This window comes from Helicoverpa zea, chromosome 21, assembly GCF_022581195.2.
Source record: "Helicoverpa zea isolate HzStark_Cry1AcR chromosome 21, ilHelZeax1.1, whole genome shotgun sequence".
In the NCBI taxonomy this organism is placed as follows: domain Eukaryota; kingdom Metazoa; phylum Arthropoda; class Insecta; order Lepidoptera; family Noctuidae; genus Helicoverpa; species Helicoverpa zea.
Window position 1 is genome coordinate 5,749,779 of NC_061472.1, and position 566,430 is coordinate 6,316,208.

Genomic DNA, 566,430 nt, shown 5'->3' on the forward strand with positions numbered 1-566,430 from the left:
ACTCGGAAAAAAACCCTCTATCAACCCGTCTGGCCAGCGTGATAGCAGTAGGCTAAATACCTCTATGAGCAGCACAAAAAAGCCACGGCCCCTAGTTCCCGGCAGTCCCGCTATTCCCGGTCATGGTGGCGACCGTGGTTACGGCGGGGCAGGGGGTGCGAAGAATCTCCGGGTTACGGGAGGCCACCAAACAAAACTGACTCTGGCGACGTACAACGGCCGCACGCTACCGCTTGACTCGCATCTGGCGCAACTCGAGGTGGAACTTGGGAAGATTAGGTGGCACATATTAGGGTTATGTGAAGTTCGAAGAGAGGGGGAGGACACCATAACCCTCGAATCAGGTCACCTAATGTACTTCCGAGAGGGAGACCAACAATCCCAAGGTGGCGTTGGGTTTCTGGTTAATAAGTCCCTAGCTGATAACGTTGTGGAGGTGTCTAGTGTGTCGAACAGGGTAGCGTACCTTATCTTAAAGCTCACCGACAGGTATAGCCTCAAGATAGTGCAAGTGTACGCACCGACCTCGACACATTCAGACGATGAAGTGGAGGATATGTTTGATGACATATCAAGGGCCCTCCACTTCACTACAAAGACCCATTACACCGTTGTCATGGGGGACTTTAACGCTAAAGTGGGAGTACAGATTTGCGGCGAATCGGCAGTAGGATCCCATGGATTTGGAAGCAGGAATCATAGGGGGCAAATGCTCGTCAACTTCCTCGAACGTGAGGGGCTCTTTTTGATGAACTCTTTTTTCAAAAAGCAGCCCCAAAGGAAGTGGACGTGGCAAAGCCCCGACACTATGACTAAAAATGAGATTGACTTCATCATGACGAACAAGAAGCACATATTCAGAGACGTCTCCGTGATCAATAGGTTTAATACCGGTAGCGATCACCGACTTGTCCGAGGCTCTCTGAATATCAACTTCAAGGCTGAACGTTTCCGTCTGATGAAGGCCAGGCTCCGACCAACACTGCTCCAAACCATGACAGGATCTGAAACGTTCCAGTCAAATTTGGAGAACCGATTTGCCGCCGTGGAAACCACAACAGACGTTAACCAGAACCACGAAAATGTGGTTCGGATCCTCAGGGAGGAAGGTTCGAGATTCTGTAACATGCAGCGTAAGGGCAAGAAATCAAAACTTTCGGAAGAGACATTAGGGCTTATGAAGAGACGACGTGAAAACCCACCTGTCACTTCGTCAGCTAAGCGGGCTCTAAACCAAGAGATCAACAAGCACGTACGACGTGACCTCCGGTGCTCCAATACTCTTGACATTGAAAGAGCAATTGAGCTGAATCGGGGGTCAAAGGTGTTCGTACAATCTCTTGGAAGAAGCCACTTGACGAAGCTGACCACAACAAGTGGAGAAGTCGTTTCTTCGGTGCCCGCAGTCCTTTCGGAAGTGGAAAATTTCTATGGCCGGTTATACGCATCGCATGCATCTCGACCTGATCCCGGAAATGAGGATTCTAGAGCCACATTAACGCGCCATTTCACCGAAGACCTGCCAGAAGTCAGCAGTGGCGAAATCGAGATCGCTCTGAGACAGCTCAAAAATGGAAAAGCCCCTGGCGAGGATGGCATTACAACAGAGCTATTAAAAGCAGGAGGAAAGCCCGTACTGGGGGAGCTCCAGAAGCTTTTTAATGCCGTCCTGTTTGAAGGGAGAACTCCAGAGGCGTGGAGTAGGAGTGTTGTCGTCCTGTTCTTCAAAAAGGGAGACAAAACCCAGTTGAAGAACTATCGACCCATTTCCCTCCTAAGCCACGTCTATAAGCTGTTCTCAAGAGTGATCACGAACCGACTTGCGCGAAGACTCGACGAATTCCAACCACCGGAGCAGGCTGGGTTTCGGAGCGGATACGGCACCATAGACCACATCCACACAGTGCGGCAGATTATACAGAAGACCGAAGAGTATAATCAGCCCCTGTGTCTAGCATTTGTGGACTATGAGAAGGCCTTTGACTCGGTTGAAATCTGGTCTGTTCTGGAGTCCCTGCAGCGTTGTCAAGTAGATTGGCGATACATCCAAGTGATGAGATGTCTCTACGAAGCCGCTACAATGTCCGTCCAAGTACAAAATCAGCAAACAAGGCCCATACCGTTGCATCGAGGAGTGAGACAAGGGGATGTTATTTCCCCGAAACTGTTCACTAATGCAATGGAGGATATGTTCAAGACGCTGAACTGGAAAGGACGTGGCATCAACATCAATGGCGAACACATCTCTCACTTGCGATTTGCTGACGATATCGTCATCATGGCAGAAACGCTGCAGGACCTACAACAAATGCTGAACGACCTGGCTGAATCTTCTCTACGCATCGGCCTACGGATGAACTTGGACAAAACCAAGGTCATGTTCAATGAACATGTTCTACCGGAACCGATTGCGATACACGGTGCCGTTCTCGAAGTTGTTCGGAAATATGTATACCTCGGGCAGACATTGCAGTTAGGTAGAAACAACTTTGAGGACGAGGTGAATAGGAGAATTCAGTTGGGTTGGGCTGCATTTGGGAAGCTACGTCGAGTCCTAACATCGTCGATCCCACAGTGCCTAAAGACGAAAGTCTTCAATCAGTGCGTCCTACCTGTCATGACTTACGGAGCCGAAACGTGGACACTGACGGTACGGCTGGTCCACAAGTTTAAAGTCGCTCAGCGGGCTATGGAAAGGGCTATGCTTGGCATTTCTCTGAGGGATCGCATCAGAAATGAGGTAATCCGTCAGAGAACCAAGGTCATCGACATAGCCCACCGAATCAGCAAGCTGAAGTGGCAGTGGGCTGGCCATATTAGCCGAAGAACCGATAACCGTTGGGGTAAACGAGTTCTAGAATGGAGACCACGCCTCGGCAAGCGTAGTGTAGGACGTCCTCAGGCACGGTGGAGTGATGACTTGCGCAAGACGGCTGGCAGGAGCTGGATGCGAGTAGCCGAAAATCGATCTCAGTGGCGTGCACTTGGAGAGGCCTATGCCCAGCAGTGGACTGCGATAGGCTGATGATGAACCCACGGCCGGTGTGTCGCTTTTTTGCTCGAACTTGGCGGACACACTGCCGTGTGTCTAGATTAGAAATAACACGGAATTGAGACGTAATTTTTCAGTCACTTCTTACCACTTTGTAGGAACACCAATTATGAATTTTCAAATGTTTAACCAACTCCTATCTCAAAGTCCCACTCACATATCCTCCCCCGTACAAAGACAACCATACAAAGAAAAATTTACATAATACATAGAAAGAAAATCTCTAAAAAGATCGCCACCTCTGCAAGATTACATCTGTTCTCCTCCGTAGCGAATACTACTAACTTTAAATTCGCTAACTTTGGACACCGGAGACGTCTAGACAATGCAGTCAGCAAATAGCTGATAGTAGTGTTATCTTCGTGTTATAGGGTAAAGATTATTGTGTGGGGTATGCAGTTTTAGTGTGTTAGTTTAGTGTAAGTATTATATATGATATTAGTTTATGAGTTGAGTAGAAGACATTAAGACTGTTTTTCCAACAAGTTAAAGGAGTATTTACAAAGGTACTAGCCCTTAGATATGTATGCCACTATGAAAGACGTATCACCACTATAACATTATAAGTCTTAGAGTAATTCTGTCTTTCTTTCCGTCTTTCATGCCTAAACTACTGAATCGATTTAAACATTTGATACACAGATAGCCAGTAGGCAGGCAATAGCCTGAAAAAGTACGTTGACTTCTTTTTATGGTACGGATGTGTGGTACCCTCGCTTCGCGGGGAAAAGCTACTCTATAATACTCATTTTACAATTTAGGTATGTTCCTTAATTCCTAATTGTGTTAACGTGTTATAAAATTAATCGCATTAAGAGCTCACCGTATTAGCAATCAATCAATCAACGACAATAAATAAAAAGCCGCCTCTCAAGTACTTTTATTCAAAAACCACATTTTGAACTTTATTGTTTAGCCCCAAAAGTTTAGTATTACAAAGTAAGTTGTTGAGTTGAAACAATTTTTCATTGATGCGGGTTCAGCCGTTTCGGCCAATGAGCCGTGAAAGCTACCACTCTCGGATCTGTCGAAGACTTTAAACTGAATTTGGCGGGATGCCAGGCAGACTATTCTGTGATAAAAGGAACGATATTGACACAGTTAAGATATATTCTCTTGTAAACTGTTGTGAACGTAACAATATCACTCACACACGCATGTGCTTAGACGACAGACCCGTGTCACCGGCGCGCGTTGTTCCACGCGCTCCTCAAAGAGATGTCAGCAACCCCAGCGGGGCCCAGTAGGGCTAAGGCCTGCCGGGTCTGCGGGTTGTTCGAAAGAGATTCCGCGGCCCTAGTACATAAAAGGCCCGCGACGGAACACAACGGTTTTTAGTCAGTAAGTGTCTGACACTCCCTCACCGTCACCGCTGCTAACCCACAGCGGGAGGGGTCATTTGATAAATTTTGACGTCGTTAAAAAAAAGTACCTATGGACTTTATATCGATTAAATTATTGTCAATCTTAATACTAACACTTGATATCTCCTTAAGTATATAAATCAACTTCCGTCCTTTATAATGTAGGTACATTAAGGTTAACAAACGTTAACAAAACAGTTTGACAGTAATAAAACATTACCTAAATTAAGGAGAAAACAATCCTTGGCCCTAAAACGGAGCGTCAATACGCATTCTTGTCAAACAGCATTAAAATTTAAACGGGCCTCATTCGAGGTCAGTTATTCCCGAATAAGGACGCGAGCGAACTTAGGGTGTTCAAGTTTAAAACACGGCTAAATAGTTGGTTAGTGGCCAGTTGGGGTTGCTTAGGGTAAAATATAAGGGTATAAAGATAGACGAAGTTGTGTTTGCTATCGGACGTATTTAGATGCCACGAGATTCCTCGTAAAAGAGGTTATTAGGCTACAATTAATCCTCAATTGATTCATATTAGGAGTTTTGATGAGATGGAGTTTTATTTTTTAATCACCACGCTTGGTCAATGCGGGTTGGCGATTTCAGAGTTTATAGTGCAGGTTGCCTCGAGATGTTCTCCTTCACCTTTGAATGAGCTATTGGTGTCCAACATATACATAGAGAGTACATATTAACTTAGATAAGTTGCATTGGAATCAATTAAGAGTGTGTCTCTTACACGAGAAGTTGGCTCTTTACCTACTAGGCCACCACAACTTAAATAAAATAAAACTTACGACTTTAATAAAATTTGAATAATACAAGTAATTTCATAGTAAATTTAAAAAACCTCACCGGCAATTGCATTTTTGAGCCGTTTGGGGTTGAAACCTTGGGACCACGGGGCCCAAGTGCCCACAGACTCTTTCGAGAAATCAGTAAGCGATTAGTGGAGTCCACTCGTGACCAAAGGGCTGGCCTATACTTCGGTCGCGTGGCAATGCAGCCAGCCTTTTGGGCACGATCCCAGCTGACAGCGATGCGGATGAATATTTTGATACTTAGTTTTAATATTTCCCTATCATAAGATCAATGATGAATAATTAATATTAACTTGAGTAATTTAAAAAAGGAAAATTATTAGCTAGAATAAACATTAATAACTTATGCAGAATTAAGACCCATTTTTCATTAAATTAGCGCAGTTTTAATATGTTTAACTTATAATTGCGCTTTTATTTAATAGCATACATTTTAAGAATTTAAAGTCAAATGCAAGCATTCCCATTTCTTGATTATGGCTCCGTGATTAACGTTAGAAGCTTTTATTACGGAAAAATGGCGGCCATTGCGTGATAAATTATTTTAATATAACATGGTGTATGCAAAAACCATAATCAGGCCGCATTTGTACGCAAAAGAACATGAGTTTAGCGTTAAGCTGACTTCTAAAATGTAGGACAGAGGATTAAACGTTAAATTGCATTGTAATCGGTCCAGTAATTACAAAGATTAAACATTTTTCAATGCACATATTTTTTTTTTTCTATCAATGCATTACAACAAAATAAAATAAAACATAAATAATGTACATCGTTTGCGCGAATATGCTTTAACTCAAAGACTTTTTCCTTGAATCCTTTATTTACTTTTATTTGCTATTCCACAAAGGTCGAGGAAACTCGAGACTTCTTTTTCAACTGTCATTTATTTCTCTTTCCTCGCTTAAATTATCAAGATATCACTTTACAAGTGTAATGTATTTTAAAATGTAAATGAGTAGTTACGGAAACACCTTAATCCTAGTTTCTTACCTTTTAAGGTGACAGAAACTTAGTACTGTCTGATAATTTTAAATAAATCTGTGGCAAAAAAGTAAAAGCTGTTGGAAACTTAAAAATAAATTATAGTTTCTACGTTATTTAGAGTGGACGTAGCTTTGAAGTATGTAGGTACAAGAAATATACCTAGTAATATATTTCACGGATGGCGATTCACGAAGTTCTCAAGCAGTTGACGAAATTTCAATAGCGGCTTAAATATTGAAAGTTGACCAAATAACTCTTTAGAAGACAAGACATGTATAGGATAGGTAGGTACTTAACCGGAGCATGTCATAGTCACATAAAAATGTGGACTGACTGTCACGATCTATAATGGACTCACACTTACAAAGTCATATGGGTACCCTGAGGCCTCTTGCACATACACGGTTTGTCGCCGCGAAAATCCACGGTTAATTCGCCGTGTGTAGCCACGGATATATAGATCACTATGGAAGATTATAGACGTGCATGAGTGTGCAGTGCCGTGGCGCGAAAAACCGCGTGTGTAAAAGAGGTCTTACGTTTGTATCAAAAGATGTTAATTAAAACGTGGAACAAAAGCGCCACGAACTCGTTTCAATGCAACACTTTTCACACGTCAACCTTTTTATCAATTGGTTTAACTAATTAATTATTTTGAAAGGCGAAGTGTGAACGCCACACTGCGAGAATAAAGAAAGACCGTATTTTCGTTATTTTCAATGTAAGCGACTGGGCAGTGTTTTATTGTAACAATTTTTTTTAAGCCCAGTAGTGTTTGTGAATTTGGTCTCATACAAGGTACATAACAAATCCCTTACCGAATATTGTTAGTGATTGTTAAGTAGGAATATTGATTGTTTTATCTATATCTAGAGAAAAAATAAAATCACATAAGTTTCTATTTCATTTCGTTTATTCCAATATCGACCTTGAATACTTAATGTCTATGTAACAAAGTTCAAGCTAGCCTATAATATAATATGACAATCTTCAGTCGCTCTCTTCGCCTTAAAACACATCCAACTTTACTTTGATAATAATTAGGTACACATACTCTTTACTTACATAAACTTATATGGTCGATTTATCATACACTTACTCATAAAAACGATTTTTATCGCATTTATAAGTGTTTATGGCGCGTCAAGCCAAAAACGCGGTAGAAGAAAGATGGATTTGAGTTCAAAAATATCCTTGTCTATGGATATAATTCAAAAACAGACCCATCTTGCACTAGTCACTCGCGCAAAAATGAATTATAAAATAATAATACTAAGAAAACTTTAATTGAGAATTTTCAATAGCAAAGCTACGTAAAATCAAATAAAAAAACTTTTTTTTTCAACCAAAACATAAACAAATACAAGTACATTTAAGATCACAATTCATTAACGCAAGTGACTAAGAAATAATATAATATAAAAAGTTTACTGTAGAGCTGTACCTAGTAAGGTACAATTAAGTTCAAAATTATTTATTAAAATATAAAATGTTCATACAGAACTGAAGGCACTTAATCGCTTAAAGTTGTCGTTTAAATTAAACTCGTATTCAAGTGAATAAATAAAAAAAAAAACTTTTAAAAGCGTTCTTATTCTTAGTTTTTTTATTTATGGCAGTGTTTTTATTTGTAGGTAGCCATTTTTGAAACATGTCACGTTAGAAAAATGTCCACCAACAATGCCTAAGTACGAGTAATTGATCAATAACATTACATTTTTATTAACGTATGTATATTGGAATGTAATCAAAGTCACTTTTTACACTGTTACTTAACTATTTAAGAATCTTGAGGAGTAAGATCCTAAGACAATAGTCCTCAAGCGGTATATAGGAAAAATCATCAAAAAAGTTGCTTTTACATTGTCAATTTCAGCTTTTTACCAGTATGGAAAAAAGTTAAAGAAAATATTTATGTTGTATTAGCAACTAATTGGTTATTTTACTTTTAGCTTTTTAAAAATAAAATAAGTATATTTAACTGTAAAAGAAGTACATTTATGTCATTATCAAGGTTTTAGAGCATGTCAGTAAAAAGTTGAAACTCAAAATAAGGGAAGAAATTAACATTTATTTTTCTATATACGTAGCATTAAAATTATATACGACATTAAATACGTAAACAGCTCATAGGATCGGTATCAAAATTATAAAAAAATAAAATAAACCTAAATCGCGTAGTACTGGACAGTACTATATTAATTCTGTGCCTACTTATAAACTAATTACAAAACAACATGTCAATAACAAAAGAAAATAAAGCGAACGACTACTTAATAACTATGGACACAAAAATATAAGAATTCGTCTATATAGAATATTAATCCTTTTACAAAAAACTTTGTTCGGTTTACAAACGAAAATCTACACAAAATCCATTGACCAATCGTATTTTAAAAGTAAAAAAAAAAATATTTGAAATATTTTCGAAATAAATGTTCGTACATGAAATACTCAAGTTTGAATTTTTGTGCTAACGCTTCTACTGCTAACAATTTTTGGACTAGTTTTAACAAAAATGTTTTGCAGCTTTCATAGTAACAGATTTTTATTGGTCCGAAATAAATAATGGATATTTATTTGTAGATATAGTTATTATTTTTATTTGCTAAGGATATTACACATAGTATGGATTATTACATATAGATAGTTAGGCATATGTCACATTGAGAACATTTCCAAACAACGGATCCGATTACAGGATTTTTTTTATAATATTATAATTCGTTGATATGCATAATGATAAGACACCTTGTATATTCGCCTAATATTAACCATACAAAAGTTAATTTACTGAATATTAAGTTCACACAATGTTTATCCATCGCTGTACATATTTACAATTTATAATCTACTATATTCCAATTAAGACGAGCTTACAATTAGTTGAAACTATTTATTTAACATTAGATGTCCGTTACAAAATAATGAAATACAAAAGTTTTTAGTATTTGCACCGTCCGGAGCATGTCACAAAAATATTAAATAATTATGAAATATTGTTTGTTGTGTAGGCCTGTTTCAATGAATCGTCACAAAATTATTTTTAACATAAATCGGTATGGCTTAATATAATAAAATAAGACAAAATGGCACTTCCGTTCCATCTTCAATATTATAAGGTAGGAACCAATCCTTCAAACCTAGCCTCGGCCAATATTTAGAAAACCCTTTTATAATATAGTACACAGTTTGAGTACAAAATGTTAGTTTTTATAATTCTAATTAGGTAAAACGCGCGAAAACGCCAATTTATGTGTTCAAAAAATCACTGAATATTTTTAGGAAAGTTATCCAATGATTCATTGAATAATGGAAGTATTGAATAATAAAAACTTCTGCCAAACGAATTTAAAGAGGCGAGGCGACTTTGAGGAGAAATCGTCCCATACCAATAACTAACTAATAGCTAAGGCCGACCTATTTTATTACAAAACTAAATGAATAATACGTATAAAAGTCTTAAATACAAGTTTCATACACATCACTCAATTCTCTGTCCTAAACATTTTACATATAAAATTACATAGTCGAAATAATTTAGGCGTATCTACAACGATGCCTAATGTTACATCAGTCATTTTCCTTAAAAACATTTTTAAATGTGATTTATTTGAATAATTATAATTGAATACAATATCTTAATAAAAATAAAAAAACTCAATTTACTACAAACTTTTCACCTTTACAGGCTATCACGTTGTATTAAATTTAATCAGTTAATAATTGAACCCACTTTTTTGAAATACTAATTATAAGTTGGGTGTACCCAAGTGAATTTACGAATTATTTGACACTTTAATTAAAATTATTTATAACTAAAAATGCAATCAAATATGTAGCTTAGGGATTTTTGAAAAGAGAGAAACAAATAAATATGCTTTTATAAAAGTGTTATGCCGACTAGCAACATACTTAATTTTTGTCACGTAAGTACATGCGAGTGCAAAAGTGCTACAACTTCATTCAATACAGTATGAGAGACAATCTGTGTACAGACGCCATATTTCTCACACAATATGGAAAACAATCGCGAGCAACTTATTAATAAAATTGCTGGTATTTCTACCTGAATTCATATGTTTAAATATGAATTATTTGTTCAGCTTTCCAAATTCTACAAGAAATTATCACGTCTATATAAAGATTAATACAAAAAACAGAAACAGTATCGATACAAGTGTATTTATCACTATCTGTCAAAAATTGTACAAAAAATCTTCTTCACAAACAAAACACAAAAATTTCATACAATCCCAAAGCGAACCTCTAAAAATTAAAGTCACATTATCACAGGGTTCTAATTCAAATTCAAGTCAATTTCAACCAAAGGGGGGTTTTCATCCGGTGGGGTGTGAATGTCACTGGCAACTTATTACCGTGTACTGTCTGACCGTTTTTGGTGCAGTTGACAGGTGCTGTCAAAAGTGACAGCTGTCAACTGGACATAAGACGCGGTGGCACTGTTACTGTGAAGCGGTAAGGCATCTGGGGCGTGGTGACGTGGTGTGACGTCACCAAGCGCGTGGCATTTCGCCTGGACAGTGAGGAGGCTACACGAGCCAGGCGTGGCGCTAGCACCAGGACTCTTCGTGGGGTCGGTCTTCGTCCTCATCGCCGTACATGTCCGCGAGTTTGCGGAAACGAGGACCGAACGTTTGTAGGTAGTTGAATTTGAGGTCGCCGTCGTCCGTACCTATGGAGTGAATGGTTCGTTAATATTTGATTGTAAAAATAATGATGAGATGATGATGAAAAAAAAAAAACAAAGATCTCTTCAGAACAATACAGATTAAGATACCTTTATCTTCGCACTGACACTAAAAATAATATTTTTTATGGATTCATTTAAGCGAACACACAAATAATTTTCAATATATGAAAAATATTCAGCTTTATATAAATCCACAATAACAAAAAGTTAAAAATCGTTTAAAAACATTACTGAAGTGAAAACTGTTTTTATTTATCATAAAGGTAAAACAAACGTCTAGACAGGATAACATAAAATGTAGACAAACCATTTTTATGTCGCAAATATAATTTACAAAATCTGTGAATAGACTGTTTCGATAATAAAATATTCTTAAGTTTCTGCTTTGAAGTGGACTTAAAATTTAAAACAGTATTTAAATCGTCTTGGATGAGGCTTTATTTCACCAAAAAAAAAATCACAGTAGCTATACTAAATATGTTTTTATGCCTTTTGATGTCTATAAAATATCACAGTTCGTCAAAATTAATATAGAAAATTATAATATTTCCTATATTTCTCTGATTTTCTCTTTACTCTCTGGGGTAGGCCCCGGAAGAGATGGCGTGACGAACTAGACGCCTATCGTCCGGATTGGTGGACACGGTCGAAAGATCGGGAAGGGTGGAAGCGAGATGGGGAGGCCTTTGCCCTTTGGATTTTAACAATAAATGTTTTTGTTTCCTATCTTCCTAATATATACCTTCCTATATACCTATTTTGATCTGTTTTAAATAATATTTAGCACATGATTTTATTTTATATCAGTCATCAATATTGTTTAAGAAGAAACTATGGTAATACTTATAGAAAGAACTTATACTTACAGCTCGCTAAAGAAGAGAGAGAACCGCTCGTATTCCCGTCTCCTTCATACGCGTAATGTCGGACGTCGTCGTAAGGCGTGATGTCGGGGTCTCGGTCTAGCACCGACTTCTTGTCGTCTAAGAACCCTGAGATATCTGGCGCTGCGCCTACCATGCCTGGGAGAAAAGGAAGATATTTTAGAAAAAAATCAATAATAAAAATGTTGAACGGAGTTGTATTGTTGAGTGTACCAAAAAAATACCGATTTATTGATGGTTCCTATTTTTGCATATCGTAAAAATAGACGAAAACTTCTCCTGTGGCCTATAACTTGTCATATATGGCCTCTAAGCCATTTTATTTACTTATTCATGTGATCTATGTCTTTAATGAAAAATCTTTTTATTTTTTGTTATAGGCATGACCACAAAGAAAATAAATTAGGGTGACCTGAGAAGGTTACTAAACTATGTCAAAACGAACAAATTAATATTTTAAATCACAATTTCCAAAAATATCGTTAAAACAACTTCCATAGTGAAAAAGCTAAAGATAAAAAATGCTCCCCTCAACACGATATCAGAGATAGCTCGATATTTTATCGGCGACGCCATTTTCAATAACGATCACCGTTGACCTGGCAAAAGCAGGTTAAAAAATGAGCCCTAGCTCATTACATTTATTTTTTGCTTAGCACTGCTTTTGACAGAAATTGATATCGGAGCGCAAAGGATTTGTTCGTTATGATTATGCTTGTATGTACAGAATAAGTGATGTATTTTTTGGAGTAGGTATTTTTTTGTTATTTTTTTTTTTGTGAAATGTGTTGTAAACTTTAGTTTTAACAAAATAATTGCAACATGAGACACAAAAAAATCATTTTTCTTTTTTTTTTTTTGTTAAAAAAGGCTTACATAGTACATAAATCCATGTTTTTCTTTCTATTGTTTAGTTTTCAATAAATTGCAACAGAGTGCACCTAGTCCTAATACCCACCCTACCAAAGAAAGTACTCAATTATTAACCGACCCGAAAAGTCAAGTCTCAAGCAGTCTGTTTTTTTTTTATTTTCACACAATAAATACCCAAAAATCATATGCACATTGACATTCAAATAAAGTGGCATTTTAGCACTCGGGCTTATGCCAAAACAAAACCCCCCTCGTCTTCGTAAGCTACGACGTTCTCTCGAATGTCCTAATCTAACACCCTTCTAAAGAAAGCCAAAATTTATAGCAATTAAAATAAACTTATGTGGCATTTCAGCACTTGGGCGTACAATGTACATCCCAAAAAAAACTGTATCGATTCCTCACCTCTACTCTGCATGAAGGCATCAGTATCGGGCAGAGGTCCGTCATACATTTGCCTTAGCACGTGCAGGTCGTAGCCCGCGTCCCCCTCGCCGCCCCCCTCGTCTTCGTAAGCGATGATGTTCTCTCGAATGTCGTCTAACTCCTTCTCGGCCCACGCGTCTGCTCTTCGGCGGTGGACTACCACTGCTAGGAGGAGGACTGCGGAAGAAATTCGGGGATTAGATATTTGATAAGAGAAGTTTTTAAATAAAATTGATTAAACCTAATTAGTGACTCAGTGACCACTTTGTTGGGCCCTGTTATCTGTAAGTTGGTCACTAATGTGTGCTTATGCAAAAGTTACCTTACCTTGGATATGTGGTCGGTTAAGCAAGCTGGTTAAGTTAGTATACACATATAAAGAAGATTTTACTTAGCATTCTTGTCACGGAATATTTATTTAAGTCAAGATTTCGCCTCAACTCTTTTTCATAAAGGCAGTTTTTGTTCAAAAGTTATTTTGTTTTTGTGCAGTGATGGCTCGCCTAGGTTGTACATAATACTCACTAGCTAATATAACGATGCAGACGAGTATAGCGACGAGGAAGTTGGTGTCGATGCCGAAGGTGACTGCCGTGTACATGCTGCGCTGGCAGCTCGGGTCCGCGTTGTGGTGCAGTGATGGCTCGCCTAGGTTGTACATCTGTTACGAAAGAAAAATAAATAATATAAAGGTAAAGTTTATTAAAAGTTTTCCGTATGGCCATCTCTTAAGTGACACTGTCATGGTCCCATGATGAATATAATAATTATCAGAGTGAAATTGTTTAGTTCTTACTCAATTTTTTTCGGTTATTAATAGGTGCCAAGTACGAAGTTTGGTTACAATACAAAATTCGGGGAGTTGAACATTAACATCTATTCAATAAATTTTTTATTATTATTTTTTTCATTTCGACACATTTTCACATTTTTTCCGTTCGTTTTTGCAAAAGATATTTAAACGGCTTTCTTTTCAATTTTAAGACATGCTCACCTAACTTTATCACATTATAAATTATAGCATATTTAAGCTAATAATACTTACAAAATCGTTATACGTGAAGTTGCTGATGCATCCCATAAAGTTCTGATTGGTAGGCACGTGCTTCCAGCCGAATGTTCTAGCGAGATATTGCAGGTCTATGCTCGCACCTCCCAGTTGCAGTGGCCCGTTAACTGTGAACAATATTGTTTTAGTTAACAATTGGTCGTGTATGGATGATTATTATTATATTTTTAGTGTGTATCACCAGCCATTTTTTTGCGTAAAACCTCTCTCAAGAATAACCCATCGCCCTCATCTTGGGCCGTTAATTCAATATGGAATTCTTATTGAAAAAAAAACCTATTCATAACCCACTGAAGATGAAGGCGTTTTTAACGTAATGTTGTCATAAAAAAAATTAGAAAAAGGATTAAAAGGCGTAATTAACGACTCATTCAGTAATAAAACTTTCTGAGTTAACAGTGCTACGAATTTAAACGACTTAAGTATTTAAAACTATTGAGAAGTTTTAAACAACTTACGTACAACCGAAATTAATTAATGAAAACAATAAATTTCTTCAAACTTTTCTGAATTTAGGAGCAAGTGATGATGAGAAACAATTAGGTTTAGTTCGTAGAAATATAACTTTTAACTAAAGAGTTAAAACTCAACTTTTATTTGTAATTAATAGTTGAAATATTTTAATGTCCAGTAAATTAGAAATGTAATTTAATGATTACTGCAAATGATGTATTATTATGGTCTAGATAGTTTAGGATCAAACTTAAGTACTAGGTAATTGGTTAACAATTTATATGCCTGCAGAACTAAATATATTAGAATATTTCACAATCTTAGGTAATTACCTACTAACTTTAAACTTGGTAGACAGATCCGATTTCAAGTGAAATCTATTTGCTCAAAGATTCGGGTGTAATCAATATCTGTACCCCGTACTAAATTAAGTTATTGTAGTTAAGTATATCATAGAGCACCTATACAATATTAAAGGGATATTCGCGTAGTATTAGAGAAGATTAAGGCGTGTTTATTGACATCTTTACGATGTCGTTTTCAAATTAGAAAAACCTACACTAGTATGATAGCATGAAGTCGTGGTGGCCTAGTGGGCAAAGAACCAACCTCTCGAGTATGAGGGCGCGGGTTCGATTCCAGGTCAGGCAAGTACCAATGCAACTTTTCTAAGTTTGTATGTACTTTCTAAGTATATCTTAGACACCAATGACTGTGTTTCGGATGGCACGTTAAACTGTAGGTCCCGGCTGTCATTGAACATCCTTGGCAGTCGTTACGGGTAGTCAGAAGCCAGTAAGTCTGACACCAGTCTAACCTAGGGGTATTGGGTTGCCCGGGTAACTGGGTTGAGGAGGTCAGATAGGCAGTCGCTTCTTGTAAAGCACTGGTACTCAGCTGAATCCGGTTAGACTGGAAGCCGACCCCAACATAGTTTGGGAAAAAGGCTCGGAGGATGATGAGTATGATAGCATGAAACATTAGGATTATATGAAAACATTGTTATCGAAAAAAATCCTCATATTTATTGTTACTATTATTCTAAGCATATATTTCTTTTTATATAACTTATAGAAGAGGTTTTTTTTTGTGCTTAACTTTGTCCCTGTTCCCGATGTTGCACCTATTTCGTTGTTTTTCTTTTTTATATATTATAAAATTACAAAAGAATAGAACTCACCATTCAAAATCTCCCTAGGTCCAGTAGGGGCAGCTAAGCTCATACACGTAGAAAGCTTACACCTATCCACGAACATTTCAATAGAACTTCTCATGAGAACAATTTCTATGAGATGCGGCTTCCCGTCAGCTACATGGACGACACTATTGTTCAGTCTAGTGGTTCCTGAACCGTAGTTCACTAAGAGGACTGGAAAACCTTCTACCAGTTCTAGTGACATGAAATCTGTGGACAAAATGGCGGAATTAGTAACAGTTAACAAAAGTTAGGACAAAGTGTGCCAAAGTGGTATATTTTTATGTATTTTTAATATAGCCTGTGTGTATTATTGTAATATGTAAATAAAGAACACGGATCTGTTCTAATATTAATAGAATATAATATAGGGTAAGCCTATAAAGAACTATGTATACCATTATATTGTTATTTAGAATATAGGTGTTCGCCAGTTATATTTAAGGCAGAATATAATATAGGGCAAGCCTATTTCTACCTCTATGTATAACATTATATTATTATTTGAAATTTATGTGCGGTTTGTTTTTGTCAAGTTAATTTGCTCATAGAACAGGCACATAGTTGATACAAATTAGAAATACATCAAAAACCATATCGAATAATCATACTGTTACTTCAAAACTAATTGTTATTTCAAACACACCACACTTCACACAAACTTATCAAAGACAAATTAATTAACTTAACACAAATATCAAAACCAAAACATAGGGTAACCAACTAACAATGTTTTCCACGGACTAATCCTCGTAATATTAATTTTATACAAACTAGGTGTACCAACATAACAAAAATAATTACGTAACAGTTGGAAAGGTATTAAAGGCTCCACCTATCACGCGATGGTTACTTCCATAAATCATAATGTTCCGTAGGTACACGCCTGTCAGTCATTATGGCATCATTAAAAAATCATTACAGTCTAAGCATTCAAGTGGGATGGCAGCTAGTTATGTAGTCTATGGATAGTTTATTATTTATAATAGAAGGTATAAATAACGCCGATGTGTGACATAAAATATCACTTTTTCTTTTAATAGCTCTTGGTAAGTGGTTCAGAAAAACGGTCGTTAAGGAAATGAATATGTTGCTATGTGATAAATATAGGCTCCCACAACAGTAATTATACATGTATACAAACATACCGTTAACTCAGCTCAGTTTAAGTAAACAGTTATTTATATCAAAAGGGGAAAAAGCATATTTGGAAATATTTTTACAAACCTTTAACAAAAATAAAAGGTAAAATGTTTTAAGAAAAGTCCCGATTATAAGCAAAACATCTTGGTCATCCTAACAATAAAGGTACAGCATAAAGAAGCGCACAACGACCAAGACCATTTCCAAGAATGCAAATGCGTCACTCTGATTGGCTGTTTTGCCGCCATCAGAGCACGGCGACTGTTGATTGGCTACAAAAATAAAGGTAACTTGTTCTGAATGAGGTTCTTTTGTAAGGAAATCATTATTCAAGTCGTTACGCCAATCTACTGTGACATGTTCATTGTTGCTGTATTGTTGTTTTCAAGTGTATTTCATACTAACGATAGGTTTATGAACTTTTGTGTGCCTATTCGTTTGTTACGATAGTGGAAGTTTACAGTTTTCTGAAATATGTAGGTTTAGTTAATCAAAAAATATTGATATCTGCTAACTGTTGTAATATGTAAAACCTAAAAATATTTATTACAGGTCTAATTCAAGATTAGGCCTATTTACCTGTAGGTACATTATAATAAAAACATTATGAGTATGAAGTAATTTTTAAAGGCAGCCAACGAACCATGAAAGAAAAGAGTACTTGAATTTCGAGCTCTTATTTCTATTATTCAAATAAATATAAAGAAAATGTTGCTTTCCTCAGGGGTATTTTTATTCTGGCTACCCGAATATATGTACTTTATTTGATCTTATATTGTACTAGCTTCTGCCAGCGGTTTCACCCGCATCCCGTGGAAACCTCTGCACGAACCCGGGTAAAAAGTAGCCTTCCTCGATAAACGGGCTATCTAACACTGAAAGAATTTTTCAAATCGGACCAGTAGTTCCTGAGATTAGCGCGTTCAAAGAAGCAAACTCATCAGCTTTATAATATTAGTATAAATGGAATGATCCTACACAACTAATACTTTCTAAGATGTTCTCGAACATTCTCGTGGAATTCAACAGTTTAACAGGGTAATAGTAACATTATGGTCATCGGCTTTACATTACCATAATGCATTGGTAATGTGTTCTACAACCATTCTCAGACTAGCGGTATTAAAGCTGTTTCATTTTAAGCTTTTGAACAACATACAGATATTTAAAGCCTGTTATATTTTTAAATGAATAAATTAAAGTTTATTTTTAAATTAATAAATGCAAAGATATGTAGATTGAAAGTTTTTACCTTAAAAAGATAGTAATTAATATCAAGAAACTTCTAATCTAATTATATACCTACTAATGCAATAAAGAGGAAACCTTTTTAGGTAATTTGTACCCTAAAGGCTCTGAAACTACTGAGCCGATTTGCAAAGTTCTTTCACTAGACATAGCCTATATTTGTCTAGGTTATTTCAAAAATCATTTTTGACTTTCCATAAAAAGTCATAACAGAAAGAAGAAAGTAATTTAGCATTACCATCAACTATTTTAATGTTTTTTTTTTCTTAGTAAAATGTACTTTGGGCAAGTGAGTTGACACAAATTAAGTGGGTCCTTTAGCACTGGCCCGATGTGGACACAACACTTTGCTAGATTGCCAATTTGGCACTCGTTCGGAAATATTTGCTTTCACCGTGAAAATACATTGAAAAATCGCTTTTTAAGCGAACAAATCCAGCTTAGCTTTGAAGTTGGTTTTCATTTGGTTTCCATTTTGTGTACTGTTTATTGAAGAATTACGCTGGAATTTTCCTTTGACGCTTAATCTAAACTTATCTGCATTATTTGTAATTTTTTCTTTTATTGTTTTGCTGTTTTTTTTTAAAACATGACACGATATTACCTCTAGATATCAGTCATTTATTTTCGACAATAAAGACCCGGTTTAGAGATAAATTATCATAAGTAATTTTTCATGAAGGATAAACTATAGGTACATTTAATTTTTATATCTAATCCATGAAATGAGCACAAATATCATTCAAACATCCAAAGAATTATGCAAATCATCAAAATAAGAAGAGAGAAGAAAATATTCAAATCAATTATATTATTGTATCAGAAGCCGTACTGCCAACGTTGACGTTTTCGGCCATTTAATTGGAAAGCACGACGTGACGTTGTACGAACGTAATTGGATTCTGATTTTAGGAGCATATTTCATTTTTATTATGATTCCGATTCTTCTCGGCTAGCCCGCGGCTTCGCTTCGCAATTTGTGATGGGTCAAAATCGAGTTTTGTTGGGTATCCTTATTATTCAATCCAAAAAAATGTTTTCGACTGACGGTTGAGAAGTATTTTCAAATAAAATTGAATAATTTTTTTATTCAATTTTGAGTTCTGCTGTTTAAACCTTCTGGGACTTATAACAAATGATGAGTACGACAGGGATTTAAGACTGTTTCTCTTATTCAAAAAATACTCTCATAAAAAGATAAAAACCTCAGCTAATCTAGAACCCAACATTTCAAAATACCCGTTAAACCCGCCATTTTAAATAAATGTCATACACTGGTTTCCTAAGTGCTATTACAGTAATAGGGGCCCATATCGCTATGTTTTTCCTTGGAGAACGTTTACCCACTTCGGGCAAAGTGTAATGTATGATACGAAGCTCTTAATAGCTAATACATTACCGCTGTTGACTTTAAACAGTACGTAAATTATGTTTTATGGCGTTTTGTCACGAGTCAAGTTGGAGAATAAATTTTGTATAAGAAAAGGATAGTGGTGTGAAAGATAACAAGGCGGTTGTCTTTACAGTATATTCTACTACTTTTAAGTAGGTATTTTTAAAACTGAATCAGGAAATAGTGTTATCTCTAGGAAGCAAAAATTCGTACATAGTTAATGATAACTGTGATTTTTTTTTTTTAAATCATGTTCTATTTGTGTATCAAAAATCTTGCTCGATTACTATATCATTGGATTGAAAAATATTAGTTAATTTTGGGTTTGATATTTGGTACATTCACCTAGTCTTCAGAAAAAAGTACCTTAAAAATATTAAATACGATTTTGTAGGGAGACATTAAAAACTAACAAACCAACATACCTTGAACATCCAACAGCGGATTATGTTTCAAAGGGCCCAAATAAAACACGAGGCTGTTACTAGAATGTGAAGTGACAGTCAACGTCACCCTTCCCTCTTGGCAGGCCGGTGGTGCAGAGTACATAGCCCAGCCGTCGCCATGGAAACCGATGGATGTTTGCTCACAGTGGGGCCCTGATAGACCTTCCGGGCACTCGCATTTGTCCGCGAATGGTGTACCTGGAGAAATTAATAATTAAGAAATGGTTCTATATACCAGTGCCACTATATACTATACTAATGTTATCTAGGCCTAAAGTAAGCAGAGCATAATAATTTATTTTTAAAGTTGATGAATTCAGAACGCTATATTTGCATTTTATGTTAAAAATACATTTTTGACATGTACCAAGTTAAAGCAAATACATATTTAAGTCACCTCTAAACTGCTTTAAACTAAGACCCTTTAGCAGTTCCAAAAAATCAGTATTTTGACAAAAACTGGCTTCAAAGCCATTTAGACAGGTATCCTATCAAAAAATTCACAAGTTTACAAAATACGAACCTCCATTCAAACAAACAAGCGGTTCCTGTACTTCACAAGTACACTCCGATTCGACCCTGGCTGATACACCCACAAAGCTGGTAGTATTCGTATACACGGAGAGAGGGACATTATTCTTCATCAGAACGTTGCGGCACGAGTCTTCACATTGCTCCTTCTCTATGAGGCACTCGTCTATCTTCACCATGTAGATCTTGGATTGTAGGTCTTCTTCGAGCTGTGGAGAATATTGCGATTAGAAGGTATTATGATGATATTACAGGGAGCTCGTTTATTTTTATAGTTATATTAAAATTTTTGTATTTTGTCTATCTATGACATAGAATGATATTTGTATATCTTTGACCGTAGTTACCGGTGAAGAAGGGGGGAAATCTGAAAATCAGTCTTGGGCAAGGGTAACTGGGTTGAGGAGTTCAGATAGGCAGTCGCTCCTTGTAAAACATTGGTCATTAGCTGCATCACGTAAGACTGGACAGCTGAGCCTACATAGCCCAACTAAGTATGTATATAAAGCTTAGCAGTGGCGAAGGGTGGTTTAATGAAATAGGGAAGCCGCAGCAAAAAAAAAAAACTGGGGGGGGGGAGTACTCAGGGATGGGGGGGAGAGGTAATGGAGGTAATTTCTCAGTCCACCTTTTAGCACTGACTGAGAGACTGATAGTTTGAACATGTTTTCTCGAGGAATTCGGCAGATTATTAGTATCTATAAAACTTTATTATCTTTAGTTAGGTATATTAACTAGGTACTAGAATCTGAGAAAACTTGGCACTAGAAACAATACATTTTAAGTATTTAATTTACAACGGCCTGTTAGCCATTAATATTTATCGTAGGTATTTATCCGTCAGGACGTTAGTAATTTTAATATAGACGTAATATTGGTAGGTAATTCACCCGAGCGGCGTGCCCGAGTTTTAGAGATGGGTAACTCAGGAGTGATAGATAAAAAAGATATGTATCTTTCCGTTCTTATCACTCACTCTTTGTATCAGTTCAAATCCGAATGTATCAGTGTATCTTTAACAACTCATTCAATCCGTCGTCCGTTTGTATCTGTGTTTCACTCGCACACACAGCGTTGAGCGGCTGGCGTCACGGTTTCTCATCGGAAAGTCCAGACATCTCTTTCGCACTTCCCTACTTAGAATATTCTGTCTCACTTTCTCGATACCGAGAATAAGTGTTTGACCATTATTTTTATTTATTTATTCGATTTACACGGCTTTAACAGCCAATTACATAAATCGTAAACTTAAATTCAAATAGAAAAATAGAAACTTAAAAATAAAAAAAAAATAAACTTAAAAATATTATAAACTGATATACGAATCTATCTATCCTAAACGAATCTATCACTCTTAGTTCGTACTGATTTAGTGATACATTGGATTGAATTGAACGAAGCGAGTCACTCTGAGCAACAGTACAATGTCACTCGCGGATTCGAAAGGATATAGAGATACAAAAGAGTGATACATATCCCAGTGATCAAAAGATACATATCAATCTTTTCTTTTCAATGATACGTTTTTCCCATGTCTACCGAGTTTTATAACACGTTTTTATTCTCAAAACTTAACCTTGAAAAATAAGTTCCTTCCTAAAGTAAACAATCTGTCGGATCGGAAAATAGTCTAATGCGATAAATGCTATAGGTACATTAAAAAGAAACCTGATGCCAACTGTCTACGTATCAAAATACATCATTTCAACGTAGATATCTCTATTTTCACTAGGTACACACACTGTAGTACTGTACTTGTACTGAGTACCAGGTCACACAGTGCGATCGCGGGAATTAGGTAGGGAGTAATGATACTGCCAACTATTTAATCAAAATTATCAAAACTATATACTTGGTGAATTCATAAAAAATAAATTCCCAACTAGGGTCATTAAATCGCGGAGAATCTTAACACCGCGATTCAGGATTTGCATAAAAATGCACAACGCCATCTATGTTGACATAATGTGACTAAAACACACACACGAACTATGTTATTTCCAAATGATACACACACTAATAAATTCAATTAAGTAATACAAAGAACAAATTGTTAATGGTATTATCTAAAACAAAATAAGAACAATGAGAGTGAATTTGTCTGATTTGTTTGTTTACATATTTGAGAAAGCGCTGTCACTCGCGCGTAGACAGATATAGCTACTCTACTCTTGACGCGTTCTTTCTCGTTCACTCGCGAGTTTTGATTGGTGGAAGCCGCTCCGTGAGCCGGCTTACCGCTCGCCCTTATTTTGCGAACATCGCGCGGCGCGGCGTGGATGACGTCACGCAAGCGTAGTTTTGTATGGAGGAGGAAGCCGCGGCTTATTTAGTAGGAGCAAAATGTTTCAAGTAATTTATAGACATTTTTTTTTACGGTGGTAGGCGTTTTGTGATACCTACATATTTAAATTGTGTGGTTTAAATGATTATATTAAATAACTTGACCGTAAATTCGAAGCTTAATTTATTGAGAGATAGCACTTCCGTTTTCCTCCTATTTCCCTTCTCTTTCTACCCTATATGTCTGTCTCTTTCGCTCTTCCCCTCTTTTGACTAGCTTCACCACCTGGCAGGGCGCATCGCGCTCGGCGCGAGAGCCTCTTGCTCATTGGCGTTCTGTTATCCTCCGGATAAGGTTCGCTCGCGAACAGAGTCACATTTCCCTATTTTATTTATTAATTTTTAGAAATTCATATTCGAATTTCGTTCGAGTAGCAGTTAAACAGTGAACATCATCCACGTGAGTGTTTATCTTTATTATTTTTTAACAGTTTTACTGTTCGTTTGTAATCTACCCTTTATTTTTTGATAATTCACACTGGACTTATTTTTAATTTTAATGATTACCAGTGTTGTTTTACCCGCTTAGCGTTGCTAAATTGAACCTTTTTGCTTACGTCCTTTTCATTTCATTGGTATTAGGATGGATAATAAGGCCGTACACTCCGAAATCACCGGTGACGCGTCAGCGGAACCGAGAACATCTCGTCATAGATCAAGTAGCAGCTCATCGAGTGTTTCTAGTACCTCTTCGTCCACGAGTAGTTCGAATAGTTCGACAAACCGTAAAAGAAAACGTTCTAGGCGCCATAGACATAAAAAGTCAAAACGTTCCCGACGGTCGAATCATGATCATTTTTACGATAAATTATCCAGAGAAGTAGGTGAACTTCGTAACCTTCTAACCCAGAATAATAATAATATCAATATCACTTCTCCAGTTAATTTTTGTAACGAATCTTGTATTGACCTGAATGAGAGCCGTGAATTATTTTTAGATAATAGAGATATTGTAGGTAGTCCAAGTAAAACCACGCAAGATGCGTTGTTTTGAATTCGATATTCAAACTAAGCTAAAGGAACCGTCTGTAGCTAAAGCTCCTTCTGAGTTCTTGGAGACTCTTAACAGTATCCAACATTTTGGTAATAGCAATTGGTGTGAAGTTCGTTATGCTGATACACAGAAAATTTATAGTCATACCCCAGGTTTCGTAGAATTAGAAATTAATGACGAAATAAAAGCTTTTGAGACATCGAGACAGTTAGCTCAAATAGATAGGGCGTTCGCTGCGCAAACCTTTTGTTTATTAAAATTTAAAGAGGCTCTGCAGGGAACCATAAAAAATTTCTTAGCATGGGCAAAAGATGAACAACATTTGAGCTTTGATAAATTACAAGAAAAGATTGTTGAAGTGTTTTCAAGTGGTGAAGTACATAAAGTCTCATCTGATTTATTACAATTATTATGTGGTCATAGAGCCGAAATTATCCAACTGAGACGTGACAATATCACCAAATGCATTCGAGACCCGCTTATAAAATCAGCTATACGGAAAATTCCACCATCTTGCCAGAACCTCTTCGATGCCGATTCTTTTACGGCTGCACTTGAAAAGGCTGGTGGAGTTAAGAAAGCATTTTTTAACCCCGTTAATGTTCAAAAGAACACCAACCTTGCGCAAGCAGGTCTTAGCCGAGCTACGCCAAGCAACCGCCCACCGCAAGGTGCGCACTGCTGTAATGGATATTCACGAGTTGACATAGACCAGCCAAAGTGCACAGCTCCTCCGAGAGGCAGCTACCCACAATATCCTCAGGGATTTCACGGTCATGGAAAGGCTAATTATAACGGGACATCCAATGTCCGAGGTCCCTTTCGTGCACGGAATGGGCCCCAACCTCGAGCAGCCAATGGCCAATCAAGAAGCAATACAAACCGCAATGGTGCAGCTGGAACCTCAAAAAATGAAAGGTTTGATAAAAAACGTAGATATTGACATGAGGCAGATGGACACCGAGTTCAAAGCCGGACAGTTATCTCTTTTTGTCCAACATTGGGAGAACTTGAGAGCTCCAAATTACGTGATCAAAATAATAAAAGGGTATCGAATACCTTTCCAACGCAAGCCCCCACTAATATTACCAAAGGTAAAACGCAGTGCCATGATGATTCCTGTTTCGAACGCTATGTCAGATCTCATAAAACAAATGAAAAGGCAGGGCGTCCTCGAAGTTGTGGATTTATCTCCGAGCTTCCTCTCAACAATGTTTTTAGTACCGAAAAGCGACGGGTCCGCCCGTCCAATTTTCAACTTGAAAGCATTAAACAAGTTTGTCCTCACAGATCGGTTCAAACTTATAAACCTCTTTCGGATACCGGAGTTCTTACAGCCTCGGGATTGGCTTTGCAAAATAGATCTTTCCCAGGCCTATTTTCACTTAATGATTGCAAAATCTCACAGAAGGTTTCTCCGACTTGTTTACAACGGAGAATTACTGCAAATGACTTGCCTACCATTCGGACTCAGTACAGCTCCAAAGGTTTTTGCATCCCTGACCAATTGGATTGCCCAATCCTTACGAGAACAAGGCATTCGCGTCGTTGTTTATTTAGACGATTTCTTAATTGCCCACCAGAACATGGACACTCTCAAAACACATGTACAGTTGACATTAGAAAGATTGCAGTACCTCGGTTGGCAGATAAATTTCCCAAAATCCCAACTCACCCCTCAAAGGAAATTGGTTTATCTGGGGATTCATTGGGATCCCTGGAGCAATCTGAAACGACTTCCACCAGAAAAGTGTCAAAGCTTAGAGACAAAAGTGTCAAAATCTCTAAGAGACAACAGGATAAGTTTAAGGAATCTTCAGAGTCTCGTAGGACTGTTAAATTTTGCCAGCTTCGCAGTCCCGAATGGCAGGCTCAACTATCGGAGTTTGTTAGAATTCCTGAATTCAATTCCGAAATCGTCCAAAAATCTACATGTCGTACCGATAGAGGCGCAAGCAGATCTGGAGTGGTGGCTACAGAATTGCCGGACTCCATCCCCAATCCACATATCTCCACCGAGCCACTTTCTGACAACAGATGCGTCCGACCTAGCTTGGGGAGCACAGTTAGACAGTTTATCCCTATCAGGTCCATGGAACGAAGGGGAGGTTTTGTTGCATTGCAACCAAAAAGAAATGTTGGCTATCCTGAGAGTCCTACAAGACCATCATCAGCTCCTACAACGCTCTACAGTTCTAGTACAATCCGACAACAAGACGGTAGTTGCGTATCTGCGCAACGAGGGGGGGACGATATCGAAACCTCTAATGAATATTACAAAAGACGTATTCAAAGTGCTGAAACAATACGCAATAGTCTTGAAGGTTTTTTCATCTACCGGGCAGATACAACATCGTTGCCGATCGCCTGTCTCGGCGACGCAGCGTCGTAGAGTGGCATTTAGTACCTCCTTGCACACAAAAGATTTTTCGGAAATTCGGCATCCCTGTCGTAGATTTATTTGCGTCAGCAACAGCACATGTAGTTGCCAATTATGTGTCGTTAGACTTGAACGACCAGCAAGCAATGCATCACGACGCGTTTTCGATGGACTGGAATTTTCACCTGGCGTGGATATTCCCACCACCTTGCCTTATTCCGAGAGTCTTGACGCATCTCAACCAAGCGACCGGCGTTTATCTCCTGGTCGTCCCACGATGGGATCGAGTATTCTGGAGAGGGGATCTGAAAGCACGAGCAATAGAAGCCCCGTTCACCATTCGGAATCTCAGTCAATCCCTAATAGATACATCCACGGGCCTCCCACCTCCCAAAATCCAAGACATAACCCTGGAAGTATGGAAATGTGGGGGTGGAATCAAAACCTGACAAATTGGAACCCCAATCAAATCAGTTTGTTAAGATCGTCTTGGCGGGATTCAACTCTTAAGACTTATAAAGTTGCATGGTCAAGATGGCTTAAATGGACTGAGGAACATGAGGTTAGTTCCACTAATCCAGAAGGTTCGGAAGTGGCAAGGTTTTTGGCAGATTTATACTTAGTCCAAAAATTTTCATACAGGACTATTCTCTTATATAAGTCTGTAGTCACTACTTTATGTAATGCTAATTCAAATGTTAATTTAAGTTCACACACCATAATCAAACACGTTCTTAAATCAATTGCCCTCAAACAACCTATAACAAACAAACCACCTATTTGGAATATTGATAATCTTTTGTCGTTTTTAAAAAATTGTAGTGTTGACTCGGACAATATTTTTGCTACATCCAGGCATACGGCAGCATTACTACTTCTGTCTTCTGGTAGGCGAATACACGATTTGACCCTGCTCAGGGTGGACCCAGAACATTGTATTATGTCTAGTGATAACATAATTTTCTGGCCAGCCTTTGGATCTAAAACCGATTCAGCTACGTATAGACAGTCAGGTTGGAAATTGATAAGAAACTCGACTGACAGGAATCTCGACCCTGTGTACTGGATACAAAGAAATATTGATATCCTTAAAGATAGGCGAAAATTAGCTAAATGTAATAATTTGTTTATAAATATTAGAGGCAAAGCAAAACCTGCTTCACGAGCTGTAATAGCAGGTTGGATCAGAACACTTTTACTAGAAGCTAATATAATAGCAACTCCTGGTAGTTTCCGATCCGCGGTTGCATCTAAAAGCTGGTCTGAGAATCTTCCTATAGATACCATTTTGGCTAGGGGTAACTGGAGAACTCAGAATACTTTTACAAAATTCTATCAACGTCAAGTTATGCCAGCAACATCTAACCAATCAAGTAATATTACTAACCTATTTAATCCTGTTGATTAATTGTATTGTGATTAATTTATATCAACACTTATCAGAAGTTAATGTTATTTTTATTTCTTAAATGTGAATAAAGTAATTTTCCTATTATACATACTTTTATTTAAGGAGTTAAAAGTACTTATTAAAGTATCTTACCGTCAATACTTTTAGGTATATTCATATGTAACCTTTCCATTCTGTATACTTACATGCTGATTCGTATTATTATCATAGTAATTATTTTTTAAACTCCCTCACATTGGCGTTCTTCACCACCAGGCGATAACAAACACGTCTCAATAAATTAAGCTTCGAATTTACGGTCAAGTTATTTAATAGAAGCGTTTTTCCCTGAAATAAAACGCATATTAAATTACTTACCTAAATTCGAAGCTTAATATAATTCCTGCCTGTTGAATTTCAACGCAATGAGCAAGAGGCTCTCGCGCCGAGCGCGATGCGCCCTGCCAGGTGGTGAAGCTAGTCAAAAGAGGGGAAGAGCGAAAGAGACAGACATATAGGGTAGAAAGAGAAGGGAAATAGGAGGAAAACGGAAGTGCTATCTCTCAATAAATTAAGCTTCGAATTTAGGTAAGTAATTTAATATGCGTTTTATTTCAGGGAAAAACGCTTCTATTAATTATACCTATACCTATATTATAACTTATACCTATGCTTCTTTCTTGAAATTCGAAAGGGAAGCCGATGGGAATCGGCTTATAAGGACGCCTCGCCACTGAAGCTTAGGTAGATGTTTATCTGCATGATGGGATATAATTTGGGAGGTAGACGTAGTTTTACTATTGTTTTAGTGTAATGGACAGTGAATGGGTTAATTCAATCTTGAACTGTGAACTATAGTTTGACAATAACAATTATACTAATTGCTCAGATTATGGTTTCCGTGTTAATTGATAAAAAAATCGTAATTTCTGAGACTAGCCGTTAAATTTCAATTTTTAAATATTTTCGACTTTCGTATGGTGTTTGCAAAATTGAAATCACCTATACAGGGTGTTTGGCGCATGGACCGACAAAAATTTTTGGGGGATTCGTGAGGCCATGTACTAGTTTTCACTCATAGACCCAATGTCCTATATGTCACTGTATTCGAGATACGATTTTTTTTGTTTGTTTTTAAAAATTACCGGAACTATCACCTTTAAAACGCTATAACTTTTCAGTCTGTTGTCGAATTTACACCAAATCACTTTCATTGCGTTCTCTGATGTATTATTATTCCAAATAAAACATAAATTCATAGCACTAGATGGAAAAAAAATACTTGTTGAGCTTCCAAACTCTTAAAAATGAAAAAACGTATGAAAAATGTCAAATTCAAAATTAATTATAAAAAAAAGTAAAAGCTTTTATGAACTTCGTTTAATAAAAAAAAATTGCCTACTTAATACCCTTTCCAACGATATGCCACATGGGTGTGAAATCATTAATAATGTCGTCAAAATCAGAGCAGGAACGAACACGCACTCTAACGTCTCTAACAACGAACCCGTTTGATAGAACAATGGTAAGCAGGTAATTGGCAGGTAAACTGCCTGTCTCTTTCTTACGCATGAAAAATATCTCTTGTCTTTGTCTATCATTGGGTTGGAGTTTGTTATGTGATCCTTGTTTAGTCGAGATTTGACTATCTCTGCTATCGGAAGTGTCCGTGTATTTCACGTTTTCCTATTTCGTTGTTTTTTGTTAAAGTTTGTTTTTGTTAAGTTTTGTTTGTTGAACTTTTCTGTTAAACTGTTGGTGTATTCACCGTGCTTGTTACAATGCCTAACTTCAGCAACGAAGAGTATGCTGACATGTTGTTGGCATATGGCAGCGCTAATTGTAACGCTCGTGAAGCGCGTAGAATTTACCAGCAGCGTTATCCTAACCGGCGTATACCACACCACGAGACGTTTGCTACAACCTATCGACGTCTGAGGGAGACTGGAAACATAAATTTCCAAGAGCCTCGCGTTAATGTGAGGCAACATAATGTTGTAATTGATGAAAGCATTTTGCAAGCTTTTGATGAGGATCCAACGACAAGTATTCGAGTTGTAGCTGAAAGACTTCACTTGTCGGTTTGGAAAGTTTGGTCAGTTCTTCGGGAAAATGGAAAGCATGCGTATCACTACACTTCTGTTCAAGGTACGTTAAGTACTTTATTTATTTTATCAGGCGAAATCGTAAAACTAAATTTTGAACCAGTTATCTTCGACCTTATTGTGCTGAAATTTTGCACCCAAAAAACTTGTATTTTAAAATGGTTTTAACCATACACTTATTTTAAACGTTTACAAATATCCTTGTAGCTTTACTGGTTCGTTTTTCAAATAAATACCTAGTAACTTTTATTTTTTCTAATTTTATCTTTTAAATTTATGTTAGTTTTTGCCATTCAAAAAGTGAATTTTTACCAGTCTTTAATGGATTGTTCTAGGTCTCATAGATGATGATCACAGGAGACGGCTCGATTTTTGCCGATTTATGATGCATACGGACGTAGATGATACAAATTTTTTAAAAAGAATTTTGTGGACTGATGAATCCAATTTTAATCACGAGGGAATTGTGAATCTCCACAACCTTCACCATTGGGCGCAAAAAAGACAAAATCCCCGCAAGAAAAGACAAAGTTCCTTTCAAACTAAGTTTAGTGTAAACGTTTGGGCGGGGGTTATTGGAAGACACCTGATCGGTCCACATTTCTTACCAGAGCGCCTGACCGGAGAAAATTATTTGAATTTTTTACTCGAAGATTTACCTGAATTGGTATTACCAGTATTAGATGGAGAACCAATTATTTTCCAAAATGATGGCTGTCCAGCACATTACCAGCGAGACGTGCGAGAACATTTGGACAACTGTTTTCCAAATTCATGGATCGGAAGAGGCGGCCCAATTCCTTGGCCTGCACGTTCACCAGACCTGACGCCCTTGGATTTTTATGTCTGGGGCCGTGCAAAAGAAATTGTGTATGCGACTGAAGTACCCACAAGAGAAATTTTAATCGAAAGAATAAATTGCGCCTTTGAAATTATGAAAGCAGAAATGCGACTGAGGACGACGACTGTAGAAATTAGAAAAAGATGCCGTGCATGCATTCGCAACAGAGGCAGTCATTTTGAACATAATTTATAACTTAAATTTAATTAAAACATTTTAAAACATTTTTGTGTTTTCATTACCCTGGCACTGGTTAATGTGTACCTTTAGGTTTGTGACGACATTATTAATGATTTCACACCCATGTGGCATATCGTTGGAAAGGGTATTAAGTAGGCATTTTTTTTTTATTAAATGAAGTTCATAAAAGCTTTTACTTTTTTTTATAATTAATTTTGAATTTGACATTTTTCATACGTTTTTTCATTTTTAAGACTTTGGAAGCTCAACAAGTATTTTTTTTCCATCTAGTGCTATGAATTTATGTTTTATTTGGAATAATAATACATCAGAGAACGCAATGAAAGTGATTTGGTGTAAATTCGACAACAGACTGAAAAGTTATAGCGTTTTAAAGGTGATAGTTCCGGTAATTTTTAAAAACAAACAAAAAAAATCGTATCTCGAATACAGTGACATATAGGACATTGGGTCTATGAGTGAAAACTAGTACATGGCCTCACGAATCCCCCAAAAAATTGTGTCGGTCCATGCGCCAAACACCCTGTATAGTAAGTGAAATGAGTGTAAAATCTACTTCATTGATCTAATTAATTTAAAACTTAGTTTTATAGTCAGCTTATGCTTACAAATGTGACAATAGTTTAAGTCCCAGTAAAATATCTAACCCTTCTAGGGTGGGCTTCCAATCTAACTATATAAGGCTGAATTATATCAATTATTTACTAGCGTCTGACCTCCAAAGCCTCAACTGGTTTGAACATAACTGTATGAAATATTGAATTTAATTTGTTCGGGTAACTGGTAGGAGGTCAGATAGGCAGTTTTTCCATGTAAAACTCTGGTGCTCGTCCTGTTAAGACTTAGAAGCAGACCTTAACACAGTTTGGGAAAAGATTAGGAAGATGAAAGATGATAAACGGAATTTAATTTCATCACTACCTTGTTAATTCCTATTCAATAAATAAAGTAAGTATACTATCTAACACCCAATATACCAAATAAGGCCAAATCACCATTTTCTAAGGGCGTACTAACCTCTACGGATACCATTTCCCTGTAATGCCATCCCTAACCTCATTCATTACGGCATTCTATCCGACCCCTACACAACTGGACATTTGCGGGTTAAAACTTTCGACCTTGAACTTGAGGTCAAGGTCAACTAAAGAGACTAAACTTCCAAACTTTGATTTCAGTAACTTTGCATTAAGTTGTAAAAGGAAAGTTTTTATACATTTTAACGAAATACGTCTGATCGAATTTATTAAAGGTTGACTGGAATTTAGTAGTCTCCATTACAGATTCAAAACAAGAATCAAGCTTAGACCTAGTATTTACTAAGTTCTGTTTTACATTTTAAAATCAAGTAAATATTATGATGAAGAAATACATACCTTCTCCTGTATAGTAATGACCATGCTATCCAATTTCTCAGGCGGATAATAAGGCGATCCGTGTGCTGCAAACCGGACGTCCAGAAACACATCTTTCACAGTGTTCTTAGTGAAAACGGTGAAAACATCCACGTTGTCCATAGACGTGTTATACAGTTCGGACAAACGGCGGTGTAACTTGTCCTTCTTACTCGTGCCCTGAAAAGAGAGGGAATTAGTCATGACGTCAATACATGGAGTAAGTAAAGATGAGCGGAGATGCCATAATGCAGGTAGGTCAGACGCCTTCGCTAGATCAAACTTGTACGGTGGGCATGACCAAGACTATCAGATACGAGTGAACTAACGAGGTGTTCGGGTTCTTTGAGACTCTGTCAACGATTTTTGGTATTAGAAAAAAATTAAGGTTCCAAAAAAGGGCGAAAATAGTAAGTAACGTTCCTCGTCCCCTGCTCACTCGCATTTTGGCGTGCTACTTTCTTTCATTATGGCACCTCCGCTAGTAATTTTGTCCTCCATGCGTCAATACGATGAATTGCGATGAAGGACGGTGCGGTAGACATTAGGAAAATTCACTTGAATTATTCCTAATCTACTTCTTGAGCGTATCTTTGGTCGTTTTGTCTGCTCAAATTGTTTGGTCTACAAAAAACGTAGCTACTTAATTTCTTCGACAAGGAAACGAATTTTTACTGTTTCTAGGGGGAATAAATAAATTGGTATCGATATGTATTGAAAGATTGCATCCGATATTTCAGCCTGCATGTATATTTTGCACGTCAGGTTGTCCGTTGCGTTGCGAGATCATTGACAAACATCACAAGAGAAGCATTGCTTTTGAGCATTTCTCCTAAAATTGTTAAATGTCTTACATTTCATCATCTCATGAATAAACAACTGTATGGTTTTATCAACAAAATAGATACTAATATTATGAAGAGGAAATTATTTAATTATTTCTATCTGCTTATCCGATTTGGAAAATTCTTTCAGAGTAAGTCTCTATTATAGACAAAATAATTCAAGCTACAGATTATAATTATAATGACTTTTTGACATGCTTTTGATCGTCACAATAGTGGCACCTGAAGATTATTACAGCTATAGTTCGGCCATTCAGAGAATGCGTTCCTGACACGTCGCGATTGAACTGACGACGTAACTTTGCAATGGCGTTGCAGTTACGATAAAAATATTTTTGCTGGTTGTTTACCGTTTTAACAATTGAGGAGCATTAAAACAACATTATTATATCAATAATCAATGAATGTAGTTACGTCGTCAGTTCAATCGCGACGTGTCAGGAACGCATTCTCTGAATGGCCGAACTATAATTCCCAGAAATCGTTTTCATTATTGTTTACTTTCAGAATAATTACAGGTATCAAATAACTTGACGTTTGTCAAAATTCGGAAATTACAAAGTTCTATTTTCAAAATCAGACATAAATATGTTATCATTCGCCAACTTAACAAGACGAATGAATGTGAAGATTAACGAGCTCGTTACGTCAGTACCAAAAAGCCGTAAGTGGCCAGTCCGTAAACAAACTATAGTCTGTTTTTTAATCTCGTAGACTAAATTGACACTTGCAAAATGTCAAACTTTCTAATAATTTTGCTAGCTCTGTGGTGCAGTGTTGTACTTACGATACCGGTTCGTTGAATCGTAACTTTTTACAATAAGTCATCCTGAAATAATGGGCTTATCCTTGATGATTACGCATGGCTTTGCGTGGTCAGATATCCCTGGCAGTTTGTAGCACGTCGTACAGCCATGTGTACGTACGTGAATTTTAAATATAAAACTTTGAATGAATATTAAATTCGTCTATTATAGATAAAAAGTTACGATTCAACGAACCGGTATCGTAAGTACAACACTGCACCACAGAGCTAGCAAAATTATTAGAAAGTTTGACATTTTGCAAGTGTCAATTTAGTCTACGAGATTAAAAAACAGACTATATGTAGATGACAATGACAGTTCTAAACTGCGACCACGGCCAATTGCTCGTAAACCAACTGAGTCGTTAACTGGCCTAAATGAATCCCCGGATGAAACTTTACGTAAGTAAGGATGATTCGGAGCAAGGTCACAACTAAGATCATGGAAGTAACCTTATGAACTAAATTAATTAAATAGTAAGTTTGGAAGTAAATTATGGATTAATTGTGGATAAATCTAGGTACTTCCTCTTTTTAATTGGGCACAAATAAGAAGAGCCTATAAGTAGACTAATTAATCAATAATTTTGTTTGTATCTTAATCTGTTGCTACGCAGAGCCCTAATAAGTAACATGACTTACCTAACATGGACAGAATGTTCATACAATAACATGTTATTTGTAAATACTGAGATATTTATGGCAGATCAGGTAGCCCGTATTTCCGTGCAGAAAATAAGTTTTAAATACATAATAAGATAAACCTCCTATTTTATCTACAGAATCTTCCTAAACTAAAATTTATTTAGCTTATATTTTATTATATTCTCGCCTTAGTGTCAGCAATCTCCTAGCTTTTACGGTTCACGTACTAACTAGACGACAAGCATCTTTAGTAAGTAAACGACGAACGACGTCAACTCACTTTAGCACACAGTTTCAATGAACGTCTTTATATTCTCGAACATTCCACAAAGTGATTCACTGACATTTTGAGGTAAGCCAAAAATATGCAGATTAATATTAATAGGGTATTTTATTTGGGTACACAATGTGGACTTTGATGGTAGTTATTTTTGGATGTGAAAAGATTTGCTTAGTAATGTAGATATGTACTAAAATAGTGATAATAGGATATATTTTAAGCTGTGTTCTGCTAAATATAGCTTCTTTATTTATCAATCGATTAGCAGAACTTAGGTCACTGATTCAAACTAGTTTCCGCCAGCGGCTTCACCCGCATTCTGTGGAATGACTCCACACACCCGTATAAAAGTACTATGGCCACTCTAGCAATAAAATAATTATACAAATCGTTTGAGTGTTCTAAAAATCTACAAACTCTTTCAGCTTAATAATATTAGTATAGATTTTTAGATATATTGTGAAGCACCAACGAGAAAATTACAATTCGACTTCATTAATTTTGTACCGAATGAAAAATTCAGAAAAAAAGTATAATCTGTTCTTTGAATTCTGCTTTATGTATGAAATGTTCGGTTTTGAATTGAACTAGGTTAAAAATCTAAAAAAAGTGCACCTACTCTTTCAAATCCGCTTTATGTATACAATTTTTGTTTTTTTTGAATTGAAGTTTTTTTGTCCTCTGTTTATTGTTAAAGCTTTTATTTATCTGGCTACCAATGTTCGTATGACTTTCCAATATTTTTTTTTTGGTTTTTCATGAATATTCTATTGGTATCTATAATTGTAGAGTACTGCAATCGGAGCTTTTTTTAACTCCGAACAAAAAAATAAAAAATATTTTTGGTCTAACTATAGACACTTATAGTTCGGCCATTCAGAGAATGCGTTCCTGACACGTCGCGATTGAACTGACGACGTAACTTTGCAATGGCGTTGCAGTTACGATAAAAATATTTTTGCTGGTTGTTTACCGTTTTAACAATTGAGGAGCATTAAAACAACATTATTATATCAATAATCAATGAATGTTATAATTTTGTGCCAAACTGAGTGTCAAATAACTTGGTAAACAATATTTTTCTAAATCTATACTGCGCTATTACAAGGTTATGTCAGCGGTTTATATTTTGTAGTGCTGTGCTAAAAATAACAGGCAAGTATCGTAATCTGTTCTTATACAGTTATAATATAAAATAATACGTTTTGATTTTCTTTTTAAGAATTGGAAAATAATGGACTATAAGACTTAATTATAACGTTTATGAAATATAAAAATAAAACTATGACCAAACCGCATTTTTATACTTAGATTAAAAATGGTAATCCCAAATGGCGTTATGGGCCGCCATTTTGTGACGCTAAAACAGTCGTCCGTTGTCGTTTCGTGCGCATAGACCACGTTTTTCAAGTGTTTTCGATCTGTTTTTATTTGATTACCCGGCTTTTGTTAGACCGAGATATCAGGATTGATTCTGTTATTGATAATAATATAATTATACATGTAGGCGAAGATGATGATGAAGACACCACCTCCTCAAGCAAATCGGAGTCTGATTAATATTCTGTTCGCACATTCAATTCAATGTACTTGTAACAAAGAATAAATAAAACAATTTTATTATATGAATATTACCTTTTTTTGGTTTCCACTTAAATAACTAAAATATAAAACAAATGATTCCGCCAATTTAAAACGAAAATAATCTTAAAATAATGCGGCGGTTCATTTTGAAGGAACGGTAACGAACTCAGTGTTATGTTGTGCCCATCACTAGTCGTGACTAACTGATAGGTGTCAGGAACGCATTCTCTGAACGGCCGAAGTATAATTCTACGAAGAGAACTCAAGTCGCAAACTTTTCTTTGAAACGATTTCTATTTTGGGTGTAAGTCGTCATTTGTTTTGCAAACACTTATTTATAACCCGGACGAAAAAGGTGGGTTTCTATAATTTTGACCTTTATGTTTGTCTGTTTTTGGCACATTGGCTCTTGGACGCTGTTTTTTAGATGACATTTGCGTTTTTTTTTTAAAGAAGGTACGTAATTTTATTCATTATGGTATGGTGGAAAGAACAATTTGTTTACTTAGAACTTCAAACTTTTTTTTAGATTTACTATAATTTGAAATATTCATAATTACATTTTTGTATCTATATAGCTCTAGTTTATCTATATACTTACATCAGGTTCAGGAACAATAAACTCCTCAGCAGTGATGTTAACAAATCGTATGGAGCCAGACTTATCCACGGCTTCCTCAGGAATCTCCTTTATAGTCACGTTCACGGTGGCTTCCACCCAATGGAAAGGAACTAAGGGTTCATTCTCTTCAGTTACCTAGAATTTTTGAAAAATATTAATTTTAATAATTTAACATGAATGTGGAAGTTGTGGTGTATGGATTAATGTTTATTACTCTTTTGCTTAAAAAATACAAATAAATACATCGAAGTATATGAAATACGTTTTTGAAACGGATCATGTTCTTGTTTCAAAAATATTATTAAAACAGTTAAGCCGTTATATGTTGCTAAATTAAAATCGTTCGTTCCACTTTTTTAAATCAGAATTATTTAATCAAACTAGGCTGAAACTAGAACTTTTCAAACTTCAAAAAAAAGACAGCCCAAAAAAGGCCCTTCCTTGTTTTTGCTGGGTAGAAGCAGCCTATGATGTATTTCTCTTCTATTGTTTTTATATAGTTACAGCTAGTCTTCCATAGTGAAAATAAATAAGTGTTATTCATACTCACGTTAAACCTTAACAAATAAGTTCCATTAGGCGTTCCCTCCTTCATGGTGATCATGCCAGTATTGCTATGGATGTCGAAGTACGGACTCCTTTGCTCATACGACGGTAGCCACATGAACCTCTTGTCTGCTAGGTCCCAGTCATCCGGGTCGTCCACGTAGACACGACCGATTTCTGTGTCTGGGGCTTCACCCTGGGTTAGAATAAGTTTTTGTTAGTTAAGGATAAAAAATAAATAGGGTTTATATTGTAAAATTATTTAATTAATATGTTGAGAGCCGTTTGTAGCTCAAGATTTAAGGCATAATGTTGTTTTTATTCTGGTGCACTATAATGGCACAAAATATACAAAAAAATATAAAAATTTGTCAGACACTGAAAAATAAAAAAATACACATTCAACCGAAAATAAACAAGGCCAAAAACAATATTCTATATTACATCAGAAACACATCTAACAAATAACCTTGGACGGCCACAATTGAAAGACTGAAAAATAGAAATTAAAAAAAAAAACGAATGCCAAAGTAATTCTAGATGCCAGTGTTTATAATTATACACTATCTAAGTACTTTCCCTAACCTTGACCTGCTATACGAATGTAAAAGTAGCCTAGCCATAGACAACACTAAGTGTTGAGGCAAAATATAAAAAGGTTTAATTTTATTAATATCGGATAAAAATTTGAATAACAAAATTACAACCATAGATTGATTATCGAAACAGGTAAAAGCTGCAATTTCACGCATATTTTGTTTAAGAATAATCCATAACCTTTCCTAATTCCGAGATACGTATTACCATAAAACAAAATTGTTTTCATGTGGACCAAATTTCTCATGGACAACAAATCATGCGTCCAAACCCTATTAAACCCGAAACATTTTACTTTTAATAACAACGGTCGGCTATAACTAATTAAAGCAATTTTATTCGGCTATAGTACGGAGCGTTAATTTTCCAATTCATTTAACAATTATCCGGGATACGGAAATGTGAAGCCCTTCAAAATGGCAAATCAAATGAATTTATAAATATTGCGAGACTTAGCTTGTAGAGAGGCGATTGTTTATGACTTCAATTTATTATCTAATTGTGGTAACACTGTTAAAAGCTTATTATTATTTTTTATTTCTATCTACTTTAAAGCCATTATATAGAAGCTATATTTTTATCCACTTGTATATTATATTACTACACTCTATCATCAGCACAGTGCTTTAACGTCACACTTTGTGGATAAATGTTTCAAAATTGTTTTTGCCTTTACCATAGTGTTTTAACGTCTTACACGTTATAAATAACTGTTCAAAAACTCTATTTCCTCAGTAATTAACAACTTCCAGAATAAACCAATCACGTTATAAATAAAACTAAACTGCCACTAACTAATCATTATCCGACGCTCAGTTTTATCTAAACTTGTACCTAATTAACGATGAATAACTTGATTCTGGAAGTTTCTAAAACTGTTCGCGACAAATCAATTATGTTGGTGATAGCTTTTCTCAAAGTTAGTGTGTAGGAGTTTTGGACCAGCCCTGGTTTAAGGGACCGACGTAAGCCTGTCGTTAAAACGAACAGGGATTGAAGCCGCGTTTGCATCGCTTTTGGATAGTTTACTTGACTTACACAGCAGAATTTGGACTTTTTAATTAAGAGCTTATGCTCTAGACTCTAGAATACATGTATTGTGAGCTATAGATACGATAGCTAGAACCCTACGTTATGTCGATTGTGTGCTTTATCGTTGTTATTTAATTATTTAAAGAAATACATTATTTTTATTATTTACACCTAATATTTTCAAAACAAATCATGTATATTAATTATTCAATTGAAAATCATAAAGAATGGTAGACAAACGTGAAACTTAAACTACCTATTCTGTGCAATATGACAAATATCGTACACTTAAATTGATTTTCAAGTAACTCGCCTCCAGTAGGTAACACACATGCTAAACGCAGCTTCATCGTATTTGTGGCAAGTCGCCTTCATTAAGCGCTGAGATAAAACGAATCTCGCTTGCTTTACACAGATTGCGTAGTGCATGCATGGGATTCCTTTATTTTTTAACTCAAATACCATTAAAAAGTTAATAGAGAAACTCTTTGTTTGAAGTTTCTTTATTTCTCGCAGCGAATTAACTGGCAACATTTTGCTGCATAGTTTTGTTTACACTTGAATTAAAACGCTTTACGGTAATTATTTTGCTGAACAGTTTTCTGAATATGAAAATTTTATTTCTGGTTGAATATTATGAAAGACATTTTGTTGCTTTGTTAAATATACCCGGAATTCATTCAATGATGCTAGAATATTTATTATTCAATTTTCTGCATTATTCTTTTGAGAGATAACGCAAATATAAGGTCAAATAGCCAGCTGCATACTTAACGATCTATTAATATTCTCTCAATATTGTAGAGGGCATAATCTTGACACAGTTTCCCAACCCTTAAAGTTAAAACGTCAGCTTTCCACATGCCACATCCAGCACAACGCGCCATAACGAAGAAATCAGGGTAGGGCAGTAAAAAGTGCCTTCCCACATAATCCCTGTTTATACTACCTAACCGTACTAAACTGAGTTTCATTAAAGCGCAAAATTAACATTTTAATAGCCATATATTATATAAAACATGTACATAATCGTTAATGTTTATACGATCGAATCTGTACGCTTGATTGTTCGCAAAAACCGCTGAAATAAAGGTCAACAAAGGTGGAAGGGTTTAATGAATATTGACTATGTGGCCCTTAAACAGCGGATGCTTTATTTTGAGATGGGTATATTAAATACGTATTATTCCAAACATAGGTTACATGAAAAGGTTTTCAAATTAAATCATTCGGATATATAAATATTTTTAAGATACTTGAATGTTGTGTCGGTATTTTGACGACTTTTTCATTTCTTTGTGAAACTGATTTTAAAACCAAATGGTATAAAGCGAAATTTTGCTGAAAATGTACGATCTATGAGTAATTAAAGCTTAAGAGAGTGCAGTCTTTAAAATTCGAAATGTACTGTAAATATAATGTACAAAGATATTGCAAAATTCAATAACATGATCAGAACTCAAGGCGTAGTATAAAGCTTTTGAATGGTGTTAAAAATCTACATTTTATGATTTTGCCACTAAGATAGATTCACTAGAAGAAAAATAACTGACACCAAGCTTATAATCAGGCCAACTATACTTCGGCCGTTCAGAGAATGCGTTCCTGACACCTATCAGTTAGTCACGACTAGTGATGGGCACAACATAACACTGAGTTCGTTACCGTTCCTTCAAAATGAACCGCCGCATTATTTTAAGATTATTTTCGTTTTAAATTGGCGGAATCATTTGTTTTATATTTTAGTTATTTAAGTGGAAACCAAAAAAAGGTAATATTCATATAATAAAATTGTTTTATTTATTCTTTGTTACAAGTACATTGAATTGAATGTGCGAACAGAATATTAATCAGACTCCGATTTGCTTGAGGAGGTGGTGTCTTCATCATCATCTTCGCCTACATGTATAATTATATTATTATCAATAACAGAATCAATCCTGATATCTCGGTCTAACAAAAGCCGGGTAATCAAATAAAAACAGATCGAAAACACTTGAAAAACGTGGTCTATGCGCACGAAACGACAACGGACGACTGTTTTAGCGTCACAAAATGGCGGCCCATAACGCCATTTGGGGTTACCATTTTTAATCTAAGTATAAAAATGCGGTTTGGTCATAGTTTTATTTTTATATTTCATAAACGTTATAATTAAGTCTTATAGTCCATTATTTTCCAATTCTTAAAAAGAAAATCAAAACGTATTATTTTATATTATAACTGTATAAGAACAGATTACGATACTTGCCTGTTATTTTTAGCACAGCACTACAAAATATAAACCGCTGACATAACCTTGTAATAGCGCAGTATAGATTTAGAAAAATATTGTTTACCAAGTTATTTGACACTCAGTTTGGCACAAAATTATAACATTCATTGATTATTGATATAATAATGTTGTTTTAATGCTCCTCAATTGTTAAAACGGTAAACAACCAGCAAAAATATTTTTATCGTAACTGCAACGCCATTGCAAAGTTACGTCGTCAGTTCAATCGCGACGTGTCAGGAACGCATTCTCTGAATGGCCGAACTATAGACCTTTGAATTTGTGTTTTACTTTTTTATTTATATTATAAAGCTTTGTGATAAGACTGGACAATAATAGGCTAATATTATTTATATTCTGTACACGGTGAATACAAACAGCGCAATAAAAAGAATACTTTAAGAATTCTTGGACGCATAAACTAGGTGCTCCAGAATTTTGGACAAAAGAAAAATGTTCTAAGTACGTGATTATTTTCTTTCACAATAAAGCTTCTGTAATGTTCTAGAGGTAATAAAATGGTCCCACTTTAAATTAAGTGTGACATTTGAAACTAGTTCAATTAGAAAGCGGCGGCACAATGAATTTTAATAATTTCGGGTAATAAATAAAGGACAGTTTATAAATAGTTTAGCCGTCATGAATAAGTAGGTAATTGGAATTATTAATCCAATGAAAACCTGAACTTACAAAACATAACCCTTCTCGGTATTCGGGTTAAAGCTTTTCAAGAAATTTCAACAGTTACGTTTCATACATTAGTTACTTAGATGGTTATATCATTGTATCCTATTATATCGATTCCACTCAAGCATCTACATTCTATTTGATTCCACACTCTATAGACTATAGAGCAAATCCTGGCGTCAGAATGTTCGCTTTATATCAATTAACGGAATTATTCGACAGGCAATTGAAATCATATTGTTATTATGCGTCACTTAACTGCTGGATCGTAATTGGATTTGCCAATAATCACCGTGGAACAGTCAGTTTGGCACATAGTTAATTAATTATAAATCATAATTGACAAAATATGCGCCGTTATTCGAGTTGATTTGGATGTTCCGTGATAATGGGATCGAATAAAATCAATGGTTATTCGATTGGTTTTAAATAATCGTATAGATAGTTTTATCGGTTGTGGGTTCAGTTGTCATCGGATAAAACTTTTTCTGCATTTTTATTTTTCATTTAATAAGTACCTAACTATCGATGTTTCATATTCGAAAACTATTCAACTGACATTTTTTCTTCTCATCATCTGCCTAGCCTTTTCCTAGCTATGTTGAATTCGACAGCTGACCAATGTTTTACATGAAGCGACTCCCTATCTGAACTCCTCAAGACATTTTTTCAACTAATTCATCATTCGGCACATAGACACAGGAACTTTTAAAAAAGAAAACCAATAAAAACAAAACACGACAGTTCTGATCAACAAACTCAAGAAACCAAGTAGGTAAGTACCATCCAATACAATTCGATAGTATAGTAAAAACAAGCAAAGGAAAACACATAAATAACAAATGTATGCCAATTTATACTCACATAATACCGCCAACTGTATAAAATCTCATTGAAGTAGGTTTCCGGCTGATTGCATTAGGAAAAACAATTTTGTTAATAAATATTGTTATTGACTTAAAGCATAGAAGCATGTAGTAAGAAAATAAAACAATGATTACTATGTTGTTAAAGTGTTAGTAACGAAACTGAATTACACTACAAATATTGCTATAAATGAAAAACCAAAATACCCGTTAAAACCCGAGGCGAAAAATTGAATGAAAATGGCCGCAGCAATAAAAAAAAGGTAATGATGCCAGTCAGCATTCTATTTTCAAAAATAAAGATCAAGCGACTTATTACAGGCTTGATATTCTCGATTGAAAAAATAACACAAGAATTTCAAACAATTGAGAATATCAATTAACTGTACTGGATGGTCAAAACTTAATAAAATGTGTACGAAAGTTCACGCTAAATTAAACATAACTAGGAAACTAAAAGGTGAACAATATTAAAGGTCCACTTGGACGCTCAAAGGAAATATGTGATGGTCCCTGAAGGGATCAGAAATCTTTTTTGGCCTTTGTAGGGCTCAATTTATTCGGAATGTAATTGGCCTTTAAATATGTAGGTAAATATCAAAAGCCCATAACATTTTTCCGGCTTATTTACTACTTTTGGTATAAGTCTGATGACATTTACTGGTATTAAGGCTCAAGAAGAAATAACAAACAAAAACTAAATAACCTAAACTCGTAAAAAAATCTATTGATGGATGAAAAAAACAAAAGCAAATCCTTATTTACAATTCAATAAATTAAAAAAAAAAATATTTCGAAATAAAGAACACAGAGAAAGAATGGAATTCGAATTTCAAACTTAAAAACACGAATCGAATAGATTTAAAAAAGGGCGGTAAAGTTGTACATACCTTGTAATTGTAAACAAATATGTCGCTATGGCCAGGAGCCATGGGGTTGTCATTCTTGTCTCCGATCACAACATGGAGGATGGAAACGCCTGTCAGTCGAGGAGTGCCGGAGTCGGTGATGGCAATAGGAATCTTGTACTCTTTCTTCTGTTCACGGTCAAAAGACACGAGGGTCGAAAGGATGTTGTTATCTGTGGAAGAAGTTTTTTTTTAGTTTTCATCTTTAAAAGAGGTCTATTATCTCGTTGCTTTTTAAGCACATTTAGTTTCTGGTTTTCGTTTTTGGAATCATTATTAAGTAGGTCATGTCAGAATCCAGATAAATTAATTACTTATCAAAGGCCTTCTACCAGCCAAATAACGATAATACTCAATCAATTGAAAATGATTTGTAGTCCACAAAGTACGGTAACATGGTAATTAACAGGAGCGAGTGATCAATAGCCTGTAAATCAACACACAATGTCTACTAAAATGATATCTTGAAAACCAATTAAAGTTTGAATTTTGTACCAACTTTTAATTGACTCGAGGAAACTTTAAAAGTTGTTTCATTTTGATGTCAAAACTTCGGCGGCAGGTGACATTGGTAACTTATGTGGAACGGCTAGCACGAGGAAACATGTCATTAAAGTTTGCTTTCCACGTTTATTTTTAAATGTTTTTATATTGGAAAACTAATGATGTTTCCTGTTTTGAGCGGTGTAAGTGGGCTATTATTTTTCTTTGAGACATTTGAGTAAGTAATTTAAAAGTTTAAAGTAAATAAATGTTATATGGGATCTTTTACATAATGTATGAAATCACGAAATGAATACCTGAAATGTGAAAATGTATCTAAAATATTTTCTAGATTTTTTACAATGGGCCTGGGGCATATAATGATTGGACTTTGCCAGAAGCGCCTTTATATTGATATCAATAACGTAAATTCAGCCTCTTTGCCTTTTAAAAATAAATATATTACGTAGGAACTGGCCGATACAAACAAAAAGATCGCAGATTTAAAAATTTAAAACAAAATCTGACAAAATTCAAACAGAGAACGTATACAAAATTATAAACACGGCAACCTAAATGGAGAGGACCAAAATTGAATTGGCACTTCGCAAACAAAGTTAGACTTAGGCTTGGCACGCCATTTATTGCATGTTAACTACACTAATTGATCGAAACTCGATTTTGGGCGACTCTCTGAAAATTTCTGGCGCTCACGAATGGGACCTACTGAATTGAAATGGAATTGCTTCAAAGACGAATCGGGGAAGTTTCCAGAACCTAGCTTCGAGTTTAGTGGAATTTGTGTCAATTGCTCTATTGTGGGGGACTTCAGCGAAACATATTTTTGGGAATGATTTTACGTTTACATTCTGTGGTACCCAAAATTGTTCGAGAATATTTGTGCCGATTTAGTTCTAGGAATGAACCTATTGAAGTGTGCTTGGTACTAACGAATGATGTTCACATTTTAAAACATTCAAAAAAAGAAGGTTTTTTTTTTTCACGGGGTTCGTCCAAAAACGACTCATGTAGTAGTGTGACAAAAATAGCACCTATTCGGCACATTACGTCATAAAATTGCAAAACAAACTTACTTTGAATTTGGAATTTGGAGCGTATATCGAAGGATGCGGATTCGTTCAGGGCGTACGAGAAGGGAGGTCCATTCTCCGAGGAGTCGTAATCTTTCGCGGTTAATACGACCACTTGACCAGCGGGCTCGTTCTCATACCATATCACGGGCTGAGTCTGTAAAAAATATATAGGTATATTAGGAAAAGAAAAAAAGAAAAAAATGAAAAGAATTGTTGATAGCCGCTTGGATCTCAGAGTCTTCTATGTACTACGGCAATTAATTTAGTTACTTATCAATAGTCATTTTGTTCAAGTCTCCGTTGAATGCAACTGAGAAAAGTCCTGATCATAGATTACCATGTTCGTTAAATGAACATAATTTTCTTCATAAAGAATCAATAACTAAAAGAAAAAAATAATTGAAATTCTAATGAAATTATATTCGAACATCGAACGTCTGTCACGATTTTCGTCAAAAGTAACTTTGTGAAAGCGTCCTTCCTTAATTAAGTCGCAAGAATTTTCTTCAACATTCCCTATTAAAATATCAAATAAAATTAGCAAAACTCTCCATATTACAGCGGTCTTATCACACGCCTATTCGCTATGTATTTATGCATAATAAGCCAAAAAATACTTCCGATATCCCAATGAACCCAGCGAATATTAAACAGGAGAATAAATTTTCTTACATTATTCCTTACGGCTTAAGATACTGTATTATAAAACCTCGTGTAATACGAGAATACCGAAAAAGGTACTTCAAAATACAAGGTAACTTCACGTACTAAGCTTTAGTGGGGAAATATAATAGTAGTATTATGAATATCGGTCTCCCATTTTGTGTATTCGGACTTCTTGGTAATGCCGTCATATTTTCCCGCTAAATCCATGTTCGGTAATGTAAGGAGGTAACATTCGTTTCGCTGTGAGTTGCCATGTAGCTCATAATCTCTACAAAAAAGCTTTCAGTAATGGAAATCTACCTTTCATATTTAGGCCATGTGAGTAGGATTTATTTTGGTATATAATTGTATTATTTCAAGAGTAAAATGAAAAAGCGGAAGTAATGAAAAGCTAATGGCATGAATTGTAATCAATACCAGAGAGCTCGATTCGATTGCAAGATCCAAGTACATGTTGTGACAAAAATATCTGAAGTCACAAATAAACAGCCTGTAGAAAATGAAACGCACAGATTTTATACGGTTTTATCTAAATGAAACCTTTTTCGAGGAAACCTTCAACATGTCGCCATCTCATGACCATCTTTCTAGTGGTCCAAAGCTCTCGAGAGGACCATTCAGCTCTCCGAAATGGAAATTAAACCAACCCTTGCCGAAACATAGGACCAAAGGATCCCTTTCCAAAATAAGAAATTGAATACCCATAGGCACGAAGTAGATTTGCATAAAAAATTGACAACTGGCCTGCATAGAGGTAAATGTGGGAAAAGGAACGTTATTTCGGTCGCAGGGTTCCAAAATCAAAATGATTTTGTGTGCCGTAGAGGCCGCAAATCAATGGTATAATTTTGTGGAGGTGTTTTTAAAAGGGGTTCGGTGGATAGGTAATTTATGAAACATATTCAATAGTTTTGACATGAATTGATTTTATTATTTTAGTAAGTTTAATACAGCAACTTTGAATGAAACTAAATCGCTATTTTGAGGGTAAAACTTTTAGATGAAAATTAGGTATATTAAGCGTAATATATTATTAGAAACATCATCGTTAGTGAGATTCAATTCACTTATATTAATTTTATTGAGCTCCTCTTATCCAATGAAAATTCATTGGAAAAGTTTGAATCTTCTTAGCAAATTGTCTTTTGTTAAATGTTATTAATAGTTGCCTACAGAGAGATAAAATATCAGCACTTGTCGCTGAGACTAAATTGTCTTTACCTAACATTTATAATTCTAAACGAATCCATCATTAAACCTTAAATCGATACATAACCGAAATACATAAGACATGAAAATTTTAACGGTCTATCAGGGTTCATGAGATTTCTGACAGACAGACAGCGAAGTCTTAGTAACAGGGTCTCAAAACCTTGAAAAAAAGATTCAATAGACAATTTGCTGAGTAAGGAAACTTATGTCCACATACATGCTTCATATTCAAACCCCCGTCAAAAGGATTTCGGGTGACAGACAAACAAACACACAAGGTGGAATAATGCTCGCAATTTACATAATATAATGTAACGGCCCGTTTACGGAGGTACGTTCTGATTTATTGCCAATATGGAAAAGGTTCTTGTATGAAAACGAAAAATAAAAACGCGAGTCCTTAGCTGCTTTAAGAGATAATTGAAAATTTTAGGGTACTTGGGTACGGATGTGCTTTTGTTTTGGCCTTTATTATTGTCTTTTGCTTGGCGTGTTACCAAAATTCTCTTTATAACGGTTCGCTGCGACAGTTTTGAAATAGAGACCTCAGTGTTGCCGCAATGAAATTTTGTTACCATTAGAATAAAGGCAAAAAATATGGCTTAGTTACGGCGTTAATTTATCGTCTCAACATAGAATCATTCAAGAGAAAAGCCCCCAAAATTGAGTTGATTAATCTTCTACACTCTATTGTATAAAGCACAAAGATAGACAAAAATCACCCGACTCGAACATCCTCCGAGCCATAGATTATGCTTAGTAAGGTGACATTATCGCCAAATGAATAAACGCTGACGTGAACGAGCGCAGATTCTTTGAGTAAACGATTCTGCGGCGGTAGATAACATTCGCACTTAATCCGGCATTCGTGGCCGATCAGCCGGCCCGGATGGCCGAATTCGAAATAAGCCGCTGCTACCGGCTACGGCTAGAATATGGATATTTTAGGCGATACGAACTATAGACTATAGAACGGCTGATTCAAACTGGGTTGGGGTTAAAATTGTTCAACGGTCGGGCATGTTTTGAAATTCAAGTTTGGAATAAGGATTCATCCGTATTGATTATTTGGAGAATTGGAGCGTAAAATTGTTTTATGCTAAAATACTGGTGCTTAATATTTAGTAGAGCTCAGCCTGAGAAATATGAATTCTGTTTAATTTGCTTCTACTCCACAGTATTAATTAATTCAAAAATACAAATTCGAAACCTCTTTAGAACTGAACTGTACTGAAGAATTAAAAAATATGGCCCACATCAAACTAACAATTGTAACTTCTATAAAAGCCACTACACTTACATCATAAATGTATAAACAATAGCGAGGTACAAGCGCTGCAAGCTTGATATACGAATGATTGTTTCCCAAGCCCCGGGCAACGTGATATTAATCATATACTAAGCCTAAACAAACAGGACTCGGTCCTACACAAACACATTTCTAAAGGAATCTAGCTCGAACGAAGAAGATTTATGCGGAGATAAATCTTACGATAGTAATTGTTGAATGCTAAGAAAATACTACGAAAATACCCTTCAGTTTTGGAAAACTGAAAACGGGTTTCATTGTTCAGAACTATTTTAGGAAAATGCTTTGGAATATTATTTCTATCTTTTCATTATTTTTTCTCAGCTTTAAGTCAACTCAATTCTGTTTCCATCAAGTGGGAACAAATTCAGACCATCCTCCGAGCCTTTTTCCCAATCATGTTGGGGTCGGCTTCCAGTCTAACCGGATTCAGCTTTACAAGAAGCGACTGCCTATCTGACCTCCTCAACCCAGTTACCCGGGCAACCCGATACCCCTTGGTTAGACTGGTGTCAGACTTACTGGCTTCTGACTACCCGTAACGACTGCCAAGGATGTTCAATGACAGCCGGGACCTACAGTTTAACGTGCCATCCGAAACACAGTCAGTGGTGTCTAAGATATACTTAGAAAGTACATACAAACTTAGAAAAGTTGCATTGGTACTTGCCTGACCTGGGATCGAACCCGCGCCCTCATATTTGAGAGGTTGGTCCTTTACCCACTAGGCCACCACGACTTTTTTTTTTGGAACAAATTCAGACCGTCACAGAAAAAATATGTATAAGAACTGGGTAGTATATTATAGTACCTAGTCTATTTCATTTAATTGAAACAAGATTATCTAAAGTTTTAATTGAAAATGAATGTATAATAGACCACATAAGAATGGTAAGACATCAGCCATAAATCCAAGATCGAATTGGACATCTTAAGTACAAATAAACAAAGTAAACGGATACTAAATAAAAATGCAATATATTGAGTAATATATTTTCTAGCTACTGTTTTACAGTTACTGTGCAATAAAGATGTTAAACACGTATTGAACTCAATTACTAGGAGTATTAATGCAACAGACATGTTGAACATTGAAGTTTTGTTGTTGCTTTCGATTAATTGAAATTTACTAAAAATATATCTATGAAATTAAAAAAAATGTACATGTTTTATTTAATTTTTTCTTTAATATTGTTTCAGTGTTGTTGGTCCTAAGCTGTTGATTATTGGTTGACAAAAAGACTTCCGACCAGCATTAAATTGTATGTGTGTAGTTCGAACTCTGATTACTACATACTCAGGTACCAATAGCTCCCACTAATGTTGAACACTGATGGCTCACTACAAATTTATCGGTAGCCATATCTTTTGGAATATATGTACTTTAGTAGGAATATACGTAGGTGGCTACAACGGTGAGTTACTCACTCCATTTCATTTTAAATGAGCTTTAAAATGTTTCATTTGGTACGTTTATTTAAAGACCCAATATTGAAGGTATTCATTAATTGAAAATTCGGTAGTTTTGTGATATTTTCAGCTCATTCTGATGGTGACATTTTGTGTCTTTTAAACGGTATGATTCCTTACTTATGATTGACAGTTAATTTGTTGATTGACACCATAATAACTTAAGCCGATTGCAAATTATGTATATCGGGTGTGTCGTTCATGATGACATTAAACGAAATGCGTTATATATATATATATATACTGGTTAATATATGTCCATTAACACAAAGAAAAAAGAAAAATACGTAAAAATAAAAAAATGAATTTTTCAAACAAAGTAAATAGAAAAAAATGTGCGAAAATTAGAACACCATTTAAAAGTCAGTCATTACAAACAACTGTAATTCTCCCTTGAAAACTGACAGCTGTCAACTGATCAAAACATTCGATACTCCAAACTTTATCTTTGCTTTACACATGATGTTGTAAATTATAAAAACGAAAAATGACTCCTGTGGCTAAACCAAACCACTGAATGGATTAGGTTATTTTTTTTACAATTCGCCATAGAATATCATAAAGTATATGCGATAGAATTTAATGTGATTGTGAACGACACACCCGATATAAAATTAAACACCAAATTATTGCTGTAGTCATCATGCTCAGCTCACCATCATGTGATACATCTGGTACTGATAGGTTCACACACAAATTTTCTGCTTCAGTAGTTCCTAAGATTTGTAAGTTCAAGGAAACAAAAAAAAAACATTAATTTTTTTTTTGGCTTTGAGGAAGTTCCAGCAGCCACAATCAATATTAGTTCAACAAAATTAGAGCTTTAAACTATTTTCAATGTATTTAAGTATAAACTTAGCTGTTGCCGGTAAAATACCTATTTGTTTCAATATACTTAACATTGAAATCGTTTTAACTGTTTCTCCTTAATATTCTCACGTAGTTTCACATCTTAAGAGTTCGTTTAAAACTTTATAACCGTTGAACAAACACCCGTAAATTATGGAGAACTAAATGCTTGTGCTAAATGTGAGGTTTAGTATATTGCCTGCTTGGTGAACTGAACTATAATAAAACTTTGATTTAAAAAAATTAAAGAATGCTGTTCCCCACGGTTCCACCTAAATCCCTAGGTAACTACATCCCGCAGCCGGACAAAATCTAGCCTATGTCAGCCTCAAGTTCTTCATAATCTGTGTAAGTTTCACGTAATTCAATAGTTTTAGCATGATTTTAAAATAATTGCAATGAAGAGAAATAGTAACAGTTTTAACTAATTAATAACTGCCCTTCGCCTAAGTTTTAAAAAAGTACCTATCTACAACGTACATTCTAATTTTCCTCACAAAATTATATAACATATTTTTTCTTCCATCGTATTACAGATCAAATCACCTTACATAACCAATTTGGAAAATAAATTAAACATCAACCTTTTTGGGCATCAAATTCCAGTATTGCCAACCTTATATTGGTTTATTTAACTTATAAATATAAAGAAGGATGTTCATAAGTATTGGTATGTATTGTTTTACCGTCCAATTTGATAGATGTTGGGCCCTTCTACTTGTCTATGCATAGTTGACCGCGTCATCAATCACTCGATCACGGTAGGCGTAATGAAAAATGTTGGTAAAGCATTATGGTTTATTTACAGGCCAGTTAGACCTAGCTTATTTCGGAAGCACCTATTTTTAGTCTCTTCGCTAAGTGTACTAAAATGTAAGAATAATATATTCTACTGGATACCTACATTTATTATTTTTGTCATTTTCCCAGAAGGAAAATTTTGTTAAAGGTCATATCTCCCAATACAAAGATGACATTGTTGTACTTAGCTTATCTTATTTTTTGGGAATAATAAGTTTGCTATCATATTAACTTGTAAAAGGGATATAATCTACGGTATTCCTCAAACATTTATTGCTTCTTATTCTCCTCTTATCCTTGAGACCCAAGCAGCTTCAACACAATAACAATTCTAAACTAAAACAACCTGAAAAATACTTACATTCGTCAAAAAAGGTGCATTATCGTTGATATCGGTGAGCTCCAAAATCACTTCGGTCGTTGACCTCAGGCTGTCCGAACCCAATCTTCCACCATGGTCGGCAGCCATGATCAGGATCTGCCATTTAGTGAACCCTAGAGGCTGGTCCCTGTCCAATGGCTTAGTGAGACGGAGACAGCCATCATTGTCGATTTGCAAGAATTCTTTTTGTTCGTGCTTGACCAGTGAGTAGACGATGTTTTGAGGAGCATTCCTGTCTTTGATGTCAGGGTCGTAAGCTTCCACCTGGAGGATAAGGAGTAGGGTCATTTCTTGTTCAATATATAAAGTACATTTAGAATAATCGATGGAAATGTTTATCATAAAAACTTTCATCAAGTTTAAAATCTAAGTCGATCAAGACTTAAATTGGTCTGCTTTGATACAAAATTTTCATTTTTTTATTCTTAATTTCCTTTTTCACAATGGTTACCAGTTCTTTGCATTATTCTGTGATTAAAAATATAGTTCATCTTTACCTTAACAATGCATCCTTCATACAACTTCTCTTCCTCAATAGTCTTGGTATAATTGGCCAGAAACACGGGTGGGTTGTCGTTCAAATTCTCAATATTGATGATAACTTTGGCGTAGTCTTCATAGATGCCATCAAAAGCCCTCACGTCTAGGCTGTAGCTGGTGATGTTCTCGTAATCCAACTCGTTGTTGACCCTGATCTCACCGGTGAAGTTCCTGATGACGAAGGCATCGTATGTGTTGCCAGCGACGATGCTGTATGTGACCACGGAAGCTGTTGAAACGAATAGTAATGGTTAGGAACTTGTAAAAAATTAAAGAGTTTCATAATCTATTATTTAATAGATATTTTTGTCCTACCTTCAGTCGATTGTAGAAAACTCTTTGATGACAAAATAGACTTATAAATTTTTTATTTAGACACTCGAAACACAAGAAATGATTTAATTTCCTAGTATGTACTTCAAACTGTAACGTACTTACAGCATTTTAATTGCCTTACCTGTATCAATATCCAAAGCGTTCACAACAGTAACCAGCTCATTAATATTGGCATTCTCAGCAATAGACTCGGCCACATATGTATCTTGAGTAAAATGAGGCGGATTATCGTTCTTATCAGCAATCTCAATCAAAAACACTTGCTGACCAGCATTATGTTTGCCAGGAATCAACGCTGATTCAGAATTGTCAGTCGCTATAATCTTAATGTTATAAAAACTCCTTTCCTCTCTGTCAAACATTTTTAGTGTTGTAATGTTGCCAGTTATGCTGTCAATGGCGAAAGGGTCAGACGGGTCTCCCAGTTCGTAAGTAATTTGGTTGTTAGCTGATGTTCCATCGGCGTCAAATGCCCTGACCTGCATGACAGGTGTTCCAGGGTTCTCGTTTTCAAGCACACTTCCAGTACGAATCTCACTGAATATAGGAATATTATCGTTCACATCTTCTACTTCTATCTGAATTATAGTTTCAGCAGCTAATTTGTAATTGTTCTGTGGAAAAAATATATCTTTAGTTGTACTCGTAATAATTGGATTTAAAGTTGAAGGTTTGTTCACAGTTAAATTGGCTTTAGTTTTATAATCAAGGGATTTGATTTTAGATTTAACTTATCGGTGTTATCGGATTTTATTTGCTCAGGCTTTTTTCGTAATTGAAGTTTAAGATATAAATCAGTTATTTAAACAAAATTGGAGTTTAAATTATTTACATAGCCTTAGGCTGGTTTTGTATTTACAAATAATTAGAAAACATTACATTAACTCGAAAATCGATCTCAGTGGCGTGCACTTGGAGAGGCCTATGTCCAGCAGTGGACTGCGATAGGCTGATGATGATGATGATGATGATTACATTAACAACTCACATCTTATCATGCCGGATTATTAAAAATATTGCCTTGAGTAAATTAAAAACTATCTCAATCATAATTAAACCAACGTGGAGCTTATTTACTTAGATTTATTATATAGTATACTTCAAATGCTTTTTACCTGAATTCTAACAGTGAGCGTGTAATCAGTGATCTTCTCAAAATCCAGATGATTTCCAAGCTTGATGTAAGCCGAGTTTGCTTCTGGTTCTAACACGAACGTATGCCATTTGTTCGTCTGTTCTGTCTGACCTTGCACCAGCTCAAACTGGAGTTTCTGTTCTTCTGGTATGTTTGACCTGTTTTAGAATAATGTTATGAGAGCCTTAGAAAAATATGTCAATGGGTTGGTTGGTTTATATCTTTCGTTCAATATCTCTTTAAATTACTACCACTTTAAAATCAACCCCATTATGATCTCGCAGCTGCTGGCTGGCGTTACTAATTGAACTTAAAACTACAGACTACGAGACTAAACTTAATGTTACACCAATTAACGTAAAATGAAGCCAAAGATATTACATTGTAAGCCGCCACTCAAACGACTTTTGGACTGCAACTTTATGACAACTAGAACATTAAAAACTTATTGAGAAGTTTAACTAACCACAAAACTGACATTAGCAGGAATGATTAAACTAATGGAGATAACATCTGATCGAAAACTAAGTTTTAGAGTTTCAGTCTAGATTGAAGCTTTAGGCCGGCCAAGATTTGCTATCTTTAGGCCTATCGTTGGAACTTTGTAGAACTTTAATCGCCTAATATCTTGATAGGGTCTTACACGAGGATCTTTCGTAGAAGTCTAATTATACTTTGATTACTATTTCTGTATTGTTTACATTGTTTTATGTAATAACGCTCTATACGACACGTGTCAGAATTCATATATCTTTAGTATCTGGACTGTATGGTATGTAAAGCCATGTATTCACTGAGAAACAATTGTTTATAAACACTGTTTCAGAAACAAAATATACGTGTTTCTGAAACAAATAATTTTGTTTCAGAAACATATAATTTTGTTTCTGTGGACGATGTGGACGGCAGAATTTCCGAAACATTGTTGCTGTAAACATCTACGTGATGTTTCAGAAACTGTGTATCTGAAACATTGTTTCCCAGTGAATACGTGGCTTAATATGGAGAAAGATAATCCTCCGTTCTACATTATTCTGACTTTAGCTTACTATTAAATGCCTTTTCTCTGGACGAACTTCTTGAACATAATATCCAAGTTTGACCACTTGCTTCCAGGCCAAATGATGATTCAAAATTACTTTCTACCAATAAAAAATATACCAAAAGTGATACTTACACAGCCCTCACAGTAGCAATGGGCGTATTGAAATCCGAATAATTTTCTTTTAATCTAATCGGCTGATCAGGTACTTCGATGAAGGATGGACTTTTCTTGTTCGACTCCACAACTTGGATGTCTAAAGTTATAGAACTTTGTAGGGGCGGGTTTCCCATATCTTTTACTATCGCACTCAGCTTAAACTTATATCCCGGCGCTTTCTGTTTCAAAGAAAACAAATTAATTAGCTCCACGTGTTGGAGAAGTTTATAAAAGAAAAAGTAAACGTATTTATGTAACGACTTGTATTACCGATAAGGTTTGTTATGTTGAAGTTGCTTCATCTACATTTTACTTGGATGATGATTTTAGATTAATTCAGATTTAAAAAGTATATTTTCAATTACAGGTCAACTTCCATAAAAATATACTATCGCTTAATAAAAGTCTATTAAGGTCACACGAATCTGTAGATACTGTGTTATTCAGTTACTTGCAATTATCAATTGACATTAATGTCATAGCTCCACTAAAAAGTCGAAGTAAATAAAAAAATAATACTTACATCAATAGTCTTATTTAAAAATATGACTCCGTTATCTGGATCTATATAAAAATACGCTTGGTCCGGTGAGTTGGAGTCCAGACTATAATGGACAATGGAATTATTGCCATCGTCTATGTCCGTTGCTGATATCCTCATCACCTCTCTCCCGCTCGCCAAGTCTTGAGGGACCGACTCCGAATACGACTGTATACATAAAAACCAAGTTAGATAACTGATTAATTTACCATCAACTCTGAAAACTAAAAACTTCGTCAGGTACAATAAAACGTTTCTCTTTTTCATCAACTTGGTCAAATGTTGTACCATCCTTCATTTTGAAACCTTAACAAATCAAGAAGTATTGAATCACACAGTATAGATAGCACCGAAAATAGATACCTATTTAGACATGTTCTACGCGAAGCATGCCCAAAGCTTAGAGAAAGTTTTTTCCAAAATAATTATAATCGTGCAGTGTGATAAAATGCGCCTAGGGGGAAAGAGCAGCCTAGCTAAAGAAAACACACCAACTACAAATGTGCAAAGAAAGTGTATTGAAACACACAAAACACATAAAATATTATTACCAATAACGCCTTGAGCGGCGGCTTATGGTCCTAAATCAGACATGCAGCAACATGCAAGTAGAGAAATAGAATACTTTTCAAAAAAACTTTCTTAATTTCAATTGGTACCACGGCTCTGATAACTACAAACTTAACTTTATAATGAACAGCAATGGTAACAATCGAATCAAATATACATATGATACAAGTAATAATTGCAATTTAATGTCATTTTATTTGTGCGGAACTCTCTCTGTTTTGTGAAATTCTCTCATTAGGACAAACCTTCCAGACATCTCCACGGAAGACCTTTGAAAAACAGGCAAGCGTTAATATAGTCTGCGCCACGTTTTGAGGCTAATGAACGAACAGTTAATTAGTCACAATTAGGAGGAAATTATCAGCTGCAAGTTGAAGCTAACGGTACACGCCAAAGTATGGAGAAAGACTTCATTAAGAATCCATTAAAGTAAGCTTGTAAGCAATTTTACAAAAACAAGTTGTATGAGATAACACAGAACGACACATTTTTTAACAACATCGTTAAAACATACTGCGATCCTTAAAGTTTAAGTTTATCATGACAGAAGACATTAGTTAACAATTTTGCTGCATATCTTACATCTTTAGCAAGAGCTTTTGAATATTCTGGGTCAAAATGATCAAGTATACTCACAACTTTGTCGAATACTGGAGGGTTGTCATTGACGTCTTCTATAATAATTTTGATCGTACATGCATCGTCGAGCTGTGGTTGGCCGTTGTCGCTAGCTCGTACTGTTATATAGGCTTCTTTCTCTCTGGACGGTTCATCGTGGTCAAACATCTGTGACATATCAGCAGTATTAGTGTTTATCATTTATTTGTGTTGAACTTTCTGATCACCTACCTCAGCTCCTTTAAGAGTGCCTTTGAATTAAGTAGTCAAAGTAAATAAAATATTGTTAACGATTACCAAAGAAGATCAAGAAATGGTTCGATATTGTCCGAAAGTTAATTTATGACTAATAGTAATTCAATGTAGATTTCCTCAATTTAAATAATTAGTCACACATAATTAATTCAATTTATGTAAATATCTATGTAAATAAATAAGAAGTTCTTCTATTTAGAAATCAGTTAAATTCAATGCTGCATCGTCAACGGTAGGCGGATTTGAGAAAACTCTGACACTAGCGCTTACTAGGTGATTAAACCTGCAGCTTACTCGATAAGAAGAAGAACATCTACGGAGTTATTGAAACAATTTTCGTATTTTGTTGTAAGGTTGAACTAATTTTTAACAATAATATAAGGATTTTGTATACTTACATCACCTGTAGTAATTATCCCTGTCATAGGGTCGACGTGAAATCTCTCCTTCTCGCCAGGAGTGGAGACGAACTTGTATGTTACCGTGCCTCCCATGTCCGGGGGGTCTTTGTCATCAGCATGGACCTAAAATTAGGCATTGTGTTAACACTGTACTATATTTGATTAAGTAATGAAAGTTTCAAATGTTTGTGGTCGTCTCAAATAAAGTTCTTTGAAAATTTCTTTCGACTTGGGATGCCGCAAGGGAACATACTTCTCTTAAGGGTCTTATCAATAGGTTTTATACCTACGTTGTCGACTTTAGTATGTATGTAAATATTTTGATACGAAATTCGGGCATATGGAATCTATGGTAAAAACAGTTTTTACACCACAATATATAAATATAACACTGCACTTAAACAATTTCGTATAAGCACATAAAATGGAATAAAAATATTCCACTCCTTGCTCCGAAATGGTTGAGAGAAACAGTTAAACAAAATATATTCGCCAAGATATAAGAAGCCAATATTTTCATACGACACCGTGCTCGTTTGACGCATAAAATATTAAGTGATTGATCAAACGAAATCGGAAGTCGATTTCACAAATGGATAAACAGTATTTTTTCCTCAATCCATAATATAATGTCGAGTCACTACGAGGAATCTTATTTATTTTTTTATATATTTTCTCCCATACTTTCATATTTTTTTATACGAGTACGTTTCAATCATCTCTCGTTTAGATATGCTTTCTATGGGTATCCTTTAAATAGGTACTATTTATTTCTTTTGCATTTTGCTTGCCTCGTTGACAAACAGAATTTTCCCAGTTTATTTATACCAAATCTTCAGCTAATGACCTTTATAAAATTAGAAGCAGTTGGATTTTTATAGAGGAAAAGTCATGCGGTTTTTATTTAAAGTGCAGATTTAGTCTCTCAGCGATTAATGATAAAATACATATAGCTCACTCTCTATATAACCAAGATAGGCCGTACATGTCCGGCCAAAAATATCGACCCAGCGCTAACCGCTTTAAATTTAAATGATACTAGCCTTTTTCCTGCGGTTTCACCCGCGTCCCGTGGGAACTACTGCCCGTACTTGGATAAAATATAGCTTATGGCACTCGGGAACATTGTAGCTATTTATCGGAGAAAAATATTTGGAAATCCGACTAGCGGTTCCAAATATTGCCCCCTACTACATATAAACTTACAAATTTTACCTTTTTAACACGCTTATATAGCTTCACTTGTAACTAACTATGTATGTAAGACAATCTTGGAATCTTAATTTTACCCACTTCTCGGTCTTCGATTAGGATGAAATTTTGCGCACGCTCTGAGTTCTGATGACAATACATGACTAGCGTGTTTTTAGTTTTTTAAACTGATATTTTTTATAATATAAGTATAGATAAACAGGTATAGACAAACTTACTTGGAATACATAGGTCCCTGGAGGCTGCTCTTCCTTGACGGTGGGCTTGTAGTTCAGGCACTCCGTGAACAGCGGTTTGTGGTTATCCTTAACCAAGGGTTTATTGCCATTCGCTGCTACGAACTGAAACCGCGGTAGGCCATGCCTCTACGTCAATATTGATCTACATACACATTATCTAAGAATTTACGTATCACCCACTTCTTAGTAGTTTAGTGTTTTGAATTCCAAAAGCAAAAAAAAAGGAATAAATATCAATTTGAATTTCAAAATCAAACTTATGGTCAAATTTTTATAATCGTTATTTTATCATTGGTTTTCAGAAATCAAAACGCTTTTGTGAATTAAGAAATGGGCGAATCAATTGAAATTACAGAAAAAAATGACATCAGTAATAATTTTCAATGCATGCTGTCTAGTTGAAACGAAAATATTATTAAAAAACTATTAACGGAAACATATACTATTCTGTGAATAATAATATTAAGTCAATTAGTGTTTAGTCAACATGCAATGACGTTAAACTTATTTTAAATAAAGAATTGTATAAACAAAATAAATAAATTAACAAATACCATAGATATTTTTGTCATAAATATGCGTTGCAAGACATTTTTTTACTTGAACATAATTGGTATAAAAGTCTCGCAGTGTAAAGGCCGAAATAATTAAATAAGATAAAGTAAATAAAATATAATTGTGTGTGTATAAATAAACAATTATTATGTTATAGTATACCTGTATATATTCCGGGAAGCGCTTATATTGGATTAAAATTGGTATAATTATTAAATGAGAAGTGAACATCACTTACATTAATCCATGAGTGCTAATAGCTTATAGTTTTACATTTGCACATATTAATAGACTTACATTAAAATATGAATACTCATGCAAAACATCTAGTATTTAATATATTCAATATTGAAATAAAGAAGCGTAAAAATAACACGAAATCTATGGGGATAAAGCTTTTTGGGGCAGGTTGATGATTGTGGTAAATGAATGTCTGATGGGATGGTACATAAAGCTATATACTCACGGAGGAGGCGTGTATCGGCTGGTACACACTGGTGTCTAGGTGTCTCGAGTGCCTTAATCTCGTTACATGGTGTGACGTGTGTTCTCGGGCTGTGGAATAAAAAGGTACAATTAGATTTTATATTCTTTGACTCGAATTTTCTGGCTTTTACTGTAATTTATTTTAGTAATGTATAAGACAGCAGGGACTGTCATCAATAAAGTTTTCTTTCCCATCATCACACATATTTTTACAAAATGTTCGATTAGAAAATTGAAATATTTTTTTTATATATTTCATGCAATGTAACCGTACACAAATGCACAACACAATATTCCAAGTAAACCCTAAATCTAGATAATAATTCCATTCGAATCGAAGTAGGAGAATTATTATCCGATTCTACACGAAATTGAAGATACAATATTGCAGCAGGTGCTACATATAGATTAATCTTATTCAGACCACTGGGTCTGATGTCCGTACGTCTGTTCTGAACGTCTGCATCTGAATCAGACGTGGTCTGACTAGGATGCGGTCGTTGATAGAATTGCTCATTGGGACGAAGCCCTTTCGTGTGCAGAACTTTGATTGAATGCATAAACGGCGTATGTCAATTGATTTCTGTGACGTGGAAAATTGGTGATTGAATTATAGTCTTTAACTGATTTAATATGTGATACAGATTTATATAATAAATGGTAATGCATTGACATATAGGTACAACCATCACTTATATACCTTTAACGATAGGTACACTTTAAAAAAACTTAAGATGTCGATGACCTTTTTTAAAAATCAAAATGCACCCTCACAAACGAAACGTACCTCTCAAAAGCATATTTAAATATTTAACAACCTTTCTAGAAAACCAGACGTTCCCAACTAAATTCAAGACGCGAGCATATAAATAATGCAACCAATTATTATGTTAAAATCTAAGAACACTTCCAAGCTACGTAGGTACATTAAGTTATCAAGTTAATCTCAGGCACAATATCACTTAGATAAGCAGCCATGTTTACATAACGTTTACATACATATATGAGTGTAACCTTAGATTTAATAAGTAATCTAGAATGCTGTACTGAATATATTTGGCTTCTGTTCAAAATGTTTCGCTTCTCTGCTTATTTAGGCGGTTGGAATTACGTACCAGATATTCTGTGTAAATCTGATAGTACGTACCTATTTATTTTTGCATTGTTTTGCAGCTTCTAGCCGCTTTATCAGGCTTGAAATGGGTAAAAAGTAGGTATTCCCTATGTCTCTTTGTAAGCGATAGGGTATGTGTAATTGTCACCAAAATATGTAGTTCTAGCTATGAGTACAAAACAATTATGAACATCGGACTTCCACACAAATAAATAGGCAACATTACTAAAATATCACATTAAAAAAGTTACGTTGACACACCATAAAAGCAACAAGGCCCAATTTCCACGCCAATCTAGTTTATTTAAAACCAGAAAGTATTTACTTAAACGGAAAAGCGTAAAATAAGTACTGGCGTGTCTAGCATAAATAAAAATTCATGATAGCTGACACTTGGCGGGCATTTTTGGCTATTTATTGTTAAACCAATGCAATCCGAACCGAAGTGTCAGTTTGTCGACCAAAATAAACGCTAGTGCATGGAAGATGAGTTTTTAAATGGAGTCGGAAGTCGGACTACATATTATTTTACAATTTAATTTAAATAGCAAAAGTGAATATGTAAAAGGTTGCAGTTATTTTGAGGATATTGCGATAGGTTAAATAAATAAAAGAAATTGTCTAAACACGGCCACTTCGTTTGTTAGGTGATCTTCACACTGCCCCGCATCACGCTGCATCTTGCGTGTCGACGCACCTACGCGCGTTCCTGCGGGAGTGCAGATCTGCATCATCGTGCGGGTTTTTCACGCACTCACGCGCGTAGGTGCGTTTTGTAAATTCACGCACAGCGAGTTCCATTTTCAAATATACACGTCACGCCCATTCAAAATCACGCGCGGCATTGCGGGATTCAGTGTGCCATACCTTGCGTCTCGCCCCGCACCTACGCGCGGGTGTGCGTGTTTCTCCGCATGTATGTGCGTGATCTGCATGAACGCGCGTGGATGCATTTTCAGTGTGTTGGACTATGCGTGTTTTCCATACAAACGGAGATATTTCCATACAACGGAAAAAAACGCATCCACGCACTACGCTGCATCATGCGGGGCAGTGTGATAATCGCCTTAAATGTAAATTATGAGAAGCCAGTAACATGAACTTGTTTGTTGATTAAAAAAGGATAATTGTCTTCATATCATACCCAAACACGCGGAAGCGAACAAAAAACATCCCAATTAAGCCATAATCAAAAATAGGTAAATAAAAAACGAAAAAAAGTTAACCCTTTCAACGCGACCACGCAAACGTAAGCACATATTAAAAACTAATTGCCGCAACGGGTTGCGTCCTAAAAACCCACTCTATATGGCAGCCATTGACATCGTTTAGTAAGCGTGCCCCATACTTGAATATTCAAATTGACCGGGTACAATAGACCCCCTTAGATGACCTCCCTCTAGCCAAAGGAAGTCCAACAAAAGGATCTCTGAGAAAAAAGGCTGAGTTCCGGTGTCAGTCGCACGCGATACACCTACTCCGTCCCCTTTGAATGCGCACCACTACACTGTACCTCAGGTTTTCACAAGTTTTATTTTTCCGTTGAACATAATTTTGTTTATTGTATTCTTTCTAAGTTTATGTTTAAGAGCGAACGTATATTGTACTCGTAAATGTGGTAGAGGAAGCTTCTATTACCTATCGTTTCCTGTACCTTGTTTCAGATAAATTGTTCAAAGTACTATAAACTGTTATGTCGGTTATATCGATTTGAGTTCAAAGATAAAATTAATTAACTTACTATAATGGAACGTAAAATGTTTCAGCGCCGTAATGAGAGCACGTTCCCCCAATGTTGTTTCAAGTTATTTTACTTCAATCGTTTGAACATAACTGAGAATCATCTCCCACGAAGTTATTTATCATTAAAACCCAGAACACATTATTCACATACCAAAAATGTTCAGACTGAACTATCCGGGGAACCAGCCTAATAAGGTTCGTGTTACAAATACATTAATTATCGCCGGCTGTTGTACAATGGCCTTACGAATTGTTCCTATGGGAGGTCGCTTGTCCTATTCCGTCCTATATGGTCGCTATGGCCCCACATCGCATTTTCACGGTTAACTGTTTACGACGAGTTTCGAGATGAATATTTAATAGCTAAGCAAGTGATTGTGGATGGAGGATATGTAGGTGATAATATTACAGTAACAGGGTGCTTGTTTTCAGTGTAGATTATGTATAAGGGTTGTTCTATATTCCCTGAAGAGGCCCGGATTGCTGATTACAGAATTAGGTCCCGAACGGGGCGATGTTGTCGCTATTTATCGGGCCACTCGAACCACATTGATAAAGGACAATATGATAGCGGTTTTGGCTATACATTAAACTTTTAATCTGTGTGAGTAACGAAGTTCGAGTGGACAAAAGAGGGGAATACTATTATTACACGTGTTAGCCGAAAAACGTACACTGCTGGGTAAATGCCTCCTCCAATGGACACACAATACATAACAATGTACCAGATCATGAATTGACTACACTCTTTCAATACAAAAAGGCTATTACGCTAAGGCACATTAGGGCGGTAATCTGAACCTCCAGAAAATTCCTCCTCTGCAAATAATTCTCAATTATTCGTGGTTCAATCAAATGATATCAAAGATACTAGAGCAACACATCAAAGCATTATTCCTTTGAGTCGGTCCTTGCGTGTTCCCTCCCATTTATACGATAATACCTCCCCGGCTTATCTCAAGGTACCTTATAGATCCCCTCTTAGTATAAACTGGGTTACCCGTGAAATGTTAAGAAAATAAAACTTGTTTATTTCCGTTTTGAACTTAATGTATGTTTGTTTTTTGTTGATATCTTTGTGTCAGTTGATAGTTCGAATATTTTAAGGTAAATTGTGTTATAAATCCGTCTGTTTGTTACCTCTATATATAGGTCTAGGCGAGCACGTGTAGGTAAATATAAGGAAAGTAGTTTTCATTTCAAAAGAACTTGTAGTCGCCTAAAAGCTTCAAGTTTAAACCCTTCATATAAGAGTTAAACAATCATAACTCACTAATTCAGTAAACTTTTCAATAGATTTCCTCCGCAAATAGAATTCTATATTTCGCGAAGTAAATTAGCGAGAGTCCAAACTTTCTTTAAATAAATCTAGGAGCCTAATTGACGCTCCACATCACGTCTGAAAAAAGGAAAAAAAAGTGGAAGAGTCTCTTAATTTACTTCGTCAAAGCCTCCATCAATCAAGCTTCGGACTGGCTTTAAATTGATCCGACGTTTCCATCACTACTTTTTGTTCTGTATAAAACACTAGTGATGGGAAAGTGTGGTAGACTAATGTGTTTAGTCGTAGTGTATTATATCGATGCTTGACCGCCTATGTAATATAAGTTTATTATTTATTTTTTTTAAGTTTATACTTGTAACACTCTCTTCCTTCACTGTACCTCCTCTGGAAGCAATTTTAGCTGCTTCTTGAGGGAACTGCTTACCGCATAAAAGTAGTATGATGGATAAGCCATATTCCTGACAAGTTTTTTAAAAGTCCGTACAACCCTTTACGCGTGCGTGAAGGAGTAACAAACATACACACTCAATTTCACCTTTTTTGTTACTTATATTAAAAACTTACGTAAATCAACAAAAACTAATAAATATTTCTCACACGTATAAAAACAGATGGCCTTAAAGTAAAAAAGGTAACAAACATTTGGGCATTCACTCATATCCCACTCGACAACATCGATTAGTCAATTTTATTACTCGAAAAGACATAAAACTCATGAAGCGTAGACGTAGACAATAATTTACTATGAGAAGAACAACAAGAAACATTTGTCGTTTTAACTTATGAGCTGAGAGGTTATTAGTCGATTTTAGCCTAGAAACTAAACGTAGTTATTGTAGTGTTACTAGTGTAATAATCGTATCGTCTTAAAGGTCATGAATTTCGCAGCACAATAGTTTCTTCTGGTTGAATAACTTCGTACTTTGTCATTTGGAATATTGATTTATTTCAGTAATAATAATATTTTTAACATAAAAGGGACATATTTAAGTTCATAGAGAACAAAAAAAACTTCAAAATAATAAGAAGAACAACAAAAAAAATTGCCGATGTCATTTAGTCGATTACCATAATCGACAAATCATTCCCATCTCTAATTAGAGCTGGTATTAATTGCGTCTGGTTATTTTCTCGACTTTCGACTGTTTTGACGGCCTCACAAAGGCCTCTTTTTGTCCATAAGAAATAGGCCAACAATGGTCTGTTGTGTGAGCACAAATTAATGGCCATGTAATTACGGGCCGGTTAAAGGGAAGTCAGAATCTGACAGGGAAATTAAAGGGTGAACTAGTAAAAAACTCGTGTGATTTTAATGGTTGGGGACTCTAGTTTTAGCTTAGTTAATAGCATTTTTTCATATTAAACTGGCAGTACCCTAAGGTACCAACCACATCTGAAGGAACTATAGTTCGGCCATTCAGAGAATGCGTTCCTGACACGTCGCGATTGAACTGACGACGTAACTTTGCAATGGCGTTGCAGTTACGATAAAAATATTTTTGCTGGTTGTTTACCGTTTTAACAATTGAGGAGCATTAAAACAACATTATTATATCAATAATCAATGAATGTAGTTACGTCGTCAGTTCAATCGCGACGTGTCAGGAACGCATTCTCTGAATGGCCGAACTATACTACCCACATGGGGGTAAAAAATAGATGTGTCCTTTCTCAGGCTATCTGTGTAGAAGATTTGGTACAGACAGGCAGGCATAATACTTTCATATTAATATTTAACGCAACATAGAATTCCGTGCACCGTCACAAACACAGCATCATAATACATTAAACCTTGCAGCACTCCAGGTGTCCCCTAGGATCTCAGTTCTCAGCTCTTCTACAACTTAAACTTCCATAATGCTCTTTATAACGCAGTCTTTAAAAGTTTTTCCTACTCTCTCATTACTTTTTACTATTTTTCTTTGCATTTAAAACAGTCTGTTTATATCTTTTCGCGATAACTTCAAAAGAAAAGGAAGTATTCGTTTAAAAGAGATTAAAAGTATTTGACTTTGATCAAGAATTCTGAATTTAAGCGTTTCATCTGTTTATTCCGGGTTCCTTCAGTTATTTAAATATTTTCCGTGCCTTGCCATCAAGGACATTTTTCTGGGAAGGCTATTTACGTATCAATTAATGCAATTCATTACATTCTTGGTAAAATATTTGTTTAATTGCTCTTTTGAATATTTTAATCCATTTCTGTTTAATGCAATATTTATTTTATGAATTAAAAATACATACATACATATATCCTTTCAACTACCTAGTCACGTGCAAGACTGAAAAAAAAACAAAAGACTGATCTAGCTACGCGCAAAAAAATCCAAGAAACTCAAACGCTCACTAATCGCCTACAAACCTGGTCTTTAAATGTTGGATTTATTTTATTTTCTCTAATAGTTTTACAAAATGATCTTATTATAGGGAAACTAAGTATCAAAATATTCAAGTCTTTAAATTGGAATATTAATTCTAATTCTACAGTTCTGATATTCTGACATCGGAAGTTCTGACGTAGAATTCGACGTCAAACGCCAGATGTGTAACAAAGGTGCAAGATTGAATCGCCTTTTCTTGCAGGTAACCGGACGAAGCGCTCACAAAGGGTGGAGTTTCATATTGTGATCCGAGTATTGGGTGATTGAAGTAGATATAATCCTTGGAGAATCTTGTATTTTGGTGATTATTGAGGTTTTATATAACTTGTGTAGATAGGTGAGGGAGGAATATAATCTTAGGGATATGGGCGAGGGGTTGAAGATTATCTTTTGATTCTTAATCATAGCAAAAATTGCAAAGATTTTTTTTTACTTTTTACAAGCTATTTATTATAGAAAGACATTTACATAGAAAATTTATCAAAACCTCTTCTCATCTCCTCTCATTTATTTTATTTATTTATTTATTTATTTAACAGTTTATGTACACACACAGAATACAGAGAATCTCATCTTATAAGATCTGTCCTTAAGAAGCTATAAAAAGCATTAGAACTTAAATAAAAGATTAAAAAAGGTTTGTTAGTGTTGGCAAACAATGTATTGTAATATATTTCAACACAAAAAACAACAAAGCCCTACTCTATTAATTAGTATTTATGCAAAACTTGCGTGACTTACACACATTTCCGGATTTTTATCGTCTATCTGTTTTATTTTATTATATTAATGTGTTGTAATTTTGTGGATTGAATCAATTTATTATGACGGACAACTACATTTGTGTTTACGCACAAAAAAAGTTATATCAAACATGGATCGTTAACACTTCATAAAAATCTATTTTAAGAACGCATAAAATCTAAAACAATTAACATGCTTTTCAAGTGAAAAATAAAGGGTTATCTGCATACAATTTGATGAATCATACAGATACAACTTTCATAATTACCGGCAATTTTTCAAATGTAGTTACATATTAATGTACGAAGAAGTTCGCGGTACCAAGCTTGGCTGCACCCAGGGTTTCCCACGTCACCCACGCTCCACTACTCCGAAGGGTCACGGCCATACTAACACCGCTTTCCAGTGAAAGTTGGTTAATCCAACCAAAAAGTTTTATATCCCACTTTAGTTGTATATTCAAGCTTCATTTGTAGGGTTAAGTAATATTTGTTGAACAAAATTGTGTTTCGCAGCACAAATTAAAATGTGATTCGTGTTTTTAATTAAAAACTTAAGCAGGTTATATTGTATCCTTGTTTTCAGATTTAATTATGTTGTTGTTTTACAAATAACTTATGATATTTTCATAATTTTAAATACACTTCGAGCAGCGAAGGTTTTTAACTTTTCAAGTTTCACATGTGTTTACTTCCCTATCAAGTTTTTTCTGCATACCCAATTACCTATTACAACAAGTTAAAGTCGTGGTGGCCTAGTGGGTAACCTCTTGAGTATGAGGGTGTGGGTTCGATTCCAGGTCAGGCAAGTACCAATGCAACTTTTCTTAGTTTGTACGTACAACAGTAACAACATGTTAAACATTTTTTTCTTTCAATAAATAACCGAAAACCTAAATGTAATGTGTGCAGATCTAAAAAACAAATAACTATTTTATTTTCCTTAATTACACTAAGGGAAATAGACAGGACCAAATAACCATCTATCCGGCATACAAACATTCACAACGTTAACTAAAAAGGGTTATATTAAACTTAATGACTGGATAACTGATCGCCCTTCAGTTAATATTAAACTGCGTCGTAAATAACCGAGCTCGTTAGTTCTGATATGACGAAGATTTAACTGTTCGTTTGGTATTTTTTTTTATTGCTTGAAAGGGATTTACTAAGTGTTGTTAATGATTTTCTATGAGTTCATATCATATAATATTTTTATTGTAACTGTTGATCTTTTGAAATATTTAATTACTAATTTCAGCCAGGTTGTTTTGGTGGGAACCTGCCTAAAATTACATTTTTTTTGTCGCAAATTGGACCAGTGGTTCTTGAGATTAACTAGTGCGTTTATGCAAGCAAATCAAAAAATAATTCTTATAATTGTAAGATTTCAACTCTTCATATTATTGTCCTCTTTTTCATATACTGACAATTTATGTTTACTCAAATGGCTACCCTATTTTATTTATATATTTTGTTACATTATATACACATTATTATATAAATTGGGTTTAACATAAACAAAGCAAAAGTTTTGGCGGAAAATGAAAGTAAACAGGATTATGAGAAAGATACACCTTAACTTTATTGTTATACTAGCTAAGCCCTCGGGTCCGTCCTCGTTTAAACTTTGTACTTTTCAAGGTTTTCCCTTTTAAGTTGCTATGTTTTTAATCAAAATAGCCGTGATGAAAATCTGTCCAATGAAATGCTTGTGTATTTTTTGCATACTGTACAGTATTAGTACTATACTTTTAACGCTAGCTTCCGCCAGCGGTTTCACCCGCGGTCTCAATGGAACTATTTCCCATGCCTAAATAAAGTAGACTATAGCGTTCCTCGAAAGATGGCCTTCTAAAGCCGACAGATTCAGGATGTCTTTGCGCATTCAAGCAAACAAACTAACTCCTTCGGCATATAATTAGTAAGTGTATATAAATGTACATAAAAAAGTACAAAAAAATCAACTTAATTATATCAATCCTGACAAAACCTGACTAACTTCAACTCCCTGAACACCAGCTCATTAGAAGATTGTACCATAACCTTTGGCATCAATAACGTACCTCTCTAGCTTGCAGTCCACAATAATTGGCGCATGTAACGAAGATAAATGGCACTCCAGTTAATGATAATGGAAACAAAGCGGGCCCCGAAACGCGGGAATTTCAATTCGCAGTTTTAATTAAATGCCCGTAGACTTAGTAAATGCTGGTGAATGTTGGCCGAAGATATTTACGCAATGTACAAATTTTGTGGAAATAACGCGTTGTTATTTGAACTGGGAATGTATCATATTATATCTATGAAACGTTAAGAGCTGCTGAGAGTAAGGTGATCTTCACACTGCCCAGCATCACGCTGCATCTTGCGTGTCGACGCACCTACGCGCGTTCCTGCGGGAGTGCAGATCTGCATCATCGTGCGGGTTTTTCACGCACTCACGCGCGTAGGTGCGTTTTGTAAATTCACGCACAGCGAGTTCCATTTTCAAATATACACGTCACGCCCATTCAAAATCACGCGCGGCATTGCGGGATTCAGTGTGCCATACCTTGCGTCTCGCCCCGCACCTACGCGCGGGGGTGCGTGTTTCTCCGCATGTATGTGCGTGATCCGCATGAACGCGCGTGGATGCATTTTCAGTGTGTTGGACTATGCGTGTTTTCCATACAAACGGAGATATTTCCATACAACGGAAAAAAACGCATCCACGCACTACGCTGCATCATGCGGGGCAGTGTGATAATCGCCTAATTTAAACTCCGGTACCTGTATACAGTCTGAACTCGGAACGAAGGTTTGCAGCCAGTACAGAAAAATAAATCGGAAATTTTAGTTATTTTATTTGTAAGGCATGATAAAGATACAGAATACTAGAATCCTATTTGATCTATCCTGGCCGTGTATTAGTGAAAAAGCGATTAAATTTACGACCACTATCCTGGTTTCGATGTCTATCTTAAATAGCCTGACCACCAATACAATAAACGAAAAAAGCATGTCCTTGCGAGGAATTGAATAAATACCAAATTGCATTAAAAATATTATAGCAAGTAGAATGTCCATATAGATTAATTGTATTTATACTCTACTTAGATCTATTATTTATCTAATTAATCCTTTATAATGAACCTATATCACAATTTAACTAGCTCAACTAACACGAATCAATTCAAGTCAATCAACTGATCAAACTAAATCCTTCAGCATCAAAATAAAATTATTTCAAATTATACTTGACTCTGCAGAATAAAGTTAAGAGCTCAATTTAGTGCGCCTATTTCTGCGGAGACGGCCGTGTGAACTCCGCTTATAAATAACTGAGTCAGCGAACGACCTAAATAATGAAGCATAAAATGAGCATCGTCTATGCTCATACAGGCTCATACACGAGCATCACGCCTTCGACAGAACGCGTACATACTATAACCACTCGGGAAATGCGAGCAAGCATCCACGGGAAAGTCCTATTGTTTGCAACGTCTATGTCACATACCTGGTTTTACACTGTACGAGCATGAAAGACCCGTATTATGAATCTTTCAAGTTCTGTAGGCCCTTGTTTTTATGTACGGATATAAAATTTCACGTAAAATTCGTGTCACGTTCATGTCCCGTACTGAGTCAATCATTGTTTTATTAGATACGTGTTTCTGAGGGCTGAACATTGTGTGCCAACTTTTTATAAGACCCCTCTCATAACGATATGGTCGTGTTTACTGAGTGTCATATCGTTCTTTTTAACTGTACAGTTAGGAGTTTATTGTGGCTCTGAGTAAATAGGATAAAGGGTGGCAACCCTTGCCGTGACTTTATCAGATTTTATAAACAGACCATGAATTTTTAAGATGCGTTTTTATTCTTTTAACACATGTGATAAACCTGAGATACGGTGTTTTTGGAATGTGACAATACTGTTTTGGTTTGCTGACCTAAATATACCTTTTATATGGAACAATATACTTATTATTGGAGCTTCTAAGTGGCCAGCCTAAGTGCAATGCAAATGCACTCGTAAATGTGGACAATGGACAATAACGAAGTTCTGCCAACTTGGATAATTCAACAGACAAGGAAACTTTTTTGTATCAAATGGTATTCATTTACAACCTGGCCTGATGCCAGGAAGTGCATTTCTATTACACTTTTCTATTCTTCGCTACTACTTTGTATCCACATCAAGGCTTTAGTTTACAAATATTGAATCTAGATACGGTGAGCAACAAAACTACTTCAAACTCTATAGTCCCTTTTTGTCAAATATAATATCTTGTCCAAAGTGATGCCTAATTATGACAAAAAAGTCCAACTCAAAAATAGCTAGCTAAACACTTAACCCTTCAAATGCGACGGACACTTACTACGGCACAAGCCACAGCCGTTTTAAAAAACTCCCGCCAAGCTAAGAAAACAAATGCCAGTGAAAAAAATAAATATACAGACTCAGTATCATGTTTGGATAGAGGGTTCGGTGATGACAAAATGGTGCTGAGCGCTAAATGGGACGCATTTAACTGTTTATGTACTGTTTAACCGTACATGGGTTATATTAACTGTGATATTTTTGACAGATGATGTACCTAGAAGGAAACTGAGTGATAAGGATTTATGAGTAAAATGTCACTAGAAATTGTTTAAACATCTTTAGTTTGACTTTCATAACTTTTCGAGTATAGAAGTTGTGACAAATATTTATCTTTTATCAGCTTCTAACTACTAATTGAATCATCTCATAAATAAGCTAAACAAGAAAACTAAATAAGAAACAGATAATATTATTCGTCCAATTACAATAAAAGCAAGTTCCAAGTTGGCATACTTACAAATCTACGACATAACTTTAGCGAGCTTATTCCAGACTTGAATGTACTAAATATTATTATAATAAGTATTTGTACAGACAGACAATCTCTGGGATTTCGCAAATGAGTAAGGAAATATGTAGACCCGACAGGTATTGTAATATGTGACAGGTATCCTACCTAACCATTTTTGGAGCCGTGACATATAACATTATACTAAAATAAATACAAAATTTATGTAAAGCCAAGTACTAGTGTGAAAAGATATGCATAACGATTAATACCATTCTTTTAGTTTTTTTTTTTAGTCAAATATCTTATATAATTCTTACTAAAATTAATATCGGTAAGGAATATATATACCACTAACTTATTAGGTACCTAATATATTTAGTAGCCCACAAAAAAAACAATACACTTTTATTTACCAGTGCCTTAAAATATATAGACATGCTTTATGTTAATCCAGCCTATACACTAATACTACTTCATAATAAAAACAAAAAAAGGTTCTATACAAAAGCGAATGAATTGAACAGGTGAGGTTTATAAGACGGCTGTAAATAATATCATGAAATAAGATTGGATGCCAGATGTTTTAGTAAAGCCAAGAAGAGTGCAGTTGAGTACTGGCATCTGGTCGTGGCATCTTAGCTAAGGAACGTTTAGATACGAACATTTAAGAAGTTTAAAAATGCTTGTTATAATAATAATACCAACAGATATTCTCTTGTGATATTTTTTGACATAATTTGACGTTATGACGATTTTTGGTGAATGGTGTGTTATAAGTATTATATTCATCAACACTAATTATTAAAACATTCAAAGTTTATCCTTTCATTTTATCGCCTCAAAATGTTGAATGCTGGCAAGTTTAAAGTTTTATATAGGTAAAAGATCAAGAACCATTAATTAAATTCAATTATCTTCCACATACTTAACTCAATTGTTTCTTCTACAATTGCCTTCAAATACACTTAGATTAAATTGCTAACTTTATTTACAAAGTTTAGTAAGTTCTACAACATTGCTAAGTCTGCACGTTAAGCCACCTGTCTCGAGTGTCGACATGTCGCGCGCATTGCAAAATCTCCGCCATTTTTTATTTTTGTTTCAACGAGACAACATATTTATGGAATAAGGATAATATTAGCTGTATTACTGACTTTGATGGAACTTCGATTTATTTTTCGTTTCAAAGCAAAATGAGCTTTACTCTCAAAGAGAAATAGTAGTCTGCGTTAGAAATTCTAGGAAATTTTATTTCAATAGATGAATGCTAGTCTTCATTTACATATAACAAGAATACCTAACTGATCCCCGCGGTTCCATTCGCGTCCCCCTGGTTTTGGTGTCAAAGCAAGACTGTTTCTAAAAATTATTTTTTTAGTTTTTTATCCTCACACAAAATATCAGTTTACCTGAAGTCTCTAAAATGTCACGTATACAATGAATTGGCGATCACTATCCGCATTTTGCGGTTCTGCTTGCTTTGATATATGGAAACCCGACCTTTATCTTCCTTATAAACGGACTCTCCATAAATATTACGAAGAAAGTAAAATAAACTGTACACAGTTTATCATGTTTTATACTGTAATTAACATTTAAAACTTTCCTATTACTAAAAGGATCTTAATAAACTTTACAGAAGACCTCACACTCATCCAAAGTTTCCATAAGTAGACCGTAACTCCGTGAGTCTCAAAGACTGGGATTACATCGTCCCGTTGTACCGTATACATTGCGTCTTATGCACGATCCGATTTTGGGAGACAATGTGTTATAGCTTACTTGGACGTTTACTTATTGTCTAGAGTCGTTCGTATGGTTCGAATAGATTAGACGTTGATACTCTTGTCTTGGGAACAATGGTTTCTATTCTGTTCTAGACATATTATGCCTAGTGTACGATAGCTTATCGGGCTCCGTTCAGGTTCGTGTAAGAGAATCGGGTTACGCCTTGAGACGCCTTCGGAAAGGTGAGCATTTACCTTGCTGTAACCTAAATTGTCATGTAGTGCTTCCGTCACGGGTATTAAGAGCTATTGACTGTTTGTGTAACAGATATAGTCCAACAATTTCAGGCTTTACCTAAAAATAATTCTTAGCTTATTATATTTAGACTAATATAGGTAGCGAGGTGAAGAAAAAGAACGGATCCTTTGGCGAATTTAATGAAGAGCAATTTTAGCTCATTCTCCATTTTATGATCAAGAACATAAACATGGAGTAATATGAAATTAAAGATCAAAGACAGCAGTCCTAATTAGAGAACACCTCACGTTTACACTTTCCTTCAATATTTTCCACCAACATCTTCAAAGTGAAGTACGAGCATATGCAGTACATACATTCTTTTTCACTTGAGTTTATAAACCGATGTAAGAAAAACTTTTTTAAATAAAACCGATTTCTATAATTAATCTACAACCTCCTGATACTATGCCGAAAACTGTTTCAAAATCGCTTTAGCCAAACATGAGATAATCGCACACAAACATGCTTACCTAAGTGCATACAAGTTAAACTGAGAACCTCCTTTTTTGAAGTCGGTTAAAAACTCGTTCTGAAATAAGCACAATTTTCTCACAATCTCCGTTCATTAGTCTTACATTACTAGCGCTATAACATAGCACAATTCAGTTTGATTATTCGGAATTAATTGGTACCCTCTGTTCTAGCGTTTAGATAATCCGTTTCAGTTACCTGAAAATCGTCTTAATTGTTCCCAGAAGTTGGATGGTACAAAAAGAGATAGATTATAGGAATCGAGTTCGAGAGACGCTTATTCGATTAATTGCAATCCTGAATGGTGTAGTTATAGAACTATTTTCCGTATCAATTGCAATTCCTTTTTGCGTTTTTTTGAGTTCGAATTTATCGCTTTTGCGTTCTGCAATTAACGACTTATAACCTTTTCTTGGTATTGAATAGAGGTTTTGAATTTGTTTTCACTATATTTCTAGAGAAAATAAGAGAAATTTAAATCAATCTTCCATTGCCAACACAACAACATAGAGAGATTTTATTCTGAAATCCAGTCCTTGAAATATGTCTAGATACCTATACAAGTATTCAACTATAATATACCAAATTGAGAACTCAGACGTTTCTTGATCATTTATTTAAGCTTCTATACTAAAATGTATCTCTTCGCTAACTAGTTCCAAGAACCAAAAATCACTAGGATCATTTCTGAAATAAATCTTACGTAGAATAAGTAAGGGCTGTCAGTCACTTAACGCTAAAGCTAAGCTATAATTAGAATCGTCTACGCCTTTATGTCACTGGGAGCCTTGCTCGGCAAGTCGCGTCGGCAACTTTAATACAGGGTTATGCTGTATGCTGAATATACAGGGTGAAAATAGATTTAAAAAAAAAACGGTTTTAATTTTGATTTCAAACGGTCAGTCCGCCATCTTGGGGAGGCCGCCATATTGAATTTGTAATGACGGTTCTTAACTACTCAAGTATTGTCATCAGAACTCAGAGTGTGTGCAAAATTTAATCCTAATTGAATTGATCGCTTTTGCGTTCTGGAATTAAAGACTTATAAACTTTTCTTGGTATTAACTACCTCTAGAGGTTTTCAATTTGGTTCCACTATATTTCTAAAGAAAATAAAAGCTCTTCCCTATAAAATTTTAATCAATCCTCCATTGCCAACACAGCAATATAGAGAGATTTTATTCTGAAATCCAGTCCTTGAAATATGTCTAAAGATACCCTTATAAGTATTCAACTATAATATACCAAATTGAGAACTCAGACGTTTCTTGATCATTTATTTAAGCTTCTACACTAAAATGTATCTCTTCGCTAACTAGTTCCAAGAACCAAAAATCACTAGGATCATTTCTGAAATAAATCTTACGTAGAATAAGTAAGGGCTGTCAGTCACTTAACGCTAAAGCTAAGCTATAATTAGAATCGTCTACGCCTTTATGTCACTGGGAGCCTTGCTCGGCAAGTCGCGTCGGCAACTTTAATACAGGGTTATGCTGTATGCTGAATATACAGGGTGAAAATAGATTTAAAAAAAAAAAACGGTTTTAATTTTGATTTCAAACGGTCAGTCCGCCATCTTGGGGAGGCCGCCATATTGAATTTGTAATGACGTTTCTTAGCTAGTCATGTATTGTCATCAGAACTCAGAGTGTGTGCAAAATTTAATCCTAATTGAAGATCGGAAAGTCGGTCAAATTAAGATTAAAAGATTTTCAAAAAACGCCCTTCCTTATTTTCGACCATTAAGCAGTCAAAACTATGCTCTTGATTGTAACATTGTTAATTGTTTTATATACAGTTGAAATAGTTTTGATTATAAGACGCAAGAGCGATATAGTGACACAATGGTTACAGATTCATTCAGTAGCAATGATTATGAATAATATTGTTACAACATACAATACAAGATGTGCGGTGTTTATTTATTGAACTAGGGTCATATCATATGCGTTTATAATGCCCGTTAACAAACACCTACATACTCACGTCTGTTATGCTTATAGATTACAATGAAATTGGTATGAAATATATATAATGTTTATTTCTTGAAAATTCATTTTTACAAAAGTACTCATAAACCCACGAAGGAGAAAAGACTAGCGGAGATGCCCTAACGCAGGTAGGTCACGCGCCTTCAGGTAGGTCAAATACGTCACGACTACGTCACGGCAGGCGTGGCTGGACACCGCCCATATATCGTCCTTTACATCAAACTGACATCTTGTCATGGTTGTATTTTTACCACAATTTCAACAGATTTTATTTGTTACTCGATTAAAACGATGAAATGCGCTATCATTAATTGTAGAAATTGCTCAGGATCCAAACTCAAACATACCATAGGATAACATTTCACGTGTAAGTAATATTTTAGCTTTAAAACATATTTTTTGCTAGAGACATCTGTCGTCGAATAGCTGCATTTCTAGAACCTCTAAGTGAATTTGTATTATTTTCGTATCAATCTTGTATCAATGTATATTATTGGTACCAATTTTTGCCTTAAAAAGCAGCTTCATTTTTCCTTGCATCCTACAAGTTTTTTTATAGATTATTTACAAACCAAAACATATGATATATTATCATGAAAATTTAATATTATAAAAACACCATCTTTCGGTAAGTAGTCGACTTACGTATATTTGAAGTAAAATTGTGTTCATCAAGACAGAGAGACCCGTTACAAAATTAAGTGCTACCAGACATCGAAAATGCAATCACCCATTCTTAAAAAAGGTCTTATTTAAAAAAGCTGCAATTATCTTAAAATTAATCATAACTCTTACTATGTAGATTTATTTATATTCATCACTAGCCGTTTTCCCGCGGTTTCACCCGCGTACCGTGGGAGCTACTGCCCGCACCGGGATAAAATATAGCCTATGTTACTTGCAGATAATATAGCTTTCTAATGGTGAAAGAATATTTAAAATCGGTCCAGTAGTTTTTGAGTTTATCCATTACAACCAAACAAACAAACAAAGTTTTCCTCTTTATAATATTAATAGATCAGCAATGTTTTACATAGGTATATCTCTCTTGCCGTACATACTTTTTGAATGTACCTTTACTCAGAGCAACATCGGACACACATAATGTCAGCCACTTAGTGGATGCGCCGTTATGATATAGTTGTGAAAACTCTAATTTGATAAACACTGTCCCTATAATTTTAATTCCCATTTTTCTTGGTGAATTTCGTAATGTGGCAACATCGAAAATAACAACAGTCATCGCAGCACGGTTTTAGACATGTTCTAGAACAAATAGAACGAATTTTCGTGCTTGTGATGCCATAGTGGCTAGTAGACGAACTAACACAATGCCATAAGTTGATACTTAAATTACACCATGGGGGTATTTTAGACCCGTTGTGAATAAAAATGATTTTTCATCGAGTCTCCGTTTAATGGTTCCTAGATACCTATTTCATTTCTGGAGGAGTAAATAAATTGTTGTGGGGCAAGTTCTCTGCACAAAATAATACTTATATACGAGGGGAGGTCAATAAGTTCGCGGAATGAGAACGAAGGAGGTTGAAATTAAACACCAAATTATTTTTCCTTTTCAATATATTCTCCTTTAACCCTAATACATTTTTCGAATCTCTCAAATAGCTTGTTTATACCATCGAAAAAAAATGATTTGTCTTTGGCGTCAAAATAGGCCGAAATTGCCGACTTGACTTCTTCATCGTCGTCAAATTTCTTTCCACGAAGCTTTTTCTTCATTTTTGGAAATAAATAATAGTCACTGGGGGCAAGTCTAGACTGTATGGTGGGTGGTTTAATTGTTCAAGGCCGCATCGGTGAATGGCAGCCGTCGCAACATGGCACGTGTGGACGGGTGCATTGTCGTGCAAAAGGAGCACACCTTTTGACAGTTTTCCTCTTCTTTTTTCCTTAATGGCTTCTTTCAATCTTTCCAGTAAAGAAGCGTAGTACTGTCCCGTTATAGTCCCAATACAAGTTTTTCTACTTTTTTGACGATTTCCAGTGTGGTGGCCCCAATTGGCCGTCCGTCCGTCTTCAATGGACTCCCTTCCTTGTTTGAAAAGACCATGCCACTTGTAAACCATGGTTTTACCAGGGGCAGAGTCCGCGTAAACCGCTAACAGCTCTTGAAAAATCGTCTGAGCGGATTTTCCTTGCTTGGTAAGGAACTTAATAGCTCTAAAAAGCTGGCAGTACAAAGTGGGCAAAAATTAAAAAAAAAAGCTCAAAATTTGTTGCTAATTAGTTGCCAAATAATCGATTTTTTTGCTTTTGCCGATTTCGAGAAATCGTCAACAATGCTAGCTTCACCATAAGCTGGCATGGATTATAAGATAAAAGTAAAGGTAAAATAAACAAAATCACTACAAATTTGTTGCTAATTTGTTGCTGTATAACCAAAATAAATTTGAGGTGCAAAAATATTTTTTTTTTCAAATAGAAAATTTTTATTTGCTTTGCGCGCTTGAATGTCAATTTTTTCATGAAAAAAATATGAAATAAATTTGTTGCTCGTCACAGAACTGTTCCTTGTCACTTAGAGAACCAGCAACTAAATAGACACCCGACGATCGGGTGTCTTGAACTTCGGTGACTAACAAACCGGCCATGCTAGCTTGAATGTCGATTTTTCCGGTGAAAAACGTTGAAATGAATTTGTTGCTCGTCACAGAGGTGATTAATGTCTCTCAGAGAACCAGCAACTAAATAGACACCCGACGATCGGGTGTCTTGAACTTCGGTGACTAACAAACCGGCCATGCTGGCTTGAATGTCGATTTTTCCGGTGAAAAACGTTGAAATGAATTTGTTGCTCGTCACAGAGGTGATTAATGTCTCTCAGAGAACCAGCAACTAAATAGACACCCGACGATCGGGTGTCTTGAACTTCGGTGACTAACAAACCGGCCATGCTGGCTTGAATGTCGATTATTCCGGTGAAAAACGTGGAAATGAATTTGTTGCTCTTCGCAGAACTGTTAGGCATCGATCGGAGAACCAGCAACTAAATAGACACCCGTTGATCGGGTGTCTTGAACTTCGGTGACTAACAAACCGGCCATGCTGGCTTGAATGTCGATTTTTCCGGTGAAAAACGTTGAAATGAATTTGTTGCTCGTCACAGAGGTGATTAATGTCACTTAGAGAACCAGCAACTAAATGAATAGGAGAGCTCAAAATAACACACAAGTCAAATTGTTGAGCTCTCATAAATTGACGAGCTCAAAAACATCGCAACAAACGGCAACATTCGAACGCTTAATGTATCTAGCGGGAAGTTACAGGAATGGCCTTTAAGGGTCATCCGATTTCGATAATTTTTTTTTTTGCTTATTAGCGCTCAAGGATGGCTTAGAAAAATAGAATTTAAAAAAAAGCGAAAAAAATATAAAATTGAAAAATAAAAAAATATTAATACTGAATACTAGTCGCCAATGTTACCAGTTGATTACGTGGCTATAAGAGTATACTAAAATTAATCAATATATAGAAAATAGATCTCAGTGGCGTGCACTTGGAGAGGCCTATGTCCAGCAGTGGACTGCGATAGGCTGATGATGATGATGATGATGATGATGATGATGAATCAATATATAGTTTCTGGAAAGTACATTGAGTACTTTAGCTTAGTTCATTTTTAATGCCAAAGAAGAAATCGTGACTCAGATGATATTTTTTTGTTTGTAAAAATAATTACAGTTCGTTCAGTAATGATTTATATTGTTTTCTATTATATATTAGACCAAGTTGGTTTAAATTTTCAGGAAATCTAAGTTTGATGAAATTTCTTTAGAATGACAAAGATTGGTACTCATCGGTCAAGCTGTTCGAAAGTTATAAGCGATTCACATACTTATTCTTACACATATATACAGCTAGGGTGTCACCCTCGTGGAAGTAGTCAAGGAAGCTTCCTAGAACCTCAAAACGTTAAGATCTGGAACGTTGCTGGTTCTCTGAGAGACATTAATCACCTCTGTGACGAGCAACAAATTCCTTTCCACGTTTTTCACCGGAAAAATCGACATTCAAGCCAGCATGGCCGGTTTGTTAGTCACCGAAGTTCAAGACACCCGATCATCGGGTGTCTATTTAGTTGCTGGTTCTCTGAGAGACATTAATCACCTCTGTGACGAGCAACAAATTCATTTCTACGTTTTTCACCGGAAAAATCGACATTCAAGCCAGCATGGCCGGTTTGTTAGTCACCGAAGTTCAAGACACCCGATCGTCGGGTGTCTATTTAGTTGCTGGTTCTCTGAGAGACATTAATCACCTCTGTGACGAGCAACAAATTCATTTCAACGTTTTTCACCGGAAAAATCGACATTCATGCCAGCATGGCCGGTTTGTTAGTCACCGAAGTTCAAGACACCCGATCGTCGGGTGTCTATTTAGTTGCTGGTTCTCTGAGAGACATTAATCATCTCTGTGACGAGCAACAAATTCATTTCAACGTTTTTCACCGGAAAAATCGACATTCAAGCCAGCATGGCCGGTTTGTTAGTCACCGAAGTTCAAGACACCCGATCGTCGGGTGTCTATTTAGTTGCTGGTTCTCTGAGAGACATTAATCACCTCTGTGACGAGCAACAAATTCATTTCAACGTTTTTCACCGGAAAAATCGACATTCAAGCCAGCATGGCCGGTTTGTTAGTCACCGAAGTTCAAGACACCCGATCGTCGGGTGTCTATTTAGTTGCTGGTTCTCTAAGTGACAAGGAACAGTTCTGTGACGAGCAACAAATTTATTTCATATTTTTTTCATGAAACAATTGACATTCAAGCGCGCAAAGCAAATAAAAATTTTCTATTTGAAAAAAAAAATATTTTTGCACCTCAAATTTATTTTGGTTATACAGCAACAAATTAGCAACAAATTTGTAGTGATTTTGTTTATTTTACCTTTACTTTTATCTTATAATCCATGCCAACTTATGGTGAAGCTAGAATAGGCATGATGACAGTAATCAAAAATCATTAAAATAATATATTTATTAAATTAAACTTGAAGCTTGGAATATAAAACGCGCATTGTTTTCTTTATTAATAATGTGATTAATATGTATTTTTATAAAATAAAATTACGAAATAAGGCAATCCGCCATGATATCTTGAACACCAATCAGAGCCCGTGACGTCATTTCTCAAAACAACTCGCGCGAAAGCGCGCGAACGTCACATTTCGTTATTGTGAACTTCCACTGCGATCTTTGTTTTTAATTAATTAATTGTGTATAACACGAGTTATGGAGCCCGGATTTATCAAGGCAAACAGCGCTAATTTGCCTAGAATTGATATCATAATGCTGGGAAAGTTTTTGGCATCAAATAAAGATTTTTGTTCAGCTGAATTTAGAAATGTTAAAACTTCCATGTAAGTATACTAGTTTAATTAAAAAAAACTTCCATGTAAGTGTATTAGTTTAATTAAAAAAAACTTCTATGTTAGAATCTAGAGAACTATGTAATAACTTACATCAAAGTGATCTTCACAAAAATAAAGTTGTACACTGGGCAATATTGCTTTTGAATCTCGCCTTGCAAGTTTAAGCCACTTGTTTCGTATGTTTTTATTGTGAGGAACGTACACAAATAACTTATCAGGAGTTGTTTTGGATGTGTCCTTACACTGGGGGACCCCACAACACCTATGCACTTTCGAATTCATATTTAATAACACAAAAAACTTAATTATTGCACGAGCGTTGTTTACTTGCGTCTTGTAATTTCAGTCGTGACGTCACAAGTGACGACATGACACTGACAAGCGTTTTCGCGCCGGATTCAAAGTGGACAGAGAAAAATGCAATTATTTGATAAAAAAACTTCGCATTTTCTTAAAATTAATAATTTTTCATATAAAATAGACGTATACCTACATCATACAAAGGAATTTAAAAATTTGTCATCATGCCTATTGTTGACGATTTCTCGAAATCGGCAAAAGCAAAAAAATCGATTATTTGGCAACTAATTAGCAACAAATTAGCAACAAATTTTGAGCTTTTTTTTTTTATTTTTGCCCACTTTGTACTGCCAGCTTTTTAGAGCTGAACTTAATAACGGCACACGGTGTTCAATTTTCTCCATACTGGCTGACTTCTTCCCGATTTAGTTGTTTGCAGGTCGATAACTCAAAAGTTAATGACCCGATTAGGTTCAAACTTGGTATATATACTCTTAATGAGGTGCTTAACTAGTGCCTACCTGGACGGGCAAATTTATCCCCGCCAACCCCTCCATTCCGCGAACTTATTGACCTCCCCTCGTAACAATTAATTTTCTAACTTTTTTATCTCTCTCTTTTTCTTCGTTCATTTCAAATGAATGCTTCTTTAAACTTTCTAATTGAATTACTATTTTAAAAGAATTATTAATTTTGAGTATTTACTTTACTTTTGAGTATGTCACTAGTGGTCGATGTTAGTTTAGGGTTAGATTTTAATCATCCTATTCCACGCTAGATGGATTTACAAAAAATGGGTGGCTTCCCATAAAAGGCGTATAAGGGTGGAGCACGGGTGGAGACAGTAACGTTCCTCGTCCCCCGCTCACCCGAATTTTGGCGCGCTGCTTTGTTAGGAGATTTTTCGTTAGGGCATCTCCGCTAGTCTTTTCTCCTCCGTGCATAAACCCTACTTCCTTAATTCCACAACATCCATATACATACTTATATTTTCTTTCAAGTCATTTATTCAAAATCCTTTTCAAACACCACATTCAGGTAACAACTCAAACAGCCTACACTGTGACGTCACTAAAGAATTCCCTGCTTTAAAATGTACCTATATACTTTTATATCCATTAGTTGACCTGCCTGGTCCATTACCCTTTATTACCGACAGCATTCCATTCAGATGCATCATCTTTGACTCACGCATACCTGTAACAAAGAACACCTATATTAAAACTTGAGATAAAATGCGCTTAACCATATGACAATATGGACGTATGGTAAAGATGTATGTTAGAGCTAAGCAGACTGCAAACTTCTAGTCGGCCGATAGTTTGTTTGGGCTCATAAATCAGTATGAATATAAATGGTAGTATGCTGATTTCCGAAAGACCAGGTATTTAAACCGGTATCAGACCGTCTGAAAACTTTGAGTGCAATCAAGATTTTCTTGAAACAAAAATTGGCAGCTTTCGGGTCAACTTTCGGCCGACTGTTTAGTCTGCAGTGTGTGGGTAGTCGTTGACTGCTTATTTGATCGCGATAATGTCTCGTGAGCTAATTAGTTTGTCGTAGGACAAGTATGTAGTCGTAATTAATGGGGTTATTGATCTTGTAGTACACAGAGTTATGAATATTGTTTCTATTTGACATGTAATTGTAATAAACGTAACATAATGTTATAGATAATTAGATCTCAAAAGAACGTATATGTCGCAGGGATATGATAAAAACGGGGATATGATCAATTCCCTAAGGGATTTGATCAAATCACGGAGGATGTTAAAATAGCAACACGATTTTATCTTTTCTCCAAACAAATCTAGTGAATTGAACAAATCCCTAAATTGGTTCAGTGAAATGACAAAAAAAATGTCAGTTCTTGTTTGGGTCGCGCTTGCAAACACTAGGCAAGCCGTAGGTGTCATAGATGTGCCTGTAAGAAAAATAATGTTTTATGTTATTCACGATGCCACAAATCAGCTGCATGTTTTAATAAGTGATTATTACAAATAGGCATATCATACGCAACTAAAATATTTTTTAAAGAAATTTTTGTAGATTCTTTCAAAAATTAAAATATTGTTCTGAGTAATCGTGATTTTTATATCAATATTTCCTTGTATTGCATACACCTGATTATCATAATTATGTAGGTATATCTTACCAAATAAACCTTTAAAATATCAAAGCAAAATTATTTTTGTCATTTCACTGAACCAATCTAGTGATTTGTTCAATTCACTAGATTTGTTTAGGGAAAAGATAAAATCGTGTTGTTATTTTAACATCCTCCGTGATTTGATCAAGTCCCTTAGGGAATTGATCATATCCCCGTTTTTATCATATCCCTGCGACATATATATCTCATCTTCAAGAACGACGAAGAAACTTATTTTTACGAGAGACGAGCTAGTGTTTTGTTTTTGGTGATTTTGTAATGAAATAAGCAATATAAGTAAACGAGTTAATTCTGAAATGTGTTGAAACTAGATAAATAAAACAAAACAGGCCTATAATGTAGATTTCTTATAATAATTAAAACAAAAGGGACCTCACTCAATAACAAAATAGTCCGTCCAATTTTGACAGCTAAGCGACGCAGTTGTCAGTCACAAAATGAATTTGGCTCTTTTGCATAATTCCAATTAATAATGGCGATTATTACAAAGAAACTTTGAAGGCTTGATGCCTTCCCGGAATCAATATTGTTCTTATAAAGTCGGCCGCTTCAAAATCGAAGGCCAATTTCAATTTGAAGTTCCCTTTGAATAAGGCCTTTGTAGACCGGACATCATCATCAGCCTTTTTATCGTCCCACTGTTGGACACAGGCCTCCTCTCACACAGAGAAGGATTGAGCGTTTATCACCACGCTTGCTTAAGGAGGTGGATTGGTAGTTTAAGAGTTTTAGGACCAGGTTTTCTTAAGGTGTTTTTATTCAACTTTATTCCGTCAATGGTGTCCATAATACACCCAGAAAGTACATGTCACTTAGAAAAGGTACAATGTTCCTTAACCTGGAATCGAGCCCAAACACTCGTACTTGTGAAGTTGGTGCTTTAACTACTAAGCCACTACGACTTGAAACCGGACCGGACATACCTAATATGTACGCTTTATGAACCGATCTTCCGACCGAGAAAATATTATAAAAACACTTCTTTGAATAACTGAACCTCGTTGTCAATTGAACGTAAAATAATTAAGTTAAATTGGAAGCCTTCGACTCGTGAAATACAGAGGCCGGAAATTATTTAATTGGTGTTTGTTTTACGGCTTTTAAAGATACTTATTTATTCATGTCACAATTATGTGAAGGAATAAGACGTGAATATAGACTGACAATACAGACAGTCTTCTTTACTGAGGTATCATTATAACGCCCTGTCCTGCTAAAATATTCAGTGAAACTACAGCCTAAATCTAGTACGAGTCGTCGGTTCTCTGTCTACAATGAAATCGGATTTTACAAGTAAATAAATAGCATATATTTTAACACACAAAAGTAATGGTGCCACAGCGGTAGGAGCTATATCATACCAGTTGCCAATCCCGTCCAAAAAAAAGCGAGCCCAGGCCAGGTGCTGATTCCATTATTGTTCAAACCTGACCGAAAACGACAGGTGTTTTGGACCGACACATGTACTCATCCGATCTTTTGGATTCGGCCTATAGAGCAGATGGTCGGATGCAAACCGCTTTATACCTTTTTTGTTTGCTTTTGCGTTATTTTTGGGGAGCTGTGTTTACGCTCCAATCCAATTCGGAGTTATATGCGAATTCTATTTTGTGGCCGTACGTACCTTTTCGAATGGAATATGCGGAATATTGCAGTAGAAAAAATAGAAAATTGATGATATATTTCTTGGAATGTATCAAAATATGAATTACGATATTTGGCTTTAATAATAAGTAACATGTTACAACCAATCAAACATCAAATAAAACAAAATCCTAATATAAGCCATTTCCCTGAAATTGTTCGACGAATTTTTTCATCTTCCCACTGTTATTGAACGACAACAATCTACTTATACTGAATCGGAACGCGATCTTAAAAACTGCTCTATGTGACTTGGCAGATAATTTTATTGAATTTCAAATCGAACTGGATTGCAGCTTGAAGCATACCGTCACGTATTATTGCCATGGTCCTTAAGCCTGGGGGATAGAGTTCATTTTAGGTGGTATTAGTGCATGAGTCAGCATAATAAACATCTGGCCTGCTTTTTACGGTTATGCATCAGGATTTGAGCGCAAAAAGGTCACGCTTAGTAAAATCAGACGCGACTCCGGCGTTAAGCTGTGAAATTATTTTGTGAGCTCAAAGGTTATCAGTGTAAAGGGTGATTTTCTTTGTCGTGTTCAAGATTACAAGTTCAATTTAAAACTAATTCTAGTTTAAGCGTGAACTAAATGGAGCGTAATTTATTTTTTAACACAACTGTCACGATAAGGTTTTACTATTACTTTTCATAGGTCAAAACTAAAGCTTTACATTTAGTTACGAAATAAAGGTTTAAGATTATTACTAGAGCAATGTGACCTTTACAGATGAAGAAATTCAAAAGAGTACTGTTCTATAAATATCATAGTACTCCACAATGTATTTAGGACAAAGGGCAACAGCAGTATTCAAACTGGTACACTCACCGGCCAAAAAAACGGAACCAGGGACGATAAAACTTAAACAAATTCCTTACAACTAGCAATCGACTTTAAAACCGCTCACGGCACATACAGACGTACAGACTCACCCAAATACCGATAATCTGATTCCCATTTCATTTCAACATTAAATAGAGCGTCTGAATCACCCTTTACAAACGGCCAGTATCAATTAAGAGTCGATGGTGTAAATGTGAAATGTAAATAAGTGTGTTGGAAGTGGGTTACTTCGTTTGGCCGACAGTGTATGAGTTCCGTTATGGGAAGTGGTATTTTTGCCAGTCTGACCACGTGTATTTTTTGCGGGCCAGTTTTTTTGCTGTTAAGTGTAATTGAGTGGCGTTTTATTTCTATTGAAAGGGCTTTTTTGAGTGATGATAGGTATGCTTGATGGGTGGATTTTTGCACGGTTTTAAATAGTACAAATATGCTGTAATTCTCAATTTGATCCCACGATAGGAATACCTGTACTACAGGTAATTTTAAGAAGTTTTTTTTTTTTTTAATACAGTATTTTCTTGGCAGGTATACTAAAAGCGTATAGATTTTAAATGCAGTTTATAAAGGTGATGTAAACTAAAACTAAACATATAAGTAAATTAAAATCTACTACAGACACCAAACACTGAAACTGAATTACTTCATTCCGACTTATTTAAAAAGAAACCCTCAACTAACCCGAAAGTTCTATTAATAACTACCCTTAAGCCGCCAAACTAATGTGCTTATGTAAGGCTAGTCCCACAATAACGCGGGTCGGGTTAATGTCACGACACACCCTTGGCCATTGTCCCTTCTGAATAATGCCGTCCAGTGTGCTTCTGACCTTACATATATACGAGCTAAAAGGTGAACCCCACATTGAGAGGTTCACAATACTGTTATTTGAGGTTTGCCGATTTTTGACACACAAAAGGGCTCGATTTGAAAATCGTTTTTGATTAAATGCGAACCGAGGTGAAATGTCAAGTGTACTTTTCAATTTATCGACGATACATCGGTGGAAAAGATTTTTGGTACGTTAAGTTGGTTGCGAAGCCTTCGGTTATTCAAATGTATGTAGGCAAAACATCTTTTTTAAAAGGATGATCAGTACATTTCAGTAAATGTACTTCAAAAATTCTCAATAAATCCATAACATTATATTTACAGAAAAATCAACTTTTAGTATTTTGTCTCTTGTTAAAAAAAAAAACTGAAAAAAAAGACTTTATAGTACCCACAAAGCAGGCTTCTAAAAACTAAACCAAACACGTTGCAATCTTAACTTATACATAGTGTTACCAACTTTGCAACCATCTTGTCGGTATGTGGGTCAAACACTAGTTGTAAATCGGTCTGAACCACTTTATTGGTGGAAGTTCAGACAAAAACTCTGGTTCATGACCTAGACCGGTGGAAGTTAATTGTTTAGCTTGAAAACTTAATGCGGTTTTGTGGTTGTAAGTAAGAAAGTTGATTAATATAGTGTGCTGGTGGTAATGGTAGAAGGTGAAGTATGTTTGTGGTAATGCTACATAGAGGAGAAACAGGAGTATAATGCTATAGGAGCCTAGTGCTAAGCGTCCCCCGACTTGGATTCGGGTCGTAAGGCAACTTTAAGACCAAAGTCGACAACATACATCGAAAATTGACCGTAAAAAAATCTATGTGAACAGTTGTTTTAGCAAAACTGAAGTTTATTTTGTCGGCATACTTAGTCCGAAAATAGATAGATGTCGCCATATTGATAACAAAAAGCAAAACTGAACTTTTCTCTGAATCAGCTGTTACGTTGACTGTTTAAATCTCAATCACTCAATTAAAGAAAAAAATATACAAAGTCATTTCCACTGACACAACTCCTAAAATATAAACAAATTAACTACGAGTATTATGACTAACATCCAATCGTTTGTGGATATTAGTTTGTTAAATATTTACTTTATGATTTGTGTCACATGACTGACGGCCTGGCAGTAAGCCAATCTGTATTTAACTAAAGTCAGCTCATAACTTAAACAAATATTTTAGTCAATACTAGCTTCCACCCGCAGTTTCACCCACGTCAAGAGGAAACTACTTCCTGTACCCGGATGGGGATAAAAAGATGATAGAAATGGAAGTATTCTCATTGTCTTTGTTTGACTTGGCGACTCGGCCACTACTGAGCGCTCCCGAGCTTACGCATACAAAGATACTGTGTATGTATGTGCATTTATAAACTCAAGTAGGTACTTATGGCTCACCCGTTGTCGTCAATTAAGATATCTTAGACCCAATTGTACCATTTAGCCACCAACCAAACTTTAACTAGCCGTATACTTGCCGCCCATTTATCAAATCGGCGATTTTGTCAACAGAAAATGTTTCGACTATAGTTAAATGGTGGAATTCACCGTAAGTATATAAAATATTTCGAAGATACAAATAGGTGTTATCAAAAACATTTACTTACTCCACTTCTTATTGGACATAAAAATGCACAATTTCACGTACCGAAGTCAAATATTGAATAAGTTGTGGTATCGTCTCACCCTAGAAGCAAACTGGGGTCAGGGAACTGAGATAAGGATTCAATAACCTTACCCTATCGTTTATGCAAATATGTGGGCAATCGGAACTTTACCGCCTGTCCCCGTATTGATAAAACTGTCTACTTTCTATCAGTTTTTGATAAGAGGTACTATTAAGTTATGGTTGCCACACTTTAGCTAAAAGTTTTCGTGATTGTTGAAAATGTGGTAAATATTGCAAACTTTCGGCTTATGGACGTCAAACTTTCAATATGTTATAGAATATTCGTAGACGTATTTCTAGTAATAAAAAAAATGGTAATGGCATAATTAAATGGTACCATCTTCAAGTCACCAAATTCAATTGAAAAGTAAACTTTTATCCAATCTGGCTCTATGCCCAAAGAAAACATACACCACAATTACACTTGCGGCCACAAATAAGTAGGCACACACAACAAATATTCCAATGAAACTTCATCCCAGCTTCAATAAACACGACACACATTACAGATTATACCATGAGAAACTAGTGTTCCAATACAAAGACTATATTGTACTAACATACGAGTAAGCAATTAAGATATATTAGAACCAGATCACGTAGTACAAGGATATACTCGTTATAGTGATAAATATCATTGCTGCTACACACGTCTTAAAACTTTAGATAATATTCGACTTGACTTAATATGTGTTGTTCTGTTATCAATGTTGTACACAAAATTGACATTTTCAATAAGTACAATATGCAATCGAGACTAAATCGAAATGATATTTGTAAGTCCAGTTTTTTTTTTTTTAATTAAAAAAGTACTCCCACTTCGTATAACCAACAATATTCTGAGTCACACAATTGAAACATTTCACAGGTTTTTATAATATTTGCATTTGACATATTCCTCTCTACAAATATTTACCAAGTGACCTCTTTTGTCGGGCATGCTGTGTTTATCCTCAAACCACGAACAAGTTTAACTTAATTTGAAAATCAAAACATTTAAATGTTACTTTTAAAGTGCTCGCCAGTGTACACTAATTCCCAATTTCGTGTTATTAAAACGGATGATTCAACTAAAGTACACTTGGAGCAAGTTTAAATAATTTTGAGAAACAATAAAATTAAATAACTCGCGTAACACGATTTTCTGAAATAAGCCTTTTATTTGTAACTGTAATTGGGATGAAATTTGAAATTATTCATAAACTAAGTAGTACTTACTTTGTACTTAAGACTATTCTGAATAATACTAGGTTATACTAACACAAAGTTTAGTTTCAATTTTTTTTAGATTTATCATAGCTTTTAATGGACTAATTTTGGTAAGTAGTAAGGTACATAGTTCTAACCTATCGAATCATATTCCATGTATCTTGCTATTTAGAATCCCCATGCAACTGGCCATCACTTTCAAATTACTAGAAAAATTGATAAAGGGTAAAATTTAAATTTCATACATAAACCTAGTAATTAATAATAATGTCAGTAGACCCAAAAAACCCAAGCTTATGTAATTAAATACACATTTCTCAGGTACAAAATAAAATATAGGCTCAAAAATATAATCTCGCAAGATAACACGGATAATGCCCGCATGTTAAAGTTCAACATGGCCGACGAACTGTAATATCGAGTACATTCGATCGAGCCGGCATCATTCCCATGACTGATCCGATTAACCCATACTCCACATTCATATTAAACCATGAATACATCTGAATCTCCGTGCTGTATTATAATTTCTCAAAATCATACGTTATTAATAAAAAAACTCGTGGTGGCCTAACCAACCTCTCAGGTATGAATAGGTATATGGGCGTGCACTTGGAGAGGCCTATGTCCAGCAGTGGACTGCGATAGGCTGATGATGATGACGATGGGTTCGATTCCAGGTCAGGCAAGTACCAATGTCCCTTTTCTAAGTCTATATGTACTTTCTAGGTACCTATATCAGTAAGTCTGAAAACCAGTCTTATCAGGGGGTATTGGGTTGCCTGGGTAACTGTGTTGAGGAGGTCAGATAGGCAGTCGCTTCATCCTGTAATCCTGTTAGACTGGTAGCCGACACCAATATAGTTAGGAAAAGTCTTGGGAGATGTCAAGCATAAGTTATTTTCCTGGAACATCTAGAAATATGTACCTACTATTCGTTTTCAAAGAAAACATACATACTACGTATTCTTTGAAAGTTAGACTTGACAGTTCCAGGAAGACAGACTTGTTGGGCAAAAGTGTAACTAGGCTTGAGAGGTTACGACTTCGTGTCTTGTATTCTTATCGTATTTATTACTACCTCTATATGTTTCACGCAGTAAACTACGTATTGTACCCGGATTAAAACATAACCTTTGTGTCCTAGGGATAGTAGTTTCAGGATCGGTTTAGTGGTTTCAGAACCTTTACAAACAAACCAACAAAATTTTATTCCACATAAGTATAGAATACGAATCTAGATTAAATTATTCTAGGTAGTTACAAACCGTCACTGACAAAGGACTTAAATCTAATCCTATAGATTTTACGTCAGGAGGTTTTCAAAACCCCTCAAATATTGATGTTGTCCTGTAAAAGTCACTCGAACTTCTGAATGACGAACAAAAACTTTGATTTACGATTGGCTCGCTTGATTTATGCTCTTTGCGTTCTCTGAATTGAATATATAATGTTCAGGCAGCCAGGCATTGCCGCCTTGTAATCCGAAGTTATCTATTAGGGGCTGAAATATGCTGTTTTCCATGAAATTTTAAGCGGGTCCCGAGACTTTACCTTTAACTTGGCCGCACTTGGATTACGAGCCGTCGTTAAAAATGTTTTTAGATTACGCAGAATGTTCTCGGGACTGTATTTAGTTATTATTTTTTGTTTTTATTATTCTGTTTGTATTTCGGAAGTTTTTTTGCGATCTCTTTTGTTGATAATTGATAAGCTTACACATGTATTTGTGTTTTAGAAATTTCGCAATAAAATATTATAAAAGCTTTGCAGATACTAAGTCTATTAACTACTTGCACTGATGCTTGAATGGTAACATGCCAGTTCAAGTGAAAATTGAAGAAGAAAACAAGATTAAAACTACTTTAACTTTAATTTCTTCAGTTCTAACAACAAACTAGAAAACAGCTTGAAAACCAAACAACTAATTATAGGATTGCAAGAGGCTAACAAAACAAATACATTCAATCTATCACAATCTTCAAGTTTCTTGAGAAACTTCAGCAAAAACAAAACGAAAAACCTAGTGGAAGAGCTAAGTAGACCAAGACAAGGCAAATTGAAGCGGTTTAGGAGATTAAACTCAACTCCGCTACGATAACGGGTTAAAAACGGACGACGAGGGGTTAAGACCGAAGCATTATAAGATCAGGAATGTAATTAAAATTTTTCATAAGATATAATATTGACTTGTTTATTCTAAAGCCGAGAATTTTGAAAGAATGAAGACGTCCCCAAACTTTTTTCCTAAGACGACAATATTTTAATCAATGGCTCAAAAATTTCCTTCTAATTTTACTTGAGTTAATTAAGTTACTGGGACGGTGTTTTTGTTTATCATTGTTTCGCGAAGTACCAAATATTGTTTGTTTGTTTACCGAAAGTTTGTTCCTAACATAAAACTGGCTAAACAAAGTTGTACGTATATAGTTTAATATTTCACTCAAACATGACAGAGAGAGCGTATTTTTTATTAGAAAATGTATCATGCGAATACTATTACGGAAGGTTTAAATTGCGGAGTCAAACTAAAACAAAAACTTCGTGAATCCCAGCAGAGAAATATTAAAGGGTTTCGTTTCAACACACCAGCTATGGAACCCGAAAAAACCAGATGAAATTCCACAAGATTGAATGATTTATTCCTGACGGTGCCTTATAAAGGAACGTATTTTTATTTGTCGTAAAGGAATTTATGTTTGCTTCGATACTAGGCCTTCCCTGCCCATAGCGGACTCAATCTTGATACCCAATAAACCCAATCTTTATATTGTGAGAACGTTACCTTTGCAATGGAGGTGTTTTCAATTTTGTCGTGAAAAATAAGTGGAGCCCGTATGGCAGGGAATTTAATAAAGGCAGGGTAATATCACGTTGGGAAGATCTCAGCGAAATTGAAAATTAAGAACCACTTTGAACTTACCACGTTCTACGATTTTTTTAGGCGTGTCGTGTTACTTTTTATTTCACCTCTAACTTTTTTTGCAAATTGACTATAATATTCCAGTTTAGTATAGTTTTTTAATCAGGAGAAAATGTCAAAAGTTTTCAGCCTGCAACTTTGGTTCTAGTTTGAAAGTCAGACATCAATGTTAGAACAATAGGCTGATTTGTGTTAATGATGTTCAAATTTGACGAGTTTTCTTTGTTATTTTGTTAAACAATACTTAGGTAGCGATTATTACGAAACTAAAGTCATTCCATTACTATGTAATAAAATCAAATAAAAAATGGGCATACTTTTATGCTCTTCAGAGAAAACTGAGGCAACTTTCATTTCTATTTTATTAAACTCAACTTTCATTTATATTTTATTAAACAGATGGCAAAAGAAAACTTTCAGTCTACCTATCAATATTTTCATGATCTTCAAAAATTTTATCAATAAAATCACTAAACTCATAAGGGTCTTTATACTGAACTAAAGTTAATTTAACTATAACAGTCTATTGAACCTCATATACTCATAAACAAAGGCCACGAAATATATTAACTCCTAGGTCCTCTAGCGAAGTAATAAATCTTCAAAAGGCTTTATTAAAACTACACTGACTTTATGTTGTTATGAAATAATATGGTGCCACTTAATTTCAAAAACTTTGATGAACACTTTTATTAACTTAGTACAGCAACTAAATAAAAATGAACTTACTTATTAATATTTATAGGTGCAAGAGTCAGTTTGGATTATCAGTTTACTGGCAACACCTTAAAAGTTTAACTCTTACCTAGTTACCATTTCTTAGGAATGACGGATTGCAAACATTTCCGTTAACATACTTACATAAAAATTACATTTCAGTTTTGAGAACCTCCCCTTTTGGGAAGATATCATAAAGCTACTTATACTGCGAGACCACTACACTGATATTAATGTTTTAATATAGAGAGACTGGTTTGATCTAGATTCTATGAGATATTTTTTTAATAAAAACTAAATTATTACATGGCTCTTAATTTTTCTAGGACCTAATTCAATTTAAGGAGGAATGAAGTCATATTATAATTTATGACAAGCCTCCATCAAATGTGGAAGTAATCTTATTAGTTATTTAAAAATATGAAACTTTTTATTTAATTTCTATACCTACATCTTATTATAATCATAACTTTTCCCATATGAATCTATCCAATTAATGGTTATAAAAATGCCTCCATTTTTCTTCCAAAAAATATAATTGACAAGTTTGACCTCCAAGCTACGTGAGACCCCACAATACCAAGCACAGACTGACAAATAAAAAATATACCACATAACAGTTACGGTTTCTTATATCAAACCAACACTAACAGTATAACGAGAACCGGAACCCCGTGAGATACAAACACCATATAAATAAAAACGACTCATTTTATCTGTACACCATCCAATGAACGCTAAAGTCAATATCATCATCCGCCGAGCCTTTTTCCCGACTATTTTGGGGTCGGCTTCCAATCTAACCGTGTGCAAGTAAGTACCAGTGTGTTATGCGACTGCCGATCTGACCTCCTCAACCCAGTTACCCGAGCAACCCAATATCCCTTGGTAAGACTGGTTGTCAGACTACCCGTAACGATTGCCAAAGATGTTCAATGACAGCCGAGACCTACAGTTTATCGTGCTACCCGTAAACAAAGCTAAGTCAATACTGGTTGGAAGTATTATGTTAAAGCAGCAATGGAAAGCGATGTGGCAAAATTGTCCAGTTTGCCAAATACAGGGGGTTATAATAAGAGTTTCTTGGAAGTGACAATAACACAACGTTGTTTTATGTCGGAGGTACAATCACGTTGAAAGTTGATAAGGGGATAATGTTAAGGTGTGAAGAGATTTTGATTGGTACAGGTGTGCGCGAGAGTGATGTGTTTAGTTCTTTTCTGTAACTGTTTTTTGAAATGGTCATTTGTCTTTGACACCGACTTCTCACTGTATTTTTAGTTGAATGAGTAGTATGTTTGAAGTGTACAGAATTTTATGAAGCATTTATTTTATTTAGAGAACAATCATGACTACAGCACACAAAGCAATTAATAAAATGGCAGAAACATACAACAGTGTCATTTTATTTACTAGCTCTACAGTTAGGTCAAGCGTGTTTTATACGAAAAACGTTCAATGTTTGATAGTCATCATAAAATAAATACGTACGTATATTAACTTATTGTGTCCCATCACATTCAGCAATAGTAGTATTTTATATTTATTTTTCACCCGTGGGAATTACTTCGCACACTCAGGTAAAAAATTGCCTTCCTCAATTATTTTCAAATCTGATTGCTTATTTCTGAGTGAGTTAGTCTAGTCTGTTTTACATATAGCATAGTATAAACGATATAAAACATCTTCCATGACTAACACTGACCTTCAATAATACCAATCAATATTAGTTCTTAACTGTTTTCATCACCATTCACTAATATCAAGTGACACTAATATAAATACAGCTTAAAGTGCTAAATGGAATAAGCATAACTCTTCCAGCGATCTATCAAGCGCTTCACATCCAAACATGTCAAAACATATCCCAAACTAAATTTGTTTATACGCTTCACTTATAGCAAATACATACTTTATTTGTTCACCAACATACTGCAAGATTGATGACATGCACAAGACATTAGAAGTTATTTTCGACTGTATTGTCAAAAGTATAAGGTTGATATTGCAATGCTTAGTTAGTGTTAAGTGTCATCAAGTTGCAGTCGCCACAAATGATGCACTTAACAGTATTGCTAGTCAAATTTGTTGTTTTACCGCAACATACAAGTACGTTAATTGATTCTGTGGGTATAATGGATTGCCTGCTAATGCGAAAAAAATATTGTTACATAGTTAGCCAGCAGTGTATAACCGTTAATGGATGACTTTTGCACATCCACGAGGTTTTTTTGCCGGTAATGCCCCCGTTTTTATGAGCTCAAATGTAATATCGCAAAATTTATGTTAGTATTTAATTGAGTTTTATTTCGAGTTGCGATGTCTCTTTTTTAGCTTCAAAAATATGACTGCAGCAATTTTTGTTTGGAGGACTTTAAAGTTGAAATAACATAACTTTTGTTTTAGCTGTACTAGTTTGTAAATTAATAATATTTGTGCATGTAATCCTATTATTACAAATAATGTGGTATCATTTTAACTTTTCGCATTTGTTAGTTTTCTTGCCCAACAGTACCAATCTTAGTAAACAGTTTATATTAATTTATCCGTAACATCGTTAGTGTGTTAGTATGTCGCACCAATCTCTCAAGCTACCTCTAAAGTGCTTCAGGAGAAGTCCACCACAAGCTGTTTCAGGAAATTGTGAAACAAAACGTGACCCATTCACAGATGAGTGAATCCGAGATCGAAAGCAAATATATCGAACATGAAAACTCACCACAAAATGTACAACACTATTCAAGATAAATTAAACAACAGTTTCAGAAATGTTACAAGTCAAAAATAATTACATCAAAAATGTAGTTCTTCGCAACGAAACCATATCAAACCGAACCATGACAATTTTAATTAATCAGAGCACCTATAAGCCGATTGGTCTTCATACAAAATAATCATTCATCATTATTTATATAATTTACCAAATGCATTTTGTTTTATTCCGTAACTGCGCACGCGAGCTATAAATATTCATTTTCGAAATGACTGGGGTGACGGCGACCCTCGATTTTTATAATGATGACGTGTTACCTTATGTAAATTTGACGAGAATAGGTAACAAGCCTACAACACCTATGAGGGAAAGTGTGTAATTACACTTCATGCGAACACCGCTCAGTGTGGGGCATTTTCACTATGCTTAATCATACTTTCAAACGTGTATCAACGACTTTTTAATAATAGTACACCGCTAAAGCTCTTAATCAAGAACTTATTTTATAGTACTTGTAATACTACCTCTGTGTCCTTTGCGTTTTTCGAATTCAGGTCTTTACCGACGACCTCTATACGGATTAGTATTATTTCGCAGTCCGAACACGGATTATACAGTACTTTGCCATTAAAGCAGAACTTTTATAACAAGAGACTTGGGCTAAAAAGGGAACAGCATACGTTGGTATCGCAGTACGCCATCCATTTAGCGAATTGTGGCATAAAGCTGCAGACACACGACATACATTCATCAATCACTCCGGGACACTTTTATACGCTCGACACACTCAGCTGTGACAATGCGAGAAGGTTTTTTTAAGAGCCCGAGGTTTTTTCTACTTATTTTTTGTTTGTAAAAGACCCTAAGTGTAAACCTGTGTTAGTGGCGTGGGCTTGCGCTATTCCTGCATATTATTTTGGCAGAATATTTCATTTTAATTAGCGGCTTTATATTTGACATTCTGAAAGGTCACTGTTCTGCTTATGACACTGCAGTCAAGTTACGGACTTATTCATTAACATTTCTAAACTTGCACTTAAAAACTGCGATAAAACTTTCCTTGCAAGTCGGTTTAAGTTAAACTACTATGTATCTTAAAGATCTTGGACCATATAATTTGCAATACAATCTACACAAGTACATACTCGAAACATAACCTATTACCACGTATAGACTAGGTGCGTCACATAGTCCAGTATACCACTTAGAGGCAAGTAAAGCGTATGATTGCGGCCCTCAGCAGGTAAATCCATTACGTCCCAGCAAAGTGGTCGACAATCACCCTTATTATGGATCACTATGCGTTGGTATGGACGCCATATCATTTTATAATACGACCTAAAAGCTTATGCGAATATACGAAATATATTTTATATGGCAGTCAATGTACGAAAGCCATTTTTTGCGTAGAGTAAGATGTCTAGATGACTAAGGTTCCAACAGTGAAAGAATTTCGGACTCGAATGGATGACGTAATTTCCGGATTCCCAGACCGTTACGAGTCCCAAGCATATTTTAATCCCAACTCTAATTAATGGCTTTATTAGGATACAACCGTTGTATGTTTTACGGAGCTTAATTTTTCACGAGCAACATCATAAATTTTAAAATATTAAAAAGATTATGCGAACAAATCCTTGCACCTAAAATCGGGACCCCTATCATTGAATTTATCAAAACCCTTATTACAAATGAGATTCGGGACCGGTCGCTACATAATCCTTGTTCTATCCCTAGCCCTTTTAACGTAAGGGAAGTAAAATTAAGCCAGTAAAGGGCTTCATATAGAGATCAAAATTCTAATCCTTCAATTCTAATGAAAAATATTTGCCGCTGACAGTTCTTAACGAACTTTGTGGATTAATTAATCTATAATAATATAGATATTAAATAAAGCTGAAGAGTTGGTTTGCTTGAATGCGTCAATCTCAGGACCAACTAGACCAATTTGATAAACTATTTCATTATTAGCAAGCCTATATATCGTGCGGTTTCAGTTCCCATGGGGCGAGGGTGAAACTGGTGGAGGAAGCTAGTTAATAAATATAAGAACATATCGCATTGACCCCACATTATTTAATTTATTTAGTTCTAGTATAAAACTAGTCATAAATAACGCACAGATTTTCACAATTACACCGAAGCACTTTCGAAAACCGGAAAAAACATAAAAGCAAGTTATGTTTTTATTTAACTGCATTTTTACTATACAGCGTGTTCTTTAAACAAACAAATAATCGCTTCCTGCTCGCGAGGCGAAAATAAAACAGTATTTAAGCAAACATTACAGACACGGACATTGAGCGGTAAATCTTTCTTTATCGCCCAACTATCTTCGCGCGTTTTCACACAACTTAGGGTTCAGTAAAATAAGTTGCGGTCAGATAATCCGTTTGCGAAAACAATCGTTCACAAGATATGTTAGTTTACCTTCTTCGAGCATCATAAGTTTTTAATTTATTATAAGTCTTTTCGGGTCACATGGTCCTACACTCGGTAATAATAAGCTTCATCAATTTAATGGAGTTTGGAAACGGTCAATACATACTTTTATATTTATATCAATGGAATATGAAATAAGCCCTATGAACCGATTATATACAATTTTCAACCGCAACAGAAAAAAAAGGTTTTATGTAACAAAAAGTGTTGTACAAAAATAAGCCAAAGTTCTGCGAATGGCTTAAATATAAATGGTAGCCAGTGGTTCGATAGTTCAAAACAATGAAAATAGCCAATGAGCTGAAATTTCAGTGTTACGGCATTTACAGTTGGAGCTGGCTGATGTTATTTCAAACTTACATTCAGAGCCGAAAAAGTTTTAACTCGAATACGCCTATGGCGTATAGTGGTGTAAATGTATTTAACAACAATCGATAAATCACATTTTATAACACCGATATAAATACGTAGGTACTAATTCTGTTTCATGACCTCTTTACCCGACTGCCAAGAAGGGATACCGGTAATATTTTTAAATCATTAATATGCTTATAAATAAGTAACGGGCGTTTGTTTCTCAAATCTTTAAAAAACCAACAATATCCCCTGAGTTAACAAGTCATACTCGCCAGCATCCCATCTCAGACTAAGAAAAAATCCTATGAATATTCTGTCACAATATCCTGAACACTGTCTCTCTCAGTAACACACCTCTGCTCTACAATTTTAAACCAATACTAGTTAGCCCGGTCAAAATAGACATTTGAAATAACAAAAATTCTCACAGAGCTGATTTTTGGTGGATGTCTGACGTGGAATCGAACCCACTCATACTTGAGAGGTTGGTTCATTACCCACTAGGCCACCACGAGTTTTTGTATGAATCTGATAAATCTAAAACAATCACAATAATAGTTATCCCAATAGTTAATATCAATAACGACATCATATTAGAACTTGACGGCAATTATTCCCTTAAACTATCCTAAAATTGTCATGACAGTTAGTGGAGTAGGCCTACAGGAGAAACTACGGTAAAAAAACGCGCCGAGTACACTACCTCACAGGTGGCGTGGAAATGTGTGCATGTCATGTATGGAATATACTTTGAATCGCGATATCTCATCATAGATTTAGGAGAAAACTGTTAATGCCATTTTTGTATAAAATTTAAAGATCTACAATTTTGGTCTGATGTCTTTTTTTGATAAAACTTACCGTTTTCGAAAAAAAAAACAAAAAACCTAAAATTTTGACATTTGACCTCGAATAACTTTTGACTCACACATGGGATCGATGGGGACTTTTAGTATTTTATTTATAATGATCAAATCTAGCTCTCCACCAAAAATCAGCTCTGTGGGAATTTTTGTTATTTGACCACTACTTTTATGTCTATTTTGACCGGGCTATAGTCACTTTCCCGCGGTTTCATCCGCGTCCCGTGGAAACTACTGCCCGTTACGGGATAATATAGCTTATATTACTCGGGAAGAGTGTAGCTTTCCAACAGTGTAAGAATTTCTCAAATCGGTTCATTAGTTTAGGAGTCTTAAGGATACAAGAAAAATAAAACTTTATTCCACATATTAGTACAGATTAAACTTCTCTATAAGGAACCCAACGAAATAAAAAGAAACCTACATAAAAATTGAGCCATTTTATTTGGATGTCGTACAAAAAGTACTTAATCTGCATAACGGGAGTCTGAAATGCCGGTCCGGGATACCTCGGGATGTGAACGATCGGCATAACAAATATTATGGTAATACACCCAGAATGTTATGGGATTTAAATAAGAGCATTAGCTCTCAAGATATTGGTAGTGAAGGTGATTGTAATGTTAAAGAATGCGTGTATTGGAACGGAGCACGTGGTTATGTGAATTATGTTAAGTTAATATTGATATTTGATCGAAATAAACCCATTGTTTACCAACTACCCAATGAGTTCCATCATGATTACAAACTTTTTTATAAAGAAAAAAGTTATATAACAGAAATATAACTGAAATGGTCAAGGGCAACAATAATTTGATCGCATGATAACTTCATCGCATAATCAAAAAACAATTGACACATAATAAACCATTTTATTTGTCCTCCAAATAGCACAATCGAGTTAAATTAAAAACAATACTGTATTCCCATTGGTGCGGTACAATAACTCTATAGGCCGCTAATACTTCGCTCGCCAATGGGCCGAATGTCATTAAGAGCTGGGCAGGCCATTTATATAAGTAATATAAGTAGCGAGATGTTTTAGCAGCCACTTAGCTTAAGCACCCGCATTCAATTGATTGCTTTATTCGAGACAGATCTGTCACGGCATGGTAGAAATCTGTCACCGATTGGTAGAAATCTGTCACCGTTTGGTAGAAATCTGTACGGATTTATGGAGTGCAGCGCAATGGTACAATTTTGTCACATTTCACGGTAGCTTAGTTGGTGGGAGAAGACACATTTCATGGGGTTTGTCACATAAAGATTGGAGGTCATATTTGTGAGCGTTTTATGAGCGAGCTTGGCTGCAGTTTCTGGTCTAGCTAGTATTTAATTCTACGGCTGTATGGATTAGTCTGACAACTTTGTAAACACATAATTCATATACAGAAAAGATTATTCTCGTAATTTTATGTAAGTCAAAATACTCGTTAATCCGGAGCAAGACATAGAATTTATTTCTATGTATGTTTAGTAAAGACTCACTGGGGACTCGAGTCCTTTTGGGAAGTTGAAGAATGAAAAAAAAAAACATAAATTTGTATTTCAGCGCTCCGGTATGCAATGGGTTAATCCTCCTTAGGAAAGTTAGAAACTAACACAGATTCTTACGTCCCCACTCAGAGACATTTATGGCCTTACTACAAAAACTTTAACGTCTGTTTTACACTTGTCTAAAAAAATTGTGGCTGCAAAATGAACCATATGTCAACGTCATAATTTGTCATTTTTTAGACAAGGCTTAAACTGACGTTTAAAAGTTTTTGTGGTAAGACCGTTAATGATTACTTAAGTCAGTGACGGAATGTCATACAAATCCTTCACTAAGGAATAGCTTAAGTAACCATTAAATGTCTCTGAGTGGGGACGTTTGTGTTCAAAACTATTACGAAATAATATTTTCAGTTAAATCCAACACTCGTACTCGTAAAAAGCAGTATGTCACCAAACTTGGTATATTTATCGGTGACAGAGGGAGCAAACGATAACATGTTTAAAGGGCACGTGCGCCTGATTCATTGACTACAATCTATGGGAAACGTATTAAACTACCATAAGGAGAACTCAATTAAGTGCAATTTGAGAACCTATGGTAATGAGGTCGGATGAAAGGAGGTCGAAATATGAGTTTAACTGGTAATTTTACTGTTGTTGTTTTTATGAAATGTGTGGGTCCTGAAACCGCCAGAAAAACAGCCAGGGTGGTATTCAAAAATAGACCGATAGGGTCCGAATTATGATAGTTTCCGCGATCAGTCTTAGCTGTTGGTTTGACAATATAATACAAAATAATATTGTCTGAACTGCCATACTTCATGGAGGTATATGAGGCAAATATTTAAGTCTCTCTAGGTAGTTAAAGTTGGAAGCAATTTTGAATTTAAAAAATGTGGTCAACCGATAGCCAATTTACTTATAAGTAAAAACACTTTGAGGCAATTGAAAATACCCATACCATATCTATGAGGTTTCTACACAGTTCAATACCACAATTAGAATAGATTTATAATGCTTAAAAAACTTGGAGTTTCCTTTACCCACCCATTCTTTAGCTGAACAATTGTTCCACAAACTACCTACGAATGGTTGATTTAGGTAAAAAACTTGGATACCCGACGTTCGCGAGTAGGTATACTTACTTACTCAAGGACTTTGCTCGTTTTATGACGACGACGTTTTCGACAGTTAAGAGAAGGGTGGAGACCGATTTATTTTTATGCCTTTCTTATACATTATAGGCTAAACATGCGCAGTCTAAAAAGGCCTTTCTGTTTAGAATATTTTTGCCTATACTTGTGCACCTTCCTCTATGTAATTATGAAAAAATAACTTGAACTCGCTTTCTGAGGGAACCACATCCCGCACTCCGGCGAAAAGTAGCCTACATGTTATTCTCAAGTATAAGCATAAGCTATATACTGCCAAGTTTCATTTAAATCTTTCACGCCATTTGCGCGAAAAGAAGTCACAAACACATACATGCACACATGCACATGATGTGATAATGCCTTTTCTCAATTCCTTTAACAATAGTTCTACAATAGTCGTACAATTTATAACGCAGTTACCCCTTCATTCGCCATAGTAAACTCCAGTCGGCCATTGCAACTTCCGCGGAATGATAAAGAGTCGTTGCGTGCTGTATTTTGCTAGAAGTCCGAACATACGGCCATATATCCTGCGGAGAACGTTAACACGAGCCTATAATACTATTTGCTAGAAATGTTCTGAAAGGAATACGATATGATACTTTAGAAATTGAAAGTTGTAGCAAGATAATACTTTTTTCGCGATCCTAAATCGAAAAACGTTCTAGAATATACAACATAAATATGATCAAGCATAATATGCATATGATAATTCAAATGAAACCATTCATCATCATCATCATCATCAGCCTATCGCAGTCCACTGCTGGACATAGGCCTCTCCAAGTGCACGCCACTAAGATCGATTTTCAGCTTCTCGCATCCATGATACCATTAATCCTGCAATATGCAAAGAGCAGATATTAAAATAAAGCCAATTCAAACAAGGTTTCCGGGACTCCCATAACAAAATTTCCTGATCAGCATATATAATTCATTAGGAACGAAAACGGCCTCAGTATAATCTCCATTCATAAGCACACGATAGTAAATGAAGAGATAATAATATAACTAATTGATATATTATCTTGGACCCCAAAAAGGCCAAGTGGTGACCCTCGAGCTTGACCACTGGAAATAACTGAAAAAGTAGGTTAAGTGTTAAAAAGGTTCTTTACATATTCATGCTAAAAATGCTAAGGGTACAAAATTACATGATTTGGCCTCCTATGGCGTTTGATGACGAGTATAAGAGGGTCGTACCATACTTGCATAATATGTAACGTTTCATTTACATGTCCTTGAGAAGTTGGCAATTATTAAAAATGATTGAGAATTAATTTGACGAAAACACTTCTCGATAGCTTTAAAGGCTGTAAGACATGTCTTCTTTAGGCCCTAAGACCCTGTCCGCCCATGGAAGAACTAACTTGACAGCAACCATTAAAAGATCTCAAGTAGGATCTCCATTTTTACACCCACGCCAGAAATTCAGAATTTATAAGTCCAGGTTTCCTCGAGATGTTTTCCTTTACCTTTTTATCAGCCATTAGTGTCCAAGAAATACTTAGAAAGTACATACAAACATAAAAAAGTTGCATTGGTACTTGGCTGACCCGGAATCGAACCCACACCCTCATACTCGAGAGGTTGGTTCCGGGTTTAAACATTGATCCCCATTAATTCCACACGAGTTCTGTTTTTGCCAACCCTAAATTCACGCGATGATGGTCAGATAGACCGGGCGAACATTAAATCTGTTGCCGGTTTCACAAACCGTCACGTTTCTATGTGGATTTTGATTTCATAACCCTGTATGTTAATGTGCAAACAGTACGGGTGGATTTCGGCTCGGATGTAGTTTGATGAATAGTAAAAATGGTAATCGAACTGTGTTTGACTTGATTGGCAATTTAGCAATGTTTTGGTTGTTACTGTTGTATTCATATGAAGGTATTATTATCGGTACCTAACTAACCTAAATAGGTGATATCCTGTAATAGTTGCACTATAAAAGGTTGTGACGTTGTAGGATATAGCCTCTGTTATTTGTTAATAATGGACACGGGTGAATCAGCCAACATAAAATATTTATTTTTCAAAATATGTAGTGTTTCTTTTTCATCACACGTGCACCCTATGACTATAATAATAATAATGCTTTATCCCCCTATTTGCCATATTTCACGCTGCTCACCACATTTGTTTGAAGGTGCAAGGTGCATTTGCAATGAGATTACAATGATTATTGAGTACTGTTTATTTTATCGCATATTTATTTAAAGGGCTATATGTGTCGAGGGAATCGATCGTTATTCATAAATATTGTTTCACGGCTCCCCTTTAAGTAATATTGCAATATTATTCTTAGTACTCGTGCATGTATCATAAATGCATTTTCATATCCTTGGTTATATTAGGATTTAGAAGAGTGGCCATTTTAGTGGTTGAATGTTTTGAAAGATTCGTGTCACTTAGCTAATACATTTCCATTGTACACAGCAAATAGGTACATATGCCTAGGAAACTTACCCACCGCAACTTTGAGCAGTGGCAAAATATGCAGTTTTTTTTATATGTAATGAGGGACCAAGCCGTGAATGCAGTGGGACTCCCGGTTTTTTATCTTTACAGCCAGCATCTAAGCCGAAAGTTTTTACGTTCCGTCATTGTTACCTCCTATGACGTCATAAAATGTCGGCCACACAACCGCCGCACGTAATTTTGAACTGATGACATTCGCAATTTAAAATGTCTCTCACCCTAACAGCGACAGTTTAATGAGCATTTTAATTGCGGCCCTACCCGTGTCCATTACGACTATATCAAGCGAACATCGACCTTAATACCTTGTCATAATGGCTAATATTACGCCATTTTAACTGTGTAGACGAACTAAAAATCCTGTTAGCCGCGTCTAAAACTTTGTTGAGTTTACTTCGGGCGTAGATGTGGGTAGTTGTGTTATCTCGCTCTCGACTTTTCCCATTAGTCGACATAATTGAACTGCGGTATTAGACAAAATTGTTTTCTTATTACAACAATAATAACAAACCAAGATGAAGGATATTTTGAAGATAAATTATTTTCTCGTCGACAGTCGCGTGTCACAAGACAATTTCACTCAACGCAGGCCACCCTAAGCACTAACTTGACAGTTTTAATTAATTATTAATTACCACATTGCAGGGGTGAGAAGTATTCAGGATTTGTTCCATTGTCTGTTTTGTTATTACAGGACGTAAGTAATAACAAAAGGACAGTGTATATTAATATCCCTACCCCAACTTTAAGGAAGGTGAGTGCGTGTTCGTGCGTACATAGTTTGTAATGACGTTATATGTCACGTTTGACACGTTGCGTGGGCAGCCTCGGGCCGTGGGCCAGATTAATGACGTCACATATAAACCTCAGGACCCCGAAATTCCGCTTTGTTTTTATTGCTTAATATTTTATTTTCGTGTTTTATTTTGCCCGTGAAAACATACATAACGCTGGAAAAACATTCTCAGTAAAAAGCCTATTTGTAAATTCACACCATTCTATTAAAGAGAGTATCGACAGTTTAGCAATAGACTGAAGAATGCAAGCCGCTGATTGGTCGATACCAGTCACGAAACGAAGTTCTAATTTCAATTTTTAGTAGTTGAATGCAGTCATGCTATTGGGTAATATTTGACGATAGTGTACGACTTAGATGTTCCAGTTTTGAAATTGAATTTAGAATGTGAATAAAGTTTGTTTCAATCGTTATTGGCACGAGGTTACAGTCTCAATTTATTTTTCATACACTGATTAAAGTAAAAATAAATTTATTAAATTACACTCTTAAATAAAATCTATTCGTTCTTTTTACTACAGATAAAAGCATTACCTTAACCTTGAAATATTTTTACATTTTTAACTTCATAACAAAAGACATAATATTTCAATTTTCTCAAAAATCCACGATTTTAAAAGTCGAAAAATACCCCAATAATCGGGCAATTCCTGGAGAGAATTTTTCTTTTTCATTTCCAACCTAGCCGTTGCCAGTCACTATGAAGTGGTGTTCGAAATACAAAATTTGAGAACGCATTCGATAGAGCAATCTCGGCCGGTACTACGTGGCTTCCGAACGAAAGTTCCCTTTAGAAGTTACGTGTGAACGTGATAGAAATCCTATATGGGATTAGTAATATTTTTATGACGAAATTGATTCAGAATTTAAAAACGTACGAGTGCGTCATATGTTTATATGGTGTGAAGAGGTTGAATTTTAAGTTTTTAATCTTTACTGGCTAAGTTTTAGCCAGCGGTTTCGCGTCCTAGTCTATAGCATTCCATACTGGAGGTAATTACACATTTTTTTATCGGCTCATTGTGTTGTGTTAAACATACTCTTCGGCATGGATTTTCGCTGTTTGATTTCGAAAATTCAAGCCTAAAAATCTTCTAAACTAGTTTTTGGCCAACGTGAGGACCTTTTTTCGGATACTTGAAAACCGCGTTAAGGGTTAGCCTGTTTACAGAGGCAAAGTTACCAGTGTATTATCAATATGACATGGACACCTATTAATTACGTAATCAACTTAACGTCTGATAAATATGTTAATTTAATCAATTATGTTAATCAAAGGCAATATTGCTTTGTTCTGTTGATGGGTAATTGCTAATTTGCTTGCAATGGTATTAATTACTGTACTCGAAACCTAGTGCCAAGTCAGATGAAACAAAGTAGCATATTTGAAAAATAAGCGACATTCTCTTTTCAACCGGCTTCAAAAAAGGGGGGTCTCAGTTTGGTCAGTATGTAAGTATGCTTGTGTGCGATTATCTCACGTTTGGCTGAACCAAAAAACCGTCTTCCTTGTTTGATACAATATCTAATATAGATCTGTTATTCAAATCTCACGACTACTTTCTGGGATTAGCTTGTTCAAGCAAAGTCTTCAGCTTTATAATACATATATAATAATATAATAAATATAATATATATATAATATTAGGAAATCTATGTACCTATTGACTTGACAACGTCTCGTTATATTTACGTAATATTTTGATGTTGTTGTGTTAGTAATTGCCACAGTAATTTCGGAAAATCTACAGGAAAAGTCCGTAATTGGATGGTCTTTTGTACCTACATAATCTGGATAAAATTTACACGGGTGAGAATCCGGGGCGATTCCCTTCTTACTATCGGAAATATCTTATAAAATTCTTATTAGGCTTCAATTGAGATAGCTTTCTTGACGTAGGGGGATGAAAAATACCCCTCGCTGTGTACCCCTGCTTTTACATAAATAACTACGAAATGGCAACTATTTGATTAGGCTGTATGAGGGTTACAACCCCTGCGTTTCTGATTAAATGCATTTCCCTTAACAGAATTTATTTTTCGATCGACGCGAAAATATTTTATTAAGAATTTCATTAGAGAAGTAATTTTTCATGACGTCATATTTTATTAGTTTTAAAGCTCATTTACGGGAGGATTTTATGAGATGGGGTGGTTATTAAAATTCGTACGGTTATTTATAGAGAAATTATAAATAGATTTTATGTTCATTGGGTTATATGGAGGCTTTCATTATTTAGCTTCGGTTACGGAGTTTTTATTATAATTGAAGCAGGTAATTTTTAATAAAAACATTACGTTCTTTTCTGGTGATTAAATTACGCTTTTTGGTGCTAACTTTAGGCAGGAAATTCTCTTTTTAATTACATATTTCTGTAGATTCTCTATTTATAACATAGAGTACATGTACTATAGCATACAATACATATACATGTATTAATTTACCTAATATAAATTATAGAAAAAAAGGACAAATTGTGCCATAAAGCTTATCTCTCGAACCAGCCAATAAGATTCAATGAAACCCCCTCAGAGTTCATAGGCGATTGAGTTAACGATTATTACAATCTTAACACCCGTTTACACCTCCCTTAAGGAAAACACGTTAGTTAAGGAATCACTTGTATCTTAAGCCCTGTTTATTATGCTTATTAGCATGAGAAGGCTTTCAGTAATCTTGTCTGTGTATTGATTGGATCACTGTAGAACAATTTTGTAAACATTTTGGTACTTCCTAACCGGGTTCACCAATATAGTGACTACAGGAATCTAGTCAAATATACATAGAACCTTATTCATAGAATACCTCTTTAGCCGAATACTGCTAAAGCGGCAAGATATACCAGAAACCATGGAACCGCTAAGGGGACGTCTCCAAGACGGCTAAATATGTAGACCCTTTGTCCTCTCAATATCAAATCAGGTAAGACCCCATATTCCTGCATCTAAATTCACGTGAAAGTCACAATTCTGGTTAAGGCTTTCAAAGCTTATAGCTTAGTCTGTCTATAGGTATATCAACCGCAGAAAGCCATGGACTAAGCAGGTAGGTTACAGAAGGTTAATACGTGTTACCTATTACTAAATATGTAGCTTGACGTAGAATATCGGCAAAAAATTACAAAAAAGAACTTAAAAATTATCAATCTTAATGAAGGGAAGGTAGGCGTAAAAAAGTTCGGAGACATGCACTATGATAAACTTTAAGTTGGTTCCAAATCTCGCTTTAATTCCATACAAAACGCCGAAGTCCCCTCTCAAGTTCACCAATAATCTCTCCCCCAAACACTATAAGCAGTGGAGCTTCTGTCTTCCTAATAACTCTGTGGTCATTCTCGAACATATTGTAAGCACCCTCTCCCGATCGGACACAGCAATTAAGGCATGTTTGGCAAAACATGGCCCTTCTATATTCCATGGGCCAGAACATTGAGCTAACGGTGCGAATCAGGAGCATGACGTCATTATACAGCATATGTACCGCTTCCCCATATAATTTGATCGCAGAATAATTTAGAAGGGAGTGGACAATATTGCTGGGTATGATTTATGATGACTGTGTATTAGGAATCGACATTTTATTATTGGGGAGAAATATTAAATATTTATTTCAAGTTAGTCTGTAGTTCCTCACGTCAAAATTCAGTGGTAGAAAATGCAAAATTACTCTTCAGTTCATATTATTCTTTATCCTGCATAATCTACAGAAAGTATAAGGGGAATGTGTGATTCTAGTCTCAATATGTCGGAAAAACCGTAATAACACAGTTCATATTGAAGTCGGTTCTGTTCATGAATTGATAAAGAATGTCTTAATCAGTTAGGTTTTGTTAGACGATGTTTTAAATAAAGATTAGGGTTGTTTTAGAAATCAACAAATAGAGATCATAAGACCTATATTAAATAAGGTAAGTTAAGAAACGAATTTAATTTACTAAACGTTTATAAATAAGGATTCCTTCAATGTTAAACAGTTATAAATATGGAACCCTAACTAAACTTTAATAGAAGAACAAATAAACAATAACAACAAATTCAACCATAATCATACAATTAAAGTTCCTCTCGCCCGAAGACTAGAGCCTCTACAAACATTGGTGGCCAACACCAATATTTGTCATATTGTGGGATTGTAGACCGCAGCCCACAACACTGATTGCGGAAGGTAGGGTGATCGCCTACGTGGTAAGGATTACGTATTAAGAAAGTATTATATGACCCTTTGTTAAACAAAGATTTAAATAGCCATGTTTTAGTATAGAAATTGGAACAAAGCTGTGATCAAACGCTAACCTAACCCGATAACCTATTGTTTAATTTCTTTGTTATGATACATTTGTGGTACATAATGAATTACGTTTAAAAACCTGAGGTGTATTTACTTCCACTTCATATTTTATATCAGTGGAATCGTCCCAGTTTATGTAATTAGGCTGCAGGTTGTCCAACCACAAGATTTGAAAATTGGAGGAGATAAATTTTAAACATCCCAAGAGGACACTAGGAAGGAATTCTCAAAATTGCCATGGGATCCGGAAAAAACCGGAATTCACGCGAACTAAGTCTGTGTAGGGAAGAGAGTACTGAATAATTATGCAGTTTGCAAACTCAAGCCTTCTTGAGTAGAAACTGTGAATTTGCAGTGTCACGGAAAAAGTGAAAAAAAGTCCATAGCGTTGCTAAACGCACTTGGAGAGGCCTATGTCCAGCAGTGGACTACGATAGGCTGATGATGATGATGATGTTGCTAAACGCTGAGAACAGTATCGTACATTTACTAGAATAAATATAGTTTCGTATGCAATAAACACTCAAATGATCACACCATAAACACGAATAATCCAATTACTATTCCAATTCGTAACATAATTAAGTTCAATCAAATCCAAAATCAGTCACACCTCAATAATCAAGAAAAAAGGACACAATGAACTCACAAATAGCTATTAACATAAATGCCCAAATCTAATACATTGTCGTATAAAAAAAAACATGGGCAAATGTGTCCTATCTCCCCTAATTTGGGGCGCGAATATGCCCTAGGGTGTTACAATGGGCCAATATCAAATTGGCAACATTCATTCGTAATTGCATTTTATTACAAATATTGTGCCCTCAGGCTCAGTCCTTGGTTCCTGCTGGCAAGCTGACCAGGGAAATTGCCCAATATTTTAGTTTTCGAAGGGAGAGCACAATGTGTTTTTGGAATTATGGCCTGTCAAACGTCTAGGGTATGGATTATTGTGTTCCCGTCCATTTGGGCGAAAAGATTCGTTTTGTTGATTGTTAATCTTTTGTGTAGTACTTCTATGTGCCTTAAGTGGCTTTTATAGTTGTTCATAACTGTGAATAACATCCGGTAGGCCATTCATATTCCTAGTTATAACAGATTGTCGGTCTTAAAAGATGGCCAGATGAGGTTTCTGATGAATGACCATAATTACCGTCTTGCATGAATTGATGTATATTTTCTTAACTCTAGGGTTAAACACCTAGGGCGCACATATCTAACATACATGTAGGTATCTCGAATATACTCATAAAGGGGTACTAAAGATGTGTACATTTACCAGATGACGAAAATTCTTGAAATACTCCTCAAGACCTTCACACGAACATACCTGAAATAAACAGAATAAGTATCAATATTGTACATTTATACATATTATAGAAACAAGTGTTGGAATGTTTTTTTAATGTATCCGCCGCAAGGTCAATGAACTCGATGGCAAACGAAAAACAGATCTGGACCAATGATCGGAGGCAGAGTTTAAATATGTAGATTTATTCTTTGCCTCATAATTCATTCACATGTATATTTAAGCCTAAGTGTCAATGATATGTTGCTGAAGTGTGCTATCCATACAAACTAGTATTATTGCTTCTTAAACACACTGATCCTATTGAAAATTGCGGAATTTCAGTGAAAGAATTGCACAAAGTACAGATTATAACTATTGAATTATTTTTACCATAGATATAAAGGAAAATTTTAGCATATAGGTACATGGTTCTCCAAATTAACCGAGATAAAAAGAATGTCCAAAATAGCACCCTCTATATCATTTTGATTAGAGAAATTAACGCCACAACTGAGTTACAAACAAAATAAAGATCCATTTTCCAATACATTGGTTCCCAATTGTTTCAATAACGCTTAATCTAGCCCAATTTGGCAGCAACCAGCCTTCACCGAATATCGAACTCCAATTTTTACAATAACAGGAAATATCAACTAGTTTTAATGTCATAATATTTCCTCGAAGATATATTTTCGAGGCTTGTTCTATTACATTAGCCCGAAGCTACATATTAAGGTGAACTTCCTTAAGATACAAATAGAAAATCAGATTTGAGCGTCGTGTACACGATACAGACGGAATATGTATGACTAATAAGCGAGGTACAAACTCCTTGGAGTTAGATACATAAACTGTGTGTAATTGGCTTAAATATTGTAATACCAATTCGTGTTCCGTACAAGATGGGGAAGTTACATAGGTGTATGTGAAGTGGTGACTTACGAGTTGTGCTGTATCGGAGGATTTGTACGGAGTAATGTATATTAACAGGTATTAGATTTGCGAAAGTGGACTTGTCAGTTTGCCTGTTCATTTGTACAGGTTTATCGCTGAATACATCTGAAGATAATGTTTCGTACGGAGATTGATAAAAATCAGGCAAAGATTTTTAGTTCGGGTGTATGAATTTATATTTGGTTTGCAAGAGAAACTACGAGAACAGTATTTAAATAAAGCTTATAAAAATAGGAACACAAATGGAATGGATTTCGATTTGGAAGTCATTTGAAATCTAAGATTTATGGAGAACTTGGAACAACACAGACGATAAAGTAATTTCAAGACGCCCTTGAAGTGTAAAACCGATTAAAAGTAGGGTTAACGCCAACTTTGTGTTTTTGATAACTTTAAGTTTCCTAATAACCACGTCGACCAATCTATCGGCCTACAAAGTTTTTCAAGTACTTAGGAAAAGCTCTTTTAAACGAACAAACTTAACTATCCAAAAAAAATATTATTCATACCAGAATAAAGAAAAAATATTTCGCGAATTTATATACGAAAATGTATTTATTAGCTTGTAAATTTTCTTTTCAACAAGTCTAAAAGATATCGCTACGGAGGCGTTGAAGCAAAGTTTGCAAGTTTTTACAAAGTTATCCGATACAACGCTTACGAAAAAATATATTGAAAAAGTGATTATTCGAGTTTGATATGAGAATAAAGATATCCACGTGTAAAAGTTTAAGTGATATACAGCTATATACATAATAATATGTAAATACATGTAGATTTTTCTTTAGACAGTTACCCGTCAACGAAAAAATCGCGACTATACTTTATATTTAGGTAAAATAAGGAAGAAACAGAGCGAAGACTGAAATTATATTCAAAGAAAACAATTGAATGTGTCAAAACACCATGGACCACGGAAAAAATATAATCAGCCACACAATGCCATCGACCTACATGCCAAAAAGTGTTAAGATAATTTTGAAAAATAAAACTTGGAGTACTGCCAGCAACTTCTAGAGCATAAAAGAAACAGTACCTACTTATTTTTTAACCTGCAACTTGACTGCCAAAAAACGTATACATCTCGGCCAGGCCTTTTATTGCCTCACTAATTCACCAAGTTTGTTTCTTACACATTAATTTTCGGAAACGCTAAGTGCTATTCGGAAAGTTCTCCGAACTGTTTGAAAGATTCTTTTCCATTAACCTAGAATTCGAAATGATTAATCAATTGGTATTTCCTTAATTTAGAGTAGCCTTAGAGTTTACCTCTTCTGTGGGAGCTGGGGGATTGTTTGAAAGAGTTACCGCGGCCATGGTATACAAAGGACTCCAAAAGGCACAAGGCACAAGCCACTGGATTTTATACATAAGGCTGAACTTGGTATACTTTAAAATTGACAAATCTCCTTTTACACTAAAATTTTAAGAGGACCAATTTCACAAGGTTTTTCAACGGCCATTTCTCTCTCAGGACTCCAATTAACGAAGCACTGCAAGTAAATTAAACAGTTTAGCGGTATATGCTGAATGTTTGCAAATGTATAGCGATGTATCGGCTGAAGCGACGAAAAGGCGTAAATAAACATTTACATATGTCGATCGACAAGTCAAACGTTTGAGTTGAGTTTATTAGGAAGGCACGTGTTGCTAGGTTTAATATCCAAATATACGTAAACTGGAGTAAGAGGAATTTTGTTATATTACAACCCTAATCACCTACTACTACAACCATATTATAAATCAGTCCTCCGAAGTGCCTGTCTGTCAAAACTGCTGCATCAATTTTCATGCTCTTTTCAATAAAATAGTGATCTTTAAGGGGTTGCTTTTAAAGCACATTTCACACAATCATCAATCCAAAAGCCACGTTTAAACGAAAACTTGTATCGTAAGCACTTTAATTCCAAAATCACCTCATGACCAAGCATTTTCGTGTCTCCAAAGCAATCCTGCAAATTTTCGATTTGAACCAACAAAACAGCGTTCTCAAGAGCTTCCTAGAAACCTAGAGGGTCATTAACAAACACAGCTTTCAAAAGTTTGCATTATAGCAAAAGCTTGTGGATCGTCGAAACAAAATTCTATTTTCTATTTGTGCTCCCGATGTTTCGATAGCTCCGTTTTGTTTTTGTTCTGCACTGATTGGCAACAATCCGTTGTGTAACGGTAACTTCAAGACAATAAAACGTCTCCTGTACCACAACTTGATATCTCTCGGGTATATTGTTCAGTTCTCGAAATTGAGTCAGGTATGAAATATTATACGTCTATGGAGCTGTTTGATGTACGGTATGTTAACGTTTATGTTTGGATATGCATAATAAGCTGTTAAGCACATAGTTATATAATCTAAGGAACTTCGTTATCTTTGAGTGTGAGCTTTGAAGTTAGTACGAACTTCTTTTAAGAGATATTGACTTTGACGTTCAGTAAGTAGAGAGAATTTTCATTTTTGCTGACAACCAACCAATATTCCTTTGAACAACCACAATACGGTCCAACAACAATATGATCACACTTATCGAACCCATTTAAATTCAGAACCTAAAAGAAAAACTAACACATGATTACACAACAGCTATTCGTTCAGAATTCATTGAAAGAAAAGTAGTAAAACCTACCTGGGAAAACCTTTTTAAATATAGAGTTTCGAATCTAGTAGTCTCAAAAGACAAGGCTCCCGACCTTTATTGCATTGCAATTTTGAAAATGGAACTGCTTGGGATCTCTGGGGACTGGCGGGGTCTGCTCGACCACTCCCTACTGATTGTTAGAGACCAGGTTATGACACTGTTAACCCGATTTCCGAAGGCTACTGTCCACTATCCTTAAGGATATAACCGAATTAGAGAGCACGATTTCAAAAGCAACAAAAATATACAAGTAAAAACACATTAAGGATTTGTCATAAGCTTAAGTAACTATCACAGGTGTCACTTAGTGGTTATAAAAGCCCAAAGACACATGTGACACAAATAAAGGCTGCTACCTGACAACAAACCAACACATGACAATTCTAATATTCTGGTTGACAAGTAAATCTGAAAGTTAGACCACCTAAGGAGTCGGCACGTATTATATTTCCAAGGCTGTTCTGTTTTTATAAAAACCTACATGTTGACGGATTTGATCCATTTCTTTGCGTAAATTACTAAACCGTTCAAAATGCTAATGTGTACACAAATTATTCCGTTCCTATCAGTATAGTTGAAAACGACTGTCATCTTTTTTGTTTATTTAAGATTTTGGGTTACCTAAGTACACAGACAATTTTACGAAAACAAATTGCAAGATTTAGGTACACCTACATATTTATGAAAGCTTTGTAGATATTAGCCATTAAAATTATAAAGACATCCCACAACATTGTCGACAGTCCATTTACCTTCAGCTCTTAAATTCCTGCTTAAGCATTCCTCTCGAAACGAGATGAAAATGAGGAAGAATAACATAATATATTCCCATTTGATGTACATTGTTGACAGGCACTTAAAAGATTAAGCGCTGAGTAAAATCGTCAAACATTTTTGAACGGTTTTTGCGAAATTTCTTTGGATAAAGATTATTTTTTATTCATGCTCCTCAGCTTCACTGGATTTGTCGTTCTTGGGATAATCCTTTTAATGTTCTGAACTTCCGTAAACAATTCGAACTTGTTAACTGACTTATTTAATCACTACAGGGCAATGAATCTGGTATAAGAGGGTTATTGGTTTTTAAGACAACAGGTTTGTTTAGTACGCTTGTACTTTTAAATAGCAGAAGATCCACTCTTTAAAGAAAACTAGAACATAAAAATGTTCATACTTAAGTGAAAACTCTTTTTATACACAGTTGAAAATTCACGTATGATATTGTAAAGAAAATCGCATTTAGCACAAACTCCATTGAGCCATTCCTCACAGCTGTATTAAAGACTGCAATTTTCACTTGACATGCTGCGGTCGCATTTTCACTACATGATTTTTACCACCCACAGTCACGAATGCTTTAGTGTAAGAACTATAAACCAGTTTATGAAGACCCCTCGACTCTTCTACGTCCTCATTTAAAACCACTAACATACGAGGTCAAGGAATAAGGTCGCTCTAGTCATGTCACGACATACCGATAAATATGTCATATTGGATCCCCATCAAATCTCTCGATATGATCAGTTTGAACTTTTAAAATGTTAGCCATATTTTATCTAGCCAACGCGAACTTGGATTTGATTCATGATCAGAATTTTACGGACTAAAATCTAGATTTTTCTTTGAAGATAGTTCAAATCGGAGAATTATTAGATGTCAGCACAAAAAGCGAAGTTGTGAAGTTCCTTTTCCTATTTCAAGTGAACTAGAAATGTGTCACATACAATGTCGCTAATTGGCTGAGCGTGTAGTTACTTGTGTAGATACTTTTTACAGTAACTATTTACTTACTCATACAGTTATATTGTACAGTGTCAATTTTCTGAAAGGACGAACAGACACGTGTAACCTTAATCTTGGTGTAGGGACCTACGGCACAAACAATATTACCGACCTCCCATTACTTAAATATACTTATAAGTTGTCAAGCAATTATAGGTCAAGCTTTATAGGTTATTATGGGTCTCTTAGTTACTTTTCTATCAAAGGACCTTATTATAAAACCTGACTCTCACAAAGATGACATCCTACATTGCAGTATTCGATTATTCCATTCCGTTTCCCTAGCGCGAGATTACGTAAGCAGTTTTAATGAGCACAATATTTTCTTTGAAACACTCAAAAGAATGCTAAGTGACTGTTTATATTCACGGCAATTTTCTCCGTACAGTCTACGTTGTTTCATTACTGCTATAAGACACCAATTTGCCCGTTCTAAACAGACACTAGACACTCGAACAACTTTTGTTTTGTATGGAGTTTATTCAGAATCGTTGAAAGTTGGCCGGTTTCGGGGCGTCGACGTCCAGTCGGGACACTAGAGTTTTATTTGTCACTTCACTTACGTTTCCATCGTAAACAAAAGTAGTAAAGTGTAACTTTGTGTTCCTGTTGTTGGGTTTGACGACTGTCTGACATTTTTGAAGAAAAAGTGTCAGTTGGTTACAAGCAGAGCCAAGTTAGAACTGTAAAAATAGTTTTAGTTTTTGAATTAGCTTGCTTCATTAATGTCATCATGATTGTTTATAAGTAATGAAAGGATGACTGGATAAGTTCATTTCTATATAAGGCACCTCGTTTAGTAACTTAAATAAGACCAAAAATCATTTAAATGTATCCAGACTATGGGCCGTTAATGAGATATTCATGATCGAAGAACCTTATGGTATTTATTCTATTCAACAAAAATACATGCGACTTCTTGATAAAAGGCCTCTATTTAACGTGAACAATGCTAATTTCTATATTCATTTCTTCTAAAATAAATTCATATTCAACATGCGTTTAATATGAGAATAAACTTCACACCCGCCTGTATAATTTAAGCTAATTTCAGAGGCCACTTGTAAAAGAGAACTGTGTAAGTACATTTTTAGTGTTATGACGTCATAAAACGTTAGGACGTAGATAAGTCGGTATGAAGTAATTAACATAACTCAGTACACTACTTCTAATGAGTATTTCATATGCTGCGTACATCCTAGTCACGAATGAGAAACTTTTATTCCAACTGTACCTTTAAACACCACAGTTTTTATAAAGCGCACGTATCTAAGGCGGTAGGTAAAGATTAGAAAAATATTTATTTCCCAAAATGAAAAATATAAGCCTGACAACGGCTAATTCTTAAAGAAAGATGAATTCATTAATCACGCGCAACATAATCCGCATAAAATCTAAGATTAATGAGTATAACTAATGTACGTGGGAACATTGAAAAAGTCGAGAAAGCATAATTACGTGGCGACAGGTAAAAAAGCTAACGATAAGGACAGTTGATGACTTAAGTACGTGTGTTCGGAAGAAATTGAGGGTTGGCACGCATTATGAGACTTTAATAGCCTCCATACCAGTAGATAAGGCTCATTTAAAAAGAAACACAATTATCTTCCAAGCGAAAGTATCCATGCAAGCGATCATGACAAAAAACAGATAATAAGCAAGATGACAAAAGTTAATAAAAGAAAGGTACTTATCATGACAAAAAATGCTTTCGAGCCTCACAAAAGAACTGAGACTAATTCAAATAACAAACAAGGAACAACAGAAGCCATTACAGCAAACTTCGAAAGGTTTAAAGTAAGGCTAGTACAACAAAAGTTACATAAAAAACAGATTGTATGTTTTGGAAAACGTCACAGCTATCGAACCTCACTTGAATGCTAAAGGGTCGAGCTCAAGGGCTGTCATTATCAAGACCTTCCAGTAAAAATCTCTTAGCGACGAGTTTTTCTCAACAATTTATCTGCCACCCGGTAGGAAAGCGAAATCCCTTTCTGAACCTTACAAATCCACGCTCTCCCGCCGGCTTTGTCAAAACACGAACATCTTAGCCAAAACAAATGAAACGATGTATTTTTGTACGAATGTAAGAGACAGCACAAATGTACATTTGTAGGATTTCCTGAGACATGACAGCAGGAAAGCATTCATTGATATTTTAATTTGAAAATGCCATTCAAAGCCGAACAAACGAAGAAATATCGCTCGGGCATATTGACGTATTTTTGAGCAAAAGCAGCTCGCTTGGATGTCGATGATATTCGTGAGGGCCAATCGTCCACATTGGAGCGGTAAAGGAAAAAATAATAACAGCAATTCACTCCGCTTTTTCTGGACAGATGAGCAAATTTTGTCTGATGAATAGACGTACTTGTAACATAAAAGGCTCTTCAATAACGTTGGTGCTCATCAAGTAAATGTAAGTATGGGACACTGGTGGCGTTACTTAAGAAATTAATATTTGGGCGAGTGACACGCGCTCGCCGCTGCCAGACAGCCGTCAATCCTGCCTCGACCGACAGCCACACACCAATGAAATATTGTTTTTACACACTTTCCCACTGAAATATGTAACAGTTTCCCCGACTCGTGTATTTTGATTGACCATTTATTTGCATTCGGTACTGAATACCAATTGCGTAGTAAAATTTCAACGTGGAAACTGCAGCGGAATGTTAAAAAGTTCTTTACGGATGCAGATATGAATAAATAATGTTTATAGTTAACAATTACAAGAGTAATTTCTTTGTACACTCTCGACAAGTCAGTCATTAGGTCGGCGGCGTACATTTAATTTGAATATTCTTGCAATACTTATGTTAATGTTTGCATAATTTGCGAAAGTGCAAAACATTTGTATTTTGAAATACGTCAGTTAGGAACAAGGAATAGGTCTTATGATGATTAATGACCTTAACAGCACTTGCCAAAAGAAAACAACATCGAAATGCCAGCCAGAAATAGGTAAAAATGTAGTTCTAACCTCAATATCATAATAACTTAAGCTACTATTACATTCCAACAACAGGCTAACAATATTAGTCCACAAATTATAGACTAGCGGTTGGCCAAACATCCTCCTTTTTCAACAACCCACTATGACGGCTAAGATGATTTATAAGGGACTACGAAAATTGATTGGACGCTGCCGTAAACCGAAATATGTCTGAGAAAACAAAGGACGGTCTGTCTACTTCACTATATATCTACAATAGATGACGTCATTCCTACTCATTATTATTTGAACCAGTTTATCAAGAACCTAGTTTCGGTGTTTGCAGTCGAAATTGTTTGATAATAATGTTATTTTGTACGCTAATGACATGTAGAGGTGAACTTTGATGTCTTTGAGCTAATTATATTATTAGTCCTGTGATGTGGTAAGAGGAGTGCTCTTACTGAGGACTCCAACTAAGTATCTTAAATCAGGTCATATGTCTGACACCTCCATTATAACTTCGGTTGACACACTTTTCTAAAATATGTTAGTAATATATTGGTAATTCATCATTTTATTTTACGGGCTAAAATATCTATAATATAAAAATGAATCGCAAAATGTGTTGGTAAGCGCATAACTCAACAACGCCTGGACCAATTTGGCTAATTCTTTTTTTGTTGTGTTTGTTATTGTCAGGAGAAGGTTCTTATGAAAAAAAAAATAGGGTAAAGTAGAGAAGTCAGTTGACGGGAACGAAGCCGCGGGCAAAAGCTAGTAGACAATATTATTAGCTCACAGCTAAACAAAACCCAATCCCTATCAAAACTTCTCCAGCTTTCGAAATACGTGTTCCATAAAAATAAGAACCGTTTACGCATACGAAGAGGTGAGCTTAAATAAATAACACTAGTTTACAAAATCAAACTTTTTGCCTGTTGCCGTGGATTTAATGGCTGGTAACATTCACTTATGTTTAGTTTTTATTAATTACACCCGCAAAAATTTTTTTGTAGCTCGACTTTACTTGTTATTGACTTTCTCTTTTCTGAACCTTTTTCAGTCGCTAAAGTACGTATTTTATTGTAATTATACAAATATGTGAAGTTTTTACAACACGAGTAGTTCAAGGAGGCGTTGTTTGAACAATCCAAACCATGTTTGTTACTTATGTGGAGAATATGTGTTTGAGAAGAGTAGAAATGTCATCAGAGACGCTTAAAAATACTTATTTTTTATATTTTGGAATGTTGTTAGATAAAAATGAAAAATCTTGGGCTCCTGATTGTGTTTGTAAATCGTGCGTTGAATAATTAAGATTATGGAAAAGTGGTAAAAGAAGTACTTTTAAACTTAAAACACCAACTATTTGGAAAGAATCGAAAAATCATCTCGAAGACTCTTACTTTTGTAGCGTGAACATAAACAGCTTAAACACCAAAAATCGAGCTAAATGGCAAAACCGAAGTAGTACATGTGTTCAGCGTCCAGTGCAGCATTCACCTGAACTTTCAGAGAATAAAAATTATATTGAATTTTGAAAAAATATAATGAAAATTATGTTGATCTTGTCGAAGAACTGCTTTTACAATTAAGAGATATGGGATGCAATTTCAGCATAAACTCACTTCGTCTTCAGTCATCTGGACAGATTTCCGGAAAATTTAGGAGATATGAGCGAAGAGCAGGGAGAACGTATGCATCAAGATTAACGTGTCATGGAAGAACGTTATCAGGGTTTCTGGGACGTAAATATTATGTCTGACTATTGCTGGTCTCTGATACGCCATTTCCCAAAGTCTACACATAAGAGAAGAGCTTTAAAGCCAAGTTTTTTGGAACTTAACAATTAATATAATTTTTAAACAAATATTCTTTAAGGTAAATACACGTTTTTTCTCTTTAAACCGCACTTAGCTGAATCTCAAAAACTAGAGCTGATAAAAAAAAACTACTAATAGTTTTAAATATGGTTAAATATGAGTAGTCAACAACAGCTTAAAAAATCCCGGCAACAAATGTACTGTAAACTAGTGTAATAGTTTAAAAAAAACTAAAAAACACGCTTTTTATAGAAAACCGAACTAAAAAATAGAAAATAAATTTAAATTAAGAAAATAGTGTTCAAAATTTCAATGAATATAAATTAATAATAGTGTGAATACAAAAAATATATTTAAAAAAAGCGTGGGGTGCTTTTTAAGGTATTATCGAAATGAAAATCACTCTACCCATATCTGTCAATAAAATATTTATAACTATTGACACCATGCACCCCACGCTTTTTTTTAAATATATTTTTTGTATTCACACTATTATTAATTTATATTCATTGAAATTTTGAACACTATTTTCTTAATTTAAATTTATTTTCTATTTTTTAGTTCGGTTTTCTATAAAAAGCGTGTTTTTTAGTTTTTTTTAAACTATTATTTATTTTCTACTTTTTAGTTTTTTTGTTTAAAGCTTTTCAGTGATACGAATAGTTATCACTATCCATACAAGTGGGAAGTTCTCATCAATACAAAGAATATAAGTCCAAACGAGGTATTTTACATATTCAGTTGTCGAGTTCCCTCGACTTTCTCTGGTCTCCATCATCAGGTCAGCTCCCAACCTTCACTGTTGCAAAGGTCTTGTCAATACAAATAATTTAAGCCCAAACACGAGGTAGTTTACATATTCAGTTGTCGAGTTCCCTCGACTTTCTCTGGTCTCCATCATCAGGTCAGCTCCAAACCTTCACTGTTGCATAGGTCTTGTCAATACAAATAATTTAAGCCCAAACACGAGGTAGTTCACATATTCAGTTGTCGAGTTCCCTGGACCCTCTCTGGTCTCCATCATCAGGTCAGCTCCAAATCTTCACAGTTGAATAGTGCTTTTAGGCGTACACCTGAGTGTCAAGTTTTTACCCTATGTATGCCTACAACTTTCGAAGGTTGCCCTCGATTTCTCAGGTTTCCATCATCAGATCCTGACCTGATGACTATGGGACCAACTGGCAGCTATTTCGAGTCGAACAAAAAAAGAATCACGTAAATCGGTCTATAAACCTCGGAGTAATCGATGTGTATGTGTAACCTCCTCCTTTTTGGGAAGTCGGTTAAAAATGGAATAATTTTATCAAATTAGTGTATTGTCATCGGTCCTCAATAAATTTACAAAGTTTGAACGAAATCTGGCCGTTTAAAGTGGGTCAAAATCGCGCCCAAAGAAGTCGGTTACAAACCTACAAACATACAGGTGAAGCTAATAAAAAGCGTGTAAAAACGTGTTATCTCAACAAAAAAATATTAAACAAAGCATTGGTAACCCAGGTTTGGTTTTGCTATTAGGAGCGAAAAAGGCAAACGCGGCTTTCCACGCCTGGTCAGAGCCTAAAATAAAATACTCGACCGAAACGTGAATGTCGGTATCGAGATGAAACCAAATATATCGAGCGAATACGTCGACGGCACTCGAATAAGTCTATCCATATATTTCTTTAACAATTTCGGAATATATCCGAAACAATTCGACCATGAGACATATGACGTTCTCCGACTATATTTTCTGTATTCAGATATTTGCCGTGTATTATTATTATTAACTTGGGCTTATTTTCTTGTGTATGTTCGCATTTTTTCTGACGAGTTGGGTAAAGTATAATGTATTACACATTGCTACAGGGAATTGAGTAATAATTACGTAATGGGGAATAATTTTTTATATTTATTTGCATTCGGTTCAATAACTCTCTGATTCAATAAACCATTTGACTGATAACACTATGAGCTAAGCACTAAGTACGATATATGTACTTAATCATATATCATGATCAAGATTGCGGATCTCCATTAACTAATGATGTTTAAAGATCTTGGGAAAGTAAGGTCTATTCGCATTACACGCGATCGTAAATAATTTTCACACAATAATTAATCAATTATGTTCATCTACCCACGTTATGTGCAATATTTAGTATCTAAACAAAAATATTTATACGGCTCGTAGAACGACGTGAAGCGGGAACAATAAATGATATCACCTTCATCTTAACTGACGTTAAACGACATAGAGCATGAATATTATGGAGTATTAAGTGCACTAACAACTAGTGTAAAAACATTCCAACTGAATAGAATGCTAACTTCGCAATTATGTTAAGACTAAGTTCCATTGATATAGACAATTGTAAAAGAATGTGATTGTAAAAGGAAAGAAATATGTAAACAAGACCAGACGCTATAAGTGGTTTTCAATTATCAATTCTTTTTAACAATAAGTAATAGAATCTGCTCAATCAGAAGGCTGGATCAAATCCTTAATTTACAAATACCTTTCTTTCCTACAACCTTAGCCGATATACTCGCAACACATTCACGCAATGGCATTATTCCAACGTACTTAAAAGCGTGAAAGCTCCATTGCTGCTCTACTCTTTGCCGGTGATATACGTCTGTGACAGTCAGTAATTGATCAACGATATCTGCGCGCACGCTGATCATAGATATGACGGTCACTGAACTGAACTGAATATGCAGTGTATTCGATCTAAACAATTTGTTTTACTATTTGCTTTGGACATATTCTAAGAATAAACTTATACAAATGGTCCTTTGAATAAACTTGGATCATCGGCTTTGAGTGCTTCTAGTGCTAGTCTTCTTTATAGGGTTTTTGTCAAGTTTGTTTATGGTATCAACGAGGCTAATGAAACCAGATGAAACATTTATTCTTTTATATATAAAACAGACCCGTTTATTCATTTCTTTCTTCTTTTATGAAAAGAAAAATACGGGAAAAGAAATAAACCACCCAAAAAATAACAAAGTTTTTTGTAAAGCGCGGGACAATTAAAATGAAACTGTATTAGAAAATGAAACTATGGCCACTAGCAATTTTTTGTAAACCAATTTCAAAATACCGGACGCGGCTCCGGACGCTTTTTATTTTCTTTTTATCCATTTTGCTTCGTTAAGATGCTCTAAAACTGAGCGAAGCGACAAAAAGAAGGTCCGTGCCTTTTTCGTCGTACGCGACCATTTAGTTTTTCTAGCGGGTAGAACTCGTTTTAACAAGATTCTTCATTTAATTTAAAACCTTAAACTTATTACGACAAAGTTCAAATTACTTCGTCATAGTCATCGTCATAATCATATTTTTATTTTGTTCACTAAATAACTGTATACAAAGGACAGTCACAATTTTAATCTCGTTTAAGATTAAGTCGTGAACTCTAGTTATGCAGTTTTTCTATACTTAATTATTTAAAAAATCAGTGATCTTGAGGGTTTGTATAGAAAAATGTATATTATCTTAATTGTAAAATTGTTGGAAATAAAAGGGCCTTATTATATAAATCTCAAAGTGATACATTTTTCTTTTGATTGCAATTTTTATTACTCTTTTCTTACAAAACTCAAGTTCAACGAAGCACACATTTTTACTAGATTTCTGATTAAAATTGAGGAAATTGTGGCATTGCTGATAAGGAGGAAACAAGCAATTTCCTACGTCTGAGAGACGTATTGTATAGAAGATTTATAGTACTGTTCTGACATAATTTATTAGCTCATCATGTGTTTATATTATGTCAGGAGTTTGCTTCTAATTTATTACAATTCATACTGTCAGATACGAAGAAACTTATTGATGAACATTTTTTTGACAACTAGACAATTAACTTATTTATTTAGCCAATTCTTTCTTTTCCTTTTTTTTTTCTTTCTAAAATTACTCAAAACATTGGTAAAACGAGCTATTTACAACTGCATCTCTTAGTCAAAACATACCCACTATTTATCACTCAACACTCCATCTTCAACTTGAAACTAAAATATAATAAGTTGAGACAAATTCCCAGCTCTTACAAGTGATAACTTACTAACTCTGTGGCTACCCGATGAGCTATCAAATTGCAACGTTCCAACTTGACGCAGCTTGCAGCCTAACTTAGGCGGCAATATAACTTACTACCTAAGTGCTTGAAATATAAACCTAGAAACCATTGAAACAGCTACTAATTTCATAGTTGGCATTTCTTTGAAAACTCAAAGAACGCTTTAAAACGAAGTCTTGGCCTGGCTTTAAGTGTTTGACTAACTGCCAAAGGCGACGGTATTTTAGACGGGGTAAAAGAAGTTTAAACCAGATTCTTATTTGACTAACCGTTGACAGTAAAAAGATAAGTGTTATTAGTTCAGCTGGGTATAATGTTATCATCTTACTTAAATTTTATTACAAATGAGAACTAAGTTTTAGTAGGCATCTAAATAAAACACTTTATAAAGTCAAAAAGCATCATTTAGTCTAAATATAACGTCCAATTTGTAAATAAAATCCAGCAACACTCAATAACCCAGTGTTTTGAAGTGTAACAAATTGACTGGATCAAAAAGAAATTTATCACAACGATGCTTCAAATAAGAGCATCGACCGTTCCCTAAACAAATTGACGTCCATATTAATTCAATTTGTGTTACCATCGCCCTGCTCTAGCATAAATGATATACTGGCTTAACTTTTCTAAATCATTGCCCGACTGCATTTTCTGTTCCTTATAAAGTTAAATATTCAAATATGAGTGAGAAGGACGACTATAGGGTTGGCATCGCGGGTTGATAAGGGACGGCAATTAAAGGGGAGCGTTGAATGACCTCGTTGCACCGCTCGGGTTTCTTCGGCCATGTTCGGAGCGACTCGGGCGTGTAAGGACCTTATCTTAGGATCTCAGTGCGCAGACGCAACCCTTGTATTTTTTTGTTGCTGTGCAGGTATGTAGCTCAATATTGGTGCGTGTTCGCCGTTATAACTGGTGTTTCTCTCAATTAAGTTAGTGACGTGATGTTATCTTGCGAAAACTGCTTGAGTTAACTGCTTTTTGAAATGGCTCCGTCCTGATTCTGTTAAGTGGTTAGATGGTTCCATGTCGTTACAAGATCTACTGAGTATGACTGTAAAAGTATCAGTTAATGATAACTGCTACTAATTGCGTCTGTATTTGTTTAACGAGGTACGTCTAAGTTGTGTTACCCTAAATGATAACAGAACAAGATAGTTTACCGTTCAAACACCTAGTTAACATACACTTCTTTCTACAATAACATTATATGCAGCAAGTAATAATTTTGATATTTAATTGCATAGCAACTTAAGAAAAAAATATGTCATTTAGATAGATTCTGTAATCTACTGTCGCATTTAACTAATAGTGAACACGGTAATAAAAGATCTATTTTTGCCACTTCTCCGGATACGATTAACCGCCGTCGGTAGCTGTTTCATCCCATTAAACCATTCGCGGCGACTTCAAACATCTGTCCAGTACTCTCGATAATAGTTCAATGACTACCACTAACTGGAGGTTAAATTAAGAATATCGGAGGGTTATGCAGTTTAAATTAGCTTAAACGTTAAGTGATCGTTAAGTACAAAAATAGTGTTGTTGGCAGTTTATTAAAATTCTTTCAGTATGTCCGTGGGGTTGGGTTAATCATGGCTCATTGCCAAGTTAAGTTATAGACTTTTAAATTCAGATATTGACATATTAGTGGCATTGACATAACTATTAGTAGAAGATTTTGAAATGAGGAGTAGCTTCGTGAACTTTAGAGCTTTTGATAGGTAACTAATTCTTGTCGTTGAACGAACGAGTTTATGTAACAATCCTCGAATTTTCAAAATCTGACTGGTCTAATCCGGTTGAACCTCACCTGAAACTAGACTGCCTTCATTAAGCCTACATAAGGTATCCCAAAGTTACCCAGAAAGGGGATCTAATTAAAAATGTTGGCGAGCTCTGAAATGAACAAAGTGATGTCAGAAATGATGTCAGGTCGTTCGCGTCATTGACCTCGTTACTAATGATGAATGGACCTGTTAGAGAAGCCCATTAGAGATGTTTCACTGTTTCAAATTTCTTATAACGAAGGATTGGAGATGAGGCAGTTTAGAGAATTTTGGAAGGCTCACTATTAGTCAAACTTTTTGTAAATTATATAAAAGCATGCTTTGCGTTTAAGGTCGTATTTAAAAGGTGCAATAGCAATAATAAATAGGATGAAAAGTAGCCTCTGGATTTCTTCAAATCGTGTCCAATAGATCTTGAGATGAACTAACAAATGAACAAACAAATTCACCTTTGCAATATTAGCATGTATTCAATTCATTTACTAGCAAATTCGGAAAAGCAAAACTAATAAAACAGAATGATTTACAACTCTCACTACACACCAAATGAAAGCTGCAAGAAAATTCAATATTCGTCCAAAATTCAAAGTTTTTTCACTATCTCCTTTATTTGTTAGGTTGAAATCAACACGTAGGTAACATCACTCATACAGGCCAGCCACAAGGTTACAGAGATAATGAAAAAGAAAGCCTAGCTAGTTTTTCTTAGAAGATTTATGTTCGCAATAGCCCAACAATCACTGCGGCTGCGACTCGAGGTGTGAAGGTCGGGGTTCGAAGGTAAACTCGTTAGAACTAGACTTTTGATTTATATGGCCGCTTAAATATTTTTTCTTTGCGTCTTGAAATTGTGCGTCATAGGTGTATTTATAGTTAAGTGTAGCAGTATTATTTGTGATTGTTTTTTTTTTTTAAGCTCACTCACATTAGATACACACAGACTACTTAAATATTAGACGAGGCCCATCTTTATCAAACTTATAAAGTTGAAAGTAAGTGAATTTCTGTGTCAAAGTATATGTTTGTTACATCTTTGGGCGCAAACGGCTTAACGGTTTCCGATGAAACTTGGCAGTAATATAGCCAATGCGTCAGCATGCCATATAGACTTTTTATCCAGGTAGTTCGGAAAGAAGTTTCCTTAGGAAGCGTGTGAAACCACCGGCCGAAGCTAGTAGAAAATAAAGTTATCTATCCATTCATTATCCGTCGTGAATCCAGATCCAACTTCAGAATTATATTATTTTTTAATCCTTAAATCTTCTCTACAACAAACTAAAAAATAACACCGAACTTGTTTATCTAGTTTCGGTTTGTTCAATTACTGCACTAGCTCGGTACAGCCACAAACATTTCATACTACCCGCTTTGTTACCGCGAATGCGATGGTGTGCAAATGGGGCGTTTCTAGCCGTTATGCACACGTAACACGCGACGCATAATGTGTGGTTATACCGTTTCTTCTGTGAATAAGAAGAGTTATTTGTGTTATTAGTTTGGGTGGTGTTGTGTGAGAGGCGATGACAGGCCTGGAAAAAAGTCCACACTTTGCGAAGTAACGTGTTCTGTATTTTAATACTCCGAAATTTTCTCGTTAATGCTTTTTGGCATGGATAATGGAGGGAGAAGAGCCCATAGCAAGGACAGGAGATAGAATGGCTTTTATTTTTATTTTTTCGGATGCGTCAAACATCGCAAAGTATAAAACTAGAAGAAAATAAATTCATTTCAAGGGCAAAACCATTGAAATCATTGAAGATTATCCTACAAAAACTCAAGATAACGAGCTTAAAAAGCCATTGAACCAGTGCCAATGACGAATCATTTTCCGTCTTTTTACTTTACAGTAAGAGTAAGCGCATACTGCAAACTTTTAGTCGGCCAATAGTTTGTTTGTGCTCATAAATCAGTATGAAAACGAATGGTTAGTACGCAGATTGCAAAGATCAGATATTTAGGCGGTATCAGGCTGAAAACTTTGATTGGAATCAAGAAACAGAGATAAATATGTAGTGTACATTGCTCTTCCTCACATATCCTTTCGCAGGTTAGTTTCTTACTTCGTAGAAATAAGCAGTACCTTTGTACTCAATTGTATTAAGTATGCCATTTCTAATTGTTATTTACAGTGTGTACATAAATTATAAAATAAACAAGATTTTCTTTTAAAAATCTTTTGCCAACTGTCGGCCAACTGTTTAGTCTTCAGTGTGTGGCTACTCCAAGTCTTTTATAAACGTGTAAGTACAATAGAAAGTTTCTTTTCAGTGAAGCGTAGGACGTTTTTATCATTAACTGGAGTTCCGTAGTCACTTTGTGTTGGTAAGTGCTGACGTCATGTCCGGTCTTGAGACAGGTCAGTGACATTACCTTTTTAGTTTTTATAATTATTGTCTTTGTAGGTGGTTGTGTCATATTGTTTGTAAATTAATTGATGAGCGTCTTACGTGATATTATATTGCTGACGTGTGTCTTTATCTATTGGCTTCTGTAAGCTTATAAGGGAGTAAATTGTTTAAATGTATTAGCGAGATTATCAAATTCAATCAACTGTCTATATTTATCATCTAACAATAGTGCTTACTGAAGTAGTCAGAGAGAGCTTTCACACAAGCGGATTTCACGCGATCCTCGCAGTTTTCAACGCCATTTTCCGAATCGAGCGTTATGTCATGCGAAAGAACTGCTTGTGAAAGCACTATAGTATAAAATTATATACAAACTTACTATTTAAAACATTAAATAATAATAATCTTTAAATTGAATCTAAACTGGTAACAACACTCATCATAACCATACCTGGTAATCACAAAAGACTTTCATATCGGCTGATGACGCACGTATCTCAAAATACGGAATTCAGTCCTAACAATGGGATCATACATAAAGGCTGATTATAACTCCTCCGAAACTCATAAACTTAACACCGAAGATAATAAATTTAAATTTAATAAACGCAAATGAAAGTTCATCTCGTAACTTGGGAATCGAAATCGTAAATCTTCTAACTCAGCGTTCAAATATAACCAGTAAAGCGGTTAACACTGATACTTTAACTGTAATTAGTTTTAATACGTTAGTTCGCAGTTAATTTGTTGGGTTTTATTGAGGTAGTGCTGATGTGTTAAAGAGGTTCGTTAACGTTAAGAAAACACTATGTATTGGAGTTTTCCAATCATGCAGGGACTTGTAATGAATATAGGAAGCCACAATTGGAAATGATAAAAACATTTTCCAAATAATCACGACATTAAGTACAAAAATAATACATGATATTTATTTCTAAATATGGTTCTAAAAGTAATCTTCTAAACGAGATACTAATAAGGCATTTCTGTCGAAATCCAATGAATTTCGCAGCTCATAAACAAATTATCTCAATATTACTTCCACTAAAATAATAGAACGGTCGTTAGTACAATTAACACTCGCAATTAATTTAGTAGTTAACGAAATCAACGAACAAATAACAATATATTTTCGTAAGCGAAGCTTTTCGTATTACTAAAGCTATCGCGATTTATTACACAAATTCGTCAACGAGTCTCGTGTTATTTCGCAATAAACATTGACGTATTATAGCCGAAATGAAAAATATATTAATCAAATTAAATAAGGACACAGATCTTTATAAGCTGTAGATATGAAATACTAATAAATAAGACGTCTTTTCAAATTAAATTATTCACTACGTGCTTGAAAAGTATTTCTTGTCATACAATTTCGATATAACAATAACCTAATATCTAAATAATGTAGACACCTCCCCAATATGTCTCCCTGTTCGACCTGAATATATGTCTAGATATTGTTAACACATTTTCTGTGGTACGTACAGAAAAATAAAGGCAGGCACACATAATCAGCAGTCACGAACAACGTCCAAAGCGGACGTCACCGACACGATGTTTTCGTCGCACGAATATCATAAATCACGATTATCTTTGTCTCATCTTGTGAATACTTAAATTCAGCCTGTTTTTATTAAGTTACCATACTTTTTTTTCTTCTAAAATTGCCCAAAAATAAGCATTTTTTTCGTCCATTACCTACAATCAAAACGAGAGTTATGTAAATAATTGCTAATATTTATGAAACAGGGAAAGGTATCATAATAATAACAATTTATTACGAATCGAAAAATGTGGCGTCAGCAAAGTATAAAAATACTCAGTTTGCCGCTTACTTAGTAGTTTAAACACATCTTCGAAATGTTCCCTCCAATTTCCAGAAAAGACAATGTCGTCGATGTAACCCCGAAACTTACGGATCCAAATCTCACAAAGACATGACGCGTTCAAGTTCAAATCAGACCTCTTAAGTGCGGCAAAACTTCGGCCAACTCCTGGCTATTTGCCTAACTCTGATATTTGTCTCCTAAAATCACGGAGAAACGCGAGACTAGAAACTAATTCCGAAGTACAGTTGTTGTCTCAAACCCGCGTCCTAGAAATTCCTAGGTTTTGAGGCGAAATGTTACGTGAAGATCTAAGGATTGTGGGAAGGAAAAGCAACGTTGCTTGATGCTTTACATGTACAAGATTAGCTTGCATACCGAGTTTTCTTTACTAGTCTTTATGTGTCAGCTACATTAACGTAGCTGTAAGTTCTGCGAAAGAAATACGTTCTGAAGATGCAGTCTTTTACGTAGATGAAATCTTTTGAGTAGATGGGAAATCTTTTACGGAAATCTCTAAATAAGGTGGTACACGTCGCCTTTACTACATTTACTCTAGCCAAAAATGTACCCTAACAATCTATCTTCAATATGACATTATTTAGAACAGAGCAATTAGCAGAAGTACGCATGAGCTAACCCTCATATCAAACCCATCATTTATCCGGACAGGCGGAGTTTTCTGATTAACAGTGTGAATCCAACCTAATGAGATTGTTCATTCTGCCATAGTTATCCTGGGGAGAGCACCGACAGACCGGCGACACAAACTATTAGCAACGAGCATTTCTTTCAAACAACACTGCTTATAAGATTGGAGTAATACAATTAGTTTTTGTACTGTTATTTTTATGCTGGATAAAGTACGCAAGACTAACCGCCTCGTTCTCTTGTTTATTCTTGACATCAACTAACAACAGATAAATTACATGGCATACAATTAGGTAGGAAGACAAATGAATTGTTATCACAGAGTCATAGAGAAGACTTGAGGCGGCCATATTGAATTACTGTGACGTCTTTATGACACGAAGCTTATAAGATACAAATTGGCACAAGCTCGTAAAAATACAATCCTGTTGAATAAAAATGGACGACATATATATTTCATACCGAAAAACTAAAATGTAACAGTGTACGGACTTCTGAAAATATTTTTTTGGCAATATAAACGACACGAAAAGTAATTTTCATGTCCAGTTTTTAAAATGTCCATGATAAACCTCCTTTCAAAGATCAGTCAGTTCCGTCTTGAAACCAGAAACGGAATGCCTATTAGAAAGCGCACGATCTCATATGCAAGGCGCATTACTATTATAAATTGTAAAGGAAAACAAGTTATTGTAGACCTAAATCTAGGTAACTGGCGCTAGCTTGGTTCTACAATGTTCTTGATGTATTTGGTATGCGCGGGTTTAGATATCTTTTGTGCACACTTTTGAACTATTATTTAATTTTGTATATTCTTTTAAAGGATTGCTTTGTTTAATTAAGTTTGAAACTACTGAACCAATTTCAAAAATTATTTCAATGTTACGAGAAGCTACACTATCCTTAGGTGACATCGATTATATTACCTTTATCCGGGGTAGATTCTCATATTAACAGGTATGTATATGATCTTCCTGTTAATATTATAGTAACAAAATATGAATGTACTAGTAGCGCCATAAGTAATAACTTTATGTATTAACCTCTGTTGACAATAAATATTTAGTCTATGGAAAACGCAACCGTGTCTATTATTTACAGTTCCCTCGGGGCGCAAGTAAATCCGCGGCAAACAGCTAGTCTGTCATAAAGATGGCATCATTTGTGACAGTAATTTAATTTACCTTACCTATAACGATATAAAAAAAAAATTCACAGCATCCCGGTACCGAGACGGTAAAATTTCTGCTGATTCCGAGTACTTAGTAAGATGGAAGGAATTTTTATTTGACATAAAAATTGTGTTCCAATTTAAATAACGAGGGATACCCTCGCGCCGTGTCTGGAGTCGAGATTTAAGACTTCAAATATTCTGTATGAGGTCAAGATTTTCAGATTTCTGGGCTGCATCATTATGAGGTAGGATTAATATAAATATATGTGTGGTTTCGGATAGTATGGAAAATCAGTTAGTGTCTTCAATTGCGAAAAAAATTGACGGCAGCCTTTGCATTGACTTATTCATGAAAAAAAATATTGGCATAAAACTTTATCGCACATATGTAAAGAACAGTACCCTTGAATATTGTTTTTTTTTACTGCCAATCAAAATCTCCTTTAAAATCGCAGCTACTAGGAATTCCTTAAAAAAAAAAACAAATAAAGTAACAACAGATGCATCTTAACACTCACAGCTACAATAGGAATGCGATTCCCGGGGGAGGAATCCCGGCTCCCCACAATCCCGGGTTACACGTATAAAGTTACGGGCATGTAAGTTTTCCGCGCTCAACTTGGTTTGTTTAAAACTATTGCGGATTGTTCAAAGTTATATCGCATTTTGACGTCTATTACGTTAGTTTATTATTTGAGGCATTAATTGAAATACGATTTGGAAATAAGAAATGCAACTGGATCATTCGAATCGCAATTTTAAAAAGCAATTTATGCGTTCTTCGTTCACACAAAAAATAACCACAACGAAACACAGCTTCCATATTCGAATTTCAAAATGAGAACGCATCATAAGTGAGCGCCATTTGTAAAATATGAGTCCATAGACACAACAAACGAAGATAAGTAATGATTTAACGTCACACAGATTAATTGCGAACGCCTCGTATCTCAATCACGGGAATACACTTCGTGATTTCACATTCCCAAGTTGCTTTGGTTTTTACGTAAATACATATAAGTTGCAAAACCAACAAATACAATATTATAATATATAATGACGTATAATTTTGGCAGTATGAAAGTTATTACATTGATTTTACTCCTTTTTCGTAAAGAGGTTGATTTATCAAACAAAAGGACTTCGGTTTTTACAGAAGCAATGAAACAAAATCGGCCATTTTAAATCTTTAGTAGATCAATGAGGTCTGGCGGTCGATCAAGATTAGGAAATTGAATTTCATTCATTCTATTCGGAATTTGATTAAATGTTCCTACAATGTCTTCGTTAGATACTGTCTGCGATATCTGTGTTAAAAATATTTGAACATTTGATCCGAAGAATAAAAAACGTACAATTATGGCCAATTCTTATTTCAATTTAGGTGACAAAAGCGCAAAACATCTTTAAAATCCGTGAAAAGAGAAATTAAACGTTCGAATTTTAAAAGAAGAACCGATTCCAAATTCAAAACTACATGACGTGACAATCACTCACTTTACAAAGCTTATCTATATACACGGCTCATTGCAGAACCATCTTTATTGGCCCACAGAGTAAAAAAACATGGCGTATTTATTTAAAGCCGAGAACCACAGACAATAAATATTTTGCTTTTGAATTCCGCTCAATAAAACGCTCGGCTCGATGATACTCGTATTTGTTTGTTCATACGGTGGATTTCAATTTGTTATATTTGATTTTCGTTATGATGTATAGATAACTTTTGGTGGTACGCCATATGTTAGGTTTTAACAGGACGCCGATTTTATTGGCTTTATTGGTTGGTTAACGAGAAGGTATTATAAAATTTAACTATGTCATGTCGTGTTAGTCAGCGGTCCGGATGAACCACAGAACCGATTTAAATGTTTGGTATACAGATGGTCTGGAACCTAAGAAAGGACATAGACTTTTTAGCCAGCCGCGACTCGTAGTTTTCTTTGAACACAGCTGAAACCGTGGGGAACAGCTACTTATTATACTCATCCTCCGAGCCTTTTTCCCAATCATGTTGGGGTCGGCTTCCAGTCTAACCGGATTCAGCTGAGTACCAGTGCTTTACAAGAAGCGACTGTCTATCTGACCTCCTCAACCCAGTTACCCGGGCAACCCGATACCCCTTGGTTAGACTGGTGTCAGACTTACTGGCTTCTGACTACCCGTAAGGACTGCCAAGGATGTTCAATGACAGCCGGGACCTACAGTTTAACGTGCCATCCGAAACACAGTCAGTGGTGTCTACGATATACTTAGAAAGTACATACAAACTTAGAAAAGTTGCATTGGTACTTGCCTGACCTGGGATCGAACCCGCGCCCTCATACTTGAGAGGTTGGTCCTTTACCCACTACTATACTATTATCTACTATACTATTACTTATTATACTATTAACTCCAAATACATTACCGTACAATATTTCAAGTGACGTGAAGTATTTCCCGTATTTCCTTGTAATTACCTGTAAACAAAAGTTATTACACATTAATGAACGTTATCAACAGGCTGGGCACAATTAAATCAGCGTACTGTGGTCAGTTCACTGTTAACAGTAAATGGAAACCACAAATAAATAATTACAAATACATGCATATGTTGATAATGTTTTGCATTTATGTTGTGTATTTTGGAAATGGTTATTTTACCCCTCTTGTGTTTTAAATGCAATAAATGGATCCATAACCAAAAATGTCGACTTAAAAGCCTAGTACTCGATTGGTAGTTTGTATATGAATTTGACTCTTATTAATTGTACTGGATTTACTGGCGTTTATATTAATTTTGTTACCTACATGCACTTCGAAGTAATTACTTCATAAATAACTCCTAAGTCTTTCAATATTCTTATCTAAAGGATTTAAAAGAAAATGTTATTCTACCAGCTGCACATCTAACAAACGTTAAGTACCTACTATTTGAATATGGAATAATGCTAATAGATATTTAAATATGGAACGAATTACCAGCCAGTCATGTTATCCCATAGATATAATATTACTAAACAAGATTGCGCACGCTCAAAATATATATTTACGAAAATGAACTCTATTCTAACGCAATAAGGTACTAAATTGGTTGCATAATACACAGAGGCAAATCCGAGCCGAGAGGGATAGTTCGAACGGAGGCTGTTTGTCTCTTTCTAACACCTTGCCAGCATAAAAAAATGTTGTGATCAAAAGTTTTGTCTTCCCAAAAACAATTGAATCACTTATATTTTTATCTTATTTTAACACTTGTAAGTCAACAAATTAATAACAATCGCATTAATTTATTCGTATTTATTATTAAAACATAAACAACATAAATTTTTATTTTGCTTTTTTTTATTTTCTAGCGGTAACCCTGAACATTCTTGGCGCGTAATCAGCATTTAAAATTTTGTTTATATTTTTTTGTATTAAATCAATTTAAACTATTAAAATGGTGAAAAAGTGTTGCGTTTCTACTTGCAAAAGTGAATCCTATGGTGGTTGCAATATATCGTTCCACAGGTTAGCTAATAATAACATTTTCGTAAACCAAACAACTAGGGTGCCCATGAATTCTTGTAACGAGTCAAAATATGGGTGATAGATTTTAAAACTGTTGTACTATTGTTATAGCTTCCCAAAAAATGAAGAAAGGCGACATAAATGGATCAGCAGTCTATATATGAAGTAGAAATACAAAAAAAACAGTCTTCACTTCGAATCTTCCTGCTTTTATACTGCTAATTTCCGCTAATTATTAAAAGCCTTTATTAGTATCTTAAGGTCACAAACTGCGTAAGTTAAAACTTCAATACTAATCTGTGTTTAATAATCTTAGCAAATTCGGATTTGTCTCACATAGCTTAATCTCATAGTCACCCTATTAGAAAGGGACAGACAGCCTCCGTACTAACTGTTTCACTCGGCTCGTTTTTTGGGTTTATATGCGCAGTCCTGTTTACTAATATTATGTCTATGTGTTATCCTTCATAAAAGTCAAATGAGGTCGTAATTATTAATTGAAATTAGTGTCTAAAGTTGCGCCGATTAACTATCTGAAATCATCATCGCTGGAGCCTTTTCCCAAACATGTTGGGGTCGGTTTTCAGTCTAACCGCATGCAGCTGAGTACTAGTGCTTTACAAGCAGCGACTGTCTATCTGAACTCCTCAACCCCGTTACCCGGGCAACCCGATACCCCTAGGTAATACTGGTTATCAAACTACTCGTAACGACTGCCGAAGATGTTCAATGACAGCCGGGACCTACAGTTTAACGTGCCCTCCGAAACAGTCATTGGTGTCGAAAGTATTTGAAAGAAGCCATTTAAATATGTCTTGAAGAGTTTGAAGGACTATTAAGAGGGAAGAATAAACTCAATTTTAATTGAACGATGCCGATTCATTGGAGAAGGGAGGGTGGACGATAAAATTAAACGTCAATCTTACTTTATTGAGACCGGATTACACTGATTTTTACATAACCTTAAATTGGGAGAGTTTTTTTATTGTTAATTGTTTGCTCATGAAGATTGTCATTTTACGGACTTGACTTTGAAAGATGATGAATATTTTTGTCATGTTTGCATAATATGTATTTAAATAGAGGAATATTGTAAATAACACGACTACATATACATTGACTTTTAACTTTTCTATAGAGCTCAACAATTTATGTAATATAAAATTCTATGCATATGAAGAAAGCTATTTTAAGTTTAAATGACCTAAAATAACCTCAACTCTTACAAGCAAGAAATGAACAAGTAAATCTCGAGTTTCAGCACTAAATTTTCCAAAACCTAGTTGTTCAACATTCCTCCATTAAAAGGTTAGAGTGAAACATAGTAAATTCTTGGTAGCAATGCCATAAAGAATCTTCATATGACTTGGCTCGCTATTTGCCCCGGATGCAAGAGAATTTAAACAACTTGTATACGGAAAACACGCTGTACATAATAGGGCTGTTCTGTTACCAAGAATGTTGGTCTTTATGAGCACAATTGTTACAAAACTTGGTAAGAAAACTGCTTTGTGGCAATCACAAAAAAAAAAAAAAACAAAAATATTTGACTAAGTCAACGTAAATACAATAGTGACTACATTACTGATATTTTCTTTACCTGTATTCTTTCTAAATACTTAACTTTAGGCTGGCAGCCCTAACAGGACCGTTATTCAGAAAAATGACTAATAAACGTTACGTAGTCCTGGCAACACCCCTTATGATCAACACAGGGCCATAACATGCTGAAGTTTGGTGCCTATAACTTATATAATGTTATGGGCCACAAAACTGATGTTTAAATGCTTCTGTAGCCTAAAACTTTTATGTTTTTTCGATACCTATACTGCGGGTATATGTTTACTTATGTATTACGTAGGGGTTAAAAACTCCGCGAACACGAGGTAAATATTTTATGGTAATATGATATCCTGCGTTGAGTATTCTCTTGACCCTTATGGGGCTTCTGTTGAAAGGGTCGAAAAAAGACGTAATATTACAAGCCACGCCAAGTTTTAATTGAAGATTTGTATGGTTTTTTGTAGCAGAATTATGTAATTGTGGTTCCACAATTTGTTAGTTATTTTCAGCTGCATCGAAGACGAGGACGATAATGATAATAATCGACCTACAATGTATAGAATTGGAACGAAACAAGTAAGACATTAACGGAAACCCCCAATAATTCCGTCTAATCTGCGAATTAGAACCGCGACCTCATTCTTAGCAAGCAACGCACAGCTGAGGTAATCAGCCAAACATTTGTATCCACTTCAAATAAGGTTTTAACCGTAAAAAAAAAAACTTTTTATCCTTGTAGCAGTAATATCTCACCGTCACCACGTGTATTCTAAAAAATATCGAATGAGCTCGATAAATCTACGCACACTTAACATTTCAGACTCACTTTTTTTCCGTCTCAAGGCATAACGACTTGTCAGCCTCTTCAAGGGCCGACGTACGAGGTGCTTCGAACAAAATTAAATTACAATGATTTACTTTACCGACGCCTGTTCGGAATTTAAATCTTGGTATACTTGGTATACCCAACCGCAGTTTTGACTCACTGCAATTTACCTTCTTCCGACGGCTTCGCGTTATTACGAAAACAGCTCAGTATAACCTAGATGAATAATTTTGGATAGCTCGAGACCTGGATTTAAGAAATAAATCCTAGACTAGCGTAGTTCTTACGAATAACTGATGCGGAACCCGGTTTACTGGGGTGGTTTTGGAATGTTCTAAAATATGAATGAGTTGTTCGTTTTGCATTGGAACTGTGTACTTGTAGGAGAGGAATACGTTTTGTGAATTAAATTGTTTTAAAAATTAAGTTTTCATCAAATAACTTTGCCGCTTTAAAGTAAGCTATTATTAACATTTTAGCTGTTACACAGTCACTTGTAGACAAGCTCAGAGTGTTGAACTTATTTGGTGAGATATCTACCCGTTTCTTGAGACCCTTAAGTATTACCTATTAACAAGGTAGAAAATCTGTAAATTATCCGATATCCTATTAGTTATAGTTATTCGTTTATCTTCCCGAGCTTACGATAACAATCTACAACGGCTAATAAAATATTCATAGAAAACCAACCAAACTTGACCTTCGAGTTCAGACTTAGAAAAGCGGATTTACGTTAAACTAGTACACGAAAGTTTTTGAATAAATAACGAGCAAACGGAGATACTTTAACGATTTTACAATATTTTTCTAAGACCCGCGGACTTTAAAAAGTTTTTTTTTCTGACGCTTACGCTTGTTAAACATGTCTAAAACACGCTTGTAAAAACCAGAAGCAGGTTTGTTAAACGAGGAAATAACAAGAAATAGTTTTAACATGAAAATCAACAAAGATTAATCAAAAGCGCGGCAAAATCGTATCCCGTCAAACTATAACATGTCTTGTCACAATGACGTTCGAAAAAAGAATCCCCCAAGCATACACGGCGGTGTCTATGGTCGCTCGTTTCTGCTGCCTCTATGTTACCACTGGCAGCTCACACATGTTTAATAGAGAAATATGAAAATCGTGATATTTTTGACGCTTATTTTACTGAAAAGTACAACTAGGCAATGTTTCTTTTAACTGTCAAAATGAAGAGCATTAAAGTGATTTTCCATGTACAAGAAAACTCTTACGGAAAGAAGTTGGCTAGTAGTCACTGCAAATCAAAATGTATGAAGAAAACACTGCAAGAAAGGTAGCATCAAACACAGACTTCTGACTGGCAGTTTAATTTACCAAGATCTATAACTTATCGGTTTACAAACAATAGAAACCAATACAGAACCACATAAATTAATGTGGCTTATTCTCGTAAAAGTATATCCATACTGGATACGCCTAATGACCTCTCGCTAATCTAGAAAGAGCGTCTAGGTATCGTGGCAGTACTAAATTAGGACAGAGTTTAAATCCTGTATAAATTAGGATTATCAGGTAGGCAACTTATTACTAGTTTGGTATAATACTTGACTTTTATTTGAAAGTATTCTTTTAAAGGACTTTTGTTTATAAACATAGTTCAGTGGCCATTAATTTCAATTCCTTTCTTTTGAATTTTAACGTCAATGCTTTCTGATAGGTGCTCTATACGTATAGTTTAATATTATAAGCAAAACGTCAGTCGAAATATTAATTATTTTTAACGAAATGTCGAATTTGCAAAATTACATATGTGCTGAATATTATATTTTAAATTTCATTTGTTTCTCCGAATGTCAGGTTCGCCGTATATATCCTATTCGCAAAACGACACGTTTGCTAAATGTCAAGAATTTACGATATCATTAAAACAATGAAATATAGGTACCTACATTTTGTAATGAACATGCAGAAATAAAAATTCTTTTGTGTTTTACTCAAATTCTAAGTAAAACGATTCAGTGGTTTCACACAAAAAGTGAGTTTTTACTTTCGCATTCGTATAGGCAAAACATTACATGTTACGCCTAGGCGATTAACACGTGGGACCGCAAATAAGCTATAATTTTATGCATCATGAGTTTGCTTCACCGCCCATCGCAGCGGTGCGCGGCGCCGAGCGTTAACCACTTTCAAAAGCCGTAGAGTAGCCCTAGTAGTTTTCCTTGCATAAATACAATGTCTCATCATCCTCCTCCGAGCCTTTTTTCCCAAACTATGTTGGGGTCGGCTTCCAGTCTAACCGGATTCAGCTGAGTACCAGTGCTTTACAAGAAGCGACTGCCTATCTGACCTCCTCAACCCAGTTACCCGGGCAACCCGATACCCCTTGGTTAGACTGGTGTCAGACTTACTGGCTTCTGACTACCCGTAACGACTGCCAACGATGTTCAATGACAGCCGGGACCTACAGTTTAACGTGCCATCCGAAACACAGTCATTGGTGTCTAAGATATACTTAGAAAGTACATACGAACTTAGAAAAGTTGCATTGGTACTTGCCTGACCTGGAATCGAACCCGCGCCCTCATACTCGAGAGGTTGGTTCTTTGCCCACTAGGCCACCACAATGTCTATTTCAGCCTAATTTGGACTTCAAGAAGTGCTCCAAAATTGAGTTGCAATGTCATTCACAAAGTAAAGGCAAATAAAAGCTTGTAAAATGACTCTCACACACAAAGTACATAAAATAAGTAAAGAATACACAACCTCTTTTATTACAAAGAAATCATTCAATAAATTGAACCATTGAAACTTGACTACATAAAATGCGACTGTGTACCATCGTAACTAGGAAGTAAGATATTTAATACGAGTACCAATGAAATGTGTGAATCAAGTTGCATTGTACAAAGAAATCAGACTGTATATGTATAATGTTGCAAATATTTACAAACGCTTTGAATTTTTGCTTTGTTAGTCAATATACCTATCTATCTATCAGTTCCTTATTACTAATTTTATATAGTAAACCGAGTATACGTATGTGCTATCCTCCCGAAAATTAGATAAACAGCCAAATGTTACAAAACGTTAAAGGATCGCACAATTTTTTTCTATGTACTTGTACTATTGTCCAACTTAAATGGTTCACCCACTAGCCAAGTGTCCCGTCGCGACACTACAGATAAACGCATTCGGTGCCTTCCAGCTTCGGCAGTGTGTTGTCCTAGTTTTGTTTTCTATATACATAACTTGAAGTACATACAAACTATACTAAAACCTATTTTTTAGCGATGGCAAAAACCATCAATGATGTGAGTTAGCAGTGGTGAGGGAGTGTCAGACTGTTACTGTCAAAAAATTCATCATGTTCCTTCGTAGGCCTTTTATGTACCAGGGCCACGGTCTTTCAAACGATCCCGCAGCCCTGGACGATACTAAAATCTGCGGCCCACTCTACGCTATGGGACGCCGTGCAATGTGTTAGTCGCGTTATTGTTTCTGGGAATCATAAAAACACACAGGACCCGAATAAGGCACTCGTTCGTGCCTCGGCAGCCATTGCAAATAGAAATCCCGTTGCACAATACGTTCGAATTTCAAAAATGACAGGAAAAGTGGAATACTGCTATTGGAGACCTGTCATTTATGAACAATGTAAAGTAATTTTATTTTAATTAAAGAATGGGTATTAAAATAATATTTATTTCATTTTCTTTCTGAAAAATTATATTAAAATAAAGTAATAATTATTTTGTGAACTAAAATAAAAGAGTACTATTGTGTATGAAGACGCATTCATTGCTTTTGTTCGTATTGAAATTATGAGAACGAATAAATGAAACTTTAAAAAAGTTGTGAATAAAGTCATGATCGATTTAACAATTTTTTTTGCATAAAATATTTTTTTTACTCTTTTTCAGTGATACGTAAAGCATTTTCACTATCACAAATTAACTAATTAAATAAACCTTCATATTTAAACTATTTTTATATTAACTGAATAAACAAAAAGCAATAAAATAATTACAGACATGTGCGGAATTAAATGAAAAATGCACTAGGTACGTTTAAAATGCAGAGCAAACAGAAAAGGTAGGAGGAGTAAATAAATGAATTAAAATTCCGCTAATAACTGAAACGATTTGTTCATACGTCAAGTTTTCATGGAAAACTTGAAATGGCATTTTATGTTTATGATCGTTTGTTCGCCTGTTTTGCATATAAATTGTTTTCGACGCTATGAATTCTGATACGGATATAATTTTCGCTTCACGTTAGTACTTTTGTCACACCTACTCAACATACGGGGTTTGTTTGAATATCTATTGTCATTGAGTTTTGAGTTTAGGCATCATTAATTGAGGACCCGATTTTCCAATCGCTGGATAACTCTTATCTGAAGAATATTTTGGGATTTTGGCAGCTTTCGTATAGAAACTATGTCAAACCGCCATATTTATTCTTCAGAAGTTAACATGATTGTATTCATATTCATATTCATTTATTTGCTTGTTGTCATCTATCTATACTAATATTATAAAGCTGAAGAGTTTGTTTGTTTGAACGCGCTAATCTCAGGAACTACTGGTCCGATTTGAAAATTTATTTCAGTGTTAGATAGCCCATTTATCGAGAAAGGCTATAGGCTACTTTTTATCCCGGTACGGGAAGTAGTTCCCACGGGATGCGGGTGAAACCGCTGGCAGAAGCTAGTTTCTATTATGGTATTTAAATGTTTTACACACCTTTAACGTAGTGTGCCAAAAATACTTGCACCTCACTCGTGAGTTGTGAGCCAATGTGATAAAAACTTTTAGAGCTAGAGCACTGTACTAATCACTTCCAATTACCTATCAAGCAGAGCTACTTCTCTTTTCCTAATATGTGTTTGGGAACAGAAATTACTTCAACTCAGTTCCTGTATTTTCTAACACCAATGTTCTTGTATTACTGTCTTGAATTTTTACTAAAAATTAATTTACAACAGCGAAAATTGCTCCAAACTTGAAACTTGTTATCCCAAATGTATTTCGTCCCAAGGGCTCGGTACACACTACACGAAAACTTAATACCATTTATACGAGCCCCACTACAAGCAAAGCTTCCAATAGTTTAACGCCAGCTGTATGATAATACGACCTTGTGTGAAAAGGTCCTCTGACGTCACTCCGTGCGTGTCCCTTCGCAAACTTTCAATAAATATCGCGTTCCTATGCATACGCCATCACCCCCATAGATTTGTAAACAGACCCTCACTCATTCGGGTTTCATTTACTTAGGTTGCTATTTGAATATTTACAACTAAACGGCAAATGTCCGTAAAATCGCCGCCTCCGTAATTAATGTAAAACATTTCACAAATTGGATTATGTAAACTATGTGGACGGTTTTAATATTCCGTGTGGAGGGATGCGTTATTTGGGGGTTTAAGTCTATGGATTTACGTAAAAAGCTAGGATTTTTAACTTGTTAGTTTTTGCCTGTATTCTTGTTAAGTTTTATTTGCCTTTGTTCCCAAGGTTTTAGTGACGTCATCGCATCGTAGGTCAGTTGGAGTGTAGAATTTTAATTAAACCTCCATTCTGCATCACGAGGAATACATTAATGACCACACACGATGCTTTATAACGTTTCTCTTGCGGAATACAATTTGGACAAATACAGTGAATAATATATGCTAAGTATTCTCAAATTAATGGAGGTGGTATTTGTGACACACTGTACCAAATTACCCCTCACACAGTGGATTTATCTATCGGCCGATAGTTGACGAAATGGTACATTATTTTGAAGGTCAACGTTATTCAATGAAACGTTTTAGTTGGTCTTATGCCTGTTTTAATGCGCACATACATTCATCTCCATGCTGATTTATGAGCCTGATCAAACTATCGCCTGACTAAAAGTTTGCACTCCGTTGTCGCCCGTTTAAAATTCTTTCTTTTTCTACAGTGAATGACGAGAATTCGGAGCAAGTTTATAGTGTCAACAGTTAGACTAGAATAGCAGTCAACGAGGTACGTAGTGAGTGTCCGGTACAAGCGATGCCGATCAAGTGCCCGCCGTATAGCGACATTCCTTAATAGCGGGTCAGCCTGATGTACGACAAACAATTTGTAGGCACACCTCGGTAGGGTTACCATGACGAAATTTGAAGAATTCGTGTCTGTGTTACCTGATCTATGTCCAGCAGTGGACTGCTATAGGCTGATGATGATGATGATGATGATGATGATGTTACCTGATCTCAGTATGGGCTATTTAAAATATCCGCCATTTTTTTTGCGAAAAAATGTTTTTGAAACAACTGTTTTGTGTCCTGTGTTTTGTTTGCAGCAATTCATTTTTACGTCAAAATATATTGAGGTGTGCTATTATTATTATGCAATATTTGAAATTGTATGCAACTATACGTACTTGTCAATAATCAGGAAACTTGAAAATCTAGAGTACAAGTCCCTTACTGAAACCGGAATATCCTGACGTATCTGAAAGTATGCTAACCCTACACTTATACGACCATTTAAATGTCCCAAATCCATTACAAAGCCATATTCACGTATTTATTGCCGTTTATTCGGCCACACATGCAAGTAAAGTACAATGAATTACAAGATATGTACTATCGACCATTATAAATGACCTACAATTCGGTATGCAACAATAATAAGTGTAAATTACCTTTGTAACAATGAACAATGTAAAAGTATGCCAAATATTTTTACACTTCCCGCCACAAAGCGTAGTAAACATTTATTGCATTCGAAATGGCCTATAAGCGAGCAGATTTCTCAGAAACCTGTTGGTATACTTTTGGTGTCGACTTCGCTCGCTATAAAGGGTTGGTCCGACTTAGTTATTTTCATTTGTTTTATTATATTTTCAGATGTGTAGGTATACAATCAGTGCCAGTGAACAAAGGTGACCTTAAGATTGTGTTTATCGGAAACGTATCACAATGTTATCAATTGATATCAAGTGTTAGATGCATCGCCATTATGTCATCTTTACAAATACAATACAGGAACGTTTATATGTTTGTCACGTATTCAAAATGAGAATTATTTTTTAAGTGTTTCTAACAACAAACAGTTTTGAAGACACAGAAAAAAATTGTTTATATGAACGCACAGAAGATAGTTAACGCGTTGTTATGCGTATTTAGTTGTATTGCGTACAATTATAAAACAAAATATGTACATTCATCGAATAACACCCGCATTATTCGATTCAACAATAAACGTTTCACACTAAAACCAATTTAATATTAAAACAAAGCTAACAACAACACAAAAACAACAATATCATAAGCGTATAGAAATGTTAATTATTATAATGCGGGCGACGGATGTGCAATCATGATAATTATAAGAAATAATAATACGATTTGAAAACAATAAGTATTCCCACAGCGAGTGCAATTCTCAGTGGAACACTTTTATGAAGTCGGTTAAAGAGAACTGGCCTACATTGTGTATTGGTTCAGACTTTTTATTGTCACTACGTTATATCTACAACACTACAATGTTTTTCTTGCAGACTGCGGGATTGTTCGAAACAGTTACCAAGGCCCTGGTACATGAAGGGCTCCAGAAGGAACATGGTGGGGTTTCGTCACTCCCTAAGGGCACCTACGCATTATGCGGTTAGCCGGACTGCGGTCAGCCGTGCGGCTGACCGCAATAAAAAATTTGTACGAGAATGTAGTTTTCATTCGCACTACGACGCGGCTGCCGCCCGACCGCTCCGGTCGTTCTGAGCGCTGCGGCCCGACCGGCGGCCAGCCGGACGGTCGCCATACACACTACGCGGATATGCTAGTTTGCGGTTGCCCGCCATTGACGGTAAACGTGTTCACCAACATTCGCGCATTTAACTAATACTTTATTAATATGGATTTCGTTACCGAAAAAATTATAATCGAGATACAAAATAGGCCAGCAATCTGGAATACTAAATCCGCAGAATATTCCGATAAAAACCAACCGCAAACCACTACGGTTTCTAAACGCACTTTCCGGTTGGAGTTGCGGCTATCCGCCACCCGGCTAACCGCAAGCGCAACCGTTTCCTACGGTTAGCCGGACGGCTGACCGCAGTCCGGCTAACCGCATAATGCGTAGGTGCCCTTACGCTGCACCCACAGCAGGAGAAGTCATATGATGATTTCCTGATAAATAAAAAAGTACGTTTTTGTGAATAAGATCTGTCTTATAGCTACAGACGAATAGAGTCTCCTTTTTGCAATAGAACTGTAACGGCTATCACACACGTACGGCCAAGTTATGAGGTTAGTAACAGCCGAGTCCACAGTCAGTCGGCTAGATTTATGTCTCCAAGCGAATTAGCGAGTTTCTTTAAACTTCCGCTTAATTTTAGAATAAGTCTCATGGACAAAATTTAATAGAAATATTTAATTTCAAATTGTTTAAGACTAAGAATTGTCAATAATGCTAAGTTTGTTATAAATATGGAATTAATGTGTATGGAACTTATTTTTTTATTTATTTAAAATACTTTTTGCACATTGTACAGCGGCGGATTTAACGAACTTAACTATGTACTTCTTTTTTTCACAATTAATCTGATACGCAGAGTAAAGTCAGAAAAATAATTTGGAATACCAGCAAAACAACATATCAATTTAAATATGATTGCAAAAAGTAAACACACCCAGCATTTATTTTTAATTTGAGAGTATTGCATTTTTTATATTTAAATACTCTATATTTTCAAAAGTTATTCAGCCATAGGGTTTTTTTCGAATATTGAAAAATGTACGACTTTATAATTAACACCGAAACTGTTCGTAAATAAAAACAGATTACTCGTACACATATGTACCTTTGTATTTTTTATTACTTTTCATTCTCTACAATTAATTCATGACTTAAAATTTAACACGACCGAAAAATCACATTCGACTGTTAAAATGCGAACCTTGTTTCTAATTTAACAAACATTAACGATATAATATAAATTAGAGGTAAAAGCTATATACTTTCTAAACATGAGAATGATTAAAAAGGTTATATTTACCACAAACCGGCGATCGGCAGCTACTATAAAACGCTAGTCAAAATTTAAATTTTGCTCATCGGAAATAGAGGCCTTTGTGAAAGAACCAATTATTTTTTTGCATGGCCGATTTTCCATTACAGTTGAATTAATCTCTAGGCTGTTTGTTTTCCCTCTAAAGATATTATTGGACCTTTATACAGTGCGCTTTTTGTGGGCACCGGTCAATTTTCAATTAATTAAAGATAGATTTTATTCATTGGCATTTTTTGAGAGTTTTTCTTAGGAGCAACTAGAGCGTATTAAGTTATTTATGCATGAATTGGTCTGTTGAAAGAGATAGAATTTTCAAAAAGTGTAATTTCGAACATCTGTTCTTTAAAAGAGAAATTATTAACTCACAAAAACTTCACTGGTAGATTAACGCATTACACACACGAATAAATCGTCTATCAACTATACAATTTGACATAGTTTGTCCTTCCTAAAAAAACGTGGCACCACTTGTGATAAATTAACTGGGGACAATGACACCGTCAAAAATCTGATTTAGTGGGGTGTTACACAATCATGGTTCGTTAAACCGCGGACAAAACCCAGCTTATACGACATATTTTAGTTGGGACCCCCACCGAATTGCAAACTAGCTATTTAGGTACAACCCTAATTTTGTACTATTCGATGTAGGGTTGTCGATTTGACGGCGCCCGTGGTCCCGTGATTTAATTATTAAATTCCAAAACCCAATTTAACTTTTGCTTGCTTTATAACAAAATGTTTGAGTAACAAGAGATTTTTGATAACAGTGTTTTGTGACATTAAACGTCCATATTCCATTTTTAAGATATTGGTTCTTGTGTTTTAATTTCGCTTAGCGGTCACATACAAAATCATTTGAACTTGAATATTTGAAGTACACACATAAATCGAAATTACCACACAACCGATTAGAACTCGACAATTTGAAGTACATAACTGGAATTAGAACCCAAACAAAATAAAAATAGACATAGCAAATAGTGCGACTTTCAATAAAATAATTTCTACATTTAACTAATAGTAATTTAAAAACTTTCGAATAACTGAACCCTAAGTTGAGTGATGAATAAAAATGCAAATCGCCCCAGGCAAACGGAAGAATGACTTTGAATAGCGCGTAAATTCGGAACAGGTGTACAGAAGGGTACTAACCGGTTTTGAAACGATAAAACAAGATGGGAGAAGTAAAACCAATGAATTTTTATTATAATACTAATGAAGAATAAGCACTTTTAATGGGTTAATTTTTTGGCAAAAAATTGGGGAGCTTTTGAGGATCAAGTACCGGCAATGTTAGATTAGCCATTTTTTTGTTCGAGTTTTGAATAATCTGACGAATGCTTTTCGTAACATCTGTTTATTTTTAGAGGAATATGATAACGAGGAAAAGTGGATATACTATACATGAACCATTTCTACAGCTTTTTTAAAGTAAAAACTAGACCCCAAAACGGCATCATCCGATATGTCGAATACAGTTTACCTTTTACCCAAGTAATTCTATCTGCCCCAATTACAGGTGACGTATCAGGGGTGACAAAATCCGAATAATCTTAAGGCTTTCACAGGTGTGTCCTCATGCATGGCCCCGTCACCATAAAGGCATTCATCAGGGTAGTTAGTGACGGGAGGATGAACCTAATTCTGTGCTTCGGTCGCCGGGCTACAGATTACTATGGCAGGTTAATTTATTGAGGGACTACAGGCTAATAATGAATAGCAGTCTAGAAGACTGGTGGTTGATTGGATCGAGAGGTTTCAAGTAAGAGAGTGAGTATCGCTCTTGTGTTTTTGCTTAATCATTACGTACGTCATATTGTTACTGATTGTATGTCATACGATGACACCAAAGTTGAAATTGTGTTGTAAAAAATCAGGTTTATTTGAAAACACGGAAACCCAAGCGTAACATAACATTGCAGATACAACAATGCAATTAATCACACGCTGTGTCATATCCAAGGTCAGACCACATGATTCATAAATCCATCGTGAGTCAGTCAACACATTCCTTCAGATATGTTATAGAATACCGTTATATACTTAACAAAGGTATAAAAACCGCAATATTCGTGTCGTGCGGTCGACGGCTAAGATTATAGTTCGGCCATTCAGAGAATGCGTTCCTGACACGTCGCGATTGAACTGACGACGTAACTACATTCATTGATTATTGATATAATAATGTTGTTTTAATGCTCCTCAATTGTTAAAACGGTAAACAACCAGCAAAAATATTTTTATCGTAACTGCAACGCCATTGCAAAGTTACGTCGTCAGTTCAATCGCGACGTGTCAGGAACGCATTCTCTGAATGGCCGAACTATAAGGTCATTCAATCTTTCCGTATTTATACGGGTGGTTCCGTATAAATCAAGTGGACATAAGGGTAGGAAATACCTATAAATTAATCACATTATGTAATGGATAGGACATTTCTTATAGTTTACAAAGACCGTTCCGTTCCGTGAAAGGTTACATTTTGTCATTCTGAGGCTAAGGGTTTCTGCCCTTTTGTTATATGTTTTTCTGGAGCTTGTGGGAAAGTAACAAACATATGGATTGATAAATCGGCGTGGTAAAGCTCGCTTGGCAGTCTCTGCATGGATGGGTGACCATTTTCTCCCTTTCTTTGGCTTAGTAAAATCACCATAAGAGCATCAAGCAAATTATTATAGAGTGACGCATACGCATTTATTTCGCTACACGTATACAAATGACTACTAAAATTTACTAGACCAAAATAAAGCAGTAAAATAATCTGGGCCTATTTTCCGCTACCTCCAATCTAGCTGATAAATATTTAAGGTAAATTATTAAATATTTAAAGCTTGGCATTTCCTTAAATTATATCACAGCCCTCCAGAGATTGTGCTTCACAAAACAGAATAATTTACTTGATATCTTCCACTGTATAAAACACAAATACATAAAATATTTCGAAATGTGAAATGGCCGCCATTCTTCGTGAAATTTAACGCTTGTACTGATATAAAATATTCGCAGTTATTTTACTTACAAAGTTTTATAACATTGGCTGTGAATGGAAATCTTTATTGGTAGTCATGACGTCATTATGACGTTTCCGTGGAAATAAATACCTCTTTTCCAAAAGAGAACAAGGTACTTAAGTAAGTATTTATCATCAAGTATTTGTTCTGTATGAAATGTATGTTGCGTATTGTAGTAGAGAACATGTTTAGGTACATCTGTGTTCCTGGTAGTGGACTAGAAGGTGCTCATATAATTGTATGATTAGTAAATATTCAGTACCGTAAAACTAAATGTAAAATATTCAGTACCTGGCCCGTTTGGACCTCATGATCATCAAAAATATTGTCAAGCAAGCTGGCAAGTTTTTTGCTCAACTGCCTACTCTCAACCCTTCACTTGATCCAACTAGTTGGCAAGTTTGAGCTAATTCTCAAGTCTTGCGAGAACTTTGTGTAACTGACTATAAAGGATAGTCGGGACAAAATGTTAATTACAAGAGCTAAACGAAAATTTGAGAAGACGTTATTTTGTGCTACTATTTGATTGGAGTTTGTTAATGACAAGTGTTTTTAGCATATTGTACCTACTCGTTTTCAGAAATTGGTATCCTTGAAAACGATCTATTTAAACTTTTTTAACATGGTACTAGTCAATAGTCTCCTAAATATTGTTACCTATAACAAGATTGAAATCAGTGTGTAAGTTTTTAGGTCTCTGCATAAGCCAATCTCTCGAAAACCTAAATATTCTATCATGACATTCCCATGCATTATACTCAAGCCTCACTGCCCTTACCTTATACGAACTGCCTCGTTGGTCTAGTGGTCGCAAGCGCGGCTGCTGTACTCGTCGAGGTCTCGGGTTCGATTCCCGGGTCGGGCCGAAATCGCTTTGTGGGTTTATTTAAACTTTCACAAAACAGCCCGTTGTCTGGAAGTTGGTGATTGATACACCCGTGCATCGGAGAGCACGTAAATGTCGGTCCTGCGCCTGATCTCTTTCCGGTCGTGCCGGATTGCCGTCCCATCGGGTTATGAGAGTAAAGGAATAGGGAGTTCACCTGTGTCTGCGCAAATGTTTATGCACTATAATATGTGCTACGCAGCTGGCTGATCTCCTTAAGTGAGGACAGCCGCCGTGGCCGAAATCGGCCGTGGACGCCATTAACTCAAGCCTCAAAAATTATTTACTAAGATTTAAAACTATAGCCCCCTAAAATCATACACAATGTTTCACAAAACATCAACGCCACAACATACCTACTATTTCCCAAATCCGCCACTTGTACCCAACGTGCTCTATCTTCTTACACACTTGATCTGACTCACAGACAGATGTACATACTATTGTTTTATTACTACAGCTGCCGTGCCACGAGCCAGATCACCACGTGGCTGAATCATCTTCAAGTAGAAACGTTCATCTTTTGTTTTTTTTTCTTGGTCGTTTAATAGGTAATGTATGGTAGTGAGATATACATATGTCAAAGTTAATATACGTTCCTGCTTTTTTAAAAGGTTTGTAACTAATTTGGAATTTGATTAATTTAATGCAACGGGGAAATATAGTCCTAGTGGATACTGTGTTCCGAATGATATAGGAAAGATTTTCCTTATAGGACGGCTACTATTCAAAATGAATTATGATGAATCGCAAGAGCAACCGGTAATCTATGTTAGGCATTGTTAGGAACGGAAAATCGAAATAATAGGTCTAAAAAACAATGAAACTTACAAGCAATTCCTTTCATCTTAAAACAAAACACCGCACAGACTGATTAACATAACAAAATTTAAGCCCGTGTTTGTTTGAGAAATTTAATCATTTCTAAGCTTATTAAGGATGCGTGTGTCAGCCTCATTACCCTCTTTATGTGGCTCGGTTGAAGGGCTGCATAAATAACACCCTTTCTTTGTTAACCCTGATTACTAAGCTTTGCTAAGATTATGAGCACTTTTCTAAAGGGGTTGAGAGAACGCTCCAATTATTGTTATTAGGTGTCGGATTTAAAAAGGGGTGAAAATTGTCAAAGATTTGAAGTGTGAAGTAACTGGTTATTTCTTAGATTATAATTGATGTGCTATTGTTATGAATGAAGAAGTCAAAACAGGGTCTTTAGAAAAGTATTTTTAAAACATATGACTGTTGATGAATGCCACTAAGATAAAGTATGTTGTGTTTTGATCTAAGTAGGTACTTTATCATTTTGTATTGTCCTTCTAGGAGATAATGTAAATCAAATGTGGTACTTGGAATTGTAACAAAGACTGAACACGCGTCGAACCTGAATCCAGGCAAATATAACGGCCTGAAATGAAATGGTAAAGTTACGGTAAACATTATATTGAACATGAGGCCGTGTCTAACACACAGTTAGTTCGTACTCCGGCGCCGGGGCATATTACAAAAGTTTTATAACAAAAACATTTTCAGTAGGTAGGTACTATTTTTTTCCACAAGTGAAATTGTAACATCTGGCCGTTTTCTTTTTGCGAAGAATTTTTTGTTTTGTTACTATAAATATCGGACTATGTTACCTATCGGGAAATTATTGAAAAGAATCAGATCATATACCTAAAATACACTTATTTATCATGTTTTCATCATTATAATATTTACCACAAAAACAATAGGAACACAAAATTTCATTGCGCCAACAATCATTGAATTTGCACGTCAATCCATGGATCAGAAATCACCACCACAGTAATTAAATAAAATGATCATTATGAACTAATAAGGCTCATTACACACGGCTGGGAATTGAACAGGATAGAATAATAGTTAAGCATGGTGCACATTGCCGGTTAAGGCGCTCTATCGCGCGCCTGCAGCCAGTGTGCGCATCGCTTAAACCTCATTAGGGTTGCCCAAATTAATTGGTAGTTTCAATATTAAACGTAATAATATTCAAAACACCGGCTTCTGGTTTGATGCACATATAAGTAAATAAATACTTTATGAAAGAGACAAAAAAATCGCTAATAACGAACCGAAAAGACAATCGATGTTGGGTTTATATTATTGAAATGTTTACACAATTCATCGATATGCATGCACCTACCTATTGTTAAAACATCATACGTCTTTGATAATCAAAATAAACTACCAGAAACAGAGTGAAAGTTTTCATACAAAACATCTTACGACCTTTTGACGAAAGAAAGAAAGAAAATACATGTGAATAAATGTATTTTCTTTCTTTCTTTCTTTCTTCTTTCTTTCTTTTAAGTAATGGCCGTGTTAAGACAGAGGTAATTATAACTGTCTGTTTTTTACGACTTAACTAGCGAACTTTTCGCTTAAGTTACATAACTTTGTAATACTATGTATAGGCAACAATTATTTACTTAAAAACAGCAGATGCGTAGTCATTATCCCATTACTCTCTTCAAATATTTACAGCATTGAAGGTGGCCTATCGTGGGTTCAATATTTTGACTAGGTATAAAAAAATTGTAACCAGCTTATCCCTGCAGTCTGGGAGAACCACGGATAGTGGTAAAAAGTCATTCTCCAATCTGTCTCTCTCAGTTCACTTGTTTCGAACGCCAAACAGAGACGTAGTTGCATATAGGTACTATTGGTAAGGTAAAAAATCAACTGCCAAACATCAGTTCCCCTAAGGGCCAGCCCTAATCCTTGGTTTACGTTACACTGAGCTTAATTAGCGTTAACAAACGCGTTGTTTGTGCAGAGTGTCGGTATAACGCTCCGCGATCAGCTGTGAACCGGCCTATTACAGAGTGAAAGGGTGACAATGCATTGATGGGGCGGGATTTTTGGTGTAGGAAAAACACCCATACAGAAGGAAGCAAACACAAACTTAAAATAATGTGTCCAAACTGCTAAACAGCACTTTTTGAACGTCAACATTTACAAAAGACAGCCCAAAAATACCTTCAACATTTCCAATGTGATTGCATAGAACTATTAAAAAACTAAGGTATATCTCACGATTTACATATCCAAAAAAGCTGCACTTTCTACCAAGATTGCGAGTATTACACATTGTTATAAACTCTACCCACGAGTGACACCATGAACTCACAGTTCAAATTAGCCATAAGAATAAATAACATTTAAGCCATAAGGACCCTTTATTATAATAGTTAATCAGTGTTAATAGATTGGTGCTTAATTAGCTCTAACAAAGGCTCTTTGTCGACGATACGTTAACAGCTTATTACATGTTATATAGTTAGGTTACGTGTCAGTAAAGTCAATGTGATACTTTTCATCATAATATCAACAAAATGTCAGGCAAATGTATTAGATACATTAGTCTTCTATTACATTTTTAGCTCCTTGACAGGTAATAAATGTACACGTGTCTATAGTTTAATAAATGTAATGTAGGTATTTTTCTATATATTTAAACGTAAAAGAAATTGACGAATAAATGGAATGCGGCTTACACGTCTATCCCAAAGTTTATCGAATCTCTTTGTAATAATTATTAAAAAAAATACCAAAAATATATTTATCCAGCTGGCCACCCTAACAGTTGGTAATGACATCACTACGCCCGATGAGGTTTTATCAGCGGCTTAGCCTCACACGCTAGTGATTGGTAAATATCAGTAAACACGTCCGCAGTTACTACTGTTCCCATAATATTGCCAGCATGTGTAAGCACATCTAATGGATTGTGCACTAGCTATTCCCTGCGGCATCACTCGCGGTTTAAGAAAAAATTTGCAACCCCACAAACCGGAACATCTCTAGCGTTTAAGCTTGCCCTATCACATCGAACAAGGCTCAACCATTTTGTAATGGGTGTCAAACCAAAACATACAGTTATGCAAAAAGAAGTTAAGAAGATTCTATAAATCACTAAGGGTGTAAGCAAAGATCCCAAAGTGTTATGGACAATATTTAATTTCCAGATTAGCAAGTAAAGCCGCATGTAAAGATAGTATCAACTAACGCTATAGACTTTAGACATCATAATCGTGACGCTATACTATTCACATTCACCAAATGATACCGATACGCGTAACGCATACGAATCGATTCCATTCTTATGCATGACTCATACACGCCCGCTCGTGTAACTATGCCTAAAATAAGCATTAGAGCTTGTAATCAAATATACAATATCGTTTATACTCGGGGTTTCGTTTAGACTAGGATATGAGAGCGCGGTTGATGTATGCTAATCGATGTTAATCGATATTTTCTGTAGTAGTTGATGTTATTAGTGATAATCGCGGTATTATTCTCCATTCTAATTTGTACGCAGAGAAATACGTAATAGCTAATCTTATTTTTCACGTCGTTCATACTTTCAATCAAAAAAACTAGGTTCTTTAAAGTATTTACTGCCAAATAATTTTATAAGTAACACCAAGCCTGTTCGTAACAAATTCTCCAGTTACGAGTGCCGTATGAAAAACGCCCAAACACTAATGTTCAATTTGAATATCCTCCCATCTCGTGTACTTTTAAAACTTCTTGGTTTTTCTCTCGTACATATCTGTATAAATATCTTAGACATTCCGATAAATCTTTCTTTGCAAAAGTTAGTTTGCATTCTTTGAGCCTCAGATAGAATTGCCGAGAAAAGAGCTAGTTTAACAGACTTTTTACAAGAATGGAAACTTCGAAACAATATGGCCACTTTATTGGACCAGTAATCAAATAATAAACTTTGTATTGTTTTTCTGTAAATATTGTTCTGAAATCGAATAAGTACACTAACTGAATTGAAAGTTGCAGGGTTGGAAAGACTGCTTTCATTTCAACTTTTTTCTAGAATAAAACCAAGCTTTGTTATTCAACATAGCTTCTATCACTACATTATCTTTTAAGTCCATTTAAGTTTCCTTAAAAGATCGAGAAAATTTAACAGATGCACAAAACATTCATCTTAAACACGACATAAACAATAAAAGGACATTGTTCCGGCTCCATACATGTTCTGCCTAAGAACCGTTCGAATGGAAAGTGACTTCTATAAACTCTTAAAATTATATGGAATCCTATGAAATAAGTTTTCACGAACGGACACTTCAGGAAACTAAAATAATTACGAAAAAAGTTAATATTTTGAGGTTATAAATAAAAAATAACCAAGCTTGCGTGAAATATCAGAGTAGTATTATCAAACTACACTATACAAAAAATCAACAATACTATGTACAGCTCTATATGTTCTCTTCTAGATCTAGGAAAAGACTACTCTACTAGATACTAGGAAAAGAGATAGTAAATAGTCAAGTTTAAGATAATTCTTTGACAATGATCATTTTATAAAGTTGCATTTTCTGTCTGTCCCTTTGAATGCTTTAGATCTTTAAAACTACGCAATGGATTTGGGTGCGATTTTTTTTAATAGTAGGTCAAGAGGAAGGTTTACACCAAGGTTTTACATTGCCACCGTGCGAAGACGGGGCGTGTGACTAGTTTTCATAAATGCTTAGATTTTTTATGAAAAACAACTACCTAAACGCTTTTGCTTTCAACGTTACGTTTCTTAATATATAGTGAATCCACTTTGGATTTGTGATAAAACGCATAAGTTTCCAAAATGGAAGAGTTCCATTCACCACAATTCATAAAATATCGATATTATTACGATGGAGAATTATTTATTTAAATGATTGTTACTACTTTTATATTAGACAGTTACCTAGCTATCTACATGCCATAAGGCGGGAATCGAACCCGCGGTCTATTACCAAGAAGGCACAGACCATACTAAAAATGTCATTACCACACAAAATAATTTAACAGTTAAAGTAAGGTTTACCAATAACAATGAAAGAGGTTTTCGAGGATGTGCAATAAAAACAATATTTATATTCAATTAAAGGTTTTTAATCATCAATATTTCTCAATAATATATCTAAGAACTGAGCTTTGGTATCTCGCCCAGCTTAAATACCAGATAATAGTCATTATGTGGGCACAACAGCCCACTGTTCTACGCCCAACGATACAATTGCAACAGTATGCCTGATGGTAGGAGCTTCTTACAAAGTACACAATTGCGTCCAACAGTGCATTGCATCTTATTATGCTCGACTGCTTCAGACCAACACGTCGTACATATAAGGTCATGAGCTTCAACCTGTAATAATAAATACAAAAAATCATTAGTAAATATCAAGTAACTTGCAATTGTGGCAATTGATTTGAAAACCGAGAAATTGTGTGCTTATGAAAACATAAGTAGGTAGTAACATTCTTATCAAAATTAGAAAAACACTTTCGTAGACCACTTACCATACGGGGAACAGTCCATTGTTGTATGCAACGAAGTATATCTTCGTTTTCTAATACCAAAGAACCTCCAGCAGATCCACAATTTATACAATATACTATATTCTGCATCCATTGTTGTAATTATAATATAACTAAATTCGATCACAGACAGAACAATATCCGAAAATGCTAGTAAAATCCAGTTCTTTACACAAAGCCGAGTCTACCAAGTACGCAATCTAATCGGAGTCCATAATCAAGCCAAAGTTGTTAGAATAAAACCATGAAACGCATAGAAAATCACAAAAGAAACGATAGTCGCAAAGCAATCAAACCAATCAAACTGACTTCTAGCAAACTGACTGAAGTACACCAGTGTTGCCAATTACGAAAACTATAATCCTACTCGAATGCCAAGCTAGAAATTCGCGATTCGCTCAAAACCATCTTAAAACATTATACAGAATACTAGCTTTTTTCTAGCTAGTCAGTTTAGGTATTTAAATGAATAAAGTGTTACCAACTAATTTTAATAACCGACTTCGGAAAGTAGGTTCTCAATTCGATCCGTATTTACCGAAATCCCGAAAACTTCCGAAACTGGCAGCACTGGCTGACGGAAACATTTTATAAGGCATCAATAATTGTGACCCTACTTTTTATTTGGAATTTATTTATTTGAAGTGTCCGTGGAATACTAAAATATGTTTCAAACAATATAAAAATAAATAAAAATTATAGTATAATTTATATTCACATCGGTTCTTAGGCCAAAATTGAACAATGTCCTTTATGACCGTTATAAACTTCCATAACAATGCTAGCGTCAGTCGGAAAACCATAAACAAAGGAATATCCTGTTTGAAAAGTTAATTCAATCGACTTTAAAAGTTTATGGTAAGAGAGACATAAAATTGGTGACTAGACTAGTCCCATTCCATAATAGGATAACGCAGACCCAGCTTATAAACTAAAACGTCTGATTCGGCAAATACTCCAGCGTCTAATAGATCACCTCGATCAAGTATTTATTGATCTTAAACCAATAATAAACTTCAAACGGTTCGTTTAATACAAAGGCGGCTAACAGATTCAAATTTATTTATGTTTTCATGTCGAGCAAGATTAGCCGATGAATATTAAATGAAGTTTTGATATAGATGATGTAAACATACAAAAGAATAATAGGGTATTGAATTTTCTACCTGACAACGTGCCTACCAAGTTTTGAAGCGCTAGTTTTTATCGCAAAAAAGGGATCAAACCCGCTGAAGCGTTCCTTCGCCCAAAAATACAGCAAAGCTGCCGGATTGGAATTTTGATGTTGCAATTTTTTGGCCTATTTGGGATGGCATGGCTTTGAAACACCCACAGCGATTTTGGGCACTTCCGATTCCGAACCGACTTTGATCATTTTTCAAAGCTACCTTCGGAATGACCAATCCTTTTGCATGTTCAAATAAATGCTTGCAAAATTCCGGAGAAAGTCCAAGCGAGGAACTCGACCATCTTCAATACCTCGTCCGTACAAAAAACAATACGGAATTCTTTTGTTTCTCGAAAATATGGAAATTCCCTAGAATATTCAAGTCCAAACATCAATTTCCTTTATAAAATGTTAGGTGTAAGCGAAGGAAGTTATAGTAATATTTATGGGCGCAAAACTTTTGCATCTCACGTCTTACGGCAGATAGCAAGTTGCAAGGTTCCAATGAATATATTAAGCAGTCACAGGTAAGTTGGTAATACTTCCCGACTTAGTATTCATGTTGGAGTGCCTATGGCGGTAACCTGGTTACTTACATACAGAGTACCCTTGATGAGAAATACCAGATGCCAGTGCACTCTACCGGGACCCCATTTAAGTCCAAAGTGCATCTAAATGGATAAATAATACAGTTGTTATGGATTCCATAATTGGGTAGGCTGGAAAAGGTACTCAAGGACAGCTATAGACGAATAATGAGGTGGTTATAGGCACCATATTTGATTGTGGTAGGCTGATGCATAAAACATAGCGTTATACCAACAATAGACATGTTATTATTGAATCATTGTTTTCTATATCGTACACAAGAACTTTAAGCTCCTTGATGGGAGTTTGGTGTGTTCTGTTCACTAAGTATCTATCAGTCTGGTAGTAATCCTGCCTAAGTATCCTTATAAGCTGTTATAGGTGTGAACTATGTAGGGTATTAACAGTCAATACATCGAATGCAACAGCGGCGGTTATACGTTTAATATTCTGGGAGCGAATTACTCGGCGCCGACGCTCCTCACGTGTTGAATTACCTTACACGCCTCGCTTGACAGATATATACTGTAAATATATGTAAGTATATAGCCGATAGCTTCCTTCGCAAGTTTGTTACGACCATACAAGGATCACGCTTCACACTTTTATGGGGTGAGCATGACTCCAAGGCAGAGCTTTCGTGAGAGACTATCGTAAATGTTACATTCCACAAGCAACCTCAAAATAGCACTGTAAGAGAAACTTTCATATTCCGTAGTTACAAAACTAACCTAACATGTAGAATTAATCAAATAAGTGAGTTTAATTAAGCAACTCAACGGTTACCGTGTACTCGTATATTTTAGTAGGATTTCTAGAAACCAGATAACGAATGATTTTACCTTAGTTCTGGTGTTTTATTGAAGTTTTTGAGTGGTGTTATCTAATGATGTACGTACCTGAAAAGATAATAAACACATTAGTATTGCAGTAACAAGAGCATATTATATCTAAATTATAATTATTACAATACAGATACAGATTATAATAACAGAAATTTAAGAAAGGTAGATTTAACAACAGTAAAAAAAGAGGAAACAGGCAATCCAAATAACCGGTCTGTGGTTCAAGTCAATTCGCTGAGGATTAGCTGGAAACAACAGACAGATAAACCGAAATTGTAAAAAAATGCTGCATACATGAAGCAAAGAGAATAGTGGGATAATGCCCATTGATTAAACGATACCAATTAATCTAAGCCAATAACAATGAGTAACCACATCAAATCGTTATATCAAACATGACACAATAACAGACAGATTTGATTACTCCCATCACACATGATACAGCAACTTTTAATTCAATTGCAAATCCATATAGAATCGAGAGAAGATTACCATTAAACCTGTGGGATAGCATCCGAATGCAAACACGCGTCGTATTGAGTTACTGTGGAATGCATCGAATCGAGTCGAGTGAGGACCAATCGAGATATCGAATGGACGCAATCGAGCAATCAGATCGATTCGGTGCGACAAATATCGCGCCGTGTGGACTAAGTATTTGGAACTACGAACGCGTGTGGATTGAATATTTTTGTCGATGTTGCGGATAGACAATGTGTTTTTAAAATAAGAAGGATGTTTTATGAATAAAGATGTTTAGTGAATTAGCAACACCCAGTGACCTTGATTTGAAAAAGATATGCAAATGACAGTGATGATCAAATAGCTCACTCTACCTAATCAATACCAATACATCTTATGACTCAACTCCAAATGACGTCAATATCGCAATTAAGTAAAGAAACCCTAAAAAACTTAATTGATTCGTGAAAATCTAATCACTGCCATTTGATTTGATGAAAACCTCACTTCAATGTCAAAACGAAACGAAAGTAGAACACGAATCGACGTTGAAATTAATCGCGTGACAGCTAACTAATTAAGTTTTGAAGATTTTAAGGTTCACGCAAACCGAATTTATATGCACGCCATAAAACACGCGAATTTCTACGTCACAGAATCAATGGGAACAATGGATAATACTGAAGAACTTTTCGGAATATTGTTTTATTATGGAAAAAGAATTCGCAACCAGACAAAATATAGCTGTGAGGTTTCTTTTCTTTGTCAAGACTTTTTGGGATTCATTTGAGTCTTCAGGGCCCAAGGGCATATGAAATAACATATCAATGTCATATTTCTACTGTCAGTTACAGGATCCAAGCTTTCTGTCTGAATTTAGTCTGCAGTCATTTGTTTCTAGGCAGCAGACGTCACATGTATCGTCTAAAATTAGGTTTTAGGGCATGCATTTATTCACGGACGTAAATGATGCCAATACTTTGACATTATTACGACACTAACTTCATCAGGAACAAATTGTTTACCGTTACCCCTCATTACTTGTCCGATGCAAGTTGCAATACCCTCGGGAAAAGTAACACTGACCTATTTTCAACTCAGCAAAATATTCCTATCAAAGTTCAGTGCGACACGTTTTTCTTTGGAGTATTTCAGCTCCATATATTTCTATTCCGGTTTCGTATTCTATAGATTTTTCTGCTGCCATAACAGTTATATGATTAAACTTTTACGGTCTTGGATCTAGGACGCAAGCTATACCAGAATATTAAAAGAGTGTGAATGCTCCCCAAATTGCGTCGTCCGTCTATTTATGTATAGCTTTAGGAGCTAGTCTAGATCCAACTGGGCATGATGCTTTTGAAAATATTGGGGGATTAGACGAAATTATAAAATTAGTCGCCTCAGCGGAATTAAATTTTTAGTGGTGTCGTTGCGAAAACTTCGAAGATGTTTGGAAGCTGTTTCCAGACTAAGATATGATATCTGCGATCGTGAAAGAAACGTAGCGAGACCATTGGTTTATTGGATTGTTCCAAGAATGTGTTCGCGACAGCTTTTCAGTTGAAACAACTTGAAATCAAATGTATATTTCAGCTAACGTCTCAAACGATCGTAAATGATATTTTCTGTGAAGTGCACAGTTGTGATATGAATTTAAGTGTGCAGTTACTGTGTTTGTGAGAAAACATTGTAAAATCTAAGCTTACTCAGAGCTCGAAACGGTTGGTTTTATCTCAGTTGCAAATGGAATGGAAAGTATAAAAACAAGAAAAATCTTAAATTCAAGTAAATCTGTCGAATGAATACAAAAAAGCAAGATTCCAACTACTAATATTTTACTCATCTATTTAAAATAACGATACTCTAAAAGTACACATTTATTTTATATCCACAGTAATCGTAGGATGGGCTGTCAATTACGTAATTAGCAATAAAAGTAAGAAATCCCAAACCGTCCTAAAGACTAAAGTATGTCTTTGAAGCTTACGAGCCTATTCCGACCATTGAAATGGTCTACACGATTTAATGTCATTCTCAAACCTTTGTCAGACATTCAAGTCGTCTTGTTCGCTAATATCTAGACGTGATTGCCGAACCTTATTCGGGATTACACTAGTAATGTCAAAATTCGCAATATCAAAGGAGTAAGAAAATTGTTATCTACAGTCGGCAATAATCTTAAAACTTCGAGGTGGAATTTCTGAGGAATATTTCTTTAGATTTAGTATTCGGTGCGGGTATTAGGGAAATCAAATTGTTTCGTAAGGCGAGTTGGCGGGGAATGACGATCTGAAGAGTTAGTGAACTTGGCAATCTTGCCGAACTCGGTCAAGATTGATGTTTGGCAAACGCCCCGGGCCATTCGCGTCCCCATCCTAAAGTACTGGCACACTGGTGCGGAATACGCGGCAGGATGGTTAAATATATCATGGGAAATGAATGATGAATGTAGACAGATGCAGTCTTGGTATACATTTAGACGCATACATTATAGTGTTTACAACTTCGTAGCCAAATACTGGGTTGTTACTACAGTAATAAATGATAGAAAATTATTTTGATCTACTTCCAAATACAAAAATATTTTTGCTAAACCTAACCTGGGTCAAAATGTGTTGTAAACTGTTGAATTAGGTACCTAATCCATTTTTTTATATATATTTAATTGACTATATAATAGATTGATTTTCTTCAAAGATAACCTTTAATCTTTAAAATCATGTTCTTTGATTCCACAAAGTACATATTCTAAAACCAAGAGTCGAGTGTCAGTAAGCAGCAGTGTACGCCCCTCATGGGGTCCACAAGGGCACAAACTTTTATCGGATTAACTAAAAGGGTTTCCTCGTTTGCGTAATTATTTCACTGAATATATTGTTTTAGTACGTGACTTTTTGTTCGGAGACTGTTACAAATCGTACTTTTAAATTGGTTGCCCTCTTTTTACAATAACGTCTTTATCTCGAGTGCTGAGAGAATTGTTTGAGTGGGAACTGTGTTTTTTATTGAGTGTCCATTATTTGAAAGGCCTACAGTGTATAGAACTACTTCTTGGGTTATAATGTTTATACCTAGTCAGACTACTTTAATAATTCCTTAAAAAAGAAGTGTCAAAAGGGAGATGTGAGATCGATACTGAGATTAGTTATAAAAGCATATTCACAAGAAAGAATAAAGAACAAAACAATTTGAATTCCACGTCCCTTCTCCAAGAACCTCAAACATTACACGTCCAAACCATCAGAACTTCAGCCTCATCAACCAGCTATTCCCTCACACTTTTTCCCAAAATTCTTTTCGACACATAAGATTTCGGCCGCAAAAATTCCCAAGTAGTTATACCTTTATACCCAGGCCGTTCTATTTTCCTTTAGTTAGTGAGATATCGTCTGGGGTCCAGATAACACTGCCCTGGACCCCTGACCGATACTTTATCGTAGAAAGTCTATCAGTTTCTATTTTGGCGGACTCGAGAAATTTATTTTATTTGTAACACAATTTATTAGCGATATTTTTTAGGTTCATACGTCTGATGGGAGGGTTAGTCTAAAAAATATTTTGTCGTTCTACAGTTAATGTAGAAATGTGTGTCATTTTTGTGGTGTTGTTCTCGAACATCTAGAAACATCAAACATGCTATTTTTTGGGTCTATTTGAGCGTCTATTTGAGTCACAAAAATATACATATCTTCGGTATCTTTAATTGCATTCGCTTTTAAACTCAACTTTTTGCTTCCTAATTATCGTATTGCTTCTTTTTTTCACTAAGAAATAATATTATAAGAATCTGGTTAGTGGTTCCCGAGTATGGCTCTCACATGCAGACATACCACTTAACTAAATGAACGTAGGTAAAAATCAACTTCATTTAGGTACTATTATGATGATTAATGACAGTTTATTCCAGAGGTTTTTCATGCATCAGTTGACAAAAATAAGCCAGCTACATACAAATATATGCTGTAACTACAAAGCTAGATTTCAAACACCGCTAATACATATCACAGCGCTATTTGATGACTTTTAATTACTGTATTAATTATGAATGTAGTTGCAATTAGTGCTTTGAGTGCAATTGTAACTGTATTTAACACATTTGGTAACAAATTACTGCAATAAATGTATTAGTCTATCTTGTCATTACTGCTAATGATAAATGTTATGTGTTAGATAAATTCGATCAAAATTGGTGTTACAAGCAATCCCGTAGGTATTTATTAACTTTGTGAATTGTACCAGGTTGAAAAGAATAATGGTTTTATGTGTCAAGCTCTTTGGGATTATGTGTAGGTATATATTTAGGTACGCCCAGTAAATGAATGATAAAATTGAACTGTAAAACTAACAATATAAATGAGTACAGTAACTATCTTATTGCTTATCTATGCACTGTTTTATCAGCTTGTGATAAGCAAAATTTTAACCCTTCTTCACGGGAAGATTTACCTGTTTAACCCTTCGACACAAAAAGATAGCATCTATGAACCACAAAACCGTGTCACCCTCAAATTAATTCGACCATAAAAAGTCCAATGTTTTAGAAAGGTCCAAAAGTCTCATGTCAAAAGGTTCCAGTCGGTTCCACAAAGAGCGAGCGCACACTACAAACTTTTAGTCGGCCGATAGTTGTTTTGGGCTCATAAATCAGTATGAAAATGAATGGTAGTATAGTTATCGGCACGAATCTTGAGCTCTGACCTACATCTGCGCAGAAGTGATTTATTAGCAAAGAATCAATCCCGAGTGACGGCTATGACGCGATGCGCTGCGGCTGCCAATCACCGCTTTAGCCCGCCCCCGCGCCTTACTTCATACCACCCAAAGGGACCCATTAAATTACTTTGTGCAGGTGAAGGTCAGCGCTCAAGATTCGTGCCGATGATTATAACGATCACATATTTGTCCGGTATCAGACCCGCTAAAAAGTTTGATTAAATTCACAACTTTCAAAAAAAAAACCCTTCCACCGGGCGGCCTCCTGTCGTCTAAAAAGCGTGCAGTATGCGCGCGAGCTAAGAATTAGGTGTAGTTTCCACTAGAACCTCAATTCTATTAGCAATGCTAATTAACGGACTTGTAGGTAGTTAACAGTCAGGCTGAACCTATTGAAGGTTGACTCCTGATTCAATGGTGCTATGTAATGTAGGTTCCGAAACATGATCAAAGATTTTGTTTGTGTACCTTCCTTCTTTTTCGTTTGGAAAATACTGACTGATAAATGTAATGATTAAAGACGTGAGTGATTGTTTTGTCAAATGGAGGTACATTAAACGTGTAAAGTAATGCATGTACAGTTAGCATTGTGTATTTAATTGTATATTTGATACATGCGTTTAAAGCAAAATATATATTTCGAGGATATATCAGAGTAAATGTGGTGTAACACATATTTACGAATCTATGTACACAAGTTACCACTCATGCACATAAAACTCGAGTAATTTGTGCGAATTTATCCACATAAAATTAAGCTGTTTATTCGTTCTATTAAACAATCAATATTTACCATTAAACGAGATCAGAAAACAGGTATAAAATCAGTTATAATTTACCAAAGAAAAACAAATGAAAAGCGACAATTTTAGTGTAAAAACCAAGTATTCAGTTTTGTTAAAGAATAAAATTCAGTATATCATTTAGGAGTAATAAAAGTGCTGTTACTTTATCACGGATACTACAGGGAATTCAACGCTTTATCTATGAAATAAAAAATATTACGCTCGTAAAGAATATTTACATTAATTTAGCAACATTGTAGTGTCATAAATTGTATTTTAACTTAATAAACAGTGGTTGGAACTTTAGCGTTGACATAATTGCTATGTTCTTGTAGCTTTCATCAAGAATAATAAATCTGGTTAATTTATGGAGGCAGCCATCTTGAAAATTTCTTGTGATCGATATGTTGTAATTAGTACCTATTATTTCTATATACTATAAATATATTTAATATAGACAAGTATTGTACAATAGTTGACAGATAATATCTTTACTACGTTTTAATTTCATTCTAATCTCAAAACAACTAATTAATTTTAATAATCCCATTTTGTGCCATCACATGGGTTATCAATGAGAGGGCAATGAATTCTAAGGTTATCTCATATGTGTTAAGTTTACTCTGATACATAAAAAAGAAAGTAGCGTGAGAAACAAAAATAAAAATGATGAAGTTGCCTCTCATACTCTGCCGCCGAACGTAAATCTCTCAAAAAATGTCAATAATCCAACACAATTTATTACCGACGTCGAATGTTAAGAACATTTGTACCGTAAATGTAACATGTACAGAAAAAACTGTGGAAAAAAGTAAAACCGCAGCTAAAGTACGAAAAGACAATAAATAACGCGACTCGAAGACCGCATTACGACATTCGGCCAGATAAGGGGAATTCACTAACAAAAAAATGCAGAGACAAGAAAAAGCAACGAATGTATAGACTAAAAAGAGCGTTTAGACGTACATAAATTAGCTCCAAGTGTTTCATTCAAAGAACGATAAGGCACCCTTCGGCAAAGTAAGTACACGGAAAAGTTTGAAGCACCGGAGTCCGGGGCTATATCAAACTTTATCTGATATAGGTCACTTGTATGTTACAAGGGTCAAAATCACTTGCAGCCTTGTAAACTTGGACTATTAGTTTTTGATAAGGGAAAGCATGTCTTGTCAAAGAAATGTCGTTCTTAAGAGGAGTTAAGAATTTTTTTTTACCTGTGCTAAAGTTAATTTAAGCACGAAGATTATATTTGTGTTTGCTTTAAGAAGTAGTCGACGTTACTTGTCTTCACAAAGTTTTCTTTAAATTATTTATTTCGAAAATATTCAGCAAGTACGAAAGAGGTTGAACAAACAAAAGGTAATCTTTTAGAAATAAGCCCGACCCTTTCACGGCGCAAAGAATTTCAAAGTAATCTGAATATTAGAAATAAATATTCAAGTACAATGCCACAACTTGTTTAAAGGCGTGTCCTATCCACAATAACTGTGCTTCGTTGTCGGGTTAAGTTGGCCTTTGTTTTAAGAAAATACCACCATTGTTCCTTGGTCTTCGCAGAAATGGCTGACGTAAAGTAACCAGGAATTACTGCTCGCAGCAAATGGATTTCTTTCTTATTTGGCTTTTATTTAATGGTACCGCAGTGTTGTCACTGAAATGCTTTCTTAACTCCGCGGCCATAAGGGTGTAAAAAGAATCTTTAACAACTACTGGAATTACTTAATTTTAATTACTAGCTGTCTTTAACCTATGTCTTTCCTTAGGACTCTTCAATATACCTTGCGGAAACTAGTTTTCCGTGCATGAAAACACAAGAGGCACTCAAAGTTACTTGTATCTCTAACAAATACCGCATAAACATTACGTAAATCGTTGATTTGAGCCACTCAGCAGATAAATCAAAACACCAAGCACGAGTGTTACACAGAACAACAATAGCATCGTTATCAGGGCACAAAATTTCGCGAATTCACGCGTATATAAGGTTGAAGGTAGCAGTAATTGTTGGTAAAACGGTGAGGCAAATTATACCTGGCAAGAAGTATAGCTGCTCCACACTGGAGGAATTATTCCTATACAAATCGCACCGTAATACAAGAATATAGTGTAGCTAGAATCGCCAGTAAAGCTATAAAACGTAATTGCTTACGTACTTGTCCCTGAGTAATGTTTTAATTGCGTTTTCCGTGTTATTTCTGTCTGGCGACACTGAATTAGGGTGTGTAGTTGTGTCGGTGAATCGGGGTATCGTTTGGGAGTTATTTGTTTAGGATCAAGTGCCTTATGAGTGGGAAAACTGTGGGTGATAATGTAAACGTTAACGTCCATTTTGTTTTATAATTTGCTCACGGCTTTGAACTTGAAAGTTTTGGGTTGGGTGTGTCTGTGAATTTGGTCTTCTTTATTCATAAGGTTACCTTTTGGCAAGATAATAAAGTTTAATTTAAATTACAGGCATATTTAAATCTCATGATAAAAAGCATACTTATATTAAGTTCAAGGCTAACATTAGCCCTACACATTGTCTTCAAATGTAGTATGCCATCATGAAATTTGGCTAAAGTCACCATTACCTACACGATATTAATCACGCTGCAGTATTAACTCATAACAAATGAAGTGCGCTTGCAGTCGCTTCCAGCATTACCACATTAAGTCAGGGGTAGTAGCGTTTGTTACCCCTACACTACATATTGTATGTGGTTGAATAATAGCCGACAACACTCTTGGGGATGAATTTCATTACGCCTTTATGTTTCACAGCGAGAATTTCTTTGTGCGTTCTGTTTACTACGATTTTTTATTTGGCTTTAAATTTGAGTGGAGGCTGTTCAGTTTGGCAGTCATTATATAGCTTTTATCTTGGTTAATATAAGATACAATACACCTATATTATATTTTGTAACTGGTAAATATTTAGTAGCTGTATCATCAAAACCCTGCAACAGAAAGACGTGATAATCCTTGCCTGTTAAAATGTATGGAACATCTACCCATAAGGCTTTACAAATTTTAATTTAAGCGTTCTCAGAAATGATGCTTTTTGCCTGTTACCTATTAATTCCAAGAAAGCAATTTCATGCAATAGGCCGAAATTCTACTTTCTGCGTTTTAGTGCTCACCTTTATGACTAATCTATTGTGTTTAACTTGAAATGCATATGCTACACAGAGTTGATTCTGAGATTCTGAAAATCCATAATTAATCACAACATACTTTGCCTCTATAGAAAATTCTACATTCAAGACAATCCCTTGATTGTTGCTACGATAAAATATTGCTGATGATAAAAAGCTATACTAATATTACTATTTCTTGTTTAAAACAAACAAAACAAAAGACAAGTGCAGACGTATTCACCAACAATACCCCGAACACGGTTATGAGTGTTAGATGGTAGATCATAAATTACCTCTAAATATTCGACCGGGACAGGATGAAATGGCATAATAGCTCCACCTTCCACAGTACAGGAAGAACAGTGTGTTCATAAATCAATCATTTGTTCGCATGTTCTACGGTCAATGAGTTTCCTCATCGCTGTAATTGGTAACTCTATATCCGCAGCTATCTTGGTATGGATGAAATTTTGAGTCTAACAATAAGTACCTACGTTATATTCTCTTGGATTTTGTACTCAACTTCTATGCAATTTCACAGCTAGAACACTCCTCAGTGTCAATTATAGATTGCTTAGATACGAAATAATAATTTAACAGACTAAGCAATCACAGCTTTTTTTCAACAAGCCTAGACAGACGAAGATGATTGATAGCACTGCCTAAACTAGACATTCAACTTTCGTCGTGTCAGATTGCCGACCTATCAGCTAAGAGAGTGAGGAAATACAGAGTGCACTTGTGTCTGCACAAATTTGAGCACTACATGTCGTGCTGAGGGGGCTGTTCTCTAAGATCAACCGCAACTGGCTGATCTTAGAGAAAACAACAACCTCCATGGCCGACAATCCTGGAGGCCATTATTATTGTAAAATTGCAAAAGTTAAAACAATCTAACTTGCACTACTGCTTCCCCTGTATAAAGGCTTACTGCAAGTCACTGCAGCACAAACATTAGTCATTCGTACGTGCCCTCATGTCATGTTTCCGCGAGACTTATGTATAACTATGTATTTACTTATAACTGTGAGACTTTCTAGTTATAGCCTTTGTTTTTAGATAGTCCGTTATAACTAGATCTGTGTTGAAAGGATGGATGCATGAGGTATCAAAGAATTATTTTTAGGTTTGAGCATGGTATGTTAATACGGCCTACATCCATCTTTAGCTTTGATATGGAACAATAGTCACAAAAAAATATGTCTCATATGCATCTGTAAATCATCTGCATTATCCGAGAGCTTTACTGAAGCATATACTTACTGGCATCGTAAAATAAAAGTGAAAAAATTGCCATAAAGCAGAACAACCAGGAAAAGGAAAATCAATAAACTTATTCTGAGTAGGTATTTTTAAAAATAGATTGGTAAAATCCAAAGAATAGTTTTTAACAAAAGTTTCGATACAATAAAAATAGTCTGTTGACTCAACCGGTGAAGAAAACTTTAGAAAGTCCACGAAGCTATTTGTTACACTTTTAACTGATACTATCGACAAATAGTTTTAAGTACAGTCAACTTTGTTAAGTATGCAACCGATAAAATTAAATGTAATTATTCAATTTTGTAATTATTTTTTCGCTTGGCCATTATTTACCTTGTTAACATAACGTAAAATACACGTGAATTAATTATTCCTTTGTTCAATTTTTCTGATAAGGGTTTTATTAAATATTATTAAAACTCAATATTGTATTTTTAATAAGATAACTACAGTTTTTCTTAAAGCATCTAATTCTACCATAAAGATTTTCAACTAAAAATACAGAGAACTTTCACAAGAAATATTTATAACAACAAATTACTTGATCTGCCCAATCAATCAACTTAGTCCATCTTAGGCCCAGACTCCACCAAAACGGAGCAAAGCGAGAAATATTTAAGCAGCCATAAGAATTTTGGTTATTCAAACATTGCGTCTTCGCCCAAAGTAGTATCCCTGAGCAGATGAATTCTATTGTAAGAAAATTCTCCGCTCCCCTTTGGTGAAGTCTAGGCCTTATCTAGACGACTGCTTCAACGCCGAAAAAATGAACACCCATTCATCACTTCTTTACATAAACTTTCAGTTTCAGCCATATTAAAACAACAATATCGATTAAATCTTTCTATTACTTTTTATTTATCACTTAAAGCTGCTAATTAATTTTCAAAAGTGAATTAAAACCTTAACGACGTTGATATAAGGCGTTGCGTGTTTCTTAGCAGTATATTTCACTTAGCGGCTGTACAGTAAACTGCACATTAGTGGTAACTGTCATGCACCTTAACTCAATAGTAATAAGTACGATTTTCCTATAAAACTGTTACTACTGACCTGTAGTTGACTGTACGTTACTGGGTTCAAGTTGAGCTGCGGGTAGGAATCATTTGTAGACTGAGGTCTTATAGATTGTATGGCAAACATTGTTTCGGCACGCGTTGATTTAATGCTACAAAGATTAGGTGATGATTTCATGATTATCAGTTGACATCGTTATATTAATGATGATTACTGTTACAATATTGTACCAATGCAACTTTTCTAAGTTTGTATGTACTTTCTAAGTATATCTTAGACACCATTGACTGTGTTTCGGATGGCACGTTAAACTGTAGGTCCCGGCTGTCATTGAACATCCTTGGCAGTCGTTACGGGTAGTCAGAAGCCAGTAAGTCTGACACCAGTCTAACCAAGGGGTATCGGGTTGCCCGGGTAACTGGGTTGAGGAGGTCAGATAGGCAGTCGCTTCTTGTAAAGCACTGGTACTCAGCTGAATCCGGATAGACTGGAAGCCGACCCCTACATGATTGGGAAAAAGGCTCGGAGGATGGATGGACTGTTACAATATTGTATTTATCGCCATGAGTTACAGTTTTTTTCACATACTTATGTCCTATGATATAAAACATATTTGTTAGTGCCTTAATTTCTCACCACCCCTACCAATCGTAGCCTGAGCGCGTCAATTTGATTTGAACCATTTCCTAATTAAAATAGAAACGATCATTTAACATAACAAAGCAAACTTAATTAACCACGAACACTCATATCAACCAATTTAATAATCCTCGCTAATTACCGCAATCAAAAAGCGCCATCATAACAAGATAGGAAAATAAACGACAAAACTTTATCAATTAAAATTTCATTACCAATACAGATTTCCATTTGACAAATATGGCGGCTATAAATGACGCCTAACCCTCTAAAGACTGGGCCGTAATAAAATTATGAAACAAATTAAACAACTTTGCTCATCCATCGGTTTACGACACTCCGCTAAAAATACAAACTCGATAAGCTGTCCTTTACTAATTTGTGAATTAATTACGGTATGAAATGTTCGCGGGAATCGGCGGGTAGTCACAGAAATAATTGCTTTTCACTTGCTCCTTTCGCGGGCGGGTTATGCCACTGACAGCTGTTCAACTTCATGAAATTTGCTCAAATATAAGCTGTTATCAAATATGAATAATATCTAGACGTTATTGCTTTCAAAAATATCAAAGTGGCGCTGAATAGGTTTATTGGAAAAGACGCGAAATATCTCAAAATTTTGTGCCAATTAACTAGCAATAGACGAAATATTCAAAAGTACCTAGTCTTATTTTCCGGTCCAGTAGTTTTTGATAATTTCTTTAGCGTAAAGCTGTCCAATAGTTCTAATCATACTTTGAAAATAAATACATAGACGTTACCAGGTAGATTACACAAAACTTTAGCCCCAATTTTGTACAGAATAAGATTTTAATTATGAACCCTTTCATTGCGAATTAGATTGGCCTATTTCTACAATTAATCGAAAAACGTCTAGCGCTAATTGATTTCAGGAAGGACCATAATTTCTGAAAGTTAATGAACGTTACAAAGAGGTGAGCTAAAGAAAAGCGTTTATTAAGTTTATGGCTACAGTCAACGTTAAAACTGAGAATTTAATAGACATAAAGACTTCACCCTCAGCGGTTGTATAATGCGGTAATTTTTATGAATCATATTTTAGGACCCCCCAAAGTCAGTTTGTTAGCAAGAAAATATTTTATAAACCACTTGCAAAGGTTTATGAAGACAATGTTTTTATTAAGAGTTGTTGAAATAGTAGGACGTTAAATTTTGTACTGAATTTTCATTTCGTTTAGTCCTCGCTAGGGAAGTTTTTTAGGACTGCAAACAATGAACATACAGCTTTATAAATGACATCAATCCTTGATATATTCATACAGTTTTCTAAAGCTACATTTCCAAACGCAAGGTATGGTGTATAAAAGAAACACCAGACACCGCTGAATACCATAAAAACGCATTCGTAACGGGCCTCGGCGTAATTTTTATGATACATCTTTTGGGTTCCGCATAAACAGTTCCCATAGGCGGTACATATATCTCGTAAACCACATATTACAGTTAATGTGACCGTTAGCTAGTAAAACCTAAGTTATGGGAGAAATATGCAGAGCGCAGTCATAATTCCCAGCATCCCAAATTGCGGAAGACATCAGAAGATGAGGTCTTATTGACTTTTAAGATGTTTCGCCGTATAAAATTTTATTTATTAATTTCAAATTTTAGTACGGTTGGCCGAATTTGATGTTGTTACTAAGTACTCCTTGTTATACATTCATTGTATAGGGAATTCTGTGACTCTTTTGTCGGTATACGACGTCCAAGTTATAACAATAAGTACAGTCAACTGCAGGTCAGTGGTAACAGTTTTACAGGAAAATCGTACTTATTACTATTGAGTTAAGGTGCATGACAGTTACCACTGATGTGCAGTCTACTGTACCTCATAGACTTTTAACTTTATGTTTTAAGAAGAAATATCATCAAACAGGAATACATTCAAGGTTCGTTTGCAAAAGCTCTTTAAAATACTCCTATCCTACCTTGACATTGAAACCACCTACAAAACTTCCCAGTACATACGTAGTTCCGTACATTAAATTCCGATATACGCACGATCACGGCAAAAGCCTACAAAACACATTTCTACACGACAGTCGATCACAAACGCGCACTATCACGCGATGACTCGAACTTACAACATGACAGACTGATCCTCCCCCACCAAAGAAATACTCAAGTGTATTTGATCCAGTTATAGTAAGCACTCTATTTGTTTATTTGGGGGACCAAAAAATAGAATTATTGATGAATAACTTCCTAGACTTGATCGAATTGTGATGGTACCACTTTTTATCCGCGTCAGAGAGGACACTATGTTTATTTCGTCTATTGGGTTCAAATGTAACTATTAATCTAAGGCGTACGTAGCTAGGAATTCTGCCAAACTATAGAAATATTTATTTGCCATAATATAATACGATATTCGTGATATATTGATCGAGGTATTCTGCCAAATGTTATGCGACTTGGCTGCGTATTGAAAATATGGAGGAGCGACCTAAATACATCATTTGAATTAATCAGATAATGTACAGTAGTTTAGTGCAACTGAAGGCTGGTAAACTTAGTTTCATACCTATACACAATTGCCCTAAAAATCTATTCATAGAGCTTACTATAAATAATCTAAGCTAAGGACCGAGGTACGCTGAAAAAAACAGTTCATATCAATCAAACTGTCACCAAATGTAATAGTTGGGCGAATTTCTGAACTGTTTAATTGCCAAAAATAAAACAGAAACCTAAGTCTTAAATACTAGTTTATGGATTATTCGATTTCTGTATGAAAAAATGTATTTCCTACAAGACAATGCTAGCTTACAGTACACAACTACCGATTCCATGTTGAGATTGTTTTATTAAACTTCTATTTGTTCGAGTTTCTTATTTGTTAGAACTCAGCTATTAAAAGATCAAGTGTCGCTTATAGACGCGGAAGTTTATACTTTAGAGTGGGTTTAATTGATCCTTTTTTGGTACCGATATAAATAGTTTTACTTTATGAATCGAAGTTTTAAGTAGTGGCTGTAATACGCTTATTAATGTGTGGGATTTTTACGTGCTGTATACTTTTATAGGCATGTTTTTGTTGGAAATAAAAGTAACTAAGCTACAGATTATGGCTTTTTTTCTAGTAATGAAGAAGATTACGCCAATTTTAAGGAGAAAACAATGGGGGAAGTCTGTATTCAGCAGTGGATGGTGAATTAACAATTGAGTACCACGCTAACAACCCCAACACACAAAAATAAATTCCCAAAAAAAATGCCATAACCAACAATAAAATTACGTCTATTAAAACAAACAAAGAAACAGCATTCACATTAATTGCAACCAAATTGCTTACACTCGAAAAAAACACACGGTATTCAAGAAAACTATAATATTCAAGCATGAACTCAAAAATATTATGTTCGCGTTATCGTGTGTGACCATGACTCTATGCGGGTCTCCATTATACCGCTACAATGTACACGGATTTAGAACTTATTTTAATGACAATAGAATCTCTTTTTGGTCCTTCACAATCGTCCCGTGGAACACAATGTGGATTGTTAAAACGATGCGACGTATTCAGAATTAAAAAGTTATTATGGAATTAAATTAAAATGGATGCACGGCGCATGCGTTGTGACTTTATTGTCTGGTTTTGAAAGATTTATTTTTTCCTTCAATGGCCTGAAAATGCAGTTTTTCATGTTATAATTAACGTGAAACTAACACACTTAGGTACACGTGCACCTTTATATAAATATGTATAAGGAAAGGTGAAGTTATCAAGCTAAATACACTGCAGGTATTGTTCCAGTATTTCCAGTAATACCACGCATGAGTTAAATTTCAAGAACAATACAAGAACCGAACACCAAAATGAACCCATTCAACCGTAAACTCCAAGCCCGTAAAACAAACTTTTTCATTAGCTTTTTACTAATGATCTCTTAAACTATTGGCTCGTGAAATCGTGACGTGTAACAATGTTTACTGGCCCTAAGCAACCCGTTGCGGCCACAAAGGTTGTCGGGCGGCCTCCGGTCATTGACCTCGGTTGACCGACGCCCGCGCAGCATTCGCGTGAAACATTAACCATTCTTAATACAAGTACCTTAGAGAGCACATGGTGAATGCTTGGACCGTATGAAATGCTCGAGTTAGAAAAATAAAATACATAAACTTGCTTGAAAAAAAAATGGCATATTTTTTTACTTTAATTGAACCAAAATTATAAATAGAATGATTATATTACTATAATTATGTATTAAAAAAAAGTAAATAAATATTCTAGAACACACATTTCATTCGGCGAAACTGTCAATACCATTCTAGGTAGCAAGTGGCGGTAAAAATTCCTTGGAGCTATTTAGTTGTCCAAAGAAAATAACGGTTAACTTACGAATTCAGGAAATCACTTTTTAAATACAGTATGCACTACTTCTGTTATTGCCTTTATAAGGTGTTATTAGCAATTGATTATCCTGAAATCTTTGAAATTGACTAAAATTAAAGTGAAGCTAAATAAGACTTTTGATACATTGCGATATGAATATAGGGAAAAAAATTGTAATAACCAAAAACTAATAAAGAAATTATAGATCAGTAATATCGGAAAAAGGGATTCACAGAAAACAGCCGTGCCGTGTTCAACATTTTCTTCGGAGTTCAATCCCACACATTACATAAACGTTCTTACATGTTTAAAATCTCCACAGTCGACTATTATTGGATCAAATAGAGCGTCAAAATGATCCTGTATTGCTACGTATGTCTGTCTGTCAGTATAACATTAACTAAAGCCACGTCGACTTTGTAAGGATTTCGCAAATAGGATTGGGTGTTCCCGTCGATGGTTTTAATCGGCCGAAAGTGTAAAGCTGGTTGTTCAACCTTTTAGCTGCGGTCTTTTTAAAGATTTGACTTTATGTATAAGATGAAGTCCAGTTCACGTCATATAGCTTTGCCTGTCTGAAGTCAGAAACAAATGTAGGTAGTTCCTCTTAGATACCTCTTAGCTTATCGTCGCAGATGGTTTTCATGCTCACCACCGCAGCTTCGGCTTGCTGGCCGGCTCCGCCGGCCAGCCTCAGCCGCAGTGGCGAGCCTTAAAACTACCTGCGCCTCAGCTCGCAGGCCGCCTCGCCCCTCCGCGCCTACGCAGTTTTGAATTGCACTCTAGGGGTAGGGCAGACAAGACTACGTGGAGTCGGTTTTGCAGCGATTCGTTTTCGTCACTAACTTTGATTTTTGGTGGTAATATTAATCTTTTAGTTGGATAGAATTTGGTGACCATTAAGACCGCACCGCGGATTTTTTGATTTTAGATAGCTCCGCCCACTACACTTCCGCGTCTATCGCGTCGCGCAAGCTATACTCTTCACTCAATGTGTAAAATTTGAATTTCGCGCCAATCGCACACGCCGAGGTCAGCGCGGGGTCAGGAGAACCGAACAGGGAAGATAGGGAGCCGCAACTTACCTAAGTTTTTTATTTTTTGATCGGATTTTTTTTTTTGTTGTACTTACAAAAATTATTTGTAATGAAAACTTTTTATGAAGAGTAATATGATAATTTGGACGCGTATGGTTGTGTGTATGTATGTGTGGTGTGTCGTGTATGTGTGTTTGTATATCCAGAACGGATGAATCGATATGTATTTAGGTTTTTTTGTTTGAAATGAAATTAATCGGGAGTGTTCCTAGCTTTATTTGGTGAATATCGGCCCAAGATGGCCGCCGCCACAAAATGGCGAATAACATATTTTTTTTACAATTCCTTCAGTATGGATATCAAATGAAAGGGCTTGATTAGTATGTAGAATCATGTATAATATTATTTAAAGTCCAAGATAGCCACCGCCAGAAAATGCTGAATTGCATTGTTTTTTTATAGCTCTCTCAATATGGGTATCAAATGAAAGCGTTTGACCAGTGTTAAATAATTTATACTAATGTTATAAAGAGGGAAGATTTGATTGTTTGTTTCTGTGGATTGTATAAGCTCTGAAACTGCTTAACTGATTTGATTTGCTTTCACAATTAGAGATTTACACTATCCCCAGTGAATGTAGGCCATATTTTATCCGGGCACAGGAAGAAGTTCCCCGGGAATGCGGCTAAAATCGCGTTAAACAGCTAGTAAAAATTAAGTGGTTAAGGAATAAAAGCGTCGCAGATCTTGTGTGTTATGTATGCTATAAATGTATGTAGTGAAGCTGTAAGGTATCAAAGAAGTAATGAAGCTAAGTAATTCATTTTTAAACATATTTATTAAAACTGAAATATAAATAATAATATAATGTAAAAAAAAAGAATTTATAGTATAACACGGTCTCCATAGATTTTTTGTTCTCAGAGTGCTTTTAGTAAGTTCAACTCAGTCTTGCGCGCGGTTATGTGTGGGTAACCCTTGTACATATACAGTGACTTTGTGTGCGTGACAAGAGGTACAGTCGGGTACAAATACAGTTATTTAGGGGTTACGGCTGTTTAAGGAAAAACAGTTATTACGTAATTTAATGTTTATTTATCTGTGTAAATATCTATTGAAATTATTAAGTTAGTTTTTGATTTGTTTAATACCCAATAAAAATATTTATTTATTTATAATGATTCTGAATCGCTACTTGAAAAATCAAGTCCACACTTTTATTTATTGTCCTCGTACCCCGAGCTAGAAAATATGTAAGGAGTATTTAATTCATCTTAGATATTTCACCTCATTTATTTCTTAGATACTGTCAATGTCAATTTGAAAAAGCTTATGAGAAAATAATAAAAAACTGTAAGATGTAATAATAAAAAGCTTTGGATGTTGTTTCATTTGTTGAAACGCTACCTGACTCCTTAAACATTTTCTTCGTGAACAACTAGACATTTTTGTAAACGACTGTACCCATAACAAAAAGCGATAAGAACACGTCATGCTCGGACGACGTCACTGTCACACGAGCGAAAGTTGTATATTTACAAGCCGACGCACACATAGGGCCGCGCGCAAATCTGAGTTATCGTCACAAATTATTATACCTACGGCCGGAGCGACAACATGCGCAGGTCCGACCTCGACGAGGGCTATCGCCGGACTGGCTCGTCTCCGTACACATTGTGTATCAATCGCTAGAGCACCGACATAAGGTTCAGAATTGCGTAGCGTCTATCATGATCGCTGCCGCTCAAAAAATCCAATATCTTAAAACTTTAATTAAAAATGTTTGGTAATAGTTATGGAAAAATGACTTTGACAGAACGTTAATATTGATGTTAAGAATATATTAGAGTAATTTTGAAACATAAAGATAGTGTAACTTCCTTGTAATTTCAAAAATAGTATTTTTTTAGACGTGTTTTCGGAATTAATTATGATCGAGTAAAATTATCAGTATCGTGTTTTCGTTCTGGCAGAATCTAGATAAAGATATCAATTTACCTATATCAAAATTTCAGATCCATTGGTAAGCGGGTAGTCCTATAATTTGGCATGGCAAACGGCTATCAAAATCACGGTGGCGTCTTAATCCATTTTGGGAACCAAAAATAATATGAGTGCGAGATTTGCGATTTTTCTGATGTTATTTTATTTTTTTTGGATCATAATATTATATACTTTAGTGCCCTTTTAATAAAGTCAATTTATTTTTTTTGGAGTTGTTTATTTTATTTGGTGCCTCTGCTTAGAGTCTTAAAAATATTTTTGGTGACCGCCTAAATTATACCCCAAAGAAAATATAACGGTTAACTTACGAATTCAGGAAATCACTTTTTAAATACAGTATGCACTACTTCTGTTATTGCCTTTATAAGGTGTTATTAGCAATTGATTATCCTGAAATCTTTGAAATTGACTAAAATTAAAGTGAAGCTAAATAAGACTTTTGATACACTGCGATATGAATATAGGAAAAAAATTGTAATAACAAAAAACTTACTGTTAAATAAAGAAATTATAGATCAGTAATATCGGAAAAAGGGATTCACAGAAAACAGCCGTGCCGTGTTCAACATTTTCTTCGGAGTTCAATCCCACACATTACATAAACGTTCTTACATGTTTAAAATCTCCACAGTCGAGTATTATTGGATCAAATAGAGCGTCAAAATGATCCTGTATTGCTACGTATGTCTGCACATACATACAATACTATACATACATACAATACTGTACATACATTAACTAAAGCCACGTCGACTTTGTAAGGATTTCGCAAATAGGATTGGGTGTTCCCGTCGATGGTTTTAATCGGCCGAAAGTGTAAAGCTGGTTGTTCAACCTTTTAGCTGCGGTCTTTTTAAAGATTTGACTTTATGTATAAGATGAAGTCCAGTTCACGTCATATAGCTTTGCCTGTCTGAAGTCAGAAACAAATGTAGGTAGTTCCTCTTAGATAGGTGCAGGGCAAGGTAAATTCGATTGTAATAGTCACATGTTTTATTTGTATATTTATTTAAAATACGGAAGAATTTTTTGTTTTTTGAAACATGTTCAGTTTGCCAAAAACAGGACTTAATACGCGGAACGTCTAACAAACTCTGAGAAATTAAGGCCCATTAAGTACCTAAGAAGAACAATTAATATTTCTATCTTACAAGTTTGTTGAACTGGGGAATTAGTTCAAGGTTTTGGAGTAATATGTACGGTGAAATATAACAAATTATTACTATGTATAGCCTTGTAAAATGTTAGCAAGTTCGCGTGATTATTGTTGTATTAAATTCATTCATAGAGTACTTATGTTGTGAGACTGCAGAAATAAACGTTTCGTTTGTAAATGTGATTTTATTTTGTTGTGCTTTGTTTTGTTTTTACAAGACAGCGGTAATTATATATGATTATTAAGTTATTCATGATAACCATCATTTTACGTTGACAAGTCTTATGAAACCCGAAATGGCAAACAGGGGTTCACTGTTAAACAAAACATAAAAGTTACATTGTTCTTTAAAAATAGAAATTCTTGAGTAAGAAAAAACAACTTTAAGAAGAAGTTCACGTTCTAAAAAAATATAACTGGAATAGCAGAATAAGTACACAAAAAAAACAACAGATATTGTGTAATTTTTTCATACTAAAGAGATTAGAACTAGCCACTTTAAAGCGTTTAATGAAACTATACAAAACCTCAAACACAATTGCAAAACGCCACTCCGGCCGTGTGATCACAACCTTAGGCTAGAACCTACAACATTAATGACATTTTAAACATTTAAAATTACCTAGGATTGCCAACAACCAACTTTACCGTTAAACACATTAAGGTCATTTTAGATCGCACGATATAATTGTTCTTAGTACCTTTTGTAGGGCGCGCGTTCAGATCTTGCTATGAGAAAGTGAGCCTAATATAATATGCTTCAGTGCTTTTGCGAATACTGTACCCAATAAATAATTATGAGCCTTGGGTTTTAATTAGTAGAATCATTTTCTATTTTGAAAGTATGTTTTTGAGAAAACATTACAGATTTTTGACCATTCAAACTTTTATCATTTGAAGTCACTCCGGTATTACGCAATAAATGCGGTAAACCGCTAGTATCATATTCCAAGTTATACCTCAGTATACAGCTACCGACAACTGGTCGTAGAAACGCGTTTTATTTGATGCCTTAGTGCATAATATGATAAAATAATCATACCACTTTTGACAAGACTGCGGCCTCATTCATACGAAAATCCACAGTTTTGCCGGGACCCAGACCAGGATTCATCAATATAACAAAGATTATCGGGTGTTTCCCAGAAAATATAAGGTCCATAAAGAATTGAAATATCTGGTCAGTTCCAAGAATAAGCTGTTGACACAAAAATCTTTCACGGGATATTTGGCCGCAAAAATACTGGAAACTATCAAGCTTTCTATTTTTGTCACACTGGTTTTCTGGCGATTTTGATTTTTGTTATAAAAAAAGGACCTCATAAACAACTAACCACAAAATTTTCCAGAGAAAAATGGTGTCAAAAAATACGTACTGTTTCTGGAACACGCGTAAAAAAATTGTTTCTGTTATTTTTGCTTAGCCGTCACACATCCAGTAATCCAGAACTTATATAAATAGAACCTTTTAAAAATCCAAAAATAACTTTCGAAAATTGCATATATGGATTGTACAAGAATAACTTTTCGACCTTACGATCCGACCTATGCATAAGACTCGAACCTCTTTTCATCGACAAAAAAAAAGGTTAGCATACCTATCGCATTAGCAAGCCGAACATATCCCATCCCTAGCGTGGTCCAACTACGTAGAACGGCTAGCTTCAGAAACCGGTTTCGTTCGTGGTCTGGTTTGCACGATTCACTATTGTCTAGTGAAATCGCTTGGTTTGAGCTCTCCTACACATTGTTTCAAATACATTCTATGGAGGTTTCAGATTCTGCGGTGAGGAAAATGAGGAATATGGTGTTATGTTCCCGCCGTTATGGTACATTGTTATCTGTAGAAAAACTAATGTAAATATGTACACATATTTATAAAGAAATGTATTTTTTTGGTGTGTGAAAGCTCGTTGTTATTGGCAAAAAATTAAGTTGTTATTTTTGATTCATGTCTGTAAGTCAAGCTGTCTTTTTTTAATACTGTGAAAAACTAACACATTCATGGTGAACGCGACATCTGCAATATTCGGTACCTACTATCCGAACTTCAACTGCCAAATGTTACAGCAATCTGTATCGATGTAATATTTAGCGACCAGCATATACCAGGCTCCTATCCTTCGATTACGCTTAAACCAAAACCACTTAACAACGATATAAATTGATAAAGCCATAACCTTTATTAAAATAATGTTAAAATAACCACAAAATGAGGTCAGATCTTTTGACGAATTTAAAGTTTAAACACAAGAGCATTTAAATGTAACGGACCATAACATGTGGACAATGAAATTAATGAACCCGATTATAAGCATAAATTATAATTGTTGATTAATTGATTAAAGTGAGTATGACGTGTAAATGAATCCCTTATGACCTCCCGAGGGAGTCATAATGGGTGATAGTCCACTCTAGCTAATGGGGCTTTACTTATTGCCAATACACAACAAAGGTGGGAACAAAATGCGAAATTACTTCATTTTGCGCATATTAATACATTGATTATTCACTTTATTTATAAAACACAATAAAAAGCAGGCTAAAAATAGGCTTTTCAATAAATACTTTATTTTCACAATTATGTTTTCTACGCATAAATTTTCATGTACTTATCTGTAAAGTCTGAGAATCAATTATTCAAAAGAAAATTCCAAATATTTGGCACTATAACACTTTCCTCAGTAGAAAAATAACTTTCAGAATAAAATAACCAATTCCAATTATTCTGAGTGTACTTTTTGAGATTCCAGGCGAGTGAAACCATCCGAGCGCCGATCAAAAATTAAATAACAATATTTCCAATAGCTCAATCCATTGAATAGTCAGTACTGAAACTTCATAAAGGCCTGTTACTACCGTCCATGACGACAATAGCAGAAAATAGAAAAGTATTTTTCAATTCCCGTGCACAAACAGATGGCCGTACAAAATCCACTTATGTCATTTCGTTTGCCATTGAATACATACGCGTGACAATAGGATGACTGGCTATTGACTGCACCGTTGTACACATAACTACTGACTGTGCTATATATGTATATAGTGGGTGTAATGTGTATTGTACTGTGTCAAGGTCTTTACGACTCTCTAATACATTTACATGTTGTAAACAATAAACATTGTAGTTTGTATTTGGTAGCTGGAGGCATTAAAATGTCACTGTCGACAAAGAACTTCAGACTTCTCGGTGTGGATCAGAGTTTTGGGCATTGAAAAGGTTGAGAAGAGAGCGCATGTAGTAGAAACGGGTCTTTAGATGAGTTTAATATGACAAGAATGGATAAAGAGAGTAATGAATACATTAGATGGAGTGCAAAAGTAGCACCATTTGCAGAAAAGATGTTGTTTGGGAGGGGCATGTAATGAGGAGCGTTAAAAGACATGACACGAAGAATGTGTTAAGCATCAAGAAGGATGGATTGTCTGAGTGTTGACATGAAGTCAGGTAGGTCAAAATGTACTTCGTCAGAATTATAATTGCCATTTTAATTGCACACGGCTACCCGTCTTCTGATAAAGAGAAACCAAAACCATGGTACCTACTACCAATATTAAATTACTTTCAATTGTGTTACGTGCGTATCAAAACGACCTAGATTTTACTTCACGAACATTCATATTTAATTGACTTAACAAACTAACAGAAGTCAAAAACTTGATTAGCTACAATAAATACGCTTTGGAATGCCAGAATTAGTCGCCATGTTGAACTTGGACCAAATTACATAGAGCCAAGTTAAATAAAGTAAGTCTCTTTTATTTATCTTTGTACTTACTTTATAACTTAAATACAAGGCGAATCGATTTTTGGGGCATTTATTCGGTTAATAATTAATTGAGCGGTTTCTTGCCTAAAGTCAACACGAAGTTGTCCTTGTTGGAACTGTGAAAGTAATGTACTTAATCCGAATTCTAAAATTATATCAATTAAAGACGTTGAAGAGAAAAGATTTTAAATATCTATACGAAACGTAATTTCTATCATGTTTTATGTTTCTGCTAGCATTTACGATTAAAATGATGATTAGACTAACAAGTCTGTCGCGGTCCACATTGGACGTGTAAAATGACTTCTTAACTATACTACAATACCTAGTTCTCAATCTCCCGTTACTAAGTGTGACCTGCCGACTGCCACAATGAAACCGGTGAGTCTAGTCTAGAATTTACGTTCTGATATCTCCAAAATTTCAAACTAGTAATTCTACAATGTACAAAATTTTTGCTAGCAAACTTTCATACTTCAGTTTTATTCTTAAGAGAATTCCCAACTTCCAGAGTGAGAACGTCAGAAAGAAGCAAATATTTGAATTTATGTGTTTCTTAGGAAAGTTTCAGGCATTTGGTTCTGTAAGACCAATGGCCTTTACCTTTTCTATATTTAGAATCTATAGCTTTATAGCCAACATGATATCATGTACGTAAACGGATTACACAGTTGCTTAGCTCTGCTGTTCACTAATCTCATCAGTTCTCAATAAATCGGCCGATTAGTCAACTGGCTAATCGACCGTGCTTTTCTTAATCGCCCAACTTTCCCTAGCAATTGAAAATTGACTAAATTAACCGAAGTATTTGCAGGTCCGTGCAGGAAGTTCTACAGATGTAAAGAAGGTTAAGTATCTATTAGTTTAAGAGGCGAGTGCTAGATTAATGAATGCAGGTTCGACTGTTCAACGTTTAACCTTTGATTAGCCCCTATGTGAAGTACAATTCACCCATGGCAAGTAGTTGCTGTCTCCATTGTAGCTTGATTATGTAAAATGAAACAGATATAATTCGGCAAATATGGAATTTTACACAGAGCGATATGAGAAAATGTTGGGTAAGACAAAAAGTACATACATAGGTACATTCAAGTAATTTTGAAATCATTATGTTATGCCAGTGAATGAATGAAAACCAATTGCTGAAGCATTTTGTTTGAATCCTAATCCTAATCTGAAAATCTAACCAAAAAATAAATTAATATTCTAATCGGCTATATCAAAACAGCTTCAAACAGTCCTATACACACATAGGAACCCATAGAGACTGACGTTGAAGCACTTAAGACGTTACACACGATCAGTTACGTCTCCAACTGAACACTCCTCAATTACTATTACTGTGAATTTATCGACGCTCTCACGATTTCCGTTAAACTTCAATTCAAGTATTCAATAACTTTTGATGTAAATATACGGGATTATTTATATCCGGGACTGTTTTTTATCGGACCGTATCACTTACTGGGACTGCTATCCTAATTCGCCTGAAATAACACTTGATAAATCGTTGGGGTGAAATGGACTGAAGGCAGAATCTGTCTTTTAGGGAGTTTGATTTATATTACGTTATTAATTCTCTTGATCGATAAAACTTGGAATTCATTAATGTAATAGTTGTGATATCCAGTTTGCTTAGGACAGAATATATATATAGCAAAGCTGAATTGTGACCTTTTAATAGTCAAAGGCGTTTAACCACATTATTACTTTGTATATCATTTAACAACAAGGACGTAATCCAATCGATCGCAGTCAAGCTTAGAGCCCAAGAGTGCATTGAGCACGAACAGACCGCATTACGTATTAAGGCACGGATTTCGTTGAATTCATAACACAATAGTAATCAATTACTCCCAACGTGTGGCCATAGAACCGTGCGGTAATTTCAATTACCATACTAATCTGAATAGTCCTATTTCTGAATCCTGAACGAACTGGAACTCGGTGCCAGTCAACCGTTCGTTCACTTGGACCTTTCACCGACAATTATTTGACGAAATTCCAGGCAGACAATGCAAGTTTCCAACTTCTGTTCGCAAAACTATGTAGTTTCAGGCTAAATTGATATTGAAAGTTTGCTAGAAGTTATTGGAATTTGATCGGCTGAAATGGGTGTTAATCTTTTGTAGGTGGACCTCAAATATTAAGTTTGATTTCAGATTTGGTCTGTCTTTTTGGAATCAAACTTGCAGATTTACTTTGAATTCTTCGAAGTTGTAGATGGTTTGGAAACTTTCCATTTACCTTGAAGCCTATTCAAGGTAGAGGAGGCTTTAACTTAGCTTTTTGAAATATATTGCAGGACTTCAATCCCAGCAATCAATCTAAGACCATTTCTAAAGGAGATCCAGAACCAGATTTTAATCCCTATCTCCCTCTTCTAGTTGAAGGGCAAGCTACGTGAGGATATACACTGGAAGAGCCTAGCATATTTTATTTATAGCAATCTATTCACTTATCATTAGACCCTACCGTACATCTCAAGGGCTTTGCAGACGTACATGTATGATAACATCAATCACTGAAGGGTCCTAAGAGCCGTTTCAGGCCCCTTGATAGCAATAATAAGTGAGCCAAACGATAATAATCGGTACTAGTACTAGCTGAAGCTATGGACTTTGGACTTGCAATTTTTTTCTTGCGTTCTTTTGTTTTTCTTTCTGTTTGGTCGAGACCTCCGACTTTTTACCTCATGGGAGAACGGCGAAGAAGTCCAGGCAATATATATTATTGTATAGTGTTAGAGAATAGTTTTCTGTCATCGCTGAAGTTTTGCAGTTATTTTTCGTTTATAGTTTACGTACTTACTTTCTATGATTTGTTGATAGCACCTCACCATTCATACTTTCTTCATTAACAAGTCGAAACTTGGTGAAATTGAGGTGTTAATTATAAGAGTTGTTATTCATACCTGAAACAAAGATAAAACAGATCTTTAGATACAGCCATAACAATAATTCAAGCAGAAAATAGACAAAACTCCAAGAATATCGTATTAATTTTACGTCACAAAACATCCCGATTTTAAATATCGGTAAATAAATTTTCTCGTTGGTACGTTTCTTTGCCATAAATAAGATCCAGTACAGGAAAAAATATAAGAAATTCACTCAGTCCTAGTTCCTATTCAGTATAGGAATTATTGATACAGGAGTTTCCTGGAAGCTGTCTATCGAAATTACCAGTAAATATTCCATATTTTTGTGTTCACGGAATTCCGATCTATTTATTATATTTTGTCATCATTTCAGATGACAGCCTTTTAGTATGTGCCAATTGGCGAAAATGCCTATTGGGAGTTTTGCGAGCCCAGTATCACAACTGCACAGTGTGTGACAATTAATTTACTTTTAACTGTAAGGCGAGCTTTGCACAGCACTAAAAATGCAAAAATCTATTTCGACTAACTCAGCGCAAATAAAAATCTAGCAATCAATACAGTTAAAACAAATAAAGCGTGTATAATCCAAGGAATTACAAAGCTTAGTGAACAAACAGAAAATGTTTTATACAGCGAACACGGTAATTGAATTAGAACTTAGTGTTGCCCCCAATAACGTTAACGGGATTTTGTTCAGTAACGGATAACTTTTTAATAATTCCAAGCGGCCTGCATAATCCTTTGTGCGGGAAAGGAATTTTAAAATTGACATTTGTCCGGTTTCTTTTTATGGATTTTTTCAGGTAGCTACTCCAGACTTACGTCACTCAACTTATTTTAGAACAGATATTTTTGGTTTCTGTTTCGAACAAAGATTGCGCAACATCTGAATCCTTTACATCTACAGTGTGTTTATTTTTAGCAAGTAACAAAAACGTCTCCAAAACCCTTACATAAGGTTTTAAAAATCTCTACTTCACTTGATCAAAACGTAATTTCCCATTTATGTTTGGGACAGCAGTAATAGCAAATTCTTCCTGTAATACAGATCCCCGTATATTTTCATTATACGCTTTGTAGAATCAAATTATAATGGCCTGTGTATAAATTGTGCGAGATCAAAGAAAAGCTTGGATTAATTTAATCTTTTTATGTTAGAGAACAGATACGGCGTGTGTGGTGTTACTTTTGATTACGCCTTAAACAACGCCGCTTAAAATTAGACTTTAACTTAACACGGCTTTTGAGCACAAAGAGGTATCGGATATGACGTATAAAATAATGTCGACTCGGTAATTCGCTGCTAAGGAGAGATAATATATAATGTTTATTTAATTAATAAACCGACGGTAAATAATGGCGTACATTTTATACAACTAATTATTTATACGAATAAATGTGACGTTGTTAAGAACGACGATGACGTCATATTATTAGAAGAAGTAAATGTACATTCTCTCGCTGGTTTACACGGACAAATTGAAAAAGAAAACTCATTAACTGTGACCGTACGTCGTGTATGTATAATCGTTTGATCGGCGCAGGCGCCAGTGAATAACTCAAAGCGGAGCTAAACGCAATCTTTCATGTGACTCAGTGACCGCAAGAGCTCGTGACTCAATACTGACCGGACAATGTGATTTGTGACTCAACAAAAGATATCACTGTCCTTTTCAGATCAAAAAACTTCTCCATTGCCAGAATGAGACAAAACAAGTTAGGTAATAATTCTTCAAGACCAATAAGTACATTGAAAGTCAGTCTGCTACACATTAAGTAGGTCGACTTAGATCAAATTGCTGCAAGTCTAATTTTAACTGGTAGTCAACATTTAATGGGCGCTACTCAGAAACGATCGGTACCTAGTATTGGAATGTTTGCTCTTGTGAATCATGAACCCGAAGCCTACTTATGAACCGAAAATCGTTGAACTTGCGCAATCCACTGAACCGGCAGCCAAAGTGAGTTTGAAGAACAATTTGTTTTGTTCTACTTGCTATTTGACGGAACAATCAACAATCGAGTCACCTGTTACTGTAAATAATGCCGAACAGGTATCACGGAATACTGAAGAAATTTCTAATTTAGATACCCATTTAGAAACCGTTAGATAAGCAGTTATCATATAACATCACCGTTGGAATAAATCATAAATTGATGAAGCCCAAGAAAGTATATCACTACAAACACGAAACAAAAGACCGCATAAAAACGGCAAATTTTAACATGTATTACCACCCACTTCTAGTAACTTATATGTATGCATCAATCACGAGGCCTGGCCCGTTCCAAGAATATGTCCCTCATTTTCAAGCAACAGCCGTAAAAACATGTTGTAGAAAGAAACTGATGAAAATATTACCCACCGCGGTCGGGTATAACATATCATAAAGGGAAAAAATATAGCATATGGAAGCGGGTACGAGATAAACATCGGGTAATATGTCAGAAGGACAGCGAAAATGCTCGTAAACGCCATAACGGCATTATTCGTGTATTACGAAAGGGCCTTAACCAGATTACTGGACAGCTAAATGACCAATGACGCTGGGAAATGCTGAAGAGCACACAACAAAGGTAATTTAGAAAATTGAAGTTGAAACGACGATGATTTGACACTTTATAGTACTTGAAGTAAGACTGTTGTCCCTACAAAAAAGCCGCGTTTACAAAGAATTTCCGCAGTCCTTAAATAAGAATTGAAACACAAAGCGAGCGAACAGCCCCGTATCAAAAGGCTTAACGTTTGTCGAGAACAGTAAAAAATAGAAGCTTGTGAAAAAGTGGTAAACATTATTTCACGAAGAAATAAATCCTGTAAATGTTAAAGTGATACTGTTGTTTCGCTAAATTGTAAACCTGAATAAAAAAAGTTAATATGTAGCACTGTCTACATACTTAAATAAATATGTGTTCTAAGGGGTAGTATTACAGTTCTAATTGCTGTGCAGGTTTCAAATAAGGTATACATAGTTAGATCAGAAAGCCATGAATTGTATAGTGTAACAAATAGAAAGGTGGAACTATAAAGTTTCAAGTAGAACGTATACGGCCATGACAGACCCGCACGACTAATAGTGAATAAGTAATACAATGTCTCTATGCACAATTATATTGTGCGGGACAATACGAATCGTAAAATAATTACGCGAGTGCGGAACAATATGTGTCGTGAATAATTATACGATCGAAGTGATTATGTTTCAATATTTATATCTTAATGTTTTAATGTTTGTTGTTTGATAGTCTAATAACATTTGTAAGATACTTTAAAATTGTAAAATGACTAGGTTAAATTCACTTTATAAAGTAGACTAGGGCCCAGACCGCACGCCAAAACGCGTGGGCCAATAAGAAGCAAGTGTCGAAACAAGAAATTTGTAAATATTTTCTTATTGGTCTAATTTAACGCGCTCTGATTGGTCGTCCAATCAGAGCTTTAGAAATAGTTTGCCCAAAATTGTATAAAATGAGAGCCATTGTAAGCCGCTCAAGCAGTCGGCAGGCAACATTTGAAGAATAAACAGAACTGAAGAAAGCGACCGAGCAGTGTTTTACTTCACCAATCCAGTACAGCAAATGTATCCAGTACATTAGTGGTCCTTCGAGCCGGATTGTGAAGAAACTCGTCTCGTCGAAGTCAAGCTCGTCAGCTGCAAGATGCCAGTCACACGCTCCGAGGGGAGGGGCCGCAAGCCGTCGAACACGCAGCCAGCTCCGTCGTCGCCCGCAGAAACTACAGAAACTTCAGCGACCGGTACCAGCACGGAAGCCACCACGACACAGACGGGGACAACTGCCACGGAGGACTCCGAAGAAACGACAGCCTCTGGGACGACCGACCCTACCACTGTGACCTCCGCCGCCAGCGTCTCGACCGCCGCCGCCGCCACAGCAGCCGCCGCCGTGCCTCCCGCACCGGCTGCCACCGCCCCCCCCGCCGCGGCCGCCAAGCTGCCCTCCGTCGCGACTACGCTCACCGCATCGAAACAGCTGATGAAGCCGCCTGCCGCTGCCACGTCGAAAAGTCGCCGTGAAGGTGACGGCTCAACAGTCAAGCGAATCGTCAAGAACACCGCCGAAAACAAGAAGCCAGCTGATCCGCCGCTTCCCCGCCCCCCTAGCAAGAAAGGGGGTGAGGGGGGTTCAACGTACAGCAAGTCGAAGAAAATCTCCAAAGCCAAGGAAGAGTTGCTACGCCTTCAGGTGGAGCTGGCAGCAGCCCGCCTGGCCGCACTAGAAGCCGAAGATACAGAAGAGGAAGATGAAGAGGAGGAACAAGACTCCCTCTACTCCGAGGTCAACGCCCGCGTCGACAACTGGTTGGACAATCAAGTGGCCCGTCCCGTCTTAGCCATCGCCAACGAGCCACACTGCCCTCCGCCGCAACCGACAGTCGTCCGCGACGTCCCCCCGCAGCCAGAAGAAACTCATCGAGTACCGGCGGGAGGACAAACCGACCTCACCCTCTTAGCAGAAGCAATCACCAAGGCTGTCAAGGCGGCTCAGCGACCGAAGTTCATCGAACTACCTATATTCAGCGGGTCACATCAAGAGTGGCTGCCTTTCCGCGCCGCCTACTACGAGTCTGAGTCAACATTCAGCATCGTCGAAAACATCAACAGATTAAGAAGAAATCTGAAAGGAAAAGCAAGAGAAGCAGTTGAAGGGTTGCTCATCACAAACACGCACCCTTCAGAAGTTATGAAAACATTGGAGTCAAGATTTGGCAGACCAGAATCCATCGCCATGTTAGAAATGGAAACACTTCGAAGCCTGCCACGCCTCTCCGAGTCGCCGAGAGACATCTGTATATTCGCCACGAAGATTTCTAACGTCGTCGCAACACTGAAAACACTGGGTTGTTACAACTACATGCACAGCCCGGAACTCGCGAAGACACTGGTGGACAAGTTAACACCGACGCTACGGTACCGTTATTACGACTTCTCGTCGACGCAACCAAAAGAAGATCCCTGCCTCATCAAACTGGAGAGATATCTCAAGAGAGAAGCTGAGTTATGCGGGCCTTACGCATTACCCGAACAGGTGGCAGCACTATCTACGACTGCACCTACGAAGAAAACACAACGAGTCACCAACGTCACAGAAAAACGCTACACGCCGAAATGCTTCGTGTGCGACGAAACAAATCACACTAACATAACCGAGTGTGAAACTTTCAAGAAGATGGAAACTGATTCAAGATGGGATACAGCAAAGTCCAAACGCCTCTGCTTCAGATGTCTGCGGTATAGGAACAAGACTCACCACTGTCGTGCGCAGCCATGCGGGGTCAACGGCTGCAAGTACACGCACAACAAACTGCTTCATCAAGACAAGAAGTCAGAACAAGCTGAAAAGACTGAAAATACAGAAAATGAATCGAAGACTGAAAGTATCAACTCGGCGTGGACAGTCAGGAAACAGTCTTACCTGAAAATCCTGCCAGTTCAGTCGAACGGACCGAAGGGAAGCGTCAACACGTTCGCGTTAATGGACGACGGGTCGACGGTCACGCTCGTAGACGATGACGTCGCGGCGAGCGTCGGTGCAACAGGGCCATCCGATCCACTGAAGCTAGAAACTATAAATGAAATGAAGGCGGCCGAATCTGCGTCACGAAGAGTTACTATCGGCCTCAAGGGGAAAAACAAATGCGAAGAAACAGTACAGGCGAGAACAATAAGAAACCTACAAGTGTCCTCCCAGCGGGTGCCTCAAGAGTTGGTGGAAAGATGTCCGCACTTATCTGACATCAAAGACCACCTCGCGTACGCCAACGCCAAGCCCCGCATACTTATTGGCCAGGACAACTGGCATCTTCTGATCACTGAAGAAACAAGAAGAGGCGACAAAAACCACCCGGTGGCATCACTCACGCCACTCGGATGGGTACTACACGGCAGTCAAACAACAACACTCGGCCGGAAGATCGACTTCGTTTCTCACGTGACAGAAGCAGAAGATGACCTAGAAAGCCTGGTCAAGAGGTACTTCGAGGTCGACGCCCTCTGCATTAACCCGAAGAGACCAAAATCAGATCCAGAGGAAAAAGCGCTTCAGATACTGGAACAGAAAACAGAAAAGGTCAACGACACGCGTTATCAAACCGGCCTGCTCTGGAAGAAGGAAAACATCACGTTACCCGATAACTATGAAAACTCACTGAAAAGGCTCTACAACATAGAGAAGAAGATCGACCGTGACCCCGCCCTTAAGAAAAAATACGTCGAACAAATGGAAGCCCTTATAGAGAAGGGTTACGCCGAGCCCGCGCCACGTGAGAAAACTCCTGATAAAACATGGTACCTGCCTCACTTCGCGGTCATCAACCCCATGAAGCCAGACAAACTACGAGTAGTTCACGACGCCGCCGCCAAAACCAGAGGTGTAGCACTCAACGATATGCTACTGAAAGGCCCGGATTTACTTCAGTCTCTACCGGGCGTCGTCATGCGCTTCAGGCAACACCTCATCGGCGTCACAGCAGACATCAAAGAAATGTTTATGCAGGTGAAACTACGAGCTGAAGATAGAGACGCGCTGCGGTACTTATGGCGCGGGGAGCGTCGCGACGATAAACCTCCGGAAGAATACCGAATGACATCACTGATATTCGGGGCGTCAAGTTCACCGTCAACAGCGATTTATGTGAAGAATTTGAACGCCAAACAACACGAGGTCACTCACCCCGAGGCCGCAGCTGCTATTGTAAATAAACATTACGTCGACGACTACCTAGACAGTTTTAGAAGCCTGGAAGACGCCATACGCATATCTACTAGTGTGCGTGAAGTACACAAGAAGGCTAGCTTCGAGCTGAAGCAATGGAAGTCTAACTCAGCGCCACTCCTGGAAGCCCTGGGAGAAGAAACCCAGACAGGGAACCTGGAGCTGTATAAAACCAAAGAACAGACCGAAAGAGTACTGGGTGTCATCTGGAGAATGAAGTCCGACGAGCTGACTTTCAACCTAAACATGGCCAGAATACCTACAGCACTCGTCGAAGGGAAACGACCAACTAAACGGGAAGCCTTGCGTATCGTGATGTCGCTCTTCGACCCGCTGGGGTTCGCTTCGCCTGTCACTATCCGGGCAAAACAGCTGCTCCAAGAAGTCTGGCGCCGAGGCACTGCATGGGACGACTACATAGATCAAGATCTGGCCGAGCAGTGGGAGTCATGGATGGGACAGCTGAAAAGTCTCCACGACTTAACGATACCACGACGCTACCTGAAATACAGCGACGCCTCCACGCTCGAGCTCCATGTATTTAGCGACGCCAGCGAGTCCGCCTATACAGCTGTCCTGTACTGGAGGGCAGTGACCTCCGACGAAGAAATCGGCATATCCCTTATCATGGCCAAGGCGAAAGTGGCGCCACTGAAGCTCACCAGTATACCCAGACTGGAGTTGCAAGCCGCAGTCATGGGTACTCGACTCGCCGACGCCGTAATCGAAGAACACGAGAAAAAACCCGACCGTAAGGTATTCTGGACCGACAGCCGAACAGTACTCACATGGATCAGAACGGGGTCACGGTCATATAAACCGTACGTGGCCCACCGACTCGCAGCAATAGAAGACAGTACTAAGGTCAATGACTGGCGCTGGATACCGACAAAACAAAATGTCGCCGACGACGCAACAAGAGACGTGCCAGCCGCGTTTGATAAAAATCACCGGTGGTACAAAGGGCCAGACTTCCTATACCTACCGGAAGACTCGTGGCCTACAGAACCCGCACCACCTACAACGCTCGAAGAAAACTGTGAAGAAAGGACGCATCACATAAGCAACAAACGAAAACACAGACTAGCCGAGAGTCTGCCTGACCCGACGAAATTCTCCAACTGGGACCGCCTCCGGTACGCAACCGCACGCGTGCTTCAGTTCATCGACCTCTGCAAGACAACTACACAAAAGGTCAACTACCGACGAACCAAGAAAAACAAAGAAGCGGATCCTGCGTGGAAGAGAACTAGAACTGCGACGGAAAAACAACAGGCGCCTAGACCAAAGAAACAATCGACACTCGACCTACGCCCTGTAACAGCTGACCTCCTTATAAGAGCTGAAGAACTTCTGATGCGCTCCACACAGGAAGAGACCTTCACAGAGGAAATCGATTGTCTTAACAGCGGGAAATCGATCGCCAAGGAAAGCCGCCTGCACCAACTCAGCGTCGAGTGCGTCAACGGCTCGCTCCGACTACGCAGCCGTATCCGAGCAGCAGAAAACATCAAGGAAAATGTCAAAAGCCCACTGGTTGTCAGCGGAGAGCACCCGACGGTGAAATTATGGATAAAGGCAGTTCACCGACAGCTTCATCACGCCGGCGTCGAAGCAACCATTAACGAGTGCCGCCAACAGTACTGGGTGCTGCGGTTGCGTCCTATAACACGCACAGTTATCAAACAGTGCCTCTTCTGCCGCATGAAGACACAGACGCCGCCGTACCCGAGAACCGGTGACCTGCCAGCGTGTCGCTTAGCTCACCATAAGCGACCCTTTACATTCACCGGAGTAGACTACTTCGGCCCCCTCTCCGTGACCGTCGGACGCGCCAGACAAAAAAGATACGTGGCCATTTTCACGTGTCTCACGACGCGAGCCATACACCTCGAAGTTGCCGGCTCGCTCAGTGCCGACTCAGCAGTGATGGCGGTCAGGCGGATGATCGCGCGACGAGGTTGTCCGACCGAGATCTGGTCGGATAACGGCACCAACCTGAAAGCTGCTGACAAAGAATTACGACAAACAATCGACGCAGCCACAGCGGAGGAAGCAGCCAAGAAAACCATTTCCTGGCGCTATATCCCGCCTGGAGCGCCGTTTATGGGCGGCGCCTGGGAACGCATGGTGCGCTCCGTGAAGAACGCGCTCGCAGCGACACTGCACGAGCGCCACCCCACCGAAGAAGTACTCGCCACTCTACTCGCCGAAGTAGAGTACACAGTAAACAGCCGCCCGTTGACACACGTCTCCGTTAACGCAGAAGATCCAGAAGCCCTGACCCCTAATCACTTCTTATTAGGGGGCCCGGGGCGCGTGCCACAGCCAGGCACATTCACCGAGCGCGACGCAGCTTCCCGATCCAGCTGGCGAGCCGCGCAGAGACTCGCCGACGTCTTCTGGCTCCGCTGGGTAAAGGAGTATCTTCCCGAGCTCCAACACCGGCGGGAGCCACACGGCCGGGGTCAAGAGGTCAAGGTGAATGACCTCGTGCAGATCGTCGACCCGAACCTGCCCCGCAACGTGTGGCTACGAGGACGAGTCGTCGCGACGTATCCTGGCCCCGACGACGTCGTGCGGACGGTGGACGTGCAGACCAAGGGAGGAGTGCTGCGTCGGCCGGTGAGAAAGCTGGTGATCCTGCCGCTGTCAACAGACGACGCACCCGCACCGGAATGAGATACGACTCAGTCGCACGGCGGGAGTGATGTGCGGGACAATACGAATCGTAAAATAATTACGCGAGTGCGGAACAATATGTGTCGTGAATAATTATACGATCGAAGTGATTATGTTTCAATATTTATATCTTAATGTTTTAATGTTTGTTGTTTGATAGTCTAATAACATTTGTAAGATACTTTAAAATTGTAAAATGACTAGGTTAAATTCACTTTATAAAGTAGACTAGGGCCCAGACCGCACGCCAAAACGCGTGGGCCAATAAGAAGCAAGTGTCGAAACAAGAAATTTGTAAATATTTTCTTATTGGTCTAATTTAACGCGCTCTGATTGGTCGTCCAATCAGAGCTTTAGAAATAGTTTGCCCAAAATTGTATAAAATGAGAGCCATTGTAAGCCGCTCAAGCAGTCGGCAGGCAACATTTGAAGAATAAACAGAACTGAAGAAAGCGACCGAGCAGTGTTTTACTTCACCAATCCAGTACAGCAAATGTATCCAGTACATATATAGACGATGTGTTTTAGGGACGAATAATATGCACAGAGGGATAAATAGAAAACTTAAAATTACAAGAACGTCAGAAATAAACTTATTTTGTAAAGTATTTATAAAATTGCAACGAAGATTCAGAGACAAACATTTGTCAGCAAATCCTGAGTCAGCTGACTTTAAAACCCAATACTATAAATACGCAGGTAGAATTATCTGTGTTCATATGTATGTAAGTATACAGAATATTATTATATAATACAGAATATATATATTATATATGGCGAAGGACTTAAATATGTCACTCAAGGTCTTATCTTATAAATAGCGGTACGAATCACACCCTTTACTTTGTTCTTGAACTCCAAGCGACAAATATTATGTATTCTAACTCTCGCAAACCGTACATTGTCAGAAAATTTTGAAATTCTGTATCCTAGGTTGGAAATAAAGTGTATTTTGCTCACAATATATTCCGGTTTTGTTATATGTCCTGTCCATGTGGTGGCTACATAATAGACAAACTTCGGTTTATTTTGGTAAAACAATGAATATCATAATGTTACATATTTATTTTGAAACCTAGGCGGGTGTTGCTGTGGTCTTCAAACAAACAACAAATAATGTTAAATATAATTAGTGCTAGTATTACTCGAATGATATCATAGTGTAACCAGTTCTGTATTGGCCCACTTGCATGTATACTCATATTATACAGCTGGTTGGTTTGTTTGTTTGCTTGAACACGTTAATCTCAGGAACTATCGAACCGATTTGACATAGAAGAATGGAGCTGAGAAGTAACCACGGGACGAGTGTAAAAGCGATAATATGAACTGAAATATTTTCTGGCCTATTCGAAACTTATTGAAGCCCTAAGGAGTTATGATCATCCCAGCTTTGGGCCTCAGTTTGACTTCTCCATGTTCAACTTTAATTTTTAAAGGCATTTTAATATAAAAAGTGAATAACTGTTTAAAAAGGTCATAAACTAGTATCTATGCCAGCTGCATTTACTGCGATAGTTTTGACCTTGGCGTTCAGTATAAATGCAATTATGCATGCCACTGCATGAAACGGAATGTATTACGCAAGACAAGGATAGCTGTATGCAATAACCATCGCGTAACAGAATGGTTACGAATAATGTCTTCGTTTTTCAATACATCTGTTTTACCTTAAGATTTATATCTGGACAAAATGTTTCTTTACATGCTTATGGAAGATTTTGTTAAAACTACACCTCTGAAATATTAGGTAAGATTTTTTGTTTGAAAATACAAATGATTACGCCTAAGCTTGTGAACAGACACAGACAACTAACCACAGAACAATGAATTATTTATGGGAAGTTTAGTTTCTCTTTGTGAATCTTCTCATCTATAAATTCTTATTTGAGCCCAAAACAAATGTCTTCTTATTACACAAAAGACAGAGCTCATCATCAATACATTACATCATCACAATGTAACATTAATAAGAAACAACAGCTGCTTTAAAAACTTCTAGAAAATTCTTAACAAACAACTCTCATTGTTTCTTATTTCTTGCAAAAACAAACTTCTCCGTCGGCCTTAATATTAGGTGCCTTGTTGAATTAATTGTATAATTACTCATCACAGAGTATAACGAGGAGTTGTAGACTTATTACCTCACTTATTATTGCGCTAACATTTTCAAGTTCAAGGAAATTAAAACATTTAACACTAACTTTAATAAAGGAGCAAATAATACTTGCTCTTAAACTACTCACTTGTAATTTGTTTGCTTCCGAGATAATATAGTGGAAACTAATACAGGGCAAAACTGCTCCCTAGAGGCGCACCAGCATTAGAATAATATAGTCTAACCCTCGGACTAGTAACGTAACGACAGTAAACTTTATAAAGGTTAACGCGTCCCACACGTCGCATACATTAAAAATAATTGGTTCCAACTAAAACACAAACAACCCTTTAGCAAAAAACGCCCAATTTGTAACGGATCAGGAACTGGCTTCGAGCTTATAATAAATAAAACTTTAGAATATAACAATCGTAACGAAATAAGTGCTTTGTTTCGTATCGGCTTTCTGACTTGACCTCGGCTCCGGTTAAGTACGCCACAGCACAATATAAAAGGCAATAATAAAAAGTGAGAGCTTTCAACCCCTCGTAAAGATAATAACTGGGGTACGTTTAAGTCACGGAGAATGAAATAACCCTCAAGTTTGGGCTTTGAGGAGTTTGTGGAAACAGTTTAATGGGAAGTCGTCAGGCTTGTCAGGTTTCACTGATACGGAACAGAACAAGGTGGCGACAGACAATACAATTCTTTCATTACAAAATTCCGAATCGTGTTTGGGAGGTTTTCAAAAGTCACTGTTATCAGAATAAAGAATGATTTTAAATCAGAGGATTTGAATATCAAAGAGAAACCCTTGTAAAAAGACAAAGGATTCGACTGTCTGATATGACATTGATAGTTTATACTAATAGAATAGCTAGAAAGGCTGATTCCTAGTGTAGCCGCAGGTGTTACAACAAAAGGTGACCTAATCAAGTATTCATGTTCAAACGGACTCAATAAAGTGGGTTTAGGTCAGTGTAGCTTATTCATCAAAACTCCCACACGTTTTACGATCTGGTGATGATTATGTTTCTTTTATTGTTATTTCGTCATCATGTTTTTTTACGAACGTCATATTTTTTTCTGTAAATGGAGATTTTTTGTGGTTTACGAGTGCAAGATTTATTTGGGCTTTTATAATGATTGGTTTGAATTAAAAGGAATGGAGACGGCTCGTCTTGCTGTTTCTCAGGCACCGATTTTAATGAGGACGTGTTTCGGAAACAAAAGGCATCCGGAGAAATGCATAAAGTCTTTCCTAGAAATCGAAATCAATATGAAGGCAGTCATACAAAGTTGGATGAAGAATGGCATTATTATTCCACAGTCCTCAGTCAATAAAACAGCCATAAACAAAACAAAGCTCTCCAAACACCATAAAAGTCTTGACATAATATTTTATAAGAAGCATACAAATTCTTGCAAACATTTCCGTGTCTGTCACCCTTTGTGCACGTCTGTGTACTACCCTGGCACAGAGGGATGCTAATAAAGACAAATAGCCCGATTTATATCCGAACGCATTAAAACTTTTTCGTGCTGTTCAGATCTTCTCTGTTACTTGTCCATTTACTGTTGACCTTTTGAATTTACGTCTTATGCCCTTTCGCGTCCTCAGGGGCTACAAGCAAATGGAACTTATTGAGTCAAAATTTATTCCAGTTCACGCTTCTTTCTTTAAGGAAACAGGGTAAAGTGTAACGTGGGTTGATCGTGTCAAGGCGAGGGCTGCAAGTACAGTCATAGACATAAAACAGATACGGTTTACGACTGATACTAAACATATTATTAAATATAAAACACAATGCAATAAACATTAAACCGCGTAAGGTAAATTCAATGGCGTGATTTCATAACGTATGAGTCTCACATGGCCAGCAAGTCCTTCAGCAATGCCTTTGAAAAAAGAGAAGTTTGTCACACCCACGCAATTACACCATAAACGGAGGGTGGCAGAAAATTAGCTACTTTCTAAGCACCATATTAAAAGCAATTTACCGACACAATATGCTAAATATTGCGTGCATGACTTCATCGTTTGTAACAATAGGTTTACACAATACAGCTCCTAAATTTCATTCAATAGCCACCAAAAGAATGGAATTATATATCCAACCTTTGTACAGTTTCACTTGTAATTATGGCAAACAGTTCAATGTAACATGGCGTGTTTTAGGAGAACTTTGAAAATAAACGTATTAAATCACGTCCATGATGCTTGACTTTTTTCATGGAAAAAGCACTTGCACTATTTTTTAATTAACAAATCCTATACTCTACTGCTTTATTTGTATAGTACCCTTAGTATGATTTCTTGGATTCAGGAGGTGCATATATTTTTATTTCTGATTTTCTGACTGTGTTCTAGTTCTTCAAAAATGGACCGTTAAGAATAGCCAAAAATTAATGTATGGCTTATAAGGTACACCATTTATAGTTTTGATTTAACAACGATTAAAAGTGGAAGAAATGATGGGCGATTTAATCGCTAACATATTGAAAGTTCCAAACATTAAGTAAATAAATTATCTTAATACCAATAGTGCGTCCCCTGGTAGCAATTATCACGGCTTTTCACGGCCTCTTAACATTAGCACAAAGGTCTAATTAAGGTAACAGCCAGTGAAATCTCGCGTGCTCAGGAACCATTTCACGCAAAGGCATTCACGTTCGCATAACTTGCTAACTGCTTGAGATGGGGCGCAACAAGTCTTCGAGCACTCGTATCATCTTAGTGTTACGTGAAATATGACAGTAGCAAAACCATCAGAATAAGGACCCACAAATTGAATCCCCAAAAATCCAAAGAACAAGAAAATGCTAAAGTAAGTGTTGACTGCGTAATGGAAGTACATTTCATCGTCCATGGAAGTGTTGTTTCGCTGTCGAGGCATCAACATGAATTTATTATTTACATCAGCAGACACGAGAGTGTAGAATACACCCAGTTTTCACTTGGAAGCTTACACAGCGTTTAAAAATAAAATACCAAGTAAGATATTGAGGATATCAATAAGAATGTTACTTGCAGTCGCACCAGGAAGGGACGATCGTTATTCTTGCGATCCCGACTTTTCCCGTATTGAATATCTTACATGGACGTATGTATCCGCTCCAAATAAACATTGTGCAGGCGAGGCTATCCGGGATTTCGTAAACCCGAATTCGGTTTAGATTCGTAATATGAAAGTGCGAACATTGAATTGGAAGAGTATATTTCATTTCGAGCGTCATCTTGAGTTCCAATCATGAATCCGGACATCTGCCGCAACATGAAATTGCCTAACGACCTTTCTGATTTAGTCCCGAGACTTGTCATTCTCTGCATAACATTTCCGGACATAACCGGCTTATAGTTGGAAGGTGTTTACAGCTTAGGCGTCCCATAACGTTATGCGATTAACGATCAGGATAGTGCCAAATAGTGAACAACAGTCCCATGTCTAAGATGATGACTGACGTTTGTTGGATTAGGATCAAGTGGGTTAAACTATTCAGTACTGAAAAGCTTGATTCACCATTTTATTTACTTACAGTACTTAGGTTCTCATCAAATCTACTGAAGAATTAAACAGGCCTTAAACAATTAAGTAGGACAATAAAACAAGCCGATGCCGACGTTTCAATACAAGTTAATAAAGTTGACACACAGTAAATTTTAATCCTGTTAAAGCCCGTTATATCATAAGTAATTTTTGGCAGCTCAGTGTATGCTTAAAATTCGGTAAGTAAATGCGTTAAGTGATGTTAAGTAGTCTTAAGCCTCCTGCGAAATCCCACCAGTCTCTCATTGGCAGCTTAAGCAAAAATGGCGTATGCCATTTTGAACTTTATCCTTGAACAAGCTCTGGCGCTGACATGAGAGCAGTTTTATGATAAAAGGATGAGGAGTGTGCAAAATCTGATAATATGGAAATTTTCGACGTGTAGGCAACGGAGGCATCACCTTGCCACGTCAGATTATTTAAAATCCCTTCAATTCCTCCCATAGCCAATTTGTCAGAGAAGCAACATTAATTTCGGCACCGCCCTACCAGATATTACATCAATTTCTTTTTCGAATCAGGGAGCTGTCATCGTGTACCGCTAATGGTATTGGGAACACGCGGGCTAATTAAGTCGTCCCTGTTAATTTATAGCTTGTTTTCTACCGCTGGAACAGCTATAATCAAAATAAATCGCTTCCCCCTAAGACACGCAAGGGAATACAGCAAATTGGATTGGAAACTAAAGATTCCTTATTTGATAGTAACGTACCTACTTAATTGTAGTCCCGATGCTGTTTCAAATAGAGCACGGGAAGGAGAGATCTTAAATTGAGAAACATCGAATTCGAACAAGAAAATAATGATCAAATTTTATCGATACTGAATGTTGCAGAAAGTTAGAAAGGTATACCTGTTTATCGATGCCTATCTTAGAGGTGGTGTGCAATACTGCAGGAACATTATAGCAACTATCGATATCGGTTCCGAGGGCGGGTCCGAGTTAGTGGCGGAGTATCGATTTCGTTGCCCGAGGCGATTGAGTTACCTCTAATAAGTAGTCGATAATTTAGGACCGTCTTCCTACAATATTATTACAATGTTGCTCGTACTTTAATAATTCAGCGAGTGTATGTTTACTGTGTAGTGAGTGAAGAACTACTGTAGTCTGAGCGACAAACTTTAAACAAGATGATGTTTCTAAAACTTTGTTACGACTCGGTATTGTTGCGTCCTCCCTTAAAATATGTACAAAAGAAAATTTTGCTCTCAAATAACTCATACTTTTATGCATTAGCAAACTCTTTTATGTATTCGCTTCAGAGATTTTGTTGTAAAATTTGTTCTGACTTTTATGAAGGTTTGTTAGTAATTTGTTCGAGGACCTACATCAAAGTTGACATTTACTCTCGAAAACATAAATTGTAAATTCAACTGCATACCGAAATATCTAATTATGTTCAGCGAGTTTACAGGAAGAAGACTTTCAAGGGCTCACGACGACAAATAAGTTATGACAGCAGTAGATTATTATTACAAAAAGTACGGTTCGTTTTTAATCATCAAGAAATAAGGAAAGAATTCTGATAAGGTCTGTGCTAGAGCAAATAGGAGCGTTTTTATTAAAAGGACGAAAATTGTAATATCCCTGAGAGCGATTCATCATGATACGACCTCGCACGTGATGGTCGTATACAGTGGCGAATTAGCTGGCGTACGTATCTAGGGACCAATCTAGCGTCAGTCTTGCCGAGGCCAGATCATAGAAACATAGTGTTCGCGTCCACTAGTTAAACCTCAATGAATGCGGCATTTAATTGATGGGTTCAAGGACGGTTATAAACACGTTGCGTGGCAAACTTAATGAACATCTGTAACATTTTTTCATTAAAGCAACGATATAAAATGCAGATTAACAATCACTCGACATGCAGTAATTGTACAGTGAAATACAATAAAATGTAAAACAATTTCCGTGTTATCTAGGTGGTAAATTACTAAAAAGTGTTTCATCTGGCAACAGAAAACCAACCGTTTTGTGTTACGTGTTCATTGAATATATTCTACCCGGTAAAAATACTGGTTTCACAGTGTAACAAATAATAATTTTGAAAAAAAAAAGCAAGTTCATAATAGTTTGCTCAGGAACATTTTATTCTGACCTCGTTCTCACACTTGACTATTCAGCCATGTTTGTTTAAATAAACCAAGGTGTTACGAAGTTTGTTGACCTTTTTCGGTTGTCTGAAAAAATTACGTACTCGTGGGTAGGTGGAAAACAGCCTTCAGGCTGGCGACATATATCGTGACGACGAGCTAAAAATAACCTTCCATAATAAAAAGTGAGTAAGGCAAAGAAGTGCCAACTCAACGAAATATATCATTAAAACAAGGCAAGACATGAACCAACAAAATATAAAACATGATGACTATGTAAAAAGTATAGAACCTTTAGTTTTGATAGTTTTTATGAAGTGTAAATTATTGCCTTCAAAGCGTAACCTACTCAGCCATTGAAACAGCCACAGAAAAATTGCCTTTTGTCAGACTCCAGTGCATACTGACGTTCTCAAAATATACGTTAGCTTCAGAAAATATATTGGTTTCACTTCGTTACTGCGAATAGTTTTCGAAAAGCACCAATTTTCCAGGCAATTAATTTGAGACACGCTTAACTTTTTCGCATCAACCTCGGTCATCAATTTCTTGGGTTTAGCTTTCCTTTTTTAAACTACCCGCTTTAATTAAAGTAAGCGTTCTAATTTTGAACTTCAGGAGAAGCTTTAAAGCATGTCTGACAGGTCCGCTCTCAGGAGCGATGATGAGTTTTGTACAGAAAACAGTATTTTTAGCCGGTATGCACTTTCATGACACACCGCATATCCAATATTTTTATTCAACATACACCTAGAACGTGCTAATATGTTAAAAGGATTGGATATCATGGTTTCGCACAACGAACAACAAATCCCATGGTGTCGAAAAACAACAAAAATTCTCTCACAAAATTGAGCAAGATTTTTCTCCACACACTGATACTAGAACATAAATAAAAGCTTGGAACAACACCTCATATTTTTGGGAGCACGTAAAGGCAGGTTTATTCGACACTAAATTGACAGTGCGAAAGTGATATTAATTTCTGCCTACCAACCCGGTTCCGTATATTTAATTTGCCTAATTGACAGGGGAAACATTACCGGGAGTTTCACAATCCTCAGCGTGTTTTAGTAATGAATGCTATGAGATTTTTATGTTGAAGAATTGTGATTTATGTTGACAGTTTAACGAAGGTACTTGGCAGTAATGAAGGGTTGTTGCAACCCCTTTTCAGTTACAGGAGGGGTTATAGAGAGCAGCTATGAAATGGTTGGATGCTAACCGCAGAAGAAAGGCTCTGCTTTAATTGGGGCAGACTCTCGCAATCGTTTTAAATAACTTGGAAAAGTGTCGCAAATTATGATAACAATGTAAATGGTACACAGATATTACTGAACAGGATTTTTTATACAACGGCTGTACTTCTTATGTGCATGCCTGAATTTGCATATGAAATCAGTCTTGTATGTACAGGTATGGGGGTACACGATATGGACAAAAAAATTTAGAACTCTTGAGCTTTATAATATTATTTATTGATCGTCTCTAGACTTAATGAATCCCAGCTAAATCTAAACGCGTGAATGTTAATTCCTTACAAACAAAGGGGTCGTTATTTTATTTAGTTAAGTTAGCTAGTGCTAATCAATCTACGTCGTCGCGACAACTTAATCTGTATGCAACTGAACGACACAGTTTTATACAAATTAACACGTCAATTTGATAAATCCTTAGCTTAATGTACGAGTTATCGAATGAGTTATGGAAATTAAGTGTGTTTTTATTAATAATAACTATGGTTTTAAGTGTGCACCTCGAAAGTTAACATGTAGAAGTTTATTTAACTGCTTTTAGATGAGACTAAGCGACTGATTCTTTTGATAAGTGTTTAAATGAAAATTAATATTACAGATTATTCTTCAACAATGATTGTATGCTGTTGTGGCGCAGTCTAGATTGAAGTTATTAGTCATTCTCTTAGTATCAATAATTCAAAAGGGGAATACCCCAGTCATTGGAAATAGACTCACCGATACACGTCTTGGAAAGTAGCCTGTATACCTAGAGAGATAAGAGTACCTACAGAAAAAAATATTATTGGTATTATTCCTTGCTTTTAAATTAGGCGCTTACAGTAAAAAGGTACTTTTGTGTCGAATTAAATGTTACCAAAATCAATTTCGAACCTCTTATCTAGACCTTCCTTTTTGGCACACACTTCGCCGGTTTTTTATGACTTGGCAGGAAATTATAGGTTTCGGTGAGCCTACGTGAAAGTATGTACCTAGTACCCACGTATTCAGGTAAGTAACGAGAAATAGGTAAGTCTGGAGACACATTTGTATGCAAAACATGTAATTTTTTGTGTTCACATCCTGTCTAGAAGTCGTAAATTATGTTGGAGCGAAACGATTTATTGTCAGACAATATGTATGTAGGTATATGCTATCGTATGTATTGTATATACTTAGCGAGTTTTGTTTTACTGTTATGTAAGTAATGATTTTTGTTTTACCTCTAGTCAAATATTCTATTAGACTTACTGTTTTTCTAGTACCTATGTATCGAGGCATAGACTTACTTACCAAGATCTTTTTATATATATTTTTTAAACATAAATTCATTATTAACGACAGAAGGAAAAAAGGGTTTTTCTAATAACTATGAGTGAATATTATCGGCATCACTTACTTTACCACGAAATGTGTTTAGTTATGCTTAATAGTTATTGTTTTTAAATGTTTCATTCTTGTTATGTAATGAATATGTCATACTGGTTAATTCATAAATTCCCCTGCCTTTATTGTTTTTGTGGTTTAGAATAAGTGCCTACAATTAAACCCAATAGTACGTAATATTATTCAACATAATGATGGCTTCAATACAACTAAATAGGTACACATTCATAAAAAAATATCACTTTAGCTTAACACCGACGTAGTCTATTATGCAAACAAAATAAAAACAGAACTATAGACAGAACCAAATTTTTCAATGAAATAAACTTTTTAGTACATCATACAATTTGTCTTCTTTTCGTCGTAGGCGCTCTACAAACCACTATCTCTTATACATCTGTATGAAACTGCACTCTCATTTGACACGCAACATATGATTCATTTCATACCCACCTACTCATGTAGGTAACAAAGTAAACCATGGTATACACGCCCATACTTACGGTGACGGAACCCGAGGTACTGCACCATAAAACTGAAGATAGGGCCGACTCACTTTTATCACCATGGTTGTGCGTTTCCACTGTTGTCACGATACGACACGTCACTATTATACTATGAAGGTTCGTACATAGGCCTCCCCCTTAGATCTCCACAGATACTTACCTGTTGGAGGCGACCGGCATCCAGCGTCTTCCGGACCTTTATAAGGTCGTCTGTCCACCTAGTTGGTGGACGTCCTACGCTGCGCTTGCTAGTCCGTGGTCTCCACTCCAGCACTTTTCGGCCCCATCGGCCATCTGCTCTGTGAGCAATATGGCCTGCCCATTGCCACTTCAACTCGCTAATCCGATGGGCTATACCGGTGACTTTGGTTCGTCTACGGATCTCCTCGTTTCGGATTCGATCACGTAGAGAAACACCGAGCATAGCCCTCTCCATAGCTCATTGAGTGACTTTGAGCTTTGAGATGAGGCCGATAGTGAGAGACCACGTTTCGGTGCCGTAAGTCATCACTGGTAACACACATTGCTTGTAGACTTTCATCGATTTCAATTTGAAGCCACGTGTTAGACACCATTGCAACGACTGTAAACATTAGTAAAGATAATTTAAAATGTCAAACATTTTTATATGAATATGAGTTAAAAATAATCCTTCAAGCAATTAAGAAAATAATTACTCAACAAAAGTTTTCCAATGTTATTTATTGGAAAAACAAATCACCTACCAACAATAGAACTTAAAAGGATAATCCTACGTATATTATAAATGTGAAAGTTTGTGAGAATGTATGGATGTATGTTTGTTATTCAATCACGCAAAAACGGCTGGACTGATTTGATTGAAATTTGATACGTAGACAGGTGATACCCTGGATTAACATATAGGCTACTTTTTATCAAAACACCACGCGGGCGAAGCCGCTGGCAGAAGCTAGTAATTCATAAAAATATGACCAGACGGTGAAAACAGACGCCCATCATAAGCTCGCCACAGTAAAGTAGTTTACTAGCAGTAAACGTAATCAATAATGATGACTTATGCACTGGCCTTACTTTTTACTCATACTTACTACTAAGAACTTGTCCAGATGGTAAGATTAGACGACAATAGCAAACCTTTAACGTACATACATTATTTGTACAGCGACATACATCGTTAATCGAAAGCAGAGGTTGAAAGATATATTCGTCCGTATTGCCTAAACAACATAGATTGATATGGCTAAATAACTTCTGCCCGCGCAGTTTTACCCGCTTCCCAAAGAAACTTCTCACTGTACCCGGACAAAAAATAGCCTTATGTTTATCCTGATGTATAAGACATATTACTGCCAAGTTTTGACAAAATCCATTCAGTAGTTTTTGCGTGAAAGAGGAACAAACGTCGATGCATACAAACGTTCGCGTTTATGGTGTAAGTACTTTATCACAGAAACCTTTAGATAATTTTTAATTTGTTCATTATGAAGACAAGTTTTGTTTCAAATCCTATTTCATAATTTGGAGCACACGCAAAATTTTACGTCACCGCTCTGAACACGCTCTTAGAAAATATGGAAGCGTAAAATTAGGCAATATCCTTTGCGCTTAAAGCAGTCAAGTTTTAAATATGGCGTTTAATATACCCGATCAGTAATAAATCCTAACCGAACAGGATATAGGATGGGCAGTCTTATAGCTTATGGATAACGAGATATGGTTTTGATTTAGAGAGATGAAAAGATGTTTTAAATTTCAAGTCACTGAAATTAAACTGGTCTTTAAGACTAATTGTCAAAACTTCAATTTTGCTAAAACGACAAAAATAACCAGCAAACATTATCTTGAAGAACAGTTTCTGGAGTAATAAGCCTAATTTAATAAAAACGGGCCAGCCACCGAGATTAAAAAAGTCATATCTTTTTTTCTGTAGCCAATAGATAACGGTGTACTGGCTCGGTTTATTATAAAAATACTTACTGCTCGTCATAAGCCTGGCCGCAGTGATAAGGGAAGTTCTTAAATCCTCGAATTTTATCCCCATTTTATGAAAGCAGCCGGTTCAAGAATATTTATATTAAGACGCGAATCTGCGTCGTTTTAGGATTGAAGATTTCATGTCGCGTGATGTTACACAAATTACTATTTACATTTCACAGACTGTTTAGTGGCCTACTTATTTATGTAACTCACAGAATTGAGGTAAGTGAAATATTCTTCTAATAGATAAGGCTACGTGACATTTAGAAAAGATATCCTCTCTCGAGTCCAGACATTTCTCCTGTTAATTAAGAGTTTAAAAAAGTGGATCCTTGAAATAAAAACAAATCTAGGTTTGAAAGCAATTATAACATCCTACATTTCTCTTTTAACAAAAAAGAAACTTTTGTGAAGGATCTAATAAAAATAAACAATCAAAGAAAAATATGGAACGAATCTTTTGAATACGTAATAGATGATCAGTGAATTACGTCTTATGAATAATTGAAATCCCGGTACATAATAACAGAGGGAGCGGTTAAAAACATGTTTATAGGACAAACAACAAAAGGGCATACCATGTTTATTCCCTAACGTACATTGTTTGCTTAACCGGAATAAGGGACAAACAAATAAACGATAAAACATAATTAATTGTTATCATATGAAAATACTTGCTGTGCTCTGATAGATAATGCCTTCCTTGTGAGGATTTATGAACGGTATGAATGAATTCAAATTATTGCTTTGTCGTTTAATTCTGTTAGCGTAAGGACAAAAGTGATGTTAGGTTTTTCCGGGACCCTGATGCAATACACAAAGGGCAAGGAACATGGTGGGTTTTACTCAGCAAGAGTCTGACTATGTCCTGGTCTATGGCCCTATGTCTTGTTATTTGTTTGGACAAGAAGACTGGTTATAAATGGCGACAATATACCTATTTTGTATTTCTTCTTGTGGTGAGTTTCTCAAGATACGTTCTCATGTCTTCCTGGGAAATAAAACCCCGATGATCTAAGTATTTATTTGTTCCTTTCGTTATTGTGTAGATAATTGTGCCATTCTTATATCAACAATCCCTGTATTTACCCGTGGTATGTATGACTCATACGAAGATTACACAAAGCAAAGAATAAATAATATCTTTTCAATTCCTACAGGGAAGCATTAAGATGACCGTTCAATGCGGATGCGAGGCATCAATACTTCTATACATAGACAACGAGATAAGGTCTTAATGCAGAAATGGCATCCTCCTTGCGACCACATTCTGTTGTCTATGGTTTAGGTTCGATGTTGCTACGATGAAAATTACTGTTAATAAAACCTAGTTTTGACTTTTGTTTTGTTTTTAAGAAGAATATATATACCAAGAAAGTTTTTACTTCAATATCATTTTTGCCACACTTTTCCTGTTCCTCTAGCTTAAAACTTTTTACCAAAAACTTAGCAAGGAAATTATTACTCTACATTGTCTGCTTTTTGTGTAGTTAAACTGAGCTATGTAATGGCCAGTAAAATGTTTTTTTTTTCTGCTGTGGTAAATAATCTAAAACCACAGAATGTCTGTGAGTGGTGGAGAGCGTATTTTCCTTTCTGAGTCATAAAATTACAGTTAATTTTTGAAAATCATTACATGTGAATAAAAAAAACTCGTGATCTTCCAAACAAAAAGTTATTTTAGTTACGAAATAGTGAAAGCGTTTAAAATCAGGCAGCTTCTGTTAACAATAGTTAACAAAAAACATAGGTACTTTAGTAGATACTACTTTGAAGAGCGTTTCTCCAGTTAACCTCAGGGTTTCAGGCAACAAAGACCCGTTTACCTTTTACCTTGTTAAATATAAAAAAGTAATAAGTAAGTACTTATGTAAGAACTTCCTAGAATTCAACAATACACGTTTGAAAAGTATTTGACGCCTTCATCGGAATGTAAAGGTTAGCGGTTATTAATGATGAATCGCATTCATTATTACGGCTCGCACATAAGATCGATTATAACAGTACCTATTTCAATCAGCCATTGAACATAACCTCAACAAGAAATCAAATCGTAACCACACTTCAAGAGAATGAGGGCAACGCTCCACTTTCCGGCTAAAACCGGTTTCAATCGTCGGGACCTACACGGCTACTTTACCGTCCCGATTACACGTAACGTGGTTTTTTACAACGGTTATTTTGAATATCCTTGTACGTTACAAGAAGGTTCGATTTTCGAATGTTTTTACGTATGTTTCGAACGTTCCCGCGCTTTTAGTGGCGTGGGCGGCCATTGGCGTAAAGCCGCTATTAAGTTGGCAACGGAATGGATTCGGATTTTCCACGCGGTTAGACAGAATGACACAACTTTAGAACCTAGCGATTGGCATTCGTCACAGCCATTTAAACCGTTGTTTTAATAAATAATACGTTTTCAGAACCTTCCTTCTCATGTGCTGGAATAAATAAAGGGACTGTCCGCGTTGTCTGCCAGAACGCCTTTTAATGTATTCCCTGTCACTGAATAAAAACTACCTTCGTTAATTTTGGCTGGGAAACAAATTATATTTCTCGCCAGATTTTAAACGACGTTTTAAATTAATTATGGAACAAGCGGCGGAAACTCAATGACATCGTCTTTCCGATACCGGATGGTTTTTTTTATGTGGCAAAGATAATTTCGCGCTTTATTTATGAAAGTAAATTGATGTTGTAAAAACATGCAACAAATTGTTGCATGTATACGGAGAAATTTAAATTAAAATTACTTTGGAAACAATATTAAATATTAATTGTTGATTCATCGCTTATGTGGCAATATTTTATGCAGTGCACGTTCATGTCAATTACATAAAAGATGTATTTAGAATAGACATGGGCGCCGCCCCAGAATTTTGCGGCGGCGGCGCGCTGATGAATTTTACACAGCGGCGGCGTGACGCCGGCGGCGTGGATGATATACATGTTAATAGATTTGCAATTCCTTTCGATTCTAATAAAATTATTCTTGCTGTCATCCTTATAGTCATTGCCATTTCCCTCCAACACTCATACTCCTTTCATTCATATCTCCCATTTCAATCATCTAATCTACCACCGCATTTCTAAATTGCTCCGCCAAATCGGCCCTTTCCAACCTGTGCCATTTTATGTTTGGAGGTAACTTTTCTTTGCCCTTTATTGACTTTATTGTAAACGCCACTTCCATAACAAGGGGTCTGTGTCGCGAGACTACACTTTCACCCGGTATAACCTTACAATCTTTTATGTTCTTCAAATTACTGCGTCTAACCAAAAAGTAATAAATTTGTGTGGCACGTGGACCGCTTTTATAGGTGATCCTGTGCTCCGAGTTCTTCTGGAACCACGTGTTGACCACTGCCAGATCAAACGCAGTAGCCGGTAGCAACAGGGCTTCACCCTGTCGACATATAGCTTACATAAGGTGTTCGTTGACCTTGAAAAGGCATATGACTGGGTACCTCGTGAGGTTTTGTGGTGGGCCCTTAAGGAGAAAGGTATGCCAGGCTCGAATCAACTGCACATACTTCATGTGCAGTTGATTCGAGCGATGTACGGCAGATGCAGTACACAAGTCCGGTCTACAGCCGGCACTACCGCCAGTTTCAGTGTAGGGGTTGGCTTACATCAGGGGTCGGCGCTCAGTCCTTACCTCTTCCTGTTGTTAATGGACGCCCTTACAGCGGACATACAGGAGGAGGTTTCCTGGTGTATGCTTTTCGCCAATGATTGTTCTGGTGGGGGAGAGTGGGCCAGAGGTCCAGAGCAGATTGGAGGCATGGCGGCTAAGACTGAAGACGGTAGATTTAAAGGTCAGCAAGAGCAAAACCGAGTACCTACATTGCGATTTTGGCGGTATATCAAGACCCATGACCATAACCCTAGCCGGCATGCCCCTACCAGTCTGCTCCGACTTCCGGTACCTTGGTTCACTCGTCCAAAGTGACGATGAGGTGGACAGGGATGTTACGCATCAGATCAATTCTGGATGGATGCAGTGGCGACAGGTAACTAGCACTATTTGTGACCCACCGGATGCCCCTCAAACTGAAGGGCAAAATTTACAAATCCGTAATAAGACCTGTCGTCCTGTATGGATCAGAGTGTTGGGCATTGAAAAAGAAGGATGAGAATAGAGTGCATGTAGTTAGAACAAAACAATTCTGATTCTCCAGCCTTCTAACATGAATAGAGACAATAGTTTATATACCTACTAAAAACTTTATTGGTTGTCTTAGCTTATGATATCAATCAACTAAGCAGTCTTCAAACTACCACTTGATAACGATTATAAGCCTCACAAAAACAACTAGAACGATAGTTATTTTAATCACCATCTCGTGCCAAATGAAACACGAATCCAACGTTCTAACAGTCCTGAGAAATAATTTCATATCTAGCCATTAATTAGCACCATCTAGAAGTTCTTTATAAATAATTCATTATGAGAGACCATGGTTATTATTTATCTAAATATGTCAACAAGCGACCGCAGTAATTAAGTGCTCAGACAAGCAATGAATGACTTGAATGGGATGACTCATTAATTCCATTAATTGACGGCAGAGGGCGCACTCACGACTTTTTGTAAATGTCATAATGTCATACGATACAGTTTTGCGCGCGTAAATAGCGAACCATAGTGCTTCCACACTTTTTTTATAAGGCAATTGGTGGTGGCCACCATTTTTATTTACCTTGCAGTGTGAAAGTGTTTAATATTTTTTTTAGATTCCCGAGTAATAAAGAAGACGGTAAAGATATAAAAAGACTAGAAGATAACAATTGCAAATAAGACGAGCATTGTGCAGTTAGCAAGAAAAAATGCAAAGAATTTAAAAGTACAAGAACAATCTTTTATTAGAATGCATTCTTCGATGATTAGCCTACAGATAATTGGAACCACATACTCGTGCTATCCTCAGGAATGTTTATTACATATGACGAGTAATTGATTAACCTTTGTTGTAGATACAATAAATAAATAAATTCCAGACATGCATAAGCAGCTACAGCGTTGATGACACGATGAGTTCTCTGGTGAGAATCTCAATAAAATTTCCTGTGATTTTACATTATTGTGATAGTATGAGAAATTGCGCGATCACACTATTGTTCAAACATAATTTATTACACAGGTGTCTTTCGATTCTGTGGGTTTTTCACATGTAGAATAACTCACACGAGTGTGATTATTGCCATTTTAGACTCTATTATTTACATTCTATTACGGAAATCGATTGACTGTTTCTAAGTTTGCGTAAGCGTGACGATTTTATAGTATGAGTCATTCGAAACAAACATATAAGTATACTATGTATAGTCATCTTTATTAATTAATAACAATCTGAAATAATTTCAATACTAAGCAAATTATTATGAATCACATGACGACAATTTTTCTAAGATTATAAATTATTGTTTGTATGTATTGATGATTATGTGCATAAATTAAGTCAACATTTTAAGATATTTTCGGAAGCAGATCTTAAAGAATGCCATTTAACTTTGGGCTAAAATATTTGTTTTTGATAGTTATTTAATGGCCGTTCAGCAAAATAAGAGCAGTACGGATATTTGCAAAGATACGAGCGAGTTATAAAGACATCGAGACCCTAAAACATGGTTCATTTTACAAACTTTATATTTTATACCAAGTGCCTATTGTCTGTAAGTAACGACTAGCACCAGGGCTGAACTTAGTATCAACTTATTGTGTAATATCATTCTTATCTGTTAAATGCTAACATTATCATTATCTACCGGTGTAAATTACGAGTTACTACAGAATTGTTACGAGGTTGAATCGGTATAAATTTATATTTTACTATCGGATTTTCCATGGTTTCACCCGCATCCCGGGCGAATTTCTTTCAGCAATCGGATTTAATATAGGCTTTGTCATCCAGCGATAGTGTAGCATCCCTATGGATCAGACATTTCGGAGCCTATTCAATGCAAACAATCAAATCTTTCCTCGTTATCAGTGGCGGCTGTACCTTAAGTGCACTCGTGCGCTGAACCACCAATTCAAAAGATTTAACAATTACAATATTTTACTTTATCTTTATTTTTAAATTACCATTTCAATATTTATTTTACATACATTTATTATACAAAAACGTATAAAAAATTAAATTTCCAATTATGGTCAAAAAGTTGGAGCGCTTTACTAAACTAATATCGTGCGCTCCGACGAGCGCACGAGGACTGCTAATACATCTTGTATGAGATACGAATGAATACGCCTGACGCGTGAAACAAAAAATAGTTCATAGAAATGTACTGAGTAATGAGTCGGTTCCCGAGCGCCGCACGCACGAACCGAAGATTACCGAGAGCACCCGATTTATGACGAATTGGGCCGGCCGGCATGGGCGCGAGGCGACGGCAGCCATGATTGATTGACAACTCTGCATGTGCGACGCTATTATAACTATTTCCGTAATTGTTTTGATTCTATAATTGAACTTTTGTTATAATTGAACTTTTTTATTCTGTACTGTGTTAAGTATCAGTTGAAATGAGTATAAACATTGATTATATTAAAGAAAATAACAAAAATTTTCAAAGTAAATTGAACATAAAATTGGCCGGACCGCCACGGCCCTTTTTAAGTTTAAAACAAGAGTGCAAATCGAAAAATAAAACATTTACACGAAGTTTTAAAAGTGAAATGTATAATAAAAAGAAATGGTTGTGTGGATGTGAGCGTCTTAATGCATTCTTTTGTTTTCCTTGCATTATTTTTGGCGGAGAATCGATTTGGACAGAAACTGGAATCAAGGATCTGACGCATTTGAGTGAAAAAATAAAAAAACATGATTCTTCGCAAGCACACCTACAAAATGTAATGAGTTTGTCTGTGTTAGGCACAGTCGACATTCGTAATCAGCTAGATTCTGTGTATAGAAGCAATATCCAAAAGTATAATGAACAAGTTGATAAAAACAGGTATATTTTATCACGTCTTATCGATTGTGTCAAGTTTTGTGGTGCATTTGAGTTAGCTTTGCGAGGTCACGATGAAACTATTGAATCTAGTAATGCTGGGGTGTTTCGTGGATTAATAGACTTTGTATCAGAGTTGGATACAGTCATGAAGGAGCATCTCACGTCGTCTACAGTTTTCAAAGGTACGTCAAAAACTATTCAGAACGATATTTTGGACTCAATTTTATATGTTTACCACAAAGAATTGTCGAATATTATAACAAAATGTGAATACGTAGCAGTTCAAGCTGATGAAACTACCGATGTATCGACGACTATGCAGATGGTAATGATTTTAAGATACGAAGAAAACGGACAGGTTCATGAACGGTTTTGGAAATATCTTACGCCGCATTCCCATACTGCTGAAGGACTTAGTTCTGTTAATATAACCGAATTACGGGAACTTCAAATAACTCCGCAACAATTAATAGCACAATGTTACGATGGCGCTGCTGTAATGAGCGGGAATGTTGGTGGAGTACAGGCTAAAGTAAAAACCGTCTATCCAAATGCTTCATTCGTTCATTGTTACGCCCACCAACTAAATTTAATAATTGAAAAAAGTGTAAGTCAAAACAAAACCGTACAGAAATTTTTTGCTAACCTTCAAGCTTTTCCAAAGTTTTTTTCACGATCACCGAAGCGTACAGAAGTTTTGAAAACTATTGTATCAAAGAAGATTCCAGCTGCTCCGCAAACGAGATGGAACTTTAATTCGCGGACCGTTGATTCAGTACATAGCTACAGGGAGCCTTTAAAAGAATGCATGACGACCATTATAGAAACGGAAAATGATACCAGTTCTATAAATCAGGCTGATATGCTTCAAAGATATTTGAATGACAGCACGTTTTTATATTGGCTTGAATTTTTTAAATCTATTCTGCCACATAGTGAAATTTTATTCAAACAAATGCAAAAAAGAAATATTGATTTGGTTCATATAAAAAAACTGTATTAATGATTTCGAAATCAGTATACAAAATGCACGTAACAACATAGATCAACTTGAAGAACCACCTCAAAAGAGGTTTAAATCGTCTAGCTCTGTCATAGCAAAAGAAGTGTGCGATATAATTATTACTCAAGTAAAAGACAGATTCAATTTTTGTGATCATTTGATAGCAGCCAAATTATTTTACTGCGAGAACTTTACCACATACCGTTCTAATTTTCCCGACAAAGATTTCACGATCACAGTTTCCACATACGCCGCTTTGGACAAGTACAAATTTAAAAACGAACTTTCCGCAATATACAGTCGCGACGATTTCACCAACGCAAATAGTGCAATTGCAATTTTACAGTTGTTCTATAATAATGACCTGACTGAATCATTTTCAGAGTCAATGAAACTGTTGCGAATTCTGTGCACTATACCGATGACTTCAGTCGAGAGCGAGCGATGTTTTTCTACACTGAAAAGAATAAAAACATTTCTCCGAAATACCATGTCGCAGGATCGGCTAAATGCACTGTCTGTGCTTAGTATTGAAAAGAAATTTATACAATCAATACCCGACTTTAATAAAAAGGTGATTGAACATTTCGCATCAGAAAAATGTCGTCGCATTGATTTAATGTATAAAAAATAAACATATTTTATATCAATTGTTGTTTTGTGGAATTTTAAGATTTTAGTCATGTGCACCACCAGTTCGATAACCCACCAGCCGCCACTGCTCGTTATAATATAAAATCGACTAAAATCACAACACTATGACGGGTTTAAATTTAGAACGCACAATCAAAATGTCACACTAACCTCTCTGGAACGAGTATTCAAACCAATCAAACGTCAAATCTCCCGTCAAGGAATTTAATTGGTTGTTGTTATTTCGACTGACCAATCAGAAATCACAACAACGTGAGATTTGACAGTAGATTGACTGAACAGAGACAAGAAAAGGCTTTTAGAAACTGGTGATCAAGTAAAATAAATATACCTACCATAATGTAAACCTCTATGTTGTATAACAGTAGCCGTGAAAGATTAAACCAAAGATAAAAGCATCAATAAAATTATTCTCACGCTACTCTAATGGCCAGTATTACAAAACACCATTTTTAAAATGTCGTTTAAGTCGGGAGCAACGAACCGTACAAAATATTTCTTTCTATAAACACGGTTTAACTTTTATTCACATTAGAGTAATACGGGTATTATGTGACTGAAATTACTATTGAAAGGTTTTCTATTCTAATACACTTCGGCAAATTTACTCAATACCAATCATAGTTTCTCTTTCTAAAAAGTGTATTAGGTTTCGCCACAAATCTATTCTCGAAAGTAATAACAAAAATGAGTGACTTTTCTTTTAGGAAGTTAATTTTTAACAAAATTATACCTACTCTGACAAGAATAAAGATCCTCTTCGACACACTAATTTCAAATTCAGGTATCGAATATCGAATGCGTTACCAAGCGTAACTGAGCCCATCACTAGTTGAAAGTGACAAATTCAAAATGTCGGCCGGTTGCAGTGATCGCGTGCTTTGCATGATGCGTCCATTGCGTGAGCGTCTCGTTATTACCAATGGTCAAATCGTCGCCATCCGCTGGTCATTTTGTTGCTGAATTGTCGAGACATCCATTAAAGTACTTTGCTTGCTTACTCATTACCAGTTAAAACCTGTATAAAATGTTTTTAATAATTATCTGGAATATGTAAAGCCTAGAACCTGTTTGAACTGTTATTAACTTTTGTATGGGTTCAGTCTTTATTTAGCAGTCCAGTCTATAACCAAAATAGTTAAGTAGCTAGTAACAACGACGTAGGTACTCAAGGGACAAAATTATTTAACATAAGAAGTAAGGCCAAAGAACTTCGTTTTTTTTTGTCGGCAGCACGGCAGGTGGCGGCCGGCGCGTTCCGATTGGCTGCGTTCAAGGGCCAGACAACCCCTAACTTTGACGGCGCTGCTAATAATGATACACACACTCCGATTGCTTCAACGTAAGGCGATTTTATGGTGCGCCAGACATGCACAGCTTTTACCTTCCCAACTTACCCACATAAGTGCTATGGCTGTAAAAAATAAAAACAACGTGTCTAGACTAAGGTTGGAAGGTAGTTTCTCAGTAATTGAGACCTTAGCCTTAATGTCGTAGTTTATGTTCCACTTTATTTCCTTTTTGATGATATTACTCTCGCGGAACAATATTAACATTGCACCTCATGCTCTAATGGTTTTATTATTCACTATAAACTAAAACTATCACGTTGTTTTGGGAACAGTACACCTCTATTATGCCAGCAACGTGACTCACGGCATATTCCCTAGATTTGCTCGATAAAGTCCGTCGAATAACAAATTTTACATTACAATTTCCTTCAAACACTATATTGAAATACAGGGAACATTTGTTGCGAGCCAAGTCCGCGGTCCGTACAAGGGTGAATGTTATACGTACATTAGAGTTAATGTAAGTTACTTTTAAGGTTTCCAGCGTGGCTGGGAGGCAATAAAAGCAGAAAGTTGTGCCGCGGTCGCTCGATACATTCGATTCGGTCCGTGAGTCACCGCCAAATCGAATACAAACTTGCGAAACTCGCGGAGCCCACGGCTCGCCTTATACACCATTACTTTTGTGTACAATTCCACGAATCGCATCGGATTGTTGGTTTATTTCCTCTGATCGTGTTAAGAGCTTCTTTTGGACACACCACTCTACTTTGAATAAGGTAAAACTCAGGTCAGCAAATGTTAGTAGGTCCGATTAAACTAGTTCAATTTGTTTGGAATATTCTATTTGTCTGAACTCGCGACTTCAAAAGGAGACAAGCTCTCATATTTCCAAGCTTTGTTTTATTTTCCTTATTTGCGTTATTCCGTTGTATATGTTTGAATTTGCGAAGTATACAATTGTAATTGCAAACTGGATAACAATTCCGGCAAGTTTAAGCCGAATTTTGGCTGTTGAGCGAAGTCGAGGGCGGAGGGTGAGTGGAGCTTATAAAATGCCTCTTAGATACTAAGTAGGTAGTCCTTCAAAGTTGTTGAGATGCCTCCGAAGTTTGTCGCGAAGAGTTTAATAGAATTCCTTACTCAGTCTGTGGACTAAAGTTTGTTTTAATGATTGATCAGCAAATAACATTACGGAGTAAAATGACTCATTCATTAACGTGTTCCGGGTACACTGACCTAGGTTGGAGAACAACGTTGCTATCAATTAAACAGTTGCTATTTGTACTCCTTATGAACCAAAAAAAAGAAGTGAGTATTATCAGTAGTTGATAAACAACTATCGCTCATTATGTAGGTAGCTACTTGTGTTTCATACTTCAATGTTAAGAAATGGTCGATGTCTCAAATAAACACTGATTATGACTTTATCGTTACTTTAATCGAGTAAAATGGCGCCTATTCAAGTACGTCAGACGTCATAAATTGAGGTTACAAGAACGCTGATTGTTGTTTGCACAAAATTTAACAATGTAATTCTGAATAAAAATGTCGCAAGTCGCACCCCAAATAAAATGTAATATAATGAATAGCGCTCTAAACTTGCGGTGATAAAATTTAATAACAATACTATGGGAATGACAGGGCTGTCGCGGTGGCTCGCGTAAAATATGAGGCCACAAGACACCCGCAGTTTTATTAGTTTTTGGCTAGCACGGCGGAACGTTAAATTCACACTGCATTACTTTACACTAACTAGCAAAAAACTCTACAGTAACAACATATTCCAAAAGACCCAAATACATTAACCATACTAAATAATGCAATTGTTACCTAATCGTTATGCAAGCCTGAACTTGACAAAGCAATTTCGCCATTAAATTGAATAATTGCGTTAATTAATAACAAATCCTCAATTTCCAGCAAAACACTGAATGTATTAAAATTCCAAACTGCCCGTATGAACCGAATAACAAAACGAGATTGTTATGAACAGGGTTGTCACAAGCAGGAAAGCTAGCGACGCTGCAGGAAACGATGTGGGGCAGCCCTACGGGACGGGAGATATTCCACTTTCATAACATGTCACAGTTTCATGGCAACACGTGTCAAAGCCGGGCTAGCGTGTTGAAAAACATCCCTCTAACACGACTGGACGAATGTTTGCACGTGTTTGCTTAATAGACTAAGCAACGCAAAAAACTGAAAGGGTATGCCAACACTAATTATACAACGCCACATTACACTCTAGATGGGGCTTGAAATTCGGAAGCAGTAAGTAATTATGATAAATGCTGAGGAAAACATTTAATGATTGATATTTAAACGACAGGCCACAAGTTGGAGGGATGACATTGCTAATGGAGTTGTGAAATGCGAAGACAAATTGCTTGGAATTACTTTGAAGGCGTCAGATATAAGACACCTTTTTTACAAAAAATATGACGGAAGTTCTAGCAAATATTGCTAGACATTAAGTAATGGCTGATTTACATTGAGTCAGTAACTGACGTCAGTCCACTGACAAGTCAGTGCTGACCCGGCACTGCCATCGTGTAAATTGATTTGAAGTCAGTACAGTACTACTGACGAAACACTGACACTACACTGACTTCGTGTAAATAGCACGCGTCAGTTTTCGGCGCCTACACTGACGTCAGTTACTGACTCAATGTAAATCAGCCTTAATTGCCGAATGTCTTTTAGAAGTTTAACTTTTTCTTGATAAAAGTATTTTTTGTTGATTGGGCACACAAGCACTTGAAACCACGTGAGACCAGAAAGTTTTTTTTAGGATCTTTAAAAGATAAAAAAACATGACGCAACATCGAACACGGAATGAAAGTACTTGAAGCGTGTAACCAAACGCAACGTATCTTGACGCTAATCAAAAATATTATTAATATGAATAAAGTTTAGAAAACCAAGGTTCTTTATATGGATAAGGCAAATATTTTTACCTTAGCCATACTCAAATATAATCATTTCGTTGTAAGGGATGTAGTTAAACTATCCCCGGTGCTAGAACTGTGCTCCTCGTGAACGCTGGTTTCTTTTGGAAACTTGGGTCTTCAAAAATTCGGTAATGATTTCATTTATCTCTACTGGGAATAGCTCGTCTGATATACCTAGGTATTACCAACCCTTAAACTGAATTTTATTCTCACCAAAAATTTTAGGGGAACGAAAACTAAAAATAGAGGCTGTCAAGAGCGTAATAGATTCTTTGTCCTTTCGGGACCGGTACCGGTAGGCGTCACGGATTCAGTTACCTTCCCCGATCAGGGATATATGTTATTTACGAAGGTTTATTTGAAAGTCAATGTTATGTTAAAACAATCTACGTTCTCGTCTATCACATCACACAATTGATAGGACGATGACTCTTCAGTTACTGCGAAAAAAGACAAAAAGTTTTATAGCTAGACATAATGTTGTTTTGCATAATGTATTAAGTGCTGTTCAACTTAGAGTTAGTTTTCTTAGAGGGGAATAATAAAGTACTTTTTTATTTAGTGATGTATTTTGTAAAATTCAAGACTTATTTTCCACTATAAGAGTCACACGATTTGACACGATCCTTACTTTGTCCCTTGTTCCATCTTTTCTTGAACCAGATCCATACCCGTTTTGAAAAGACATCAAATTCCTGATACTTTCTAAACATAAAGTTATTACTACCAACAACAATATACTAAGTAAAATGCTAAATTCCTTATATAATCACGTAATAGCATTAATCGGATATAATTACAGTGAAGGAAGCGCGGTTATGTAAGGAGCATCAGTCTTGAGGCTGACTGACCTTCCAGTCACGAACCAGTCGCCACAGAATGACCGCGACTCCAGACAATCCACTGAGGCTAACAGACTTGGTTATATCTAGATATCTACACGAATATGATAAAAGGGAAACATTTTTATGTTTGGCTCCGAAACTAGTGAACCTCTTTGCAAAATTCTAATAAAGACTATATTTTATCCGGGTACGGACAGTAGTTCCCACGGGACGCGAGTGAAACCACGGGTAAAACAGCAAGATTTTTTTACATCTTTACTTAATGTGCATATATTTATAAAAAATACTGTTCTAGAATACTCCAATGTGACAAATTGTGATGACTACACAATTTGTCACATTGGAGTATTTTTCGGAGGGTTATCATTATTTCTCTTTGAAAAGGACAGAATTATAATATCACAGTACTTCCTAGAAGCTCCAACAGCAAAAGGTCAAGGAAATCATGAATTGTTTTTACTTAATTATTAATAACCAAGCTTCCATTTTCCCTTTAAATGTTAAAGGTGTTCAAATCAAGTACATACACCTACTTCAATTTGTACCTAAATATTCAAATAGGTGTTAAAAATTAAATTAGCAAATATGATTAGAAAAGTGGATTTTATCGTTAAACTGATTAAAAAAAAAAAAAGAAAAAAATCATTTATTAAAACAACGCGAAACCGAATATTGAATACTTACATTGAAAATAAAGCATCTTTGTGGGCGGGCGACTATATTTCAGTCAGACAAATATCAAAAGATGAAGTATTTTATATCAATTTGCGCATTCGTGCAAAGTATATTTAAGTAGCTCCGTTTCCTCCCCGGTCTTAGCTTTTTAATGGCGCCATTTATGGGGATGGGGTAAAATATCCGTATAAAGGGAGACGGACCAAGAATTCCGATGATTGCACCGTGCCCTGAATACAGCAAAGTCTTCGCTATTAAAATTAACGGCAGACCTTCAAAAATACCCATTCCTTTACTTCTAAATATGCTATATTTTATAGCATTAAGAAGAGCTCAAATTCCCCAGTAATTAAGTTGATATTCTCGGAGTTAAAAGATTCACGTAAAATGCGATGGTTATTGCTGCCAAAACGTTCTGTGGGCGCGAATGGACATTGATTGGGCATTGTGAGTTGCCCAACAATGAGCAATCACGGCCGGAGGTCTAGTACTAATAGTAGCTACTTGGCGCGAAACGCACTTCATTTCAAAGCCTGTTATGATGGCTCTCGACAGCGCTCGTCATCCACTTCTGAGAGTACGCGTACCTAATCATACGCCGCGTATAACCGTCAGTTATTTCACGAATGACAGCTCGCCAGCTGCTCGCGCGATCGTTTACAATTAACAAACCGATAACAAGTACGTTATTCGCAGGCAGGTCGATATTAAGCCTCTATTGTGAGAGCGAAAAGCAATCGGAAGCTATCGAAACTAGTTTCAACGGTAACTAACACGGGATAGAACTCGCTAGAACAGGCAATTTATTTTTAAAGATTTTATTCTTTAGTCTGTCCTTAATCAATAACCTTGAAAGTTGGTAATAAATTCTCGACAAATGTCTACATTCTCTGAAAACAATTTCTAAGTACAAAGTTCAAACTTCTAGTACACTTGAACCTGTTGATTTTCTAAGTAATTTTAAGTTAATTTCGGGAAAGTAGTCGCCGAAGAAAGACTAACAATCGTGTCACCTCGAAAATCAATTAAAATCCTGTCACTACGGAAGGTTGTAATCGTGGGGGTCTATTTTTAAATCGAGCGATATGGCTTTGCGGGAACGATACCCTCGGGGAGCATTGAGTCGATGTTCGTTTAATAGGGATCTATTGTTGTATATGGCCCGATTAATTACTATTGTTTGTTGTAAGCTCTAAGGAAGCAGATTGTGATTTTGTAGACTTCATTTACTGCTTGACTAAGTTGACAGAATGCTTAAGAAAGTTTAACAAAAATTGGTCCTAATTATAGCGCTCAATGAATAAGTGGCGCCTCAGCAGCCTACTTTAATACTCCCCCTCTTCCAATATCACAATTTGAAATTCTATATTCCAGGATTGTTCGTGTTTCGTTTCATAGTAAAAATCGCTTCGCCAAAATCTCGCTAACATTTTGAACAAACTCCAAGTTTCATTACATTTCCGTGAACAGTTGGACAAACAGACCCAGTTTTCTTAGCCAATCTAGTGGGTGGATAGTTCGGCAATAATCGGAAGGTTTCGGCCAGCCGATTGTAGGCTATATCGCCTTCTACGATACCCTTGAGAAACGTATAGCTGAACTCTAATAGGGATCCATTGTGATATCCGCTGGCTTAATTACAACTGTTCAAATGATGTTGAGGATGTTCACTAGGTCAATACGATGGTTTTCCAGGGCTAATGACAATATTCAATTGCGTTTAAACCTAGTGCGAATAAATAAGAGCAAATATTTAATACTGTCCAGGCAGTCTGAGCAGCTTAAATACTTAGCAGTAAATTGAAAGAAAAACAACCATCTCAGACTGAAAATAAGTTGATGTACTTTCCTTTTAGTACTTAGCCGTCTTTCATCGATAAAAACGTGAGATAAAACTATAAGAAGATTTAGCTACTCGATTATGCTTCGCAAAGACTTTAAGTCGCTCAGTTCCCATTTCAATAAATACTTTAACGGACCTTTAACACTGAATATCTTACCACAGAGTATACCCATTTTCTAGAACCTAGATAATCTGTGAACATGAGTGAAAATCTACAGGTACCCACTACGGCAACGGATAAACATAATGCTAGTTTTCTCTGAGCACTTTTCTACTCTCAACATAGCCCGTAAAGCTAAATGGCCCCACTAGAAGTAATGGAAACTCATTACGATATAATTTTAAGCATTTTTAAAAGCGATAGCCATCTATGCAGCTGCGCAAAGAAACTTAATATTGGAGATGATATCTTGTTAGATTCCCGACAGTCGTGAACGGATATTCTTGATTGGCGATAGCAGACGATTTATGCATTGTGTAAACTCTAGGAAATTTACTAGCGTACATAGTTGTAATAGACGACTTTGCAAAAAGCTGCAGTGAGACTAACATTCAAAGAAGACTTAAGATAAGCCAATTGTATCGATCAATAGTTAATGCCTTTCGATGGATGCATTAATTCTAATTAAAACCAGTCTTAGATCCCGTGTCTGTTGATGCAAAGCTAAGGCTTAAGCTCGAAGCACGGGACGGAGAGACTTCTCAACGCACATAAATCACATAATGTGATACTGGCTTAGTACTCAGCAAAGATAAAAAGCAAAGTGCACATAGTGCAGACAAACTAAGCAATATCCTCGTATTTGTGCATCTAAAACAGCGAAGGTATTTATATTTGTCGTACTCGGCCCCAGTAATTCTTTGAACTATCTCAGTTTTCCGAGGCAGCAAGATTAACAGTTACTGTTTGGCGCAGAAAATACAAATAGCCTTTGGACATTTAAATTTGTTCTACTCGTTACTAGGATTTGTGTTTAGCTAGAATTCCAATTAGGAGTTTAACTTTAATTAAGCGGGAGTGTTGAGTAGTTTTGACATCGGTTAAGTCAAAATGTGGCGGAAAAATCTGATGTCGGATTTTTTGGTCCCAGCGATGGCAAGTTTGAGATGCGTCGGCCAAATATGGAAACACTTCTTTCATACCATTACATTTTTTTAAAGTACATATACGTGTACGTTTGACGACCTCGATGGCGCAATGGTCATCATGCCGGACCGCCGAACCTGAGGTCCCGGGTTCGATTCCCGGTTCGGTCGACATTTGTGTGATGAGCATGCTTGTTGGCCGTGGTCTGGGTGTTATATGTATTTATAAATATGTAGCTATATGTAGTTTATCAGTTGTGTTAGCACCCATAACACAAGTTAATAAATAACTTACCATGGGGCTAACCGACCGTGTGTGAAAAAGGTGTCCCGACATTATTATTATTATTATACTTTGTACTTATGAGTACATATATTATACGACAAACAAATCCCAAAACGTCCACGCTCAATACATTAAAATTGACGCAGACGTCACATGAACTATAACATTGAAGAGAAAAGCATCAGTGTTCGATCCACTCAAAGAGCAGAAACATAGGATTGCCATTAGGTGCTTACTTAAGATGTCAACGCATACATAGGCATGATCGAATTACCTTGTGTATACTTACCTTTATGCATTCACGTAGAAATTTCATAAGAAAATCCTTTTTCGTTTCACAATATTCAATTCTAGAACATGTATTTTATTTAATGTGCCTTGCTTTTGTGTTTTAAACGATGTTGTAGGTTTCTTTCAGTTATTTTTGTGTTTTATTGAAATTCGATGTTTTCGTCTCTAGTGATCTGGAAATCTGATTAAGACTATGATTTTCTAAAAGTTTAGCCTGATTTTATATATTTTAATGTCCGTTTGTTTTTGACAACAATGTTATTTTTAAGCTTCTACAATCGACTACGAAAATATACACCAAAAATAGTAATGAAACGCTCATTTTCCGTAAAGATAAAAGGTACATAATTACGCTTAAAATTACAGCCGGGAATATTTTTGGAAGTCATCATATTTATTATTATAATACCTATGTTTGTACCTACGTCAGTTCGCGTGACGATAATCACGTAACGGACTGTTTTACTAGGCGGGTCGAAACAACTCGTGTTATCATATCATCGATAGCACGGCTGGTTTGCCCGTTCCTGGCAAAAAGTGCGTCCGATAGCGAAGTGGCCGCTCTGATTTTAATATTTGATCTATGCGGTGCAGGTAACGTGAATGCGTACTGACTGTTGCTAAGTAAAATGGTGTTTAAAATATTCTGGGAGTTAGAACTTAGAATACGTTGTGCCAACTGAACTATAAGTTTGATTTTGAAATTCGAACAGAATGTATCTAGAAATTGGGTGCATTCTTTATTCAAGATGGCGATGGATTTTGTAGGCGCGGAAATTTCCAAATTCGCAAAATATGTATTCAAAATTCGAACGACAGTCGGACATCCCTACTTTTGTCAACAGTTCAAATGAACCGAGCTTTATTATCACACATATTTATTTAATTAATTAAATAATCATGCAGACAGCTCATCAATCGAATGAGTTACCAAAATAAATTATTAATTTGTTTAAACATGACATTAATGTTAAATATTAATAAAATCAAAAAGGCAAATTCTTGTTGCATCTGCTATAGTTTGCATCTGACACGTTCGATTGCAATTTTCATTTTATCGCTATTGTGCCGATGCCGATTGACGGAAATAGGTTAATGCGATACTCAGGCAATCTATCGCTAGGTGATAACCTTCCACATTTATTTATTCTCAGTAAATCTGTACCTACTTAGAAGATTTCATAATCTTAGGTGCATGACCTAACTAATAAATTGGACATGATATCGTGCATTTTGTATTGTAACATCTCTGCTTCAGCACAATACGTTTTGTCCCAATTATAATGTTCTGAATTGAATTCGGCATTCGACTGCTCCAAATTAGGTTCATCGTACTGAAAATAAATTCACAGCTTTTGATTTTCGCTGAAGCATGACGAAATAGCTAGCTAGGTAATTAAGTATAAGAGCTAGTCATTATTTTCCAACAAGTTTTCAAAATCAATACAGTATGCAAAAAAGTCATTCACATTTTTGACAACTGACCGCTTTGAAACCAAAACTCGGTTTTATTGTTACCTTTCATAAAAATGTCAGCCATGTTGCATGCATTCCGCGGCCATTGAATGGTCCGGTTGCATGATGACGTCATCACATAGGCAGCCGTGTCACAGAAGCCATACACAGACCACTAAGCGCACAAACGCGCCGCACCGCAAACTTTGCTCTCCATTACCACTTCAGTTCATAACCTCTTCGTAATAACTCGAAGGGAGTCCGCAATGTATAAAAAGTACTGAATAAAACTCGGCATATGTTGTAGAAATTGTCAGTGGTTGAGGTGAGAGCAAGGAGCATAAATTAAGGCTAATGAATGGCTTATTGTGTGAGGGACAGGAAATTATTATTGGTGGGACGCTCGTGTTACTGAGGGTCATACATGACTGAACAGGGCTTACGGAGCGTATTTTACCGTATTTTATTTATAATTTTAAAACAACAAGTTTACTACTGAATGCTGAAGGCTCTCTGCTGATTGCTAAATAAAAACTTTACGAAATGTGTTAAGATACAAGTATAAATTGAAAGGGCTTTGTTATTGTTGGATTTAAATGTTAATACAAGTCAGTTAATCAAAGCACATCTAATTGCATTCCCAAACTTAAACCTACTTTTCTGTTCGAGTGTTTGAAACTTGCTCCTGGCACATAAAATTTCACAAACGTAATGAATAAGCTTGCATATTGAATGTAAATATCGAGTCGAGTGTAACCAAGTCTGTTTGTTACCGGTTTATTGAAAGGTACAGTTCATACTTATACTTGAACGAGTCGTGGGTTTGGCTCCGTCGGGATTGCTATTGTTCTCAGAAAGGCTTAGCAACTCTGTGGTACATAATAAGTAGCTAGGAGTAGGACCTGCAAACTCATAACCTTGTTTGTTGTGCATGTTTTAAAATGTTTGGCAGCCAGCTTCGCGAACGCTGAGCGAAAAAAAAAACTTACGGTTTAATTTAGGAACTCCTATTCAGGTTATGAAATTGGAACCTTATTGTTCACACTTTAAGTTTCAATATTTAATGCGCCGTTTTCCTATTTTGTCATGGTATAGAAGAGAGGAAAACAATTGGACTTGTGATACTTTAGAAATCAAAGTTAAGTGTCCTCTCTTGTTAAGTGTTTTATCGTCGATACAATATGTTATCTTAAATCAAGCTTAGATTTAGACAGATTTTTGGGAGTAAATTCGTTCATTCAATTAAATGCTTATGCGTTGTTTTCAGATAGTGTACTAAGTCTTGTTAGGTCTTAAGAAAGAACTGAAGGCTTTCCACATTGCGTAACAGGGCAACATAAGGTGGTAGAAGCTACGACTATATTTTTAGAACAATAACTTTTGTCGGACAAGAAAGGGCTAGCTAATACCTACTTACGCAATAGAAAATAACGAAAAGATCACATGAAGGTGATTTAATAAACGATAACTAGACAGCTGAAACCTTTCTAGCCATGAATACATGGGTATCTGGGTCATATGAAGGGGACTTTCATACTCCTGGCCGGAGCAATTCTGAGAAACAATAGCCTGCCATGGGCACGATCGCCTTTCACCGAGACAAATGACTTTATCGACCATCTTTGCTAATAGCTGACCTCTTGGAGAATTATTTTATTATTAAATACTTACTCAACTAGTTGTGCTTTGCAGTTTCACCAACAGACCTACCACGTCGTGCTAATGCTAATCGACCGTATTTTTGTTAATTTTACGTGCCTTCAGTGTTACCTAAGTTTGCCACTCATCATCCTCCGAGCCTTTTTCCCAATCATGTTGGGGTCGGCTTCCAGTCTAACCGGATTCAGCTGAGTACCAGTGCTTTACAAGAAGCGAGTACCTAAGTTTGCCACTGTTTATCCAAAAAAATATCTACATGTACATATGCGTATTGTGTAATTTTTAGTTTCTGAGTATCGGTGTTCGAGCAAACAAATAAACTGTTCAGCTATTCCGTTTTATTAGCCTATCTTTTATCATCTTTATCTTTCGTCATCGACCAGAGAATTTCGGCCCTTGAATGGAGCGCGGAAGAAATAGTGAAAACCTTGTCAGTGCATTCTTAAATCAACTTGAATGGTTACTATCCCTATATAGGTACCTTCTTTACCTACTTTGTTTAATGTTTTCGCATGATTAATGAGTTAAACATGTTGTTTATTTCCTAATTTGTCAAATGACAGGTTGTTAATAATGACTAAGTAATTGAGTCGATAAGATACACATTCTAGACAGACATTATTTAGAACATGTGCATAATCATACATAACCCTGGATAGATTCTGAAGGTGAATGATTCAAGACAATCTTCGTAAAAATAAATGTATTGAATTAAACCAGTCTTTGAAGCAACGAACTTTATAAATAAAATTGAGGAAGATAAATGTAGGTCTTCTTGTAAGTAATTAAAAAATACTTCGGATTACGTATTCGATTTAAATGACGTGTTCTTTTAGCGGCACTTTTTCTCAGATGGGTAAGTAGGTACTATTGCACAACTTCCTACCTATGGTGATTCATATGACTTGACTAATTTACCAACTAGGTAATTTAGGAACTAATTTAGTAGTTAGGTAGAGGTATCTTGGCTACCTAACACATTAGGTACCTACTGTTAAATAATACTTACTGAGAAAAACCTAAGCAATTTACTAAATGGGTGAATGGGTAGGTGGATAGGTATACCTATAAACCTGGTGTTTTTATAAAAATGACACGTGTTTAATAATAACAAGTCTCGAAATTAGAAGACGTCTAAAAACTGGTTTTATGGCACAAATGACTTTAAAGATAACAAATGACAATAATTTTGTGAGAAATTTTCCCATGGGAAGGTAACCTTCTTACCTACCTGCTGAGTTGTTATTATTTTACGCATCTTTTAGAATAGAATAGATATTTATTGCTTATGGCGTAATCTTAAAAGTAGGTACCATCCATGCATAGTTTGTAAAAAAATATTTCTTGTAGGTACCTATAATGTAGCAAGTAGATACCATTAACTTACCAGACTGGAAAAACCGTCATTGTCAATACAAGTACTTAGTTAGGTACTCACTTAACTTATTTTTATCAAGTAAATAAAACACGAGTAGGCAGGTTTACTGAGAGAAGGTACATTACCAACCGCCTTCAAGTCAAACATTACAAATTCCTCTGCAAAGGGGTATTATTACTACTAGGTATTTAAAGGAACCTACGGCCGACTCACTACAACCGCTTACTTATCTCTCAAGCAACAACGCTTATTATTATTTACCAGCGTGATATCTAAGTATAGCAGGTAAGAATTTATTGATAGGTGCGCCCGTCTTATCGTAAAATTCCGTTATCAAGCGGCCGTCACTGTCGTCAGTAACAGTCATTTTACTTAGTCACTCGCTTTTACCAAGAAACAGGAAACAAACACTTCATTCATGTAAATTGACCATCGATATTGCAATATAATATCCGGAAAATTACCAAGATAAAATACCACATTCCTACCTAGACTCTAAAACCGAGAATAAGTAAGAGTACGAACCTCAGAACTTGTTTATGACGTCATTTAGGCACTCATTTTAAAAATTCAAAAGACGTTCCAAGAAGCGAACAAAAGGCAATAGAACAAAGCACCACGACAAACGTAGGGCTGCGTGTGCACAGGTAAGAAAGCAGTTTTTACCTTTTGTGTATTGCGCCGACGCCACCGCTAGCGAATAGAGCAACAACGCGGTGAGGAAGCCCCCCTCACTCCCGCGCACGAACATGATTCTTGACTTGAGGTAATTCAACTTTATCGTATCACTACTCCGAGCACGTCACTATAGTAAAAACTTGTCACAATCTCCTACAACGCTTTCACGAAGTCTTAAAACACATAACACGCACACTATCACAGATTTCAAACGCACATCCATTTGAAAAATGTTCGTTTATCCGATAAGGTAGGTAACCGCTCAGACGTGGGACGAGGCATGCAGGTAAAACGAGTAAGCCTATTAAGTTTCAATGACTTAAAACTACCTATTTATAACGTTTTACATGGACTGATTACAATTAAACACGTTCGGCACGGTAGTTCTACACAATTTTGAATTTGGAAACTTCACATATTTTCGTAAAACAATTTCGAAGTTCGGAGCGACAACGGTGCGTACGCGAGACGCGACCACCCGGCGCATCGTTCGCGACTGAACTAGCGTGAAGTGAGTGAACAATCAACAAGTTGGATAGCGCGCGAGGCGGGCCGTTGCGCTCGGAGCATGCGCTATCCGCGCCTATGTTCATACTCGACGAGCACAAACAATGTTGACAGTGGCGCCGCCTGGCGTCGCTCGGGCCCGCTCGGTTGCCGGCCGGCAACTTCCAACTGGTTATTTTCGCGCAAAAACGAGAAGACAGAATCTCTCCGCGACCTAAACCTGTTCCGAGTCCACGCCTAGTCAATCCAGGTAAGTACAGAAATAAAATACCCGTCTATTCATGTAGTTGCTTTTCTTATGCATCCGTTCTAATAACAATCGACGAAACAATTCTCATATTCAACTAACTTAGTATCTTGATCTTCACAGTTGCTGCTCATCGGCTGCGCTTGTGTATTATCTTGATACTGAAACAATGGATGAATGCTCTAATTATTTAGTGTTGATTTTAATGAAGTATGTGTTACGAAAATAGTAAGTAATTAAATCATTGTGTTGAAAGATAAAGAGATATCATTGTGATAACACTACCTACTTATTCTGTGATTAGAGTACCTACATTTTGTTGGTTTTATAACGTTCTTAACTCGTTATGAGGTCATTCATCTCTTAGAGACGGTTCATTCGAAGGCAAGTCGCGCACTGGTAAACTGCAAGAAGCGGGTTCGATTCTCGCGTCAACGAATTCGCAACTAGTTCAAAATGATTAATTATTATTTACCATGTAATAATTCGGGTATGTACTTATGTATATGATAAGAAGCAAGCAATCGTGTTTAATTTATCGTCATAACTGTAGTGAAAATATTATGACAAGAATATTATGATTAGGTCAAGCACGAGTTTTTTCAAGATTTACGAGGTATTTTTTACTGTTGGAAACTAAACCACTCGTTCCAGTTTTGACACATTGTAGTCATAAACTTCAGTACCTATTGCAAACCTCGTACTAGTTTGTCTATTTCGTGTTTTAGTATGAAACTTGGTTTCCACGACGTGTCAAGCAGAAACTATATTGTGACTGCAACTATTATTTTCATACACATATTCTGAGTTAACGTTTAGACGTATATTAAGAAAAATGACGTCATCAAATGACAGCAAATCTTTTAACAAAACAAAGTAATACCACAGATTACTATAATAGTTAGTAATACATGTAAAACAACTTCACCAACTGGGACATATCTAGCTATACATAATACATTTTTTTTATAAATAGGCAAAATATGTATTTATGTTTGTTTGTGGATGAACTCAAAAATCACATTTGATTTAAAAATTATTTCACCGGTGGAGAGCTGCAGTGATCCCTAGTTACATAGGATATACATATCTTGTCCCGATACGCGCAGTAGTTTACAACGGGACCCGGGTGAAACCGTTTTAAAACGTCTAGTTATCAATAACTTACCTCATAATTCCCACCATAAATGTTAGCCTGCAATGGATATCGTTTCCTACTCCTCTCTCCAAGTCCGCAGTTTCCTCTGTCCAGGACACAGGGAGACCAGGCACCCCATTCACTGATGGAGCATCTGTCTTCACCCAAGTCTTGTTTCACTTCAGCTAGTAAGGGCTCTTCTTGGGGTCTGGAATAGTGACGTCAGAAGTTAGGGCTGAAGAACTTGGTAAATTAAACTTGGTAAATAAGGTACTCATGGCGTAGGTGCGATGACGATTAGGTGTATGTTTTAAAATATATATTCTTACTAGCTGATCCCGCGAACTTCGTATCGTTTAAACCTTCCCTGGAACTCTACAAACATTTTAAAACCAAGAAAAGCCAAATCGGTCCAGCCAATCTCGAGTTTTAGTCAGACTAACGAACAGCAATTCATTTTTATATATAAGAAGATTAATACATTATAGAATGTAGAATATTTGTGTGAGAAGTGTGTTCGTACCAAACTTAATGGCGACAAATTAAATATACTTTTTTGGGTAGGTACTATTGGATCAGAGGAGGTGAGGGGAATATGGCCTCAGAATTACATGTACAATCAATTACAGTGAATGTTAAAATGAAGCAATGTAATGATGTTCATGTAATACTTACTCATTTTCATCTTCTTCTTCTTCTTCTTCCTCTGGTGTTTCATCAGGTTCTTCTAAAACGTTTTTTATTTACTCAGAAAATTATAAAGAAATACGCAAATATTTATATGTATCATTAAATATTAGAGTAGATAAATCTATCTATCTAATTACCTTCCTCAGTCTCACTACACTCAGCCCCTATCAAGGGGAAGACGTCCAGTCTCCTGACTTTCAGCAGAGCAAATGGCTTCAGCTCGTTCAGGTTCATCTGGTAGAACGGAGAGTCCTTGTCAAACGAGCCCACCTCCACTCTCTCCACGTTGTCACGAGGCGTCGATACTGTTTTGACTGACTACAAATGACAGAAGTATGTAGGTATACTAATTTACTAATTTGAAAATTAAAATGTCTACATTCCTTATCTATACCTACTAATATTATTAAGCTGAAGAGTTTGTTTTCGTTGTATGAACGGACTCAGGAAATACCGAGACGATTTGAAAAATTATTTTAGTGTTAGATAGCCCATACTTTTTATCCGGGGTGCGGCTGAAACCGCTGGCAGAAGCTAGTATTGTTGATGATGATTAATTGACATGACATGATTCTCTTTACACATCTACTTTTAGCCGTATGTAGGTATATATGATGATTACGAAAAATATTAATCAATAGGTATTATCCTAACATAAACAAGAACGATAGTAAAGTAATAAACACCACAGGTTGCGAAGAATAAATCACATACTTTCTACATTCCTATCTACCTACCCATTCTTGTTAAAGACAAAACACAATAGATTCCATTCACATACCTCATAAGACACTCCATCCATCGTGCCAGCATCCCAAGGAAACAAAGGTATCTGTTCTTCCTCCACCCAGCCGTCATCCGTGCACAGTTCAAACTGCGAGGTGCCCAGGAACCAATCCGGGGATGGTCTCATGCCGACAGCTATGGAGAACAGGTGGTGGAACCTGTCGACCCTGAAGAGTGCGTGGGAGGCGTCTGACATGTACGGGTGGTGGCGTCTCTTGCCGCGGATGAGAGTTCTTGTGCCGGTTGTTGGTGCCATCTGAAAGCGGTGGATTTGTAAGTTTTTAAGGTACAGAGAGGTAGCTATTACGTTGTTGCTAAAATATCACAATTGGCTGCAATAAGTATTATTTGACAGAAATGTTTCTATAACTTACAGGTGAGTAAAATAAAATAAGGATAAATAGCATGACAATAAGTATGCCTAAGAGGTAAGTAGGAAGGTACATATCTAGGACCCAAAAACTCAAAATATCTGGAATTAGTATTCCCAAACTCGCCAAACCTGTGGGTTACGTGCGCATACTTGTCTTAATAACATTGTTAAGTTTTGTAGGTATTCCTACCAAAACTCACATTAGAAATAATATCCCTCTCCATGACTCTGCTATCTCCCTCTTCAGCCAACACCTTCAAGCCATCACTGGCATTGATACCCTGTTTCCACAGCGTGAAGTTGTATGCATGAGAACACCCCACCATATGCGAGTAACCGTTTTCATCCGGCTTACTCGGGTAGTGGCGAGGGTGGGCTACCCGAGACCATTTGCCGTAGAATATCACCTGGAATTATTATTGTTTGTTTGTCAACTGTTTGGTGTGGTCTGTATAATATCAGGTTGGTCCAACGTCCATGTAATATAGATTCAGTAATTCAGTGCGTTATATTGTCGTTTAATCACTCCAATATTACAATTTAGATTCAACATAAGAGAAATATTCAGGCTAGGCTTCCAAAAAAAATACAGTGGAGTAACATAGTATTTATCCGGACGAATATTATTGTTTTTTATATGTATCTTTGTGTACTTTTTCCAGTGTAAACTCACTACATACTTAATTGAAACCTCCGTAAAGAAGAGGAATAGACCACAATGTAAGGCATTTAGCTAATAAATTCAGGGTTGACGATTAAACTCACCTCATACCTCGCTTCACTACAAAGGTTGCAGTACTTCAGCACAGGAAAAGGTGGACTATCCAGTGCTTTATCAGTATTCTTATAAAGAATAACTGTTAAATTATCGCCAGTGTGCCAAACTTCATTGTTTTCGGCCACCATAGCACGGATGCGCACTGTTTGGTTTCTAGAACTTTGTTTTGGAGACACCCAGTGAATCTGATTGACAAAAAATGCCTTTTTTAAATATTTTGGCACCTTCAGCGCTTCAGTATTCAGTAACAACAAAACAGGACATTGAGGAATCATGGCCATCGCTGACCAAAGGAAAGCGTCCCTCAGAAGACTAGGTACTCAATGAAATTTAAAAATAATCGTAAGAACATTTGAATTTATTATATTTAGGTACATGAGGCAATATGCAGCATATGAAGGAGTACTTATATAAAGAAGTACCTAGGGAAATTAGATGAGGGAGTATATTTGGTATTACATAAGGAGAGTATATTTGGAGAGTAGTAACATTACCGCCACTCTAGTCTTGTCAGAGTTGTCAGCATTTTCAACAGAGATGGAACATCTCTCACTGTATCGCGACTTATCCACGTCCAAAGTTTTGAGGCTGCCAACATCTATGTTCTTGTGGCTGAACTCGAAGATATTGTTGTCCACATCAGGGTCTTCAGCAGTTATCATGAACCAACGAAATGGACGGGCAAGATCCGTTGTTTGGATTGTCACTAGAAAATAGGGAAAAAGTTTTAATGTATTTTTATTTCTGAATGAAGCGTGTGAGTCGCTTGCGCCTGTCAAAATTGTGACAGGTAGGTATTATTTGCAGTTTGACAAATATCCTGTAATATTGCACTTATTGTAATACAGCACATGGACAACTACAGCTTGTAATATCATAAAGTAACAGTGATTACCACGTGTTTGTTACATGTTTTCAATCTACAAGAGTACACCACTTGGGGCCTGACATAATAGTGATAGCAATTATATGCTGTTCGGCATATAGCTTGTAAAATAATGTTAGTCAGGTATTACCATATTTTTATAAATCTCAAATCTACATAAGGCCTTCAGTTTATAATTTTAACTTACTAATAACAATAAAAAAATATATAAAACTCACAAACATAAGTTTGGTCCGGAGTATAAGTTTTAGGCGTGGATGAATTTGTGTTTGGTATCTCCAAGTATAAGTGGTAAATGCCATTATCTTCCGTAGGCTCAAGTACCGTAGCCTGTAGTGGTGTTTGGTCACATCTTCCCGGCTGACCTTTAACTAACCACGCCGATGAAAACAGTAGTATTAAATGTATTGTCATCCTGCAACGAGAAAAACAAAATTTTTAAGCGCCTGAAATTCGTCAACAGCAAACGAAACTTGTTTACCAAAATCTTAATTAGAACACAAAAGCGCAACCAAATTGAATTTTCGAACATAGTTGAGAAAGTTTAATAAATTCCCAATAGCATGCAAGTCACTTCCAAACTTACTCTGATACTATATTAACACAAGTTTCTTCATTATCAAATTCTATCAATAATTTGGGTTATATGAGAGTAAAACTTCACATGTGTACGTACATTTTAGTGATCACACGAATTCCTGGGTTCCAGAACTTGGGACATTAGCGCTCATTAGATCGGTCCCACTGGTTCGCAGTAGAAGTTTCTCCAGCACAAACAACTAGTGTTGAACTGCAGGTCTTACAAACATAGGTATTTGTTAAAGTTAGAGCGAAATTGGTGTAAATTCAATTCGTTAAATCGATTAGGCTAGCGCCGTCAACTGGAAGCGGCGTACTCAAAATAAACCCAAGAAGCGTGTGGTTGGAACGGAGCCAAACTGCAAGAAATACGACATATTTCTTTTAGATGCGTTCAGAGTGGTCCACAAACGTTTGCTTTACTTTGTTGTTTCTGGTTTTGGTCACAATGTACGGTTTATTGTGTTCTGTGTTGTTAGAAATGTGTGGTGAACTTAGGGGCTGTACAGCGCCACGTATGAATTATTAAGTAGTCTATGTTCTATGTTACATATATATTTGAACTAACAAAACATAATGGTATGGCAACACTATTTGAATTAAAGTTTACGGTTCATATGTGTACCTAATTACAGTTGGCTGGAGTTGAAATAAATATTTTTAACCGTTTTACTACCGAGTAGTATGGTCGTTCCTGAACGTAACATCCACCAATTAGGACCAATTTTGCAGCCTTTGCGTTCTCCGGATTTAAATTATCTAGTCTATTTTTGCTGGGACTACAAGAATAGAGACTATAAGCCAGTAGTAACATCACAAGAAGAGTTACGGCAATCTGCATTATTGATCTCTATTTGCAAACAAATGACGCACCAAATTGACCCAAAATCACGCTGAGCGCTTGCCCACCCGCTTTAATTACTAGCATTTTAAAATCATTATGAAAAATCAAAATTACACATAGGGTGTCCCTAGAAACACCTTTAGAGCAAGTCTTCCTAGCTTGAAAAAAATACGGGAGAGTCATACTGTAAAGTTGATCGTTTGCGATACCTTGCCGTGAGGTTTCATTCAGGCGTTAAAATTTTAATCAGCGGTTTATCAAGCTATATTTAATCTAACTGCGCTGTGAAACTTTTCCGATCCCAGAAGAGTTTTACGGGCTTAGTAAACAGGATTTAGAAGTTTTTATCAGGTAGGCTATATACTTTCAGGTTGGTAGGTTAAATTGGTCGTGAATAGGCGTAAAATTCTTGCAACTATAGTCTTCTTATTTTTAATACAGCTGTCAGCGGCATATGCTGTTACTAGAATGAATATTTATTATTCCAATATCTAACTCGATTAATAACTTTTGACTTACACTGTTATTTATTTGGTTTGAGTTGCAAATCACCATTTGCAGTATTTAAAAGTTTAATTACCACCAGTTACATAATTTGAAGGCAAAAATCGTAAGAAAGGACCTTCAAATATTAAAACATGAGGTTCTTTTTCCATGCGTATTTTGGTATTATTGTCACATCACCAGCCTTCAGCTTCAGACCACATATTCTCAGTCAAAATAATAATTCTCATAAAATCTAAATGCGTTAGAGTGCTGTATAAGTTCGAGAAGAAAGCACTGCCTATTGAAGGCGAAGTGCTTTTCAAGTGGAAACTCCTACTATAGTGGACCGAGGGTATTTTAATGACCGTACCGCGTAGAATAATAAACACTATTTCGCTGCACTCTTTAGAAAACTGTCGCCCTGGTAGTGACAGATGAATGTTACATTGTATTTTTTGTTGTGTACGGGATTTTTATGAAATGGGGGCGCGGGATTATTGCTGTCAAATGTATGCGAATGAATACTTTCGTATCACTATTATTTTGTAAAAAATGTGTTTTGTTAACATTATATAGCATCCGTTACATTTATGACTATAATGTCCCAAAAAGCGCACTCGTATTGTACATATTTGAATAATTGCATTTTATTGACATCCGTATTGAGAACCTCATCCTTTTCGGGAAGTTAAAGTACTCATGGTAACAATTCCATGTTGATATCCGTGCAAATACCACAAAAATATCGGCAAATATCCGTTCTATCCACACGGGATTAGCCGGACATCTGTGAAAGGTACCACGGTATTATGGCGTGAAAGCGTTCGCATAACGATAGTGGTTACCCCCGTAGATTATAATATTAATGAGGGATCAATTCGATAGCCGATTCCAATAAATGTAGAGGTTTCAACATCAGGTATACAGTTATTTTGGTTTTGTGGTTTTTATTGTTCTTTATTTACTGGAATTGTATAGACTTCATTACTGCATAGTACTTAACTTCATTCTTATTTTTAACTGTTTTCAACAGTTTGCCTACGCTTAAAGACTTTTACACTGGCGGATTTTTAGCGCGACATCGCTGAATTCTTGAGGACGGTATCGCTTTTCCGCCAATATGAAAAGGCTGTTAAGACAGTGCTATTACATGCGTAATATTTTAGGCACACCCGCCTAGTTAAACATTAAACAAACCAATCTAAAATGGCGTAAACATAAAAATACTAAGAGTTAAAAAATAACAAATAAAAAATCCAATTGTCTCAAATTACGCGTAAAGTTGGACAGTTAAAATAAAATACGGAACAAACATTCCCCCGCTATCAATTTCTTTGTTAATTGAACGGTTAGGTGCGATTCCCCCATTCCCCCTGCTCCCTTGCCCATTTCCCCCGACTCCTCCGAATAAAAATAAGAAACTATTGAAGCCTTATGTGTTCCTGATATCTTATGTAGGTGGTAACACTTGATTTTTTTTCTCCTCATTAGACATCATCAGTTAAATAACTAGTTTAATGTTTTGTATTTTAATGTGTAAGTTATTTTTTTCTTCTATTATAAGGAGTCTGTGTTAAATCTTCTTTGTTTAAGATTGTTTGTAAATCACCTTTGATTATAGCCGAATCCCACTGTGGTAGATAAGCATCTAATAATGTAACTCGGTTCGAAGCAATGTTTATTTTCTTGTTTCCAATTATGCTTCATTTAAGTTTGGAAGGCATATAATAAATCAGTGCAATTTTTTCAGTTATCAGGGTATTGAACCTCCAACCCTGCATTCAACAGCTTGGTGCTTATAACTACTATCCTATACTCGATACAATAAGCGAACATAGCATAAAACATAATTTAAAGTAACATTATGTACATTAATGGTCACATAAGTTCATATTTATTAACCGCAAAACAAAAAAAGATTTACTAACTCCATGAAAATATGTAATGCGAAAAACTGGCATTTAAAAAATAAAATTGTAATAAACGATCACATTTTATAGTTCGTACAATAAAGTTAATAATACCTAACCTAATAAAAAGCTTTCATAAAATATATCAATGTCATTTAAGTCTTTATATTGTCTATTTTTTGGTCATTTTAGTCATGGTATAACTACAAAGGTACAGACTAGGGTAGTCTGTCTGTTACAATTTGTATGTTACTAGTTTTTTCCCTTGGTTCCACCCGCGTCCCAGAGATAGTTCGTCCCGCACCTAGTAAGTCTTTCACAGCTATCTGTGTGGCCATTTTGTTTTGCGCTACAGACAGACATAGTTTTATTGCATTTATTTACCGACTTCCAAAGAGGGGTGGGTTCTCTATTTGGAGGTTTTTTTTTGTTTATTCGACTGTCTAGGATGAGTGATGATAACTGTCTTTTTTGCATATACTTATATCCCAGATCACTGATTTATTTTAGTTAGTATTTAATAATTGACACTGACACACACCATTATTTAATTATTTACACTCATCGATTATTTAATTATTTGCTTTAAAAGGACATAGGTAGTCTTCCAGTCGCGTAATTTATTACACTAACCCTTACAAGAAAAACAGTATGACTCCCTAGAGTTCAAAGAGCCTTCAAAAGTTTGAATGTAACTGCCAAAAAGTTTTTAAATGATATATTATGTTCCTAGGCTAGGCCTAATTACATGTACCTAAAGTTTTGAACACTCGTGGCCTCGTTACTTATAAACTACTAGCGACCCGCCCCGGCTTCGCACGGGATAACAGTATTTCCCCACTATTAAATGTATGTCATTATACATATAAACCTTCCTTATTAATCACTCTATCTATTTCAAAAAACCGCATGAAAATCGATTGTGTAGTTTTGAAGATTTAAGCGTACAAAGGGATATAAGGACAGAAAAAGCGAATTGTATCATACTATGTGATGTATTTTATAATAGGTACAATGAACTAAGTAAAAGTTAGTGCTCGGCGTTTGACAGTGAAAAATTGGATAACTTTAGATCGGCCATAGCTGAGCAATACAGGGCTTTTAATTTTTAAAGTTTTTTCTATTGTGTTAGTTGTACCTATTAAAGTAGAAATTCAACTAATAAAAGACCTATATATTTCTACGCAAGAAAAAGCAGTCTACGATTGATCGATTGTTCTAAAACACTGGCCTTTTAACTTACAAAGAAAATGTTTGCCAACAAAACTAAATTAATAATAAAGCAAGTTTATTAACCCTTAAAAAGATAAAAGGTATTACCATCATCTTTAGATTGCAAGATGGCGTCTTTCATGGGTTCATAAATAAAGGTGGACTTTGTTATACCTCATTAAGATGTCTATGGGATTTTTGTTAGCCTTGTTTTAGGTGGAAAAAGGTAACAGATTTATATTACCTTTACTTCTATGTACTCTAAAGCACGATCTTATATTTATCAATTATTAATGCAAGATCGGTGCTTTTTTATGATGGCAAAAATCATCAAATGACCCCTACCGCTGTGGGTTAGCAGCGTCGAGGGAGTGCCAGACTTTTACTGACTAAAAATCCATCATGTTCCGTCGTAGGCCTTTCGAAGAATCCCGCAGCCCCGGCGGGTAAGATCTGTGCTCAAGTTACAGGTTTTGGTATTTTTTCGACCGTATTGCTGTCGCAAGTTGAAAAACAAAAACTTGATCTTACATCAAATATTTTGTAATTAATCCACCTCATTAAATATCTGCAGGAAACTTACAGCCACATTCATATAGCCCCAACAGTAACCGATATGATTTGTAGCGAATTCCTGTGGATTTATGTCTGGGCTCGACTTATTGTGTGTCATTCGGCTGCCATAGCTTGTCTATTGTCATGTTTCATCCTGTTTGTGTCTTGGGTCTTGAATGAACGAGGATGAGTTAGCAAAGTTTAAATACTTTGATAAATTCGATCACATTGGGTATTTTGATAGTGACTATCTTGTTGATCTAGTAGTTGCAGAAGATTTCTAGTTGGTGTGATTGTTCATTAGTCAGGTTTTAGAGTAAAATGATGAATTGTGAGATTGACAATATTTAATCGACTCTGGTAGCGTATGGCATCTGTCCTATATGTATGCAAAGGTTAGGTGTAAGCTTTTTTACGGTTGACACCTTTAACCTATTCTTGAACAAATTTTGTATATAGCTGAAGGCCTGAAGAAGGGACTAAGTTATTTTTATTACACTATAGCCTCGGAACCACGATGAATGGAGCCAGAAGAAGTTTTTTGAAAAAAAAAAAAACGGTTTTTCTTGCTATGTAACTGGTTACATAGTAGTGTTGGTTTGTAAAGTGAAACACAAAATAATAAGTACAAATATTTATCTTACGTCTACTCTATACTCGGTCAGTCCAGTTGACCAGTCACGTTTTACATCGAAACAGTGTCGTCACGGGGTTGCACTCAGCCTGACAATGCAACGCTCAAAGATCGGAAGTATTCGGGCGTGTTCGGGTGTTCTCGGAGAATCAGCTGTTCGTGAAAGATTTATGTACGGAATATGTACGTACAAAGAAAAGTTTTTGTTAGAGAGAATAGATATGTTAGAATCTTTTTCTGTTATTGGGAAAATAGATGGAAATTGTTTGTGGTGAACTTTTGCCTTGAGCGTCCTGATGGCAATTAGAAATAAAAGAAAAACAGACAAGTTCATACTATTATTTAGCATTCAATTACAAATCATAGGCGGTGTGATAGAAGCTATATTAGGAAGTAAAAACATCATCTTATTAAGCAGAATTTATGTACAAGATTAATATTACAATAATATAAAAAAACACACACACACACATATTTGAGTATTTTATTCCACAGCGGGCGGTACCTAAATACCTATTTACCTGTTGTATAAATAGGTGTACGTGGGTAGCCGGACGTGTGCGCCAGCAGGCGCTCCACAGTACCTGGCGTGTCCGCTGGAGGGCACCACAGTGTCGTGCACAGTGTCGCACGGCGGCGAGCGCCGTCAGTAGCGCGGCGGTCACCGCCAGCGCCGGACGTGTGCGCCAGCAGGCTCTCCACAGTACCTGGCGTGTCCGCTGGAGGGCGCCACAGTGTCGTGCACAGTGTCGCACGGCGGCGAGCGCCGTCAGTAGCGCGGCGGCTACCGTCGGCGCCGGCGCTTGGTAACAACATCTCCCAAGCCTGATCGGAAATCCCCCGAAATTGTGTCTTGGCTAAATAGCAGACCACCACTGGTGGCAAGACACCGAGGCATCGCAGGAAGGCCTAGAGGCAGCGATAGGGATCGTGTTATCGTATGTCAAACTGCTGCATCTAACATCTCTCCGATCGTAGCGGTTCACCGTTCCATCGGATAAAGGGATGTTAGACGAGAGAGTGCTCTTGCGTTTGCGCGTATGTTTGAGCACTGTAATATATCCTGCGCATCTGACTGCTTTCGTATAATGGACCCCGATTTGGCGAAGACTAGTGGCGATAGGTTGAGGTAGAGAGGTTCGGGCTGATGCAACCTGAGCTTTGTCTGAGACCTGCACACTAGCGGCTCTGGAGGTGTGAGTACATGCCGTGGTCGTTTTCTCTTTGAGCTGGGGGGACAGAGGGAATCCGGCAGCACCCAGAGCGACAAAGCAGCCCTTTTTAGGGGAGCACTGCTTTCCTTGCTCAGCCTGGGAGGGGGCTAGAAAAGGTGCCCTAAAAAAATGCTCACCCCAAACACTCTTTGGATAGCAGTAACCACGGCTGCTTCCGCATCTTTTTATTCGTGGTCGACACAACAACAGTAATAAACGTAAAACACCTTTACTGACTTTTGGTGCATGGAATGTTCGCACCCTTCTCGACCGCGAGACAAACGCCTGCCCAGAACGGAAAACAGCCATAGTTGCTCGAGAACTCCGCCGCTACAACATTGATATAGCTGCTGTAAGCGAAACCCACCTTGCCGATGAGGGCGAGCTAGTCGAGCATGGCGGTGGCTACACTTTCTACTGGAAGGGCACTGCTGCAACAGAACCAAGAAGGTCGGGAGTTGGTTTTGTGATCAAGAATAATCTTGTGAAGACACTTCAAGAATGTCCAATCCACATCTCGGACCGTATAACCACATTGCGCCTTCACTTAGACGGTGACAATTTCCTTAATGTTATCAGTGTCTATGCACCGACGCTAGGTAGTTCTGACGACATCAAGGATAAATTTTATGAAGAACTTACACAATGTCTCCATAAAATACCGAACAGAGAAAAGATTCTCTTGTTAGGAGACTTCAATGCTAGAGTTGGTCAAGATTATGAAGCGTGGCCTAAAGTTTTGGGTAGACATGGGGTAGGCAACATCAACTCTAATGGCCAGTTGCTGCTTAGTTTATGTGCTCAATTCCAACTTGCAATCACAAACACCATGTTTCGCCTTGCTGCTAAGCACAAAACTACGTGGATGCACCCACGTTCTAAGCACTGGCACCTCATTGACTATGCCATCACGAGGCAGCGAGACATCTCTCAGGTCCTAGTCACTCGTGTTATGCGCGGTGCTCATTGCTGGACGGACCATAGACTAATTGTCACCAAACTGCGTCTTTGCCTTCGGCGACCATTCAGGGCTAGCAGGAAAAAGCCTCAGAACATAAACATTGAGAAACTCAAACATCCGGGACCCCGAAGCAAATACGCTGAAACGCTGGCATGTGATATACACTCTCATCAAAATACCGGTGATATTGATGCAGACTGGAACGCTTTATCGTCGTCCATTCTTGACGTAGCCATTAACACCATAGGGCTAAAAAATAAACGCAAGCAAGACTGGTTTGATGAGAACGACGAAGTTCTTTCTGAAGCTATTGCTAAACACCGAGACCTTCTCAGGCGCAGTAATAACAGCGCACTTATAAGAGAGAGTGACCGTGAGTTGCGTAAACTCACGAGACACACTAAAGATAAATGGTGGCAAGACAAGGCTCAATACATCCAGTCGCTTGCTGATAGTAATCAGCTCGGTGATTTCTATAGCGAAATTCGCAATCTCCTGGGTACCACCAACTTCATAAAGGTACCACTGAAGTCGCTGGATGGTAAAAGTCTGCTGAAAAGCAAAAATGAAGTGTTAGATCGTTGGGCAGAACACTTCAATAATCTACTTAATGTAGATCGAACAGCCGATCTACACTACATAGACAGTTTGCCTCAACTTCAAATAGCAGAAGAATTGGATGATGCCTTGTCTAAACATGAGGTGCTTTGTGCCATCAAACAACAGCAAAATCAGCGTGCGGTTGGCCTAGACCTTATACCAGGTGAGCTTCTGAAGTACGGCGGCGAGGAACTGCATTCGCGCGTCTGGGAAATGTTTGTGCTTATGTGGGAGAAAGAACAAGTTCCTGAAACTTTTAAGTTATCACGCGTCAGGGCTCTCTATAAGAACAAAGGCGACCGGTCGGAATGTGGTTCTTACCGCGGTATTTCACTGCTCTCTGTCTCTGGAAAAGTCTTCGCCAGAGTACTTCTAAACCGCCTCAGGAACCTCTCTGAAAAGATTCTGCCGGAAACCCAATTTGGTTTCAGACCAGACAGAGGAACTTGTGAGGCAATATTCGCAGTCCGTCAACTCCAGGAAAAAAGTAGAGAGCAGGGACAGCACTTGTATCTCTGCTTTATTGATCTGGAAAAAGCCTTTGACTGCGTCCCTCGCGAGGCCCTCTGGAAGGTACTGAGAAAGTTGGGGTGTATAGAGAAGTTCATAAGACTCCTGCGACTCCTGCACGATGACATGCAATGTTGTGTAGCGGTTGAAGATGACCAATCGAGCTTCTTCTCCGTCACCTGTGGAGTGAAGCAAGGTTGTGTCCTGGCTCCCACATTGTTTGCATTATATTTCGCAGTTGTAGTCCGGGAAGTATTGAATTCTTCTCCTGAAGGAGTTCGTATTCGTTATCGGACTGACGGCAAACTTTTCAACCTGAATAGACTCAAGGCGACCACAAAGGTGTCCTATGCACATATACAGGACATTATGTATGCAGATGACCTCTGTTTCGTGGCTGAATCCCCTGAAGTCCTGCAACAGCTAGTCACGAACCTTCACAAGCAGTGCTGTACATTTGGTCTAAAAATCAGCATCAAAAAGACAGAAGTAATGTCTTCAGACAATCACGGACGTCAAGAACTGACCATTATGCTTGGTGAAGATGTTCTGAAGCAGGTCGATAAATTTCGATATTTGGGGAGCACTATAACAGCAAAGTGCGACCTTGACGCCGAAATCAATAGCAGAATTGGTGCTGCAGCCGCTGCTTTCGGCAAATTCGACAAGAAGGTCTTCAGCTCCCATGACCTAAAGATATCCACAAAGGTTTCTGTGTATATGGCAGTTGTGTTGCCTTGTATACTCTACTCAGCGGAAACATGGACACCGTACCGACGCCACATCAAGCAACTAGACCGCTTCCACCTCAAATGTCTGCGCAAAATATTAAATATCCGTTGGTTTGATCGTGTGCGTAACACAGAAGTGTTGAGGAAAGCCAATGTAGGTGGCATTGAAGCATACCTCATGAGGAGACAGCTTCGTTGGTGCGGGCATGTACTGCGCATGCCGGATACTAGAGTGGCCAAGCGCATCCTCTACTCCGAGTTGCAGGAGGGCAAGCGGAAACGTGGCGGACAGCTGCTGCGATACAAGGATGTGCTGAAGCGTCACATGAAAAGCTGTTCCATTGACCCGTCTCAGTGGGAGAATCTGGCATCCAACCGCAGAGACTGGAGAAGCCGCGTTAAAGCCAAAGTCTTTGACTTTGAAGCACGCCGACTTTCTGAGTTGGATGCCAAACGAGATGAGTTGAAAGCTCGACCACCTGTAGCTATCAACTACAACTTTGTGGCTGGTACCCTGACATGTCCGCAGTGTGCGCGGACTTTCACGCACAAAATTGGATACTCCAGCCACATGAGAGCACACGCACGCCATTAGGGTCGAAGTGGTCGCCGTTGCCGAAATCGGCGTGGAAGATTATTATTATTATTAAATAGGTGTATGTTTCGCGTATAATGACATATACATAACTATGACAACATGAGTGCCTTATGTAATATGAATAGGGGCTGAATGTTAATTGATTTACCCCAAAATAGCAGCCAAACCAGTTCGACAACCACTCGAATAGCGCTTATTGTGCGTTGAACGATAAGGCCTCAATTACACCGAACTGTAATTTCTAATTTTAAGAAGATTTGTAGGGATCTTTACTAACGCGGAAGATTTCCTTAGTTCAGTATTTAAGACGATTAGGCCAAGCATTGGAAAGAATGCATCACGTAGTATTACATAAAGCTAATCGAAGTAGGACTACAAATGTAATGAAAAGGTGCCAAAAAAAATCAGAAAATCTGAAATAAATAATAGAAGAAAAATAGAATCACATTAAAAAGGCGTTCTGTTTTTGATATACATATCTGCTAAATTCATATTTGTTTTGTTAATAAAATAATTAAAATTAGAAATAAATATGAACATACTTGAAATTAATGATTGATAATTTTATTTTCTGACCACATCTAATCCTTTCCACAGCCAACAAGTCAAAAAACACACAACTAACAACTTACATTAAGGCCCATAGACACGGTTCGGTGTGACTGCAGCCCAGTTTTCCTGTAGCGAACACTTCCTTAACGAGAGATATCCGGACCGTCTTCCCTGCACTTAACGATGTGCGATCTACACAGTTTTCCTCCACTAAACGCCACTATTATACTTACTTGTGTTATTTTTACAAGCTATACTTTGCACTATTTTATAGTTAAAGAAAATTTTCGAAGAATTACGTATTAGAGATTTGAAACCTTATGGCTTATAATGCCTTGTGGTTTCTGAAAATAGAAATCAAACAGATAACTTTTCCTAGAAAATCTGCAAAAAACAGGTTTGTTGAAACTGAAAGCCTATTAACTGTTTTCTATACTGATAATTATTAATAGGCTTTTACTATAAATAGGCTCAGAAGAATGGGTACATCATTTATATTGTTCTTTTAATTAATCATCGGCACTTATGCAAATCATTTAACAAAGCAAGCTCATCAGTTACTTAGGTACAGAATATCTAATTTATATCAATCCTAATAACCCGGGCAATCCAATAATTGATAATACTCGATTGCTCGTAACGACTGCTAAAGATGGCCCAAATATTTTACGTACCTTATTAATTAGGGAGGAAATAGCCACGACAAGATAGTCACCCATACACGACTCGACAAACGATGTGCTTAACGGTATGATCAACAGATGCACTTGTTACTTAGCCACGAACCCCTGTAACACGAACAACATACACGAAAATCATTGAGGGCTCAATAATTACTCCATCGAATTATCGAGCAAGGTTTCAACAGCGGCAGGAGCCTCAAAATTCAATTTTGTACATTCTACCTCCGTGTTTGGAAGTGCTTAAATTACGAAGCCTTTGGTTCAGACTGTATTTTGTCTAATTCCTGGTATTTAATCACGTAGGGCCCGGTTAAGCCGAGACTTTGTCTCGCATGGGTTAAGCTTGCCGTATGTTAAGTTGCTTAAGTGCAGTTATTTAAATTTTAACCAATGGGTACCTATATAAACAAAATAAAGCTTTCTAAACGAAATCCCAATTAATTTGACAAACTTAAATTTATACAAGAACCTGCTACGATGTTAATAGACTGGCTTTGTTTCTCTCATCTATATTTAGATACAAACTGCTCATGTGTAGGTATTCTATTTACGTTATTTTAATCGCCTTACATTCTAAAACATAACGAATATAAATACGAATCAAGAATTCTGTATTTATCATAGTAATTTCACAAGCTTACAAAGGCGAGCAGTCGAATAGTTGGCGAAATAACCTTATTGTTCTAACCGTTTTGTGTCAATATTAACCCGCACAAATCCACAATAGCAGTACAGGGTTAAATGTTTAATGTCATGTTGTATTCTACTTGAATTAATGTTTTAATAAGACCTGATGCTTAAGAGCATAAGGAGTCGGTTTTCAAACGGTTATGTATCGCAAACTTGCTTCTGCCCGCAGCGTTATTTGTGTTGTTTAAAATAAGACCTTAACCGTTAAGGTAAATGGAACCCCAATACACATTTTACATAAATATACTCAGCCTTATTTAAATCGTGTTTTAGCAATTAATTATGATTAGCATCTACTTGAAACCGGACGATTTGCTTTGGGGATGCTTGATAGATGCACCGTGTCTCATAAAAAAATTGATTGTATCATGGAAGAATAAGATTTTGGATTATTAAATCAGATACTAGGAATCTAGATTATGAGTCGAATAACTAATCATTTAACTGCGAACATTTAAATTGATTGGTTAAGCCTAAGCTGTTTAACTTATAGTTTGAAATCGTTTTCGACAGAATTCAAAAATTACTTTAGTTATTATGATATACGCACAGATTGCTTAGTTTTAGTATATAGTAGTTAGTATATCGGTTTGATGGATGAAAAATAATAATAATCTGGTATATGTTAAGCAGATTTAAAGCAAAACTGAAGAATTGTGAAGTTAAAAATTATTCCTGCAAAACTAGCGTGATGATTGAAACGTATAGATATTAGGTACAAAAGCAAACGCAAACACGTTCCTACATTAGTTCCAAGGGTCTTACAGAACATAATATGTACTAAGTTTATTGTGTAAGTTACCTTTTATTACACAACAGAGGGCGCCACGAGCGACCCGGTAATAAGCCCAACTGAATATATACGTCTTGAAGTTACTCCTCGTCTTATATGACCTTGAAACCCAGAAGTTTGTGGATGAAGTACCATTAATGTGAGTTTTGGTATTAGTTAGGCTTTTGTTTTTAAAATTCACTTGTCTTACTTATTTTTACATAGAAAAGAGTTACAAAAATGCACATCCTTTCTTATTTTGACATGAACGTGTAATGTTACACAGTAGCAGTCGTAGTTAAATTCCACATTCGAGGTCGTCACGCAGATCTAAGAAAACTCTGCTACTTGAGTTAGTGATCTAATAAAACCTGCAGCTCGCTAGATAAGAAGTCAAATATTTTCGTCTTCTATAATTTGAAAGCTAACACACAAACTACTTCCAAACCAAATACTTTCCATCTCAATATCAATTCCCACAGACACACACGGGCCCTACATATCATAGCACTGTTGTCCTCATATGTCAGGCCTGCGCACACCCGTGATACATCACGGTGCTATCAGAGATAAATCTCGCATAGTTTGTATGACCCATTGTGCTGTTCATCTAGCTAGGACTAAATAATGTATCTAGTCTAGTCTATGGATAAGTTATTAGAAATAATTTGTGGTTAATATCTTTTACGCGATGGGGGAAACTACTTTTTTATCGATAAGGGTGCTTAAAATGACGTCCTTCATGTATTTTATTTGTTTTATTTATTTTTTGTTAATGAACATAGCCAAAACTTCGACTATAAGCCATTGTTTCAATGTGAAATGAATAATAATTAAAGAACTCAAAATTATAGGACATTAGAAACGTCTGATGGAAATATTGTTTAAAAGCAGTTACTAAAATATTGTTTTTGGGATTTTATTAGGATTTAATTGATAAGTGGTTTAAATTTCTTACGCAATTTAGTTAAGCTTTATACGAATCATATTCTTAACACAAGTTTAAGGCACCAAGTTCTTAGCGCTTTTTCTTTTAGCAATAAACCCTTGTCCTATTTACTAGTAAACCTCAAAGTTTTTATAAGGAACAATTTCACGTTTTATGATTACAATTTAAAGCTTAACTGTGCATGATGCATGTAGCTTTTTATTTTTATAGGCTTTTAGCGGTTCTGTGGTCATCAAATGTAGTACCTACTGAACGTTTATAACATGAGTGAACTGTTTTATGAACAATATTACCAGTGTTATTGGTTTGCAGTATTCCGGTTTTCAGTGCTATAGATTTATATGGCTTGTTTCGTGGAGTTTTGCAAAAAAACTCAGTAGAGACTGTGTGTTCATAACTTCTTACCAATTTCAACAAGAGTTCATTCACCCAAATCAAGTAACGCCTACAACTATCAATAATCCCAGTAATGCTAACAGACAAACACGTAATTCTCTTTGTATTCTTCGTAATTCTGTGACAGTTATAAACGCTATAGTAACTCTGTTTAACTGTCACACTTTTACAGCTAAAGAACTGATTTCAACGAAAAGTATACCCAGACAGCCATAGGCATATAAAGGTCATCTATAGGCTACTTTTTATCCTGGAACTTAAAGTACATAGCTCATTCAGGATGCGGGTGAAACAGCAAGATATCCACATGAAACCAGACTTCATGTTACACTGGATATCTGAATAGTAAAACACAAAGACCATTGTGTAGACTTCGACTTCGGCTTACTTTGAAAGCCTTTAATTAGAAGTGTAATGCGGTTTGCATGCATGGCGGGACTGCGAAGAAACTTGCCAGTTGTAGGAAAGTAACTAATGTTTGTAGACATAGGCGCCGCTTGATTCTATCCAGGAAGCGAAAAGAACTTGTCTTTATGACTTTGTGCTAGGATTTACGTTTGTTTAGTTAGGCAGGTTTAAAAAAAATAGAGTAGACAAGATTGAATGTCATCGTCGTTGGCTCTTTGTCTCGAAGAGGTAGTTAAAAATGTTAGTGGAGAGCTATAATTCCTGTCATGATTACATAACATACCTGATTTATTTGCCTAATTTCAAGAAGACCTTAAACTGGGAAGAAAACTGTACGTGTCAAGTTTTCATGCCGCCTAGTTCCATTAAAATTGTATACAACAACACCATTTTCGAAACAAAGTCTTAACTAATACCCTAATTGACATCGAAATGGCAACATTAGATACTAAGTGTGCGCAAACAGCTAAGTACTAAAATAGATAATCATCCTCGAAACATTAACATTTGTTACGTAAATAAATAAAAAATTACATGAAACAAATCAAAGTAGAAAATGAGTTTCATAAGCCATCTGTAGAGCCTTCAACCAAAGAGAGAAGGGTTCCACAATGGAGCACAAAAAACAGGTGTCAATTAAGAACAAATTAGCGTTTCGAAACATTAGGGGACCCACGCTTTTTGTTTTATTTGGGACCTTATCTCATTGTCCCTTTCTTAAAGATTTAATTCGAGGATTTTATGATTAAGTGAATTGGATTACCATAATCACGCCAATTATTCGTGAGAGATTATCTTCGCAAATTCTCATTATGCAAAAGTGTGAATTTTTGTAAGTCTAAAATAACGTCAGACTAAAGTAGGCACACATTACTTTTGACTCGTACTAGTAATAGTAAACCAAGGATAATCTGTTCAATCTGGAAATTAATCTATGGAAAGCGCTTAAGCACTATAGTTGTAACTAGATCTAGATCTATCAACAAAAAAGGTTTTTTAACTAGTAAAGACAAATAAATAAAAAAAAAACATAATTTTCTCAGCAATATTTTAAAATATAAAATTCATTCGTTCCATCCATTCAATTCAAGCTTCGCGGCTCATTACTCGCCAAACTTTGAACTTCGAATAGAAATAACATTTACAAAGTTCGCTTTGTCGAAACCGTCCTTTGTAAGTGTGGTTACCGTACAGGATACAGGACACTGATTACGACAACACTGTTGTTTCACGCTGTTTCAGGCTTTGTAATTATAGGACAATTAGCACCGCTCGTCTTCTAATAAGGCGGAAGGGAAACAGACTCGAATATCGAAAAAAAACGGCCTTTGTTCGATTGAGAAGCGATTATTAGAAAGGTTCTTAGTGTAAAAATGTTGTGAGGTTAGGATTTGGAGTGCTTTGTTTTTATTTAAATAATTATTTTGTAGTTAGTTGCTGAAAGATATACTTACCTAATAGTTAGTGTTCTTGATTAGTTAATGGGCTGTTTTTTGAGTTTTCTCTGGGTCACGTTGATTGTAAGGGTTTCGAACTATTAGAACAAATGGTATTTTTATTTTTAATATTGAACAATATTATGCAAACCTTACTTCAACCTATATTTGGTTATCGATAATTTTGTACGATTTATTATTTTGTTACATTCAAAGTGAGAACAATTTTACTTTCAGACATCAAACGATTATATTTGTGTTCTGCCGTAAATTGGGTATATCGGAATGACAGTTTAATTTAATTTAGAATTTTATAGTGAGACGTGATAAGGTCAAGGTATATGAATAAATGGAATTTTCCTTCACAAATGTCAAAGGAATAATATTCCTACTTTACAAGCCCTATTGAGATTGAAATTAGTTTGTAGATATAGTAAGCTTCAGAAATATAATTTGATAGAGCAGAAATTATAACTTATAGCCGTAATTACGGATGTAAGAAATTCTATTCGACGTCTTTGTAATTATACACGTGTCTCTAGTTTAAAATTGATTAATTAGAGTAAGAAAATGCTTGAACTATTTATTAATTTATTGAATTATTTTGTTAGAATGTATACCCAACTTACACTGTTGCAAATAAAATATATGTTTCTGTGATATCAATGTTTCGTTTTGTGACACTTTATGCCTTATTTTCTATGAATTCAAAATGGTTTTTACTGTCAAATATTAAGTTTAAAGTATCTATTGAAATAAAGTTTTTTTTTATTATTTAAGTCTTTAGAACACTTTTGCCCTTACAACGATAACTCGCCCAAATTCGTACTCCATCAGCAACAAATTGATCGATCATGGTTTATATGTCAATCGCATACTATTAATGACATACCTACACACTCCAAAACATGACACGAAGACCACTACATTATCATAATGGATGACGTCACGGCACAGATCTTGAGAGCTTTCGAGAACATATCTGTGGTAGCTGGGAGTTGGCTCGAATGTGGATGTGTTATTGAGAAATTATTGGTGTCGGAATTAAAGCAATTGTGATACTTAAGTGGAAGAAGCATGTATTATGTTATAATTAACGGACTTCAAAAAAAGGAGGTTTGCAGATTTACCTGTGTGGTTTTCAACATACCTAGTATATGTCAGACTTGGGGGAAGGTTCAAGTATATTATTGAAGTCGGTTTATTTTTTTAATAAAGTTTTTTCTGGCTTGGCTAATTGTACTCTTCGACTTATATTGTTTTACGATACTATAAGTTGAAGATAAGGCCCTTTAGTGAAAGACAAGGTTGTATATTCGCTTGCTCGAAGTAATTGTAATCAAATTCAGTAAGTACCTACACTGATCGCCATTTTATAGAAAGGTGATTCATACATATCTTGCTACAAAATTATGAAATCCATTCTCATATCCTGTCACGTTTTCTAGCTTTTTATTACACGCGACTCACACGTACAATTATAACACAGCACAAAACAAAGCAAGCGACAATTAATCAACACTGAACAACAGTGAACTAACAGTCAGGTGAAAATGCCGTGTAAACGAAGCAAACATGGCTGCCTGACTTATTCGTCCCTTTGTCCGGTTCCAGTCAAAGCTAATGTGGCCGGTCCGGTCCGGTACGGTTCGGACGATAATTAGGAAGACCGCTGGCAACTTCGTTACGAGTGTCAAGCGAATGTTATAGGTTTTATGCTGTGTTTGTTTCTTTTTTTTTAATTGATAATTGAGTGTATGCTTTTTGATATGCCTGTCATTGAATGGGAATGAAGATTGCCTTTTGTTTAAAATTTTGTGAGTTTAAAATTGGAACCAAGGACCAGAAAAACTTAGCTATCTACTAACGGCCAGTTTCTTCATCAAAAGTTAAAGTTAAAGTAATGTCTAAAGTAAAAGTAACGGTCAAATACGTTTTTTTAAGGCTAAAGTGACAGCAAAACTAGTAGAAAAATTGAATTTGACCGTTACTTTTACTTTAGACATTACTTTGACTTTTACTTTGGCTTTAACTTTTGATGAAGAAACTGGCTGTAAAAGTAGTAGTAGTAGCCTTTTGAGAACGTTGATTTCTTTCACGAATTTCATAACTATTTTAATGGAGTTCTTAGTTCAAGTTAGTGACGACTTGTCTTGACTAATTTCGCTTCTCATATAAAAAGTCATCGATCGTTCGAGTCGAAATGAAAACGATTTGAAAAACTTTTGTGTGACATAAAAATTTTCTTTCATAACTTTTTCTTTGTGTTTCTTACAAAAGTTCACTTCCTGACAGACCAAATGACGCGGCCAATCAAATCTGGCCTTTGTCAGAAATTATATTCTTTTTAATACGAACAAAAGAGAAATTTCGTTCTCTATCAAACTTAATTCAACAATTTCGAGGTTCTCTTATTATATTTCTACTTTTGTTTTGATTGGCTTAATCTTATATTTGGTTTCGCTACTTTGATAGATATTAATTTCAAATTGCTTTTGTAATTTATAATGATACTTATTGATTCGTTTTATTGGGACATTCTTTTGTATTAGCTTTTTGTTGTTATCAGCCAATTTCAGGGTTATGAACTCTGAAGGCTACTTCTTGTAGTTTTTTCGGATAAGTATAAAAACGTCTCTTATAATCTCTTCATTCTGCCAAAGGATATGAATATAATTAATATTTACGATGTACTTGTATGTACTTCATTTTGATAGTGATGTAGCGGTTAAGTTTCTTTTTTTCGTCACACAGTCACACAATGTCATCTAGTTTCTACTTTCAGAGTTTGTATAGAGTACGAGAACAGATAAACGTACCCACTTAAATAGGTAGGTACATTTAATTTTTGAAAATACTCAATCAAACCTCCTAGAAGGCTATAAATGCCAACGTTACACCTTATCTCGGACGATCAAAGCAGGATTTAATCCGATATAAAAGCGTGTTAAAAAAATGAAACTCCTCTATTATTCCTTCAGACGATTCCTTACAATTAATCTTCCATAAATTTTAATTATCCAGCTGTTTTAAATACATAGAAAATTAGATCAAAGAAGTGAAAACTTGTAATTATTAAGAGAAAAAAAAGGTCAAAAAACTGACTTAATTAAACGTTATATTGGGTCGTGTTGAAAATGAGAAAGTTAGCCATTTTTTGTAGCGCGCCTCCTCTCTTTATTAATTAATAGCTTAAAATTAAACAAGCTACAGGTATGTGCTCTGTTTGCGCCCGCGGCTCCGTTCGCTTTAAGGCCGGAATTAGTATACGATGAAAAATTCAAGAGTCGAATAAATTTTCTTGAAATAAAAGCAATGCCAACGGAATTTCAATTATTAGGAATGCTGAAAGAAAGTCGTAAATATTTTCGTACTTGGCCTGGGTGGTGTACAAGTTATTAGTTTATTATACGAACATTAGTAAGCTTGTAAATCTAGTGTAAGTATACTGCGACATTGAAATAGCATTTCGTATAAGTATTGCCACCATTTTCATAAGAAATTAAGCTGAAAGAAAAGAAACTCTTTTTTACTGACCCTCAAATATAGATAATTTTAAACATTTTCTAGCTACCAAAATGTTATAAAACATACAACATGCAAATCGAGAACCTCCTCCTCCAAAAGTCGGTTAAAAATCTTCACCACGCAAATCTTAACTGACGTAACCCGTCCACAAAACGAACACTCGTACAATAATTCGGTCTCAAGGGAGGCTCATAGAAGTACATTAAAAGTACACATGAGGAACTCTTGAGGGCTTATTGAAAGCACAATGGGATTGCAAACAATACGTGGTTCCGCATTGTATGTACGATCCTACGATCCAGATATAAACGTATGTATATTCGTCATATAACGCCATCTTTTCTGCCCATTGTATTGTAGATTTATTTGAGTTATGATTCGGGTATTCGAGGAATAAATAGTCGTGTACACGTGCTTTTGGGAAGTATTTCTGTCTTTGTTGAGTTTTGAGTGCAGTTGCAGGACATTCTTTGTGTTAAGCCACATTACTACTGGGTTCAGTCATTGAGTAATTTCAAATTTTTAATATTGCTTATTTGCCCATGGATACTAGAAGAACTGGCAGACCGGTTGCTGAAGCAATACTATATCAGTCAATGGAATATTTTTTTTTTTCCGAATGGGTGATCAATTTTTTTTGTAGTTAAGGAATACTCTGGAGGACATAAAGCAACGCATTAGTTCATTAAATTTTGTGAAATGGAAATTAGTTCAAGTCTTTATTACAAAGTAAATATGATTGATATATGAGTTAATTTGCTCTACAAACTTGACTAAATATCTTCTCAATATTTCAAATGCTAAATATCACATTATAATGACGATTCTCGACTTCCAAACCCCAGTAATAGTTTGATTTGTCTCATATATTATGTATCGGTCTAATTAGACAGTTAATAGCTCAAATAGCAAGAGAACTCACTTCTCTTAAGATTTCGTAATTAGCGTATTTGCGAGGTGATTAGGCTTCTATCATTAATAGTTAACAAAAGTAAATTATTCAGACTTCATCTGAAAGCTTTGAGATACTTTTGGAATACCTGTAGTTATTTAAATTGTATTAGTTTTTAAAATTACTAGTCCTTAAATATCAAGAGTACTTAGACTTCTGTCTATACAAAACGCACATTTTTTTAGATTTTACTTTCTTTTCGTGCCACTTTTGCAGTGTTTTCCTTTACAGCCTGTAATTATTATCACCAGAAAGTAAACTTACTACCTAGCACAAATCTATACTCCTTTTCCAAGAAGATTCCTGAAAATTGCTTCTGAGCTTACTCTTGTGATGTTCCGAGCCGCGAGGAAGTTTGAAACGAATTATACAAGAAGGTACCTACACCACATTCATTTTTGCCATGATTTGGGCCTACTTCAGATGACTATGGTATTATACTCCTATGATTTTTTAAATTGACAATGTTGTTCAATAATGTTAACATTATTATTTCGAATATAAGACGGTTGTCTGTTGGCTTGGTTGTGTCTTGGAGTTGCTCTTAAAGCATGTTGCCATTTTTACTACATTTTTTTTGAATTTTAAATAACTCGTCAATATTGATGTTAACATTATTATTTCGAATATAAGACGGCTGTCTCTTGGCTGTTTGCAATAGCAATAACAACAACGTCTGGACAGTCTTGATACTTGTTGACTCGGTACCTGAAGCACTGACAAATGTTTGTTCAAGAAGCCGACGCTGTGCATACCTACTGTTATAGTTTCATGTCATCGTGTACAATATCAAGTGAGTATATTACATTTTAATGTAACGGTGAAATTCTTAACCTTTATTTAGACTACCTGTGTTTAAAATTTAATTTAATTTAGTTTAGTAATTTTGGCGCGGAAGCCGCACAGACAAATGGATAGATAGACAGAGTAACTACTACGTCTAATTGTTTTTTGTTTAGTATAACCTTTAACTTTATTTTTTTTATATTTCCAATAATACCAGCTACCACGCTCCCTATACAAGCTAAGCCACATATTCCACAGTTAAAAACACAAGTCCTAACCCAACCTACGCTAAACTGAAGAGCTTTTCAACCAGCAAGCACGTATACACCTAACCGTCGGTCGACAATAGTTCACGTCCAAAACGTGAGCACCACAGAACGAAAAATGCACCAAAATTCACCAAAAATTTACCAAAAAATTCAATTCATATTTCTTCCACACTTTTTGCGGTTGGTTTGGTGCTAAAAGAACTCTCGTTACTTACTGGGAAGTCTATGAAAAAATGGAAATAATTGTCACTATAGTTCGGCCATTCAGAGAATGCGTTCCTGACACGTCGCGATTGAACTGACGACGTAACTTTGCAATGGCGTTGCAGTTACGATAAAAATATTTTTGCTGGTTGTTTACCGTTTTAACAATTGAGGAGCATTAAAACAACATTATTATATCAATAATCAATGAATGTAGTTACGTCGTCAGTTCAATCGCGACGTGTCAGGAACGCATTCTCTGAATGGCCGAACTATAGTAGTCAAACCAGTCACGTTTGCAAATATGAAAACTGCTGCAAAGGTTGTCAGTGGTCAGTTTTATCATGAGGATTCATATTATGATGGGATTTTACTGACTGGTCACAGTTGGGTTTTCAATGGCTTTTATACCATGTTTGACTATACATACTACATTGTGGTTTATATAGAGGAGCTGTTTGAACCAGCAAAGAAATAAAACTTTAAATTTTACTACTTGAAAGAGTTTCACTAAGATGTCAATCTTTTTTTGCTATTTACAACTTCGATACTGCTACAATACAATCACATTCCGAGGTCTGATATGATATACAACTATTAGAATTTATACCTACCACAAGACTGATTTTCCATACATACATACGCTACAGCACGTTGCTTACACTCACCTGTCACGTAAAATTCGCATAAAACAAGCTTCATAACTTCCCCATCTACATTCAAGTCCCAGATTTGCTAGAATTTGGCTCATTGATCGACTGAAACGCCAACACAGCGTATTTCTAGAAAAAAATGCAGGAACGCTTGTGCACTACCTGACTTGCAGTTTTTCGGAGTGCTATATGGCGTACAAATAAAAGCCTTAAAAACTTTAGCTGACGTCTACAGCCGTATAGCAGGTACCAATTAGGAAAGAATGTGTTTGGATTTGCAATGCAAAGTTTTGCTTATTTTTAAACGTTTATGGAGTTTTTTCTAGATGTGAAAAGGTATGTAGTGCAGTTTGTGATGTTACGTCTGTGGATGACTTACTAATTCGTTATACGGTTACAATTTATTAGGTGCATGACATTCATATTCATATCAACGCTTAAAAACTTTCAAGTAATTGGTATAATTAACCATTTCTTCTGCCCATCTCTTACTTCACCATCTCTTACTGCATCTACACGAATATTCTAAAGTTAAATAGTTGGTTTCTTCAGTTGAACTAATTTCTCAACAACTGGTCCAACTTGAAAATTTATTTCAGTCTCAGTATTAGATAATCCAAGGAAGGTGATAAACCACGTTATTGACAAAGTAGATACCATTCCATCATATTTCATATTCACGTTTAGAAAGAAATAAGCAAAGCAAGCTTCAAGTCGTTCAGACATCGCGCAAAGGGCGACGAGTTACCAATGGGGTCTTATAGACACAACCAGTCTTCGGACAGACGGTAAGCCGCTTACCATGAGGGGAAACCGATTGTAACTCCGTCAATACTCCTGTTCCTTAGTTGTGTTCCAATATTCATATTAAATTGATGTAAAATTGGTCTGTATTTATTGGAAAGTTCTTGAGAGAATTCGTTGAGTAAACTTTATTTTGGCTATTCTAATATCTTCCGCAGAAATCGCTGTAATAAAATAATTTACGTAAGTACGTAAAGTATGTATACTTAGGACCGCCATATATTTATGGTACATAAATATTACACGAAATTCAGCGACGACGTGAACCAGTCTTGGATATAAACAACAAAATTTCCTTGAATATAAGCTAGTTTTTCAAACTGTCTACAAGACAAAAACACCACTTAACATAGCCTTTTAAAACGCCTCTGTTATAACAACCAGTAATTCCACGTAGGGGGAAACAAGGTGAATTCGCAGTATTGGCGGTGGCACATAAATGCCTCACAATCGTCCCTCAGAATAGCCCTCCGAACGGGCTGCCCGCACGGCGGCCTCTTTTGCAATGTAAATGCCGAACCGCGTAAAAAATCGCTCGCGTGGCCAAACCGACCAGTATCATAGACCCCTATACAAACAAACCTTTAACATGACACAACCCCCATATCGCGTATCAGAGATCAACTTACACTGGTCACGAATGTGTCAATTCTACCTTTTCCAAAAGATTGTGAAGAGGGACACTATAGGTCTACGATTGTGATAGTTTTTTTCTAACTGAAGTAATGTTAGCCATTTTGTTACGTCTGAATAAATATTACGAGTTCTTTTTCATTATATGTAATGAAAGTCTGGTCATATTTTATTCAGTGGGTTTATGTTTAGAAGTATTTTTCTAGTGCTGAGAAATAATATTATTATTATACTGAGAGATAATAATGGCATGTTAGGCAAAGCTTTGATTTTAGATATTATATCTCATTGAAGGAGAATGCTGAAAAAAATCAGATATAAATCTAATGGTGTAACTTAGGAGTTGAATCTCAACTGTAGCTCATGTCTCTCAAAACGACCTTAGTAATAGACTATTTTGCATAGTTACAACGCTGGTATTTTGCATGGTTACAAGACCAATTTTCATGAAAATTCGAGGAATTATTAATGGTACTCTACGCGTGACGTTGGTAATTTTAGGTCATAATATGTATGTCTAGGTGTTCGGTTTCAGAAATTACCGATTGGGCTTACAAGTCCTTACTGTTGCTAATTGGTATATCGGTAAATTTAATTCCAGGATATTCTAGGTTCTAAGAAGTTTATTCCTAGACCTATTATTGCTGATCCTGATTTAGGATAATCAATGCCAAATCACGAACTCATGTGTTCTTTTCGAACCAGGTAACAGCAAAATCAAAGGAGATGGCCAAATTTTCATAGTAAAAAAAACCAGAATCGACAGCAACGAAATGGGCACCAATGGGTTCATTATGATAGACCTTTGATGGTGCCAAAAAATCCAGTCTGTAATCCATGGGGTATAGGAGCTATATCATATTTTCACAAAAATAGGTTATGTTGAATTTATGTTGATTTTAAAGATTATTTGCATAAAGGACCATAAAAAACATGGTATACTAACGTTATACATGCGAAGAGTAACATCACCATAGTTACAGAGTTTGCCTGGTAATCAAAAGGTCTTGAGTTTGAGTTTTGACCCCCACCCATTGCACTAGTGATAGTGTACCACTCCAGATACCTACGACTAAGTACCGACCTTACCTACTTGAAGAGGTTTCCCTGTTATGTGTAAACTTCTGAACTGGCAAAGGTTAATAAAAAAAAATACTTAAAAGTAAAAAAAAAGTTTTTTTTTTTATCTTTTAATCACTATTCACATTAGTGAAAAGTTCTCGTCAATGCGAATAATATAAGCCCAAACACGAGGTAGTTAATATTTACCATTGCCGAGTTCCCTTGACCTTCTCTCTTCTCCATCATCAGGTCAGCTCTAAACCATCACTCGTGTATAGTGCTATAATAACAGACATTATGTACACCTGAGTGTAAAGTTTTTATCCTTTGCGCAACTTTTAATGAACTGCAAACAGAAAAGTTAAGGTTTTTTTATGTACTAAAATCTTCTTGGAAAAAACCTTGTAAAAAGAGAACCCCATGGTTTTTGGATGATATGAAATACTTTTTGTAATCTACACATTATACTGAATCCAACCATACATACGAAGTTTCTGTCGACTCTGGGTTTTTTTTTGGCCATCTCCTTTCATTGTTCTTCATGACTACTGAAGTATTCGAAACATACGAACGAAGTATACCTAATGAATCAGTACATGGTGCGCAATTTATTCTGAATGGCAACATTACCATATCGCAGGAAGGAAGCGGAAAAACATCGAACCTCCTTGCAGAGAGCATAGACAATATACGCTTCATTTTATTTTTATTATCGACTAATGAGATTGTAGAGCAATTAGAAAAATAATTATGGAATTTTGATGATCTGTAGGACGACGGTAAAAAAATGCAGTTTATTGAATGAAACTGTTTGTAAAATTGATATTAATTGTTTTATGGTCTTATCAAACTATGTAAATTATCATAAAAAAATATTGGGCTTATTAAAAGTTAGTTAACGAAGAAGAACGACAAAATGTAATGGTATGTATATGTCATAAATGTAAAATGTATTTAAGTCAAGAAAGCTTTTATCTACTTATATTTAAAAAAACAAGTAGGTTTCAACATAATTCTAGACGAAATTCATTTACAGCCAGTTTCTTCATCAAAAGTAAAAGCCAAAGTAAAAGTCAAAGTAATGTCTAAAGTAAAAGTAACGGTCAAATTCATTTTTTCTATTAGTTTTGCTGTCACTTTAGCCTTGAAAAAACGAATTTGACCGTTAATTTTACTTTGACTTTTACTTTTGATGAAGAAACTGGCCGTTAAACCAACATTCTTTTATTACTAAGAATCATATAATACCAACCTTTTTAAATATCAACTTGACATTTAACACTTCAAAAATGGAATAGCAGCGGCAATCTCCCGTCGTGTCAGTAGTTTCTACCTTTTCAATTTGGCGAGGTTTTCATACGACTTCGAGTGATCTCCAAATATAGGGTGCATACAACTCAGATTTTCAATAACGGAGGAGGGCAATATGTCTGAAGAGACTAGTGATCTAAGTCAAGTTTTATGAGTTACCGATCAAATAGACTTACGTAAAATGGAAAAATATTTAGCGTTGTGTAAAAGCTTAGCACCCTTCGCCAAGAATTATTAGATATTAGAGGGAAATATTATGAATTTCGTATCTTTTTGTGGTGTGAAGTTAGTCTTGTTCCACTTCAAACATAATAAAGGCATACATCACCACGCACACTCAAAATTAATTTAACGCTAAAACCACATCTAATTAAACGTAACGTGGGTTTCCTAAACATGATAAACAGTATGTAAATTATATAAAACTTACATTATAATTAAGCTTGACCTACAAAGACTGCCAAAACACAAATTAACAGAAACAAAAAGCAACCCAACTTAAAACAAATGAAAAAACAAAATAGGTCGAGTAAATGTAAAATGAATGACGACTCTGTCACGTGATATGTAGCTCTACTCATGAATAATTTAGCCATTACTAGCAATTCCAATTTCCTGACAACAGTATAATAATGTTATTTTTGATCACGATATCAAGTTCCTGCTCTACGATATGTGAAAAAGATTTTTGGACGCCATAATTTTGTCGGTTGCCCAGCCTAAATAAAATAATTTGTTATGTTGTTGCAATTAGGTACTGTTACTGGGCACATATCGTGTTCCAAAAGGTAAATATAGGCATAGGTAATAGCGGTATATTGATAGGTTATTCTGATAATATGACCGACGTGTAGTAGTAATTCGGAGTATGTCGTCATGGAATAAATTCAAAGAAAAGTGTATATCTAATTAGGAAAAAGAACATTTTGTCTGTAATTTAAAAAAAAGAACAAAAAGCCATTATTAAAAGAAAAAAAAAGTTTTATCTTGAGATTGCAGTTACGGCCATGTTACAAAGCATATACGTAAATGACTAGACTAGTGACTAGTTCTATGCAATCGCTGCCTTCAAAAGTCTGTTCGTCCCCCTAACTAAGCCACTTCAGAACATAAATTATTAAAATTATCACAACAACAGCCAAAACAATATAAAAGCAGTATATAATACCCATCCATATTAGAACTTAATAAATTCAATTACGACCACCGCTCTTGTCTTCAGTCAATTAAAATTTGAAAAGCACACGCTACCTGTGTTTATGTATGCGGAAAAGTAAGCAAACGAAGCGAGCAATTTATAATCATATTTTATTATTTAAAAGTTAAATAAGACCTCTCAAGAAAGCTCCGATTCTAGCATGGAACAGCTAAGGCAAGGAAAAGAAAGTATGACAACGTAATGATTAGTAAAAAGTCCATTATCATCAACCTTATTGTCGTCCCACTGCTGGACACAGGCCTCCTCTCACACAGAGAAGGATTGAGCGTTAATCATCGGGCTTGCTTGCTGATTTCAGACTTTCATATTCCAGGTTTCCTCAAGATGTTATGCTTCTTCTTTAATCAGTTTTTAGTGTCTAAGATAGACTTAAAAGTACATACAAACATAACAAACTTAGAAAGGCTACGACTTAAAAAGTCCAAAAGGTATAAAAACAAAAAGAAAATTCCTTTTTATCTCATACAAAGGTCTATCAAGAACAGACTCCATTGATTGTCTGCCGAATTCGATTGTCATATCTAAAATAAGTTACAAAAACTTCTACAATATATCATATCGGAGATAATTGAATACCAATATCGAACAATATTAACTTACTCAAGTAATCGAACTGAAAGTTTGTACAATTTCCTTCAGTAACCAACTACAGACAAATATTACACATACAGGTTGCATGTATTTGTGTACACAACAACTATTAGATTATAATCCTTTGGTAACGATTGACACAAAATCTCAAGTGATTTTGGAGATCAACGAGTTAACATACTTCCCGAATAAAAGTAATAGAAGCATGGTGTTGGCCACCCAGCAACAGACCGAACGTGCTAGGCGCAACTCCGTCTCTGATCTGTAGATCTGACACTCATGAGTTCTACCATAATATACTTACCTACCATCTTAATATTAAAAAAAACTTTATATACAAAAAACCTCCTAAGTCAAACGTGACATAATCCTCCTTTTTGAAGTCGGTTAAAAATGCTTTCTTTTTGCAGATAAAATTATTTCTCTATATTGATTGATTTATTATATCTGTATCTGATTTTATGTAGCCTTTTATCACGAACAAATCCAAACACCCTATACAATAGGTAATCTTGTATAAATTGATATGCTACGTGTATATTATGCGGTTAACTTTGAACCGTGGTTATATCGGTTTTCATTAGTTAAGGGTCTTTGAGGCTGCCACCCTGGTTCTTCCAAGTGAACTATTTGGTTTATTAAATTAGAGACGCGTTCGTGTATTATTATATCGATTGAATATTACTTGTTTCTTGAATAGAGGTCATGTTTAATATAAAGCTCTTATTTTAATACACCAGACAGATTCAGTAAATATCTTACGTAATTTGATTATATTTTTGACATAGATAAACAGAGGTTTTGTAATACAGAGATAAGTTTGACATATTTTATTTTTTTATAGACTGCGTTGGACGTATTTTCATTTCGAAATCTGTCTGACTGATGTATTATTTTTTTAGATAAAATCTGACTCTAGAAAAACCGTCTTAGATATTTTTATCTATGTATACTTTTTGCGAACCGCATGTCTATAATATGATAGACAATACACCAAAGCTTCGTTTTTTTTTCTTCAACATTTTAGTTATTGCGACTGTACGCAATCACCGCTAATTGCATCTTTTTAATGAACACTGGTCGCCTATTTAATTACAATACTTAGTGAAATTGCAATTGCATTGACAAGGACTTGCTAGAATTTACAAAAAAACATTGAACACTATTATATTAAGAAACTAAAAAATAAATATCTCTTAGACGAAGCTATGCACCGTCTGTCACAGATATACTCAATTATATTTGCCAATAAAATCTGTCGTTTAAACAAAATTGGCACACTACAACAAACATACAAAGTAAAATATATTCCGTACCTCCCTCAGCTTGTCTCCTGAAGTTTGCTTGGCGAACATCTTACAGTGCTGAACACACTGAAACAGTTTCAATCAAAATTTAAGTTGATATTGGAAAAGTTGGGAGATTGATGCGTAGGTAACTGGTACACAGACTCTTTGTGTTGTGTCCTGTGTGGTAAGTGTGGGCGATGCTAGGCGATAGAGTTGCTTTTTTTTCTCTCAGTTTTTCAGTTTTATTGAGATGTGTCATTCTAATCAAGTAATTTTTTTAGGGTACAGTACTTTTTCAACACTGTATTATTTTCTTGCGGTTCCACCCGTATGCAAGGGAAATTTTCCCTTATTCGAAAGTCTCGCCATGCCTATCAGAATCAGTTTAACAATGAAATAGATAAGTAAAATAAAAATAATGTAGGTTGATCATCATTGTTAAAGTTTCGTTTTGACAATGATGCTATTTTCACAAACCAAAAGAAGTGCATTAAATATAGAAGAGAAGTATGTGATATTGTATCGCTCCGGCGCTATTGTTACTAACGTAGGGCAGTAGGTAAGAGATAAGTGATCCGGGTGCGGGTAAAAAACTTTATTTGTAACTACAATGTTTCGGGGAAATGTTACGTGGACATGTTTACCTCAGGATGCGAGTTCCTTATTCTACCCCACTTGACATAAAACTTATGGAAAAGGTACATGCACCTAATATGGTTTGTAAGTGAATGTCGGGGATGTGGACTTTTTATAAAGAGTTGAGGCTTTAGGAGGAAAATGGATGACATTTAGTAGGTACCAGCATAATACTGCCTGGGCCCGGTTTTTGAAATATACCTACAACTCGATAATTTCACATCTCTAAAAACGATGTACCTCATCCTCCGAGCCTTTTACCTACTGGCATTAACTACAACTATGATGGGAGTAAAATGATCATCATTATCTCTTAAGCAATCAACATTATAATTTTTCATTACACTATATTAACATAATTTTAGTTTGAATTCAGAAAATCGTGTTGTCAAATAAAACAAAAAAATAAGATCTCAAAGATACTTAAAAAATATTAACTGCCACATATAATGCTTGTTAAGTATCGTGTCCTGATTTTTATACATCCATGGGTTGTTTACGTAAAACTTTTGCAAATCCCTCCTTTTTTGTTTATACCCGGATATTAGTCACACAATGGCGTATCAAGTTGTCGGGATTCGAGGGTACTCTAACACGATGCTCACGAGATCCACCTTATTTCATTTGATTGAGTTTTTGTACCGTTTTATTGAGTCACACTTATTCGGATAAGTGGATACTCGTCTTACTTGATGCCATATGTTTGTAAGAATTAACCCCTCGCTAATTAATTTCATGTTAAAAGCACAGCGATGATATTTCATTTTAGTATATTTTGTTTTTGGACCATTAAGTTTTAATAGATAAGAGCATCTATTTAAGTATTAGTCTGTAAGACAAAGATATTTTCATTTTGTAAAAACATGGTTCAAAGCATAGGTGTTATAATAAGTAGTGTCAACTCATGCCTTATAATGGCGTACAAAAATTCTAATGGTACTTAAACTAGCTTAAGATATTAAAATTGACTCTACATAAAAAGAATGATTAAAATATGTAGTTAAGTAATTTGAGTGTTCTGTGTCAGTCTGATATAGCTAATATATCAAAATAACATATAGGCTACTCTTTATCCATATGTAAAATTGGTTTCCCTCGAAAATCGAATGAAACCACATGCGGTCGCATGTCTACAGTAATCCACACACACAAGCATTTACGTCAGCTGTAGCCGTGACGTCATAATGCGCAAGCGACACCGACGGACAGACAAATCAAATTACTAATAGCCACCTCCCATTTCACGTCCACGGAGGAAGGAAGGATAGTGGAGATGCCACAAGGTAGGTTCAGTTACTAGAACTAACGAGGCGTTCGGGTTCCTTGTCCAATCAAAACCAATCTGTCAAATATTGGTCTTGATTGATTGGTGATTTTATTTTGAAAATAATGATTCCGAATAAGGCGTGCAAGGGTAGTAACGTTCTTCTTTTCCAAACACCAGCATTTTGGCGGCGTTACTTTCTTAGGGATATAGCCTTATGACATATTTTTTTTTAACGACGCTGTGGGTTAGCAGCGGTGAGGGAGTGTCTTACTGGCTAAAAACCGTCGTGTTCCGTCGTAGGCCTTTTATGTACCAGGGCCGCGGTAACTCTTTCGAACAATCCCGCAGCCCCAGCAGATCTTGGCCTTGCTGGGCCCCGCTGAGAGCGTTATGACATCTCCGCTAGTTATTTTGTTCTCCATGTGCCAGCCATATCCGTTAGTAGTTATGAAACGACCGACATCCGACAACATTCATTTTAATTAAACGACCGATTTTAGTCCCGACTAATTGATGTACGCAATGCTACAATACCTATAAAAATGTTCGCTCTGAAATGTTTTGACGTTTCATCTCTTTTATGGACGGACATTGGCCAAAAGAGACTTTTGAAAATAAAAACAAGTTTTGGATAAAATTGGGCTGTTTTCATTTCAGAAGAGCTTTTTGGACATTCATACAAAGAATGTTTTTTTAGGGACAGGTATTTTATACTTTTCTGTGTGATTGTTCGACAGCTGGAACATAGGTGAGTGTTAGTCAGTAAAAGTCTAAAACTCCGTTTTGTTGCACACACTGTCACCGCTGCCGTAATACGTCCACTGTCGGACAAATATGTACGATATAAGCTGTGTGGATAGGCACACAGGCATTTCATTGCTGCACACGGCGGCACTTATTACAATTTTACTTCCATATTCCATAACGTAATAAAACAAAGACCTACAGTTACGAAAGCTTAACATAATAAAGCAAGACACTGGACAATATATGCGCACGTTTGGCGGGGTGCCGGCCCAAGCATTTGGCGACGGCCCGGGCTGCGTAGCGGTCGCCCAAACGGCCGGCTACGGTGTAGCGGTCGGGCGTAGCACTGCTACGGCATTGCTACGTCAGCGTAGCACTGAATTGAGTGCCGTATGAAAATGTTTATTCCTTGTAGGTCCATAATAAATATTATACTAAATAAAAGGTTTTGACGTAAAATCTGAGGTGTCACAAAGTTATTTTAATAAAAATATTTCTGAGATTTTCTTTTGCTTAAAAATGATTTTCTAGTAGTACAAAGATGTAAAAACACTTAATATTTTTACATTAGAAACATATTATTTTTGCGAGTAATCAGTACTGGGATTCTATAAAACTCGATCAACAACTCGCATTTCACTTCGATTCGTAATGTCATTTCATACTTTAGGGGAGGTAGGGGAGGGATGGGCACTTTTTCACAATTTATTGCATAAAAAATCAGATTTTACAGATCATTATCAACTTTTATTGCCATTTCTTATATTCGGCTAGATATAATGAAAGAGCTTTCCTAAAAATTACAATCAGTTTCAACATTACGAGATATTTAAACGGTTTTATTTAGCTCACCCCGTTTGTTTTATTATTTATTCTTGGATCAAATTTAGTAATTCAAATTTCACCCTCTTCCTGTCAACAGATCACTCGAACTTTAATAAAATTATCTCCAAAAATCTCAAATTTCTTGACATTCACTATCAAGACTGACATGCCTGTAAAAACACGGATTAAAAATTATTTTTTAATCTTAAACAGAAATTCTTTCATAACACCAAACACAAAACTTATGAAACACAAAAGCAAGTTTATCCAACAAATTACAACCACATATTGGACATCAACAAACCTTTAATATTATCAACTGAACAAACAAACAAACAAATATAAATTATATTGTGTAAACATATCATATAAGTCCAATAGACTTGATCTTCAAGTAGATGAGAGCTTTTACCTATACCGACATAGTAATATTTGTATGTTTGTGTGTCTGTGTGTCGAGTATTGTTGTGACGACATGCTTGAACCAATAGATATGTTGTTTAGTTTAATATGTATTATATTCAGAGGTAATACAAAACATCATTGTTTGTTTGTGCGTAAGTGATCGGAGAATCGCGTTCCTGTAAATATAACATTTTGGTATATTGATCGTTTCAAAAAAAGGAGATACAAGAAAAATGGTACAATATTACTTGCCTATATTGTGTTTTTTTTACTTGTGTAGCAATAATAAACAAAATGCCCGGACGCTGGATCCGAACGCCCGGCCCGCGGTACCACGGCTATGCGTCAAGTGGGCGTGGCCTCCCCGTCAGCGCCGAGTATTGCCCTGAGCTCTGAGTACCAGTCTTACGCTAGCGCACGCACGGCGACCCGCTCCCTGTGCTGTTCTAGTGTGTGTACGTTTACGAGTGTTTTGTAAAGTTTAAAATAAATCACTTAAGTAAATCGCTGGGTTTTTTTCTTATAAGCCCGCGACAATCTGGCGCCCAACGTGGGGCCGAACTCAGGGATTAAGTTGGAACATTTAAGAAGACTCCCACATCGGACTTTGAAAATGGCGATGTCAAACGAACAATTCCAAATATTCCTGCAGACCATCACAGCTTCTAAACAGCGATCTTTTGCATCCTGCAACATCACCTACAGTGGGGAAAAAGACGCGGACGCAGTTGAGGCTTTTATAGCGGCAGCTTCTACCTTCAAGAATGTAGAAAAGTTGAGTGACCTCGATGCGCTTCAAGGACTTCCACTTCTTCTACGGGATGAAGCAGCGGTTTGGTGGCAAGGCTTGAAAAGCCGAGTGGAAAAGTGGGAAGAGTTTTGCAATAAATTGCGTCATACATTCGCTCCCCGCAGACCTGCATTTATGATATATCATCAGATTACCCATGAGGTCCAGGAAGCTGACGTCACAACTGAAGCATTTATTGCCAAGAAGCGGGCATTGTTTGCATCACTTCCTCCTCCCGCACTGTCTGAAACGCAGCAAATAGATCTGATATTTGCGCTCATACGGCTAGACATACGAAACCGCATGCCTCGGGATACAGTTCCCACGATAGATAAACTGCTGGAGACGGCACGGGGAATCGAAGAGACCTTACATGAATACGCAGCAGGTTCACATGCAAGTGACATCAGAACTACTGGGAAGAAAGGGAAGGTAAGGTGCAGTTTTTGTAAAAACCCTGGCCATACTGCAGACGTCTGTCGGAAGAAGAAACGGGCTGAAGGCACTTTACCCAGTATTCCGAAAGTTGTCTCAGAAGTTGAAACGCAGGCACCATCTCCTCATCAACCAAAGTTTTCCTGCTACGGTTGCGGCGCACCTGGGGTATACAGAAGCAACTGTCCCACGTGTAAGAAGGCGTCGGCCATTAAGAAGGAGGACTTGAAGTTTTGTGCTATCAACGTACAGGTAGACTCAGATTCCCGGCCTGTTGTGTTCGTGGAGATCGAAGGGATAAAAGGTACCGCCTACATTGATACTTGCGCAAAGATGAGTGTCGCTTCGTACTCCCTATATTTAGAGCTAGTCAAATGCGGATGCAAGTTCCAGGAACATCAAGTCAATTTGACGCTGGCTGATGGAATAAAAAAGAATCGAGGAGTGCTAATGTGCAGAGTCAACGTTGTTTTGATGGGTCGAAAGGTGCAGACGACATTTATCGTGCTACCTGGAGCAAAAGACAACCGCACGCTTTTGGGGGTTGGGTTTTTAAAGGATGCGGGCATGGTAATCAACTTGCCGCAGTACACGTGGAATTTCATTGATGAACCAGAAGAGCAATACGAGCTATACGCCGAAGAGTTTGCAATCTTTGAGAGTACGGTCGTCAATGAAATAATGCAGTTGCCAAGCCCAGTAACCTCACTCACAATGACAGACAGCGAAGCAAGTCCAAGTATTAATACCATACCTCCTACTCCACCACCAACACCTCCACGGATGGAAATACCGGAACTTCCGTTAACACCTGAACCTCCGTCAACGCCTAAAAATCTGTCAGATGATAAGGTCACCTACAAACTGGCATCGATAGATTTTGGCGACTCGTCTTCTGTAAGCAAGAAACCACGACTGTTCGATGGCTATTCACCTAGTTTCACGGATTTTATGCTGCGAGATGCACAAATCAATGTTCACCGGGAAGACATCGAATTATCCCCACAAAGTGCCAATCTCTTTGACGCCAACAACTGGGACATACGGATTGACACAATTAATGTCGAAACACAGAGGACAACTGTTCAAAGGAAGCAGCTGAATGGGCTTCTACCAGAAAACAAGCACGTTTCAATGCCAAGCCGATGCAAGCGAACCCTGCATTATAAAAGCGAGGCAAGCTCTTATACAAAAGGAGCAGTTTTGGTCAAGGGGGAGCGTGAAAGCGAACATCCTGTTGAGTTCGCTAGTCGTCTTCTGACAGCCGCCGAACGGAATAACAAGCGAAGAAACGCGAAAGACACCACATGCCTCCAACTGCTGGATCATCGTCGGGACGACTTCAGATCCAGAGGGGGAGACTGTAGCAATAATAAACAAAATGCCCGGACGCTGGATCCGAACGCCCGGCCCGCGGTACCACGGCTATGCGTCAAGTGGGCGTGGCCTCCCCGTCAGCGCCGAGTATTGCCGAGCTCTTCCGAAGCCCGCCGACCGCCGCCTATATAACGCAGGGTCCGGCGTGCGCGCAGTCAGTGTTCACTGCGTTCTCAGTCTGCTTCAACCTCTCCAGTTGGACAGCTCTGAGTACCAGTCTTACGCTAGCGCACGCACGGCGACCCGCTCCCTGTGCTGTTCTAGTGTGTGTACGTTTACGAGTGTTTTGTAAAGTTTAAAATAAATCACTTAAGTAAATCGCTGGGTTTTTTTCTTATAAGCCCGCGACACTTGTTTAAATATGTTAAATCTCTTAAATATGTTTTATTTGTATTATTTTTGTGTCAGTAAAATTATTTTCCTTCTTTCTTTGCTTCAGCCAATTGACTTAGGGTCATGGCACATTATAACGGCACCGCAACAGCAGAGCTGCAGCACGGCATCGCCTCGACTTAGACTACGGCTAGCTGCCAGCGCGCTAACTACGCGTTGTCCGCAAGGTGCAAGCTCGCCGTCCGCGCGCCGGCGGCCGCGAGGTGTAAGCTTGCTGTCACCGCAAACTCAATATTGTTTTAAGACAGTTATGATTGAACATTCATTGCTTCACTGCCGACTCGGAGTCGGCGCGTAATGAGCATGCCGTGCGTCGGCGCGCTGTACGCATAAGGTCCGCTCGCTTGCAGTACGCGGGTTGCGAGTCGATTTGTGTGGTAGCGGCAAGCGCGCTGACTGCCCGCCGTTGGCTTTTTCATATTGACATTATGAAATATACTCTAATAATATAATATATATAATATAATACTATACACGATTTAATGCTCTAAATTGAATGACAAGTTAAATGGTGGTGTGGAGCGGTGCTGTTGCGGTGCCGGTATGATGTGCCATGACCCTAACACTTGGATTTTAAACTCTAAAATCACCAATCCACCTTGACCAAACGCATGGTGATTACTGAGTTAAATAATTAGGAGAAAGCGTGTCGAAACAATATGGCCTTTAAAATACCAGTACACAAATATTCCTACGTTTTTTAAACTATAATTTGCTTGCTGACCAGTTTACATAACAACACGATATAATCTCTATTTATTACACCTATCCTCATACCCCCATCAAAACATAATAACAACCCACGTCGGATATAAGGCTGCGGTTACACTGCGGCGGAGCGGAGAGCGATGCGGAGTGAGGCTGAGATGTGAGAAGAGGTAGAATGTTTCCATTGAAGCGAAGCGGTGCGGAGTTGACCTGCTTTTCCTATTCGCATCGCATGTCACAAGTCAAGTTGTCTGTAAAGAAACAAGAAAAGAAGCGTTAGTTAATGCGAATTTCTTGAATTTAAAAGAAGAGAAAATCGAAGCGGGGCTGTGTGGAACGTAGAGAGAGAATCTAGCCTGTTTTCCCGATATTTTTAACAAATCCGCTCCTTTCTACCAATGCTGTTTCCTTTGAAGCCGAGCTTAGAAGAGATGTGAATTTCAAGCTATGTAACCGGTCAATCGCGACACATCGTACCCGCTCCGCTCACCTCAATAGAACCGCATCCTTACCATCCCACTACATACAGCACAGCGACCGCACTGACATCTAGCGTTTGCATCCCGCAGGCATTAATCATGGCGACGCGTGCGTCTGTCGTGTTACACGTAATATCCGATGTAAAAACCAAGTATTTAATAACGTTTGTATTATTGGGGTACGTGAATATTATGTATGGGTTTTGAGAGATTGATGCTTGAATAATAATTTTATTTTAGTTCTCAAGATTACCTAATTAAAGTTAACTGCAGGTATGGTCGTGCCAAATAACTTTGCAATTCTTAAGTTAGCCATTTGACGATATCACGGTGCCATTCGAAGGGATCAAAGCATCAATAACATTTCTTGGCAGTTATTAATATATAGCTAACTTCAGAATTGCATAGTAATTTGCATGTTGTTGAGAATTACAATCAGATTGGAATCAAAGTAAGCAAAATCAATCTGGATATGTAGGTTTTTTACTAGAATACATAGTTTTTAATTTTAATTTTAAAAATGATTAATGTAATAGTCTTAATATTTAAAATAAAGTAATTACTATTTATACACCGTGACTTTTTAGTCGTCTTACAACGGCAGCCCACTTCATGTATCCAATGACTAGTATACGTTCATATAAAAAAAAAATATATTTATGAGATTTGAATATTTTAAAAATAAAAATTAATTCATTATTATGATGCATGACGTAGATTATAAGAACACCCTGTTGTGAGCGCTGCCCGAATCTTGTATCAATGGAGCGCGGCGTGTTGGGAAGGTACCTACTTTCTACCGTTTGATACGTAAACATTTTTTTTTTCAGTATTTTTCTTTGCACCTATTATCTTAATTAAGTATGGCTATAAAATTAATAATCGTGTCTAGTGGTATTTTATGTCGGATAGATTGAGTGGACCACCTTTGTAAGACGACTAAAAAGTCACGGTGTATATTTAATAGTAAACATGGAAATCTGTAGTTTGATGACAATTTAAAACCAACTGGTAATACTCACTAAATAACTTTAAACGGATGCAGCAAATGTATTTTAGTGACAATAATTCTATAAACTTATTACCGTTAATTAATTTTATATTGGAGCGCTAAAATGTGGCGGCATTCGCCTACATACCTATCGATATTTGTAAATGCTCAATTGCAAATGGACGAACGATTACGGGAACACCGCTGATTGAACTTTTAAAATTGTAAATAGCGTAATAGCCGGATCTGTACAGGTTAATATTTTTTATCCAATAACCTCATATTCTTAGGCAGTTGTGTTTTATTTTTGGGGTTAAAATATGGGAAAACTTTGATGTGCATGCTTAAACAAAACAGACCAACGTGAATTTCAATTTACAACTACAGAAAACAAGACAGTTTCAGTCGGATATCTGACGATGTAAATAAGAAATGGCATTTCATCCAAGACGCGTAAGACATACAGGTAAAACGGAAAATTTTATACTGTCACCTATAAAAAAGCATCTTTTGTTACGTTTTAAAAACTCCGATAAAACACCGGAGCTATGAGATGATCGTAAACAATATAAAAGTTTTATAAGGGCGTGTAAATTTTTTACGGTTGTGTATATTGTTATCATTGGCTCATTTTTATGTTGCACCTTTATTTCGGATGCTTTTCTTCATATTTTACGTTTTCCTAAACTGCGTGAACTTAGATAGCGTTACTCAAAATTTTTATAGTTGTCATAAAAGTCTGTTTAAACGTTCTCTGTAGTAATCGTGGAGAATAACAATTGAGTCAGTGAGACGTTTGTGAAATATAAAACGTGCAGTTTCGAGTTTATTTCGAATCAGTGGGTTAGGTACGTGGTTAGTTCAGGTATTAACTATTGCATTAACATTTGAGTTAGCTACGTAAGTTTTGTTTTTCTAGGCATTAAGTCGGAAGTGCAGGGTTCGGATGTAGATGGTTTCGCTGCAACCTACTTTAGTTAGTTTGTTGTAATAAGATTATGATGAGATATTTCCGAGAAAGCTGCACGGGTAGATTCCGGATAAGAATAATATAAGGGTTAAGTATAATATCCTGGGTTATAAAGTAGTTAAGTACTGAGTTGGTACGCGTACTTTCGCCTACGTAATAGAATTGTGTGGGAGAGATTTTTTTTAATATGAAAGAAAATATTTCACGGTATTTTACCCACGCTACCGTGAAAATATTTTCCAGTTTACTCGATCTGTGATAATTTAAATACTATTTTTAGTAAGTATTATAAATTAAATTTATTTCAATTAGTTGTTTATGGTTTATCAATTCCAAGTTTCTCTAGGTGTTCTCGTGTCCTCCTACACATACCCATATTTCACTGTTATCCTAATAGTGATTTGATTTTTCCCTGTTATTTTGACAGACGACACGGTCAGACAAGCTTGGCCGCCATGACACCGGCCGGTCATTAGAGCATCGTCCGTCAGTGGACACCACGTGCGCCTGACATTCCGGGAATTACGGTGTTGTGTGCTAGCCCTTACCTTGCTTAGGGTCAATTCCCACTGAAAGAGCAGCGGCCGGCAGCGGCCGTAAGAGCACGGAAAATGTAAGAGCGCGGCGCGGTGCGGCGCCGCGCGGCGCCGCGCGGCGCCGCGCGGCCCGCCGCGCTCGCGCTCAATCCCTTGCAATTACGGCCGCTGCCGGCCGCTGCCGGCCGCTGCTCTTTCAGTGGGAATTGACCCTTATTGTATTAATACATATATTAGGTATATGCTGCGTTAGGCGTTAATGAGACTCAAATTAAAATATTCTTAAAATTTTACAGGGAATAAAATAGAATGTTGAAGAATGAAACCTTGAGCACTGCGTATCGCTGTAAGAATAGTTTGATCATAACTTTCTGGTAATCTTTTAATAACGCTAGGTCAAATGATAATTTTCATAGCACTCGTGGTTGGGCCATACTAGGACGCTTACACACTAGCGGATTTTTCTATGCGTAACACCATTCTTCGTTACAAAAACCTGACACACATATCTAGGTGTCATAGTTTGAACCGGTAATTGTCAATTGTTTGCTGTAGCGAGTATACGCGATACAAAATCCGCTAGTGTGAAACCACTCTTAGAAACAATAACAACATAATGCATTATACTTAAGTATTTTAAAGTTGTTTCGTAGTAATAGTGTCGCAGACAGCTTTCTAGCTCCAACTTCTATAACTGTGTATCATAAAAGCGACCATTGCACGTTTTCAGTAGTTTTCAGGCTTCTGCACTCTGTAAAGTATATTATTTTTAATATTTACTCGTTGTATTTATGTATATTAAAGTTGGTTTGTTTGGTGTTCTGCGAAAAGAGGATGTTAATAGTCACGTATTTAATTTTCATGCAATATTCGTGTTTTCATTCAACTTGCCAACTCAATGTGTTAATATTTCTCTGTTTTTTGTAGTGTTTCATTATATATTTTTAAAGAATGGTAAAATCTTATCTTTGTTACGGATGACGCGGAAAATCGTTGCTCTTATTTTTTATGTAATTTTATTTTGATGATAATACATGGTACAAACCTTAATAAATATAATGTTGCATAAGAATCTGTAAAAATAAACTATTTTATTTATATTTACGTATATCATCTTTTTCTTAGTATTATTTCTAAGCATATACTATTATTTACTAGGTATGTAACTTTAAATCATAATAATCTTCCCTTTATATTCAGTTTATACGATCATCATAGCCGACACTTATGAAATATGAACAATATCATTTAACAAGTGCAAGCGCATCAGTAATTGCAATATACTCCGCGGTCCGAGAGGAAATTAAACTCAATTCAATGCCCATTACGTATGTTCGTTATTTATTTATTTTTATCGGTATATTGATCTCCATTGCTTTTAATACCTGCTGGTTATATTGTTGATATTTTAAAGTAGCATAGGACTTCATAAGACTATGTATATCTGCGATTTCACAATGAAATAAGGTTCTATGTATCTTTTAGTAAATACCACTATATATATACCTACATACACATATATACTTATGACCACTGATGTGTAAAGGGATCAATTCTCGCTTTTAACAGTGGTCTTGATGTTTCTTTGTAGTATGATGCCTCGTTTTTAACTGCCTCGTTGGTCTAGCTGTCGCTAGTGCGGCTGCTAAGCACGAGGTCTCGGGTTCGATTCCCGAGTCGGGCCGAAATCGCTTTGTGGGTTTTAGAAGACTTTCACAAAGCAGCCCGGAGCCTGGAAGCTGGTGATTGATACACCCGTGCATCGGAGAGCACGTAAATGTCGGTCCTGCGCCTGATCTCTCTCCGGTCGTGTCGGATTACCGTCCCATCGGGCTATAAGAGTTAAGGAATAGTGAGTGCACCTGTGTCTGCGCAAATGCTCGTGCACTATAATATGTCCTGCGTAGTTGGCTAATCTCCTTACATGAGAACAGCCGCCGTAGCCGATAATCGGCTAGGAGGACATCATCAGTAGTATGATGATGATGAATTTTTTTTATCCTGATTTACCAATAGTATTTATTCATGGATATTGATGTCGCTAAGACATGCATTTAGATTATTTTAAATCCAAATAAGTGTCACATAACACAAGTAAACTAATAACACCCCACAGTAAGCGACAACACGAGTTACTTAAACACACAACTCGTGTCTAATGACTTCATACCAAACTTTACAGTAGCGAGGGCAATGCAATCCCCAGGCCAGGGTAATTCCAGGTACACCCCACGAAATGGCCAAGTGGAAAAGGTAAATGGCGCGAAAAAACACTCATAGAAACTGGAACGCCACAATTTAATTTCATGTTTGCCGCGCCAGTTAAAGAGAAGTTCTAACTTTTTATCATTTTATTCAGTGAAGCTACAATTACACTGTATTGCATAAAAACTTTGTGTTTTTACAGTTTCTTTTGCACTGTCGAGCTAACGAAGTTGGCGGGAGAAGGAATAAGTTATTTGTGTGAGTTGATTTTTAACGTTTTACGAAGTAATTTGTAGTACTTTACTCGCATCATATAAATTGCGTTTTTATGTTGTTTGGTTTGAACGGATTACGAGTTTCGTTCGCTTTGTTGTTGTTATTATTTGAATACGCAGGAAAAATGTAGGAGCAGTTTTGATGTTTTAAAATTATTACTTTTACTTCTTAATAAATACGTACCTTTACATAAAACAAAGTCTAGTACAGAAAGTATATCTTCTTTAGACAAAACTAAATCGTGCCTATACCTAGGTTCGAAATCCTTAACCCAACGTCAATACCTTGCCCAGTTTTTTTTTTAATATTCTCTCTTATTTCTATGTAGTTTTATTAAAAAAGTCAAAACTGAGTGAGTCAAACTTTTTCAAATTATTCACGACGCAAATGTGCTGTGAGATTTCATCAATCATTTCAATAGAGGTTTGCGAAAAGCTAGGTTTATTTTATTTAGCTAGCTATCCCTTAAAACCGTGATTTATCTCACGTTTAGTAATGACCGTAATTGTCATCATTTAGTTGTAAATGTTCCTCTAATTATATAAGTATGCGTGTAATGTGGTAGTCATGGTATATTCAGTTAAACGCAAGCCGAGTGCTGATGTAAATTGAAATGGCTCGTGGTTATAATACATGGGGTGGTTAAATTAATAGCTGTTATAAATAACCTTTTTTATTATACCTTTGTATGTAATAGTTTGATAAATTGCCTATTAGATGATTCTATGTAATAATAGCCAGTGACAATATAATAATTGCCAGTGTCTATTTCCATCTTTTTTAAAACTCTCCCAAAAAGGAGGAGGATTTCAATTCCTGTGTTGGGTATTTTCATGAAAATATTGTCATGATATTCTGACCAAAGCAACCTATATCAAACTAATACTATCTTGACTGAAAGCTGATTCTTTAAAAAATATCTCTTCAATCGAAGCCTTTGTTATCTATACATATAATAAATCTGTAGAAAAGTAATTTTTGTACATTGAAGAAATTGACAAAAAAAATAGCCAGCATGTTAAAGGATAACTAACAGAACCCATTTCCATCATTTTTGTCATTTTTGTCTGTTTATCTGTTTGTTTGTTCGGGATTCACGTAAAATCTACGAATTAAATGTAGACAATGCTTATATACAAAAATTCTACGTAACTTGGGGTATTACTTAGTTTTTGTTTCATCGAAACCGATTCACTCTATCAAAAGATATGATTAATTTTCTGAATTCAAGATGTAAAATATTACGACACGCAATCTATTTGTCAAAACTGTACATTTGAATGTTGTACTTATATTAGTTGATCGGCCTATTATTAATCTTTACACAGAAAATCACACCTTTATAAGTAACTTCGGAAGAAAAAAAAATATGAAAATTTTGTTTAGTCAAGGTTAAAGTAGCTCCATCTGTGGTAAATAAAATACATCATCAATTTGTCAAAGGAGCGATGTGGTAAATGACAATATTACCATACATTCTTTATAGAGGATTATTATTTCAACAGATGGAGTTGTGTATTTTCCGTAATTCACCATATTTTAACACGTAGTGTAATTTTTCGATAGACATTTCAATAGTGTATGTCAGTTTGCCGTGCCACATCAAAATCCAACTATAATTTTTACCTTGATGAAAAGAAAATTAATAGTTCTCAGCCAAATTTAAAATGGTGCCATCTAAATTATTTTTTGAACATTATGTCAAAAATGATGACTTTAGTGGAACAATTAATTATCATTTAAAGTTACAGATGGAGTTCATATCAGGATTTTTTCATAAACATAGTTTAGCTTATCTTCCATTAATGTGGTGGCCTTAAAACAAATTACTTTGAGTGAGTAGTATTAAGTAGACCTTAATTATGTTTTCTGATGCAAAATATGTAAACTTAATCCTAGAAGAAATGAGGATCTAACTCTCGCAAGCGCTGCTACGCGTGAGGAAGGTAATGTAGGATTCTGTAGCTTTAAAAACAAACCCAGATACAAAGTGCAGATAAGAAATGGGAGCTCTCTCTATTTAATACCATACACACGTAAAATGCTTTATGCGTCTGAAAACGTACAAATTACGCGCCGCATACCAGAGACACGCTTACTTTCAACTTCTGATCGCAAATACACTGTTCACGATTATGAACAGTCTCAGTAAGACCCGAGCCAAGTCTAAAAACCCTAAAAAACACCTTTTATATAAAACTACGTTTGATGTCATTTAATCACAAAGACAGAATTGTTCTCTGTTGCAAATCCTATCCACCTATATCCTGTCCTAATCCAGAATGCATTGCAGGTGTGCATTGCAGGTGTGCATTGCACAAAAACCAATGGTATCCTATTCGAGAAGTCAAAAGAGTTGACCTGCCAACGTCAGCTTCTGCGCTAAGCAAGTGTTCTTAATAGTACCATCAGAATTACATTCATCGTTGAATGAGGTGAATAAATTTTCAGAAACCACAATAACAGTAGGAGCCAAAGACTATTATCGCTTCATAGAGCTCTGATTGGCCCCAGGTGACCAAGTCAGGTCTGATTTGTTCGTTCATCAGATCTTTGAAAGTGTTTCGGTGGATACTTACTGTCGTCCTGTTTACGTAACACACTGTTTACATGACACAAAATATGGTATATAAACGTCCTCCGCAAGAGCGAAATTTTCCCGGTGTGCGGTAGTGACGCACAGTATACAACACTTATGTTTCTTTTGATTTGCTGGCTCCACCAAGAAATGACAAATTGCGAGCGTACATTCTGAAAATCTTGGCAAAACTACAGGTTTCAAGTACGAACACATGAAGTGGACTCTCACAGATACGTACATTTTGCCTATTCGTGAACTAATGCAAACATTTCGGTGGAGTCCCGGCTTAGGCCTCCCCCACATTAGGCGTGCGCGATCCTCGGGCGTGTGAGTAGCGCGGGCGCCGCGCGTGCGTCGCGAGCGCGTTGCGTGAGCGACGCCCGCGCTACTCACACGCCCGAGGATCGCGCACGCCTAATGTGTGGTCAGCCTTACCATGAGTAAGTGAAACTATCCTACCCTATGCGCCTGCTGATGATGATGACTCATTTTATCATCCATCCAGCTATTCCCCAACTATGTTGGTGTTGGCTTCCAGTCACCGAATCTGTTTTAGTACCAATATTTTGCTTGGAGCGACTACCTATCTACAATCCAGTCAACTACACAAGACGATATCCATATTATGGTAAGACTGACAGACTTTCTGGCTTCTGATTAGTCGCAGCAGCTGCAGAAAATGTACAAATGACAGCTTTGTCAGACTCAAAGCATGTAGACATAGATTATAGCTGTTTCCTGTGAAAATTACTTACGCACCATACGTAATAATTTTCCAAATTGGCTGAACAACGTCACAAACTTTACTTCTTTTGTTTAGATAAATGGTCACATCCACAACACAACCTTGATCAATGAATCTATGCGACTGCTAAGTGCTAATCCTAATTATACTGTCACGTGAAAGAATGCACCTACGGGATAAGTAGTATTTTGACGATTCTATATTGCCCACGCAGACGAAGTTGCGGGCAACAGCTAGTGTTTTTATATAATCATATTCTTCACACATTCCCCAATCTAAACAGAGCTTGTACTTTAGGTGCAGATAACTTAAATACTTCTTTTTCGTTTAAATAAATATATTCATACTAAACATAGAACCAGCCAGATTAAAACATTTGATTTAATATATGAGATGATGTGAATAAACATTCATTTTCACGCAAATTTGCAATTGCCTAAAATAAAGCTGTACCTATTTTGGTTTCCAAAAATCGTCTTCCTAAAAACATGATATGACATAAAATAACCAAAGGTACGTTTTGCTTATTTTATTTCATACTATATTTTTTACAATGTATAACAAAGTAATATAATCTATTTAAAATTAGTACAAGTTAAAAAGTAGGTTAGCCAAAGTTAGCTACATGTAACAATATTCCTAAAAGCAGATAATAAGAGCTAATAGTTAGTAATAAACGTAATCCGCTCAAAGCGAATGTCAGTACTTGTTCAATAACAATAATAATAAATCGTAACGTAAGTGCAGCCACCGGCGAACTTTTCAGCAGTTAGTTCAAGAGTATTGTGTCACAATACAAGCTAAACAGAAGAATCATCCTATATTGTAAATGTCGAAGGTATATTGTACCTGCTAAAGCCACTAGATGATTTTTTTAAGATACTTGGCAGTAATAGACCTTTTATATCACAAAAATATATGGCTTGCTTTTTATATTGATGCGGGGAAATAGTTCTTTTAGGACACGGGTGAAACCCCGGCTAGAAGCTAGTAGTTTATATGATTATCTGAAAAACAAAACCTTCCTCACAAGGTACTTTACCTGTCATCATTTCAGCAGTTTTTGAGCAGCAGTGTTTCTATCCCGAACACTTTTATTTGACCTTTGACATTCTTTTATGATAGGAAATCATTTCTGTAAAAATATTTTTTTACACTTATGAGGTTCTCACTCTATGATGATTTGTTAGACTTAACATTCTGCATATATCTCCACATTACGTCACGGAACACGGTCGTGCATGTTTCAAGGATCGGCAATGTTTTGACCCAGTTAGTCGGCATGAGATCAAAGTGTCCTGGCTGTGAGAGGATGACTGATGATGAGAGGATCCAACTAATGAGGCCGTGTGAGTGCCATTGTGACTCACGCTAACAGGTGAACTTCTGTGGGTAGTTTGGAAATAGTTCCCTATGTGTGTATGTGTGGTTTTGATGGATTTATGATGCGTTGAAAAAAGTGGGATTGGTTATTTCGTATTATGTTTGTAAGGTATTGATATTGTTTATTGGATTGCGAATAGAGGCTGCACAATTATATTAGTCAGTATATCATTATGATATATGTATGATTGATTGATTATGCCAGTAGGTAGATCTTTTATGTATATAGTAGGTAACTTAAGCCTTGGTAACCTTGTAAGAATCCGGATAAAAGTCTTTTTGACTCTGAACTATCTTTGTATCAAATGTCATTTAGTTCGGTACAGTAGTTTTGGCGTGAAAGCTGAATAGACACGCCTTTTGACAGAGTTTCTTTCGCATAAATGCGATATAAATTTATATTATTCAGCTATGTATATTTATTTGAAGAATTACTTTTAATTCTATGCTGAAAAGATTATCTCTATCTAAACCTCTCTACCACAAAATCGAGTATTTTCTACCAGAAAGATTATAGTACCTAGGTATAATGTAATGGCGTCCACGGCCGATTTCGGCCACGGCGGCTGTTCTCACTCAAGGAGATCAGCCAGCTGCGCAGGACATATTATAGTGCACGAGCATTTGCGCAGACACAGGTGCACTCCCTATTCCTTCACTCTCATAACCCGATGGGACGGCAATCCGACACGACCGGAGAGAGATCAGGCGCAGGACCGACAGTTACGTGCTCTCCGATGCACGGGTGAATCAATCACCAACTTCCAGACTACGGGCTGCTATGTGAAAATTCAAGAAAACCCACAAAGCGATTTCGGAACGACCCGGGAATCGAACCCGAGACCCCGAGCACAGCAGCCGCGCTTGCGACCACTAGGCCAACGAGGCAGTCAAACCTAGTACAACCTAGTAAAGTACCTGAGCTTTTTTTTTTATTTGTGTCAACATGTATGTAACTTCGTTTTTTAAAAAAACTCTAATTTATGGAATCTTTTTTTTATTTTTAAATAGTGTATAGATTGAAATTAACGAAAATTAAGTTGGAACGCCAAAAATATAGCTAGAATAATAAATATCTGAATACATAACGGAAAAAACTCCACCGGATCACTTCCAGAATGTGACTCTATTGAGTATGATATTAACAAAAAACTACTCAAAATATTATTAATATTTTTATTACTAATTAAAGAAAGCAATCTTGTCAAAAGGAAAAAACACAAAACACGACAATACTTTGAACGTTTTATAACAAAAATCAAACTTCAATTTCAATTATGTGACTTTTGATGCACATCGGATATTAATTTTTTAAATATTAAGCTATAATAAAAATATATTTCTGCAGTGATGAATCAAAATTAAATTCCTGTCCATCGAGCGAAAACAGAACAAAACAGTATTTTATAAAGAATTTTAAATATTTTTTTGTTTAAAATAAAAAAAAACAGGGACAGTCACACCACTGAACGCCTGAAAAGGTTAAAGTTTCATCTACATGGACGCTATTATTATAATTATGTAATATTCCAGATCAACATTTAATAATAATCAAGAAATACTATATAATACTATATCTTTTTAATAATGGAACAAATAATAACAAAAAAATATTGTACCTCGTTTACATAAAGATTGTAAACATGAATAAAATAAAATTGATCCCCACAGAAAACTATTATTCTGAATTTCTGAAACAACATCACTGTTTTCCATGTAAATTTAACTTTATAGGATCAATCATGTTGTGACTTTGAGCTCAGCCCGTATGTGACCATAGATTTGGTCACAAAACGGAAGTCACATTTTCATACTTGCTGATTAAAAAAAAATTATAAAAAATTATTTGTGGTTCTTTTCCATTTGATGCCATTTTAAACAGTAACTTAAAGAAATGGCGGTTTCTAGAAATAAACAGCAATCCTAATATTTGGTTACGCTGTTGTAAAATTCAAACACATATCTGAACATAAATTCTGTTCTTGTACGGGGCCAGCAACAAAACGTCTACGTTCCTCAAAGTCCTTTTGACTTTAATAGTAAAGTAAAGTAAAACGCAGTAGTATGTTTAAGTAGTGCCTGTTTCAAAGTATTAGGACCCAAAAATTGTGGCTTAAAGTACTATAAAATGCGGTCACAATACTGAATGTTCAGGGTGGATCAAAATTTCATCATCGTAATTTTATACGTTTTTTTATGTAAATAAGCCCGAATATTACAAATGAATTGATGAATATTATTAAATGATGACATTTAGAAACTAAATCCGTTAAAAAAAGTATATCGTCCGTAGAAAAATCTCTAAATATTCTTGATCCAATCATACAAATTCAGCTGGGGACAAGTAAAAAAAGCCTACTCCTGTTTAATTAAATGCTGTTAAAACAAAATAATAAATAATTAAAACATAAACTAATATAATAAATTAAAATTAAATGTATTTTCTTTGGTCCAGTATCTTTAAAAACTCAAATAGTTAATGGGTTTAAGAATAAAATTAGGTCAAATCCGGGGGACAAGCAAAAAACGCACTTTACAAAAAAAAAAAGCTCACCTAGGTACTAAACCTACTAAGGTACTACTTTTCAGCATCGATATCTAAAACACCCATAAATAAAAACAAAAAAAGAGCCCATCGGCACCTACAAGAATACCGAAAACATAAACTTCTAGAAACGTCCAAACAATCGAGACTATCAAACAGAAGTCGCCTGAAGTCGTAAATTGCATCGAAACTTTCACCGCATTTCACCCAACTTCCAGTCTGATCCATTTACGTTTGTAAACTTTAGTCATGGCCTACTTTTCGGTCTAAATCTAAATAAACGTCCGATTGTAGCTGAGATTGAGCTGAGATATGTTTGTTTAGTTAGGGCAACAATCTTTGAGAATAACAGATCTTTGAAAGGGGCAAACATTGTGTCTGGTTTTTAGCTAGCTTGGCATACTATTATCAGCACATTAAGTATATACAGACTACTTAAAAAAAAAACTTAGTTTAGTCTAAGCCTTATCCTACAGGAAGGCATCATCTCGTATTGACCACCCTTCGATAAAGACGGATAGCGTTAGATTTTTGTGTATTAGTATGACAATTAAAAAATAGGTAGGTACCTACATAAGCTATACGCAACTCATTATCTATTACAGTTACTACTAACTAACAAACAAAACACCACAAATAACAACAGCAATCACATTTAAACATCACAACAAACGAAAACAAAGCCAAAATAATAATATTCATAACTTTTGTCCCAAATACGTTAATACTGAACACTAATTCGCATACATTGAAATCAGACCAATCCATCAGAGGTGACAAACAGTTGGCAAAATATATCCACTTCCATTATTTCATTTTCCCTGGCTCACACATCAAAGGTACATGTAATTGCGAAGCTCGGCGCCCATATACATAACGTATATCTTTCGCGATACTAGAGTAGCGAACGCACGTGATTTTTCGACGAAGCCGAATACCAATTCGGCCTTGCTGTTGCCGAATACAAAAATATGCGGGAATTTCTTGCATCATCAGTGAATATTGTGTGGCGTTCCTGAGAAGGAATTTTGATGGTTCGTCGTTGTATTGTTGTTTTCGTTTGACGTTGCTAACTAAGGGTTGTTTCCGTCAGCTGCCTGCCATCAGCTTTGCTTCGAAACAAGCTGTCACTTCGTTGATCGTTTGGTGTAAGACCTTTGCCGGTAAAATGATGACTCTAGTGGTCTGTAAATACCAGTTGTACTGAAAAATTTTGTTTGTAAAATGCTTGCAAAAACTGTAATTTAATAATAAAAAACAAATGTTCAACATCTATTAGTTCACAGCACTATTGAATTGCCAAATACATGCTTAATTTAGTTCATAAAAATATATGTATAAATTGAGCCATCGAAATTCCACCGAAATATAATTCGGCCGAAATGTAAAGCCGAAAAATCAGGTGTCACTCTATTAAAAACATTTCAAAATCAACTCTTTTAACCTTTTCACAAAGCCAATGTGTTTGTGCGAGGTACAGTCACAGACATACTCTTTGTACAATTAGTAATACATTTGAAACCGGCTGCGATGGCGCTAAACGTATGTCGACGACTGTACCGTGAATTTATATTGCAGGTCAGTTTTCATATCGGTTACGATTTTTATTTGTAGTGGGTTTTGCTTTTTGGTAGAATTTAAACTAATTCAATTTTCAATTTGACCACCTATCTATATATAAATTATTAACATTTTAGATACAATTTAATTTGAGTAATGGTCTTAAATACAAGTCTCTCGGTTTTATTTTTATTTCTTTTGCGAATTATTGTAGCGCTTATAACCAAATACATTACCTTCGCAGTATAAATTAAAAGTTATTAAAGTACTCTGCTATCTAAGGATGGCTTATTACAGTTATTACATTTTCAGTAAAAAAAACAACTACCTACTTAAACTACTTAAAAATGTCTCGGAGTAAAATCTAATTTAATCACATTAAAATGATAATAAATGATGATTTAATCATATTTTTCGTCTAGAAAATATATTAGGTTCTTTTCTAAAACTGATGACGTAATTTAGAATTAAGTTAGTTCGGTGATATTTAATAAAATCTAAGATTAAAAACCAATAAAGGTGTCATCAATAACAGATGAAATTTTATGTCATTATGTCTATGCAAATATAATAAAGATACTAGTTTTGTCTGTTTGTAACCTTAGGCTCCGAAACTACTTAATTTTTAATAACTAATTTTTTTTTTCACTGTTGTAAAGCTATACACATACACATATTTTCATGTATAGCATAGGCATAACATATTTTAACAGTGTAAAGGCAGTAGTTCCCCCGGAATACAGGTGAAACTGCGGAAAAAATACTAGTTTTTCATAAAGTTTAGGTAATACGCAAAGATCACAAAATTTCTTTTTTAATTGAAATCTTTCGCTTGACGCATTCTGCATTTTAACGTAACTCATTTCAAAGGCTGTTTGAACGCCGAATTTAGCGGACAAAGAATAACAAAAGTTAAATTAATATTAATTATGCAAAGAAATTAAACTCGAGTTTTCGGTTTATTTGCACTGGTTTGTAATCCTTTGTTAAGTATACTGCATACTTTAAGTTTATCTTTGTGTGAATGTTTTCTTAAGAGCTGTGATTACCAAAATCTGACTCGTTTTTTTTTGGAAAGTTTTTGAGAGCCCATTTTATAATTACTTGTAGGTGCTCGGGGCTATTTAAAAAGAAACAAACCTACAGGTCCTACAGCAAAATACCTTAAGCATTTAAAAAAAATCACTTCTTGTCCTACTAAACTACATAGGAAGTCTATGTCTCCAAAGGAAAAACTGAATTATTTCAACTGTAACCAGAAACAAAATTATTACAACGAGTCTAGACTTGGAAAAGCATAACACCTCAAAGTCAACAATAAAAAGAATGCCACTTGTAAGAAAAAAACGCATTAAGTTCACCGACGTCAGCTGTCGCTTACGTCTGTTTAAAAAAATCTGCTTTTTCTTGTAATTTAATTCATCGCCAAGTGTCGGGGCCACGGAGGAAGGAAAGATGAACGGAGATGCCAAAAGGTCTTCTTGTAGGTCAAGTAATGGAAGGCGTGAACAGTTACTAGAACTAACCAGGCGTCCTAAATATATAAATAAATAAAATAATGAGTGCGTTCTAAAGAACGCGTGTAAGGACGTAGACAGTAACGTTCCTCATCCTCCCAACACCCGCATTTGGCGCGCTACTTAGGAGATTTTGCGTTATGACATCTCCGCTATTCATTTTTGTTCTCCATGGTTTTGACTGAGTCAGAGGTAAAAAAAAACCTTCAGACGTTTCCCACAAGTGACTTCTAGCAGTCCAAGTTAATTAAGTTCACTCTTTTTCACAGAATGAATTTCTTTGAAATGTTTTTCGTAATAAGCTAGTGACGTTTAATTGTTGAACGTCGTGTGTAAGTGTCGCTGTAATTACTCGTTTGAAAGTGTCGTAAGTGCTCTTACGGAGGTTTCAGAAATAAATGTGCTTTTAATAAATAAAATGTTGTGTGGTGTTTTATGATGGTGAATTTATTGATGTTAGAATTTTCTGTTTTGTAAGAATATTTGCTACGGTATAGAGAACATTTTATAAAAATAAAGAGTAATTGACCAAAGTACATTTTAATGCTTGTTTGAGTTCTGTGTATTTTATAATTATCTTTCTCAACAGCACCTTTTCTATTGACTATTTGTATTATTTTGTTCATTTTAACAATTTACCGTAATGCAAATCCCTAAAATTACCACATCAATAAGAGACTAAAACTCAAATCGCAATACACAGTACCAGCTTATTACTTTAGTAATTGCTTCCTTGATTAATTCATTAATACATCGTCCAAATCAGACACGTCGCGTTTTAGTTGATAGTAAATAAACAATGAAATCATTACACTAAACAAACGTCATAATTAGAATTTAGATTATTTATTGAATTTAAATTAGCACGACGCGCAAAGTTAGTTTGGAGCTTAATTATTAATTCGTGAAATGAAATGGTTTTATCGCCGTAGTATTGTATTGTAGGTGATTAACTTTGAGTGTATAATATTGCTAAGGCTTATTATGCCCTCAAAGATCATATTGCAGGACGTGCTAATGCAAAATAAGATATGAAACAGGCTGCTATTAGAAACGCAAGCCTCTAATGGCATCCTAGCTGATCATCGGCCACTGCGGCTGTTTCTTAAGGAGATCAGCCAGCAGCGCAGGACATATTGTAGTGCACAAACCTACGCGCAGACACAGGTGCACTCACTATTGTTTCACTCTCACGGCCCGATGGGACGGAAATGGACGGACACTACCACGCTTTCAATTTGTATCACTTTTGCGTAAATACCTAATCTTTCAAATCAAGAACACGCCTTCCACTTTCCAGTACAAAAAGGTAGACCAACCCAGGATCATAACTGTCTCATTTTCACATTCCAAAACTGGATCATTTTCACATGGCTAGGTAATACACCAGTTCCACATTAGTCGTTGTCACAAAACATCATTCGAGCCAAAATATAGGTAACGCGACGCCACAAAATGAGCACATATATCGTGCCGTAGTGTAATCTAAGTCGTATTTTAGATTTCAGCCGTATGTACTTATATGAGGCCGTATGTACTTACATGAGGCTGTATGGCGTATGTACTCAAACGAGGACGTCGGTTGGCATAAATTGAACGTTCCGTATCATGGGTTATGTTGTATTGTCAACTAGCTTTCGCCCGCGGTTTCACCCGCGTCACGTAGCCGGATGGTGACAAAAACTATCCTAAAATCTTCTCCCGGGTCTAAGTTACCTCCCCTCTAATTTTCAGCCAAATCGGTCAAGCCGTTTTCATGTTATGTCGTGACAACGGAAAACGGGTTTCATTTTTATATATATAGATGAATATTGTGTCAATGTGATGTATGTTTTTGACAGTCGTAAACTTTTATTTTACGTGTTACCAAGTGTAGGTACTATTAAGTGATTTCATGTTACGTTTTAAAGTAAATAATCTCATTTTATGCGGATCATTGTTCAGAAAAAGTTAATTGTGAATAACTCGCGATATAAGAAGAAAGCGCAATCTGGAACAAAGAGCATTTATCCAACCGACCGACCATAAGGCATGTTATTAATAACTACCCTCAGTTGCGCATAATGTTTTGAAAAAGGAATCCCAATAATTCCTTTGTGGAGCACAACTATAAATAATGTTTCGAGAATAGTACAAACAGACTAAGTTAAAAAAACAATGCAGAAGACTGCATTTTTCGAATCGATTGCACTTAGCGTCAGGTCTGCTGAAAATGTAAGGATCTGACGAAATAAAAGAATTGATACTTAGCTTTTGTAGTGAACTTTATTATTGTTTTCTCAGAAAATTGTCAGTATACTATATTCCTTTAGAACATTGTTGTGTCTATATAGCAGGATCTATAATTGTACTCAAGCTTTAAGCCTTGTAACCATTTCATCGTTTGTGCAAATAAATGAGTACTCATAGTAGTTTAAAATCACAAAACAGATATTCATTGTTTAGCTGTAAATGGTTTTCCTCAATCTTGTCTTTCTGATGTCCTCAATCAAAAGAAAAATATATGCCATGTCGCGTATCCGTCTTCAGTTATCAAGCTTAATTTAAGACAATTTAAAAAAAAAAACAATCCAGTATTTTTACCTCAAAATTAAAACAACTAACAAGCAGTCCTATAAATATGCTTGTAACTGTAATAAAACATATGAAAATAATAAATGGTAAGGATGACTGTCCGGGTGCAAATTGGGTGAAAGGTCATCGTTCGATTTCTGTAGGCTAACATAACGTTCACGAACAATGATTGGAGCGTGCTTGTATTATGTTCTTGATTTAACGAAGCTTTTTGGATGTTATTCATAGAATTATCAGTACATAAATAAACAGTCCTGCATATGTTTGTTTCGTCTTGTTTTGTCGCGAAATATTAAAACGCATAGATTTTTATGGTTTTCACCAACAGTAAGGTTAATTTTTTAAAAGAAGATGTAGGTTTACATACAAAGCCAGGCATAGCCGAGACATACCTTCAGCGAGTTATAACGTAAACACAATCACATATTAGCAAAATGTAAGGAGTTGTTAGGTATTTTTGTTAGGTGCAATTTTTGTTAATTAGCCAATACCAAAATAACACATAACATTTTATTTTTAATAGTATTTGCTTTGCGTAAAGTTATAGCTGCTAAGATGGTTCCCTTACTTTCATCATCATCAATCTTTTAAAAATCCCTTTACTAGTCAAAACAATCGAATTTTCAGAACAGAAAAAACATCTAGAAAGGTTTTCACACAGTGTGCTCATACTTCAAAATTTTTGCAGTTTGAAGCTTTTCACGAAAGAAGAAATTAATCGATTGAATTCTGATACAGTTTGTAATTATTTTTATGTATGTATTTCGTCGAATCGTTGCAGAAAATTGCATTTCGTTTACAATTTGTTTTAGATAAAAATGGTATTAAATTTTCTGTTTGGAATTTCTCAGAAGTCATCAATCCGGTTGATGGTAATAGGTTTCCGCTTTTAATCTATTTGCATTTTAGATGAACTACCAACATATGTATATGACATGTCGACTACGTTGACGAAATTAACAAACATGTACAGCCATACTACAAAGACTTAAACATCTGTTGAACACTTGTCAAAAAAAATCGTGGATGCAAAACGGACCTTATTTCAACGTCAAAATCTGTCATTTTTTATACAAGTGTTCAACAGACGTTTAAATGTTTTTGTGGAACGACGGTTTTTTACACCTTTAGATTTTCTCCTCGACAAGTTCTCCTAATCAATCATTCTCTCTACTAATTAGGGCAACACTACAATGCACAAATCGGCACAACACTACTCAGCAAGGCGTTAAACCGTTCTATTTGCGTAACACGGCGCATGACATGTCATGTCTCCGTAATGTCCGACAGGGGTCTGGCACGGCACTATTTGTTTTTCCCCTCACTAGCCCACACTGGGCTAACGTACTTGACGTGTTGGCTTAGCCTGTGACGTGGCAATGAATGCAAAAATATGTTATGCATGGAAAGTCAGTGAGAATTAGAGCATCATCTAAAGGTGTGTTTAGACCAAAACAATTAAGTAATAGAGTTATACTCCAATTGTGAAGGCACTTAAGAAAATATTGCAATCTTGATAGGACTTTTTACACAAGCAGGTACCTACATATTAAATAAGCTACAGTTTAAAATAAGGATTCAATTGATGGAGAAGATATGTAGTTGTTATTATTTTATTTAAATTGGTTTTTAGGGACATTTTATTTTAATCTAAATTTTAAATAAAAGTCATATCAAGATAGTTTATTTTCAGACATAAATGAGTACCTGCGCAAGGTATTCATTAATATTTAGCATTCCTTTCCTATAAAATTCCTTTCATTTATCAGACGCAGATAATAATCCTTCGTTGTTTTCTGTAAAAGAATAAGCATTCAAGCCATTCATGCTGCCATAGTATCTAAAGTCTATTAATAATGTATACCTATCTATAGTCTTTATAGTGACCTCTATGGTATAATATCTCTCTTTCCAGCTATTTATCCCACATGGTGGTGGGGTCAGCTTTCCTAATTTGTCTTCTCCACTTCGCTCTACGATACGTCTACGACATCGTTCTCGGACACCTGGCACTCCTTCATATCTTTCGAAACCACGCCCAGCCATCTGGTCTTAGGGCGGCCTCGTCGTGATCTTCGACCGGGGACTGAAAGTTGCAGCGCCAATTTCCCACGTTGTCTGGTATATGATTCCTATAAATAATTAAGTAAATCCAGCGCGTAGTAACTATTCAATCTCATCTTTAATTGGACTAATTATTGAGTAAGATTGGAGAATGATTTGGTGACTGTTAAAAAAGTGAAAATTAGTTTTTTTGTTAGAATTAGATTCAGGTAATTAATGATGATGCTGCACGTGAAATACTAAAACAGCAAACATAACTTATTTCCACATCCATAAATTAGTCACATTAGCTATCAAAGCGACATCTCTCACTACATTATTATGTTCAAGTCATGGAGAACAAAATGACTAGCGGAGATGCCATAACGAAAAATCGTCTTAGAAAGTAGCGCGCCAAAATTCGAGTGAGCGGTTTACTAGGAACGTTACTGTTTTCGTCCTTATACCCTTTGGACTCGACCATTGTTGACAGATGTCTCAAAGAACCTGAACGCCTCGCTAGTTCATTCCGCAAAATTTGGGTGAGCAAGGATCGAGGAACTTTATTGTTTCCTAAAAATCATTGACAGGTATTTCAAAGAACGCAATGCCTCCTTAGCTCACTCGTTGATTGATCGTTTCGATCATACCAAGATACGCACGATTGGACCTAGAAGAAGGCCTGACCTACCTGCATTATGGTATCTCTGCTCATTCCCTACTCCGTGGTTAAAATAAACCTTATGCTTAACAGGCCTCATCAGAGCATGTTAATCGATCAGATAGGTCGGAGCAATTGGTCAGGACGCATGGCTGGGCTCCAACCACCCCTTAAATCTGGTGCCGCCTCGCTGGACTGATTTTAGTACCTACATCTTATGTTTATTGATGATGGGTTCTGAGAAATACGCTGATTACAGTTTATAGTATTAGTGAGTGCTATTAAATATACATATGTACTTTCTAAGTATATCTTAGACACCACTGACTGTGTTTCGGATGGCACGTTAAACTGTAGGTCCCGGCTGTCATTGAACATCCTTGGCAGTCGTTACGGGTAGTCAGAAGCCAGTAAGTCTGACACCAGTCTAACCAAGGGGTATCGGGTTGTCCGGGTAACTGGGTTGAGGAGGTCAGATAAGCAGTCGCTTCTTGTAAAGCACTGGTACTCAGCTGAATCCGGTTAGACTGGAAGCCGACCCCAACATGATTGGGAAAAGGCTCGGAGGATGATATTAAATATACATATAGTATGCGTGTCAGTGTAAAACCGAGTTTACCCTTTTAACTTAATCCCTCCTTGTTAGCTCAAAAATGTAAGGGTAGGTATTCTAAATATTTACACACATTTTCAATATTTAGAATCATTGAACGGATCCGTCAAATCGGTCAATTCAGTCAAGCTCCACGGCATTGTGATAAAAACTGTTTTTATCAAACAAACGCTTGACATAACAAGTTACTGATCGCTTTTTGGTTAAAATACTTAAGTAGTTATCGTAAAATAGTTCTCATTTTCTTTGCAATAATATTATTATGTACAGACTTCTAGACATCCTACGCATAGAACCGCCTCCACAAAGAAACTGAATGTTAAACAAATATTAGATACCTATTATGCCTATTATTTTTATTGTAAAGGTTAAATATGTGATTATTTGTAGGTTTATATTCTATGAGATTTGTGTCAAGATACTCAAAAAACAATTTAGAAACACCAACAGCAATTGGTTCAAATTTTTCGATAATGAAAGTAGATGAATATCCAGGATAGCGTATAAAGATTCCCCCGACTCGTTATATTATTCGTAGTGAAGGTCGATTTTTTATGCAATTTTGCGTGAATTCAGGAAAAGGTTTGAAAGTGAGACCAACTCTTTAAAACCGTGCACCTAACTTTGAAAGAGCTTTCATAAGCCAATTTTGAGGCAATTTTGAGTTTGAGTTTGAGTGCATTAATAGCATATCATAGCTTGTTTCTTTATTTTATCTAACAGCACATCAAAATAAAGTGCTATAACCTAGCGAAGTGAAACAACAGTTCTCGCACGCGGTCGTATCTCGAGGGTTGCGCTCGTTCCCGAATTAACATATGCACATAGTTTGCGATATTACCGGGTAAGTGGCGGCTCGTAATATTGAGCAATAAATAACAACTAACGGGCTGTTCTGGGGTTACCAAGTTCACGTTTGTTATATACTTCAGTTGTAAGATTTTGGTTATTAAAGTTGGGTCACGTGTTTTTTGTTTGACGTATCTATTTCTTATCAATATTTTATCCTCGTAGGTTTTGTTAAAAATGACCCAAAAACTAACCTATTTTTAAGGATTAGAAAGGAAGCAGATTATCCAACAACTGATTAGAAACCTATGTCCTCAACTTCCACGCTCTGATTTATATGAAAACTCTTAGAAATCTTTTCCCCACAGAGGCACTATAAGTAGTGGCATTTCGGGTTATAAATCAATGTTATGTGTTCTTTCTAAGTGTATATTGGACAACAGTAACTGAGTAAAGCTGAAGAGAAACATCTAAACATGAAATTGCCAATTCCAATGGGACAAGCGTGATGATTAACACTCATTCCTTCTTTGTACGAGAAGAGGCCTCCGTTGGGACATAAAAAATTGTGTTGATGATGTAGTCCAATAGTTCCTTGTTTTATCAGCAGCTAAAACTTTCATCTTACTCCAATTCCTCATTTGGTGGGAAAACATGACACCCTTGCAACACCATTTATGTTTATTGCAACAAACGTCAGTGCGCGGTGCCGGCCCAAATTAGAACGTATTGTGATCCAGCCACTTACATGGAAACTGCACCATTTGTACACTCGCACATCATTATTGCATTGCATTCAATGTATTTTCAATTATTTCATTGTATTAGGTATATAATAAAATATAAATAAAATGAAAAATTTGATAAAAACTCACCAAGAATTTATTACAACGCTCTTAGCTACGGAACTTTCTTCTTGATTCGCAAAAAAAAACTGAGCACTTACCTATAACAGATTTTATTTATTTGTTTAAAATACTTCTTGCACAAATAGTACAATGGCGGACTTAACGCCTTAGGCGGTGAGTTCGGGTGGCTCATCGTCCCTCTGTCTGCTTAGACGACAGACCCGTGTCGACGGCGCGCGTTGTTCCATGCGCTCCTCAAAGAGATGTCAGCAACCCCAGCGGTGCCCAGTAGGGCCAAGGCCTGCCGGAGCTGCGGGTTGTTCGAAAGAGATACCGCGGCCCTGGTACATAAAAGGCCCACGACGGAACACGACGGTTTTTAGTCAGTAAGAGTCTGACACTCCCTCACCGCTGCTAACCCACAGCGGGAGGGGTCATTTGATCATTTTTGACGTCGTTAAAAAAAAAGGCTTCTGAAAAAAAATAAGGGTATAAGTAAGCTTATATAAAAACACAATATAACATATACTTTACTCAGTTACTGGTATTAGCCTAACCTAGAATCGAACCCTTACACTCTTACCTAAGAGACTGATACTTAAACCAATGGGCCACTATTACAAACACGTATGAAGACTTACTAAAACAGTTTACAAGTTGGTTCATTATTCTCCTATCTCAACATTATCAATTTTAAACTGAAGAGAGAGGAACAATTGCTAACACGGAACTAAGTACTTCATACTTTGTGATCAGTTTCCACACAATTCCTGCCAAGATGGAGGCCTTCATTAAAAAACGATAAATAACTCGGTAAACATAGATTGTAACTTTTTGGGGGTCTGTTGTTCAAAGTGATTTTGTATTGGCCTTGTTTTTGTTTGAAAGGAGCAATTGGTTGCACTCAGTTTCACTCGCGTTTCAAGAAAAAAAAATTCGGACCTGGATTTAAAGTAGCCTTAAACTACCACTTAAACATCTTACAACCTACAACCTTAAATTGCAACTTAAACGACAGGGGTACTATGGCCTATGAGCTATAGTTTTATCAAATGTGTTCTTAATCAGTTCAGCCATTTTCGTCGTGAAAGGGTAAAAGGCAACCAAACTTTTAATAATTTTGTAGGTATATAAAAATCTCAGTGAGAACCTCCCCTTTTTGGAAGTCGGTTATTCTTTTCTTATACATAAAAAACCTACGGAACCACACTGTAACCGTATTCAAATATTCACCTGACAGTTTTTCACCGACCAAAAGTTTCGCCAACAAAAAACGCCGATATAACTTTTCCAATACTAATAAAAGTTGCTGAACAAGGTATATGTCCCGGGTACGCCATGCTTTCGTTAACGTACTTACCTAGAGATTCGGCTACGTACTGTGATGAGCTTATAAACCACGGGTCTCATGAAACTTGTAGAAACTTTAGTCAAACAAAAAATATCGTTTTTGGTTAAGATTTTATCTGTTTTCGGGTATCATGAAAGGAAGTGAGTGGAACTTGTGTGTGTCAATTTATATCCACATTTTCTTTGTATGCTTAAGCTCAGGAGCGCTCCGTAGTGGTCTGGTAGCTGAATCATAGAAAGACAATGTCCACACAAACAAGTATGTCTCACCCTAAAACATCTACATATATTAATGAAGTAAACTATTGAAGCCGAAAATCGAACTCAGTGGCGTGCACTTGGAGAGGCCTATGTCCAGCAGTGGACTGCGATAGGCTGATGATGATGATGATGAAACTATTGCTTCTGCAATCTTTAATTGCTTGACTTATTCAGTGAGTTGGCTTAACAAGATTATTTTAGGTATCTATTGTTATTTATTAATAGGTATGGTAACTGATCATTTGATTGGCATTATGAAATTATCAATATGGACATGTGACAATCAATGGCATAAAAGAGACTGATGTTGCGACTAAACAATGAGCGCACAATCGCGGAATACATACAATTAATCTAACATGCATGAAGTACTAACGCAGAGGTTAGAAAGTATAACAACAGATGTGGCATTTTATACCCACAGTATCCAAGAAATGTTCATAAAAATTGCGTTGTAAAAGTATGGTACTTAAATAGATAAAACTCATTGTTACTGTCATTTTCGTTTTGATATCTTGGAAATGACGTAGGTATTTATAAAATTATATAAACACAAGCTGTCAAGCGTTGGTATGCACTTGGGCCGCTCCGGCCTAAATCTTTTAGTTACGTTTGCTTTAGAAAACTCTATGTTCCGTGTCAATCCGACGCTCCCAAAGAATAACCGGTCTAGCTTAAGGACTGTAGAATATTTTTGAGTCGACCTTGAAGCCTAGTATAATGCATATTGCAAAAATAGAGTCATCTACATGTCATCTCATTATTGTGTATACCACCTTCAAACCTTCCACAATCCTAGCCCACACTATCGCTACACAACTCACTCCGACCGAACATATAACTATTCGTCAATTATGATTAGTGACGTATAGATGCAAATAGCGATGCCAAATTGGTCGAGTCGAATTGCATCGGAATTATCATTCGGTACTGAGCATGGAGAACTAAATGACTAGCGGAGGTGCCATAACGGCAAATCTCTATAGAAAGTAGCGCGACAAAAATGCGAGTGTCGGGTGTCGGGACGAGGAACATTACTATATTCGCCTTTATATACCTTCTTTGGACCTAACCATTTTTAGGGTTCCGTACCCAAAGGGTAAAACGGGACCCTATTGTTTTCGTTTCTCTGTCCGTCCGTCCGTCTGTCTGTTACCAGGCTGTATCTCATGAACCGTGATAGTTAGAGCTGAAATTTTCACAGATGATGTATTTTTGTAGCCGCTATAACAACAAATACTGAAAACTAAAATTAAATAAATACTTTGGGGGCTCCCGTACAACAAACGTGTTTTTTTTTCGTTTTTTTGTCGTAACTGATGATTTTGGTCACACCCACCGTACGTAATTGACCTAGAAGAAGGCGCCTGACCTACCTGCATTATGGTATCTCCTCTCATCTTTCCTTACTCCGTGGTGCTGCGCCACAAATCAGCTGGTTCCAGAACAAAACTGTTGGATAGATAATGCGATGTTAGTCTGACATTGTTCGCCAGTTGATGGGGATAGTTCTGTGTTTGATCCTGGTTGTTACTGGTCGTAATTAGTAGGTAGGTACTGTTCGTTGGTTAAGTAATGGTCCTATTTTTGAGTATGACCAAGAACTTAATTGGCTTTAAAACTTCGTGCAGCAAAATGAACAGAATCTGTCAATCTTGCTCTGGCGAATCTAAGGCATCCATAATTTCTTCTTAGGATGTTCATGCTCTGTTTTCGTACAACTTTATTGTGAAAGTGGTTAAACAAACGATAAGGAAATACCATTTTGCATACTTTATTAAATAAACAGTACAAATATCGTTTGTATCAATATATCTTACACGAAATTCTTGTAACTTCTTACGTACGTAAATAAGTGAATGTAACGGCCAGTTTCTTCATCAAAAGTTAAAGTTAAAGTTATGGCTAAAGTAAAAGTAACGGTTAAATTCAATTTTTCTATTAGTTTTGCTGTCACTTTAGCCTTGAAAAAACGAATTTGACCGTTACTTTTACTTTAGACATTACTTTAACTTTAACTTTTGATGAAGAAACTGGCCGTAAGTATGTAAACGCGGATCCAATATGGTTAAATTTATATTTACCCCATAAAAACAGGAAAACATCAAAATCTTCCTTTTACCTATTTGTCAATTTCTTCTTACCATCCTCCATCTTTTGTTAATAAAAAACACAATATACCTAAAAAATCATAATAACAAGGAATTAAGAATCGCAATCCCGGTTCAAGGGATCAAGTTCTGAACATAATCAATGTACAATCTCTCGAGGAAATACAAAACAGATCAGGCTTTTTATATTAACCGGCCATCCATAGCCATTGTGTAAGCTAGGGTTGCTACCATTCATGATATATATTTTTTGTATTAAATGTGGATGTCTATGCCTTTCGAGCAATTTTTTAAACCGCTCATGTACCCTAATATAATGTAGCTGAAGAATTGGTTGGTGTGTTTGCTTGAATGCGCTAACTTCAGCAACTACTGGCCCATTTATAAGAAAGAAAGTTATAAGCCACTTTCCACGGGACGCAGGTAAAACCACTAGCAGCAGCTATATTGAAACGTGTGCAAGGATTGTTTTACTTAGCACCTATATTAAGTATAGTAGAACGCTATATAATCCATTTATTTATGACGTGGAGGGGCAAGAATTTGACCCAGTTGCAAAATCTTATTAGAGATATTTTGCAGTATGTCCTTATCCGAACAATAACACCTACAATTGTGATTAAGTTATTAATTTCAAAGAACAATAATTTCCCGATCTTATTTTTCGTGTTGTCCCTTCCTACACGAGGAGAGTATTTATGTCGTCTCCAGGAATCTAGGTACTTACATAACAGAAAGTAATGTAATCTTTGCGAACAAATTACACCAAATATACCTACTTATATAATAAGAACCTTTCATCTTTGACCCAACGGTAACGTATACCTTTTGACCAGGATTGTGTGAAGTCATGACCCTTTTTCGAAACCGCCATATTTTAATATTTTGACCTATTTTCCGGTGAAATGGAATTAAGAAAAAGGTTATTGTTCTTGTTTCTTCCGTGTGCGAGCATAAACATTTTATGGGTATTCAAATAACAGACGCAGGCCATTTGGATTCAATGTATACCTGTGTTTTCACCTGATAATTATAAACATCAAGATTTACTTTAAATTCCATTTTATTCTAGTACCTCACATATTGACAATGCTCCCAGAGCAGAGACCAGAGACAGAAATTCTGTTTGCTTACGTCTTAAAACCTAGAACATTCTCCATTCCCTCACGACACTGAATAACAATTCACTCGATTTAATATAAAATGACTTAGTGAAATGAAAAATAAATAAATGCCAGCCCTAAGAGTCTTATCGAATATTTTATAGGCTTTTTATGTATCGTGGACAATGGCTGAGGCTTATTTCGCTGTGTACCATTCACAAAGCACTCCATACAATGGTTGCTCTTGAAGTGCCGGCAACCGACTCATAATAGAATAGTAAGATTTAAAAACGTACTCCACAGGAGGTTAATACGATGCTTCGAATAAATTGTCTGGATCTCTGGATCTGGATTTATTTTAGTTGGTTATACCTACAGTAATTTTTGGGAACATTTGTGGTTGGATTATGAGGTAGGTCTGTAACGTTTTGTTTGAAAAGAATGTATTTATTACGAGAGTAATTTTATTTGTAAAGTTTTGTAACGTACCCAAATTAGTCAAAGAAATATTCTGTTGAGAACTGTAATGTTTAAGGGGATAGTGTTACCCGGGAAACTGGTTTCAGGAGTTTAGATAAGCAATGGCTCCATGTAAAACTCTGGTACTCAGCTGCATCAGCTTAGAATAGAAGCTGACCCCAACATTGTTGGGAAAAGGCAAGGCATATCATGTTACAAATTTTCAATCTGTAGAACGTTGACGAACTAACAACGTTGATAACTTAACCACTCGTCGAACTAACATTACTTATTCTCTATAGCGAACTTAGAGTGAACTTAAACATAGTTTAATTACCGTGTGTGCTTCAAATGGTCCCAATGCTGATAGAGATCTCAAGTTAGCTGATAAACGATGCATAGTCAACAATATACATAACGTTAACTTGAGTGTATAGTAGTTTTGTTTATGCTGTTAGGGTTTGGTCACACGGGTGCGGGATTGTTGGAAAGAGTTACCGCGGCCCTGGTACATAAATGGTTGCAGAAATAGAACATGGTAAGTTTCAGTCAGTAAAAGTCTGACACTCCCTTATGCTGCACCCATAGCTGAAAGGGCTGTTTGACGATTTCTCACCAAAAATCTAAATATTAATCATTGTCAATTCGAGGAGTTTTAGGGTCTCAGCACACATATGGGATCGGAAAGGGATCGTCACCGTATCGCCTCGAGCCGTTCAGAATGGTTTGTATTAAACTCCCTACTGCAACGCACACTAATCGGAATAATAACGTAATCGCCTCGCCTCGGAACAGGCTCCGAACTTGAATTCCCGCGCTTACGGCTCATCGTCCCCGCGCTTACGTTTCTCCGTCCCCGCGCTTACGTCTCTCCGTACCCGAGCTCACATCTCTTCGTCCACCCTTTCCCCTCCCGCGACTTGCCTGCTAAAGACGCCGCCATTCGCAAGGAGTATTTCATTCGTGTTGCGCTTCAGCCAGGGGGCGGCGAGGCGTAAGCGCGGAGTCGCCTAGCCGTAGCCGAGTTGACGTACAGGCGCTGCTGATACGCTTTCGTTACGTGCATACGGTAGGTTGACGCCTGGTTGACAGCGAGGCGAAAGGCGTTACGGTTACGATCCCTTACCGATCCCATATGTGTGCTGAGACCTTTATTGTGTCAGCGGGGCCCAGCAGGGCCAAGGCCTGCCGGGGCTGCGGGTTGTTCGAAAGAGATACCGCGGCCCTGGTACATAAAAGGCCTATGACGGAACACGACGGTTTTTAGTCAGTAAGAGTCTGACACTCCCTCACCGCTGCTAACCCACAGCGGGAGGGGTCATTTGATGATTTTTGACGTCGGAAAAAAAAAAAGACCTTTATTGTGTTTTTCCATAATTGAAGTGGTTCCATACTTGAAGTAGTTTAATAAGTGGCGATTCGTCCTGATATGAGATATTCACAAGTTCGACGATGCGAATGAACTCAGCTTGTGTGGTCACACCCTACCTACTATTTGAAGGCGATGTATTTCCTATTGTTGATATTGAGTAACCGTACTTACGATAACGGCAGACCAAACATAAAATGTTATTTAAGCGGCTAGGATATAAGGTGAATATAAAGTTCAGTAGGTCAATAGGTTTCCATTCTTTGCGGAAACAGCACAGAAATAACTCGCACACATGATAAGTATTGTACAATGATCTTTTTAAGGTACAAAATCAAAAAGTATGAGTATGAGTATTAGTCAAACATAACGAAATCAAGTTATTTCCACTATATGGTACCTACTTGATGCGACGCATCACCTTTTCTTTTAAAATGTTAATTATCTAGCACAGCCAAATAAAAAATTAATTCAACGCTACCAAAAACATAATGGCAAAAATATTTTATTACAATAAAACATAAATAAAGGACTCTTAACAATGAATTCTCGAGTAATTATTGATAAATTGCCCAAAGTTTTGTCGTTACTTAGAAACTTAAGCCCTTTGCAATGCTGGGCCTTGTTTAGAAACTGAGATAATTAGACGAAGGCTGCGGTCGCTTTTTGTTATAATAATTAGTCACAACGCTTTGTTAATGTGTTGTGAACACGGTTTTGAAGTAATGTAGACATGAACGTATTTGAGTTAAGGTAATTTAATGAGAGAGGGATTCTTTCTTTTAAATATTTGAAAATTAATGATAACTTATCAACCTCTGTTAGCTATTTTGAAGCCGACCTCCATCAAAAAAAAAATCATTTTTACGTGTATTTTCGTAATACATACACAAGTAAACACTACAATACAAACAAAAATTAACATAGATACCCGCACATTTTTCCACGAAAATGGATAACCAACTAATCACAGAAACGACAGCCAACAAATTAATAACCAACATAATTATCAAACATCAAACAACACAACAGATCAACATTTTACATATCCTGACCAAACAGGCCAATCCCAGCGGAGGATTTACATAATTTAGACCATAGATTATAAATAAAATATGGCGGCGAGCTAACCAGCAGATCATGACAGCGGAAAACGTCACCGCAAATGGAATGCGTTAAATTATATACAACTTCCTATATTTAGCTGTATTGATAGTAAGCTGTGACGGAGATAGGATGTGGTACGCAGGCTGTATGATCCATTTGGTTCTCCAATTGTTTGACAATAGATTTAGATTTGTCAGTAAACTATTAGGTTTGTGTGACTGGATGAAATATGGCTTTGGGTTTAGCCATTATTATTATGTGGTTATCATCGTCGAGGTATGACAGGAATCAGTGTTTACTCTGAAAATATCTTATGCTGAACAGCAAAGTTTGTTTGTGGAAAAGAAAAGAAAATGAAATGAACATTATCTCAATCGATGAGCTAGCTTTTGGTAAGTTATACTTGCAGCGCTTTCACACTGGTGGATTTTCCACAAATAGAAAAACAACAACCTCTGTACGCGCCTAGCCTTGTTGCTCTTAAAACTCGAGCGGAAAATCCGCCAGTGTGAAAGCGCTGCAAGTATATTCCGTCGCATTAGACGTTACCTCAGATGTTAATGTTTTCGATGTCGAATGAAGTGGATTAACTATACACCTGATAACGATTAGCTACTTTTAAATCAATTACCACAACAACATGTCGATATTCACGCTCTAAACTCCGCGACATTGATCGCAGATGTCATGTGCCGTCAACCGTCACCCGCTGACAGCTCGTCACTGACGTCACCTGTCACCTGTGACGGACACAGATAACGTAGCGTGACGTGACAAGTTGCGGGATTTACAACGTGTTTACTATTTGTTTCATGTCAGTTTGTTCCTCGAGTCTCCAGTATTGAGTTGGAAGTGTCCTATATCCAATGTTATTGATTATTCATATCATGCAATTCCTGTTACCCCAAAATCTAGTTTATTTTCATTAAGAATAATCTCCATCATCTAACAGCTATGGCAAACAACACTTTTGCAATAATTCTAAATATCAAAATCATTTCTAACCCAATATATAATATCATTACAGTTATCAATCGACCTTCATTCACTAACCTAATGTTTGCTCACCTCAAATAGTGAGCTGTCAGTTGAAGAAACAGTGTGACGTAGCGTGACGTGACGTGACGTCACCGATAGCAACGTGACACGCTAGCGTGACGATACGCGCGTGATTTACAACATGTTCCTGTTTGGATCGCGTCAACCACTAATCAGATTCGATACTGACATAATGAGATAGTAACGTGTAAGAGGATTTTGATACTGTGTTTGTTATAATTTGTAGGTATTGTTATATTTGATTAGGCCTTTTGAGTGATTTGTGGTTCATGAACGTAACCAACTAATCAATATTACATTGATAATAGAATATTCACCATTACTATTAACTGTGGTGTGCCGAAACTTAAACCTACTACAATTCTAATGTTACACATACGTGTTAATTAAAATGTTGTCACAAACAAAAATACATAGATTGTTTTGTAAATAAAAAGTCTAAATATCACACCAAACAAAACCAGATCAGGGTTACATTCACTTTAAAAACACGACAAAAAAGTGACGCGCCTCAACAAATATCCGTAAAATATACCTCGAAGGTTAACATAAAATAATGTCAGTTGAGTGACAAACTGACAGCTCGATTAGCGGTTTCAATTTGGGCAGGGCTCCGTGGTTCGAAGGAAAGACGTATAGGGAAAGACGGTATAGTATACGAAAGCGCCCGAAGCGTCCGCGTTTGTCTCGTTCCGTACGTCCGAATCACAGTCGCGCGGATATTTTTAAGAACTCACGACACTTAGTGTCAAAATGCCTTAGTTTCTTTGTACGCTGAGTGACGATTGAAATTATCTGTACAAAATGATATTGGTTTAAAGGAAAACAGAGACAGTTTTTTTTTACATAATAATAGAATGGAATAAGAGCTATTATAAAATTAAATGTAAACGATGAACTTGTGGGATTGCTGTCTCGACTTCTACATTAGACTTCATAGCTAAAGTAAACATAATGTCTTACAAAAAAAAAGTTTATTTACAACGCCTAATATTTCACAGAACAATGCCTGAACTTGATTCAAGCGTAAAAGTATAAAAGCTTTACCCTCATTTTAGTATCTCAACAGCGTTTTAAAAAGATAAATAGGTGCTTTAATCGCCAATTAAGGGTATCACAATCAGCGTTAACACCCGGTCGGGATTTCCTCGATCAAACTAATGCCAACATTATGACACAGCATCTCTTAGGGAGCACACCGCTTTACACTCTCCAGGGGCGATATTAAAAATAATAAACCGCCTGTCGGCCGTCGATTACCCAATTTTCAGTAAAAGCGAATTTTTTCTCCGTTTAGCGTAATGACGCTAACTGAGTGTGCTGAGTAGCCCACGGCTTTATTGCACCTTTTTAGTTGGAATGATGATAATTTCAGTGTGAAGTGCTTTTTATTTCGCGCCGAGAACTCGCAGCCCCGTTTTCAGAAATTTCGCGGCGCACTAAACTTTTCCTTCATGTGTCAACTTCACTTCGTCATATTTTCTTTGCAACTTCACTAAAGTGTTCGTAAGTTGACATTTCATACTTAAAACACATTTGCAAGCTTCTGACAATTTGTTGTAGGTACCACATATTTATAAGAAGTAAAAAATTGCATCGTAATCACTGTACTTAGTTAGCGAAAGTCCTCGTGGCATGAGTTGTCACAGTTCACGAAAGGTGTCACTTGTCTATTTACTCTGAGCAAATTACAGAGTACAAACTGTAAACAGTGTTTAAACGTCAACACTTAATAATTATTACCTTCAATAAATAAGAAGGGTAACTGAAGCTTAAATACTACTTGAACTTTTTTTTACTCCACCTTTTTTAGCATAATTGTTGCTCAAGAAGTCGTGGTGGCCTAGTGGGTAAAAGGCCAACCTCTCAAGTATGAGGGCGCGGGTTCGATCCCAGGTCAGGCAAGTACCAATGCAACTTTTCTAAGTTTGTATGTACTTTCTAAGTATATCTTAGACACCACTGACTGTGTTTCGGATGGCACGTTAAACTGTAGGTCCCGGCTGTCATCAAACATCCTTGGCAGTCGTTACGGGTAGTCAGAAGCCAGTAAGCCTGACACCAGTCTAACCAAGGGGTATCGGGTTGCCCGGGTAACTGGGTTGAGGAGGTCAGATAGGCAGTCGCTTCTTGTAAAGCACTGGTACTCAGCTGAATCCGGTTAGACTGGAAGCCGACCCCAACATGATTGGGAAAAGGCTCGGAGGATGATGTTGCTCAAAAAACGTTTCCATGAAAACAATGCAAATAAGCAAGAATAACAATACTCCATTCATTATTTAAAATAAATACTAGATCAACATTAAACAAATGAAATGTCACAAATACAAATAAAATTTAAATCTTCACACGAGCTGAACGCTTTACATAGGCTTAACACAGAAACCGTTTATTTGCTAAAATCATTTTCAGTTGGAATTTTCAACGCGTTTAAATACAAATGAGTATGTACAACATACGCTATTTAAAAACACATTTTATCTTATCGATCTAAGTAAACAAGAATCGTCAGAAATAAATGTTTTTAAAATATTTCGCTATCGGTAAAAAGTAAAATGAATGGCGAACTCAACTCAAAATCAATTTTGCGTCCACCAGCACAACACGATTCATGTAATTTACAACGTTAACGTATGACAATCCACGCAGCAAAACTGCAAACCGTTTACATACGAAATCTAACACAAACACGGGAAATATTCATTGCAAATAAACACCAATACGAATTTTTAGTTACAATTATTCGGATAGAACACAAACACGGCATGAGTGACGTCACGCCATGTGACAGCGTGTCACGCGTGTCATTGCAAGCGTGTCAGCGTGGCTTGCGGATAACGTCCGCCGTGATTACGGCACAGCACTAGCTTTGTCATCCTGCCTTATTAATATTCAGGTACTCGCGGAGCTTCGATTAGCTAATTAGAAGCCATCGGCCAAAGTGCTAGGATTTAGATAATGGTGCCACCTAATTTATGTACTGTTGTGCTATAAGCTTTTGGGTTAATAAAGGATAATACAGTTGTCATGTCTGTGTTGTTTCAGCTAGCTACACATATAAGTATTTTTTTTGTCAAACCTACCTAATTTAGGCACCACTAGAAAAATATTTGAAGTTCAAAGTCAGTTTCAGCATATCAAACTTTGAATAACTTCTAACGGATTTGCACTTGTTTATGAGCTCTCAAAAATCAAAAAGTGCATTCTTTTGGTTTAAGCAATCTGGTCCAAAGATAAGTAACACCTACTGACAATAGGAAAAATTCAACTCCCAACCTATAATGCTTGATTACCTGCCAACACAAAAAGAAAAATAAACAAACGAAAATCTACCTCAAACGTAATACCAATGATACATTTTGAAACCTCACACATGAAATCCTGCATCGCGTTATGAATACTGTATGCGAGGCAAAGACTCGAAATTCCGCATCCGTGGCCGTGTATAAGCTTGCGTGGCCTAGATCCAGGCCAAACGTGCTGGACTCGCGAGGCCTCGCTTTGTCAGGCCCCTGCATGGAAAAGGCCAGAAGAATGACGTGGTTATTAGCCGAAAAGCCGACGCGTACCTGATGGAAGCTGACTTGTGACGACGTCGTTGGAACATTTTTGGGACGAAATTTTTGATTCTGACTTGTAGTCACAGTAGTGGGTATGTATGTCAGAAACGTATTATTGTCTATGTTACAAAGTCATAGTGTAGGTATATCTGGATATCTGCTTATCACCTCGAGTCACCTGAGTATCTATATTAATTCATTCGATATGGATGTAAATATGTATTACTCAAGTAAAAGGATTCGAACAGCACCAACTTTATAAGATGTAAGTCTTTACTTTCCCTATCCTGAGATTAACCGGTCTAAGATCTTTGTTTTCCTAGTTTACATATCTTTCACACTGGCGGATTTTATCGGTCGACTTTTCTACGCACGACGCATTCTGAACGGTGGTTGTCAATTGTTTGTTTTCCGCCCACGTAGAAAATCCTCTAGTATGAAGACATTTTTTTCCATGAGTTGGTATTCTATAATTTTCTGTGCTACACCTATTGCGAAGTACAACATGATATTATGATCCTGACTATTTAAATGGCTGCATTTACCGGCCAAATTATCAATGCGTGAGAGTTCGTATTAGCAATGGGAATGGGCTTCAAATGTGCGCTAGATGTGAAGCTTCGGCTTAGGGAAAGCCTCTTATGTCGACTGAAATATGGTCAATAACCTATTGCAGGGGAGCGATTGAGGGTTTACTGTACTAATGGGTACTGTTGTTGAGTTAGCTTCGCTTACTATGTGGTGATTTTCCATTCTTTCTGCTAAGTTTTATGTTTATATTTATAGGTTATTATATTTATAGGTTCGCAGAGTAACTCCTACTGGACACTGGCGGAACCCAGTGTTAAGATAAGGAATAGATTACGATGTCGGCTTATCAACTTCTTATGAAAGTAACTTCGTTCGGAAATCGAGACATCCAATAATTCCCATTGGTTCAATAGTCCATCAACCGCACCAGTGTTACCGGCCCATAGACGTAACGAGGCTCCAAAAATGCAACATTTCCCCTCAAATAAAAGCAGCATTATTAATCGTCGGAAACTATAGAAAATGCTAAACAATCGTGCCGAATATAATGTAGCATTCCCATGCAAGCGCTATCGAAGCTTTTAATGCACGTTCGGCACGATCCAGATGATTTATGCGCGGATCGGAGCAAATATACTAACCTCGTGGTGAAGATTTCGCGTAAGTAAATATCAATTTTACGGGTGCACTGTTCAATTATCACGGGGAAACGGGTGGAGGTTGACAAGGATTTGCATAACTTATATAATAATAGGTATGCCTATTTTTTGAAAGTTAAAAGTGTAGTTAATTATTTATTGCCATGATATTAATTAATTACTTTTGTTCAATTTCCATTGAATAGTCAGTTTTTTGCCTCAGCTCTCACCGGACAATCCTCAATTTGTACCTAATATTTTCTTAAAAACTTGTAAATAACTCTGAATATAGGCAATTGATGTAAATAAAAAAATAAATATTGTATCCTAATGTCCATTATTTATATTTTATGAATTCATAGGTATTTTTATCGGCCCCAATTCACAGCTCTCCAGAGTACAAAATGCACGTAATACACGAAAAACGACACAATTCTTTATTCATACATGAATTACAAAATATACTGCCTCTAAACAGAACTAAAGCGTGTGCGCAAATATTGTGAAATCCCGCGGGCGTTGTGAAGTGTCTGTAGCGGCGATAAATCAGTTCTCTCGAGCGACGTCACGGGCAAAACCTATGCCACTACAAACAAGTGAACTCGAATATGGGGTGATACATGGCCTGACCCGTATATGATGGGCTTTCAAGTTAGACCATGTTGCCTCTTGTGGTGCAGATGATGTGCTTTTGACTGTATGGTGATTGAGGTCTGGCTATATGGGTCGAGTTGAAAAATCTGCATAGTTCTAATTTTTACAGATTTAACGGAATGTAAAAAAATACAGACTCGCCAATTTCGTAAACGACTGCTAAGCTTAAGAACTGCTTGCTATAGACTTCTACCTCAGAAGCAAAGTTGTTACCCACGCCATATAGGATTTCTGAGCAGTCTAGGACCTCGATTTTTCTCGTCAGATAGGGCATTTCAAATCTACCTAATTGTTGTGTTTAGAGCATCATTTTACATAAACATGCCAACACTAGAACTAATCCAACAAACTCTCAACTCCCAGTTCCCTTATATCTGGGCAACAAGTCATAATTACTGTTAACCAGCGCACGGGGGTAGTTAGGGGTGACACGAGACGCGCGCGCCCTCTAACCTCATTATTGACGAAACTCAATACCTCCGGCACACTCCCACCGTACTTAGTCACCGTAAATTATTGTCAAATAACTATTAAGTAACGGTAAACGTTGTCTTGTGTTGAGCTTTGAATAAAAAATTGGGTTAAAATGGGAAGGTTTTTTTTGCGGAGCATACAAACTTTCTCTGTTTTAGTAAGTTACTCTTACTGTCTATTTATGTGATGAACAAAGGTATACGAGTAGTGGGACATTTGAAAAAGAAGAATGAATAATATCCGGCAGTGTAAATTACGCTGTATGACATCTCTGTTTCGATCCTTCCTTTAAACAATAGTGTGATTAAAAATATATTTTTAATAAAAAAAACATTACATTTTTATATATTTCATGAATTAAAAATAAAAAACAGTTTTTATAGTAAACTTCCTAGCAAGTCACCTAACACATACGCACGTACACAAACGCGGACTTTCGTTCGAACTATTCCATTCTGCTGCACTAGTCTTGATACTTGCAGCGAACGCAATAACGAAACGTGACCACACTAGTGACGCGCTGCGGACTCGTTCACAAACATATGAAGTGTAAAAATGGTAAAATTAAAGATAAAAATAAAAATGTGTGACTAAAAATAAAAGGGAGGAAATAGTAACCATGTATATGTGAGGTGACTATGTTAGTGATGAACAGTCTAATCGAAAGTTTTAAACTAAATAAAGTACCATCATTTAGTGCATTACAAGTGAAAAAAAAATATTCGCATTGTCACCAGCTTTCTTCTACTATCGTGTATGTGCAGGATCGAATCTGGTACGGATCTGCTGTATGTCTATTATTTTATCAATTAAGTCTAGATAGATTAAGGCCTACAATCGCTTATCCTCCTTGAGCAAACGTGATGGTAATCGTGGTAATAACAATGCTAGCACATCTCAACACGTTGGTCTACATCTGGAGTCAAATTAGAGGTTTATTATTTTTATCCTTTATTGCACACATAGATACATTTTGACACACTTAAAACAGAGATATTATGCAAAACGGCGAGCTTAACCCAGGATTGGGTTCTCGTACAGCCAACCTTAGAATGAAAGAGTGATTTGGTTAGTTTTCTAACAACATCTATAAATATTTATGTAGGTACATATTTGGGTTCATGCATACAAGTGGCAAATAAGCTACAAAGTTGAAACTTTTAAAAACTTATTGGAAGTGCTTCCAAGATAAACCGCTTTTCCACAATAATTGATTCTTCATCGCGATGCGCGCAAGTCGGGCAAGTTTCCAGTCAACAAATCGTCGTCTTACCCGGATGCTTGCAGCCCACCCGGATAAATAAAGCCGGGTATGCTACCGAGTTATTTGTTACATGATTTCGCTATAAATTCTATAGGAAGCATTTTATTTAGCATGTATTTGAATAACGTGAACGGTTTAAAGTTACGATGCACGATAGAGTGCTATCGATATTTTTAACATATAGTGTCAGTTATTTACAGTTGCGCATTTAAATGAGTAATGAATTGAAATGATCGAAATATACATATTTATGTTGATGATTTGATTTTGTATTTCAATTTGTAATTTAAAGTATGTAGATTAAAATGTGAAATAATGAGTTAATTGTTGAAGTATTTATATTTGTTGTTTCCATAGCTGTGGAATAAACGGATGCAGATAGTGTAACATAGAACAAAGTGCAGTTTTTTCACTGATCCAAATAAAAAAAGAAACAATCGAAAGTCTACTGAACCACAAGCTTCATCCAAATATTAACCCACACAAAAATCAGCCTTCAAAACTCCACAACAGAATTTTCCCGTCAATTGCCACCAGAGTAACGAACCATACATTTCCACATTAGCATATTAACTTCAGCTGAGTAAAAACCATTATTTCCCTATTTGTGGCTAATCCTCGCATGATTAATATAATTAGACGCACATAATACAGGCTGGCTGCTTAATTTTATAATGCATAGCTACCTCTTTGTTACTGAGTTTTAGAACAATAGACAACAATGGCGGCTGCATTTTGGGAAGGCTGTTGAGGTCGCCGTTTATAATGGAAACTAATAAAGTGTTTGTTTAATTGGCCTTTATTTAGGGTTGGTAATAGGGTCTTTTGTTTTTAGCAATGAAGTTTTGGTCAGCTCAAGATCTTGTTTACATCATTTGTTGACTTCAACTTTGATTTCTCCCCAATGAAAAGTCTGTGTGGTCTCGTTGCACGGCAAAGACCTCCCCTTTTTGTAACTACAAAACAAATCATAACCGAAAAAAATATTACTAACATAGTTATACTAAAAAGAAATCGTCGAAAGTAATGGTAGATTATCTGTAACGAGACTACAGTAAATGTTTCATCTCTTTATCAGTTTTGTGGTCTCCAAACTAAGCGCATCTTGGGACCTAAGAATCCAAACACGGAATTTTAAAAGAACTACACTCGAAAACAATAGTCATCGGCCTTTATTAACAAAAAAGAAGAACAGAAAGGCAGAATAAAGGCGTATCTGCAAGTTCATTATACAGTAATCCGGGTCGAAATTAAGCCGGGAACCGGGTACGTAATCTAATTTGAGCAACGGGAACTGTGTGTAGGCACAGAATTAGACCTAACGACGCCCGCAACTCGATACAGGCCGCTTTCATTTTAATTAATAGCAATTAATTTAATTCTGTAATTGTTGGTGCGGTTTCATTTCTTTTAATTTTCTACTAGCTGATCCTGGTGCCTGGTGGTTTCTTTCACGTTGCGGGAGAAAAAAAAAACGAAACCGGTTAAAGGTCTGCCTATGTCCTTTCTCAGGCTCTAGTAGGACAATCTGTGTACAAATAGTCAAATTGGTCTGGTAATTTTAACGTGAAACCCCGACATACAGAGTAACTTTCGCATTTACAATATAACTTAGGAAATAATGATTTCGAAGCTGTTAAGTTCTTAATTCATTTGAAACTTAATAAACAAATCGGCCTCTCATAATGCAAAATACCTAAAACCACAATTCATTACAACAAATAAATAGAAATCCATGTAAAAACACTGAAAGAGAATAAGGATAATGTCGACAAGAAGAGCGAATCGTGTAACATTAGTGTTCCCAGAGGTGGGATCAGAATCGGAATCAATTTTGCGAACTCGAGTTCGTCCGTGAGTAAATAACAGTAGAAAAAAGGCTCTGGAACTTATTTGGCTTATTTGTATACTTTATCACCTTTTAGATGATCTAGGAAAATAGACCCAAAATTAGGATTTTCTGGCTCGGTAAGCATATTGCACAGTTAAGTGGTTCATCAACATCATCATCATCAGCCTATCGCAGAGCTAAGCTGAAAATCGATCTCAGTGGCGTGCACTTGGAGAGGCCTATGTCCAGCAGTGGACTGCGATAGGTTATGTGGTTACTTTCTTGCTATATTTTTATTTTATTCAGTACACGTATATTTACATGAACATAAAAGTAATCTTATACATCACATATGTACAGCTTAAAACTAGTAAAGAGCAAAAAGAAATGGTCCTGTTCGCTGTCACCCAAAAACTTTACTTTCTTGCTTAGACGTTTTAATTTTTAAACTATTTATCAGTTGAACAGTAACATTATTGAAGCAACGTTTAAATGGAAGAGTCGTTATTTCCAGCACAACTATGTAACATCCAATCACCAGTGACAAAGTTGCTTTTAATACCATTTCAGTAAAACCACAAAAATATCCGAAAACAATGTTATAAAATCAGAAATCGCAGTTACGTAGATAAGTATAGTAGCCGGCATATAACTTGGCAAGGATTTGGGACCTTTAATAAGTGTGAGCTCGCTCATAGTGCACTAAATTATACAAAAAAGTGGTCCCTGTTATTGCTTGTGCATTATTCTATGGTTATTGACATCATTTATTGGCGATTATGTCTGCTTGAAAAAAATAGGACCTGTTTTCATCTCACGATTCTTGCCAAGTTACGTGCCGGGAACTATACCTAGTTCTGAAAATATATTGGGAAAATATATAGGTATATTGTCGTAAATCGTGGTGGCCTAGTGGGTAAAGGACCAATCTCTCAAGTATGAGGGCGCGGGTTCGATCCCAGGTCAGGCAAGTACCAATGCAACTTTTCTAAGTCTGTATGTACTTTCTAAGTATATCTTAGACACCATTGGCTGTGTTTCGGATGGCACGTTAAACTGTAGGTCCCGGCTGTCATTGAACATCCTTGGCAGTCGTTACGGGTAGTCAGAAGCCAGTAAGTCTGACACCAGTCTAACCAAGGGGTATCGGGTTGCCCGAGTAACTGCGTTGAGGAGGTCAGATAGGCAGTCGCTTCTTGTAAAGCACTGGTACTCAGCTGAATCCGGTTAGACTGGAAGCCGACCCCAACATGATTGGGAAAAAGGCTCGGAGGATGAGGATTGTCGTAAATATTGAATGTTGCGGGCGGCGCGGGGACGCAAAGCTAGTCGTACCTCTGAATAGGACTCCGAACTCCGATACATTATAAGCCGTCCTGATTTACTGGCAGTCATAAATAATCGCTCTTTCCCCACTATTTCGTACAAAATCCGTATAATTCGATGTAACAAAGACATCGCAAGCCACCTCACTAACGGTAGTGTTGTGCCTACATGTAATACAATATTCATATCGTCGTATCCGATATAACGTACTGATTCTTTATTGTTATTGCTCGACAGCCGATAAATTTATTCTTTCAATATTCCCTTTGATAGATAACGTTTTTTTAAGGCTACAAGCCGTTATTGTCTGGGTTTTCGTGTTTGTCTCCCTTATCTGTTGTTTTAAAGGATTCTTGCTCGTGAAATATAATGTTTTCGTGTAAATCTAGTAAATGCTGGAGTTTTATGGCCCTGAACAATTAATTGCCCGTGTGATATGGAAAAGATTGTTCGTAAATAGAATATTATCTCACTGGTTATGATCTTTTTGTATAAAACGTCTAGGTTTACCTAATGATGTAAATTCACAGTCTCTCTCGTTTGACAATTTCTTTCTAATTTTATAACAACACCAGTATTATTACGATTGCAGACCGTCAGCAGTCCTATGTTTGACACAGTAGCATCAGTTCAACATCATCTTATTTCAGGTGTGTGAGGTAGCTTCATGACAATCCCACAAGATTAAATCTCTGCTACATAGTCTACAATCCCATATCTGGTGCAAAAGATTTACCAGCAGAGACAAAACCATGGAACTGCATTCACACACGTGTAATTAAGGACTCTGCCACAAAGCAGCCGAGTTACGAATTCCCACCCCCTACTAACTTTTATTTGCAATACGAGGAAGAATAAAACTTATTATAATATTTACTTAATGTTTATTTAAACCTTTGTTAATATATTTGTCTGTAACAATATCTTAAGCCTAGCAAAGTAAGTAAGGTACAAGGAGTCAGGCGATTACTCTCGCCGAAAGACCGATCCAGTGTGGCATCAGTACGGAGTCCTGAGGTTCCTAAATAGCGCTGGGACCGCCACGCACCCACGCCAGCATCGATGCACAGCGCTTACGCATGCCCGCATGAAAGCCATGTGCCTCTAAGAACGTACCTACCACTCGTGCTAGAGCAAAGCAATAAAATGAATCAAAAAGTGACACGCAGTATTAAATTATTTGTCTTTTTATAATAAAGGTCTACATGATGCATCAATTTGTGTACAAAAAAAAATGATTTTTCTCTCTAAAAACTTACAGCTCTTGTCATATAAAGTCTACACTCTGTATTCAGCCATTAAACGAAACACTATTATACATGTATATTATTATTATATTTATTTCTCTTTCGCAGTCGCCAGCCCACCAGCCAACCACTGTTAGCCAGCTTCCAGATTCCAATCAAGAGTTTTAACTGTGGTGCTTCGGCATAATTCTGTGGTACGTCGTACCCAGTGGATCATATTAGGCCGTCAGTGACAAATTCCGCCGTGTTTGCGAACAGCCGCGAGCTGGGGGAAATGATGCTTCTCTCATTGATCAACGCGCCTAAACCGAATTAATGACATTCCCGATATGTTTGTATACGTGTTACGTGCTGTGGTTTTGGTTGGTAAAAGGGTTTTGGACTGAACAATAGTTGTGTGAAAAATAATATTGACATGCGTGTTATATTATTTTATACAAAGTGTTTCTATTGAGAAGAAAAAATCATGCTGCATCGACTACAAACAAAATTGGGATGGGCAGGAGAATGATGATAATTTCATAGACTGCTAGTGCGCATATTTTTAGCTGGTTCTTGTGTAAACATAATTCGATAGTATATGGATGATATCGTTTGAGGGTAAGTAAACTAACAATTTGAAGCACCTGTTTACTGAAGTTTCACTAGTCTCTTCATTATCTTTGAACCCGATCAAGAAAAACAATTGAAGAGTAGAATCACAAAAAAGAACGTTTTTAACGAATCATTGAACAGAATATGATGAAACTATGTAAGTAAATGCACTTACATGTATGGCTGAAATATACTACAGTTTTAAGCGAATTTCGCTTTCGCTTGGCAGCGATAATCCCTACGCGGTGTCCCGGCGGAGGTGTTTACATGCATCGCGGGCCGCATCCATCGCGACCGGTAATCATATTGTGTATGTGTATTGACAAGACATGTAGGCTGTAATGTACAACGTAGGTATATTATGTTTATTGATTACGTCATTATGTATAGAAATAATATACTTTAGTTGTAAGTCATCAGAAGGTTGTCGGAATTGAAATAGGTCAACCAGGTCTACCTCGTTATCTTAAATGGGCTTCCAACAGCGTACTACTATGTATCCCATGATAACTTCTTCGAACGAGTAATGGCTATCTAACAACGAAAGAATTTTTCAAATCGGACCAAGTTCTTGAGATTAGCCGTTCATACAAACAAAGTCTTCAGCTTTACAATATTACTAGATCATAATCACTTCCCAAGTCAGTATACTACTACTTATACCAAAAAGCCAAACACAAACCCACATTAGCAGTTGACAAAATCACCCGTTCCATCTCAATAGGCCGGAAAGTGTGCCATTTTAATTTGCAAGTTAAAGCGCTTGGCACCAATCGCTTGAGAGACGGCTCGTCCCCGAGGAGCGCTCATCCATCTCGCCTCCCATTAGCAGCGATTGAGGGTTGAGCTGATACCGTGTCATTTGTAAACGTGATCGACGGTGCCTTTGCTGTTGCTTTCAGGAAGATTTTAGGTATGCTCAAGTTTTCTTTTTATATTTTTAGGCCTTTACAATAAGCAAGCTTAGTATCTGACAAAGTTCATTGTAGTTCAGGCATACAAAAGCTCAAATTCTTACTCCGAAATCAAGAATACCTGTGTTCAGGTCAGTGTTCTCTCTGTTTGTGTGTATCTATTGGGCCTAAAAAAAGTAACAATTCCAGGATCAGATATTTCATCTGATTTCATAAAAAAAGTATTGTAAAAATATTAGTAGTTAGTAAAAAATACACTTCACACTAAAATCCAAACTACATACACACGAATAAAACATTCAACCCTCGAACAACAACAATAGTACCGACAATCCACGTAACATTTACAAGCAAGTCGTCAATTAATCATAGCGGTAACGCGACCGCATTTCACGGTTTGTGAACAATAAAACTGTGCATTTCCATTTTGTTTACAGTATGCGGCCCGCGGGCTGCGGCCCGATACCGCCCCAATGCGGCCCTGGCTACGTCGATCGCATCACTTCACTAATGTGGTATGTTTAATGTTTTTATCATACCTGGGGCCCGATTCTCCTAATTTTACTTAAGCAACATACGATTCACGTTCGACTCGATTCGACTGCGATCCAATCCCGACTCGATTACGATTGAAACGTATGTGGCATTCCGCTATTTTTTCTTTGAAATAAACGTTTTTATCCTTTTCTGTCATTCAATAATGAATCATTTTGTCTGCAAATGATTAACGATTGCAAAATGATTGTACAGCAAACTACCGTATTGACCAAAATAGCAGACCAATCGCACACCAATCAAATGTCAATCGAATACGATTGGTCTTTTATTAGTAGCAGAATGCCTGATATGGTTAAAACTGCTATTGCGATCATATTGCGATTCGATTTCTATTCGATTTTGACATTATTAACTTAGGAGAATCGGGCCCCTGTATACAGCAGAGGGTTAAAAAGTTATAGTTGCGGTCGCGGAAATGGAAATCATATAATAACGTGTTGGCGTTTCAGCCGTTTTCCTTCGCATTTCCAGCTCGCTGACATATTGTTTATGACTAGACTCTGGTATGTTTTTAATACTTGGATTTGTGCAACGCTAATTGTTTTTAATTTTAGCATTTTAATATTACGACTTAGAAAGAATCGTTCTAATTATAATATAAATTACACGTTATTGTTGTTTCATTGCTTTTCCCTTTAATATAAATATGTTTTATCTTTATTGCATAACAGTCGTTCAGACTCACATAGCTCTATGTAATAATGATAATTAACATCAAATAGGCACTAGTTGCTAATATTAGTTGTATGTATAATTCTCTTGTGAATATAGCCACAATATCCAAAGATTTAACGGCAACAAACATCAAAATGTTTTATTAGAGCAAATATTAAATATAGCCCACATTCGGCCATCAAATGACAAAAACCGAGCGACAACAGAAAAATCCTCACAATATTTCAACATTACGCAAAAAAACCTAGAGATACATACATTCTTATTAACAGAAGTATGCAATAATTCATAGGGTTGTCCAGTGGCCATAGTTACAAATGTCGATCATTACGGCTGGGGGATGCTATTTTTCAGGGGTGGCACGCAATCGAGGTACTTTATCATGTCGGATAGCGTTTTCAACGTACGCCATGCTGTTTAAGGGATGACAGGTGAAATTACGAATATTGCAATGAATAGGTCCAAAGATAAGCCGGCCTTGATTAAATGTAGCGAATAAATCACGGTGGCTCGGAATTTCCTTATTTCCTTTGTGTGTATGCTTGATAGTATAGATAATTTTGTATTCAGGGATGGTAACTTTACTGTAGTACCCTAAGGCATTCTAATTAGGCTCCATAAAGGCAAGATAGTGGATGTTTCTGACACTGAGAATAAAGATAATACAATAAGTTATTACGCCTACAAGGACCGCGTATTGAAACCGAAACTAATATGATTAAATTAAGTACAAGTATATATTTAAATTTATCTCATGTAGGACGATAAAAGTTAATGTATACTTTGTTACAGAAGTTATCCCATTCAAAGTTTTAAAGATCATTTTAAATGTGATCGTGCTTGTAATTCGTAATTGAATTCGGTTATATTTTACACGATAATGTCAACTTACTTAAACTAATAATGGTAGAAATATAAAAATCACTAGGTATATTATCAAAAGTTCTAAAACGCATTAACAATAAGAAACTACATATTAATATTGTATTTTATAGATTTATTTTTTCTTAAAAATTATTAAGCGAAATTATTTCCACGGAAAGTAGCCAAAACCACCGACAAAAATTAGCGTTACTACAACACTTGTAAAGCAAAAAAAAAACAAGTCAGGAAATTATTTCCAAAGTAAAACATCATTGCATACAGGGTTCTATCTTCAAAATAATTCAAAAATCGAATCGACCTACAGAAACTAAAAAAAGAACAGAAACCGCAGCTCTATAAATAGTATCCTTTGTGGTTGACACAGTGACTTCAATATGTAAATTGATGAGAGTGTATCAGTTGTGCGATGTCAATCTGACGCCGTCTGACGGCATGGTCTGACAGTTCAGACGCTCGGGAAATACGCAGAGTGCTTGCGATGTACCTACGACACTTCATGCTGCCTTTGATCGAGTCGATCTACTGGAAGACATACAGTAGTATACCTTACCTGGTTCGTATCGTAAGAATTAGTATCCATGTCGCAGAAAATTTTTGATTAAACTAGGCAGTAATTTGTGAGAACCCGGAATATGCCAATAGCAGAATAACATAGGCTATATTTATTGCAGGTACGGGAAGTCTATTTAGCAAGTAAGCAAAAACGGAAAGTGGCAGAAGCTAGATGTTCTATGTAAAAACTAAAAAAGTTCTATAATCTTCCATCGTCATCAACGTAATCAAAGTCAACATTTCAACATTTCCTTAGCACAACATTACAAATCACTTTCACTCTATTTTTTACGTTCAACTTTCAAAATAAACAGTTTTTTCAGTAGTGACAGTGAACTCGGTCCTAAACATAGCCAATTTACTCGCCACCAAAAGTGGTGTAAACGCTGCACAATACAATATGCACATTACCAGCGGAGTCACGTGAGAGTCAGGCTAGCGCTCGTAATGGCCGCCTAACCTGTCAAATATCACAAGTATGTCACTCGGCAATTATATACCGGAGCCAGCTAATGGCGCTGCAATATTGATGAAGAGCGCTCCACTAATGTATTAGCTGTATGAAGACTGATTATGATTAATTAGGAGACAACTGCCATAAGAAATGTATATTATAATGACGGAAAAGGCTCGGGAGATGATGACATATTCGTACTTTTGCCATCCTTGTAGCAACTGACCAGTTCTAGAACTGGTTGCCAGTGAGCGAAGTCAATCTTTAGACGCTTTATTGCCGAAGGCATACGAAGCATTCTTTTTGGCGCTTCCCTTTCATTAAGCTTACTTAGTTTAACACAAACGAAGAGATGTCGAAAGAAAATGGTCCTATATATGGTCCATCGAGACATCTTGGTCCTACAACACGATCTAGCATTGAAGGCAAAGCTTGTCTAAGCCGAAATGACACACATTGTAACAAGCTGTCTGATCCGCCAGTGTTAAAAAGCTAAGCTTGTAAGCCCAAATGCGGTAGTATTTTGTTTCCCTTCGGTCGTCATCATTCATCATGACATCCCTTCTGAACCATCAACCATGACTATTCATTCATTCATCATTCATCATCAGCCTATCGCAGTTCACTGCTGGACATAGGCCTCTCCAAGTGCACGCCACTGAGATCGATTTTCGGCTTGGCTTCAAGCCTAAGCAGCATTGTAAAGAGTCATCACCATTAAATCTATCAAGTTTTATCACTAAACTGTCAAAGTTCATTGAAACTTTACAAAAATGTCTGGACAAACCCGTTTTAATATTTACGTAGCTTATAATGACTTGGCTAACGAAAATCTTGTCGCGAAAAACCTTATGAATATTTAAATCAAAATCTAAAAACTTAACTCTCTCTTTTGTTTTTTATTTACTTTCTGTGTATTAATGTTAATTGGATATTATTAACTTTTCACTGGGATCTGGAATAGTTATAGTGGAAGTAGGTATATTTCTTTCTTTTAAAAGCAAAAAATATATATTTTTTTTTATCCATTGCACTTATAAAGCGCATTGAAACATCCATTGAACTAGCTTTTAATATCTCTGAGCATTGTACGTTCAATATTATTAAGTATTGAAACTTTTCGAAAAATAAGGTATACCTTCACCAGTTAAGGGCCAATAGTTAATTTTTCAGCGTCACTTACCCAGCTTTGCAAGTTTAGGCAAAGATAAATTGATACAGACAGCCCACTCTAACTTGACCTACTACGCCTCTTAACTTTCATAGAAACCCACTCAAAGTTAAAACTAAGAGAGGTCCAAATAAACTGGGTTCTTAGGTAAAAAAGCGCTGATTTAGCGATGTTAACAATTTTACCATTCAAGCGATTTTTGATTATATTGCTGTTTTTATTTTTATGGAGTTTTCGCCTATTTTTATCTCGTGTTTAGTTATTTATGTTCTTTTGTGTTATATTTTTTACCGTCATGTTCCTTTTAGTCAGTGCTTTTGAAATTATGAATGAGATTTTATGACAGTTTAGACAATAATTTGGTTATCTCATGGCCATAGTGTGGCATTATTGAACTAAGCTTTCTAAAAAGGTTCTTAGTTAATACCCACAGTAGTCGACATTTAAACGTGTTATAACAATTTTAAGTCCTGAAATTCTATTATTCCAATGTCCAAGTTCATGAAAGTAACACTACAAAAGGATTTTTAGACCGCTTTATGTAACATGTGACCCATGTTTTGGTTTCGCCCCATTTAACAGTAATTAAGTTAGATAATTAAACGGCCCACATCAAATAGAGCTACTTACGACAAATTACAGGGCACAATCTATGAATATTTAAATCTGTAAGTGCTCTCATGATTTCACGGTATCACACTATTGGAATTACAGTTTAGTACACAAATGTTAGGTGAAATTATTTGGCACTGTGATTTTGTGTCCTGGCTAATTTTCCCTATGCACGTAATATTTAGGCAACTGAGATCCTTACTTGGCATAACAAATGCGAAAGTAACCAATTTAAATAAAAGTATGTACCGACACAGATAGTGTCGTAGAGAAATGTCGTAGACTTTTTAAACCTTTGCGGGAGGTATCTCGGTGGAACCGGGTGGAGCAACTAGTATTTTTATAAATGAATATGGAAGTATATCTGTTGGACTGCCGATTCATCCTTCTAAATCTTGACGAACTTATGGCTACTTTTTGCCAAGCTTAACTTGAATATTTTTTTCAAGAGAAGCACTACAGTCACAGAATAATATAGTTGCATTGTGTATATTAATAGTCTATTGTTACCTGACTTTTGGTTTAGAATCACTCTCTTTTGGACATGAAGAGATTAAAATCGATATCTTTACACGTAAATAAAGAGTACTTAACGTTCATGGGACACATAATACCAACTTTCCATAGATTATGTTAAAATAATGATTCTGTTCTATTTCAGTAAGATCATTAATATTACACATTTTTAATTAGTTTCGTTGAAGGCATTCTTAATTAAAAAATTAAGTTCGCAGACTGAGTATGAAGTTTATAAAACTTTTTACTTATTTTTATTAAAAGTTTAATTTTCGACGAAGAAAAGTTGGTGCTGACCCAATTTCATTATGTTTTAAGATAATGTACCTACAACGCTAAGTAATATAATAATGTGCTTGTTTTGTTTTGGTAACAAACGACAAATAAAATGTTTATTTTTAACAATGTGCAAATTATGAGCTTATTATATATTATGTAATAGTCAAAGTATGAACAATGTGTCTTTATTCTATTTTGACTTCGGCGGCTGTTTTAAAAGGAGATCAGCTATTTGTGCAGGACATATTAGAATGCACAACGTTCGCACTAACACAGTGCTCTCTCGATTCCCTTTCTTACCTACATAGTCCGATGGGATGGTAATCCGAATCATCATCATCATCATCATCTCAGCCATAGGACATCCACTGCTGAACATAGGCCTCCCCCTTTAATCTCCACAGATACCTGTTGGAAGCGACCTGCATCCAGCGACTTCCGGCGACCTTTATAAGGTCGTCTGTCCACCTTGTTGGTGGACGTCCTACGCTGCGCTTGCTAGTCCGTGGTCTCCACTCCAGCACTTTTCGACCCCATCGGCCATCTGAATCCGAAATGACGGGAGAGAGTTCAGCATCACATCCATCAGCTTATTATACGTTTATTTAAGAAACTTAAAAAACCTACTTCAATTGATGTAGATAAAAAATCAAATTCGTAAGTTTCACATAAGTCATGCATAAATAATAAGTTACAGTAAAAGCATCACCTAATTTAAAGCTGACCTTATCCTACCTTTGAGAGTTTATCAAAGACAACAGACTTAAAGGCTTTCTAGACTAAAATTATATATTTTCATTTGAGACTAAAGTAAGAGTACTTTGTTATTCGTCCCGACCATGTATTTTGATAAAGTTTACCATATTAGGTACAGGCATACATTAGAATAGTACACTATGAAGAAATATTAGAACTGATAAGTTCAGTCGTCATCTTGGATTAAATAAGCTTTTACCACGTATCTCTTAGGGTGAGTATAGACTACAACATTTACTTGTAACAGAACAACGAGCCGCTCTATGAGGTATTCTAGTGTATCATCCTTTTACGAACAAAACGTCGAGCACGCTCGCCTGTTTGTTACAAACCGACGAGCGTATTGATGTAGCATTTCGTCGAGCCAAGAGCGGGCGATGCGCGGTTGCGGGGTGACGCGGAAGGAGAGGGACGAAAGACTCGCTCGCTGTGAGCATTTACCCGTAACATAACGCCGAGCATTCGCACGAACGTTACATTACATGGAAATGCTTTGGAGACTGAGCTTTTGCCTGTATTGTACATTCGCTAGAATGTTACATTACACAGAAATGCTCGAGAAAATGTTGTAGTCTATACGTGAGTATAGACTACAACATTTTAACCTTAAAAAGATTTTAACAATGATTATATGAAAAACAACTTTTTACTTTGAAAATTGAAAGAAAACAAAACATAACAAATAGTAAAGAAACAGACATCATGTAGTCAGTGATCATGGGCTTTAGTTCAACATTAACTTCCGAATTAGGCTTTACTACCAATCCAAACACAAAATAATCATTAAAATGTTCGTTTCATCCGCAAACATCCAAATAAACAGTTAATATTGTTAGTGAAAACACGTAATGTTTATTAAATAATGCACCTGTTTAATCAGAACGCATCAGACCGGACTATAAATAAATAATTTCTAGCGATCATTGCAAATAGCGCGGTGGATCACAACAACAATAATGTATACTGTTGAATATTAATCGTCTGCGCGCTCCACAATCGAAATTTTAAATCGATTACACCGTACATTTATTTTAAACCTTCCGGAATAATTATGTTCTACGATTGAATCGGTGTAATTGTTAAACTGGCTGTGTACAAAGCAACTTTACGTTTGTCTAAAGACTGTCCACTTTAAGGCTTTTAAAATGGCACGATAAAATTTGGTGGTCCTTACAGCGGTTTCACCCGATTCACGAGAAAACTACTTAACTCGGATAAAAAGCAGCTTTCCTGATAGTTTCTGAGATCACAGCGTTTAAATTTATAAACTCTTTAGGTTAACAAAGATTAGTGTAGACTGATTAATGAGACGAAGGAAACTATATTCCCTGTCTACTCAAATTACAGATCCAACCATCCATAACTGGATGTTGCAAAATGCAGTCGAAACTACTTGATTGTTTCTGAGAAGCTTAATTAATGTACAAGGGTAGTCACAGCTGTAGCTTATGTTCTTCGAGAATTGAATATTGAGCAACATAAATGTTGCGCAGTGTGCCAAGCACCTTATCTCCCGATTAAGGCTAACCATTGCTGTCTACAGACGAAACAGATCATGTAGTGGGCTTCAGGCATTTTAGTTTACGTTACGTCATATTGATATCGAAGTAATTAATGTTTTATGAAATGCATCGGGCTGCACATGTGTGATTCAACTCCGGTTAATATTTTACCGGAGTACTTTTATTTTACGGTAATTGGAACAGTTTTTGCTTGAATAAGGCTTTAGTTCATAATTTGTGACTAGGTGGCGTTTGAATTATTTCTTGTAATTGAATTCTTTATGTTAAACTCGTTGACTATTTTAATTATTTTTCTACGTTATATTTAAAAGTCGTAGAAAAGAATTATTGTTTTACAATGCTGGCTTTAGTAAGTAAAGTGGACTTAATCGCCTAAAGTTTTTGTATATCAAATAAATTCAATGACTGAATGAATGAAAAGTCGTGGTGGCCTAGTGGGCAAAGAACCAACCTCTCGAGTATGAGGGCGCGGGTTCGATTCCAGGTCAGGCAAGTACCAATGCAACTTTTCTAAGTTTGTATGTACTTTCTAAGTATATCTTAGACACCAATGACTGTGTTTCGGATGGCACGTTAAACTGTAGGTCCCGGCTGTCATAGAACATCCTTGGCAGTCGTTACGGGTAGTCAGAAGCCAGTAAGTCTGACACCAGTCTAACCAAAGGGTATTGGGTTGCCCGGGTAACTGGGTTGAGGAGGTCAGGCAGGGCAGTCGCTCCTTGTAAAGCACTAGTACTCAGCTACATCCGGTTAGACTGGAAGCCGACCCCAACATAGTTTGGGAAAAAGGCTCGGAGGATGATGATGAAATAAATTCAATGACAATGATAGTTACTTATAGGGGTTACAATGTACCAAATGCTTGGGTCAAGATGCAGAAAGCAGTACTTCTGCATACGGCACGCATCGTCAGGAGGTTTCTCTCTAATATTAAGTATTTATACATAGTATGTAGATAAACAGAAAAATAAAACAATACTTTCAAAGAGAAACTAATTACATACGTATAAACCACTTAAGTGTACAATTTCAGGTGGCTGAACCGTGTTGGGGAAACTTTTAATTTCCCCAGAAAACTTGGGAAGCTTGGCTTAGCACAATGTTACTGTAATCAGGTTAATTGGACTTTTGATACGCCGCCATTTTCTTTGCACGAACCTCCGACTACGGTAATGATTGCACATGGAACAATGACGAGGAATTCGGTAATGTTGCTTGAAGTGAGAGTGAGTGCATTTTTATGTACTTTTTTTACATAAAGATGTTTTTTTTTTTAATTTATGGCGTGTCTTTCTGTATTTGCTGTTGGAATACTATCTTGCCAATTCACTTATAAAGAAACAGGTTGTTTACCTGTTTCAATTTACCTGTTTCTTTATAAGTGAGTGAATAGGATTGTATTGAAATATTATACCTGCACTGATCGGTACCTGTACCCGTACAGGTTTGTCTGTACCGGAAACCTGTTTCTTTATGTAAGCTCCCTCAAGCTTTAAATAAACAGGACAACTCTAAAGCCTTTAACTAAGTTCTACACAGTTCTAGAGAAATCTTCGTCATTTATTTTTCATAGAACTACGCAAAAATGCACACATATATAAAATGCATCCTGTACATAAACTCCCTGTTTACTTGCAACGGCAAACTCAATACTATTCCCGGCCACGCTAGTTTCCGCTCAAGTAATTAGATTTCTCCTATAAAAACATAAGTAGGTCACTTTACTGCTTATTTATTTACTTTAAGCACTTAACTTAAGTAGTCTGTCTATCACTCCAAAAAAAGATAACAAAACTTAACTTCGACGTTCATAAATAGGTTTTCCGAGGATCCCCGACAATTGGCGATCGTTGCCGAACGTTTCAGATGGCACACTTCGGGAAAACTTTTAATTTTATTGGCACCCCGATATCGGAAGATAACGTTCAAAGATATGCTATTTGACTTCGGATTACCGGTAATCTCGTCTTGATTCACGCAAATAATCGAAAGATGGGAGAATTGTGTTACAACTTGAATTCGATATGATTCCCATGTTTATATTTCAACCTGGAATTTTCCACAATATAAAACATTTGCCACTTATATCATTTTTAAAGCTAAAATTCACTATTGGCTTACATTATTCATGTAAAATATGAAGTTGAATTCCATTTGTGCAATTCATTTGATAGGTTAAATCCTATTCGGTGACTGTATTTAAATTGTGGCATAAAGTACGGTTTCCAATCTATTTCAACGTCACATGAGAGGCATACCAATATTGTTAGATCAAATAGCATAGTTATCTATTGTTTCTTTTAATAGTTTTTATATCGTAGTTCGTACTGTTCTCATGTCATCAAAACTATCGTTCAGCATTTTTTGTTTAAATCATAACGAGCCATGTCGAATCCGGGGCTGCGGGATTGTTCGAAAGAGTTACCTACCGGCCCTGGTACATAAAAGGCCTGCGAAGGAACATGATGGATTTGATGACACTCCCTCACCGCTGCTAACCCACAGTGGGAGGGGTCATTTGATGATTTTTGCCATCATTAAAAAAAGCCATGTCGAATAGCACTATAGCGCGTCTTTAAGCCCATAAAGTCGTGCAGATACCCACTACAAACAGCTCATTACATCCGTCACTTTCCCTCGCTAGCCTCACAGCTTAGTAACCAGGCCCTGTGAGGTGCAATACAAACAAAACGAGCACATAATCGAACGGGGCGCAATCCGCACTGTATCGCACCGCACTCAACCCTCGGCAAACTGTTTGAATATTTCATACCTGCAAAACACAAGTCCGAGCGATTTGCGAAGCGGATGGATCGCCCGGCAGCCATGTCGCATGTGCAGATAAATGAGCAGGTAAATGCTTTGGTGTCGAGAAGCTCTTATTATTGAATTTTGACTAGGCACTATATGGTCTTCATGATAGTCAAAATGTATGAACTCTTCAGTGCATGCGCGAGGCGTCAAGTGGCTAACTTTGGAGGAGCGAAGTTGTGCGACGGTGGTTTATTCTTGACCACTTCAAACTGAGATTTTTTTTCCTGCTGTTTTGGAGTAAGGAAATATACAGTTGTCTGGTCTCTAATCTCTTATTTAGAAACGACAGCAGTTACAGTGAAATGTGAATTGTGACAGAACAGTGCTAATTTTTCATTTAATTGATGATTGATCAATCTCTTAGCGACAAGACCACCAGCCGTCCAAAACACAAGCACATTTTTTATAACGAGCTCCATTCCTCGCATATTAGATCTACGTTCAAAAATTTTCCTCACATCATTCAAAGCGATCCTTCTCAGTTTTCCTGTCGACAGGTACGGCCAGGGTGACATGTGGACATTCCCAGGCACGCCACCCATTCCGGACGTGTGAGCAATTATCCCGGAGCCCGTGTGCAATTGTCCCTCCGTAAACATTTAGTTCCATCTTTTGTTCACAAATGCATTTCATACACACTTCATTCATTCACTCGTTCGTTAAACTTTTTTAGCGCGTGCTATTGACAAAGGTAATATTTATTCAGCCATGGTACCGGCGTTTGTAATAAAATATTGTTTTCGTTAAATAAAAATGGTGGTGGCGTGTTTGCGATTGATTAGTTGCACCGGACGCCTGTCAGTGTTGCCTCATGTGGAAATTGAAAAAATAATAGAAAAGGTATTGCAGTGGTGTTGCTAGCTGCGTGATTTTTATTTGTTTTGTTACAATTTTCATTACATACAGCAAAGATATTAATGTTTTTGCGGAATACGGAAAAATTGGATTGGCGAATAATAGTCGAAATATATTTCTTTGTCTTTTTTTACACGTTACAGTAATATATAAAACATTATACTTTAGCCGAAGTAAGATCGCTGACCTTATTATTTACTAGCTGTTGCCCGCAACTTCGTCTGCGTGGGCAATATAGAATCGTCAAAATACTACTTATCCCGTAGGTGCATTCTTTCACGTGACAGTATAATTAGGATTAGCACTTAGCAGTCGCATAGATTCATTGATCAAGGTTGTGTTGTGGATGTGACCATTTATCTAAACAAAAGAAGTAAAGTTTGTGTCGTTGTTCAGCCAATTTGGAAAATTATTACGTATATGGTGCGTAAGTAATTTTCACAGGAAACAGCTATAATCAAATAAATATATGTCTACATGCTTTGAGTCTGACAAAGCTGTCATTTGTACATTTTCTGCAGCTGCTGCGACTAATCAGAAGCAAGAAAGTCTGTCAGTCTTACCATGGATATCGTCTTGTGTAGTTGACTGGATTAAGGTGATCTTCACACTGCCCCGCATCACGCTGCATCTTGCGTGTCGACGCACCTACGCGCGTTCCTGCGGGAGTGCAGATCTGCATCATCGTGCGGGTTTTTCACGCACTCACGCGCGTAGGTGCGTTTTGTAAATTCACGCACAGCGAGTTCCATTTTCAAATATACACGTCACGCCCATTCAAAATCACGCGCGGCATTGCGGGATTCAGTGTGCCATACCTTGCGTCTCGCCCCGCACCTACGCGCGGGGGTGCGTGTTTCTCCGCATGTATGTGCGTAATCCGCATGAACGCGCGTGGATGCATTTTCAGTGTGTTGGACTATGCGTGTTTTCCATACAAACGGAGATATTTCCATACAACGGAAAAAAACGCATCCACGCACTACGCTGCATCATGCGGGGCAGTGTGATAATCGCCTATAGATAGGTAGATAGGTAGTCGCTCCAAGCAAAATATTGGTACTCAAACAGATTCGGTGACTGGAAGCCAACACCAACATAGTTGGGGAATAGCTGGATGGATGATAAAATGAGTCATCATCATCAGCAGGCGCATAGGGTAGGATAGTTTCACTTACTCATGGTAAGGCTAATAAGCTCACCTCGTATGGTTTTACGGGTTCCTTTGTCAAATGGCTTTCTTCTTACTTGACTGGTAGATTTTTTTACGTGGTAGCCAACGGGTATAAATCGGATATCTTTAGAATATCATCTGGAGTACCACAGGGATCACACCTGGGCCCGTTATTATTCACTATTTTTATTAATGATTTACCGGACTATTTGAATAATACAATGGCATTCCTGTTTGCTGATGACTTGAAAATAATTAGAGTAATCAAGTCGTTTTCGGATGTCAAATTACTTCAAGATGATATAAACAGCCTTTTGGAATGGTGTGACCAGAATTCTATGCAGTTCAATGTTAAGAAGTGCTCCCAAATTACATTTACTCGAAAACATAAATTCATTGATTCTCATTACAATATGAACGGTCAATATTTGAACAAAGTTGAAGTTGTTAGAGATCTAGGGGTACTTCTTGATAAACAATTAACATTCATTCCCCACATAGACGCGATAATAAAAAAAAAGCTGCAAAGGCTACTGGTTTCATCATACGCAACGGTAAACCCTTTTCCCAGCCTAAAACGAAGATATTGCTGTTCAACTGCTTCGTTCGCAGTGTTTTAGAGTACTGCTCGGTTGTTTGGCGTCCCCACTACGCGACACACACTCTCAGGATAGAACGTATACAAAAGCGTTTTTTGAACCATCTTGCTTTCACTAAAGGCATAGCTAAGAGGGTGCGAAGTTACGCCAAACGTTTGGAAATCTTTAATGTCAAAGCGCTAGAAACGCGTAGGGACTCTCTCGATCTCCTGTTCTTGTACAAGATTTTTAATAATTTAATTGACTGCACACAAATTGTATCTAAATTTAATTTTAATATACCCCACAAATACCCGCGCAAACCCATTAAGTTATTTTACCCACCCCGACGAAAAACAGTTTTAGGCACTAATTCCCCAGTTCCCAGATTGTCTAGGCTTTTTAATAAATTCGACTGTAAGCTAGATATGTTTGGTGCTTCCCTTATTGCATACAGGAACCAAGTCCATAAGATCAGCACATAACAGTATAAGTTGTAGGTATTATACTGGCTTTGTATAAAATATATGAACCATATAATATATGAACCATTTGTTAAAAGGCATGATACTATTTTAATAATTAAGAGTAGTGTTACTTGTCATCCATGTACTTTTCTGAGAATGTTGTGTTTGTCAAGTGATATTGTACACAAAGGCTATTTTTAATCATCTGTGCTTGTATAACTAATGTTAATTTATGTGTAACAATTGTAGACAAACCAATAAATAAATAAATAAATAAAGGCTGACCACACATTAGCCGTGCGCGATCTTCGGGCGTGTGAGTAGCGCGGACGTCGCGAGCGCGCTGCGTGAACGTCGCGTTTTGCTGCCCTGCGGCATGTGTGAAGAGTGCAAGCGACGCGCTCGCGGCGAGCACGCGGCGCTCGAGTTGCGTTCTTACCCCTTCGCCTGCTATCCCCGCCGCCCGCTAAACGCCTTAGCAGTTAAACGTCAAGGAGAGCGGCGCGTGCGCGCCGCGAGCGCGCTGCAAATGCCGCAGGGCAGCAAAACGCGACGCTCACGCAACGCGCTCGCGACGCACGCGTGGCGCCCGCGCTACTCACATGCCCGAGGATCGCGCACGCCTAATGTGGGGGAGGCCTAAGCCGGGACTCCATCGAAATGTTTGCATTAGTTCACGAATAGGCAAAATGTACGTATCTGTGAGAGTCCACTTCATGTGTTCGTACTTGAAACCTGTAGTTTTGCCAAGATTTTCAGAATGTACGCTTGCAATTTGTCATTTCTTGGTGGAGCCAGCAAATCAAAAGAAACATAAGTGTTGTATACTGTGCGTCACTACCGCACACCGGGAAAATTTCGCTCTAGCGGAGGACGTTTATATACCATATTTTGTGTCACACGTAAACAGGACGACAGTAAGTATCCACCGAAACACTTTCAAAGATCTGATGAACGAACAAATGAGACCTGACTTGGTCACCAGGGGCCAATCAGAGCTCTATGAAGCGATAATACGCTTTGGCTCCTACTGTTATTGTGGTTTCTGAAAATTTATTCACCTCATTCAACGATGAATGTAATTCTGATGGTACTATTAAGAACACTTGCTTAGCGCAGAAGCTGACGTTGGCAGGTCAACTCTTTTGACTTCTCGAATAGGATACCATTGGTTTTTGTGCAATGCACACCTGCAATGCATTCTGGATTAGGATAGGATATAGGTGGATAAGATTTGCAACAGAGAACAATTCTGTCTTTGTGATTAAATGACATCAAACGTAGTTTTATATAAAAGGTGTTTTTTTAGACATGGCTCGGGTCTTACTGAGACTGTTCGTAATCGTGAACAGTGTATTTGCGATCAGAAGTTGAAAGTAAGCATGTCTCTGGTATGCGGCGCGTAATTTGTACGTTTTCAGACGCATAAAGCATTTTACGTGTGTATGGTATTAAATAGAGAGAGCTCCCATTTCTTATCTGTACTTTGTATCTGGGCTTGTTTTTAAAGCTACAGAATCCTACATTACCTTCCTCACGCTTAGCAGCGCTTGCGAGAGATAGATCCTCATTTCTTCTAGGATTAAGTTTACATATTTTGCACCAGAAAAAATAATTAAGGTCTACTTAATACTACTCACTCAAAGTAATTTGTTTTAAGGCCACCACATTAGTGGAAGATAAGCTAAACTATGTTTATGAAAAAATCCTGATATGAACTCCATCTGTAACTTTAAATGATAATTAATTGTTCCACTAAAGTCATCATTTTTGACATAATGTTCAAAAAAAAATTTAGATGGCATTTTGGTGTGGATTTTGATGTGGCACGGCAAACTGACAAACACTATTGAAATGTCTATCGAAAAATTACACTACGTGTTAAAATATGGTGAAACACGGAAAATACACAACTCCATCTGTTGAAATAATAGTCCTCTATAAAGAATGTATGGTAATATTGTCATTTACCACCTCGCTCCTTTGACAAATTTGATGTATTTTATTTACCACAGATTTAGCACAGATGGAGCTACTTTAACCTTGGCTAAACAAAATTTTCATATTTTTTTTTCTTCCGAAGTTACTTATAAAGGTGTGATTTTCTGTGTAAAGATTAATAATAGGCCGATCAACTAATATAAGTACAACATTCAAATGTACAGTTTTGACAAATAGATTGCGTGTCGTAATATTTTACATCTTGAATTCACAAAATTAATCATATCTTTTGATAGAGTGAATCGATTTCGATGAAACAAAAACTAAGTAATACCCCAAGTTACGTAGAATTTTTGTATATAAGCATTGTCTGCATTTAATTCGTAGATTTTACGTGAATCCCGAACAAACAAACAGACAAACAGACAAAAATGACAAAAATTATGGAAATGGGTTCTGTTAGTTATCCTTTAACATGCTGGCTATTTTTTTTGTCAATTTCTTCAATGTACAAAAATTACTTTTCTACAGATTTAATATATGTATAGATTTGAATTAGTGGCCGGTGTCAAACCAAAGTATTTGATGGCAAATGATTCGAGGCAGTTAGAAACTTCAAGATAGTGCTATCCTACTTGAACTACCTGCATAAAGTGTAGGCATACTACATTAAAGTGTATACATATTTGATTGATTGTGGTGGGTCCCACTGGGACGGTTCGTTATGGGGTACAGCAGTGGTGGAATCACCCCCAGAGACGATCTGAATAAAATAAAACCATGCAAAGCGATGTAAATGGAAGAAGAAATAATGACGAGTTCAGTACCTAGTAGTTTTAATGATTCCTTTATAGGCATATTGTATGGGCGATTGGAAATGGTATATAAATGATACCAATCAACAATAACGCAGCAAGTATTCAAGGTCTATAGCGGTACCTACCTTGCAAAATATATAAAAAATTACACAATACGAAGCAAAGCTCTATTACTACAAAACCAGGAAAAACCTCCGAATTCCACACACACTTAATTAATTAATAAACACAAAACAAGTATTAAACGAAAACAAACAGAATTCCCAAAGAAAATCCCCAGTTTACTACTACTTTACTATACTATTCACGTTATTGGTTAACCGGGCGAGGCGGCTTAACGCACCGAAGTTACTGTAAGTCAAACACGCAATCAAACTATGTAAACTGACCAACTAACAAACTATAGAGTTTTACTAACATATAATATAGGCAGGAAAAACAAAGGAAATCACGAAAAAAGTTCTTCGATTAGTTGTCATGTCAAAGATTCGTAACCTAGGACATTCATGCCCATTTTCACCAACAAATACCTAAATTAAGGGATCCCCTAAAAGCATTTACGGAACACTTAATAAGAATTTCGTTTTCACCAAAGTTTAGGTGTCCCTTATACATAGTTATTTATGTCAAAATTGGGAGAGCCCTTATTCTAAGTGGCACTTAGATTAAGAGATTGTTGGTGAAAATGGGCATCATAGTACTTTAGACTAAAAGTTAGACTAGTTTAGTCGGTTTCACCCTCATCCCGTGGGAACTACTGCTCGTACCGGGACAAAATATAACCTTTGTTACTCGGGAAGAGCGTAGCTTTCCAACAGTGAAAGAATTTTTCAACTCGATTCAGTAGTTTTGGAGCCTTTAATTAAGGTAGATACTAACAATCACCTGTCATGACCTACGGAGCCGAAACGTGGACACTGTCGGTACGGCTGGTTCACAAGTTTAAAGTCGCTCAGCGGGCTATGGAAAGGGCTATGCTCGGCATTTCTCTGAGGGATCGCATCAGAAATGAGGTAATCCGTCAGAGAACCAAGGTCATCGACATAGCCCACCGAATCAGCAAGCTGAAGTGGCAGTGGGCTGGCCATATTAGCCGAAGAACCGATAACCGTTGGGGTAAACGAGTTCTAGAGTGGAGACCACGCCTCGGCAAACGTAGTGTAGGACGTCCTCAGGCACGGTAGAGTGATGACTTGCGCAAGACGGCTGGCAGGAGCTGGATGCGAGAAGCCGAAAATCGATCTCAGTGGCGTGCACTTGGAGAGGCCTATGTCCAGCAGTGTACTGCGATAGGCTGATGATGACTAACAAATACTAACAATCAAACAAATAAATGTTCCCTCTTTATTATATTTGTCTAAGTTTACTTTCACACGTGTGTTGTTGTGTATATAGAAATTAAAAACTTAATAAATAAAACGAAAGCTTGTAGACTTGAGAGAACAATATCCGCTTTCTAGAAAAAATACTTAGGTATGTAAAACTGAGTGACCTAACTGTGTAACCCAATGTACAGTCGGAATCAAATAAAATGATCACTGCAAGAATCTTATTAAACAGATATCAAAGTTACAGTATTTTTGAAAAAAAAACATATTTCAAGAAACATTGGAAGTGACTATAACTGAACACGTAATATGTATGACACGCAAAAATATTGTTGCCTACTGAAATTGAACTAACGTCATTTATTGCCGTTTGCACAAATTTTGAAAAACTGTCAGAGAGCGTATGTGTAAGTAAAATAGAAAACGAAGCATAAACTTCTATATAAAATGATCGACCGATATTTTACACTCGAAAGCGTTGAATCCGGATCAGTTTAAAATTATTTAAGTACAATAAAATACGCACTACTTCAATATAAAGCTAGAAATAGAGAGTCTTAAAAGAAATGAACTCACGTTTCAGCGGAATCCTAAAAAATATTTGTTCTATTTGTTTATCATGATAGACGCATTAGGAATATATCAGAAGAAAGTCAATTGATAAAGAGTAGTCTTTCTCGATAAATGGAAAAAAAAAACAAATCAGTCAAGTAATTTCTGAAACTTACGCCTTAAAACCAACCAACTCTTCAGCTTCATATCGTAGGTATTTCAGCATTAAAAAACATATAAAAATAAGCAAAAAGATTTTTTCTAAGTGACCCATTTTCATTAATCCCGAGTGTAGGTCCAGTCCGTGCACGTGACAATTCCTAAATTGTCAGATAAATCGCTGCGAACATTGCTCACGATATTTCGCACTATTCCCATTCAATTTGGATCGGCCGATATTATGCATCGTTTGTCGTATAGTGAAGAAGAATTTTACAATAACAGAGAATAATAATTAATGGGTTACATTTGAATACTAAAGGAAATAGAAAAGGTTACGAATTTTTGTAAAAAATATAATTTTTCGTAACTTTCCGAGTTTTCCATCTGCCTATCCTTTTCCTAAATTTTGTTTCTTTAGTTTTCTATCGAAGAATTTTTTATTTAAAAACATGACACTGTATAAGAAGCGTGATTATTATAACAGTATTGCTTAAAAACAACTCAGAAACGTTTTATCAGACAACCCTCAATAGTGGTATTTTTTCAAGCCTAATAATATACGTGTAATAATAAAATAAACCACAGAAAATTCCACGCTCTATTTACTTATAGAGAGCTTTACTTCGAAAAACATAGAACTGAGAACATATTCCATGTAAACGCCTATCGTCATAACGTAAGTTCCATTTTTCTTCAACAAAGTACTATTGTCGACTTAAGAAATAAATCACAATAGAACTTGAGCCAGTAGTGGAAATAATATTATCTATTGTGTTCGCGTCGTTAGCTTAATATTAAGTGCTCCTGACTGTACCTCGCAGTTTCCTTTACGATATTATTTCTTAAGATACAATTATTTTGCTTGACAGGAATTAAATGGCAACTTAAAGTTTCTGGTAGTAGTAAAAAAACTTCGGTGCATTGATTCTATATTCTATTAATAAGTAACTTAAACTTAATAAGTTTATAACAAAGCTTTTTATCAGTTTCTAATATTACCAACTATGTATATTAAAATGGACACTGAAATAAACAAAAATACAGCTATCCCATGTACAAAAAAGCAAACAACTATTTTCGAAAATGGATTCCTAGTAACAACTTTAATTTTTATAATTAAAAATATAGGATCGGATTGCGGAATTGATAGCTTGTTCGATGTACCAATATTTTGGTAGCATCTATACAATATCACGTGAAAATAGACACGTTTATAACCATCTCCTGGAATCCATGAAAACTAAACCTACTGAAATTCGCGTGAAATATTAGTCAGGATTATAATTTTGGATAAACATGCCTTAACCTTTCGGTTTAGGCATATAATGAGAGAGTTGAGAAAAAGTTACAAATAGATAACATCACTCGACAGTACTTTAAAAAGCATAACCCTTTTTGGCATTCGGGTAACAATGAAGGCTTTCAGTTAACATACTCCGACACTCAGTCTACGAAAAATACACGCCATCGGACGCGAAATAATCGTCAAAGCGTTTCCAATTTGACCATATGTTTGATCATGCAAATGTCTACCAGCCTTATATTAGCTTAAAACAGGGTTCGTTGACCCCTGTAAGTGATATGCATCAATCGAGATCTCATCTCGATTCGCGTAGTCTGACCATCCAATGAATGGCGCATCTGCTCTGCCAATCTAGTTTCAATTTGGTGAGTTTCACGCCGTGTCTCTCATTCACACCAATTTGTATGTAGATTTATATGTACTGGCTTTTTTTGTGTATATCGGGTTGGTACAAATAGGTTATGTTTTTTGATTGTGCTGTATAATTTAGAGGTATATCATATGGTTTTTTTCTGAAAGGTGGGGCAAAAGTATGTTATGAAATGCGCGCAACATATTATGTGTTCTTTATTTTAACGATTTCCTATGACCTCTCTTATCATAACTCATGATTCTCTCATTCAGACTCATTCCATTAAGATTTTTTTCAACTTATTTGCAACTGTACCTACTTAGTTAAGGCACTCGTATAACAAAGCTAGCTACGTGTTTTGCCTATTGTTTTATGAATGGGTTAAGATTGTTTGTAGCTCTCAAAGCTTCAATGTTTCTCGGAATTTAAATAATCTACCTTTATTTTCTTTTAAAAAGGCCACGCATAATACTTTGAGGAAATGTTTACTTCACGAATTCTCGGAAGGAGTAAAATTTCTCGCGTTCAAACGGAGCTTGGAGTACAAATCCTCGGTTTTTCACGTCGCGAAGTTCTTGCACGCGAGAGCACTGCACACAACTGGCACCTCTCCAGTAATGCTCGTATCTGTAATTTCCTTCATACAACGTTATTACCAGCCACATATGATTACGCAAATTGACTATCGTAAATATCTTTTATGTAGTCCACGGTATTAGTTAGTAAAAATGATTGTCACGCGTCGTAAAGTTTTATGTAGCAACTAAAGCGTCCACTTACGGTATCGAGCTACCCCGGCACTATAGCTGTCGAAGTTTTTCCAACAAAATTCGCCTTTTACGTCCCTCCATGCTCTATCATAGATTGTATAATTTTTCCATTACCGAATGTTCGACGTCGGATAGCCACTTAGACTCCTTTACAAATTTCCTACACGATAAAAAGAATCGGCATCAATATCAAGTAGCTTGGATTTGTAAAACTGCATTTTTTACCATAAGCTGAAATTCTTTTAAGACAGACGCTTTTCCGTTTCAACAATGGCTGAGCGAAGATTAAAATATTGGTAGCTATTGATTGTGAATAATACTTGCAGATGAGAAATGAAAATATTTTTCCACGAGACTTGTGTTCCATCCGTATTCCGCGGCTTCTTTTTATAGATATGGGTCACCGCTAATATGAACCTTTTACTCATTTTTGACGCAAAATGACAAGATGATGAAGATGATAAGTCGTTTATTAATACCCAGATATGGCACATATTTTGAGCGAGTTACAATTACTTACATTAAAGCTCCCCTTCCAGTCGGAAATCATGGAGTGAACATTCTATTTGTGGTCGGTTACACATACTCGAAATTAATCAATCAGTATTAGTTAATTACAATCATATACAACCCTATATTAGATACATAACCACTCGCATGTTTTCCCAAAAGGGCAGATTTGTATCTGTATGTCGGTTTTATTTCCATTAATGAATTGGTATATGCTATTCAGAATAATTCAACATTTCGTGTGGGCAGTGGGACAGGTAGGTTTTAGTGATCTTTAAGTATTTATTTTAGCGTAACCTGGAATCTAATATCTCAATATTATATTCCGGGTAATTTATATAAAACAAATTATAACTCTTGTGTCAAGAAAACGCTAGGAGTGGTACCATAACTAATTTACGTAAAATAGATACAGATGAACATAATTGGAAACGAATTGCTTACGAAATAAGATACAAAACAAAAATAAGAGATTAATCAACGGCGATCCATCCTAAATTATTCGTTCATAAACGCGGTCATTAGCCGGGCTAATCAGTTTGCGTAATAAACCTTTTTTTTATCATAAATCGCCGGGAAATGACAGAATAAGTCTGTCGTCCCGCCGACCAGGGCTCGTCAACATTTTGTGAACCATCTGATTTCCCAAGGGACCTCATGGTTTAGATTTTAATGTTCATTCGTGAAACAAATAGCTTTTTTTCCAACACATTTTTTTCAGTGCTTTGTAAAGAGCTTTAATTTTATTGGGGTATATTTGTAAATTGTTTACGATAATCCCTTTATCTGACTGTGTAATAAAAATCAACAAACAATTTTTTTGCTTGTACACGTGTAGTCAAATTGATGTTATTTTATTTATAAGGCCTTAAGCAATAAGACTAAAAGTTACTGTAGACAAGGAATATCTAAAAGAGCAAATCTTTGACTCTAAAGAACCAAGTTTAAACTAAAAGTATTTCCAAGAAAACTGGAATATGTTTACATCTTTTCCTTTGAAAGGCAATAAAAATAATGACACCATCCCAACTATAATTCATTTTTACTGCAGCATTTTATATAAACCTAACCATTTACATTTTTAGTGGGACGCTGCGCCTTATGGGTTGTTTTCGCAAACACTGATACTTAAGATAAAATTACATATACATTAAATCCTTAATATTAGGTATATTTTTTAATACTTTCCTAAAAATAAACCCGGTTGGAAAAAATATTTTTACCCCAAAACATAGCTTCACCTTCTCTTGATTAGCAGTTACTACCTACTACTAACAAAAATGTTTTTTAAAGGTCATGAAAGACAACCTATATCCAAAAAAAATAGGAACCACAGAAAACATATCAGCAGCCGTTAATAAAAGAAATAAAATTGATAAACAGCTCGTTTTCCTTCCCACTTATATCTTGTATTGTCCCACGCAGTAGGCGCCCGATTTCCCCGACCCCATTATTATATCGAGGGATATTTTTTTAACCTGAAATGGTCCCTTTATGTGACGTCACAAGTTCTAACAAGGGATTTAAATGTTTCGCACCCCTACGCACAGAGTGGCTGGACAAAGGAGTCTGGACTTGAGAAGTAAAAATAGGGATCTGTTTATTTATGCTTAACCCTCTATATATTGTACTATGGTATGCTCCATAACTGTTACTATATAAGTAGGCAATTTTGAGGTCGGACTTAATTTTAAATCAGAACAAGATTCTAAAAGTAATTTTTACCTTCTCTCCGAGTGGTTGTCATTGGTGATATGCTGCATATTTGTATGTTGCAAACAGATGAAATAGTAGGTAGACAGACGATCTAAGCAAAGTTGCCGTGGATGTGGGTTACTGAAAATCGAGCACAGTAGCGAACCTTGGGGCCTTTGTCCACCAGTGGATATCTTTCGGTAGAAAAGATAAAAGAGAAGTATAGTCACAGACTTTTCATACTTGAATGACGTCGACTGTATAAAACGTGCCACTACATAACAGATACCTATGTAATTGCGTGTGGCAATCAAGGTCCTCAACGAATATAAATACTTCAATAGAGTCTTACAAATCAAATTCTAATTTCGGGGACAAAGATATCACACGACTATAGTGATAATATACACCATGATAGTATAGTGACATGAACATTAGAACACACACAAATGCATGCATACCATATCACAGAGTAGTCACAGCCTTTGCTGTATTTGGCAGACATCTCAAAAGCACAGCTTTGAGTTCAGAATTCTAAATACTGGTGCAACCTCAACAATGGCCGATTCAATTGTTGAATGTACATTCTCTTAGGAGAAGAACTAGCTAAATTGGATTCTCTAAGATGTTATTACGACTTAAAGAGATTTATGCTTGCTTAGGTATCTTTGGTTAGGTACGGTAGTGGTTTTAAGTGCGTTTACGAGGTAGAATGATTATTTTGTACATAGCATTAGGTATATGATTAATTAATTTATCCCTTAAACACTAGTTTACGTAAAACTTATTGGTGTATTATGAGAATTGCCGTGAAAATGAGATAATGTTCTAAACTGAACTAATAAATTAATTTCGTAGCTGCTTTGATGTAAATAAAAATTAAAATGCACAATAACATGGGATATGAGGGATCACTAGCCCCATATTTTTCTTCATTTTAACTTCAAAAATACTACAAAATAAAAATCCAAAACTGCTCCAAAAACTCAGAAGACAACTTATTAAAAAGTAATATAAAACGTGCTATCCAGAAGCAGCACACTCCACAAGTTACGTCAACGTGTGGTAACCCTACTAGTTGTGCAAACGTCTCGCGGGAATCGAGTCAAAACACTCCGAGTGCACGCACTCACACCACTGGCGGAGTGAAATATAAAACTACTAGGTTGCTAGGTTCTTCTCGTATACTATGGCATTCTATACTTTATTTTTAACAAAAAGGGTTATTATAAACTTCTTCTTATCAAGTGAGCTGCAGGTTTAATCACCTAGCATCCCTGGTGTCGAAATATTCTCAAATCCGCCTGATGTCCTCTGACGTGGAATTGTAACAACAACTGCTACTGAGTAGAACTTCGGTAGAAAGGTATGAAGTTAGGTGATACCGAGGAGATGGGAAAATGAATATTTGTTTCATTCGTGCGTGGGACGTAGTGCCTTTGGAATGCGAGCGAAATCCAACAGTTTTAAGCTTATTAAACTTAAAAGTTTTCACATTAACCCAAATTATAATTTAAACGAATGGGTACCTTTCCTGTTGAATAATAATCACAATATTTTAAATAGAATTGAATGTTTGACGTATTACAACCGTTTTTTATTTTTCTTAATATGATCTGACAATGAAAACCTCATAATAAAATGATATGCTATGAACACCGCGTCACGTACGCTATCGCAGCTGATACTAACACAACAGTAAGCGCGCTTCCGAGCCTGAAATGCGATTACTAGCGAGCTTCGCCCCCCGGCGCCGCTCGCCTCCGCACTACACAACAAACTGAATTTGCAATATTTTCTATATGCCGCGCCAAATTCTAAGAATCAAATCAAAGTTGCGAGAGATTCCTCCCCTCGAGATACAACCGTGTTTGCTAGACCAAAATTTATCTTTTCACAACCAGTAATTGTGTTTACTATTTTTATGGTAGATTCCTTTAAATTCGTCGAGTCGCCCGACTGAGACTGTTTGACTTCGGACCGCGCCGCGGCTCCCTCGGAAATATTGAATTTTATATAAAGTTAAGACGAACTTCGTATGTACTTTCTGGTGCATTCCACTTATGAAATTGCTTTTCATTTGTGAGTGAGCAAAGTGTTCGTACATACGTACTGCAAGCTATGTTTACCATACAACGTACATTCACATAAAAGTGTAGGAGCGGCGTGCACAAAAACAATGGATTTGCATTACAAAAGCCCGCTCTGTGTGCATCCTAATGAACAGTAATTGTTTAAATCCACAAGAAAGTGGGGAGCGTGGAATACGCAACAACTTACAAACAGTTAATTACATTAAATGTACGCGTCGTTTTTATATCAGAGCGAGCGATGCAGCCCCGCGCTGCACGCTGCACTCCACACGTTACGTAATGCACTGCATTACAATGCACCGGAATTTAACGGAGATGCAAATTATACCCGGAATAGTTTAGGAAATAATGAGAAGTGCTTTTAATTCATAAATCACGATTCACGACGTTTATTCAAAATATGCACTTTAAAAATTCTAAATGTTTCTATAATTTGCATATTTCCACAGCTTATCACATAATTAAATCACGATCCATCTCTAATTCTATAGAAAATGGTGTCGAAAATATGGAAGCCGTAGAATCAATATCGCACAAAAGAAAATCACGATCGTAAAAGTCACATGTAGGCAAAAAACAGACGATAACGCTAAAAGCCTGTTTAAAGATATAGGTCACCGAATTAATTAGCTCATCAGAATATCGGGTAAAAGGAGATTTTTTGCCAAAATAGATTCGCATATAGACGAAGCCGCTGTTAAAATATTTGGTTAGTTAAATTTAAGCTAAGACTATAGCTAAACCATGTTACTTAATAAAGGGGTATGTGTACTGAAATTTAGCTCGAAACCTCCCAAAACATTTACCATACCGACAACATTGTGGTTCTTTTATATACGCCAAAACGTGTGTGAGCATTTCATTATGGTTCCTAACAGAAAATTTTCTGTCTAAGGAGGAAATATAAGGAAATGAAACCAGTGTGCAATATTAAAAATAAATATATAAAAAGTATACAATATCACGCGTTTTCTCCGAAATTAGGCAGCTGTTTATTTTCGTCGGATTACCATTTACCAGTAACAATTACTACTTCTAACTATTAGAAAATAATACACAGAATTATTTATCAGTATAAGGAATTTCATAATCATAAAACTTTAATTTAAAAATAACTAAAACACAACAAATATCTTAAGTAGGTACGTCAGCATGCTTCGAAAACCTTTGAAAATTATTGTTTAAAGTGCACTTAAAGACTGCATAGAATTGTGCTGAGCTTTGGTCTGTGCCCTAAGGATATTTCCTCCCTGTCTCAGATCTTCAACGTTCACAGATTTCAAGAAGCCAGACGTTTTCCGTGACACTAAAATTTTATTGTTTACCCAATCACTGGCTTGGGAGTTTCAATGGTACAAGAACTACTTGTATTATTTGTAGAGATTAACTGTAAATTATGTAGCTACAGATTTTTATGCTATCATTTTGGATCCGTGTGTAGTTTTGCATGAATAGAAATGTATCTCAGGTATATAATTAAAGTCGATGTAGCTTCCATTAGTTCTCGGGATGACAAAGGCTTAGCTGCTACATACAGTTGATTCCGTTTATAATGACATTGAAATGATTTTATGAAAACATCGTACTAAAAGCACGCCATATAACGCGTTTTGTAGAAAATAAAAATGTCCTTAATGTGTCATTATGTACCTATTTATTTAACTAGACAAAAACATAAGAGAGATAAATAGAAATAACATGCAATAAGTACCTATACATGTTTGTAGATTTCAATTACAATTCCTATATTGAAATATCGCTGCGTTTTTTTATGTTTACTTCATGAAGGATTTCTGCTGGGTATGGGACACCAGGTTTTCATTTGTTGAAACATAGTGTCAGCACCAATAAAACGCACGAACCGCAACTTATAAATATGCACTTTATTTTAATTGAAGTGACATAACCTGTATGTTAATGCACTTACACGCAGCACTGCATTATGCACGAGGATATAATGCATTCATAGACAGTGCGCCAAAATCCCTCGTTGACGGACAAAAGCGAGTAATTTGTGACGCAGCCGCCCTAGGTCAGTGCAGGATTAGCCGTTATTACTCCTGCATATAACATCATAGGACATGTCGCCAGCCTCCGAATGTGTAATTAGATTTTATTCGGCCAGCTGCACCTTCTGAATTAGCTTTGTGCCATCGGACATCGAGCCACCAGCCCTGACAGACCACTGATTACTAAAACGCTCGATTTTGTCCATTTTCAAGTGCGTATAATTTTATTCAATTACGTATTGTTTCGGTGAAGTGTAATGAATTTGTGGAAATAATTGAGGATCGCGGTTAATAATTTTAGTCACAGTTTTGTGTGGTTACGTAATGAATTAGAACAGTATGCGTCATATCGTTTTAGATTGTTTCTGCACTAAAATGTTATGTCCTACAATCTAGCTGATCCTTCTAGGACAGCCGACGTGGCTGAATTTCGGGTTGGACTTTATTTCTAAGCAAGATAACAGAACAATGAGAAGAAGGGGAGATATTTCGACTCATCGCAAATCAGACTTATTGAAATGGTAGTAATAAACATTCCATAAACTGCAATGTTATTAACCTCACAATATAAATACCGAAAACAATGAACGTTTCATATTAAAAGTTCTAAAACAGGTTGTTTGACGCTTTATTTTCTAAAACTGAGAGCGAAACTAATATAACAAAGAAACTCGATCAGCGATTCGCGTTCAGAATTAAAAGTTGTTAAACACAGTCGCAGGGAGTTAGCGTTGGTTCGACTACATGTGTTGGGGGCGGGCTTTGTGGGAACATTCTAGTTAGGAGTAGGGCACACTAGTTACTTAGTTTAATATAAGTCATAATAACATAGCTTTTTTGATGTGGCCCTGATTTTTATGTCAAGTTAACGAAAAAAACTTTGTGTCTTAGAAATCTTGACCTAAAGTCCGATATAAGCAAATCAGCTTCGTAACACTTTGATAGTCAAAACTATATTAATGGGCGTGTTATAAGTATGTAAATTAATGATATGATCATCAATGACCAATCACATCTCAAGTTAAACAGATAGATACATACGTTTTTTTAGCATTTCAGCCTAACTGCACCGACCGTGGTCACTGCTGGACTAATGACAGCTAGCGGTGTCTCTGAAAATTTCCAGCTCTTATTAATACCGTTTTATAATAACTCGCGCTTAATCGTCGTTACATACTGCAGTGTACGACACATGTCAATCAGAATATATCGATAAATATAAACATGTGGCCTTTGCCTTCCCAATTGTGTATTCCTTGCTTTATTCTCTGCCTTATGCCTCGAGTAAGCTACGAGGTAACATGACCCAGCCTTTACCAAGAGCAGTAGTGACAGGCGTTGGTCCCGGGACATTCAGGGTGAAATTACACATACCAACACTATGCACTGTGCAGCCGAATATTTGAGACGCGAGGTGCCAACACAATTATAATTTGTTACACTACATTTGGATAGAAATTTTGATTTTCATTTGTTAATTTGTACGAGTAATTATGTAAGTACCTATCTGATATATTTTATTTTAATCGGGGAGTTTAAGAACACTTAAAGAATTTTATAATTAATAACAAATTAAGAATATGTTCTTTTGGTTTTTCTATTAACATTATTATCTTGTGCCTTTATTTTTATTTGTCCTGAAAAACAATTTGTATTCAAGATTCAGTATTCAAGAAAGTAAAATCACAGATATTCATAAACATAAACGTCCCTAGTCAGTTCCAGAACCTTCCAATACACAACAAAGTTATTGAACTCAACGGAATTCATCAATCTTTCAAACTATTTGTTAAAATTAACGCTTGTAAATCTTGTTCCCACTTCATTACGAATTCAATTTTTCAAAGAAACTTTGACCTCCGCAACTCGTGGAGATTTTTTTTTCAACTTTTTGTTCTAGAAGTTTGTAGACAGCTGTTCTTTAGTACGATGTAGTAAGATGTAGTAGTTTGTTTGGCTTTTAGTATCTTTATAATGCCGTTTTAGTTAGACACAGCATCAAAGAGTTTTATTTATGTGTAAAAATGCAAGAAAAAGAGTCAAGAAAAAATCCTTAATAATTGGAAAGCTAATAAAAGCATTGAAATTGTGGAGAACCGTCAGAGAAAGCATCGTTTACGCAAATAATCTATTCGTATGTTAGCAATATAAATAAATTATGTCCGGTAAGAGACAGTTAATACTTAGTCCTTGTCAGTCTCTAAAATTGGCTAATAATTTAATTACTTAGTCACTGTAGTCAACATATACGAGCAAAATACTATGGTTAACTTCCATGTGGCATAGTAAGTATGCTTTATTTTTATCTAAGTTTTTTTTATCTAAGTGCGTTAAGCATGAAGCGAGTGAAGCCTTATGAAAAACTTGACAGCTAATTTAAATTAGAGAAGGCTTGTAAAGTACGTTAGCATGCACGTTAACACTTTACTTTTTAACACGAGTCCCGTTAGATTACTTCGCACACTTCAAATGTGGTTTTAATTACTTTATGGTAGCGAGCAATGTATGTATTATGCCATTATGAAACGCTAGTAGTCGCTAGGGTTTAATGGACTTGCCTAGTTTAACTTGGAAACTATACTTGTTTGATTGTATTATTATGTAATTAGAAAGCCTTTTTTTTTTCCTACGTCAAAAATCATCAAATGACCCCTCCCGCTGTGGGTTAGCAGCGGTGAGGGAGTGTCAGACTCTTACTGACTAAAAACCGTCGTGTTCCTTCATAGGCCTTTTATGTACCAGGGCCGCGGTATCTCTTTCGAACAACCCGCAGCCCCGGCAGGCCTTGGCCCTGCTGGGCCCCGCTGAGGTTGCTGACATCTCTTTGAGGAGCGCGTGGAACAACGCGCGCCGTCGACACGGGTCTGTCGTCTAAGCAGACAGAGGGACGATGAGCCACCCGAACTCACCGCCCACAGACCCACGCCTACGGTGGCCGGGAGTCATCTCGCGACACCCGGCGCCCATGGTGTCTACCTGGTCCAGCGCGGCGGCCGGGATGAGAGGTGCGAACTCTCTGGCGTTCCGCCTCCTCCTTCTCGAGCATGACTGCTTCGATGTAATTAGAAAGCCTGAAGTATAGGCATTGGTACCTCTATAGCTCTTATATATAGTTATATCACATAGTTGTAGCGCACAATTTGAAATGTTCTCACGCAAATCTTTATAGTTTGCTAGAGAGAGAAATTGAGTGAAATTTCGTCTTTCTACGTACACATACATGTATGAACGATAGGTGCCTAATGACCAAGCTTTCAAACTAGTCTAAGTTTTGCCAAGCTAACAACGCCAAGGTTCTAAGTATTGTTTCAAAAGGGGCCCAAATAAACTAGTATTTATTTACTCATAAGCTTCAACCGGTGACCTGAATAACTATGATCAATCTTCGATCTATACACAATTATTTATAACTCAGCAATATTATCATTCAGTATCCCGGCGAATCCGGGATCCGTTCAATAAATCATTTGAATAATTCGGCAATTACTACCGCCACGTCCTCACTATTATTCACTCGCGGATTACTAATTAACAATAACAAATGATTGTATTTGTCGACCCTAAGAACATGCTAGCGTTATATAATATAAAGTTTGGGATTGCTATCGTCATGTATGATCTAACACTACATGTATGTATATTCCTATTTACATTAAAGCACGGATTTCATTGAAAAAATAAGAAATATAACATAGAAACCTTTCAAGTTCTATATCCCGGTAAAAATACCTATTCATTGTTATATTTTTAGCAGATCTAAGTTTACTTTGATCTTCCTGGCTATTTCCTTCCTTTGATAAAATAAATCGTTAAAATATATTTCCTACATACATATAGACAGCTTAACTCAGAAAACAGCAAGAATAAGCCCCAAAACAAATTCTTGACAAGATCCAGTGTTCACGAAACTTCATATGTTTTGGATAAACTCCAAAACTGTTGTATCGATTGCGATAGACAGTGGATAGTATCCGTAACTTTCAACAAACAAGTTAAAATGTGACCGTTATCCACGTCGTGTGCGTTTCTATGATATCCATCGGTTTTATGGTATTTTCCTTGCCAGGTTTGCACAAGTTTTCATATTTACCTGGTTTAATATATGTTAGTAGGTTGTTACTGTTGCTTAGTCCGATAGATATGTATATCCATATATTTTAACCATTATGGTGAAATTAAAACTACTTAATGATAAACTTAAAACAGGTGAAAAGGGGGCATACGATATTCTTACACAGAAATTAAAGTTATGAACATAAGTTATGTGCATAAAATGCGTTTCAGTTCACTGCCTATGTGTCAAACAGAGTTTTTTTTTTCTTGAATTTACTTTTTAGTTTATGAATAAAGAATATATTATTCGTAAAACAGCAGAATTATTGGAACAAAGGTGATGAATTATTCAAGTTCATTCATTCGAAAAGCCAGATAGCAGATCGGAATATCTGCATAAAAACTATTTTAAATATCGTGCTGAATTTCAAATTAGCTGAAAATAGTTTGAAGCCAAATTCTACGAAACCACTTAAATTAGTAAAAATTACGCGAAAGTTTTTTTTATGATACCTTAGTCACGTCAAGTTTTTTGAACATAATTTGACGTTATCAACCAAACTAGTAAAATAAAATGATGTTAATAACATTCTCTAACCAAAAATACTAATTGCAAATATAAACAAAATAATAATATCTAAAGTGGAATGCAACATATTCACACATGCGGGTAATATAAATGGCTATTTAATGGGTAGTGCGTTGCAGCCATTAGGCCAACAGTAAAATGTTCATATTATCTTAATTGCCAAATCATTGGCTCGTATATAAATGGGCAAACGATTATTCACGCAGAACGTGGTGTAGATGCCATCTCATTGTATGATGTTGTCACCAGTCATAGAGAATTTGTAACTGTGAGCTCTGGTTTTGGATGAAAAGGCTTATTCATATGTAGCAACGTGATTTTTTGTTGATATTTAGTTGAAAATATTGGTTTTATCAGGTTATAATGATTATGGTGATGATCTTGTAAACAGAGAAATAATTTGTTGAGACAACTTTAAGGCAAGAGACCGTGAGTAGCCGTATTATTTGGGAAAATGTATCATGTTTAAAAAATATCTCTGTTAAATGCAGTTGTATAAAACATCGTCACAAAAACACCCCAAAATGCGACTAATATTAAACAAAACCTGAGTTACAAAAACTAGTGAAACAACAGAAGTTTTAATACCTATAATAATAGGAATAAAGTTTGTAAAGTATAATTGTTTAGTTTTGTACAATGCAGCTGTCGTAACGATAGCAACGTTGTCGGCACCAGGCGGATTCCTTCCTCACCATTAACCGGTATTACTTGACCTCCCGTCCCCCTCCCTACTTCTTCGTACTCAGAGATCTTAGGAACATAGTGTTGAAGTTAAGGAGGTCCTTCAAAAGTGGTGATGTAACAGCTCAGTGCATGTTTAGCAAATTCGGGCGAGCTCGTAACCCGAATGAAAATTAAATTGACACTAGCTATAGAAGCACTACTTATCTACTGTTCACTGGAAGAATAATTAATTCTTTGCGCTGAAGTTAAACGGAGATGGCTCCTACAAAGTTGGACGAGAATTAAAGCGAGGATCCTAAACAAGAGAATTACAGTTTTATTTTCAGTGAAACTAAGTTCGGTAGAACTGAAATGCTGTACAATCAATCTGAATGAAAATGTTTGCTAACAACGGTATCTACTGTCAATACTGACTTGGTTGTTGTTGAGCCAGTCTGCTAAGCTTGAGCATTTAGATTCGAAACATCACATTTTTATGGACAGTTACATACCTTGATATACCTACCACGGAGAAACATGAAAATTTAATTGCAATATATGTTTGATATGTACATTTGTATACAATGTAATTTGTATACAATGTAATTTGTATATTACTATAAAGCACAATATGCAATATTGACATAAAATTACTGTAAAAATGATTTATACACCACATACTAGCTAGCACTCACTCTACATACCTTAACTAACTTAAAAGTAGTTTTATTTAAACGAGTATGTGTGTTAATTGGGCACTATAAAAAATAAAGAAGCGCCCTAAAAAGTACACATACAGAGCAACCTAACTCATTATTCATTTATATGCTTATAGCCAATTGTACTCAACGGGCGCCGAATCAAAGCGCGGAACTGATTTTATTGAAAAACTTCGCCAAACATTATTATTATGTTACATGAAGTTAATAAACGGAACAAGTTGTTTTGTTAGTTTTATTAAAGCTTCGTTATTGTGTTCGCACATATTTGTCGGACAGTTTAATTGAATCGATTGGAATATTAGCAATGCTTCGTTTGTCCTGTTTAGGGTGTATTTTTTGTGATTCCTAAAACCTTTTGAACATGCTACCTGCGTAGGACGTACACCAACAAGGTGGACAGACGATCTTATAAAGGTCGCCGGAAGACGCTGGATGCAGGTCACTTCCAACAGGTATCTGTGGAGATCTAAGGGGGAGGCCTATGTTCAGCAGTGGTCGTCCTATGGTTGAGATAATGATGATGATGCTGCCTGATTGATTTATTTATAATTAGACACCGATATTCCAAGGCAATAAATAGGGCTTCTAATGTTTGTATTATGTTTGTTTGTAAAACTTATTAGTACTTAAGAAAGGATACACCCGTGAATATATTAAACAAGCGAGTAGTATATTACGTTGCAAACTAGGGCAGCCACTTTCAATTTCGTAGTTACGATCTAAACTATGTAAATTAAATTAAGCTAGTTCACGTTGGAGCAATCGTAATGTAATTATGCTAGAATTACACCTGGTTTCTCTCCGTGCTGAGTGATTATAACATGTGCGAGATAGAGTGGATCCATCGCTGTAATTTGCTCGTAAATAAGGTCTTTGTATATGTATGTTTGCAATAACATACCAGTGTGTATATTCATTCATCCTATTGTTAGATAAAGCCTGCATTTTTTTTTTACTTAAGTCAAGTAAAAACTTAGTAAACTGGCTTGAAGAAAGTTAACAATTTTAGACAATTGACGATGTTTAATTTTCTTCTTATTAGAAAAAAAAATATATAGATTTCAATCCTGGATGCCAAACATGGAAAAGTTCTCAACTTTAGACCACAATGACCATTAGCGGCCTTGCCTTTCCCAGAATATGTTTCGATCGATTCTAGACTGATCGGATACGTCTTAGTACCAGTGTTTTTACACACGAAAATTCTTCACGTATTCATTAAAATATTGCCCCTCAGTGTCGGTCTACGTTTCCGTCCGTCATACCTGAATTTCAGCAAAACGTAATGACAGCAATTTACAATGACCGCAATATTACACCATCACATAATGAGCGCCAATCACATGCAATTACACCGTACGATAATCATTAATATTTCAATATTTACAAGCAAAAAGTAAATTGAGTTTTATCTACGATCATATGGTATACAAGTATGATAGTAATTTCCCCCATAACGGGCTCTTAAAATATGTATATTTAGAAAGAAACCGCAATAAATACATATACCGTAATTAAAGGTCTTTTGAAAAAGTCCTGACTTGACATAAGAACTGCTTTAAAAAACTGTAGTTTTTATTGCAGAAAAATTAATCTCCTGATTAAAGGTAGGGGCAATATCTAAATTGCTAGAATACGGTTCTCGCTAACTAGGTTCCTTGGTAATACTTGCTTTAAGGTTTAATTAGTATTGTTATTGTATAGATGTAAAATAATAAAGACCCTTCGATGGTAAATGGTATTTAGGTCAGGTATATTATATGTTTTTATTGAAATAAACGTCATAAGACTGTAATTGCACTAAAATGGTTGGGTTATATATAATTCATTGGTCAAAGGTTTCCTGCTTAAATTAAAAAAATTGTGAACAAGGAACGACCATTACCTTTAAAGCTGCATTTCTAAAATATCTTCGAAACACGGCTATACCTATCATTATCACGACTTCAATCTAACAGCATTACAAAAAATAATTCAAGAAGTTCCCTACAATGTCCTAACTTTCATGTTCCTCAAAAACTTTGATCACGAGCTATGCAAAATCTACGCAGAAACACTAAAGTACACTGATCTCGAAATATGTTCAATCTAAAAGACACATAGTGAGTAAAGCGCGTCCTTACTTAGACTAACTTAAAGTTAGATTCGATCCGGGAACTTGTGCTCCCTGAAATATTAGCGAATACACTACATAGACTGTGTACTTTCACACACATTGTGTTGTGTATTTTATACTTGTATGTACTTTGTTTATAAATGTATACTTTAGTTAAAAACTTTAAATTGATGTTTGCTTAAATTAAACCAGTCTTAACAGACTCCTTTCTAAAGAAAAGACCTTTTTTTTTTTTAACGACGTCAAAAATCATCAAATGACCCCTCCCGCTGTGGGTTAGCAGCGGTGAGGGAGTGTCAGACTCTTACTGACTAAAAACCGTCGTGTTCCGTCATAGGCCTTTTATGTACCAGGGCCGCGGTATCTCTTTCGAACAACCCGCAGCGAAAAGACAAATCTTTGAAAAAAATACAAGACTAGCAGCTACGCCGTAGCACATGACTACGTAATACTACGCGGCTACGAACTTAATTGCTACAAACATTGGAATCACTTTTACAATTCAAATACAAGACAAGAAAAAACGGTTCTATTTACAAAAAAATAAAAAAAATCATGTAGTATATATTCTCTTGTATCGCATAGTTTTTATCCGCACGTTATATGACCTGTTTGGCACATATGAAGTTACGACCTTTGGGAAATCTCCGTCAGATATTGTTTTGACATGGCTCATTTTAAAGTTTGCGAGCCCGCGGGGCGGTATTAGTGTCGTGTTACAGAGATGAGATGTGTGCTAACTTATATGTTTTACTACCAGAAACAAGATGGCTGATTTTGTTGTTTTACATTGTTACTCCGCTGTGTGTAATGTTTTATGTTTGTACAATGAGTATGTTTTTTATTTATTGCTTATTCTTGTTTCTATACCTCGTCGAAGACATGGATATTTAAGCATTCTTGTAAAACATTCTCACGACACTTTTTTACTATAAAACGTTCCATCTCATAAAACAGCATCTGAGCATATTGAAGATACTAAAAACCTGTCCATATAACGCAAATTGCACACATATTTTTAATTAATATACAGTAATAAAAGTCCACCAATAAACTGAAAAACAAAAACAAAGCATCACAACACACCTCCGAGTAATAAAGGAAATAATTTAATCCTGGCAGCCATTACCCATTTAATTTCCTTTTAATATAAAATAAAAACGCACAAAGCGGAGTAGCTTATGAGTCTCGAAGATGAGACGGACAGTAAACAACCAGGATCTATGTGAAAGGGATGATATCCATCCCCCAATGCTACTCAGATTAAATATACAAACTATTGTATCCTTGGTGAAAAATCGTCGTCCTTTCTGCCGTGATTTACAACGTATAGATAACACGTAATATGTACTTACTAAGTTTGTCCGACATGGCGTATATCGCGGACTATATTTCAGTAAGATTGCATAAATACGGCTTACTACGGCGAATATTTTGGTTATATTGTTTTGTTTAACTTTCTACGTGTAGGTTAGATAAGTTACCTATGTGTGATTTGTGTTGGAGAATCTTTTATTTTGATGGCAAACAGATTAAATTGGGACATAATACTGAGACTAAATTTATATACACAAGATGGCAATTAACCTTCTACTTACTTAATTAGACAGGACTCCAAACACAAAATTAATCATACAAACAGAAGAACATCACTCAACACTCACGTAATTACCACTTATCATACACACAGAAAAAAGGCCAACACAAAACAGTTTCCTCTATAAAAACTCCATGGACGAAAATGGGCAATTCATTGGCGAACATTATTGAATTATGATTAATAGTCGGGAAGTAACCGGGGGGATACATCAGAAACGAGGCTGGCTGGCTTCCAACTGTGGGACTAATGCTCGACCGACTGAAATATGCTCCTGAAGACACAATAATGCTGGCCTAATCATGTCCATATGTCTTGCAGCCAACGGCTTGGAAATATCGCAGTTGCTTTGTGATCTAGTTATGTAAATACTGGAGTAACGGTTTGTTGTGCGTTTTATGGGACAAGTGACGGGGCTGTTGTTTCGGTAGTTTGTTCGGTAAGGGGATTTACACATGACACCTCAGTCCCCATGGATGGCAGTGAAGCGGGTCTCTTGTAGTTTCAACTTAACTTCTATTGTATATGATCAAACCTTTCACACGAACGCCGCCCGACCGTGTGGAGAACCGCTACGAAATCCTCAAACATGTATGATGGATTCTTATTTCATCATCGACAAACAATATTATAAACTAACAAAACATTTCGTAGAATTTCGGCCGCTGAAGTATCGTCACAACTAAATCTTCCACTTTGTATATAGGTCATCTACCAACATAAACAACAAAACTTGAACGGGCTCAAAATAAACAAACGAACAATTGCGTAACTGCCCCAAGTCAACAGCAATTAATGGTGAATATGTAAATTGAAATACGTTCGACAACAAAATAGTTATTTGATATTGCAGCAACACAATTGTCGAACATGGCAACATCTAGTAATTTGGGGAACAATTTAAATGTTTGTCGTGATTCGCAAAAAGCACGGCGACGTGACCCGAATACCCACCATCATGAAACGTTACATTTTTGCAAACCAATCTCCGTTCGATAAAAACAACAAAGATTTTTGATTCGGCTTACATATGAACAAGAATACTCAGATAATTAAATAAACAATCGGAATTAAAATTGAAATAAAACATGTACGTTTCGGAAATGCAAAGGAGGCTCGTTGTCCTGTCAGCTCATCAGTTGATGAATTAAATAAGAGCCTTACTTATTACTCAGAAAAAGGTTGTTTTCGTTAACCTTAAGTGAAGAGAAGACAGCGGGCGCTTTAATAGAATTGATCATTTTCATTATGTAGATCATTCTCGAAGGAGGCATGACAGAGAGATGTTCAATATTGTTAAATAGCATAGTTATCCTACGTGGACTAATCACCTAGCTCCTGCTTAACAGCTGGACCGATTTGATCCGGTGTGTACTAACCTGTGATTCGGGATAGTAATTCAATTTCGCCAAAATTATATATAAAAAAATCTTTTAAAAAGGTACTTAACTAAAGAAAAAATCCATTCTTAACATAACAGCACCTAAAGACGCAAGACTGTGCTTAAATTAAATTACCTACTTTCTTAATTGGAAATACCAGTAACCTAACATTCTAACGCGATCTATACTTCGGCCGTTCAGAGAATGCGTTCCTGACACCTATCAGTTAGTCACGACTAGTGATGGGCACAACATAACACTGAGTTCGTTACCGTTCCTTCAAAATGAACCGCCGCATTATTTTAAGATTATTTTCGTTTTAAATTGGCGGAATCATTTGTTTTATATTTTAGTTATTTAAGTGGAAACCAAAAAAAGGTAATATTCATATAATAAAATTGTTTTATTTATTCTTTGTTACAAGTACATTGAATTGAATGTGCATACAGAATATTAATCAGACTCCGATTTGCTTGAGGAGGTAGTGTCTTCATCATCATCTTCGCCTACATGTATAATTATATTATTATCAATAACAGAATCAATCCTGATATCTCGGTCTAACAAAAGCCGCGTAATCAAATAAAAACAGATCGAAAACACTTGAAAAACGTGGTCTATGCGCACGAAACGACAACGGACGACTGTTTTAGCGTCACAAAATGGCGGCCCATAACGCCATTTGGGGTTACCATTTTTAATCTAAGTATAAAAATGCGGTTTGGTCATAGTTTTATTTTTATATTTCATAAAAGTTATAATTAAGTCTTATAGTCCATTATTTTCCAATTCTTAAAAAGAAAATCAAAACGTATTATTTTATATTATAACTGTATAAGAACAGATTACGATACTTGCCTGTTATTTTTAGCACAGCACTACAAAATATAAACCGCTGACATAACCTTGTAATAGCGCAGTATAGATTTAGAAAAATATTGTTTACCAAGTTATTTGACACTCAGTTTGGCACAAAATTATAACATTCATTGATTATTGATATAATAATGTTGTTTTAATGCTCCTCAATTGTTAAAACGGTAAACAACCAGCAAAAATATTTTTATCGTAACTGCAACGCCATTGCAAAGTTACGTCGTCAGTTCAATCGCGACGTGTCAGGAACGCATTCTCTGAATGGCCGAACTATAAGACATAAGAAAACCAGACCAATTACCGCGGCGGTATCTCAAGCCGCGAATCAAAGAAATTGCATTAAAATGTCTAACTTATTACTCGAGTCAGCCTCTTGGCTCATTACCTGTAGAACAATCGAATTAACAGACGCGCCACACAGGTCCAATCTAAGACTGGAACCGTTATGCGGGGAGTAAAGCCACTCTGAAAGTCAAAATCCCCCTGTTCAGAGAATTAAGGCGATGTTGCCAACTGCGTCAGATACTCGCAGGTACGCTCCAGCGAAATTGAGCGCCGAAATGTACAATTAGGACTGAAACAATTTTAATTTGAACGCGTGCTCTGAACAATTAACGCTTTTAAAGTCCTTCAATTGGGTATTTTAAAGTTGTTTCGGGATTTGTTTGCTGAAATACCTAGTTAATTTATTTAGGAATGTGTTTTGAATTGAGTACCTGCTTTTAAAGTTTAATCAGTTGTCGTAATTGTTTGGAGTATAAAAAGGTAAACTGCCTCATTCCAACTCCAAGAGGACTTATTTTCTATGCTCCTTTACTTGAAACTGTGGAAATGGGATCATTTAAATAATAACAATAAACAAAACCACAGAGATGTTAGTGAAGGCTGAGCTTTAAATCAAGATTAACGAGTTGGTGTCTGCCGCCATTACTGTGTCAAGCTAACTTAGCGAGTGCAGTCGACTCGCGCCACACATCATGGCGATTCGATTAAAATGTAATCCACTAAGCGCTATTATGTTGTTAAGAACTGAGATTATAAACAAGATGTTAGAGGATAGGGGTTATGTTTCACCGAGATGTGTTACATTAATTTAAAACGGTATATTCAACGACTGGTTAGTTCTGCTGATGTTAACAGTTTTGGCAGCATCTTAAACAAAAAAAAAATGGTTTTGTCATATAGGTACTTGCAAATGTTAGTACATGACTGTTGTTTCCTCTGAAGAACTGTTTTGAAAGGCGCAAATACTTGGCGTAAAAAACATAAAAGTACTAAGCTTTTATGTTCAAGACGTGACGACGGGATAATTAAATTTACCCGCAGAGAGAAATAAAAAGTGACTTGATGAAATATGACCGAGAAATCTATTTAACGGCTTCTGCTATTAATCGTAGCTGTTTTCAAATTTAATCGAAATAAGAAAATGCGTGTGACGTTACAGTAATAAAAAGTGGAGAATACCTACCAGACGACCTTATAAAGGTCGCCGGAAGACGCTGGATGCAGGTCGCCTCCAACAGGTATCTGTGGAGATCAAAGGGGGAGGCCTATGTTCAGCAGTGGACGTCCTATGGCTGAGATGATGATGATGATGACCTACATTTATATGTATACCTACTTTCCTTATTCTGGCTGAAAAACACTAATTTACCTTTTATTATTGCAACGAAACGTTTTAAAATTTTATTGAATCAAATGGATCCTGTACATGAATTGCGTGTAATGTGATATTGTATGTAGGTAAAAAGTACTTTTATCGGACACACCAATTATTGTTCAAATCGAACAATTTTACCTATCTTGATCCTGTACGATATCAAGGTAGAGATCACGTACGGCGGGTTTGCCGTCTTAGGAGCCCGAAGCACTAGGCAAAACCGGGTTTTCAAGACCTATCGTTTTGAAGATCGAAAAATCAAATAAATATGTTAGCATAATAAGTGTCTAGGTACCTAGTGACTGCCCAATAAACTTACGAACTGCTGAAACAGTGAAACTTATCTACATAGCTGGGCATTAACTCGTTAATCCGTTAATCGTTAATTAACGAAGTTAACATTTTGATTAGCGGATTAACTTTTAAGTTAACTTTAAAAAATGTTAACGGACATGTTAACTTCCGTTAATTATGCAGAAGTCCGTTAATCGTTAATCTAATGCCTACTATTAATTTACCGCACGGCTCCGCGGGACGAGGCGCGAAAAGCAGGTTCAGACAAGTGCCGAGCGCGGCGAGCGCGGCGCGTGGCAGCGAGTGAAACACCAGATTTCAGACCAGATTTCAACCGAGTCAAAGGCCTTCTCATAGTCCACAAATGCTAGACACAGGGGCTGATTATACTCCTCGGTCTTCTGTATAATCTGCCGCACTGTGTGGATGTGGTCTATGGTGCCTTCTTCCAAGAGATTGTACGAACACCTTTGACCCCCGATTCAGCTCAATTGCTCTTTCAAAGTCAAGAGTAGGTATTGGAGCACCGGATTCCTCGGGGAACAGATATTTATAAATCTATTTATTAAATACAATACTGCTATACCCTCAAGCGCTGCAGTAGAACCTCTGTTTTCCACGGGTAAAGACATTTTAACACCAAAACGAGCCCCGCTTTCAAAATCAAAATCAAAATCAAAATCAAAAGTCATTTATTCAAAGTAGGCTGAAAATCAGCACTTTTTGAACGTCAAATCTACAAAAGACAGCCCCCAAAACGCCCGCCCTTCACCACTTCCTATGTGTTTTTGCTGGGAAGAAGAAGTGGTGGAACAAACTCCCCAGCAACACAATTCTGTCTGTATGGTTTGAAGAACCGTATACAAAAAAATAAATAAAAATATCACTCAAAATTATACACATAAATTTGTATAAAAAAAAAAACAAGTAAACATGTAATCATGTTAGCTAGTACACACCTTTCCCATACCTATTACTCAAGCAGCTACAAAAAAAAAAAAATGTCGGAAAAAAAAAAGAGAGAACATAATGCCTCCATTCAGTGAAAATAGGTATAGTTTTAGGGCGTACTCAGCGACATGCGAAACACGACGTGTTTTTATATATATAATATATAAAAAAAAAAAAACAAATTTACAACATAAACAGTGAAAACGGTGAACTAGGACTACTGTTCAAATCAAAAGTCATACACATTATATTACGAGTCAGAAAATATGTAGTCAGCAAGACGACCTGGTACCACAAGCAGCACCCGTTCACGAGCATAACGCGAGGATCAGCCATCGCCCCCCTCGCACATTTTTGAGGGAGGGAGGCAACCCGACCACCGACGCTACCGCAAGCAATACCGTCTAAGGGAGCATGACGACTTGCAACCACATAACAAGAAAACAGTTAATACTAATAGTTTTACAGTCGCTAGTAAACCATTTACAAAATTGCGAAACAACTCATCGTGAAAACAGTACGATGGTGATAATCTGTCTGTATACATACAAAATGGAAAATGTCACGTATAAAATAAAAGTAAATCACATCAACTATCAATGATAACTCTTGAAGCTGTCCGGTGTTTAACATGAGGACCAACTACTCTTATCGTTTATGTAATCATTTACAGTATAGTAGGCTTTCTTCGACAGAATAGATTTGACTTGGACTTTAAATTTATCAAATGGCAATTCTAGTAACGACTGAGGAAGTTTATTATAAAATCGTATACCTAGCCCCTTAAATGTTCCATGCACCTTGTGAAGCCTGTGAATGGGTACGCACAGTTTATGCTTGTTCCTAGTGTTGATACTGTGGACATCACTTTTCTTAGTGTAGAGATGAATATTCTGCCTAATATATAGTATGTTAGCAAGGATGAATTGAGATGCCACAGTAAGGATACCTATTTCTTTGAAAAGCTCCCTTAAGGAATGCTTGCTACCTAACTGATATATTGCACGAACGGCTCGTTTCTGTAGTACGAAAATGTTTTCGATATCTGCAGCTTTGCCCCACAGTAGAATACCATAGGACATAACGCAATGAAAGTAACTAAAATAGACTAGTCGAGCTGTGTCTACGTCAGTGAATTGTCTTACTTTTCTGACGGCGTAGGCAGCAGAACTAAGCCTTCCCGCGAGGCTAGATATATGCGAGCCCCACTGTAGCTTTGCATCAACTGTTATTCCCAGAAACACTGTTGACTTCACAGTTTCAAGAACTTCATTATTTAGGATAATATTAGGTCCTAAGTGTTTCACATTAGGCAAGGTGAACTTAACACATTTAGTTTTTTTAGCATTAAGAACGACATTTCAGACGAGAACTTCAACATGTTAATGTTTATGAAGGGGAATATGCACCTTATGTCCAACGATTAAATTACACATTTATTTATTTACGATATAAAAATGCAATTTTACACGTAGTTAACGGATTAACGATTAACTTTAACTTGCGTTAATTCTTCCGAAATGTAACGCTTTAACGTTTAACGAAGCTAACTTTTTTTGTAGCGGATTAACGATTAACGAAGTTAACAATTTTATTAACGGTGCCCAGCTATGCTTATCTATAAGGAGCTGTTTCCCGTGGGTTTAGGGTACAAAGAAACAAAGAAACAAATCTTTCTCTTTATTATAATAGTGCTTAAGAGAATGCTTCTCCAGTGACCTCTCCATTGTAAGTGGCCTCTCCTTACAACTATAAGTTACTCTGTGCTTACATCGACCTCTCTCATACCGCGCGTCACGGTGATGATTCCTTTCCGAATTCTATTTAATTTCTTCTTCCTCTTCTTGTTTTGAATATGCCTCCTTTCTTCGTCGTTCTGCATCTCTATGTATTTAAGGCCGAATGTCACACAAAGAAAAAATGCTTACTGTCAACTATCAGTGTCAGTGTCAGAATCAATTTTCTAACCTCAAAATTAATAAATTTGTTGTTTACCTTCTGCCCTTGGTATATGAAATTCAAAATAATAGCTGTAATATTATGTAAATAGTTTCAAATTAAATAAAATTGTTTATTATGGCGCTCAGTTTAAAACCGTTTAAGAGTTATCGATCTCTGTTTTGCCTCGGCCGGAGTTACTGTGAAAAGTCTAAATATGAAATTGAAGAAGAGGGACCGAAGCCCCGAATGGTATATGGTAAGCCATACCCAGAATGGAGAAAGCCGTGGATACAACGAGATGGAGAGTTTAGAACCAAACTTTCTGTTTTTGTGGAAAAAAATCCAAGTCCGGATATTTTAAAGTTTATGTCGAGCATACCTAACTTCAGTTTTAAGGTCTTCAAAGAATGGTATGCTGAAATGAAGGAACTACAAGAGATAGAAAATCAAAAGTATTTGCCAAAAAGAACTGCTACACTTGGATCAAACCTAGGAGCAGTGCATTTCTTTACATATCGGCAGTGTGCAGTCAGGTAACTTTTGGCTCCACTTACCTATGATAAGTAATACTTACACAGTGATTTAATACTGTACAAACGGACATAATTTGCCAAACTTGATTTGTTTATGATTTAAACACTAATTGTTATACTAGGATAACTCAACAATTGCGTTGTCCAACTGCTAATAAAATATAATGTGTGTTCCAGGTTGAAGGGTTCTCAAGAATGGATATCTGGAGATATAGAAACCCTGAACCTTCCTGATCGTTACACGGATGGGTACCTCGTAGAAGCTGTAGACTGTACCAATTTCCATCATAATGGCATCCGGTACGAGGGTGTACAAAACCTGTCGAACCTGCATTGCCTGAAGTGGTTACGTTTAAAAAACAACAAACATGTGGATGTATGGTGCATTGACAGATTAGCTGGACAAAATGGCCATACCCTTGAATACTTAGATATAAGCGGTTGTAATATATGTTTAGGAACTATTTTTGCTCTAGCTAGAATGCCTGCGTTAAAGTTTCTTGTTATAACAGATCCTGGTGATGATTTAAAGATACAAGCTGCTCTGTCCATGTTAGAGCAAGAGAAACCAGGACTATTAGTACATGCAGTATAGAAGTGATTGTAATTAAATGTTGCTTAGTGAAGTGTTATTTCGTTAATAAATTAATTAAATGTTATTTGTGTTTATTTTATGCGTATGTATACCACCCAGCTTTTGGCACTGCTCCAAATTGTAATTTCACAGGTAGATCGCTCTGCCCATGATTCACTCATTGAGGATTATTCCATTTGCAGGTCTAATTGTTTTTTTATTTATTTCTTTATGGGTAGGTTGTAGTAGTCTCAGTTGCAGTTGGTTGATGACAAATAGGGTTCTACAATAAAACACGCAAAATGTTTTCGAGGTTTTTATGTTTTAACATAAGTTCATACAATGATCCAATATGCTTGAACAAACTGTCCACAACACTATGGGTTGGTTTTCTATTACCTGCTCACAGTTGGTTTGTTGTTGATTACAATGTCTACATTTAAAGTGCCACTTATTGGTCCATTAGTTGGATTCATAAACATTTAAAAAACTTGCTCATGTAAAAGTGGTTACTGATTCAGATATTCATTTTTTACTTATGATTGTTTTGTCTCTAATTCAATCTAATATACATTAAATTGAACACTTAAAATCTAAATAAATCATCTAAACAAGATATTTACATTTACCATTTTGACTAAACAATTACACTAATAGCTTATGTAGAAGAAATAAATAACGAATATGAAATGCTTTATTTAAAATGTCCTTTCGAAATAATTGCTAATATTTCTTAAAATATAACATTTAACTTGTTATGCAACATAGTTAATTCAGTCTAATAAAGTAAAACTGCCTATTACCTGTTGTTTATTGACTGACAAAGCCTAGAGACGAGAATTAAATCCAAAGCATCGAGTAGGTATGCATCAGTGTCACAAATGAGTATGAACTAAGATTTGAAAGTCAATAAGGCACTAGAAATATGCAGCCATTAAGATTTTTCATATTTGTTATTACTATAACACACTTAAAAATCATTCACTCAAATCTCAACATACCATCAAAACTATAATTATTTCAACAAGAGGCAAACTTAAATTTATATGGACAGTTTAAAAACAAATTGAAACATTTAGTACAAACCATCACAATGATAAACCATGGAGGAAAATTTCTATTTTTTATAATATATTTATTAGATATTGCAACAAAGTGTGTAAATAAACCACCATGTATGCTTTCATACAAATTTCATATACGTTTACCAACTAAATGCAACTTGCTTTTACTGAGCTCCAGTGTCTATTCATGAAAATATTTATATAAATTGAAATGGTTGTAGCATATTGTATGAAATTTTATGAAAACATATATGTTGTAGTGCTGAAAAATAAAATATATGAACCTAAAACTTAATTTCGTAAATAATCGAATCGAAATCGTTTCGTAATTGAACGCTCGAAGGGAAAACCAACAGTTTTTCACTAGCTCGGGATGATTCACCTGCCATATAAGATATATTGATTAGTAAATAATTATATTTCTATTATATTCATATATTGTAAAATTGAAAACCAATCTTAATAATTATATGGGTGTTATTGTGAGTCAAAGTTATAGTTATTCCATTGATTAAGAAAAGAGGCCTATCGCTTGTCCTTACTTTGAATTAATTACCCAGCTTCCCTCAACTTGCATGTCAAAGTTTATTGTAGTCGTAAATACACGTGGTACGTAACAACGTCTAGGTCGAATATGTAACTAATTCGAACTAAGGACAAAAACATATGTGTATATAACTTCTAACTGGTAACAAAAGTTCTATTATTTATTTATGAGTTAATGTATGACAACAATGACGATTATGATGAATTGACTACGCGGGGTTGCGTACCAAAGCTCGCTAGTTTAGCATTGGCAGCTTGAACAATACAAGAAGTGAGAATGATAGCAGTAAATTTTATCTGAATGTGTTACCATACATAAGTTTAAATAGAACAACTGACGAGTTTTGGAACACACCCCGACTACATGCCTATCGAGATACAATATTTAACCGTGCGAAAATATCTCTTAAGTTTTATACCTTTAATAAATTCATTTCACTTCCGGACTCCTAAAGCAATTATCTAAATACTATTAACGCCGAAGAGATCATTTAAAAAATACAATTTTGATATACATAACATTTGTATTGGCCGAAATTTCACATGTATAAATTATATATTTATCTTTTTATCTATAATATAATTAGTATTATCTAAATAAAACCTTAATTACTTTGAGAGCCAGGAATACTTAGTGCTAGTATACAATACGACTAATATTTACAATGAGATTATATAATATAAATATTGATTTATCTAGTGTCGTTACTGATTTGAGCTATTTTTGTAAACCATAGCATTATGTTTCAAAAATGGATCGCTACGTCGATCGTTTACTGACAGAAAGAGTAATAATAATATTATTAAAATGTTTACAATTTGTGTCACTCACATGATTCACTCGAACACGGCATACATTGTGTATCATAACACTCGACAACTCCCTCGATAAACCACTGTACAACGTACAATATTAAATAAGTAGATATTAATCTAATAAAATGAAATAATTTGAAACACTTGGAAGACCAACATCACAACATAAATAGAAAACAATACAAAATAATAGAGACTTAAACGATAGTGAAAATGTTCGCACCAAAGTTCCTTGCTTGACCTCACAACTACTCGCATAATGTTCACACATCTCACTCACTATGCGTCGCAGAAAACATATCACTTATTTAGGTCTCTATGTAAGCACAACTTGTATACTATCTTGGATAGTTTCAACATTTTGCCATTTATGATAGGAACACCTGAGTGTCAGTTATTTTAAATGCATTTATCAACGACATGACAAATATTTCGCTGTTAACGTCGATCATAATCTCAGATATTGAATACGGCAAATGAGCATTATTCTGTCATAGTTTATCGATAACTATATTACCAGCTGACTATGTTTGATAGAGACCACATTAATCACTAAATCAATTCGTAACAAACGAACTTCCATAAGACACTCTTACACGCAACTCGCTCAATATCCAATTGAGTGAAGGCAACATTTAAATAAAACCGTATCTCTCGATAAACACACACAAATCTGAAGTAAATATAATATATCAATTGCAAATATTATTATATAACTCTAAAATATTTATTGATTTTAATAAAATTATTCTTATATTGCAACGAAATTCAACTGGGACTGTTACGAAATATTTAATGGCTTCACACAATAATTAAACGAATTAAGCAAATAAAGAACTTTTGAGCGTTAAAAGACAAATACAGCCAATTCAATGATGTGAAATCTACTATATTTTGTTTCAGTATAAATGTTTATTTTTGCAGAATTCTTGCAAAGTAATTGGTATTGCAACAACACAGATTTCAGACATACTGCACTCACTAACAAAAGTACTTAATACAAATATACAAATAATAATTGAGATCGTGCCCATAATGACGATGTGCTCTAAACAATGAAATAAAATGATCTATTAGTAAAATAACCAATTAAAAGCGAATAAAGATATGTATCTATTGATCTGAGGTTACCTTAAAGTGATAATATAGTTGAAAACTTTTAACTATGTAACTTTTTCACAAAGCTCGGCTTTAAAGTATCCTCAGAAGAAGAGAGAAGTGGTATTTTTTTGTGATTTTTTGCTTTTTTGTATTACTTGTAATGTAAAACACTAGATATGAATATCTCATAACCTTTTCACTGCGTTTACTCACTTATGCGGCAGTCGCGCTAGGCAGCCGGCCGAGTGGTCAGGGTAGCTACGGCCTGACTGCATAGTGCGCTCATACATTTACAGGAAACAATATTGGTTAAGATACTATGGATAAGGGAAACAAACCATTAGTACCACTGTTATTTTTAGATAAAAACTACTTTAAACATAGATTTAAATCAACGAATCAATTAGACCATGCATCGCCAATTCTCACGGACTTAACATTACCAATTAATTTTTATGATTTTTTAAACTTTTATTAATTAAAAAAGTACTTCTGAATAATAATAAAATACTATAAACGAGTAGCTATACGTTAATCTAATCACTGTATTAAATGCTTCTGCATTTACCATCACGAAACCTTTCGCGTCAACTCCATCATTTCGAGGTCCACTAAGATATTCAGCCGTTCACAGAATACGATTTAGGCATTCTCAAATTGAAGTTCTAAAATTCAAATGACATAAGTACTTTTTTTGAACTGGCAATACCTAAAAGTTGTCATGCAGGTAACACATGTTTATGCGTCTGTGTACGTACTATGAACGGCTAAACACCAAGTGGTCCTACTCTCGTACAATGATAGAGATGGTGTACCCGCATCGCTAACTGGCCGTCGAAGTCGGCTGCATAGGCGCTGATGCGATTGGAGAATTTACTGAAATAAAGATATAATTGCTTTTGAAAACAACATGTTTTGCGCCAGTCAAAAGATCAAGAAAAACTTTAGTACAAAAAGTCTAGCATTTTTCCGATTATAATCGCGATTCTTTTGGTTGTTTTACGTTTTAAAGATTTATTTGACACTAACTGTTTCTCACGGTTTCTTTCGCGTTCCGAGAGGTAAAAATATAACCTGCGTCACACGAGGTTAGTCCAATTTTCCAATATCGCAAATTCGTAGGAGTTCTGTAGTTTTGAGTATCTTGAATACAAAAAAATATTTCCTCTCTAAAATATGAGTTAAGATGTCACTCTCATGTAAAAGGTTAGAGAGCTATAACATAATTCGCGATTATTATAAGTGCTCGACTTTTCTACTTTAATTAAATATATCGCTGTAATCTGCAGTAATACTTACTAGTAGGCGTGTTCACTTCGGAGTGGGGTGTAAGGTTGGACTGAGCCATCAGTTTCTGTCTCACTTCGCGAATCTTTAACTGTAGAGCCATTTTAGTCGGGAAAATATCCATGTGTGTAGCCTGTAAATAAAACAAGATGATAAGTGAAACCCTTACCACCTAAAAATCACCCCCCCGTCAAATGACACCCCCTCCTCTCCCACTGTGGGTTAGCAGCGGTGAGGGAGTGTTAGACTTTTACCAACTAAAAATCCATCGTGTTCCTTCGTACTACTTTGTGGTACATATCAGGGCCGCGGTAACTCTTTCGAACAATACCGTAGCCCCGGCAGGCATGTTGACGATGCTTTATTTTGAAACAAATAATTTTTCTTCATAGTAGTAATAGTTTTCTCCGCGACTTCGTTTGCGTGGAATTTTGACTTCCGGCAGATTTTTGGTTTGACCAATAGATGGCGCTGTATGTCCGGAATTATTTTTTTTTTTTATAAAAACTATCCTATGTCCTTTCTCAAGTTCAAAACTATGTCTGTACCAAATTTCACACAAATCAGTTCAGTAGTTTAGGCGTGAAGAAAAGACAGACAGTCAGACAGAATTACTTTCGAATTTATAGTATTAGTTTGGATATGCTGTTACCTGGAAGTGCGTGGTGGCCTGCGTGGTGGGGAACATGCCGTGCTCGTGGAAGAGCTTGAGCACGAGGTGGCGGCGCTGCTCCAGCACGCGGCGGTGCCCCGCCTCGCCGCGCGCGCTGCCCGAGCACGGCGTGCGCGGGGACATCTCCTCCATGCCTTCCGATACTAAGGGGAAGGGAGCTTAGTTGTAAAACTACTAACCAAAACTGGGAGGTGTCAAGGGACACACGGATGGAAAAAAGTTCCTTCTTTTATTATTTACTAGCGACCCGCCCCGTTCGCAACGCGAGATAAGGAACTTGTTCGAAAAAGTTAATGTGGTTTCTACTGTACCCGTGCAGTGTCATACAAAATAACTCAGTAGCGAGGAGCTGCGAGAGCCGTCCGGACTTGAAATTAAACGGCATTGCGTAAATAAAATAAATCGTTTAAAAAACTGACAAAAAATTACAAGATTCATAACAGCCAGTCCATCTTGGGGAGGCCGCCATATCGAATTGTATCATTTTGTCGAAGACCGGGAAGTGGGTCAAAATAAGATTCCAAGATTTTCTTACATATACGTACATAGTTACAAGTGAAGCTAATATAAGCGTGTTAATAAGGCTTTTCCTACAGTATCGTATACTTCAAATGAATAAATTGTAATAAAAGCCTGACATGGCTGTGGAATTCGTCGAAAATGGGCATGCCAACATATTTTTCCACCCCCCAAATAAAACCAAAAACCTATAAACTTACCTCTATAAGTATCCAAGTTAAAGTCGGGTCCAAAGAAGGTGTTCCCAACGAGTTTGTTGGTGGTCGTGTGTGGAGTGCCGTAGGAGTGCGGCGTCGGCATACCGTTGCCGTTCATTACTTCTGGCTCCAGTTGCGGCGTTACTGCTGTGTTCTCTTCCTCTGTGGGATGAAGAATAATGTTACTTTAACAATGGTGTGAAAGATTAACCGTTATGTAACATAAGAAAAATCTCAAAATTGGTGGCGATATTATTATCACACTCCTACATTTCCTGATTTTTTTTTTAGTTATCTTATGCTGTCCCACTGCTGGGCAAAGGCCTCTCCACTTTTCTCTATCCATCGCTGCTTGAGGCCAGTCCGAGAGGAAGCTGACCAAGTCTTCTCTCGAAATAACACAGTCATGAAAAATAAACGGTATTTTGGTAACCTAAATTGAGATCTTCTGGACCCCACGCTCATTAGTCGCTTCCGTTTACTATTATATATATACTTCGATAGATATTTTCATACTACATGAGATGTGTTTTACAGTTGAAGGTTAAAATACACAAAATAGCAATCCCAATTCCTGTCCTGAAAGCTACAAAGCTAGTGAGGAATAATCTTATTTCTCTGCTTTCTTATAGAATGCTGCATGTCATTGATTCGAAAAGGAATTAACCCCGTATTACAATATTGTTATCACTCACCCATCTTGTTATGTTTCTTCCTCATGTAAAGCTGGGGGCTGCGCGGCACCACCATGGCGCTTGGGCTGCAGGCCTCGGGCTTGAACTGCGGCAGCGTGCTGAACTTGTGCTCGAAGTTCACCGTCTCCAGGACCCTGGGTGAGGTAGATAGTGGTTTAGGGTGGTCAAACAGCAATGAGAATAAACACTTTTGTCACTTTTAATTTAAGAATGTTCTTATCACCCCTGTAAAAGCTAAACTTATAAAGAAATTCTATCATTGCTGTCAGCTTCAAGTATGAGCAGAATACCAGATGCATTTGAAGTACTAGTGTTTTACATAGAGCAACTGCTTATGTGACCACGTCAACCCAATTACCCAGGTAAACGGATAATACGACTGGTTGTACCCACTAACTTTATTGAAATAAAAAAGAAATGTAAAATATCAAGTGTGTTTTAATGTCAGAATTACTTATGGTAAAAAATGCTGAACATATAAATTCTATATTTCTTATGAAATAAGCAGTTCCTTTGTTCTATTTTTATTCATGTATTCTGTGTGTGTGTGTATATAAACGAATAAATAAACAAAATACATACTTATCCCTGCCATCCTCATTCCTCTTCTTAAACAGGCTCTTCTTATGCGACGGGCTGGGCAGATCACTTGGCTGCTTAGGAGAAGTCGCGTCATCAGAGCTGATGGCGCCATTGTTGACGCCGGCTTCCGAACGAGGCACGTTGATGCCGCTGCTACTGGCTGTGGAAGTCGCTGGCTCGTTGCTGCCCGTTGAGCCCGTTGACGTTCCTGGTTATGGAAGTTTTAAATAAAAAAACCTATTTGGGGACTGTGTCTTTTGAACATTTAAGGTGCATTTTTATCTGAAAATAATCTAGGATATACATATTGATTTTCTTGAAGTAATTAAAATCAAATAATTTAACGAACAATATGAAATATCCTGTTTTACATAGAGAGATTTGTAAAAGAACTTATGATTTTTTGTGAATTTACCTCGACTAAGTCTCTTCTGTAGCGGGGCTCTGCCGAGTTGCGCAGGAGTGGGCGCCAGCGGGAATGGTCTGGTTTCTTCCACCGGGGTTTCCCATTGCCTGTACCAATAGAAAACAAAACACTGTACAATGCCGAATAAAACATACACACAAGGGCGGATCCAGCTTCGGCGCCAGGGGGGGGTCACCCAGTCATGGTCAAGTCACAAAAAATATTATATTGTAGCGTATACTTCTTTTAATATTAAAAGTAGTAGTATAAATACAATAAGTACGTACGGAGCGAGCTCGAAATTTTTACGAATGTTAAGAAAAGTGTTTTCATATAGAAAATGGCCCGAGCAGAGTGAGCGCAATTTCTCGTACATATTTATACACTACACACAGGTGCCAAACAAAAAAGCGCGAGCGAAGCGAGCGCGAAAATTTTGTGTTCAGGTCGAGGACTAAGGTTAAAAAAAGTTTTTTTATCTAGAAAATGGTCCGAGCTGAGCGAACGCGATTTCTTGGACATAATCACAGATGCGAAATTGAAAAAAGCGTGCGCGAAAATTTTTATTCAGTTCGAGGACTAAAAGTAGATGAAAATGCTTTCTTGCTGTATAACAAATATACAGCACAAATACAAGAAAGCGCGATCATAGCAAGCGCGAGATTTTTTCAGGTTGAAGACTTAACGTTTGAAAAGTATTGTGTACGCAGAAAAGGGCGCGTACGTTTTTTATTGCAGCAACAGTAAAACATTTTCTGTGAAAACTTCAATTGTCTTACTATTGGTAAGGGTTCATGAGATTAGGGCCGTCTCTAGCTCATGTAGCGCCTGGGTGCAATCATCACCCAAGCGCCATCTATGTATCTATTGAAAGATTATGAGTAGTACATATTGATCGAAGTACTTTACAAGGAATATAAATAAGAACGTTCGAACGAAAGTCACTTTTTTGGTAGGTTAAAATGTTCCCAAATCATTGTAGGCTCAAACTGTTGGCCAGATTTAAGTTATGAAATTCGAGATAGGACAACGTAATTGTAAAAATTAGCGCGAGCGAAGCGAGCGCGCAAATTTTTTAATTTTGGGACACAAAAAGTTTATATGTTTTAAAAACCGCTGTAAAGTAACAAGCAGTCGGAAGCGCAAACTGTTTTGTTTTTGAGGACTCCATTAATATATTTTTTTTTGCTATATTTGACTTATGAAGTTATCAAGGCAAGGTAATTATATGTATCCTGCCTTGATAACTTCATATTGCGCGAGCGAAGCGAGCGCGAAATTTTTTGAGCCTACGACACAAAAGCACCTGATTAAGTACATTGTAAAGCAACAAGTAGCCGCGAGCGCAGCGAGCGCGAACTTTTTTAGATTATTTGTTTGAAGACTCACAAATCAGACTGGGAATTACGTACAAATAAAAAGGAACCGTGATTAGAGCGAGTGCCATTTGTGTTCGTTGATTCGGTGCGTCAATAAAAATAATAAACAATCAGAAATACAGCACAGACATAGTCATTTACTCGCGAGCGTAGCGAGCTAGAATTTTTTCACTTAGTTGGAGGATGTTAAAAGTTAAAAATAATCAAAATGATCAATCCAACAAAGCGAAGGCGGCTTTTTTGTCAGTATCATTGATACAATGTGGAACTTCCTTATCGAACGGGTGTAATTTCTTCGAAATTTCCTGGTGGTGGGGCGTCCCGCGGCGCCCCTGAGACCGAGGCGCCCGGGTTATTCGCACACCCTGTACCATAGGTTAAGACGGCCCTGCATGAGATACAGCATGTAATGTAGACAATCCGGACAGCGGATTCTTAGTAACAGGGTCCCGTTTCCTCCTTTTGGGTACGGATAAAGAGTAAATAAAGAATAGAGAGCGAGCGTTGCGAGCACGAGTTCTTCAGCAAAAATACTCTACCTATTCACTCGGAATAAAAATTATCTTATACTTATAACAAAAACATCGTGTTTAACCATTTCAATTATTAGTCCTCTTAGGTCCTGAACCTGGCCCAGGGGGGGGTCATGACCTTGTGACCTACCCCCTGGATCCGCCGTTGCATACACAACGGATTAGCTAGGCAGTCGAAAGATCGGATTTAGGAACATTATATGTATAAGATATAATGAAATCTTCGGCTGCCTCATAATATATTCATACGATTATATAAATACCACTCCATAGAATAAACCATCACCATCATCAGCCTGCCTTTATCCCAATTTTATTTGGGATTATCGAATAAACCAATATGCTTGAAATAAACCATAACGGAAGAATACAATAAAATAATACTCACGTGGTAGTTTTAGGCGCAGTAGTGGTGTTAGTCTGCGACACTATGACGGATTGTCCGCTTTGCACATTCTGCACGTTCTGCACGTTTTGCACGCCCTGGCTGTTGTTCTTCGGGGTCTCTACTTCTGTGGACAATGCGTCTATAGTCATTCACTAATTACAATACTTATACAGGAAAACTGTGATGTTATCTGATTGTCTGTTTGCGATGAACTCAAAAGAGTACTTTATAAAGTGTGAAATTACTTTTCATCTTAAATAATTATGTTTTTTTTTTATTCGATTTTAGTTAAATTTTCAATTAATTCAACATTTGTTTTGATTCATAAGTTTTGAGGTAGTCCGGAAAAAATATGCTTGCGGTTTTCTTTTTCGATTACACAGGCTATGTGTCGTCGGAAATAGACTCACCAGTACTGAAGGTTGGCACATATAGCCTCTGCAGATGTACGCAGTGCATGGAGTCGGACGCGGGGCTGTCGGTGGCCTGGCTCGGCTTCAGCAGCAGGTTGTATAACAAGTGTACACACTCACCAGTACTGAAGGTTGGCACATATAGCCTCTGCAGATGTACGCAGTGCATGGAGTCGGACGCGGGGCTGTCGGTGGCCTGGCTCGGCTTCAGCAGCAGGTTGTATAACAAGTGTACACACTCACCAGTACTGAAGGTTGGCACATATAGCCTCTGCAGATGTACGCAGTGCATGGAGTCGGACGCGGGGCTGTCGGTGGCCTGGCTCGGCTTCAGCAGCAGGTTGTATAACAAGTGTACACACTCACCAGTACTGAAGGTTGGCACATATAGCCTCTGCAGATGTACGCAGTGCATGGAGTCGGACGCGGGGCTGTCGGTGGCCTGGCTCGGCTTCAGCAGCAGGTTGTATAACAAGTGTACACACTCACCAGTACTGAAGGTTGGCACATATAGCCTCTGCAGATGTACGCAGTGCATGGAGTCGGACGCGGGGCTGTCGGTGGCCTGGCTCGGCTTCAGCAGCAGGTTGTATAACAAGTGTACACACTCACCAGTACTGAAGGTTGGCACATATAGCCTCTGCAGATGTACGCAGTGCATGGAGTCGGACGCGGGGCTGTCGGTGGCCTGGCTCGGCTTCAGCAGCAGGTTGTATAACAAGTGTACACACTCACCAGTACTGAAGGTTGGCACATATAGCCTCTGCAGATGTACGCAGTGCATGGAGTCGGACGCGGGGCTGTCGGTGGCCTGGCTCGGCTTCAGCAGCAGGTTGTATAACAAGTGTACACACTCACCAGTACTGAAGGTTGGCACATATAGCCTCTGCAGATGTACGCAGTGCATGGAGTCGGACGCGGGGCTGTCGGTGGCCTGGCTCGGCTTCAGCAGCAGGTTGTATAACAAGTGTACACACTCACCAGTACTGAAGGTTGGCACATATAGCCTCTGCAGATGTACGCAGTGCATGGAGTCGGACGCGGGGCTGTCGGTGGCCTGGCTCGGCTTCAGCAGCAGGTTGTATAACAAGTGTACACACTCACCAGTACTGAAGGTTGGCACATATAGCCTCTGCAGATGTACGCAGTGCATGGAGTCGGACGCGGGGCTGTCGGTGGCCTGGCTCGGCTTCAGCAGCAGGTTGTATAACAAGTGTACACACTCACCAGTACTGAAGGTTGGCACATATAGCCTCTGCAGATGTACGCAGTGCATGGAGTCGGACGCGGGGCTGTCGGTGGCCTGGCTCGGCTTCAGCAGCAGGTTGTATAACAAGTGTACACACTCACCAGTACTGAAGGTTGGCACATATAGCCTCTGCAGATGTACGCAGTGCATGGAGTCGGACGCGGGGCTGTCGGTGGCCTGGCTCGGCTTCAGCAGCAGGTTGTATAACAAGTGTACACACTCACCAGTACTGAAGGTTGGCACATATAGCCTCTGCAGATGTACGCAGTGCATGGAGTCGGACGCGGGGCTGTCGGTGGCCTGGCTCGGCTTCAGCAGCAGGTTGTATAACAAGTGTACACACTCACCAGTACTGAAGGTTGGCACATATAGCCTCTGCAGATGTACGCAGTGCATGGAGTCGGACGCGGGGCTGTCGGTGGCCTGGCTCGGCTTCAGCAGCAGGTTGTATAACAAGTGTACACACTCACCAGTACTGAAGGTTGGCACATATAGCCTCTGCAGATGTACGCAGTGCATGGAGTCGGACGCGGGGCTGTCGGTGGCCTGGCTCGGCTTCAGCAGCAGGTTGTATAACAAGTGTACACACTCACCAGTACTGAAGGTTGGCACATATAGCCTCTGCAGATGTACGCAGTGCATGGAGTCGGACGCGGGGCTGTCGGTGGCCTGGCTCGGCTTCAGCAGCAGGTTGTATAACAAGTGTACACACTCACCAGTACTGAAGGTTGGCACATATAGCCTCTGCAGATGTACGCAGTGCATGGAGTCGGACGCGGGGCTGTCGGTGGCCTGGCTCGGCTTCAGCAGCAGGTTGTATAACAAGTGTACACACTCACCAGTACTGAAGGTTGGCACATATAGCCTCTGCAGATGTACGCAGTGCATGGAGTCGGACGCGGGGCTGTCGGTGGCCTGGCTCGGCTTCAGCAGCAGGTTGTATAACAAGTGTACACACTCACCAGTACTGAAGGTTGGCACATATAGCCTCTGCAGATGTACGCAGTGCATGGAGTCGGACGCGGGGCTGTCGGTGGCCTGGCTCGGCTTCAGCAGCAGGTTGCCCGAAGCGTCCAGCGAGAGGGTCAGCGGGCCTGGCACAACTGATACTGTTAACATATTTAGTGGGTTCAAACAGGTCAATATCAGATATATAACCTAACCTAACCTACCTTGAATATTTCGCAATTAGTAGATATATTTTAATTTAATTAAACAAGACAGTACATAACATGAGAAAACCACCTATGGGACCACCTATGTTCTTCATTCACATATGGGATGTGGTGATTTACATTTGCCATGTTTAGAATATGATTTTGAAAAAAAAATATAAGAGGTGTTTCCAAGATCCAGTGCAGCGAATAGAATTTTTCTGCTTAGGAATACTATTGCAGTGGGCGGAGACAAGATGTTGCAATCATGAAATTTTATTGGTTGTTCTCCGCTTCGGTTTGGTGGAGTCTGAGCCTAAAGCTACATAAGTGAAATATAGTGAATACTCACAAGGCGAATTATCACCGATACTCCTCTTGACGAGTGTGAAGCTTTTGAGCACGGGGTTACTGAGTGTCGACGTCAGCGGCGTCGATGTCGGCGTCGGTATCGTGTTCGACATGCCACTTGATATCACCTGCACAATACAAACAATAAATTATTATTTTTGAAGTATTATCAGCTCCAAGATGATCAGACGACCTTATAAAGGTCGCCGGAAGACGCTGGATGCAGGTCGCTTCCAACCGATATATGTGGAGATCTAAAGGGGAGGCCTATAGTCAGCAGTGGACGTCCTATGGCTGAGATGATGATGATGAAGATGATTATCAGCTAAAAATGGAAATATATGTGTATTTTTATATACAGGTTGCTATGGATATAGTAGGTACTTCCTTTAGCAGAAGATTATTTTCAAAACCACATTGAGGAGTAATTGGTAGCATCTAATGGCAGCTGGTAGCAATTAGGAACCAACTCTCTTTATGTATATCGAGGGAAAATAGGGGGAGTGACAGTCATTATGATGCACACAAATAATTGGGAAAGGGTTAGACATATGACTGACATGATGGATGTCGGGCGAGGAGTATGTTACCTGCACTCCACACGTGGAGGTAGGCGAGTTCATGATGGACGCTATGGCGTTGTCCAGCGCCGCCTGAGTGGACAGGTTGGGCGTGCTGAGCGAGATGCCCTGCACGCTGTGTGTCAGGCTCTGCGTGCTGGACGCGACGGACGTCGGGTGCGGGGAACTCGGCACTTGGTTCAGTAGAGGCTTGTTGATTTGTGTGAATGCTGTCCATTGTCTGTGGCTTTCACCTGGGAATAGAAGTGTTGGTTAGTGTTTTGGGTAAGACAGCACGTGACCACGTCATGTGACCACGTCGTGTGACCTCGCCACATGGTTATTTTATTAGAGGAGCTTCTGAGAAGCCACGCGGCGGGTCGAGTAATCTACTGTATGGATGTATCTCGCGCGCTGCTCCTGTGCGTACTGACAGCAACATGGTCGCCGCGCCAATGGACACCCATCCCACGCGTCTCTCGAGGGCTTATTACACTTAACTAAATTCAGTTGTCTAAAATTCTAAATGATTCGGTTACAAAATTCAGACAAATGTAATCGCATTTAGGAAGGTAGGTTTCACCAAATCATTTAGAAACCTAATTAGACAACCCTTATTTAGACTACTAAATTTAGTATAGTGTAATAAGCTCTTTAGGGTGTATGTATGGGTGAAGCAAGTTAACATGCGCAAGTAACAAATGACAAGAGCACGCGGATGGGTATTTTGCTTTGGTAAATGTGCGAGTCGCTGGACCCGCACGTTTATAAAATACATGTAACCTGCGCATGTGCCTCAACATGCGCCATCTACTTGCACCGTGTGGTAGATGTACCCTAACGTATATTCTAAAAGATGAGCGATGTAGCGGCGTCCAGAAGTGCGCGGGACCATTTGACTTGCGACATTATAAATACATTGTTTAAGTGATATATAAAAATAAATACTTACCGGTATCGGCGTGAGTAGATTTGAAGGCACCGCCAGTGGGCTGGAAGCCTTTAGGCCCGCCCGGACTCGACGCTGTTATTCCTCCAAGAAGATTGTCTGACGAACCAGCTCTGTAAATACGAAGGAAAAGTTTTATATAAAATATTTTAGATGTGGGTCACCTAAAATAGTTTTTCAGCGTTAACGTGTGATAACACATTCCACCGACTGTAAATAAAATTAGCAACAAAGTACGAATAATTAAAAAAACTAAAAAACACGCTTTTAGCAAGCACAAAATTTTTGGATTAATTGGATTTGTTTCTAAGCTAGTCATGTATTGTCATCAGAACACAGAGCGTGTGCAAAACGCCATCCTAATTGAAGCCGGGGAAGTAGGTCAAATTAAGATTCCAAGATTTTCTTCCATACATAGTTACAAGTAAGCCAATATAAGCGTGTTAAAAAGATGAAATACTTTCGAATTTTACTCAATAAGTATATTATGGAGTTATTGTAACTTACCTAGCTTTAATAGGTTTAGGCCTTCTAGTATGGTCGTGGTGTGACGGCAAATAGTCCCTCGTGTCCAATCCTTCGGAGTCCGAGTCTGTGACCTTCTCTCCGCATTTGAGGTCAATCTCTATGTTCTGTACCGCTGGCGGCGGTTCCTCTAGCGGTTGAGATGGCTGAAAGAAAGTGAGATTAGTTAGACAAGACATACGAAGAATTATTATCAGGTAAAGTAAATTGTATTTTATTTTTGCTGTGATTCTTATTTTGGTATGAAGAAATAGTTCACAATTTTTGGGTGTAACGTTAATATTACCAGCCAGCAAAATGGTAAGGCCGCGAACGCACAGGCAGGTGGCTTGCTTAGCGCCTAGTGTCTAGCGCGTCACCTAGCGAGTAGCCCAGTAAAACGAACGTTCTAAAGTCACCTAGCGAGTAGCCCAGTAAAACGAACGTTCTAAAGTCACCTAGCGAGTAGCCCAGTAAAACGAACGTTCTAAAGTCACCTAGCGAGTAGCCCAGTAAAACGAACGTTCTAAAGTCACCTAGCGAGTAGCCCAGTAAAACGAACGTTCTAAAGTCACCTAGCGAGTAGCCCAGTAAAACGAACGTTCTAAAGTCACCTAGCGAGTAGCCCAGTAAAACGAACGTTCTAAAGTCACCTAGCGAGTAGCCCAGTAAAACGAACGTTCTAAAGTCACCTAGCGAGTAGCCCAGTAAAACGAACGTTCTAAAGTCACCTAGCGAGTAGCCCAGTAAAACGAACGTTCTAAAGTCACCTAGCGAGTAGCCCAGTAAAACGAACGTTCTAAAGTCACCTAGCGAGTAGCCCAGTAAAACGAACGTTCTAAAGTCACCTAGCGAGTAGCCCAGTAAAACGAACGTTCTAAAGTCACCTAGCGAGTAGCCCAGTAAAACGAACGTTCTAAAGTCACCTAGCGAGTAGCCCAGTAAAACGAACGTTCTAAAGTCACCTAGCGAGTAGCCCAGTAAAACGAACGTTCTAAAGTCACCTAGCGAGTAGCCCAGTAAAACGAACGTTCTAAAATGAACGCGACCGGCTGCACTGCGCGCTTAGCGCCTAGCTAGTCACTTGGCGTGCATCCATGTAAATAATAATATGGAATAGCCAGGATGAAAGCCGCTAGGCACTAGGCGCTAAGCAAGCCACCTGCCTGTGCGTTCGCGGCTTTACCATTTTCTTTCTTTTTTTCTTACAAGTCTTTATCTACCTTTCTTCTTTAACGAAATCACATTTATATAAAGTAATTTTTGGAAAAATTGCCATTCATCTTTGCCATATTGAATGCAATAACTTAGGCACGTTCTTTTAATAGCAACAATATAAAATAGCAAAAATAAATAATATCAATATTTTTTTGGAAAAATACCTTCTACTTGTATCCATATAACAAAATACGCTTTACAAAATAGGTGTGTGTTTTAGATAATAAATAAATAATACCATTTGCTCATCGTCACTGAGCTGCGGCGATCCCATATGGGCGTAAGTAGCGACCGGCACGGGCAAGTCCGAGTTGATCGTCAGAGATCCGCTGCTTACCACCTCCGATGGCGTTCGGGGACTCTGCACATAAAAATATTATACATTGAAAAATGAAGGTAAAGACAAGATAAGCATAAATATCATACAAACTCGTGCGTCGTGAAAAAATGAAAAAAGCGTCGAAAGGCTAGGATATAGGATAAGGATGCATTTTGTAACTGTATACATTTTGCAATAAATAAATAATATAAAAAAGTTATGCTACTTAAAATTATCAAATATGGAAATATTTATTTGAAAAAAAAATATATAAATACAAAAACGTGACACCAGGTTGAATAGTGATTCTTATAATATTGATATAAGGTTCAGATTACTGCATTTTTTATAAAACTGAAAATAGCTGAAAATAATAAAATAATACCTGTGGCATAGATCCGGAAGGATCTTTACTGCTAGAAGACTTCCTGCGGTCTTTGTTGCACCACTTCCATTCTGGGTGAGCTTTGAAGTGAGCTTCTTTGACCTGAAGGTAATCGAAACATCGTCATATATACTTCTGTATTAATATAATGTAGAGAAAACATTCTTGTTTGTACCCCTAAAGGCTCCGAAACTACTGAACCGATTTCAAAAATTCTTTCACAGTTGGAAAGCTATACTCTTCCGGGATTCTTCTTCGTCTTTCGTGTCGATGACATGTCTTATAGTGAGACTACACTTTGTCAGCCCACTATGCCGCACGGCACGGCCGGATGAGCTCATTATCATTAGGTCTTCTGGGATAAAATATAGCCTACTAGCTTTTGCCCGCGACTTCTTTCGCGTGGAATAGTAACTTCCGGTAGATTTTTGGTTTGACCAATAGGTGGCGCTATATGTCCGGAATAAATTTTATTTTTATATTTTTTTGTAATAAAAACTATCCTATGTCCTTTCTCAAGTTTCAAACTATATCTGTACCAAATTTCACACAAATCGATTCAGTAGTTTAGGCGTGAAGAAAAGACAGACAGACAGACAGACAGACAGAGTTACTTTCTCATTTATAATATTGGTTAGGATGTTCTGCTCAGTAACATAGGCTATATTTTATACCGGCACAGGTTATACCTGGACCAGTATCTACAGGCAGGACGCTGGTGAAACCGCGGGAAAACGGCTAGCCTTCTTGTATATAAAAAAGAGTTGCTGTTCGTTAGTCTCACAAAAAATCGAAAATGGCTGGATTTGGCTTATTTCGGTTTTAAAATGTTTGTAGAGGTCTAGGGAAAGTTTAAACGATACGAAGTTTGTGTGGGATCAGCTAGTCTACAATATCACGTACCTCGCTAGCAAGCTCGTTGTACTTCTGTTTTTCTTCAGGCTTGAGTGAGTACCACCACTCGCCAAGAATCTTACTGACAGTGCGATTGTCTTGATTCGGATGCATTTGGTGCACGATCTGTCGGTGGCGCTTTGAAAATATCATGAACGCGTTCATTGGACGACGGATGCGACGCTCCTTCTGTCAACAGAAAATAATATAATATAATTTGATTTGATTTAGTCTGAGATAAAATACTGAGGAAGGAATTCGTGCGAAACACAACTGGCAAGTCATAATTAAATGGTGATATTTTTCATGCCTCTTTTTCAAGTCACTCAAGTATGCAACCTTTGCGTTCTTAAAATAATTTGATGTGTAAAAGATAAATTATATCAGAAAAGATAGATTATATTTATAGTTTACAATGAAAAAAAAAACGATTACATTTCTCCTGTACGATTGCCTTGAATATAAATATATGAACCAAAGAGAGAATGGAAGACAACATGCTGCGCCGACCTCAAATAAAAATTGGGATAAGGGCAGGAGTACAGTGATGATGATAAATATGTGTTCCAAATGCTGTTTTGTTGTAGTTTACCTTTTCCTGTGTAGCAGGGGAGTTAAGCGCGGAGGTGTTCTGTGAGGGTCGCTTGCTGGAGTCATCTCCGCCGACTCCGGAGTCTTCAGACTCGAACACTTCGTCGTCTTCATCCATGCACATCGGCGGATCTGGAGTACATAAGGAGAGTTGTAATGTAAGCTAAGTGATTTAGTACTCAAAAATAATGGACATATTCAAGGTTTTGAAAGTGGATTCTTTATGGCTTTTCGCTTATTCAGAACATTAACCGTCTTACCACAAAAACTTTTTAACGACAGTTTAAGCCTTGTCTAAAAAAATGTCAAATTATGACGTTGACATATGGTTCATTTTGGAGCCACATTTTTTTTAGACAAGTGTAAAACAGTGGTTAAAGTTTTTGTAATAAGGCCATAAGTCTTTGACCGATTAAAAAAATACTTTTTTACTTTACAATTGCTGACGGGCATAGCACGATAGTGCTTGTGCACGACGAGTGCACGACGAGCACAAAAGTGCTCTCGCCAAGTCAAAGATACAACTTTGTTTTTTTTTTTCAAAACAAATCATCTGTTCTACTAATTAAAACTGGGAGATAATTAGCATAAAAAAGACATTTAAATTAATTCTAAAAATACAGCCCCAAAAACTTCCCCTTTTCCACTTTCCTTGTGTTTTGTTGAAAAGAAGAAGTGGCGCAACAAACTCCCCAGCTTTCTTTTATTCAAAACCAAAAATAAACTATAAGTACCGATATAAAAAACACGATATCTTTTTTTTTCTATGTCAAAATAGCAAAGTAAGTTTTCAAGTAAAGACTACTTGTCTTTATTGTATTGATTGCGTTGGTTACAGGTGTTAAGTATAATATAGTAATAAGACATACCATTAGCCTCAGTCTTGATCTGATCTTCTGTCTTGATGAGCGGCGCCGGCGTGTGCGGAGTGTGCGGCGTGTGCGGCGTGTGCGGGGTACGCGGGGTGCGCGGCGTGCGCGGGGACGGCGGAGCCGCGGGCGCCGGGGCCGCGCCACCCGCGGGGGGAGGGGACCCGCTGAGGAGGGGCACTAGAGACTGCCAGGGAAATGTGTTGCCTGATACTGTAGGAGAAACAAAGAAATGTACAATCGTATGAAAGGTTAAATAGTAGATTCTCTTCATCATCATCATCATCTCAGCGATAGGACGTCCACTGCTGAACATAGGCCTCGCCCTTAGATCTCCACAGATACCTGTTGGAGGCGACCTGCATCCAGCGTCTTATTCAGATTATATTATTATTTTTCATATTCCTAATGAAAAGTTATAATATGTTGGTCTTATTCATTGATATCAGCATTTGCGCGCGATTTCACCATCATCTGATGAACTACTTACTGATGTAAATTATATATTATGTCTAGTAAATTGATATTAATATGTAGTAAAAATTCCTATCTTATAATAAGTACCTATTAACACGTGGTAATTTCCTAATAACCTTACAGCACCTACACATTTTTATTATTCACATGCCTAAAAGTATCAAATTCACACTACCCAAGGCCAAATGAATCGGATTTACGATTACAATTTCCTGTGCATATAGTGTAGTAGTAAATGATAATGGCACGTTAAACTGTAGGTACCGGCTGTCATTAAAACATCCTTGGCAGTCGTTAGGGGTATTCACCAGTCTAACTAAGGAGTATATTGGGTTGTATCCTCGCAACCCAATATACTCCTTCGTTAGACTGGTTGGACTGAGTTGAGGAGGTCAGATAGGCAGTCGCTTCTTGTAAAACACTGGTACTCAGCCGCATTCGGTTAGACTGGAAGCCGACCCCAACATAGTTGGGAAAAAGGTTCGGAAGATGAATTTCCTAACAACCTTAGCTAAACACTATTTTTATTGTTCTTCTTCTTCTTAATCGGACACTCTTGGCAGAGTGGTCGTGATCATGGATTGTCTCTGGTGGCTGCCCTTGCGATTTCTCTCCACTTCTCCCTGCTGGTGGCGTTCCGTGCGCACTCCACAATTGAGCGTGATGTTACAGATTTTATGAGGTCTGTCCATCTGGTTGGCGATCGTCCACGAGGACGCTGCCCTCGTGGATTTTTATTGTTACACATGCCTAAAAGTATCAAATTCACACTACCCAAGGCCAAATGAATCGGATTTACGATTACAATTTCCTGTGCATATAGTGTAGTAGTAAATGATAGCTTACCGATAATCGTGTGTGACGTAGGCGGCGGCAGAACCGGTAGTAACTGGTTAGGATGCACTATTACTGCACTGCTGTTCACGTTGTTCACCTAGAAATGAGTTTTAAAGTTAATAAGAATACAAATTGGGTTTATTAAGGGTATGTATTGGTGAAGGCATAAATGTGGTATATTCCTTCAATTCTTCCTTGATAATAACAATATTCATTAAATATTCGCAAAACACATTAAAATAATATTCTGCAGAGTCCTAGGCTGATGACAAAAAAATAAGTTTTTTGGACTTTTTTATTATTTCTAGTATGCTAAATGATGATCAATTCAATTAGGAGCACATTTCTGACCAATAAAAATTTTAATGAGCCTAATTTGATTGAATACACATAAAATAGCTAGATATATAGTTGTTTTGTCGAAAAACAACTGTTCTATCGATTATTGCACTAAAGGGATTTGTTGTTTGTCTATGTAACACTACAAAAAAAAATCAAAAGGCCTAAAAATCAAGATAAAATCACTTACATGATCGCCGTTATCTAAAGTCCGGTGTTCCGGCTCCGGGTCGTTGTTATTCAGCTGTTGAGTCAGGTGGTTTATCCGTTGCTCTATCTATATGCGGGAAATTAAACGAATACTTAGATGTCGTAGTGGAGTAAATCTCAAAACAAAGTTATTGTTTTGATGTGAACATTGGTTTTATCTAAATGTGGCAATAGAGAAAAGTTTACAAGCTAATTTATTGGACATCGAAAAGATGCTTTAAAGAAAAAAATATACATATAATATGATGATACAGGTCTATACAGTGAGATATGAAAATCTTAGCGTATAGTCCCCAGGCGCCCGAACAAATTTTTTTTTGATACATATACATTTAAGACTTTGTGAGTGTCTTCCTTACGATGAGTCCGACAAACTTTTCGAATGCGCAAATTTTGGTGCCGCTGCGTTTTTTAATGCTTGACTCCTGAAATTGTCGATATGACGTCACTATGGCTCTTCGTACATACACGTTTCATTTTTTGAGATTCGTTTAATAAAGTTAACTAGAGAATGGTGGTCAACTTTTCCGATAAAGATCGTGCTGCGTTTGGAGTGTCCACCATCCTGAAAATGTCGGTATGATATCACTACGACTCTTCGTACATACACGTTTCATTTTTTGAGGTTTGTTTAATAAAGTTAACTAGAAAATTGTGGTCAACTTGTCCGATAAAGATCATGCTGCGTTTGGAGTGTCCACCATCCGAAACATGTCGATATGACGTCACTGTGTCTCCCCATACATACATGTCGGTCAAATACAACAATGATAGATAATACTATTCTTATTGCAAATATCGACTTGTCCGACAAATGTAGTGAGGCAAATAGTCAGTTCGACAAGAAAATGAGAAAAAAATATTACAATTGGAAGAAGTTTATTATTTTTGTCAATTTCTGACTTAAATATTCACGTGCATTATTTAAGTATATTAAATTGGCATACTACTTACCAATTTTAATTACTATTTTAGAAAAAGTAGCCTGACTAAGACGTATTGTTGATAGTTTATATTATGTTAAGGAATAATATCCCACATCTATTAATGGACTATATATCAATCAAAAGGTCTTTTTAAGTGCAACATTTTGTCTCAACATACCACTTATCAATTCTTAGTATTTTAGAAGATATAGCCCAAATAAGGCGTATTATCGATAGGTTTTACTATGTTAGGGAATAATGTCCCACCTCTAGGTATGAACCATATGTCAATCGAAAGATCTTTTTAAGCGCTATATTCCGTCTTAACATACCACTTACCGATTCTTAGTATTTTGGAAGACATAACTGACCTAAGGCATATTATTGATACTTTACATTGTGTTAAGGAATAACATCTCACTTGAAGTTATGAGCCATATTTCAATCAAAAGATCTTTCTAAGCGCAAGGTTGTATTAGCATAACTCCGACAAATTGTTAGTACTTTAAAAGCTAGAGCTTTTCTAAGAATATATTATCGGTAGGTTCTGTCAAGCTAATCCATTACTTCTTTAGTAACAAATTATATATTATTTGAAAAACCTTTCCAAATGAAACATTTCGTGTTAACATACTTCCGACAAATTGTTAGTAGTTTAGAAGCTAGAACTTATTTAAAATTATAATTATTGATAGATGTTTTCAATTAAATAAATCCCATCTCTAGTAATGAGTTATACATCATTCAAAAGACGTGTTTAAATGCAACATTTCATATTAAAAAAACTTCGGCGAATTGTTAGTATTTCAGAAGCTAGAACTTATATAAGATTATTTTATCGATAGGTGTTTTCAAGTTAATAAATCCCTCCTGTAGTAATGATACATATATCATTCGAAACTACTTTCTAAATGCAACATTTACTATTAACATACTTCACACCAATTGTCAGTACTTTATACCAAATCTTAAAATATACTATATTTTCCGGACGGTGGACACTCCATATGCAGCATGATCTTTGTCTGACAAGCTTACCACAATTTTCTAGTTAACTTTATTAAACAAATCTTCAAAAATAAAACAGGTATGTACGAAGAGTCGTAGTGACGTCATACCGACATTTTCAGGATGGTGGACACTCCAAACGCAGCACGATCTTTATCGGACAAGTTGACCACCATTTTCTAGTTAACTTTGTTAAACGAATCTCAAAAAATGAAACAGGTATGTACGAAGAGTCATAGTGACGTCATATCGACATTTTCAGGATGGTGGACACTCCAAACGCAGCACGATCTTTATCGGACAAGTTGACCACCATTCTCTAGTTAACTTTATTAAACGAATCTCAAAAGATGAAACGTGTATGTACGAAGAGCCATAGTGACGACATATCGACAATTTCAGGAGTCAAGCATTAAAAAACGCAGCGGCACCAAAATTTGCGCAGTCGAAAAGTTTGTCGGACTCATCGTAAGGAAGGCACTCACAAAGTCTTAAATGTATATGTATCAAAAAAAAATTTGTTCGCCGGCCTGGGGACTAGTAGTATTTTTTAGGTTAATGCTTAATTTGGCAAAAGCTTGGCCGGCTAATCCAAGGCAATTAGTATTATGTATTCGATAATATCCCCGATGTATTAATTTCCACAGTTATAAAAGAAATGCATTTGGAATTAGTGAGAAAAAATATGCAATCAATCTAATTTGAATAAATAATAAAAATGCCTACTGATTACCGTGCTAGACCAGATACTATATCGCTTACGTAATATTGATACTAGCATATGCTAATCAATTCGCGGCGAATTGGCAAAAGTTATACCCAATTATTTGCATATAGGTACAATCTCAGTACAATATTAGTTGTATAAATGCACATTTAAAAATACTTACTTGTACAGTCTCCGCAGGCTCGTTTTTTATAAACACATACTTCTTTTCTGTAGTACTCTGAGGAACCATAGTGACGTAGTATCTCTTTACTGGGTCTTTCACATCCGGTTCGACCACAGACAACAGCCGCGCTTGCAAGGGCGCTGGCTTCAAAATCCTCTTATTGTCTTCCAATACGCGAGTCTCGGATAGTTCTGGGGGCCGAGTATCGATAACATTGCGGAGTATATTATTCTCTCTCTGCGACACTGAATGATCATTATCGTCGTACTCCGAGACTCTTCTATTCAGAAAATTTTCATGGTTATTTAATGGGGGCGACATTTCCGTGTCGCGGCGGTATGTGTCGTGGATGCCGTTCCTATGGATCGGTTGGGTTCGGTAGATCTGTTCGACGTCTATACCGTTTGATGTCGGAATAGTTCGGGGAACAATGAGGTTGTGTGCTAACTCGTTGGTACTGCGGATAGTGTTGGCAATACTTGTCTGTAAGCTCTGAGTGCTCAAGTTATTCAAGTTAAGCGATATACTTGAAGGTAGAGTCAAGCTGGAGAGAGTAGTCGTAGCATTTATACTCGTGTGTATAGTGTTTTGTAAGTTCAACCCTGAGGTTTGTACGCCGATCACGTTCGACTGAGATACGTTGTTAGTTTGGACGATTGTTGGCCCGTTTCTGTTCTCAACCTGAGAAACAAATGTCTAAATTTACTTAAACTTACTGATTGCTGATGACTTGATGTTAATTTTCACAAGTTATTTTAGTACCTGGTAATGGTAGTTAGGTCCTGGTGAAACTCTGATGACGCTGGTAGCAACGCCGCCAACTGGGGAGTTCACTCTGCTAGGTCGGACTAGTTCTGGCCTAGAAGACAAACATCTCTGAGTTAATTCTCATATGTCAAGACTACTTTAGGAGACAAGGTTTAGGAATTGCAAGAATTCAGCAGTTTCTGCTTCAAGCCTTCGGCACCCAATTTCATCCAAATCTGTTCATACTTAACGGGAAGGTATAACAGACACAAAGTTGTCCAGAAGGTTTCACTTTTTCACCATAATGCGAACTTATTTAGGTCCAAATTCACCGACAAACAAACGCCAGTTTTTCTTAAACAACTGTCTACTACAAGTTCAAATTTCAAAGATTTTTTTTTAGGAAAACAGACGTTTATGTCGTCAGTGAATTTGGGTATAAAGTACGTATGTATGTGTATAGAAGTACAAGTTACCTGATAAGATGATGATGGTACAACGCCGCCGGGTGGTGGGGCTGCGGCTGCGGCGAGGAGATGGGCACGAACAGATTGTTGCGCAGGCCGGGGGACCCGCCCCCGCCCACTGGCGAAGCACCCGGGCTGCCCGACCGGGAGCTGCCCAGCGATACTGTATAATATAAAGGATGTTATGAATAAATAAACTTTATCATATAATAGATGGTTTCGAACGGAAAACGATTCGTTTTGGTAAAGGGTGGTAGCTTGTTGATGATTACTCTATGAAACGTTTGTCAAAAATATGGTCTGAGATTGAAAGGAAGGATTGTCTAATTTGCGAACCTTGTCAGTCTGGCTAGTTTTTGCTAAACTTCTATTTAGAATGTAACTTCTCGTGCTGCATAATATGCATATTATTTGCAGATACTCACGTACTCAATCATAAAACATCAAAACAAATACATTTTTATCTTTTGCATCATAAACCCCTTACGTACAACCACTTATCGTTTTGATAATTATGACGACAATTGAATGGCTTGAAGAGCCGCATAGGCCATTATAGAAGTTTTTACATTTGATACTTAATCATCAGCAGCCTTTTTACTGTCCCACTGCAGGGCTACGGCCTCTTCACATAGTGAAGTAATGAGCGATAATCACCACGCTTGCTAAAGGCGAATTGGCGATTTTAGACTTTAAATTTCAGGTTTCCTCACGATGTTTTTCTTCACCTTTAATCAGTATTTCATCGACATATAACACAAGTCTATAATATCAATTACAATACATACCCAGCATATTAGCGGCCTCAGTTTCATCGGAATCGAAGCGGCCCGTCACGCGGTAGTGTGGGGGCGTAGTGTCGGATTCCCTCGAAGTCTCGTCACCCTCGACTCCTGTGCCACTTGAAGACAGTGACTTACTGCTACTCCTGAAAAGGATAGAAATTTTGAGTGTTTTTGAAAATTACAGGGACTGGACTTAAGGGACTTATTTGCAAAAAACTGATGGTAAATGACTCATTTCACTCAAATTAGGCGAAGTAGCTATAATATAAACACTTCACTAATATTTGTGTAATCGAAATGTACATTAATTGTTACCACAATAACCCTCTATTTTTGCATTCTCTCCACAACTATGTTATGAGCCTCTGACAGATATATAATTTTTTACCCATTTACCTCTAACAATGTTATTACAAGTTCAAAACCAAGTGTGTATAACAATTATATACCTAATAATTGTCTCTATAATAGGCTCAAATTGTTCAATGTACTCAGGGATAAAATCAAGCCATTCAAGGTAAATTGATGAAGTGAAATATTATAGTTTTGATATTTACCTACTATATATAGCAACTATTGGGTAGGTATGTCGTAAATTCCAAAACAACAAAATCGAATCTATAATTAAACGGTTGTATAATAATGAAATCAGGAAAACGCAAATATTTAACCGATTTATGTTAAAACAGAAATAGTATAATTGATTATTTTAAACCCAAATCGTATCTGTTATGTATTTATTTTATGTAATCAAATAAATATATCAAAAGTAATTTACTAAAACAAGTGACCAAATAAATAAATAATTCTCTATACATTTAATTTATTTTATGGTACCAAATTATTAATAAAAATGCAGCTGCAATTTCATAGACATTAAAAGGAAGGAAAAGCAAGAAAGGGTCAAAATTCGCTTGCGGTTTTAGATTTGCTCTGGTGTAGTTTAGGGAAACCCTGTCATCGCTACAACGCAATAATACAGAGGATTTCATTATCGAGTAGTCCTGGCATATTTCGCATCGCCTCGTGTTCTTCTCGAGAACTCTTATAAATATTTTTTTCTCGAGTTTCAGCAAGACAAATGAACAGAGGAACCACCTAATTAGAGCCGCCCATGGACACTCGCATGACCAGAAAAGTTGAAAGTGCGTTGCCGGCCTAACCAATTTTCCATCTTTCTGTTAATAAGAACCACACAAGTAAATGTCGCATTCCCTTCTGTAGTAAACAAAACAAATGATTTATAGAATATTGGGAATTAAATTATTGCTAAGTATAATTACCTCTGCTGCGGCGTATGAGCAGATCCTTGAGCCAGTGGGGTATTAGAGGACCGAGTGACTCCCCTCAGTGACAGATGACGAGAACAGAATCCACGGCGCTGACTCTCCTTGGTACAGCCATCCTTGGAACATAGCCGTCGCCACTGTTTGCCGTTAAATTTCTTCCTGATACCAGTAGGGGTTGATACTACGTCCCCCTTCTTGTATTTGTGCGGGGTTGCCGCTTGAGATCTGGTGGAGGTAGATTGAAGATTTATTGCTACGATAAATGTCTGTTGCTTTAAGTTGATTACTTTAAACCAATGAATCAGAAATTATGGTAAAGATAATAAATAATTAAGTACTATGTCAAAACAAAGTCTACGAATGAATCTTTTGAGGAACTGTTTAACCGTTTCGTTCACTTCGTTCGTTCATTTTATGGCCTAAGACTTACGTCCAAGTACACCGAAACGTCAGTTTTCTTAAAATAACTGTTTACTATGAAAATCAATTTTCAATATTAACAGTTGTTTTAAGAAAAACTGACGTTTATATTTTCGACGAATTTAGCGTATCATGGAACATTTTAAAAACCTCTTCTTACATTACAAAATTCTATAGGTTAATAACTCACCTAGGAGTAGGGGGTTGAGATCTGGGTGTGAGACTGCGCTCCAACAAACTGGAGGTACTGCCTCGGCTCTGAAGACTGCTGCGCTTGCTGTTGCTGCAATCTGCTGACAATACACACTGTTATTCAAATATAAGCCCTAACACATTGATATAAGGTTGATTATTATTCAAATGTGTCATTTGCGTAGTGGAAGCATTATGTACAGGAGTGGAATTGAATGGATTGATGATGAAATAGGAAAAAATATATGGCACATAGGTAGACTTGGACCAGGGCATAAAGTTTTCTTGGAAAAATCTATAGGATATAATTGCAAACATTGAGAAATATGACAGTAAGAGAAGAAATATGAGAGTAATATTTTGAATTGTTCTACCATTATTCACATTTAAAACTAGACATTCTGACGCTGACTGAAGAATTTAATCAATGCACAGCAAATAGTAAACAGCGTCATAAAATGGGTCACATTTACGTAGCAGCTTGAAATGCGTACGCCTTTAGCTGTCAAAAATAAAAAAGTGTTTGGAATGCTTGTATCACAATCATGTGTGACTAATAGCCTAATGCCTAATGCACATCGCGTCTAGACCGGCAAAAAACATCACAAAGATATATGAACATATCATCTATTGAAGAACAATATTGCTATAAAATTTATGAGTTAAAAAATTGTTGGTCATAAATATCAGTCGACAAGGAAATTATCATGACAAACTCAGTAAAATATTACATTCGTTTGGCAAATAAAATATCGTATTTTGGGACGTTTTATCCGCAAAACAACGGTAGCAGACTATACGGCGGTGATTGAATGTGGCTTCTAGGCTACGTGTCTAAAGATGGAGTACCGACCGACCACCATTATCGATGACAGTTTACCTACAAGATGACCATATCAAACAAATATTTTCCGCTGTTACCATGTACACTACAGCTTACTGCGATTAACACATGATGTATAGTTTCGTGCCACATAAAATCCCCACATATTTCCAAACTCAATTCTATAAGATGACGGCACTCAGTTGCAGCCAAAACCTATAAAGCATGCATTTCCGTTTAACAGTAGGTACGTGTATGCACTAAATATCTCCCAATCCGTGTGATCGTGACTCAGAAAACTTTCACATTCAAAAAAAACATTAATCGTGGGATTATGTGTGAAATATTTTTGCCATGAAAACTCGCCTACTGACATTGTATGCGTTTTACCTAGATGTGGTATGGAATTGAATATTGGGTGTGGCTAGGTGGACGTAGAATTATTTCTATGAAAATTCTTGTACGTGTAATTGAAGTCACTTCTAGTAATAGGAGATAATGATTGAATGTTAGTGAAGTGACGAGGGTAAGCTCCAATCATGCGGATGAGATGGTGAAAGGCGATTAAACTCAAGGATTTACGGATCGCGTCTCAATGAAAGTTGGGAACAGGTCAATGGCGACCCTTTTTTGTGTGTGTAGTCCTTACAAAAACAGGTATCCTGTGTTATCGATTTTTGCGTTCATCGAGCGGAACAGCTAAGGTGTAGACATTCCTTCAAGAAATATTTGCCTTTTCATACTTACGCATTTCTCTTCCCTGTTTTACGGAAGTATCGTTCGACATATTATTACTATAGGTGCTTTTACATCTTTCAAGGGGCGACCAGTTAGAAAAATCCCTATCATTTCCGAGTGACGGACATTTATTTTATGTAGGTATGAAAAAATCGACAAATTTTCTCTAATAATTATGCCATATACTTTTGCCATACATTACTTTCTAAGTAATCTTAGACACCATTGACTGTGTTTCGGATGGCACGTTAAACTGTAGGTTCCGCTTGTCATTGAAAATCCTTGGCAGTCGTCACGGGTAGTCAGAAGCCAGTAAGTCTGACACCAATCTAACCAAGGGGTATAGGGTTGCCCGGGTAACTGGGTTGAGGAGGTCAGATAAGCACCGGTACTCAGCTGAATCCGGTTAGACTGGAAGATGACCCCAACATGGTTGGGAAAAAGGCTCGTAGGATAATGATGATACTTTTGGCCAATAAATAAGTATAAAAAATCTATAAGCATTTAATTACGTATAAAAAAGCCATAGTTACCCATATGCGAAACATCAGCGGGGAACATGATATCTTCCCTGCGCAGATCATCATCACTCTCGCCGTAGTCGTCGAAGGGCGGTCGCTTGCGCAGGTCGTCTATAGAGCCGTTGGACAACGCGCCCACGTTCACCACGCCGCCTGCGCCCGCGCCGGGCATGGGGGACGACGTGTAGAAGTTATCGCCGCCCATCTGGGTTGAGTGGTTTATGAAAATTAGTCAGTGCAATAAAATTACATTCAAGTCAACAAGGAAAAACTAAGTGTCAACTATTTCTGGCTTTGAACTCATGTCAAGAAATAATGCTAATATTTTTAGAGGTGGATCCAGTTACAGATCCTACTTTACCTAATAAATAAACTGTAAAATCAAGACACACACTTATTCAATCTATATTGTTCACTTATCCAGGCGAGACAAAATTTTACTATCTAATTTAGACCCGGTTTTACTGGTTACTGAAAAAGTCTCTGACAGCCTTTCAGGAACTTATCTGATAGATAAACTATTACTTATTTTTAAGTGTCCTTTATACTACTAATGGTTTTACCTGTGTAGGCACATGATGTATACGAAGGGAGGGGTGTAGAGAGGACGCGGCGTGAGTGCCAGCGTCCTCCAACTCATCCGCCCAAGGAGGCTGCAACAGCCTGATGTCTGCACGTTTCACTTCCACCATCTCCTTGCACAGATCTCCGTCAGAAACCTGGGCAAAATAAGTCTACATATGAGTCGTTATAGAAAATAAAGTAGGAAGAAACTGATTGGGTCGACCAACGTTCATCTGACGAACCATGAAATTTTGCAAATACCTACTGTTTTTACATGACCTACGTTTTACGAAATTCCTAAGAACGTGTGTGAAGTAATACTGAAAAATAATTTTATCATAATCATTTCACCCATAGGACATACACTGCTGAACATAGTCCTCCCCACGGAAGAAGGAAATGGGCTTCCCCCAATGACTTCCAAAAGAACAAAACTAGAGTTTACGTACAGCTTAATTATTTTTTTTTGACTGGTCGCCTACAAGTTATCACAAAAATAATAGACATTTACATAGTGGTTAATTAAAGTTCTACGACTCGTTCGCTTGAAACCTCAATTACAATGGTTTCTAGGAACATAGCGTTATGATTGTTCGGTTTTGCCACATGGCATCATGATCGTTATCCTTTGTGATTTCTCAAAAAAATATTAGTCACTCCATATTTACATTTGAAGACGCATTCTCATTGTACTGAAACAGGCGAAATATCTAGGATTGGAGGTCTTGTATTTCATTTAACAAAAATAAAATACAAAATATGTACTTAGTCCGCACTCTGCATTCCTTAATCAGAATGAAGCTCCTTGCAATTTACAAGGGAAATTAAAACGTTCAAATTTCGTATTTTCTATTTTGTCATATAATTACCGCGTCTTTCATCCAAATAAAAAACACAAAATCCCTCATATATTCTATGTATTTAAACTAAAATAATTTTCTTATTGGGCAAAGGTCGTTTAGATACTGTCGTGCGTATTCGATAAAAAGGGGAAATACATACTTAGGTAATAGGTACGTCTAACTCCTATTAGTAATAACTTTCTTTGGTATGAATAGTGCATACTAATATAAGCACTGCATAATTATTCTAATTTCTTTTATATAACAACAAATTGTCTTTGTCAACTGCATGCGCTGGGCAAAAAGCAATTTGTGGTCATGCAAGCTAGTCAAATATTTGATATGTGAACTACATATTGCATGTTGTAATAATTGGAAGTCCCATACTGTCATTTACAATGGTTTTTTTTCCAATTTTAATATATTTTGGTATTCCCATAAAAAGGAGAAAAAACGTTGCGATATTGTAATACACAACTTGTAGAACGAAGAAAATAAAAGAAATAGTTATGTAATAGTCACTTATCTACATTCGAAAACAACAACACTAGTCAACTAACCAGTAAATAGCTGCGTTAAAAGCCAATTATAACTTTCAAGATAAGCATAGATTTTATTCTATTTTTTTGCGATCAACCACAAAACGCTCGAAGGCATTCATCCGAAACATCCTAGATATCCGATCGCAGAAAAACAACGAAGGCAAAAAGTAACTAATCCACTGTTCCTAGAAACTAAAAACAGTACTATGCAGATCCGAACTAAGATGCCACTTCAACAGCGTCATGTCTATGAACCCAGATCGACGAACCTTTATCATGTCATAAATACCCCAGACGAAAATACCGGTGTTGTAATTCAAACATTATTATCATCGGGGAAACCCTTACTCAGAAACTAAAACAGGATATTATTTAGAAACTAGCTCATCCTTACCTTAACTCTGATCCTTATAGGAGAATTAAGCACTTCGTAGACGAGACCTTCAACGAAAACATTTTGCACATTCTCCCGATTAGCGTCCGTAGTCCTCACGACACACAGCGACCCCATGAGCAGATGGCTCATTTGGGGGCTCGCGTCACTGATCACATCGTTTTTATTCACACCGAACACGTCACTGTACTCTACAGGCTCGCTCTCCAAGCCGTCGAGTTCCACTATCACTTTACAACCTTCAGCTTGACGGATCACTCCCGGAACGTATAGGCCGCGCTGTTTCGCCAGCACCCTGTGGTCCCGCCATTCAGACAAGTCGATGTTGGGGTATGTGATGTACGACTTGAGCTCTGAAGGCGGGGACGAGTGCTGGATGATTGGGGAGGGCTGCAGCACAGATTGCTGATACTGCGGCTGGTATTCTACTGGAAGGGGAGCGTTCACTGTGTTGTTGTTGGAGCTCATTTCTTCCAGAACAGAGGGGTCGAATTTCCGTTTCTTGGGCAAGTTGCGCACAGGCGCCTGTGTCGGTGTTTGCTGTGCAGCCGGCTGAGCGTTACCGCTGCTGGCGTTACCCAGGTTCGTAGGGTTCGCCATAGTTATGTTGGTAGTAGGATGCGTCGATGATTGAGACAGGCTCACTGTGCCTACGCTACTTATCACCGAAGCAGGTATCTAGAACAACAACAACAAAAATAAAAACATGTACATCTAACATGACATTGTTTTACTACCTAGCGAAAATCCTGGATTTTCCTTATTTACATTAAATTGAGATGAAGAACTTGTACACAAAATGCTAACATTATATTTGAATAAACACTCGTTAAATAAATATAAACAGGAAGACTACATTTTTATACAAATAGGCAAAATGTAGCCTCACAATTGCAACCACAAATTGGACTGTCGGATTTTGCAAGAACAAGTTGGTTCAAACAAACGTCACAGTACCTTATAAAACGAGGTAAGTAATAAAACATAAGTTAATTAATGTGTTAAAAAGTAATTTCGACTTATTAATGCTTATTACATGAATAATTAACGGCGCACATTGATATATCCGCCGCCATTCATGGCTAACAGACGAACGCCATGAAATCAATGGCGCGAGCGATAACTCTAATGGCCTTAATGGTATTCGTCATGAGTTTCGTATAGGTAATTCATAAGATATTCCTGTATGGGTATTACGGAGCATTACAACGTAATTTGTGTATAATATCCGCAATAATAAGAACAATGAATTATAGAATATAAATACAATGGAATATGTATATTATGTTTCATATATGATGTAGGAATAGTAATTATACGAAGTTGCAGTTATTTATTATGATAGTTAGATTAGAACCTCGATGTATGACATTAGCCAATAAATTAATAACCAGCTTATGCTCGTTGTTTAAAATAAAATTCAAGCTGGCTTAAAAACAGGTTATACTACACATGACTTGAGATGACGATAATCCATAAAAAAAAGCTAATAACATTGGCTAATAAGGACTCAGTAGTTTACCGGCACAAAAGCATCATATTCATGTGAATATTTTAATAACTACACTCAATAAAAAACTTGTTAAACTGAATTATTGTTCTTAACGGAGATCTAGAAAGATCTAGAACATTCCAGATGGCAGTTTTAAAGCCTAACGCAAGTTAACTAAACTAGCGAGGACATGCCATAAGTTCATTAACTAACTCTATTAAGAAAGAACAAAGGATAGAGCAAACTCAGGCCTGAAAATCCTATAGTTTCTTGAAATGTGTCATGGGCGGCAAACAAGCAGACGGCTCGCCTTATGGTAAGCGACTACCGCAACACGAGTCGCTAGTGCGTTGTCAGCCTTTTAAAATAAGGTCTTTTCTTGAAGGTTTGAAGGTCGCATTGGTTTGAAAACACCCCAAAGTTTTTAAAAAGTATTCCAAAATTCGTAGTTTAGTTACCTGATCATCAATATCAGCGTAAGAGTGCGTCCGTACGTGTGGAGCGGTGGCGGAGGCCTGCGAATGCGGGACTGCGCCCGCGTGCGCTCGCTGCATCACCGCCTCCCGCTACCACTGGTCACTCATCGCGCGGGTAACCGCCTGCAAACAGAAATGTACCTTAGTATTGTTGTTGAGGACTCATTTTCTTTTAACAAGATTGTAGTAGCTAGAGGGATGGAGAGGAAAAGGTAGACCTAAGAAAAGATGGATGAATTGCCTGAAAGATGACGTGAATAAGAAGGGAGTAAGTGTCAGTATGACGAGTGACAGGGGAGCATGGAAGCGGAAGACATATTGCGACGACCCCAAATAAAATTGGGAACAGGGCACGAAGAAGTAGCTACAGGGTGGATAAACAAAGTTAAAAAGCAAAGTTCCAAAAAATAGTCTACTAAAGAAGATACGGCAAAAAACTCTATGAAATAATCTGTACTGGAGTATGAGGTTTTTACAGCACCGATCTTATTATTATTACGCGACTTATGATGATTCATCATCCTCTAACAAGCATGTAAGCCATTGTAGCCTTTGTAACAGGTTGGTAGCACAAACCAACTACGCGGTCCGTATTACAGTTGACTCAAGACTTACTTAAAATTACATCAACCAATTAAATTGATTCAAAACAACTATTTTTATCTTTCTGCAAAGTATGTTATATTTACGAAATAGTACATGATAGTAAATCTATCCTAAGAGGATAGGAAATAATTCTGATAATCGTATTTGTCATTACAAACGATAATGCCTACAATTATCAGATACATGGCGATAGAAGATAGTAAAACAATGTTTTGTAGTAAAAACCTTCAATTACATTTTTTTAAATTTTGATATAAAGCAGTACTACTATCTACGACTTTAGTTGGAACCATCATTTAGCATAAAGCAACCCAGACTGTATCAGATTTGGTTCAGGATATTCTTATATCCAGACTACAGATTTTTACTGTCCTTCGCTCAATAATTTAATCCTCAAAAATGTCTGCGTCAACTTTCTCTTCCTTTCTTGCCGTAACCTTGATTATCGTAAAGTCCTTGAGTACTTTAAAACGCATCTTGAAATAAAGTGGAGTATGTCACTTTATTCAATCAACGTAATCACGTTATTTGATAATCTAGTTAAGTGCTGATTGTACGAGGAAATCAGGAGTACGTACCAACAGTTCGGGATTACTATCAACATTTACAGTTACATTTTTATTCATACCATCCTGAAATACAACTAGAGCAACACTGCAGAGGAATTGCGAAAAAGTACTAAAAAACGCAATACTTTTGCCTCCGTCCAAATAAACTTTGAATAAAATTATAACGTTGGGAAGCTGACCTACATCGCTGGGAACATTAGTCCGTTGATCTATTTAAAACTGAACGAAACAGGTATTGTATCTGAATATTAAGTTTTAGGACTCCTACTACATCTTCGTTCACCAACTCCATTCGCAATGCGTTGTTTTACCGCGCAGACATTGCAAAAGTACGCACGCATGTTACGCGTACTTACATCATCCAACAGACCAAGAAGTCTACATCCACAGTGCATGGGTGGCATTTACAAACGCCAGAAGTTTTGATTGTTTATGTGAAGATTCTTTTTCATATTTCAGTCTCAAGTCAGTGGTAGGTGACAGCTATATGAAAACCCTAATTAAATTAACTACCAGCAGCAGCTGATAAATAATTACATAAATGTGCAAGAAAAACACGAGCCACGTGTCTATCACACATGTCTCACGTTAATTTGCAGTTATTAGTTCTCAACGATAGTAAAATTATAGTAACGACTAGTTTCTCCCTATAATATTATGGAATACAATTGAAGTGTTGATTTGGAGTCACCTGTCATGGACGTGCGTCACTAAATACCAGCATCAGAACACCCTTTAAAGCTACACGATATATTGTTATGAAGAGGAGCACATTATACGGAGAGCCGCATGACGTTAATGCCTGCTGTATCAGTTAATGTATTCGTTACCCGTCTCTAGTGGTCAGCTCCACGCTCCACAGTGAGCTCTGTATCTCGATATCTAGGGTTGTAGCCGTCCTGGTTTCTCAGAACTTGTCCTACTTTCAGATATCCGGTGCGGATATCAGTAACAGTTCTGGATTCGTTAAGTAGTTGCTCCTCACAGCACTCGTTAGCTTATGAATAGTAACAGGACTATAATGTACTCGTAATGTCCACTCATTCTTATTGTATTGTTAGTGAAAACAAACAATGATCAGTATTTATTGCTATAGTGCTCTATCTAGCATGACAACCCTAATGATCAAATCAGTATGACCTTATTGAAGCACGATACGTGAACGTAAAAAGCCTAAGATACGAGTTTACACTCATGACAATAATATTAATATCCTGCGTAGAGATAAACGCCTTTAGACAAAAATATACTTTGTCACATTAACAATAGAGAGTGTTACAGTGTGCAGGATTTCGATAAACTGAATCACAGTAAGTGAGTCATAAAACCTGCCAGTCCGTGTATTTAAGCTAGTCGGAATGAAGTGCCCCATCGTAATCTCACGATGAGAGTAATTTAGTTGCGATTCGACCGGCTCCGTCCTAATTTTGCAAGCATCCGAGTTTTTCACTTAGTTTTATTTTTAATCTAATTCCTAAAGTGGAACCTGCTCTCTGGTCTGACAGTTTAACTTGGACAACGAAATGGTTTTAAAAAGCAAAGCTAAAATAGAAAATACAGAGTGAAAAAATCCTATGTGTGGATATGGGTTTCATTTTGTATAAATAACAAATAAAATTTTACAAAAGAAGCGATGTTGGTTGGTGCATTGCACAGTTATATTTGGTGAAGTCGTTACGGAGTGTGATTTCATGGGGTCAAGATCCTGCTGAACCCACCCTCCAGTTCGACGGTAGATCTGTTGTCTGTTCAGTGAAGGTCCTAATCTCTCTAGTTGAAATAGTGTCAGTAAAATACCTATAACAGGAAAACAATGTAGATAGGAAAGGTCAGAGCAATAAAACAAACAAGATGCGGGTGCGGAATATCTGATTCTAAGCGTAATTATGCGACTGTACTCTATTATTATAACAATTTACGATGTCTCAGATGCCTGGCAGATACGACTGTTTAGTTTTTGGAACCAACGCCTAACAACAAAGAACTCGAACAGTCTCCTGGAGACTATTACGAGATTTCAGAGGTGATGTTTTTCTTACTAATACAACGCTTATATAGGTATGCCCTCAGTTTTCTGTTATATATACCTGATAACCCAGCTACCATAAACCGTCCTGATAAAACGAAGGGCTCAATGTATAGTACTACTAATAACAAATGAATCATACATAATTTTACCTGTGTTAGATAAGTGTATCATTAAATAAAGTTGATTATAGCAAAACCCTAATTGCCACGTGCCGTCAAAGTTCCAGCCAGACACCAATTTATTATAGTACACCAAAACTTGTTATATGGCTAGATACTCGAGACAAAAAAATAAAGGAAACCGGTGATGAGTAATGGAATCAAAGACATAGAATACCTACCGACCGGCAGTATTATGTTCTCTAGAAATGCTTAATTTAAACGTAGAAGTACCATGCAGTGAGATAAATCTACTTAGTACATTAGCATTTTTAATTGACGTGAGCTTATTTTTTTACCTTTTCCAGCAAATGCATTCGCAGCACTTCGCTATTTTAAGTAAATTCAAAATAGATTCAGCTCGGATCAATAACCCGGGGCTAGGAGGTCTCTCTTTTGTTTAATTTTTATACGCGGAACCGACTGACTGTATTCCGTCCAATATAAATGAATGAAATAGGAATTTAATCTAAATTGGTGTTTGCGGTATCTGAAAGATTGCAATAGGTTTACTCACTGAAGTTTCGGATTAAATCAGCATATACTGTCCGAAATTATGATTTTCTTTGTCATCAAAAAAAAAATACAATAGTGGGTGGAAGATTGATGCAGAACGAGCTAGTTTTGACAACCATCTTAGTCAATGTTAATGAAACTTGATGACGAAAACCCAAAGTTTGCAGTTACAACGAAATAACCCATGGAAGACAAAATTGGAGCCCATTTCATTGTGGTAGAGCAGTTAGCGTTCAAACTGAAATAGGCATTACGTCTTTTTTTATGCATAATGATTATCTCGCCTGAGGCTTCTAACGACCATTGCGTTGCTACACCTATATACAGTTAAACTTCGGACAGTATTGAACGGTTAAGCTGTCAATATTATCCTCAGTGTTCGAAGGCTGTTTACTATGATTACTCCTACGTAAAAGTAGGTTTTTATACAAAGGTAATGTAGTTTACTTATGGAATCAAATAAAGATATCGTGCGTGTGCCTGTGTGTAGTTAAATAAACATGAACAAAAAAATGCGACTTTTATTATAACACTCATTTTGATAGAGAAAAAAGGAAAAATAATCTAATGTTGCATTCAAAAATAGTATGGTGTAACAATTTTAAGAATAAAAAAGTAAAATAAAAACTAAAACTTATTTTCTGATCGATAATGATAGTTTTTTCGTCTCCATTGGAAATCATCATTAGCCTTTTTTTTCTGAAAATAATGGGTATTTAGTAGGCCTCTAACTTAAGCCTATCCATATAATATGTTTGTCAATAAAATCACGTTTCAATATCGTATATTTTTTTATCTAGTATCATACATCAGCTCAGAATATAAATTGCCTATTATAAGCCTCCTAGCTAACTGGTACAGTCCCCAGCAAAAATATGTCGACGTTTTAATACAAAACACGAGCTGGGGCTTTACTTTTTAATACCCATATGTTAAAGAAGCCATTTTTTAAGATTATTTGGAAATAAATTATTCAAATATTCTAGGTATGAAAACCAGACAGAGAGAAAAAAATTAACGATGTAGGCACGTTCTCCTTAAAAAATACTATTTTAAGGCTTAATTCATATAGATAAATTATGCCATTAAGTAGGTATTAGTTTTTTGCGATACTTATGTCCACATGTTGTAGATTTTATTCTTCTGAGGATTCTGTTAATGCTATTACTACAGTTTTGACATTTGAAAGTTACCATCTCAGTTTCCTGCCATTTTCCCAATTTCTCATTTGGGGACGGCTTAGCTTATTCTCCCTCTTCCATAATTCTGCATGATGGCATCTCACTAGAGACATTCTTTTCAACCATATTCTATTCCATCCATTGTTTTGGTTGTTATTATCCTCTATAACTATCCATATTCATATTGAACACAATGAAAACTAATTTGAACTTACTATGCTAAATTTGTAAAAAAGTAGCTGCTGAATTTCAACCATAATATTCATTATAAAATATTAATACTAAAGACCAAAAACAATGGACTTGTATTAAAGGATATACAGGTACCCAACCAAGAGTTTATGGCCTCATTTTAGTCTATAGAAACTTGATATGTAACCGGAATTTTCAGACATGTTCAAACATGTTCGAGCCGTCCCAAGCCGGTGTAGCCTTGATCAATGGTTCTCAAATGTGTGTAATGAATATTCCTATTTATAACTGAGATAACACAAAAGATTATGTATTTGTGTACAAAATATAGCTATATTTTATGAGTCATAGTACTGCCTAGCTATTCTATGTGTCACTTTTATTCTCATTCTACTGATGAGAGCAAAATAAATGTTTATTGCAATATATAGCTAATCTTGTTTCACATGAGGTTTTATGCTTATAATATTTACCTATTTAAGACTGAATTTATGGTAAATAATAATGCTGGATGTACTCGCACTGTAGTACTCTCAATTTAAAATGATATGACATTTCATTGTGTTTATACTATAATACCTGTCCTTTACATTACCTTATTCCATATTTCTAGTAGTTGACTTTGTACTTTTAACATGTTTGATATACCTATATAATTAAATTCTCAATAGACAAGATGTTTGTGTCACCTAGCCCATTAAAACAATTGACATTTGACAGATCTAAATATCACAAAATAGTAAGATTCTAATTTCAAACTTAATCATAAGAGTAATGAACTGCATAATGTTGTGAAATGAATAGTTAATTGAAATGTTAGGTTAATCTTTAGTAACAAAATCTATTATGTACCAAAAACAAATGCAGTAGAGATTCTGTTTTTAAAATGATAACTATTCATTTTAAAGATATGTTACTTACTTTAAAATCTGAAGTAATTTTAGATGTATATTTTGCTATTACATGAGTATTCTCACGCACCTGTATAGATTATATAGGAAAGAAATAACTTTTCAATCACATTCTGCCACTATAAATGTTATTGTATCTTGTACTTTTTATTGACTGTTTGCGTGTGCTCACTGCAATACTAATGTCCTGTTATTTCTTAATCATAATAAAATTGAATGATCAAATTACTTATCACCAAGATGTTTACTATGACATGTCCATTCGAAAAGATAAAATTAGCCTTACAGATTGATAACAACATGTAAGGAACTGTAAAGATACGCCAGAAACAACAAAAAATGTGTTCACTCACAGGTTTGAGAGTAGTGGCCGTGATTAGCAACCGCACGATTAATAAAAACATTTGGTGGTGCAAGGCAGCTACTGCACTGGTGGAGTGTAATCAGCTGATAAGGACGATGTAAACGCGCCCGCTACGTACCTACATAGGCGTTCTGCACACGATCGGCGCATGCTTACAGATTTAACTGAAATCAATTAGCCCAACGGAACGTGTGTGCCGCGTACCTAGGCGGCAGTCGCGGCCGCTGCCGGCGCGTGCTCCTCGCGGTGACTAACGAGACCTGCCACCACCACGGCTGCGCCACACGATGCACAAAATCGAATGCCATTACTTATTCACTGTTGCATGTTTATTGTCATGTGCGCCCTACATGCGCAGACATTATATTTAATTTCCTCTCTCGATACTACTTGATAAGCAATACTCACCGTCGCTTTCCATTGTCCACAACGCGACGCACAGTGTAAACAACCAAACCACATAATAAAACAAAATGGAAGTCCGACTCGCCCGCACCGAGATGAGAAATTTTATGAGCGCTCTCGAGTTGTAAAACGTCGTTACTATCCTATCGTAGTATTTTAGCAGCCCCCCTCCAGTTTATTATCTGCCGTCACCAGATTAGATGGCTCACGATCACAAAGCAATATGTCTAATTGTTCACCGAATACACTTTTAACAATAAACGAATAGTCAAATGTCGATTTACACTAAAATTAATGTCCACTTGAAAATAATAATCATTGAAGCGTTTGACGTCCCAAGACACAACACCCACATCAAAAAATTCTACATGGCGACTGGCCTGGCCCAGCTTTCAATATTTTCCACTCGAACATATCCCTGTTTCGCTCGTTCACCATTCATTTAATTATTTCTCAATACGAGTAAGAGAGACAGCGATATATAAATATTTCCTATGTATGAATAGAATCGGTGTTGTGAAGTGTCCCTCTCCCCGGCGATGGCCGAGCCGAGTTGAATGGACCCGAGAAGCGTTCAACCATTGGATCGATGACGGTCACGTGACACAAATATGTAGCGCTGTGCTTATGCGCGCCAACATTCAAACGCCCATAATACAGCGTGCTTCATTTTCATTTGTCTATCTCCTTTTATTTAATTCTTGGTTGTTCTTTCTCAGGCTCTAGATTACACAAGGGAACAAGATTTTTGTTGCATGAAATATTACGACTAATATTGCATATTTTTGAGCTGCTAATTGAAGATCTGAAGTCAGAATTGCTGTATCAGCTTTAGTTTTTGAGATAACAACAAACGTGATTTTCAAGAAAAACACAATTTTATTAACCAAAAACAGCAGAAGAACAACAATTAAGCATCAAAAAACTTTATTTTATAAGATTTTCTAGCTTGATTCGGTTCACTAGGGCTATCTTTTATGCTACAACAGTAGATTGCCATCATGTTGGCATATTATTCCAATGACCCTGGGACCGCTTTTCCATAGTCCGAATATCTTGATGGAACCGTTCGCCTTGTTCTTCACTGAGATCACATAGATTTTCAGGGAAATGGTCGAAATGGCTAAGGAGGAAGTATACCTTGATGCTCATATTACAACCAAGCCAACAACATCTGTTCAAAGTGATTTGAATAAGCTTTCATCCTTTTTGTTTGATAGAAAATTTTGTGCAATCCAAACGAATTTGTTTCAGGCATTTTTTTCGATATCGGTCATGTAATTATGAAACTTACACTTATATCAACCACCTTATTTGTGGACCATCAGAAATTCCGGCTTTTAGTTTCTCTATACTCAAATTATGGGACTTTTTAGATATGTATTGAGCATTTTTGTTCAGAGCTCTTACAAATTGTTTCATGAGCCCAAGTTTGATGTGCAAAGGTAGCACCTTTATTAAGGTAAAGTAGTAGAGAACAAGTTAGGGTAAATCCATTTGGACCGTTTTTTTTTTTATTAATACCGTTCATATCAACCACGCAGAAAAACTACCTAATGATTCGAGGGTTCTCGCCAAATCATCGGTGTTTGTTACTTGAAATGGGGTCTTTTCCTTTTTTTCATAACCTTAAAGACTCGACGCATGTTTTACATACCATTTTAGACACCCAGAAGGTACCTGTCGCAGGTGTCCAAAGAACTCAAAGTACACCCGTTTCAAGAACTCCGACACGCTTAGTCTACAATCTTTAAATGTAGGTATATTCACCACAAATACTACAGAAATAGTTAGTATCATTTTTACAATTATTTTGCAACATAGAAATAGTAAAAATTATATACTTTTTAAATAAAATGCTCTGTTTTATGAAATTTAAGTGTAACTAGTTCGAAAATACGGTCAATAGCTGTATCTCAAAAACTAAAGCTGTTAGAAAAAAAATGTGGGTAAATTTAAATTAGCGACCTCGAATTAGTAAACAAAAGTCATAAAATTTCATGCAACAAAAAAAAAGTCTTATTTTGTTCCCTTGTGTTATCAGTGTATACATTTTTTATTCATTTCGGTTCAGTAGTTGTGGTGTCAAAGAGCGACAGAGAGACAGACAGATTACTTTCGCATTTATAAGCCTCATAGTGTAATAAATCTCTGGTCCAAAATGCGATATGGACTTATACGGCTGGTCTATTGTAAAAGTAGAGCGAGATATTTGCGAGTATAGATTATTTATCCAAATCACAGTATAATGTCCTGGTTTCTCTGACTTAGTACAATCACTCTGTCTTTAATTATCTACTCTATACTTAGAAATATTATAATGGAGTTTATTTGCTAATCTCAGGATCTACTGGTCCGATTAAAAAACTAGGCTAAAACTAAGGCTATTAGCTTAGGTACTTGTTACCATAGGACTATATTAATATATCAATAAGTAATATACCCACCCAAAACAAAAATGTGAAAGACGGCCAAGTTCGATAATATAGGAATGCTTCGCCTATAAAAGAAGTGAGATCTGAATAAGTACCAAGTTCCATACACATACCTCAGTTAAAAATAGTTACTTTTTAATGATGTTACTTGGCAAGTTTTCATACACCGTTATAAACCTACTAAACGCAATGAATCAAGTATTTAATTTTCTATTAAAACTTGCCAAGTAACATCATTAAAAAGCAACTATTTTTAACTGAGGTATGTGTATGGAACTTGGTACTTATTCAGATCTCACTTCTTTTATAGGCGAAGCATTCCCATATTATCGAACTTGGCAGTCTTTCACATTTTTGTTTTGGGTGGGATTTCATTTATTTTTGTAAGGTTGTTTATTTTTATTTTTTCTTATGATGAAGTTAGTTAAAGAAATGTCTCATTTATACTATCTTTTAGATTTTTTTATATGCACTATGTTTCTTACAAAGAAATGAACTAGATTAAATAAATGGACTAGATTTACCAACTGACTGACATGACATGTTATCATATATTATGTTCGTGGATCAAAGTTACACATTCGTTATTTTCGAAAGTGATTCACACTCGGCCGTTTTCGGATTTTTACTTTACTTCGACTAACTACAAACCTTTGTACCATTCGAAGATATATTATATAAATATAGATAAATTTAGTAGTTTTAGTTCCTTAGGGGTATAAATTTACACCGGGTATAAAACACCTTCATTATTTTGAAACCGACTCACACTTGGCCATTTTCAGATTTTTCCCTTTACCTTGACATAAAGACCTACCTCCATGCCAAATATCAAGTCAATACGACCATTGGAAGTGGTCTAGGTTTTTGATGAGTGAGTCAGTGAATCAGTCAGTCAGTGAGTGTATAGTAAAAATAGCTATTTTCTGACGTCAATATCTCAAGACCTACAATAGGTATATTAATGAAATTTTGTATTTTAGATAAGTGAGGGGGTCTCAACAGATACTAGAAATTTGATATGCATAAATAAAATAGATTTTGAGTTACAGGGGGGTCGAATTTGGCCCGAAATGGTTCGTGTAATATAACCCACGGCCGGTGTGTCGCTTTTTTTGCTCGAACTTGGCGGACACACTGCCGTGTGTCTAGATATACCTATGTATTTTAATTGATCATCCTAGCTTTTTATTTTCTATGCCTATAATAAATAAATTGGTACCTACCTAATAATATCTCTGTATAACTATGCCGAAATAAATCTGAAAATTGGTAATAATATATGGATCTCTGTATATACATATATTTTAACTACAGAATGGATTTTTATGAAACTTAGCGGGAATAACTTCTGCGTTATTTTTATCCATGTGTAGACTAGTACTTCTCGAAACGCGGGTAAAATGATTACAGTAGATTTCATGATTTAGTGTAGCCAAAGCTAAACGGCTCAACTGATTCCGGTACAATTGAGTAGGTATTTATTTTGATCATTTCAGTTAGTCCTGCTGAACGGTGGACCGACGATTTGTAGAAGGCAGGCAGAGACGATGTATGCGGACTGCTGTCTGCTACTTATGAAATGAAATCGTTTATTTTGCAAGTTGGACATTACATCACTTTTACACGTCATTTTAAGAACGCTGGGGTCGGCACGTCCTAACTGACTGATCCCTGAGAAGAAACGCCGAAACAAACTCAAGGGTTAGTCTCTTTTAAAGTCCAATATTTTAGTTATGACCAGAATGGCGTAGATTACGGGAGGCCTACGTTCTGGGGCCCGATTCTCCTAAGTTAATAATGTCAAAATTGAATAGAAATCGAATCGCAATATGATCGCAATAGCAGTTTTAACCATATCGGGCATTCTGGGGCCCGATTCTCCTAAGTTAATAATGTCAAAATCGAATCGCAATATGATCGCAATAGCAGCTTTAACCATATCGGGCATTCTGCTACTAATAAAAGACCAATCGTATTCGATTGACATTTGATTGGTGTGCGATTGGTCTGCTATTTTGGTGATTTTGGTCTATACGGTAGTTTGCTCTACAATCATATTGCAATCGTAAATCATTGGCAGACAAAATGATTCATTATTGAATGACAGAAAATGATAAAAACGTTTATTTCAAAGAAAAAATAGCGGAATGCCACATACGCTTCAATCGTAATCGAGTCGGGATTGGATCGCAGTCGAATGTGAATCGACATACGATTAAGTAAAATTAGGAGAATCGGGCTCCTGCATATTTCTCCTCTCATGTATAATTTCCATATTTCATTGCATTGACAACGAAATATGGAAATTAGTATTTGTTATTATTAAAACCAAATTAGTAGGTACCTATTTGTAGTCGTTTTCAGAGATTACATAATAATTTAACAGATGTAGAAGAGACATGAGCATTGATCACCACTTGTTTCTGCAAGGTGATTTCTAGTGTTTTCAGGTTTTGATTTCTGATTTAACTGGGAATCTAAATTCCCAGTAGTACCAACACATTTTGATTGTTATCTGTCCTCAAACCTAAAGACATTCAGATTGATTTAGTTGATTTTCAGGCCTCTGGCTGGAAGCCTACAAATTCTAGGCATCCACAGGGAAAAGACCGGTTAAGCAGTGCACAGCCTCCTCGGCTGAACAGCGAGATGCCATACCAAAAAAAATTTACTTTCAGTTATTGGCAAACAGTCAACTATATATGTCCACGAAAAAATATCCCATTTACTATATTCACAAAAAATAAAAACACAACTCACTTTTTGATATACTTTATTGTGTACGAAAATATATCCTACTTACTTAAAATTAAGTAATGACTATAAAACAAGTCTGTTACAACTGAGAAAAAATAGATAAGTGTGCTTTAGAATGTTTTATTATAGAAGCAAATTATAATTTTTAACCCTACATTACCATCGTGAATCGTAAATAAAGATCTCCATATTTATTACTGCAAAACAGCAATATTTTTTTTGATAACTTAAAAATAATGTCTTAGTATTTATAAGAACTCTTTAGCTTACTAGCAATTTACTCGAGTAATAATCATTATTTTAATTTTTTGCAGTTACATGTGTTACTGGTTGTCACTGTAGTTACGTGGAATTATTTTTTTTAACATATTGAAGCGTTACATTATAAATTAGATGCCAAGGCCAAACACGGAGACAATACAGTACATAGTTTTGTTTTCCCAGCGCACGGTGCATGAGCCATCAGTGTTATTGTCCCAAAAACAAGAAGACGCTGTGTGTAGACCTGCACCATTCTTTTGCATAATTGTGCATGTCACTGAAATGTTAAAACAACATTAATTAGAATAAAATATGCTTCAATTAGTGACATCCAACAGGACAATTGGAGCTGAGATAACTGCATTAGCGCAGAGGCGCTACGCATCAGACAGATGTACGTTTCAAACACCGGTGAACATGTAGGTAGGCACCTACCTACTTTCAACTTACCTATATATTTGTAAGGTTTTTGTAACTTGGTAAGTTGTCCCAAACAGGATTCTACAACCGCCGAAGTCCATTGATTAACTTTGTTATGCTGATAAGCGGTCCCTCCGATAGAATTTTCAATTGCTTCTTTAATAATTTTACTCACATCGTCCACAATGAATTGGTTCTGAAACACGTCATGTTGGTAAAAATATGAATCAATATTTACTTCCTACAGTTAATGAACGAGAGCCCGTGCTTACTTCTTCAGCTAAATCGTTGCATTCTTTGACTTCCATGATTTTTAACGAGACGCTTTACGGGTGTGAAGAGTTTTCTGGAATTCGTTTTATACAAAAACAACAAAATTTTTGACGCTACGGAAAGAAATCAACTCCCAAATTGACGTTTGTAATTTTTGCTTTAGGTTGGTAGTTCCTAAAAATGTCTATGAAAATAGAGAGGCTAAAAACCGATAAACTACACTACTGTACAGCACCGTAACCGCTCTGAAAATATAAGCTGGTTGCACTGTTTGTTCTTTATGGTTTCCATTTCTCCTGTCAATTAAATAATTATTGCAACTGGTAATCAGTTTTCAGTTGTCACTTTTTATTATCCTTTTTGTGAGGAGAACATGGATATTTTCAGTCCCATAGTATATTACTTATAATGGCTTCATCTGTGCAAAACAATAGAGTTACGTCTCCTGGATACTGTGTGTGTTGTAGAACGTGCAATATGTGGTGTTGGAGAGCTTTCAAATGGCTCCCTGTAATGTTAATAGTGTCCATTATAACTTGGTCTTATTATGCCTACGTTATCCAATTGTGCATTTGTTAGTATTTGAATAAATTGTAGATAAACAATACAATCATTATGTATGCATTTTGAGATCATTACAAAATGTGTTTCTTTCCAGTTACCATTGAGAGTACGGTCCAAAAGTGTATCTATTTGGTATTATATCATATACTTCTGATAATGTTCTCCTGGTCTTATTGGCAGACTATATTTGCAGAACTCAAACCAATACCAGAAAAGGTAAGTCACGCTTTCTAATCATCGAAATTACTTCAATTGGTTGTCATTTATTAATTGAGTTCAGTGAGGCAACCTACTTAGCAATGTTTAGGTGTAGTATCCTGTAGAAAGTGAGCCAGTAGGGCACGAAAGGCCATAATCAAGGTACTAGGCCATAATACACAACTTTATTTACATATAATATTTAATTTTCCCCTATCAAGCACTGTTTATCAATGAAAATGAAAGTATTAAATGTTAAAAAATGTAATCAGAATTATCATAATAAAATGATAAAAACTAATGACTCACTATATTGACAGAGTAAGTTCACTAAAAGAGTTTTTATTCAACAACTTTACTCAACAAACTAAGAAGCTATAGTCAATGAAGCATTATCAAAGTAATAATCTTTGACCTACTTTCGAGACAAAGTGTACTGTTTGCCGAAAATGTTGTAACTGTAAAAATACCACCATATTGGCTTATTAATTAAGCTGTAATTGATGTTAAAAACATCAATTGGTTAATTACCCTTAGGTACATATGATTACTAAAGCTACTATAATTAGCATCTTCATTCTCTATTCATAGATACACAAATAGGAACCTATAAAGTGTAACAAAAAGTTTTACTTGAGAACTAGCTATTGTGCATAGTTCGAGTTTTCCTGTGGTTTCACCGGAGTTCTGTGGGAACTACTGCCCTTTCTGGGATAAAATATAGCATATGTTACTCAGGATAGTCTAGCTTCTCAACAGTGAAAGAATTATTCAAAGCCTTTACAAACGAACAAACAAAACATCCTCATAATGATATTAGTATAGATTGAGATTATGTATTTCATTTTCGTGTATATTTCGGTATATCAAATATGTAATTGTACATTACCAATTTGGTTCATGTTAAAGAAAACAATATATCTTGATGTCAAATCACCCACATTAAAAATTAAAGCTAACAAAATAAATGTGACATGTGTGTGAAATTGGGTCATGACATAAAAATGTTTTAAGGAGTGGTATACACATCCCAAATTGCTGTGATTATACACAAGATAGTATTATCTATCTGTGTTAGGTAACTTATTTCCCGCTTCATTATTTATCGCTATGTTACTTTTTTGGCAAACAATAGTGCTAGAAAAATAGTACTTTTCATAGTTCAAGTTATGATTTATTAGAACAAAGAAAACATATGTCATCATATAGTATTTATTGACAGTTACAGTTACAGTTTGCAAAACTGTGTCGCTGTCATTAGTGAACCACCTCCAGAAGACGGAGGAAAATTCTCAAAATAATTAAACAAAATACGTTTTTTTCATGTTTATCTTACAGCTTTTGTACTATAGAAAATGAAATCACAGTCAAGTTATCTAAAGACACTTTTTGCACAAATAAGATCTAAACTTCATTTCTTTTGAGATCAATAAATATTTATAGAGTCACAGTATCATCCTAAACTGGTTCGCCAGCTAGTTATTATTCTTGTTTTGTATTATAATGAGAAAACAGCCTATGTTATTACTTGGAATGTGTTCAAAAGTGTGACATCCAATGGTTGATCCAATATCCAATATCAACCTTGAATGGAACTTTATGGTGTTATTGTTAAAACTTGATTCATTAGTCACCTAATTAAATATAAAGATTTCCTTATGACTAACAAGCTGTTAACGCGGCTTGATAAATTCTCATGGGAACTACAGCCAATACCCACAGAAAGTATGACCTATGTTACACGGGGATAATGCAGCTTCCTAACAGTGAAAGATTTTTTTAAATAGGAGCCTTTATGAAGGTACAAAAAAAAATATTGCCTCTTTATAATTTTTTTAGAATAAAATAAAACCATTTAAAAATAGACAAGTCTGTCAAAGATTTTTTTTTCTATGGCAGAACACACTTAACATGAAAGATAAATATAAACATTTGGTCTATCAGAAAGTTATTTATGAACTCTAAGGTTTCTGCAAAATCTTATCTAAGTATTAAATTATGAATGACTCATTCATTGAATATGTAGAATGACTAGGCAGGTGATATCTGTGTTTTCCTGTTAAAAATGGACATTGGGCGTCCATAATAATTACTAATTACTACTTACCAAGTTCAAAATTACAGCTGTTTGCATGCTTTCATGATATCACTATTATTACTGGATAATAGTGTTTCATGGAATGAAGAAAAAGTTTTAATCGATTTTGGATAATTACTGCTCTAGCTAGCTTTTCCATAGTTGTTAAGTCATGAATTATTAATTGATACATATTTTCTACTTTGTGCTGTGTTAGTTAATAATAGGTCATAAGTCTGGTTGTGTGTCGATATTCCAGTCTTGCTAGTATGAAAAATTTCTAACCGTAGTATGTTCTTGTTTCAGTTTAAATTGCCTGAGGCTGAATTAGAAAAATTATTGAGCGCAGAATCTGAGGACGCTCAGCGGACTATATTGGATAATTTTGCCAAAGACCTACCCATAGTAACTAGGTAATGTCTTCTGTCATTATTTTTAACACCTTAATAAGCTGAAGCGGATTAAATGGACAATAGCAGGTGACCGGCCACCGCATGGGCCTCACAGGTTCAATGGTCTATCATAAAAGTTTCTGTGTATAACTTTCATTGAAGTTCTTTCTGCATTTGGAAATTCAAACCAATGAAAAGTGATTAGGAAGAAGATTTCAAAACCTTTATGTGAGTAAAGAGCAAACATGCTGCACCATAAAATTGGGTTAAAGGCAGAAAGATGATGATGATAATAATGTGAGGTGACAGCTTTCGTTAGTTAGACAATATATTTAGGAATATTGATACTTTGATAGGATCAAGATTTGATAGGGCTACCTGAAATCTTATCCTTGTAAAAGCACTTTATTATTCTTTTTCCATAGAATTTATTATTTCATTCAGTTTTTTCTCAATTCTAGACTCGGGCAAATGGTAAGAAACTTCTTGGCGATTTTTTTTCATGTGGAATCCAAAAAAGAAATTTTAGAAAGCTTTGCCCATACCATACCCGTATTAACGAGGTTTGTGCCTAATCTGTAATTGTGTAGCTAGAATTGAGAAAGAAACAGTAAGAAATAAACAAAAGAGGTTGTTAACTCAGGATATAGATAAATATTAGTTTGGATTTGTAATCACTGGTGTCCGTTTAATAGATTATGTAGATAAACCATGATGAGGAATATGACGAGTTTAGAAGACTTTGTAGAAACTTGTTGAGGAAGGCCTCATAACACCCTCATGATGGAACAAAACTATGTTATTGACATTAAGTCCATCAGATACATCCAAGGTATACAAGAGATGGGCCAAATTCAGGACAAAGGGTGGGAATTCACTTAATTGTTGTGTTTTTGATCATATAGATTTATTGATATTTCAGGACAATGTCGGGGTCAGTTCGGTATTGCAACCGCTGCGTGCTAGTGAAGCCTGACCGTGCTCACCACTGCAGCATATGCGCTCGATGCGTGCTCAAAATGGACCACCATTGTCCGTGGGTCAACAACTGTGTCTGCTTCTACAACTACAAGTTTTTCATGCTCTTTCTCGGCTATGCTCTGTTATACTGTCTGTTCATCATGGCCACGTGTCTACCTTCCTTCATTAGATTCTGGAAGGTATATCCCACTTTATTTTATTTTATCTATAATTATTTTTTGAGTGTGTTCTTTCGCCAGTTGTTGAATGTGAAGCCCTAATTGGATTTGTTTTGCAATTTTTTTATTTTCTTTTCTAAATTAACTTCACGGAAATCTGCTCTGAAATTAGAATTTAGTTGTTAGAGGTTTTGAACTGCACTTATGGAAGCAGTGGTAAATTGATAATGTTAGTATTATAGAACATGATGAGTAACAAAACAATGGCTATTTCCAGATGTATCAGGAATACAAGTATGCCCACTGCGACCGTATGATTGAAAAAGGCTCTGTTTCTAAAATATGCATGGAAATGATTAACGTAATTGTTTAATTATTTACACATTAATCAACGCCTATTTACGTTGGCGCGATCAATAGGTTAATGTTGCTACATAGATTAGATTTTATTATTATTTTGTCCAGTACAACGTCCATTATTTCATATCTAATAGTGATGTTATCTTAACACGTTGCTTGACAAGTGTTTGTTCCGTACATAGAAATGTGAATGGACGCGAAAATCAGTACTCGCGTGACAATTTTTTTGTAAACCGTATTAGTATTCAATCACATGTCTGTTTTTTGCTATCAAAAGTCATACTTTTGATAGTATACAAAAAATTGGAATTTCAAACCTGATTTTAGATTTTAATTCGACTGTTAATGATTCACTCGCATTTTTATGTCTCATTAACGCTTAATCAAGTCCAGCACTGTATAATCCGGCATATTTTTTCATATTTCTGCATAATTACGTATCGCGATAGCAATAGCAAGTGATTAGTTTTGTCCGTAATCTATGCATCACACGTAGCTAGGTGATATCATACGGCTTACCTTGACATTTATCTGATAAACTTTCGATAACTGTCCGATAGCCATTAGTTTGAATCAAATGTAACGACTTTATTGATTTGTGCCAAATGCACAAGTCTAGCACAATATTTGTTTATGGTTCCACATTGTTTAAATGTTTAGTATCGGTTTCGCAGTGGGAATTACTTCGAAATTTTGTTTTTGTTAGTGTATTAGATATTTAAACAGTGTGGAACTATTAGGTCTTTATTACAGGTTCTGCCTCCCTAAAATCCCCCTTGATTGGGTGATTGTTGATGCCTTAAATTCTCAAAATAATAAAGTCAAAGATATCTTGATTTAATTCTGTAATACCGACCAAAACGAATATTTACATTAGTACTATAAATGCTTGTAGCTAATTTAGAAATGACCGTAGGTAGATAGAGCAATTCACGATTTCTGATATTTATTGTTTATCATAACATAATGAATTTGAACATTCCAGTTTCCTCTAAAAATACTAGACATTGCATTATTTCAACTGTCATTCTACGAGACATAACATATTAATTTCTACATGAGATTTGAATGCATTACCAAATGCCTGACTTCATCAGCAGCCCGCCATCTTACATTTTAAGGGTTGCCATTATACAAAAATGAATAAATTTTGGTAGTTTATTAATGTATTAAGAGCTTTTTCAGGGTGATTTCGGCAATGCAGCGACGACGGGAAGATATCACGTTGTGTTCGCATTCTTCGTAGCGTTAATGTTCGCTATATCTTTGGGCTCGCTTTTCGGATACCACTGTTACCTTGTAATGAATAACAGGACTACTTTAGGTACGTTTATTAATAATTTTCTATATTTATGTTCGAAGTTTTCGGTCCTTTTTTTTCAAAAATTGTTTATGGTTTTTAGTGTTGCCATTTATAGAAAAGTGCGATACTTATAGAAATTTTTGAAGGTGACTGCAATTACGAAAAATTAATAGCGACTAGTTGTTTTGTTTTTTTTTTTTTTTTGTAAGACTAAAGTTAAGTTTCCTTTCAGATATGCTCGTTTCATACCGCCGCTTGGGCAGTCCTACAGGACAGATCATTAACTCTATGCTTAAGACATTGGTCAATGGTAATTGCAGTCACTTCCAGTTAATTCAGTTACCATTTGATAGTTAGATTGTAGGTTTAGGGTAGTTTGATAATCTCATGCCATCAGTAGAATTGGTGTCAAAGAACCCTAGGTAATTTTAGGTGTATTTAGTTAAAATTGTTGTTGGAAAAATTATATATTTTTCTGATCTCTGTAATATTGGATTGATAAATAAATAATTATACAATCGATACTTTCGACTTTGGTACGATATAAAAATGTGTTATCATCTCTAATAATGTAAATAATGTATATGCTGGTAAAAACCTGCCAACGTTACAATATTCTAATGCACTTTACATATAAAATTTCAGAGGCGTTTAGAGCGCCTATGTTCCGTGGAGGCGCTGACAAGAACGGCTTCTCAATCGGCGCCTTCAACAATTTCAAAGAAGTGTTCGGCAACAGCCCCAATCTCTGGCTGGTACCTGTCTTCACAAGGTAAAACAATTTACTTTTACTACAAAAACAACAAACAATCATCGGCCATTATTGGTTCTGGCAACACTGACGTCACTATGGCAACACTTGGCCTTATACAGCATGTTTGGGTAAATAGCGACACGTATTTGTACATTTGCGTGTATTGTGTGACCTGTATGCATGTTCCCTACATGTCTGATGAAAAAAGAAGTGAATGACCTATTTAACAAATTGTTAGTGTGTAGTAATAGTACTGAAAATAACTAATAACATTACACTAGCAACTGTGGAAGATTTGTTTCTTATACTAACTAGGCATGGAGGTAGGGTTCAATCCGCTAAATATAGATCTGTAATTATATTGGTATATACGGAAAATATAATTTATTATGTACCATACATTTATATAGGCAACAAAAATTTCATTCATTCCATCATCATCAACGAATTTCTTCATCCTGCTTTAAAATTATCAATTCTTTATATATTTAAATAAGTGGTGTTAAATATGTTTTTACAAATGATTAATCCTGAACATTATATTTAAAAAGTTTTAATTTTATAACTTTGATGAATCTAACAGCTTGTATTTGGGTTTTGGAGTTTTGTAACTTAATTTCCAAGAAATTAACAGCTCGTCACTTGCTTCCACCTACATATGTATATTAAGCCAGTATTTATGTAAAATATTTACTATTTACTTAACAATATTTTTCCGAACGTACCCCTTAATTGAACGTGGCGCGGACGAGCACTTGGTCCTTTTATGACACTTTCAATTTTATTGCATGTATTTTTTATTCACACCTTTTCACAACTATGTCCCATTTTATTTTTTCGGTAGCACTGATAGCACAATTCTTCAGTATTCTGAAACACCTAAGCTATTTATTACTATTATTATTTTTGTCCCTCTTTTGATACGAGTGTATCGTTCCCGCCACGCATATCAAATCCCTCTCAAATGGTGATCGTTTTGTCAGCCTGGGAGACGGGTGCGAATTCCCCGTCCGTCGTGAGCACCAACTTCAGACATTTACCACGGCCCAGGAGCCTCACGGCTACGAGTCCATGGGCACCACGCGGTCAAGGTCAGATGCCAAGGACGAATATGAAGCCGACCCTAACCACATACCTTGAGGATATTATCCCTAAACATAGCTAATACGAATATATTAATATTGAAACCAGATTAACGTACGGTGGAATTGGTACAGCCATTAAAAGGCCCGTGAATACCACTTTCGAGGTAGAGGTTCTTTGTCTTTTCGTACTGTTTAGAAAATACTTTTTTCTATTCAGACTTTCCTTTAGAAATATTTGGCCCAAATCTTCCATGTTCGCCGTCGAAATGACAATCTCTGCTACAATATTGTATATCCAAACTTTAGAATAAGGTCAGATTTATGAATCGAATCTTGCCAATTTTTAATAGAGTGATCGGTAGCTAATTTTAATTTTATTGGATTTGACGGCCATTTTAGTCGAGTCCAAACTAAGCGACTATTGTCTTTAGTGAGGAGAAAATCTTCGGTTGTTTAGTCGAGTTGTGCATACGTATTAATATCGATACTAAAAGTTGTTTGAACATTTTAATACGTAATGGAATAATTTTATTCGAATATACCTACTCATGTACACGAAAGTGCCTTCTTGACATGTATGTGCTCAATTTAGCCTTATAGATACATTTTCATGCAATTAACTTTTAAATGCAATATTATAATAAAAAAATAATATTCTCAAGTTATGTGGGAGGTTTCAGCTGACATGTGTTTTAATATTTTAATAATTATGATTCAAATATAAAGACTTCTGTGCAACGTGCAAATTGCTTTTTAATGCATTTATTTCTGAGCTATATACAACACACAAGACTGATAAAGTTAGAAATGTATTTTGTAAGTATGTTTTGTGCACAATAAAATATTTTGTTCTTTGATTTTGTTTTTTATTTCACGTTGCTACACTGCTTTGTTCAATTACTTGCTTCCGTAGAGCCGTAGTGGTTAGCAAACTGATAACTTTCATTGGGAGTTTTATACTAATTTTCTAATTTAACGTCTGTGTGCTGTATATTCGAGTATACGTCTTTCTTCAACTGTTTATCGTCTTTTCTCTTATTCTCTCAGTCTATTGCATGTCTTTGGGTGCTCCAGTTACGTTTACTATAACAAATTAAAAAAGTTATTCTTATCAGACCTACAGATTTTATACCTTCAATAAAATCTAAGATAAGCGTTTTCATATAAATTTTTTTTTATAACTCTAAAATATCACAGAAATGCGATATTAATAAAGAGGTATATATATTTATAAGTCGTTGGTGTGCCATAAAATAAATAAATTAATAAATAAATAAATTTTTCCCTTTGCAATAAAGTCTCAAATAATTGCATAATTTAAATATAAAGTTTAATAGTATCAATAAACGTTATATTATATTTATACATATTTTTATAAGAATTTAAATATACATATAAACTATAGTAGCCAAATATATCGAAAGACAAAAACAAAGAAAAGCGATTCGAAGACTACTGAGGTCGATGCGAATCAAACTCTAACAAAATATAGAACGTCTGTAGCACCCTCGCTTTAAGTGTCCATATAATTTATATTATTCCAAATTCAAATTATATTTCTATAAAGTTATTTATAGAATTTAAAATAAGGAGGTTTATTATTAACATTTTAGCTCGGAGATGGCCCGCGAGACTGAGAGATGGAGACTGTGCCCCAGAAAGGGCAGGACCGTCCCGCAAATAGTATAAGGAATATAACATTTTCCATTTCGCTATATTTTATTACAATCACGATATATTTAAATAAATCCGTTCGACTAATTAAACGTTGCTTTTCATTCATTGGCGTCATCCAACCTTTTTGATAACGATTCCAAATTTATGTCATTCACTTCTTTTTTTATGTAGGTAGCCCATTAGTAGGCGTCCCTGCATGATAATGTTAGAAGGTCAGGAGCTTTTACTTAGATGCGTGTATGCGCAAAATGAGGATTTATTTGCGTTTGGTAATTATACAGCACGCTGTAGATGTGTATACAGGGTGCTTGTCATGGCGCTGTCATTTCTTGGAGGGGTGGTTTTTGGATAAAATGGATTTATCCAAATGGGTAGGGCGGGCTTTTTGGAGATAGTGTTTTGTTTTTAACGTTGGAAAAGTTCTGATTTATGAGCCTATATACCTAAGTGTGTTTCAGTTTATACATCTGCAGAATTATGATTCTGTGTTTGAGTATTTTAATAGCACAAGAGTTCACTTTAGAATAAATGGGATTTTTGTATTATTTTAGCACCATATTTCAAACAGTAAATACTTTTGATTTGGAAAAGCTATTCAGAGAACTCAATTTTCTTTGTGTGCACTTTTCAAACGTTCTTCTTTTCTAGTCTAATAAATAAATACCAAAGTCAAGATTTTCTTTCGTTGAACATAATCAAATTTTAAACTAAGACTAAGCAGGCTGAAGGTTCGCGACCAATCAATTAGTTTCTTCCTAAATGACATCGCCATAGATTTGAACCCTGTATAGTGTCACCATTATTGTAACACTAGAAAATTATTCCACATTTAAGGGCCACTAACATCTCATCTTAGATTATAACTGTAGAACATTAGACTATAACAATCTACATTTTCATAGATATGTTTTATTTGTTGGATTTGATGAAATTGGGTAAAAAACGGCGTTACTTTGGAGATTCAGAAATATTAGGTTTATCATCTTAAAAGTAACGTTGTGTTGTGATAGTTTTAACTGTATTTGAATTTAAATTGAACTTGCTACCCAATATAAAAGTCAACGTTGTATTCAAAACAAAAGGTTTGATAAAAAATTGCTGTGATGTGGATTTTGTGTACATTAGATTCAGTAGCGACACATTGGTTAATGCACTTAAAATATGATTCCTTATTTTTAAATTAGACACATAACACATAAATTAATCAAGAACTTAAATAAATAGATTCAATTACTGCACGATCATGCACTTAAGACACAATATTTTTTCTGGCAACACCTTGATGTTTCACAAACACAATGTGACCAACATAATAAATAAATGGACGGTGTAGTTTCGGCGACGGCATCGTGTATCCTACGCCGAGCCAGGAGGAAGAGTCGGAGTCACTTCTCAGCTCCGAGCGGTGGGAGCGCTGGGGGGAGCGAGCGAGGCCCTTCGACGAGCGAGAGAGCTCCTCCTTCGACGAGCTATGAGTGTAAGCCGTTGTAGCGACCGCGGCATGCAGGCTTGGTACAGGAATAGGCTAGATGATCTACTGAGGATTTCTATAACTTATCTTTCCTGTTTTGTGATTAGAGATTGAAATTTGAGCTAATGTCAAAATTCAATCTCTAATAGCAATTTAACGGATTCATAGGTTGTATTAGTCTATTATTAGACTTGTAACACTTGATGCGATGTTGACACTGCAAAATTAAATAGAAGGAATCTCAATAACTGGTGGTAAATACATAGTGTTGCCAAGCTATGTACTATTGGGATGAGAACAAAAAAAAATCTGGCAACACTAAATATTTATAGTTCACCCTGATGTGTTGGTGCTTTAAAATCACTTTACCTAAGCAAGAGCATCAAGATTTATAAGTCTATTCAACTCTAGGGCCGCGTTCAGCTTTAATAGATTTGGGCATGATATAAACTGGAATAGTTTGAAGTTGACGCTGAATGAGAAATAGTATTTTTGTTAGGTTAAGCTTTTGACTTTTAAATATCTCTGGTTTGTATGGGAAGTGTGTTTACATTGAATTTAATATCTTTAAATAATATTTCTGCTAGTTAGTTGCTCAAATGCGTTAGATACTTATTATATTACATGTTGTGTATGATAATATCTGCAATACTTTGAAGATATACCCTGCAGTATGTTTTGTTAGTACAAAAGCAGCCATATTTAATTTATCCGCCATATTTAAAATAGAATAATAATAAATACTGATTGTTATAAAGCCAAGTCTGCACTGTTCGGTCGTCACAACAGCCCGAAGGTATGAATTAGAGGTAATGTGAGGGAAATGGTGCTGAACTGTAGAATGATAAAGAACGGATAATATGTATTTGTACCTACATTTGGTAGTGAGCTTTGCCTTACCAAAATAGTGACTATGCAAAGTTACATTAATCGAAAAATATCATCTAAATGTTTATTATTATATTATATAGTGTTATAAATAGTTGATATTTTTAGTTTTTCTTAATAATATTTATGACTGCCATGTTTGTTTGACATGTCAGAGGTGGGCAACATTTTGGTATTTTTATGTATATTATCCGAACCTATTTTAAGGTAATTTCTCTATTAAAAATATTCGTTGATTTCTTATTCTCCTTTAATATGGATCTCCTACCAAATGAGATTTTTGGGTATTTAGTTGTCTCAATTAAGTATAGAGCAGAGTACGATACCTACTCAGAATGAATGCCCACATATACAAACATTGAGGCTTTATTTTTAAAATCTAGGGAATGCATATCTCTGTTTACCAAATGTTGTCCATCTCTTAGTACGTTTAGAATAGATATAATTTAATAATGATTTAAAAAAATATCTTCCTATTCGCTTAAACCACTTCATACATATTTTCCATTTTTATATTCTAAAATTTAAGGGTACATGGCACGTTACGGTACTTATTTAATGCTGTGTATAAAGTGCTTATGTATGAGACTGTGTAGGGAGATTGTCAAGATGTCTATAGTATTTTTCTCTTTAACGAAAATTTAAAGTTAAATGTCCTCCTCCGATTCATATGGTCCCTCCGACAACCACTCCATTTGTTTGCTTAATGGGGATTTTTTTTAAAAGTGATTTAAATCAAGCATATTAAATTCAAAGATCTTTTAAATTCGAAGACATGCTAAAACTTAATTTCTTTCGTACTTTTCCTCATCCAAATATCTAAGTAATCTTTATAGCCAAAGGGCCCTTCCCTGTGTGCATCTCGAGCTTCTTTCGTTTACTTCGTGTGATACATTTTCTTGGGTTTCCATGGTTAAAATTCAATAAAATCAAGGATCTGTTCATACTGCTACTGATCATAAAGTACATTATTTTCTATATAAATTATTTAGGAGCTTATATATTTGGGATTGAAGAAGTTGGTGCCCATTAAAATAATCTGAAGCAGGTCTATAATTAAAATCTTTGTGTGCCGCTAATCTTAGGAAGCTTTTTTTTAACCTGTGACATTCATTTAAATATAAAATAGTTAACTTATAAGGCGACTTTAGCTGTGTGGATCCATGTAAGATAATTTTTGTACCTCTTGAGCTACTTAAGAATGGAGTAAAATTAATTTAAAATAAATGTATTTTCTTAATTATTTCTATTAATCAACTAGGTATATTGTATTTGCAACAGTATTACTTAAATTGCATTCCTTAATACTTACTCTTAATTTAGAGCATATTATTTTTATTTAATGTATTTGGGAGTTATTTTAGTTTTTGTCGTAGAAAGTACTTTTTGTTTGTAGCTTATTTGAAATATGACGGGACAGTTTTGTAAAACAATTATTATCTAAATATCCGCTGATATAAAATATATGTGTGGTATATTATATAGACCTATAATGTGTTTTTCCGATAAATGTTCTAGGCAGATACAATAATTGTGTGTAATATAAAACCGCTCGTGGACTAATTTAGTCTATGGTATAAAATAAATATATAGTATACAGTTTTGTTCAATGCAAACTATGCACATATTTTACAATGACAGATAGTTAAATTTTTGAGTCAGGAAAAGAGGATTTTTGTGTACTTACTAAAATTTACCTTATTTAGATAAAATGAACATCCCGTTTTTTTCAGCTTGCAAAGCTATCATCATTCAAGTAATACTGACTCGTTAAATCTAGAAAAATACTCTTCTCTCAATCGATATCATTTACACCTTTAATTCGTCATTTTCATTTCATTCAATCCCTGAATTTTAGGAATATACCCAATCCTTCAACGAAATCCTAGTCATATATTTTTTTACTTTTTTTATGTTTTATTTATACTTACTATGAGAATTCCAGAGGCATTTATTATATAATTATATTCCTACTCTAATTAAGCGAATTGCTATCACAAAATTAATACTTATTTTTATAAAGGTTAGTTGATGCCTATACGGACTGTAAATAAGTAGAAGAATTTAATGGATTTATTTATAAGTGTCTATGAGGACACGATGTGCAATGATTTTGTAATTTAAGTACAATGGTGATGTGTAAAATAAAGAGAACAAAACTTAGTCTTGTTTTATAAAATTTAACACCCAATTTAGACCAACAACCAGACTGCCAACCAAAATATGGATAAATAAATAAAGGTAAGGAATAAAACAAGATATTTTTCATAAAAAGATAGTTTAATAAAAATGCAATAACGGCGGGCGCTTAATAATAATGATCGATCACAAAAATAATCACGTATAATCAACAAGCAACATCGATTCTAAACAGATAATGACATTTTGAGTATTCTCATTAGGACAATTTTTTTGGTTAAAAAATGGCAAAAATGTATACTTAAACGAATTATACATTAACACTTCTATTTTCTCACTTATCTTTGTACAGTCAACTTCAGGTCAGTAGTAATAGTTTCATAGGAAAATCGAACTTATTACTATTGAGTTAAGGTGAATGACAGTTACCACTTACGTGCAGTTTGCTGTACTACACTGCAATATGCAATATTCAGAATTTCATTATATGTAGAAACCACAAAAGGAAATTATTGAAGTCAAGATCAACAGTTACAAATTCAAACTGTATAGTAATTCGTTTTCTGACTAAAGGTGATTGAGGTAGGTTTACATTCTTATTGACTTGTAAAAATACCATATATTTTAATTCAACAATATCGAGACATTCAACAGTCTAACCAAGTAATCAAACTTAAAAAAATAGTTTCATAAAAAAGGAGATTAACATACCTCTTAGAACTAAATACTGAGAGCAGCCAACATGGCCCTTACATCTGTAGGATTCTGCATTTTAACGACATCTCTAAAAGCACGGACACATGTGGCCTCTTTTTCCAAATTCTTGGATATTTGATGGGCTCTTAGAGTTATTTCCTTGGGGATTCCAGCGAGGCGGGCTGCGTTAAACCCGTAGGACTTGGGACAGGCGCCCGGGGACAACTTGTAAAGGAATGTGATGGTTTCCTCTGGAATATGGTCCTCGCTGTCCGGGGTTGACTCGTCTGTTTCTACCATGCATGCCTGGAACAAAGTTATTGTATTTAATGATAGGGGATAGAAGTACTGTTGGTTTGCCTGTCACATTCTATTCGAATCTGGTGATCACGATGTTTTAGGTCACAAATCATGCTGAATGGAAAGTTGAAGGTTTTTTTTAACATTATCCAAACAACAGCAATACCATAGCTAAATAAGTAAATGCTGCTAATTCAGTTCGAAAATTTCTTTCTATTATGAAACACATGCAGACCTCGCGATACTTCATGGCGATTTGAAATACATACGCGTATACGTCCCCATACATACCCGCTGACTAAAGGGAGCGTTCAAGTATTACGTAACGCAATTTTTGAACTCCCCCCACTGTAACGTTCCGTAACGCTTTTCTGCACCCCCCCCCCCTCTCTAAACGTTACGTAACACTCAAGTGACGTGAACGCTCCCAAAGATTGTTATGACGCTATTTTCCTATCCGACATTTAAGTTTGGAACCAACCATATATCAAAGTAAACTCACCATATGGCCCAGCATGATGCCAGGATGCGAGGACAGATGGTGCACGAGCGAGTGGTAGTGCGTGGAGAAGATGACGCGACAGCCGCGCGACGCCAGCTCCACGCACACGCCCGACGCTATCGCCGTGCCGTCGTATGTTGATGTGCCTCGACCTGGGAACATGGAAAGTATATTTAAATTATTTTCGTTTTTTTTTTACTGGTTTTCCACTTGAGGAACTTTGTTTTAGTATCTGGAATATCTTTTTAAGCAAAAGAGAAATTTAACGATATACAGAGAACGGAAAAATACAGATAAAATACGTAAATGCATACTTTTCTTTAAATAATTTATTATCTGTAATTTTAATCGGCTTTCAATATGGCGTCTCGCCAATCAGCTAATTCTCGACCGCCCTAGTCTATGGTTATAAAAATGACAGCAAACCATAGATAAGGACAGTAGTTCCCAAGGGATGCGAAATAAATTTACTATTTCATTATTATTTTTAGTTGACTATTATCAATATTAATAAAAAGGCAATCTTTTTCAAACTTACCCAATTCATCCAACAATACAAGCGAGTGTACGGTCGCGTGTGTCACTATGGCGGCGGTTTCGTTCATCTCCACTAAGAACGTGGACTGACCCGAGAAGATGTCATCTGATGCTCCCAGACGAGTGAATATGCGGTCTACTAGGCTTAACTTGCATTGTTCTGCTGGCACGTAGCTACCCTGTAAAATAGTATAGTAATTTCATTATTTACAAATAAAAAATATGACAATGAAAAAAGTGTCAAATAGGAGTGAATTTGTGATGCTTTTAAGGTTAATAGTTGAAGTTCATGCTCCATTTTATCTCAGAAATGAAGTATAAAGTTTAGTGGAACTGTAAATATAAAAGACTTCTTTTTATATCGAGCAAGAGCAGTTACAATTTGTGCTATAACTTTGCAATTCCAAGTTAGCCATTAGGTTACAAAATACATTCGGATAAAAGTTGAAGAGGTAGCTTAGAACCAGGAAAAAACGTGCACAAGATATTTTTATGCCAAGCCTGGTACGGGATTTAATTCCTTGGAGTCGCGGGTGAATCCACGAAACAGGAAACAGGCAGTTAGCTATTATTTCTATGTACATTTTAAGTTGCGGTAATTAAGGTGAATTCTTGGATTGCGAAATTCCTGTAATGATATAATCACTTACTAGATGAGCCAGCACAGTGATGAGCCCCGCCTGGCGCATGAGAGTGGACTTGCCGCCCATGTTGGGCCCCGTCAGCAGCAGCAGCCGGCCTGACTCCGGGCCCAGCTCCGTATCGTTGGGGATGAAGTCTGCTATGTTGGGGATACAGGGGTGACGACCTTCCACTATGTTTAAGTATGGCTGGAAATTAATAAACAATCGTTTTTAGGGTTCCGTACCAAAAGGGTAAAACGGGACCCTATTGTTTTCGCTCCTCTGTCCGTCCGTCCGTCTGTCACCAGGCTGTACTCGTCTGTGTCTCATGAACGAGACAGTTAGAGAGTTGAAATTTTCACTGATGATGTATTTTTGTTGCCGCTATAACAACAAATACTGAAAACTAGAACAAAATAAATATTTTGGGGGGTTTATAAATAATTCGTGCGCGAGTCCGACTCGCTCTTGGCCGGTTTTTTTTTTGTATAAGTCGGCTAACGGCAAATTAAAAAGGCAGAATACCCACACACATGTGATATAAATACAAACTACGATTTTAATTTTAGTTACAGTTATTTTAGTTTTACTACTTAAAGTTCTTGAACTCTGAACTCAAGGCCTACCAATACCATTGGTCCACCAATATAATTAGTGCGAAAGGAGGAGAGGAAAATTACTGAAACTTGGCGACAGGAGTTCATCAGGATTTCCGCATGCTGGTGAAACAGTTATCTAGTGACTAGTATTGCACTATACAATACATATTTTTGTAACAAAAATTTTCACCTATATAAATATCTTATCTGAATAATCTAATGAAATCAGTGGTACTGTAAACAAAATACTATATACTGCACTTTGTACATATAAAATACTACATATTTAAAAAAATATCCTACCTCCTGTTCGTCATCATAAATGACTTCAGGCAAACACACATCCCCGCTCTGCTGCCTCGCGAACTCGGTGAAAGCCAACAAGATATCCAGCATAGCCAAGCATTGTACAGCCGTCTCCCATTGGTTGTAGTGGGAAGAAAACTTCTCGAATATTCGACGGCTTAGGTCTTTCAGCACGTTGGTCTTCTGTTCTTCGGCTGCTATCATGCGGGCTAGGAAATCCTAAAAAATTGGTTTGAGTTTTTATTTGGCTTTACTTGATAAATGGGCTGTAGAACTCTGAAATATTTTACACATTTACAAAATGAAATAAATCTACACTAATATTGTAAAAAGAAAAAAAATATGCTTGTTTGCGACCACAGAGGCAACGAAAATAGAGAATGGATTTGAAAATTTATTTCGATGTCGGGAAGCTTGCGGGTGAAACTGCGAAAAATAGGTAGTTCCAGATATTAAGGGAATCAAAGAAACTGACAATCTCTTCAACTTATGACAATATAAGACAATTTATACTTTTAGTGGCTATTTTTTTTGTTTCCTTACGTGAATATAGAAGTAAAAATAAAACCTACTTTCGTCTCAGCAGTAGAGAATCTCTTGAACCCTTTCCTGGCACCTTCTAAGTTGTAATCGGCACCCGCCTTAGCCGCCGCCTTCTCGGGAACTTCTATCTGATACCTCTTCTTGTCTGTTCCGAAATACGACAGCTGAAATATGGAATTTCGTTTATTTAACCATTTATGTACACAGTAAGAATTTGACAGAAGTATTAAATAACATAAATTAGTACAAAGGTACTGCTTATTTCTAATGAAATATCTTCCAGCAGACCCGTAGTAGAAGGGTTAGGCTGGAAACAGTGCTCGACGGTCAGCGCTAACCGACGGTCGACGTGATATCTGTGCAAGTCTATGAACGCGCACACAGCTATATTCATATTATTCATATTTATATTTATTTGCATACCATAATGTTACAATGATGTTACACTTAATGTAGCTACGTACGCTGACGGTACGCGCGTGATTTTGTATGTGATTCGGTAGGGACGTACAGTCAGCACTGTTTCCAGCCTTAGAATACAGAGATGTAGACAGACTATACAAAAGAAGTACAAAAAGCACATTAAAGTTATATAATACTAGCTTTTGCCCGCGGCTTCGCTCCCGTCAACTGACTTCTCTACTTTACCCTTTTTTTTTTCATAAGAACCTTCTCCTGACAATAACAAACGCAACAAAAAAAGAATTAGCCAAATTGGTCCAGGCGTTGTTGAGTTATGCGCTTACCAACACATTTTGCGATTCATTTGTTATATTATAGATTATCATATTATTAAAACAAAGTTACTTTTGCAACCATAATATTCTAGATTAATACAAAGGCCCCAGTTCACCAACAGCATTAAGTCAGTTTTTCTTGAACAATTTTGAAAATTAAATGTGAAAATGTATAGTTAAGAGTTGTTTTTCAGTCAAGATCGTCAGTCAGTCAGTCAAGTCGGAAGTGAGAATATAAAATAGTAAAATATGGCTTTAGAAAATAAAAAAATACAAACATCCGAATTGACAACAGTGGAGGTTCTTTTTGAGTGGTCTTTAATAAAATCAGGCACTCACCCGGCATTTAAAATACTTTTCTTGTCCACTAAGATACTCCTTTAACTCTGCTTCGATCTCCTGTATAAGTTGTAGCGTATTGTCATACTCCTGGTCTACTCCCTCCCCGGGAAGTATGCGACCTTCTTTTTGCGCTTCTTCTTGGTTAAAAGCCTCCTGAAACGTGGAATAGAATATTTTAACATACGGACGAAATGTTACGTTTGTCAAGGTAAACTAAACATGACCCTCTAAACTGAAATTATAATATGATAATAATTAACAGATGATAATTTCAACGGTTTTTAAGGCGTCCCGAGGGAACTACTTCCCGCAGTTGGATAAAGGTATTTTATTTCTCAAGCTCTAGCTAGACTATCCAAGTACCTCATTTAAATCAGACCTCTAGTTTTACCAACCAACCTTAAAAAACTTCAAAGTCTCCCTATAATCCGGATACTTCCCATCCGGGTGGAACTGCATGATTCTCTTCAAGAGCTTGGCATCAGCATCAGAGAACAACTCCACCAGTTTCAAAGCAGCCGTGAATCCGTTAAGGACGGATATAAAGTCTAGAACTTTCCGTTTGGAGTAAGTTTTCTCTTCATAGAATATGGCACGAGCGTCTGGATGCTGTTTTGAACGTTTTAGACTGCCTAAAGCGTGTACTCTGGAAAAGATGAAAAATATTATTATTATAAAAAAATGATCAATATGGCAATAAACTTTTATCGACGTAAATATCGATACGAACACAGTGCATCACTACTGCATAAACTAAACCGTAAAAAAGATGTAGACAGTAGCGGATTTACTTATGACATCACACTTACTTTTTTGCCCTAAATACTCCTCTTACTCATACTCCCCCTAAGAACTCTTTTATGTGCCATATCTATGCACCTATTCGCTTATATACCTCGATGTAGGTACTTTCTTATGTACCTGAATTTAAAGAACGTTACTATATATGAATTTTAAACTACATAATCTACGATCGATGCGCCCATAACCTTTTTTGAAATTAAGTTTTATGATATAGGCACAAAATTAGATTCATATACTAGTTAAACTTACTTAGCTAACAGCCTTTCCAAATCGGGTAAAGTAGTAAGAATACTCTTAGCATCCTGACACAGTTCTTGGTTATCAAACAACGCCTTCACAGCTTCTTGTCTTTCCTTTATCACGGATAGATTGCAACTTGGTGCACAAACCCATTGGTACAGTAATCTGGAAAGCAAATATAAATGAAAAACTCCGAAAACATAAGAAAAAAAAAAAGATTAAAATATTACGGTTTCGGACAAAAAAAAACATATTTTAGTATGTATTAGCGCTGAAGTACTTAGTATATTTCTTTATCTCATCTCACTCTTCTTTACGAGATTTTCATTATGTGGAATTGCCTTTGTTACACGGCAATAGTGTAACTTTATAGTGTTAAAAAGTTCAGTACTTTCTGAGACTTTTGGGGATAAAAACAAACAAAAATGGCCTTTTTATTATATTAGTTAACGAAAACAATTAAATTAAATTCAATTAAATTTTGCACAAAATTGACCAATTTGAATAGTACCTTGTCATTTACCTCTATCGATTCTTCTTCTTTTTTTTTATTATTATTTTTGTTATGCATAGTTTGGTTTAGTTTAATTTAAGTTATTTTTAATTTGAACGTTGTGCGCACCTGTAATTAACATATTTACGCAGGACTTATTACAATTGTAAACTTATATATGTAAAAGTATTTGTAAATAAGTTGTTGGTGTGCCTAAATAAATAAATAAAACAAAATAGTACAAACCTCTTCCCCATATGCGTAGAACAGAAATTCAATCGATCATACAAACAGCCTTCATCCTGCACAATCCTTAGATTCCTCAGAGTAATAGCATCTAACACCATGGTACTGCCGCCTTCCCAGCGATTTTCAACCTTAACCTCTTGCGATAAAGTCTTGTTTAGCACGTCGGGGGGTGCGTATGACGTGAACTGGTTCATGCCTAGTATTTGTATGTCTAGCAGACAGTCGGTGAGGCAGCTAACTACGCCGCCTAGAGCTTTGATGGCTAGGAAACAGTTTGCCGCTGGAGTTAGGCCTAAGGCATCACCTGGAACGGGAAACCGCGATTGGTGGTTTGTGGTTTTGAACAATTGATTTATGAGTGTCAAAAACATTGAGAAATTGAGATTTTCATCAAGAGATATGGTTAAAGGATTGGCAACTCAAAATTAAGAAATAATTTATTAGACAAACAGAGGTATAAAAATCTTATAAATACTGCAATGAGGGCTACCGCGTATGAAATCGCCGCTAGAGGCGCTTGTGTAGCGTGAGGTCTTCGAAACGTCAAATGCCACTGTTTTGTTTACGCGCGAGGGTTTATATTTGTAATTAAATTAATATTGTGAATATTTAACAATACTTTAGATTAATTATGGCAAATACAGATCAGGGTTCTATAAATGTCACTGCTTTGACACTCTTTAATCTTTCGGAAACTTATGTTCGCATTTCTTTTTCGAGCAAAACGGCACTGCGCAACACTGTGGCATCGCCAATACGTTCACACCATAGTTCTATTGTATTACATAAGATCTAATATAATCATCTAATGTAGATATAAGTTTTAGCGCTCATAATACGAACTTTGATTGCCATAGTTTTAGACCTCACGCTACAGTTGCGCCATCTGGTGAAACAAAAAACGGTAGCCCCCATTGTTACGTAATCTATATGTTATGGACCATGTGATTAATTCGGGCATTATAAATAATGCCCGAGCATTATGAATAATGTCTAGCTTTATCGGGCCAAGTGATTAATAACTATCTTAACTTCATTATTTATCACATTGCACGGGCATTATTATATTGCTACATGACAGTTGGGCAATTTGATAATAAAGCAAAAAATTGAAGTTAGTGACGAAAACGTATCCCACGTAACGGTTGCCCGGGTAACTGGGTTGAGGAGGTCAGATAGGGCAGTCGCTCCTTGTAAAGCACTGGTACTCAGCTACATCCGGTTAGACTGGAAGCCGACCCCAACATAGTTTGGGAAAAAGGCTCGGAGGATGATGTGACGAAAACGTATCGCTGCAAAACCGACTCCACGTAGTCTTGTCTGTCCTACCCCTAGAGTGCAATTCAAAACCGCGTAAGTGTGGAGGGGCGAGGCGGCCTGCGAGCTGAGGCGCAGGTAGTTTTAACGCTCGCCGACGCGGCTGAGGCTGGCCGGCTGAGCCGGCCAGCAAGCCGAAGCTGCGGTGGTGAGCGTGGAAACCATCTGCGACGATAAGCTCGCATGGGACCGCCGGAGCCCCGCAGCACCGGAGCCGTGACAGAAGCCATGCTTGCTGCATGTTGCTTGCTTACATTTTAAACGTACTGAGTTAAAAAATTAGAAGCTAAATAAATAAATTTTATGATGTCATTTAATAGTATTTTAGAAGTTTACTGTTAGAATGCATGCTACAAATTTAGATGCTAAAAAATAACCATCATGCGGAGTTGTATTTAGAGTGGTTTACTTAGAAGATAACGAGTGGCTGAGATAGTATTATTTAGATGCTCGTTAATTGTGGCTGACTTAGTAATTAAGAAGGCAACATACATTATTCGGGGCGAATAATTATATTAAAAAGGAGCCTGTTTAATAAGCACCCTTTAAATATGACTTTCCTTAACTTTTAAATGCAAAAACTAGTGGATTTTTAAGGCAGAAGTCCTTCATAATTAATCCAAATCATGAGGCTGATTATTTAAGTGGTTTAATATTTAGTTAATTTTAAATTAAATGGCAATAACAATAAAAAATTGAATATAAATATGTTATTACGTTGCTTGTATTACTTTGCCCAAAAGGTCATGGGCAATATGTATAGTGCCCGGTCAATTTGATTATTTGAATAATTATTATCAAACTGCGCTCTCATATTGGGCATTTTTCATAATGACCGGGCATTATGTATACTGCTCAATTTATCACTTGGTCCATAACATATACATATAATAAAATGATAGGAAAGTCAAAACTGTACATTGAATATTTTTTTTAAAGAATACTTGGGGGGTGATCCATAATCGATTCTGAACCCAAATATATAGTTTTTAGAATTTTTGTCTGTATGTCTGTTTATCTGTATGTTTGTCCCGGATAAACTCAAAAAGTACTCCATGGATTTAAATCAAATTTTGCATGACTATTTCCTGGGGGCCGGTTCAACACATAGGCTATTATAATCACGCTATCACCTACGGGGGTTGAGCAATGAACGATTAAATAAACAAAATTGGAAATTCTATATGCCCACGCAGACGTAGTCGCGGGCAACAGCTAGTGTTTTATAAAATTAAACACAACTAAGAGAATTAGGAACGTCGCGTTATCAAAACTATATAGGTCAATAAACCATATACTCCATACATGTTTAACTATATGCCTAATCATTTAAATACACGTCCAGCCTATTTCCACTTCCGAGTAACCATTATCTCTGAGCCAGATTTCCATCAAAGCCAAAATTTAAAATCCTAAATAAACACAAATACACATTTATAATGTTGCTGGGGAGTTTCTTCCACCACTTTTTCTTCAAAAACACATAGGAAGCGGTGAAGGGCAGGCTTTTTGGGGGCAGTCTTTTGTAAAACAGCTTTTTTTTGGATAAATGACTTTTTGTATCCTCCAAGCCTTTTTTCCCAACTATGTTGGGGTCGGCTTCAGTCTAACCGGATGAAGCTGAGTACCAGTGCTTTACAAGGAGCGACTGCCCTATCTGACCTCTTCAACCTAGTTACCTGGGTAACCCCCTTGGTTAGACTGGTGTCTGACTTACTGGCTTCTGACTACCCGTAACGACTGCCAAGGATGTGCAAGGACAGAATGAATAAATGACTTTTTATCTTTATTAATGAAGACACGAACCTTCATGCAGGAACGGCCTAATCCCCTCAGGCCACTCGCCATCCGCGTTAGTCCTATAATACTTCTCGGCTAATATTTTCAACGTCTTGTCTGGTGTCCACAAGTTCTGTGCCTCCCTGCGGGCACTGTGGCAATGTGTGCTGAGCAGTTTTGTGGTTCGGTGACTTGTTTTACGGTCGTAGATTATCTGGAAATGTTTGGAATGTTAGGTATTATTACTTATTAGCTTTTGCGATCGGTTTCATTCAAGACCTGCAGGAACTGATCCGTGCACCCGAATAGAAAGTATAAAGATAGCCTACTACTTTTTGATTCTGATATGTAAGTTATATTATTGCCAAATTTCATCAAAATTCTGGTCAGCTATTTCTGCTTGAAAAAGTATCAGACATACACACAAACTTTCGCTTTTATAATAGAAGTATGAGGTGCGATTAATAATAATTATAACGTTAAAAAACTAAATGAGAGCAAAGTTACAAAAATGTTGATTTATGCACGAAGTTCTGTTAAGAAAATCGAAAAAATTACGGCAACAGAGTTCAATTTTTTATCTCAGTTAAGATTTATCCTGCCTGGATTTGATTAACAAAACAACGTTAATTTATTTATTTCAAAGATAATGCTCATATTTATTATGATAACATGTTTATATTGTTTGACTGTGTGTGTGTGTGTGTGTGTGTGACTGTGTTTGTACGTACCAGGGCTGGAGGATAATGCGCCAAAGTAGTGAGCAGCCTCGAAGAATGCTTGTCATCTTGAAACTGACCCAAATGGAACAAACCTATTGACGTGTCCACAAAGCATATACCAAAGGTGCTGCTGCCATTACTTTCCTGTAATATTATGAGTTAATATAATAATTATGGTCTACGACTTTTGTTAAGATCATACTAATAAACATGATATTGTCTATTTCATTGAGTAGGTACTAGCTGTTTCTTACGTTTTCACCCACGTCAAGTGGGGGACTTTTTTCCCTTACTTGGATAAGGCCTACGTCATTAAGGAGTATTGTCGATTTCCAACAGTGAACTACAATCAATTTTATTTATATTTTTGACATTTATAAGGACTTGTGTGTGCTATGACTTTGAGTGAAATGAGTTTTTAAATCAATTCAGTACTTTCGGAGTTTTTAAGGTAAAGGTACAAAAAAATGTTTTCTCTTCGTCATAGATTGAAAAAAGTATAGATTATTTTCAGTTTTACAGAATAAAACTAGGCATTTAATTAAATACCTCTTCAGCAATAGCCATCATGTATGCAGCGGTAGGCTCAGCAGGCCCGTTGTCCTGCAGGCCGCAGATCTGAGCACCGCGCATCGTCACCTGACAGATCTCGCGGCGAACCACTTTGTCCCATTTGCTGTTCTTACCCGCTGCAAAGGAATTTATTTCATTATTCAATACCAACAGATAATGATATTAGTGTGCACTATCCAAGACCTACTTGGGCATCCAAAATTTAGTCAGCACAGACGTTGTGTATAATAAGTGAAGTGCTACTAACATAGATTTAAGTTTTATTTACTAACAAGTTTTGTATATAATGTATGTTCGTTTTTTAAGGTATGTATCTATGGGCCATTGTTGCGTGATTGTAAAAGATTAAATAAATAAAATAAAAAATTAGTCCACTGCCATCGACTCGCCAAGAAGAATCAACAACATTTTTACGAAATAACTTTTTTATGTATGTATCTGATGTGGTGTATGACGAGAGGAACACCGAAAACTAAACCAATTTTTTTACCACACTACAAAAAGAATGGTTTAGCAACATTGTGTTAAACATCCAGTATATTATTATCTTCAATTTACAATAGATAAAATATGTATTTTAAAAAACTTACTCTTTCTGCACCTTTCCTGCATCATGTCAGGAGTTTCAGTCTGTTCAACTCGCGCGACTTTGTATCCTTTCGACACTAATGTTGACGCCATTCTGCCGTATGCACTCTCAGGGAAACCAGAGTGTGCGAATTCACCCTAAAGTAGAAAAATGTTAAATTAAATCTACCTGTGAGAAAGGATTGTTTTTCGCACATATTTTGAAATGCTGCTAGTAAAGAGTCTATCTAGAATTTCTTTAATACCTAACTTGTTGTTTTGTGTGATTACACTTGCCATCTACTGAGCCTACACTTACAAATAATATATCTTTTCAAAATTGAATCTGTAAACCCACAGATTACTAGAACTTCTTTAAGTCATACAGGGTGTTCAGTAAATAGTACGAAAAAAATACAAAAAATTGTGAGCCCAATCAAACACAGTAAAGTGTTCATAATTGTGTGTGTGTGAACTATTCCAGTGAACTATTTACCTTCATATAAGAGAATCCGAGTTCGTTAACGCCAACAGCAGCATCCATGTGGTACAGCTCATAGAACTTGCCCACTTTAAAGAACAGCACACAGTCAAAGTGTGAGGATTTCATCTCCCACCATTGCCGGTGAGCCTGCAATCAAAAAAATATATAATTTATAAGTACTCCTGAAACATCAATGAATCATAGTGAAGGAAATCATGGATTAAAAAGTATGAAATATCGAATCCACCTTGACTGTATATAGTTACCGGCACGGATATTGGGCTCTCGGTGGAAGAGTGGGGATCGCTTTGCGCACTGTACACATAAGGCAATAAACCAATAAATCACTTCTGCGCAGGTGAAAGTCAGGGCTCAATATCCGTGCTGATAACTATAACAATGGTGATGGATGCTCAGAAATTCTCTGAATAAGAAGAGGCCTGTACCCTGCCGTGGGATAGTGGAAAGGATGATGGAATATAATTTAATTAAAAACTAAGCAATAATGGGCATTGTGCATCTTGACACTCTCAAAATTGATAAAGCCGTTGAAGAATGATATTATAATGGTTAGGCAAATAATTTCAGACTCTTCTATGCATAAAGGTTTTCATGCACATAACATATAGGTAATGTAATGTATGTGTAATGAAATATAGTAATAACAAAATGCATTTATGTCCCATTATCTTATCAAAACAAGCATGTCCTGTAGTTATCTATTGTGGCATTGACATTATTTAAGGCCTAAATTTGGTCCCACCCAAAACAAAAATGTGAAAGACTGCCAAGTTCGATAATATGGGAATGCTTCGCCTATAAAAGAAGTCAGATCTGAATAAGTATCAAGTTCCATACACATACCTCAGTTAAAAATAGTTACTTTTTAGGCATCGTTCAGACCAAACGTAATGTCGGCCGCTGACTGTGAGCGCGCGTTACGCAGTTTATTGCTTTTCCATATATTTTGAAATTGTCGTTCACACCGAACCGACTATACGCTGTTACGTCGTCTATTGTAGCTGACTCTCAGTAGCCGATTATTTTACTACGCGACTATGCACGGCGGACGCGGATTGGCTACGCGGACGCAGTTGCCGAATAGCGCCGCTCCGCCGCGTACGCACCGCCGCACAGAGTGTAATTTTACCTCAAACACGGACATCCTCATTTAAATGCTATTTAGAAAGGTAGAAATCGAACAAATCCCCTAATAAAACTCCGGTGACGTTATGTATCATAGTTTTCGAAAAAATTTGAAAATCGAGAAAAGTCCATAGAAACCAAAGAAACGTTTTATTTCCGTTTTTAATATTGTTTTCCATTACATGTTTTTTGATTATGATTCAAATGTATTTCAGGCACCTATTAATATTGAAAAAGTTAAAAAATCTCGACTAGTCTCGACGAAAAAAATTTTTTTCTGTTATTTAGTTTTTATTTTTTTTCTGAGATGTCCTGCAATATTAGCATTTTTTTTTAATCCCATATTATTAGTTGCTGTACCTATTACTCCCACAAAAAAAACTAGGTGCTTTAAACATAGGACTTCGGAGATATTAAATTTTAAAATTTTAATTTAGGGTTGTCACTCAAGTGTATGGTTTACTTCAGTGATGGTCGTTATATTTATTTAAGGTTTAGTAGATGACAGAATTCAAAGAAAAGGTCTTTTAAAATTCCTATAATATAATATCTGTCTCTTTTATCTTATTTTTATCATATAATATTAAAATTAGCATTACGCCATGTACCTATTTGTTGGTTATAAGGGGGCTATAAGACTTAAAATTGTATTCAGTTTTGCTGTTGTCACCCAACTCTTTGATTTCTCATAAATTGCAGTCACCATAATTTTATTTTTGTCTACTTAATATGGATTAAAATTATTGGCCAATCGTTTCCTGAGATGCCATTCATGATGGCATACATGGCAGTGTTTTAACTTGTTCTTTCATTTACATATGATACGCAATAATAGTAAACATAAGCTGGGAGTACCTCCACGTGGTGAAGGCGGTAACAGTTTTTACTGGCTAAACCTCCCTATAATTTGTGATTTTTAATGTCGATATGCTTAAATGCCTTCGGGCTTATGTTGTTTTCGTTGTCTTGTTTGCTTCAATTTATTTGGCGGCACGGTAGCCAACCCGGTAACGCAGGGGAGCAGCCGCCATCTAAAAGTTTATTTCTTCTGGGTGGAATTTGTTTGTGATCATGGAACCGGACAAGTCCCATACTTTGTCTCAGCAGGGCTTTATTTACTCTGCTGAGGGATGTTCTTCTGGGCCCCGACCAGAGGATTTAATGAGAGGGGAGCATGAGGGTGACATACCTCAGGCTGGTCAGCGAGTGGCAGCTCGTGCTAACGACCAAGGCATGAATTTGGAACCAATCAAACTTACAAAACGGGAAATGTTTGATATTTTAACTGAACAGGCACGCTTAATTGGACCTAAAAAAAGACCTCTGGATCTTACCACTGAAGATAGAACCAGAATAGTCCTAAAGACGTTATTTCCGAATGAAATAGCTGAAAATTTTGATAGCAAAAATAAAACTGTTGTAGAGACTGTCACAAAATTTATTAGTAAATGCGAAACAATGTACAAAGCCAGCAAACGTAATCTACAATTGTTTTATAAGAAAAATAGATCTTGGCTTGACACAAAGTTTGCTATACCTCATATGAGTTTCCCCAATGTCACAACAACATCACAAGAGACGTTAATAGTGTCGGTATCTTCTACATCTACGTCCAAACTGAAGGAACCACAACCTTCAATATTAACGTTGAAAGTGATTGAACCAGATCTATCATCATCTCAAGAGATGTTAAACCTGATGGAACCAGAACTTTCATCATCTCAAAAAATGTTACTAGAACCAGAAGCTTCAACATCTCAAGAGATGTTCCTGGAATCAAAACCTTCAACTTCTCAAACTTCTAAGACTTATGACAGTTTGAGTTCTCGCCAACAGCGTCGCATAAGAAAGAGATTGGAAGAAGAACTTGAAGGACAACCACATTCCAAAATTATTAAAGCAATTTCAAAAGTTGTCACCGATCATACTGGTGAAAAACTTAGTTCAGGTTCTGCTCGAAAGTTGGAGTTCGTAATAAACGAATGCTTGAAATCTCCAACTCGGCCCAAAAAAATTGCATCCATTATACCACCCAAAGTGGAACCCAAACCATTTAGTCCTGAAGAAGCCCTTTCTATGATGATCGAACGAAAATTTACTGTGGATGATTATATTTCTATGCAGAGAGAATTAAAAGAAAGAGGGTTCCCGGCTTATCCATCGCACTATCGAGTACAATTTGCCAAAAAAATGTGCTATCCTGATGAGCAATTACATGTTACAGAAAGAGAGGCAAGCGTTTCTTTGCATAGTTTATTGTTACACACAATACGCCGCATCATTAAAGCTTGTGACACAAAAATAACAGAATACTTCAATCAAAATTATAAAGATATTGTGTACTGTATTTTTGAGGGTTCTTGGGGGTTCGACGGCAGCACTGGACAGTCAGTTTATAAGCAAAATTTCAAAAATGGGAATGATAAGGACGAAAATTGTTTATTTGCCACAACATTCATACCATTATATTTAAAAACAAATGACGGATTTGTGTTGTGGTCCAACCCAAGCCCACAATCTTTTAGGTTTTGCCGTCCAGTAAAAATTCAGTACAGAGAAGAGACAAAAGAACTTATTTTGGAGGAAAAAACGCGCGTAGAAGACGAAATTAAAAAATTATCACCCCTTTACGCAGAAACGCTCTCAGGTCAAAGTATAATAGCTGAACCAAAATTACACCTTACTATTATCGATGGTAAGGTTTTTAATATAATAACGGGGACTTCTTCGCTGCTTCGTTGTGCATGTTGTGGCGCATCACCATCAGATTTTAATAATTTAAATTTAATCAAAAACCGGCCATTAAACCCCGAAGCATTACGTCATGGATTAAGCCCACTGCACGCTTGGATCCGAATTTTTGAGTTTTTACTTCATTTGGGCTACAAAAATGATCCAGCTGTAATGAAATGGCGTGTATCTAAAAATTCGTTTGAGGCTATAATTGTAGAAAGTCGCAAAAAATATATTCAAAGCGAAATAAGAAGCAGAATGGGTCTCATAGTAGATGTTGTTCGTCCAAATTCGGGGACCACAAACGATGGAAATACCGCACGTACTGCACTGTCCGATAAATACCGAGAATCTTTTTCTGAAATCTTGGGTCTAGAACCATGGTTGGCGGAAGATTTACATACCATTTTAGTGGTTTTATCCAGTGGGTTGATAATTAATGCAAAAAAATTTGATGATCTTTGTCAATCTATTGCAACAAGATATGTGAAAACATACAAATGGTATTATATGTCCACTACAGTGCACAAAATATTAATGCACGGTCAGCAAATTATAGAGTCCAGCCCATTACCAATAGGTATGTTGTCAGAGCAAGCCGGGGAATCTAGGAACAAATTCTGGCGTTATGATCGTGAGCATCACACACGCAAGCTCGATCGTGAAATAACTATCACAGACTTATTTCACCGTGGACTTGAATCATCTGATCCATATTTATCTACCATATCCCACAATAAAAGAAGTAAACCTAAAAAATCTTTACCCCCAAAAGTTTATTCTCTGTTGGAAGTGACAATGGACAATGTGCGTTATTTCCCACCGGATTCTAATTTCGAATTTGAAGAAGTGGAACTAACTTCAGACGAAATCCTCATTATTTCAGATACTGAAGATGTGGCGTAAATTGATATTTGTTTTTTTTTGGTAATGATTATTCCAAATAAGTCCAGTTTATTTCTCCCTTTTCTTTCATAAACTCAAATTTTAATACTGGCTATCCACCGCAGTTTCAAGTGCGTTTTTGGTTCCTACTTCACCTCCGGTAGCATCTATGCTTCATGTATTTTGCTTTCATATTATTATAAAATAAAAAATAAAAAACTGATATTCCACATTTGTTTTATCTCGAGGTGGTTCAATATTTTTTAACAAATGTTGCTAATAGATATTGTGTATTTTTTCCATAACATACCTAAATAACATAATCTAGAACTGTATTTCATCACATCGTATATAATATTAAATAATCTCATTCTTTTTTTGACAACCCTATTTCCATAGAAATTGTTAAAAAACTTAGAAACGTTATAGCTCTGAAGTCCTGCACGTTAAATGTTCCAATTTTTCTCAGTAAGACGCTACATGACTAGAATGTATTTCGGTGGTAAAACAAAATGCTAATGTCGTATAGAAAAATTTATATAATTTATTTTGCAAAATTAAGAAAATATTTTTTTTTCTCGCATTCCAGCGAAAGCAAAGACTTGTAATTTATACACAATATTATTAAAACAACCTTCAATTCATGGTTAATTTTAAATAAAGCGAGAGTTTGTTATTTTGGGAAATATCTGCAAAAAACTATTTGACAAAGTTCATTGACCTTTCAAAAAAAATTTCGTAGCTTCAAAATTAAGAAATATATTCAAACTGGTGTTTCATATTATATTATATAACAGTTATATCCATCAGAATTTACAATAAAAAGAGGATGTCCGCTTTTGAAGCAAAATAATACACTGTGCGCCGCTCCGCCACGTCCGCACCGCCGCGCAGTGATGCCAGATTGAGGGGATTCCCCCCAAATTTGGGGGTATTTTCTGCCCACGGGGGATTTTTTGGGGGGAACAATCCTTTGGGGGGATCAGCGGGGGGATTAAAAATTGGCTTGGAGGGAGTTGGAGGATTTTTCGGAAAAGTTTTATGACTGAACGCGACCAAATTACTTACTACTTCATTTGATTCCACCATAGAACCACACACAAAACCAGTAATGGAAGCGATTGCAAAATTATTATAAATTATTGTATTTAAATAAATATTTTTCTAATTACTAGGGGGGTTTTCTCTCAAAACACTAACATTTTGGGGGGATTTTGGGTGAGATTTGGGGAGAATGCTAGATCATCATCTGGCAAGGCGCCGCGCCTCTGCCGCAATTCACTCGAGAAACAAACTTCAATCAGGACAGTCGTGACACGTGACACCTCGCGATGTTCGACACCGAAAAGTTTATTTCAGAAGTACATTCTAGACAATGTATTTGGAATGCGAATTCAGAAGAATATAGGGATAGAAACTTACGGAGATGCGCTTGGGAAGACATAGCATCTGTTATGTATGAAGATTGGGGGGTTTATGAAACTAAAAAAAGAAACGAAACTAGTAAGTAATGTTTATTCAAATTTTCACTTCCTAAACAAAAAGTATAGTTTTTCTGATATTTCTGTAATTTTCAGCCTAGCCATTCACCAGATCATTCGAGAGCTAAATTCCAAATTCAACGTTTGGTATCTAGATGATGGGACCCTGGGAGGCGATGTAGAGACCGTATTTCAGGATTTCATTCATTTGAAACATAAATTTCATTCCATTGGTTTAGAACTAAATTGTACAAAATGTGAATTATTTATTACTGACACGACTTACAGACAAATGACAATATCCAAATTTCAATCATTAGCACCACAGATTAAAATTATACATAAACAGTCTCTCCGCCTCCTTGGGGCTCCCATCCTAGACCAATCTTTTTCTACATTTATTTCGGAAAAAATTGATAATTTCAACGATATTTCGGAACGCCTACAGAAAATTACAATGCATTCGGCCATCACAATTATTCGACACTGCTGTTTTGGTCCTAAATTTACATATTACCTCCGTTCTTCTCATCTCTTTAAACATAGCCACCTTTTAGACCCAATTGATAAAATTATCCGCCATACCCTCAGCTCCATTCTCAATGTGGCCCTGGACGACCGAGCCTGGCAACAAGCCACATTGCCCATCCGGATGGGAGGTCTCGGCGTCCGCAAAATTACCAGTATTAGTTTACCGGCATTCATATCCTCGGTTCACGGCACTGAGAAATTAACCAGGAATATTCTTACTCCAACACTGGCTGATTTCGAGGTGCCGTATTTAGCCGAGGCTAGGGATGCATGGAAAATTACTTGCCCGAACGAAAATTTACCCAGCAACCCGTCTTCCCAAAGACAGTGGGATGAGCCGCTCTGCAGAGTAACCCGGAATAGTTTGATAGAAACGGCAATTACTCCTGCTGAGCGAGCGCGCCTACTGGCTGTGGGTAGATGGGAGTCGGGGCTTTGGCTTCAGGCACTACCGTCGTCAAACATTGGCACCATGTTTGACGATACAACTTTCCGCCTCGCTACTTGTTTACGTATAGGAGCACCGTGCTGCTCCCCTCATCGCTGCCACTGTGGTGAGGCTGTCACCAGCCTCGGACACCACGGCCTGTCGTGCAGCCGTAGTGCGGGCCGTATTGCGCGGCACGCAAATATCAACGACATTATTCGTCGGGCTCTTGTTGCCGTCGGGGTGCCAGCTGTACTGGAACCAAATGGCTTGGCACGCGACGACGGTAAGAGACCGGACGGCATGTCTTTATTCCCTTGGAAGATGGGTAGGCCTTTAGTATGGGACGCAACCTGCGTCGATACTCTTGCGCCATCCCATCTTCCAAGTTCTGCGTGCTGTGCTGCTGCTGCCGCTGCGGCCGCGGAGAACCTCAAGCGGCGGAAATATAGTGGCCTTGTCGGCAACTATATTTTCGAACCGTTTGGGGTTGAAACCCTCGGGTCGTGGGGTCCGAATGCGCATAACCTATTTAAAGACCTGTCTAGGCGGCTGGTTGACGCTTCCCGTGACCAAAAGGCTGGCTATTACCTCGGACAAAGGATCAGCATGGCCATCCAACGAGGTAATGCTGCCAGCCTCTTGGGTACGCTCCCAGTTGACAGCGATGGGGATGAATTTTTTGACGCCTTTTAGATATAGTGTATATATATATTTTTTTTTAATTGTTCTTCTAGGATAGTTTTTTTTTGTGTTGTAAATATCTGTGGAAATTAAATCAAAAGAGTTATTAATTGTCGAAATAATAAATAAACTATTTTCTGATATTTAATTTTTTTAACAACTTACATAGGTATACATACAAGCTATTGATTTGCATCCGTGCCGTAGTCCAGGAGGTTAAAATTAACACTATCACATTCGTTTTTAATGTGTCGAAAGCACTAAGTTAACGATCCTAGCACGTAAGTCTGTCACATGACCAGCTTGACCCTCCGTGATGAGGGTTCCCGGTCGGGAAACATTTCCCGGAACATAGGTATGTACGGCTGTTAGTACACTGTTGTCACTGATGGCATACAGGCGGACCATCTCCACCAACTCGTGTTCGTGTAATTCTCCGTCATATCGCACTTTGTACCTAGTCCTACACGTCCTAGTCCTAGTATGCGGCGGCGGCGGCGACATCAAACACCGATTGCCGTCGGCGCTTGTTTGTTCCGGCTTCAAGGTCACGCGAGGAGCGGCTAGGCGAGTGTGTGGGAGTACTCGCACTGTGATTGGGTGAATTTGGCTAGGCTGGATTACCTACGATTTTTATTGAATGATCGTTGCGTGTGCTTTGTGCATGTATCGTTTGTGTTTGTGTGAGTGCGCAGCGCGGTTGTAAAACTAGTAACACATGCGCCGAATTAAAATACGGCTGGGTTACACTGACAGATATACGTAAATAAGAAAAAAAAAGACAAAATTACCTACCCTTTTTTTGTTGATTTGTTGTTTGACTATGGCATGGATGCAAATCAACAGCTTCTATAATTATATTAGTAGCACTACATAAATAATAAAACAAAGCGTCATTATATGTATTTGTCCTGCCAGTACAGCCGACCCTCGTTCACGAAATATTCTTTGAAAAACTCTCTCACCCTCTGACCCGACGTAGAAACAACTAACAGTGATGTTCGTACATCTCTTAGGTTACAAGTGCTTAACTGTTCTTCAAAATTTATGCCTTCTCTTCTACGAACAAAATTGTGTAGCAGACATGTGGCTTGTACAATTTTAATAGCATTATTGACATCAGTATTTATGGTTGTATGCAATACTCTCCACTTACTAGATAAAATACCAAATGCACATTCCACGCATTTTCTCGCTCGGCTGTGGCGAAAATTATATGTGCGTTGTTCCATGGTCAAGTTGCGATTTGGGTAAGGTCTCATAAAATTTGATTTCAAACTAAATGCTTCATCTCCTAAAAACACATATGGTTGTGCGGGTCCACTTGAATTAGGTAGTTTGGCAGATTTTGGTACATGTAACTGTCCAAGTGTTATCATTCTGCCCATATTGCTGTTTTTAAATATGTTACTATCTGCTTCTCTGCCACAAGATCCAATGTCAACAGCAGTAAATAAACAGTTAGCATCAGCTAAGGCAAATAAAATGATTGAAAAGAATTTTTTGTAGTTGTAATAGTTAGAACCACTGTGAGCTGGTTTTTTTATCCGAACATGTTTACCATCTACAGCACCTAAACAATTGGGATAATTTGTTTTATTATAATATATATTTGATATATTTATCCACATTTCTTCTGTAGGCTGTGGTAACTCCAGTGGCATTAATATTTCCCATAAAATTGAGCAGGTTTCAGAAATAATTGTAGATATCGTAGACTTCCCCATTAGAAAATCTTCGGATAACGTACCAAATGATTTCCCAGTAGCCAAATACCTGTGAAATGTAAAATCAAATAGATCTCGTTTCATGATATTATAGTATTTGTAATGCAAGGTTAATAAACAGTAATTATTTATGACATTATTATTTATTTACTTATAGCGAATGTGTAGGTACCGTAACCAGCGCCGCCAGCTGATTCAATTCTCTAACCACTAACCTGAGCATATTTTCAACAACCTCGGATCGTTTAAACGTGATTGATTTGATTATAATAAATAAGTGTTGATTACAGTACAAGTTGTTTTCCTCTTACCTTAAAGTAATTGTCAATCTTTCTTCTGGCTGAATAGCACGTCGATAATTAGTGTCCCTTTTATATAAACTTATACGTATTAAAGATAGTAACTCATCGAATGTTTTTACTGTCATACGAAAATATTTCTTGAACTTATTTGGATAAAGTCTATATTCGAAATATAAAGTATGAAATTGACCAAGAAAACATCTCTTCATATTTAAGGGATGTACCCACAATCTCTTCTTTTTATTATTTTCGTCTTCCTCTAGAGCTTCGCAAATGGCAACTATCTGAATGCGCATCATTTAATTGAAATATCAGTAAACGTCCGATTTTTTTAAAAAATACACTAGTTTTATCGTATGGGAACCACGAGTGATCACAGAGATCGTTTATAAAATACTACGAGCAACTTCAAATACTGAGCTCTTTTATGTGTAGAATAGTCGGCCGCTCAGCGTACGCATCTAGTGTGAACCTACGCGAGCGTATTCTTTTGTTCACACATGTAGCGCATCGTACGCTATAGCCTATTGTCGGCTTGGTGAGTACGCGTACTGCAGATTGAGTCGACGTTCACACTGAGGCCGACTGTGAGTATACTCACAGTCAGCGGCGGACAATACGTTTAGTGTGAACAATCCCTTAATGATGTTACTTGGCAAGTTTTCACACACCTTGTTATAAACCTACTAAACGCAATAATGTCGGGACAATAATGTCGGGACACCTTTTTCACACACGGTCGGTTAGCCCCATGGTAAGTTATTTATTAACTTGTGTTATGGGCAATGAATCAAGTATTTAATTTTCTATTAAAACTTGCCAAGAAACATCATTAAAAAGTAACTATTTTTAACTGAGGTATGTGTATGGAACTTGGTACTTATTCTGATCTCACTTCTTTCATAGGCGAAGCATTCCCATATTATCGAACTTGGCAGCCTTTCACATTTTTGTTTTGGGTGGGATTTCATTTATTTTTGTAAGGTTGTTTATTTTATTTTTTTCTTATGATTAAGTTAGTTAAGGAAATGTCTCATTTATATTATCTTTCAGATTTTTGAATATACACTATGCTTCTTACAAAGAAATGAACTAGATTAACTAAATGGACTAGATTTACCAACTGACTGACATGACATGTTATCATATATTATGTTCGTGGATCAAAGTTACACATTCGTTATTTTCGAAAGTGACTCACACTTGGCCATTTTCAGATTTTTACTTTACTTTGACTAAATACAAACCTTTTTAACGAATTTCAGATTGGTACTACCATTCGAAGATATATTATATAAATATAGATAAATTTAGTTTGTTTTACTTGCTTAGGGGTATTTTACAGCGGGTCACACACTTGGCCATTTTCAGATTTTTCCCTTTATCTTGACATAAAGACCTACCTCCATGCCAAATTTTAAGTCAATATGACCATTGGAAGTGGTCTAGGTTTTTGATGAGTGAGTCAGTCAATCAGTCAGTTAGTCAGTGAGTGTATAGTAAAAATAGCGATTTTCTGACGTCAATATCTCAAGACCTACAATAGGTATATTAATGAAATTTTGTATTTTAGATAAGTGAGGGGGTCTCAACAGATACTAGAAATTTGATATGCATAAATAAAATAGATTTTGAGTTACAGGGGGGCCGAATTTGGCCCGAAATGGTTCGTGTAATATAACCCACGGCCGGTGTGTCGCTTTTTTTTGCTCGAACTTGGCGGACACACTGCTGTGTGTCTAGATTGTATTTTTTTATTATTTTATCTTTATTGACTAGCAAGTTGACCCCGGCTTCGTGGGGATAACAGTATTTCTCCACTTTTTAATGGATGTTATTATACACATAAACCTTCCTCTTGAAACACTTTATCAAGCCGCTTGAAAATCGGTTGCATAGTTTTGAAGATTTATTAAGTGTACAAAGGGATATAGGGACAGAAAAAGCGACTTTGTTTTATACTATGTAGTGATATACTTACAGGAGTCTGATCCTTATAAAACTCAGATGGCACGAACAAGGTAGAAGGGTCATACTCAGGATGATCTGGTCTCCGTTTCTTTGCATCCCGTATTTTCTCAGGTTTTAACCACTCCAACTTACAATGAGTCCAGTTGTCCTCATCAGCTGATACGGGTTTTTCTTCTACTGGTTTTGGGGGTGACGTTGTAGGTCTGAAAAGAGTTTGAAATGGTTTTCTATGATAGCACAGAAGAAAATGGCTGATTGCCTGATAAAATTTTTGTATCTTTGAATATTTAATGAAGTTGAAAAAATATAGGCTTTTTAGAATATAGACAGTGAGTAGCACAAAGATCCATTAAAGTTAAAGCTTCTTTAAATCTATTGCCAACTCTTTCTTTGTCAACAAGATAAAAAGTGTTAGCAATAGATTTAATGAAGCTTCAATTTTAATGGACCTCTCTGCAACTGACAGAGTCTTTTACATTTTTTACAGGCTAGAAAAAGGAGGGGTTCTCAATATGTTTGAATCTTTTATCTTTTTATAATTACTACTAAGAATATAGGAGGTATGGGATTAAAAGAAATAATATACTAATTTGATATTGAAATGTTTATTCTATACTTTAAATGGTACTTGGAAGCAATACGTCCGTCTAACAAGATCCCGTGACGCAGTGTGTATAGAGTTAAATAAACAGTAGATTGTTCAGATAGAACAAAGAACAATGTTATCGAAAGTTAGGGGTATTAGTTTTTGCTTTATATAATCCAACACGCCCCCTCAAAAATTAATCCCTAACTTTTAGTCATTCGTTAGTTTACTATACAGTATCTAGTCTACAATTCAACATTACAAAGTGAATACCAACTTATAAATACGACGTAACATATTATACTTCCAAGTAAGGTCTGGGACAACTGTACAATAATGGTCCAACATTTGCTGCACAGGATCAGGGAAAACCCAGAAAAACCTGATCAGACCATTTCATAATGAAATTGTACTTAAATTAAAACTTATTCTATACCCAATCCTTTTCTCAGTCTTATAAAAGACACGACTGGTAAAGGTTTTGTCAACAAGTCTGCCAACTGGTTACCTGTGGAAATATAATTTAATTTTATTACATTTTTCTCAACTTGTTCTCTAGAGAAATGATATTTTATATCTATGTGTTTGGACCTTTTATGACTTGTTGGATTATTAGCTATGCTAATACATCCGTTATTATCTTCATATAAAATAATGGGCTTATTAATTTTTAAGTTTATGCTTTCTGCCAGAGACTTAAGCCATAATGCTTCTTTAACAGCTTCATATAAAGCCATATATTCGGATTCAGTAGACGAGACCGCTACTGATGTTTGTCTCTTTGTACACCATGTAATTGTATTTTGATCAAATAATTTAAACACATATCCAGTAGTGCTTTTCCTATCATTACAATCGTGGCCACCCCAATCTGAGTCGACATATCCACTTAGGATGTTATTGTAATTATTTCTTGTATATGTTAACTTCAAATCAATTGTGCCTTTGATATATCTTAAAACTCGCTTTAAGCATAACCACAATTCTTTATTGTTCTTATTTGTGTACCGACTTAAAATATTTACGCATGTACTTAAGTCCGGACGCGTACAAAGCATAATGTACATTAAACAACCGATCAGGTGACGGCATGGTGCGTCACACTTCTTATCAGCGTTAAGAGCTTCATAGTTTAATTTAAGCTCCATCGGTGTGTTTATAGGATTGCAATCACTCATATTAAATTTATTCAAAACGGTTTTAATGTAAGCACTTTGGTCTAAAGTAATTTTATCATGGTGTCTCTCTATTTTAATGCCCAAAAATAATTTGATATCGTGTAAGTCGGTCATTTCGAATTTAGTCATTAAATATGCTTTGAAATTATTCATTGTTTGCAAATCTGCACATGCTATAACCAAATCATCGACGTACAAGATTACGTAAATATTTTTAGAAATGTCTCCTTTACCTTTCATATATATACACCTATCTACTGGGGAGTTCTGAAAACCTATTTCTTTGAGACATTGTTCAAATGTTTCGTACCAACATCTAGCTGATTGTTTTAAGCCATAAAGAGCTTTGTTTAATTTGCATACGTAATTATCTTTACATTTTACACCTTCAGGAACTTTCATGTAGATTTCTTCCTTTAGTGTACCATTTAGAAATGCTGTTTTTACATCCATATGATGAATCAGTAAATTATATTGATTTGCGTAGCTAATTAAGAATCTAAAGCTTGCTATTCTAGCAACTGGTGCAAATGTTTCATTATAATCACTAAGATATTCTTGACTGAAACCTCTAGCGACAAGACGTGCCTTATATCTTGAAGGTTGACCTGAAACGTCATTTTTAATAGTGAATATCCATTTACAGTCTACAATATTTTTATTTGATGGTTTTGGTACTAATGTCCATGTATTATTTTTCTTAAGAGAATTGAGTTCTTCTCTGACTGCTTTTTCCCACTGATTCCTATCGTTCAGAGATTTAATTTCATTTAATGATTTTGGTATATTACTTGTGATGGATAACGCACTATAGACATCATAGTCATTTTCATTATATGATTTACGCGAACATGTTTTCAGTCTTTCACTTCTTCGTAAATTTAAAATTCATCAGGTTTATCCTGATTTTTGTGTTTCAAACTACTCTCAGATTCATTTTCAGGTTCATTCGGTATTTCATGACTACCGATTTTTCGAATTTTACTTGTACTGCATTCATCAGATTGAGAGCTATCTGATTTAGGGCCAGAACTATGAGACTTATAAGACACTGATTTTGTTACGGAGTCATTATCAGTTTCGTCTTGGGAATATGTATTATTACTCCGTTCAGGTCGTAATGAAGGCCTAGATTCGATAAAATTAGTCTCATCAATTACAACGTCCCTTACAGTTTCATATTTTTCGAATTCTGTATTCCAAACTTTATAACCATTGGGTTCATAACCTACCAGTATTCCTTTCCACGACCTATTGTCAAATTTGTTTTTACTGGTTTTATTATGAACATATACAGTTGAACCGAAAACTCTGAGATTTTTAACGCTTGGTTTCCTATCATGCCACATCTCGTATGGTGTCTTTGATTGACTTAAAGCTTTCGTAGGCGTAATATTTATTAAATAAACTGCAGTTAAAACTGCATTTCCCCAAAAACGTTTTGATGCTTTAGTGCCATTTAACATAGCACGAGCTTTTTCTGTTATTGTGCGAACCATACGTTCTGCAACACCATTTAACTGTGGGGTCCTAGGAACTGTTAAATGATAGCTTATGCCTCTTTCTCTACAGTAGTTTTTCATTTCGGTGGATAAGTATTCACCACCGTTATCACTATAAAGATTTACTACTTTGAAATTGAATTTAGCCTCACTTTTAGCGACATAGTCTTTAAAAGCTGTAAACACTTCTGATTTGTAAGTTAACATATACACCACACAATAATGTGTGTATTCATCAACAAATAAAACAAAATAATTTCTGTTATCTATTGTTGGAGGTGTTATAGGACCACAAACATCTGAATGCACAATAAACAGAGGGCGTTTAATGTAACTTTTGTCTTTAACTTTATTAAAAGGCAGGCGAGTCTGCTTCCCATTTATGCATGCTTCACACAACTTATCATTTGGAGTTACGGTATTTATTTCATCTAAGTCATCAATCATATTATGACATTTTAACTGCAGGAATTTAGTTTTACTTATATGTCTTAGGCGTTGATGCCATAATTCATATTTATTTTCATTAACATAACATGCTTGGGAAGCGGATTCCCCTTTTATTACTGGTATTTTAAACTCTAGAACTATAAGATTATTCAATGTCTTACCTTTCATGATGATTTTACCTTCCTTTGTAATTTGTGTGCCTTTGTCATCAAATATTATGGTGAATCCTGCTTGCTGCATCTTTGATACCGATATTAAATTATATGGTACTTCGGCACAGAACAATACATTTGTAAGTATTCCTTGCACTCCTGTTTGACTGATAAGATTTATGTTTCCCCTTTTAGTTGCTGAAATAAATGTATTGTTTTTAGCTACTGAAATTTTTAAAGGAGGATTTAAACATTCAAACGATGTGAAGAGATCATCTCTATTTGTGATGTGATCAGACGCTCCTGAATCTAATAGGAATTTAATTGTCGAGTGGTCTTTTTCATAATGGTATGCGCTTGTCATGAACGCAAATCCTGAAAAAGAAGAATTCGAGGTCGTTCCCTCTTGCAGGGCAATAGTTTGGACTTGTCTTGTCCTTTCTGGGGCATTGTTTTGTATATTTGTCTGTCTTTTGAAATAGAAACAATCCTGTTTCTTGTGTCCTTTGCGTCCACAGTAATGACATTTCACAAATTTTTGTTTGTTTGTTTTCTTGAATGTTGTATTCTTCAAATAGTTTTGTTTTGTGCGATTGTATCTGTTTTTATTATATTTTTCTTCAACATGGAGTATCTTTAAACTGGTATCACGACTCTCGTTTTTTAATTTTACTTCGTGATCTAATAGTCTAGTTTTTACAAAACCGAGAGTGATATTTTCTTCAGATAGTGTCTCAATTGCAGTGATAACGCCATCATATGTATTCGGGAGAGTAAGTAATAAATGAGCTACTTTGTCCGTTTCCTCTAATTTAGCTCCAGCAGCTGATAATTCTGTCAGCAGATCGTCAAATGTTGAGAAGTGTTTGATCAAGGGTATATCGGCTTTTAATTTTAATCCCAATAATTGTTTTCTCAGCGCTAATTGAGTTGCTACACTTTTCCTTTCATAGATCGCGTCAAAATGTTTAAAAACTGCTTGAGCAGTCCCATTTTCATTAATATAATTAAGATATGAGTCCGCCAAATATTCGACTATAATACTTTTGGCTGCCTTATTATTCTTTTCCCACTCAGCGGATCGCGTTCCAGGAATTTCTTCGTCAATAACACTGAGCAAGTTTAACTCTGAAAGCAGTGTACGAATTCTAAATTTCCATACACTGTACTTTTCTCCATTAAAAGGCTTAATGTTTCTTTTCACTTTTTCCATTGTCACAACTTTATTTTTATTTACAACTATGCACTTTACTGTCACTACGCACTACTGAATGTTCTCACTACTAAATGTCCTTTTTCGCACTGGGCCCATAACCTATAGGAGGTATGGGATTAAAAGAAATAATATACTAATTTGATATTGAAATGTTTATTCTATACTTTAAATGGTACTTGGAAGCAATACGTCCGTCTAACAAGATCCCGTGACGCAGTGTGTATAGAGTTAAATAAACAGTAGATTGTTCAGATAGAACAAAGAACAATGTTATCGAAAGTTAGGGGTATTAGTTTTTGCTTTATATAATCCAACAAAGAAAACTTTTGAAAATCACTACTGGAATTTTTGTGTGTTCTATAATATGTTTTTTGTTTATTTACTTATCACTAGTTGAAGATTTGGTGGCTGGTTTGCTTGGCTTTTTAGCCTTAGGTGACTGGTTTGGTTCATATTTGAAGCTATCCTGCAGTTTCTTCTCCATAGATGGCTTCTCAACTTCAGATGTATCCATTTTGTTATCTGCTGAAAAAAAAATGATTTTTCGTAATCCAGAGAAAGTCTATGATTGTGTATGATTGTTATTACTTCACACCCAAACAGCAGAATATATTTTGATGCAACTTAGCAGTAACATAGTTTATATGTCAGAATAATAGTTAGGCTACTTTTTATCTCCCAGAAATCAGGTCAAAATGAAAAATACCAATAACACAACCAAATTGCATACAAATACCTTTGCAAATTGCAAAGGGATTAAGAATTTGCAATGCAAAGTGCATTATTCTAACGTGTTGTAAAATGTGTATGACTTTGTAACCTACCTTGGTTCTCGACATCGGAATCATCAGAGTCCACCGGGTTGAGCCGGATTCTCTTCCTGCGTTTGGAAGCAACGGGCACTTCATCTTCACTGTCGCTATTTCTTTTAACCTCAGGGGATGGTGTAGCTTGTCTTTCACGCTTTTTCTCTGTTAAAACAATGATTTTATGTAACTTTTAACAGTTCACGATATAAAACAGTTAAATGCATGTAAGTACCACTTTTATGCTATGTACTTACTTTCAACCTTTTCTTTGTCGCCGTTTTGAACCGAAGAGTTTACCTTCGGACTTTTATCAACCTCAACCTCTGATTTTACCTTTTTATTCGTAGGCGGTGTTTTAGAGAAATAGTTGAATAGGGTGTTTGAAGCACCTACACTGTTACGTTTTGACATTTTGTGATATTTTACAGAAAAATCATTCTTTCAATTCAACAAAACAACAAGATTTTACGTTTTGGCGCAAAATCCCGGGCCAGCTTATGACAGTGACATTTGTCGGATGTTATGATGACATTCGGTCTTTCTGGTCTATGATATGAGAATTGACAAAAAGATTTTTGCACTAGCCACACTCTTGTAATTTAGTCGATTTTTGGATTGAAAAAAAAAAGACATCAGCTACAGAGTAGAACAGTGTTCAAAATGTCTAGTTGTGGCACGTATGATGGACTACTCGGTTTTATCTATAAGGAATTCAATGCGATATTGCGATGGCGAAGCGGTGACGGCAATAGCGGCAGTGGCTAAAAGATCGGTAGTCTGTTAACCCAGGGCCTTAACTGATTCATATTGCAGTTTGCTCTCGTACCACCATCTGACAAACAAAAGTTCTTTAGTAAAACAAACTAAGACTGCTACCTTTGAAAATGTTGCTACAACTTAACTTCTGCAGTACTACATTTGCCACCGAGTAATCAGAACGGGTACCTCCTCACAAAACCTAGTTGAAATACAGCTTGCAAGCTTTAGATACGAAAATTGTAAGATCAACATCATCGCCCCACTACTAGGCACAGGGCCACGATTCTCCTAAGTTAATAATGTTAAAATCGAATAGAAATCGAATCGCAATATGATCGCAATAGCAGTTTTAACCATATCGGGCATTCTGCTACTATAAAAGACCAATAATAAAAGACCAATCGTATTCGATTGACATTTGATTGGTCTGCTATTTTGGTGATTTTGGTCTATACGGTAGTTTGCTGTACAATCATTTTGCAGTCGTAAATCATTTGCAGACAAAATGATTCATTATTGAATGACAGAAAAGGATATAAACGTTTATTTCAAAGAAAAAATAGCGGAATGCCATATACGCTTCAATCGTAATCGAGTCGGGATTGGATCTCAGTCGAATCGAGTCGAACGTGAATCGTATGTCGGTTAAGTAAAATTAGGAGAATCGGGCCCCAGGCCTCCTCTCACGTAGGAGGATTGAGCGTTAATCATAACCCTTGCTCTATGTGTTTGTGATTTCAGGCACAGTTCAGGTTATCTCGAGATGTTTTCCCTCACTTTTAATTAAACTTGGGTATCCAAGATACATAGAAACTTAGAAAACATTGGTCCTCGCCTATTGATTTTAAAAACGAAAATTGCAAATTAAACAACTCCAAAATATTCAATTACTATTGTATTGTGTTGCCTTATTTTTATTGCGATGTACATAGGTAGTTATAAAGTATTTATTATCATCTAACTTCACAAAATAGTTTACACTGACAACAAAACTTAATCTAATTTTGGTGTAAAATGGCAGTACATTACATTGTACGCTGTAGTAAGACGGCTTATTAAGTTAATGTAAGTCGTTTTAAAGACATGATTACAGATTTCAAAGCTCTCAGTTTTACTCACTTAAGGGAAGAAAATTCTGGTAAATAGTTCCTAGCTATCCATATGTGATGAAAAATATACTAGGTTAGTGAGTACTTGAGTGCTCTGAAAACTGATCGCGTGAAAGGAATGTTTCTATTTATAATGATTAAAAAATAGTTTCATTTACAAATTACAAAATAAAAATAGATATACTCTTTGAAGTTTACAAACAATGTTTTTATCATTTACAGCAGAATAACAAAATAAAATGAAAATCAATTTATAAAATAAAATAATCAAAACTACCACTTTAGGTATGTGCTACAAAATAATTAACATAGTACAGATTATTCAGATTATTAATCTATTATTTCTACAAATAAGTTCTATTTTATACCGCTATGTTATGTAAATAATTTGTAAAACAGCAAATAAGAGACTTTTTGATTGGTGCTCATGTCACCAAAATTTTAAAATAATTAAAATGTAATTAATCAAATATTCTAATTATTGTGATAGTTGTTTTTTGTACTTTTTGATTAATTGTTTTGATAAACAAGTACATTATCGAATACGGATTTAGTGACATAATCCGTAGGTAAAACGTCAGTAGATGACTAAAGAAGGAACTGATTTCACTTACCAACCAGTTGAGTCATCAGCATCACGTGATATATCATAACTGGCTGCCGAACACTTATTTTTACAATTATATTTTAATAACTAGCCCCAACTACGAAGTGTCTCCACTCAGTCTTTTTACATAATGATTTGTGGTTCAGGCACGGATAGTGCGATGGACTTGTGCGGTAACACTTGGCCCCCGTTCACGTACAGTTCGTCCTTGACTATGACGTCTTCGCCGAGGACCGTGCAGTTCTCCATGCGGACCCAGCGGCCCACTACGGAGCGCCAGCCCACGATGCACCCGTCCAGCCAGGCGTGCTGGCGAACGCAGGCCCCTCGGAGAATTGTGCTGCGTTTGATACACGCTCCTGGAAATTATGATAATCATTGTTGTAAATCCTAAAACACGCACCAACTGAGATTTCTCAATAATACGTTTATTCATCCTTATTATATTTACGGAATGTATTAAAAGTGGCATGCACAAGTGGCGATAAATGTTTGATGCCCTCAATGTTTTCACTTATAGCCTTGAGGTACGAGTCTCAAGTGCCAATAGACCTAATTATTTAAAAGCATACATTGCGACTGACGATTGGAGATATTTTCAGTGCCGTTACAAATTCTTACTGTACTTTGAATCGAGAGAAAATAATAGCTTGCAATGCAAGTTGCATTGTTTTTTAAATACTAGGTCTTTTATTGTGCTAAGCACATGAAGTATTTAGTTGTCAGAACGCAATACAATACACTCTTTATAATTGAGAGTCATTTGTAAATATTTAAAAATTCGCACTTCCTCTACATTCATATTCATTATTATTTAAATGTTCATTTTCCTTAATTACAGTACAGCTGAGTACATTGTCGCACCCACATAGCCAACCAATGGCGAGCGCTCACGTGTAAAACATTCAGCGACACGATAACTATACCTACTACATGTAATTACTTATGCACGACAATCATGCAATACAGATAGTACATATCTTTACAACTATAAATAATGATGGTATAATCACTTGACGGATGTCAATAAAACCGGATAGCCACGATTTTGATAAAGAAAAAACTAATTTAAAGGTTCTTACCATCTTCAATAACGACATCTGGGCCGATAGTGACGTTGGGACCTATCCTACAACCCTTGCCGATGGTAGCTGTGGGGTCGATCAGAACGTTGCCAACCACACCAGTACCGTCATGTAGCATCTTTGAGTTCTTCTGTCGTAGGCTCGTTAGGTATAGACACATTCCTGAAATAAATACATTCTCTTTTAAATTAACTGTATGTCTAAATCCACCGTTTACACTGCCAATCTAGTCCACCCTATCACGAAGGTCAAGTGGTCTCAACTACTGTGTATGCGGTCTTAGGTACGATTCGCTATGGATGTTAAGAAACTGGCTACAACAATTACTGTAAATAAAATCCCACCCAAAACAAAAATGTGAAAGACTGCCAAGTTCGATAATATGGGAATGCTTCGCCTATAAAAGAAGTGAGATCTGAATAAGTACCAAGTTCCATACACATACCTCAGTTAAAAATAGTTGCTTTTTAATGATGTTACTTGGCAAGTTTTCATACACCGTTATAAACCTACTAAACGCAATGAATCAAGTATTTAATTTTCTATTAAAACTTGCCAAGTAACATCATTAAAAAGCAACTATTTTTAACTGAGGTATGTGTATGGAACTTGGTACTTATTCAGATCTCACTTCTTTTATAGGCGAAGCATTCCCATATTATCGAACTTGGCAGTCTTTCACATTTTTGTTTTGGGTGGGATTTCATTTATTTTTGTAAGGTTGTTTATTTTTATTTTTTCTTATGATGAAGTTAGTTAAAGAAATGTCTCATTTATACTATCTTTTAGATTTTTTTATATGCACTATGTTTCTTACAAAGAAATGAACTAGATTAAATAAATGGACTAGATTTTCCAACTGACTGACATGACATGTTATCATATATTATGTTCGTGGATCAAAGTTACACATTCGTTATTTTCGAAAGTGATTCACACTTGGCCGTTTTCAGATTTTTACTTTACTTTGACTAAATACAAACCTTTGTACCATTCGAAGATATATTATATAAATATAGATAAATTTAGTAGTTTTAGTTCCTTAGGGGTATAAATTTACAGCGGGTATAAAACACCTTCATTATTTTGAAACCGACTCACACTTGGCCATTTTCAGATTTTTCCCTTTACCTTGACATAAAGACCTACCTCCATGCCAAATTTCAAGTCAATACGACCATTGGAAGTGGTCTAGGTTTTTGATGAGTGAGTCAGTGAATCAGTCAGTCAGTGAGTGTATAGTAAAAACTAGTGTAAAGTAACTGCCTCGTTGGTCTAGCTGTCGCAAGTGCGGCTGCTGAGCACGAGGTCTCGGGTTCGATTCCCGAGTCGGGCCGAAATCGCTTTGTGGGTTTTAGAAGACTTTCACAAAGCAGCCCGGAGCCTGGAAGCTGGTGATTGATACACCCGTGCATCGGAGAGCACGTAAATGTCGGTCCTGCGCCTGATCTCTCTCCGGTCGTGTCGGATTACCGTCCCATCGGACTATGAGAGTTAAGGAATAGTGAGTGCACTTGTGTCTGCGCAAATGCTCGTGCATTATAATATGTCCTGCGTAGTTGGCTAATCTCCTTACATGAGAACAGCCGCCGTAGCCGATAATCGGCTAGGAGGACATCATCGTATAGTAAAAATAGCTATTTTCTGACGTCAATATCTCAAGACCTACAATAGGTATATTAATGAAATTTTGTATTTTAGATAAGTGAGGGGGTCTCAACAGATACTAGAAATTTGATATGCATAAATAAAATAGATTTTGAGTTACAGGGGGGTCGAATTTGGCCCAAAATGGTTCGTGTAATATAACCCACGGCCGGTGTGTCGCTTTTTTTGCTCGAACTTGGCGGACACACTGCCGTGTGTCTAGATAAAAACTATGTGACAGTGTTTTGGAGATGCAAATAAAAAAATGCAACTACAGTAAATAGCGAATACTTCTTACCTGTTAAAAAGTCTTTGGGCTGTCCCACATCCATCCAGAAACCCTGGAGTTCCATGGCAAATAGCTGCCCATCAGTGGCCATGAATGGGAAAACCTCCTTTTCAATCGACATTGGTCGCAATTCTATTCTACTTAATACCGAAGGATTTAATATGTACATTCCTGGGGAAGAAAATAAAATCATATAGCACACCTTTTTTAATGTGTTCAAAATAATAGCAATAGAGACATTATATTTACTCTTATCTAGAGTAAAGAACTAATCAAAGTTATATAAGAAGTAACTGTTTCTTAAATGAATCATTATTCTTTGCTATGAATGAATGTGTCACTCCAGAACGGCAGACGGAAACAAGGTGGCCAGTTCTTACGCTTCAAGGATGTTCAGAAAAGACACATGAAAAGGTGCAACATTGATCCTCAGAACTGGGAGACAAAAGCCATTTGCCGCCCTGAATGGAGAGGCCTACTTAAAAATGCGATCAAAGATTTCGAAGAGCAAAGGAAATCCGCACTGGATGCGAAGCGTGATGCTCTTAAGGCTAAAACACCAGTAGCCATTCATTATAACTACGTGGACGGTATCCTAACGTGCAGCCAATGCTCGCGCACGTTTACACATAAAATAGGGTACTGCAGCCATCAAAGGGCGCATAGAAGAGCTGATCATCCTAGTTCTTCTCTCAATGATAACTGAAAGCAGTCACCATAGCCGAAATCGGCAGGGAAGTATATATATATATACATTGGTCACTGTGCACCTGTACATGTACTGAATCATTATTTTTACAATGAACACGTACGCCGCAATTCTTTTAACAAAACAACTTACCAGCATTAATTTTATTTGATATAAACTCCTGTGGCTTTTCAACAAAACTTTCGATCTGACCACCTTCTTTGTAAACAACAACTCCATACTTTGAAGGTTCTTCTACTTTGGTCACGACTATAGTTCCTTCCTAAAATAACATGTAACAAATAAGTGAATAATATAGAACTATGCAGTAATATTTTATCATACAATGCACGGGTAACGAGTTATGATAATCCTGGATTCAGGAGAGTGGGTCAACACACGCTTGGTTGCTAAGAATGATGTTAAAATGTATCAATTATTATTTTCAATTTTGTTCAGCTTGCCTTGCCTGCTAAGTTCTTTGCTCCATGTAATAAAATGCTAAATACAATACAATTTTTTATGCTACAAACTGTACCAATAAAGTTTAGTTTATGAAAGAAAATAATAGAATCTCATAGAAAAATCTATATATTGAAGTGATATAGTTTCACTTCATAGCAAACTACAATATGTGTAATCTAGTTCAACAAACAAGATAAGTGTTAAGTGTTATCTAGCTAGTAGGAAAACAATTATCAGAAAAGTGAATGTACTATATTTTCCACATATTTTACTACTTTTGCTACAGACTGACTGAATGTATTAGAATTAGGCAACAGGAAAATTTGTTACACTGAATAATATAAGGAAATATAACTGCAAATTCCTTCACTTTAAAATTCCCATTTTTTTCTTAGTATTACATACTTTTCAACACAAAAAAACTATGACTACTGTTTGAACTTGAGCTCAATTTCTTTGTAATTTAAACATATACTTATTTTTTAGCTCATGACAACAAGATTATAAAAAAATACATTAAAACAAAATATTTATAATCATATAAAAAAAATTATACCTTTCCATGACTCCTGTGGAATTTGGCAAGTTCTTTGAATGGGAAGTCGCATATAACATCTGAGTTTAGTACAAAGAAAGGCTCAGGGCTAGCACTCAGAAGTTCCCGTGCCAACGCAAGGGGTCCCGCTGTGCCCAAAGGTTCGGTTTCATGAGAGAATGTGAGAGACACACCAAGTTTGGAGACCTGTTCTGTCAACTCTTTTTCCATATCCTCTGCACGATATGACACTGCCAATATGACCTGCAATGTTGTACAAAATAAATTATAACAAGCCATCCATATTACACAATTTTGTCAGTGAGATGTCTTATGAGGTTTTAGTTTAGATAATGAATCTATTTTTTTTTGTAAATTTTAAAGCTTTTAAAAATAAAATTAATAAATAAACATACCTGTGTGACTCCAGCCTCAACCAAAGCCTCAATTTGATGCAACAAAATAGGTTTGTTGGCAAACTCGACAAGTGGCTTCGGTCTACTTAAAGTAAGGGGTCTTAAACGAGTCCCATAGCCACCCACAAGAATGAGGGCTCGAATTTCACCCAGTTTCTTATCAGACCCACACATTTTCGGTATTATTTCGGTGTTACGATTGACAACAATGCAAAGCGAGCCGGACCTAAATTATTATGAGAATAGTTTGAACCTTATCAACACGGAGATCACATCAATTGTAAAAGTAGAGTTCGTTTATTTACACTGGCTTAATTCAAGTTATGACTGAATTTGAATTATATTACAGTTTTATGTAAATCCTTGCAAAACAAAAAGCTAATTACACGTCATATCTTTTCGAATAAACAAATTACCACAGATTACACAGAAAACTTTAGCATTCTACAGAATATAACTATAATCAATAAAAACCATAAGCAATTAGTCGATTATAGTATGTCATATTGTTAAATTCCACTTGTAACACTGGAAATTATTTGTCAGTTACGTAATGGCTGATGAGATTATAAGAACCATCTGTCAGTCATCATTAGTGTCATTTAGCTAAATTATTTGAATTCTGGACTCCTTCCTTTTTTCCAAATAATAATCTGCTGTAAAATGGCTGTGCCGATCCGGAATTTATCACGGTTTAAAGGTTAGAATCTGTTTTATCCATCGGTAAATTTCTGCTTCAGAATATTCATGATAAGGATAGTTGAGCACCGCAGCACGTCACGTCAACTTTTTTTTACTATTAACCTACGATGTTAACCTTGCTATTCAATTAGCACCTGACTAAAATATACTATTACAACCTAGATAAATTAATAGAAAGTAATTAAAGCCAACAGATGTTGTATTCTGTGAACTTTCAATGTCGTACTCATTAAGCCGAATAGAATGTAACCGAGACCTTCGTCTAAAAATACTATCAATGTCGCCGCTAGCGATAAATTTCGGCGAATATCTTGTTATATAAACTCTAATTTGTACTGAGATTGTCCACTCCCTTCATGCTTTTGTTAATTTGTGAAGCTTCAGTCAATAATGAACAAATTGCAATGAATCAATATGACCTTTGATCAAACATGAACCTATATATTGTATAGTTGACTTGTCAGATTAGCTTATCTGTTTATTTTTATTTTTTTTTGCCATATTATTAAAAACAATAGTCACTATCTATAAAATTTCACAATGCTCATACAAAATAGAAATAATTTTATTTTACCTATTCCTTGTTTTTTTCTTTTTTGTAGTAAATGTGTGTTGAAATAAATTGGAAAATCTTCATGGATACTACTGCAGCAATAATTTATATTCGTACAATAGAAATAAAGCTGCTTAATACAATATGACCTAAAATCTAATATGAACTTTAAACAGGTTTTAGTATGTTTTTCAATTTCTTGTCTAGTTAGAATCTTATCAGTATTTGTCCTTTTTCAGTGCAAGTAAAATTGTTATTTTGATTCAATCTTCATATCATATATTTTTACTGCATTGACCCCACCCATGTTATGTAAATTTACATACTAGGAGGATTTCTTCCTGTAAGTAGGTTAAACTGTTTTCAAAAACCATTCTCATTCAGGTATCATTCAGTTCTAGATTAGTTTGAATTAAAACTTAAATAAAAATGCTTAAATCATACATAAAAAGAACCACTTATTTAACTTCCATAGAATAAATTAAGTAGCACAATATTTTTCTGTTTCAGATGTGTTGAAGCTAGGATCTGTGTCAGTCAGATACTCATCAGAATATGCCAGCACAAACACTAATTTACTGCTGACCAAAGACACTAAAGTCATCATACAGGGATTCACCGGCAAGCAGGGTACATTCCATGCTCAACAAGCAATTGAATATGGCACAAACATTGTTGGTGGAGTATCTCCTAAGAAAGCCGGCAAGGAACATCTCGGCAAACCGGTGTTTGGAACGGTGAAGGAAGCCATGGCTGCAACTGGTGCTACCGCTACTGCTATCTATGTACCTCAGGGCGGATCTGCCCAAGCGGTGTTGGAAGCCATTGAAGCGGAAATGCCCCTCATTGTCTGCATCACTGAGGGTATTCCCCAGCATGTAAGGTTTTTGGCAATATTTTTATTATATATCTCAACGCAGTTATCAGGTCAACCTGATACCCCACGATAGTACTGGTTGTCAGGCTTTCTCACTTCTGAACTGTATTGCATTGATATGTATGTATAGTAGCATAAATGAAAGATGTAGCATAAACTGAAGTGATAAGCCTAATACCTTATTGTTTATGACTGTCATGCATAAAGAAGCAACTGAAATCATACACATTACACCTTCAAGCTCCTCATGTATTTTAAATCTATATTGGTTTGGAATCAATACACCAATCAAGGTTATACCTAAAATTTTAATGAATGTTATTACAGGACATGGTGCGCGTGAAACACGCACTTTTACGGCAGAACAAGTCCCGTCTTTTGGGCCCCAACTGCCCAGGCATCATCTGTCCGCCGGCTAACTGCAAGATTGGTATCATGCCCGCATCCATCCACAAGCCTGGGTGCATTGGTGTTGTGTCCCGATCAGGCACCCTAACTTATGAAGCTGTCCAACAGACCACCGAGGTATGTTTGAGTACATTATGCTTATTTATCACTATCGGAACTGTAAATATTGGGCCCCAGACGTAGTAGTTTCAATTGAAGTCCATTTTCAAAAGGATGGTCAATGTAGGATGGATTGAAAAGGAGTTGAGAGACTACACATACAGTTTGTACATTGTTTAAACTTATGATGCGGTCATTTATTTATTTAGACGCATTTTTAGGGTTCCGTAGTCAAAATGGCAAAAACGGAACCCTTATAGTTTCGTCATGTCCGTCTGTCCGTCTGTCCGTCTGTCACAGCCGATTTACTCGGAAACTATAAGTACTACAGTGATGAAATTTGATGGGAATATGTGTTGTATGAACCGCTACAAAAATATGACACTAAATAGTAAAAAAAAGAATTGGGGGTGGGGCCCCCCATACATGTAACTGAGGGATGAAATTTTTTTTTTCGATGTACATACCCGTGTGGGGTATCAATGGAAAGGTCTTTTAAAATGATATAAAGTTTTCTAAAAAACATTTTTCTTAAAGTGAACGGTTTTTGAGATATCAGCTCTCAAAGTCGTAAAAAGTATGTCCCCCCCCCTCTATTTTTATAACTACGGGGTATAAAATTCTAAAAAAAATAGAGGTGATGCATGCTAATTAACTCTTTCAACGATTTTTGGTTTGATCAAAGTATCTCTTATAGTTTTTGAGATAGGTTGATTTAACTGTAATTTACGGAACCCTTCGTGCACGAGTCCGACTCGCACTTGGCCGGTTTTTTTTTGTTTTGCATGTGGATTGTTTAATTTATTCTTTTCCAATTTGATTTTCAGCAAGGGCTGGGCCAGACCCTTTGCGTCGGTATTGGAGGAGATCCGTTCAACGGTACCAACTTCATTGACTGCCTAGATCTCTTCCTCAAGGATGACAACACAAAGGGCATTGTGCTCATCGGCGAAATCGGTGGCAATGCCGAGGAACAAGCAGCTGAGTTCCTCATTGAACGCAACACAGTAAGTATCAAAAAATTCATCTAAAAATATATTCTCTATTTAACTCTCTAAAATATATGCTTGATACTAATATACAAGTCAAAAACTTAAATTTTTCTAACTACCTTCAATTTATTTATTTATTTAAATGTAATAGTACTCTTTTATTTTTCCCCTACAGAGTAAGGTAAGGTGTAAGATATTTTTATTACATATTTACGTAACAAGTATTATTTGCATTTTTTATCATGTTATTTGTCACGAACACGACACCGACGCTGTAGTTACATCACGTTATATCAACTGAGTAACAAGTGACGTGAATCATGTTTTTAGATTGCGATCTTTTAGATTCCGGTAAAATCAGGGCCGGATCTAGGGGGGCTAAAAACATGGGTGTGGCTCACGTCATAGTACCTATCATATTAGAATGACACATTTACATTTTATCTTGAGGGAACACCCGATCCAGGCGCGGAATTATTGGCACTGGCATTTTTCACTTTTTTGCTCCCTCCCCTCCCCAACCTCAACAAAAACGTAGATCCAGTATTGGGTAAAGTACTTAATACACGGTCATAATCTCATGCAATTAAAACGTTCAATAGTGCAGACATCCGTACGTTAAAATCGATTTGTTCTCCTTTGAAACAATGAGCACTGCATTGTTCATCGATTGTTATTGTTGTATGGTCATTCACTACTAATTACCTCCATACATCTCTCAATTTGATTAACAACTTCGGCAACGATGTCCATGTTCTTTGATAAGCGTTAACGTGAGTCCGCTAAATAGGTAGATTGAATACATGATACAAACTAGTTTTAGCTGGATACAATCAATGTACTTATCAATTTTGAGCATCTACTTAACTGTAGCATCACTGTGTTTTTGCGCTATCCAGGTTCTTCTTTCCAATAACAAAATATAATAATGCTATTAATTGAATATTGAAAATCTTGTTGGCGCCCATTATGTTGTTCTATTATATAGTTAGAGTTATAAGTAGGACAAAGTAGGTACTAGCCTGTAGGTACTATTTTACCGAAAATACGATACCACACTAAATCGGGCCCTATTTTAGTCGTTGGGTATTTAACCCTTAAAATGTGTCATTCTCATCACTACTAAACTAAAAAGACCCGAACTTTTGTACTTTTTTTAACACTTTGTACCTGAAATTCCAGGGTCGCAATGCGAAGCCAGTGGTATCATTCATCGCTGGACTGACAGCCCCACCCGGCAGGCGGATGGGTCACGCTGGTGCCATCATTTCAGGCGGCAAGGGAGGCGCCATGGACAAAATAAAGGCTTTAGAAAAAGCTAACGTGCTGGTCAGCCGCTCCCCAGCTAAAATGGGTAGCATCCTCTTCAAAGAAATGAAACGATTACAGATTGTCTAAGCGACGCGTTAAGCATACATTCTCGTTGTTATTTGACGTTAATATGCATGATATTTACGTATGCGATGTATAGTCTTATAGTAATAACATGCTACTATTTATTTGCACTGTTGTCCCGTCAACAGTTTATTCAAGTTTACTTGCCGGGAAAAAAGGAAGGAAGACAGAATTAAGTGACACTAGATGATTACATTATTGTACCTACTTAAAGCTATAGTTAATTTTTGTTATATGTTCTGTAAAGCTGGTGGTTTAAGACACGAATCGTTATCCGAGCACTCATTCGTAGTATTAAGAACTCATATTAATGTTATAAGAGTTACCTTTGATTCGAACAAAATCGACTCTGCGGTAGTTAATAAAAATTATGAAATATATTCTAGAATTCCTATTCGTTACGCTTGGCGATGTTGTGTCTAACATATTGTGAACTCGAAATATATGCATACTATCCAACTAAATATTTCATTTTATTTCTAGAACGATTTAACTCTGAACCTACTGGACTAATTTAAAAAAAACGTCACAAATGTGGTTATATCCCTGGTTTAGGGTGCGTCCACATCTGGCGAATGCGCCGCGAATGCGCAGCACGCGAGCCGATCGCGAGCTGTCCGCGAGCTGCGCGCGTGCATTTTTGTTCGTGCGCCGCTTCTGCGCCGCCCGCGCGCAGCTCGCGCGCGACCTAAGCGCCGCACGCGAGCGGCGCGCGACGTCTGTCATCTTCGATAGTACTGAGCCAATATACGGAACTGTAAGGGCGAGAACTGATTGCGCGCAGATCGCGCGCCGCTCGCGCGCTCTATACGAGCCTTGCGTGAGTTGCGCTAAAGAGGCGCACCGAACTATTGCAGTGACTGCACGCGCGCAGCTCGCGGACAGCTCGCGATCGGCTCGCGTGCTGCGCATTCGCGGCGCATTCGCCAGATGTGGACGCACCCTAAGATAGGTTGCATTTTATATCGGGTGTGTCGTTCACAATCACATTAAATTCTATCGCATATACTTTATGATATTCTATGGCGAATTGTAAAAAAAAATAACCTAATCCATTCAGCGGTTTAGCCACAGGAGTCATTTTTCGTTTTTATAATTTACAACATCATGTGTAAAGCAAAGATAAAGTTAGGAATATCGAATGTTTTGATCGGTTGACAGCTGTCAGTTTTCAAGGGCGAATTTCAGTTGTTTGTAATGACTGACTTTTATATGGTGTTCTAATTTTCGCACATTTTTATTCTATTTACCTACTTCGTTTGAAAAATGCATTTTTTTATTTTTACGTATTTTTCTTTGTGTTATATAATCGACATATATTAACCAGTATATTAACGCATTTCATTTAATGTGATTATGAACGACACACCCGATATGTGCTTGGGAAGTAATTTCCCCAGGAAACAAGTGAAACCTGCAGAAACATTTATATTTTATTGAAGATACATTGTACGTATATGGCGTGAATGAGAGCCGTTTGTAGCATGCTGACGACACGGAGACTACGAGGGATGTTGATTGCTCTTTTTATGATTTAACAAATTAGGGGGATACAATATAATAAGACATAAGTTTTGATCACATAAACCTTGTAATAAGAAATGGCAAAATAGACATTGACGACATATATCTAACATATCGTTAACATCAAATAGTTGTAAAACAGTAGTTCTACATTATTATGTATAATTACACCATAAATACGACACCTTTTGCTAGAATTAGCTTTTATAAGGAAAAGTACCTAGTACAAACTACGACATTTACTATAGACCGTGAATATATACTTTTCACTTTCTATCACAGCATGAAAGTCAAACTTAATACTAGTTTTAAATATTTTTAAACAATTAAGTTTTACTTTTCTTAACTTAAGTAACCCGTGTCTTGCACTTCGTACAAAGACAATTCACATAATATTATTAAAAAAGTACAAGTAATAACGAAAAAACTTAGTCGGTTCAGATTCACCTGTTTACTGAAACAACACGATTCAAGAGGAATCCCGAACTGCATTAAAAGAGTTATATTATAACTTACGTATAGGATAACATTATTGTGTAAACTAATTATTACATCTACTATTTCCACTAAAACATGAATTTTGACATACAGTTCTGATAGCCACAAACTACAAAATCACGTAACGTAATACTGTTAAATAAATAGGCCACATCTCAAATCATGCCATCTTCGATTTGCTTAACATTTTACTTGATGAGGAAATACCTATAATAAATCCCGAAACTCAGCAATGACCTGGAATAGGGCGAAAAAATATGTTTCAGCCTCTGTCCTAGAACCAGGTTAGCGTTGAGTTTCGGAACATCTGTATACATCTGCAAATTAATCCCGTTTTTTTTATGCCTTCTTATGTTGTTTCAGTTTTGGCAACTTATCTAGGATGTCGTCACCAAATTACCAGCGATCTCTCCTCCCGCGACTCCCGCCGCCGCCGTATCCTCCACCGCCGCCGTATCCACCACCTCGTCCTCCGCGGCCTCGACCTTGACCTTCTCCTCTCTCCTTGTCTCGACGTATTTTCATGGCTTCGAATCTAGAAGCCATTTGCTCCAGTTCTTCAGGAACTTCTTGATTTGCTTCCTCCAGGATTTTTATAAGTTCCCTAGCATTTCCCCAATCACCTCTTGCTATAAATGTTAGAGATATGCCTGTTTTTCCTGCACGCCCTGTCCTACCTACTCTGTGTACATACTCTTCGATGTGCCGTGGAAAATCTAAATTAATAACATGTGTAAGATCTTTTATGTCAATACCTCTAGATGCTACATCAGTTGCAACCAAAATATTGACAGTGCCATCCACCATTTCATTTAAAGCTGCCTCACGGTCTATCTGATCTCTATCTCCATGCAAAGATTGGCACTCTATGCCTTTTAGGGCTAATTCGGTGGTAATGTGTGTTGCAGTAGCTTTCTTGCCACAAAAAATGATAACTTTATCTGTTGGGTCCATATTTCTTAGAAATTCAAACAGTGCCTCCTCCTTCTCAGATTCTTCAACAAACATTATTTTCTGTGTGACAGTGTGCACTGCAGCAAGATCTAATGAGCCAACATTAACTTGTATGGGATCCTTCATGTATGACTCAGCTAGACGACGAACACCTGGGGGCCATGTAGCTGAAGTCATCACTGTCTGTCGATCAGGCCTCACATCAAATAACGACTTCCTGATCTGTGGTTCAAAGCCCATGTCTAACATCCTATCAGCCTCATCCAGAACAATGTAAGAGAAATTGATGATATTCAAGTGGCGAGCCATTACCAAATCATTAAGTCTGCCTGGAGTTGCTATAACAATGTCTACACCTTTAGCCACAACTTTTATTTGCTCCTTGCGGTCTCCTCCTCCATAAAGACAAACTGACTTGATACCTTTGTATTGGTACTTAGAGACTTCTTTGTCTATCTGTAATGCAAGTTCTCGAGTGGGTGCCATGATAAGTACAGTTGGGCCTTCCCTTTCCTCTCTTGGGATGGTCTGACCGTCTATATGTATGAGTGCTGGTAGAAGGAATGCCAAAGTTTTTCCTGTACCTGTTTGAGCTATACCAATCATATCCTCACCTCTAAGTAGAATGGGCCAAGCTTGACTTTGTATGGGTGATGGTGTTTTAAAGTCTTGCTTGTATATTTCCTCCAAAATTTCAGGATACTCCTGAAATGCTTGTTCAAAAGTGAGCACTGGGTTGGGTATTGGGCGCAGACCTGGTTTGTCATCAAATGTTCGCTTTACTTGAATGTCAAAGTTAGCGAGTCTCCAGCGTGTCACCTCGGCTGCTGTCATAGCTGCTACAACTGGATCTTCTTTGTAAAAATTCTTAATAATAGGAGGTAGCTTTTCATATCTGCTTTGTTGGTGTTCATTATGGTATGCATTAAGCTTTTCCCAATCAATTACCTGAACTCCGTCTTCAGAGGTTTTAAAAAACTCGGAGGTATGTCCACTGCTGTCACTAGTATTGTGAGATTCTTTTTCTTGAGGGGGTCTAAAATCCTCAATTAAATTATTAATCAATTCTTCTGCTTTTGAGATAGCTTCATCAGTTCCCGACAGAGTGATGTCGGCTTCATTGCCGCTAGAATCTCCGATTTTTATCCTGGCATCAGATTCATATTGCAAATCTTTGATTTTGACTCCTCCTTTGCCTATAATACGGCCAACTTTATTAGATGGAACGTAAATAACTTTTTTGTTACCAGATTCTCGCTGTTGGTAGTCGCGGCGGCCGGTCGCGCCTCCGCCGCTGGCACCATCGCGGTCGTAGTTGCGTCGGAAATCACCGCCGCTGTTATTACCACGTTCCCTCCAATTAGTATCATTGTAAGAGCTTGATCCTCTGCCGCGAAAAGTTCTTCCACGATATTGCCGAGTTTGAGGCGCGGGTGCTGACGGTGCCGGTGTTACACCCGGTTCATTATTATCCCAATCATCTTCCCAGTCTGCCATTTTAATCTTATTAATTTGGTACCACTCACGACTGTGATGTTTTCTTAGTTATGAAATATAACTTTTAAAACAAGCGAATCTTAGTTGCGAAGCTTTTTCAAAACAACGACCGCGTTTTTCCTCGAATGCGAATCGGCAACGTGAATGATTGATTGTCAAAATTTTACTTGCGATCGCACTTTTTCACTTAAAACGTTTCCAACTGTATAATTTACAGTTTATATAATAAGGTTCTTCTAGTCGAAAGTACTAAAAACCTAAATTCTGATAGCACTTTAGTAGCACAGTCTATGTATTATTTTTTAAATTATCGATTTGTATTCATTTTATAAAATATTATGTTTTCACTTATTCCTCGGCCTCTTTGAGTGAAATGGAACGTTTTATAGTGAAGCACCACGTCGCGACTGTAATTGATCAAAAAAGAATAGTTACAAATACCTAATATCAGTAATATCTACATCCGTTTTTTATTTATTGATTGATTACATAAATTACACAGTACATAGTAAGTACATTGTGAAATAAACTTTATGTAATTCAAAAATTTTAAATTAGTCAGTTAACAACTTCAATTAAGTAAAATACCTATATGTAAATACCCTAAAACAGGGTTCGACCTTTTTGTGCCACATTGAACTACTTAAAAAATCATTAAAAGTACCTACACTTATCAAATGCACCTCTAGATTACATTGAGAGATGTCAGAAAATTGAAAAGAAACAAAGAGATCTTGAAGAAACGTGCAATGTTTGCGTATCATCTATACTAATATTATAAAGAGGAAAACTTTGTTTGTTTGTTTGGTTGTAATGGATAAACTCAAAAACTACTGGACCGATTTTAAATATTCTTTCACCATTAGAAAGCTATATTATCTGCGAGTAACATAGGCTATATTTTATCCCGGTGCGGGCAGTAGCTCCCACGGGACGCGGGCAAAACCGCGGGAAACTGGCTAGTACATAAATAAAATCACAACTAGCACTGTTATTATTTAGGTTTTCCCTAAACCGTTTAGAAATTTTAGAAATTATCAACGAGTATCCGGCAGCGGTATCAGCGAGTGACTGATTTTGGAAGGAGTATGGACACATATACGTATTTTACCTATTTGTGTTATTAAGTTGCAGAACGACATCAATTTTCATCTAAATCTTTCAAAATACTTGTCCCTCAGTTTTAAAGAGGTTGAGATTCTAATCAAGTAATATTATTGGGGTTTGTTTAAATTTGGCCGGAACTGTTCCAGATACATATCAAACAATATTTTGATTTGCTTGCACATCCCTAGTTATTTATCATCTGTATGTTTTGTGCGTGCGTGCGGTTCGTCGGCTGCAGTGATGCCAGATTGGGGGGATTCCCTCCAAATTTGGGGGTATTTTCTGCCCACGGGGGATTTTTTGGGGGGAACAATCCTTTGGGGGGATCAGCGGGGGGATTAAAAATTGGCTTGGAGGGAGTTGGAGGATTTTTCGGAAAAGTTTTATGACTGAACGCGACCAAATTACTTACTACTTCATTTGATTCCACCATAGAACCACACACAAAAATGCAGTTGGTGATAAAACTTACGGACATATAAGCAAATTGACATTAGGAATTTTGTCGTTGCCTTTTTCTAACGCTGTTGTGGAAAGAACTTTCTCGCAAGTTGCGATTGATTGAGGATGTGTTAATTTTAAAGTAACTTCAAAGATGTTCAAGAGATTTAACTCGCAGAAAATGTATGGAACTGCAGCCGACGACGCAAGTGAGGATGCTGATCCAGTAATGGAAGCGATTGCAAAATTATTATAAATTATTGTATTTAAATAAATATTTTTCTAATTACTAGGGGGGTTTTCTCTCAAAACACTAACATTTTGGGGGGATTTTGGGTGAGATTTGGGGAGAATGCTAGATCATCATCTGGCAACACTGGTCGGCTGGCAAACGAACGAACCGGGGATTGCGGCTGTACCGAAATAATTCTTATTTTGCTTTAAAAAATCAATTTACTATATACGGTTCTAAATACTTCGACAAAAATGCGTGTAGCTTTTATAATTGTTTGATAGTATTGCCAAAAGCCTGACGTCCCGCAAACAGCCAAAATGAGTAACTGGGCTAGAAGGATGCATCGACGAGCTGCTACATTGAGCAATGTGGTTACGTCTTGTGGGCATCCAAACTCTTTGCCATACCCAAGAAGATTAGAGAAAGTGAAGTTTGGTGTTCCTCTACATGAAGTGTGCAAGGATGATATCCCTGGGCCCTTGCTTGTTAGTATACTAGTGACTTGAAGTTCCCTGACAACGCCCTTGAGAAACTTGCTAGTTTTGATTATCAATATGAATATGACCGTCTGTTTAAGTGCTGAATTGTTGTAGAGCGGGTTTCAGAAGTTGTATCAAGCTTGAAGTTATATATAGTTAAAACAGCATTTCATTCTGGTTTCCATTCTTGCGTGTGTTAATAGCGGCTTAACAAACAGCTTTATCGAGTGTTTGGTGTGTGTTGTGAGGTTTTCCTGGAAGTAAATCTGTGGTGATGTGCAGGTGCTGATACTGAAGCTGAACAAGGAGGCGCCGCTGCGTCGGGACGTGTTCCGCGCGCCGGGTCACCAGGGTGCCATGAAGAAACTGATTCACTTCCTGCAAACCGGCCGCCTGGTCAATGTAGATAACTACTCTGTTTATACTATTGCTAGTGTGCTCAAAAAATTCCTCAGGTAAGCATCCTTAATCATACTCTTACTTTTATTCTTTTTTCTCACTGGAACACAGTCTATTTAAGTGAGCAATGTTTCTTATTATTGCTAAAGCTGAATTGTTGCTTACTAACAATAGATAAATAGTTTTCTTTAATCTGATAAGGTTTTTTAAGTAAATATTTTTGTTTGCATTATCAGGAGGTGTGATAATAGTGTTTGACATACACTCAATACAGTTTAGATTGATTGATAATCTTTTAAAAGGTGTAAGTTCATGGCTGATGCAGTGAGCTTCATTTCCTGAGTGTAGAAAGTAATAGTTTTTTTACCTTAAAAGTTGTATCTGTAAAAATAAATTAAAGTACAGACACTTTTAAACATTGAGGCTAGTAAATAATTTTTTTGTGATTGATTTGTCATAAAATGTATATTGTCTAGGAAAATCCCTGGTGGTGTGTTTGGCCGAGACGGTGAGATGCACCTGTTCGCAGCAGTGGAACTACCTGAGGAGCAGCAAGTTGATGAAATTCGCAGGTCAGTCGCATGCATTATCAAGTCTAATTGAAATATGTATAACAAAGCTAGCAAAAATATAAGCCAGGTAAAATGATGTGTTATGGTTACAGTTTGCATACCTTTGTTGAACTACTTACTTCATAACAATGATTAAACTATGATCTATATTTTTTCTAAAGAAAGTACTAATCATTAACAAATGCCTGTCTGTACTTTTACTAGACTATAAAGTATTTGTATATGAACTCCATATTCTTATCCATAGGTATGCATACTATTAGTATCTATAACTATAAATAACTGTGGTACAATGTATTGTTCTCATATAAAATATTTATTTGAAACAGGTATTAGTTCCTATCATTAAGGCACTTTAGTTAAAACTTGCAACAAATAAACTTTTATTACGAATGTGATAACATTGTAATTAGGGCATGCAATTTCGGTAAAACAAAAATTACCGGTAAAAATTCGGTAATAAAAATATTTTTACCGGTAAACCGGTAAAACGGTAATTTTTGTAATTTTTTTAATGTGATATTATAACAATAAGATTGGGTAGTCTTAAAGCAAAAACTAAATAAATATGCAAAGTATAATGTGGTAAATGTTTTTTGTGACGTGGGCCGTAACAAAAAACATGTCATTACCATCCGTACGCGATGTCGCCGACAAAATGCAAGAGAAACGGCTACGAGGGTACGGATATGTAAAAAGGAGTGACACCTGAGGACATCGGCAGTGTGAATGTGATACTCAATCTCAATAGACCCGGTCAAAGGCTCAAAGGCAGGCCAAAACCGTGGTGGTTGAGTGTCGTAATGAATGACATGAAAATCTGCGAACTCGAAGAGAAAGATGTCTATTCAGGAGGATAGAGCGAAGTGAAAGAAGGAAGATACAGAAAGCCGACCCCGTCACAAGACGGGATAAATGCTAAGAATTACCGTAAAAAAATATATTTTTCATTGAAGTGAAAGCCCTTTTTTATGGTAAATCATCAAATGACAGACTCTTTCTGTCTAAAACCCATGTTTTTTAGTAGGCGTTTTATGGACCAGGGTAGCGGTAACTCTTTCGAACAATCCCGCGGCCCCGGCAGGCCTTGGCCCTGCTGGGCCCCACTGGGTTTGCTGACATCTCCCTGAGGAGCCCGTGGAACAACGCGCGCCGCTGACACGGGTCTGTTGTCTATGCAGACGGTGGAACGATGAGCCACCCGAACTCACCGCCCACAGACCGACGCCTACGGTGGCCGGGAGTCGTCTCTCGACCCTTGGCGCCCGTGGTGTCTTCCTGGTCCACTACAGCGGCTGGGATGAGAGGTGCTACTCGAAGTCGCTCCGCCGTCTCCTTCTCGAGCATGGCTGCTTCGCAGAAGGAGGCGACGGCTTCCCATTCCCTCTAGCTCCGGACCATGGCTTGAACCAGGGAAGGACGCGAAAGGTCGCCGCTGCCTATTGCCTCGACGACAACACGGCGGTACCCTTCCCAGGCAGTGCACACCTGGACTGTGTGCTCCACCGTGTCCGCGGCCCAGCGCGGTGCGGCGCGGCCCAGCGCGGCGCGGCGCGGCCCAGCGCGGCGCCGGATTGACCCAGGGTCAATCCCCACTGAAAGAGCAGCGGCCGGCAGCGGCCGGCAGCGGCCGTAAATGCAAGTGATTGAGCGCGAGCGCGGCGGGCCGCGCCGCGCTCTTACATTGTCCGTGCTCTTACGGCCGCTGCCGGCCGCTGCTCTTTCAGTGGGGATTGACCCCTAAGGACACACAAGTTTACTTTACTAAAAAACAGCATCTGTAACACTTACAATACGTAATGTATGCAACATTATATTCAGGTTACATAAGAAAGATTTGACGTTAAATGAACAATTGCTATATTTTATCAGAAAAACGTAAAAACCGGTAAATTACCGGTTTCATATTATTTTTACCGGTAATTTAAAACTCGCAAAAATGGGCAATTTACCGGTAAAAACGAAACCGGTTAACCGGTATTGCATGCCCTAATTGTAATTGTGTACTCTTTTCACCTTATCACCTAAAAATATTTTTGAAAACAGGTATTCAAGAATTATTTAAATATGCAACCAGTTTACTTAGTGTAGTGCCAAGATAATGTGTATCCTTCAAACAAAAACTATTTAAACATACAAGAATTTGCAGCAAAGTATAAAGAAAAATGGAAATGTGTGGTTACTAAAGTAAATGTAGGGTTACCAGCCTTGCCTTCTTTATTATTCCTTTTGCTTATTGTCAAGTACTGGTTCTCAACAATTATTCTCCTTGTAAACAAGCCTAAATTGCACAATTTAAAGCTTGCTCTGCCAAAGTTTATCTGCGTATATGTAACACTATTTGGGTATGCCAAAAAAACTATTTGATGAATTCTAGTTTCTAAAGTTTTTGATAAAACCATGCGAAAAAGCACATACAACACGGGTGCAATGCGCTTATTTTTCCGCGGCGATCAAAAGCTTAATAATGAAATTGTTTCTTCTAATTTGGTGATTTAACGCCGGTTTAATTTTGGCCCCCTTGACGCCAACTGAGTCAGTGAAAATACTGTCGACAAACTGTGTGACTTATCAATTTACGTTCGAATTCAATTGCCTCTTTGGATCGTTACTCTAAGGAAGCAATGAATCAAGAATTATCTCTGCAGTTTCTTTAATACTTTCCGAGTCTGGGGTCCTTAAATCTGCCAATCGCCAATCTGCCAATCTGAGCGAGCAAACTGGCCTTGAGGCCCTCCTTGCCTCGTATCATCGCTTAGTAAATTAACTAGTTAGGGCCCCGAGACTTAATACCAAGAAGTAATAGCAATTGCACCGAAAATAGAAAAAGTTTGTGAACTCTAAGGTAAACCGAGAGAAACAGCTAGTTGGCAATAGAAACCGCTCGCAAAGTTCAGCGTTTGCCGTAAGTCTAAAATTGAATTTTAAATACCCTTCGAGAGCTAGATAGTGTAACCAGTTTTGTGTTAGACAGCAGTAAGTTTATGGAAATCGGTCGGTAGTCGCTCCTCTAAAAATTGATATTCAGCAACTTCTAGCTCGAGTGAAAGCTGCGTCTTCAACCTAGTTGGGAAAAGGCCAAAAGGCTATGCGAATGTATGGTGATAGCCAACACTACGTGTCAAAGTTGATTTAGAAAACTAGTTTTAAAATTATACTGTAAGTTGTATCGAAATTAAGTTATGTTCTTAGAAATACTAAAACCGTTGTTTAAAGTATTGTAACGTTTTAAATGATATCTTCCGTCTTTAATTAATATAAGAATTGAACTGTTCTCGTCGTCAAAATGATACGCAAGTAAGTTTCCCATGGTTGCAGGTGTGCAATTATTTATGTACCTTGTTAGCTCATCGGCCGAGTTTAATGTTCGTAAGTAACCTGTTTTCCTCTGTTGACTTTTATGCAATTGTGTGGGATGATAAGCACCTCTTGTACAAATGTACATTGTTGTTGCATTACAACTAAATAGCTGGAACAATATTTTCAGAGTAGGTAGGTACTTTGAAACTGAATCATTAAAGTTATGCTTTATTAATTTTATTAAATTAAAAGTGCACCGATCCTATTTTTAACTTTGATTCAAATGTGTAGGTAGCTTATTATTTTTTTCAGAAACATGTAGTTTCTGGGAACAATAACATAAATATTTTTCTATTATTTAATCGTTTACCTGTTTGTGTATTCTCTTTCAATCTATTACCGCGTAAAATTTTATTATAACGCTTTGAACGGCTTATAGTAACACGCAACTGATATAAAATGACGTAAATACACAATAGATTTTATAATATAACGTAAGAGCTATTTTGTTCGCCTACATGAGATTAGATATTGTGCCCTTAGGGAATATCCTTTTTCTTGCAATAATAGCTTGTCTTGCAAAATTAAGTTAGTTATAATTTAACTTTGTTGATGGGGGGAAATAGAAAAAAGATCCTCCGTTTTGCTAATTAAAAGCAATCAAGGAGAATTATACTTTCGACTTCGACTATCAATATCTAAATTGAGATACTTTTCTCAACGACCCATGTATCAGGGGTCTACTTTAAAAAAAACTACATAGCTATACATAGTGACAGTAATATTATTTTAATGTTGCCATAATGTTTAGTTTGTCATTATTTACCGTTTGCCCCGTCATGGCGGGTATAGGACTTTCACAATACATCAGTATTATGGATAGGAACAATGGTTGTTTATAGAACACCCGACCTGAATTTTGATGCGCTTACACATAGTTACGGTGCGCTTCGGTTGCCATGGACATGGCAGTAAACAAATAAATATGTTTTTAGTATTTTGTGTCATGTTTCTTTGGTATGCAAATATTTATGGCCGTCACTTTAAATATTGTTTCAAAATCGGTTTAGTAGATCCGGAAATTATCCCCTACAACGCAACAAACCCTATCTCTTTATAATATTAGTATATATTTAACAATACAGACAACAGCCGAATTCGAACAACCAACTTCAGAAAAGTAATCGTTATTTTTTATTAAACTTAGGAAGAAGTCGTGGCCAAGACAAATGTAATTGGTCATGTCACGGACAAAAATAAGCGCTACTCAATTTTTTCCAAGTTTTTTGTTGTTTCATTTAGCTGCGATGAACGGTAGAATATTACCAGTGGTAGACAAAAATGTTTTTCAATTTTATACTTATCAAATTGCTAGCGTTTACCATCAGTTTCACTCGCGTACATAAAATAAAAAAGAAGCCTTCCTCGATAAATAGGCCCTAATATTGAAAGACTGAATCGATCCAGCAGTTCCCAATAATAGAGCATTCAAGCAAAAAATCCCTACAGCTTTTTATTTCACCTATGAACTATTTATCCCCATTACGTTTTTAAATAACATAGTTGCAATGAACCTTAAACAGATTTGCCCTAAAATGTTTAAAAGATCGCGGGCGCGGTCTGACATATTGAGCGTGAACTCCCGGGTCCATCGAGTTTGGAACCATTCGACCATTAAGTTTCCAAGCACTCGGTTAGGCTACAGGCATGACAGATATTGTTTATAGATCTGAATAATGAAACCTGTCTAGAATGGAGGCCATGGAGGGGAAAATTTGTTTGGCTTGGAACCTCTTGATTTCACCAGGATACAGCTTTTTGTGAATTATTCGCATGGTCCAAGTCAGCATAGAGTTTTTCAATGAGCAATCATTGATCTTTGAATTGCATCATCAAATGTAAGTTGATCATTAAGGATTGTTTATACTTTTGATCTGAGACACAGTCTTAAGTTTAAGTAGCTGAGAAAAAAATACGACAGTTACTAAATATATATAGACAGTAAATAGCATGATGCTTTTAAAATCGGAACCATAACCAGTTAATGAATTGGTTTCACATTGAATTGCTGACCGTGAACCTTCGATTCTAAGCCATGGTCAGCGATCAGCTAATAAACTTTCTTTTTTACAATGATAATGCTCTGTTTCGATTCGAGTAGGTCAGGTTTTCTTTCGATTTTTACAATATTTTATTATTTAACAACTGCTATTGTTAACATCCTGTCGCGGCTGCGGGATTGTTGGAGAGTTACCGCGACCCTAGTATAAAAAGGGCTTCAGATGATGAATGAAAGCTGGGTTTTAGTCAGTAAAAGTCTGATACTCCCACTGCAGCCACAGCGGGAGGGGGCAATTTGTTGATTTATCTGATGTATTACATAAAAATAAGACTGTTAACATTAAACGGCTCTCATATATCAAGGCGAAGGAGCCCAATTGTATAATCGGAACAGCGTTGAGCGTACATATTGGCGTAATCGTTCCTTATTCATGCGTTAAGTCGACGCCTCATACTGCATGTTATACAATGCCGTCTTTCAACTCATTCATATAAATCTTGAAGAAACCGAGTTATTCGTGCGGTTTTGCCATCAATTACGAACCAAAGGTCAATGACCTCACGTACGTTTTTAATTTTCCTCTTATAATAATTAGGTCACCGCGATAATATCATTGAAGTACCAATAACCGCAGTATCACGGAAAATATTGATTGGAATATTAATTTTAAATTGTTAATAGATTTTTTTTATCAATTTTAAGTTTATTTTCCTTGTGTGACGTGGAAAAATTTTGTTTTATATGGAATTTGATTAAAAAAAATTATGACATAATTGTATTTTGATGTAACATAATACATAATTATATGGTTGTTATTATTTTCGACGAAGTTATGTATTACGGGTTGCGTGAAGCACCGCCGTATAGCTACCAGTATCAAGATCACTATCATTCTTGCGAACATGCGATTCTTTTCTCTCAATTGACTCGCACAATTCAACGGTATTGCTATTAGTAGTACATACCATGCATATTTTTAATTTTCACTCTCATTGGTCGCATGTTTACATGATTACCGTAACTTTAGCCGTGTCACGCAGAGTCTGGGTACATGAACACTTCCAGTAAAGCAGTTTATTGATTCATAGATCAGATTTTGCATTTAGGGTACGCTACATTGCGGTACAAAAGGCCTACGAAGGAACATGATTGGTTTTAGTAAGTAAGAGTCTTACACTCCCTCACGCTGCGAACCCACAGCGCGAGGAGTCAATTGATGATTTCCCATAAAAAGGTGGCATTTAGGGTCAAAGCTTGCCGTGGCTGTGGGATTGTTATAATCAGTACCATCGCCCCTTAACACAAAGATCCCCAAAAAGAACAAGGCTGGATTTTTGTCAGAAAGAGTCTGACACACATGGAGATGACGGACCCATTTGATTATTTTCCTCCTTCCTAAAAAAGGTGTTGATTACGCGATGTTTAGGCTGCTATCGTCATGCTATACATCTACTTTCATAATGAAGTAGTTCCTCAGCACAATACAACTTAGTTTAACTTGTGTAAGTAAAGTGGAACTTTACCACTCGTGCTACATAACACATGTATGCGACTGTTGTCGAGACTCGGCGTCGTCAGTCGATGCTTTATTTAGCCGCTTCATTGATTTATCTATATCCAATGCTTGAGTCAAAATCAAAATTTGAATGTCATGTCATTTCAACATGTAACTTTAATGCAATAGGGTACATAAATGTTGTAAGATATTTTTGTTGATACTGTAATAAAGGTCCCATTTGGGTGGGTTGCGGGATAGTTCGAAAGAGTTAACGCGGCCCTGGTAAATAAAGGGCAGTTAAGAAGGAACGTGATGGGTTTTAGTCAGTAAGAGTCTGACTAAAGCCCAACATGCACAAGATCCCATTTAGATGCTTGATAAATGTTTCAGAAACATCATATTCGTTTTTATAAGCATTAATACCACGTTAGTAAATTCAGTTTTTGTCCCCAGATTGCTACTGTCGCTGCCGGTATGCACGCAGAGGTTGTTGGTGCTACTCTTCGGCACGTTTCGGGTGATGGCCTCCAACGCTGACAAAGCAGGTATTTGAACACTAATTGCCAACAAAAGCTACTATTCTTTTTTGCACTGGTATATTCTGTCGAAATCATCAGCACTTCCTAGACTTAGGAATTAAAAAATATTTACATTTGAGGCTTGAGGATGTACGCAATCTAATTAAGATGAACTCAATGACTAACTGCAAATGAAATGTTAACTCTTTGTTCGCTAATATTTGAGTTGACTAACTTCAAGAATATTCGCGATAGTATATCAAAATTCTTAACATTGCCGAGATTCGATAGGCCCGATTAAGGTTTATTACGATGTTATGTACATGACAATACATAGCCAGCATTTGGCAGTGGCCTAACGAAAGTAATTAGTGGTAATAATGCCAATTACACGCGAAGCTGCGTGGGCGCGCGTGATGCAACGGCTTTACATTCATTGTGCTATTATTTAATGTTTCTTCAGAACGTCTCGCTGGATTATTTCTTGGCCTAGTTCGTGATGACGTCTTTGCTTTAGTAGCTTTAGGCGTAACCTTTTTGATCTATTATATATTTATATTAATTATTTAGGTCGCGCTGTGCTGGCCTAGTTTCCGAAAAGTCGCGATTTTATGGGAAATGTCACTGCTCCCATCGGTAGAAAAATATTATTTTGCTTTCAAATAATATGCCGTAGTTTCGTGACTCCGATATAGCGAAGGTAGAAATAAATATGCAAGGATTCAATTATTTATTTTCGCATAAAGTTGTGCGTGTTTTGCATAACAAAAGGCGTGAGGGCTACATTAATGATTTACTCTCATCAATCTCTTAATCAGTAGGATCTTTTGCTATCACACATGGCAACTATATCTGAATGCTCTTTATAAGGCGTGTTCTTCGTCACGTCTCCTTTTAATACGTATTCTGTTTTCCTGGACAATGTTACCGCCGACAAAAGCGTCGTGTGCGATTGTGCGTCGCATATACGGCTCATTTAGCTCTATATCGAGCCTTGTTTAATGCGACTTGCGTCTGTCTGTTCGTCATTGTCGTCGCAGGTACTAATATGTAAAATATTATGGTAATGACGTATGGACGCATGAACGCGAATGCGGTGCGCTGCAAATAATAGGAACCTCTTACGTGACTCTAGTTGTATTTGAATCAAAAGGCTGTTGTTAAATGACCTTTTGACTTTTAAGTTGGTTTTAATTACCTACTTAGGGATTTTATTTAAACTTAGGCACAGCTTTTTGTTGATGTATTGTTTTTTCTTCATGCGTTGTATTCAGTAGTCAATTAAGTGTAAGAAGAATGAATACCGATTCATACCATTCAGTCATGACTTATGTATGACGATTACGATGTTAAGTTTTTGTCGTATTTTTTATACCAAGAAAACTCCGTTCATACACCATTGCGTGTAGAAGTGCAACAGCACTTATGCATTCTGGTACGACTTCTGTATTAATGCTAAATAATAGCTAATTCGGTGTCTGCAGTTTTAATTACTGTAATTTGCCGCTTAAGTAGTTTTTTTTTTGTATCCGACAATTAGATAAAACAACCAAGTTGAACGACTTCACCGTGCTTAAACGAAGAAGAGAAAAAGTTAATTTGTTTTCCGTGAATATCTTGTGCTGTGATTTATTTACAGGTTTTTGACTTGAGAAAAAGCGTTTAGTTCAGCTTCTAATTTACTTGTTTAATGACTAATGAGTTTTTCGGTATCTGAAAAAAAGTTTGGATGTCAATTTAAGGGCTTTTATCACCAGAATATTCCCCAACTACAGTACATTGATTCAAACAATTGTATTGTTTCTAGGTACAGGTATGACATCCGAAGCCCTGGGCGTGTCGGTGGCCCCATCATTTTTCCACTCTTGCGTGTCGGACGGCAAAACAGCCACAATGGAGGACGTTCAGAGATTCAAGGTTAGTTCAATCATTATCTGTCATATGTCACAATACTAAGGTGTCATTAGACCCACGTATGGCTGAGGAAATGTTAAAATTGTCATGTTGTTATTGATTCGTGATAGTTTGTTCGAAGTTGCCATGGTTTCCCGTGGAACTTTCTGTTAGTTACATCCTTTTGTCTAGTGAGTCATAACTTCATAAGCTACTTGGTAAAGAATATGATGAAATTAAAATATGCAAACTATGACTAAGTAAGATATTAAAAGACTTATCAAGCAATGCCTTGACATAAACATAATTTCCAAGAATTATGAGAAAAAAATTAACAACAGATGCTTTTGAACTAAATATTGGGCTGATGATACCATATGGATACATAGAACTAACATACAAAAACTATGTTTAATGTGTGTACAAGGGGAGTGAATGCGCTTTGTAAAGTGATACATGTATGTGTCGCACTATGTGATAGCTGCACCATTATCGACGATTAAATATATCGAGTTTCGGTGTAATCACCTGATGTGGACATATGTTACCTATATTATGAATCTACGTTTGTTTTGGTACCGGTCGCTCATCATACGATTGACGTTTGAACTTATGCGATGACATTTACAATAGAAAGGTTTTCAGTCGCTAAGCAGCTTTTGCTGTGATTTTGTTTCACTATGAAATAAGCAGTTGAGGCGTTCTAATTTTTTCTTCCCTCTGAACGTTTATTGTTATACAATGACTTTATTAGGTACCATATCCAGTGATAAGTCGAAAGTAAAAAAATGCATTTCTTGATATGAAGCTTTAATAAGTATAGGTAGTAGATTTCCAAAGACAGTATTTTACATACCTCCTATTTTACTACGTACTTACCATTGTTACAAGTATAATCCGTTGAATGACTCGTATATGTATAAAGGTGAATCATATTGAAAGTCATTGTAAAACGAAATCAATCTAAGTAGACATTAACAATGAAAGTGAACGCCAAGAAAAGCAACTATATAATCTTGCTATCGTAATTCATAGTCAATAAACAGTTTTTTTATCAGCAATGTCGAGTGGGATTCTAATAGTGTTTCCTTATCAGATACAAGGCTTAAATTTAAATTATCTTTCGCTTGCTGACTGTATGTGCATTGTAATGCGTTTGCAGTACCAAGATTATATTTTATCACTTTATGCGATTGTTCTTTTCGAAAACACGTAGTTAAATCAGATTGTAAGGAGGAAGTTACGTTAGTTTAACGTTTAGGCGATTATACGTGTTTTAGAACGGGTTAAGTAATTGACGTTCTTTTTAACTATAAATCGAACCTACAAGTCAACAGTCGGAAAAGTTGCTGTAACGATGATAGCTGAAAAACTAGCAGCATTTCTAGACTGAAAGTTGTACGTAAAAACTGATTACACAAATGTATGTGAACATTTCTGCTTTACTTGAGTTTATCTAAAGCCGGTGCATTCCACGGTTTTTATGAGACATTGCAGACTTCGACTGATTGTACAATTACGTCATATGTATTAATTAACCTTTTTCGTTGCTTTTCCAATTGTCTTTGACATGCATTACGGTTTTAATTATGACTTCTACTCTCTGGACGGTCATAACCTTCTATGAGGTTTTACATACACTTATTCTTCGATGTTTTAGTTTTTCAGATGTTCTATAAACTTATTAGGAAGTAAAGTACCTAGGTACTTATATATATTTTTGGGAGTCATATTTTCAGTTAGTGTTTTAAGAGTACCAATTTTGAACATACAAGTTTGTGTTAAACATTGTCCACATCAATTGATTAAATCGATGTTAAAAATTAAATGTAAGAGCGTAACTGTAAATAGCTTGTACTGTATTCACTAAAACTGTATAACATGCGGCAAAAGGCTGAAGTTTCCGTGAGTACAACATTATACAACCAATCAGTTTACTTCCACTGTTACTTTATGTAGCTCATCGTAACTTATGTAGCTCATCGTAACTTATGTAGCTCATCGTAACTTATGTAGCTCATCGTACTATGCTTTCCTTAACTGCGGTTATTTATGTATTACGCATTTCCTACTTACTTATTGCATGAGGTATTGTGTGTAGCTTGTTCGTGTATTATTGTTTGTTTATATAGAATTGTGTTATTTTGTTGATGAAGTTCCAAATAACGGCTGTACTTACTTTGTAGTGATGAATATAATTTTCGCTTGATTAGGCATTTAATAGCGCCAGAAGTAGTCTTTGCTTTTATTGTTGTGGCTGGTTGTGATTGTAAATATGTATTTAATTAACATTTTAAAATACGACCTTTATCTTTTCGTAGAAATACTGAAACTCACTCAATTACCTGCTCTTTATTATTCCTTTATAATCGAAACATTTCGGCTGATGGCATTCCCTTGCAGAAAGGAATTATTTAATACTTTGCTTTATGCTATAGACCTTCATATTAAACTCTCCTCTCATTCTTCTAGTAAGCTTTTATAGAAATGATATTACATCATAGAATGCTACATTGTGCTCCTTATCGGTTAACTCAAGCAAGAAGCATCACCTATTTATTTTTTCGACCTCACCACTGATAAGCTTGATTCATGAATTCTTTGGTTACTCACTTCCTGCACTCGGTTCACTGTTACTCAACGAAATATTGTACCAGTGAGGGCTTATTGTTCAATTGTCGGTTACAATAAATTATGTTAGATTCTATAGGAGGAAAGGTTATTTGTGAAATTTTATCTGATTGTTGAAGAGTCGGCTTTTACTGAATTGCTTAGTGAGTCCTGAATCTATGAGTCATGCCTGATACGAGTAATATCTATCAGCTGTTAATTTGCATTAGTAGTCAAACATAATTTGTACAAATGTATGGAGTGACTCATACATGAAAATTGAATTTCCACTCTGGATAATGCAATAAAGTGTTTGCTAGTTTGTCCGCCGTTATAAGCATTCCCTAAGTAGTTACCATTTAATACCTATTATATCATCGATTTTATTGTTGATGATCATCTATTTAACTTATATAGAATATTAATTTATGTTTTCTAAAAACAAATATGCTAGTATGCGAATTTTCCCCCCAAAATTCAAAACTATTAACGGCCGTTCCCGATATCCTATTTATCTTCGATCTTTGACAAAAAGACTGATGTCAACATTCTATCTTCAGTAAGCAAATGTACAGGTAGAATATTGGGAGCGGCTTTTACACAACAACCTCATGTCCAGGTGGCGACCCGTATCATGCGGCAGCTGATCGAACAGTTCAGTGCCGGCGATCTCTTCGGTCGAGACAACTACGAGTATTACGCGCGGGTGACGGGCCGGATACTCAGGGTGAAGGACGAGTGGATATGCTCCTTCAGGGACCCGCCCCCGCCGCGGCACCATCGCGACCAGGAGGCATATGCTAGTAAGTACCACTGTCCTTATGAAATTAGTGAACAGGCTGGTTTTGAACAATAGGTGGTACTTTTCCTTCGGCTGCCTTGAGGGAGATTTTGGGCATGGTCCGTCGATGAAGAACCAGAGGGAATGAAGCAACCAGATGATAGCTGATAGAAGAGAGTTTTTAAGAAGAAAATTAGCTGCTCTGATCCCAAATTAAATTGGGACGAGGGGATTAGTTCCTTATCGTAATTTTAGAATATGGATGATGATGATGTGACCAAGATCAGGTTGATGATATTTCCAACTGTTTCTGTAACTGTGAGTCCAAGCAAGGCCTTATTCTTCAGTGTCACCCGTAAAGTTATATTTCTACATATTAAACCTCAGTTCTCTGGTCCTATGTGGTATATTTTGCTCTTTTCCTACAATCATTGTGATGTCAGTTCACAATTATTATTTTGCATTCCAAGGTTGCACTCCAAAGTCCTTACTTATTATTTTAACTTTATAGATATCTACAATAGCAGTTACAGTTTCGTTTTGTCATAAGAGCCGCATGGCCGATGGAGCGACACTCGAGATATAAGATAATATTTATAAGTAAGTCTAATAACACTCGTCTGAACCTAAGGTTATTATAATAATATAGTACTCGACTAATTGTTCAAATCATCGTTACACTAATTAAACAAAGACGGAACGTAATTTGACTACAGATTTTTGACTTCAAATTAAGATGAGCCTCTGAGATAATATCAAGTTATATTTGAATAAGATACATGAGAAAATCTTTGAGCGGACATTGTTTTGTAAAATACGGAAACTGAGCTTCTTATGTTATGAGAAACTTTAGTCACAACACACATTGTTCAAACAGTTTTATTGGGTGCGCTCTCTGTATCAAGGCCTTGTAATAAGAATTTATTTTAGACAGAAACACGAACGCTCCGTGTATTAATTAGTACTGGACTCTTTGTTTCATATTTTTGTTGAATCTTTTTATTCTTTTACGCAATTGTAATGAATTACAGAGTTCTTATAAGGCCCTGGATTGTATAAAAATAAAATAATTTAAATAAAAAATATTTCCGTACTTCCTATAATAGAGAAGTTTTTAAAAGGTTATTACTTTATTTACAGGACAATTGTCTCTGGAGGCTGAAAAAACATGGCTGCAATGCGAGTGCGATCGTTGGGGCAACAAATTTAATTTAGAAGGTAAATATATAAATCAATTTCGTACACGTTCGTATTGCCAGAGGGAATTAATTCCTAATATAATAGAACATTTTTCGCAGGTCATCCGAATGAAAGTCATTTAAGTTGTTAAAAAATACATAGTCAAGTTACAAAATTCATTGCAAATAATATATTATTTTTGGTGAGTTTCCGACAGTTTGTGAATGAGTTGCATAACATATCACATTTGATTTTCATACTTGGTACGGATTTGTTTTTTATTAAACATGGGTTTTGGTAGCACCGATTTGGTAGATCTCTAGCAACCACACTAATATAGACCCAAGTATGAGTTTGATTAATTTTTGAGTACCTGATATGTACCTACATTTGTATTTGGGATCACTAACTGGGTCGGGATCATTTAAAACATTTGTTTTAGTTTTTTGACTTTACTAGAATTACCATTGTAGTACGAGTAGTACCTAGGTATACTTACTTTCTAGATTAGAGTAAAATAATTTTAAATTGGGAGAAGTCAGTTTCGAGTTGACTTCATCTAACAGCGTGCTTCTTGTATTTTTGCGCCATTTTATGATTACTTGGGAGCAATTCATAATGCAATACTTCAAGGCTTTAGTGCAATATTGATCCGGTAAGTATCCCAACGGAATTTAACCTTATAGATAACACTTCTCGAACCTACTTGGATTTTGAGTATTGTCATTAAAAACTGTACAATACGGTTCTTTGAAGGGTTAAAATTATTAATATGGGCAAAACTAAAATCCTGTCCTATTCTTTCTTATTTGTTGTGTATACAACCGTTTTAATCCAATTATTTTCTATTTCGGTTTTCACTAATCCAGTACTTTCATTTACTACATTGAATTCAATATTCATATTGCACACTTAGGAAACTATTTATTTTTTGCACAGTCTTGGGAACATAAGGGAAATGAGTCACATTTTTCTTATTTCCCGTATCATTAAGCGATGAATATAATCATCTTCTAATAACGGTATTAACTCACTTCTGTTGAAATTTAAAAAAAATAAATTTAAAACAGTCACTGTGACATCAGTTTCAAGTTGTTTTATTGATGTAAATGACTGCATACTTGCGCCAACCCATCTTAATAAAAGGAAGCACTGACAGTCAACTAATCCATTGTCACAAAACATGTGGTCATTTACAAAGTATTGCATTTTTTAAATACATTATGGTATTATTCACGGGCTTACTTACTATGCCTCGTTCAAATATAGGTAGGACGGTTATGTCCAAATTGCAACACGGGTTACACTCTAGAAAAAGTTATGTTTTTGAACAACTACTGTGCCAATCTCAAACTCTGCAATCAGTTCTCGGTTGGTATTTAAACAATGTATGGGAAAGTAATTTAGGAAAAACATTAAGAGTCCAAAAATATTTATTCAAACGCAATGTGTATTCTACTCTCACTATTGAAAAACAAATAAATAAAATCGTATAATAAGATTATGTAACAGTACTCCATAGGCTAGTGAAATGTCGTATACCGTCACGGCACAAAATATCTTTAGTAAAGTCTGTAGTTCCCAGACCTGATAAAACCGACCCTAAAATTGTTACTGTTGTTTTATCGTCCCACTGCTGGGCACAGGCCTCCTCTCACACGGAGAAGGACCTAAAATTGTAGTTCTCATTAAATGCTAACAAAAGGCAGTAGATTGTAGAGTGTGAAGTGGATTGTCTGGCAGGGCTGTCGAAGTCGGAGGAGTGCCAGTCGATGCCAGCGCTGGCGGGCGGCGGCGGCGCGGGCGCGGCGGGCGGCGTGCTCGGCATCATACCCGAGCATAGCTTGCTGGACTCCTGCACTCGCCTGTCTATATCGCTTGAGGAAAGCGTTTTTAAAGTACGTATAACCTACAGCATCTTTCGGGCTTGTTTTTGGTGGGAATTTCATCAAATGACCTTTTCTGCTTTGGGTGCAGCGTGAAGGAGTGTCAGACCCTTACTAAAACCCACCATGTTCCTTCAGGAGCAATTCTTTAGTCCGATGCTTTTGGGCTAAGGTCTTAATTGATCTCGGTATCAGGATACTCGAATGTGAAACACTAGGATGGTTGCCGGTTATTGGGGGAAACCTCCATTCAGCGAAGGGTAGCAATAATTTGACAATGAGTGTTAATCAGATTATATTGATAAACGCACACATTTTCAAATACATTCCTTTTACAACACGTTGGTATATAGATGTTGGTATGTAGATTTGGACTGTTTGCGCTGATTTCATTCTCTTCTTAGGCCGAACTTATTGCATAAATGAATGCTGTAACCTTATCAATGGTTAAAGTCTCAACGTAACGTAACGTTCTCAACGTAACGTAACGTTCTCAACGTAACAAAACTGAAGTGTACATTCATTTGCATTTAATTAATGAGTCTACTCTGTATTACCTTACTCTATATATCTTATTATGATTATGCAACAATGTGCACTTCTTTAATCTTGATAACTGACATTGACACAATAAATGAAAAGTAACAGATATGATACAGGTATCTAAAGAAAATCAGGTCAAACCAAATTTGCAGCGCGATAGTGCAAGTAATAATCAGTTTAAATCGAACCACTTGTCAGAAAACATCGCTTTTGTGACGCTTCTTGTACAATGGAAAGTTCTAGAAAAGTGTGTATTGAAACATTGCTCTTTCTTTAAAATTCGCCATTGATAAAGTGTTACAGATCTTGCTTATTTATATAGTTTTTCAACATTTTGTGTAAAGACTTGTAAATCGCCATATTTGTTTCAATGTTTTTAACCTCAATTGGTATATTGGCTATCATATGTCTATCTATATCATAACGCTAAAGAGTTTGTTCCACCAATTAGAAAACAAATGGGTCTTAAGCGTATTTGTCGGGTAAGATAGGGCAGTGTATACTTCATATATTCGAAGTAGTTCTCAAATCTCATGAGACGTGGAAGAAATCACTGGTGGAGGCTACTAAATTAATGTGTTTTACTACCAATCTCCAGGTATCAGTGAGCTCGTCATCTCAATCGTCTCGCAGCAACTCAAGTCCCCACATGACGCTGGAAGAGTTACGCGCCATCAACAAATACGCCGAGAGCACAAAGAGCCTCTCCTACTTACCTCAGGTACGAAACCAAATGTATTACGAACATATCTTGCTACTGTTACTACTCATCTATTTGACTGTATTCTTCAAATGATTCTTGTTTCTCTATCTTTGTTATTTGTGTTTTAGAAATCATTTTTTACAGTCAAATTCGCTTATAAGTGCCTAACTGAATTAATAATAAGTCTTTAGTGTTTCTGTGTTACTTTGCATAATAAAGTTAATAAAAAATGATTTGTGAGACGGTTCTATCTGTCCATATAAGTATGTGTTCTATCTAATTACATAATACTATAAAACTATTAGCTCCCATAATAACATTTATTTCTGCCATTACATCAAAACAAAAGTTGGTATTGCCATCACCAAAAAATCACATGCCACTAACATACTACCAGATTGAAAAATGGCCACATTATTATATGGACGCCATTGAGCCCTTTAAACTGAACAGATGAATGTATAAAGAGTATTATTTCAATTCTAGCGCTCACTGAAGGACATGTTTTATAAGACTAAGTGATGGTGACGAGAATTTTCACAATATCCACCTGTAGATTCTAAGTCTGTTTCCCCTGTACTGTCTCAGAAGTAACGTGGACTGCTAGCTGTAATATTATATAACACTTAGTACAAAATTATTGTAGGAAAAATTAAAAAAATTGTAGTGTTTTGATGTAGGTGTTCATCCGCTACTAATAATTGGCATAGGTAACTTATGAGTAGTAAATTGTGCGATTGAAATGCCGTATTTATATATTAAATAAAGAATCGTGATTCGCCAGTAGTCCACGTTTGACTCTTACATGCATGAGTGATGTCTGTTTCCCTGATAACCTAGGACAACTTGTGGCTGATCTGTTAGTTCTTAGATATTTCCTCTTGATATACATTATGTTACTGGTAAATACACGGTGTGACATACAACAGAATGTTGGACACAATGTGCTTACTTAAAGCTAGGTGTGGCAACGCACACACACATACACAGATGCTTATAGCAGCACTCAATGGTGCAGTGTGACCACCACAAACGAACACCTAGATATACGTAATATTATGATATTTATTTCTTATGATTGTTATCCTCTATTTTAATAAGAATGTACTCAATAACATGACTGAATATTTTTATCATTGAAATAAAATAAAAATGTAATATTTTATTCAGTGGTTGTGGTACCTTTTGTGGTTAATATTATGTAGGCGAAACTAATATTCGTTTCATTTCGTCGACTAATTATAGAAATATTAGTTACTAATAAATTATTAACACATGCTCCATGTTTACTGTAATTAACCTCAGTTTTAATAAACATTGCCGAAGTAGGGTGGGTACTTGACTAATTAATTAATTATTACCGGTCGAAATTAATATCTTGTGCTAAATTAGTTCGCGAAAGTACCTATACGACTGCCTCTTGTCGCGACCCCCCTTCCAAAAAAATCGTCATTTAACAGTCTTTTTATGATAAACCAACCAGCCTAAACTGACTTGGATTCCCAGGTAAATCACAAAATATTTATGGTAACATTTTAAGTGGGAATATGTCAGTAAGTTATTGCATAAGTATTGAAATAGGTAAATAGAGAATCGGGTCAGTTTAGGCAGAAAGGGTGTCGGATTAGGTGTCGTGGTCGGGGTGGGAGGTCGCGAGGTGTAAGCGGTGTGGTGCGTAGGTGCACGAGCGGCAGCGCGCGCGCATGCGCACGCGCTCGGAGTGGTTCCTGCAGCCCGCCGCGTCGCTGGACGCCGGCCGCGCGCGCGCCGGTACGCCGCCCCGAGCCGCCCCGCCCTGCGCCCCGCACAGCGCCCCGCACGGCGCCTGCGCGGGCGAGGCTCGCTCCGAGAGCACCGCTCTCTACGTTCTTGTCGCCTGCCTAGAGTTTTTGTTTTGAACCTCGCGCACCGGTACTGTCAAACTGTGTTCGTTCGCTTCGGTGCGGAGGACTAACCGGCCGCGGAGGCTTTGCTCGCTCTCACTATCAAATGGGGTGTAGCATCTACAATTTGCACCTGACGAGTCTAAATCTAACCTTTAGAAAAATCTTAAAGACTCGAGGAGATATCAAAAACCGTCTCCTTGCCCCCCATGACGAAGTTACGTTTAATCCGCTAAATCACTAGAGAAGCTAGAAGCTATTACAGTTAGATAATAGCGACTTCAAAGCTAGATGTACTTCGCGTGGGGGCGTGGTCGGCAGAAGCAAAGCCTCCTGCGCTACACAGGGCGGTACATCGCTTTGTGCGCTTACGCTTGGGCGCATCGCATGTGTCATAACACTGTTTGTCGCCTACATATCGCACGCATGACCTGCTCTTATATGTTCTCTCTCTTTTTATTGTTTCTTCTTGCTTAATATTTTACAAATATTCTTTTCAGAATTATTTTTACTTAAAATCTCAAATTAATGTAGATATTGCTTCTATTGTAAATAGTTTTTACATTTTTGTCTATGGTTATTTAATATTTTTTTTATATTGTATTTCATATAAAATATTCTACATAATATTGTAAATAGTCCTTTCTTAGCTAAGTTGATGTATATTGAAAGAGTAGCGGTAACAAGGCGATATTATGGTGTACGCAGCTTTGCCAGCACATTGTGCATCATCAACAATCAAACGAGCATGTGTTGGATATAACTGCGAATAATTGTGTTCGAGCATGTTGGATGTTGTGACGTCACAAGCTTGGACATCAGTCACGGCCCATTCAGTAATGTTTCATCGTCACCAGTGAGAACATGCCAAATGTCACACGTTCATTGTAAAGCCAATGTCATACCATGCAGTGAATGCAGTACCGTGTTATATGTATATGTTGTTTTGATATGGCAAGAATACTGTACCAACTTGTCAACGCTTCTTATTCAACAGAAAGGAAAGACTAGTTTACAAATACATCTATTTTATATGTGTATCGATTCTTATATGGGAACCTATATATCGGGTGTGTCGTTCACAATCACATTAAATGAAATGCGTTAATATACTGGTTAATATATGTCGATTAACACAAAGAAAAAATAAAAATACGTAAAAATAAAAAAAATGAATTTTTCAAACAAAGTAAATAGAATAAAAATGTGCGAAAATTAGAACACCATATAAAAGTCAGTCATTACAAACAACTGAAATTCTCCCTTGAAAACTGACAGCTGTCAACCGATCAAAACATTCGATATTCCTAACTTTATCTTTGCTTTACACATGATGTTGTAAATTATAAAAACGAAAAATGACTCCTGTGGTTAAACCACTGAATGGATTAGGTTATTTTTTTTACAATTCGCCATAGAATATTATAAAGTATATGCCATAGGATTTAATGTGATTATGAACGACACACCCGATATTCATATGGCATAAGCGGATTTGCAGATTGGTTGGAAATTAGTCTTTGCTTTCTAAACAATCGATGTTTTCAAATTTGAGTATTAATTATTAGAATCGAATCCCTATTTTTTCTTAACAAGATTTTGATTGATTTAAATTTGAAAACGTCACTTATTTTTTCTTAATTTCGCTACTTGTATGTACTTACAATTAGTAATGACGATATATCGCAGACGTACGGGCGTGTCTTATTCCCAATAAAATTATTGAAATATATTGCTAAAATCCTTAAATAAAATGCAGAAAATATTCATTTTTACAACCATTACTACGAAACTAACTTTCTTTAGCTACTATATTTTAATTTGCTATTTTCTGAATTAAAGCAACTAAACATTACATAACTGCTACATAACACAGATATTCCTGGAAAAAGCAGTCCCAATATTCTATGTATTTGTTTTTTTTTGGTTATTAGAGATAGGAATTTGTCATTAGCCCCATATAAGTATGTAATGTCAAATTCATATCTTTAGTAATGAAAAGAACAAATACATAGAATATTGTGAACGGCAATCAACAGAAAGTTAGAATAGTGGGAAGGGCCATAAGTAAGGCACGGGCGTACGTCAGCGAGTACCAGGAGCGCATGAGCTGACGGAGTGTTCGCGTCAGGTGGCGAGCGGCGCAGTTCGCGGCGTCGGTCCCGGCGCGCGCGCGTGTGCGGCGGCGGCGCCGCGTGCCGCGCGCTCGCGCACTCCGACACTGAAGTCCCGCTCGCTCTCCAGCCTCGTAAAGTGACCGCCTGACTGCGCCACGCGCGCTCCGCCGAGGACACCAGGTAACGCGCGGCTCCCATGCGATGTCTTATGCCACTACACTAGCGAGTACTGTACTATAGCCTGCCAAATACCTACGTGACACTACCATGCTCCGCAAACAGCGGACGTAGGTATCAGGGGTTGTAAAGGGCAATTTAAAATGATCCTGTTGGGAATGTCTATCTTGTGCCGTCACTGTTGGCGCTAACCTCCCACGTGATCCAAGGGAGTGTCACGTACGAATTTTCCAGTTTATATCTACTAAGTGCGGATTCATCCCGCAAAAGCTAACCTCAGCGATAGCTGTCGAAAATTTGTTCTGAACACCAAGGCAATAGCAATAAGTATTTAAACTAGGAAAATAAGCTAGTGAAAACATAGATGACCAATAAATTATTCCTTTAGTACGAAACGATGAAGTTTATGGTGCACAGGACAAGGTTTTCGTGTATGCCGAGGCGCTAAAATGTGAAGGGATGATCCAATATTCGATATTGATTTTAGTAGCAATAGACTAAAATCTTAGTATTTAAACACTCCTTCGACTGCTAACTGCTACTCTGTGTAGTAGAGCAGTTCTTTCGAAAACGCTTAAAAACATTACCGTTCCTAAAAAGTTGTGTCTCAGAAGTTTAATGCGGAAATATGGGTTGAGTATCACTGCCATTCGATGATGATACAAAAATACTGATGCAAAGTAGGAACCGTAAGGAAATGTGTTAAAAATGTTAAGACTAGATATACCCATTAGATAGAAGCGTTGCGTTGTCTGTCAGTATTATCCGAGGCTCGCCACCTCTAGCTAGGGTAGTCCGGCGCGAAACTTTCTCTTATAATTCGTGGAGTCATGTGGCTGTTGTGCTGATTTACTAAATATATGTGATAGAGCGTAGGTTCTGCGATAAGGAGTTTGTACATTTTTTATAGCTGATGTCGTACGCTTTAGGCCAATTTTTCATTTTTTTTTCTCATTTAAACTATATCATCATATTTATAAATAAAAATATACCACGTCGTTTTTCGATTTTTATATTCGATCGAATTAAATGTCAACCCAAAATTATTGAGCTCTCTATTTTATAAAAAAATATTTCGATGTTGCGTGAATATTAAATTAGTATAACGCGTTTGTTTATCAGAATTTACTTTTCTGAAGTTTGTTGAAACTCGTTTCTACTAATGCATCACACTTGCGCGTTTTTTGTATGCACACAATTAAATTATACACAATATTTTGAAATAAAGATATGCAATCTTTTCTGTGCCATGAAAAATGTACCTAAACTTAAATGTCAAACGTTTTTAATATCAAGTTTTGAAAAAAGATAAAATGTACTGTAGTTATCCAAATTATTACATGTTTGGGGACAAGTGTTGCTAATGTCAAATTAATATTACGACTAAACATTCCTGTATATAAATGGTTAGTTTATTTTTACGTCATAGAATAATACTTTCCTAACTTAGTTAAAAGTTTATAAGGTGTAGAAACGGCATTATTATACTTTTCTTTGTGCATTTCTTTCTACCTCATACACGTTAATTTCTCTGTTATTGCATTGTTCACGTGGTAGATAGTAAATTCTGCAAATTTCAAGGCATGCCAAAATTTACTGCTTACAATTGGCTCTATATAAAAGTATACAGGTTTCCGCCAAATTTGAGCCAGATAGAAAAGACTGAGCTATGTTTAGAAACGTTTATCTTACCTAACGAACAAATACGGTTGACAACTATGCATACATAGTTATCGATTCAGTCACATTCACATATTGCAATTATAATGTTGTCTATTATTGAATAGTACAAAATGACATATTATACAGTTATACAGTTGTCAAGTTTTTAAATAATGGTTGTTTTGTATCTTTCTGTAAATATCTACAATTGGATCTTGATAAATTAATATAGGTGCTAGTTTATTCAGAAATCTTATGAGAAAATTCATTTAGTTATACCTAACGTTGACATTTAAATATTTAATATTATTTCCTTACATCATAACATAATTATTATTTTCACATTATCATATACGTAGTTATAAAATGTATAATGTTATAAGTTAATAAGACTCGCAATGGATCAAATGTTTCTTTTTTGTTAAAACATGTATATAATTTAGTTATTATTGGAGTAACATGTGTCTTTGTATGCACATCATTCGCACATTAATTATTTTTTATAAAATGTACCTTTTATTTGTAAGATTGTATTCTAAGACTGTTTTAGGTTAAATTGTTTCAATGCAGGTCAAAAGCAGTTTTCGTTATGTTGAATAATAGATAATTGTTTGTACACAAGAAGTGTTCAGGCTTAGTGCCTGATTGCTAATGTAGAGGTTTGTGTATCGAAGGCAGCTCAAAGTAATTTTATATTCGTTGTGTAATTACGTATTGTTAAGTATTAGCACTCGGCTAGCGGTTACATCGCTGCTATCCACGGCTACGTCATGGCCATATTTAGAAGTACTTTTTGTTATATTTCGTTTTTTATTTTATCACCTTTATTATATATTTGAATATGTCAGGTGAAGTATTTGTTGTCAACTATAGTATTCCCCATTTCAGGCATGGTTTTTGTGACGAATAGTCCCATGCTGTATACGAATATGTTACTGGTAAACGATTATCAAATTCAAATGTTAGGGCTGCGGTGACCACTGAACTAGTGGTCCCATAGTAGCCAGATAGAGGAATCTAAAATTAATTGATACCTGGCTTGCATTTTTGGATTTGCACGTCCAAGTTCCTGTGTTCATTATTAGTGTTAGGAGATAACGAATGTCGTAGTTTAATGTGTAGATTTTGAGATCAAAAGACTTGTCGTTGTTGACATCACAACATTATGAACAGCCGTCAAACGATTCCTGTACTCTTGTGGTACCAATAGCGACAAAACTAAATTTTTGTAAATTGTAAAAGTTAGCTTATATTTTTCGTCTTTATTCAAGTGCGTCCTATTTTTTAATAAATTAACATTTTTTTAAAGTATAACAATATTAACTAAATACTAGTAACATTTTTGTACAATAATATAAGTTGCTCTAAAGTTTAGATAGTATAATATTATTTTTGACTTTATAAGACTGTTTATATGTTATAATTATAATTTATTACTAACCCTCGAATACATTTATCTAATCATTCCACCGACTTAAGTATATAACGACACCAGTTGCATTTGAGTATTATTTTCTGTCATAAAATGTTAGAACAGATCTCGGAGCTTTAACAAAATTATAACAGTGTTACTAGCGGTTTTATACTATGATAGTAAATTTATGTTAATTTTTATTAGGAAATGTAACAGCCGTAAAGGAGTGCAATGATAGCCTGTGTTACCCGTAGGTCACACTTGCATTATTATGTTCGTCGCGTGTATAAGGGAATATATTAAAATGTAATTCCTTTAGTATTATTGTATTTACGGTATTTGCTTATGTAAATTCAGTTTGTATTTTCACATTATATTTGCACATTTTTTCTACACAAATTATAAAGAATTACACAAGAATAAAAAGTATAACAAATTACCGTTGAGTTTTATTTATGTCCAAGATTTTATTTAAGACTAAATTGTAAAAACAACACTGATTTTAAAGTGTCTAAAAATATTTTATAGAAAATGTAAATATCACATTGAATTACGTACGATGGCATTGGAAGAGTGCTTTGCATAAAATATTGATAATCTTAATTACTTACTACTATGTATCTTACCCAGAAATGGTTACAAAAGATTTTTCACTAATTCTCCTTTCACATAAACTTGCACAATATTCCTGTCGTCTCCCAAGAATATGAATTTCTGTAGCAAGTCCACGACATATTCTTCAGAGGTAGTTGGTAAAGCTCCTTCATACTCGTCAATCTGGCTACCCTTCAAATACACATCTACCAACAAGGCGTCAAAATCTTTGCCTACATCGAAGTTGCCAACTTTGTGATCCAAGTTCAAAGCTGCGAAAAAAAGCAAATTTATGGTAAAGTTTCCTTCATAAAAACAAACTGGTCACAACGTTTTTAAGGGCAATCTGAAATGAATAACTCTTAAGTAAAGGTGATCTTCACACTGCTCCGCATCACGCTACATCTTGCGTGTCGACGCACCTACGCGCGTTCCTGCGGGAGTGCAGATCTGCATCATCGTGCGGGTTTTTCGCGCACTCACGCGCGTAGCTGCGTTTTGTAAATTCACGCACAGCGGCTCTCATCGAGTTCCATTTTCAAATATACACGTCACGTCCATTCAAAATCACGCGCGGCAGTGCGGGATTCAGGGTACCATACCATGCGTCTCGCCCCGCACCTACGCGCGGGGGTGCGTGTTTCTCCGCGTGTATGCGCGTGATCTGCATGAACGCGCGTGGATGCATTTTCAGTGTGTTGGACTATGCGTGTTTTCCATACAAACGGAGATATTTACAAGCAACAGAAAAAAACGCATCCACGCGCTACGCTGCATCATGCGGGGCAGTGTGATAATCGCCAAAGCCATTATAGCAAAAGTTCTCTCAAATAATACCAAAAAATAATAATTCGTCCGGTTCTTTCAATAATTTGATAAAGCTTCTACTGTACTGTACTGTGTATGAAAGAAATAAATAAAATTGTTACCTTTAGCACCGCCTAAAGTAGCGAGGTAGAAAGCTTCCTTCCAGTTCAGAGCGTAGTTGGGACTGCCTTGCATCTCTAAACACATGGAGATGTCCATAGTTCTTCGTATAGCATCCAGTATTGATGCGTTGTCGCCACCGGACACATCTGAAGAAGACCATAGTAGGATGAAAAGGTAATTCGACGTTAAAGTTTATACTTAATGCTTTATGCTCATGAATGGATAAGCTTCTGAGTGTAATTAGTCCAGGATGTAGTATTTTGTAGATGACATATTTTCATTACGATTCCGACAAGAGGGATGGTAAAATTGTGCATTTGTTTTCTTTTATGTAAGCAGGTAGGTAGTATTTTGAATCATTCTATAATGGCGTAAACAGTTGGTAGTGACAATCTATACTAATATTATAAAGAGGAAAACTTTGTTTGTTTGGTTATAATGGATATACTCAAAAACTACATGACCGATTTTAAATATTCTTTCACCATTAGAAAGGTATATCATCTGCGAGTAACATAGGCTATATTTTATCCCGGTGCGGGCAGTATCTCTCACGGGACGCAGGTGAAACCGCGGGAAAACGGCTAGTATTTAATATAGCAACTTTGTTTTACAGAAACAAAAAATATAATTTGTACGAGATATTGATTTTAAATCAGGAATTAGATTATCTACAGGCATAGCAAGCAGACTGAACCTTTACAATAATTAATATTTTTACCTGTCCCCAATCCAACAGTAATGTTAGCATTGATAATTCTTCTAACAGGACAGAGCCCAGACTTGAGCCTTGTATTAGAGGCCGGACAGTGAGCTACGGACACTCCTCTACTCAGCAACAAGGTCAACTCCTCGTCTGTTAGGTGAACTGCATGAGCCATTATACACTGGAACACAGAGGGAAAAGGTGAGTAGGAAATTATTGTTATTGCTGTTCATAGGAGTACATTGAATTGGCAGTATAGTTTTTTAGATAGGTACCTTAGAAGATCCCTTTGTTGTTGGTCTGCATGTAAAAAATAAATTGGCAAATAACATTGATATAGACTATAAGTACAAGAATAATACAGGAATCTCAAAACATTGGGTGTCAAGATTTCAAATTGATGGTACTTGTTCAAAATGATTTATCATGAAAAGGCTTTTATAGGGCAACCTACACTCATGCTGCCAGTTTGTTCTTAATTGATGAGAAATGTAAACTTACCTTGTCAGTAAATATACCACTTTCATCATAAACATCTCCATAAGTTCTGCATTTGGGGTTTGTTTGTAATACATATTCTATTTCTGATAGGTTTTCTGATATATGGCTCTGAAAAAGTAAAATGCAAAAATTAATAAAATCACTAAAGCTCTTTTGTACTGTACCTAATTTAGTAGACAACTTGTAAGAATTAGTACCTGTATCCGGCAATCATATTGTCTAGCTATTTTTGACAAGCCTTCCATTAATTCTTTATCACAACTGACTGCAAATCTTGGGGTCACCACTGGTGCCACTAGTTCATTCTGAAGACAAATGCACATCAAAAATATTATTTATCCGTCCTTTGACAATTCAAATATGGAATCTGAAATATTCGGAAGTTCCTGAAAAGTTTGCAGCCTGTTTAATTTTATTTATTAAACTTGGCCTTCAATTAAATGAGACCTACATGTTACTATTTATAATATTTGCAACAAAGATAACAGTACAAGTGAACTGGTTTGATAGGAAGAGACACGAACCTGATAAGAAATAACTGTTTTGATGAATTCTTCGACATCAGCTAACTCTTTCTTGGTCTCATTGTAGTACCCTGCATCATTTTCTTGGTTCATGCTCACTTTACCTATAAGAGCTCTTTGGTGGTGCTTGATGGCACTTTTGACTAGTTCTAATGTTCCTTCTACATGTAGGGAACCAAAATAGCAGGCAGTTGTTGTACCGTTGGTTAGTAACCGTTGCTGAAATAGATGTAAAAAGTATTTTAAAATTTTCTTGTTTTATCATTAACTTAGAAGTGAATATTTTTTATTTACCACATACATTCAATGTGAGTTACACACATATAGTAAAAACTTGATTTGGGCTATTAATTCAATTATGTATCTAGGCTGTAGTATAAGTTGCTATCCAATCCATTAGCAGTAATGAAGCTTGTGCCTTCAGGCCTTTGCCCTCTATTAAGGATAATTAATAGGCTGATACTGTTAACAGCTACAGATTAAAAGGTAAATTGTTATAAAGAGTTAGTATATGATGCAATTTAATTGTCAAGTTACTCACCACTACCTGGTCGTAGACCTTAGCAGCAAACTCTGTGTCACTATACTTTTTCTCCAGAGGGAATGTGTATTTCGCTAGCCATTCTAATAGCGGTCTATCTAAACCTAGGCCGATATTAGGAAACTGAGGAGCATGGGTGTGGCAGTCTACGAACCCAGGTATGATAAATTGGTTCCGGCTTAATTTCATTACTTTATAGCTTGAGAATTCTCCAGCTTTCTCAGATTTGACAAACTCATCTGTAGAACCTTTTTTGACAATCTGTGAAATGTTTTTAAAATTAGAACAGTTTAAAAACTTACAATTATTAGCGATTCATCTATACATATAATAAATCTGTAAAAAAACTGTGTCTGTACATTGAATATATTAAAAAAATAATAATTGGGTGGGGTTTAGAAACAGTAATGGAGCACAAATCCAAAAAAAAAATTATGTCTGTTTGTCTGTATGTCTGTATGTCTGTATGTCTGTTTGTTTGTACACGCTAATCTTCCGAACTACTGAACGGATTTCAATGATTTTTTCTTTGTTGTATCAGTATTAGGCCTGGTCAACATATAGGCTATAATTTATCTTCGAAACTTGAAGACCTGATGCAGAACTCCAACAGACCAATAAAACTATAAAAGATACAAATATGGTGCCGTGGCAAAAATTGTTTCATTTGATGAGCATTTTCAGCTGAGATAATAAATTTTAAGATCTGGAACACCTGATGTGGAACCCCAAGAGCCCAGTTTTTCTGTACCATATACAGGTATGACGTTTTAGCAAAAGTTGTTCAATTTGATAAGCACTTTCTATTGATTTATACAAATTGAAGATCTAAAACACCTGATGTGGAACTCCAGGGGCCCAGTAAGACTATAGCATATAGAGGTATAACGTTTTAGCAAAAGTGGTTCAATCTGATAAGCACTCTCTATTGACGTATAAACATCGAAGATCTGGAACACCTGATGTGGAACTTCAAGAGCAATACTACACTTGAAATGTATAGAAATGAATGTTATGAAATAGGTATGGTGAATCAAAAAAGTCCGTCTTTTAGATAACCCTAAAATAATGGACACGTATTTTTTCTTTTCTCCTTCTCACTAACAAATAATAAGGAAGATATAACACGCTTGAATTTTGTGTTAAGTCACTGCTTAGTACAAATTACATACCTAGACGTGGCGTCACGAGCCCCTCTGTCACGAGTCACTCTCCGAATTTGTTGCGTTATATATATCTCATTATTATTTTGTATGTCTCTTCCAGACCTCGGGACTGCAGAGTTCCGAATTTTCGGGAGGAAAACGTGGGGCCGAAGCCAACACGCTGAAGCCCTTTTGAGACAACTTTAATGAAATGGTGACACAAAACCGACGATTATCCCTTTATACACTATAGAAATGAACCCAAGGACAATCCCCGGTGGGCGTCGTTAAAAAGAAAAAACAATCCCCGGTTCTGTGTTATACCATTGCTAACTGTGAATGAATACTACTTGGGCCTATTGTGATGGGATGCTATTGGACTAGGAATGGGGAAACTACGGGAACTATGGCACCTGCCGATGACAATGTATTAGATACATGTAAAAATGGCAGGTGGAGACTCGCCAGCTCACTTACTGGGCCCCCGGGAATCAGTCACTGAATAGCAACAAGAGGGCAACAAGAAGTGTGAGGATACCTCGGCGGATTTTAAACGCAGATTACGCGCTCCCTGTGGGTCACTTACCACGAGGCACCTATCCTCCGAGCAGGGCTACTAACCCTGCTCTAGCGACTCCACTCTGTCAGTCTGACGGTCAAGCCAAGCCAGAGGGTTGAGACCTACCCCCGTCATGGTTCACTCCGACCGGCCGGAGATGGGGGACAGTATACTCTCCCTGGAGAACTCAGTATATATGCCCCGCGGGGTCGCTACTCCCCGTCATCAGCCTCAGATGTCCTGCGGAGCTTATATCTCATTATTATTGTCGTTATTATCTCAAGAGCCTTTGTCCCAATTATGTTAGGGTCGACTTCCAGTCACGATGCAACTGAGTACCAGTGTTTTACAAGGAGCGACTGCCTATCTGACCTCCACAACCCGGTTAACCGCTCAACCCAACACCCCTTGGTAAAACTGGTTAGACTTACTGGCTTCTGACTACTCATAACGACTGCCAAGAATGTTCAATGACAACCCACAGTTTAACATCCCCTCCAAATAACGGTCATTGGTATCCAAAATATACGTAGAAAGTACATACGAACTTAGAAAAATTGCATTGGCAGGTACTTGCCAGATCTGGAATCAAAGACGCACGCTCATACTTGAGAGATTGGTTCTCTACCCACTAAACCACCACGACTTCCACTAAGTCATCACGACTTTGTCATCTCAGTAACATTTAATGTTTTTTTACGTAATAATACGTGTAATATTTTTGCCACACACAACTTAAATGCGGACTAATTAGAATCACTACTTTTATTTATCGCTATGGTCACGTCTATTGCGGTTCAGTTCTTGGCGTTTTGTTTAGTCTGCTTTGCTTTTGCCGTTGAAGTACAAAAATTAAATATATGGAACGTTTCTAATGGCTATGCGTATTCCGTTGTTTTCAAGCCAACGGGCCCTTAAATTCAATATCAGACGATTCAGATCTTTGATTTTGCTGACCCCGTAGTCGCTGGCATAAGGGACAGGATCCGCGTACGAAGTCGCGGGCAGAAGCTAGTTTGTTAATATTATAGTATTAATTTGTGGATTATAGAGTAAGTAAGTTATGTGCTCAGTATTTACCTTTCCATGTTGAACTGCAATGTATCCGGAGTTTATATCAAGTTTGTTTAGAGAACTCGAACTAGCGATTATTCCGACAAACACAATGTTTTTACTCGTCATTTTTGGTACGTATGTTCACCCAACGTCGCGATTATTAATGAAATAATATGAATAGCACAAAATTACGCAATAAATGCCGTGTTATTGAGAGATAAAGTTCTACTAAAACTTTGTTATCAGTTTTGTTTGTTATCAACTTTTTATCACCGATGACAACACTTGACAACAGTGTTAAGTTTTTAACGCTTTTAGTTAACTTGGAACTCTCGTCTTTTAAGATCTTTTTTTTTTGGCACTGTCTTCTTAACGGTTCCACCTGCGTCCTGTGGGAACTACTTTAGGCACCCAGTGGTTTTTTTAAATAAAAAAATGAGTACTGACTAGGTGCAGAAAAAGAGAAGTTAAGTTTTAAAATACTTATATTATTTTATTCGTATAAAACATTATGCTTAATTACTGTTTTACATTCCAAAGGTTTGAATTGATTCCATGGGAGAAACGGGTACATACGCATGAGGTCACGTTTCAGAGAATAGGATACATAATATTGAATTGAATTTTGATTTATGTGAACGTAAACTTGAAACTAGTTAAATTTTATCGTCTTGTGGTACTGATTCTATACATGATTTGGTGCCAAGAATTTTGTGCGTACTCTGTACCCTCCCGCCAATGCACGAATCGTCCTGTGCGCGCATTTTGTATCCAGAACACTGAGTTTGTATTCGTTGCGCGAACCATGGCTTCTTCGAGGCGGTTGTGCATCTTCTTTGCTTCTTCTGAAGCCTGCAAATATGGATTAGAAATGACGAAATTATATAAATTATCAATTTATCCCACTTGTAATGAAAGTGCTACACACAACTAAGCACAACATTTTACAGACCTAAATTGCAGAACTAAATTCACACACTATAAAAGAAAGCTATTATACTACTACTATCTTTTATTAAACGCCTTCCTCGCTTCTAACTATTTTGCTGTGCCCATCAGGGTCCATAATTGTGACTATCATTTTATATTTTCCACCGAATGGTTATGGAATGCAATAAACGATGTGATATGATACTATTTCATAAATTATTTCAGACAAAGTTGCAAAGTTTCATACTTGATTAAAGATGACGGTGGCAGCTGCATGTCGGCCAGATAACATTGACGAGTTGGCTCTCAGTAGGCACCAGCGAGGGTACAAGGCTCGCAACTGACGAGCGTCGTTTTCCAACCGAGCTAGTTCTCTGTCCGCTATCGAACGTAATTCCATCAGATCCACCACCTAATGAAAATCAAAAGTTATTATAATTTCACTTTTTGGATATGTATCTCATAGCATTACTTTCTCATAACGGAGTCTTGGATACCTTTCGCAAATCGTCCATCTTTCTTGCCAAACTTTCAAGCATCCCTTCAGCTAGTCTCATTGAACTCAAAAGTGTGGACATCGACCCATCATCTTGATGCGATGCCCAGCTTAAAGCCTCAGACTCGAAACGTTTCGCCTTCCTTTCTGAATCCGCTCTTAGCCAATAGGTCCACAGTCCTACAACCAGTCGGCGCCGACTAGGCCCTGCTGATTTACCTCTACTAATTGCATATTCAGCAAATCGACTTATCTCCTGTGGTGATTCAAGTTGAAATCCTGCATCTAGTATCATATCCATACACAGAGCATAATACCATGTTTCAGAGTCATATGACATATGATCTTGTTGATTAGCACGTAGGGCAAATTGCAAGATGTCGATAGCTTCTGTAATTCGCCGACGGGTAAGAAGGATATAGAATAAGTCTGGTATTAGGTCCAAAGATACATCTTCAGCTTGCAAGAACCGACTAACAGCTAATGCACGGAAGCCAGAGCGGATAGTTGGCGCCAATTCACCTCTGGCCATCCGAGCTCGAAAGGTTGCCATAAAAAGTTTTCCAACGGCAAAAAGTTCATCAGCCTGAATTGGGTTTGCAAATGATTTCAAAGAGTGGGCTGCCATTTGTTCTATTTCTGCAGTAGCTTCTGGTGTGCCGCGGTCCAATTCTACTTGTATAGCGTTACAATACGTGTCGCATGTATTCACTACGGAACACTCAAAATTTTGTACTATGTTTAGGGCACGGATAGCCGTCATCCTTGTAACTCTTTCATCTCCCAGCATGGAGTATAATAAAGTGGCTGTGTTCAAACAGAACACTGAGTCTGACTTTAGTATTGCTTTGTGTAAACGATGTTTTTGCCTTTGAAATTTGAAAACCTTTGTGATATTTTTCAATTTTAAATATTCAGGGACCTTATGTAAATTGATGTTATAAAGTTGTGTTGCATGATCCGTTTCAATTTTAGCTGCAGATAGATTTCCCATTACGAGGCACGCGGAAGCTCTTAGTGAATAAATTTTTCCTAAATATCGCTTTTTTTCGAAACTATCTAAGTGGCTAACTGAGTAACACATCCCTTCGGCTTCATCGAGCTTGGCAAATACATTTTCAACATTATTGCTCAGGATGCACAAATAAGAGTACTTAATCAGGAATTCGATAGCTTTTGATTTTAAATCCGCACGTTGTGCGTGGTGGACAACTTGTTCACTAATAGTTATATTTAACTCCGCACAGGTACATCTGGCAAAATTTGTTGCTGATACACCTTTTTCAATATTGACGGTAAAAGTTTTTTTCGATTTGTCATTTTTAATTTCTTCGAAAACTTCTTGACTATCAACAATACCAAGGTTCTGCCAGTCACTAGGAGTATCGGCTTCGGTGACCTCACGAAGCATATCGAAAATCTTAAATTTTATAACGTCTTCAGAACTAGTTTCGTTATTAAAAATGTGTGTCATAGTAACTTTTTTAATTGATTTTTGGTTGCTTTGAGCCGTGCTTGTTATATCCATACTGCCTCTTGCTTTCAAAATAGGTGTTACTTGAGATTGCCTCATATCAAATTGTGTGCTTTCTTTTGAAATGCTAGGTAGCTTTATTTCACTAGGTGATTTGATTGTTAGTAATGATTCTTTTACAACATTTGTTTCCGATTTAGCTTGATATAAATTAATAGAGCTCTGTTGTTTAGAAGTAACTTCTTCATCTTCTTGCGACTCTTCATCTGAACTTTTGTCTCTGCCTATGGTAGTAACTGATGAATCACTTGAGGGACTAATTACTGGTTCTTCTCCATGTAAACTTAATAATGATTGAACTACCATAACAGTCCCACCACAGTCTGTGCACTTTTGTTTATTATTTTCTAAGTAATTGACAATCCGTGTGTGAAATTCCTTTTTTTGATTAATTGGTAACAGTTCGTAACATGTTTTTCTCGAGTTTTTGCTTCTGAATCGCATTAATTTACAAAATGCATACTTAGGTAGATCGTGAACGTTTTCTGAGTCGTATTCGAAACTACATTCACAAACAAGATTGGGATTATAGGATGAGTTGCTGGGAAATATAGATGAAGTAGAAGTGCCTCTGCGACCATATTTATACATAGAGTCCGCGTTTGCACACGATAGGATTCGTAAAGAAAAAAGTCTTTTGATTGCTTTCGCTGTAACTATATCATTATTTTCATACATGATATTTTCTAAGAGATCCCTCGGTATGAAGTTACCTATTACTGATGCAATTTTTAAAAGCAGTTGTTGATAAGGCGTCAATGAATCAATTTGTATCATAATTAATGCATCTAAATTGTGGGCATTTATATTTGTATTCAGTTCTTGTTCGTCAGTAACTATACATATGCCTATGTCTTCTTTTGCATCATTTTGTATGAGTCTGTCAAGGTCATCTTGATTTTTACCATCCAATGCCTGTGGGTGTAGAAGAGCGGGATCTGGAAATTGTAAGTCTGCTGATTCCCAGTCACTTAGTTCAGTATCTTGTATCCTATTGATTTCAATTGCTCCGGTAGAAAATAAATGAATGATGAAGCTCTCAACAAGTCCCGGCATACCTTTACATTTATTTCGTAAGGCAACACATAAGTCATTCGAGACAGCGTCTACGTCTAATATTTGGCAAGCTAAAGCAGGGATCCATTCTGGTTCCAAAGGTCCTAAACATATTTTCCTAACACTATTATTTATAAATACACTATAGAGCCAATTGTGTACAGCACTAAATTTTCCACGTGATACGGATATGACCAGAAATATTTTCATTGAGCTGAACATCAATGATATGTATTCCCAGGAAAATGAATCCAAATTTTGTAAATCGTCTAAAAATATGACAATCGTTTCTGGTATCGCATTAATTAATTTCTGAAACATGAATTTAGCCTTTTCTTTTCGCTTAGCTTCATCTAATGAATGAGCTCCTTCGTAATAAGCGAAACGTACTTTAATTACATTATTCAAAAAGCATAGGTCATCAGAGTAGATTTTTAATAATTGCACTATTTTTTCTTCTTTTGCAAAGGCCTCTAGAGGTTCTTCAAGCTCAAGTATTTGATTAATAATCTGGCTCAAAGCTAAATAGGCAGTTGCAGAATGTATGGAAGTTAAGGTTAACGAACATACACGAAATCCATTATTTTTGGCACGGCGCGCCATCCATTCTAGCAATCTACTTTTTCCGATTCGTGATTCACCTACCATTAGGAGAGCATCAAAACTTCTATAAGTTGACTTACTATCTTCCAGCCAGCTGTCAAAATATTCAATTTCATCACCACGATTAAGAAGTGGGGGAATCATTGGTATATCGTACATCTCTTTAACTCTAATATCTTCCGAGTATTCATATATTTTTCCAGGTTTGACAATACCTTTTAATTCAATAGTAGGTTGAAGTGTAAACCCGTTTTTGGACATTTTACTTTTGACAAAAGTTGTTTCATCACAAGTGATTTTATTTCGGAATCCACACATAAGCCGTGCTGCCTTGTTGACAATAGCACCAATTACTGTAAATTCTCTGCGAAGAGGATGACCTACCACGCCACAATATACTTGACCAGTCGTCACACCAATTGACACTTCTAAAACTCCATCCAGTGCAGATACGGATTTTTTTATACTGTAGGCACACTTCAATGCGGCCTGAGCTTCAGATTCGTGTTTGAAGCCCCGTAATCCGAAAACGACCAAAATCATGACGTCTTTATCAAAAAGAATTATTTTATTAACGCATCCCATTGATTTGTATACTATTTCACAGGTTATCTGATAAGAATTGTTAACAATTGTTATTAATTGGGTAAATGAACATTCTCTTGGCTTAAGAGTCACAAATAAAATTGAAACTTGACGCATTTCAGTCAGGTATTCCAGTGGTTGATGTGCATCAACTTGAGTCAGAACCGGTCTGATCATAAATCTGCGAATTTCAGATCCTATATTTTTTTCTTCAGCGACCAAAATTGCTTTACGTAAGTTAAGTGCTTCGCTTTTCCTTAAAGCATCGGCAACGTTAGAACTTTTCGATGAGTCTAATATGAAATCAGGCAGACTCTCTATTGCACTGAACGGCTTTTTGCTTTGCCTGACCAAATTTCCAAAGCCAGCGAATGGTTTTGTGACGTTGCTTTCATGAGGATCATAAAGAATAGACTTTATTGTTACATATCCGTTGTCATGAATAATGTGATCATAATTTCTGGAGTAGCAATGCCCCCATGCGGTGGGGGTCAATTTTACTTCCCCCGAAGCACAGAGACTTTCAGCAGCTTTAGCTTCGATTACAGGTAAGCCAAAAATAATGTAGCTCATGTCTATTCCAGTTCCTACAGGTGCAAATATAAGATTGCCAGCAGATATGGCAAGTTTTACTTTTAAGTTAACTTTAACATCAGTTTCATACACCGCGTAGGAATGTTGTATAATTAGAGCACAAGCTATAACTGTGTGAATGGTGTGACATAAAAATGAACGTTTATCAGTTTTCCAAAGCGCTAAGAAAGCGTCTCCAGCGAATTTTATGATGTCACCACCGTGTCCATAGATGAGCTCGATGAGTGCGCCAAGGTACGTGTTCAGAGTTACAGTTAGTCTGTAGGTGCCGCCTTTGCCAGTGTTATTATATCTTTCCGAGAGAGCTGTATAGCCTGAAACATCGGCCATGAGGAGAACGCCAACAAATCTTTTCGTATCTGTTGAATCGAATCTGAAAAAAAAAGTTTGTTTTAAAATAGGTACTAATGTACCTATTAAGATCATCAGATTTGACCACTTTAAATGTAGGTATCAGAAATATATAACAGAAAATGATCCTGAAAAGTTTAACCCTACACAAATTTTTCTCAATTACACTATATGTATACTTTACTTGTCTATTAAGAGTATTTCATCAGGAACCAAAGTCGATAGGATAAGAGTCTGTTTCTTAGTCAGTTGCACTTCAATGTCTTGGTCAACTTTGTCAGCATCGCTCTTTCTCTCGAATAGTTCCTCGACCCAGTTTTTAACATCTTTGTATTTCGGTTCATATTCATCCAATTCTTCATCGAATATATCCTGACCTCGACGTGACATCCTCCGACTGTAGGTTCTCCATTTTTCAGTGCTCGCCATAACACTTGTGGAGTTTCTCCTGGCACCTCTTTTGTTCTTGAGGAAATTCATTTTATTTTTTTGTTTTGGTACGGAATGAACGTGAATTTTGAGCGGGGTCCGGATGATTTGTAACAGTCACTTAACACTTAACCTAGTGTCATCAGCAATCTAGTAGGCCACCCTGTAGAATAATATTTGTAATCGTATCTTTCCGAAAACATAAAATATCTCTACAGCGCATGGGACCATTGATTGAGATTTTTGACACATAGTTTACTTATGTCATGTTATATGACTATGGACGTATTTATCTCGTGTTTATGACGTTGTTTAAAACTTCATAGTGTTGTGTTTAGAACTCTTTGTTAGAAAACCTGACTTCTTCCTGTTGTTATAAAAACTTCGGGAGACGCGGACTACGATTACAAGAGCAGTTGGTGTACGCTGATTGCCCCGTCTAATTGTTCGTGTTAATCCTTCACAATAATGTTTTTCTATCTAAATACAAATCATCATTTACGTTTAAAACTACCAATGGTGAATGATTACGTAGGTACCGTAGTACGTGCGTATAAATAAAAGCTGCCCATTGTTTACAAAATATTCCATCACTTAACAGTTATGATTTTATCATAACTTTCCATTACAATTCTGATTACTCGTTCAATATGAACACAATATCTATAATTATAATAAAATGTCAATACAAGTAGATACCCAGTTGATTATTTACATGTCTTTGACCCACAGCAATATTACATAGGCCGACACCCATTGCAAACAATTAGAGTTCTTAATTACCTACAATAAATATTGATAGTACGAAGAGTAAACTAATTTGACCTTTGTGCAATAAAATATGACTGAACAATGTAAATTGTTTGTTGTGTTGAATGCATTGTGCGTCTGGCCCGTGCCAGTACGGCATTCTCTATTGGCCTGCGCACACGCAAGTGTGGGCCAAGTGATCGTGTAGCGATGGAGCCGAACGGTACATCGTTTTTAGATAAAGTGCTCAGTTTAGTCAAAGAAGAAAGGGCTGACAGTGTTCCGCTACTAAGATTCAAACACCCGAAGGAATTGGAGGTACTTGTCAATTGTTTTGTCGTTCTAATACGGTATTTTCTTGAAATTCATGTTATAATAAATCCTACCCAACTATTACTTAGGTACTCTATTAACGTTTCTAATTCAATTATGAAAGTACCTATATAATAACCCTATCTATTTTTTAATTAAAAATACAATAAATAAACTCGAACTACTGCCAAGCTCTGTTAGCTTCGTAGTCTGATAAAAGAAATATCACATTTAGAACATTCTTCGCGTATCATCTTCCGGTGATCGTAGGTGCCTTGATCGATATCGTATGACAGCTCGAATCAGGAAGCCCATATTAAAAAAAACACTGGTATTTATTCAGGTACTCTGATCTCATCTACCTACATGTGTATGTACATCTACACGGTAGTCAATTTCCATAGAATACCAATTTCAAGCAATAATAACAAGGCCGTGCGTTTATAGCTTCACTAGCTTTTGCCCGCGACTTCGTTCGCGTGGAATAGTGATTTCCGGCAGATTTTTGGTTTTACCCACATAGTTCCCGATCTCGCGGGATTTTTGAGAAGTTCCCGCTCCCGCAGGATTTTTGGGATAAAAACTATCCTATGTCCTTTCTCGAGTTCCAAACTATGTCTGTACCAAATTTCATCCAAATCGGTTCAGTAGTTTAGGCGTGACGGAAAGACAGATAGACAGAGTTATTATCGCATTTTTAGCCCGTTTTTGTTGCCCGTTTACATTTTTCTGATGGTTTTTCCGATGAAATAAAACAATAACATGAACCGAACACGTGTAATGACACCATTGCGCGATTAACGCCATCTATCTACGGAGCATAGGAACAGCTCGCCATTTGACCAATAGATGGCACTGTATGTCCGTAATAAATTTTATTTTTTATTTTTATTTTTTGTAATAAAAACTATCCTATGTCCTTTCTCAAGTTTCAAACTATGTCTGTACCAAATTTCACACAAATCGGTTTAGTAGTTTAGGCGTGAAGAAAAGACAGACAGACAGACAGAAAGACAGACAGACAGACAGACAGAGTTACTTTCGCATTTATAATATTAGTTTGGATTAAAAACAAACTGTAATAGGCCCAAGTTCACTTCAAGCATGTTTATGCTGTCGCTATACTTGGGCCTTAAAGTACATGGTCTCCTCATATGGCCATAGTCATAGCTGGCAAGTATTTACACCAAGCAGATACACCAGATTTTCTTAATGATTTCATAATATAGGACTGTCACAAAGAATTACCAACCGCTTTACTCACTGTTCCTTTAGCTATACCTACTTACTGAACGCCATCATAAGAAACAAGACACCTAACTTAAGTAAAAATAGATAGGCAAAATGTCTAGGCAAGAAGGTAAACCCTGATTAAAATGTAAAGCCAGTATGTTAATACGCAAACCTTGCCGTAGTTGTACCTTCATTGCGAAGCGATGAAAGCAGAAACTTGTTGCAATCGATAGAATATTACTAGCGATATTTCATTAGGACTTGTAGGCCTTCACATACTCATAAAGGTCTCAGTTATTTTACTGTTCGATTAGATCTTTATTAGGGACTTTTGAAATACAGCTCAAGTTGTCAGCATTTTTATATTTATCATGCCTTAATATAATACCACGAGGGATATTAAATGTCGAGTTTTAAGATGGACAGCAGCATCTCTGAAGCTCAAAAATGTCCCATTCTGCGCTCACTAACACGCATGGCCAATGGTGACTACGGGCAAGGTTTTTGTCCAGTTATGAAGTTTTAAGGCTGGGGCGATGACAACGCGGCAAAACGTCTCTAAAAGAAAACAAATCATTAATGATTTTTGGCAAAACGTAACCAAATCAAACTTAGAAAACACTTTTCTCGTTCCAGGCAATTTTGGACCTGGACGTGACTAAGGGCGTAAATGACAAGGACCTGGTGCAATGCGTGCGCGAAGTGTTGAAGTACAGCGTGAAGACTCACAAGGCTACCTTCAGGAACCAGCTGTTCTGTGGCACAGATCCCTACGGGCTGGCCGGGGCATGGATCTCAGAAGCTTGTAATACTAGTCAGTAGGTATACAGATTATATTAATTTTATTGAGAGACGTTATAAAGATTTGGTTCAAGAGACAGATGGAAATCTTCTACCGCTCTTGCCCCACGAAGGAGTTATTTCAAGTAAACGCAAAGAAAAGATTGCATTCATCCTCAGAACGAATAGTTAGGCTTAGTTGAAACCATTAGACCTACGCGGCTCAGAAGTTTGTTTGGTTAAACTCGCTTATCTCATTAACCCATTTACCGAGGAATGCTTCCCTTGATCAAATGTTTAAAGAACTGCACATGAGACACGGGTGACAGCAAGGCGTTTAAAAAAATCTTTTTATTAGAGTCAGATGGTTCTACTCAATCAGAATCACAATCTAACTATAAATAGGTAATTCCAACAGCGGATAAGGTTAACAAGTAATTGCAACGTCCTTACGCCCAGAATGCAGTTTCTAATTTGTTAATACCTGTAACCAGTTCCTAAGTTAGAACATTTTCTCGCCAATGTGCAATATTTGTGAACGAGTAAGACTTGTCTTCTATAGTTATTAAATAGTGTTAAAACTTTCATAAACATGACCTGGATAGGTCCCGCTTTCTAGTATTGACTCCACCTTTGTTTTATGAGCTAGGCAAGACGTGATGGGTCATGGCGACCGTAAGGCGTTTTAAATAAGTATACAAAGAACAATAAAAATGGGGTTTTAATGTCCAAAGCTCTTGCAAGACTGGTTATAGAATGACTACGGGAAAATGTAGTTTTATTGTTAGATTGCTTCGATTGTAAAATAAAGAATTGAAAAATGACGTGGTGGTCAATGGTCAACCTTTGTGGTAAGTGTGTCTTCTATATTTAGGGCACCAAGATCATTGTGACCTCGGAGTCAATTAATATTCTGGATTGAAATTACGTGTTTGTAAACTTTTTTCCTATTTCTCAGGTACACATTTGAAGTGGGTCCAGTTTTCACGCTCATTGAGCTAAAACTCTTGGGTCACATACATAAACTGTTCGGAATACCCAATGGGGATGGTATCTTTAGTCCTGGGGGCAGTATATCCATACTTTATGGGATGGTGGCTGCGAGGTACAAAGCCTTCCCTGACATCAAGGCCAAAGGCATGAGGAATCTGCCAGAGATGGTCATATTTACTTCTGAAGATGTAAGTCGAAAATGATTATTTCTTTAGAGTCTTCAGAGTTTTGCTATACCTAGGGCTGCCATCTCGAATTTCGCCAAACCCGGACAAACATTAAAAAAACCCGGACATTTGGCGTAAATCGCATTTTTTCCACGAACGAAAAATAATACGTAATTTGTAATCCATTTACTATTAACATATACTTAAATTAAATGAGGTGTTTCCTTACATAAAAAGTGTCCGGGTTTTCCCCGGACACTTCTTGAAACCCCGCCCGGACGGCCCCCGGACGGCCTCCAAACGAGGACAAATCCGGGGAAACCCGGAGGGATGGCAGCCCTAGCTATACCTATGGATGTGGTAGATACCTCTAGAGTAAAATACCTTCTTACCCAGCTTTAAAAATGCTTGCAGATGTGGTGTTTTTGTTTACTATCTATTAGTTAGAATAAAACCTAGAGATTTAGCACAAAAGCGTAAAACTTGAATACGCAGGAACTTCAGAGCTATTATATTCATAGCTTAATTTAATCGTCAAATAATCATTTAAGATCGTAGATCGTATACCTGAGTTTTACTCTGATCAAGTTTCTTGTGATGAGGACAGACTCAAAAGCCTTCTAAAGAAAAGCCCTCAAATTATTTGCAATGAAGGTTTTACCCTATCATTTTCAGAGTCACTACGCCATCAAAAAAGCAGCTCACTGGCTGGGCTTCGGCACGGAATCCATTCGGATCATACCAACTAATGACATAGGACAGATGTTGATCCATAAGCTAGAAGAGGCTATTCAGAAAGAACTGGATCTTGGCAGATGTCCTGTGTTCGTGAATGCTACAGCTGGGACTACGGTGTTAGGTGCTATTGATGATTTAGACGCCGTGGCTGATGTGTGTGAGAAGCATGGCGTTTGGATGCATGTTGATGTGAGTTGATAAACGAATTAATCTGAGAGAATATAGGATAATTTGCCATGGGATTTAGTTTTAAGAAATAGATAACAAAGAGCTTATACTAGCTTTCTTGGTATACTCTCCTTGCTATATAGTATCCTTTTTCACCCTACGTCCCCCGCTTATCTCAACAGTCGTTTTGAGTTTGTTTGTGATACGCATTCAAGATCACTCAGGTCATCAGAAAATCTAAAACTGAAGATGCCAGTGCACTTCACGTCATTTTACGACAAATCGTTCGTTGTGCAGGCCACTCGTCTGTGGAATGCACTGCCAGTGGCAATAAGACGGGCGCAGTCGATCGCAGTGTTCAAAAAAATGGTGAAGGATCACTATCTGGCTCATTGACTACTGTCGCTGTATTGTTATTCTTTTATCTTATTTTTTTTTTCTATTATTATTACATGTATTTTATATATTTTATCGTTTATTGACTATTTATTTTCTATATCATCATCCTCCGAGCCTTTTTCCCAAACTATGTTGGGGTCGGCTTCCAGTCTAACCGGATTCAGCTGAGTACCAGTGCTTTACAAGAAGCGACTGCCTATCTGACCTCCTCAACCCAGTTACCCGGGCAACCCGATACCCCTTGGTTAGACTGGTGTCAGACTTACTGGCTTCTGACTACCCGTAACGACTGCCAACGATGTTCAATGACAGCCGGGACCTACAGTTTAACGTGCCATCCGAAACACATTTATTGGTGTCTAAGATATACTTAGAAAGTACATACGAACTTAGAAAAGTTGCATTGGTACTTGCCTGACCTGGAATCGAACCCGCGCCCTCATACTCGAGAGGTTGGTTCTTTGCCCACTAGGCCACCACGACTTTTTTTATATCTTTCTATATCTTTAGTATTTATTGTATATTTATCAATTATATGTACACCCTAAACTACCCTTTTTCAAACTATTCTCCAGATAAACTCCATCCAAAGGTTGTCTGGAAGAAATTGCTGATTAGCGATAAGACCGCCATTTGTACTCTTCTTTGTGTATTGTGTTGTCCTGTGTTGTAAATTTTCTTTTTTCTTGGTGTACAATGAAGCATAATCTATCTATCTATCTATCTATAGTTAGAGTTGTCGTAAAGTGATTGGGCAGTTTTGAGACGCGTCTGGTGTAAGCTGCTGACAGCTCTTTCTTACTCTATGTTACTTCAATATTATTTTTCTAATTCTTTTTTTTTATGTATGTTCCAGGCTTGCTGGGGAGGCAGTTTAATGCTCTCGCCTAAATACAAAACCAAACTCAAAGGCATAGAAAGGTACAGAATAATATCTACTTTAACGTTATAAACATGACCACCTGTAGTAAGTTTCGGCTATCCTTTTATGTATAAGGTAGAAGGTCGTTTAGATTTTACCTTATGGAAATTTTAAGTTCTATAAAATACACTCAGTCCCCATTTTACTGGTTACCGCCAGATAAAAGTTGCTAACAATTTCTGACAGACGTTGCTGTCCTGTGAAATCAAGATATGTATATATTTTATCTGTCAGATAGGCTATCAGAGACTTTATCAGTGATCGGTGAAACTGGCCATGAAGTAAAAAAAAACAGATATTAATAAAGCAATTAACATTCCAGAGCCAACTCAATATCGTGGAACCCTCACAAGATGGCGGGCGCTCCGCTGCAATGTTCAGTGTTCATGGTGAGAGACAAAGGCTTGTTGCACGAGGCGAACTCTGCGGCAGCCCAGTATCTGTTCCAACAGGACAAGTTCTATGACGTGTCCTATGATACCGGGGACAAGAGTGTGCAGTGTGGGAGGAAGGTACGTCACATATTTTGTCTATAAATTTGTTAAATGTTTATGAAAAAATAATAAATCCCTAATCAAGTACCTAACCCAGTCAAGCATACTTTGAGACTCAAGACCCAATTTTGGGGAGAAAATGTCCTAAGTAAATGTCGTAATCTAAAATATGGTCTACTGTTTTATTTCGCTCAAGGTTCAATCGTCATGGAAAAGTCTACCAAGACCTATCGCACTTTTCTTCATGTTGAAAAATATTTTCAATTTATTATATTTCTGTCGTATAAAGATAACTCTAATCATCCAAGCAGAAATTTAAGAGAACTGGAAATTTATTTGCAGGCACGATATGAGGATTCATATCAGTCAAAAGAAACAGCAACCCCAAACAACAATTCGCATAACCAAAACATGTGTAGCTATTAACGAATAACTTTACCAATTTCCAGATCGACGCCTTCAAACTATGGATGATGTGGAAAGCTCGAGGGGATCTCGGCCTCAACAAACTAGCAGACCAGACGATGGTTACAGCACAGTTCTGTCTGAACACCGTCGCTAAGAGGGAAGGCTTCAAACTAGTGTCCGAAGTACTGCAGTGTCCTAACGTGTGCTTCTGGTACATTCCGACGTTTATGAGGGAGAAGGAACAGGATCAAGGATGGTGGGATACCATGCATAAGGTAAGAAAACGATATTCTTGAAAAAAAAAATGTTTTTGATTTCTGAGGTCCTTGAGGAAACTCAAGGGGGTAAAATATAAGAAAATGAAATTTGTATGTTTTTTCCATGTTTGCGATTCCCGCTTGGGCTATTTGCCTAATCACAACTAAAGAATTGATAGATTCGCAGTTTAGTCTGATTTTGATAATACAATATATTATACACAAATATTTGTATGTACAGCCATACAATGAATTGTTAGATTTAATATAATAAATACATAAATTAATAATGGATTTCATACTTTTGCATTGATTAATAATACAAAATTTCCATCCCCAGATAACTCCAAAAATAAAGGAACTTCTTACATTAAACTCGCAGCTGATGGTAGCTTACTCCCCCCTACGTAACTACAAGAATTTCTTCCGCCTCGCCTTCACGTTCCACCCAGCAGTCTCGGAAGACCAAGTGATGAGCATGCTGCAGTCCATAGAACAATGTGGAGAGACCGTTACCTTGTCCATGCTGTCGTAAGATCTTTGTGTTATAACTGTGGAATATGCTCGTACATATGAGAATCTGAATATTTCATCATCAGACCATAACATATTAGTGTTAGATATGAACATTGATAATCCAAACTATCTTAATTGTTAAGTGAATGTGAGTGTGCGCTATACACTAAAACAGCATAAGAAATAAAACAATCAAATATTTTATCACAGTTTTTTATTTATGCACAGTCATTTTTCAATTAAGGTGTATGTAACTTCTGTTATCTATATTTCTATAATCCCCTTTTCCCATACCTTTGTGTTATCATAAATAACCCAATTTAAGGTGTTGTTTTGGCCACGAGGGTCGCCGTTGTGACCCCAAAGTAGTCTGTCGCCATTAGAGTCTACATTTACATCCATCTTTAATGCCTGGTGATGTTCGCAATTTATTAAACGAAACACTAGAGTTTCATCTTTCATGAGTGGCTCAACAAAATATTGATGGTTAGTCTCATTGTCGTTGCTGGAACCCAATGCTTTTCTATCTCCCAAACTATCAGTTTCGGCATCTAATTTTAAATACATGTTATTTTCCATATTGCACATTTTAAATACAACGTTACCATTTACCCACATAGGCAGGAACTTCCAACTGACGTTTTTACTTGTTTTATCAGCACGATCTCCCGAAGCAAATCTATCATTATGAGAATCAACGTCTGAATTTAATTTCAAAGCTTGTTGGTATTCCATATTCGTAATTGTTACGGCGTCTCCCTTAAAAATAAGGTTAAAGGCAGCTGGGAAACTGTTGCCGATAATTTGACTATCTTCACTGTTCCATAGTTTGTAAGCATATGCCATGACATTAGGCTTAGCTTCACGTATAAGTTTGTTAACAACTTCACCTATGGCTGGCCTTCCAGTGTCGTTATTCATATTTTTTGTCAAATCCAGGGCAACATCGTAAGATCCTGTAGCGATGTTGTTATAAAGGTGGTCTTTTACTGCCGTCAGATTAAGAAATGCAAGTTCGCTGTCAAATAAAGTTAAGCCTCGGAGCCCAGCTGGTAAGGTGTACTTCGGGCAGTGAAATATAGCTTTCTTATTCAATTCGTTTACAAGATTTTTACTGTATTGAGAATCCCTTTCAAATCCATACGTAATAACTTGGCCGAGGTCGGAATTCACCATACGCGCAATGTCTTTAGCACAACTGGTGTTGATAGGAGCTCCCATGATCGTGACGGTTTTGACTGAATTGTCCTTGATGTAGCTGCTAGTATCACAGTTTGTGTAATTAACGACTGGGATCCTATTCGGTATTTTCCTGTCGCGGTCAGCACCATTGCTCACGAGTTGATACACATGGTTGACGTTATAACAATCCGAGAAGCCGCTAATGCCGGCTGTGGTAGTAATCCTGCCTTCGCCCCAGTAGTCCACATGTTCTATCAAGTTGTTGAGTGAGAGCGGTATCTTCACTAAGTTGTATTCTCCCAAATAAGGCACCTCGGAGTAAGGGTAAGTTTTGTCCTTATTAGTAATGTAGTTTGGTCTTCGAGCCAGCTTCCAAGCGGATATGGAGTGCATATTTGAAATTTCACTTATTGTTTACCTGAAAATTAAAGGAAACAAATAAGCCCATGGGATTTTGTGTGGGTGGTGTTACCCCACACGAAGTATTTATCCTGTTTGTAGACGAACCCACGATTTAAGTAAATGTGAGAGTTTGTCATTCATGGTGTTCAAATAACGAATCTAAAAATGTACAACTATAAAGAGCCAAACTTCAGGGATTCTCTTCACATTGGTGACAAAAATATGAACCAACTTACCAATTAACACTTGCACCAGTAATTCTGCCCTTGCAGGTCAGCGGTCCCTTATATATCAATCATTGTTGACTTATCATGTGGTTGTATCAACCACAAGCAACCTTCCCAAGGACCAGCCACAAATTGATAAGACCAATACATATTGAGAAATAATTTTAGGTACCTACCTATAGGAGCATGAGTAGTTATAGATAAGAATAAACCTAAATATTTTAAGTGGATTGTGTCTGTCATATTCTCTCATGAGGATAGGTAGAATTATCTGTTTGTAGCTCATTTTAAAGTTATTTCTCAGAAGGTGTAATTATGATAGCAGGTCGCAGGAATACGTGCAAAGATGCATACACGCAGTAGATACCATTATAGGTACCAATATTTTTACATGGTTTGACTGTACCTACGGCACGTACGCTCATTATGATCATTATTTTACTTCACATGTACTTTCTTATGACTTGGGTAAATCATTAGGTTCCTCCCAATAAAGTTCGACATAACTTGATCGCCAATTGTTTCTACCTTATGATAAGTAGAATTGTATAGGGCTCGTCAAGTGCGAGTCTGTAAGAATATATCTTTCTACTTTTACATAAAAAAACTAGTCTACATAATAAAAACAATATATAGTTCATATTATAAACTTTTATTTCAAATAATTATAGAACAGATATTTTCTTCTTGCTAGAAGCGCGCATTCTGAGCGATCCATCCTAGGTATTTGTCAACGCGTGCGTACAACCCAGGGTGGTTGGGCTCTCCGCAACGTAGGCCCCAGGAGACCACTCCGACGGCAGTCCAGCGCCCGCTGGGCATCTGGTACATCAGGGGACCACCACTGTCACCCTATGAACAGATATTGACATGCTGTAAGTTTTGATGCGTGTCGCTGAAAACTGCGAAAAGTAGCGAACTTTGGGGGAGGTTTTATCTAGCAGTGGACGTCTTTCGGCTGAAACGAAGACGGTATAAGATTCTATAGTTACAGCCTTTTGCCGATTCGGTGTTATCTGCTTTCTGAAGCATGTTAAGTAAGCACATAATTTTAAGGACAAGGCTAAATCACCAAATTATCGTTGTTTTAAAGGTATTGGAAAACACTAAGAATTTCATCAAACATATAGGCTTTATAATTTAAGTTAAACTACTAGGTACTGAATATTTTTGACCACAACTTACTCCAACATATCAAGAAAAAAGTCCTGAATATACCTGACAAGCATCCTTTCCTCCTTCCCGTCCACCAGCGCAGAGGGTTTCATTGAAGATACTGTCTGTGAAGGCGGCTACACACTCGTCGTGGTCCCACACAGGGACCGTGACTTCCATCAGCACGTTGCTGTGAGGACCGCCGTACCATTGTGTGCCCCAACCTGAGAAACAAAAAAAAAAGATTAATAAATATGTACTGTTGGAATCAGGAAATCCAGTAAATGCCGGCGATGCAAGAGCATAATAGAGATACTTTGCGGATTCCAAGGGATTTAAGTCACCAGTCTGGAAACAGTCATACCAAACTAAATCGCTCTAAACACAAAGTAGCTTTTTGGTACTTATTACAAAACTTTCTTTGTCTTTGTGGGATGCATACAACCTAAACACTACGGAGAAACTTCTCATAGAGAAGTAGTAAGTTAGTAAGTGCGCTATAATTTACATCAATATATTGTGTTAACAAAATATGAGACATAAGTGCTTTAGAGATTCTGTCATATAAGTAGAATGTGCTAAGTGTCTTTTACAATTCATTATTGTGTGTTTTCTCCCTATCACTAGAAGTTGTGAGTGACGCAGAAAGCACTTAAATTTCCATCTACAAAGAGCACAAAATCCGCCAAGAGGGCTTACGAAAATAATTCTATTATTGATTTTACCAAGGTATATAAAAAATAATCATAATCACCAATAACTATAGCCGGTTCACCAGTCAGTTCCAAATTCATTGGTGGCAGACATATCGGCCATACATAAGTGTTGAACACGGCTGGTCGGTCTAATTTCAAGATGGCGATGTCGTTCTTATAGTTGGAGATCTCGAAGGCTTCGTGCTGTCTGATCTCTGAGACCCTGAAGTTGTAGGTGCGAGAGTCGTTGTTGCGTTTGAAGTCGTACTCGCCAAGACGAACGAATAGTTCTTCTGCTTTCCATCTAGAAAAGTAATAACGGAACATTTAGGACTAAAAGTGCTGGATTTAGTTAAGACTCCAGCACTTTGACACTTGTTAGAGCTAGGCCGATATGCATTAGGCATACGTAGATTATCTACGTATGCCTAATGCATGATGAATATGATAATGCATGAATAATGATGACGATGAAAATAGTTCGTATTGGATGTTTTTAGAACCAACACAGAATTTAGGTAATTGTAGTCGAGTCTGCGGAATAGTTCAAGCGTGTTAACGCGAGGATTAACTTATGGAACACGAAAAATTCTATAAGGACATGGTTGGGTTTTATACTCATCAACTATTTTCCGCTGCGCACATAGCGACCCCGCACGCATTTGATGATTTTCATGGTTTTTAATTTTTGCTAGGATTTACTCCAGCCTACCTCCTAGTGCAATGAGCAGCAGTCATGACATGTCTGTCAGTGATGAGCACACCACCGCAGTACTGCTCGAAGCCTTCCGGGGTGATGGAGGCCATCCACGGCCATTCCCGAGGGTTGGCCTGCCGGGCGCCCAGCACGCGGCCTTGCTGACGAGTGCTGAGGCCACAACCTGAGAAAAAAAGAGGGTTGGTAAATCATAAGAGACCTTGGAACCCCAGCACAGAAACTATTTAATCCAAATCCAAGCCAAAAACTACTAGACCTGAGGATACAGTGAGCTGGTTTTGCGTGAATCGGATTGTCAATAATAATCAACAAAATGTAGGGAATGTGTAACTTAAATATCAAGACGACCAACACCTTAGTCTGCCCGTGACCATGGATGCTGTAAAGGATCCGAAACGTCGGGATTAAATAATATTAATATATCCGGGATAAAATCCGTAAAAGTGGTTTTATTAGGTCTTTTCGAATCATAATATTTTTTGTTTGGCTAAGAATTGTAATTTCAAATTAATTTTATTTAAAAAACATAGAATTCTCCTTCCAAAAGTAGTCATTAGTTAATTGATTAGTGCTACATCGTCATCGCATTTCAATCTTCTTCTTTATCATGGATACGTTAAAAAATCAAGTAACTATGGAATATGCTACCGTGGTGTAGCAACGCGGCACAAGCGGCACGTAACATCAATGACGTTTACGGAGCTAACACTGCTAACCAACGCACCACGTGTTATTGGTGTCTTCGCTTCCGTTTTGGAAGTTCGACCTGAAAGTTGAACCGAAGAGTTTGGTCGACAACGATGAATTAAAGACGATTGTGGAAGCTGATGATACACAATCTACGGCTAAAGCTTTCGACGTTAGCGTCAAAACAATATTGATCCATTTGCGTCAAATTGGCAAATGGGCGTCCCACAAACTCAATGAACGCTAGCGCGAAGTACGCGTCGAGACGTGCCTTGCACTGCTCAACAGACACACAAATGAATGATTTTTTCCGTCGTCCGCCAGTCACCAGACCTTGCCCCCACACACTACAACTTTTTCCAGAATTTGGATAAGTTTTTGTCGGGTAAAAAATTCAGTACCCGAGAGTAGACCAGACCAGTTTGACTTATGGCATAATTGTAGATCAAACGAACATTGATTTTATTTTTAAGAGTTATCTCAAATTATTAGGCAGGTAATATTAGTCTGACTTCCCAAAAAAGAGTACGTTCTCAATTCGGCGGCGTATTTTCTTGTTTATTGTTTTTTGTGTGGTGACTCAGAACGGCTATCTGAGTTAGTAGAATTTTGGTAGCGGATTAGAGGATGACAGACGTAAACCATTGTTCTGAACAGAAATATAAATATTCACGTACCTCTAGTCTCGGCTCTGGTAACCTTAATGAGAGCTTCATTCTGTTCCTCCCTGGGTGCTGTGGCAGGCAGATCTCCCGCCAACCCTTCAGCGCCGCCGCGAGTCATATCATCTGGGCAGCACGCTCCTACGGAACTGAGATATTTATCGAGATAAGTAAGTCAAAGGTAGCAAGGACTGACACCTGCAATTCTCTACGACAGTAGGTACATATTTTTTTCAAAGTTGGTAAAAAAATCATAAACTCACTTTTGGTTGATAATGCAGACGTAATCCATGAACTTGATAAAGTCATTTCGGAACTCCTCCTGGATACAGTGACGAAGGGGTCGGCAGTGACCTGTCTTGCCGTTAGGCAGGACGCAGCCTTGGTGCGCCATGTTAACCTAGAACAGTTTATTTTTATTCCAGGATTTGTATAAAGCTTAATTAGGTACCCAAGTTTTGGTAGGTTCAAAGGTAAAAAAATAGAGAGCCATCAAACAGGTACAGATTCAGGCTCAAGAATAGAAAATAACGTAGATTAAAGAAATATGAAAAACCCTACACAGGAATGAAACTAGACTCTTCGCCCAGCTGCTCTTTATCAAACTACCAACGAATAAGCAGTGGTGGTGAATTGTAGATGTACTGCTAAAATGAAATCAAAAGGAATATATTAAGGTAGGTACTTGGGCAGTGGCGGATTAAGAGTATCCGAGGCCCTAAGCACAGAGCCTGTGTAGACCCCCTATTACTTAAATGGAAATAGAAGGTTGAAGAAATTGACCGAGCAAAGCGAGAGTGATGCACATGTAGTTTCAAATGCGCGAGCGAAGCGAGCGCGAAATTTTTTTCGGACTCGTACGGAGGTAAAATTTATCCCAAACGTACTTAATTTTTTGTTTGTTGACAAATGCAAAAACGAAGGCACATAGTTTCTGAATACGCGAGCGAAGCGAGCGCGAAATTTTAATTATTTTTATTATAAACTCAGAACCAAAATTACGTACAATGTAGCCCAAACGTACTTAACTTTTAATTTGTTGACAAATGTAAAAACGAGGACATATAGTTTTTGAAAACGCGAGCGAAGCGAGCGGGAAATCTTGATTATGTTTTAAGACTCAGAACTAAAATTTCGTAAAAGGGCTACATTTCAAACCTTCATTTCTTTCTGTTGGACAAGTAAGATGGATAACGTAAGATCGATAACAACGTCCGCGGACTTAACCGGTGGTCCGCGGACCACTTGGAATGCCTCCAGGCACCACCAGCCCACCACCACCAGGACCACTGATCTAAAGCATCCAAAATTTTCGGATATGTTTGTTATATTGCACTCGTAGTTACAGCGTGAGCTTCCCAACGACTGTACGATAGCGACTTCGGAACGCTATCGTTGCCTATTAATTCTTTGCCCAACGATGAGTAGAAGCCGAAAAAAAATTGTATAACAACTGCACAATTGAAAAAAAAAATCACTGCGATCGTACAACAATCTACAGCACTGCGACCAATCAAGTTTAGAGGCGGGGGTGTATGAAGGGTCACTCCCGAACTGCTCGCGCCTTGTGATTTCGGATATATTGTGGATGAATCTCGATAAAATGTAGGTATAAAATGAAACGCCAGCAGAGGATGGAGGCCCCTGGAGAACAGGGGCCCCAAGCACGTGCTTGTTGTGCTTATAGGGTTAATCCGCCACTGTACTTGGGAGTAACCACTTGTCTATGAGAATAGAGTTTCTATTGCATACAAACATTCACACAAAACATTATCATGCCCCTAATTTGGAATCATTAGAGGTCTTGTGTCAAGAGTTAATGATAGGATCGTGACGGCGTCATTGTACGAGTCGGTGCTTAGAACACAAATACTAAACGCATATTCTTTGCAGAGAGAGGCTAATTAAGCTAGAGCTTATTTAGAATGTAAGATTTACAAACACGATGTGCAATATGCCAATATTTGCGTTAGTTAGACCTTACGACAGGTTTAATTGCCCTCCATTACCTGTTAAAATCAATTAATCTTTAAATTTTATAGTTATTGTCTTTCCAAATGACCTGTAATTGGCTCGAGACAATCCTAAAATACCATTGCAGTGCAAGAAAGAAACACACCGTCAACTATAAAGCTACGATTCTTACACACTTGCTTACTATCTATCCTGTATGCAAATTCGCTAACACACAGGTCAGCCTCGGAAATTCGCCTAATTGCTCATGTTTTACAAGCGTAATGATGTTGTTATACCAGGAATCGGTTACAAAACACGCTAGAGCTGGCGCCAGCAACAAAGTCGGGGCGAATACAACAACTAATTGAATACGACATTTTCTAACTATGTAGTTGCCGCTTGAAGGCTGTAGGCGTGAAATTGAATGCTCTGGCTTATGTCTTTATACAACGAGAGATAGAGATGATTCTATGGGGATATTTTGTAGAAAATTAAGCAAGGTATTAATTAATATACAAGTTAACTAATGAATATTTGTGGCCTTGTGGCATCGATCAGAAAAGGCGGGTAAAACGTGCATCAGTAGCTATTAATTGCTGGAAAAGGTGACTAGGGTCCTTCGGCACATGTAAATAGTTTAGACAATCGGTTCTCAGCAATATTATTTATATAAATACTTACATTGTAATTCATATTATACATATCAACTTTGTTTTATATTTTAACACCATTGTGTCTGCAAATAAATTTAGAAACAATGGAAATATTTAAAACCTACTGGTACCTAAGAACCTAGTTAGTATTTCACACTGCGTTGAACAAAGTATTTCAAATATTATGGCGTTTGTTATAATTATAACACACCTACTTACCTAATATTACGTCAGCTTCCTGCATTCAAACTGAACTAAATTATAACTTTTTGACAGCAAGATTGCTTTGGACAACATGTTCTAGATCTGATAGGACTTTAAATCCGTTTTTCCCTGCTAACGCTTTATATAAAGTTTTGGTTTCCTGACCCCTAACTTGAAGCCCAAATCCTAACAAGATCAAGCAAGGCAAGGCAAGATCGAACTGTCTGCAATTATTATAATTATTTATTTTTCCACAAAAAGAGTTTCTGTATTTACCTGATTGTCGTTTATTGCGATAAAGCGTTTGGACCGTCCACCGCCGATGTGTAGGCCACCTTCCTCGAGAATCTCTTGCCATGTTGGATCCAACAACTTGGCTGTAAGAGGTGAAGGGAAAGGAACGATGAGAGGAAGCAAAATAAGAAAATGAACTTTGGAAGGCAAAATACTATAAAGGCAGAACTCAGAAAGACTTAATAAGCATAGTGATTTAAAACTCTCACAGGCCAGTGTCGGAGTAGGTAAGCGCGGGGCTCATAGTAAAATAGCGGGTCTTAAAATCCTGCTAAAGAGCCAAACCTCCAATAAAATTACAGTTCAGAACTTTTAGATTAGAACCAGATACTTTCTATATGTATAGATAATCTGGCACTGACAAGCCCATACACTGGTCAAATTAAACGCTACGGGCGTTTCACAAGAACACACAATAAAATACTCACACTTATAATCATCTTCACTAACACTGGCACTTAACACAGTCCCAAATAAAAACAAAAGAAGCAACATATTCAATGATCATTCATTCCAGGAGTTCACGCGATTGTGGAGTATCGAGACCAATTGGGACGGATGGCCGGATACCGCAGATGATAAGTACATAATCCACAGGATGCCATTGAGCTGATAGTGGATATTTTGCTGCAAATGACGGAAAATAGATACAGCCCGCATGTATTCGGACAGTTCAAGGTTGGCAAAATAATTTACATGTACCACTAGGTTACCATTTTGATCCTTTTTCCTTCTTTGCAGACTGTCTCTGTTCGCAGAATCATTGAGTCACTCAGATATGCATATGTATGAGTTTCTTTTCGCCGAGAACACAAATTAATGCAAAGCTAATACTAAGAGGTGAATTAACACGTCACCAAGTTACTGTTAAATGATCTAGCCAGATATTTTGGAACAATTAAGCGAAAATAAAATTAAGTGCTGGGGCCCGATTCTCCTAATTTTACTTAAGCGACACACGATTCATGTTCGACTCGATTCGACTGAGATCCAATCCCGACTCGATTACGATTGAAGCGTATGAGGCATTCCGCTATTTTTTCTTTGAAATAAACGTTTTTATCATTTTCTGTCATTCAATAATGAATCATTTTGTCTGCAAATGATTTACGATTGCAAAATGATTGTACAGCAAACTACCGTATAGACCAAAATCACCAAAATAGCAGACCAATCGCACACCAATCAAATGTCAATCGAATACGATTGGTCTTTTATTAGTAGCAGAATGCCCGATATGCTTAAAACTGCTATTGCGATCATATTGCGATTCGATTTCCATTCGATTTTGACATTATTAACTTAGGAGAATCGGGCCCCAGAACGTGTTGCTGAATTAATAAAGATTACACTGATAAAGATTAATGGCATTCAGTACCAATTATGGCTTTATTAATGTCATTCAATAACATTTAACACTCCCTAAACTGGTATAGGTACCTACGAAAACATTATCATGAAACTATCTAACTACGTGCAGACCTATATTCTAAATATTATGTACTCCAAAGTAATTGAAGACAATTTTGTAACCGTTATCCGCAACGATGTCATAAAATAGTAGTTAAATTTAATCTAATACATTTTCTGGTCCGTGGGTGATCATTAAATTCCAGCTAAGTTGCAAAAGGTACATCAGTGGCGAAACCAGAATTCCTTGCGGCGATTGTTTGGTCCGAAGTGTATGCAAATGCTCAAATATTCGTCAACGCCCATTATACTGTTATGATAATAACTACATTGAATTTAAGTTATCCTGAGGCACCTCTTATTACTCAAACTCGTTGCTCTATAATGTCCGCGACTTGTATAATGAAGGTACTTTGTTTATCTACTGTAACTGTTAAACAAAATTAGCTTTGTTGAGATTGTTTCAAATTAAAAATGAAAAAAAGACGACCGAATCTAGTCTTGTAGCGTAAGTTTATAGCGCTGAGCGATATTTAATTAAAATATATAAGCAATTCAAAGAAAAGCAGCAAATCGGAGAAGATCCTTTTGATATGTTTTAAGTAAGAATTTAAATATCAGTTTTAGACAAAAGTGCATGTCGATTAACCTCAATATTGTAAACACTTTGATTTTACCAATATCATCCCCAGAGCCTTTTTCCCAACTATGTTGGGGTCGGCTTCCAGTCTAACCGGATGTAAATAGCTCAGAACCAGTGTTTTACAAGGAGCGACTGCCCTATCTGACCCCATCTGAATATTCCCTATATAGTTACCATTTTTTCAACATACATTATAGCGAAACAACTTCTCAAATTATACAGGAATAAAATGCTTTCAAACCCTGATTCTTCAATTAAGAAACAGCTCACCTTGATTGTCGGCCCATAACATTTGTCAAAGACAAAACTAAACCGATGGAGATCGAAACTAAAGCAGTGCAGATTTATTGGCGGCTTGAAAAACGGCCTGGACACTCGTATTAAGGTTTAACCGAGCTATGCAAATAACTACAGTCGCACGTCGAACCTGGATATTGGGACGCAATTAAAATACTCGCCTTATTAACTTGACACTACGTGGCGATGTGCAGAAGTTCTGTTTATTGCAATAATGGTACACGACATTAATGGTTAGGAAAACAGCAAGTTGTTCTATGGCAATTTTGAGGAAAGAGGAATGATAGACTTCGTTATCAATCTATGTAGAAAAAAAAAACTAAAAATGTATCACTTAGGTACAGTGAATTACATTAAAAAATCAGGAACTAGTGGTTAAATGTGACCTGCTAAACTTTCTAATACAAAACAATAACATTTCAATTTACTGTACACACTATACATATATACAAACTTAAACTACTTATCTTAAAAACTAAAAATAAAATACTATATACAAAATGTATATAAACATAAAACATAATATAAAAGGGCATCGATCAGGCGTCGAAGTATTCCTCCACATCACTGTCCTCCGGAAACGTGCCCAGAAGACTGGCTGCATTGCCACGTTGAATGGCAATGCTAATTCTTTGTCCAAAGAATAAGCCAGCTCTCTGGTCACGCGAAGCGTCGACAAGCCTTTTCGCGATGTCCTTGTAAAGTAACCGCGAACTCGGGCCCCACGGTCCGAGCGTTTCGACCCCAAACGGCTCAAAACTTATTTGCGCCGCTTGGACTGTTGTTTTACAATAATCTTCGGAGTTAATTAAACAAAGGGTCAAAAAAATACTTTGTGGTATACTCCCACGAATGCCCACGCCTCCACGCCATGTCACGCCTCGTATCATCCAGGTAAAAGCAAAAAAAAATATTTTTTAGTTAACCTTCTGCATATTGTCATGGTGTATCAGACAGGTCGGTGTGCGCCGGCGCCGCCGCTGCACCTATGCATCTAGTTAGGTAAGTCCTCGCACAATTTACTGTTTCCTTTTTAATGAACCCTTTATTGTTGCTAAATATTTTACCATTTAGGGCTTCAATGAGCTTTTTAATTTCCGGAAGATGTAGCGAGTAGCAATTAGTATTTTGTGCCCATACGCCGTTTGTGTTGTTTCCTTGACTGCCAATTGCTTCCGGGATGACTTAGTAATTCACGCAAATTGTGTAAAGGAGTAACTGCACAAGTAAATACAAGCAGTTTAATTAATAATTAATAGGCAATTATCATTATGTATTTTAAAATTTTATTAGGATTTTATGTTTCGCGCAAAATGTTAAGTGTTGTGTAGGTACTAGTCGTTAACAACTAGATGGTATCGTCGTTGTGCAATTGTTTTTATATTGAATTAAGGACGGCAAGAATGTCTTTGTGGTTACCTACTTATAATTTTCATCAGCTTCATGAAAATCATTAGTTGCTTTCCCGAAAAGGAGAAGGTTCTCAATTCGTCGGATTTTTTGTTGGTGTATAATGTCATAATAATGACTCAGTGAAATAATTCTACGGAGTTTTCAAAGGATTGTAGGAAGGATGTAAAGTAGCAACACAAATTACCTTATCCCAAAGATTTTCTTACAGCACGTGGATAATGTTTTTTTGTGTGGGTTTTTATGTTATTCTGATATATCCTTGCAAACATTCGCGTTTGATGAAACTATCCAGTGTTACGAATGTCTTGAATTTTTAGAAAAGTTTTTATTATACATATATGATTTATTTTTAAGACTTTCGCACACCTACATTCAACATCTGCTTAGAAACCTACGCCTTAACTCTTACATTACTCATCTTTATTACGTACAACACTAATAAATTCATAAATATTACGAAAATTTAATTATACATACATCCCATCTATTTTGAATGATAAATCAATCTGTGTATCTTGGGAACAATAAACTTGTCTATATTTAGTTAGAATGGCATTTGTCTATGGCAGTGTCGTATTACTCGTCCTTGTGTTGATGTTAGGAATATTTTGACCCACATACCTGTGATTTATTGAAATCGTAATGTTACCTCCTTCGTGTAACTGCAATTTATCAGATCTTCTGTGTTCTGTATAATTTGATATTTGTTTCGTGATTATATCGTATATATATATAGACAAATATAGGTAATGTTATTGATAGTCCAGAATTTGTATTGGTTATTGAATTTATTAAATCGGTCTATTTAGTATATTATATTATTTTATTTAGACACTAGCTGTTCCCTGCGATTCCAGCTCCCGAGATAGCTAGCTCACGTACTCGGACTCTAGAAAATCATGATTACCAAATTATAAAAATTCAGTAGTTTTAATGTAAAAGAGCTACAAACAGTTTCGCTCTTATATAGGTATAGACCAGACTACCTATATGATATCTTTTGCATCAACATTTTCTAAAGCTCATTACATTCTTCCTGTTAGCAATAGGTAGGGCTGCCATCTCGAATTTCGCCAAACCCGGACAAACATTTAAAAAACCCGGACATTTGGCGTAAATCGCATTTTTCCCCCGAACCTAATTTGTAATCCCTTTACTATTAACATATACTTAAATTCAATGAGGTGCTTCCTTACATGAAAAGTGTCCGGGTTTTCCCCGGACACTTCTTGAAACCCCGCCCGGACGGCCCCGGACGGCCTCCAAACGAGGACAAATCCGGGGAAACCCGGACGGATGGCAGCCCTAGCAATAGGTGACAATTACAAGTAGACATACATAATGCATGCGTTAACATCGATATTAAAAACCGACTAATTATGCAGATCACCCACTTGCGATTCAAACTATAACGCGAACTGTCGCACGTATGCACTGACATAATGAAATACTTGCATAATGTGTGGGACAGCAGTGTCTAGACATGAGTCCCAGTCTTACGACCTTTTAATTACTGCCGACAACTAATTGTTGTACTTGCAAAACCTATTTGAAATAATTTACAGACGTAGAAGGTTCGAACACTTCTATTTCCAATAATATCCTAACTAATATTATAAATGTGAAAGTAACTCTGTCTATCTGTGTGTCTATCAGTCTGTCTGTCTGTTACGCTTTCACGTCTAAACCACTGAACTGATTTTAATAAAATTTGGTACAGGAATAGAGTGGACCTAGAGAAAGAACATAGGATAGTTTTTATCCCGGACTTTTGAAGAATTCTCTTGGAAACGCGATATAACGGAACTCTGCGCGGGCGAAGCCACGGGCGGAAGCTTTTTTGAAATAATTTACAGTCGTAGAATGTTTGAACACTTCTATTTCCATTATATACCTACATAAATGTTGTACGTGCCTAATCATAATTTAGCACTAACTTACAGCGGTAAAAGTTAGTAATTGAGGGTTATTTGCGGACCCACTAACGGATCGCGTTATTTTTATGATCTAGTCAATAGGATTGAATATAATTGAATGGGGTTAGGTACGTTCAACTTTGTCTAATCTAAAGCTAAGGCGAAGTTTAAATCTGATATTTTCAATTCGGATATTTTCAAAAATGTAGGTGCGTAATATTTTAGTTGACAGATTCAAAGTCAAGCATTGGGAACCATTGCACTAATTCTTCTACGGGTCTCCTCATTTATTCTCTTGAAGAAGTTCCGAGCATAACCTTCATCATAAGCAAGCTCTCTATACACGAGCTTCGTAAGCCAGGAACAGCTCATTCTCAAAGCTTTTTCCCACATAACAACAGCAATTCCGTTCTCACCGGGTGACTTTATAACACTTATGAGAAATGCAATAACATAACAAATTATTTTATAAACTATTGTTATCATTACTTAGTATGAGTCAACGTGAACTGTAGGGATGCTCTGCTCTTGTTATCTACGTACTTACATGTGATCTTTCAACTCTTGGTTACTAGTAGCGTAATATACTGATAGTGGAAGTTCTATATGTATAACAGAACGATAGGAAAGCTTGAAAATATTGGTATCTACGGTTAGTTGAGTTTTTGTAAGTTTGGCTAAGTATAGAACTGGGTAAGAGGCTGAACAGAATATTTAATTGTAGCGCTGAAAAATGTCGTTAAGTCGGTTGATTGGTCGATAACGCAATGGTTTCTGAAAGATATAAGCATCCTTGAATATTATCAACGGTCTCCTACGACTCCTAAGAAAAGTATAAGGTGGCATGCAGACCAATATACATAAGCGATATCTCTATATAGCACTCACCAACACGCATGCCCAGCGCGTTGAGTATAGCTAATAGATCTCCCAAGCTTGGGGGAGGCCTTTGTCCAACAGTGGACGTTTTAGCCTGCTACGGCGACCTTTATATGGAAAACTTATAAAATAGAACTGGGTTTAATTATTTACAGCCAAGCATCAATATTGATTCTTTCCTACACTATCATCATGTTATCGCAAATACTACATGTCTGATTAAAGACTTACATCATGAGATGATGTTACTCCAGCTAATTTATGACGTCACTTATACTCCACGTTACTGCGGATGCTGTCATTGCATGATAAACAGCGATGGAGATCTTGTTCCACAGTGGTTCAAAAACTGTGCGCGAATATCGGATAGGTTCTAAAAGGTCAATGTCATGATTGGCCTACTATTTTCTTAAACTGGAAAGAAATTACATGGTTATTTTTTAAAGCATATGAAGGGTTATGCTATTTACAAAAAAAAAAAAATAATATTCTCATTTGAAAACACATTAGACATTTTTATTTAACAAATCTGTTGTAGGAAGAAGGTATTGAAGAAGCTACAAAAAACCTCTTCTCCAAAGCTACAAAAAAGAGTCATAAAGTTACGTTGGAAGCAGGACAAGACACCTTAGACTAGTTGTCAGGTATGATTTGGTTCAACCTGTTATAACATTGAGAACCGCAGAGTTAGAAACTAACATGCTAATAATACTTGTATTCCAACTTTTACGCTTCCTGTCACGAAGTATCGGTGCAAAAACCTTATCAAGATGGCAAGCCTTTACTAAAAACAATACTAATTCTGTATTCCCCCAATGTTCATCGCACTGTAGCAGAAAATTGAATAAAAGTCAGATGTTTTTTAGTGATAAAGATATTTTAATAATTTCGATTCCATCTTGGGTATTTTTTTCAATGGTATTGAGTTATTAGGACCTTTCTTAACTAATAATATTTAAGCTTGGTGGTCTATACGAAAACCAGTTAATAAATAAATGAGCCTGCTTCAGTTATAAGATGGCCGGAAATATATGTCTAGTTCTGTTTTTGTTATGATTTATTATTAGTTGGTAACTCGTTTATTTTATTGTGGCAAAAAATTAAGCGCTTTATTTTTTTGTCTTGTCTTATCTGACCGTAATAATATGTGAAATGGCATTATTGAACCTAACTAACATACATACAAATCCAAGACTAGCTGTTTTCCACAGTTTCACTCGAGTCACAGGAAAACTCTCTGCACCTTCAAAGAATATAACTATTGTCTCCGGGGATAGTGTAACTTCCCAATAGTGTAATATATTTTCAAATCGATCCAGTGGTTTCGGAACTTTTAAGGTGCAAATACCTAAATAAACAAAAAAATGGGTTTCACTTTTATAGATTCCTTATACGGTATAAACGACAATAGATCGGCAGATCCCTTTATAAATAGTCAGAGCAAAATATCTTAATTTGTCACAGTAATGAAACCAACAACTAAAACACTTAAAGTACCCAACAAAATCGCGGACAGTCGCGAATTATTTCTCAGTTTGAATACCAATCACTCTATGCCCACTCCAAACGGGTCCAATACAGAAATTTATCATTTACGAACGACCAGTTCACTATATAAGAGACATTACCAAATCATTTCATTACAATTGATGAATGAATCGGGTTTCCACTCAATATTATCGTGGCTGGCATCAATTTAGTTTGTAACGCTAGGAACTGCCTACGCGTTCCCTTCACCAGGTTTAGCTTATCAACTGATATTCCTCAACAGGTTACTAGGCTAGGAATTACGACTGTTAGAGCTATGTTTGATAATGTCTGTTGTTAGTATTAGTTTCACTGTTATGTAACAGGCCCGAGGTTTTAAGAATTATGAGGATCGATGCTATTTCTGTAAGAAAACCGAAGGTTGTAGTAGTATAAGTTGTAATTTATGGTACTGCTGTGATCAGAAAATCAGGTTTATGATATTTGTTTACAGCATCAAGACTACAAAGGATTCTTGTTAACATCACTCACGTCCATTAAAATATTATTGAGGATCAATTTGAAATTCAATTTTAGAACGCCTCGAGGTCAACATCCATAGACAAAACGAAAAAGGTTTTATTTAGGCCTGTCATAACGTTAAAGTGCGATCGAGTTTTTAAATAGTTGTTAAATTACATGTAATTATAAAGGTCGGTGTTACAAAACTGCGTGTGTTGAGCGTGGTAGACTGGCATACAAAAACACGGTTTGCCTTATCATTAGTCTCGTTAGCAGAGCCATAATTATCACTTATCGTCTTCTGAGTAATCCATGTGGAAAGACGCTTTTAGAGTTCCGTAATGAAAAGCGCTAAGCTCTTATGGAAATGGAAAATCAAACACTTATTACATTTTTATTAAGAATACATACATACATTTAGGTCTTACTTTACGTACCTAAGTATTAATTAATTTGAAATACTTAATTATAGAGCATTTTGAGAAACGATTTCTTAAAGGCGTTAAAAAGGAAACTAATTTTTATCATCGACATCATTAAGCTTAATTAAAATAATTAAATACTACCTACAATTAAGGTTTTCGGCACGTTTACATTAAAATTCTGGTCGGAAATATTCTAGACCGGAATCTAAGAATTTGAGGTATTCGATACAGTTGTTTGCATCTAAAAATAATCGAAATATTTGCGGACGCGACATATCTGACACATGACTGTACTTATTAGCATAAAATTAATGTAAATGGATTTGCAATATATTTGCATATCTCGTTAATATTTTCAGTTGCGTAACGTACCTACCGTTAGTTAGAAACTGTGTCTAAATATCTCAGATTCCTTTGAACATCTGGATTTTAGTGTTAATTTTAATTTTATCAATACTTAATTGATTCTATGAGAATTTGTGGCACACATTAACGGCTTTCCTGTCTTATGACTCATATATTATGTGATACTAACAAAGTGATGTTTAACTTGACAGTAAATGTGAACAGACATTGAAATACATTAAATACATGAAAGACATTACGTCATTCTTTTCGAAGAGCCGGTAAAAAATCATAAATGATGTTATCATTAAATTCTTTACATTATAGTAAGTTATTAGATACTAATTAAACAAAATGTAAGGATCATTTAAAAATATGTAGGTATTCATACGGAACCACCAAAACTTTTCAGTAGTTTACAATTGACGTTCATCACATGTTTTCTCTCTCACATCACCTATATGTGACAAAGACGGTTACATTCATTTAGTGCGCGTACCCACCACTGTCCTACTTTCGCTCATTTTGACGAATACGGGAAAATGACGAAGGTACTTTATAACAAGCGTTTTGACGCGAAACCGCTTATTAACCAGCGGTTAAGACAAGGTCAAATACACCTCTTTAGAAGACCCTTAGTTTTGACGGACAAGCTGACAGACGGATAGACGATTGATGTTGCGGCTAGTCGGATTTTTTTATATGTATGTTTTGTTAGTTTATTTTGTAGAGACGATTTCAGGCGTTTCTGGTTGCAAGGTTCCATTATCTAGGAACTGGGATGTTTATTGTCCACTTATTTTGATTATTTTTGATACATGGACGAGTTATAGTTAGAGATAACTCCTGTTATTAATGTAAATAATTAGGTAATCGAGTATTTTATTTTCCAATCACGTAATACACATTAGACGTTATTGCAATTACATAGGTTAATAAATTACCCAAGAATGCGTAATTAGATAATTATCTAACTTATTTAGTATTCGATACTATGGTCCTGAAGACCTTATGGCCAATTAAAATAATTAATTACCAATTTAAACATTACAGAGACACAATATATAAAGAACGATAGAGAGTTGCCAAGTTAATTTTTATTTTATTAAGTACGTGTCACGTAAAAAATAAAATTTTGTCGAAAAACTAAGTTTTATTTGTTGAATTCATAGCTTCGTATTGAATGCAAACATATGTAGGTAAATTCCATAAAAAATAAGTTATGTACCTACAATTTTTAAAATGTGCGTGTGATTGATAGATTTGATGGCTCATAAACACACAAAAAGTAAACTTAACGTCGTCGAATGGTTCCATATTTAATTCAATAATGACAGTTACATTTAACGCGTGCATTCATTAGATTTATTTATTCTAGTGTTAATTTTATTTGCATAACTATTTAGGCTTTGAACAGCAGATAAACTTAATACGGTTACCTTTCCAATATCTGAAAAATGGTTGCCAAATTCTTGACCTTCAAATTTTAATGGGCAAGAAACATCTCTTCATACATATCGTGCGAAAATACCTATGTAAATAATGTAGGTCTGCAACTAGAGAATTCCTAAATAATTAAGCTATAAAAATGATAAGTTGTTTTATTGCGGCAGATAACCTAAATACTTACTTAGATGCTATTAATTGTAAACAAAAACGAAACAAATATTTTTATCTAATTACCTGTTTAACAAATTACCTACGCACCTAATAAAAACATAAAATTACAAGTGCAAACCACAAACAAACACAGGATGTGGCCGTGCCAAAGACAAAAATAAAAGTCGACTAAAATTCTCGATTTCAAAAAACAATGAGTCGATTTTCAACTCGGCGGTAAACAAAAAACGATCAAGTTGAATTTCTTCAATGGCTCATTAGTCCGTTGATTCATTAAGAAGGCGGACGTCTTCTCTAAACCATTAGTTTGCTCCGCACGTACAAAATTGCTAAACCGAGGGTTAATAGTAAAAACTGTTGCATAACCGCATGCCCGTAGGACGTGCGTGGCGATCATACTTCTGCGGTCATTGGATGCGCTCCGAGTATCTATTGGTAGTTTAGATTGCATGTTTTCTAGACTCTACCTATACACGGAAACATGTGTTTCTGATTTTGTTCATAGGAAAATAAACACTGAATCAATTCATAATTATGTAAAGATGCACCATGCTCCAAGCACCTACTCATATTTGCCGAGATCACGTCAAGCAACAGGCTTTTAGACAAAGAAAAAAATATTACCAGTGTTCGATTTTAAGCAAAAAAAAATATAAGAGCTGAATTTATATCCAAAACCAGATTTGAAAGTCTGTGAGTCATTCGAGCCTAATTGAATCAACTCGAAAGCTTGTAATAATTGATATGTAAGAAATGTAAGTAATATCGGTACAGTCAAGAAGCACAAGTAATCTGATGTGACGACCACGCAAGTTAATTTCGCAAATAAACAATGCAATAAGTAGAAAGTGGAATTAATTAAAGTAACCATAGTTAATCTGATTTATGTCTTTATCGTGGGAACATTGATTTATAAGCCAGTTTGTCTCAATGATAGACATCGTTACATCCTTTTCACATCGGCGTAGATATAATTTGCATTATCAAACGCTGTTTCGATTGATTAAACTTTAATGTGCTATTTCCTGCCTTGTAATGAAATAAAATACCAAAGCCATTATAAATTACGCCCCGTAGTAAATGGAACAATGTACGGAGTTTGACAGATTTTTGACATTTGTCCATAGACATATCTCCGCTCTCAAATGCCAAAATACATTGGTCAATACTTTCTTTGTACATATTTAGAACACATACGCTATAACGGGCCTTTTCCTCAGCAAACTAATAAACCTATGCGTATGTGGATCAATTGAAAGCGTAATTATAGACTGCACCAAGGTTTTTACCATAATTAATTGTTACTAACGTTCTGTTTACAATGGGTGTTTTTATTGGTTTTTAAGCGGATGTGAGATTTGAAACACGTTTTGAAAGTGCTTAATTGTTTTGCTGATCGAGCTTTGTAGACAAGAAATTGAAGAACCGAAATAAAGTTCTATCTGATTTGTAACTGTATTTTAAAAGGAGACACTTAAATTTTCAATCAAATTCCATTAGCATCATCGTAAAAACCGCATGCGTCCGTCCGCGGCGTAAATCGTCAAACGTCCAATAGTTCTCGTTTCAAAGTTGTCAGCAATTAGATGGAACGTTTTTGCTGGGCCGTTGTACAGTTAGTGTGTCCAGGTCGTCTTCCTTAGAAGGAGACTGGTCCCGTCCCGGCGGAATGCGTCAATATTGTGCCGCGTTCCGTCGCCTGCGCCTGCGCCGGACCCGCGGTCAACTTAGCGGCACCCGCGACCAGCGCACCAGCTTCCATTCATGCGGACAAATGTTTACCGGTTTTGGCATTTTTTTGTGAAGTGAACCTGTTCAGGGTATTTAGATACATATAACTGCATGTATACGCGTGAAGAAGATTACCGGTATTGGATTTATGATCGCAAAAACCTGTTGTGTTCGGATTTGTGAATCTTGGGCTTTGCGTCTGCTTGAATTATGTTGTTAAGAGGAGCATTGGCAATGGCAATCTTGAATTGAGTTCAGTTCATCTCCAGTGATTTTATATTACAGTAACTAGACCTCAAACTTTTTGTGCAAAAATGTGTCCGATATAAATCAAAGTCGCGACCAGGATAATGAGCTGATAGAGTGGTAAGTATTTCTCTCCCTTTATAAAACTAAAATGCCCATAAGTGTGCACAAAAAAGGGACACTTCCTGATCTAAACGAGCGACTTGTCTCCATGTAAGCGGTAATGATGTGCAGCGTAAGTCATTGAGAGCATCGTCACGTATGAATGATAGGTGCGCTGCGGACGCAAGCCATTACACGCCGAGAAGCCGACATTACGGCAATTGTATCCACTTGCGCGCCAGGGGAGACGGCATTTCTCTCATTTGAAAGTATTCTTTATCTACGGTAGGTATATTATTATATAAGCAATACAACATTATTTTATAACTTACGCCCAAGTTCTCCGGCAGCTTAAACGCCCGTTTACTCTGAAACTTCAACGTACAAATTCATAAGTAAACAGTTGTTTTAAGGAAACTGGCGTTTATGTTGTCGATGAAGTTGGGCTTTGGTAACTTTTTGCGCGCAAGAGGTTTTCGACAACTTGATTTGTATCTGATCTAAATTATACTGTAAGCATGTAATTTTAAAATGTATGTAGTTCTCTTTTTGCTGCTTGTCTGTAAATTGGGGTTTAAAACATTTTCGTCGTGTTCTAGAACAGTGCTTTAAAAAAAAGTCAAATATAAACTAGAATGGAATTATTGTAATGATGATAAATGATTATGACGACAAGAAGTTTGGCGTGAACTTTATCTATAGATTGGTTAGATCCAAGTTATTCAATATCAGAAAGTTAGGACACACGTATAAAATTAATGAAATCATTCATACGTGTGCGGTATTAAGTTTGCGATTAGAAAGTAATTGAAACGAGTACGAATAATTGCAATCGCAAATCAATCAATCGGTCGTGTTCCATATTGACATGTTGAAGTGCCAATAATCTCCACATACGCTGAATTACTAGAAACTCGACCCAGTTTCCACAATACATAAACATGTTAGTTTCTATTTAATTTCCTTTAGATTTTACGCTTATTAGCCGCTGGTTTTATTGGAATACCATTAATAAAACGCGTATATATTTTCACCTGATTAATTAAGGCTGGGTTATAACTTTCGTTTCTCAGTCTAAGTTAGGTGGTTCTTAATTAACGGTCTAACAAGATTCTAGGTGATCGGTGGTAAGTGGTAGGTAACATTCCTCTACCTAAATAAGTTGAAGTCGACCTGCCTCACCTTTGGGGCTCTCTTCTCTTTGTTGTACCTACAATTAATCATTGTTATGGTAAATATCTTAGGGAACTACGCGATATTCTATGGGACGGAATAGATATCGAGTTTGATTCAGGTGCAGAATTTTCTAAAACAAAAGAGAGTTGAGCCATGTTTCTAGGTGGAACGATTTTATACGTACATAGAGCAGGAATTGAAGGTGGATACCGAACATCGAGCTAGTGGCACAGGATATAATAGCCATAATACATAAAATGTTCAGTAGAATGAAAATAACTGATGATGATGAGGTTGAAGAGTCTTAATTGGCTGTAGGTCCTTTACTTTTTTTATATTGTATTTGGTTTTATATAACGTTATCTTGACGCAAGCCAAGCCACACGCTCGGTACTCACATGCAGCACCGGTATAAAAAATCACTCGGTACCTACTCATATGCAAAATTAAGTGCCGGTGTAAAAAACTTAATAGCACTACAGCTTAACTTAAACCCTGAATACTTAATTAGTACTTTTTCGCGACAAACAATGAATCAGAGCAATTAATTCAGAACAGGAACTTCATAGCGATAACCTTTGTCAATAAGTCAAGTTGAGCTGGTACATATGAAATGAGGAATTGTATGTATTGTATGTAATTATAGCTTACTATACTATAATGCTATGTCCTTCGAGGTACGCAGAAATATTAATTTGACTGACATCTTGGGCATACACGTGAGATACATTCCGAAGAGATCATAATGTGGATGATAAATGCACATAATTTTACTCTCTAGTTTAAATTTTGTTTGATCTGATTTTAAAATATTTTATTTATTTTTAGCCTGAACTGTCCCACTGCTGAGCAAAGGCCTCCCCACTTCGTCTCCACACCTGATTTTAAAATAAAATTAGGTAACCAAATGACTGACACCTACGCATCAAGAAATATTCACATTTAGACTGCCTGCTAAATGGGAAGCAAATAAAATGCCTATTTAATTAAAGCTTGTAAAAACGTTGTGACACACATTCTTACACATAATTTGTATAGCAGCATCTGAGTATGAAAGATCTGATTTATTACCAGGTTTTAGTGTTGTCTTATCAAACATCCCTTTTCATGCATAAACTTTACCAAATCCATACTTAGGTACCTACCTTACCTAAGGAGGTGGGCTACCTATCGCAAAATGAAGAGTGCATGTAGCATCCGCAAGTCTTTCTGCGACACCTGACATACGGCATCTCTTCCTAGAACCATCATTATACGACCCCACAGACTATTCCCTGAACCCATTTGGTAACCAGCAGCTTTTCCCACGGCTCTTAAGCAATATCTCACCGGTAAATATGTAGGAACACATTCATCTTTCACGTGTCCTGCAATCAATGAAGGTAGATTTACGGTTTCAAAAGTGTGAGAGGAATTTTGAAGTATTTCTGCATAGGTATTGTGGAATTTTTCGTACCTTGCAAATGTTGGAACGATCCTTATTGACCGTAGAAGAACAAATGTACTTATCATGAATTTGCAACTTAGAACCATAGGTACTAGTTGGTAGGTATATTTACCTAAAGAAATGGTTAATAAGTAAGCATGTTTGGCATCAACGATTTTGAATTAAGCTTTGTCTAAAACTTACAGTTAAGTGAAGATATTTTTCAGTAATTAAATGACGAAGTTCTTTGTACTGTACAAAATACGGAAACTAAAGCTATTTATAGTCCATCATGTAATATTAATTTATCGTATGTTAAACTCTGCAAGAGGGCTATATTTATTCAGTTTACATATTTATTGCTAACGGATTAAAACAATGGGTCATGAATGGATTCTGTTCGTGGATATACTTGCGTGTATGACCACATATGAGGAAAATGGCAATTTGAACTTTAGCTCTTAAAGAATAGGATTTAAAATTGTGTGAGATGTTGACATTGTTAGTTTGTGTGCGTAGGTAACAGATTTACGCGTACACTCCTTCATTACTTGGATATTCTGGACATTACGTTTAGTATTCCGAAGATGTTCTTTATTTTAGCGTTGGCAGAATAAATACGCAACTGCTATAGATTAAAATTATCCATAAAGCATGATCCGCACAGTCCTACAAGGTTCCGTAGATGACAAATTTTATTCTAAAAGTTATTGAATGAGACCCATTTGGTGCAGTTACGGTGGATAAAATAGCTTTCTCGCTGCCACAATGCTATAAGATAAAAACTTGTTTCTTTCTTCTTAACAATTTATTGAGAACGAATAAGATCAAATTATAAATTTCGAAAATTTACGCAGTGTTGTAAAGTTAACAAAAAGCATGTATAGGCGTTGGCTTAAAGGCGCTGGTCGTAAATGTCAACTCTAGGTAATAACTGTCTTTATCCCAATGACTTTAGTAGGTAGCATAGACACGATACATTTTACAAACTGCTGGTAAGGTACCTATCACATTATTCTGTGTAACATAAATAGGGGACATGACAATAGGTACATGAGAGGGCCAACAATGTAGCCCATAAGAACCTATGAATGCTGATGCATAAATTCGATACAAATTATTCTTCGAGAAAATAAGTACACTATAATATGGATTTGATGTTAAGCGAAAACTCTAAGAGTTTTCTTTCGAAATATGGTATACGGAAAGGGACACTCGAAAAGCCTTTGAGGAACTCTAAAAAAATTCGCTTGCGCACATTATGTTGACGATTGATTGTTTCCAAATCCTCTTTACTGTCCGTCTTGATTATAAATGGGGGTCTAATAAATTCTAATCACAGGGCAGACGAATCCATATTACACATGTATTTGGATGCATTCTCACGTACTGCGTAATATTCCTACTGCGTTTTGATTTCAAATCGGAAAATTTTATCCGTCCAATTGAACAACAGTATCAAGTAATCAACAGTAGTACTTATATGCCAAAGGCTTAAATTGTACGGATAATGAGACAAGGCAAATGGTTCTAGCTGTACACTGCTGTACACAGATGCACGCTTGTGGACGTTTAGTCAATAAGATTTCTTGAATTAACATAACAGAATAAGGTGTGTCGATCTTATTTACCTATGACGCCCATATTATTAACTGCAATTTAGATCCAATATTTAAACGTCTAAAAGTAGGTCAATATTAAAAATCCACATGAATAAACACAAATAATTCACTTAATTTATTACAATCCAGAAAATCCACATATTGATTTAATGCTAAGATAACTACGAGTTACGGGTCTAATATCATATTAGCATCCATATAGAGATTACCATTACGAACGGAAAGTTAACCGGAATCACAAATAGTTAATCATTTGTACTTAATTCGTGACAAATTGAATGTGGTGAAACCTAGTGGTCGTAAAATGTAAAATGGCGCGCAGACGAACCAGAGAGCGCCACGCCGCCGGCGCCTGAGTCTCTGGTAATCCTAAGATTTGTGACCTGCCTATCTTGACAGCTCAAATAGAATTATGTGGTCTGCGACACTACTTAGCTTGAGATATAGGTGAAATCATCTTTTATTGCGAATTCCTCGAAACAGATGGTATTAGGTTCACTCTAAAACGAGGCTTATTTGGTGTTTTTTGCCTATTAGGCTCTACAAGGCCTTCTAGGCTGTATATTAACATTCACATAAGACATAATCTGTATCCGTTTGGCGCTATAATTACAATCTGTGGGTTGCCCATTTTTTGTGTTCATTGATACAAAAAGATGAATGAAATAAACTAAATAGGCTAGTTCTAGTTAGTTAACAGACTGCATTGTTATATTGCGTAGTGTGATTCTTGGAACGAACTAAAAGGGGTTTTCATAAGGCTTAAGAAATTAATCATTTGTATCCCTAAATAGGGTCTCATAAAGAGTAATTGATGGTAACTTTTTATGCTTGACTTTTTCCAAAATAGTACTTTGGAATACTTTGGATTAATCGAAACTCCTCAACAAATTACAGTCTCAAAAACCAGACATTACAAAGTGAACCAGTGCGCTGTATCAACAATCCATATGCCCAATAAAGGCAACTAGATTTTTAACAGGTTGCTGTTAAACGTTATTGATAACTTAATTATTTAAGGTGTTTATACAACAATTAAGGTTAACCAACACTCTGAGGTAGTTAATGTATCGTTTAAGAGCACTTCACGGATAAAGGGAAGCCGATTAGTAAATAAGTAAGTAAGTAAATACTTAGTTGAACGGCACAAGCCAGTGTTCACTTCCTACGCAGTCGTCTACAGTAACTAGTGTTGTAAGACTTGGGCCACATTGTGAGAACGTTGCAATACGGGCTTTTTGAACTCAACAGCTTTATAATTATAATTCAAAGGGAGCTGTGGTAATAGGGGTAAAAATCAAGGAGCATATGTACCACTGGGGTGTTAACTGCCAAATTCACCAAACAGGTATACGGACGGATGTCACTCAGAAGCAAGAAACTATGGGATATGGCTTCGAGACGTTAAGAAAACTAACGTATACCACGTTAGTTTTCTTTAAGTTTCAAATTAAACAGATATTTTACGTAAATCAGGCTTTATCTTGTCGATGAGCTTGAGTCTAAAGGAATTAGTTACAGCAGCTTCTGCATTTCAAAAAAAAAGGTTCAAAAACATAATTCGGTTACATAAAATCTTGACAGGTCTTACCAGACATGGTGTGATTTACTTCTTTTTGTGACCGCAAAGCAATAAAAGGGTTTTAAATTTTGAGACGAGGACTTTCCAGTTTTATGCTTTTTCGGGAAGTGGCAGAATGAGTTTAAAAACTTTTTGTTTGGAACTTAGAGGCCAGTGACAGATGATAAGATATTGCTTCTTCAAAAATATTGTATTCTGGCTTAGTTTAGTATGCTTATAAATGAGTTGCCATCATTGTGTTGTGTTGTAGTAAATTGCTGCTTTATGATAAAATATAAAAAGCGCAATTCCTACTAATATTTCTAAATATTATTTTGCTTATTAGCATCCGCTGTCAATGATGACGCTTCCAATAATGGAAGCGTTGCATTCACTATCTGTGAAGGTCTCAATCAGACCTTTAATAGCTTGATATCATAAACGTAATCAGTAATCACATGCACTAGAACTGACTCGTTAGTAAATGCATAGTATAAATATTTACACTAAGTATTAGTTCATAATACTAAACTACGCAGATATAATGTATCTTCCTCTTCATTGAGACTAGTCATAAAGATCTGCTCATCTGATTCTAAACCAGAAGTCTGTTCAAACAATTGTTTTTTCTTTTTTTTCTTCAAAAAAGTTTGGAGAACGGACGGACCAACGTTGCCATCATCACGGTCAAATACATTACAATCCAACTTCCCTCTCTTGAGTAAATAAGGAACAATTATTTTGCTAACGTAATTGCTATAAGTAGCTTTAGCCCATCATCACATCAGTATGATATCACGAATAATTGCATCATTTTCATTAAGTTGTGAACTGTATTTTACCGTCCTTGGTCATGTACTTTTAATAATACTGCTAAATGTAATAATACGGTTCAAAATAATGTAAGGGTCATTTGAGAACCACCTCATAATTACTACTGCATATTATATTTAACATCACACTGTCTCATATTTAGGGTGAGGCTAAGGAATCCCAATGTTACTTCTTGACCAGAAGTACATATACGTATGCAAGTATACAGTTGCTGTTATAAGTAACCTGAACAAATAAAAAAAGGAGTGCCTTCGCCCTTCCTAGAGCCCCGTCACCCTGCCAGTTAGCAATAAGCCTTGCAGGGCCTAATAGGTGGATAATTGTTACATTTTCACTTTAAACAGCAACATGATCCCATGTTTTATTCCTCACTAAACCTAAAACAAAATGACTAATAGGTTCTTTTAGTCAAAACACGTGTTACCTACGTTGAGTTCCGCGAAACTTGTAGGTAAGACATTTCAAACAAACATGTTTCAAACTCTGTTAAACAATAAGCAAATACATTCTGAGCAAGCTTAAATAAATTATGAATATTCAAAAGCCATAAAGTAGGAACAATATTTGATTATGTGCTTTGTAGAAAGTAAGTTTGGAGTCTTGTTGAAACTGCATCATCACCTAAGTTTTCCCCTTTGAAACTTTTCCTTGTGATAGGCGAAGAATTTTAGTATTGTTGGCTGTTGAATTATTCGAAAGAGTTACTGCGGCCCTGGTACACGACGGGACCCAGAAGTAACGGTAAGGTGGGTTCATTCAGTAAAAGTCTGACTGACACTCCATCCTGTAACACTCACAGCGTGATAAGTTATATGATGATTACCCACAAAAAAGGACCAATGATACGAAAACTCCGGGCCGCCCGCTTCCGAAAAAGTGACACACTTTTCCAACAAGGAAAAAGTATGCCAGATAAAGTAAAATAATCATGAAAATCTAATTTATACTTAATCTAATTAAAACTCTTATCTGAAATGTGCATAAAACTAGGTTGAGGCAAACTGGGAAAGGCTTGCAATACCAACATTATTTCCATGTGAAACTCAAATATTTTAGCCTCCGCCAAGAGAATGGGTATCCTATTTTTAGTCAGAGGTAAAACACGCTATCAATTATGTTATCCGTTATGGCAAAACTCATTTAAAACAATCATACAGCGCTTTAGCTCGGAATTATCCGAGCACCTTGACCTAATCGCACCTCGCACGACCTGAACCACCGGCGTTGTGTTACACGCCGATATTATTACAAACACAGGCTCATTTATGCTTAATATTGTTTATATTATCATATATATGCTTATTTCATTGTGTGGTAGGCAGGCAAACAGAGAATGGTCACATAATGGCGCGCTGTCCGGTCCACGCCTAGGTCTTATCTACGTTTAAACGATCGTAAGCATCTGTCCTTTATAACTTCAAAACAATAGGTACTTCCGAAGCTGGAATGAGGATTTACGATAGGAAGTCCATTTCTTGATAGGTTAGCTTTCCTTCTCCGATAAGATGCAAAGTAAAGCAAGTAATATTCATCCGGTTAAAAGCGCTTTGACAAAGCAGCACTGGCTGTATGATGCGGTTTAGGAGCCAGGCATCATATCAGTATTTCATTCTGCTATATCTAATCATCAGTCAATAGTTCTGTGAATGACCTTAGACCACCAACAGAGTCTGACCTAAGCCGCAAAATATAATAATTAACGTTACAAGTACGTTTAAACACAGTATTAGATAATGCACTTTTTAGCTCGTGTCAAAGAGCTAATTGCAAATATCCAAGGAATTTCAAAGTTAATTGGTCATAAATCTAGGTTGTAAATGATCTAGCACCGGTTTATTAGTTTTTATTACACCTCTTTTCGAAGAAGAGCTAGGCAATACGGCATTTAATAAATGCTGCTCAAGCATATGAAAGTAGGTAGGTGTTGTACTTTCTTAGGAGGTTACGGCATTGTCACGCATTTAACCAGATTTTACCCCAGCATGGTAACTGGTTGCGCTTTTACCTGATCTCCCAACTTGTTATAGCTCGGAATCTTGGAAACTGTTCGTATTGGAGCGGAAAATTGCGACGAGATTATGATCAACTGATGTTTTCCATATAAGAGCCGTGAAAGCGCAGCCTTGTGCATTAATAAATTGTAAATCCTCTTCACAATTCAACGCCCCCAATCCATCAATCAAATCCAAATTTTTGGGCTTGAATACCTAACAGCTCTTTTTATTAAATTTTATTGTCTTGAAAATATTTTTAATCAATTTCTAACAACAGAATATTTGTAACAGAAAATGATTTATGCCGCCATAAAGACGTTAGCACATCGACATAACAAAGCGGATAAACGTCGTCAAAACACCTACGAGTAATAAAACCTATGCCTCGGGCTCACAGAAGCGAAGTGAAACTACAGCCTGACCACTGTATGCAGAGCCCTAACCGCGAAACGGACTGATTCACTTACTCCAATACTCCTTCACAGTGATTTATTCTCCAGGTCCAAATACACTGGTGATACAGCCACGTAGAAAGTTGTGAGCTTACCATATCAAGCGAGCTGTTCTGACGCCAGTTCCATATTAAATATCATATTTAATAATCATTTTATGGAATAAGCAAACTTGATTATAATCATTGCGTTGATAAACTACGTTGTGATGGCAATTATCGAAATATTCAGCAAGATGCATAATTTTAATTTTAATTAAGGATGTACAGACTTCATTGAAGAAATAAGCTTAATTTAAATGTGATGACAAGCATCATTTACGATTTTGGGTGGGGTCGAGAAATCTTGGTTTTAATTGGGAGATTATGAAGGGTTAATGATGGTATGAGCTGCAGGTTATTTAAGGTATGCAGTTACGCCACGCAGTGTATTTGCTCCGTGCTCATTACGCGGCTTGATGGCGAGTTTCCATTAATTTAATTATGACGCTGGTCCTAACTGGCCGCGCTAGATTCCTTATTAGACGCAAATTTCATGAGCACACCGTGCATTTCCGTGGGCGTTTTTTGGAACACATCCATGTGTTTGTTTGCAACTGTTTAATACTTGTGTTACTTAGTAAAGCCGATTTTTCACATAAAGTTCGTGTTACTTCGGTTTTCATGGTGGTGCCATTTGCTTCATCAGCTGCTTTGAGAGCAACTTTAACTCTGGGAATAAGCGAGCCAGATAATAAGCGACGACGTTGCCTTACCAAGGTACCTATACCTTTTTTTATTCATCTGCCAGGATATATTAAAATAAAACGGGTACAAAGGGCATTACATAAATATTATAAATCAAATTATTTTTTATACAGGGCCATTCGTTCCAAATCTTAAAAACGTCAGTCACTCACACTACAAAATCTCAAAAAACTTAAGACTAATTTGATACGATACTAAAATGCATCCATCGGAATCAATAAGGCAGCCATGAAAATTGATTGCAACGTCGTACCATAAAGAGCAGGTCACACCTAAAATGGTGTTCGAAATAATATGGTTTAAGTCCTTAAGCAAAGGGTAATGAGCTTTAATCACGCTATATCGATAAGTAGGTGGGCAGTTAACCTGTAACGACAAACAGGTTGCTAATCTGCTGTAATAATCACTCAACTGTGTATACGGTTATATATTTCAATTATTTGTTTTTCTTACGCCGGTGATATTTTTTAATTTCCCTGGTAAACCAATGTTCTGAATCATAGGCCGTTTCTCTGATGGGCCTGTACATGCAGAATGATGAAGAGATTCATGAGAATCAGTACAGTAGCTTCATGTGCTGTATGTGATATATTTTATTGTGTCTAGATTTATCTGAACGTCTTGATCTGATGTTATAATTCTATCTAAAGCTCTATACCACGAAACCAGTTCAATCCGCCGAGTATTTCTTTCTAAGATATAAAAGCATGGCAAGATGATGTAACGAATGCATCAGAAAAGTACTCGGCCTTCTCAATGTCAGTTGAAGCACGAAGCAAGGCTGTCGACGAGAACTTGAGATATGCAAACTTAACTTAAGCCTCTAAATCGTGCATCACACAAACATACCGTAAAGCGTGACTATGAAATTTTTCAACCATTATTAACGGTTACAATTTGTATTTGTACGAAATTCTTTAGCCATGGAATGCTGTTTACGAAAGCCCGAAAGGCTATTCTGTATGATGATGACGGTAGATTCAGGTGTAATGAACCCGCACTATGAAATATCACAGTCATGTATCAACACAAATATTTTGGTAAGTAGGAAGAATAGATGCAATTTGTAGACCGTGAGTTGTGAGAAATACTTATCTTCTTATTGCAATTTATTAAAGAAAGTTTGAAACAGTGTTTCATGTTTGATTCTATTGTTTGCCATTTACAATTTGTGGGGACAACTTAGACATAAAGACCGCCTTAATTCTGAAGACACAAAATTATAATTACTTTCTGTAATTAGTGGTAAGTAAAACAACGAGATGGTGCTTTGCTTGCATAAACATCAAGTAAGACTTGTATAGGTACAGGCTCACGATATTTATAATAATTAATTAAATGCCCTTTTCGGAGGTCAAAAAGCTCAATAATGGAAAAAGACAAAAGAATGAACCTAACCATGAGGTCTTACCATCAAAACTCGTGGGCAGTAAAATGCTGCTTTTGCCCATTTCATCTTACGGGTGGTTCGTACCGATATATTCGCGGCCTACCGGTTGTCGAGATAAGCGCAAGAGTGCGCGGTGTGCGCTTCTGCGTCAGCGCATGATAAATGTGCAGGCTGTAGGTGAGATCATTGTTTATGTTGTATTATGATGTTTGTAGCCAGTTCCTGGTAACGGAGATAGGCGTACCTATGTGTGGGTAGATAAAGAAAGTAGGTGTTATAATTTAAAACTCATAAGTCTTCAGCTGTTGATAATTTTAGCAGCTGCGTCTACTAATTCATCGTAATAACTAGGACCTTGTTAAAATAATTTCAATGCTTCCGATTGCAGTAGTACTTATGCAGTTTTGTACAAATGTTAAAAAGGTTGTCTAACTAGTTTTATTAGCGGATTCATTCGTCCTAATCCTCTCAACTATTTTTTTGTTTTTGAGCCAAAATTAAATAAGGCGAACCGCGAACTTCTAAGAAATAGCAAAATCCATTTAGATACATATAAACCTTTTCAGAGAATGCTCAAAATAAAATAGCGCAAATATTCAAAAATGGTAAGACCATTAGGTATTTATTATCTTTTTGATAAAAAAGCAATAAAATTGGTAACTAATAGACGCGAAACAGAAATACAATATCTTTTGCATACTCAGCCTCTAATTTCTTTGTGACATTTTATGGCTCTGTGGGCGTAGGTTCTTTTATTCCAAATTCAAATTTCAGGTAGGTCAGCATTGGTATCGTTCCCACCTCGTATCAAGGTCGGCCATTGTGAATTTATGGTTGCTTTATGTTTACTTGACAAGCGCCATTTTATTTTTACGAAGCACGTAGGTGAAATACAAACGTACAATATAAAAGAGATGAACAATAGGCATAGAATTTGTGGCAACTAATTCGATTTATAAACTTTCTTTCTTACTAATTGCTTTTGGGTTTTTATCAATGGCAAGAATTTCAGAAGTGACTGGCCAGTTGAGGCGATGTGTGACGAAATAATCGATTGTAACTGATCGGGGATATTATTTTGCACAGTGACAATGTAAACCATCAGGAAAGTAAATTGCACAAACATTTCACTTAAAGTTCACCACTTTAAATATAAATAAAAGAACAATTTAGTAATAATGACATAAACAGTGAGAAAATTATGCTCATAAAGTTCTCGTACGTTACAATCGGGCCAACGTTCCCTGTCTCGTAAAATACAATATTAAATGTTATGTCAACTTGGCCGAGGTTTACGTAGGTCGACGGTTTTTTTTTAATCAGACCACACCGCGGTTTAGTCCTTGAGAAAAAAAGTCCGTACAAAAGCTGGCTTTGTTTTTAAAGTAGCACGCTGCGGCTCCGATAAGTAATGAGTTTGTTGCACTGAAAGCAACCATAGAGTTTCTTACCCCAGAGGATTCTACATTTTGTAACGTGAAATAGCCTTCACTTGATTATAACTAGGGCATGCAATACCGGTTAACCGGTTTCGTTTTTACCGGTAAATCGCCCATTTTTGCGAGTTTTAAATTACCGGTAAAAATAATATGAAACCGGTAATTTACCGGTTTTTACGTTTTTCTGATAAAATATAGCAATTGTTCATTTAACGTCAAATCTTTGTTATGTAGCCTGAATATAATGTAATGTTGCGTACATTACGTATTGTAAGAGTGTCAAAGTTGCTGTTTTTTAGGAAAGTAAACTTGTGTGTCCTTAGCTATCTCTAGGTTAGATACACATCTTCTTTCTCATCTTAATTTATAAAATCTAAAAAAATTGTATTCATTCGGTTATTCTGTTTTTCCTCATAGCTGTCAGCTCATACTAGGTACAAATGTAGCTAATGCTTATTTTACCTACTCTATGACCTTACTGAGCAAGGGCTTTTACTTCACCACCATGCGGACAGCTCTGAGGACACGGTGGAGCACACAGTCCAGGTGTGCACTGCCTGGAAAGGGTACCGCCGTGTTGTCGTCGAGGCAATAAGCAGCGGCGACCTTTCGCGTCTTTCCCTGGTTCAAGCCATGGTCCGGAGCTAGAGGGAATGGGAAGCCGTCGCCTCCTTCTGCGAAGTAGTCATGCTCGAGAAGGAGACGGCGGAGCGACTGCGAGTAGCAACTCTCATCCCAGCCGCTGTAGTGGACCAGGAAGACACCACGGGCGCCAAGGGTCAAGAGACGACTCCCGGCCACCGTAGGCGTCGGTCTGTGGGCGGTGAGTTCGGGTGGCTCATCGTTCCACCGTCTGCATAGACAACAGACCAGTGTCAGCAGCGCGCGTTGTTCCACGGGCTCCTCAGGGAGATGTCAGCAAACTCAGTGGGGCCCAGCAGGGCAAAGGCCTGCCGGGGCAGCGGGATTGTTCGAAAGAGTTACCGCGACCCTGGTCCATAAAACGCCTACTAAAAAACATGGGTTTTAGACAGAAAGAGTCTGTCATTTGATGATTTACCATAAAAAAGGGCTTTTACTTCAATGAAAAATATATTTTTTTACGGTAATTCTTAGCGTTTATCCCGTCTTGTGACGGGGTTGGCTTTCCGTATCTTCCTTCTTCCACTTCGCTCTATCCTCCTGAATAGACATCTTCCTCTTCGAGTTCGCAGATTTTCATGTCATTCATTACGACACTCAACCACCACGGTTTCGGCCTGCCTTTGCGCCTTTGACCGGGTATATTGAGATTGAGTATCACATTCACACTGCCGATGTCCTCAGGTGTCACTCCTTTTTACATATCCGTACCATCGCAGCCGTTTCTCTTGCATTTTGTCGGCGACATCGCGTACGGATGGTACTGACTACTGACATGTTTTTTGTTACGGCCCACGTCACAAAAAACGTTTACCATCTTATACTTTGCATATTTATTTAGGTTTTGCTTTAGGGCTACCCAATCTTATTGTTATAATATCACATTAAAAAAAAATACAAAAATTACCGTTTTACCGGTTTACCGGTAAAAATATTTTTATTACCGAATTTTTACCGGTAATTTTTGTTTTACCGAAATTGCTTGCCCTAATTATAACCCTTAACTGTTAGTTATAAAGTTCTTCAATGAAGGTAAAAAATGGGCCGCCTGAAAATATTTACGCGAATTATAACTATGTAGGACTAGTAATGTGGTGGCAGAAAATATGACGATGTAAAAAACGTTTTGCATAGGACGACCAGAGGAGTTAATAAGCCCCTCACAATAAGCTAACTCACAATACTGTTATTACTCAAGTATTACTTATCAAAAGTTTCTCAAGAAAACATCTAAGTTGAACTTCACCGTAGGTTGCACTTTTCACCTAGTACTTAATTACTTTCTTCCTTCCGAGTCCTATGTACTAATACCTATTATAGGTACCTACACTTAATAAGATCTTTGATATTGTCTGCTATGGTCTCTTAAATTCTCTTCTTATTCTTCAAGTATTTTCAAAAGCACTTCCACTATGCAACAACCTCGACAAGGTCATTCAAGTTTATCAGCTACAACACAATAGGTTTTATATCAAACCAACGAAGAAATTCTCCAACTTACCCATAAAAGCACTGCACTTGGTTTTATTTTCTATTGTTTTCATGCGTGAGCGCAATATAAGAATTAAATTGTCAACACTGTTATTTACAACCTAACGCCACAAACTTGCAGGAAGCTATGCAGTTCCGTGTAACTGTTTATCGGAAGTTTTTTTTCAACAACAGCCCTTGAATACTTTATGAGCAATAAATATACTTGGCAAGTATTAATTAATGCTATAAAATAATGTCACATATATGTACCTCGTTGTGTATGTTACATACTTGCCTAGTTTTTTGTCAAGAGTTCTTTTGGTTAGTCTTCAAGGGGGAAAAAGGAGTATCTAATGCTGTCTACTAAAGTTTGGTGTTATGCAAATATTGGGTGGAGTGGATGAAGTTATATCATCCAATAATTAGTAAATAAAAATATGTATTTCAAAAATCAGTTTAACGAGATCTGAATGTTTACACACTTTTATTCCTTAATCACAATATATATTCTTCTGCGCCCAAAAACAATATTCTGTAAAAAAATTACATGTTATCCGTACTTTTTCCGCGTGCATATTGTCGCAGTGGCATGTTCGAACCTCAAACGGCTGCCCACGCGCACCATTCCGTTATACTTCGTACTGTCACTTAGGAATTTCGACACCACGGTGCTTTCCGGTCGCGTGAACTGAAACAATTAATGCTTATTAGAAATGATTTATTACTCGCATTAGATTTTCAAGGAAGGCTTTTTAGCTAATGATTTATTAATATGAGTTGAGTATTATTTTAAAGTGTTGTTAGCTTTAAAAATAAAAAGTATGTTCTCAAGAGATTGACCATTAAAATCAATGTTGCCAGATACCTAGTTGCTTACTAACAAGTTTAGATAACAATAAATCTGTTCTTATCAAATCTCTCATATCTACTCAAATATTTGTTTCTATTTAAACTACGTAACACCGCGTAACCAGTTAAGCTTGTTAATCGTTTACTACCACCTAAACACCTCATTTTATACGCAAACAAACAAACTAAAAATGTAAATTAGCGTTGTCAAGTACTAAATCACAGCAAGGTTAGAGCTAAAATATATGACTATAGCATCACTGATTGATATCGATGTTTATCTTATCTTCGAGAGAAACCTTGGTTTCGTATTTCGAAGTTTTGGGGTACTCTGATAACAGAAACTGACTGATTGCACAGTTGGAAGGCTACGGCCTTGCAGGTTTTGGAGCCAAGCAGTCTTGCTTCGTATCTTTGGTAACTATTGATTTTTGTATGGGCAGATAAGCAAAGTATCTATGTAGATATTACAATTATTATTTTTTTCAAAAAATAAGTAAGAAAAATGTGTTTTGCAAAAGATAAGCAGAGGAGTTGTTAGCCCATCATTGTGACAACTTAGGAAGAAACCGGCAAATGGGATATGGCAAACGTCTTCCTTATTTTAGAAATAAGCTAACTTATAATACTCAAGTATTATCAAAAGTTTCTGAAGAAAACATCTAAGTTAAACACAGTAGATAATAATGTCAAAACAAGACGCGTAACCCTCCTGAATATTGGCCCATTTCCTGTAGTTACAAACCAACCCATATCTGTCATCATCCCATCAATATTATAATTGCCAAGACTTTTTGGGGCGTAAATAAAATCCGATGACAGACCAAATGTTTTGACTCCAAACTTAAACTATCTCGTTAACTTTTTTATTTAAATTTTGAGATAAAATATAGGGTCAAGGCAATATAAACGCTCCAGGCTGTCTGACAATATTCATATGTTTGTATCTTAAAAGGTACGTATCTGTATAAGGTATGACATAAATAATAGTGTTATCTGTGTTGCACACATGTGCGAGTTATATGCAAGTCTGCAAACGAAGTCTCCTACGCAAAACATTGTTTATCAATTCGTTATTCAGCATCTTTATCTAATCTTAAAAAAACAAAATGAAAGGATTAAATGAAGATAGCGGTGACTAGACCATTTGGTTAAAGATTTGTAGGTACAGGTTTTATTATAGTTAACCTTAATTTAGTTAATTTTATTTGTTTTTTCTTGTGTTAGATTTGCGGAGTTTTAGAGCCTACTCGGGTTAGCGAGAAACCTGTTTTCACAAAATATGTATCTGTTGTCCGCCGCAGCTATTATGTTACTTTATTTTTTTATATAAGTATATAGGTACCTATATTATACATACATACATAACCTGGTGTACCTACATAATATATACAGCAAGTGTTACTCAATTTTATTTGAATGTATGTGTCTACAAGAAAAAGCATTTCAAACTTATGTGCACTTTTGTTATGAGTATTTTCTTATAAAAGACTTCGAAACTCAACGACTACATCTCATTTAACTTAACGATTCGCTCAATTTATATTTAAAATGTTTATAAAATATTCTTATAAGGTTACTACGGCCTACGTAGTCGTACGTAAGTAGTACAATAATATAAACTTTATTAACATATCGAATAAGGACCGTACTTGAGACCAATGTGATGATAATTTACATAATTTACTGTTAAACTTGATTATAAGGTCCCTAAATATGTTTTTAAGTGACCCATATGAGTTGCAAGTACATACTTACCACCCACCTTTTGAATAGCTAGTAACAGTTGTTATTGATACTCGTAAATAGTCATTCTTTTTTAAATATTTAGGAACCTGGTTGGTTCCTCATTGGCTTGTACGCTAAATAAATGTAAACAAAAAAAAAAAAAGAAACTTGTACGCTTACAAAAAAATATAGAGCACACTTATTTATTTTTCTAACTGTACATAGGTACTTTCATTGTATATTTTTGCTTTAAAAAAACGCCTCGCAACTCCCTCATCCCAGTGCCTAATAGGTACCAAACTGGTAGTCAGCCTGGCTCCCTCCGTCTACCCGTGACAATTCAAAAAGAAGAACGGGGATTTACGAGGCACTTTTTTTAGTTTATTTATGGTCCTTCCTAAGTATTTACCACCTATAGCTTAACTTGTCGCGCTTCCACGACTGTGTCTATCCATCTCCCTCGTGTCATTTTGTTTATTAAAAAAAAATGTAAGCCAAAAGCAACAACATCTTATAAAGAGATACAACACATACCTATTTGTGTTGTATCTCTTTGGTATACCTACATACCCGTTTGGATTACTTAGCGCTTTTTATCAAAGCTCATTTCTCAGAACTTTTATGATAAATGTCTCATGTTCTCGTCTGTAATAGGTACCTACTAACAAGACGTATTCTTATAAACACTTATTCGTTCTACTAAGGCATATTCGTTCGTATATTTTCTCCTTTAAAGTAGCAGCAGAGATACATATAACTTGAGACAAGGCAGATATTGTGGTAAAGATCAGAGGAATAAGTAACAATATAAGTATAGTCAGAGGCTGTATATCTACCTGTTAAGTTTCAAGTAACCATAGCTTCGAGCAGGCAGTCGCGGTCGGTGGCCCGTGCTCGCAAGGACGTTGGTGCGCGGGCGGAGGCAAATGTTCAACAACTTCTTGGCCAATCAGGGAGCGCCGTTTGTAGTGTGAGTGGGTTGCTTCGTACGATGTTTATAGTGTTGTCAGTAATTGTGGCTTTACTCGTGTTGGGGGTTTATTGTTAGTTTTGTGGAATCGTTTTATTAGAAGCTTCAATCTTTTTAAACAATTTCAAAATAGAGACGTTTATAAAAACACAATAACTTAAAATAATTTACTAAAAAGAGGAATAACAGAATAACATAATTTTGAAACAAAAGGATAAGAACAGTCTATTGGCCTGAAATTAAATAGGTATTTATATTTTAAATGTCATT

General features: G+C 36.5%; 17 protein-coding genes and 2 long non-coding RNA genes across 35 annotated transcripts; 7 read left to right on the forward strand and 12 right to left on the reverse strand.

Annotated features, from left to right (window-relative positions):
- Positions 1–7,116: 7,116 nt before the first annotated feature.
- LOC124640787 (DE-cadherin) lies at positions 7,117–235,167 on the reverse strand. The gene is made up of 24 exons (XM_047178713.1): positions 234,690–235,167; positions 60,272–60,360; positions 59,230–59,352; positions 57,797–57,922; positions 57,162–57,311; positions 55,938–56,123; positions 55,391–55,593; positions 54,194–54,371; positions 53,200–53,692; positions 52,700–52,971; positions 52,182–52,466; positions 45,514–45,667; positions 43,919–44,109; positions 37,576–37,767; positions 37,005–37,160; positions 32,227–32,424; positions 20,589–20,805; positions 20,045–20,263; positions 15,821–16,045; positions 14,164–14,294; positions 13,644–13,779; positions 13,098–13,295; positions 11,802–11,957; positions 7,117–10,917 (listed from the first exon to the last, which is right to left on the reverse strand). Exons 1-24 carry the CDS (start codon positions 234,772–234,774, stop codon positions 10,796–10,798), a joined length of 4,485 nt encoding a protein of 1,494 aa, XP_047034669.1. The 5' UTR covers positions 234,775–235,167; the 3' UTR covers positions 7,117–10,795.
- A 30-nt stretch (positions 235,168–235,197) lies between these two features.
- Positions 235,198–235,710, forward strand: LOC124640789. The gene is made up of 2 exons (XR_006985595.1): positions 235,198–235,458; positions 235,579–235,710. It is a non-coding gene; the product is annotated as an uncharacterized LOC124640789 (long non-coding RNA).
- On the reverse strand, positions 235,485–241,031 carry LOC124640788 (spondin-2-like). The gene is made up of 10 exons (XM_047178714.1): positions 240,783–241,031; positions 240,325–240,521; positions 239,715–239,926; positions 239,208–239,405; positions 238,643–238,849; positions 238,065–238,325; positions 237,421–237,601; positions 237,269–237,320; positions 236,624–236,801; positions 235,485–235,616 (listed from the first exon to the last, which is right to left on the reverse strand). Coding segments are annotated over exons 1-10 (1,587 nt in total). The 5' UTR covers positions 240,785–241,031; the 3' UTR covers positions 235,485–235,517.
- Positions 241,032–274,398: 33,367 nt separating this feature from the next.
- Positions 274,399–276,927, forward strand: LOC124640847. Its single transcript, XM_047178783.1, has one exon. The coding sequence runs from the start codon at positions 274,621–274,623 to the stop codon at positions 276,739–276,741; it is 2,121 nt and encodes a 706-aa protein (XP_047034739.1). The 5' UTR covers positions 274,399–274,620; the 3' UTR covers positions 276,742–276,927.
- Positions 276,928–367,132: 90,205 nt separating this feature from the next.
- On the forward strand, positions 367,133–368,319 carry LOC124640623. Its single transcript, XM_047178480.1, has 2 exons — positions 367,133–367,660; positions 367,838–368,319. The coding sequence occupies exons 1-2, from the start codon at positions 367,263–367,265 to the stop codon at positions 368,253–368,255; spliced, it is 816 nt and encodes a 271-aa protein (XP_047034436.1). The 5' UTR covers positions 367,133–367,262; the 3' UTR covers positions 368,256–368,319.
- Positions 368,320–368,537: 218 nt separating this feature from the next.
- Positions 368,538–410,167, reverse strand: LOC124640621. 8 transcript variants are annotated; one of them, XM_047178478.1, is made up of 31 exons: positions 409,793–410,167; positions 402,841–402,981; positions 400,891–401,568; positions 399,112–399,267; positions 398,561–398,753; positions 396,465–396,564; positions 395,849–396,079; positions 394,569–394,708; positions 393,790–393,943; positions 393,329–393,425; positions 392,564–393,247; positions 389,720–389,806; positions 389,200–389,287; positions 387,877–388,089; positions 387,009–387,139; positions 386,426–386,605; positions 385,523–385,624; positions 385,057–385,179; positions 383,604–383,767; positions 383,100–383,209; positions 382,178–382,401; positions 381,589–381,715; positions 381,045–381,191; positions 378,421–378,544; positions 376,130–376,227; positions 375,715–375,922; positions 375,133–375,266; positions 374,441–374,599; positions 373,701–373,864; positions 373,061–373,181; positions 368,538–372,637 (listed from the first exon to the last, which is right to left on the reverse strand). In XM_047178478.1, the coding sequence occupies exons 2-31, from the start codon at positions 402,934–402,936 to the stop codon at positions 372,585–372,587; spliced, it is 5,286 nt and encodes a 1,761-aa protein (XP_047034434.1). In that variant the 5' UTR covers positions 402,937–402,981; positions 409,793–410,167; the 3' UTR covers positions 368,538–372,584. The 8 variants fall into 8 exon arrangements, with proteins under 8 accessions (XP_047034434.1, XP_047034429.1, XP_047034433.1 ...); XM_047178473.1 differs by having other exon boundaries at positions 392,564–393,262; XM_047178477.1 differs by having other exon boundaries at positions 396,465–396,567.
- A 4,816-nt stretch (positions 410,168–414,983) lies between these two features.
- LOC124640876 (dynein light chain Tctex-type) lies at positions 414,984–416,101 on the reverse strand. Its single transcript, XM_047178832.1, has 3 exons — positions 415,938–416,101; positions 415,696–415,861; positions 414,984–415,522 (listed from the first exon to the last, which is right to left on the reverse strand). The coding sequence occupies exons 1-3, from the start codon at positions 415,971–415,973 to the stop codon at positions 415,374–415,376; spliced, it is 351 nt and encodes a 116-aa protein (XP_047034788.1). The 5' UTR covers positions 415,974–416,101; the 3' UTR covers positions 414,984–415,373.
- Positions 416,102–416,263: 162 nt separating this feature from the next.
- On the forward strand, positions 416,264–430,009 carry LOC124640875 (palmitoyltransferase ZDHHC2-like). Of its 3 annotated transcripts, XM_047178829.1 has the most exons (8): positions 416,268–416,512; positions 416,597–416,718; positions 419,084–419,190; positions 420,092–420,329; positions 421,854–421,992; positions 422,617–422,743; positions 423,709–423,816; positions 425,424–425,576. In XM_047178829.1, the coding sequence occupies exons 1-8, from the start codon at positions 416,347–416,349 to the stop codon at positions 425,497–425,499; spliced, it is 1,083 nt and encodes a 360-aa protein (XP_047034785.1). In that variant the 5' UTR covers positions 416,268–416,346; the 3' UTR covers positions 425,500–425,576. The 3 variants fall into 3 exon arrangements, with proteins under 3 accessions (XP_047034786.1, XP_047034787.1, XP_047034785.1); XM_047178830.1 differs by lacking the exons at positions 423,709–423,816; positions 425,424–425,576 and adding an exon at positions 426,821–430,009 and having other exon boundaries at positions 416,264–416,512; XM_047178831.1 differs by lacking the exon at positions 423,709–423,816 and having other exon boundaries at positions 416,265–416,512.
- A 98-nt stretch (positions 430,010–430,107) lies between these two features.
- Positions 430,108–460,691, reverse strand: LOC124640874 (probable DNA mismatch repair protein Msh6). Of its 2 annotated transcripts, none has more exons than XM_047178828.1 (19): positions 460,433–460,691; positions 460,194–460,340; positions 459,753–459,891; positions 454,296–454,488; positions 442,411–442,545; positions 441,938–442,073; positions 441,324–441,463; positions 440,784–440,918; positions 440,080–440,266; positions 436,954–437,260; positions 436,224–436,379; positions 435,570–435,816; positions 435,168–435,323; positions 434,121–434,255; positions 433,546–433,767; positions 432,671–432,850; positions 432,022–432,199; positions 431,484–431,635; positions 430,108–430,987 (listed from the first exon to the last, which is right to left on the reverse strand). In XM_047178828.1, exons 1-19 carry the CDS (start codon positions 460,587–460,589, stop codon positions 430,706–430,708), a joined length of 3,384 nt encoding a protein of 1,127 aa, XP_047034784.1. In that variant the 5' UTR covers positions 460,590–460,691; the 3' UTR covers positions 430,108–430,705. The 2 variants fall into 2 exon arrangements, with proteins under 2 accessions (XP_047034784.1, XP_047034782.1); XM_047178826.1 differs by having other exon boundaries at positions 459,753–459,894.
- Positions 460,692–461,814: 1,123 nt separating this feature from the next.
- On the reverse strand, positions 461,815–468,198 carry LOC124640896 (mannose-1-phosphate guanyltransferase beta). Its single transcript, XM_047178857.1, has 6 exons — positions 467,779–468,198; positions 467,384–467,626; positions 466,516–466,645; positions 465,684–465,845; positions 463,736–463,900; positions 461,815–463,012 (listed from the first exon to the last, which is right to left on the reverse strand). The coding sequence occupies exons 1-6, from the start codon at positions 467,950–467,952 to the stop codon at positions 462,777–462,779; spliced, it is 1,110 nt and encodes a 369-aa protein (XP_047034813.1). The 5' UTR covers positions 467,953–468,198; the 3' UTR covers positions 461,815–462,776.
- Positions 468,199–468,318: 120 nt separating this feature from the next.
- Positions 468,319–473,268, forward strand: LOC124640882 (succinate--CoA ligase [ADP/GDP-forming] subunit alpha, mitochondrial-like). Its single transcript, XM_047178837.1, has 5 exons — positions 468,319–468,478; positions 469,544–469,911; positions 470,238–470,435; positions 471,245–471,424; positions 472,592–473,268. Exons 1-5 carry the CDS (start codon positions 468,442–468,444, stop codon positions 472,805–472,807), a joined length of 999 nt encoding a protein of 332 aa, XP_047034793.1. The 5' UTR covers positions 468,319–468,441; the 3' UTR covers positions 472,808–473,268.
- Positions 473,269–474,376: 1,108 nt separating this feature from the next.
- LOC124640852 (probable ATP-dependent RNA helicase DDX43) lies at positions 474,377–477,582 on the reverse strand. The gene has a single exon (XM_047178786.1). It carries the CDS (start codon positions 477,275–477,277, stop codon positions 475,223–475,225), a length of 2,055 nt encoding a protein of 684 aa, XP_047034742.1. The 5' UTR covers positions 477,278–477,582; the 3' UTR covers positions 474,377–475,222.
- A 1,610-nt stretch (positions 477,583–479,192) lies between these two features.
- LOC124640603 lies at positions 479,193–505,175 on the forward strand. 4 transcript variants are annotated; one of them, XM_047178440.1, is made up of 10 exons: positions 479,193–479,545; positions 479,822–479,994; positions 480,415–480,510; positions 487,824–487,915; positions 489,696–489,805; positions 493,011–493,194; positions 494,313–494,390; positions 496,080–496,249; positions 497,379–497,501; positions 501,498–505,175. In XM_047178440.1, exons 1-10 carry the CDS (start codon positions 479,378–479,380, stop codon positions 501,621–501,623), a joined length of 1,320 nt encoding a protein of 439 aa, XP_047034396.1. In that variant the 5' UTR covers positions 479,193–479,377; the 3' UTR covers positions 501,624–505,175. The 4 variants fall into 4 exon arrangements, with proteins under 4 accessions (XP_047034396.1, XP_047034394.1, XP_047034395.1 ...); XM_047178438.1 differs by lacking the exon at positions 501,498–505,175 and adding an exon at positions 499,163–500,529; XM_047178439.1 differs by lacking the exon at positions 501,498–505,175 and adding an exon at positions 499,163–500,529 and having other exon boundaries at positions 496,095–496,249.
- On the reverse strand, positions 505,157–511,564 carry LOC124640605 (guanine deaminase). 2 transcript variants are annotated; one of them, XM_047178442.1, is made up of 8 exons: positions 511,317–511,564; positions 508,533–508,793; positions 507,992–508,210; positions 507,665–507,772; positions 507,468–507,575; positions 506,982–507,147; positions 506,260–506,406; positions 505,157–505,602 (listed from the first exon to the last, which is right to left on the reverse strand). In XM_047178442.1, the coding sequence occupies exons 1-8, from the start codon at positions 511,416–511,418 to the stop codon at positions 505,373–505,375; spliced, it is 1,341 nt and encodes a 446-aa protein (XP_047034398.1). In that variant the 5' UTR covers positions 511,419–511,564; the 3' UTR covers positions 505,157–505,372. The 2 variants fall into 2 exon arrangements, with proteins under 2 accessions (XP_047034398.1, XP_047034400.1); XM_047178444.1 differs by lacking the exon at positions 507,665–507,772.
- A 139-nt stretch (positions 511,565–511,703) lies between these two features.
- Positions 511,704–517,921, reverse strand: LOC124640606 (adenylate cyclase type 10-like). The gene is made up of 4 exons (XM_047178445.1): positions 517,626–517,921; positions 512,720–517,463; positions 512,470–512,634; positions 511,704–512,144 (listed from the first exon to the last, which is right to left on the reverse strand). The coding sequence occupies exons 1-4, from the start codon at positions 517,919–517,921 to the stop codon at positions 511,956–511,958; spliced, it is 5,394 nt and encodes a 1,797-aa protein (XP_047034401.1). The 3' UTR covers positions 511,704–511,955.
- Positions 517,922–518,765: 844 nt separating this feature from the next.
- Positions 518,766–526,211, forward strand: LOC124640960 (cysteine sulfinic acid decarboxylase-like). The gene is made up of 8 exons (XM_047178944.1): positions 518,766–518,938; positions 520,802–520,983; positions 521,904–522,126; positions 522,781–523,032; positions 524,267–524,331; positions 524,655–524,844; positions 525,276–525,509; positions 525,832–526,211. The coding sequence occupies exons 1-8, from the start codon at positions 518,831–518,833 to the stop codon at positions 526,024–526,026; spliced, it is 1,449 nt and encodes a 482-aa protein (XP_047034900.1). The 5' UTR covers positions 518,766–518,830; the 3' UTR covers positions 526,027–526,211.
- LOC124640962 (microvitellogenin-like) lies at positions 526,205–527,582 on the reverse strand. Its single transcript, XM_047178945.1, has one exon. It carries the CDS (start codon positions 527,580–527,582, stop codon positions 526,272–526,274), a length of 1,311 nt encoding a protein of 436 aa, XP_047034901.1. The 3' UTR covers positions 526,205–526,271.
- Positions 527,583–528,451: 869 nt separating this feature from the next.
- LOC124640986 (proclotting enzyme) lies at positions 528,452–535,636 on the reverse strand. Of its 3 annotated transcripts, XM_047178986.1 has the most exons (9): positions 535,556–535,636; positions 535,271–535,469; positions 534,825–534,925; positions 531,999–532,135; positions 531,751–531,884; positions 530,381–530,549; positions 529,728–529,972; positions 529,037–529,197; positions 528,452–528,670 (listed from the first exon to the last, which is right to left on the reverse strand). In XM_047178986.1, the coding sequence occupies exons 2-9, from the start codon at positions 535,335–535,337 to the stop codon at positions 528,509–528,511; spliced, it is 1,176 nt and encodes a 391-aa protein (XP_047034942.1). In that variant the 5' UTR covers positions 535,338–535,469; positions 535,556–535,636; the 3' UTR covers positions 528,452–528,508. The 3 variants fall into 3 exon arrangements, with proteins under 3 accessions (XP_047034942.1, XP_047034944.1, XP_047034943.1); XM_047178988.1 differs by lacking the exons at positions 534,825–534,925; positions 535,271–535,469; positions 535,556–535,636 and adding an exon at positions 534,564–534,657; XM_047178987.1 differs by lacking the exons at positions 534,825–534,925; positions 535,271–535,469; positions 535,556–535,636 and adding an exon at positions 534,373–534,466.
- A 27,419-nt stretch (positions 535,637–563,055) lies between these two features.
- LOC124640713 lies at positions 563,056–566,140 on the reverse strand. The gene is made up of 2 exons (XR_006985585.1): positions 566,027–566,140; positions 563,056–563,301 (listed from the first exon to the last, which is right to left on the reverse strand). It is a non-coding gene; the product is annotated as an uncharacterized LOC124640713 (long non-coding RNA).
- Positions 566,141–566,430: the final 290 nt, after the last annotated feature.

Coding starts and splice junctions, on each gene's coding strand:
- LOC124640623 (XM_047178480.1), top strand. CDS start 367,263: ATGGCGCTCAGTTTAAAACCGTTTAAGAGTTATCGATCTCTGTTTTGC. Junction 367,661..367,837: donor TATCGGCAGTGTGCAGTCAG/GTAACTTTTGGC, acceptor TGTGTGTTCCAG/GTTGAAGGGTTCTCAAGAAT.
- LOC124640960 (XM_047178944.1), top strand. CDS start 518,831: ATGGAGCCGAACGGTACATCGTTTTTAGATAAAGTGCTCAGTTTAGTC. Junction 522,127..522,780: donor TCATATTTACTTCTGAAGAT/GTAAGTCGAAAA, acceptor TATCATTTTCAG/AGTCACTACGCCATCAAAAA. Junction 524,332..524,654: donor AAACTCAAAGGCATAGAAAG/GTACAGAATAAT, acceptor TTAACATTCCAG/AGCCAACTCAATATCGTGGA.
- LOC124640962 (XM_047178945.1), bottom strand. CDS start 527,582: ATGCACTCCATATCCGCTTGGAAGCTGGCTCGAAGACCAAACTACATT.
- LOC124640603 (XM_047178438.1), top strand. CDS start 479,378: ATGAGTAACTGGGCTAGAAGGATGCATCGACGAGCTGCTACATTGAGC. Junction 489,806..493,010: donor AGGACGTTCAGAGATTCAAG/GTTAGTTCAATC, acceptor CCTCATGTCCAG/GTGGCGACCCGTATCATGCG. Junction 493,195..494,312: donor CGACCAGGAGGCATATGCTA/GTAAGTACCACT, acceptor CTTTATTTACAG/GACAATTGTCTCTGGAGGCT.
- LOC124640787 (XM_047178713.1), bottom strand. CDS start 234,774: ATGTTCGTGCGCGGGAGTGAGGGGGGCTTCCTCACCGCGTTGTTGCTC. Junction 57,312..57,796: donor GGATAATTACTACAGGTGAT/GTAAGTATACAA, acceptor GATATGTCACAG/ATGTTTGACCACGATGAACC. Junction 52,972..53,199: donor CGCTTTGGATATTGATACAG/GTAAGGCAATTA, acceptor TCGTTTCAACAG/CTTCCGTGGTCACATACAGC.
- LOC124640852 (XM_047178786.1), bottom strand. CDS start 477,277: ATGGCAGACTGGGAAGATGATTGGGATAATAATGAACCGGGTGTAACA.
- LOC124640875 (XM_047178829.1), top strand. CDS start 416,347: ATGGCTTCATCTGTGCAAAACAATAGAGTTACGTCTCCTGGATACTGT. Junction 419,191..420,091: donor GACCTACCCATAGTAACTAG/GTAATGTCTTCT, acceptor TTGATATTTCAG/GACAATGTCGGGGTCAGTTC. Junction 420,330..421,853: donor CCTTCATTAGATTCTGGAAG/GTATATCCCACT, acceptor GAGCTTTTTCAG/GGTGATTTCGGCAATGCAGC.
- LOC124640621 (XM_047178471.1), bottom strand. CDS start 402,936: ATGCAGCGAGCGCACGCGGGCGCAGTCCCGCATTCGCAGGCCTCCGCC. Junction 374,600..375,132: donor GAAGAAACATAACAAGATGG/GTGAGTGATAAC, acceptor TTCATCCCACAG/AGGAAGAGAACACAGCAGTA. Junction 373,865..374,440: donor TAACTTGGATACTTATAGAG/GTAAGTTTATAG, acceptor CCTTCCCCTTAG/TATCGGAAGGCATGGAGGAG.
- LOC124640882 (XM_047178837.1), top strand. CDS start 468,442: ATGGCTGTGCCGATCCGGAATTTATCACGGTTTAAAG. Junction 468,479..469,543: donor GAATTTATCACGGTTTAAAG/GTTAGAATCTGT, acceptor TTTCTGTTTCAG/ATGTGTTGAAGCTAGGATCT. Junction 471,425..472,591: donor TCCTCATTGAACGCAACACA/GTAAGTATCAAA, acceptor CTGAAATTCCAG/GGTCGCAATGCGAAGCCAGT.
- LOC124640896 (XM_047178857.1), bottom strand. CDS start 467,952: ATGTGTGGGTCTGATAAGAAACTGGGTGAAATTCGAGCCCTCATTCTT. Junction 467,627..467,778: donor TTGAGGCTGGAGTCACACAG/GTATGTTTATTT, acceptor ACAACATTGCAG/GTCATATTGGCAGTGTCATA. Junction 466,646..467,383: donor TCCACAGGAGTCATGGAAAG/GTATAATTTTTT, acceptor ATGTTATTTTAG/GAAGGAACTATAGTCGTGAC.
- LOC124640788 (XM_047178714.1), bottom strand. Junction 239,927..240,324: donor TCCGGACCAAACTTATGTTT/GTGAGTTTTATA, acceptor CCTATTTTCTAG/TGACAATCCAAACAACGGAT. Junction 237,602..238,064: donor TGGATGGAGTGTCTTATGAG/GTATGTGAATGG, acceptor TGTCATTTGTAG/TCAGTCAAAACAGTATCGAC.
- LOC124640876 (XM_047178832.1), bottom strand. CDS start 415,973: ATGGAAGTCAAAGAATGCAACGATTTAGCTGAAGAA. Junction 415,862..415,937: donor GCAACGATTTAGCTGAAGAA/GTAAGCACGGGC, acceptor GACGTGTTTCAG/AACCAATTCATTGTGGACGA. Junction 415,523..415,695: donor AAAACCTTACAAATATATAG/GTAAGTTGAAAG, acceptor TTAACATTTCAG/TGACATGCACAATTATGCAA.
- LOC124640986 (XM_047178986.1), bottom strand. CDS start 535,337: ATGTTGCTTCTTTTGTTTTTATTTGGGACTGTGTTAAGTGCCAGTGTT. Junction 531,885..531,998: donor GTCTGCATTATCAACCAAAA/GTGAGTTTATGA, acceptor TAAATATCTCAG/TTCCGTAGGAGCGTGCTGCC. Junction 528,671..529,036: donor GAGGAAAGGATGCTTGTCAG/GTATATTCAGGA, acceptor ATCTGTTCATAG/GGTGACAGTGGTGGTCCCCT.
- LOC124640606 (XM_047178445.1), bottom strand. CDS start 517,921: ATGAATTTCCTCAAGAACAAAAGAGGTGCCAGGAGAAACTCCACAAGT. Junction 512,635..512,719: donor AGATGGACGATTTGCGAAAG/GTATCCAAGACT, acceptor GATTTTCATTAG/GTGGTGGATCTGATGGAATT. Junction 512,145..512,469: donor CCACCGTCATCTTTAATCAA/GTATGAAACTTT, acceptor CCATATTTGCAG/GCTTCAGAAGAAGCAAAGAA.
- LOC124640605 (XM_047178442.1), bottom strand. CDS start 511,418: ATGACGAGTAAAAACATTGTGTTTGTCGGAATAATCGCTAGTTCGAGT. Junction 507,148..507,467: donor GTGGTATATTTACTGACAAG/GTAAGTTTACAT, acceptor TCTGTGTTCCAG/TGTATAATGGCTCATGCAGT. Junction 505,603..506,259: donor TACTTTAGGCGGTGCTAAAG/GTAACAATTTTA, acceptor TTTTTTTCGCAG/CTTTGAACTTGGATCACAAA.
- LOC124640874 (XM_047178826.1), bottom strand. CDS start 460,589: ATGTCAAAACGTAACAGTGTAGGTGCTTCAAACACCCTATTCAACTAT. Junction 435,817..436,223: donor TTGGAAAGGCTGTTAGCTAA/GTAAGTTTAACT, acceptor CATCTTTTCCAG/AGTACACGCTTTAGGCAGTC. Junction 432,851..433,545: donor TTTATGATGACGAACAGGAG/GTAGGATATTTT, acceptor ATTAATTTCCAG/CCATACTTAAACATAGTGGA.
- LOC124640847 (XM_047178783.1), top strand. CDS start 274,621: ATGGCGATGTCAAACGAACAATTCCAAATATTCCTGCAGACCATCACA.